Source organism: Cervus elaphus, chromosome 17, assembly GCF_910594005.1.
Source record: "Cervus elaphus chromosome 17, mCerEla1.1, whole genome shotgun sequence".
NCBI classification, from domain to species: domain Eukaryota; kingdom Metazoa; phylum Chordata; class Mammalia; order Artiodactyla; family Cervidae; genus Cervus; species Cervus elaphus.
The window spans coordinates 31,316,446-31,788,672 of NC_057831.1; the positions used below are offsets into that span (position 1 = coordinate 31,316,446).

The following is a 472,227-nucleotide window of genomic DNA, read 5'->3' on the forward strand; positions in this document are numbered from 1 at the left end:
TGTCCAACTCTTTGCGACCCCATGGATGGAGGAGCCTAAAGGCAAGATTTTCCTGGCAAGAATACTGCAGTGGGTTGCCATTTCCTTCTCCAGTAGTTTGGATAAACTCACCATGAATTTATCCGAACTCACAATGAGCATTACTCATTGCCAAAGAAAGCTTCTGAGCAAGTTAGTGCTTTACTATCTATGCACATTCTTTTTCTAAGGGCTGAGAATATGGTTTCACAGTTCAGTTCAGTCGCTCAGTCGGGTCTGACTCTCTGCGACCCCACGGAGTGTAGCGTGCCAGGCCTCCCTGTCCATCGCCAACTCCCAGAGTTTACTCAAACTTATGTCCACTGAGTCAGTGATGCCACCCAACTATCCCATCCTCTGTCATAGCCTTCTCCTCCTGCCTTCAATCTTTCCCAGCATCAGGGTCTTTTCAAATGAGTCAGTTTTTCACATCAGGAGGCCAAAGTATTGGAGTTTCAGCTTCAGTATCAGTCCTTCCAATGAATATTCAGGACTGATTTCTGTTAGAATGGACTGGTTGGATCTCCTTGCTGTCCAAGGAACTCTCAAGAGTCTTCTCCAACACCACAGTTCAAAAGCATCAGTTCTTCAGTGCTCAGTGTCCTTTACAGTCCAACTCTCACATCCATACATGACTACTAGAAAAACCATAGCTTTGACTAGATGGACCTTTGTTGACAAAGTAATGTCTCAGCTTTTTAATATGCTGTCTAGGTTGGTCATAACTTTCCTTCCAAGGAGTAAGCGTCTTTTAATTTCATGGCAGCAGGCACCATCTGCAGTGATATTGGAGCTCCCCAAAATACAGTCTGTCACTGTTTCCACTGTTACCCCATCTATTTCCCATGAAGTAATGGGACCGCATGCCATGATCTTAGTTTTCTGAATGTTGAGCTTTAAGCCAACTTTTTCACTCTCCTCATTCACTTTATCAAGAGGCTCTTTAGTTCTTCTTTGCTTTCTGCCATAAGGGTGGTGTCATCTGCATATCTGAGGTTATTGATATTCCTCCTGGCAATCTTGATTCCAGCTTGTGTTTCTTCCAGCCCAGTGTTTCTCATGATGTACTCTGCATATAAGTTAAATAAGCAGAGTGACAATATACAGCCTTGACGTACTCCTTTTCCTATTTGGAACCAGTCATGTCCAGTTCTAACTGTTGCTCCCTGACCTGCAAACAGATTTCTCAGGAGGCAGGTCAGGTGGTCTGGTATTCCCATCTCTTTCAGAATTTTCCAGAGCTTGTTGTGATCCATACAGTCATAGGCTTTGGCTTTGTGTTTTTTTTTTTTTTTTCTGGAACTCTCGCTTTTTCAATGATCTGGTAGATGTTGGCAATTTGATCTCTGGTTCCTCTGCCTTTTCTAAATCCAGCTTGAATATCTGGAAGTTCATGGTTCATGTATTGCTGAAGCCTGGCTTGGAGAATTTTGAGCATTACTTTACTAGCGTGTGAAATGAGAGCAACTGTGTGGTAGTTTGAGCATTCTTTGGCATTGCCTTTCTTTGGGATTGAGATGAAAACTGACCTTTTCCAGTCCAGTGGCCACTGCTTAGTTTTCCAAATTTGCTGACATATTGAGTGCAGCATCATCTTGTAGGTTTTGAAATAGCTCAACTGGAATTCCATCACCTCCACTAGCTTTGTTCGTAGTGATACTTCCTAAGGCCCACTTGACTTCGCATTCCAGGATGTCTGACTCTAGATGAGTGATCATACCATCATGATTATCTGGGTCATGAAGATCTTTTTTGTATAGTTCTTCTGTGTATTCTTGCCACCTCTTCTTAATATCTTCTGCTTCTGTTATGTCCATACCATTTCTGTCCTTTATTGAGCCCATCTTTGCATGAAATGTTCCCTTGGTATCTCTAATTTTCTTGAAGAGATCTCTAGTCTTTCCCACTCTATTGTTTCTATTTCTTTGCATTGATCACTGAGGAAGGCTTTCTTATCTCTCTTTGCTATTCTTTGGAACTCTGCATTCAAATGGCTATATCTTTCCTTTTCTCCTTTGCCTTTCAGTTGCACCACATGGGAGCAGGAGCGGGAGTGGGAGCGACTGTGAGGAAATACCCCACATCCAAGAGCAAAGGAGAAACCCCAGCAAGATGGTAGGAGGGGCGAATTCGCATTTAGAATCAAACCCCATGCTTGCCAGAAAGGCTCAGAGGGCTCAAACAAACCTTATGCACACCAGGACCCAGAGACCCCACAGAGACTGAGACAGAACTGTGTTTGAGTGTCTCCTGTGGAGGTATGGGTCAGCAGTGGACTGCCTCAGGGGCACGGGCTCTGGGTGCCACAGACATGGGTATAGCATAAGCCCTCTTGGAGGAGGTCTCCATTAACCCCACCACAGAGTCGCCAGAACTTACACAGGACTGCGAAACAGACTCTTGGCAGGCAGAAACAGAATCTCGTGCACTCCAGGACCCAGGAGAAAGAAGCAGTGATCTGACAAGAGACTGCCCCAGACTTGCCCACTTGTGTCCAGGTGTCTCTGGCTGCAGGGCTGGGGGCACTGAGTGTAGCCGTGCATGCATGGGATCTTTTGAAGGAAGTCACCATTATCTTCATTACCTCTACCATAGTTGGCCCCAGGTAAATAACAGGGAGAGAATACAGCCCCATAGAAAATTGGTTTAAAGATTCACTGACCATGGCCCCACCCATCAGAACAAGACCCAATTTCCCCCTCAGTCAGTCTCTCCCATCAGGAAGCTTCCATAAGCCTCTTATCCTTCTCCATCAGAGGGCAGACAGACTGAAAACCACAAACACAGGAAAGTAACCAATCTGATCACATGGACCACTGCCTTGACTAACTCAATGAAACTATGAGCCATGCCACGCAGGGCCACCCAAGATGGACAGGTCATAGTGGAAAGTTCTGACAAAACGTGGTCCACTGGAGAACGGAATGGCAAACCACTTCAGTATTGTTGCCTTGAGAACCCCATGAACAGTGAGAGAAGACAAAAAGATAGGACACTGAAAGATGAACTCCCCACGTCGGTAGGTGCCCAACATGCTACTGGAGATCAGTGGAGAAATAACTCCAGAAAGAATGGAGACACAGAACCAAAGCAAAAACAACACACAGTTGTGGATGTAACAGGTAATGGAAGTAAAGTCCAATGCTGTAAAGTGCAATATTGCATAGGAACCTGGAATGTTAGGTCCATGAATCAAGGCAAATTAGAAGTGGTCAAACAGGAATGGCAAGAGTGAACACTGACGTTTTAGGAATCAGCAAACTAAAATGGACTGAAATGGATGAATTTAACTCAGATGACCATTATATCTACTACTGTGGGCACGAATCCCTTAGAAGAAATGGAGTAGCCATCATAGTCAACAAAAGAGTCCGAAGTCCAGCAGTTGGATGCAATCTCAACAATGACAGAATGATCTCTGTTTATTTCCAAGGCAAACCATTCAATATCACGGTAATCCAAGCCCATGCCCCAACCAGCAATGCTGAAGAAGCTGAAGTTGAATGGTTCTATGAAGACCTACAAGAGCTTCTAGAACTAACACCCAAAAAAGATGTCCTTTTCATTATAAGGGACTGGAATGCAAAAGTAGGAAGTCAAGAAATACCTGGAGTAACAGGCAAATTTGGCCTTGGAGTACAGAATGAAGCAGGGCAAAGGCTAATAGAGTTTTGTCAAGAGAATGCACTGGTCATAGGAAATATCCTCTTCCAACAACACAAGAGAAGACTCTACACATGGACATCACCAGATGGTCAATACCGAAATCAGATTGATTATATTCTTTGCAGCCAAAGATGGAGAAGTTCTATACAGTCAGCAAAAACAAGACTGGGGGCTGAATGTGGCACAGATCATGAACTTCTTATCGCCAAATTCAGACTTAAATTGAAGAAAGTAGGGAAAAGCACTAGACCATTCAGGTATGACCTACATCAAATCCCTTACGATTATACAGTGGAAGTGACAAATAGATTCAAGGGAATTGATCTGATAGACAGAGTGCCTGAAGAACTTGGATGGAGGTTCGTGACATTGTACAGAATGCAGGGATCAAGACCATCCCCAAGGAAAAGAAATGCAAAAAGGCAAAATGGTTGTCTGAGGAGGCCTTACAAATAGCTGTGAATAGAAGAGAAGCGAGAGGCAAAGGAGAAAAGGAAAGATAGCTTCACAACACTACACCAAATTAACTTTTCCCAGAGAGAACTGACTACTATGCTCTGGATACAATGACATCGTTCTTCCTTCCCTGAACTCCTCTTAAGTCCCTCATTTTCTCCATAAACAAAATACCTGGGAGATGAAGATGGGCTTGATTTAAAACCCCTCTGAATTCCAGAGCCTATCACAGTATCTGGCACTTGTAAAGGCTCACTAGACGTTTAATGAATGGATGATTGGACATCATCACAATTTAGCTCTCTTTTGACTGTTCTGAGCCCCAGGGACACAGGAGTATATATCAAGTACATGTCTCTACACGGATGTCCCAGCCGGCTCACCTCTCCAAGGCAACCCTCCTAGGGTGTTTCTCATTCTGCGTTTTTGACTTGGTGTCCTACAGCATATACATATGGCATGTGTTTTTGAAAATATCACTATTTCCTCACCATTGTCTCTGGAATTTGCTTTTTTCTCTCTATTGCGTCACAAGGTTCCTCTTGTCTCTTTGCATCCTGCAAAGACTTTACAGTCTTCTCTCCTCACTCCCAAGTCCATTACATTTTCCTGCCAGGGTATTCTTTCTAAAATGCAACTCTAATCATAAAACTTCTTTGTATAAAATCCTTCAATGCCATCCCCCAAATTTGGCTAGGATGTTAATTCTTTAGTATGGCATAGTGGACGCTTACCTTTTCTCCTCTGTTTATCTAGCCTCCTCTTTCCCACACTTTAGCTCACCCAGACATCTCTGAACAAGTCCTCCACTTTCACAGACCTGAAAGTGAAAGCCGCTCAGTCATGTCTGACTCTTTGTGACCCCATGGACTATGCAGTCCATGGAATTCTCCAGGGAAGAATACTGGAGTGGGTTGCCGTTTCCTTGTCCAGGGCATCTTCCCAAACCAGGGATCGAAACTGCGTATCCTGCATCTTCTGCATTGGCATGTGAATTCTTTATCACTGAGCCACCTGGGAAGCACAAGCCATAGATGTGAAGAGGAAATAAAGGACAATAACTTAATCAAACCACAAAATACAGGCTCTGCATTTCAAAGCCAAACTTGGTATTCTGAAGAATTAATCTATTTAATGTGAGATCATTAGTACTGGTGGCTCAGCAGTAAAGAATCCACCTCCAGGGCAGGAGATGCAGGAGACACAGGTTCAATCTGATTGAAATATTGACCACAATCATCATGAATAGTGGCACTCTGCATAGCAGAGAAGAGTATAATTGGAAAAAAAGTGAACCCTTCAGATTAGTATTACTGACTGAGAATTGAAACATTACTTCTGCAACAAGCTTTTTGAATTTAGTTGGAAGTAATCAGCTTATTATAATCAGAATTAAACATACATTTGCATTAATAAAATATCTATAATCAACTAAAATTGTATTAAATTATTCATAACAAAATTATTCAAATAAAAACAAAGTCAAACCAAAATTTTTAGCAATATAATAACCTAGACTCTCTGCAGAATACCTTATGGCCTACCATGAAAAAATCTTAGAAAACAACATTCTGGAGACAGATAAAGATTGGAGTCAGTTTTATATTAAAAACACATAGCTAGTTGGTTTAAGAATTATGCACTATGTATTTGACAATAATCTCCTGGTTCATAGGACCATCAACTCTGTGTTGAACATTGATCCCAATGGACTAGAATTGAAAATCATCTGAGCTATGTACGTACCTTGGCCTGAATATGGATATTGAATCGTTAAACAGTTTTCCATACAAATATATTTATGTAAGATTTGGACATCAGATAAAGAACTCCAACATGTTTCAATTAAAAGTAGTCACATGGTATCTCTGGAGGAATTGTTTGGCAAATATAAACATAAGTATTAGATACATATGCTAGAAAGGCAATAGGCATTTTCTTGGAGCTAAGGCTATAACTTTAAACTCAAAACTGAGCTCAATTTGGACAATGTATTTATTCATTTATTTTAATTAATCAGTAAGGACATGAGTTATATTTTATGTAGCCAATAAATGTTATCCTTCAAAACCAAGCCAAAGACACACAGAAAGACTTTGGCAGGAACCTAAGAACCGCGGGTATAGTAGTCACTCAAGAGTCAAACCAAATAACATGTGATGAAATTTCAGACTCAATTTGGAGAATATTTTCAACTTTGGTTTTATTCAGGAGTTTTTAAAGTATTTCTTGTTACATTAAAATATATATACATAAAATTTACCATTTTAGTGTTTAAGTTTAGTGTTTAAGTGTACAGTTCTGTGGCATAAGTACATTCACCTTGTTGAGCAACCTCAATACCATCCATCTTCAGAAAGTTTTCATCGTTTTAAAGGATGAGTAGCTTTAAAATATATACAGGTTTGGCTTTTACAAATGGATTCCCTAAAATGTCTTTTAAAAGAAACTTTTGATTACTTCATATTTCCTTAAAAGAATGTGCATATGTGTTTACCATCCAAGTTCTATTTGTTCATTTGCTCATACTGGTCTTTAGTTTTCTAATCCTTGAAACAGCCCTACTGGGGATAAATGCAAAGCTGTCCTGATGAGCAGAAAGTTACCTTGGATTATATTTTCATCCAACATCAAGCAGTGTAAGAATTCTACAGTGTAAAAATAGTAATATCAATTATGCACATGAGTGATCACTATTCCACTTTATTGAATAATTTTTAGACCTGCTATCATAGTGGTCCTATTTTTTAGAGCTACATCTGAAGACACTGAGAAAAAGAGAAACCAATGGCTTGATATGAATTCAGCTCCAACTCTCTTATCAAGCTAGATAATCACATCTTTCATTTCAAGATGACAGCTGGTCACTACGTATTATGTGTAGAGTTCAGTTCAGTTCAGTTGCTCAGTCGTGTCCGACTCTTTGCAACCCCATGAACTGCAGCATGCCAGGCCCCACTGTCCATCACCAACTCCCGGAATCCACCCAAACTCATGTCCATCGAGTCGGTGATACTATTCAACCATCTCATCCTCCGTCATCCCCTTCTCCTCCTGCCCTCAATCTTTCCCAGCATCAGGGTCTTTTCAAATGAGTCAGCTCGTTGCATCAGGTAGCCAAAATATTGGAGTTTCCGCTTCAACATCTGTCCTTCCAATGAACACCCAGGACTGATCTCCTTTAGGATGGACTAGTTGGATCTCCTTGCAGTCCAAGGGACTCTCAAGAGTCTTCTCCAACACACAGTTCAAAAGCATCAGTTCTTCAGTGCTCAGCTTTCTTTATAGCCCAACTCTCATATCCATACAAGATCACTGGAAAAACCATAGCCTTGACTAGAAGGACCTTTGTTGACAAAGTAATGTCTCTGCTTTTTAATACGCTGTCTAGGTTGGTCATAACTTTCCTTCCAAGGAGCAAGCGTCTTTTAATTTCATGGCTGCAGTCACCATCTGCAGTGATTTTGGAGCCCAGGAAAATAAAGTCAGCCACTGTTTCCACATCTATTTGCCATGAAGTGATGAGACCAGATGCCATGATCTTAGTTTTCTGAATGTTGAGCTTTAAGGCAACTTTTTCACTCTCCTCTTTCACTTTTATCAAGAGGCTCTTTAGTTCTTCTTTGCTTTCTGCCATAAAGGTGGTGTCATCTGCATATCTGAGATTATTGATATTTCTCCCGGCAATCTTGATTCCAGCTTGTGCTTCCTCCAGCCCAGGTTTTCTCATGATGAACTCTTCATATAAGTTAAATAAGCAGGGTGACAATATACAGCCTTGACATACTCCTTTTCCTATTTGGAACCAGATTGTTGTTCCATGTCCAGTTCTAACTGTTGCTTCCTGACCTGCATACAGTAGAATTAATAATGTTGATATAAGACTCCTTGAACTGGAGAAAAGCTTTGTGCTTTGAGCTTAGCTTGGGACAAGCATTATAATTTCACTGAATTGGCTATAGATTTGGTGAGATTATCTTGACTCTGAATATAATTTGGGGGCAAGTTCACAGAGATTGAAAATTCTTAGATAACATGAACTCTAACATCCACAGAGCTCAAGTGTATCAGGAAATTGAAGTTCCAGGCCACTACTACCTCAGAGAGTCTCTTAGGTCTGTAATTCTTGAGGGATGGGGTCTTATTGATCTTGTTCATTCCTGTAGCACTGATTTCTGGAATATTGCTGGTCACACAGAAGGCACTCAAGAAATATTTCTAGAATGAAAGAATAAATCCTCCCCCTCCCTCCCACAACACATCTCTTGATTCCACCAGAATAAGGGTACAAACGAGTCACATAAGCATTAATTATGAAAATTTAAGAGGCTCAATGCATCATCTGTCTGAGCATTTTGTTAGTCTCCCTCTCCATGTATTTCCTGCAGTTTTTTGTAGATGTCCTTAAAATGTGTCTCATTTGTGTATAAGAAAAAATCTACTCCAGGTCCTCTGATTTCCAGGCCCAGGCTTCCTTGATGCTGCTGTCTGTGGCATAAGCAACTTGAGAGAGTGTCTCTTTATTCTCATTGCTGTGGCTAAACAATGGGAGAATGCAAGATGGCGGTGCCCTTGACAAGAGAGCTTGTCCTCATGCTTCTGTGTTTGAAAAATCTTGGGTGTGGCCAATGGCATAGTGTATATTTCAGTTTTCTGAGCACTGGAGCCATGTGACATCCCACAAACAGATAGGGAGGGTCCTTCTTTCATACCAAGTTAATGTGACTATTGGTACTAGGAATCCACAAAGCCTATTTGATTTCCTTTTAGAGTCCACTAGTACAAACATGTTTTACATATACAAAAAGATTCTTAGTTACTGCTATTAGGTCCTCTCTTGCCACTGCACAAGTATAAGTACACTGCATTTTAGCCGGACCAGTTTCCTTCCTGATGTTTTATTTAGGTTTTTCCCTCTTAGCTGAATTTTTTGTTTTCATCTTCCTCCATATTAATGTTCTCAAACATAACTTTCACTACCATTCTGCGCTTTACACTTAATGAAGTTTTTCTTCTTTCTTATTTTTTTTAGAATAAAAAATACAAATAGGTTTCTTCCCATTTCCTAATGGATTGTCTTATACATCCTCCTGGGTTCATCTACCCTACTTTGGAGGTCACAGCCATTAGGAACTCTGCGCCTTGTTATTAAGCTAATGTCTTCCAGCCACAAATCTACCCATCTTTACTAGGCTGGAAGTGGACTGGGGTTGGTTGAATTAGCTTTCTCCTTGGCTAGCCAGCGGTCAATCATAGGCTCTGCCGAGAGAGGGTGCTAGAGGGAGACCTCAGCGGGAACAGGAAGGAGAGATTTACTCTTTCCTGTTTCTTCTTGTTGGCTGTACCTCTGAGTGTCCTGTAGCAACACTTCACCCTCAAAGTGGAAGTCCATGCCAGTAGTAGCCCTTGATTCCAGGCCCCAGTTTTTTTTTTTTAACACTCACAGGCCCAGCCTCACTGTGCCCCCTCAAGAACACTAACCCTAGTGCTAACCCCTGGTGTTCCCCTCCCCCATCCCCTCACTTAGAGATCTGGTAGGTTCCAGCTCTGTGAGCTGGATGGGCATTCAGCAACATGGGCATTTGCTTCAAGCTTATAGGCCAGAAGTGGTAACTACTTCCTGCATATGCTAACTCCATGGTATTTTAAGGTACTATTTTTGCCTTTTCAGTCCCTCAATCACTAGCAAATATTTTTATTAAGTTCTCTCTGTTAAAATAACTGGTGTGAGTTCTCCTGATTGGACTCTGGCTGGCTGTGTCTCTCTTTTCTGGATGACTTCAGTGTGCTTGTATCTGACTAGTCTTGCTATTTACCCTGGTTACATTGGATTCATGTTGATCTCAAAATACCAAGTTTAGCCTTATGGTCAATATTCATCTCAAAATGACTGTAATGGTTAATTTTATGTGTCAGTTTAACTGGGCCACAGGATGTCTAGATATTTGGATAAATATTATTCTGGATTTCTGTGAAGCTGAGAGGTTTTGGATGAGATTAACATTTATGTTGGTAAACTTTAAGTAGTTTGCCTTACCTAGTATGTTGGGTTCATTCAATCAGTGGAAAGTCTGAATAAATAAATTTAAAAAAAGACCAGTTTTCTTGAGCAAAAGAGAATTCTCCAGCAGGTGGCTTTTGGACTTCATGTGCAACACTGGCTCTTCCTGGTTCTTTAGCAGATGGCCTCTGAACTGGAATTGCAGCATCAGCTCTCCTGGGTCTCTAGCCTGCCAGCCCACCCTGAAGATTTTGGACTTTGCAGACATGTATAATCTCATGAGCCAATTGTTTCTAACAAATCTCTTTAAGTATATATATGTATATATATATGTATGTATGTATGTATATATGTGTATATATATATATGTATATACATAAATGAATCCTATTGGTTCTATTTCTTGATAGACCCTAATATAGTAACTATTAGATATTTCTTGAAGAAATATAAATTATTCTGAGTTAACCTCTTGTGCACTCTGCTTCATTGGCTGGTTTATTGGAAGCTGTTACTTCTCTTGCCAACCTTGGCAACTATTTGTGGGCAAAGTGCTCCTGGAATACTTTTCTTGAAAAAGAGCAGTATATTTTCTACATGTTATTTTATTTTAAAATTTTTCCCCCTCTTGCAATTTGCAGACAGGATCACATTGATATTTAGAGAAAAACCTCACAGCCCTGTATTAGTCAGCTAGTGCTGCCATAATGCTGCATAACAAATTCTCAGAGGCTTAAAAACAAGCCTTTTAGCATCCTCACTCACAAGTCTATAGGGCAGCTGGAGTAGTTCTGCTTTAGGCTTTCTGTGTTTTCACTCTGGGACCACTGGCTACCCAGGGCATGATCTTATGGCAGAGCACGGGAGCACAAGTTTAGCAGATATCAAAAGCTTTATTTTCTTTTGTACTTAATGGCTACATTCATATGCGTTCATATGTGGAAGGGCACAGGAGCACAGGAACACAAACATCTTCTGCACATCAGAGGAAACCATCAACAAAACCAAACCATAAATCACTGAAAAAGAGAAGATATTTGCAAGTTACATTTCCAATAAGGAGTTAATATCCAAACTATATAAAGAACTCATACAACTCAACAACAACAGAAAAAAAAACTTTAATTGGGCAGAAGACCTGAATAGATATTTTTCTAAAGAAGACATAGAGGTGGCCAACAGGCACATGAAAGATGTTCAATATTGCTAATCATTAGGGAAATGCAAACCAAAACCACAGTGAGATATCACCTCATGCCTATTGGCTATTATAAAAAAGCAAGGAATAACAAAGCTGGAGAGGATGGAGAAAAAGTGAGGCCCTGAAACACTGTTGGTGGGAGTGTAAACTGGTATAGCCACAGTGGAGAACATTATGGAGATTCTTAAAAAAATTGAAAATACAAACTACCATATGATCCATCTATTCTACTTCTGAGTATTTATCTGAAGAAAATAAAAACATCAGTGTGAAAAGATATAAGCACCCCTGTGTTCATTACAGAATTATTTACAATAGTCAAGATATGGAAACAATCTAAGTGTCAATCAATGGATGAAAGAGTGAAGAAGTGTGGTACAGATATACAGTGGAATTCTACTCAGTCATAAAAAAGACGAAAATTTGCCATTTTTAGCAACATGAATGGATCTTGATTATTATATTAAGTGAAGTAAGTCAGACGGAGGAAGACAAATACCGTATGATGTCACTTATATGTGTAGTATAAATGAATAAGGCAAACCAAACACAAACATCTGGATACAGAGAATAGAGTAGTATTTACCAGTGGAGAAGGGGTTGAGAGGAGGGAAAAATAGGTAAATGGGATCAACTGTATGGTAATGGGTGGAAACTAAATTTTTGATGGTGAGTATACTCTGGTGTATACAGGTAGAAATATAATGCTGCCTGCATGAAACCTATATAATGTTATAAACCAACTATTTCAATAAAACATAAGTAAAATTGAAACCAAAAAAAAGTCAATTTTTTTTAAATGGGCAAGACTACATGATAGTTCTTATACATGCCTTGTTGGATAATAAAGCCACAAATATAAGCAAAGAAGGATTAGTTTAAAAAGTAAGGATAGTGGTTACTTTTGAAGGGAATGAGTATGTTGAGGGGGAATTTCAGGAGATGACTGATAAAGTTCTATTTCTTGATCTGGTTAGTACTTAGGATCAGTTCAGTTCAGTTCAGTCACTCAGTTGTGTCCAACTTTTTGCAACCCCATGGACTGCAGCACGCCAGGCTTCCCTGTCCATCACCAACTCCCATAGCTTATTCAAACTCATGTCAATGCAGTTGGTGATGCCACCCAACCATCTCATCCTCTGTCATGCCCTTCTCCTCTCACCTCCAGTCATTCCCAGCATCATGGTCTTTTCAAATGAGTCAGGGGAGTTGGTACAGGGGCACCAGATCTGACAAAAACATCCTTGAATCTTGGTGTCTGGACATAGGAGATGGCGGAGTAGAAAGACATGCAGTCATCTTCTCCTGAAAGAACTCCAAAATTACAATTCAGTGCTGAACAATCATTGACAGGAGAATTTTGGATCCCACCAATAAAAGATACCCACGTCCAAGGGCAAAGGAGAAGCCTCAGAAAGATGGTAGGAGGGGAGAAATTCTGTTTAGAATCAAACCCCATACTCGCCAGAGACGCTCGGAGGGCTCAAACAAACCTTGTGCCCCCCCCCTGCCCCAGCACCCAGAGACCCCACAGAGACCGAGACAGAACTGTGAGTGTCTCCTGCAGAGGTATGGGTCAGCAGCGGACTGCTGCAAGGGCAGGGGCTCTGGGTGCAGTAGACCTGGGTGTGGCATAAGCCTTCTTGGAGGAGGTCACCTTAACCCCACCACAGAACTTACACAGGACTGGGGAAACAGACTCTTGGAGGGCACAAACAAAACCTTGTGTGTACCAGGACCCAGGAGAAAGGAGGAGTGACCCCACGAGAGACTGACCCAGACTTGCCTGTGAGTGTCCAGGGGTCTCTGGCAGAGGTGTGGGTCTGCAGTGGCCTGCTGCAGGGTTGGGGGCACTGAGTGCAGCAGTGCCTACATGTGACCTTTCTTTTTTTTTTTTTTAATTAATTTATTTTTTATTGAAGGATAATTGCTTTATAGAATTTTGCTGTTTTCTGTCAAACCTCAACATGAATCAGCCATAGGTATACACATATCTCCTCTCTTTTGAAACTTCCTCCCATCTCCCTCCCCACCCCACCCCCCTAGGTTGATACAGAGCCCCTGTTTGAGTTTATACAGCAAATTCCCATTGGCTCTCTATTTTACATATGGTCATGTAAGTTTCCATGTTACTCTATCCATACATCTCACCCTCTCCTCCCCTCTCCCCATGTTCATAATTCTATTCTCTGTGTCTGTTTCTCCCTTGTTGCCCTGTAAGTAAATTCTTCAGTACCATTTTTCTGGATTCCATATATATGTGTTAGAATACAGTATTTATCTTTCTCTTTCTGACTCACTTCACTCTGCATAATAGGTTCTAGGTTCATCCACCTCATTAGAACTTAGTCAAATGTGTTCCTTTTTATGGTTGAGTAGTATTCCATTGTGTATATGTACCACAACTTCTTTATCCATTCATCTGTCGATGGACATCTAGGTTGCTTCCATGGTCTAGCTATTGTAAATAGTGCTGCAATGAATAATGGGATACATGTTTCTCTTTCAATATTGGTTTCCTTGGGGTATATGCCTAGGAGTGGGATTGCTGGGTCATACAGTGGTTTTATTCCTAGTTTTTAAAGGAGTCTCCAAACTGTCTTCCACAGTTTACATTCCCATCAACAATGCAAGAGTGTTCCCTTTTCTCCACACCCTTTCCAGTATTTATTGTTTGTAGACTTTTTGATGAGGGCCATTCTGACTGGTGTGAGATGATATCTCATTGTAGTTTTGATTTGCGTTTCTCTAATAATGAGTGATGTTGAGCATCTTTTCATGTTGTTAGCCATCTGTTATGACTTCTTTGAAGAAATGTCTGTTTAGGTCTTTTTTGCCACTTTTTGACTGGGTTGTTTGTTTTTCTGGTATTACATTGTATGAGCTGCTTGTATTCTTGGGGAATTAATCCTTTGTCAGTTGTTTCATTGCTATTATTTTCTCCCATTCTGAGGGTTGTCTTTTCACCTTGCTTATAGTTTCTTTTGCTGTTGCATGGGACTTTTTTGAAGTGCCTGCATGGGACCTTTTGAAGGAGGTCACCATTATCTTCATTATCTCCACCATAGTTTGGCCTCAAGTCAAACAACAGGGAGGGAACACAGCCCTGCCCATAAATAGAAAGTTGGATTAAAGATTTACTGAGCATGGCCCTGCCCATCAGCACAAGACCCAGTTTCCCTCTCAGTCAGTCTCTCCCTTCAGGAAGCTTCCATAAGCCTCTTACCGTTCTCCATCAGAGGGCAGATAATGAAAATGACAGTCACAGAAAACTAACCAATCTGATCACAAGGACCACAGCCTTGTCTAACTCAATGAAACTGTGAGCCATGCTGTGTAGGGCTACCCAAGATGGACGGGTCATAGTGGAGAGTTATGATAAAACGTGGTCCACTGGAGAAGGGAATGGCAAACCACTTCATTTTTCTTGCCTTGAGAACCCCATGAACAGTATGAAAAAGTTAGGATCACATTTACCTTATAAAAGGCCTCCTAGATGGCTCACTGGTAAAGAATTCACTTGTCAATCCTGGAGATGGAGGAGTCACGGCTTGATCCCTGGGTCAAGAGGCTCTCCTAGAGGAGGAAATGGCAACACAGTCCAGTATCCTTGCCTGGAAAATCCCATGGACAGAAGAGCCTGGCGTGCTATGGTCCATGGGGTGGCAAAGAGTTGAACATGACTGAGCAACTGAATGTGTGTGCATTACCTTATAATAATGCACTCAGATGCACATTTTTTTCTGTGTGGTTTTCTGTACATATGTTTCATTTTACAAAAAGAAAAAGATTTTAAAAGTAAAAAACAAAACAATAATAGCTATGAGATGTTTTTACTCATAAGAGTGAAAAAGAATAAAATAATTAGCATTAATCCTATTAACTGGAGAATTAGTTTGTGCAACCTTTCTAGATATCAGTCTACAATTGGTATTATCATTTAAAATACACATAACCAGTTACTCAACAATTCCTCTACTAAAAATTAACAAAGGGATCATGCAAAAAATTATGTATAAAATACTTACTACTGGAGCAAAGAAAAATAGCCAAACAAATTGAAGAAAAATTTTTGGTCTCTTCCTTTTGCCTGAATACTATCACTATATACATGGCAGAGTAGCTAAATTGATCATTTCATCCATGGCATAAAACCACAAATTTTGCACAGTGACAGAGTATATTAAATTTACCAATAAAGTAACAAATTTCTACCACCAACATGAATTTGTTTTATGCACTAAAAATGTGCTTTTACTGTGAAACATTAAAAAAAATCTCTACAGGAAGGAAAAAATGAGATTGAAAATATAGATAAAGCAGAAAAAAATGTAAAGAGAAAGGTTATCAGGCAATTCATTTTAATAAGCTTTTGGTGTTTCATTTGCAGGTCTTTGAAAAGGTTGACTTTTACAGCCTTTTACCCAGAACTTGCAAACCTTAGCACTTAAAGATACACTTTATCAGAAGTCTGTTTAGCAGACATTATCAAACTGGAGTGGAAGGAAAAGATGTCCAGTGTAATTGATGGTTGAGCATTGTCCTGAAGTTTCCAGTATAAAATGACCTGAGGTAATCCAACCAGGCTTATAATTTAGAGGTCTTCCCAGTTGGGCAAGCATGCAGTGGGGTGGTGGAGGAAGAGCTTCCCTGTGGCTGTGAACAAGCTAAGGAGGCTGGAACAAGGTCAAGGGCCTCAGCCCGTCCTTAACCTCACCTGACTTACGCCTGCCTGCACTGCCTCTCCTCTATTTGCATATGACCTTCACAAAGCATTTTACCACGCAGATTTCCCCCATGTTTACTATTGTTCTGGATAGACTTTTCATTTTATTCAACCTGCCTAAAAATGCTGGATGAGGCAGATGGACAAGAGATATGCTGTAACGATTTCCCTTCCAGATCAGCCCACAAATCCACATTCTCACTGACTCTACTCAATTCTCCATACCCCACCTCAGCTCAGCTCTCCTGAAGGATGGCTCTGCCGAACTCTTCCTGTGCAGAATCAATATGTGAATATGCAAATTGACATTTGAGCAAGCTGACAGAGGTTGGTAAAGAATGCAAAAAAAAAAATTAAGCTAATATTTAAATGGGTATAAATCACATTAGGTACTTTGGTCTTAACTGTTCACCACAGGAAAACTTCCATCAGAGGATGAGTTTAGAACTCACTAGGCACAGAGAAAAACAAGCGTCAGAGGAAATGACTAACAAAAAAAAGATAAGAAACCCTGGGTAGGATTGACCCACGTTGTTCAGTTTAATTTTCATTTCTAAATTTAATTTTATTTGCTGCTTCAGAGAAAACATAATACTTAAAAGTATTTATACCAGTCTTAACATTTCAAGTTCATCAATCTAATTAAACAATGAAGCAATTAGAAGTTCTAAATTTGCAGAAGGGCTTCCCTGGTGGCAAATTTGGAACTTTTAATTACTTAGTGACTAAACAGCAACAACAACAAAATTTACAGGGACCATTCCACTGCACTTATTTCTTTATCCCAGAGAGTCTTCCCTTTGTTCAGAGTGATTGTAAACCAAAATTTTTTGAAGAATTTAGGGATAGCAGTATGAGCATAAGGCTTATAATCAACAGCACTGAGTCTGAGTACTAGGACCACTACCTAATAGCTGTTTGACCTTGGATAAATTGCTTACTTAATTCCTGTAAGGCTTAATTTTCTTATCTGCATAATAGGTCTAATAAGATCTCCGTTACAGATCTGCCATGTGCCTTAAACAGCCCTACAACTATCGCTATCATGAAAGAAACATACTAAGTACTCCAGTTGATTGCAATATTCTCACTTTAATTTTTCGGAAATTATTTTCCAAAGTTCTATATAAGAAAGTAATTCAATACTTAGAATACTTGATTTCATATTTTATACCTTGCATAGTCTCTGTTTCCCCACTTTTTTCCCCTACTTTTTAATTTTTTTAAAGATAGAAGGGTTGGTTGATGGGCACTGGTGGTTGAGAAAGAATAAGGCAATTAGCAATCTAATGCTTTCCCTGCTGATTTTTGACCAATTTCCTTTTTTTCTGCCCTGAATCTCAAGTTCACTTTTGTGGGTTCTGTGTTCCTAGTGCCTTATGGGTTCTTCAGTTTTATTTCAGTATATGTCCTCCTCCCCACCCTTAGGAAACTTAGGTCGTAACTATGACTGGTGGTGGTGGTTTAGTCACCAAGTTGTATCTGACTCTTGCGAACCCATAAAATGTAGCCCACCAGGCTCCTCTGTCCATGGGATTTTCCAGGCAAGAATACTGGAGTGGGTTGCCATTTCCTTCTCCAGGGGATCTTCCCTACCCAGGAACTGAACCCAGGTCTCCTGCATTGAAGGCTGATTCTTTACTGTGAGCTATGAGGGAATGGATTTAATCACGTGCCACTCCTCTAACTTACTTCTTGTCTGCCAAAATATTTTTTGAAATGTTTTCTGTATGCTTGACACCCTTCATCTCTTTCTGAATACACCTTTCATATACTTACACTGTCATTTACTGTGATATAGGGATATAAACATATTTTGCTATTACGTCATGCTTAACCAGCTGCTTGAAAGAACAAGTTTGGAAATTGGAACATAGGATTCAAACTAAAGATGTGAATAATGAAAAAGAGAAAACAATTTTTAAAACTCCAAGTAAAGGATGTATAAGAATTGTGATTTTTCAGTTTCTGAAAAGGAGATCAATCCATACATTTAATTTGAGCCTATCCATCATACAACTTTCAAGATAATGCACGAAAAAGCTTCAACACTTTTTTAAAAAGTATTTTCTTTTATGGTGGTGGTGGAACACTTACTTTTTTTTCTTTAGAAAGCACATTTTTAGGAGTTTTGCTATCTTTATTCTTTGAATTTATAAATAAGACTTAATGCATAGGATACAAAGAGTGAGAACTAAAACTTAACACTTAACTGGCTTTAAGTTCAAATTTCACTTTTTGAAATTCATAGGGTGTTAAAAGTTGCCTTTGACTTCAGTAAAAGATAAAAGATGACTTTGATTTTTCTTTTTAAAAAAAGACTATAATACTTGGTGTTTTCTAAAACTGAAAGAATGAACCATGAACAGTGACTTAATCTTGGTAGCTGATATTCATCTGAGCCCCATTTTGCTTGAGCTGTGTAACTGAAGACTTTGCTGTCATCTGGAGCACTTATCTCTTATCTGCTTAAATTAAAAAATGAGGAGAACGTTAAAATTGAGGTAGAAGCACCACTACATTTGAAGAAATAAAAGATAAAGATTTGATTCTGAACACTTACAAAAACATAGCAGCCTATTAACTTGAAGTTTAAGTCAATATAACAAATAGTTTCATATGAATTTCTATTTATTTATAGAAAAGAAAGTTTCTCTATTCAAATTGAGCCTTACCAAATGTCTGCAATTAGCAAGCCTCCATTAACCTAAAATCTGCTCCTTAGTCTGGTCTTTTGGGAAATGGAATTAGGTAACTCAATATTTCATGAACCAGTAAAAAACCAAAATATAAATTTATTACAGCATACTGAAAATACACTTGCCAAAGAAATCACAAAATTATTGTCAGTTGTTTAGCAAATCCTCTTTCCAAGTGTTGCATCAGTTATAGAAAACTGGGTCCTTTTAACAAATAGCATAAGCAGAAGGGGGATAAATCTGCATGGCAAAGAGAATATTTGCACCTGTCTATCAAAGCATCTTTTATCTAAGATAGTGATGGAAAACTGAAAATTGTCTTACAAAGTTTTTTCTTTTAAAATGTTCTTATGAGACACCCAAAAGCACATGTTATATATATTAAAAAAAAAAAAAAAAACCATTCTAAGAGAAAGCTCGTGGTGCTGGTATTAGTGTTCGATACCTGTTGGTTGCGCGCGTGCGTGCTCAGTCATTTCAGTCGTGTCCAACTCTCTGCGACCCCATAGACCATGGCCCGGCAGGCTCCTCTGTCCATGAGATTCTCTAGGCAAGAATACTGGAGTGGGTTGCCATTTCCTTCTCCAGTGACAAAGTATGAAGTAAAGTGAGTGAAGTGAAGTGAATTCGCTCAGTCGTGTCCAACTCTTTGCGATCCCATGGACTATAGCCTACCAGGCTCCTCCATCCATGGGATTTTCCAGGCAAGAGTACTGGAGTGGGTTGCCATTTCCTTCTCCAACATTTTGGTTGTGTAAATGTTAACTGGACGATAATCTCATGTTAATTATTCATTTCTTTGTGCTTTTGATTTCTTGATTAAACAGAAGTATTTGATTAAGGCTTGCCCTCTTTGAAAGGGATAGAATTTTGAGAGGAAAACAGATGGATTTTGAGGAAGGAAGTGAATAGCCAAATGGTCAAAACCACCACTCCTCCAAGCAATTAAACAAAAACATTGTAATCACAGGATAGTGGTGTCTGACATTCTTACATGGGCCATAGGGACCGTTTAATATTTAGGAAGAATTCAGTTCTCAGAATTACACTTATCTATCTTCTTTTGGTTGTGACACCAATCTACAGATGTCCAATTTTTTTTTTTTTTTTTTTTTTTTACCATTTATATTGTTGTTGTTTAGTCGCTAAGTCGTGTCTGACTCTTTGTGACTCCATGCACAGCAGCCCAACAGGCTCCTCTGTCCTGTGATTTCCCAGACAAGAATATTGGAGTGGACTACCATGTCCTTCTCCAGGGGATCTTCCTGACCTGGGATCGAACCCACATCTTTTGCTTGGCAGGTGGATTCTTTACCACTGAGCCACCAGGGAAGCCCTTTATAAAAATTCTTACAAACCCCAGGCCTTAGAGACAATTCGGGATCTTTTCCTTCAGACTACAGTGGTTCATCCTAATCGAAGCCTGTAGCTTGCTATGAGCTATTGAAATGGTTTATATTAACACTATGTACATACTGCCAGGAAACATACCATTTCCAGCCTTCGTGGGCTAGGTCCCAGCATTTAGCAACTTGATGAAAACAATGAGGTTTTCTCTCCATATGGCTCATGCTCATGAAGGACTGAAGTACTCATGTAGCAAAACTATTTTGGAGGCCAGAAAAATAAATTTTAGCATAACTTTGTTCATTGTTTTCTGGATCTGTTAATTTGCTGTAGATGAAAACTGCTTCTCCTTTGCTTACAAAAACAGTGTTTATTTTCATATTCTTGTATAAGTCTGTGTTCCAAGAATTGAAGCTTCATCTAATTTCTGTAGTCATCACTTAGAATTCTCCTTTCACTGGAGAATTCTCTGTTTCCTTTGTAGACACAGGACAGCAGATGTTAGTTGTGTCAGCAAAACCAAAATTTCCTTTGTTCTAAGCAATTTCCTATTTGCAATATAAGCCAGTCTGAAAGATTCTGCTAGAAATCCTATGCACTTGATACAAAGGCATGCCAAATCAGTTTCTAGAATGAAATGGTAAAAAAAAAAAAATGCTTAGCAGAAAGAATTTAGATCAGAAATTTGTTTGATATGTATGGCCAGGCTAATGTATAGTTAAATAATCCTAAGAAACAGTGTCATCAAATGATAGAAGCCTGGTAGAGTAAGAAATATAAATGACAAACAAACCATAAATAACAAACAAATGCATAAGTAAGATACACATAAATATTTATAAACTTTATTTAATTAATATAAATAAATATATTAGAAACATAGATTTATATTTATATTAAAAATAATACAGAAATATATTTATCATAAATAGAGTTTTATTATTTAATTCAGCCTAGTGATATATTTATGAGACCACCTATTGCAGCAATTAATAACAAAGACTCTGAAGGCACATTAGCTGGCTAAAACGTTGGCTCTGTTGCTTTGAGAATTTGACAAATTAAAACATTAGTACTAGGTAACTGATTAGCACAAATATCAGCGTTTGCTATTATTAGTTCATTACAGAGTCCTGGAAATTTTTTGATATATTCTTCTCCAAAATCTCATTTTGCTAAATTTCATGGGAAAAACACACTTCTTTGCATTAATATGTTTTCCAAATGTATTTTAAAAATTCAAAAATACAAATCATTTTAATAGATACAGCCATACTAAGTTCTAGCAGAGGGTTTACTCTCACCAAAACACTCTTCCTAAATTACACTCCTGCGTGTGTTACCTCAGTGCCTCTATAGAGGCGATCCTTCCCATCCTGTGACCTGGGATTATCAGAGAGCGTGACCTTCCTTTGATCTGAGTATCTTGTCTGTGTTGCTAAATTTGAGGACAAAATAGCTTGTGCCCTTATAATCTACAGTCCATGAACCTTGTGACCCTTTGGACTTGCTGTTTATGTAAGAGGGGAAATGTCTTCAGGGAAAATTATGTCATCGAAGAATAGAGCAGAAAGTGAATTTGGAGGTCACATGGCTAACTCGTCTGTTCCTAGGACTGACATTCTTAGAGGAGATGAGCCACTTTTGGGTAACAGGACAGGGTGAAGGCAGAGGTGGGGTTTAATGCCTGGTCCTTCCTCCTATTGTGTGTATTGTAATGATACAGAGGGGACAGTAATTGAATCTGGAAAATTCTTGAAAAACAAGTTAACTTACACTGTTTTGATGCCTATTTTCCTCATTCTTGATAGAAGAGTAAACATGCAACCTCATGAATAAGATTCAAATATTTAAGGAATTTTACATCTAGAAATGCTTTCATGACAAGCCTTTGTCAGTAATGTAACTACACTCAAGTTATGTAACTATTTATGATGTCACTTTGTGGGCATTAAATGAGATAATACATGGCAAGCCCTTTGTTCAGTGCCCGGCCCACAGGAAGCAATCAACAAATATTATCTATTTATATTATTTTCTTGTATCTGGGAATCTTCTTTCAGCCAAAAGTCTAGGCAGAAAAACATTTACTCACATTCTTGGTGATAATTACTGTATTATTCTTCACAGTACCTGAAGCGTCAGGTAAGAAAAATAGTGCTGTCCCTGTTGAAATCTGGGAAAACACAGATACCAAAAATTTGCAAGCACATTTAAATTACCCAAATAGGTTAGGAGCAGAAAAAGAAACATATTCTTCATTTCCTGCTTTCTTAATCCCAGGTTTAAATACTTCAGTTTTAGATGTTTTCAAATTCTCAAATAACTGATTATGAAAAGGAAATTGTTTGATTAAGTAAAATATACCAGAAAGCTTTAGAAGTTGAGAAGGAAGCTCTGTGGGCTTCTCCTGGAGACTTCCTTCTTTTTCCATCAACAGTGCAGCTAGAAAAGTAGAAATGGGTTTGATTGACCACTTCCCCTTTACCAAAATAAAAAAAATAAGAAGGAACTAACATGTGAGCTATTTTTATAATATTATATTTATTTTTCCATTATTGAAGAAATATGTAATAATCACTAACACTTACCAAGCAGTAACCACTTGCCAAGCAATGCAGAGTTACTTGAATATATTAACCTGTTTAATCCTTTCTACTCTGATAAGAATAATTTTTTATCATCACCATTTGTTTTACAGAAGAGGAAACATGCTGAGAGGGTGAGGATCTGCCTAAGATTCCAGAGCTGGAAAGCAGTGGAGCTGGAATTCCAATACCAGGGTTCCAGCTGGCAGTACTCCAGACCAGAAGTCTCATCAGTACCTTGAAAGACCACACTACTGTGTAGGTTGGAGAATAAGGAAAATAAGAAAACATTGGACTACTGGGTTTTAAACAGCAGTTAGGAGCTTGATAATTTTATCAGCTGGCTTCCAACTTGGGAGTAATGGAGAAAAGGAAGATACAAATTATAATAGTACTTCTAATGATTGTGTGGACAAAGTGTAACAAATTGCCACATTTATTCACAGTTACATCTCATGCAGTCCAATCTAGATGCACAGGGTGTCCATAAAGGGCACCTGGCATGAAGAAATAATCACCCCACTGGGGGCGGGGAGCTGTGAGATAGTGATCTACACAGGGTTTTCATCTTGCATTTCTCACATTTCCCTTCCCTCTATTCAGACAGAGAGTTGACTTTGTGTTCATTCTCATCCTCAGGAGAGGATGAAGCATCATGAAAAATAAAAGTTGCCCTGCAACTGCTTTTCTTCCCGGCTCTTAGTTCCAAAACCCAACTATAGCGGATGCAGGAATTCATCAGCATAGACTCTTGAAGGAAACTGATCCCCTCTTCAGACACTTGCTAATGATATTAACAACTGCTAATACTCACGGATCTCTAACTGTACATCAGGCACTTTTGGAAGCACTATGTACTCATTAAATGCTTTCAAAACCCTATGAGGGAGTTACTACTAAGATCATAAGAATGCTCTGTAAGGGTGATGATTTTTGTCTTCTTTTGTTTACTGCTTTACCTCTATTACCCAGAAGAGCACCAGGCAGAGATTAAGTACTCAATAAATATGTGTTAGAATAAATCTCCATCTAAAGATGAAGGGGTTGCAGAATGGACAGGTTAATAACTTGCCCAAGTCCTACAGTTTGTAGTAGGAGATTTTGCAGTATTCCCACTTAGGTTGGGGACAGAAGAGAGGGGGGGAAATCTGTGGTTCCTGAGCAGAAGGACACTAGGGTCCTGTTGTGCTGGCCAGGAGGTGGCAAGACCACATTGAAGGGATAGTTGTGTTGGTTGGTGGGCGGCTGGAACCTCAGGTGGCATTGTAAGTGACTAAACTGCCACCTTTGGGCAGAATGAGGATAAGCAGGCAGAGAAGCAGCAGGGCGCTGCTACTATGAACGCTACACACACAAAGGCAGCGGGCCTAGGACCTAGGCCTAGGACAGCCTGTGTTGATCGGTGACCAAGGAGCAAATGGCCACCCCTCCCCTGAGTGGTGACTTGTTCTCTGCCAGCCAAGCCAGCCAAGCAGAATGGGTTGTTAAGCAAAAGGTCGTTCTAGAAAATGAGCAAAGTGCTATTATTTTTGCATATTTAATGTTTTTTTCTACTGAAGCATTATGTAGGGAAAGAATATTAAATGTGTCATCTGAAGGCCTAGGCTTTCATTCTAGCTTGTCCCATTCCAAATTCCTGGCCAATTTATCTAATCTACCTGCATCTCTGTTTCTTCATCTCTGAAATGGGGATTAAAAATAATCAAGGTGAGGACAAAAAGATTTTTTTAAAATGTAAGCTAAAACTCAGTGAAAGATAATTAAGGCAATGTGTTAATTTGGACTGCTTCCATTCCATTTGCACTTGATTTTGAGTTACATATATCATTTTGGCAGCAACAGGCTATACTTGTCTGTGTGGGTCTTGTTTTTTTTGTGGGGGGGGTGCTGCACTGGGTCTTTGCTGCTATGCACGGACTCATCATTTGTGGTACGTAGGCTTCTTCTCTAGGTGTGGTGCACAGGCTTAGCTGCCCTGAGGCATGTGAGATCTTAGTTACCCAATGAGGGATCAAACTGGCAACCCCTGCATTGGAAGGAGGATTCTTAACCACTGGACCACCAGAGAAGTCTTGTACTTGTATCTTCTTAATTAGACTTTTTATAGGTTAATATATATTGGCAGGTCACAGTCCATGAGTTCACAAATAGTTGGACATGACTGAGCATGCATGCACATATATATATATATATTTTCATTTCTATGTTTATAATAAATGGATATGAAAACACTTTTCAAAGTTTAAAACAGAAATAGGAAATATTAAATGATTGATAGGTCGCTATTGTTGCCTTCTGGAAGTTAAAAACTAGGCTGTCATTAAAATGTTTCATGGATAATCTGCAGGTTCAATAACATCCAGACAGGTATATTTCACTGTAACTTTTCACTGAGCTGTTCTAATATTGTAGCTGGAATTAATTTCTGCACTAAAGACTGAAAAAATAAATTTCTAAAACATTTAGGCATTTGTTACTAATCTGTTTTTAAGATTCATCAACAAGACATAGGTGTCAACTTAAAAAGAATGTATATGTGAGAGTTGTGAGTGAAGTTTTATTCGGGGCAAAATGAGGACTATAACCTGGGAGACACAGATAGCTCTAGGAAATTACTCCAAAGAGGTAGAGGGGGAAGGTCAGCATATATGTGATTTTGATGAAGGGAGAGTACATGTGATCAAGCACATATTTTTTGCAGAAACTTTCTGCTAGTCTTGTGAAGGTTACTGCTATTCACAAGGAGTAGTCACTGCCAAGAAGGATGTTAGTGCTTTTCCGGATATGAGGAAATAAAAAGAATCTATCTGAAGACCTGTTCTGCCAGTATTCCCAGAGAAGAAAGTGCCTCATTTCTGCCCTCCAGCTTGAGTTCCTTTCAGGGGAGAGTTGAAAATCCCCTGCAGCAGCAGCACATGACTTAATCCCTGTAGCTGTAGATGGCAATTGCCAATTTGTACTTGCCATAGGGAAGTCTTTCCCTCCAGTTTTACTTTAAACAAAATGACCCTGAAACCAAGCGAAGGGCTCATGTACACACAGCATGGAAAGCCAAACTCTGACAGTGGAAGTTTGCAGCAAAGGAAGGCTTTATTGCAGGACATCAAGCAAGGGAGTGGGAGGCAAGCCTCAGATCTACTCCAGCTTGGTCTTTCATCAGGCTTTTATTTTTTAAGGGAAAGAACCAAAAGGCTGGGATTAATTATTGGTTTGTGACACTTCTGTGACGTTTCTTAATTGTAGTTTTGGAAGTTACAGGATGTCTCTGGCCAGGTGGTCCATGCTTGGGGGTCTGTTAGCTCACCTTGCCCTTGAGAAACAACCTGGATTTGTGGATTAATTATAATAGCTTAATTCACTTATATTCAGAGTAAATCATGAGAAATGCTGGGTTGGATGAAGCACAAGGTGGAATCAAGATTGCTGGGAGAAATATCAATAACCTCAGATATGCAGAATGACACCACACTTATGGCAGAAAGGGAAGAAGAACTAACGAGTCTCTTGATGAAAGTGAAAAAGGAGAGTGAAAAAGTTGGCTTAAAATCTAACATTCAGAAAACTAAAATCATGGCATCCGGTCCTATCACTTCATGGCAAATAGATAGGGAAACAGTGGAAACACGTGACAGACTTTACTTTTGGGGGCTCCAAAATTGCTGCAGATGGTGACTGCAGCCATGAAATTAAAAGATGTTTGCTCCTTGGAAGAAAAGTTATGACCAACCTAGACAGCATATTAAAAAGCAGGGACATTACTTTGCCAACAAATTTTCGTTTAGTCAAAGCTATGGTTTTTCCAGTAGTCATGTATGGATGTGAGAGTTGGACTATAAAGAAAGTTGAGTGCCAAAGAATTGATGCTTTTGAACTACGGTGTGGAGAAGACTTTTGAGAGTCCCTTGGACAGCAAGGAGATCCAACAAATCCATCCTAATATTCAGGAAATCAGTCCTGGATATTCATTGGAAAGACTGATGCTGAAGCTGAAACTCCAATACTCTGGCCGCCTGATGCAAAGAACTGACTCATTTGAAAAGACCCTGATGCTGAGAAAGATTGAAGGCAGGAGAAGAGGATGACAGAGGATGAGATGGTTGGATGGCATCACCAAATCAGTGGACATGAGTTTGAGTATGCTCCGGGAGTTGGTGATGGACAGGGAAGCCTGGCATGCTGCAGTCCATGGGGATGCAAAGAGTCAGACACGACTGAGCAACTGAACTGAACTGAACTATGATAGTGATAATAGTCATATTGGTATACTAAAACTATTATCAACAACAGCAATCTTAGTCATCTGACTCTGGTTGGTGAGTGTTCTGTTAGGACAATATTGAGGTCAGAGGGGACAAGAAGGGGAATTCAGTTTTAAACCAAGAGATTAATTACAAACTCAGTCAAGGACCTTGGTTAGGGGGATTTAGTTTCAGCCCTTGTAACAGTGCAAGTGAAATATACTACCAGCAATGAGAATTTAGAGCACCTCTTTAAAAAAATGACTTGTGGGGAAATATACATTGGGACATTCATCCATCAAATATCCATCAGTGCTTATGGTGTGCACTCCTGTTGATACTGAGGACACCACAGTAAACTAAAACAATGATATGTTGTTTATGGAGTTCACATACCCCTGGAGGAGGATGAATACAAACAGATTAAATACATTGTGTTGTCAGACACTGTGATGAATAAACATAGAGCAGGTAAAGGATGAGATTGTTTGAGGAGGGTTCTGGGGAGGAGGTGGTCAACCAAGGACTAGCCAAGGACTCACCAAGGAGAGCTAGTGAGGTAAGGAGCAAGTTGTGTATATATCTGTAAAGAGGGTTTACTCACTCTCAAATTTTATTTTTCTCTTGGGACCTATGGTTCTCTTTCTTTTTTTTTTTTTAAAAGGCTTTAAAGATAAATGAACATGTACCAATAGACACCTATAACTTTGACTTTACTAACTGTATGCAAATAACTCAGGTTATTTATACAAGAGATCCTATAAATTGCCAAGAATAACTGGAAGTCTTTATACTTTTAGGCGGGCACATTTCATCTAAGAAATGAAGGAAGAGACTTAGATGGAAGTAAGTCACTTCTCTCATTGGCTTGTGACTCATCATATAAACCCAAATGCAATCATATACACGAGCATAGAAGATACTAGAAACTCCACAGAGACACAGCCCAAGTAAGTAATATGACTGAACTGTACAGAGATTAGAAATGATATAATCTTCACTCTTCATTTCAGGTTTATTTTTGTTACTGTCATATTCTGTACGTGTCTGTCTTATGCCCTGTTTTTAGATTGAACTGTAAAATTGTTAATGCTTTATTTGGAAGCTTCTATCCATCAAAATTACTCCCCAAATTCTATCCCATTTTCAAATAATATGTTTAAATCTTTAAAGTGCTTAACAAAGTATTTGAATTTTAGCCTCCTTTGCCAGAGAGTTGAATTTGGATATTGTCATTTTTCTAGCAGAGACATTAGAATTTTTGAGACTGTTTTACTGGGTTCTTACAGCAGTATACAGATTAGAATAAAGACTTAGTTAAAATTAAATGGATTTATAAAGATAGTTTGTATTTTCAATGACTGCATGTAAATTGCTTCTGGGATTAAACATTTTTGTATTTTGTTGTTAATCGTCTGAAATGTACCAGTGTTACATAAAGTAAAAAACAGCTACAAAGCTAGGAGAAAGAAAGGAAATACCCAGTGTAGAATTTTGAAAAAGCACTACTATTTTCTAAGTAAAGTATTTCATTTCTAAACAAGTTTAGCAAATATCAAAAGCTGTATTTTCTTTTGCACTTAATGGCTACATTCACATGAGTTTTTACGTGGGTAACTAATACCTACCCAGGGTATTATTTAGTCATCCACCCCTATGTTCTTTAAGAATCTTTATATCTTATTTTTCAAAAAGAAACTGAAGTAAGCGTTTTGTTTACCTGCCGAATCAGGAACTTCCCATGACTCGGTGTGGAGTGGGAGAAAAGTAGCAGTTTCTGGGTGTACAGGAGAACCTTAGGCATAATCAAACTTCTTCCTTCTTGTTTCTAAACCATTTCAGGAAATAAATGCAGCTTCCCCTAACACAGAGTGACTAAGACAGGGCTCGGAGATGAAGCTAGCAGGAAATAAGTGACCAGCATGACACTGGAATTTGCACAGGCCCATTAGATAATATTCAAATCTATAATACACCTGGGTGTTATTTCTATGTATCATGAGAAGTCAGGGTCTAATTATGAGTATCTTTCCTCTTTTGTCTCCCAAACATTTTAGCCTACTCCTGTTATGAAGCCCACTGTAATATCTTGTCTGTCATATATCTGAGGTTCTGTCTCCAGACTGTATATGCATCTCCCTATATCTAGTCCTTAACAAACATCACATTACCGTAATTACATGGCTTTTTATATTCTCTCCTCTATTAAGTTTTAGGGGACTATTTTAGTCCTTTGCATTTCCATTTGAAGTTTAGGATCAGGTTTACCTTTAGAGTTTCTTGGATTTTGAATATGGGCAATCATTTGATTGCAAAGAAGGACAATTTTGTCTCTTCCTTCCCACCCCTTACGTATGTTTCAAGCAGGTTCCTCCAACCTCCCATCCTGTGTCGAGGATTTTATTTCCTTTTATTCTGAAAAATATTCTGAGGGCTTTTCTGGTGGCTCAAATGGTAAAGAATCTGCCTGCAATGCAGGAGACCTGGGTTTGATCCCTTGTGGGTAAGATCCCCTAGAGGAGGGCATGGCAACCCACTCCAGTATTCTTGCCTGGAGAATTCCATGGACAGAGGAGTCTGGCTGGCTACAGTCTATGGGGTCGCAAAGAGTCGGACATGACTGAGTGACTAAGCATTCACTTTTTCATTCTGAAAAAAGCTAAGGTCTAGGCTGCCTAATGCCGCTAGCAAAATTCCAGATCCTGTTCACTGCGTTTCATTTCTGTTCATTTGGTCCAGGCAAAGTTTCTCTCACTCTTGATTCTAACTTTGTATCTTCTTTTTATGTAACTTTCACTTTTTATGTCCCTGTAGCAGAATAGGTTTTACCAAAGAACACTGATCTGGAGGATTTGAGTCCAATTGAATCAAACAAAGCTGGACTCTTCCCCTCTGCTAGGGGGAACCATCCCTCTCTCTCTTACCCCTTCTCACCCTCCTCCTTTTTCTTTTCTTTTTCAATAAATACTATGTACTGAGCACTGTATTAGTACTTTTGTTGTTCAGTAACCAAGTTGTGTCCAACTCTTTGCAACCCCATGGACTACAGCACACCTGGCTTCCCTGTCCCTCACCATCTCCCAGAGTTTGCCCAAGTTCACGTCCATGGAATTGGTGATGCCATCCAACCATCTCATTCTCTGTCATCCCCTTCTTCTCCTGCCCTCAATCTTTCCTAGCATCAGGGTCTTTCCCAATAAGTCAGCTGTTCACATCAGGTGGAGTTCAGCTTCAGCATCAGTAATTCCAATGAGTATTCAGTGGTGATTTAAGATTAACTTGTTTGATCTTGGTACTTTACACACAGTATTTTCATCGCCATCTTACAGGTTAGGAAAGTAAAGCCAGGAACACTGACTTGCCCAAGGCCATTCAGATAGTAAGTGGTTGGGTCACTCCAGAACCACTCACTCCCTTCCATCACCTCCTCTACCCTGAACTTGATCCTCACTGCATCCCGTGGTGGGGATGGGAGGGATGTGTTTTAAGTTCATCCTTCTAGTTCATTATCCTTATGAAATAAAGGCTTTAGCAAAGGGAGATTATTGTTACAGATATACTGCTAAATGCTATCAGGGAAAAAATATGTTTTTCTACTTTAGATTTTATTGTAAATTTCCTTATGTTTTCATTGGCCATGAAAACATTTACTTGGAATTCCTCCTGTTAGCTTTTATGCAAAAGCTTATAAGATATAGAAAGGATTTTTAGAGTCAATATATGCTTCCAACAGTTTTTATCTTTAGTACTTATTGGTTTTGTGTTATAAAACGTGCACATATATCTTAAAAAATAAAAGTCTTCAAGTTTGGAGTTTTATAACTGTAAAAATTAAGAAACCAGACTTTTGCTTGGTAGAAAATATAACTATGCAAGTAACTACAGAAATGTGATGTTCAAGTAAAGCTTCATTAATGAGTTATGACTGTTGAAAGGATGTTCTTGAAAGCAAGATAAGCATTTGTCAGATGTTCATGGGCCTGTGCCAAGTTTTAGATTTAAAGATATATTTGCAGAGAAATATAGACAGCTACCAATTCATGCTAGGAATTTTTAAATGTCTTCTTTACTTGAATTAAATACAAAATAGTTTGACTTTGCAGAATTAACAACAACCCCCTCATTTTCATGCAGAATTATGTGATATTTGACCAAATGAGAGAAGATTATATTTAATTTAAAATGTTGATCCTATGGACAAATATGAATCTATATACACATATAATGTTTATAAGAAATTCATAATTTCCTCAGGAGCATTGACCAATAGCATAAAAATCAATTAAAATAGCATGAAATTGTCAGGGAATGTTTAACAGTAGGATTTCTGTGTGCTGTTTCCTATCTCTCTTGAGCCCTCTATTCCTTATTAGTCCCTGTCAGGAGCAAGAGGAGTGGCAAGCCACTCCCTGGACTGAGATCATAGAGATGGGATGCTTGCATAGGATTTCCTTCATTACCCTTTCCATGTGGTGAAAGGGATTACCTATGACCCCCTTTTGATATGGATTGCCTTTTGGCCTTATGGCCTCTATTGCTTCTTGTTCCCTTGGTAACTTTAAAGCCTGGTCTTTTGATCTTTATCTTTAGAAGCTACCTTGTAATACGGTACATATACTCACACAGAATTCAATAAAGCACTCTTGTTCCACCAGAGACTTGGGTCCCTGTGTCCTTCTCTCTCTCTCTCTTTCCCTCTCTATTTCTGGCTGATTCCCTGGAGTGCGGAAGCCGACTGCATAACCCAGGGAATATTAGCCTCTTTCCTTCTTTCACTTTCTTATCATCAACTCCAGACCACCAGGTTCTGGTCCATTAAAGGACCTCCAACAAGGGGCGCCGGAACAGGGGCCTGGTATACGCGGCACTTCAGATGGAGTGACTCAGGGCCTATTGAAACTGGTAAGTATAAGGACATGGGTCAAATGGCTGGAAAGCTCCCTCACTTTTCTACTTTACTTCATCATTTATTTAAAGTTCAGGGACTGTTGGTTTCGTACCAATGGGTAGAGGCTTGCCTTCAAACAATAGTTGAACATAATCCCTGGTTCCCTGGTGAAGGCAGTTTTGATTTAGAAATTTGGCACCGAGTCAAAGAGAAAGTTGAATGAACCGTCAGACAGGGAAAAAATATTCTAATTGATTTCTGGCCCCTGTGGGTTCTCATTAAAGCTGTAATTCTGCCATTTCAAGGCAATTCTAGCCCTCCTGATATTCGACAACAGACAGAATGCTTATTACATGAATATGAATTAGATGATGAAACTTTACAAAAGGCTCAATTAGAACAACATAAAATATTTCAGAATTTTCCTACAAGCCCTGCCCTGGCTGCTCCAAATGCTCCTCCTCTGCCAACAGGCGTGAATCCAAAAATCTCTCTTTTTCTTGAACCTAATGATTCTGACGACTCTCCTGAGACACTTTGTGACACCAAAACTGGCAATACTTTTCTAGATAATAATGATAAGTCCTTAGCACAAACTCATATTTGCAAAAAATTGCTACCTACTCACTCTCCTTCGTGACAGAGGCTCTTTGAATTGCTGGCTTTGCAGTCACAAGTCTCTGAAGCCAGTGGTTTGTCCACCTTCCCAGTTTTAAGAAATGCTAATGCTCACGGGCAAATAATACCTTAATATGATGGTGTTAGCCTTTTTCACATGCAACAAATGAAAAAGGCTGTAACTATGTATGGTCCACATTCGTCTTTTACTAGAGAAATTCTAAATGCTATGGTGTCTTCTATTGGAACCTTTATTCTCTCTGATTGGCGAACTTTAATAAAAGCTCTCCTTAAACCAGGAGAATATCTTCAATGGACAATGTGGTTTCAAGATATAGCCAGAGATCATGCTGACAAAAACGCTAGAGTTGGTGCTCCCCAAAACCAAATTACTTTTGAAATGTTAACTGGCACCGGACAATTTGACGCTATAGAAGCTCAAATACAATGCCCTCCTTTGTTGCATGAACAATTAAAAACAGTGGTCCTTGAAGCTTGGGATAGAATTACTCCTCAAGGGGAACCTACAGGTAGCTACACTAAAATATTGCAAGGACCTAATGAAACTTATGCTGGATTAGAAACTAGATTTTTTTTTTAGCTAGATTAGAAACTATTATTTCCTGTACTGTAATCGGAGGAGAAGCTAAAAGGCAACTAGAGAAATTACTTGCTTATGAAAATGCAAATCAGGAATGTCAAAAGGCTATAGCCCCAATTCGTGAGACAGGCACTATTATTGATTATTTGAAGGCTTGCTGCAATCTAGGATCAGAAACTCAAAAAATGCAAATGCTAGCTGAAACAATGGCTGCTTGCTTTAAAAAGGGAAATGAGGGATGTTTTATACATGAGGATAAGAACCATTTAAAAAAGGGCTTGCCCTAAGAAAGCTAATAAAAAACCTCCAAAAGTCTGCCCCCACTGCCGTAGGGGAATGCATTGGGCCAAAGAGTGTAAATCTAAATTTGATATTGAAGGAAAATTGACTCTTGGACTAACTCCTACTTCCAAAGGTCCCTACACTGGACTGGTCTATAAAGAGGACTGGCTGACCTCAAACTCACCTTAAAACGATGCTCAAACAGAGGACTCAAGAGCGATAGGAAACAGCACACAGGAATCCTACGGTTAAACATTCCCTGACAAGCATCCCCCACAGCATCGGGTCTGGAACTGTAACTCTGGTGATTGTCTTGGCAATTTTATTTGTTGTTTACCGTTGCCTTTCTGCAAAAATTGTTAAAACTAAACAAACTCAAATGGTCAGGACCTTTTTTACAAATATAATAAAATAGGGGGAATTGTCAGGGAATGTTTTAACAGTAGGATTCCTGTGTGCTGTTTCTATCTCTCTTGAGCCCTCTGTTCCTTATTAGTCCCTGTCAGGAGCAAGAGGAGTGGCAAGCCACTCCCTGGACTGAGATCATAGAGATGGGATGCTTGCATAGGATTTCCTTCATTACCCTTTCCATATAGTGAAAGGGATTACCTATGACCCTCTCTTGATTTGGATTGCCTTTTGGCCTTATGGCCTCTATTGCTCCTTGTTTCCTTGGTAACTTGTAAAGCCTGGTCTTTTGATCTTTATCTTTAGAAGCTACCTTGTAATACGGTATATATACCAACACAGAATTCAATAAAGCACCCGTGTTCCACCAGACTTGGGTCCCCATGTCCTTCTCTATTTCTGGCTGATTCCCTGGAGCACGGAAGCCGCCTGCGTAACCCAGGGAATATTAGCCTCTTTCCTTCTTTCACTTTCTTATCATCAACTCCGGAGCACCAGGTTCCAGTCCATTAAAGGACCCCAACATGAAATGCTTTTCAAATAAAAACTCCAATTAAGAACAACAATTCCGCTCTGAAAGCTATTTTTGTTCTTTTGAGATTTTAAACAAATAGACCAAGGAATCCTAACAATTACATTTTGTATCCTGCATAAAAGTGGACCCTTTATTTTGATTATGTAAAATGTTTTTTCAGAAGGAAATGTATTACTTTACATTTTTATCCACTATTTTTTTTGTTCTCATATCTTTTCCACTATTGCTAAGCTCAATATTTCCAAGAAACTTGGAAAACAACCTCATTGTTCTGATGGGCACTTCATTTAGTGCCCCAAATGTGGATTTCCTATATGCATATATAGGAAATATATATATAGGATCCTCATCCCAAAGGAATCTGGGGCTGTAAACCTTGGAATTTTCATTAGTTTACTCTAGTGAATTCTTTAGGGAACATTCCTGCATACTGATGTGTGGTATGTCCCACATTTCACCTGGGTGGGGACTAGGCTAGCTAATGGACGTGGACAGGACACAGACTGTTATGACTCTGTCTCTTATAAGGAGCGCCACCTCCACAGCATCTAGGTATGAAAAAACCTGGGCCTAGAGAAATAGATTCACTAGGAATTGCCGTCACTGTTTCCTGGATCTGGAGGGGGTCTAGATAAACAGTCAGATAGTTATTCCCCATCAGCATCCCCACAGAGAGACACGAGATCACATGTACTCGGGATGTGAGCTAGGCAATCTAGATTTTTATGATCTGTGTTTTATCTTTTATGTGGAGTGATTTCAGATGGAACTTTGCATTCCAAATTCAGCCAACTTTTTATCTAATATTCCATTAATATCTCTGAAAGACTTCCTGAGTAGAGAATAAACTATTTAAGCTCGGCACTTTAAATAAATAAATGCTATTTATTATTTTTATTTAATTAAATTTTTGTGTGTTGTAATCATGGTGTTCATTCTTGAGTAGAATGAATTCAAAGTTACTAACAGCTAAGAATTCAGCGTCCAGCCCTGTGCTAAACGCTTTACATGTGTTACCTCATTAAATCTTCCATATTAGTATCTCTATTTATAAAAAGTGGACTTTGAAATTTGGAGATACTACTATGTTGACTCACCCAGACGCACACAGAAACTATGTGGAAGAATGGAACTTCACATGAAAATGTGTTTCAGTTGCCTAATCATTATAAGATGGCAATACATTCTACTATTAGTGCTTAAAATTACTAAATGTTTACAGACAATAGAAATGAAATTGTACAAATCACAAAAAACTCACAAAATTATGATGACCTCCATCTAACCAATATAGCCTATTTGAGCAAACTTCCTGAAATGTAAGAAACATTTGTGTCTTTCTTAGCTCCTCTGCAGAGGGAATAAAGACATATGCTCACCATCATCCCATCCCAACAGAGGTCCCCAATATGGGGTCTGTTTGTATGTGGAAGCAACACAATAGAACTCAGCAGCATGGATGCAGTAAGAGAAGAGAGCAGTATTTCCCCTAGTCTTCCCTTCCTTCAGGAAAAAGCAACGGGGGAGGGAAGAAAGGGGACGACAAATTGACATGCTGGTTTACATGCCTCTTGTGTGTACCCTGCCCTTGCAATCCTTACCCAGCTGTCCCCACAAACTCAGCTGTGTCACCAAAGCAAACAACAAAGCAGATGTCAAACACCATTCATTACAAGTGTCTAAAGGGAGAAGGAAAAAAAAATCCTAAAATGCAAAGTTTTTGACTCCATTCTCCAAAGTTTACTCTCTGATATCTTTTTATAAATAAAACCTGGATTTGGTTATTTCACTGAAATGTTCCAGCTAGTTCTTAAAGAGAGGATCTTATTTCTATTAAATCTTCCCCATATGTTATTAAGATAATGATTTATAATTCTGGTTTTGAAATATCCTCTAATGTCTCTGGTTATCTCAAGACGATGCCATAAATTTTTCAAAAAGTCCTTCAAGAAAAATGTTGAAACATCTCTAAAGAGCTGTTAAAATAATTCCTCTATTTCACTCTTTCCAGAATCACACCATGCCAAACTACAAACTCATTTATTTTAATATGAGGGGGAGAGCAGAAATTATTCGTTACATATTTGCATATTTGGACATAAAATATGAAGACCACAGAATAGAACAAGCTGATTGGCCTGAAATCAAGTCAAGTAAGTAGCATAAATGTTGTTGATGGAAATGTACGAAGAGGAAATGTTTCTAGAACCTTTTGTCTCTCCTCGGGGAAAAGAAAAATATCAAAGTTTTTAGATCTTATGTAGCTTTACATTAAGAAACAGCAGTTCAGGCAAGTTAAATAAATGCTATGTGACCCAGAAAATTTCCTATTTGCAGTGAAATCACACACTTGACAGAGGGAGCAGATCAAAATAACTGAGCATAAAGCTCTATCAGAAGAGCTGAAATGGAGGAATAGAGAAGTTAAACTTTTGACCATTGGAATTGACTGGGCTTGCTCAGCTATCAATAGCATTTGGACAATGGATCAGATAAGCTGCTTTAGCAGAAAACCAAATGGCTTAAAAAACAAGGACATAAATTGTATCACATAACTGAAAATCCAGAAGGCCAGGTTTCCAAGGATGGCTTTATTCAGTTTTCCCCCTCAGTGTGTTGGCTGATTCATGCAGCTGGTAACAATATGTTTGCTGCAATTCCAGCCTGGCAGTTGAGCAGCAATCTTGAGAGGTTATAGGAGAAAGCTTAACACTGCTCCCTTAAGTGTTCCCAGGAGAAGGAAGAAAAACTTTCCCAGGGGACCTCAGCAAACCTCTCATGTCTCACTGGCTCAAGCTGGCCCATGTGTCCATTTCTGAACCAGCCACTGGCAAAGGGGGTAGGAAGAACCTTAGAACTATCAATCCATCTCTGAAGTAGGGGATGGAAACTGTTTTCATCTCTGAAGATGCCAAGATAGTGTAGAAAGAAAACAACTTAAAAAAATATACCATCGGGATGGGGAATACATGTAAATCCATGGCTGATTCATGTCAATGTATGACAAAAACCACTACAATATTGTAAAGTAATTAGCCTCCAACTAATAAAAAATAAATGGGAAAAAAAAAATGTACCATCCTCAGAGAAAAGAGAAGATAACTCTATACAATCTAAAAGGAATGTTCAGAGACAAAATTTTCTTCAGTTAATGCCTGATACAAACAGACAAATAAAATGATGAAAAATAAGTAAATCTTCCAGAAAACACAATAGGGAAAAAATGAAAAATAAGAGAAAAAAGATAAGGACAATTGAGAATCAGTCAGTTTAGGAGGTGCAACATTTCCATGAAATCCTGGGAAGGGAGAACAGAAAGTAGAGGGGAGGAAAACTTTTAAAAGAAACTTCCTTATACAAAACTGAGATGATCTCCATATGGCTTTCACATATTGGTCTTGGAATTACCATTTTAATCAGGGAGGACAATTTTTTTTTCTCTCTCACATTTGATTATTTGAAGAAATTTAGAATCTTTAAAACATCATAGAGAAAAAGCCATTGCTGTGTAGTCAGTTCAATGAAAATGCTCTGAAGATAAAGACTGTCTTTGGCTGAATCAGAACTGAGTCCCTAGGTAACTCATGCGCATGTATCTCTGTTTAGATATCAACTTTTGGAACTTCCTTGATTGTTTCTCTGATCATTGTGAAATTAAGTCCAACCTTCCCTGACTTTACTTCTTTATTTAGACACTGATTCCTATAGACTATCTGAGACATGCAATCACGTATAGGTTCAAGGGACAACTGTCTCCTCTTCCTGAAGAGGAGATTTATTTATTTATTCCCGCTGGTTTGGGTCTCCTCACCACCCAAGTAGAACAAGCCCCTGCTAGACTCTATTTTACGTGCGGCACCTATGGGGAAACACAATGTTCCAGGCATAAGACCAGCACACAGTAGACGGGGACCATCACTCCTGGCACAAGTTGAGACATTTTTCTAAGACATTTTACCAAGATCACAGTAGCTATTTTGGCAGCTATAGCACACTGAGGCTTTATGTTCAGCATCACTAAATCTCTTAAAGCTTTTTGACAGGTGTTCCTGTTAAGTTACAACTCCACCACCCTGAAATTATTTTTTTTCTGGAACCAAATAAAGGACTTCGTATTTGTCTTCTTAAATTTCTTCTTGTTAGATGCAGCCCTGTATTCCAACTGTTGGCAATCATCCCAAGCTTGGCTCAAAGGCTTCCAGTAGCTGAATGCTTACCATCTCATAAGAAAACACATTCCACTGTTAATAGTTCCAACAGGAAAATAATTATTCTTGATCTTGAGTTAAAATCTGCCCTTTAAAAATTTCTTTTTGGAAACAGAATTCTTTTGGGTTCTGGTTCTGCATTTTAGAGATAGTTAGAATAAGTAGCATTTTTCTTTCCACTTGATAGTTGTGCCATATTGGAGACAGCATTTATGTTCCACTTAGTTTGTTCTCTCCTTCAAGTGAACAGTGTGAAGTTCTTCAGCCAATCTTCATATAATGTGATTCTCAGACCCCTTTCTAACTTGGATACTATCCTCTGGGTTTGCTCTGATTTTTAATATCTTTCTCAAAACATGGCTCTTAGAACCAAAAACAGCTGAGCAAGAGTTCCAACTGATCTCAGTTTGGATCTCACCTTTAGCAGGTGTGTGATCTGGGCTTTTTATATAACTTTTCCTCATTTGTAAAATGAGTTGGTAGTTAATACCTACTTCACAGAGCTGTTGTAAGTACCTGAAGACCTAATGGGCATGTTCAGTATTTAGTGCAATGACTAGCACAAGGGAAGCAACCCCACAAATGCTAGGCATGTTATTTACTCTTCATCACATAGTATGCTTCAGATAAGGCATCACAATTTGAGTCAGCTTTATTTGGGACTTTGTTTTGCTCACCGAGTCTCTCAAACACCTAGAACAGTAGGAGTCATGCTTAATTAGGTAAGTATTCAAAGAGGTTTTTATTCTCGGTATGAACTGTAGTTCATCTTTCACTATCCAGTGCACATGAAAGACACTCGAAGGCTGATGCTAGCAGTCAAGTTAGGGTCGTGAGATTATAAGAGGCACTTTATTCTTTTCCCTCACTCCAAAATAATTTTATGTCCAAACCTAAGGTGGCTCAGTGGTAAACAATCCAGCTGCAATACAGGAGATGATGGTTCAGTCCCTGGGTCGAGAAGATCCCCTGCTGGAGGAAATGGCATCCCACTGCCAGTATTCTTGCCATGGACAGAGGAACCTGGCAGGCTACAGTCCTTAGGGCTGTAGAATCAGACATGACTGAAGCAACTGAGCAAGCAAGGCACAGGTTGGGAAAACTGTGATTAATTCATATGGCAAAGTGCATGCTGTTCAAAAGATGGTGCTTTATTGATTTAGAAAGATTTAAAATTCCCCCAGGCTGCACGGTGCAGACAAGCAGGGAAAAAAGGAAGTTAAAAAAAAGAAAAAAGGAAAGGTATCATCAAATGAAAAAAAAAAGTGGTTTACAAACATTATATACATTATGATTCTATATTTAAATGTATGCATGTGTGTTTAGTTGCTCAGTCGTTTCCAACTCTGCAACCCCACTAACTGTAGCCTCCTAGTCTCCTCTGTCCATGGAATTTTCCAGGCAAGAATACTGGAGTGGGTTGCCATTTCCTACTCCAATTTATATGTATATGGGAAAGCAATTAAAATATTAAAATGGTTATAATTATATGGTAGAATTTTTATCTTCAACTTAGGATATTTCTATAATAAAGAATAACAAATTACTTTCTGAAAAAATATAATAAGTTCAGATAAGAAAACAAAGTAGGATTTACAGAGAAATATTAATACGCCTTCTCTGAGCCTGTTCTATATTTGTACAAATATGCTTGTTGCCTTACTATATACTTCAAAGTCCCTCATCAGAATCAGAGTTTGGCTAAATTCCTTACCATAACTCAATTATCAAACACTCCATATTCCTCAGACTATGGTTTTAAAGAATAATTAATATAATCTCAGAGGACTGAAAAATTAATGAGACTTTAAAAGAGAAGTTTTTTTTAAAAAGTTACATAGTAAGTATGTGAGGTAATATATATAAGCATTGATGTAAACCTGGATTTTAGACCCAGTTCTGTCAGTAACTCTATAGCAGTTCTTCTAACAACTCATTTTTCCCTCTTTTAAAAAAAATTTGAAGTATAGTTGCCATACAATAGAAGTTTCAGATGTACAATATAGTGATCCACAATTTTTAAATGTTATAGTCCATTTATGGTTATTATAAAATATTGGTTATATTCCCCATGTGGTACAATATATCCTTGTAGCTCATCTTATACATAATACTTTGTCCCTCTTACTTCTCCACCCCTATATTGCCTGTCCCCTCTTTCCTCTCTCCACTAGTAACCACTTGTTTGTCCTCTGTATCTGTGAGCCAGCTTCTTTTTCTAACAAGTTTTTTGGGTTTTCTTTTTTGTTTTTTCCCAATTATTTTTATTAGTTAGAGGCTAATTACTTTACAATATTGTAGTGGTTTTTGCCATACATTGACATGACTCAGCCATAGATTTACATGTGTTTACATGTGTTCCCCATCCTGAACTCCCCTCCCACCTCCCTCACTATCCCATCCCTCTGGGTCATCCCAGTGCACCAGCCCCAAGCACTTGTCTCATGCATCCAACCTGGACTGGTGATCTGTTTCACAATTGATAGTATACATGTTTCGATGCTGTTCTCTCAGATCATCCCACCCTCGCCTTCTCCCATAGAGTCCTGCTGGGAGCCGCCGGGATGCACCCAGTCCATGACAAGGTCATGGGACGAGAGAGGAACCTGCAAGGCAGCTCTTCCTCACATGGGGCTGCCCCGGGGGCCCAATATGTCCCCTCCGGAGCTGCCGGGATGAGAAAGGAACCTGCAAGGCAGCTCTTCCCCTCGAGGTTGTCCCGGGGACAAGGTCACGGGACGAGAAAGGAATCTGCAAGGCAGCTCTTCCTCTCGAGGTTGTCCCAGGGGCCCGGTATGTCCCTTTCTTCCTTCTGTCTTACTGTTGTTGGGCTTTCTATTAATTTTTGGAAATGATAATATATAGTAATAAGGCCTTGCTGGAAAAGTCCAAGCCTTTTTGGAAATGCTCAAGATTGCTCTGGCTCAGGACACGACCATAAACATTAAGTCATAAAAGAAAAGGCCACAGGTATAGTTTGGCTGCTTGCTTAAAAGATTATAATGTTCTAGAATAGAAAAGAGTAGAGGTATTTAGATTTAGAAGTAGATATACTGCTTTAGTTTACTTGCTCCTTGGTTGAAAGGGTTTTCACTATTGCTATTTCCTTGCTGCTATTTGTTCATTGTTTCCCTTTCTTTAAACAACATGGGACATTATGGGCATTTTTGTAAAATTAGAAAATGGGGTATATAGGATTTTAATAGAAGATTTATATTAACCAGTTTTACTGCCATTATCTTACTATTAATAGAGGTGTTTTGCTGCTTTAGAGGTGTTTTTGCTGTTTAATAGTTAATCGTTGTAAATTGAGATTTTGTGGTTTCAGGTAAAGAAAAATATCAGGTTTTTCTCACGGTACTATTTTCAGAAATGTCAAATATGTTACTGTGACCCTTCCCATGTATTGTTTTATTGTCCAAAGAATTTACACTATACCTGAGATTTGTGGAACATTGTTTTTGTTAGAGTGAGAATGTTAGGCCATTGAGGCAAGAAGACTACGTATGGGACATTTAAGTATAAACCCTGTAATCGGAAATGTTCTAGATGAATGCTTAGGGGAAAAACATGGACAAAAAAATATTGATGGAAGCACAAACCAATATCTGATGTAATATGTGGTGACTTAAGGGGGAGGTAACATTCATTCTATAAAAACTGAGCTATCCTAAAAATAAAAAAAAAGTTACCTCTTCAACGCAACCTCCTGTGTCTGTCTGTCTGTCTTCTTCCTCGCTGACGCCACTCATCCCTTGGGTATTCCTGGTCCTGCCAGGGCTGGACCTTGGCAGAGTCCAAAAGTCTGTTCTATACATCTGTGTCCCTTTTTCTGTCTTGCATATAGGGTTATCGTTACCATCTTTCTAAATTCCATATATATGCATTAGTATACTGTATTGGTCTTTATCTTTCTGGCTTACTTCACTCTGTATAATGGGTTCCAGTTTCATCCACCTCATTAGAACTGATTCAAATGAATTTTTTTTTTCATGGCTGAGTAAATATCCCCTTGTGTATATGTACCACAGCTTCCTTATCCATTCATCTGCTGATGGGCATCTAGGTTGCTTCCATGTCCTGGCTATTATAAACAGTGCTGAGATGAACATTGGGGTGCGTGTGTCTCTTTCAGATCTGGTTTCCTCGGTGTGTATGCCCAGAAGTGGTATTGCTGGGTCATATGGCAGTTCTATTTCCAGTTTTTTAAGGAATCTCCACACTGTTCTCCATAGTGGCTGTACTAGTTTGCATTCCCACCAACAGTGTAAGAGGGTTTGCTTTTCTCCACACCCTCTCCAGCATTTATTGCTTGTAGACTTTTGGATAGCAGCCATCCTGACTGGCGTATAATGGTACCTCATTGAGGTTTTGATTTGCATTTCTCTGATAATGAGTGATGTTGAGAATCTTTTCATGTGTTTGTTAGCCATCTGTATGTCTTCTTTGGAGAAATGTCTGTTTAGTTCTTTGGCCCATTTTTTGAGTGGGTCATTTATTTTTCTGGAATTGAGCTTCAGGAGTTGCTTGTATATTTTTGAGATTAATCCTTTGTCTGTTTCTTCATTTGCTATTATTTTCTCCCATTCTGAAGGCTGTCTTTTTTTTGTTTGTTTTAACTTGCGAAATGTAGAGATTCCACTAGAGCAGCAGCCCCCAACCAGGGACTAGATTGAGGAAGACAATTTTTCTATAGACCAGGGTGGGGGTGGTGATGGATTTGGGGTGCTTCGAGTGCATTTATTGTGCACTTTATTTCTATTATCATTACATCAACTCTGGTCACCAGGATTAGAGGTTGGTGACCCTGCCCTAGACAGGCTCCCTGGTAGCTCCCTGGTAAAGAACTTGCCTGCAATGTAAGAGACCTGGGTTTGATCCCTGGGTTGGTACGATCCCGTGGAGAAGGAAATGCAATCCACTCTAGTATTCTTGCCTAGAGAATTCCATGGACAGTGGAGCCTGGTGCTGGGCTCAGTCCATGGGGTCACAAAGAGTCGGCCAGGACTGAGTAACTGATAATATCCCTTACAGAATAAATATTCAAGAATTCTGCAATGTTACTCTCATGCTTTGTTTCCACAATTATCAGTAAAACAAAAGTATTATGACTTGATTTTGTTCTGGAAGTTGATTATTTGCTTATTTTTTTTTAAGCTCTTCCATTTGGCAAAATCCCCATTTTGGAAGTTGACGGACTGAAACTTCACCAGAGTCTGGCAATAGCAAGATACTTGACCAGAAACACAGGTAATATATTCTTTATGTTTAAGGTTCTTGATAGCTGAAAAAATGCGTGGCATATATTTACTATTCATTAAGCAGCTCTATTAGTGAATGAGATTGAACTATACAGTGCAAGGGATAACAGGGTTAAATGCCGAGTTAGTATACATATACCATCTCTATCAGTTTAAATTTCCCCGAGTTCCCTAGACAATTAATTTTATCTTATATTGCCCAGTCTCTCCTGGCACACACCTCCTTGTTCTCAATCCCTTCTTGGAATATAGCTGAAAAATTAGACAGATGTATCTGAACCCAAACTTTTGCTAGAGTGCCTATCATAAGTTATCAGAAATTAACAGGAAATACATGAGGCATCAGTTCAGTTCTGTTCAGTCGCTCAGTTGTGTCTGACTGTGAGCCCACGGGACTGTAGCATGCCAGACTTCCCTGTCCATCACCAACTTGGAGCTTACTCAAACTTACCCATCAAGTCAGTGATGCCATCCAACCATATCATCCCCTTCTCCTCTCACCTTTAATCTTTCCCAGCATAGGGTCTTTTCCAATGAGTCAGTTCTTCGAATCAGGTGGTCAAAGTATTGGAGCTTCAGCATCAGTCCTTCCAATTAATATTCAGGACTCATTTCCTTTAGGATGGACTGGTTTGATCTCCTTGCAGTCCAAGGGACTCTCAACAGTCTTCTCCAACATCACAGTTTAAAAGCATCAATTCTTCAGCACTCAGCTTTCTTTATGGTCTAACTCTCACATTCGTACATGATTACTGGAAAAACCACAAGCTTTGACTAGATGGACCTTTTTGGCAAAGTAATGTCTCTGCTTTTTAATATGCTGTCTAGGTTGGTCATAGTTTTTCTTCCAAGGAGCAAGCGTCTTTTAATTTCATATAATATATGATGTATATATATAATTTCATATAATATATGATGTATATAATATATAATGCCATGTCATTAACATACAAACTCAGGTTGTTTCTCAAGGGCACAGTGAGTTAACAGACCCCTGCGCATGCATCACCTGGCCAGAGACATCCTGGTTCTCAAAACTACCACACCTTCATTATCCATTTATCTCTTGATGGACTCTTAGGTTGCTTCCTTATCTTGGCAATTGTAAATGACGCTGCTATGAACACTGGGGTGCATGTATCTTTTCAAATTACAGTTTTTATCTTTTCCAGATATACGTCCAGGATTGGAACTGCTGAATCATATGGTAGTTCTATTTTTAGCTTTTTGAGAAACCTCCCTGCTGCTCTCCACAGTGACCACATCAATTTCCAACAACCGTGTAGGAGGGTTCCCTTTTCTCCATACCCTTGCCAACATTTGTTATTTATGTTCTTTTTGATGACAGCCATCCTGACTGGAGTGATGTGATACCTCATCATGGTTTTGCTTTGCATTTCCCTGATGCTTAGTGATGCTGTACGTCTTCTCATGTGCCTATTGGTCATCTGGTTCTCTAGAAAAATGTCTATCTGGTTCTTCTGCCCATTCTTTAATTGCACTGTCTTTTTAATGTTGAATTGTATGAACTGTTTATATATGTTGAGTATTAATCCCTTATAGATCATATCATTTGAAAATATTTTTTCCCATTCAGTGGGTTCTTTTCATTTTGTTAATGTTTCCTTTGCTGAAATGCAACCAATTCAGCATACTTCTACACAGAAGCATTTTAAATTGACACCAGTGAGAATATATTTAGGAAGACCAAAGATGCCTTAGCAAAATGTTGATAAAATGGCAGGGAAAAAAAACAAAACCAAACTATCTCTATTATTTTAAACTTACAGTTTCTAGAAAACAAACACATGCTCTTGACAAAAAACTATCTGCACAAGTAGGAGTAATTCTTTCTATAAGATAAATGATAATATATGTGTAGGTTGTTTATTGTATTATTGCTTGTCCTAGCAAAAGACTGGAAACAAACCTAATCAGTTGAGGCTAGTTAAGTAAATTGTGGCACTTCCATTTAAATTAATCCTATGTGCCTGAAAAAAGGGCAAGAATGCCCTTAAAGAACTTGTAGGAAAAACTAGGATATATGGGGAGAGGTGCATGTTGAGTGGGATATGTATTCTTTTTTTTTTGTTGTTTAAATTTTATACACTACCTATGATAGAAGAAAGACAATTTAAAGATTACAATAAACTTCGAGTACTTTTACAGCCAACTGTATTAGTAGGGGCAGAAATTAATGTTCCTTTATATCTAACATGACCTGACTGCTACAGCTGAAAAGGAATTCTACTTTTATTTTTCTGTCAAATAAGGCAAAAAAAAGACTGTTGAGTTATTTAATAATTGTAGTTTGATACACAAAAGGATGTAAGTTCATCTATAGAAAGATTGCTTTTCCTGATGACTGTTAACAGAGTGAGTATATTATGTGTTTCCTTATTTGAGATTTAATATTTAGAAATATTTAAGAGATAACATGGGAACATTATCTGGCTTTATAGTTTTGCAAGATGCTAAAGTACCAATAAGGTGATATCCCTTACGTCAATGTTCTTTTTTTTTTTTTTTTAAGAGGGGTACATCAATTAAATATTTACTCAATAAAGACATTGGGTTTTGTGCAAAGAGGAAACCATTCTTTTATTCCTGATTATATTAAAAAATACAATAAGAACTTAGTGGATCTAATGATATTTGGCTTAAAGAGAAAAAAATTATCTTATTCTTATTTTCATTAAGAAATTATGGAATAATATAAGATAAATGAATGAAAATGGTAACCAATATGATAGGTAGGTAAGGAGCAAAATGAAGTGAATGGGATCAGAGGTGGAAGTTACTTTTCACTGGATACTGTTTTACTGTACACTGCTCAGAATTTTTGAACCATATGAATATGCTGCCTTTTACAAAAAAGCTTTACAATGGTAAATTAAATTGAGTATCTTCTTGGGCATAAAATGTCCTCTCTCTATTCCATAGATTTGGCTGGAAAAACAGAACTTGAACAATGTCAAGTGGATGCAATTGTGGACACACTGGATGATTTCATGTCTCGTTTTCCTTGGGCAGAGAAAAGACAAGATATAAAAGTAATGTGATCAGTTTGCTATTAATCATATCCGTTTGCCAAGTGTTATGTTAGGTGCTTTTAAAAGTTCCTTTTTATCACAGTAAAACATACCTCTAGTTTTAAAATATCACGTTATCGTAAAAAGTTTAAAACAAAGTACTACAGTGATTCCCACCCTACCTCTTTGTATTAACCCTTCCTCAGGTGCAGCCCTCATTTTAACACTTTTAGCTGTTTCTTTAGGATTTAGACATCTCCATATAGGATATGTAAATATGGCTTTCTCTGATTCACAAATTTTAGATAGTTTTGATAGACTTAGGAGACTAATGAGAATCTATCTCCTATGCAGCCATTCTGATTCCCTTCTCCCAAACTCCTAATATTAAAATTTTGTGGTGAAGTCGATAGTCATTACATTAGAATGTCTATGAAAAGAGTGTGCAGAACTGTGCATTGTGGTATACTTTGATTATATTTCCTTTCTCACTTTCCTCCCCAAAGTAGTAATTACCTTTTTTCATTTGCTTCTTTTTCACTTTTATTGCTGAACCTTCCCATACTACCCAATGGCCTGCCAATATTGTATTCCACAGAGTCAATGATATCAGATAATCTGTTGTTTCCATTATTTCCTTGGAGATTTCCAGCCAGAGATTGCCATTCTCCTTTGTAGAGCTGTCTAGGTTTTTGCACAGCTTTCATCATTGGACTTCCCTTCACTGCCATCCCAGGAGTATCTTTTTCTTGAGCTGGAGTCCTGTTTCCTGGATGCTTTCTTCTGTTTTTATTTACTCCTTTGTTTACTTGAGGCAAATCCCCAGTATTCATATCTTTTACCATCAAGGCTTCTTCATTTTAAATATTGGAAACTGTTATCCTCATTTTCCAGATGAAGAAATGGAGGTTCAAGTAGAAGTGTAAATAACTTGCCTAAGGTTATTTAGCTGGTAAGTGGTACATGAAGAATTCAAATCCCAGACACTGTGGCTCAGACGCCACGTTCTTAACCACGGAGTGTAACGTCACAGGGCCAGCAGCTACTCAAAACAGCTGTGCAGGAGTATTTGTTATGTACGTGTTATAGCTTAAGTGAAGTGAAAGTGTTAGTCGCTCAGCTGTGACAGACTATTTGTGACCCCAGGGACTGTAGCCTGCCAGTCTCCTTTGTCCATGGAATTCTCCAGGCAAGGATACTGGAGTGGGGGTAGCCATTCCCCTGTCCAGGGGATCCTCCCCACCCAGGGATAAAACCCGTGTCTCCTGCATTGCAGGCAGATTCTTAACCATCTGAGCCACGAAAGAAAAGCTACAGCACAGAACAAATGCCAGTTTTATCAGTTTACTTAAGCATATCTACTTGGAGAAGGAAATGGCAACCCACTCCAGTATTCTTGCCTGGACAATCCCATGGACAGAGGAGCCTGGTGGGCTACAATCCATGGGGTCACAAGAGTCGGACACGACTTGGTGACTAAACCACCACCACCACCATTTATTCTAAATACCATTTGTTTGATTAGGACCCTCTGATTTAAACAGAGATATTTGGGACATAAAAGTATTCACATTTACTGATTCCTTGATATAAATGTAAGGTGTGTGGGGAGACACCCACACATGCATATATATACACACATACTTGACTAACCAGAGCAAAGTCTTAAATAAAGGCTCAGCTTTATGACAGAAACACATTTGGGCTCTGGAGTCAGACTGCCAGGCTTGAACCCTGATTCTCTTTTCACCAGTTGTCACTTAACTCTCTACCAAATTTTCATATTCAATGTCTGCAAAGTAGGGATAGCATACAACCTACTTCGAAGTATTAGTCACTCAGTCATGTCCAACTCTTTGCAAACCTGTGATCTGTAGCCTACCCATGGGATTCTCCAGGCAAGAATACTGGAGTGAGCTGCCACTTCCTTCTCCAGGGGATCTTCCAAACCCAGAGATCGAACCCGGGTCTCTTGCATTGCAGGCAGACGCTTTACCCTCTGAGACACCAGGGAAGCCCACTTGAAGTATGTTGGGGGGATTAAATAGTAGAATAAGTATCCATGGCTAGGTGGAAAGTGTTTACTAAATATTAGTTATTAATAGTTATTAATAGTATTATTATACACTTCAGTGCTCATCATTTTTCCTTTTATTTGTCAGACATGACACCTACATTTCACATATCCTTATAAATGTAGAAACAAGCAGATATATAATCCTCAACTTGGAAAAAAAAATATTATCTAAAGGTTTTTGTCCCATGTTGGCTTGCCTTTCTCTATTTCTCTACTTTGTACCTTTCTGTGATTGAGGCTCCATAACAGAAGGAATCTACCAAAGTAACATGTCTTTGAACATTTATGATGAGAGTAACTTTACCTTTGTGTTAGAATAAGAATGCTTTTACATACTACCTACCACAAAACAAAACAAAACAAAACCCAACATTCACAGGACATAATACAAGTTTGTGAATAAATCATATGAAGGGACAATGTGTTGCAGAATTATTGCAAATAGCCAGACTATCGGATTATCTGATTAGTAAAGTAGGACCTGACCAGAACACAGTGAAAAATAACACAGTTCTTTTGTATCTTGTCACTTAGTCTCTGTAGTGGTTGCATTGCTGCCACCTTGTGGTCAGGTAAAATTTTCAAAAGCAGACTCCTGAAAACAGTCAAGATTAAAAACAGTCAAAATGGTCCTCTTTATTATATGTGCTTTAAACAAAACCTATCACATTTATTTAATTATAAATGTATCGGTGATAAAAATTCCATTTCTAATTTAAAATTTAAGAAAGTTAAACTTACAGGCAAAATTTGTCTCTGAGTATTGGTCACACTGAAAATCCTTGAATTTATCACTAGAATTTCTGTGTTTATACAATGCATTTGTTTCAGTTTTCTCATCTGAAGAACAAGGCAGGGGTTTGTGGGTGGGGGATGAAGGGTAAGCAGGACTGAAGGAACATCAGTGGCCCATTTCCAAAACTAAATGATTTTGATAAGTGTGGATTTTAAAATGGTACTTTGGAGAAATACACAAACCTCCCTAAATCCTGTAAAGGTTGTTTGTGTACACAAATCTACATAATAACTCTGGAGAAGGAGGTAGGAAATTTCTGAGTCCATCAAGTATCAGAATGGCTATTGAGGGTTTATCAGAAAATATACTTTAAAAAGGATGTATAACAACATTTTTGGGCTTCCCTGGTGGCTCAGATGGTAAAGAAGCTGCCTGCAATGCGGGAGACCTGGGTTTGATCCCTGGGTGGTGAAGGAGGGCATGGCAACCCACTTCAGGTATTCTTGCCTGGAGGATCCCCATGGACAGAGGTGCCTGGTGGGCTACAGTCCATGGGTCACAAAGAGTTGGATACGACTGAGTGACTAAGCACAGCACATAAAAACATTTTATCTTCTTCAGGTTATTCTGGTGAATATTCTTTAAAATGACTCAAAACACAAATGGCTATGCTGTTGAGCAATCTATATTCCATTAGACTGAGATGATTCTCACCACAGACAATAAGAGAACCGAGGCGAAAGGAGAAGTCAAGAGTGTAGAGATAAGATTTTCATCCAGCATTGCATATGCCAAGCACAGGTGCCTCTTACACTGTGGAAATGCACAGAAGGAAAAGCAGCAGAATTACCCAAGTGAGCACACAGGCGTTTGTGGAAAGTTGTACGGCATCTACATCCTGTCTCACTGACCTCCCTCCTCTCTCCAGCTATTCTAGGACAGCCAAGCTGGCTACTGCCTCCCCGACTGATGCTGAGCTAAGCTAAGTTGTGGGAAATGGCACATTTCTGGGTCTGGTGCCTCTCAGCTCACAAATTTTGTATAAGGGGCTAAAGGACTCCCATTATTTTTAGAACCATGAATACATTTACCATAGAGAGAGAACCATATGTATAAACGTGGTACAGAGCTGGGGAAAGCATATAAAATCAAAATAATGACAAGCTTCCCAACCTTCAGTTTGTGATATGTGACAAACATATGTAAAGGTGTAATGAAGCTTTTATAAACTGTACTCCTCAATATGAGGCATTATATTATAATAATCTGTACTACCTAGCTAAGTCACAATAGTAACTCAAGTGAATTGATGAAGGAGTTATCCACTATTTTGCATTAATAAAGGCTGAATTTTATTATGGGTCATTTATGAATATTGATGATATATGCATATTTTATAGTATTTTTGAGTTTAGTTTACATTTCATATCCACAATACAAACCAGCCCAATTTTCATATATAAACAAATAAACAATTCTTACCAAGAAAGACGCCATGAATAAATTATTCATTCTTCAGAGATTTAAGTAAAAGCAAAGATAATTATTTAAGTGGGTATATTTGTTCATTTTTTCCCCAAGGATATTATTTGCTTTGTAATAATATCTTACATATTATATCAAAAGGGGACACTTCGATGATGGATTTTATAGATGATATTCAAGGCAGAGAATCTCACTCTAAGGTACAATGTTAAGTCAAAGAGAGGAAATTCATAAAGGCCCAAAAGCATAATACTTCTGTTAAGTGTAAGACTGCCAAACTGGAGGAATCTAGCCCAAGAAAATACAGTTAATTTCTTTACCTTTACTTACACTATTTAACTTTAAAGGGAGTGAGCCCAAAAAGGTGGGAGGATTTTAGAAATGTAAAAACATAATAGAATAATTTTCACTAACAAATATCAGGATTAAAAACTACGAAAAGATTTTACTGATGAATGATTTAGTCATGATAAGTGAAAAAAACCATAAGAACTGATGACAAAAATGTAATCTATTTCCTCTTCAACTCTTTTTCTTCCTATTATCTTTAGAGTGATCTTTCCTCTCTCCCCTAGAATCAGATATTTAAGGAGCTACTTACATGTGATGCACCTCCTCTTCTGCAAAATTTGGACACATACTTAGGGGAAAACAAGTGGTTTATTGGTGACTCTGTGAGTATGTTTTACATCTTAAAAAATGCATGTACATATATATGGATAAATAAAAAACTATAAAAATGTATTGAAAAAAGTGTTACCCATAGGGAAGAAGTAGGTTAGAGAAGTAGGAAGTAGGTTAGAGAAGTAGGTTAGAAGGACAAAAGCTAAACTTCTTTGAATAAACCTTTCTTGGTGATGTTAACTTTGGAAAAACGTACTAAAGTATATGTTATATAACACTAACAAAAATTTAAAAAGCTATCACTGACAAACCACAGCAAAGTGAAACAAATGAACTTGTGTCAAACTGGTGAATACAGTATGTGGAGAAATACCTCTGTACTCTATTAGTAAAAAACTAAGAAACATTATCTTTGGTAAAACACAGTGATTTGACTATACACATCTCATTATAAATATTTTCTCAGGGCAAACAATATTAATCATATACCAGTTTCAGTTCACAATGTACTTTATTTTAGGGTAAAGAGAAAAAGCATTCTGTGTCTTTTTCTTGAAAAAATGACTGACTTACTTGTCCTGGGCAACCCTAGGACCCAAATCCTTGTCTCCAAATTCTAAAAGTAACTAGTTTCTTGGAGAAACAGCTCATTCTCAGTTTGGGACAGGAAATGTAAAACATGAGCTGGGAATACTTTGTTATACCAGAACCAAACTAATTATTAAAAAAAAAAAACAACCCAAAATTGGGAGTTGTGTCAACAGGACCCAGCAGGCAACTTGTAGACACTCTCACTGGCCAAAGATGAGCAAAACTGTCTAACACAAAACCTTTATAATTAAGTGCTGAATGTCTCATGTAAGTATTGAACACTGTAGTAAAAGTGAAAAACAGGAAGGTTGTATGGGTAGAGAATGGTTGTTAAGTTTATCAGCTGTTTACCCTCCTGACACATGGTTCACTGCCACGGCCCAGCATCACAGCAGAGTTCTATACGGCATATCACCAGCCTGGGAAAAGGTCAAAATTCAAAGTGTGGTTTCTAAAGAATATGTATCATTTTTGCACCACGGTATAGTCAAAATTGTAAAGCTGAACCACTGTAAGCCAGAGACAGACTGTCTATATTCAGAAAACTGAAAAACACAAAGTGTGTGTATATGTGTGTTGTGGGGGTGGGGGGGTGTTGAATAAAGCATTTATCTTGCCATTCTTATGCCAATTAAACCTCAAGATAAAAAAAAACAGATGGGACAAAGTTTGTATTCATAAGTTTTTTAGTTAATAAGTAAGGAGAGATTAAAATAAACCATCGCTATCTTCCAACCCATGATGAATCAATGGGTCTAAGCACTGATTATCAACAATTGTTAATACCACAAAAGAGAGAGTACCAGATATTATATGGGTCTGCTAATAGAGGAGCACACCGTCACCTATGAAGTAGTCTTGCCAAGAAAAAGTTCAAATCTAAATTTGATTGAGAAGCTGTGTTAAGTTGGGGCGCCGGCCTTCAACGAGACACCATTCTAGGAGACAAGATATTGCTTTTTGCCACACTTTGGGACTTACTCTAGTTGCTATCTGCTGAGTCCTGAAGAGACAGAGAAGCAAACTTGCCATGTCTTTTGTTCCTTTCTCTGCCCTCTTGATTGAACAATTTCTAATGACTTAAAAATATTTTTTCCTCTGCTTTTTATTAAAATTTCTTCGTAATCTATCTCCTGACTCCATCTCTCAGCACTTTCTCCCTTCCTCCAAATGTTCCAAACACTCTGGTGTTTTGTTTTTCCCTTAGATACAGGTCATACTCCTGCCTGAAAGCCTTTACACTCGCTCTTCCTTCTGCCTGAAATGTTTTAATTCCCAAATCACTGCACGTCTGGACCTTTTTATCATTCAAGCCTTAGCTTAACTGTCACCTCTTAAAGGACTTCTCTAACCACCTGAGAACCTCTCTCATCACTGTATTCATCACTCTTATCACTTCACATGGATTTTGTTTTTTGTTTCTTAATTGAAGTACAGTTGATGTGCAACATTATATGTTACTGGTATACAACATAGTGAGTCACAATTTAAAACTTATACTCCATTTATAATTATTACATAATATTGGTTATATTCCCTGTGCTGTACAATAGTCCTTTATAGCTTATTTGATACATAATGGTTTGTATGTCTTAATCCCCTCTCCAATATGTAAGAGTAGGAACAGGGAACACTTTCTACCAGTGTCCATGTGGTAGAAAGCTCCCATATATGGCTGCTGCCAGTTTCTCTGTTCCTAGCATGAACATAGAGGACAAGCATGAGCCACAACTTCCCTCTTGCATCTCTGGAAGACTTTTCAAGACCAGTGGATAAATCTGCCCCAGGCTCCTATCAAAGTGCTGATTTTGCCCTGGATCCTGGTGTGAGATCTTGTGTGCTCCCTTAAGAGTAAAGTTTCTATTTCCCCCAGTTGTTTGAAAACTTCCAAAATCAAACTCCGCTGGTCCTCAAAGCCAAATACTCTGGGGTCTTGTCTTCCTGGAGCAGGACCCCTGGGCTAGTGGCCCTGACTTAGGGCTCAGAACTCATTCCTGTGGGAGAACCTCTGCAGCATGTTTATTCTCTAATTTGTTGACTATCCCCAGCAAGATAAGGGACTAGATTAATTATATTATGAATCTGCCCCTCCTACCTGTCTCACTGTAGTTCCTTCTTTATGTCTTTAGTTGTAGATCTTTTCTGGTAGATTCTGGTCTTTTTCATCGATGGTTGTTCTGCAGACACTTGTGATTTTTGGTGCACTTGTAAGAGAAGGTGAGATCAGGGAGGCAAGTTTTCTACTCCACAATCTTGGCCGATCCCCTGCACCACACTTTCCATGTTTGATTGTCTTCCTGCTTCTAAAGTGAGAACTTCATCAGAGAAGGGTCTTACATCACATCTTGCTCTCTAGTCAATCCCAGCACTTAACCTGTACAGGGCACATGGTAGGTACTTCATAAATATTTGTTGACTGAATTCTGAATCCTCTAACCAATAAACTGTCCTATTAATGTTAAAGATGTTAAGTGAGCAAGTTCATAAAACACTAGCAATCTGCATTATTAAATCCCAAACAAAAGCAAAACTAAGAACAGTCCATATTTAAACTTCACTCTTTGATTGACATTTATATGGAGCCAAAGTAACATCATCCAGACTAGTTTCTAGTCATAAAGGAACAAGTGTACAAATTAAAAATAAAAACAAACAAAAAAGGTATACAAGAGTAGGACTAGGCTGTCATTATCCTACTGTACAGTGTCCAGTTATACTAATGGTCAGACATATATTACGTCTTCTGATGTGATCCAATATAATGTTATGTTAGCCAAAAGTATTTAACTTAAAGCCATGTACTCTTTAAAGATAACTTGTATTCTATTCCTTTTTACTCTGCCATATAAAGGAACACGGTAAGGATGAAATAATTATAAAAATCCTGAAGGCAGGACATTGTGCAGAACTACTGTGGAATCTTCAATAAATAATTCAATGATATGGAATAAAGAAGGGGGGGGGGGAGTACTGTTTTGAATTGAGAGTTAAAGGATATAACCAAGTGAAACACATGGCCCCAGAATGGATACTGCTGCTTTGTCCTATAAAAGACATTTGGGGAACGATGGAAAAGCATTGATAGGGTATTAGATAACATAAAAATGTATTATCACAGAAAGGTGGAGATTGAATCAAGTTACAAAAGGCTATGTACTATAATATCTTATTTTAGTAAAAATACACACATAGGCATAGAAAAATAACCTTATACCGAAGTGTTAATATGAGTAACCTCTGGGCTTGGGAGTATGGTGTTATCTGTAATTTTCTATCATATACACATTCTGCTTTTGTAATTACAGACTATTCTGAATTAAAAAACAATTTTTTTTTTTTACATTAAGAAATTAGGCCTTTTATGTTCCAATGAAAATTTGTTTCCTTCAAACTAGGTAACTTGGGCAGACTTCTACTGGGAAATTTGCAGCACCACACTTTTGGTCTTTAAACCTGATTTGCTGGACATCTACCCCAGGCTGGTGACATTACGGAAGAAAGTCCAAAGCATTCCTGCCATCGCTGACTGGGTACTGCGAAGGCCCCAGACCAAGCTCTAGGTAATGCCAGCCACCTCCAACCTTTATTCTTCTTTACAGCATCACTCTCATCAGATAAGAAGCTACATCAACATGCTGCATAATGTGCATACACCACCCCCTCAGCTCCGTTAACACTTTCATTTCTGCCATATTCTGCTTATTAAAAAAAAAAAAAGGAAAGAGGATTAGAAAGAAAAAGACTTTTGTTTCCGGTATCTTTTTTTCTCCAGAAGAGCTTCACATTATCTATAGTTTACAACACAGGCAGGCCATGCTTTGCACTAGTTCTGACACACATGAATTTCAGTCACAGTGGTTTAGTTACATATTTTCCAAAAAAAGAAATGGTTTGGATTTCAGTTTCCATGGTGTATTAATGAGTAATTGCATAAAGTATAAATTTTGCTGCTAGTGCTAGCGCTTCAGTCCACAAGTCACTATGTAAATAAGAGACAGATATATGACCGACCAAGCCACTTCTTTCACGGTCTGTTGGTGACTGGTCACTGCACATCTGTCATTTCCGCACAGACAGCAAAACTGTGTAGCTGCGCTGCCTGCTTGTTTCTCAGTGATGACACCCACTTGACATTTTATAAAAATGGATAATTGAAAAAGGGAACTCACCCACAGCAAAGGAAACCATTAACAAAATGAAAAGACAACCCTTAGGAGAAAACACTTGCAAATGAAGCGACAGATAAGGGATTAAATCTCCAAAATATACAAAAAGCTCATGCAACTCTGTCAAAAAACTAACAACTTAATCAAAAAAATGGGAAAAGATCTAAAGAGACATTTCTCCAAAGAAAACATGAAATGGCCAAAAAACACATGAAAAGATGCTCACATCACTAATTATCAGAGAAATGCAAATCAAAGCTGTTGCTTCAATGAGGTATCACCTCACAGTAGTCAAAATGGCCTTCATCAAAAAGTAAGTCTATAAATAATAAATACTGAAAAGGGTATGGACAAAAAGAGAACCCTCTTACACTGTTGGTGGGGATGTAAACTGTTACAATCACTATGGAGAACGGTATTCAAGTTCCTTAAAAAACTAAAACTAGAACTATCATATGATCCAGCAATCATACACCTGGGCATATTTCCAGAGAAAACAATAATCTGAAAAGACACACGCACCTGTTGTTCATCACAGCACTATTTACAATAGCCAGGGCACCGAAGCAACCTAAATGTCCATCAACAGAGGAAGGGCTAAGAGGTGGAACATATATATATAAGAGAATACTATTCAGCCATAAACAGAATGAAATAATGCCATTTGCAGCAACATGGATGGACCTAGACATTATCACACTATGTTAAGTAAGCCAGAAAAATATGATATCACTTATATGTGGGATCTAAAAAAGATACAAATGAATTCATTTACAAAACAGAAACAGACTTACAGATATTGAAAACAAATTTATGGTTACCAAAAGTGACAGTGTGTGTAGGGGGGAATAAACTAGGAGTTTGGGATGAGCATACATATACAACTATATATGACAGATAACCAACAAGGACCCCTACTGTATAGCACAGGGAACTCTACTCAATATTGTAATTACCTATATGACCAAAGAATCTAAAAAATATATGTATGTATAGCTGAATCACTTAGATGTACAGCTGAAACAACATTGTAAATCAATTCTACTCCAATAAAATTAAAGTATTAAAAAACAAAAGAAAAAGAGAACTCACCAACAAAGATGAAAGTGCAGTAAAGAAAAGTGATAATGCTGGAGTGAAATTCAAACTGAACATAAATGGAAAAACGCTCTTCAGACGCAGTCTGAAGAACTTGGTGAAGGCAAACTTACTGACATAAATGAGGAAAGTGGTTGTGACAAAGATGAAGATGTCCTGGAGGAAGTGAGACTGGTGAAAAATCCTTCACATTAAAAGAACAGAAGATGAAAAGAATGAGAAGCCAAGCCACAGATAGGAAGAAAATATCTGCAAAAGGACTTTATCTAAAATATATAAAGAACTCTTAAATATCAACAATAAAATAAACCACCTGATTACAGAATGGATGAAAACATCTGGATACACACCTCATCAAAGACACACAGATGGCAAATAAGCATATGAAAAGATGCTCAATATTATATGTTACTAGGGAACTGCAAACAATGAGATACTATTATATACCTATTATAAAGGCAAAAATTCAAAATATACCACCAAATACTGGCAAGGATGTGGGGCCACAGGAACTTTTATTCATTTCTGATATAAATGCAAAATAGTACATATACCTCGGAAGAGAGTTTGGCAATTTCTTACAAAATTAAACGTACTCTTACCATATGATTCAGCAAGCACACTCTTTGGTATTTGCCCAGGGGAGTTGAAAACAGGTCCACACGAAAACCAGCACATTGATGTTGTTGGTAGCCTCATCAATAATTGCCAAAACTTGGAAGCAACCAAAATATCCATTAGTAGGTTAATGGATAAGAAAACTGTGGTATACCCAGCAAGAGAACATTTTTCATTGCTAAAAAGAAATGAACTATCTAGCCATGAAAAGACATGGAGAAAACTTATATGGATTTTTAAAGCAGTAAGACTATTCTGCAAGATACTATAATAGGTTCATTTGTCAAACCATAGGCTGTACATCAAGGGTGAACCTTAGTGTAATCTATGGACTTTTGGTGATTATGATGTCTCAACGGAGGTTCGCTGATTGTAACAAATGTATCATTTTAGTGTAAGATGTTGAAAGTGAGGGAAGTTGTGTTGTGTGGGGACAAGGGTACATGGGAATCCTCTGTACTTCCTGCTTAATTGGCTATGAACCTAAATCTCCTCTACTAAACTCAATGTAAAAAGAAAAAACAACGGGGGTAGGAGGAATTATTTCATAACACTGAAAGAGCAATGAAATGCTGGAAGCTGATTGAAATCAAGGATTATGACTATTTGCCAAGGTAAAAAAAACCAAAAAAATTCTTGCCTGCAAGTTTTATAGGAAGGTACTGTTCAAACTACTTTGATAAATTTTTTACAAAAACTAAATTTTCTCAATGTTTCTAATATTTTACAGTGCACTAAATACTAGTTTTCCTATTTTGTTCATTTACTTATACATTTATTTTATGCTGACAAAATTTTTAAAGGTCATGGAACAATCGTTTTTCCTGAGGATTATTTTACACTTTCAACTTGAATCATTTTTATAGTTCTACATGACTGTATAAGAACTACCCATATAAACAAGCCATTTATATAGAAATCTTTCAATTAACTGTATATTTGGATTATCCCAACCTATTTTACACATAATTATATTGAAAAATAACATTTTAGTTCAATATACATGTTAATATTATTGACTTGTCTAATCTTACGTCCTATCAGGAAACAGACTAAGAAAACAGATAGCCTTATCCATGAAATGAATGGCAGAGGAAACAGAATATAGTTGAGAAGCAAAAAGTGGGGACAAGGTGTGGGAAAAAAAGAAAGAAAAGGCAAGTCCATCTAAGTGTGATCTTGTTTAAGGTGCTTCTTCTTCATAACAATGTTCTATGAAATCTGAGGGAAAAAATTACTGTACACATTATTAAGACTTACACCGAGAGTCAGAAAAAGATAAATATATTCTAACACATATATATGGAATCTAGAAAACTGGTACTGAAGAATTTATTTATTTATTTACAGGGCAACAATGGAGAAGCAGACAGAAGAGAAGAGACTTGTGGACGTGGGGAGAGGGGAGGAGAGGGTGAGATGTATGGAAAGAGTAACATGGAAACTTACATGACCATATGTAAAATAGACACCCAATGGGAATTTGCTGTAGGTCTCAGGAAACTCAAAACAGGGCTCTGTGTCAACCTAGAGGGGTGGGGTGGGAGGGAGATGGGAGGGAGGTTCAATGGGAGGGGATATATGTATACCTATGGCTGATTATGCTGAGGTTTGACAGAAAACAACAAAATTCTGTAAAGCAATTATCCTTCAATAAAAAATAAATTAAAAACAAACAAACAAAAAAAGAATTACACTGAGACACAAAGCGTATTTCTCAAGTATCTTGCTTCTTCAGAGTACTTTTCTTACTGTTAGTAGCTGTTAAGAAATGATAATAGGTTATAAATAACTTCTCATTGCAAAGTCCTCATATATGTCATCAGGGCAGTCTAGAGGAAAAAAAAAAAACTGTCCTTCACAGAAGAAATTCAAATAATACTCTAGATAATAAAGGTAGAAACTTTTCTTCCCTCTTATGTATATTGATTTTCCTCCACATAATTACATTCTAACAAGCTTTAATGAAAATAGAACTTAGTAAGTGATAAATACAACATTTATATAAATTATGGAAACTCTATAATGAGTCCCACTGTTTACACATATTGTGATTCAATAGAAAATGCAACCATAGCAGATTTTGCAAGGAAATATTTCAGTCATAGCATCATCATAACCTTTACGTCATCTTTTTTTTCACTGAAAAGAACAACATATTCCATTATCCCACCCTGTATTTAAACATCTCCTCACTGAGCAAGTTAGCAAGGGTGAGAGTACATGAATTAATCACAGCAGAAATGAACTGCCTATTATAATTAGTAAGAAACCATACCTTTTGGGAAGTTAAAACAATCAATTCCTTAATTTTATAGACCATCTAAATATTTTGCTTAAGGTCACACAAATGGAAACCAAATCTCCTAATACTCTTATCTAATCATTATACAATAACACCAACAATGAGGAACAATATTAATGTTTCAACACACATATCTCTTGGTATAAAGTTACAAGACTGTGGGGTCAGAACTAAGAGTTATAAAAACACACTATGTCTTTATCCCTGTGTGACCTGTATTAAAAAATCATACGGTGCTTCAGTTGGCCAAACATTACTCCAACAACTGTGGCTTCATATGCTCTTTACTGATGATGGGTTTCGAATTTTACTGCTATCAGTTCAATGAAAGGACTAATGAGAATACATCCAAAGTAATCATTCCAGTTTACTGAGAAGAGACAATATTAAGCACATAATACCATTTGTGCTCAATACAGAAACTACTACAAAATGTATGATATATACAACTTACGATCTAATTGTTTTTATTAAGCCAAAAATGTAACAGAGCTTTACAGGGAGAACCCAACTACATTTAATTAAACATAAAAATATGGATTAAACAACAACAAAAGAAACAGCCTATCGCTGAAGACACATTAATACAAGAAAGTTACAAGGAACCCATTTAAGATTTTTAGAAGGTAACATTCTCAACAATATAAGTGATTTGGGTATCATGATGTAGAAGGAGGTAGTGATACTACTTGCAGAGTCCTTTCAATCTTTCACTTTCAAGACTGGGTAAGTCTACTGAGTCATGAGTTTTCAGGGTCTATAATATCTGAAGAATCACTATAAGAGCCTCATTAGCCTTCGACTGAAGAGTTCTATTACTCTAGAAACTTAGAAAGTCAGGATGTTGTGAAAGTATAATCTTCAATAATGAACAAATCTTTGATTTATAAATAAGTTTATTTATAATGATATTTACATAATAAAACAAAACACATGAAACTCACAAGTTATACAAAGAAACTGATGCATAATAAAAACAGCAATATAGACCAACAGGCAAAAATTTAAAGAAAGATTTAATAAAGAGTTAAATATCAAGTAGACAACTTTACTTCTAAATTTCACTTTGTCACCCACACTGAATTGGAATTGAAGAATGGCCCTTTCTTCAGGAGGTCCTGTACTGGAAATTCTGCAAAGTGGTAAATTATATTTTGATAAGAATTCAAAGTTAATGACCTATTTCCATGCAGTACCTAATGCTGCCTTAAAATGAAGTCACAGTCTGCTTTGAAGTGAAACAGCCTGCTAATCTGTTCTGCCAGGCTAGAAAAATGTCACCAACATTTTGCTGATATGTGGAGATGTGACAGGAATAGACTACTATTTAGAGTAGAGAGAACTGGAGCAGAAATGACTGGGCAACAGTTTCAAGAGAAGCAAAAGCCAGGGGAGGGAAAATAATGAAAACATGCACAAGAATAGGTAGACTAGTAAGCACAGTTAGTGCAGTTGGGAAATGAACAGAAGGATTTACTTCATGGAGCAAGATAAAGGCTTCTTCAGTTACTATTCACTGGAAAACAACTTAGTGCCTAGCCAAACAAATTTGTGTTAACAGAAGTACTTGGGAGGCCCTGGGCGGAGGGGTTAGTATATGGAATGCCACCTTTAAATTCAGGTTGAGTTCTTGTTGATAGTGGTGAACATCTGTTTCAAATAGCAATAAAATGAAAGCTATATAATCTATACAGCTGCATTCTTTAACATAATAAAAAAAAACTTCAAATGAGACGAGCAAAAACAAGACATAAGCATTGTCAAATAAGGCACATGTAAAAATCTACACACATTATCCAGTGAAAGACAATATATATATATATTTGGAGGTAGAAATAATTACAAAAATACTGACATTTCTAAAGCATTAGCGTATTTGTTACAAACAATCACCAACTAATCCCCATTCAGAAAACTGTTTTGTAAAATGATTATTTAACATCTTCAAGACTACATATTCGTGGCTTTTCTTGAAATTTCACATGTGAGCATCTGGAGAATTCAGTTAGTGGCAAAAAAGTTGTCCATACTATGAGAAATGTAATATGGAAATTATAAAAAGTTATAAATGTTCATAAACCCCACGGTCATCATAATGTAAATGTCCTTGAGTGCACCAAGTTGATATTTCCTCATCAGTCAGGAATTAACAATTCTCATTTCACAGGCCCATTGATGTTTTTAGTAATGTGGCTATATCTGCTGGCATACTTCCTTCGTCACCTGCAGGTCAGAAACTGGTGTTAAGAGTTTGATAAAAAATATTTCATGAAGCATACTTCTTTCCAATTTTCTTTACTTTTGGTGAATCCTTAATCATCTTTCAAAGCCCAGTTAGATTCAGTGTTACTTCCTGTTAAAAACTTTCCCAAATTCCTACAAATATTATTAGGGCTACCTCCCCTGTGCTCATGTTCACATTGCCAGCAGAGCTGTCTACAGCTTCTCTTTCTGATTTGTTAAAGATATAAAGACATACATATAGATAGCCTGGATCAAATCCTACTTCTTCACATAGTATTTACTCCTCAGGTTCACTAAATAAAAGCATATATGTAACAATCTGAATGTGAAAATAAGGACAAAACTCACAAATCCAAACAGAAATAATTTCATCTAAACTTATTTTCAGTCCAAAGATACAATCACTGACTTAAAGAAAACTTCAATTAAACAAGACCCCAGTATCTAGACACTTATCCAGGTGTCTCTCTTTCTCTATCACTCATACAGACCCCAGCTATAGTCTAAACTTAAGACAATACTTTTACCTACTCTTCTCCCTTCAGTAAAAAAATATGCATAAGATGACAAACCACTGTATAAACTCTCAGGAAATTCACTGACATGCTTGCCTCTAAACCTGTCCAAAGACTTGAAAACAGTCCATGAAATCCAAATTTAACATCACATAAAAAAGTAAGATACAGAAATAACTGGTCATACAATAAAAAATAAACTTTATGAGGAAGCTGGGTGATAAGAGTGGGAAGGAGGCTTTTATTTGCCCTTTTATATCTTAGGAATCTTGAACTATGTGGATGTATCTACTTTTTTTTTAATAAAAAATTAAAAACCATTCTCTTCAAAAAGATGGAGGAAATGGAGAGGGTTCTCCTATTTGATGATTGTTTCTAATATCCAGTTGCTCTTTAATTTGAAATTATTCAATTTTTTAATAAATGCATTTTATTGTACTCTAGAGTAATGAGTATTTTGCTAGTCAAAATGAAATGAATATAAATGTCAGAGTTCTCAAGAAAATATTGTGCCATGTGCTTTGGATTCATAAATATTTCTAATATAGTAAGTAAATTATAAAACTGCAGATAAAAGTATGGACCCGATTTTATTTCTGGAATATTTCTGTGTCAGAGACTAGGAATGGAACACACAGAATTTTTCAGAATCAAAGTGGTTTTATCAGTTCTGGCAAAATGATCTTAGTTGTTGGAGTACTTTTGACACAAGTATGCTTATCTTCTGTGCTATCCATAATCTGCATACCAATCAAGGACTCAAACCATCTTTGTGACTCCCTGCTACTGCTAAGTTGATGCCTTCCCATATTAATAAAGTTTATGCTGACAAAAAACTTACCTTCATCTACTGTGGTCATATCTTGTTCTAGTTTCAATTTCTGTTGATTAATTTTTAGCATGGATTCTTCAATTGTCCCTTGGCCTATTAATTTTATAACTAGTACTTCTCTAAAGAAAACATAAGATATGTCCACTGGTTACTTAATATAAAATTATTTGATATATATCAACTATTAAATACATAAATCACTTAAGAATGTAGTAAGAATAATTAGAAAATTGTTTAACATATACATCCATAAATTTAAATTCTTTTATTCACACTATTTGAGACTGACATTTTCTGAGCATGTCACTTTCAAACATCCTTATTGATTCAAGAGATAAGAAAAAGATATCTATAAAAATTGCTGGTATAACTGTATTACAACAAACAATTCTGAGTTCAGGTAGGTATTTCATTTTAACAAAGAACATGCTTTGCTTATCAGGTTCCAAGAGATATAGTTTAGTACAAAAAGTATGGAAGTGTTGTAAAGTACAAAGATTACATAGGAGGTTTTAGTTCTACAACAAGTACTAATAAATATTTGGTTCATAAATGAACTTAACAATGTCTTTTGGAAATACAGTAAAATACCCCACAAAGACTGATTGTTTGCTGTTTACATTGAGAACAGAGCTGAATTATAGGTATTTTCACCTCTTTATGTAATGTGAGCAATGTCTAATTTAACCTTCACCTAAAATACCTACAGCTCACATAATCTATTTCCTGTGAGGTAAGAAGGAAGCAACTTTATCACATTACCAAATCTGTCTGGCTCTTACATGGTTTAACAAGAAGTTATTTCAATTACTAATCTTTTTCAAAGGGGCTGGGTGGGCCATTGGTAGGACTTCATTTTCATTAGCTGCAGAACGATATGGACTGGGGGTGGGAGGTTATTCTGTTTTATTTTTTAGGCTGTACCATGTAGCTTGTGGGATCCTAGTTCCCCAACCAGGGATTGAACCTGCGCTCCTGGCAGTGAATATGCCTAGTCCTAACCACTGAACCTCCAAGGAATTCCCTGCTCTAATTACTAGAATATGAATAGGTTACATAGTGGAGTTCATATCCAACACTGTTGGTATAAAATACCACAGGAGCCTTGCTTTGCTGAAAATATAAAAACAAACAACGAAGGTAGGACATCTGACACATCATATTCTAATATTCTATAGAAATTAAACTAGCATTTGATTAAAAATAAATTTCAACTGCAAACACTCACTTCGTCTGGCCTACTCTATGGCATCTATCTTCTGCTTGTTTGTCATTGTAAGGATTACAGTCAATGTCATGAAGTATAACAACATTTGCTGAAGTCAGGTTTATTCCTAAGCCACCAGCTTTTGTTGACAGCAGAAACACAAAGATATCCATATCGGTATTAAATTCATCAATTAGATGAATCCTATAAGATAAATATATAAGGTTAAATCTCACAAAAAGGTTTATAATGAAAACTGAAAGCAATCACATCACATGGAAAATAAACTTCAAGATGTAAATATATGCTCTTGGCACTCTAGTTATTTTTCTTTTCTATACCATTTATCTCCCTACTATTAATAATTCTTACTTTTAACTATGCAGGTTTGATTAATTCCTAATTAATTTTGTCTTTTGTGAAAAGATTCTTGGCTTTTCTAAATTCTGATACGGCTTTGTGATCTTTAACCTTCTTAGAGTCAGTCAGCTATGACTCACAGACAATATATATACCTGATGAACCACGCATTTCAAGATTAAACTATAATGGTGTATTCTCTTTAGCATTACTTCTCTTCCTACTCAATGCAGGAAAAAAAAATTTACTCTGGCTGATAAAAAAATAAACCAAAGATATAATGCAGTTTAAACACACTAGAAAAAGCACTGCTTTTAAGACAACCAAAACCCCAAACTTACTCAACTACCCTCAAAATAAGAAAAGTCCAAGATTTTAAGGTAATCTTGGTTTAAAGATAATGTGCTCTAGACTCAGAATGATTTTCAAAGAGAAAAGCACTGAAACACATATAACTCCACTAGTTGTTTCAAAATATATTTGAATATGATTCAGACAAAAAATTAAATTTTCCTCATCTTAAGGTAATGAATGATCGAAAGTAACCAAACATAAGACTCCAAGCAACATACAACTCCATGAAAAGCTCTAGACATTTAAAATTCTAACATTTACTCTTATTTGAGAGTAAGGTAGAGAGATTTTCTGAAACCAAAGTATACCTACCTTTCAGAAATCTGAGTCTTCCCATCTAATCTGAGGTACCTATGCTGATGATGTTTTAAGAGAACCTCTAAAATATCCAGCATCATGGTAAATTGGCTAAATAATACAACTCTATCACCCTGTGGAAATACATATATTAGTTAGATACATAAAAAATAAAATTGTAAATATCTAATGAAAAACTGCTTCTTTAATAATAATAACCAAGTAATCATAGCTAAGATAAATTTCTTATTTTAGATTGTATATAAATTATCTTCTAAACTTTGAACCTAAAATTGATTTTTAAGACTAATTAATGGGAATAGCTACAAAAAATACTAATTAGATTGTGATCTTACAAATCTATTTCACATGTAAACATTATGCATTAATTTATGTTAATGCTCACATATAAGGATTAATTTATGTTACCATTGTATCTTCAAAATACTAAGTTTGAAGCAATTATATAGAATGTCACCTATGAAATAATGACAGTTTTATTTTAAAAATCAACATATTCTACTAACTTCTATTAGATGGAGGAAAAGTAATCAGGAAAACATGCCCAAATACATCCAAAAAATGCTCAAAACACTAATTTCTAGAAGAATGTAGAACATGGGCTAAAACCTCAAGAAAGTCAAATCATGCCAGAACTATTTCAAAGTAGCTGAACTAATTGGGAAAACATACAAGGGAGAAATATTCTTCTTTAGTACCTTCTGCTTCAATTCAGACAAGATGCATCCTAAAACTCGAAATTTTCCAGAATCTAAAATCAAGTCCATGTCTAACTGGAAGTTATTAATATGTCGATACTGTTTACAAAGTACATGTAATTCAAAGTCTGTCATAACTTCCATATCTTCAAAGATCAGGTCAGGGTTAGCCTCACAATGTGTAGGTTCCTCAAAATAAAACAGAACAAAACAATATACACCTCAAAATGAAGGTAATTTATAATATGATTAGAACAACCTAATAAAATTGTTCAGATCAGATAAAACATCTAAGTCATTAGATATTTCAGTGCAACAGATTTGGCAAAGGAAATTAATATTTATTTTTTAGCTATAATACAGATAAGTTCTTACTGTTTTAGAGATAACATACTGATATATTTACAGCTGAAATAATGTCTAGAATTTGGTTCAAAATAATCCTGGGGAGGATTCTAGGTGAAACAAGAGAGAGCAGTCTCATTCCCGATGATAACTGTAGAATATGGGTGAAGGTTACACAGGTAGAAGCTTTCATTATACAACTCTCTCTACTTTTACATGTCTAAAATTTTCCATGAATTTAATATAAAAAGTTACAGAAAACATGGAAACAAAAGCACATGGCTATGTTAGAACAAAACTTTATTTGTAAACATAGCTAGTGTCATATTTGGTCTTACGGTCACAGTTGGCTGACTCTTGATGTAGACTGTCAATCCTTGGCTCTTCTGTCTCCTAACTGTTTTCAACTTTGTCTTAAAAATGTTTTTCTTAAATATTTGGTTAAAGGGTTAATATCCTTATTAGGTTCAATGGTCTGACTTTTAGACTAACAATGAATCTCAAGCCTAGTAGTGCTAATAAAGCATACTGTTATCATACAAAATCCTTACCTTTAGCATAAGCTGAGACATTTCCTTGAGTTTTTCAGCTGTGTAATATTGGCGATGTAATAAAGGATGATTGGCCATTTTTCTCAATTGCATCATGACATTGCACATTTCTGTATTTTTTTCTGTGATCCAAAAAGTACACATTAAAAAAAAAACAAGTTGATGGCTGTTTGCTGAAATACATCTCAATGCAAACAAAAGGTTTTAAAACTATTTCTTCAAATTCGAACTTAAAAAAAAGCAAATCCCATTATATGATTAAACAAAAAAGCAGTTCCAGTACAGGATTATTCTTTACATAAAATTGTGAAAATAAGGTTATACCCATGTTATTGATAGACTTTTTCAATCTGTTGAAGAGACTCATATAAAGTTGTTCCTGCTTCTCTGACATTGCACATAACTCAATTCGATCTTTTTTGGGGGGCAGCTGCTTAAGAACCTGGGAAAGGAAAACAGTTTAAGCAGATCATTCAAATAAAGAGTAAAAAAGATTTTAAAACCAATCATAATAAAAATACACAGATAAGAGTTACCTCTTCTTTTACTCTTCTGAGAATAAATGGTTTTATAATTTGTTTTGCATGTGCTATTCTCTCCTTTTCATATATACTTTGCTCATCTGCTGATTTCTAAGTAAAGTAAGAACATGACATTTTAAAGTTATTACACAACATGAAACTTTCCTTCACTACATTCTGAGTTGTTTCCCATAGAAATTCAATTAATTCTAGATGGAACTTGAATTCTGGGCTGACATATAGTTCTTAAGACTCCACATGTACTTTCAGGTTTTGTGACAAATCATGTACTCTCCGGAGGTAATGAAATTGAACTGCACTAGGATAGTGTTCAGAAGAAATTAACTCATGAGTCATTACTGATTACACAGATAACTCTCTTAAAAAGATATGTGTGTATTTAAGGGAGTTTGGGTGGAGGTAAAGAGAGAGATAAGTAGAAACTTGTATTTATTTGTAGAAAATGGCCCCCAAAGAAAGCTAGCGCAGGTGATGCAAATCATTAGTCTACACAAACAGGGTAGTTCCTGGCCAAAACCTGTTAATTTTGGAGAAGAGGAATTTTATACCAAGATTTTAAAGGAATCCTCCATATCCTATGATCTGCTATGGCCACCACGTGGAAGGGAATACATTAATGAAATTAGAAAGGCAGCTGGCAGGAGAAGATTATCAGAAAATTCTCACAAAATACATGTGATTTGTGAGAGTGTCAAGAACCTATATAAACACTGTTGTGCTGGAAAATCAGAGTTCCTGAAAACTATACTCTCACTTTTTCTAAAGTAATGGGGAAAAAATTAACCATATTTTCTTGTAAATAAGATTTCTTTATTGTGACCTTTAATTTATGGAGTGTTAATGCAAAACAAATCTCCCAGTATATGAATTTTTGGGATATTCTACCTTGCCCAGCTTTATAGTTTACCTATTAAAAAAACGCTAATTTATCTAATTTTAAAAAAGAAGATGATACAATCAAACTTTCTCCACATATTAAATATCCGAGCTATCCACTGATTTGAAATGATGATTCAGAAAATCAGGATATTAAAAACCAAAACTTTTAGACAATGATTATAGAAGCCTCCAGTTTATTTCCCATTGTATTTTGGCTGACTTCCCAACTCATCCAAATACAGGGATATCAACCACTTAAACTTATTTCATAGGACATATGTCCAACGAAAACAAGAAAAAAGACAAAACAAAAAAATGGTTCTGGTAAAACACAAAGTAAGACATTTGAAAAAAAAAATATGAATTTATGCTTACTGTCTTAGAAGAAAACATTCTTCGTATTTCACTGGTGCTACTACTGAACATGTGTGGCATAACAAAATTCAACAGCGACATGAGTTCTAACAGGTTATTCTGCACAGGTGTGCCTGTGAGCAGCAGACGGTTATTTGCCTATGAACAAAGGTAAAGTTTAGATTTAGTGTTGCCTTAAAAGAAAAAAAGATCTATATACTTTTTAGTTATCTCCCTCAGTGGAGGAGAAAAAAATTAAAACCATTATTAGTAATAAAATATTCTGTGATGAAAGATAAGTAATTCTAAAAAATTATCATCTGTTGTACTTCAAGGTAGAATGTATAAAACATTCAGTTTATAAGTGGGTAATTCATGTTCCCACATTACTTTTCTATGAAGCAATGAAAGAAGACAGATTACAGCTGATATCCATAAAGTTTATCCTATAGTACAAAGGTTGGCAAACTGAAGATCACGAGCTAAGAATGGTTTTTACATTTTTAAAGGGTTTAAAAAAAAGAAAAAGCGAAAAACAAGTGATAGTAGCTGAATGGCCCATGGAGCACGAAAAGTTACTTATCTGGTCCTATGCAGAAAAAGTTTGCTGGTCCCTGATGTAAGATACCATACACACACATACACAAAATCTGAAACTTAATCATACTTGGAAAAATTCAGAGAACATTCTTACATTAATTGTCATAAGGTGCTGGTAGCGGATGGAGCCCATATTCTTCAGCATATGGCCCTCATCAAAAATTGCATAATTCAGTTTCAGCCGACGAAATAGACTACGATCATCAGAACTGCTGATGGCACAGTTATACCTGTCACCAAAAGAAAAAATCAGTCTCTAAGAATAAACCTTTAAAAGCATGGACTTATGTGAGATTAATGTTTCAAAAAATTATTTTTATTTATATATTTCTAATAGCCAGTACCTAACACAGCTGGTACTCAAGTAAATACTGATGCACTTATATCCAATACTTATTGATGTACATGTAAGTGTGTACGTGTTAGTCACTTAGTTGTGTCAGACTCTTTGCGGCCTGATGGACTATAGCCTGCCAGACTCCTCTGTCCATGGAATTCTCCAAGCAAGATTACTAGAGTGGGTAGCTATTCCCTTCTCCAGTGGATCTTCCTGATTAAGGGATCAAACCCAGGTCCCCTGCACTGCAGGCAGATACTGTACCATCTGAGCTACCAGGGAGGATGATGTACATGTAACCAAGTTACAAAAGCTACAATATGCAGTTAAAAGACAATTTATATGTTGGAATTAGACAATCTCTACACATCTAGGAAGAGGCCAATTTGGGTACAATTTATATGTGATCTGCAATTATCACACACTGTGCTTTATGAATTGTTATATTTTAAGAAGCAGTAGGAAAAAAAATGTGAAGCTAAGACATTTCTGTTAAGAACATAATGTGCTGTGTTTAGTTGTTCATTATATTAAACTGGTAGAGTTAATCCAAGAAATAACAATTAACAGCAGCTTAGCAGCAGCAGTACAAGACTACTTATGAAAATGGAGTCTCTTTTATTAAGAAAAGATGATTTCTGGATGAATTCTTTTCATCATGGTCTCCTACAGAATTAATTAAAAAGTGTTATTACGGTACTATATACCAAACTGAAAAATGCCTAAATCTTCAACATAACTCATTCTATTACTTTTGATGCATAGTCCTTAGCATAAATTTTATTTCATTTTACTACTACTATTTTAAAAACATTTTAAAAAAAGATTTGGGGGCTGTACAACATTTTTTTTCTTCCAGTTTTTTTTTTCTCAATACTTACGTGGTCACAATTACATTGTATTCTTCATATCTGCTATGAATGTTGTATCTAATCTGTTTACGTTCTTCTTGAGAACCTAGAATTTAAAGATGAAACATACAAATTGATTATATTTATTGTACTTAACTGTATGTTAAGATTTTAAAGAAGCTTCCAAAGTTAAGAGAAAAACGACATATTCTTACCATAGTAACAGAGCACCTTTAAAGTGGGGCACCATAAATTAACCTCTCTTAACCAGTTATCTATGAGACAAAAGAGATATTACTTGCATATGCTACAACAGGATATATGTGTGCAATGAAATGAACACTGAAGTCTAACAAGATCTACCAGGAAATTCTTCTTTTATAAAGTAACAGAAGATGATTTTGAAAAATCACAGACTCTTCACAATTTTATCCCTGATGATTAAAATGACGAAGATTTTCAGGTGGCATCAAAATAAAGAGCAGAAGCCCAATCATTATATTTATAGATGATTATTAATTTCTAATTTTGAGGTTTCTTTTTTTGGGGGGGGAAGGGGTTACATTCATACATACATTCTCTGACTCCAGTCTACAATCAATTGAAAAAGAATGAAACAGTAATTTGAATTGGGATGAATTGCATATTTCTCACTTAATAAATGTTTAATTGTAAGTTTAAATCACTTAGCTTCCCTTAAATTAGTTACTCATGAAAACAACCTTTAAAAGTATTACAAAAACAAATAATCTTTTCAAATGGTACTTAATCTCTAATAATTTATAAGCTGAATAACTAACTTATACTGGAGGTCTTTTCTTTAAAAAGACCTCCAGTATAACACACATATGCAAAGGGAGAAAAGTTATAAGGAAACCACAGAAATGAACATTCACCTCCACAAACGAAGAAATCTCACACACACACACACAGTTTTTCTTCCCTTCATACATAGAAAACACCATTTAGTCAAGTAAAATTGTCCACAGTATTACAAACCTATAGTTGATGCTGGAACAACGATCAAATGAGGACCTTTATTACCCTCCTGATAGAGGTACGCCAGAAATGCAATGGCTTGAATAGTTTTTCCCAGACCCTAAAAAGAAAATGTTTAAAAGAAAACATATTAAATGTAAAAACAAACGAAAGACCCAAATAAATACTGGGAAAATGAAAGAAAAAAGAATATTACTGGTTTTATTTATGATTCACCACAATGCAACTCTACTATATTCTTAGTTCTCAATAACCATAAAACAGATCATAATCGCCAATTGATACTGCAACTTAAAGAGTGTGATGCACTTTAACTGCTAGCTAGTATGTGATACACACTAATATGAAAGACCTCTGCTTGCATATAAAGGATATAATTTTGGTAATTGTTAATATGAAGGAACCATTTAATACATACTGGATTGATGGAAAATGGCGTTCCATTGACTAACTGGAGTTGAATTTATACCCATCCTATTACTCAGCAATTTTACGCCTAAGAATATATTCAAGAGATATGAGAGCATATGTCCATGAAAAATCTTGGGTAAGAATACTGATGCAGTTTTATTATAATAACCACACACTGGAAATAATTTAAACTGCCAGGAGAGTGGATAAAAAGCAACCACCATCACCAAACCACTGATACATGTAAGAGCATGGATTAATCTTAGTAATTTTATTACGTACCAAATGAACCAGAAACTGTTTAAACAGTATATATTGTATGGATCTATTCATATAAAGTTCAGAAATCAGAAAAAAAAAATTATTGTACTGTGATAGGTGTCAGAATAGTGGTTTTATGACTAAAAAGGAGCATAAGGCAACTTTCTGGGATGATGGAAATGTTGATCAAGAGGCAGTCACATGGGTGTACATACATGTAAAAAGTCACTAAGCTGAAAATTTGTATGCACATCAATAAAGTATTATATTAAAAAAAGGCTGCCGCTGCTGCGGCTACGTTGCTTCAGTTGTGTCTGACTCTGTGCGACCCCACAGATGGCAGCCCACCAGGCTCCCCCATCCCTGGGATTCTCCAGGCAAGAACACTGGAATGCGTTGCCGTTTCCTTCTCCAATGCATCAAAGTGAAAAGTGAAAGCGAAATTGCTCAGTCATGTCCAACTCTTCGCAACCCCATGGACTGTAGCCTACCAGGCTCCTCCGTCCATGGGTTTTCCATGCAAGAGTACTCGAGTGGGTTGCCATTTCCTTCTCCAAAAATAGGCTAGAGAGGAAGTATAGCTCCTCAGGAGAGCTAAACATTGCCAACTGTTAGGAACTGAATTGCTCCCAAACCCCCAAATTTACATGTTGAAGTCCTAACTCCCAATGTTAAGATTTTTTGGAGATAAAGCCTTTAAAGAGATAAGTTAAATATAGTCATAAGGGTAAGGGCCCAACCCCTATCTTTAAGAAGAGACTGAATGTGCCCAGAGGAAAAGCCATGTGAGGACACAGCAATGTCTCTTATCTACAAACCAGACGGTAGCCTTTGGTGAAACCAAACCTGCCAACACTTTGATTTTAGACTTCCAGTCTCCAGAACTATGAGATATTTCTGTTGTTTAAGTCTCCCTGTCTTTAATACTTTGTTAGGGAAGCCCTAGCAGACACTACCTTATCATAAATATTGTACTTTACAGGATACAAAAACAGTTCCACATAATATATCTCATTTGACACCAAATATAATCTTATGATATAGGAATAACCTATGTTTTATTAACTTTAACCTTGAGAGATTAGGTCATTTGGTAAAGGTTAGACAACCCATGAAAGACAAATGTGGACCCAGAACCTAGATTTGATTTCCAAGTCCAGTTTCCACAACTGTACTATTCTATATTCTATATATACCTTCTAATTATTTTTAAATCCCGAATATATTATTCAGTTTTCTAAATCACTTCTGTGTTTTAACAAAAGTATGAGATATATGTGGGAACGGTCTTAAAATACTGAAGATTATTTTACTAGAAGCGAAATAGAGGACAAGGATTATTATCTTTGTTAATTTTTATTTTGTAACTCTACACAGTGTAAAAGAACTGACTCACTGGAAAAGACCCTGATGCTAGGAAAGATTGAGGACAGGAGGAGAAGAGAGTGACAGAGGATCAGATGGTTGGATGGCATCCTTGATTCAACAGATATGCGCAAACTCCAGGAAATAGTGAAGGACAGGGAAACCTGCGTGCTGCAATCCACGCTGTCACAAACAGTCGGACATGACTTAAGAGACTGAACACCACCCCCACCACAATTTAATACAATAGATATTCAATAAACATTTTCTCCACTGAACATGATTCATTTTTAATAAACACTTTTTAAAAAGTATAGCTGGAGGAAAGAAGGTAAAAGTTAGATTAAAGGTCAAGTTTCTACATGACAATACTTGGACTATTGGCTGTAATGAACTTCCTAGATCAATTTTAAAGGCAGCTATAGAAAAGCACATACACTAAAATATCTTTTAGTAAAATATATATATGTATATGTGTATATATGTATGATGCATTCAAACACATCTGCAGAATAATCTGGAAAAATACAGCAAAATAAATACTTATTTTAAGGTGCTAGGATTATGTGTGATAGTTTTTTTCTATGTATTTTTATGTAACATCTAATTTTAAAAACATATTTATTAATTTGATGAGAAAGACAAAAAACCTATTTTCATATCCGAGAGGAAGTAAGGAGGCTAAAACTCACATAAGCAATAGAAAACTGAGAAGGGTAAGAGGGCTTATACTTTGCTAAGAGCAGTAAACTAACAGGGTCGAGGGAAATTTTCATTTTTTAAATGACAGCAAGGATGTCTATTAATAACATATCCTAGAAATAGAGTACTACTTACCATTTCGTCTGCCAAAATGCCATTAAGTCCATGTTTATGTACCAATGCCAGCCAATTCAAACCAACCTTCTGATAGGGCTTGAGTGACAAACTGGTAAAAAGAGAGTTACCGAATGTTACAGATTTATAATTCTATCAACTTTCTCTACTAGTTTTCTGAGACGCAGTTTAGGTTTACAATGCACACAAAAAGGAAAGTACCTAGGTGTGGTCTTACCTTTTAACTTATTGTTATTAATAAAAGCTATTTTCACTTAAGAAAATGAACCCAAAACATAATACGTTTTAAAAAGTCTCTCAAATTTTATTCTGTATTTATTGATTTTTTTATCCTGGCAATAAGAATTACAAAAAGTATTGTTGTATTCAGTTAAAATGTAATGCTATAAAATTAATTACATAAACAATTAGACTATTAACTATGGTAACATATTACAAAGCTAACATTTATATTAGAAAAATATATTCATATGAATGAGTATTAGCACGCTAAGGAACTTAAAATATCAGAACAAAAACATAAGCATAATTTGCTACTTTGCCAGGCTGATTTAATAAACACTTTCTGAATGAATGCCAGTCACATTTAATGTCACTGGTATATATAATTATAGAGCATGTATGCATTGTGTATTTATGTTTGAACTACGTATAAATGTAAACTTGCTAGGGGGGGTCAATTAAATACCAATGAATAGAAAACAGCAGGCAAGTGTCAAAATGTTATTTAATTTGTGAACACATAACAGATTAATCCCTGGGATTAACTTTCTTGAAAGGTAACATGGAAGGGTTACAGTGGACGAAAACAACAGTTTTTTCTGAAAGTTCAGGTTGTTAAAAACTAGTCTTTACTGAACATCTACTATATACACAGAGACACAAAATATCACTTTCAGGTATCACCTCATTCAATCTTTTAGTATTCCATAGAGGTAGGCTATTATCATTTTAACAGATGAAAAAACCTGAGACTCAGCAATTTGCCTGAGGCTGCATAACTACAAAGCAAAATCTTATGGCTAAAATTTTAACTCAGCAAGTCTCTCTCATTCAAAAGCATATTCTTACACTCTCGAGGGCAGCTTAAACCCCACATTAACATGAAAACTTAAGACAAGGCCACGCTCCTCATTCTACAGCTCTTGTTCTGTCTCTTTAATTTCCGTTACACATATCCTATCTGCACATAGGGAATGTGTCTTGACACAGCAATGGGTATGATAAATGGTTAATGGGTCAGATTCTGAAATCGAGACACTTTAACTAGAACTGGGGTCAAACAGGTAAGGTAGAAAGGTACCCATCTTAAATCAGAACCTATTCTTCAACTGTGGGGTATGCAATCTGCAAAACATTTCTCATCTGAAAAAATTAAAAGCAGAGGTAGAAAAAAGTCAGCAGTGTTGCTGAAGTCTTTACAGCTCATTTCTTAAAATGTCTTTGGTCTTCTTGGCCAATACTATTTCTATGCCATTACAAAAGTAATAATAAGTAGAATATACTATTGAAGCTATTTCAATTTTCCAGATCCAAATAAATTCTACTATACTGGTAGTCAGAATAAATGCTAATACTGGATTCGAGACACTACTATGGGGTTTACATGCATTATTACTTTATTTAACCTACATTATAAAGTAGGTACTATTACTATAATCATCTCCATTTACAGATAAGAAATCCTCCCTGGGATTCAGAGAAGTTAAGTAACTTGCCTAAGGTCACAGTTATCCAAATCTGTGTCAACAGTGGTAGAGCTGGTATTCAATCCAGGTCTGATCCAGAGCTCTGCCTTCAATCACTGAACAGCAAACAGGAAAGTTTTCTCTCTCTGACCCACCTACTCTACAGTCAGGACTTCCTATTTTTAAATTGAACTTTCTATTATGTTTCTGAGTCATTCCTAACATCTTAGTCATCCCCCACAGATCAAAGTTCACATTCCATGAAAATGATGAAAAACTCGATAAGGTAGGCACATTACATCAGTTATAAACACATGCCAAGAGCCAATAAGCTCTCTCAATGTAAACTGACCACAAATACCCAATAAATATTTTTAACAAACAAAAATGACTGAATTTATGCATCACTAACACATGTTGATAAAGGAGTCTATTAAAATATCCTTAACTATACATAAAATTTTAAAAAGTGATGAGATTTTGAGAACCATCTACTACACTGAATTTTCCATTCAAATACAATTGTTTCATCCACATTCATAAAGCAGCTATAGTAGTTGTTCTGATCATGACATTAAATACCTTTATTGAGTACATGTATGTGTGTATTTGCTCTTCTGCTCGATTTATCTAAATTACAAGTAACTGTCTGTTGCAGCACTGCTGCCCATAACACAAATCTTTTCAGAAAGCAGAAGGATCACTGAAAATGCAGTTTTGGCAAACACTTTTCCAATTCACTTGTTAAGACAAGTTTTAAAACAGGGCAGCTATAATCTTTCTCTGTCAATCACTAATATTTAGTGGCTATACAATTACACTTCCCATTAATCTTAACATTTCAAAGTTTTCTAAAAACTTTTGACTGCGTATGAACCCCAACCACAAGTTTACAGGTTAAGAATATAAACTGCTCAGGGTTATCTGAATGGTAAGAAGTATAGCCAGGGCCTTGTGAGGTGGGTAAGTGATCTCTTCTCAGTAAGGGACCATAACTATTCTGCATTGCAGGTTTTCTTACCTCCCAATGACGAAAAAAGTGATTTTAAGATTTTCTGACGTCATGAAAGAAAATGAGGCGGCATGTTTAAAGTTACTTGTTTTGTTAGGGGGGAAAATCCTTTCAGATATAAGTTACTTTGATTTCTTTTCAGAGGGAAATTAAATTGGGTTTAAATTTCCTGTCAGAGAAAAAATAGCTTCAAAATTATTTTGAAAGGTGAGAAAGGCCTGAAATAGAAAACTGGAGTATATACAATGTGCTAAATTTAAGTGTAAAATGCAGAAGTAGAGGGCTAAACTTTTTACAGTAGTTCATATGAAACAGATCAGGGACTCTAATTGATCAAAAATTTATATCCTTTAAGTATAACATGAATGCTGAAAACACTACCACAATAATAGTTTGTACTAATAGCAGTATCCAAACTACTAAACTATTTATATCACAGGACTCTGAGTTAGTTGGATTATGTGTGCAGTATAGACTAGCATTTGACGTCACTGTCAAATGGTTTCACAGCAACTGTTTAGGAAGAGGATATAGAATCACCCTGTCAAGTTGAAGATGAACAAGATCAGAAGAACCTTAGTAGATTTAGCCCATAAAAAGACAGGACACACATGATTAAATATTATTTTACACTGAATATCTTTTCAGATATCTTTTCAGTTAGAACAATATAAAGCTGACAAAATGCTGATTAAATGCTAAAGGTTGAGAGGTGGCTACATTTATGATAGGAATAAAACAGGAGTAATGCTGAGGTTTTTTTTTTAACTCTTCCCTCACTGCATTATTATATTTTAACTTAAGGCAACTTTAACTTTGATGTTTTAAAATAAAGATTATGAATGTTAATGGTTTTGAGATACATATGAGAATTTTTTCTCTTGCTAGGACTTCAACAGTGTACTACATAGTTAAAAATATGTCACAGTTCCACTATGTCTGTATTTTATCTCTAAAAGGTTATTTTTCTGTTATAATTCTGATAAATTCATAATAGGAAAATAGTTAACATAATTTTGCTTCAAAATAAACTTTACTACAAAGAATTCATTCTGTTAAGCAAAAGCACAACAGGTTATTCATCAGGATTGCTTAATATTTTCTTCTGTGCTAATAAATTCTTTCCTAAGGCAAGGAAAGTACTTTAAATGTTTCTATACTAAGCAGCCATTATGCTTGGCCAGTATACCAAGTAAAAATCTGCAAGTTGCTTGTGCAACTTACAATGGTTAAAACAAAAGCCAAGACAACAAATTTCACCCCCTAAAAGTGTATCTAAATAAACTCTAGACTATCTGGACAGGTTTTCAGAAGTTGTACTTTGGACTAGATCCAATAAGCACCTAAAAAAAAGTAACTATTTTTCTCATCTGTTCAATATTTCATAAAAAAATCTTCAGTCTAATGGAAAGGATAGCTTTAATACCTGGTCATACTATTTACAAGTGACAGGACTTTGTGGACGTGGGTTTAAGAGAGAAATCTTTTAAGTGATGCAATAAAGCACTTGATTTTTTAAAATCCAAATTATGATAAAGTAGACTCAACTGGGTAAGCCTTGTAGAGTGAAGAACTCCCCATATCCAATGCTGTAGAACAAGAAGGAGCAGCTCCAACTACACTTTTAGGAGATGAATTTGCTGACATGGTCATAGTTCTTTCTATGCAACAGAGAAAAGAGCTTCTTTGTGGGAACTGCATCACGTTTCCCTACACCATCCCATAGCACCCTAGAAGGGCACAGAAAAGATTGTAACTTACTATTAAAGGCCAGTAACCATATCTTGATTTTTTTTTTTCATATCTTGATTTTTAATTAACCAATGATCAGCAAATATGCTTTGATCACTAACTTAGTAAAATATCAGAAGTATATAAAATCACCAACGAAGGTAATTAATTTTAATGAGGCCTTGGTGCTAATCTTATTATATACCTACCAGAAATATTCCAAAAAGAAATAATTCATTTAAAAAATTACATAACACTGCAGAGTACGGATATATCATAAATAATTCTAACTAGGCTCTGATCTTAGAAACCTCAATTGTTTTCATGTTTCTGCCTCTGTATGTATTATCACAGTAAACAATTTTATACCTTTTTTAAAATGGAAGCATTCTGAACAGTTCTAAGTTTCCAGACAACTTAAAAATAAACTTTTAAAAGAAGTTCAAAACAAACCGTCCGCCCCCCATATCCCAACATCATGCAAAGTAGGGATGTTCACAATCACAAAATGCTGTGTTAGTATGTTCTGGTTGTTGGACAATTTTTTTTAGTGAAAATACTTTAGTAGCTTATTTTTTTGCAAGAATTCTGACAAGGTATTTTACTGACAGCAGCAGGTGGGGGAATATACTTCTTGTATTTTTTCTTTTTTTATCATTTTTCCTTACATAATCTATTTAATAAAAGTATCCTCATTTTTTGTGTTTCTACCTCAAAAATATTTAAAAATTTGGGCTTTTGAAAGCATTTAAAACATTTAATCACATACATAGGATATTTTAATCATTTCATTCATGATTAAAAAGAAACTGAACTAAGACAAAGTTTTACATTGATACAATTGAGCAGTTGACTCTTCGAAGCCCTAAATTAGCTAAAACCACCTTTTCAGGTTCTATGACTATAAGAAATTATCTGCCATCACAAGGAAAACATAGGTTATGTAAGACCATAATATTTTCTCCCTCTAACTTACAATGTGATAATGGAGGAAAATATCCTGACTGAGGAGAAGGGCAGTGGAGATCAATGGAAAAGAATTCACATACCACTTATATACCATTTTAGGTAACCCTGGTTTTTCCTTTTAACATTAGTTTTCCTATCATTTCCATGGTTAAGTTTCCTAGGCACAATGTAGAAATAAATTTAAAAAACGTACATAACTGAGATAAAACAATAAATAGGTGCATACAAGTGTTACCTTTGGTTTAGAATGGAGGGTTGCTCTGTGTTCCATCCACCTCCATTTCCAGTGAGCATGGTAACTTGTTTTGTCAGTTTATTTGAAATGTCTTCACATTTGTTCATAAGCCTTATAACTACATCCCTTTCTTGAATCAGTGTTTTACAGTGCCATATCAAATCTTCTGATAAGCCATTCGTTTTGGACATCTTTGTGAACTATGGCATGAAAAGAAAAATAATTTAACAGTTCAGATCTAGAGTCAAATGGAGAGTCAATCTCAATTTCTTTCTTTGTGACAAAAAAGTTTCTTAAACTTTTATTAATGACCTTCCTACACCAAGTGCAAAGACAACCAGCATTTTCATTCTCATATTTTCTCTTTGATAAATCTGCCATCTTAAACTCATCATGTTGAAATAAAATATATCTTTCTCTTCAAAATACACAATCCCAAGCTTGTTACTTTGATTCTAGTAGCTGTTCTCTTATGGGAGAAACTCTAACGTAATTGTTAATGTCTCCTATCAGTCATTTTTTTGCCTTTAAAACTCGATTCATGTCTATTACCAAAGGTAACGATGCCAAATGTAGTAACTGCAGACCAGATCTCTTATTTTTGTTACATCCTATGAATATGACATACAGTCACATGACTATAAGATTAATTTTTCTGAAACATACTTTTCCCTATCTAGTATCAAAGTACAACCCCTCAAGCTTTCAAAACTTTAATTATTGATATTGTCCCTTGATATTTTACCCTAAACTGAGACTAATATTTGGAAAGATACTGCCCGAATCAAAAGTTAACTGTGATCAACTCAACAGCTTGATTAAACTTAAAAATAATATCAATTTTAATACAAGACTTGGATAAATGGCTTTGTGTGAAAACTCAAGAGTTTCTTTCAAAATATATTCATATTTATTTTTCTAAAGGAGATAGTGACTACTTCACAATGTAGAAGTTTTAACAGAATTAGAATTTTTCCACATAGCTGAAAAATAATATACCCTGAAAATCTGTAAAAAAAAAATTTTTTTTAATGTAAAGGATTAGAAAAAACCCCAGTAGCTATTTGAAAGCTGTTTGTTGGACAAAAAGAAAAATAAACAAAATTCAGAACAGAATAAAGCCAACTAAATTAAAACCATCTTATCAAGATAAAACCACACGATTTTGACTCATGACATCTTACTTGGCATATTTTTTCAAGTTGTAACAAGAATCTCATTAACAACTCCAAATAATCCCAGTTATCACAATATTTCTAAGTTCACAGAGACGCTCAAGCAATAGAAATTTAGTAGAGGATATACTGAGAAAATACAGTTTATATTAACACAGTTTTTATATCTAACTTAGAGTAAGTTGGTAAGAAATGAAACTTTTAATCTGTTCCAAAGCCATATTATTACTTTACTGCAGGAATAAAAGACAAAACAAAGATTCAGCATGCCAAAAAACAGCATTATGAAATACAAAGTTATTTGCACACTACCTTATATTTTCACAAGGATAACAAACATTCATAATCACAATGTAACCTTCCATTTGGTACTTTCAGGGAAACGATTTACACATAAAGAACAGGATATGTAGGAATCAGTGCCTTGAAGATTTTAAGGAGGTTCTATTAGAACTACAGTATTTTTTTTTAATGGAACCCCCAAAAATAATCTCATGTCTATTGTTGGGTATGTGTTTGTGATATGTATGCGTGAGAGAGAACAAACAAGAATAGCCAGGAAAAGAAAAACAAAAGGAACATACAGTGTGTGCTTTGTATGTGCCGGAGACTGCTAGGTAAGACTCATTAAATCCTCACAACTGCAAGATCAGTCCACCAGTTCCGGATGAATAAATCAAGGCTCAATTCCCAAGGTTACAAAGCAGGATAAAAGACTCCAAAGTCTATGCTCTTTTCACTAAAAACTAGTAACTCCCCAAATAAAACAAAATAAACAAAACCGTGAAAGTTAAAAATCAAAAACCCTTTTTTTCTGCAACCAACTGCCATTTATTTTGAGTTTTATTTTTTAATAAAATAACGATTTTATCTATCACTGCCCTGGCTGGTGAACATACCTGGTATACAGACATATTCCCTGTTCTCATGTGGTTTACAGTCATTGGGAAAGACACACCACATACAATTTTAAGTGTTAACAACTGGTATTACAAGTTGTTCAGTCACTAAGTTGTGTCTGACTCTCACAAGGAAAAAAAAACAAAAGTTCATGGGTATGATATAATCCAGGAAGTCCTTTCAGAGTAATAAGGCCAGAAATCGCAAAGAACAGTTTTGACTCAAAAAAGATCAATTTAATATGTCAGAACCTAGAGAAGTAAGAGATAAACATACATTAAACAAACAACTAACCAAACATTACCAATTCCTGATGAAAGAACACATCACCAACCATTTAATAGTACTGGTGGGAACATCTAATTCTAATTTTGTTACTTCTAATTCCACAGAAAATACAACCAGAAAAGCACAGACTGGGAAGCTATAGAACAAATGATATAAGTTTCTTCACCAAAGATTACAGGAAGGGTTGGGGCAGGAGGGAGGGAAAGAGGCAGAGGAAGGTGGTGGGAGATGGGGAATGGAGGAGTAGAATGGAGGACAGATTAAACAAGCTCCAAGCGGGTAACTGAAACTGGTGATGAGTACACAAAGGTTTGCTACACTATTCTAATTTTTATGTCTGATATTCTTGTAGGGGCAATGATGGGGTGTGCAAAACGCAAATCATTTCACAATGCTGTAACAGTCTGATTGAGACTTAGTGGACTTGACATTTTGGATATTTTTGAAGTCAAAGTTTCAAAACTTAGCTCCCTGAGCTTCTCACACTCTTTATCCCTCTTTCCATACAAGACAACCAACATTAGAGATGATCCAAACTACTGCTGTTAGTTTAGAATTTAGATCTAAGTAGTGATACACTATGTCAATAAATGTAAGACATCAGTTTCATTTCTCATCAGAAAGAGAAAAAAGTTTCACTGTTTGATAAATTTGCTAATATCAGCTTTAGTAATTAAGTAATAGTAAACGCAAAACATCTCTCTCATGTAAGTGAAGACTCTAGGGAGCAGTTCAGTTCTGCTAGAGTGGTTCCAAAAACCAAAACTTCTACTTTGTTGCTTCAATATCCTCAGCATGTGGTTCCCAACATCACACCAACAGGAAGAAGAGATCCTTTAAGGACTTTTTTCAAAAATCACAGTATACTTCTGTTATCTCTCACTGGACAGGAATTTGTCAAGTTACCAAAGGGAGGCTGAAAAAAGTAGTCTTAAATATACTGTGGGTAATGTCACCAGTCATAAACCTGTTTTAAAGCACAGAGTGGGTTAAAAAGACAGAAAAACAATTTGATTCAAAAAAGTTTGACTCAATATGTCTAGAAATGGCACTGATGGATGAGTAGAAAACTATAATGGTTTCTTAACATTTCACTAATAATATATTGGGGGTATCTGCAGCTAACGTTTTTCAAGAGACAGACAACTGAACAGGCACTTACTTTACAATCCTTAGACTGCTCCACTGGTCAGTACCATAATTACAGCCCATTTACAGATGAAGAAATAGAGGAACAGAGAGAGAATTTGCTTAAGGTCATGTAAGCTGCTAGAAAATGTCAGAACTGGGATTTAAAACAAGGCCATTTAGCTCTCGGAGAAGCCAATGGCACCCCACTCTAGTACTTTTGCCTGGAAAATCCCATGGACGGAGGAGCCTGGTGGGCTGCAGTCCATGGGGTCGCTAAGAGTCGGACACGACCGAGCGACTTCACTTTCACGCGTTGGAGAAGGAAATGGCAACCCACTCCAGTGTTCTTGCCTGGAGAATCCCAGGGATGGGGGAGCCTGGTGGGCTGCCATCTATGGGGTCGCACAGAGTCAGACACGACTGAAGCGACTTAGCAGCAGCAGCAGCAGCAGCATTTAGCTCTCTATTATTCAATCACTTCCTAGTAGGTATTTATAAAACCAAGGGACTAAATAAGGAAGCATGAAACACAAAGAGAGAAAAACAAGTTTCCTCAGGATGTCAGGGAAATCAGACCCCAACGTCATAACTGATCATTTGACCTATAAACAACCAGTCCAAACCAGAGCATGTCTTAAGACTCCAGAAGACTTTTTCAAGGAGACAAAACTGATAAAATATCTGAAGTGTTTAATAATTGAGGGGAAATTTAGACAACTAGGGGAGAGTCTAGAATTGAAGCAACAAGTATAAATACAAAACTAAGAAAAGAGAAAAATCAAGACAGCTAATAACTAGGGAAAACAAAATATTGAGCAAGGGGGAAAAAAGCAATCATGCTGTATATTACAAAGTTCAGTTATGAAAGGCATTTGCATAGTCTAACGAAGTAAATACTAAAAAAAAGATTTTCAAAATTATCACATGCGTAACATATTGCTAGGCCTGGGAAATGGGCATGTGAGACAGACAGTGAGGAGAGAGCTAATCCTACCACAAGGCTGTAATGTCTTGTGTGATGTCAACAAATAAGGCCTGCAACTGAAAAATTTGGAAAAGCATTATGTTTATATTACCTAGAGATATAAAAGTGATAAGAATCAGGCAAGATGTGGAAGCAATTACTTGCAGTACAAGAAATGAGCTAGGAAGCGGATGGATATGGATTTTCAGGGAGAACAAGGCTGTAGAATTATTTAACCTGTTTATCTAAATATATGCATAAATAATAAACATTAAAATCCAACATTTAATTTCAATTTCAAAATATTTTCATCAAGTGTGTGTGGAGGCAGGGGAGATGGGCATCTCCCCTTAAGAAAAGGTGTAAGAAAGCTACTGTTATGTCACTGCTCTGAAGACAAAAAGCATTTAACAATCCTGTAAGTTACTTGGCTTCACTAAAACAAGATTTAAGAAATACAAAGTACTCTGTAAAAGCAGGATCTACTAAGAAATCTAAAGTTATTGATTAGCATAAAAATATGACCCTAATTACATAATGTGAAATATACAAACATACACATAAACAGATGGATACTCAATAAATCTTAAGTGGCAACTATATTTGGTAGAATTTTGGCTAAACTTGACTTTCTTTTTTCTTCTTGCATGTACTGTTTCAATTTTAGACAAAAATTCTTAAAAAAAAAAAAAAAAAAGGATAAAGCTATTTCTTTCAGAGGGAAAGTAAAAGTAATTGATACTTAATTGGATAACTTCATGAAAAAAAAAAAACATCAACATGGCCCTGATTACCATCTCTTTGATTAATAAGTATCCCTTTAAGGCCTTTAATGTTTCTAAAATAGTCACAAATGGAAGTACCTATCTCCTGCCACCACGTGTCGCTCTTACAGCACTGGTAGCTGAATTTCTCTAGGAAGGGGAAAACCATTTCAAAGCAGATTTAATTCCCCACCTGCATAAAAAGTGGGACAGCAGCTTACAAAGTACTCAAATGCATATGTAATTTCCAAAATAAATATTTATCAAACTTATACAAATGAAAACAAAGCCTGAATACAGCAATCTTACTCATTTTACTGAAGCCACGCTATCAGGAAGTAGTACACGTTACAATGCATCGAGTGACAAATTCACAGACATTTTACAACAACCACCAGGAAAACAAAGCAAAAGAAAACTTGTAGTGTAAGTTACTAGAGGGTGGGAGCAGCACAATGAGCAGCTTGGCGTTTCCACATGAGCTAAACCTTGTTTGCTTGGTTAACAGTCAAAGAGAACTGCATTTATACTGCTCTAAATGTTACGGAAGTAAATGCATACATGAAAACGTTTTAGGTTGAGTTATTTACATAGAGTTAGCTACTCATCAATTTTCAGTTGATCAGTATACACTACCGTTCTGATTAAAGTATAAATGTGCAACATGTAAGATTATCATAGACATAATAGTATCTCCACCTTACTTTGCACAAAGCTAAATAAAAATTCAGTAAGTGATGGATGAACTGGTGCCATCAAATGTGTGAAATCTGCCAATAAAAACCCCAAATTTACCACATTAACAGTACATGCTTTTAAACTAATAACATTTTGGCTGGTTATATTCCCAAAGTCTACATGATTTAACGACGTGGCTTCTCACCATAAGCACATACTTTACTGCTATTAAGCAGAAAAATAAGAGAAATGGAAAAACTATGAGGATAATTTGACAATCTAGATTTTGATTTTTAAAAAAGATATAAAGCTGCAAACCTAAATACCCTCACATAATGCACTTATTTTGTTAAAAAAACATAATTTTCCTCATGTAAAATGAGGTGACTAGAATATCTCAGAGTATTTTTTAAAAGTGTACTTCTCTGACAAAGTCATATCATATTGTTCAACTTTACAACTTTTGTTTTAAAGACACTAAGATAATTTGCACATTCAAATTAATTTTATAATAAAATAAGACAATGAAATACTAATGATTACATTTAACCCATAAACGTTATGGAGGCTGTCATCTTGGCAAAAAATCATAATTAAAATATATGTATACTCGATTTATTGGCTCAGTTTGCACTGTAATGAAATATCTAATGAGTTTTTAAAGTTCTGCCAAATTTTCCAATCCTTAAGACTAAAATAAGCTTCAACAATAAAGTCTAGTTTACTAGACATTTGTATACTGCTCTTAATATACATAATGCCTTGTAATTTTCACTTAAGTATGACTGAGGGACATAATTAAAATTTCAAACAATTCTCATAGGAATTTCTAAAAATAGTAGTTATGAAAACAAAGGTAAATGCTATTTCTTTTGCTTCTTTTTGAAGTAGCTCACAGGTGTGTTAGCAAGCCTCTCTGATTAATAGGGAAGGAGTAAACTATAACATATGCATTTTCTTTTTTTTTTACCAAAATGTACATAATATTGACTTTCCTTTAATAACTTTAAGACGTTAAATTGCTCTTTAAACTAGTCTCATTCAAAATTCTAAAGTAATTGAAAGGAGAAGCTTAAAGTCCTAAACAAATTAAAACACAAAGCTCATACACACTGACTTGCTAATATTAACTGTTCATTTCCCAAAAGTTACATTTACTTTTACTAACATTTACTAACTTTTCCCAAAAGTTACATTTACCAACTTTTTTTTTTTTACTAAAGCACTGTATATGCTAAACTCAAGTGGCCAAGTTTGCTTTTTAACTGCTATATAAAATAATCAACATAAGATTAATGGCTAGTGAAAACAGTTTCTGTATTCAACTCTAAGAAAGGGGGCAAGACGCTTTAGGAGGTTTAAGTAGATAATCTCTAAATTCATGTCAAGACTAATTTAAACTATGCCAATTAATTAGTAGGGGAAATATGCTTTCTACATGCTAAGTTGCTGAATATTTTAAAAGCATCTGGGACATATCACTCTGGTATAATTTACTTTTACTGTAAGATATGTGGGCAAGTGGTTACAGTGACTAAAATACTGGCGCAGATAACTGCATTCCTTATTAAATAAATCAGAATCCCAACAAGCCTGAGCAACCCAACTCTGCAACAACATAGGAGACCATTCAAGATTAAAAGAAAGAAAAGGAAGAAAAGAAGAACAAGAAAGCCCTTCAGCAAATACTTTAACAAATAAATCACTTAGGCAAAGCCAAACAAGTTTGAAAGGGCCTGCTTTGACAGATGTTCTCCGTAAAAGCAAAAGCTTTAGGCAAAATGAATCTCTTTATTTATTTATTTTCAAAGTCACAGAATATTAGTAATGTTGTTTCTTTATTTTTCAAGTATTTTAATTTTTCAAAAAATGCTATTTACAGCCATTGTTCAGGGACCTTCCCCCACTGCCACTTCAAGATACTCATCAAAGGAACTTAGGTTCACACAGATTTGACCAAGAACAAAATTAATCACAAAGCAACTTAACTCCCTAAGTTAATAAAACTTAAAACTTTATAAAGCATCAAGAGTTACTTTATATTCTAGAGCTATTAAAAAATCATCCATATTGCTTTCACAGCAGGGCTTGTTTAAAATTCATGTTCGAAAAGCCCACATTTTCATAAAAGATAAAGCAAAATTTAAAAGACAAGAGTTCTTATTTTTCTCTGTATGAATTAAGATTTGCTGACTGTTGACATTTATAAAACTCAAAATACAGGTATTTTAGATAAAACTTGTTTATAGGAAACGAAATCCCAGAGAATGATCATGCAAAGTGTACTTACCAATGCTTATGCCTTCCCTTCACCTAACGCTTGAATTCTAGGCTTCCACACACTTTTCTATCTTTCCACTTAAAAACGCTGCAGCCTGCTACACTCCATAAAATGGCCGCGTTGTTTAACCAAGAAAAGCATGTTAGAGATTGAGCTGTCACTTTTAAAAGAAAAAGAAAATAAACAACTGCTTCTTTTGTGGTGAAGTATAAAACACTTAGGCTGGCATTTTGAATCATGGAGCTCCCCTGGATGTTGCTATTGCTCTTCAAGTAGTTGTAAAATTTCTGCCACATTCTTGCTTTCTGCATGGTGTCTCAGCAGTAACAGATCAGAACAGGCTAGCAAACAACTCCTTCCTTAATGGTAAGCTCTAATTTCTTCTTCTGCAGTTAAATGAACCAAGTTTCTATGCAAAAAAATGAGTGACAGTATGCCCAGCCAATCAGCTTGGGGTTTTTCAGGAAAATCACCCCCTAATTCATTCAAAATTAGGTCATATGACACTATTTGAAATACTATTGGCTTAGAATGGTAAGTAATGTTTGACTCTACACAGGATAAGGCCACCCCATCTATGCTTCCCTGGGCTGAAGACACCTTGACTATGAACGGTACAGTGAAAACACACACATACACACACACAGGGAAAAAAATGTAGCCTTACCAGAGCTTCCCAACTATTAAAGGGCCGGAGTTCTGTTATCTTCTGAGCCTTTTTCTGAGAACACTGAGGAATCAAAGTAAGTTCACCAATTGAAGCATCTTGAAGGAAGTGAAGGATTTTACCTTTATAGCCATCCTCCATCACTTCTTCACCACTACTATAGTCCTCGTCTAGCGAACTACCGACATCAGAACCTGAATCATATTCAGAGTCTTCAATAACTCTTTTAGGATTAAATACATTTTTTTTACGTTTCTTGTTAAAACCATTTTGTGGTTTCATGGAGCATTTCTGTTTGAGTTTTGTTTTAGCTGCATTTTTAGGATAATTTTGATTTCTTGAAGAAACCTCTTTTCCATTTGGAAACTCACTCGGTGAAGCATATTGCATATCTGAGTACAAAAAGAGACAAAAATAACTATATTAGAAAGATATAAATTAAATATAAAGATATAAGACTTAAAGATTTCATATAAGAAAAATATTTACAACGATATTCATGTGTTTTTCAATACAGAATTCAATCACAATTTATTGTTAAATCTTGATTTTCCTTAAAGAGAAATACTGAAGTAGAACTTGAAATTATACAAAGAATTGAAATATTAGTTTCAAAAACAGGTGATAACTTCTTTCTTAAAATGAATTAAATATAAATCCTCATTTTCTATCAAAGATCCTGAGAATATAAATGGCAGCTGCATATACATAAGACCCCATGATGGTATTTAGCAGTCCCACCCCCAGGCCAAAACAGATGGTGTTAGAAAAACAATGCTCATCCTAAATTAAAACTATCCATTTTATAATTAATTTCCCCATCACCCATCTCCACTATTCTAGGTTCATCTTTACTAAAAGTCATTTAAATATACTATTAAAAAGCACCACCACTTTATCACTGATTAATCTATTATATTCCATGGATTTCTAAGATGTCTGTGATTGAAGGTCCATTTATTTTACATACTGGTAAGAAATATGAACAATTAATCTATAACCATTATTTTATTATCTAGAATGTTTTACTTACTCAAATAGCTTTGAGACTTGCACATTTAAATACATTCATTTTTGTACATATATTAAAAAATAAGAACAATAAATTGAATTTCTTCACATTTCTTCACATTCATAATCCTTTTCTGAATCTTATTTCGGACTCAGAACTGATGATACTGGTGGCTTTCTTTTCTCCACACAATACCATTCTCTGTGCATTAAGAGCACTGCTGTACAGCATTACCTAAAATAATTCATTAATAAAAACAACAAAAAACCTACAGCCATTGTGTTGGGCTTTTAAAAAACTGGCTTTGCAATTAAGAGCTAGTCTACTTGATTCCTACTTAAGAATGTTACTAAACATGTGTGGTTCAACTTCGCTCCACTATTTCTCTACGCTTAAGTTCCTAAAGTTAAAAATATTCCACTATGGGATCAGTGCCTTTCTTCCATGCCAGCAACACTCACCTTATAAGTTTCTGATACTGATGCTTTTGATATTCATGTAGTGTAGGTGAGAACATCTATCTTACAATGATTACAAGGAATACAGGGAACTGGTTTCCAATATCTCTTGCAATCCCATTCTCTGGCTATTAACTAATAAGTTTACTATTTTCTTACATACTAAAATATAATATATTGGGAAGTATGAATTTTCTATAATAATATAGAACAGATAATTACCTTGGTCTTCTGCAAATACTTTTAAAGATTCTAAAGCCTCTGTGTACATCCATTCATGTTCCTTGAGTACTTCCCTTAATTCCTAGAAATAAGTCATTGATCTTTTTATTAAAAATCTAGAATTAACGACTTGTTGAAAAGAAAAGTTTTATACTTTAAAAAATAAATCACTTAAAAACTTAAAAGAATTCATATCTGATGATTTCACACTTGCTTTTATGTTGCTCTTTACAAATGTTTTCTGTATATATAATTTCACTTCTGTGAATATACAACAGTCTTTCTTCAAAGGGAAGGAAGCTTGACAGTTTTTGCATTTCTACTCTTGCTATGGAGTACTCTGAATACCAGAATATCAAAAAATGTTTGCTCAGTTAAACTTCAACATGCAGTTAAGCTTTTTCATAAATTGACAACTTCAAAATCCAATTTGAACATATGTAAAGAACCAGTATAGCAACAAGACTTTCCTTTAGCTCATCAGAATTTAGCAGATGTGCATATACTTGAATAAATCAACACAGGTATAAATGTATTCCCACTGTGAAACAAATAACGTGTTTCCAAGTACAATATGATAAAACAGAGGCTCTTTTAGGAATGGCATGCTTGGCATGGGTCTTTACTGAATCAGAAAGTATTTTTACTATCTAGCAAATAAACCAAAGATTATGGAATATCAAGGCACTAAAATGCATTATTATACTTTAAAATTCTTTACGAAAAACTAAAGGTTGAGAATATGAAAAAAACTAAAAGAAGTGACTTGGGATTATAGATGACTTTGCATTTTATATATGAGTTGACAACTATTACTACAGTTATACTTGTTATGCTTACACAATGTTATCATTATAGCATTGATATTATAGTATCAAAGAGGCAAATAAACAAGGTAAACAAGTTATACAAATATATTTTATAATATTGATAAAGAGTTAAATAAAATATAACTAAATATAATTAGAAAAATGCAAAAATCACTCTAAGCTTTTCACGTGGTTGACCTCAAAGACTATCTGTTTTGTAATACAAACAGCACACACTGATTAAATACCTATACATGAGTACTCACCTCTTTATCAAAATTGGGAAATTCCTTTTGCAATTTCAACACAATACTTTCCTGCTTTTCCCAGTTACTGCTAGATTCTGCAGATTCATTTGACTCTTCTCCCTAATGGGGACAAAAAAAAAAAAAAGAGAACCAATTTAAGAGATCAGGAAAAACAGTCTTAAGACAATCACATTTATACTTTGACTTGATTTGAAAGCTTTCACATTCAATCAAGAAGAATTAAAAAATGCTTCTTTCTGTTCATGTGAAAGTTGACAAATTTACATCTTAAGAATAAAAATATTACTGGTTATAGATCACTCAAAGACCCTGAATTTTTCAGGCAAGAATACTGAGCAGGTTGTCAAGTCCTACTCCAGGGGATCTTCCCAACCCAGGGACTGAACCCATGTCTCTTGCATCTCCCAAAATTGGTAGGTGGATTTGTTACCACTATGCCACCTGGGAAGCCTACCACCCTCAAATTCTGGGGTCCCCACTTTCATCAATTATATGGGGGTCCAACCTGAAGCATGCTGCAAATTTTACTTTAAAAAAACAAAAGATAAATGGCTGGACATTGCTGCCTCTGAGAAAGAGGTACAACACTTTAGTTGGCCTCTTGGGATGCTGGAGGCAAGGTACACTTCAGTTCAGTGTATGCTGCTCTGATCTGTTTATGAAGAATCCGTAAGACTGTTAGGAATGGGGCCTAGAGTAAGAGAAGGCTTTGGAGTAGGTCCAGGATGCAATGCAAGTGCTTTGCCAATTGGGTTTTGTGACCAGCGAGTAGACGCAGTGCTTCTCAAAGAATCTGTGGCTCATGAGGATGCTGCATAAAGTCTCTGGCAATCCCCAACAGGAAAATCACGGCAGAGACCCATGTGGCTTCAAAGAAAGGTCATGTCCTCTTCTGCTGACAACTACAGTCTGTTCCACTATAACATGACACATCCATTTCCAAAAATTATTGCACCATGCAAAATCATGAAAATAAAAAGCCACTGGGTTGAAAAAATTGTGTTAGAGGTATCACGTTCAAGAACTTCATTAGTGACCCACTGAAAAAAAGAAGGAAAACTTAAAAGGATAGTGCAATTTTACACATTAAATGATTAAGAAATGCATAAATACTCCAATAAATATGAACTCAAGTCTGTCTGGAATGTTAGCATTGGAAGGGCTATAGCTTATGAGTTACTATGAAATAGTAGATGAAGAGTTATTTGAAAATGAATGGCAATGGAAAGACATGCCTCACTGTCCTTGTGTCATCTCTACTGTATGGCTGAAAATATAAATATTAAGCAAATAAAAAAATAAGCAAATAAATGAAATCAATAAATTTCAGCTACTTTGCTAGCCTCCTGTTCTCATATTAAAAGTGCCTGGAAGGTTGAAGATTCAACTGCATGCCATGCACAAGTCTACTGTGTTTAGCATTAAAACCAAATTTGTATCTTCACATCAGTACAATTGTTTTCAATAACGTTTAAAACACCGGTTAACACTGCTAATCTGTCATGGTACAGCTTTTCGATTTTCACTGTCGCTGTCCTCAACATCATCTACATCCACATGGTATCAGCAGGAAGTCTTTTGTGGTGAGATAAGCAGGGTGGGACCCTAGCTCTTCAATATCCTCATTTTCTATCTCCTCAAATCCAGTCTGTTTTCCTACATCAACAACTTGCTGTGAATTTAAAACATTTCTCTGAAGGTTCAAGTTCTTCAAAATCACAAGTCACTGTGAAGAAAAATTTTCCACAATACATAATGCAAACACTCTTTTGTCATCAGTCTAGGCTTCTAAAAATGGTGGCAATGACTACTCCAAAGTTAAGTTTCTCAAAATTCTAAAACCATATTTGTATCCTCACCTTCAATTACAATAATTAGTATCTTAAATGCTCACTTTAAATAGTAAGTCATAAATTCTGCTAACACATTTTTACTAAAACACTGTATCAGAGAGTGGTTTTTGGAGGCAAAAGAGAAGACACTGGGGTTGAGTTTAGCTTCTATAGAGGGACAGGCTTGAGGATTTACAAAAATTTTAAAAGCTAAGTGTTTTCATTTGGGTTCTGTTTTTGCAATAATTCTCTATAACAAAGAAGAATTAGGTAAATATATCAATGCAGATTTGGCCGGTCCATCCATTTTTGCTACAGCTATAGTGAACTCCAAGACTGACTTGAACAATTCTCTTAAGAGGTTCAGTTTGTTAAGTGATAAACTACCACTGGGCTTCCCTGGTGGCTCAGTGGTAAAGAATCTGCTTGACAGTGCAAGAGAAGTGGGTTAGATCCCTCGGTTGGGACGATTCCCTGGAGAAGGAAATGGCAACCCAGCCCACTATTCTTGCCTGGGAAATCCTATGGGTAGAGGAGCCTGGTGGGCTCCAGTCCATAGGGCTGCAAAAGAGTTGACACAAACAACTGGCGACTAAACACCAATAACAAAACTACCACTGGCTTCAGCTTCAAATCTCTATCTGGAGTTGGTGCTGAATATCACAATACTGGTACTTTTCAAAGCTTTAAATTCTAGAGTACATTTCCTGTCTTTCAGATTTGAGTCCTTTGATGCATGTGTTCACTAACAGATATCCACTTCACTAAAATTAAGAATTCAATTCAATATACAAGCTGCCTTGTCAGTTTACTGCTGCACCACTGCTGTAAAATTCTTTTGTAGTTTCCTCATCTGCACTCATCACTTGGTGTGACAGCTGATGGCCTCAGAATTTGTGACATCACTTAAAAATACTAAAGCAACCACTACTGACACTAAGAGAAGGCAGGATATGGTAATTTCCCATTTAAGATCGTTATTATGCACATATAAAGGTACACATGAAAATGGCTGTTTCGGATTTCTTCATGCTTTGGTCTTTAATCCAGATGTTGAATCATTTTCCCTTTCATTTCTTCATGCCTCTTTTTATTGACTTCACAGCATTTTAAGGTGGCCCAGCCACATACTTGCATTATTTGTGGCACTCTGATGGTCCACAATGTGGATTCCTTTATGCCTGTATCTACATGTTCTCATTTCTTTCCAGACATTTGTTTCAAGCCTCTCCTCAATACTTTCTCTTTTTTTATACATTGCCTGGTATTTATTTTTTTTTGGCCGTATCCCACGGCATGTGGCATCTTAGTTTCCCGACCAGGGAGTGGACCTGTGTCCCCTGGCTTGGGCAGTGTGGGGTCTTAACCACTGGACAACCAGGGAAGTCCCGGCTTGGCATTTTTGAACCACAATGTTTAAATATGTTTGAGATGTTGAAAGAGTGCTTCCTTCAAATAGAATACTTCACAAATGTGAAAGAAGAGCAAAACACACACTTGTGAGAAAACAAAGATGGTAAAATGAGGCAGTTAGTAGATGTCTAAGGTATGCTCACTTCCTTCCGAAGTGGCCCAGGTCAGCTGGGTGCAGTTTTCTTAGTCATCTACCTTGTGCTTCTCATGGACAAACTTGTATAGAAACAACACAAAATTCAGGTAATACACAAATTATTCTCTAATATATTCACTGCACTGGAACAAGTTACCATTTTTAAAACAGAAAAACTGATCTCTCTTTGTGAAACAGTTCTTGGCTTGAAAGGGGGGGTCCTGACAAGACCAGAATGGTTGACATGGAGTATCAAGTGACCATGAGACGTGAGCTGTTATGTGACCTGGGTGTGTGATCTACCAAGACTGTATCTGAGCGTGAGCAGCAGCATCCCATCCTCAAGTGGAAAAGGTGATGGTGTATTTGAGACTGGACTTAAGCAGGTTTAGGAAGCACAAATAAGCTGCATATACAGGTGTCTCAGACTCCCATGTGACTGAATTCTGCTTTACTGTTGCCCCTCCATCAATAACATCTACTGCACTATGGGAAATTCTTCATGATGAGATAAAGTGGGAGAAAAATCTTAAACTTGTTTTACAAAGAGTTTACATAATTTTTAGTTAGAACCAACTGAAAGTGAACAATATAACAAAATTCCACTTAAGACAGCAGTGCTGTACACAACTTTGGGTAGTAAAACTTATTGTCCATTTTATATAGAAAGAGATGGCCAGAAGTACAGATAAATGATTTATCACAGACAGTAGCTCAGCAGAAGAACGAGAGTGGAAGATCAGTGACCAGAAGTCTGGGGAGGAGGTGCACTATTGAACTTAGAAGTTTTTCTGAGAACAAAATATAAGGGTAAGAGCATCCCATATGAATGCTCAGCAAAGGATGTCTAATGTATAGGAGTTTTTAATAATCATGGGGACAAGATAATTCATTCTGTGAACCAAAATAAGATTGCAGCCACTTGGATGCATGCTCAATGTGTCTATACACAAGCGACCATAGCAACATAGACAGTCTGCGCATGCAGATCAATAAGACTTTCTCACACCAAGATTTATCTGGCTATGGCTACTGGTGAGGACTTGACCTGCCAAGAGCAGAGGCCAACAATGAATTCCCATGATAGTGAGACCCATTCCTTGGGAGATTCAGTCAACTGTCTGGTGGCAAGTTGATGACATTTAATCCCTTTCATTATGAAAGGGATAGTAATAAGAAATTTACTGTTATGGATTAGCCTTTCCTACCCACCTGTATTTGGCAACAGCAGTTATAGACTGAACTGTGTCCCTCCAAAGTCTTCTGTTGAATAATGGCCAGTACCTCAGAATATGACCTCATCTGAAGACTGGCTCTAAGTAATTATTACTGAGGTAATCAAGTTAAAATGAGGTCATTAGGGTGGGCCCTAATCCAATGAAGAAGAGGAAATCTGGAGATAGACAAGCACATAGGGAGCATACTCTGTAAGGATAAGGCAGAGTTCTACAGGTCAAGGAACATCAAAGACTGCCAGCAAACCACCAGAAGCCAGTCACAGAGGGACGGAACAGCCTTTAGAAGGAAGCAACCCTTCTGATATCTTGATCTTGGACTTCTAGCTTCCAGAACTGTGAGACAATATATTTCTGTTGTTTAAGCCACTCAGTTTGTGGTCCTTTGTTACAGCGCCCCTAGGAATCCAATGGCATCACATGCAGATATATAAAAAGCTTAATCACACTCTGACACAGCAATCAATGCTTCTGACCAGGGGAGCCAATTTCACTGAAAGAAAAGTACACCAAGGGATTCATGCCCAATGAAATTCCCTGATCTTACCATGTGTCTCAATGCCTAGACGCAGCAGGCTTACAGAGCAGTGGTATCACTTAATGAAATTTAGAATGTGAATTTGTTGATAGCACCCTATAAGGCTAACGTGCTACTCAACAGACGTAAAAGCAAAGTGAATGCTTTGAAGCAGCCATCAATAAATATGATACTATTTCTTCCATGGCCATTATACGTAGGTTTATAAACTGTGGGCCTAATCTCTTATACTAGTGGTTATTCAAACCTAAAACTCAGAATTTTTACTTCCTACCAAGGAAAGAATACTTCTATGGAGGGACACAACAGCTGTCCCATTAAATTAGGGTGGAGACTAAATGAGGCAAAGAAAGGGGTTACTGTGTTAACTGGGGTGACTGACTTTGATTGCCAAAAGGAAATTGTGCTGTCATGAATGCAGACACGGAGGAGTATGTCTAGATTCATTGGGAGGCCTCTTAGTAGATCTATTCCATAAAGTAAAAGTTAACAGAAAACTATAATAACCCAGTAAAAGCATAACTACTATTATATTTAGATAAGCAGTTAAACATCAAAGGAGTCGTCTACAGGAATTATAAGTAGCTGTCACTGAGGAGTTTGAAATGGTGCTGGTGCTAATGACAGCTGTTTTATGTAAGCGTTGTACAATCACATGTATATACATATACATTTTACAAGATAAAATTTAAAGTATATTCTTCCCAAAAGTTACTTTACCACACCACTAGAATATTTTTAAAATCAGTTTTATAACTCAGAGATAAGCAATTAATACTGCTGTGAGAGACAAGACTGATTCATTGAGGTGTATTTTTAGTATATTCAGATTCAACACAGCCTGTGCATAAGCAGCTAATTTTGATGCTGCAATTCAAATGTAACTCACATGGTCCAGTCTCTTCTTTTTCATAGATTGATCATCATTAAATTCATCTTCCTCGAATGGCTCTGAAGAAGAAGATAATTTTCTTTTCCTGGGTCCACCACCTTCTAAAACAAGACAAGGACGTGCAAAGTTCACATCGATATAGTATAAGAATCATTAATGTAAAAATAAGGGCAAACTACACTTAATAGACAGGTCTCTTGATATCAGGACAATATTATTTCTTTGACATATGACATACATTCAATAAATGCTAACTGCATTGAAGGAAAAATAAAGAGGGATCCTTTTCAGAGTTTCAAAAGTAGAAATCACTGTAATACTATACATATTTATAAACTATCACATTATTTAATGTTAATGATATATATCTTTGAATTGACAAGTAATTCTATAGTAGAAAGAAGAGATTCTCCTCAATGACTGAATGTTCAGTAGTGAAAAAAATTGAGCCCATCAGCTTATCTGAATAACATCAAATAACTGTCAATAATTAAGTATCTATTATGTACCAGGCTTTGCAGGGGCTTTTATAAACTGCTGTTTCATTTACTTTCCACAACAAATCTACCAAGTAAATATATACTCATTTTACCAATTAGGAGGAACTGAGAAACAGAAATCAAGAGATGAATGCTTTTAACCTAAAAACAAGACAGCACAACACAAGAGTGTTGTATGACAGTAACAGGAAATGTGCCCATTCTGTCACGACTGATAGAAAAACTCAATTTACATGATTTGGAAAAGCTATGTTACTTATGTTTTACTTTGTATACATTCATATACTTCTTCAGTACCTTCACTTTCAGAGAGCAAATTCCAGAGACATACTGCAGTACTTGTATGAAAGTGTTTGCTAAAAGCTTACAAAGGTTTAAGATTTCAGTATTAATTGTATCAGTACCCTAACTATGCAGTTAGAAATAAAAGTTGTAGGAATATTCAAAATAAGTACAGACACAACAGCTTTTAAGCTATAAGCACGAAAATGTCATAATATGACTACAACCAAATTGAATGCAATCAACATTTCAATGTATAATAATTACATGCTTTAAGTATGCATGCTTAAATTTTTCCCCCTTTATTTCATAAAGTAAACGTGCATTTTGCATACACCAACTAACTGCCGGCATCCATTCTATTATCACCCACATATTTGCTGGGGTTAAGTGACTACCATTCAGTTCAGTTCAGAAGCTCAGTCATGTCTAGTAATCAGGCATATTACTAATGACTACCATTCTAATACTAAGAGTTTCAAACTAGGTGATTACACCATGTCACCTAGGTATGTTTAATCCTTTCTTAAAAAAAAAAAAACCAGAAAAGTATATTTAAAACATAAAAAGTAAAACATGAAACTGCAAAAAAGAAAATATGAACAAAGAACACTAACAGGCAATTCAATAGGGGAAAAAGAAAGAAAAAAGATGATCAACATCATTAATAACTAAAGACAGGGAAAATACAGTACGCTTTTTTCCATCCTAAGATTAAAAGGAGTAGTAAAAGGAAGTCATGGCATACTGCGGGCAGTCACATTAAAACATTATACACTGTTATAGCCTATCTGGAAGGCAATCTAAATAACACACCACAGAATTTTACATGCGTGTGTCTTTCAGTTCAACAATTCTTTTTCCAGGAATTTACTTACCAAACTGAGGGAGAATGATTACTTACTCATACATAAAAATTTTTACCTAAGCATTTAAGTGCATGTCAATAAGCTATTAGGCAAGTCAGAATACACTGTTATAAAGAACTGAGTAGACTTTTAGAAATAAATATGGTTACAAAACAGCAAAAAAAACCAGAACCATAGTCACATAAAAATGTTTTTACCTACTCTTATACTGACACATATATAGAGAACTGGGGCTTCCCTAGTAGCTCAGATGGCAAAAAATCTGCCTGCAATGCAGGGGACCCAGGTTTGATCCAGGGTTGGGAAGATACCCTGGAGAGGGGAACAGCAACCTATTCCAGTATTTTTGCTGGGGAATCCCATGGACAGAGGAGACTGGGGAGCCCCAGTCCATGGGGCTGCAGAGAGTTGGACACGACTGAGCGACTAAGTACAAACATACAGAGGTAGAAGAACTAGCTAGATTCCTGACGACATCAGTAAAATCATATTTTTACCATTTAAAGTAGGGTAAAAACTTTGGATACATATTTTTGTCTTTATAACATAGTATTCATAAATGAAAACATTCAGAAGGCAATGTAAAGAACATACCTTTATTGTTTAATATGCAGGATGATACTGCATATAAAAGACTGTATTTTGTGGTAAAACCAATGTCCAACATCAGAATTTGGAGACTCTTTGTAGATTTATAGAACTGTCCAAGGCATTTAAAAAGACCCTCTGTTGGTGAGACAAAGCTGTCATTCTATACATTACCTCAAGAGTGTACTATACCGAAGATGATTGATATGACTATCCATTCTAAGAAGAAGCACGGAAGTTTACTTAAAAAAAACAAGAAAACCTTAATTTCTTCTTTCCTTATAATTTGCCATTTGACAATATCTTCAAGAAAAAGAAATAATATCAAAGTCTAGTACAACAATGACAAGTAAAACAACTCCACTAAAGTTCAACTTTAATAAGTCCTGTAAACTACATGTGGGCAGAGGTTTTGTCCATTTTGTTTCAGCATGTACCCTCCATGCCTAAAATAGCATCTGGCATCCAGTAGTAGATACAAACTAAGTATTTGTTTAATGAATAAAGCTGAATAATACAAATTGCTCAAGACCAAAAAAGACCACACATTGCTGTGGAATAGTTATTTAACAAAGTTTTCACTAGAAAGATTTTGAAATATGAGATATTATGAGGACAAGAAAGAATATGTAAAATTTCCCAAACCCATTTAGCAACTCAACAAATGTTAACAGGGTCTACAATTTTTCAAAATTTTTACAGTAGGATATAGTAATGAAGACACAACTTTCTCTTGTACCATTTCTAGTATCAGATGGCCCTTAAGAACATAAATGTTAATATGTACTATGTACTTACTATCCGCCACTCACTATAGTAAGAAATTTGCAATAACTATCATTGTTTCATAACAACCTAAGAATTTCCTACTATTACTATACTATTTTACTGCTACTGAAAGAGAAAACTTAGGGAACACCGCCCAAGGTTACACAGCCAGTAAGTAAAAGAAAAGGAAGAATCTTAATATTCACTTTGGGTAGCAGCCACACACCACACAATACCATTCTCTTGCTCAAACTGGTGAAAAAGAGATTTAAAATATTTCATGTGGAAAACAGAATATTACTCTGCCATAAAAAGGAACACCTCTGGGTCAGTTCTAATGAGGTGGATGAACCTAGAACCTATTATACAGAGTGAAGTAAGGCAGAAAGAGAAAGCTAAGTATTGTATTCTAACACATATATATATGGAACCTAAAAAAATGGTACTGAAGAATTTACTTACAGGGCAGCAATGGAGAAACAGAGAATAGACTTGTGGACATGAGGAGAGGGAAGGAGAGGGTGAGATGTGTGGAAAGAGTAACAGGGAAACTTATACTACCATATGTAAATTAGATAGCCAACGAGAATTTCCTGTATGGCTAAGAAACTCAAACAGGGGCTCTGTACCAACCTAGAGGGGTGGGATGGGGAGGGAAATGGGAGGGAAGTTCAAAAGGGAGGGGATGTACGTATACCTATAGTAGATTAATGTTGTGGTTTGACAGAAAAGAACAAAATTCTGTAAAGCAATTATACGTCAATAAAAAAATAAATTAAAAAATTTCATGTTGATAAAGTAATATCATCTTTGGAATCCAAGCAGGGGGTTAATATGAGTTAGATAACTGCAGAAGAAAGAAAACAGACCCATGAAAACATATTATGGTATTTTCTATTTTTGTATATAAATAAAAAAAAATCCACTTAGGAATATGGATACATATTCACACTGCTAATGAAATCATAAATTGGTATAACCTTTAAAATTAACACTGAAGTACATATTATATTTCAAAATGTGCGTGACCTTTGACTCAGCATCCTGGTTTCAAGTTTAGGCTACAGAAATAAAAACAGAAAGGTTTACTTGTAAAGCTACTTTCTTTTGTACTGTAGTAATGAAATAATGTAAACATCAATGCTAATTAATAGTCAGATCAGTCACTCAGTCGTGTGATTGCATGGATTGCAGCACGCCAGGCTTCCCTGTCCATCACCAACTCACGGAGCTTGCTCAACTCATGTCCATCAAGTCGGTGATGCCACTCAACCATCTCATCTCTGTTATTCCCTTCTCCTCCCGCCTTCAATCTTTCCCAGCATCAGGGTCTTTTCTAATGAGTCAGTTCTTTGCATCAGGTGGCCAAAGTATTACAGCTTCAGCATCATTCTTAGCAATGAATACTAAGGACTGATCTCCTTTAGCATGGACTGGTTGGATCTCCTTGCAGTCCAAGGGGCTCTCAAGAGTCTTCTCCAACACCACAGTTCAAAAGCATCAAATCTTTGGCACTTAGCTTTCTTTACTATCCAGCTCTCACAGCTTTACATGACTAATGGAAAAACCATAGCTTTGACTAGACGGATCTTTGTTGACAAAGTAATGTCCCTGCTTTTTAATATGCTGTCTAGGTGGGTCACAGCTTTTCTTCCAAAGAGCAAGCGTCTTTTAATATCATGGCTGCAGTCACCATCTGCAGTGATTTTGGAGCCCAGGAAAATAAAGTCTTACTGTTTCCATTGTATCCCCATCTATTTGCCATGAAGTGATGGGACTGGATGCCATTTCAGTTTTCTGAATGCTAAGTTTTAAGCCAGCATTTTCACTCTACTCTTTCACTTTCATCAAGAGGCTCCTTAGTTCCTTTTCGCTTTCTGCCATAACGGTGATGTCATTTGTCTATCTGAGGTTACTGATATTTCCCGCAGTCTTGATTCCAGCTTGTGCTTCAACAACCCCGGCATTCTGCATGATGTACTCTGCATATAACTTAAATAAGCAGGGTGACAATATACAGCCTTGATGTACTCCTTTCCCAATTTGGAACCAGTCTGTTGTTCCATATACAGTTTTAACTGTTGCTTCTTGACCTGCATACAGATTTCTCAGGAGGCAGGTAAGGGGGTCTGGGATTCCCATCTCTTTAGGAATTTTCCACAGTTTGTTGTGATCCACACAGTCAAAGGCTTTAGCGTAGTCAATAAAACAGAAGTATGTATTTTTCTCGAATTCTTTTGCTTTCTCTATGATCCAACAGATGTTGGCAATTTGATCTCTGAATCCTCTGCCTTTTCTAAATCCAGCTTGAACATCTGGAAGTTCTTGGTTCATGTACTGTTGAAGCCTTGCTTGCAGAATTTTGAGCACTACCTTGCTAGCACGTGAGATGAATGCAATTGTGCAGCAGTTTGAACAATCTTTGGCATTGCCGTTCTTTGGTACTGAAATGAAAACTGACCTTTTCCAGTCCTGTGGCCACTGATGAGTTCTCCAATTTTGCTGGCATATTGAGTGTTCCAGTTTCACAGCATCATCTTTTAGGATTTGAAATAGCTCAGGTGAAATTCCATCACCTCCATTAGCTTTGTTCATAGTGATGCTACCTAAAGCCCACCTGACTTTGGACTCTAGAATGTTTGGCTCTAGGTGAGTGATCACACTGTCATGGTTATCTGGGTCATTAAGATCTTTTTTGGATAGTTTTTTTGTGTATTCTTGCCACCTTTTCTTAGTATCTTCTGCTTCTGTTAGGTCCACACCATTTCTGTCCTTTTTTGTGCCCATCTTTGCATAACATATTCCCTTGGTAATCTCTATTTTCTTGAAGAGATCTCTAGTTTTTTCCATTCTGTTCTTTCCCTCTATTTGTTTGCACTGATCAGTTAGGAAAGCTTTCTTATCTCTCCCTGCTATTCTTTGGGAACTCCGTGTTCAGATAGGTTTAGCTTTCCTTTTTTCCTTTGCTTCTCTTCTTTTCTCAGCTGTTTGTAAGTCCTCTTCAGACAACTATTTTGCCTTTTGAATTTCTTTTTCTTGGGGATGGTTTTGATCACTGCCTCCTGTACAATGTCACGAACCTACATCCATAGTTCTTTAGGCACTCTATCAGATCTAATCCCTTGAATCTATTTGTCACTTCCACTGTATAACTGTAAGGAATTTGATTTAGGTCATACCTGAATGGTCTAGTGGTTTTCCCTAGTTTATTCAATTTAAGTCTGAATTTGGCATTAAGAAGTTCATGGTCTGAGCCACAGTCAGCTCCCGGTCTTGTTTTTGCTGACTGTATAGAGTTTCTTCATCTTTGGCTGTAAAGAATATAATCAATATGACTTTGGTATTGACCATCTGGTGATGTTCATGTGTAGAGAAACAATAAATTAATCCTACTGGTGTCACAGAGGAATGTTATGGAGGTATTTTGTAATTAGATAAATTTTTTATTGTAATAACAAGTTATCCATGATAAATGATCAAATGACTTTTCTTAAAAATGCAAACCAATACTACAATTATATCTTGTAATCTAATGTGTATTTATTATATAATAGTATATAGGCTTGCTTTCATTTTTAGTTTATTTAGTAGTGGGATTATAGGTTAGTTTTACTTGCTGGGTACATAACAAAAAAAAAACTAGGCAACATTTATTGAAAAAAATTGGAGGTGCTTATATAAATGTATTTACTTAGTATTCTAAAACTGGACTATAGCACAAATGTTAGTACACAAAGGAATGCTGATTACAGGCTAGCATTTCCTTAAGTTCCTGACTCTCATTTAGGTAAGTAAAACTACAATGAATTAGAAAGGACACTTATTAAAGAACATATATCTCCCAAAACTTCACTGTTAAAAGAGATTTGATCGTAGAGGACAAGCAAAATTACCAATGAGACTGTCCCCTCCCCCTTTTTGGGAGGAGGTAAAGAAAATACAACCTAGAAAGTCCAGTTCCCAAATTACTGCAAGACCTCAGGTAAGTTAGTCACTTAACCTTAACCTTCTTATTTTTTTAAACCTTAATCTTCACTGTTTTCATCTAAAACCCCTGAAGCTATTAATAAGGTTCCTGTAAGAATTCATGAAGAAGCTTGGTAAATTGATGAGCAATAAAAATGAGAAGATATGTATTACCTTCAACATGGCCTGAAACCAAGTCAGGCTTACCTGCATCGCCGAACATCAGCAAGGCAGCAGCGATTGCTCCGTCCATAGTGCTTGTTGAGTCAATCAACTAACAAAATGAGAAGAGACTGTTTTAAAAATAAGACTTTAAGAATTATTTTACAAACTTACCAAATATTTAAGAACCAACATATTAAATATACAACAAGTGGAGAACCAGCTACATAATAGCTTAAGTTCAGTAAGTCAGATGATAAATTTTCAGAATATCTGGTTTGTCTAAAAAGTCTAAATTTATCTATCTTAAAATTTAATGGATTTAATTATCACCATTATAAAAGAAAAAATAAAACATAGTCAACATATGTACAGTATACTCAAGGTTTTTGTTATTTTAATGGTAAGACTGGGCCCTGAAGTCTCAAAAACTTCCTACCTATGAGTGAGTCCAGGTACTGGGTGGGTGGGTGTGTATGTGTGTTTAAGAGAGAGAGAGAGAGAGACAGAGAGAGAAAGAGAGGAAAAGGGAAGGGAAAGGAAGAGAGGGAGAGGAGAAGGGAGGGAGGGAAGGAAGGACAGGCACTGATAGGCATTTAAAATAAGCTCTGGAATTATTTTTTAAATCTAGTACTTCTCAAGTGGGATAAAGGACTCTTGAAATATGCTGTATTTCTAAATTGCTAAAAATTAAACTGCCCGAGTTTATTCAAGAACATATTACTATACGGCTTACATAATTCACACTTTCAGATTTCAGAACTCCCATACTTTTCTCTTGCCATAGCTTCCTGTACTTCTAATGAGTTATTTGTTTTAAAAAGATCTTAATTTTAAAAATAAGCTATTTTTGTATTAAATTAAAAGCCTCTAAACAAAAAAATAATGTTCTTTTCTATACTAGTTTTCTTCCTCTTGGATCCTCCGATATCTTGTAAGCCTTTCCTCATTTTCAAAATAGACAAAGCATATTCTTACCAAGTGTAGGACTAAGTTTATATTTCATAGCTCCTTGAATTATTTCATATGGGTCTAAAAGCCTCTGAAGAGTAATTTATAAATGTTATCTTTAAATCTTTTAAAATGATGGGAGATCACTTGAAATCCAGGTTAGTTCAAGGGAGTGCTTTGCTTTGGAGCAAGTGCTATGCTAAATTCCCCAAATTTCAAATACTAGTGAAATAAACACACAAAGTTTATGTAGCAATTCAACCTTACCATTGTAATTATAAAATTAGAGATAAATGCTTCTATAGGGAATAAATCCCCTTGAACTACATGAAAAATTGGTACTCAAGCTAAAGTATTTTTAAACTGCGATTTATGCTGAATATTTTAATACTCCACCATGTTTATTATGTTGAATGTTCTTTCCAATACTTTCAGTGTTGCTACTAGAGCTACATTCTTTCCTTCCTTTCCTATGGGGGAAAAAACCCATCAGGAAGCAAGTGACACTACTTGCAGGGGAAAAGTAGACTCAAGATACCATTCAAGTTTCACTTAGCTAACAGTAGGAAGGTTATCAGAATGATTTGGGGAAAAAAGAAAGATTCATATTAAATATATCAGAGAACAAAGGAAATAATATAAACTTGAAAGAGTTCAAACTAGCAGGCCTAGATCACTTCTGTTTCAGACATGTTCTGTTTGACTTGAATGGTATTTTTGGTTTTGTCTTTCTTTAGTTACCATAAAAGGAATGAAATATGATACAACATGAATGAACTTCAAAACTGTATACTAAGCACAGGAAGTCAGTTATAAAAGATCACACTGGGATTTTCCTGGTGGTCCAGGGGTTAAGCCTGTGCTTCCACTGCAGGAGGCACTGGTTCAATCCCTCCTTGGGGAAACAAAGGTCCTAAATGCTGTATGATCAAAAAAGAGAAAAAAACACGTATGATATGTTCCCACTGACATGAAATGTCCATAACTGGCAAATCTATAGAGACAGAGATTAGTGGTTGGCTACGGAAGGGAGATGGGAAGTGACTGCTAATAGGTACAAGGTTTCTTTTTGGAATGATTAAAATGTTTTAAAATTAGATTACGGTGATGGGTGCACAACTCTGTAAATATGCTAAAATCCAAAAAATCAGGTGATCTTTACAGATTTAAACTATATCTCAATAAAGCTCTTAAGCTGATGATCAACACCAAATAAAAATTCAGCCTTTTAGCTTTATTTGAAAATCTGAATTATCTGATAAAAACAGGCCGTCACTGATTTCACATGGTCATATCCTATTAAAGCTAAGCAGCAGCTACCTCTCTTAAAAAGGGTATGTGCCAATCAATACCCACCACTTCAAAGTTCCCTGCCGAGCCCATAGAGATATGGTGCCTTCCATGGCTTAGCTTGGGGGAGAGATGCTAGGGATGGTGGTGATAAAAACAAAGGTGAAAAACCTATGAACCTGTAATTAAATGATTCCCCGAAACTCGTTCAAATACTAAGTGGCAGAGCTAGGGATAAACTATTTACTAATATTCAGAGGTTTATTTTCTATCTACAACTTAATTGAACGGTAAGTTTTTATTTCCTCTTATAAAAAGAGAGAGAGATAACTGTAACAGTAAAACTACAGCCACTTATTTTATTTCTATAGTTCAATCAGTATTTCTCAGCAAGGGTGCCATTGGCAGAACTCCTCTCTGTTACACGGGAGTGTTCTTGGTACTGTAGCGTGTTTAGCATCCCTGGTCACATGGCACTAAATGTGAAAAGCAACTCCTTGTCATTACGGGGAAAATAAGGAAAAAAGCCTCTGGATATTTCTATGTTTCTTGTGAGAAGAGGGTTATCCCCATTTCAGAACCATTCAAACTCAAAAACCTTCACAACCTATGTGAGATACAGAGAGGCTCAAGTTATTATATTACTTATAGGTGAATAAACCTCACCTAATGTAAGATTCAACGAGTAAATCTCTGGCATCTGCCTTTATTATTAAATGAATTATCTTCAAACATAAGATATTTTTAGAAAAATGACTATCTACTGAATACAGCACTGGATACAGGAGACATTTTAAGCATCATTACAGCTGTAATAACCAATTTCTAGAAAGGGGTATAACCTTAAGTAAATCACTGTCACTTCTTTGTGGAAAAAGTTCCTTCAGGGTCTGAAGTTTAGCATCTTTAAGGTCTTCCAATTCCGAGAGGTCTTCCAATTCTGAAATATCATTATTATTTCTAGTGGCCATGGTAGGAAGGCCTTGGGACTCCTCATCTTCAGATGGCTCAGAACTAAAAATATTTTTGGAGGGAAAAAAAGCAGTATTTTAATGTATTACTAATGTTATCTCATTATAGGTGTATATACATGTACATATAAAATACATCTGCAGTTCTTTTCAATAATAAACGTAATCTGTATCTATCAAAGAATAAAACAAGTTGTTTTTTTTTCCACTTCAGTACAGTTGTGCATATAAATCTACATTCTGAAAGTCAGCATACTTTGAACATATTTCAAATTCTCTGGGCTAGGATAGAAAAGAACAGCAAAAACTTGAACCATTTTGTTAATATACTCATCCACTGCATACCCATCTTCTCTTTCCTACTTTTTTTACCTGTACTCTGAATAAAAGATGGGTGTTGTCATGTTGTTCCTGAAAAGTTATCATGCATACACTAATAGAAATATAAAAGGATTTTCATGGTCTACTAGGTGATCAGAATCAAAATGTTAAAATCAATATGGTCCATTCAATATTAGACTGTCAACCAAGAACAAAACGCTTCTTTAACAGACAGGGAGCATTTGTTTTACACAAGGCTTCATCCAACAGCGACTAACTTTAATCTCATTACATTTCAGTTCATATGTTTATCTTATATAAAAGACACTGTGAGCCAAATTTCATTCATGTTTCTCCCAAACAATAGAATTCATTTTGAAATTTTGATTTTCTACCACAGTAAGCATTCTGAAGATCAGAAAGCAGAAGTATTAACAAGTGGGTAGAAGTTATAGAGATCAGAGATAAAAATATAGTCAAGTATATTCCCAGTGCGAGAGAATGCAGACTTTGCTATGCAGCTAATTCTGTTCTCGGACAGCTCTTTTAGACACACATCCAGGACCTGCATTTTAGTAACTTCTCTTTACTTAGTTCAGCTGCACCTGTTAGGATACCAGTTATGCCGAAGAATCTCCTGAAACATATAAAAATGGACTGTGAAGGACCAGAAGTATGTATTTTAACAAACTTCTGGGTTGACTTCTTGAATCTTGCTCTAAAAAACTTCTCTAAAGTAACAAGATTAAATAAATCTCTTCCTTTAATGAAGACAATTACACGTATCTCCCTTTCCATTACACTCAGATTTCTCATTTCTTACATACTCAACTCTAAATTTTCACTCTGACTTACTACATTCACTCCCTAACTGGTTTTTCCCTGAGTTCACTGAGAAAATGAAACTTTCAGGTTGGAATCCTTTTACAATTTTTGCACTGTATAACCACTTTAAATGTCCTTTAAATGTGATGTCTGACCATCACACCCTTAAACTAGTGATCAGATTCACCACCATTCTGTGGGACAAACTCATGTGCCTCTTGATGTAGGAAGTTTTCATGCTGACAATGAATCTTATCAAGCCTTCGACTTAATGTCCAATTTATAGGAGATATAAAAGACAAAGAAATAAATTCAGTACAATCATGAAGAAGCAACCAGAAAAGTCTGTTTTGTCTAAAGACTCGATTTCTTCAGTAAGTCAAAATGCTTTAAAAAGAGAGGAGGGCAGTGTACTATTTTAAGATCAAAGGATAGTTAATTAAGAGTCAGGACAGTCAATGTTCCTTATTTGGATTCTGATTTGAAAAACTAGCTACAAAACACATGAAATCTAAATATAAACTGGGGATTCTATGATGTAGAGAACTGCTCACTGATAGTAGTATTTATGTAAGTGGGATACATAGCAAGTACTAAGGGGAGAAGTGTTGGGGTATCTATTATTTACTTTAAAATACTTCAGCTAATAAAAAAAAATAATGCAATGGGAAAATAGTAACAATTATTAAATGTAGGTTGTATATATACATATTCATTAATTATTATTTGAGTACGACCAAAGCTTTAAAAATAAAAGAAAAAATCTCAAAGAACAAGAATGACCATTTTGTGTTCTTTTATCTGGTCTCAGATCAAGTTATTTATTCCCTTCTGTTTACACACACTCTCCCAGCTAAGTGATTCCAGGCCTAATGTCTACAGGAATTAACTGTCTACTATCTCTTTAAGCTCTTCCCTTCAATCCTATGTGTTCAAGATTGCATTTTTATTTCCTCATCTCTTATATGGTTCTCAACTTACTGTTATGTATCTTCTGCCCCACTGCCTCAGTAATGGTTCTAAGGGCAATAATATCCTCTAAAATGTCAAATGTGATTTAAAACAACAACAAAACCCCTAAATCTTTCATTAGTTTTCTGTTCTTCTGTGGTTTCAAAACACTGTTGTTCTTTGAAAATGCAGCCCCACCCCCAACCCTCATCCATGGGTATTGCAGTATCATTACTTCTGATTTTCCCTTTACCTCTTAGCCTGTCCTTAATCTGTATAGAAGGCTTTCTTCCTTTTTTTACTTTTTTGAATTCCAGTATTATCAAGGACTCTATTTTCAGCTCCTTCTTATCTATTAATGTTTCTGGAGAGACTTCGATCAATTAATTGGCAGAGTTTCTACTATCTCTATCTGTTCAGCTGTCCCTCAGTCAGGTCCAACTCTTTGCGACTGCATGGACTGCAGCACGCCAGGCCTCCCTGTCCATCACCAACTCCTGGAGTTTACTCAAACTTATATCCACTGAGTCATTGATGCCATCCAATCATCTCACCCTCTGTCCTTACCTTCTCCTCCCGCCTTCAATCTTTCCCACAATCAGGCTCTTTTCAAATGAGTCAGCTCTTTGCATCAGGTGACCAAAGTATTGAAGTTTCAGCTTCCACATCAGTCCTTTCAAATGAATATTCAAAACTGATTTCCTTTAGGATGGACTGGCTGGATCTTCTTGCATTCCAAGAGAATCTCAAGAGTCTTCTCCAACATCTCAGATCAAAAGCATCAATTCTTGGTGTTCAGCATTCTTTATAGTCCAACTCTCACATCCATACATGACTACTGGAAAACTATAGTCTTGACTAGACAGACCTTTGCTGAAAAAGTAATATCTCTGCTTTTTAATATACTGTCTAGGTTGGTCGTAACTTTTCTTCCAAGGAGTAAGTGTCTTTTAATTTCATGGCTGCAGTCACTATCTGCAGTGATTTTGGAGACCCCAAAAATAAAGTATGACACTGTTATACTGTTTCCCCATCTATTTGCCATAGAGTGATGGGACTGGATGCCATGATTTTAGTTTTCTGAATGTTGAGTTTTAAGCCAACTTTTTCACTCTCCTTTCACTTTCATCAAGAGGCCCTTTAGTTCTTCTTCAGTTTCTGCCATAAGGGTGGTGTCATCTGCATATCTGAGGTTACTGATATTTCTCCCAGCAATCTTGATTCCAGCTTGTGCTTCCTCTAGCCCAGCATTTCTCATGATGTACTCTGCATATGAGTTAAGTAAGTAGGATGACGATATACAGCCTTGACATACCCCTTTCCCAATTTGGAATCAGTCTATTGTTCCATTTTTAACTGTTGCTTCTTGACTTGCATACAGATTTCTCAAGAGGCGGGGCAGGTGGTCTGGTATTCCCATCTCTTTCAGAATTGTCCACAGTTTATTGTGATTCACATAGTCAAAGGCTTTGGCATAGACAATATAGCAGTAAGAGGTTTTTTGGAACTCTCTTGCTTTTTTGATGATCCAGCAGATGTTGGCAATTTGATCTCTGGTTCTTCTGCCTTTTCTAAAACCAGCTTGAACATCTGGAAGTTCACAGTTTACATATTGTTGAAGCCTGGCTTGAAGAATTTTGAGCATTACTTTATTAGCATGTGAGATCAGTGCAACTGTGCAGTAGTTTGAGCATTCTTTGGCAATGCCTTTCTTTGGGATTGGAATGAAAACTGTCTTTGTGCCAGTACCATACTGTCTTGATGACTGTGGCTTTGTAGTATAGTCTGAGGTCAGGCAGGTTGATTCCTCCAGTTCCATTCTTCTTTCTCAAGATTACTTTGGCTGTTCGAGGTTTTTTGTATTTCCATACAAATTGTGAAATTATTTGTTCTAGTTCTGTGAAAAATACCGTTGGTAGCTTGATAGGGATTGCATTGAATCTATAGATTGCTTATCTTTTCCAGTCCTGTGATCACTGCTGAGTTTTCCAAATTTGCTGGCATATTGAGTGCGGCACTTTCACAGCATCATCTTTTAAGATTTGGAATAGCTCAGCTGGAATTCCATCACCTCCACTAGCTTTATTCATACTGATACTTCCTAAGGTCCAATTGAATTCACGTTCTAGGACGTCTGGGTCTAGGTGAGTGATCACACTGTCATAATTATCTGGGTCGTGAAGATCTTTTTTGTATAGTTCTTCTGTGTATTTTTGCCACCTCTTCTTAATATCTTCCCCTTCTATTAGGTCCATACCATTTCTGTCCTTCATTGAGCCCATCTTTGCATGAAAAGTTCCCTTGGTATCTCTAATTTTCTTGAAGAGATCTCTAGTCTTTCCCATTCTATTGTTTTCCTCTATTTCTTTGCACTGATCACTGAGGAAGGCTTTCTTATCTCTCCTTGCTATTCTTTGGAACTCTGCATTCAAATGGGTATATCTTTCCTTTCCTCCTTTGCTTTTCACTTCTCTTCTTTTCACAGCTATTTGTAAGCCCTCCTGAGACAGCCATTTTGCTTTTTTCCATTTCTTTTTCTTGGGGATGGTCTTGATCCTGGTCTCCTATACAATGTGAGGAACTGCGTCTGTAGTTCATCAGGCACTCTATCAGATCTAGTCCCTTAAATCCCATAGCTCCACCCATGAACAGAAAATTGCATTAAAGATTTACTGAACATGGCCCGCTCATCAGAACAAGACCTAGTTTCTTTCTAAGTCAGTCTCTCCCATTAGGAAGCTTCCATAAGCCTCTTTTCCTTCTCCATCAGAGGGCAGACAGATTGAAAACCACAATCACATGAAACTAAAAAATCTAATCACATGGATTAGATTCTCTAATCATGAAACCTTGTCTAACTCAACGAAACTGTGAGCCATGCCATGCAGGGCCACCCAAGACAGACAGGTCATGGTGGCAAGTTCTGACAAAATGTGGTCCACAGGAGAACGGAATGGCAAACCACTTCAGTATTCTTGCCTTGAGAACCCCATGAACAGCACGAAAAGGCAAAAAGATAGGACACTGAAAGATGAACTCCCCAGGTCAGTAGGTGCTCAATATGCAACTGGAGATCAGTGGAGAAATAACTCCAAAAAGAATGAAGAGATGGAGCCAAAGCAAAAACACCACCCAGTTGTGGATGTGACTGGTGATGGAAGCAAGGTCCAATATTGTGAAGAGCAATATTGCATAGGAACCTGGAATGTTAGGTCCATGAATGAAGACAAATTGGAAGTGGTCAAACAGGAGATGACAAGAGTGAACACTGACATTTTAGGAGTCAGCAAACTAAAATGGACTGGAATGGGTGAATTTAACTCAGATGTCCATTATATCTACTACTGTGGGCAAGAATCCCTTAGAAGAAATGGAGTAGCTATCATTGTGAACAAAAGAGCCTGAAATGCAGTACTTGGATACAATCTCAAAAATGACAGAATGATCTCTGTTCGTTTCCAAGGCAAGCCATTCAATATTACAGTAATTCAAGTCTACGCCCTGATCAGCAATGCTGAAGAAGTTGAAGTTGAATGGTTCTATGAAGACCTTCAAGACCTAGAACTAACACCCAAAAAAGATGTCCTTTTCATTATGCAAAAGTAGGAAGTCAAGAATACCTGCAGTAATACCAAGCAAATTTGCCCTTGGAGTACAGAATGAAGCAGGGCAAAGGGTAATAGAGTTTTGCCAAGAGAAGGCACTGTCATAGCAAACACCCTCTTCCAACAACACAAGAGAAGACTCTACATGTGGACATCACCAGATGGTCAACACTGAAATCAGGTTAATTATACTATTTGCAGCCAAAGATGGAGAAGCTCTATACAGTCAGCAAAAACAAGACCGGGAGCTGACTGTGGCTCTGATCATGAACTCCTTATTGCCAAATTCAGACTTAAATTGAAGAAAGTAGGGAAAACCACTAGACCATTTAGGTATGACCTATATCACATCCCTTTTGATTATACAGTGGAAGTGAGAAATAGATTTAAGGGACTAGATCTGATAAACAGAATGCCTGATGAACTATGGTCAGAGGTTAGAAACACTGTACAGGAGACAGGGAGCAAGACCATCCCCCCAAAATAAAATTCTCTCCATCAGTGGTTCTCAAAGGGAGGCTGCTTTCCCCTGAGAGGACACTGGCACTGACTGGAGACATTTTTGACTGTCTTGCCTACCGAGGTGGCTACTGGCATTTAACTGGCAGAGGTCAGGGATTCTGCTAAACATTCTCGAGCACACAGGACAGTCCCTCATAACAAAGAACCACCTGGCCCAAAACGCCACCAGTGTCAAGGTTAAGAAACCCTGGTAATTAAAAAGGCCCACGCATTGATTGTAACTGACTGTAACTATGGAAAACAGCGCATTACCAAAGAGTTGTGAAAAACAATAAGGATTTTTATGAGCTTACATGATTTCCAGGATATATATACATACTGCTAAGTTAATATATCTCATCTATGACAGAGGATGAGATGGTTGGATAGCGTCACCGACTCAATGCACATGAGTTTGAGCAAAGTCCAGGAGTTGTTGGACAGGGAAGCCTGGAGTACTGCAGTCCATAGGATCACAAACAGTTGAACATGACTGACAGACTGAACTGAAGTTAATAAAACAAAGAATAAATGTACACATACATCTGTACATACATATTATTTATTCATACACAGCACAAGATACAGAGTGCTAACTTCTGTGTAGCAAAGAAGAAAAAAAAGACACATAAAAAAAACCAAAGTATGATGAAAAACTAACTGGTTAGTTCTGAGGTGGGAGGAGGAACACGCTGGTAGGAGAAGGGACAGGAAGTTAATACTCTGTGCTTAGATGCTCAGTCGTGTCCAACTCTTTGCAACCCCACAGACTGCAGCCTGCCAGGCTCCTCTGTCTATGGGATTTTCCAGGCAAGAATACTGGAGTGGGTTGTCATTTCCTACTTCAATTCTTCTCTAAGCACATTCTATGTTGAGTTTTGACTTTTGGAACCATGTCAATATTTTAAATATTTGAAGGTAAAATTTTTTCTAAAAACGGACAAGGGGAATAAACCCTAAAAGGAACACAAACAAAAATTAACGTACTGAACTACACTTAAAGTGAACAACAAAGAAATATTTCAATAAATAATCTAAGTACTGTAACCATACACCTTCACCTAAAGACAGCATAAAACTTACAAATCTTAAACTCTTAGTGGGCTTAATAGTCAAGCAGTATGACAACAGAAATTCTGAAACTATTATATGTACACTGGGTGACTGAACAAATTAGCAAATGTAATGATACTGGTAGAAACAGAATTCTCACTATCAGAGAAGGAAATACAGAGGAGAGGCAAGGGAGAGTCTTACAGTATTAGGTGAGAATAAAATATATTATTACAAGCTTACGATTTTAAAAACAACAACAAAAACCCCACAACATTCTCTCTCATATCCTAGCCCATTCTTGCTGCAAGGGCAATGACAATCCCGTTTCACCCAACAGCAAAGAGAAAACACACATCACCCCCAGATTTCCAAATGCCATTCCTTTAAAAAGGTGCTACTTGAAGAAATGGTGAATTCTAATTTCAGGCTTGCGAATTCAACTTTGGCCCATCAATTTAGTTCAGTTCAGTCGCTCAGTCGTGTCTGACTCTTTGCAACCCCATGAGCAGGCCTCCCTGTCCCACACCAACTCACGAAGTCCACCCAAACCCATGTATATTGAGTCGGTGATGCCATCCAATCATCTCATCCTCTGTCGTCCCCTTCTCCTCCTGCCCTGAATCTTTCCCAACATCAGAGTCTTTTCAAATGAGTCAGCTCTTCACATCAGGTGGCCAAAGTATTGGAGTTTCAGCTTTAGCATCAGTCCTTGCAATGAAAACACAGGACTGATCTCCTTTAGGATGGACTGGTTGGATCTCCTTGCAGTCCAAGGGACTCTCAAGAGTCTTCTCCAACACCACAGTTCAAAAGTATCAATTCTTCAGCGCTCAGCTTTCTTTATAGTCCAACTCTCACATCCATACATGACCACTGGAAAAACCATAGCCTGACTAGACGGACCTTTGTTGGCAAAGTAATGTCTCTGTTTTTTAATATGCTATCTAGGTTGGTCATAACTTTCCTTCCAAGGAAGTAAGCGTCTTCTAATTTCATGCCTGCAATCACCGTCTGCAGTGATTTTGGAGACCCCAAAATAAAGTCAGTCACTTTTTCCCCATCTATTTGCCATGAAGTGATGGGACCAGATGCCATGATCTTAGTTTTCTGAACATTGAGCTTTAAACCAACTTTTTCACTCTCCTCTTTCACTTTCATCAAGAGGCTCTTTAGTTCTTCTTCACTTTCTGCCATAAGGGTGGTGTCATCTGCATATCTGAGGTTATTGATATTTCTCCTGGCAATCTTGATTCCAGCTTGTGCTTCCTCCAGCCCAGCATTTCTCATGATGTACTCTGCATATAAGTTAAATAAGCAGGGTGACAATATGCAGCCTTGAAGTACTCCTTTTCCTATCTGGAACCAGTCTGTTGTTCCATGTCCAGTTCTAACTGTTGCTTCCTGGCCTGCATACAGGTTTCTCAAGAGGCAGGTCAGGTGGTCTGGTATGGCCATCTCTTTCATAATTTTCCACAGTTTATTATGATCCACACAAAGGTTTTGGTATACTCAATAAAACAGAAATAGATGTTTTTCTGGAACTCTCTTGCTTCTTCAATGATCCAGCGGATGTTGGCAATTTGATCTCGGGTTCCTCTGCCTTTTCTAAAACCAGCTTGAACATCTGGAAGTTCAGGGTTCATGCATTGCTGAAGCCTGGCTTGGAGAATTTTGAGCATTACTAGCGTGTGAGATGAGTGCAATTGTGCGGTAGTTTGAGCAATCTTTGGCATTGCCTTTCTTAGGGATTGGAATGAAAACTGACCTTTTGCAGTCCTGTGGCCGCTGCTGAGTTTTCTAAATTTGCTGGCATATTGAGTGCAGCACTTTCACAGCATCATCTTTCAGGATTTGAAACAGCTCAACTGGAATTCCATCACCTCCACTAGCTTTGTTCGTAGTGATCCCTCCTACGGCCACTTCACATTCCAGGATGTCTGGGTCTAGGTGAGTGATGACACCATCATGATTATCTGGGTCGTGAAGATCTTTTCTGTACAGTTCTTCTGTGTATTCTTGCCACCTCTTAATATCTTCTGCTTCTATTAGGTCCCTACAATTTCTGTCGTTTATTGAGCCCATCTTTGCATGAAATGCTCCCTTGGTATCTGTAATCTTCCTGAAGAGATCTCTAGTCTTTCCCATTCTATTGTTTTCCTCTGTCTTTGCATTGATTTCTGAGGAAGGCTTTCTTATCACTCCTTGCTATTCTTTGGAACTCTGCATTCAAATGGGTATATCTTTTCTTTTCTCCTTTGCTTTTCGCTTCTGTTCTTTTCACAGCTATTTGTAAGGCCTCCTCAGAAAGCCATTTTGCTTTTTTGCATTTCTTTTTCTTGGGATGGTCTTGATTCCTGTCTCCTGTATGTCACGAACCTCCGTCCATAGTTCATCAGGCAGTCTGTCTATCAGATCTAGTACCTTAAATCTATTTCTCACCTAAACTGTATAGTCATAAGGGATTTGATTTAGGTCATATCTGAATGATCTAGTGGTTTTCTCCACTTTCTTCAATATCAGTCTGTATTTACGAGAGAAGAAAAGAACAAACAAAACCCTACAGAGAGAAGAGTAAACTCTCTTATGCATTGTTGATAAATTCGTAATACTAATCTAAGGTATCAGTTCAATTTAGTTGCTCAGTCATCTCCGACTCTTTCTAACCCCATGAACTCCAGAACGCCAGGTTTCCCTGTCCATCACCAACTCCTGGAGCTTGCTCAAAGTGATATCCATCAAGTCGGTGATGCCATCCAACCATCTCAACCTCTGTCATCCCCTTCTCCTCCTCCCTTTGATCTTTCCCAGCATCAGGGTCTCTTCCGATGAATCAGTTCTTCCCATCAGGTGGCCAAAGTACTGGGGCTTCAGCTTCAGTATCAGTCCTTCCAATGCATATTCAGGACTCATTTCCTTTAGGATTGACTGGTTTGATCTTCTTGCAGTCCAAGGGACTCTCAAGAGTCTTCTCCAACACCACATTTCAAAAGCATCAATTCTTGGGCGCATTAGGGGTGTAGAAATTGAGAAAATGAAAGTGTCAGTCGCTCAGTCATGTTCAACTCTTTGCAACCCCATGGACTATAGTCTGCCAGGCTCCTCTGTTCGTGGGACTCTCCAGGCAAGAATATTGGAATGCGGTGCCATTCCCTTCTCCAGGGGATCTTCCCGACCCAGGAATCCAACCTGGGTCTCTCGCATTGCAGGCAGATTCTTTTCTGTCCCAGTCACAGGGAAGCTATGTAGAAAGTGAGAGACATCCTAAAATACCTGGTTTATTACCTTCACAAAGTAACAAAAATCATGGTAATCAAAAAAAAGGCTGAGAAAATTTCAGATTATACCAGACTAAAGACACATGATGAATTAAACCCAATGCATGTTGCTAGAGATAGTTTTATTATAGAGTACTACCAAAATATGATTCATGAACTAACCACCTGTGTTGAAATCAAACTGTTTGTTATGTCTTCATCAAAAGATAAGGAACTTAGAAGGAAAAACAACTACATTACTAAGCACAAAGCTTAGTTCAGCTGATTTTTTTTTTTCATTACAAGACATTCTTGTTGGAGGAATGAGTACACCGATTTATATTTTAAGGGTAAACAGGTTTGATCCATGGTCCAGGAAGATACCACATAACGTGGGACAACTAAGCTCATGCACCTCAACTACTGAGCCTGTGCTCTAGAGCCTGTAAGCTGCAACCACTGAAGCCTGAGTGCCCAGAGCCCATGTTTTGCAACAAGAGAAACCAATGCAATGAGAAGCCTGAGTACCGCAACTGGAGTAGTCCCCACTCACTGCAACTAGAGGAAGTCCAGTGCAGTCATAAAAAGATAAATAAAAATACAATAATTCTCATTATTATTATATGAAGGTGAAAAGCAAATATGGGAAAATGTTCACAATGGGTGAATCTTTTTAAAAGGATTGTGGAAATTGGTTATTCTTGTAACTTTTCTGGAAATTTAAATTCTTTTCAAAATAAAAAGTAAAATTTGGAGTGCTAATGTATCAATTTTCCTCAGGATCTACCACATAGGATCATCACAATTTTTTATTTCACAGTGAAATTCAGGACAAAGGCATGTTCACCTAAGCTTATGCACAAAAGGAAATTCATTTTAAGAGGAAATCCTCATCTTAGCAGAGGACAGCCTTGATCTCCTGCATTACCCTTTCCTCATGTAGCCTCTGATCACACAACCTTTGGAGTGAGTTTTACCTCAATGACTGCTCCTTCTGAGAATCTTCTATAAGTTTCTTCTCATGACTCTCTGTTCCTAAAATCCAGAATTCCTCTGGCCTAAGTCCTTCAACCAAGGCATTGCCTGTTTTTCAGCTATACTACAGTGTCTCTTAGTGATTTTATCTAATCACGTATACCTTTTAATATCAAGGGCCTGCAATGCAGGAGACCCGGGTGCGATCCCTGGGCTGGGAAGATCCCCTGGAGAAAGGAATGGAAACTCACTCCAGTATTCTTGCGTTACTGGCTATAGTTCATGGTGTCGCAAAGAGTCAGACATGACTCAGCGACTAACAGTTTTCATCCCGACAACACCTAAATTTAGAGGTGGAACCTAGACCTCTCTCCAGAACCTAATGTTACAAATCTAAATTGCCTACCTGACACATCCACCTAAATGTCCAAGAGTCTTCTCAAACACACCATGTCCGTGACTGAACTGTCGATCTTTCCTTCTAAAGCTGCTCTCCACCACACTCAAGACAGTAGAGTATTCCTTATCCCAGTTACTGTTAACTCCATCCTTCCAGTTGCCCAGGTCAAATTATCTTAGGGTCATCTGGACTCCCTTCTCTCCCATTCCATTGCAATCCATCAATAAAGGCTCTCTGTTATACCTTAAGAGTATATCCAGAATCTAACTACTTCTTATTCATTCCCATAGGTACGAGAATGGTCTAAGTTTCCATCCTTTTTTTTTTGCCTTGGTTATTACAAAAGTATTCATGACTCTACTACCACTCCCCTATACCCTTTAAGACTTTTAAACATATCAATCAGGTTGTTTTACTCCTCTCCTCAGTATGCTCCTTCAGCTCCTTTTATTCTCATTCAAAATAAAAGCCAAATAGCCTATGGGCTTATTAACTTGATAAAGTCCTTTCCCTATTCTACTCCTCACCTTGTGACCTTCGATCCTTCACTTTCTAGCATTAGCTGCACTCAGTCAGTTTAGTTCAGTCCCTCAGTCCAACTCTTTGCAACCCTATGGACTGCAGCATGCAAGGCCTTCCTGTCCATCACCAACTCCTGGAGTTCACCCAAACTCATGTCCATTGAGTCGGTGATGTCATCCCACCATCTCATCCTCTTGTCATCCCCTTTCCTCCTGCGCTCAATCTTTCCCAGCTTCAGGGTCTTTTCCAATAAGTCAGTTCTTTCCATCAGGTGGTCAAAGTATTGGAGTTTCAACTTCAACATCAGTCCTTCCAATGAATATTCAGGACTGATTTCCTTTAGGATGGACTGGTTGGATCTCCTTGCAGTCCAAGGGACTCTCAAGAGTCTTCTCCAACACCACAGTTCAAAAGTATCAATTCTTTAGCGCTCAGCTTTCTTTATAGTCCAACTCTCACATCCATACAGGACTACTGGAAAAACCATAGCTTTGACTAGACGAACCTTTATTGGCAAAGTAATGTCTCTGTTTTTTAATATGCTGTCTATGTTGATCATAGCTTTTCTTCCAAGGAGCAAGTGTCTTTTAATTTCATGGTTGCAGTCACCATCTGCAACGATTTTGGAGCCCCCCAAAATTAAGTCTGTCACTGTTTCCCCATGAGGTTTTGCCATGAAGTGATGGGACTCACTACTTTCTCCCTAAACAGGCATAACACCACTAAAGGTCACTAAGCAGGATATTTCTAATGCCCCTCCTGCCATATTCACATCTCTGCTCAAGCATCATCTACTTAATGAAGTCTTTTCCAACCATGTACTTTACCCTCGGCCCTTAACCCTGGCCCCAAACCCTGTACCCCCTCCCCCCACCCTTTGCCCATCAGATTTATTATTTGGCATACTGCATTTTTTATTTATTTACTACATTTCTATCTATCATACAAGCTCTGTACTAGCTCACTGAATATGTCCCCAGATTCAAGAACAAATCAGGAAGTAGTTACAAATGACCAAAGGTACCTGTTAAAATAAATTCCCTATCTATGGAGAATGAAAAGATTAAATATTTACTCTCACGGAACTTTTTTACTGAAAATCAGAACCAAGGGAATTTCCTGGTGGTGCATTAGGGAGGACTCTGGTTTTACTGCTGTGTTCTGGGCTCAATCCCTGATTCAGGAACTAAGAACCCACAAGCCAACTTGTGAGGTCAAAAAAAAAAAAAAAGAGAGAGAAAATGAGTCATCCAGAATCAATCTCTCTCACACACACGTACACACAAACATGTACACACACACACATTTATCTCTTTACGTCTCTTCGTTAGGAAACAATGACCAAGATGCAGTCAGGAAAGGGAAAAAAGGAGGGTGGAAATCATAAAAAGTTTTCAAGATAAGATAATGTTTTCTTAAAAAAAAAAAAAAGATAAAAGGGTTTATAATACATGCAAATATAATGAACCTATTAAGTTGCTTACACTATAATCACCGTGTCTTTGTTGAATTTTTTCTCTTGAACTGTAGTGGAGCAATTTGGGGAAACAACATCTTCACTATCAGAAGACAAATCAATGTACTGAATTCCTCTTTGATTCTTGAAATATGATATAGTTGCTTTTCCGTCATTTTCCGGAGTTTCTGGAACACTAGAATCTTCTGCAAAAGACAAAAAGCAGAAAGGCATTTTGAGCAAATTAGCCAAATTTTGTTTGTGCAAATCTGTCTCAGCACAATCATGTGCCAAAAATCTTTAGCTTCATTCATGGTTCCATCTTAAACCAAAGTGAAGTTGCTCAGTCGTGTCCAACTCTTTGCAACCCCATGAAGCCTACCAGGCTTCTCCGTCCATGGGATTTTCCAGGCAAGAGTACTGGAGTGGGTTGCCATTTCCTTCTTCAATCTTAAACCAAAATTCCTCATAATTTTTAAAGAAAAAATTAATAGTCAACCAGTGCTGAGAGTAAATGATTTTCCACTTCAGAGGTTACTGACTAGCGAGACCTTAGTGGACACTGCAACACAGTGGTTTGTATATTTCAACCCTCTTTCCTCTGAGATTTTCTTTCCTAGTACTCAGTTCTTGCCTAAGAGAACATGGACACTAGAGCCCAAAAGACTTGAATTTCAATCCCATCGCTCAGCCAAGTTACTTAACCTAAATCTCAGTGTCCTCTATAAAATAGAGATGCTAATAATCACAGGGTTAATGTGCACATAAAATTAGAAGATATATATTAAGAATTTAATTTGATAATTGGCACACTGTCAATATGCAACATACCCTAGCTTTATGCAAATATTGGTGTTATGGGTCAAATTATGTCCCCTCCGAAATTCCTATGCTAACTAGAGAAGGAAGAAATGAAGAACCCCAGGGTTAATAGAAGGAAAGAAATCTTAAAAATTAGGGCAGAAATAAATGCAAAAGAAACAAAAGAGACCAAAGCAAAAATCAACAAAGCTAAAAGCTGGTTTTTTGAAAAGGTAAATAAAATTGACAAACTGTTAGTCAGACTCATCAAGAAACAAAGGGAGAAGAACCAAATCAACAAAATTAGAAATGAAAATAGAGAGATCACAACAGACAACTCTGAAATACAAAGGATCATAACAGACTACTACAAGCAGCTATATGCCAATAAAATGGACAACTGGGAAGAAATGGACAAATTCTTAGAAAAGTATAATTTCCAAAACTGAACCAGGAAGAAATAGAAGATCTTAACAGACCCATCACAAGCATGGAAATCGAAACTGTAATCAGAAATCTCCCAGCAAACAAAAGCCCAGGACCAGATGGTTTCACAGCTGAATTCTACCAAAAATTTAGAGAAGAGCGAACACCTATCTTACTCAAACTCTTCCAGAAAATTGCAGAAGGCGGCAAACTTCCAAACTCATTCTATGAAGCCACCATCAACCTAATACCAAAACCAGACAAAGATGCCATAAAAAAAGAAAACTACAGGCCAATATCACTGATGAACACAGATGCAAAAATCCTTAACAAAATTCTAGCAAACAGAATCCAACAACATATTAAAAAGATCATACATCATGACCAAGTGGGCTTTTTCCCAGGAATGCAAGGATTCTTTAATATCCACAAATCAATGTAATACACCACATTAACAAATTGAAAGATAAAAACCATATGATTATCTCAATAGATGCAGAGAAAGCCTTTGACAAAATCCAACATCCATTTATGATAAAAACTCTCCAGAAAGCAGGAATAGAAGGAACATACCTCAACATAATAAAAGCTATACATGACAAACCCACAGCAAACATTATCCTCAATGGTGAAAAATTGAAAGCATTTCCCTTAAAGTCAGGAAAAAGACAAGGGTGCCCACTCTCATCACTACTATACAACATAGTTTTGGAAGTGTTGGCCACAGCAATCAGAGCAGAAAAAGAAAAAAAGGAATCCAGATAGGAAAAGAAGTAAAACTCTCACTGTTTGCAGATGACATGATCCTCTACATAGAAAACCCTAAAGACTCTACCAGAAAATTACTAGAGCTAATCAATGAATACAGTAATGTTGCAGGATATAAAATTAACACACAGAAATCCCTTGCATTCCTATACACTAACAATGAGAAAACTGAAAGAGAAATTAAGGAAACAATGCCATTCACCATCGCAACAAAAAGAATAAAATACTGAGGAGTGTATATACCTAAAGAAACAAAAGACCTATGCATAGAAAACTATAAAACACTGATGAAAGAAATCAAAGAGGACACAAACAGATGGAGAAATATACCGTGTTCATGGGTTGGAAGAATCAATATTGTGAAAATGACTATGCTACCCAAAGCAATCTATAGATTCAATGCACTCCCTATCAAGCTACCAACGGTATTTTTCACAGAACTAGAACAAATAATTTCACAAATTGTATGGAAATAAAAAAACCTTGAATAGCCAAAGCAATCTTGAGAAAGAAGAATGGAACTGGAAGAATCAACCTGCCTGACTTCAGGCTCTACTACAAAGCCACAGTCATCAAGACAGTATGGTACTGGCACAAAGACAGAAATATAGATCAATGGAACAGAATAGAAAGCCCAGAGATAAATCCACGTACCTATGGACACCTTAACTTCGACAAAGGAGGCAAGGATATACAATGGAAAAAAGACAACCTCTTTAACAAGTGGTGCTGGGAAAACTGGTCAACCACTTGTAAAAGAATGAAACTAGAACACTTTCTAACACCATACACAAAAATAAAATGGATTAAAGATCTAAATGTAAGACCAGAACCTATAAAACTCCTAGAGGAGAACATAGGCAAAACACTCTCCGACATAAATCACAGCAGGATCCTCTATGACCTACCTCCCAGAATATTGGAAATAAAAGCAAAAATAAACAAATGGGACCTAATGAAACTTAAAAGCTTTTGCACAACAAAGTAAACTATAAGCAAGGTGAAAATACAGCCTTCAGAATGGGAGAAAATAATAGCAAATGAAGAAACAGACAAAGGATTAATCTCAAAAATATACAAGCAACTCCTGCAGCTCAATTCCAGAAAAATAAGTGACCCAATCAAAAAATGGGCCAAAGAAGTAAACAGACATTTCTCCAAAGAAGACATACAGATGGCTAACAAACACATGAAAAGATGCTCAACATCACTCATTATCAGAGAAATGAAAATCAAAAACCACAATGAGGTACCATTACACCAGTCAGGATGGCTGCTATCCAAAAGTCTACAAGCAATAAATGCTGGAGAGGGTGTGGAGAAAAGGGAACCCTCTTACACTGTTGGTGGGAATGCAAACTAGTACAGCCACTATGGAGAACAGTGTGGAGATTCCTTAAAAAACTGGAAACAGAACTGCCATATGACCCAGCAATCCCACTCCTGGGCATACACACTGAGGAAACCAGAACTGAAAGAGACACGTGTACCCCAATGCTGATCGCAGCACTGTTTACTACAGCCAGGACATGGAAGCAACCTAGATGCCCATCAGCAGACGAATGGATAAGGAAGCTGTGGTACATATACACAATGGAATATTACTCAGCCATTAAAAAGAATTCATTTGAATCAGTTCTAATGAGATGGATGAAACTGGAGCCCATTATACAGAGTGAAGTAAGCCAGAAAGATAAAGACCAATACAGTATACTAACGCATATATACGGAATTTAGAAAGATGGTAACGATAACCCTATATGCAAAACAGAAAAAGAGACACAGATGTACAGAACAGATTTTTGGACTCTGCAGGAGAAGGCGAGGGTGGGGTGTTCTGAGAGAACAGCACTGAAACAAGTATACTATCAAGGGTGAAACAGATCACCAGGCCAGGTTGGATGCATGAGACAAGTGTTCAGGGCTGGTGCATTGGGAAGACCCAGAGGGATGGGATGGGGAGGGAGGCGGGAGGGGGAATCAGGATGGGGAACACATGTAAATCCATGGCTGACTCATGTCAATGTATGGCAAAAACCACTACAATATTGTAAAGTAATTAGCCTCCAACTAATAAAAATAAATGAAAAAAAAATTACATTACAAAAAAAAAACCCACCAAAATTCCTAAAGTTCCAACCCCCATCACCTTAAAATGTAACATATTTGGAGATAGGTCCTTCATAGAAGTGACTAACTTAAAATAAGTCAGTTAGGTTAGTAACCTAATCCAAAATGACTTGACGTTCTTCTAAGAGAGAGAAACCAAGGATGTGTGTGCATGGAGGAAAGGCAACATGGGCACACAGTGAGAAGGAGGTTGAGGAGAAAGGCCTTACAAGAAACCAAACCCACCAACACCTTGATCTTGGACTTCTAGCCTCCAGATATGGGAGAAAGTAAGTCTGCTCTTTTTGTCACTCAGTCTGTGTTAGTTTGTTATGGCAGCCCTCACTAACAAAGTCAGCATCACTTGTTCCAAAACAGGTGAATATAATATGCTATTGTGGTCTCCTCTCTCCAAGGGCTGAGTTTCAAAATTATTCTCCCTTATATACAGGAGGAGGAATTCCTGATTTAAGGAATTCATATTAAAAGTGGTCAGTGTCCTGGTTTAGTGAATATAGCTGTCCTGCAGTACCTGTGAGGTTTAGGGAGATTGGTTCCAGGACTTCCTTGCACACTCTCAAAATGTGGGAATGTTCAAGTCCTTAAATAAAATGGTCTCGTATTTTCATGTAACATATGCACACAGCTGGATTACTTATAATACCTGATTCATGTAAATTCTAAAGAGTTGTAAATACACATGTGAAAGTTACATAAATAGTTACAGTGTGTGTGTGGCAAATTTGTTTTGCTATCTGGAACTTCCTGGAACTTTTCTTTCTGAATATTTCCACTGTAGCTGATCTGTAGATGAGAACCCATAGATAGGAGGGCCAATTAATGATACATTTTAAAAAGGAATGATCACATGAAAATTTAACTCAAAAGTACCAATTTAAAAAACAACAGCTACCATTAGCCACTGTTCAGTATCAAGTCCAGAAGTGAAACACATTTTCAATACTTACAATAACCCCAAGGGGACATTATATCATTTTATAGATAAACTAAGATTCAGAAGAAGCAACTCGTCCAAAGTCATACAAGGGAAAGTATCAGACCTAAAATCCAAGACCCAGACTCTAAATCCTGGCATGCTAAAACTCTTGACCTTCCTGCAATTAACTGTCATAAAATGATAGCAATCACTATCACAAGGCTCCTGAATCATATTTGTAAATAACATTAACCAAGGCTTACATAACCAATCTCTTAGAGGACACAAAACAACATTTTTCTTCCTGCAACGAAGTCCTAGCAACATTACTGAAAAGGAAATCACAAAACTGTTCAAACAGAACAATTTTATAAATGTTGAATGTGCTTGGGGTGAAAAACCGCTTTGGGAAAAAAAAAAACACAGCTATGTTAACTGCCATTTGTATGAAGACACTTACAAATTCTGATAATTATGTAAAGTAATAAAATGACAGTCTAATTCTTATCCAAAAAGTATTAAAGGTACTATGGACTCTGCTTTTACACAGTGGTCCTGATATATCACAAACCAGAAGTAAAACTAAAAATGTAGATCTTTACTGCATTGTAAATTTAACCTAAACTCAATGCATGTAATTCAGAAAACTAAGATCATGGCATCTGGTCCCATCACTTCATAGCAAATAGATGGGGAAACAGTAGAAACAGTGTCTGACTTAAATTCTTTGGACTCCAAAATCACTGCAGATGGTTGACTTCAGCCATGAAATTAAAAGATGCTTATTCCTTGGAAGGAAAGTTATGACCAACCTAGATAGCATATTAAAAAACAGAGACATTACTTTGTCAACAAAGGTCTGTCTAGTCAAGGCTATGGTTTTTCCAGTGGTCATGTATGGATGTGAGAGTTGGACTATAAAGAAAGCTGAGCGCTGAAGAATTGATGCTTTTGAACTGTGGTGTTGGAGAAGACTCTTGAGAGTCCCTTGGACTGCAAGGAGATCCAACCAGTCCATCTTAAAGGAGATCAGTCCTGGGTGTTCATTGGAAGGACTGATGTTGAAGCTGAAACTCCAATATTTTGGCCTCCTGATGTGAAGAGCTGACTCATCTGAAAAGACCCTGATGTTGGGAAAGATTGAAGGCAGGAGGAGAAGGGGACGACAGAGGATGAGATGGTTGGATGGCATCACCGACTCAATAGACATGGGTTTGGGTGGATTCCGGGAGTTGGTGATGGACAGGGAGGCCTGGCGTGCTGTGGTTCAAGGGGTCACAAACAGTCAGACACGACTGAGCGACTGAACTGAACTGAATGCATGTAATTTTAACAGTTCAGCAAGTGTCCAGCTTTTGACAAAATGGGAGAAGGAAATGACAACCCACTCCAGGGTTCTTGCCTGGAGAATCCCAGGGACGGTGGAGCCTGATGGGCTGCTGTCTATGGGGTTGCAGAGTCGGACACGACTGAAGTGACTTAGCAGCAGCAGCATGACAAAATGATTTGGATTGTCCCCTTATCTTTAAAAAGCTTCTTTATTCAGAGTGAAGAACAAGCTTTTCAAACAAGTCTTACTGTTTGTTTGGGGGCAACGGGTGGTAAAAATTCTATTAATGAGTAGTAGGAGCACTAGAGTTTCTTGAACTGATTATATAGTCATCTTTTATTTAATCTTCTCCTCTTATCTTCCCAATCCAGCAATCGAATCCAGGTCTCTCAAACTGCAGGCAGATTCTTTATCACCTGAGCCATCAGGGAAGCCCAAGAATACTGGAGTGGGCAGCCTATCCCTTTTCCAGGGGAACTTCCCAACCCAGGAATCAAACCAGGGCCTCCTGCATTGCCTGCAGATTCTTTACCAGCTGAGCTACTAGGTAGCTGAGCTACCTACTTATTATATACAGATTATAATACAAAATATATGGTGAAGACATAATTTTAAAATTCACGTTTAATATGCTTCATTAATAAGACAGGAAGAAAAGTTGGGCTTTCTTACGGGCTTCCCTTGTGGCTCAGCTGGTAAAGAATCCTCCTGCAATGCGGGAGACCTGGGTTCGATCCCTGGGTTGGGAAGATCCCTTGGAGAAGGGAAAGGCTACCCACTCCAGTATTCTGGCCTGGAGAATTCCATGGACTGTATAGTCCAGGGGTTGCAAAGAGTCAGACACGACTAAGTGACTTTCACTTTACTCTCTTACAGGTACTGAATTACTAAGAGCTTTTACTGGATATGCAATGTTCACCATCAAAAAATATACATTAGATTGGTTCAAGAGAATAGAGTAGAAGGACACATGTTCATCTCCTCCTGCAAGAGCACCAAGATTTCAACTAGCTGTTGAACAACCATCAACAGGAGGATGCTGGAGCCCACCAAAAAAAGATACCTCAGACAAAGAAGCTGCAAGCAGATGGTAGGAAGGGTGCAATCACAATAAAATCAAATCCCATATTCACTAGGTGAGTAACCCACAATCTGGAGAACAATAATACCAAAGAAGTTCTCCCCCTATTGTGAAGGTTCTGAGCTCCATGTCAGGCTTCTCAACCTGGGGATCTGGTAAAGGGACTGGGAATCCCCAGGAATTCTAACTTTGAAGGCCAGCAGGATTTGATTATAGGACTTCCACAGGACTGGGGTAACAGACTTCACTCTTGGATGGCACAAACAACATCTGGAGAGTATCAAGACCCAGGGGCAAGGAGCAGTGATCCCACAGGAGACTGAACTAGACCTACCTGCTAGTGTTGGAGGGTCTCCTATGGAAGCGTGGGTTGGCAATGGATGGCCGCAGGGACAGAGGCACTGGCAGTAGCAGTCCTGGATGGTGCCCCTTTTAAGCCCTCTTTGAGGTTGCCATTAACCCTACCATAGAGCCACAGACCCCAGGGCTGAGTCATCTCAGGCCAAATAACTAACAGGGAGGAAGCACAACCCCACACATTAGCAGATAATTGGATTAAAGTTTTACTGCCCACCACAGTAAGTCCCAGTTTTTCCCATGCCCAGTACCCCCCATCAGGAAGCTTATATAAGCCTCTTAGCCTCATGCACCAGAAGGCAGACAGAAGCAGCAAGAGGAACCACAATCCTGCAGCACTAGAACAAAAACCACATCATAGAAAGTTAACCAGAATGAAAAAGCAGCAGGTTATGTCCCAGACCAAAGGACAAGATAAAGCCCCCTGAAAAACAACTAAATGAAGTGGGGACAGGCAACCTTCCAGAAAAAGAATTCAGAATAATGATAGTGAAGATGATCCAGGATCTCAGAAAAAGAATGGAGAAGACGTAAGAAGTATTTACCAAAGACCCAGAAGTACTAAATAACAAAGATGAACAATACACTAGAAGGAAGCAATAGCAAAATAACTGAGGCAGAAGAATGGGTGAGTGACCTGGAAGACAGAATGGTGGAAGTCATTGTTGTAGGACAGAATATAGAAAAAAGAATGAAAAAAAATGAAGATAGCCTAAGAGACCTCTGGGACAACATTAAATACACCAACATTCACATTACACGGGTCCCAGAAAGAGAAGAGAGGGAGAAAAGACCTGAGGAAATATTTGAAGAGATAAGAGCTGAAAACTGCCCTAACATAGGAAAGGAAATAGTCAACCAAGTCTAGGAAGCACTGAGAATCCTAAGCAGGATAAACCCAAGAAGGAACACACCGAGACACAGAGTAATCAAAATGACAAAAATTAGAGAGAAAGATAAAATATTAAAAGTAACAAAGGGAAAAATGACAACATACAAGGGAATTCTCATCAGGCTATATTAGCTGATTTCAACAGAAACTCTACAAGCCAGAAGGGAACACGACATATTTAAAGTGATGAAAGGGAAGAAACTACAACCAAGAATACTCTACCCAGCAGGACACTTGTTCATATTCAGTGGAAAAATCAAAAGCTTTCCAGACAAGCAAAAGTTAAGAGAATTCAGCACCACCAAACTAGCTTTACAACAAATGCTATAGGAATTTCTCTAAGCAGTATGCACAAGAAGGAAAAAGACCTACACAAAATAAACCCAAAACAATTAAGAAAATGGTAATAGGAGCGTGTGTGTATATGTGTGTGTGTGCACGCACACACCCGTGTGCGTGCGCTCAGTTGCTTCAGTCTTGTCCAACTCTTTGCGACCTTACTGACTAAAGCTGACCAGGCTCCTCTGTTCATGGGATTCTCCAGGCAAGAATGCTGGAGTGGGTTGCCATGCCCTCCTACAGGGGATCTTCCTAACCCAGGGACTGAACCTGCCATACATATTGATAATTACCTTAAATGTAAATGGATTAAATGCACCAAACAAAAGACAGACTGGCTGAATGGATGAAAACATGTGCATGTATGCACTTCCACTTATCACATCACTCTACTTAACCCCTCAAATTGTATGTAATTATTTCATATTGTTAGGTTAATCATGTTTGCATTATGGGTTGCAACTGTAATTCTCTTTTAATTTTTGTCTGGCTATTGATTGTGAAAACTGATAAACATCTTTTACTATTGTGGGGAAAAAAAAATATATGTATATACATATACACATTAAACATGTATACTACTCTGAACCAAGTGGCACCCCCACAGCCTGATTGGCAAGTGACTAACAGCAGAGGAAATGGTTTGATAATATGGGGGAATGAGGAAAGATGATAATACAAAAGCTTTCTCAAACTAAGGACCTCTTTTAAACTTCTCACTTTTAAAAAAATGAGGGTTCCACAAGAGTCTTTGCTTATGCTGGTTATATCTATAATATTTACCTCATTAGAAAATAATAACTAAGAAAATGTTTAAGGATTTATTTAGGACTTCCCTGGAGGTCCAGTGGTTAAAAAGCCTCCTATCAATGCTGGGGACATCAGTTCAATCCCTGGTCCAGGTAGATTCCACATGCTGCAGGGCAACTAAGCCTGTGTGTCACAAGAGAAGCCACTGCAATGAGAAGCCGGCGCACCACACTAGAGAAAGCCTGGGTGCAGCAACGAAGACCCAGCACAACCATAAAGAAAACAGAAACAAAGGAAGGACGGAATTCTTAAAAAAAAAAAAAAACACAATAGTATTAATAAGAAAACTATATTCCTTCCTCCCCCATCTCTCAAATTCAGTGAGACAGGTAGCACTGTTTTACATCTGTGAAGATTCCTGGTTTAATAGAAGACAGCTAGATTTTCATATCTGTTTGTGCAATTATCTGTTGAAGTTTATTGTTTTTGTTTGGTTTACCAAGGAAATCATGCCTCACCACAGTTATATAGTTAGAGAAAGAAGGAATATTTTTTTAAAATAAAAAATAGCCTTTTTACTTTACTGTGGATATCTTTTGACACTGAACCCAAATTTGACAGATGGTAGTTTTTCTAAAGGTTGTTGCAATGTGGAGTCTGAAATGATGTGAATGAAATTTTCATTCTGTTACATTAAAACCCTCCAGTCAATCTTGCACTTTAAAAGCCCCTTAACCCATGCATTAATTTTTTAAAGCATTGTATGCATTATCTTTTGGAAAATATTGGTTCACTCACTGATTAATGCATATCTTCCAAATGTTGACACATGTCATATTTTATTACAAAAATGACATTCATTAATCTCACCATTGATCTCTAAATATCTGGAGACTGTCAAAATCACATTTGTAGATATATGTTCCAAAACTCAAAAGTTTTCTTTGAAACTAGAATTTTATCACTTGCAATAAATACTGTCAGTTGTTTTCTTGATATCAGTTCATTTTTTTGTAAAAATGTCTGTTAAATACCTGTCTACATAATGTGGCTTGTCAGTCATTCTTTTAAGTAAAAATAGTGTTCTGTGAAAGAATGACAAGCTCAGCTCAAACTCAAAGCAACTGATCGAAAGCTTTCTCCTGAGACAACTACTGCACTCCAGCATGCAGCAAAGGGGAGTGCACATTTTGTTTCAAAAAATATTGAAATGGTGCCTGCTGATAAAGGTTGATTTATTAAAAACTATTTTTACTGTTTCATCAAGAACATTCTTAAGCGAAACTGACATTTAAAAATGTTAAGGATATAGTGACAATTTAGAACAGCTTGGAATCTTGGCCTCAATTCATGCAGTTTTACCTACCACTGCTTTTGCATCATCAGTGCAAATACCAATATAGTGAAAAAGGCAAGCAATGTCTTAATATTATTATGAAATAGTTTTGACCCTTTTGGGTCCTAGGGACCTCAAAAATTCACAGGTCATACTTTGAGGACTAAAGGGATATAGTAAGAGCTTTATATAAAATATCAACTTTCTAGTATCAATAATCTGGAATTAGAATAGTGCTGAAGTGCTTAGATTTGTTTGTTTTGACTATTTTCAGAAGCAAACAACAGGAAAAATAGCTAACAGCCAATGACCAAAGAGATATTCCTGATGTAATGACGCTTTTTGACCCAAGCTAAGAAGCACTTTTAAGCAGCAGCACAAAGGAGACAGGAAGGAAGCAAAAAATAAAGCTACAGAAATGAGGGAAACAATGGTGAAAGATATAAACAATTATAAAAGACATTGGCTACTACTCAACTCTGACTTTGTTGCATGCCTGCTGTATTTAAGGCAGTGTACCAGGAGGTGGGGGATATTAAAGAAAAAAAAAAGGCAAGTTACAGTTCCACTTGCCCTAAAAAACTAATAGGAGCTAAATAGCCATGTACATAAGTAGCTATGTTATGAATCATAATTTGTGCCATGTGAGAGGAATCAACAAAATGCTAAAGGAACACAAGGGAAAACAGCCCGTCCTTTCATGTAAAAATAACTTAAAAATCCTGTTTTAGAGACAGAAGATGGTATTTTCCCATTAACAAAGGCAATGGGAACCTACATCATTAGCATATGCAAGAAGATTCCAAGGTTCAAGGGAATAAGTCCAAATGAAATTCTCCATTAGGGGTGTACAAACAGAAGACAAACTTATATCCTAAATTTTCCCAGTATACATTTATTCATTTTCATATCTAAGTCTACCATAACACAAAAGAATGATTTAAACACCTGCCACTGATTCTATCTTTCCAAGGGATCCCAGATTAAAAACTATTCCAAAAAAAAAAAAAAAAAATCACTGCTGGGAGACTATGATTTCACACAGAAAAGTCTAAATCAATTTGTTAATCCACAAATAAAGGTGATGCCAAAGTAGAATGAAAACACTTAAACTTTTGATTCTGTCCTGCAGACTTATGTAAGTGTGCCTTTTTGCCATTTTGATATTCTAATTGTGTACTGCTCTACATGATTCAATTCTCTCATATGGCAACTGACTTTCAAGGCTGTTCCTTTGAATACCTAGTGAAGCGCATCACACAATTGCCCCTTTGAATGGTTTATTACCAAAAAAATAGATGATAAATTCTGGACAGTCTTGGGCTTCCCTGGTGGCTCAGTGGTAAAAAATCTGCCTGCCAGTGGAGGAGACTTGGGTTCAGTCCCACATGCCGAGGAGCAACTAAGCCTGCATGTCCCAACTACTGCGCCTGTGCTCTAGAGCCTGCAAGCCTGTATGCTCTAGAGCCTGTGCGCTGCAACAAGAGAAGCCACCACAATGTAAAGCCTGTGCACCACAACTAGAAAGAAGCCCCCGCTCACCACAAAAAAGCCTGCACGGCAATGGAAGACCCAGCGCAGCCAAAGATAAAAATTAAAAAATTAAGAAAATGCAATCTGGACAGTCTTAATTTGAATGCCATAGTAGACAGGGATCTTCAGCATCTTAGATATCTCAAACTATCTCTGATGAAAGCTCTCAAAAAAGACAAAGAATACACTGAATAAAAGACTGAAGAGCAGTTTCTAATACATTAGCTTAAAATGAGAAAGAAGAAACATTTCAGGCTTAAGCCAAAAGAAAAGGGAAAGGGAAACAGAAAAAATGTAAAGGAAAGAGTCATGTGATTCATAATGGACAAGGTCAAAGTGTTAAACCTGAAAAGTACTTTTTAATAACAGAATTTATATCTACAATAAAAATATAACTGACATGTACAAATACACTCTAATAATGAAATGCATGACATGACAGGATACACAGAGCAAAAAGTCAACAGAGACAAATATGACGCCTTAATTCTCTTGTCTAAACTCTTAATAGAAAAGATAGCACCAAAATAATTAAGATATAAAAAGATAGTTTTTAAACTATTTTGACTCGTACCCACTGTAAGACACATTATGGATTATGACCCTAAACACACAGATCACTAGATAGAGTTATATAACAAAGGTCTCATGGGCTTTACTGTTGCACTTTGATAATTTTCTATTTATTGTACTCTATGAAAAATAAGTTATATGTATTCAGCTAGGATCCAAGAAACTGACTTTATGACGTTTGGAATCCAGTTTGAAAAAAAATGATATAAATAATAACACATTATTTTTGACATATAAGTAAATCTGAAATTAGATTATGCTTTTTCAAGTACTCAGAGCTTTTACAGAAATTCTTTAGTAGGCCAAAAAGAAGATCTCAGTAAATTCATCAAAGATGAAATATTACAGACTACATTCTCTGGTCACAAAAAGTAAAATTGGAAGTAAATGTTAATAAGAATGTTGAAGCAAAATTTCAGTTATTTGGAAATTAAACAACAAACAAACAAGAAAAACAAAAGAAACCACTCCTTTAAACTTTCAGGTCCAAGAAGAAGAAAAAGCAAAAACACATTAAAATCTACAGTACAGGAATACCTCTTCTCTTGCATTTCACAGATACACTGTGTTTTTTTACAAATTGAAGGTTGATGGCACCGTATGTTGAGCAAGGTTACTGACATTTTTTCCAACAGCATCTGCTCACTTCATGTCTCTGTGCCATATTTTGGTAGCAATTCTTTTAATGTTTCAAATATTTTATGGTGATGTTTGTTATGGTGATCTGTCATCAGTGATCCTTGATATTACTGTTGTAGTTGTTTTAGGTACCCCAAAAGCGCCCATATAAAATGGCAAACTGATAAAACGTTTTATGTGTTTTGACTGCTCCACCCACCTGCCATTTCCTTCATCACTTTCCACCTCTTCCAGCTTCCCTATTCCTTAAGACACAACAATAAATTAGGTCAGATACTAACCCTCCAATGGCCTCTAAGTATTCAAGAGAAAGGAAGAGTAGCACATTCCTCTCTCTAAATAAAAAGATGGAAACGTTTAAGATTAGTGAGAAAGCAGGTCAAAAGCAAAGACAGGCTGAAAGTTAGGCCTCTTGCAGCAGTTAGCCAAGACGTGAATGCAAAGGCAAAGTTCTGGAAGGAAATTAGAAATTCTACTCTAGTGAATCTACAACAAGAAGCCAAACAGCTTTATTGCTGATATGGAGAAACTTGTAGTGGTCTGGATAAAAGGTTAAACCAGCCACAGCATTCCCTTAAGCCAAAGCCTAACGCAGAGCAAGACCCTATCTCTTCCATTCTATGAAGGCTGATAGAGGTGAGGAAGTTGCAGGGAAAAAAAGTTTGAAGCTTGAAGAAGTTAGTTCATAAGGCTGAAGGAAAGTAGTTGTCTCCGTAACATAAAAATGCAGGATGAAGCAGGAAGCACTGATGTAGAAACTGCAGCAAGCTATCCATAAGATCTAGCTAAGATAACTAAGGAAAGTGGCTACGCTAAACAAGAAAGTTTCAGTGTCAACCAAACAACCTTCTAATGGAAGAAGATTCCATCTAGGACCTCCAGAGCTAGAGAGGAGAAGTCAATATCTGGCTTAAAAGGATAGGTTGAGTCTCCTGTTAAGGGCTAATGTAGCTGGTGACTTTAGTTGAAGCCACTGCTAATTTATCATTCCCAAAAATCTTAAGGCTCTTAAGAATTATGCTAAATCTACTCTGCCTATGCTCTATAAAGGGAACAAAGCCTGGATGACAGAACGTTTGTTTATAACATTGCTTACTAAGTATTTTAAACCCACTGTTGTTACACCTACTGCTCATAAAAAAAGACTGCTTTCAAAATATGACTGCGCAGGGAATTTCCCAGTGGTCCAGTGGTTAGAACTCTGGGTTTTCACTGGATTCAATCCGTGTATGGGGAACTAAGATCCCACAGATGTGAAAGAAGAAAATATGGATGGATATATTTATAATGTGCTGACAGGGAATGGCTTTCTTTTACCAGTTCTGATTGGGACCTAAAACCATAAGCCTTAAAGAAAAAGATGAACAAACTGACCATTTAAAAATGTAAAACTTCTCTGTTGTAAACAACAAACAGGATTAAAAGACTGGAATAAAAAAAAACAAAGCAATATAATTGTTCATTAGCCTTTTAAAGATTAGAAAGGTTTGCAATATTCTGGCCTGATATGAAAAAGCAGACATCTGAAAACCAGGCTGTAGTCTAGTGCAAACTGGTAAAACTATGATGGGTTATTTGGCAATTACTAAAATTTTAATTCATATTCCTTCTAACGTGACAATTTCATTTCCCAGAATTTTTCCACAGATTGTACACAAGCAAAGACATTTATATAAAAGAATAGTCACTACAGCATTCTTTAAAAACAAAAAGAAATAAACCAAAACAATCAATGTCTATTAACAGGAAACTATATGAATTACAATACATCAATGTATAACACATACTGTAGTCACTAAAAACAATTCAAGTATAGCATATTTTATATGAACTAACATGGAAAATATCAAAAAAAATCTACTTTGAGGGGACTTCCCTGGCAGTCCAGTGGTTAAGAGACTGCACTTGCAATGCTGTAGGCATGTGTTCAATACCCAGCTGGGCAACTAAGCACATGCAGTGTGGCATTCGGGGGACCCCCCCCCAAATCTACTTTTAGTCAATAGTGAGCTGCATTACAATATACATAATACTATTTTATCTAAAAAAAAAACAAAAACAAAAAAACAAAAACCTAGAATACATATAGGTAGGGAAAAAAATGAAAAGAATACCAACATGAAATGAAAAGATTACATTAGAGTCTCTCCATTACACAATTGTTATAATCATTTTTTATATAACATTTTATTTTGAAGAAAGTAGTCAAGCACAAAAACTAAAAAGGTAGAAAAGGAAAACATAAGACAAAAAAATGTACATTTAAAATGAATTTAAGACATTTAGACTCACAGTACTTTTTATTAGAACAATGGAGCACTAATCTTTTTAACAAATACGACTCTTCAACTAATACTAGCAGACATTAAGAAACCAGAATTTCTATCCAAAGATAAAATGAGGATTCACATTTTAGCCACACACACTTAAGAGGACTCAACAGTTAGTATCATTCAATGATTCTTTAACTATTGAATGATACTTTAAATATTTAAGAATCATGAGGTTAAAACGATACATGCAGCTTCATCATTCAAATGATCTTATTCATTTTGATTTCAGAGAACAACTGGACAAAGGAAGTGAAGTCCAAAAGTGATAACTTAAGATTATACAATCTGTAAGTGGCAGAGCATTGCTCCTCGGGAATCTTTTTTGAACTGGCAAAATTAAAAAAATTTTTCCTCTTACTTATTAACAACAGTTACTTTCAACATGACGACCACATCAAAATGGCAACCACTTTAGAAGACTATTTCGTTAAGAGAAGAAATTCATCAAGCATACACTAAAGCTTTCCTCCATTCCAGCCTCAGAACCACCTATGAACCATCTATTTTTCTTTCACTCCCATTCCTCTGGGTAAAATGTGTCTTTATTTTTTTCTCAAAGTTAAACAGCCCAGCTAAGGTTGCACTCCTACCTCCCTGATGCCTCTCGTCAGATACCACCCCGTCTTTCATCCTTTCCCACTCCACTAGCTTCTTTCCCTCTGCTAAAAAATATGCTCAATTTTCAATGTTCCTCAGACATCTTTTCTTGACATTCTCATCAAGCTGTTGTTTCTCTCTTTCCCCTGATGGAGTAGGAAGCTTCACCTGCTTAGTTTTCTATTGAAACTGCTATGGGCCAACAGGAACTTTAATTTCAAAGAAAAGTGGTCTCTGATCAGATCTCATTCAAACTGATTTCTCTGCAACATTTGATACTGTTCACTATACAACACCAACCTGGAAACTCTTTCTTTTACTTTCAGGGCATTACCATTTGCTTACTATTCTGTCATCCTTTATATCTTTCATTGCTTTCCCTTCCTTTATCCATTTTTAAATACTGATGTTTCTTACTATCTATTTTGTTTAGGACATTTTTTTTGGGGGGGGCAGGTAACTACCACAAGGAAGACTTCAAAGTTGATTTTTCATATTCCAACCATTCTCTGAGCCCTAAACTCCAATGTTTAACTCTCTACTAGACCTTGCTACTAAAACTTAAGCGGTAACTCAAATTCAACACGTTTTGGTATCTACCTCTTAATCCTGCTGCCTAATTCAGTTGATACTCAGCTGTCCTACTCACTCAGATGTCCAAGTAAGGAACATTTGCCTTACCTTTAAATTCTCCACATTTAACTAATCATCAAATATCATCATATACATATCATATAAAACTTCTCTACGCTGCCTCCTCTGTCATTTCCCTATATTTAGGCTTTAATTATTGCAACAGTTTCATTACTGTTTCTCCCATACTGAAATGTTCTATAATGTATACCAAATAAAGTCCATTCTCCCTAGGAAAGCATATAAATAGGCCCCTCAAAACCCACCAGTTTTTGTTTCTAAATCTTTTCTGCTTCATGCATACTGCCCCTCACCTCCTCTTCCATACTAATTTCACCTATTCCATTCACACACCACATTCCAAGGCAACATGCTTTTATCCCTTGTTCACTGAATAAGCAACGAGTCATTGTTTAGTGTTCACTCAGTCATTTCTCTATGACTTTTCCTGATTCTCTGCAGAAAGAAGGAATAATTTAATCACTGTGAATTAGATTATGGTCCTACACTGCTTAATATCTTCCCTTATTACAAGTTACCACATTGTGTTATTTTAACCATATACAATTTTATGTTCTTTCCTCTTGGTGCTCCTTGAGGATCATGCTTAGTTCGTTTTATTCTTTATGCAAAAACATAGTAGATTCTCTCCTCTCACATGTATTTGTCACTGCTTTATTCTCTCCAAACCCAGAAGAGTAAAATAAAAAAGAGAATGTAAGTAGTAACAATTGATAACGTCAGGCATTAATGAGAGTAAAATAAAACGAGTTGGGGGGAGGTGACCCACAGGTTAAATGTATGCCCTCATATCCAAAGGCTGGATTAAGGGAGCCTGTCCTCTATCAAAAGTAGTTTCAAGTATCCAAGGCTAAAGATGACTGTTTCAAGATCATAAAGAGGAAGAGGGACGTTTTAAAAATATGTACAAAGTATCATTCAATACTCCTGCTTTCAACACATACTTTGAAGGCCTACTATGCACCAATCACTGTTCTGAGCAATGGGGATGGACATATAGGTAAACCAGGTCTTTGCTCTCACAGATCTCACAGTCTACTAAGTGGAACATAAATACATAATGCAAAGTTAGTGATGGATACTACACAGAAAGTACAGTAAAGGGGGTGAGGGTTGCTACTTTAGAGAGTGCTCAAGGAAAGACCTTCTTAAAAAAGGTAACATTTCACTAAGTCCTAATGCAACAACAGAGTCACATGCAGATAACCACAGAACGCCTCTTGGAGGCAGATGCAAGAGCAAATAGGAAGAAGCAAAGATTGAATGGAAGTTTGGTATATTCAAGGAACAGTGTCCCTGTGGCACAGTAACTGAAGGAGAGTGGTAGGAAATAAAACCTTAACTCTTAGGTAAAATAATTGGATTACCCGAGAAAGAGTGATAACAGGTAATTTTAACCTCATACAATTTCTATCCTGTAAGTGGACTCAGACCCTAAAATTGATCTAAATAAACAAATGTAGCATCATTCTTCATAATAACAGTAAATTACCGGTTGATGATAAAGAAAGGTCAATACTCATATCCCCATGATACGTCCACAGATTCCCCAATGTCCACATTCAGTCTGATCTTACATCCAATTTGAGTGTGTCAACCTCTCCACCGAGCCGTGTGTACGCATGCTCAATTGTGTCTGATTCTTTAGGACCCCATGGACTGCAGCCTACCAGGCTCCTCTGTCCATGGGGTTCTCCAGGCAAGAATACTGGAGTGGGCTTCCATTCCCTTCTCCAGGAGATCTTCCCGACCCAGGGATCAAACCCCAGTCTCGTATGTCCCCCGCACTGGCAGGCAGGGTTGTTTACCACTACCGCCACCTGGGATGCCATGGGCCCAAGGCCTGATGTTTCATTCAGCACCCCTTTCGCCCCACGCTAAGTTAAGCTGCTTTTGGTCTACTGCTAAACTGGCAGGCTCTCCTTGTGGCTCAGCTGGTAAAGAATCTGCTTGCAACATGGGAGACATGGGTTCAATCCCTGGGTTGAGATGATCCCCTGGAGAAGGGAAAGGCTACCTACTCCGGTATTTTGGCCTAGAAAATTCTGGGGACTGTATAGTCCATGGGGTCACAGAGTTGGACATGACTGAGCGATTTTCACTTTCAAACTCAGGGCAAGACCTTTGATTCTCATTTGAATTTTTAAAGGCATGCCCAAGGTCTTACAGTGGGTACTTCATACCTATTCTGATGTACAGAACTACCTTTATCCCCCTCAATTACTTAAACTAAAATTCTTAACATTCATTTTGTTTCATTCCTACACAAGGACCCAGATATAAAATCTTGCACTTTCTTACTCTGAAATGTCTTAAGTCTTGTTCTTCTGTTTGTACTGCCATCACTGTTTGGATTATAAGAGCTTCCCAAATGATTTCTCTCCCTTTAAACACTACACTCTAGCAATACATAGTATTCATGACTGTCAGACTGATTTTTTTTTTTTTTTTTTTACAAAACAAGCTTCTTTCATTATTTTACCCTAGGGCTTCCCTGGTGACTCAGTGGTAGAGAATTTGCAAGCCAATGGAGGAGACTTGGGTTCGATCCCTGGGTCAGGAAGATCTCCTAGAGAAGGAAATGACAACCCACTCTAGCACTCTTGCCTGGGAAATCTCACAGATAGAGGAGCCTGGTGGGCTACAGCCCCTGGGGCTGCAAATAATCAGACACAACTTAGCGACTAAACAAGTACCTCTGGAGTACCTATAACATTAAGTCTAAGCTTTGCCTTACTTTTCAAGATTCTCAAAAATCTACAGGATCAATTACAATAATCTTTTCTGTAAGCAAAGCTCTCTCGTCCGAATAGGATGAACCCTCACCATTCCTGGAACAAACTTGATTTTTGTAATTCCCAAGTGTCATTAAGACTTACCCCACAATTTCTAAAGGCAATCTCAGTTTTAAAAGGAATTTACATATAGAAAGTCCAAATAAAGATAAACAAGTGAAGTCTCCTTCGATAAAAAAGGAAAGCAGAATAAACACCTTCTGATTAGAAAAAGCAACTAAAAATTTTACATTACTAATATTGATAAATAACTGAAACATTTCATTAAATTTCACTTTACAAAGTGTTTTTATTTTAGAGATGAAAAAACTGGATCTCAGATAATCTGAGTGACTTGTTCAATATCCCATTTTACTAAAATGAAGAAGCAGAGGCTTCCAAGGACTCAAAATCCCATATCTACACCCTGGCCTTTCCTTCCCTAACTACAGAATAAACAGATTAAAATATTTACTGTTAAAATATTAAAGTACCTGGATGTTTAGACATTAACGACAGCATGTTAGGCAAACCAAATTATCTGCTGAAAGAATGCACACAGGGATGTCACTCGTGCTTAAATCTTTCAGTGGTATGAATTTTCCTAAGTTCAAAATTCTTCAGATAAACAAAGCCTTTCAAAAGCTGACCCCTAATTACCAGTTAGTTAAATCTACCAAATTGTTCCATCAAGTTCCAATTATACCTAAGTATTTAAATTGTTATTCTAATGATAACTTGTAGGGACTGTCTTCAATGTTATACTTAAGTAGAACAGCAAACAAAATGGGGATGTCAAGGGTAAAGACATATATTACCAATTCTGTAATTTAAAAGCTGCTTATGAAATACTGAGCTTTACACTAAAAAGGGTATTACTGAAATAAACATTAAAGTATAACTTATAATATTCCTTTCATCCTTCATAAGAAATTGAGTGACATAAATGATTCAAAGTTTACGTTCAGGAATTGAGATTGCATGGATTTGAGCTCTGGTTCTATCAACTTCCTAACTTTACCCACCAGGCCCCATTTCAGCAAAATGTGGATATCTTGTAGACCTGTTTTAAATAAGAGAATGTGAAGCACTCACCATTATGACTAAAACACAGCAGCAGTTCAAATATATACTAATAGTTAACTGTCAGAAGAACACAGATTAAGATGGGAATGCTAATTTTTGGCTCCTTCTCAAACCCTACTGTTTGTAACAATTTGCTGAAGAGGTTAAAAAAATGAAGAACCACCATGAAGAACACCAATTATTGGGACTTCCCCTGTTGTCCAATAGCTAAGATTTCAAAAGCCAATGCAGAGGTGTGGGTTCAGATCCCTGGTCAGGGAGCTAAGATCCCAGATCCCTTGGGGTCAAAAAACCAAAACATAGAAGCAATATTGTAACAAATTCAATATAGACTTTAAAAAAAATGGTCCACATTAAAAAAAAAAAAAGAGGAAAAAAAATTATTCATATGCACTTTGGAAGTCAGGTGGTTGGCAAAATCTGAATGTGACCTGCTCTTCATTTGTTCATAGATGTTTTCTTCAGGCACCTTGAATAAAGGTGCTCTTAGCTCACAGCAGGTTATCAAATTTTTTTTGGAGAAATACTAGAATGAATTTAACCGTTTGGCAAAAACAGCCTCGAAATCTATCATAGGACTGAATCACCTAGTTCTTTTTCCCATAGCTGCCATTCTTTTTTTTTTTTTCCATAGCTGCCATTCTGACCTAAATTCTGATTTTAGCTGCCATCACTGGGCCGTATTTAAGAACTTAACGCAAAAGTGAAATATGGATGGATAATCAGTTGGAGGTACATGGTGCCTATGGCAGGCCCAAAGCTGTATGTAAAAGGGCATGGTGAAGGACAATGCATCAGTACGTATGACATCAAGAACAAAAATCAGAATCTCTTCTGCTTTTCTTAAAAAAAAAAAAACCAAACAGGAAACTCTCTTGATGCTGTATCAATTTGCAACATTGTAACTCACCTGTTTTTTCAGTTACATCTGAATCAGGGGTGCCTGCCCTGCTAACTCCCCCTTCAGCATTCTCCTCTTCAGCACTAAGAGAAATTGGTGAAGAAGGGCCAGGCTGGGAGGGTTGAGGGGTTGCTTCGGGCGCTTCCTCAATCTTATTTCTTTTCTCAAAGCGAAAACGGTCCAGGTTGAAAAGATTCATATTGATATAAACTACCACTTCGTGGGGTTTGGAGCTTTAAATGAACTATCTGCAGGGAGAAAATAAAAAGAGAAAAAAGGCCATGAAAACAATATAAAATACAAAGCCACAGCAGTTCATTCCCAAGGCAATTAAGTGCCCGCAAACATGCCAGTGGCTCAGCATGACTATTATGGCTGCGCTTCATTGTTAGGCCATAACAATCAGGTGGACAGGGGTATCCTTTTAAAATTTTCCATTGCTTTTTTCACTCCCTCTCTCCCCCACCCCCGCCCTTCCTTCCTAGAACCACACGCTGACCCTCGCGCAGCCTCCTCTTACCCCAGCACGCGCGGGCACGTTCCCCACGCTAACTCCCCTGCGGGCCGCGCGCCCGCCCACAGTGAGAGGCTCCCTGTACTAAGATGCTCCCTGCCTCGAGAAAGGACGTGCCAGGGCCGGTGCCTCGACACTGCAGGGACACAAAGGGGCCAAAGCAGGGGAGCGGCGGAGGCCGTGGTGGCGGGCACCCGCCCGGAAGTTGACGCGGCGCGAGCCCAGCTGAGAGGAAGCTGATAGGATCAAGAAAACACAGGGATCGAAGTGCAGACTGCAGCGGCATCTCTTTCAACGATCGCTTGCTCTCTATCACTCTTCCCCTAGTACTTACAGTCTTGCAACTTCGGTGGGCTTAACAAAGACTGAAAAGCAAAAAATAATTCTTGGCGTGCAGCGACGGTAGCCGGGCCGGGACCTTCTAAAAGAGCACGGAGAAGCCCAATGAGCGCGTAGTGATGACGCAACACGCAACCTAGGCTTTTCTCTTCCCCAGCGACGTGCGAGGGGAAAAATGTCTAGGCGCGCGCCGTTGTCATGGTAACCCGTATCCGCCTTTTTGCCTTGGAAGCGCGCTTGTGGCCTGTTCCTCCAGGTTAGCCAGAAAGTTCTTGGGTAGAACAATAATAAGTAACACAATGACAATAAATAGCCTAATAAGAATATTTAATATTATAATTATACATTTATATAATCTGTAAACAATATAACACTGTTGTTCTAAAGGCATTACGTAGAATCGCAACCCTTTCAAGAAGCCTGTTTTTATAAAACAAGGAAACTGAGGACTGCAGATGTTAAGTAGTGAAGAGGGAAAATCGAGGTATGTTGAACTTAAAAACGTATTAACTGTCTCTGCACTGTTGGTGGGATTATTCCCAGAGTGAAATATGACAATTCACGTATCGTGATAGAAGTATTACCTTAAGAAAATTTCCTCTCTTTGCTCTAACATTAAACAGTTTTTGAATCGTAATTTGATCCCCTGGTTGGCATTTACCTTGAAGAATTTCTATAAATCATTCTTCTGCCAAATACATTGGTCATTGTAAACCAATTAACACTTTTTAAATCAGTGTTTTGAATTACGTAAGGTAAACCCACAATTTTGCCAATATGGGCACACTTATGTAATTAATTTTCTGGGTCCATAAGATTCAGGATCAATGATTGAACAATTGGGATTTCCATTGTACCTATCCTTGATATCCCATGAAATGCCCTAGATTTATGCATTAACTTATAAATAGTAAATTCTTTTTGTTAATGAAAAATATTTGCTTTAACATCTCCTCTTAGCAACTTTCAAATATGCAATACAGTATTATTAACTGTATTCACTGTGCTGTATGTGTAATAGAAAAAAATGAATCTTTGCTTTACATTCAGAAAGATCTAGCGTTGAAAATGGATTCGATTAGCTTGATGACTTTGGTCATATTGTAAATAACATCTCTTAATCTCAGTTTCCTCATCTTTTAATTGTGGTTGATGATATTATTGACATCTTTGCTACCATTAGGGGCCTTGTGTTCATGCATATGGACACCCACCTCAAATGTCCAGCTCTGACACTACCTAGGAGTTGGCATAGGTTTTCAAAAAGTATGCTCTGTTAAGTTTGAGTTTTAGATAAACAATGAGTATTTTTTAGCATAATTATATCCTATGCAATATTTGGAACTTGTCCATACTCAACAGTTATGTGTTGTTCGTCTGAAATTTAAATTTAACAAGGTGTCCTGTATTGTATTTGGCAAACTTACTTTCACCCTACCACTTTATCACCCCTTTGACCTAGGGACTTTTTGGCCACACATTGGGTCTAAAGACATAGATACTAGCAACACAGTTCGCCCTCAACAGAGAAGACCTGGGGAAAAGTCACTGTTAGCCATTTGGAGCCATGTGAGCAGAGCATTTTGAGAACCAAGTACTCAAAAGCATTCCACCTTATTCCAGGAACTCACTTGATGATTTGAACAAAATATATGTTTATTTTAAGGAATAAAATATTCATTAGATTTGTAACTTTTGCTAAAACTTTTGGCTCATTCTCACTGACTATGGTAATGACTAATTTTTTTTTTCTACTTTTAAGTTCTTTTAAAAAATAATTGAAGTGTAGTTGATTTATAATGTTGAAACCATCAACTAAAAGTTTCCTAAAAAATTTTTTTTAACTTCAAGAATTTACAAAAAAAGTCTTGCAAGCCTTTTTTTTTTCACACCAAAAAACCCCCTTTATAGAGCCTATAAAGGGACAAAAAAAATTAGTAAAAAACTTGTTCATTAAACTAAATGCCTGAAGGTAATTCTGCAGTATCTACAGAGATGTGGAGGAAAGGATTGGGACTCAGCAATTTTCTAGATCGTGTGTGTGTGTGTGTGTGTGTGTGTGTGTGTGTGTGTGTGGTTGGCCAAAAACTTAGGATATTAATTTATTACAGAAAAACCCAAACAAACTTTTTGGCCAACCCAATATCATTCATTTGTGCAAGAAAAAAAAATTAATTTTATATCTTGGAAATACATCTTTAAAATGTTCCCAAAGACATAAATCCAGCTTACAGGGGTAAAGAAATGAAGGTTTCAAGAATGACCAATTCATGGTGTAAAAGTATTCTGTTGAGACTAAACATAGTTAGATCTTAATAATTATAAATATGGCATACTAGTCAACTTTTTGTTGCATTACCAATACAAAATTTTAGTTGAATAAAACAGTAAGCTTGATTGTCTAGTGTGGGTCAACTTCAGATTACAACAACCGTCTGCACAAAGTACATACACAATAAATATTTGTTGAGTGAATGAATGGTAGTAATAACTAGACAAAATTTCAGAGCAGATAGATAAACAGAAATAAGTTTTAGAATAAGCTGAGACTCTTCAAAATGATGTATGCTATGGAAGACCAACATAAATCAGAGCTTACAAATCTCAGAAAAGAGTTGACACACCTCAAGAAAGAAAGAGAAGTAAAAAAAAAAAATCTTAGATTAAACTGGATGTAAACCATAGATAAACAAACATAATGGATAATACCTTAAGAGAAATAGAGGAGGAAAAGAATGTTAAATCTTGAAAACTAACAATATAAAGCTAAATATATTTCAAGACAATAGATATTAAAGATAAGCAAAGAAGGTCCAACATAATTATAATTGAAGTCACTACAGAAGGAAATCAAAGCAAAGGTGTGGAAGAAGTAACTATAGCTATAATTCAAAAACCAGTTACTAAAAATCATAAGGATTTGAAACTATGTATTGGAAGAATATATCATTTACCTGAGAATATCAACCCAGATGGCCAACACCAAGACATATTCTAGTAAAATTTAGACTTTAAAGAAAGGAGATATATACATGTTAAAAGGAGGTTAGAGGGCAAATCCTAGAGTACAGATGGCCCTTTATTTGAATTGAAAATATTTGCAGGAACTTATGAGGTTTGATACACATACTATATAATATCTGTGTCCACTGGAAAGGCCTAAGAAAGCTTATATTATTCCCTACCTCCAAGACTGTGGTCTTGAAATATCATTTACCACTAAAGAAAACCAGGACTTTTTTTCCAGTCAGGGTAGGAAATGTACAGAATGAACCTGGAATGATTTCATAAAGCAAAAAGCAAAGAAATTTTCAAAGACCACTAACATCATGTCAAAAAGTTTCAGGAGTCAACTTGAAGAGGCTCTTACCAAGGGTCAAAGATGGTACAATTTGAACTTTAATACGGTTAAGAATTGCAGTTATTTGAAAGCCATTAAATATGTTTAAATATATGAGTTTTTTTTTTTTTGATATTTAAAACAACTGTTTATCTTTAAGGAATGAAAGGAAACAATTATCATGAAAAGTATGGGGAAAGAATCACTCTTTTATCTTGCCCTTTATCCATAAAGGGCTCTACTAAGTAATCAAATAATGGATGAAGGGAAATGGCTACTTATAAAAGTGTTTCAACTAGTAAATGAGAAAGAAATAATCAAATTTTAATTACTGAGTACACCTGGCCCAAATTTCTGACCTACAAAATTGTAATCTGTAATAAAATGGCTAACCACTAATTTGGGGGTGGGTTTGTTATGTAGAAATAGATAATTGGAACATATCCAACTTTTTCCAACATTTTTGTCTCAAATGTACTGATTCTCTCAGTTATAACTAAAATGTTCTTTATTTTCCCTTCTTAAAATGCTGAGAGGGGCTTCCCAGGTGGCATTAGTGGTAAAGAACCCACTTGCCAATGCAGGAGACCTAAGAGATGTGGTTTCCATCCCTGGGTCGGTAAGATCCTCTGGAGGAGGGCATGGCAACCTACTCCAGTATTCTTGCCTGGAGAACCCCATGGACAGGAGCCTGGCAGGCTACAGTCCATAGGGTTGCAAAGAATTGGACACGACTGAAGCACCTTAGCATGCAAAATACTGAGATTCAGAAACTCTAGAAATCTTAGGCTCATTTCCTGTTCACCTGTAGTTTGGAGTAACTGAGTCTAAAAGTCAACATTTGATAGGTTTTGTTTGCGTGTTGTCACATTTTCTCTCTGCTTTCTTTGCCAGAAGAATTATTTCCCACAATAGTATATATAATTCTTTAAGTAGTGTAAAGGAGGTTTAAGGCACCTCTTCTTTAGAAATATACAATTAGTCACAGAAAGGCATTATCATTTCTAATTTGTATTAAAGTGTTATTTATGAATCAATATGGTAGTTAAGATAAAGTGTCTAAAATGTAGACCATAAAATAAAATTTTGTCAATAGGATTACTCAAATGCAGTGACCAAGATGTCAGAAATAAATTACTATCAAGGGTACCTATGGAGATAGAATTCATCTTTTACATTAAAATAAATATTTATGTAGGGGTGCTGTTGTGATGGTTAATTTTATGCGTCAGTTTCACTGGGCTAAAGATGCTGAGATAGCTGGTAAATCATTAATTCTGGGTGTGTCTGTGACGGTCTTTCTGGAAAAACTTACCATTTGAATTGGTAGACTGACTAATGAAGATTGCCTGGACCAATATGGGTGGGTATCACCCAGTCCATTGAGAGTCTGCATAGAACAAAATGGTGAAAGAAAGACCCACTCACTGAATCTGCTTGAGCATGCATCCTTTCTTTCCTTCAAACCTGTTCTCAGGCCTTCAGATTTGAGTCTTGGACTAGAAAAACACCACTGACTCTCCTGGACCTCCAGCTTGCAGAGGGACCACTCAGCCTCAAAAATCAAGTGAGTCAATCCCTCATAGTAAATCTCTTCCTGTATACATATATATCCTATTGTTTCTGTTTCACCATAGAAACCTGTAGCTGCCAAAATCCTGTTAATTACCTGTTAGTTTTGAAATGGTCTCAGTGAAAATGTTTGCTAGAATCTTCAAATTTCTTCATCAAATAGGAGGAAAGGCTTTTTGGGAAGTTAATTTTTATTTGTTTTTGCCTTATATTCACCAAAATAAAAACATGAAGCAATTTGGGGAAGGAGCAACCCTTCCAAATTTGAATTGAATGAGAAAGCAAGCAAAATAAGAAAGAGAAACAGAGATTAAAAATGGATTTGCAAACCTGGATCCTTAACTTGACATCTTAAAAATGTAAACCACACCTGGTTATTAATGGAAATTTAAACTTGTGTAATCTTACCTCCCACACACAATATGAAATGGAAAACACAAGATGCCAAATCATAAAACTAAATAGATTTTTCTTCCTTGGTAACAGGAAACAGACAAATAGCAATTTGTAAGCAAACACTTCTTTTCCCAGATTAATCATTCTTAATTTGGGGAGGTGCAGGGGATGGTAATGAACGTCTTTTGAGAACCTGATTTTTAAAAAGTTGTGGGATGCCTTCCAGAATACTGCATATGCACATGATGGATTGTACATAATTTCAGGAGGTTCATGGACCTCCGTGTATTCTGTGGCTATCACATTAGGAAATTCTGACGAAGAGATCCTCAAGCCAAATAATTTTGGATAAATCCAGGGGAAACTATCCTTGAATGTGACTTCTAGAACTTGAAACCTCCATTAACTGCCATTGACAATTTAAGGGATTAAAAATAATGAATATTTTTCACCTTTTTGTTGATTACTTGCCATATTTTATTAACTGTTGTGATTACTTTTCTGGAAAAAGGTAGGATTTAAACTCTAAATAATGCACGTTTTTAGTTAACTTCTTGTTAAAGAGCAAATCGTAGGTTGTATCTTTTCCTTACTTGTTTTTTAACCTAATTTCTTCCCATTTTTTTTCTCTTTATTCATGTCTTATGATTGTCAGTATACTTTCAGCTGGAAACTTGAGTTCATTCAAAAATAACGTAAGACTTTGCTATTTCTGCCACTGTCCCAGTGCAATTTGGTTTCTTCACACTTTGTTACCACTGTTTTGTGGTTGTCTACAATGCCAGAGTGGTGCTTGATACTTTGAATCATTCAAATCAGACATCCAAGTCCACATTTTACTATATTTGTACTTGCAGTATCTCATTTTGTTGTAGTAATTCATACCTTGAAGTTATCCTTTTTATCTGACACTGTGCAGATGTTATGCTGCAGAATATATTTAAGTCAGGCTGGATCATTGTAATCAATCCTGTACATACATCTTTTTTGTTCTTAAATTGGTCTTTATGAAGAGATTCCAAAAGAAAATAAATTATTGCTTTCCTTTAGCCATTTCAAATTAAAGAAACATTAAACATAATTCAGGAGACTTCTTACTGCCAGATCTTAGTCAAAACATAGTTCTAGGAATAGATTACATGTTAATATTTTACATTTTTATGCACTGTATATTGCCTGTGGACTGTTCCTACTTAGGTATTTGACAGTATTATAAATGCCTTTTGTTACACATGTCTGTATTCTTGAAAGTAGAAGTGTTATTGAACCAAAAACATGACTTCAAAAAATAGTCATGGATTATAAACTTATAATCAGCTATATTGAGAAAGATGAACTCTTCATAAGAAAGTAGTAAAAATTAACAATGTCATTGTGAAACTAAAGACACCTGGGTTTAAATATATGTTATATAAGTACCCGTACTAGAAAACAGTAGTCATGCTAGAGGGTTTCTATGGATTAAATTTGAAATAATTCATGCTTAGGGTAGGACTTGGCCAATAGTTAATGTCAAGTAAATATTATTTTTAGAGCGGAATTCATCTTACCCAATGGCTTAGCTTTTCAATAATCAAATTATGTGAAAGACCATTTTAAATTAAAATTATCCTTATAAATTCTATACGAGCACTAAGTCGCTTTAGTTGTGTCCGACTCTGTGCGACCCTGTGGACAGCAGCCCACCAGCCTCTGCCATCCACAGGATTCTCTAGCAAGAATACTGGAGTGGGTTGCCAGTTCCTTCTCCATAATGGTATATTAGTAAGTAAAAGTAAAAAGTCCCTCAATCATGCCCAACTCTTTGCGACCCCACGGACTGTAGCCTATCAGGCTCCTCAGTCCATGGAATTTTCCAGGCAAGAGCACTGGAGTGGGTTGCCATTTCCTTCTCCATATAAATTATATAAGTCAGTCATAAATTATAATGTATATAGATTTGTATATATTACATAACTTCCATTACTTTATTTAATTAGTCATTATGAACCACCACCCTGTACCAAAGAACTATAAGAGGTGCTAGGAAATATAAGAATGAACAAGACTGATGTGATTCTTGTATTTCCTCAGATAGCTTAAATTCTGTCAGTGAGATAATTAACTGTAAATTGCAAAATAGTACCATATATGCTGTGATAGTGAAAGTACAGTATATGGTACAAAAGAGGCTCTTGCGATTTGTTGGAGATAACTAGGGGAGAGGTGATGGCAGAGTCCTGAATGGTGGCTACAAAAAGTGAGTACAAATATACCCGTGAAGGAGGTAAAGTGGTGACAAGGAGGGAAAAGGCTAAAGTCCTTTACAGGTCGTTGTACTTAATCCTCAGGGCAGGGGAAAAGATCAGAAGTTTTAAACAGTTAAGAAAATGACTCTGGTGTTTATAAACATTGAATTGGAGTGCACCAAAAATGAAGCCCTAGTTCTGTAAAAATAATGACAGCTAATAAATATAGAGGAACGATAAAACTGTCAAACCACTACTTTGGTGGTGGTGGTGGTTTAGTCACTCAAATCCCATGGACTGTAGCCTGCCAGGCTCGTCTGTCCATGGGATTCTCCAGGCAAGAATACTGGAGTGGGTTGCCAATTCCTTCTCCAGGGTATCTTCCCTATACCCAGGAATCAAACGTGGGTCTCCTGCATTGCAGGCGGATTCTTTACCAACTGAGCTATGAGGGAAGCCCAAATCACTACTTTGCAGCCTTAAAATAATAATGTAAGCAAGAATCATTAATGGATGGTGGTAACAGTTAATGGTTGAAAGGATGGCAAAGAATAGGACAGTCACAGGGTATTCAAGTTTTCATTCCACAGGTGATTTGCTAATTACAAAGCAAAATATGTATTCTTACAATGCAGAGATCTGGTGAACTTGCTATTATGTGCCTCTTGCTGCTGCTGCTGCTAAGTCACTTCAGTCGTGTCCGACTCTGTGTGACCCCATGGACAGCAGCCCACCAGGCTCCCCCATCCCTGGGATTCTCCAGGCAAGGATACTGGAGTGGGTTGCCATTTCCTTCTCCAATGCATGAAAGTGAAAAGTGAAAGTGAAGTTGCTCAGTTGTGTCCGACTCTTAGCGACCCCATGGACTGCAGCCCACCAGACTTCTCCATCCATGGAATTTTCCAGGCAAGAGTACTGGAGTGGGGTACCATTGCCTTCTCCGATGTGCCTCTTGACATAATGCAAAAGGAAGTTGTCATGGGCTGAATTGCATCTTTCCGAAATTCATAGGTTGACATCATAAATCCAGGTGATTCTGTATTTGGAGATAGGGACTTATAAAGAAGTAGTTAAAATGAAGTCATGTGGGTGGATCCCTAGACCAGGTAGCAATAGTAGAGATGGAGAAAACAGGATGAATTTTGAAACAAAATTATAAAATAGAATTGGCAGGATTTACTGGTAGTTTGAGATGTGTTGGCAGGGTGGGGGAGGGTGGAGAGGAGAATTCTGGAATAAACAATGATGTAGAAGTTGGTCCCCCTGAAAGAGGGAAAAAAGGAAGAGGAGGAAGAACTCATTTGGGGGAAATGATGACATCAACTTTGGAGAGTGACAACCATCAATCAGGTAGACTTGATTGAAAGGCTGCTCATTTTTCCCTAGAGGACATTTTAATGTAGTTTTTTTTTTTTTTTTTAATGTAGTTTTTTAAATAATTCCTGATTCCAAATCAAGAACTAGGTGAGGTACTTACATATACATTACACATAGCAATTGTCACATAGTCCAATTAAATAATTATTTGGTATATTTTTTTCTCTGAGCCTTAGTTCCTTACTGTAAAACAGGGATAATATTTAGTCATGTTATAATGAACTTGAGGAAAACAGAAATTGTGCAGTATCCCAGGTGCATACTATAATAGCCATGTATATAATAAATATTTAATTAATATATGTTGAATTGAATACATCTCTGAAATTTCCCACTTTTCATTCCACCAGTAGACAAGCCTGTGCTATTACCAGTTACAATAACGTTATTGATTTTTTTCATGCTGTAAAGTAAGACTTGTGGATAAAAATGGTAGAACATACTATGTTTATAAAAGACAAATCAATTCATTTATCTTGACTATATTCATGAAGATGTTATTTTTACATGTTGGAAATGAAGAAATTGACTGGGAAAGATTAAGTGTCAGTGACTTAGACATCTTTGCTGGTAGGAGACAGAACTAAAACTGGAAAACAAACAGGGGCTGTTTTCTACTACCCCACAGGTGCTGTAGAAAATGCTGTTAAAAATCTGAGCAAAGAAAAATGAAACTGTGAATCTTACATGATCCTAGACATTGCCCCAGGTGATGTAGAATGACACTCTACACAGGTTTAATGTTTCGCTTTTAATTTTAGGCTTGTGCCTTTTCTGAACAGAAACTGAAATTCATGAAAGGTGAGACAAGTGCTGTGTATATACCCTTGCATAGACACACACCCTCTTCAGTGGTGATTGGAAGTAATAAGCATTCAAATTTATGTTCTAGGACACATTTAAACTGAAGTCTTTATAGAGGGAAAGATAGGTTAGTAATCCATCAGAGCTGTAACTTAAAATCAGTTTAATTTGTTGTTAGATTACCATCATTTTAAGGTATTTAATGATAACTCTTTAGCTAGATATCCCAATTAATCTTAAAACACATATAAAAAGATCAGAAATCTAATGTGGTAAAATACAGTATAGACCAAATATTTCATGTTTTACAAGTTCAGAGTTTGACTCCATTTGAAATTTGTATAGCACACCTAGTCTCTCCTCTTTATTTATAAGTTACCTCTGAGATGGATTGGAAAAGCACTTTTCAGTTAGTATACTGGAAAGCATTACTTCATTTTTATGAGTTATAGATGACTTGCACTATATTAGAATCAGTGTCAAAGTTGTTTCTTAATGACAGAATCAACCAGTCACTTTTCTATGTAGGCAGATTAGATTAAAAAACTTAAGGAATTCCTAGAAGTACCTTTGTTCATTGGCTTACTGAAAATGCCCACTGTTCAAATTTTATTTGTGCTAATCATTGCCGTGGTTTAAGATGATCCTTTAAAAAAGTAAGCACGCCATGAAAGGAAATTAAGTCTCAGGTAAATGTCTCCTGTTTGTCATTCATTCATTTTCACCCCCTTATTCCTGTGTGTGTGTGTGTTTTTAAACGCATGTTTATTGAGGTATAAATTGCATCCAGTAAAATTTACCCCTTTTAGGTGTATTGTTTGATGAGTTTTGACAAGTATATGTGGTCCTATAACCAGCACCAAAACTTAGATATACATTTTCATCAACCTGCAAAATTTCCTTCTTGTCTTTCTGTCATCAGACTTCACCCTCCTTCTCCAGTCCTTGCCAGCTGCTGACTTGATTTCTGCCTCAATAGTTTTAGGTTTTATAGGCTAGATGGTAATTGAATTGGGTCCTAAAAGGATGAGTTTGAATAGGGCAAACAAAGAAAATGGAATGAGACTTTATGACTGAAAACAATATTTGCAGATATGCAGTAAATTATGAATGTTTCTGTGTCTTCCGCAAAGTGGTGAAGATAAGTGTGGTTGAAAAAGATCTGGTCAAGGTATGTGTAAGGGTCAGCATTCTAATTGTCGTGCATTTGTACCCCAACTTTACACATAACATTTCTTGGATGCCTAAATTAATGAAATAATCTATCATAAACACTTTGTCAGTGATTATTTCTGCCATATATTGTTGCAGTTTAAATTTGACTTTACATTGCTTAATAAAAGACTTGAGGTTGAATAATCAGCAAACCAGTTAGGAGGTTAATTGAATTTGAGATATTTGAATGCGAGAGACAGTTTTTTTTGTTGGAGAACTTTCCTTGCTTCTGTAAAAATCATCCCTAAAGACCACTTTTGTGTAACAACCAATTCATTCCTTCCTGTCCACCTCCCCCACACACACTTATTTCCTGTTTCAAAAGCTAGGAAAGCTGCTTTTGTTGTAAGAAGCAGAAAAACTAACATGGCTTCAATCGTGAGTCCTTTTATTATTTTCCTTACAAGACACTACTGGCTGTTGATCTCAGAAGTGGTCAAAATTTCATCAAGTACCCAGATTTCCTTTTTCTCCAACATTCCTAGCATTTCATCCACATATTATCATCTTATGGTTGTTTGTCAGAGGGCTGCACAATACTAAACACAAGAAGAGAAGTGCAATAAGCTCTTTTTTTCATGTATCTCCTTATTAGAAAGCCAGTGAGAAGACTGCCCCTATCAGTTCATTGAACAGAACTGGGTCACATGTCTACCTTTAGATAAAAGGGAAGCCTGGAAAATGAGAACTTGGTTGTCCTAGCTTTGTAGTAGAAATTGACAAAAAATGGGGGAAGGGCAGAGAGGAATATTTTACACACTTATGTTGCTCTCCATTGCTCCAGGAAAAGGTACAGCATCTTTAACAATGGCTCCTCAGGTTCTGTGTTCTGCCCCTTGACCTTTGAGTTCCTCTTTAGTTATCTTTAGCCATGACCCTCCTATCCTCACTGTAGTCGTCCTGGACTTTAAGTTCCTCCTGTGGTCCACTGGAGAAGGGAATGGCAAACCACTTCAGTATTCTTGCCTCGAGAACCCTGTGAACAGTAGGACAAGGTAAAATGATAGGATACTGAAAGATGAACTCCCCAGGTCAGTAGGAGCCCAATATGCTACTGGAGATGAGTGCAGAAATAACCACAGAAAGAATGAAGGGATGGAGCCAAAGCAAAAACAATACCCAGTTGTGGATGTGACTGGTGACAGAAACAAAGGCCGATGCTGTAAAGAGCAATATTGCATAGGGACCTGGAAAGTTAGGTCCATGAATCAAGGCAAATTGGAAGTGGTCAAACAGGAGATGGCAAGAGTGGACATCAACATTCTAGGAATCAGCGAACTAAAATGGACTGGAATGGGTGAATTTAACTCAGATGACCATTATATCTACTACTGTGGGCAGGAATCCCTTAGAAGAAATGGAGTAGCCATCATTGTCAACAGAAGAGTCCGAGATGCAGTACTTGGATGCAATCTCAAAAAGGATAGAATGATATGTTTGTTTCCAAGGCAAACCATTCAATATCACGGTAATCCAAGCCTATGTCCCAACCAGTAATGCTGAAGAAGCTGAAGTTGGACGGTTCTATGAAGACCTACAATACCTTTTAGAACTAACACCCAAAAAGGATGACCTTTTCATTATAGGGGCCTGGAATGCAAAAGTAGGCAGTCAAGAAACACCTGGCGTAACAGGCAAATTTGGCCTTGGAGTACGGAATGAACCAGGGCAAAGGCTAATAGAGTTTTGCCAAGAGAATGCACTGGTCATAGCAAACACCCTCTTTCAACAACACAAGAGAAGACTCTACACGTCGACATCACCAGATGGTCAACACTGAAATCAGATTGATTATATTCTTTGCAGCCAAAGATGGAGTAGCTCTATATGGTCAGCAAAAATAAGACCGGGAGCTGACTGTGGCTCAGGTTATGAACGCCTTATTGCCAAATTCAGACTTAATTGAAGAAAGTAGGGAAAACCACTAGACCATTCAGGTATGACCTAAATCAAATCCCTTATGATTATACAGTGGAAGTGAGAAATAGATTTAAGGGACCAGATCTGATAGACAGTGTGCCTGATGAACTATGGATGGAGGTTCATGACTTTGTACAGGAGACAGGGATTAAGACCATCCCCATGGAAAAGAAATGCAAAAAACCAAAATGGTTGTCTGTGGAGGCCTTACAAATAGCTGTGAAAAGAAGGGAAGCGAAAAGCAAAGGAGAATGGGAAAGATATTCCTGTTTGAATCCAGAGTTCCAAAGAAGAGTAAGGAGTGATAAGAAAGCCTTCCTCAGCAATCAATGCAAAGAAATAGAGGAAAACAATAGAATGGGAAAGACTAGAGATCTCTTCAAGAAGATTACAGATACCAAGGGAACATTTCATGCAAAGATGGGTTTGATAAAGGACAGAAATGGTATGGACCTAACAGAAGCAGAATATATTAAGAAGAGGTGGCAAGAATACACAGAAGAACTGTACAAAAAAGATCTTCATGATCAAGATAATCACGATGTGATCACTCACCTAGAGCCAGATATCCTGGAATGTGAAGTCAAGCAGGCCTTAGAAAGCATCACTATGAACAAAGCTAGTAGAGGGGATGGAATTCCTGTTGAGCTATTTCAAATCCTGAAAGATGATGCTGTGAAAGTGCTGCACTCAATATGCCAGCAAATTTGGAAAACTCAGCAGTGGCCACAGGACTGGAAAAGGTCCGTTTTCATTCCAATCCCAAAGAAAGGCAATGCCAAAGAATGCTCAAACTACCACACAATTGCACTCATCTCACATGCTAGTAAAGCAATGCTCAAAATTCTCCAAGCCAGGCTTCAGCATACATGTATTGTAAACTTCCAGATGTTCAAGCTGGTTTTAGAAAAGGCAGAGGAACCAGAGATCAAATTGCCAACATCCACTGCATCATTGAAAAAGCAAGAGAGTTCCAGAAAAACATCTATTTCTGCTTTATTGACTATGCCAAAGCCTTTGATTGTGTGGATCACAATAAACTGTGGAAAATTCTGAAAGAGATGGAAATACCAGACCACCTGACCTGCCTCTTGAGAAACCTGTATGCAGGCCAGGGAGCAACAGTTAGAACTGGACATGGAACAACAGACTGGTTCCAAATAGGAAAAGGAATATGTTAAGGCTGTATATTGTCACCCTGCTTATTTAACTTATATGCAGAGTATATCATAAGAGACGCTCGGCTGGAAGAAGCACAAGCTGGAATCAAGATTGCCGGGTGAAATAGCAATAACCTCAGATATGCAGATGACATCACCCTTATGGCAGAAAGTGAAGAGGAACTAAAAATCCTCTTGATGAAAGTGAAAGAGGAGAATGAAGAAGTTGGCTTAAAGCTCAACATTCAGAAAACTAAGATCATGGCATCTGGTCCCATCACTTCATGGCAAATAGATGGGGAAACAGTGGAAACAGTGTCAGACTTTATTTTGGGGGCTCCAAAATCACTGCAGATGGTGATTGCAGCCATGAAATTAAAAGAGGCTTACTCCTTGGAAGGAAAGTTATGACCAACCTAGACAGCATATTAAAAAGCAGAGACCTTACTTTGCCAACAAAGGTCTGACTAGTCAAGGCTATGGTTTTTCCAGTGGTCATGTATGAATGTGAGAGTTGGACTGTGAAGAAAGCTGAACACCGACGAATTGATGCTTTTGAACTGTGGTGTTGGAGAAGACTCTTGAGAGTCCCTTGGACTGCAAGGAGATCCAACCAGTCCATCCTAAAGGAGATCAGTCCTGGGTGTTCATTGGAAGGACTGATGCTGAAGCTGAAACTCCCGTACTTTGGCCACCTCATGTCAAGAGTTGACTCATTGGAAAAGACCCTGATACTGGGAAAGATTGAGGGCAGGAGGAGAAGGGGATGACAGAGGATGAGATGGCTGGATGGCATCACCGACTCGATGGGCATGAGTTTGAGTAAACTCTGGGAGTTGGTGATGGACAGGGAGGCCTGGCGTGCTGTGATTCATGGTCTTGCAAAGAGTCGGATACGACTGAGTGACTGAACTGAACTGTGTACCTTTTCCCCTCCAGTCTTTACACAAATTGTTCTCTTGCCGGAAAAAACTATTCCTTGCATTCTGGTGATGTCTTGACCTACTTTATTTAGCTAACTGACTTTGATGACCTCCCTCAGTCATTGTCAGTAATCTTAAATTATGCAGTTTTTTCCTATCAGATGTCATTATCACACTTTAGTATTATTGCTTATATAATTTTCTGTCCCTGCTCATAAATTCTAAGCTTCATGTCAGAGCCTATTGAAACATTCTTCAAAATGGATGCTGTGTAAACATTTTGGGAACAAAGGAATGAAGGACTTGAACTCAGGCTGAAACTCACCAAGTTTAACTGGGTTAAATGAGAAATAATTTTTAAAATATGTAAATGTACTCTTAACAACTTGATATACAGATGTCTTTGTCATTTCATGGTTGAGTTTGGGGATTAAATTATAGGGGGAAAATAGGTATCAAAATGTAATTGGTTAAATGTGAATCCTTAGTAAAAATTCTGGGAAAGGTGTACTAAACAGCAGAATCCCAAATCTACTTTTGCCATATTAAACCTACCTAAGTGAACCTATTTAAGTGTACTTATTTATTTGATGAAGGATTTCAAGAGTGAAGGGAAAAATCATTATTCCAGCAGTGATTTGTCATTACAGGTCTGAACTGCCAGAGGCACCAAGCCACCCCACATCTGTATAGCATGAGTCACAAATTAAACAGGTCTTTACTGTGTCTGTTCCAGTTCCTAATCATGAAGTTAACTGTGAACGTGACAACATTTTGAGATAAAAGAACTGATTCTGCAAGGGACATTTTGTTTCATTCATTTCTGAAAATTAGGAAAGTCACAGCTTATAAAAGATATGCTGAAATAACAAATTAGTTCACAATATGTATTCATATCTAAGGAAGCTCTAAATAATATAAAAAAATTTAGCTTCATTTTTAAAGCATTTTATTCCTCAAAATACCTTATATTTCCTGGAAGATAAGGAACAATGAAGAAAGTGGGGAAAACCACTAGACCATTCAGGTATGACCTAAATCAAATCCCTAATGACTATACAGTGGAAGTCAGAAATAGATTTAAGGGACTAAATCTGATAGACAGAGTGCCTGATGAACTATGGACAGAGGTTCATGACATTGTACAGGAGACAGGAATCAAGACCATCCCCATGGAAAAGAAATGCAAAAAAGCAAAATGGCTGTCTGAGGATGCCTTACAAATAGCTGTGAAAAGAAGAGAAGTGAAAAGCAAAGGAGAAAAGGAAAGATATAGCCATTTGAATGCAGAGTTCCAAAGAATAGCAAGGAGAGATTAGAAAGCCTTCCTCAGTGATCAGTGCAAATAGAGGAAAACAATAGAATGGGAAAGACTAGAGATCTCTTCAAGAAGATTACAGATACCAAGGGAACATTTCATGCAAAGATGGGATCAATAAGGACAGAAATGGTATGGACCTAACAGAAGCAGAAGATATTAAGAAGAGGTGCCAAAAGTACACAGAAGAGCTGTACAAAAAAGATCTTCACGACCCAGATAATCACGATGGTGTGATCACTCACCTAGAGCCAGGCATCCTGCAATGGGAAGTCAAGTGGGCCTTAGAAAGCATCACTACGAACAAAGCTAGTAGAGGGGATGGAATTCCAATTGAGCTATTTCAAATCCTGAAAGATGATGCTGTGAAAATGCTGCACTCAATATGTCAGCAAATTTGGAAAATTCAGCAGTGGCCACAGGACTGGAAAAGGTCAGTTTTCATTCCAATCCCAAAGAAAGGCAATGCCAAAGTATGCTCAGACTACTGCACAATTGCATTCATGTCACATGCTAGTAAAGTAATGCTCAAAATGTTCCAGGCCAGGCTTCAGCAATACGTGAACTGTGAATCCAGATGTTCCAGGTGATTTTAGAAAAGGCAGAGGAACCCGAGATCAAATTGCCAACATCCCCTGGATCATCGAAAAAGCAACAGAGTTCCAGAAATCTATTTCTACTTTATTGAATTCCATGGCTACAGTCCATCGGGTCGCAAGGAGTTGGACATGACTGAGTGACTAACAGTTTCACGTTCACTAACACTATGCTTGGAATATATGAAAGCGAAAGTGAAAGGCCAGAATACTGGAGTGGGTAGCCCTTCCCTTCTCCAGGGGATCTTTCCAACCCAGGGATTGAACCCAGGTCTCCCGCATTGCAGGTGGATTCTTTACCAACTGAGCCACAAGGGAATCCCTGGCATATATGAGCCTTCAATAAAATCCTATCAACTATTAATATGACTTTGTTTCTTATCCGAAAATGAAAACATTAAGTCTAATGATTCCTAGTGCTTGAAAATATTTGTGTTCAATTTCAGGATTTTGTGGCCAATGGACTCTGTTGTGAACTTCTGAGGTTTTGTAAAGTTATTATTTATCTGTTTTTTGCTTAAGAGTTTTTTGTCTTTGTCTTCCTTGTGATTTCTATAAAACAGTATGACGTTAAAGATGTAGGGATTATCAAATTCCTTTTTAAAATACACTGGTTTGTTTAAAACAAACTCAAAATAAAAATTTTAGTGCATTTATTAAGAAAAAAATATGTATGAAATACTAGTTTTTTGTCAGGTCAGTTTCCCTTAAATCTTATCTTTTTGGTCATTGATTCATGATTGTTTTAAGTTTTTCAACAAATACTGGCACAGAGCCTCCTTCTAACACATTCCTGTTTGAAATTGACATAGTTACCTTTATTGTCCTGGAAACATTTATAGCACATATGTTAGGACCTGTCCCCAAAGATTGTTGAACATCATTAAAAGTAAGTGTTCTGCATTGCTGTAAATTGTAAGCTAGACCCAACTCAGTCCCAGATGAGTTTCTACAAGAATAATAACTAAAAAAAAAAAAAAAGTGAAAGAAGGAAATAAAAAAAAGAGAAGTCCTCAGATGTTTAAACCCGCTTAACCATCTATAGTAGAGGGCTTGAAAGAGGCTGATATAATATATGTTGTTTCTATAGCAATCTTACTGTTCCTTTGCTTGCACAACTATTTAGATTCTAGCAAAGGAAAATGTACAATAGTTCTAAATTTTCTAATGTTCTAATAGTTTTCCACTTTTCATCCTTTTCGTCCTCTTCTATTTATTCTACCTGGTACAAATTATACTTTTATGCATTCCAGAAGCCTTGGTAGAAAAACTTCAATAATTTAAATATGTGTACTATTATCCACATAGCAGCTATTATCTTCCAAACATAGTAGGTTAAAACAGCAAATATCTATCCTTTCACATTGTTTCTCAGGATCAGGAATCTGGAAGTGACTTCAACTAGATGATTCTGGCTCAGTGTTTGTCATGAGATAGCAGTCAGGTTTTTATCTGGGGCTGCAGTCATTGCAAGACTCAAGTAGGACTGGAGAATCCACTTCCAAACTCCCTGATGTGGTTATTTGGGGGCTTCAAGAGCATCAGAGCAAGTAATCTACAGAGAGGATGATGAAAGTGATTTTTATAACCTTATATAATTCCTGACATGCCATCACTTCTACTGTATTCCGTTTCTCCCACAGACTAACCTAGTACACTGAGGGTATGAAAAACAGGAGGCAGGGGTCATTGGGGGGGGTCTTCTTTTTTTTTAGTTAATTTATTTTAATTGGAGGCTAATTACTTTACAATATTGTAGTGGTTTTTGCCACACATTGACATGTATCAGCCATGGGTGTACATGTGTTCCCCATCCTGAACCCCCCTCCCAACTCCCTCCCCATTCCATCCCCATTCCATCCCTCAGGGTCATCCCAGTACACCAGCCCTGAGTACCTGTCTCATGCACTGAACCTGGACTGGTGATCTATTTCACATATAATAACATACATGTTTCAATGCTATTCTCTCAAATCATCCCACCCTTGCCTTCTCCCACCGAGTCCAGAAATCTGTTCTTTACATCTGTGTCTCTTTTGCTGTCTCGCATATAGGGTCATCGTTACCATCTTTCTAAATTCCATATATATGCATTAACATATTGTATTGGTGTTTTTCTTTCTGACTTACTTGACACTGTATAATGGGCTCCAGTTTCATCCACCTCATTAGAACTGATTCAAATATATTCTTAACGGCTGAGTAATATACCATTGTGTATATGTATCACAGCTTTCTTAACCACTCGTCTGCTGATGGACGTCTAGGTTGCTTCCATGTCCTGGCTGTTGTAAACAGTGTTGTGATGAACATTGGGGTACACGTGTCTCTTTCAATTCTGGTTTCCTCAGTGTGTATGCCCAGGAGTGGGATTGCTGGGTCATATGGCAGTTCTATTTCCAGTTTTTTAAGGAATCTCCACACTGTTCTCCATAGTGGCTGTACTAGTTGCATTCCCACCAACAGTGTAAGAGGGTTTGCTTTTCTCCACACCCTCTCCAGCATTTATTACTTGTAGAATTTTTGATAGCAGCCATTCTGACTGGCATTGGATAGTACTTCATTGTGGTTTTTGATTTTCATTTCTCTGATAATGAGTGATGTGGAGCATCTTTTCATGTGTTTGTTAGCCATCTGTATGTCTTCTTTGGAGAAATGTCTGTTTAGTTCTTTGGTCCATTTTTTTGATTGGGTCGTTTATTTTTCTGGAATTGAGCTTCAGGGGCTCCTTGTATATTTTTGAGGCTAATTCTTTATCAGTTGCTTCATTTGCTATTATTTTCTCCCATTCTGAAGTCTGTCTTTTCACCTTGCTTATAGTTGTCTTCGTTGTGCAAAAGCTTTTAAGTTTAATTAGGTCCCATTTGTTTATTTTTGTTTTTATTTCCATCACTGTGGGAGGTAGGTCATAGAGGATCCTGCTGTGATTTATGCCGGAGAGTGTTTTGCCTATGTTTTCCTCTAGGAGTTTTATAGTTTCTGGTCTTACATTTAGATCTTTAATCCAGTTTGAGTTTATTTTTGTGTACGGTGTTAAAAGTGTTCTAGTTTCATTCTTTTACAAGTAATTAACCAGTTTTCCCAGCACCACTTGTTAAAGAGATTGTCTTTTCTCCATTGTATATTCTTGCCTCCTTTGTCAGCGATAAGGTGTCCATAGGTGCGTGGATTTATCTCTGGGTTTTCTGTTTTGTTCCATTGATCTATATTTCTGTCTTTGTACCAGTACCATACTGTCTTGCTGACTGTATCTTTGTAATATAGTCTGAAGTCAGGCAGGCTGATTCTTCCAGTTTGGTTCTTCTTTCTCAAGATTGCTTTCACTATTCAAGGTTTTTTGTATTTCCATACAAATTGTGAAATTATGTGTTCTAGTTCTCTGAAAAATACCATTGGCAGCTTGATAGGGATTGCATTGAATCCATAGATTGCTTTGTCTAATATACTCATTTTCACTATATTGATTCTTCTGATCCATGAACGTGGTGTATTTATCCATCTATTTGTGTCCTCTTTGATTTCTTTCATCAGTGTTTTATAGTTTTCTATATATAGGTCTTTTGTTTCTTTAGATAAATTTATTCCTAAGTATTTTATTCTTTTCGTTGCAATGGTGAATGGAATTGTTTCCTTAATTTCTCTTTTTTTTTTTTCTCATTGTTAGTGTATAGGAATGCAAGGGATTTCTCTGTGTTAATTTTATATCCTGCAACTTTACTATATTCATTGATTATCTCTAGTTATTTTCTGGTGGAGTCTTTAGGGTTTTCTATGTAGAGGATCTGGAGAAGGCAATGGCACCCCACTTCAGTACTCTTGCCTGGAAAATCCCATGGACGGAGGAGCCTGGTAGGCTGCAGTCCATGGGGTCGCGAAGAGTCAGACACGACTGAGCGACTTCACTTTCACTTTTCACTTGAATGCTTTAGAGAAGGAAATGGCAACCCACTCCAGTGTTCTTGCCTGGAGAATCCCAGGGATGGGGGAACCTCTTGGGCTGCCATCTATGGGGTCACACAGAGTCGGACATGACTGAAGCGACTTAGCAGCAGCAGCAGCATGTAGAGGATCATGTCATCTGGAAACAGTGAGTTTTACTTCTTTTCCAATATGGATTCCTTTTATTTCTTTTTCTTCTCTGATTGCTGTGGCTAAAACTTCCAAAACTATGTTGAATAGTAGTGGTGAGAGTGGGCACCCTTGTCTTGTTCCTGACTTTATTAGAAATGCTTTCAATTTTTCACCATTGAGAAGAATGTTTGCTGTGGGTTTATCGTATGTGGCTTTTATTATGTTGAGATATGTTCCTTCTGTGCCTGCTTTCTGGAGGGTTTTTTTTTTTATCATAAATGGATGTTGAATTTTGTCAAAGGTTTTCTCTGCATCTATTGAGATAATCATATGGTTTTTATCTTTCAATTTTTTAATGTGGTGTATCACATTGATTGATTTGCAAATATTGATGAATCCTTGCATCCCTGGGATAAAAGCCACTTGGTCATGATGTATGATCTCTTTGATATGTTGTTGGATTCTGTTTGCTAGAATTTTGTTAAGGATTTTTGCATCTATGTTCATCAGTGATATTGGCCTGTAGTTTTCTTTTTTTGTAGCATCTTTGTCTGGTTTTGGCATTAGGGTGATGGTGGTCTCATAGAATGAGTTTGGAAGTTTACCTTCCTCTGCAATTTTCTGGAAGAGTTTGATTAGGATAGGTGTTGGCTCTTCTCTAAATTTTTGGTAGAATTTAGCTGTGAAGCCATCTGGTCCTGGGCTTTTGTTTGTTGGAAGATTTCTGATTACAGTTTCAATTTCTATACTTGTGATGGGTCTGTTAAGATTTTCTATTTCTTCCTGGTTCAGTTTTGGAAAGTTATACTTTTCTAAGAATTTGTCCATTTCTTCCAAGTTGCCATTTTATTGGCATATCGCTGATAGGAGTCTCTTATGATCCTTTGTATTTCTGTGTTGTCTGTTGTGGTTTTTCCGTTTTCATTTCTAATTTTGTTGATTTGATTCTTCTCCCTCTCCCCTTTTTTCTTTTTGAGTCTGGCTAATTGTTTGTCTAGTTTATTTATCTTCTCAAAGAACCAGCTTTTAGCTTTGTTGATTTTTGCTATGGTCTCCTTTGTTTCTTTTGCATTTATTTCTGCCCTAATTTTTGTGATTTCTTTCCTTCTACTAACCCTGGGGTTCTTCATTTCCTCTTTTTATAGTTGCTTTAGGTGTAGAGTTAGGTTATTTATTTGATATTTCTCTTGTTTCTTGTGGTAAGCTTGTATTGCTATGAACCTTCCCCTTAGCACTGCTTTTACTGAATCCCATAGGTTTTGGGTTGTTGTGTTTTCTTTGTAATTTGTTTCTATGCATCTTTTGATTTCTTTTTTGATTTCTTCTGTGATTTGTTGGTTATTCAGAAGTGTGTTGTTTAGCCTCCATATGTTTGTATTTTTAATAATTTTTTCTCCTGTAGTTGACATCTAATCTTATCACATTGTGATCAGAAAAATGCTTGAAATTATTTCAATTTTTTTGAATTTACCAAGGCTAGATTTATAGGCCAGGATGTGATCTATCCTGGAGAAGGTTCCGTGTGCAATTAAGAAAAAGGCTAAGTTCATTGATTTGGGGTGAAATGTCCTATAGATATCAATTATGTCTAACTGGTCCATTGTTTCATTTAAAGTTTGTGTTTCCTTGCTAATTTTCTGTTTAGTTGATCTATCCATAGAAGTTGAGTGGGATATTAAAGTCTCCCACTGTTACTGTGTTACTGTTAATTTCATTGGGGGTCTTTCTGAACCATCAGCTACATATATTGTTGCTGTTGTTCAGTCACTCAGTTGTGTCCAACTCTTTGTGGCCCCATGGACTGCAACATGCCTGGCTTCCCTGTCCTTCATCCTCTCCCAGAGGTTGCTCAAACTCATGTCCATTGAGTCAGTGATGCCATCCAACCATATTGTCCTCTGTTGTCTCCTTCTCCTCCTGCCTTCAATCTTTCCCAGCATCAGGGTCTTTTCAAATGAGTTGACTCTTTGTGTCAAGTGGCCAAAGAATTGGAGTTTCAGCTTCGGTCCTTCCAATGAATATTCAGGACTGATTTCCTTTAGGATTGACTTGTTTGATCTCCTTGCAATCCAAGGGACTCTCAAGAGTCTTCTCCAGTACCACATTCTTCAGTGGTCAGCTGTTTTTTTGTCCAGCTCTCGCACCTGTACATGACTACTGGAAAAACCATAGCTTTGACTAGACGGACCTTTGCAGGCAAAGTAATGTTAGTGTCTCTGGTTTTTAATACGCTGTCTAGGTTTGTCATAACTCTTCTTCCAGGAAGCAAGCGTTTTAATTTCATGGCTACAGTCACCATCCACAGTAATTTTGGAGCCCCAAAAATAAAGTCTGTCACTGTTTCCATTGTTTCACCATCTATTTGCTGTGAAGTGATAGGACTGGATGCCATGATCTTCATTTGTTGAATGTTGAGTTTTAAGCTGGCTGTTTCACTCTCCTCTTTCACCCTCATCAAAAGGCTCTAGTTCCTACCCACTTTATGCCATTAGAGTGGTATCATGTGCATATTTGAGGTTTTTGATATTTCTCTTGGCAGTCTTGATTCCAGCTTGTGCTTTATCCAGTCTGACATTTTGCATGATTTACTCTGCATATAAGTTAAATAAGCAAGGTGACAATATATAGCCTTGATATACTCCTTTCCCAATTTTGAACCAGTCCATTGTTCAATGTCTGGTTCAAATTGTTACATCCTGACCTGCATACATATTTCACTTTGACAGGTAAGGTGGTCTGGTATTCCCTTCTCTTTAAGAATTTTCTGTTCTTAAAATTGTGGTTGTGGTCTACACAGTCAAAGGCTTTAACATAATGAGTCAGCTCTCTCTCTCTCATGCACACACTCTCTCTCTTTCTCTCTCTCTCTCTATATATATTTATTTATTTAATAGTTAAATCTACTCAGCTGACTGTCACATTTGAGTCTAGTGACTTTATACCAAAAAATTTTTGGTGGAATATTTAGGCAATTACTTCTAGCCATTTTTTACCAAGGGACCAGGTTATCTTTTCCCTTGCAGAAAGTTTGTAATACAACTTTGACACACTCATCATTAAATTATTAGAAAAAACTTTATAAAGAAATTAAAAAACTGATATTAAATACTAATAGAACACATTTGATAGGAAAATACCCCATAAACTTTTCTTTGATGAGCCATGAAAACAAATCCTGACCATGGAAAAAAGAAAAAAAGCAAAGATATACAATTCGACATGAAAAGGAGATATTGCTGTAGATCAGGAGGTAGAAAAGTAATTATGAGACCATTACATGAAACTTTATTGCTATAAATTTGAAAAGTTAAAAAAAATGGATTATTTATGGAGATCAATGGTTCTAAAATATAACTCTTCAGTCAACAGCATTAGTATCACTAAGAAACTTGTTAGAAGTAAAATTCTTAAACTCCCTAAATCAGAAACCCTGGGAGTAGCATATTAAAAAACAGAGACATTACTTTGCCAACAAAGGTCCATCTAGTCAAGGCTATGGTTTTTCCAGTAGTCACATATGGATGTGAGAGTTGGACTATAAAGAATGTTGAGCACCAAAGAGTTGATGCTTTTGAACTGTGGTGCTGAAGAAGACTCTTGAGAGTCCCTTGGACTGCAAGGAGATCCAACCAGTCCATCCTAAAGGAAATCAGCCCTGAATATTCATTGGAAGGACTGATGTTGAAACTGAAACTCTAATACTTTGGCCACCTGATGCAAAGAACTGACTCATTTGAAAAGACCTTGATGCTGGGAAAGATTGAAGGCAGGAGGAGAAGGGAACGACAGAGGATGAGATGGTTGGATGGCATCACCGACTCAAAACGGACATGAGTTTGAGTAAATTCTGGGAATTGGTGATGGACAGGGAGGCCTAGCGTACTGCAATCCGTGGGGTTGCAGAGTCGGACACGACAGAGCGACTGAACTGAACTTAACTGAACGGAGAGTAGGACTTCATAATCTCTCTCTCTCTCTCTCTCTGTGTTTATGTTTAAGATTTATCTATTTTTGGGTGCACTGGGTCTTCATTGCTGTGTGCAGGCTTTCTCTAGTTGCAGACAGTGGGTGCTACCCTTCATTCCAGAGCAAGGGTTCGAGAGCATGGGCTTCAGTAGTTGTAGTGCATGTGCTTAGTTGCCACAGCACGTGGGATCTTCCTGGACCAGGGATTGAATCTTTGTGCCCTGCATTGGCAGGCAGATTCTTAACCACTGGAGCACTAGGGAAGCCTCATAATCTGTGCTTTAACAGCATGCTGAAATATAGGAATCACTGAAAAGAACAATAAAGGTGATTGGAAAGGTGATTTAAACTCTAACATTAAAAAAGGCACCTGGACCAAGTGAATTCTCAGCTATGATTTATCTAACCTTTAAAGATTATAGGTATATCAATATTTTATTAACAGATCCTAAGCATTACAATTATATTGTGGAAAAAAAGAATGATATCAGAGAAGGACATGTTTGGGTGGCCACATAAGGATTTTCAGGAGTGCAGGTAAAGTTCTGTTTCTTGACCTGAGTGGTTAGTAGTTATTCGCTTTTTTAGCTGTTTTTAAGCTGGACATATATATGTATGTATGGGTAGGTTGGTAGGTAATTTATGTATTTATTCAACCCATATTTATTTAGTGCCTCTCATGAGGAAGACACTGTTCCAGGCACTTGAGATGCTTCAATAACAAAACAGTGTTCTCTGTCCTCATGGGGCTTACTTCTAGTGGGAAAATATAAAATATAATAAACACAAAAAGAAATTGTATCATATTAGAAGACAATAAGTTTATGGAGAAATAAGATAGAAGAGTTAAAGGGGACAAGGAGTGCTAGGATAAAGGCCTGATTGTTAAAATGAGATTTTATTTAAAAAAATCATGTAAAGTGGTAAATTATGAGAGTATCAGGGAAAGGTAGAGGGAATAACTAGAGAAAAGCCTTAAATTAGAAACATGACTGATATTTCTAAGGAAGAGCAAGGAGGCCAGTGTAATGGGAGCAGAAAGATTGGCAAGAAAAAAAGTTGGAAAAGTTAAAAGAGCTAACCAGATCAAGTCATGTATGTCCTTGTAGGCCACTGTAAAGTTGTGTTTTTTAAACGAGTCTGATAGGGAGAAATTGTAGGGACAAGTATAGGAGAAATTGGTTATGAAAAATTATATGATCTGACTTATGTGTTTAGATGTGTCACTCTGCAGTATTGAGAATAAACAGAAGGGTAGAATCGTGAAGAGCATTTAGGAGGCTTCCAGTGCATTACTGACATTGCAGTAATTTAGGAAAGAGATGTTAGATTGGACGAGTTGAGTTGCATGAGCTGTTTGTACATTTTGGAGTTGAATACCTTGTCAGTTGTCTTATTTGCAGATATTTTCTCCCATTCTTGTTTTCTCTTTTGTCTTTTCATCTTGTTTATGGTTCTCATTGCTATACAAAAGCTTTGAAGTTTAATTAGGTCTATTTATATATTTTTGTTTTTATTTTCATTACTCTTGGAGCTGGGTCAAAAAAGATCTCGCTGTGATTTATGTCACAGAGTGTTCAGCCTATGTTTTTCTCTAAGAGTTGTATAGTGTCTGGACTTACATTTAGGTGTTTTATCCATTTTGAATTTATTTTTGTGTATGGTGTGAGGGAAAGTTCTAATTTCATTCTTTTGCGTGTTGCTGTCCAGTTTTCCCAGCACTACTTATTGAAGAGACTGTCTTTTCTCCCCTATGTATTCTTGCCTCCTTTGTCATAGATTAGGTGTCCAGGAATGCATAGGTTTATCTCTGGATTTTCTGTCCTGTTCCATTGATCTGTGTTTCTGTTTTTGTGTGAGGACCATGTTGTCTTGATTACTGTAGCTTTATAATGTAGTCTGAAGTCAGAGTGCTTGACCCTTCCAGCTCCATTTTTCTTTCCCAAGATTGTTGGGGCTCTTTGCAGTCTTTTGTGTTTCCATACAAACTGTAAAAATTTTTGTTATAATTCTGTGAAAAAAGTAGCTTCCCTCTATGTCTACTTTCTAGAGAGTTTTTAATCATAAATGGGTGTTGAATTTAATAAAAAGCTTTCTCTGTATCTATTGACATGATAATATTTTTCCCCTTCAATTTGTTAATATGATGTATTGCATTGATTGATTTGTATATATTGAAAAGTCCTTGCATCCCTGGGATATATTTCACTTGATCTTGGTGTATGATCCTTTTAATGTGTTGTTGGATTTTGTTTGCCAGTATTTTGTTGAAAATTTTTGTGTGTATGTTCATCAGTGATATTGGTCTGTAATTTTCTCTTTTTGTGATATCTTTGTCTGGTTTTGATGTCAGGGTGATAGTGGCCTTGTAGAGTAGGCTTGGGTATGTTCCTTCCTCTGCAAATTTTTCTACTAGTTTGAGAAGATTTAGTGTTAGCTCTTCTCTGAATGTTTGATAAAATTCACCTGTGAAGTCATCTGGTTCTGAACTTTTCTTTGTTGGAAAATTTTTAATCACAATTTCAATTTTATTACTTGTCACTGGTCTGCTCATATTTTCTGTTTTTTCTTGGTTCAGTCTTGGAAGGTTGTACCTTTCAAAGAATGTGACCATTTCTTCAGATTGTCCATTTAATTGGCTTGTAGTAGTCTCTTATGATTCTCTATATTTTTGAAGTGTCAGTTGTAAATTCTCTTTTTTAATTTCTAATTTTATTGGTTTCACTCTTCTCCCTTTTTTCTTCATGAATCTTGCTCTAAAGTTTTATCAGTTTTGCTTATCTTCTGAAAGAATCAGCTTTTGGTTTCATTGACCTTAGCTATTATGTCTTCATTTCTATTTCATTTATTTCTGCTCTGATTTTTCTGATTTATTTCCTTCTGCCAACTTTAGGTTTTGTTTGTTCTTCTTTCTCCAGTTGCTTTAGGTGTAAGGTTAGGGTGCTTATTTGACATTTTTCTTGTCTCTTGAGGTAGGATTGTATTGCCATAACTTACCCTTTAGAAATGCTTTTGCTGCGTCCCATAGGTTTTGGGTCATCATGTTTTCATTGTCATTTGTTTCTATGTGTTCTTTCATTTCTTCAGTGATCTTTTGGTTATTTAGTAACCTATTGTTTAGCTTCCATGTGTTTGTGTTTTTTACAGATTTTTTTTTGTATGTGATTGATTTCTAATCTCATAGTGCTGTGGTTGGAAAAGAAGCTTGATAAGATTTCAGTCTTCTTAAATTTATTGAGGCTTGGTTTGTGACCTAAGATGTGATCTATCCTGGAGAATGTTGCATGTGCACTTGAGAAGAAAATGTATTATGCTGCTTTTGGATGGAATGTCCTATAAACATCAATTAAGTCTATCCAGTCTAATGTGTCATTTAATTCTTCTTTCCTTATTAATTTTCTGTCTGAATGATCTGTCCATTGGTGTAAGTGGGATGTTAAAGTCTCCTACTATTATTGTGTTACTGTTGATTTTGCCTTTTATGGCTGTTAGCATTTGTCTTATGTACTGAGGTGCTCCTGTGTTGGGTGCATAGTATTTATAATTGTCATTTCTTCTTGGATTGATTTCTTGATTGTTATATAGTGTACTTCCTTGTCTCTTGTAACAATCTTTATTTTTAAGTTTATTTTGTCTTATATGAGTATTGCTACTCCAGATTTCTTTTGATTTCCATTTACATGGAATATCTTTTTCCACCACATCATTTTTAATCTTTATGTGTTCCTATGCCTGAAGTGGGTCTCTTAAATAACAGCATACATATGGATCTTATTTTTGTGTCTGTTTAACTAGTCTATGTCTTTTGCTTAGAGCATTTAACTCACTCCCTTTCAAGGTAGTTATTGGTATATATGTTCTTATTACCATTTTCTTAATTGATTTGGATCAGTTTTCATAGGTCTTTTTCTTCTCTTTTGTCCCAAAAAGTTCTTTTAACATTTGTTGAAAAGCTGGTTTGGTACTGTTGAATTGTCTTAGCTTGTGTTTATGTGTAAATCTTTTGATTTCTCTATTGAACCTGAATGATTTCCTTGCTGGGTAGATTAATCTTTGTTTTAGGTTTTTCTCTTTCATCACTTTAAATATATCCTACCACTCCCTTGTGGCCTCTGTACTTTCTGCTGAAAAATCAATTAATAACCTTATGGGGATTCCCGAGCTTTTTAGTGCTTTTCCCTTACTGCTTTTAAACATTTTTTTCCTTGAATTTAATTATTGTTAGTTTGATTAATATATATCTCAGTGTGTTTATCGTTGGATTTATCCTGTATGGGACACTCTGTATTTCCTGGGCTTGGGTGGCTATTTTGTTTCCCACGTTAGGGAAATTGGCAACTATAATCTCTTCAAATGTTTTCTAAAGACCCCTTCTCTTTCTGTTCTTCTAGGATCCCTATAATTCAAATGTTGGTGCATTTAATGTTGTCTTTGGGGCTTCCCTGTGGCTCAGCTGGTAAAGAAACCGTCTGCAATGCTGGAGACCTGAGTTTGATTCCTGGGTTGGGAAGATCCCCTGGAGAAGGGAAAGGCTACAAACTCCAGTATTCTGGCCTGGACAATTCCATGGACTATACAGTCCATGGGGTCACAAAGAGTCAGACATGACTGAGTGACTTCCACTTTTACTTTCAGATGTCTCTGAGGCTGTCCTCATTTCTTTTAATTCTTATTTCTTTATTCTGCTCCTTGGTAGTGATTTCCACCATTCTATCTTCCAATTCTCTTATTCATTCTTCTGCATTGATTTTCTGCTATTGATTCCTCCTTGTAAATTTTTCATTTCCGTTATTGTGGTGTTATCACTGTTTGTTCTTTAGTTCTCCTACATCATTTTTAAACATTTCTTGCATTTTCTTGATCCATTCTAGTTTCAAGATTTTGGATCATCTTTACTATAATTTATCTGAATTCTTTTTTAGGTAGATTGCCTACTTCCTCTCCATTTATTTGATCTTATAGGTTTTTACCTTGCTCCTTTGTTTGTAACACATTTCTGTCATCTCTTTGTTGTTCCTGGCTTACTGGTTGTTTGACTGGAGGTGTCCAGTACTGGAGCTTGCAGGCCATTGAGGGGAGCTGGGTTTTGGTACTGAGATGAGGACCTCGGGCAGAGCTCACACTGATTGGTATTCCTGGGGGCCTTAAGTTCTCTGGTGGTCTTGGACTTGGCACTCCCACCACAGGCTCAGGCCAGTCCACTGGCCTGGGAACCAAGACCTTGCAAGCTGCCTGGTGTGGCAAAAACAAAAGTCAGTTCAGTTCAGTAACTCAGTTGTGTCCAACTCTTTGTGACCTCATGGACTGCAGCACGCCAGGCCTCCCTTCCATCACTAACTTCTGAAGCTTGCTCAAACTCATGTCCGAGTTGGTGATGCCATCCAACCGTATCATCTTCTGTCATCCCCTTCTCCTGCCTTAGATCTTTCCCAGCATCAGGGTCCTTTCAAATGAGTCAGTTCTTCACATCAGGTGGACAAAGTATTGCAGTTTCAGCTTCAGCATCAGTCCTTCCAGTGAATATTCAGGACTGATTGCCTTTAGTATTGACAGGTTTGATTGCTTTGCAGTCCAAGGGACTCTCAAGAGTCTTCTCCAACACCACAGTTCAAAAGCATCAATTCTTTGGCACTTAGCTTTCTTTATCATCCAACTCTTATATCCATACATGACTACTGGAAAAACTGTAGCTTTGACTAGACCTTTGTTGGCAAACTAACATCTCTGCTTTTTAATATGCTGTCTAAGTTAGTCATAGCTTTTCTTCCAAGGAGCAAGCTTTTTTTTCATGGCTGCAGTCACCATCTGCAGTGATTTTGGAGCCCCCAAAATAAAGTCTGTCACTGTTTCCCTTGTTCCCCTTCTATTTGCCATGAAGTGATGGGACCAGATGCCATGATCTTAGTTTTCTGAATGTTGAGTTTTAAGCCAGCTTTTTCATTCTCCTCTTTCATTTTCATCAAGAGGCTCTTTAGTTCGTCTTCACTTTCTGCCACAAGGGCAGTGTCATCTGCGTAGCTGAGGTTATTGATATTTCTCCCAGCAATCTTGATTCCAGCTTGTGCTTGATCCAGCCCAGTGTTTCTCATGATGTACTCTGCATATGAGTTAAATAAGCAGGGTGACAATATACAACCTTGATGTACTCCTTTTCCTATTTGGAACCAGTCATTTGTTCCACGGCCAGTTCTAGCTTTTGCCTCTTGACCTGCATACAGGTTTCTTAGGAAGCAGGTCAGGTGGTCTGGTATTACCATCTCTTTAAGAATTTTCCGCAAAATTCTTAAACAAAATAAAAGCAAAATTAAAAAGAGACAAACAAAGCCCAAGGCAAATAAAAACAAAACTACACAAACAAAAACAAACACACAAAAAAGAAAAGAAAACCAACAGACAAATGTAACCAGACAAATATAACTGGAAACAAATCCAAGTCACTAAAAATAAACCAGCAAGCAAACACCAGCAACAAACAAGGAAAGCAAAAAAAAAAAAAAAAACCCGAAGAAGACACCACCCAAAGAAGAGAGCCCCCAAGCCAAAACCAATAATAAAAACAAATGTAACCGAAACAGAAAACAAAAAATAAAACTAAAAATCAAACTAAATGAAAAGCTCTGAGAACAAAAGATAAGCACACAAAAATGATAAAAAAAAAAACTAAAAAAATTTAAAAAGATTAAAAGCAAAAAAAAAAAAAGAGAGAAAGAAACAAAGTAACACAAAAATATCAAAAGAATAAACTGTCACCACCACCACCATCACCAACAACAACAACAAAAAGACAACAAACAAGAAAGAGCAGAATAATAGAAAAGAAAATTGAAAAAATAAAAATGAAACAGCAATAACACAACAGCAAAAGAAAAAAAGGAATAAATACAAAATAAAAATAAAAGATAAAAACAAAATTCCTTGGTGCCTTGACTGTCCGTGTCCTTGACCCCACAGTGAGCTACACCCAACCCCAGCCTCTTCAAGAGGCCTTCCAAGACCTGGAGGTTGGTTCTGGACCCTGTGTCAGCCCTGCTTCTGCAGTGTTCCTTTCACCAGCATCTGTTCCTGAAGCTGACCCAGAGCACACGTCACTGCACAAGCCAGTTGGGGCAGAGGCTTCCATGTGCAAGTCTGCAGGAGCTGACTCTTGGAAGAGGCTTTGGAGGGGTCAGTGCTTGGACTCACTGGGCAGAGGAGACCTTGGCTGAGGCATGGCTCTCTCAGGGGCAGCAGGTGGGCCACCATGACCTGTGCAGCCCTGGGAGTCCCTGGCAGCAGCAGGGCTCAGGCCCGAGACTCGTGTGGTCAGAAGAGGCTTTGGCAGGAGTGGAGCCCAGGCCCAGGATTGCTAGTAGGCTCCCTAGGGCCTGAGCAGGTAAGTCAGACCCTGGTTTGAGTGGCTACTGATCCTGCTTAGGGGTGTGCTCCTGCCTTTGCCCATGGAGGCTGGGCCAGTGGGGAATGGTGGCCCTGCCCCTTGCTTGCCACTTGACAATGGACCTGGCCTCTAAGGTGGCCCAGGCTCCCCCTCCAATTCTCCCAGCTGTGGCGCCTCTCCTTCTCACTGCCCCAGGCTCCTTCCCCACCACTAACAGTTGTCCCCTCCTTGGGTCCACCCTCCAAATCCCACTCTCCAGCACCCAGCCTCCCTCCTCACCAGGAAACACACAAATCTGGCTGGGGCGCTCATAGCTGTGGCACATACCATGCATGTAGCTCTCACTCCACTCTGCCCTTCACGCTCCAGCTGCTGTGCTCCCCTCTGATCCCCTGGTCCTCTGAAGGTCCCCTTCTGCCCCTGTTGATACCTTCACTGTGAGTGGGCCTGCCCTCCCCAAGTGTGGGAACTTCTCCTCCCCCACCTCTCCCTCAGGGGTGCTGGCCTTATCCTGCTTTCACTGTCCTTTCCCCTTCCCTTTCCCCACAACATCCTACCTAGTTGTGTGGGGATCCCTCCCATACACCCTAGGTGTTGGAGTGTTGGAGATCTTCCACCAGTGTCCAACAGGTGCTCTAAGAGAATTGCTCCTGTGTACTCCTGAGGTACCTGCAAGGAGACACAAGCTCTACATTCCCAACCTCCACCAGCTTGCCTCTACTCCCCACAAAATGAGTTTTTATAAGTGTTGCTCTTACTCCTCTGGCCTTGACCCAGTTGTACCTAGAAGCTCTTGACCAAGAGAAGTCCTATGCATACTGATTGCTAGATAACAGATCTGATTATTGCTTTGAGATAGATCTTTTTCAAGAGAGAAAAATGTCAAGAATTTGGAAATAATAGCTAAAACTTGCAGGGATCATGATTATAAGGATTTTGGAAGTTTTTGGTTTTGAGAAGCTTGATGGTATCCCTTATTTCTGACCATTTTCATTTACTTTTTTCCTTTGAACTACCCTACTAAGTGCTTTGCTATTTCTGTTCATTATTCAAGCCTCAACTTTGAGATCTCTTTGTTTAAAATGCCTTAACCTGACTCCTCTATCTGTTGAGGTCTCCCTGCTATGTGCTCCCACAGTGCCTTCACTAGTTTAATTATTCATTAAGTTATACATTTTTCCTGGACTCTTACGTTCTAGAGGTAGTGCATATTTTCACCGCCTGTCATGTAAAAGCTGCTCAGTAAAAATTTGATGAATGAATAAATGTATTAAAAAGTGAGACTGTTACAAAGAATATAAGGTTGATTGGAAACCTGTTTTGGCCCTAGGATGTAATAGTAAAAAGCCCTGAGGAAATAAAGAGATGATCTCTCCAAATGACATTTTGAAGTTAATGGTTAGAGTCCATGCTGAAGAAAATTTTAAGTGTTTGATGAATGATTCAGCAGTATTTTGTAATTAAAATAAGCAATAACTGTAAAATTTTATGAGTTTGTTTCTAACAGAGGCTAGAGTATTAATGTCACATTGAAGTATTAGTATTTCAGAGCACTAACTATTATATTTAGTCTTAGAACAAAATTCAATACTATTGGTTTTAAATCACTTCAATTATAGAAGTACAAGCACCATGAAATACATTGTATGGCAATCTCTATGATAACATGTTTCCGAGAAAAGAGACCAGACTTTACTATATAAAAATATCATGGTATTTTAAAAATAATCTTCCTGGATTTCCCTGATGGTACAGTGGATAGGAATACGCCTGGCAATTCAGGGGACACGGGTTCAATCCTTGGTCTGGGAAGATTCCACATTCCACGGAGCAACTCAGAGGAACTAAACCTGTGTACTGCAACTTCTGAGCCTATGTGCTGAACTACTGAAACCCATGTGCCTAGACCCCATGCTGTTCAACAAGAGAAGCCATTGCAATAAGAAGCTTGTGTACCTCAATGAAGAGTAACTTCCGCTCACCACAACTAGGGAAAAGTCTACACAGCAACAGAGACCCAGCAAGGCAAAAATAAATAAATAAAGAAAAATTCCTCTAAATCAGTTTAGATATATAATTGATTTATCATCTTCTCATGGTATGATTAATAATAATTATTTTTAATAGAAGATACAGGTTCTGTAATATTTCATTGCATGTTATTAAATTGTTAGTAACTATGTTTCTTAGTTGTTAGTACATTTTCATTCTCTTAAACATTGATTGAATAAAATTTTAAAAACAGCTTTATTGATAATATAATTATGTTTCATATAATTAAAACATTGAAAGTATACAATTCAGTATTTTTTTTAGTATATTCACTGGGTTATGCAATCATCACCATAATCTACTTTTAGAACCTTTCCTTCTGCCCAAAAAGAAGCTCTGAACCCATCACTTGTCACTTCCTATCCCCTTCCCTCTTTCCTCTAGTCCTAAAGACAGCAAATCTACTTCTGTCTCAACAAATTTGCCTATTCAGGACACTTTGTATAAATGGAATTGTACAATATGTTGCTTTTTGTGTCTGGCTTCTTAACTTAGCAGGCAATTTTTTAAAAAACTTATCCATATTGTTCAGTTCAATTCATTCGCTCAGTTGCGTCTGACTCTTTGAACACCGACTCTTTGCGACCCCATGAACTGCAGCACACCAGGCCTCCCTGTCCATCACAAACTCCCGGAATCCACCCAAACCCATGTCCACTGAGCCGGTGATGCCATCCAACCATCTCATCCTCTGTTGTCCCCTTCTCCTCCTGCCCTCAATCTTTCCCAGCATCAGTGTCTTTTCCAGCGAGTCAGCTCTTTGCATCAGGTGGCCAAAGTATTGCAGTTTCAGCTTCACCATCAGTCCTTCCAATGAACACCCAGGACTGATCTCCTTTAGGATGGACTGGTTGGATCTCCTTGCAGCCCAAGGGACTCTCAAGAGTCTTCTCCAACACCACAGTTCAAAAGCACCAATTCTTTGGCACTCAGCTTTCTTTATAGTCCAACTATCACATCCATACATGATCACTGGAAAAACCATAGCCTTGACTAGACGGACCTTTGTTGGCAAAGTAATGCCTCTGCTTTTTAATATGCTGTCTAGGTTGGTCATAAATTTCCTTCCAAGGAGTAAGCATCTTTTAATTTCATGACTGCAATCACCATCTGCAGTGATTTTATTGTAGTATGTGTCAGTACTTCATTCTTTTTAATTATCAAATAGCACTCTATTGCTTGGTTATACCACATTGTTTATTTATCCATTCATCAGTTGTTGGACTGAATAAACTTTAAAAAGCATGTTTGAGTAAATTATCCTAATCATTAGCTACAAAAAAGTTTACTGTGAGAGCAGATCCATCTGTACTATGGAATTACAATAAAATCAGTTAATTACCAAAATATCCTCTAATCTAGGTTGGTTCAAGAGTTTGTGTAATAAAAAATTTTAGGAAAAATATTTTTCTCTACAAAATCTAGGATTCTGCAGTTTCTGAAATATGCCACTTCACCTCACAGTGTTGATGTGAGGATTAGGTTGTGTAATATAGTGACTTGTTTGTAATGTTTTAGGTTAAGATTAAGAGCTGAAATGGTCCTCTCCTTTAGTTATCTCAGGGTATCCCACCACTCCTACAGTTCACTGCACCAAAACCTCCCCTCCTTTGATTCCTCCTTAGTTTGGTGATCCTTGTGTCCACTCCAGATGTTAGGTCTTTCCGTTCTCAATCACAGTCTGCCTTCTCCACCCCAGCACCATGGCTCTTTGACCCTGCTAGGAAACGGTTCATATAGTACTGATTGGTGCCTCCAGAAATATTTTATCTTCAGTATTACTCAGAATCAGTGCCAATGGAAAGACCTTTTTACAATATTTGGACAGTTTTCCCTTTCTTTCCTGTTTTCTTTGGCAACTATTTCAAATATAGCCATCTTCAAATACTCAAATTCCTGTATGAATCACAATGATTCATACGCAGCAGCAGATCTCACTATTGAGAAAATTCTGTTTTATCTAGTTTAAATCCCCTCTTGTGTTTCAGTGTTCTTGATCTGTTCTCTTGTTTTCTATCTCTTTAAGGATCTTGCTTCTTCTCTTGCCAATAGCTTCATTACCTTCCTATCTATTTACTCTACTAGCTCTTTTAAAAGTCTCACAGATTCTTTATCTCCTGTTCATTCTTCAAACCACTGAGTTTGGGGATTGTTTCTCCAAGAGCCATACGTAACCCTTCATCTGCTTCCCTTTTCTCACTCTCCTCATTCTTCCCCAGCTTGGGCACAGAAAAGCTACTCTGTGCTTTCATGACTGTATATTTTCCACACTAAACTGTAATGCCAGAATTTCTGGAGACAGAGCTTGTGTCTTGTTTATTTTGACTCCCCGGAGACTTCATTTGTTCTTGACATAGAGTTGCTGAATGAAACTTACCAAATCAGAAGAGATGCTTAGCTTTCCTAAAATTAGATGTGTATGGTAAAATGTTATTAATACAGATGTTTTAGAAATCGTATGCTGTGTGAGAAGTTCAAAGAGAATTGGCAATGCCCTCCCTGTCTATGATGTTTATGTTTATCAGAGTTCTTTTTTTTTTTAAACAAAGAGAATTGGCAATGCCCTCCCTGTCTATGATGTTTATGTTTATCAGAGTTCTTTTTTTTTTTTAAATCAGAGTTCTGATATTACAGGTTTTCCTTGATATTAGTTAGAAATAACAATATAGTATTATTAGTCCTAATTTCAGTTATTAGAAAATATTAGCCACAACTTTTATTTGAATCTGACATCTTCTAGGTAAGTGGTTTTCAATTGGGAATTCACATCACTTACTGATGAGTTTTGTGAGGTAAAAGATGATGTAATCATTCATACGATGATTAGGACCTACTTTGGACTTTTGAAATCCTTTTACTTGATATGCTTCAGTCGTGTCTGACTCTGTGCAACCCCATGGACTATAGCCTGCTAGGCTCCTCTGTCCATGCGGATTCTCCAGGCAAGAATACTGGAGTGGGTTGCCATGCCCTCCTCCAAGGGATCTTCCTGACTCAGGGATGGAACCCAGGTCTTCCACATTGCAGGCAGATTCTTTACCGTCTGACCTTTTATTTGCTAACTATATGCTTGTTGTGTTTATGGTATCTTATATCTCAGAACTATCATATATCCTTATGTTTTTTTTCTTACAAAGATTATGTTTAGCCATTTTCACAAATTAAATGTAGTATTCACTCTTCTCTGAAAATAGGTTAATTGTTATGTTTATAGATATTTTATCCAAAATATTTTTTCTGGATTGATTTTATTATCTTATTTTTCATACCACATAAACAACCAAATTTCTTTGTCAGTTGCCCTGTTCTTAAGAACTCTCATCTGATCTTTTATTTTGGAAAGTTATTAGTAATAATTTAATTATAACCATTTTAAATGTGTCGTATACAAATATTTTTTGTTTTTCTCTCATGCTTCCCTGAAAACTCTTAATATCAGCTACAGACCTGAATATTGCATCAAAGGACTTTCTCAGTGCTTTGTGGAAAAAGATGATGCCAGGTATTATTGGGTACAGGCTTCTGGTGACATTGCTTAAACAACTTTGACACCATACCAGTAGACTGAGTTGGGATTTCCAGAACTCCAGTCAAGAAGCTGAGGGCATATGAGACTGGTAACCCTAGATCAAGTGGTGTAAGTGTTAATTACATAGGATTAAGTGAACTAAAATGAGAGATTATTGTAATATTTATTTGGAGTATTGTTAGCATTTTAATATGATATTTTATGATATGTAAGGAATATCTTCTCTTTTCTCCTAAGTTATCTATAGCTCATAACAATTTAGTAGACTCTGATTTTTGAAACAAAGTATTTGTAAATGATCTCTTTCTTCCTGTTTGACTCTCCAGAACTTGAAAACTATTATTGAGTATTCTTATTTTAACAGCAATATAGTTATTTTCATAGGTTCAGAAATAATCTGTCTTGTTACATGAACATAATTGAAAGCATTGGTTATACAACTGAGACCTTGCCTGAGAATGATGGTCATTTAGTCAGTATGACCAGGTACTTGTAAGGAACTAAGGTTGACTTTAAAGAGCAATGCTTACAAAACCCTCTTGAGAAAAATAGCCTGTTACCTGGCTACAGTGTTCTCTGCCTAACAAGTGACCAAGGGAGTTACTTCCTGGCAAGCTCAGGAGACTTAAGATCTTTCAAAGAATTTTTTTTTAAATTGCTAGGTTAAAAACAATTTTTTATTGGAGTATAATTAATTTACCGTGTTGTATCAGTGTCAGGTGGATAGCAACATGAATCGGTTGTTTATATTTAAGTATATATTCATCATTTTTCAAGTTCTTTTCCCATATAGGTTATTACAGAATATTGAGTAGAGTTCCCTGAGCTATATACATTAGGTTATTTCTGGGATATTGAGAAGAGAGGATTTACCTCATAGATTCTGCTGGCAAAAGCTCATAACAAGTTCTTGACTTGGCGTCCTAGCCTCAAGAGGCCTTTAAATCTTTAATCTGAGATTTCATATGACATTTTCTAGCAAAGCAAATTTAACAAGGCCTAGATGGTAAATTCCACTTTAGTTCACTGATTCCTAAAATGTCGATGTTTACTCTTGCCATCTCCTGTTTGACCTTTTCCAATTTACCTTGATTCATGGACCTAACATTCCAGGTTCCTACGCAATATTGCTCTTTACAGCATCAGACTTTACTTCCATTACCAGTCACATCCACAACTGGGCACTGTTTTTGCTTTGGCTCCATCTCTGCATTCTTTCTGGAGTTATTTCTCCACTCTTCTCCAGTTGCATATGGAGCACCTACTGACCTGGGGAGTTAATCTCTCAGTGTCCTATCTTTTTGCCTTTTCATACTGTTCATGGGGTTCTCAAGGCAAGAATACTGAAGTGGTTTGCCATTCCCTTCTCCAGTGGACCATGTTTTCTCAGAACTCTCTACCATGACCTGTCCGTCTTGGGTGGCCCTGCATGGCATGGCTCATAGTTTCATTGAGTTAGACAAGGCTGTGGTCCATGTGATCAGTTTGGTTAGTTTTCTGTGTGGTTTTCATTCTGTCTGCCCTCTGAGAATAAGGATAAGAGGCTTATGGAAGCTTCCTGATGCCAGAGACTGATGGGGGAAACTGGGTCTTGTTCTGATGGGTGGGGTCATGCTTAGTAAATCTTTAATCCAGTTTTCTGTTGATGGATGGGTCTGTGTTCCCTCCCTGTTTATTGGCCTGAGGCCAAACCCATGCCTCCACTAGAGACTCCTGGACACTCAAAGACAAGTCTGACTCAGTCTCTTGTGAGGACACTGCTCCTTTCTCCTGGCTCCTGGTGTGCACAAGGTTTTATTTGTTCCCTACATGGGCCTGTTTCCTCAGTCCTGTGGAAGTTCTATAATCAAATCCCACTGGCCTCCAAAGTCAAATTCCCTGGGGGTTCTCAGTCCCTTTGCTGGATCCCCAGGTTGGGAAATCAGTTGTAGGTCCTAGAACTTTCTTAACAGTGTGAGAATTTCATTGGTATAATTACTCTGCAGTTTGTGGGTTGTCTGCTCAGTGGATCTATGGTGGGTAATGCTGCGTGACCCAGATCTGCTGCAGCCAGAGCCCCTGCCCTGCAGCAGGCCATTGCTGACCTGTGCTGTTGTAGCCACGTGTTCCAGGAAACAAACTCACTCAGAAGGACAATGCAGATAGTGGAGTGTAGTTTATTACACCGGTGGGCCCAAGGCAGAGTCCCCTCTTAGCCAAGGACCCCGACCAGTTTTTGTGAAAACCTTAAATACCCTAAGTGTACTTGTGCAAACCCCCCTCCCCAAATTCCTTGAAACTAGTCTGGACAAGGTAAAAGAGAGATATGATCAAAGGTAACCCATGATTCATTCATGTGTCACAAGACTAGATAAATAGTGGATATTTATCAGTAGGCCTGTGGTCATATCCCAATAAACATAATGGAATTTACCACTTTGTTCTGTTACAGAGATAATTAGCATATTCTTTTAGGCAATGGAGAGTCCAAGTACAAGTCCTGAGGCTCTTTTGTGGTGGGGGGTGGGGGGGTGGGGGGGGAGTGGGGAGGATGGGGAGGGGGTCTGGTTTTCCATTACTATGCCACTTCTATAGACACCGCGCACAAAGTTCAGAGTCCACTGGGAGGGTGACCACGCGTGTAGCCTAATGTTCGCAGCCTGGCCTAAGATGGAGTCCAGCTCTGTCTGTTTCCTCCTTCAGTGCCACCCAGGAGATATTCAAACTCTCAGAGGCAGGTCTGGCTCAGTCTCCGTGGAGCCTCTGGGTCCTGGTGTGCACAAGGTTTCATTTGAGCCCTCTGAGCATCTCTGGCAAGTCTGGGATTTGATTCTAAATGCAATTTTACCCCTCCTACCATCTTGTTGGGGCTGCTTCTTTGCCCTTGGATGTGGGGTATCTTTTTGGTGAGATCCAACATTCTCCTGTTGATGGTTGTTCAGCAGTGAGTTGCAGTTTTGGAGTTCTTGCATGAGAAGATGAGTGCACGTCCTTCTACTCCACCAAATCCCAGTAGCATTCCTGGTAACAAAAAATGGCAAGAATGAACATCAACAGTTTAGAAATCAGTGAACTAAAATGGATTGCAATGGGCAAATTTAATTCAGATGACCATTATATCTACTACAATGGGCAAGAATCCCTTAGAAGAAATGGAGTAGCCCTCATAGTCAACAACAGAATCCGAAATTCAGTATTTGGATGCAATCTCAACAATGACAGAATGATCTCTGTTTGTTTCCAAGGCAAGCCATTCAATATCATAGCAATCCAAGTCTATGCCCCAACCACTAATGCTGAAGAAGCTGAAGTTGAACTGTTGTATGATGATCTACAAGACCTGCTAAAACTTAACACCCAAAAATGATGTCCTTTTCATCATAGGAGACTGGAATGCAAAAGTAGGAAGTCAGGAAACACCTGGAGTAATAGGCAAATTTGGCCTTGGAGTACAAAATGACGCAGGGCAAAGGCTAACAATTTTGCCAAGAGAATGCACTGGTCATAGCAAACACCCTCTTCTAACAACACAAGAGAAGACTACATATGAACATCACCAGATGTCAATACCAAAATCAGATTGATTACATTCTTTGCAGTCAAAGATGGAGAAGCTCTATACAGTCAGCAAAAACAAGACTGGGAGCTGACTGTGGCTCCAATCATGAACTCCTTATTTCCAAATTCAGAGTTGAAGAAAGTAGGGGAAACCACTAGACCATTCAGGTATGACCTAAATCAAATATCTTACAATTATACAGTGGAAGTGACAAATAGATTCAAGGGATTAGACCTGATAGAATGCCTGAAGAACTATGGGTGGAGGTTCATGACATTGTATAGGAGGGAGTGATTGAGACTGTTAGGTAGTTAGAATAGGGAAAAAGAGTCCAAAATGGCGGTGGCTAAAAGACCTAGAAGGGAAAGCCCATGAGAATAGAACAAAGGAAGGTCCGAGGACCGGAGTGAGAACCTCAGGTAAAACAAACAACACTCCTGGCTGGCCCAATTTACATAAGACAGGCCCAGGGACAGAGAAACATGTAAAAAGAGGAGCCAAAGCTCGCTCTCTCTCTCCCGCGCGATGGGGCGATCTTCTCTTTGTGTCTTTGGCTCGACATGCCCTTAAGCCTCGAAGATGGATTTTCCTGCTATTATCTAAATAAATAGAGCTGTAACACTGATTTATTTAAGAGCTATAACACGGTCTGTCCTCCGAGAGCTGCAACCTGCCAAGGGGCTTTAATGTCTGTCACTCCAAATTTTTGTTGTGACGAGACAAAGAACCGAGGAGCACACACTCGCATGACAAGACCATCCCCAAGAAAAAGTAATGCAAAAAGTCAAAATTGTTGTCTGAGGAGGTCTTACAAATTGTTGAGAAAAGAGGAGAAGCTAAAGACAAAGGGGAAAAGGAAAGATATACCCATTTGAATGCAGAGTTTCAAAGACTAGCAAGGAGAGATTAGAAAGTCTTCTTCAGTGATCAGTGCAAAGAAATAGAGGAAACAATTGAATGGGAAGACTAGAGATCTCTTCAGGAAAATTAGAGATACCAAGGGAACTTTTCATGCAAAGATGGGTACAATAAAAGACAGAAATGGTATGGACCTAGCAGAAACAGAAAATGTTAAGATGAGGTGGCAAGAATACACAAAACTATACAAAAAGATCTTCATGACCTAGATAACCATGATGATGTGATCAATCACCTGGAGTCCTAAGTCAAGTAGGCCTTAGAAAGCATCACTACGAACAAAGCTAGTGGAGGTGATGGAATTCCAGCTGAGCTATTTCAAATCCTAAAAGATGATGCTGTGAAAGTGGTGCACTCAATATGCCAGCAAATTTGGAAAACTCTGCAGTGGCCACAGAACTGGAAAAGGTCGGTTTTCAATCTGATCCCAAAGAAAGGCAATGCCAAAGAATGTTCAAACTAACACACGATTGCATTCATCTCACATGCTAGCAAGGTAATGCTCAAAATTCTCAAAATAGGCTTCAACAATATGTGAACTAAGAACTTCCATATGTTGAAGCTGGATTTAGAAATGGAGAGGAACCAGAGATCCTCTGGTTGCCATCATCTGTTGTATCATAGACAAAATGAGAGTTCCAGAAAAACATCTACTTCTGCTTTATTGACTATACCAAAGCCTTTGACTGTGTGAATCACAACAAACTTTGAAAGATTCTTAAAAGAGATGGGAATACCAGACTACCTTACCTGTCTCCTGAGAAATCTGTATGCAGGTCAAGAAGCAACAGTTAGAACTGGACATGGAACAACAGACTGGTTCCAAATAGGAAAAGGAGTACATCAAGGCTGTATATTGTCACCCTGCTTATTTAACTTATATGCAGAGTACATCATGAGAAATGCTGGGCTGGATGAAACACAAGCTGGAATCAACATTGCTGGGAAAAATATCAATAACCTCACATATGCAGGTGATATCACCCTTCTAGCAGAAAGCTAAGAGGAACTGAAGAGCCTCTTGATGAAAGTGAAAGAGGAGAATGAAAAAGCTGGCTTAAAACTCAAATTTCAGAAAACTAAGATCATGGCATCCAGTCCCACCACTTCATGGCAAATAGATGGGGAAACAAGGGAAGCAGTGACAGACTTTATTTCTGGGGGCTCCAAAATCACTGCAGATGGTGACTGCAGCCATGAAATTAAAAGACACTTGCTCCTTGGAAGAAAACCTATGACCAACCTAGACAGCGTATTAAAAAGTAGAGACGTTACTTTGCTTGACAAAGGTGTGTCTAGTCAAAGCTATGGTTTTTCCGGTAGTCATATATGGATGTGACTGTTGGACCGTAAAAGAAGGCTGAACACCGAAAAATTGATGGTTTTGAACTGTGGTGTTGGAAAAGACTCTTGAGAGTACCTTGGACTGCAAGGAGATCCAACTAATCCATCCTAAAGTAAAACAGTCCTGAATATTCATTGGAAGGACTGATTCTGAAGCTGGAGTTCCAATCCTTTGGGCACCTGATGCAAAGAGGTAACTCTCTGGATAAGACCCTGATGCTGGGAAAGATTGAAGGCAGGAGGAGAAGGGGATGACAGAGGATGAGATGGTTGGATGGCCTCACTGACTCGATGGACATGAATTTGAGCAAACTCTGGGAGTTGGTTATGGACAGGGAAGCCTTGTGTTCTGCAGTCCATGGGATTGCAAAGAGTTGCACAGGACTCAGTGACTGAACTGAACTGAGATAGGAAATTGCTGATGTCACTATACCTATGCAAATAATCAAGCTAAATATAATTTATAGCCGTTTTACTTTTTGAATAAGAATAATTTGTTTATGATCAGTTTCGATCGAAAGGTAGTTAAGGGTAGAAAGAAATTTTTTGTTTCAGTAGAAAATTGCATCAGTTATAGCACATGCTTCCCAACTAACAGATGAAAGCCTCATTCCTGGCTTTGAGTTCTTTGTATACCTCTTTGTAAGTTACAGATAAACTATACATATGCAAATTATGTCCTATCTGGCAGAGATTTTAATCACTTCCACCCCTTCCCTGTGGAAAAAATGAATTTGGGTACCTACCTGTAAGTTGGATTCAGTTCTATTACATTGCTGAAATTATCAGTTCTTAACAAATTTTAAATTCTACAAGTATCCTTTAATATGTGGCTGTAGTCATCCAAACTGTTTCCAGTTTATCTCCCTTCTGCCTGACTCTACATCATGAAGAACTGAAAACTGACTGCTCAAATCCCCAGGATTCTAGGCTGCCTTGCAACCAGCCTTTCCAGAGGAGTAGAAGATGCCCTGCAAGCTGAATCCTGATGACCTGATATAAACCTTGAAGGACTGATTTTAACAGCCCATGTGTAGGTCAGATTTCTCCGTGAACAAGTTGTTGTCTGGATCACTAAGAAAGTCCAGAGGGATGCTTGGGCTAAGCGTGCCCTTACTATGTAAGGTGTAACCAGGACTGTGAACCAAGAACATTGGCGTCCTAGCTTGAGAGCTGAAACTGAACAAGTAATGCCGAATAACCAAAAAATACTCCTTAACAACCTCTTGGAATTCCCTGGACTGGTTACTCTTGTTAGGGAGGGGGAAATTTCCCCCTCTACTGCTGTGAGTTCTTGTGGCTGGACTAATAATAAAATTGACACAAGACAGATTAACAGGAGGAAAATAAATTCTAATTCCTGTGTATGTAGGTCTCAGAGAATGGCACCTAAAAAGTGGTCAAAGTAGGCAACTTTTGTATTTTTTAGACAAAGAAACAATAAATTTGTGAGAAATTGACAGGACAAAGAAACTTGGGCTTTGGGTGCTTGATTAAGAATCTAAACAGAGCTTGGGTTTAGAGATAGTAAATAAAAGAGGTAACAAGGCTTGTTTACACAGTCATCTCTACAGAATTCCCTAACTCTGGTGATAAGAGGGTCCTTCTACCTCTACGTGCAGAGAGTGCACGTTTCATAACAGTTTTATTTCCTGCTTTCAAGGAGCCAGAGAGGAGGGTCAAAGCGTCCCTCCGGCATCAGGTTGTTCTTAAGTAACTATAATTCAAATTAATGTCATTGAGGCACATTTTGGGGTGGCCTGTCCTGGGCCCTATCACCCTCAAGTTTCAACTGTTGACTCTATTAATATAAAGTTTTATACCAGTATTTCTCTTTTTCCTTTCAGACATCCCTCTTTTAAAATGTCTAAGTCTTTAGGGCCTTTAGGACCTTATAACAATTGACATTTGATACCACCTCTCAACAAATGGTTCAACTAATTTTACAGGAATAATGAATGCCAGCAACTGTCCTTATGTTTCTCTTACGTCGCTTCCTGCCACTCCAGAGGTTTATAATCAGCTCTGAGTTGTTCACGATGAATGACATTCATTTATCTTGAACGATTGTCATTGTCTTAACAGTGTTGAACTTCATCTGAGTGTTGAGTTACTAGAACCTTCCTTTCCACTTTTTTGTGTTCCAAGCAGTGGCTAGAATAAGACTTCCCTGCTGTCACATGCTCCGAGATAAGACCCATCCCCCTTCCTCCCTCAGTGAATTCTTTTTTTAAAGTCTGTTTTATCTCTGTAAAACCCTAGCCCCATTTACTTTTCCTTGAGATGTTCCTTATTAACAAATGATCTCCCTTTTACAGTAGCCTGAATAAAGTCACCTCCTTGATTGTCGAGTATATTTTAGCTTTCACACTAGAGTTGATTTATATGAGTTAGAGATAAAAATTGTGATAAAGCTGAAATGTGGCTTTAAAGAGCTGGACAGTTATAACTGCTTAACCATAAAGACAACCCACTAGCTTAAAGAATGCAAATTCACCTTTATTAAATTAGTATTGTTAAACACTTTTTGGATTATGAGATCTGTTAAACAAAGAGGGGTAGTAGTAAAAATATGTTTTAATTCCTAAAATAGAGTAGACCTTGAACATCCAAAATGTTGCATATCTGCCCTGAGATTTTAAGAAAAAAAAGCACAAAACTGATTAAGGAATATTTATAAACTGGGTGTCAGTATGTCCTAACTAATTCTGTACCGTCTTGGTAATGCCTGCTGTAAGGTTTTGTATGAGAAATTGTAATTGAAGCTGATTAATATTTTGAGACATTTAAGTTAAATGCCATTTAAAATCCCATCTGAAATGGAACATTATTAAGAACTACCAATAGATGGAAAACACATATAACTAGAACCTCTTGAAATACTTGATCATCCCTGAAAATTGCCACATAGGCTCTTCTTGCTTCATCTTTGTTATCAATAAAATAATTCATACTGTCTGCTTTTATCTGGACTCCAGATCATGTAACCTTGAATAGAAAAAAACCTGTTTGTTTTTGGACTAGATAGGAGCCAACAGATGTAAATCAGAGCCAGAGGCAGGGGCTAAGGGGAGGTTCTGTGGACTGGCACTGTTTCCTGCAAGATTGATAACACTATTTAAACTCTTTTAGACTTTCTCCAAGGACAAAGTAAGAACTTGAAGAGCAAAGGTAGCAGTAGGAAACCCAGAATAGTGTGAGCCGTGTTACTCATGGGCTTCCCTGGTGGCTCAGAAGATAAAGTATCTGCCTGCAGATTCTGTGGGAGACCTGGGTTCAATCCCTGGGTTGGGAAGATCCCCTGGAGAAGGAAATGGCACCCCACTCCAGTATTCTTGCCTGGAGAATCCCATGGACCAAGGAGCCTGGTGGGTTATAGTCCACGGGGTCACAAAGAGTCAGACATGACTAAGTGGCTAACACTGGTGTTACTCATGCATGTGTCCCAGGGGTGGGACATGAAGTCCTGAGATCTGGAAGGCAGCATATGTTTGCTGATAGTCACTGCTGCCATTGTCTTCTCAAATGAGATTGAGGAATGATTTGAAAAGTGGGAGGCAGCCTGGAGCTTTTAGAGCCAGTGAGGAGGCAGCCAGTATTTCAGCTTGACAGTAAACAAACTAAATCTGTGAATCTGAGTGAAAAGAGGATTATTTGAGAGACATCTAAAGGTAAGCTAAAAATTTTATTGTACCTGTTCTTGAACAAAGATTGGGGTTAGAGTTTATGGGAAAATCATTTCTATAGCATTAACAGGGTGAAAGGAAATGGATGGTACAGCATGAGGAAAAAAACAAACAGTGATGTCAAGAGGTGTAAATGAATCAATACAAGTTCAGTGTGGTAGGTGGTATTTAAAGGTCCAGTATTGTTGAAGTATTGAAGCAGAAGAAGGAATCAGACAGAAATGAAGTAAGAGTGGGTTCAATACTCTCAGGGACTGCAATTTTAAACTGTTTCTGGTCTAGTAATATCTTTCTTTTATACTTAAGATAGTAGAATTAGCCTTTTATGTTCACCTTTTAAATTTTGTGTATTTGGAATGCTTCTGACCAACTTTTGCAGGGAGGACTTAAAACTCAGTTATACTTTTCACTCTGAACTGAAACTATACGCTTCAAACTGAAATTATACGCTTCAGTTTGTGAAAATGTGTGAAGTTCTTAGAAAAGAACATGTATACAAAGTCATTTTAAAATTGAAATGTATTCTCTGTCCTCAAAAGTCAGGAGAATTCACATTGGGATTTTTTGGTATGCATTTAATGATTCCCCTTAGAATCTTATAAACTGTAGGGTAAGTTTTTTATGTTATATAGGAGATTTTCTTAAGTAATTTGGGTTTCAGATATTTCTGTCTGTATCTGTTATATGTGATAATCCTTACAGAAGGCATTTCAAAATTGCATTTAATAGGCTATTTTAATAATTTCTGACTTAATTTCCATGGTTTAGAAGAATTTTTATTTTTGAATTTGCATAACTTTATAAAGCAGTTCTTAAACTAAAGTAATTGTGACCATTTAAAAACCACTTCCCCAAACAGCATAGTCTGTTATATTTATCCCTGTGTTCAATAATAGTAACTAGTTTGCACTAGTCTGTGACATTGAAATGTGGAAATGTTTATTTTAAATCCAGTTAAAAGTCATTTCGCAGCACTGTTTATAATAGCCAGGTCATGGAAGCAACCTAGATGCCCATCAGCAGATGAATGGATAAGGAAGCTGTGGTACATATACACCATGGAATATTACTCAGCCGTTAAAAAGAATTCATTTGAATCAGTCCTAATGAGATGGATGAAACTGGAGCCCATTATACAGAGTGAAGTAAGCCAGAAAGATAAAGAACATTACAGCATACTAACACATATATATGGAATTTAGAAAGATGGTAACGATAACCCTATATGCAAAACAGAAAAAGAGACAACAGAAATACAGAACAGACTTTTGAACTCTGTGGGAGAAGGTGAGGGTGGGATGTTTCAAAAGAACAGCATGTATACTATCTATGGTGAAACAGATCGCCAGCCCAGGTGGGATGCATGAGACAAGTGCTCGGGCCTGGTGCCCTGGGAAGACCCAGAGGAATCGGGTGGAGAGGGAGGTGGGAGGGGGGATCGGGATGGGGAATACATGTAAATCCATGGCTGATTCATATCAATGTATGACAAAACCCACTGAATGTTGTGAAGTAATTAGCCTCCAACTAATAAAAAAAATTAGAATCATAAAAAAAAAAAGTCATTTACTGTAATAGAACATTGTGTTTTTTTCCCACATTTAAGTTTTAATTCAGTAGATGTATTAGTGCAGAGTTAAATTTGATAAAGTACATAATTGAAACATACTTTGTTGTTTACACTCTCAGTGCCTGACTCTTTTGAGACTCCATTGACTGTAGCCCCACCAGGCTCCTCTGTTCATGGAATTTCCCAGGCAAAAATATTGGAGTGGGTTGCCATTTCTTTCTCCAGGGGATCTTCCCAACCCAGGGATCAAACCTGCATCTCCTGTGTTGCCGGCAGATTCTTTACCACTCAGCTGCTGGGGAAGCCCCAAAACACATTTTCGAGGTATTTAAAATTAATTAGAAAAGTTAATATCTATTTGTCTTTTATACCTTGTTAGCCTGTTCTATTTTAACTTGTTGGGTTTCTCAGGTTGCTCAGTGGTAAAGAATCCAGAACAAATTGGTAGACACACTTCTACGACTAATGCTTAGTTATTTTCTCTATTTTTGTCATACCCCTACTCTCTCACATATTCCTACTCTCTGAGTTTTTTTAATACTCACACACAGTTATATTTAAAAGAATACCCAGTTTACTGAAGTCATAAATTTCAAGTATAATCATGAGTTTCACATTTTTATTTTCCCAAGTACTTCAAACAACTAATCAAGGAAGGCTTTTCAAACCCAGCAAATCTTTGTAAGCATTTAAATGCTCCTTAAAAACCTGATAAGTTTGAACTTAGAAGTTTGTTATTGCATCTTCTTCATATTTGAAATAATATTTATAAACAAGCTAAAGTATTTTATAATTTTCAAACCAAAATCACAAGTCTAGTATCAGTCAAATTAATTTACATATGTAAAATTAAATTAATAAATTTAACAACACTTAAACATTTCATATTAAATCACGTGTTTAATTTGCTAGATTATCAAGGTTGTGATATTGCATGCCCACTATTGTTGATACCTGGGTTAGGATTTGGGAAGTTTACATAGTTACAGATTTCCAAGAGACCTGAATAATAAGGATGATTTCCTCTCAAACTCTGGGTTAAGATAATTTTTTACTGTATTGTGACTTGCACATCCATGCCATTTTTTTGCCAACTGGTGCATTGTATTAGTAGTCTCCATCTCACATTTTAATTGGCATGTCTGTGTTGCTGAGATTCTGCATCCCTATTACAGTAAACTCTTTACCACCTAATTTGACCCCAAACATACCATGTATTTAATTTTTTAATGTCTTATTGACTACTTTCTGTAGTCATTTATTGACAGAGATCACTCACTTCTTCAGATGCTTTTTGATTTCTCAGTACCACCTCTAGACTGTCCTGCTGGACCATCCAGAAGAAAAGATTTGGAAGAATTTGTTCAATGCTCTCTGGAGTTACACCAGGAAATGAGTAGGATTGCATGATTTGGTGTTAGATTTCTAGCAGCATCTTTTCTCAACATTTTGAGACTCTTCCTTCTTGCAAGGTACAGGTTTAGCACTCTTGTTAAATGTTGGTTTTTATTTTCCATAAATGTATTCCTTATAACAGAAGTGTTGTTTGCCTAATGAGCACTCTTTAAAAAAAAAAAAAAAAAGATGTTCCTAATGCCAGTTCCTAAAAAATACAGAAAGAGTCTAGAGGTCTGAATACCTGAAGTGAAGAGTCATGGTAGACAACTTGTTATAGGAAGAACAGATGGATATTTTTCAGACTATGGAAGACCTTATTTTTAAGAGGTTTCTACTTCTCTAATTCATTCCATTTGAAGAAGACAGCATTTAAGTGATTACAATCCACTGAATAATGTCGGGCAATAGAGAATTAGGTTGATCCTTGTATTGTTCTCATAATCAAATGGGATAATTCTTGTGTGAGTGCTTTGTAAATTTTAAGGCGGTATGACAAAGCAAGGGAGTTCCAGAAAAGGATCTACTTTTGGTTTATTGGCTATGCCAAAGCCTTTGACTGTGTGGATCACAGCAAACTGTGGAAAATTCTTTAAGAGATGGGAATACCAGACCACCTGACCTGCCCCCTGAGAAATTTGTATGAAGGTCAAGAAGCAAAAGTTAAAACTGGACATGGAACAACAGACTGTTTCCAAATAGGAAAAGGAGTACATTGAGCTGTATATTGTCACACTGCCTATTTAACTTATATGCAGAGTACATCATGCAAAATGCTGGGCTGGATGAAACACAAGCTGGAATCAAGATTGTCGGGAAAAATATCAATAACCTCAGATATGCAGATGACACCACCCTTATGGCAGAAAGTGAAGAAGAACTGAAGAGCCTTTTGATGAAAGTGAAAGAGGAGAGTGAAAAGTCTGGCTTAAAACTCAGCATTCAGAAAACTGAAATCATGGCATCTGGTCCCATCACTTCATGGCAAATACTGGAAACAATGACAGACTTTATTTTTGGGGGGCTCCAAAATCACTGCAGATGGTGACTGCAGCCATGAAATTAAAAGACACTTACTCCTTGGAGAAACAGTTATGACCAACCTAGAAAGCATATTAAAAGGCAGAGACATGAATTTGCCAAAAAAGATTCGTCTAGTCAAAGCTATGGTTTTTCCAGTAGTCCTGTATGGATGTGAGAGTTGGACTATAAAGAAAACTGAGCACCGAAGAACTGATGCTTTTGAACTGTGGTGTTGGAGAAGACTCTTGAGAGTCCCTTGGACAGCAAGGAGATCCAACCAGTCAATCCCAAAGGAAATCAGTCCTGAATATTCATTGGAAGGATTGGTGCTGAAGCTGAAACTCCAGTACTTTTGTCCCCTGATGCAAGGAACTGACTCATTTGAAAAGACCTTGATCCTGGGAATCATTGAGGGCGGAAGAGAAGGGGGCAACAGAGGATGATATGGTTGGATGGCATCACCAACTCGATGGACATGAGTTTAAGTAAACTCCAGGAGTTGGTGATGGACAGGGAGGCCTGGCATGCTGCGGTTCATGGGGTCACAAAGAGTTGGATGTGACTGAGTGACTGAACTGAACTGAACTGAACTGAACTGAAGTGATGGCTTTGTAAAGAATTAATATTTAAATTCTAACATGTATTGAGCATTTACCATAAGCTAGTGACATTGTACAGGAGACAGGGATCAAGACCATCCCCATGGAAAAGAAATACAAAAAGGCAAAATGGTTGTCTGAGGAGGCCTTACCAATAGCTGTGAAAAGAAGAGAAGTGAAAAGCAAACGAGAAAAGGAAAGATATAGCCATTTGAATGCAGAGTTCCAAAGAATAGCAAGGAGAGATAAGAAAGCCTTCCTCAGTGATCAGTGCAAAGAAATAGAGGAAAACAACAGAATGGGAAAGACTAGAGATCTCTTCAAGAAAATTAGAGATACCAAGGGAACATTTCATGCAAAGATGGGTTCGATAAAGGACAGAAATGGTATGGACCTAACAGAAGCAGAAGATATTGAGAAGAGGTGGCAAGAATACACAGAAGAACTGTACAGAAAAGATCTTCACGACCCAGATAATCACGATGGTGTGATCACTCACCTAGAGCCAGACATCCTGGAATGTGAAGTCAGGTGGGCCTTAGAAAGCATCACTACGAACAAAGCTAGTGGAGGTGATGGAATTCCAGTTGAGCTATTTCAAATCCTGAAAGATGATGCTGTGAAAATGCTGCACTCAATATGCCAGCAAATTTAGAAAACTCAGCAGTGGCCACAGGACTGGAAAAGGTCCGTTTTCATTCCAATCCGTAAGAAAGGCAATGCCAAAGAATGCTCAAACTACTGCACAATTGCACTCATCTCACACACTAGTGAAGTAATGCTCAAAATTCTCCAAGTCAGGCTTCAGCAATATGTGAACTGTGAACTTCCAGATGTTCAAGCTGGTTTTAGAAAAGGCAGAGGAACCCGAGATCAAATTGCCAACATCTGCTGGATCATCGAAAAAGCAAGAGAGTTCCAGAAAAACATCTACTTCTGTTTTATTGAATATACCAAAACCTTTGACTGTGTGGATCACAATAAACTGTGGAAAATTCTGAAAGAGATGGGCATACCAGACCACCTGACCTGCTTCTTGAGAAACCTGTATGCAGGCCAGGAAGCAACAGTTAGAACTGGACATAGAACAACAGACTGGTTCCAAATAGGGAAAGGGGTATGTCGAGGCTGTATATTGTCACCCTGCTTATTTAACTTATATGCAGAGTACATCATGAAAAACGCTGGGCTGGAAGAAGCACCAGCTGGAATCAAGATTGCCAGGAGAAATATCAATAACCTCAGATATGCAGATGACACCACGCTTGTGGCAGAAAGTGAAGAGGAACTAAAGAACCTCTTGATGACAGTGAAAGAGGAGAGTGAAAAAGTTGGCTTAAAGCTCAACATTCAGAAAACTGAGATCATGGCATCTGGTCCTATCACTTCATGGCAAATAGATGGGGAGACAGTGGAAACAGTGTCAGACTTTATTTTTTGGGGCTCTAAAATCACTGCAGATGGGATTGTAGTCATGAAATTAAAAGAGGCTTACTCCTTGGAAGGAAAGTTATGACCAACCTAGACAGCATATTAAAAAGCAGAGACATTACTTTGCCAACAAAGGTCCATCTAGTTAAGGCTATGGTCTTTCCAATGGTCATGTATGGTTGTGAGAGTTGGACTGTGAAGAAAGCTGAGTGCCGAAGAATGATGCTTTTGAACTATGGTGTTGGAGAAGACTCTTGAGAGTCCCTTGGACTGCAAGGAGATCCAACCAGTCCATCCTAAAGGAGATCAGGCCTGGGTGTTCATTGGAAGGACTGATGCTGAAGCTGAAACTCCAATACTTTGGCCACCTCAAGTGAGGAGTTGACTCATTGGAAAAGACCCTGATGCGAGGGCTTGGGGGCAAGAGGAGAAGGGGACGACAGAGGATGAGATGGTTGGATGGCATCACCGACTCGATGGACTTGGGTTTGAGTAGACTCCAGGAGTTGGTGATGGACAGGGAGGCCTGGCGTGCTGCGGTTCATGGGGTTTCAAAGAATCGGACACGACTGAGCAACTGAACTGAACTGACCTGAACTGAGGCATTGTCATCAGGGTTTATATAGTTTAGAAGATTAAATCTGTTGTTTCAAAATGGAGTTGCACTGGGGAACTGGATACATACAGGTTCATGAGCTACCCATTCACAGATTGTGAGTCAGAAAATGTGACATCAAATCTGATTATTTATATCTTCTGATTCCCCTTAGGAATTCCATTATACAGCCGGTTTTTAGAATAGATTTTGTTTTCAGAATAGCCTGACAGGTAATTACTAGTTACTATTTTCACTTTTTTCCTTCGCTATGGAGCACCAATAGGCTATAAAAAATAAAGTGTTTTCTCTTCTGTGCAAATTCCTATTATTGGTAAGTCATAATAACGATTTTTTTACTAGAAAATGGAATGGAATTATGTGTCCTCAAAGAGCTTATAGTCTAGTGAATTACTAATGTAAATACTTATAGTCCAGTGAAATACTAATGGAATACTAATAATATTATTAATAAGGGCAATGAAAGAGGCAAGCTGCAGCTAAAGCAGTGATGGAAAAAGTGAATGATCATCTCTGGAGAAAGGGAAAATGAGGGAAAATTTCCTGGTAAAATATGAGCAGTCCAAACATGTGCACAGGCAAGGAAGTATGAACCAGCACAGCATATTGAAAAGCTAGCCATAGTTTAATTTGGCTGCAGTGTAGGGCATTTAATGCAAACCATGAACTTTGGAATCTGACAAAGCTAGGTTCGGATTCTGGTTCTGTTACTTAAGAAGCTAAGTGATCTTGGGTAAATTCAGTTAGTGCTATGGTCTGAGTGTTTGTGTCCTTCCTCCGAAATTCAAAGGTAGAAAACCACCAAATATGATGGTTATTAGTAGGTGTGTCTGTTGGAAATGATTAGGTAATGGAGTAGATCCCTCATGATTGGAATTAGTGCTTTTATAAAAGAGATCCCATGGAGTTCGCTAGCTCCTTCTACCCTGTAAGGATACAACAATAAGCTTACAATCCAGAAGAGAACCCTCACCTGCCCATTCTGTCACCCTGATATCATACTTGTAGCCTCCAGACTGTGAGAAATAAGTTTCTATTGTTTTTAAGCTACCCAATCCATGGTATTTTATTGTAGCAGCCCAGATGGACTAAAGCGATTCATTTCTTCAATCTCAAATTTCTTGGCTATGATAACAAATCTTCTCTACCTTTCAGAGTATCTGCTAATGGAAACTTATTATAAATTAACATATAGTCATTTATTTTAGCTTGAATATTGCACTACTACTTCTGTTATGGGGAACAGCTGCCATGCAGGCAGTTTCTTGATTATTTAATATGAAGATCAGAAAAAGTTTGTTTATTCATTTCACTATGAGAGAAAAGTCCCCCAAAGCTTTTAGTAGATGAAAGAATCCAGTAAGCATTATTGGGCATCAGAGTATCACTGTATGTGCTAACTCAGGGTATACTTTTTTAGGGATTTTTTTCATTAAAGATAGTTACATTTCATCTGCATATTAGGTGTACATGGGATTTGTATGTTACTGCTGAGTTAATTCTTCAGTTCACAAGTAAGGCCAGTGTCAATCTCCTGGGTCATTTCTTCTCCCTCGGTTCTTGTCTTGTCATAGCAAGGACAGACCAGGACAGCTTAAGCAGGCAAGATTTATTAAATAAGCAGCAAACAATGCACTCTTGAGAGTGGACCAACCCCTGCAGGAGTGGTCTCCATCATCCCTGTTTCCCTTTTTATGTCCTTTGTTGCCTCCCCTAAGCAGTCCCTACAGCCTGATTGGTTCTGCTCCATGCAAAATAGTGCTTCAGTTCAGTTCAGTTCAGTTGCTCAGTCGTGTCCAACTCTTTGCGACCCCATGAATTGCAGCACACCAGGCCTCCCTGTCCATCACCAACTCCTGGAGTTTACTCAAACTCATGCCCATCGAGTCGGTGATGCCATCCAGCCATCTCATCCTCTGTCGTCCCCTTCTCCTCCTGCCCCCAATCCGTCCCAGCATCAGGGTCTTTTCCAATGAGTCAACTCTTTGCATGAGGGTGCCAAAGTATTGGAGTTTCAGCTTCAGCATCAGTCCTTCCAAATAGGGCTTACACTGAGACTAATCAGGGAAGGGTGCATGTTGAGTGTGTTTTCCCATAGGAGGTCTTCACTCCAACCTGTGGTTTCCCTATTTTACCGGCTTTCTCTTTTCTTTGTTTGCCCTCTGTGTGGTTCTCCTCGTCACTGCTTCCTCTGACCACCATCTTGGACCCTATCTTCCTATTCTAACTAACTAACAAATCTTAATAATTCATCATATATGTTGTGGAGTTTTATTCAGAGCTCCAAGAGCAAAAATATTTTCCAATTCAAGTTGGTAAACACACTTGGTACACTAGTTTCTGGACTAATGGGTTGTTAAAAAGAAATGGAAATGGTCAGGATAATTTAAAAATATGCTTTGGGAAAAAAAAAGGGACCTTTTTAATCTTACATGTACTTTAAATTCCTTTCATGTACTTTGTCTAGGTAAAGCAAAATTTTCCATTAAGAAAAAAATGTTGGCCAGAAAATATACTGGGTGAATCATAGTCTTTTCAAAGATTCTGGAAATAGGGGGAAAATTAGCAATGTAACTGCCCCTCTAATTAATTCTGGACTCTATTAACAAGAATTTTTTGCTTTCTTTGGCAGAAGATATTCTCTTTTACACCTAATCCTATCTCAACTCATTTCAGGAGGATTCTTTTAGTTGGGCAGGCAAAAAAATGTTCTTTGTCTCCTTTACGTAACTGAGTGTCTTCACTTAAATAAAGTGCCTTAGGAAGAAGAAATTTCAGAGGAGGTAGAATGAAAGAGAGAAGAGCTGGGCAAAAGGACGTGTTTATAACAGGCATATACATGAGAACCTTTTAGTCTAAGAACTTCTGGAGGGTGGGGTGGGGTCATCCTGGGATTAATGATGAAGGGATCCTGTCACCTTTGAGCATGAGGATTTTTTTTTTTTTTAACCTGTGACTCTGTAACAAAGAGGCTATTATGCTTATTCTTTCCCCCTCTTCCCGCCTCCCCCTCCCGGCCCCCAGTAGAAGCATCAAACAATGGCAGGGAAGCCCGGCAAAGGAGGCCAGAGGAGTGGCTGCTACTGAACACTTCAGTAGCATTTTCAAGATAATTGGCTTAATTACACACCCAAACTAAGTTGTTGTAATTTTGAGGGCACTGCAATTAACAGTGATTTATTTTAAAACACCGTAAGTAGTTCTTTGTTTTTTCTTTCCTGTAAAGTAGACCTCTGAGGAAATAACTAGGGCCTGAAATGTTATGGGTCAAGACTGTGTGAAACAAAAGCCACTCTTGATTCAAGGATGGTAAGAGATATTTGGAATCAAGAATGTAGAGTCACTGTGAGTATGATAGGGAAGAACTAAATAAAATATTTCTGAGATTATTAGTTTGTATTTTATATACTGCTCTACATAAAGACAATTTAGTGAGTAGTTTAAAGTGAGACCTCTGGGGCCAGACTACTAGGATATATTGCTCAACATTGCCATGAAGTGTGATCTTAAGTAGAACAAATAAAAACCACCTATAATCCCACTACTTAAGAAAATACAAAGTGTTTACAGTAAAGAATGAAAGCAGACCTTTGCTGCATTAACCTCTACAGTTCAGTTCAGTTCTGTCGCTCAGTCGGGTCTGACTCTCTGTGACCCCATGGCCTGCAGCACGCCAGCCTCCCTGTCCATCACCAGCCCCTGGAGACTGCTCGAACTCGTGTCCGTGGAGTCAGTGATGCCTTCCAACTGTCTCATTCTCTGTTGCTCCCTTCTCTCCTGCCTTCAATCTTTCCCAGCAACAGGGTCTTTTCCAGTCAGTTCTTCGCATCAGGTGCACCTCTACATTTATATTCATTTCAACTTTTCCCCCCAAAGTTATATACATGAGATATAATAGACACATGCATGATACCAATAATATTGGTTTTCAATTTAAAAAATTATTTAATGATCTAACATTGACCATTTCTAGGTTAGTACATACAAGTTTATCTCATGAAAAAGACAGCTACAGTATTTCCTCATCTTATTAGCTGTTGATCTATTAAAAATATTTTATTGAAGTATGATGACACAACATTATATTGGTTTTAGGTGTACAGCATAATGATTTGATATTTGTATATACTGCAGACATCATAATAGATCTAGTGACTATCTGTCACCATACAAAGTTAACTTTTAGAAGTTTTCAGATATGTCCTACAATATTATTGACCATAGTCACCATGCTGTATATTACATTCCCAGAACTTATAACTCAAAGTGTGTATCTACTGACTCACTTTATGTATTTTACCCACTCCCCCCTCCTTTCTGGCAACCACTGGTCTATTCTCTTTATCTATGACTTTTGTTTTATTTTTTGGATTCCACACATAAGTGAAATTATATGGTGTTTGTCTTTCTCTGTCTGACTTAACTTAGCATAATGCCTTCACAATCCATCCATGTTGTTACAGATGGCAAGATTTCCCTTTACTGTGGTTGAGTAGTATTCCATTAATCCATCAATAGACACTTAGATTGTTTCCATATTTTGACTATCATAAATAATACTGCAGCGAACACAGGGGTATCTTTTCAAATTAGTGTTTTTATTTTGTTTAGATAAATACCCCAAAGTGGAATTTCTAGATTACATAGTTCAGTTCAGTTTAGTTCAGTCACTTAGACGTGTCCGACCCTTTGTGACCCCATGGACCTCAGCATGCCAGGCCTTCCTGTCCATCACCAACTCCCGGAGTTTACCCAAACTCTTGTCCATTGAGTCAGTGATGCCATCCAATCATCTCATCCTCTGTCATCCCCTTCTCCTCCCACCTTCAATCTTTCCCAGAATCAGGGGGTCTTTTCCAGTGGGTCAGTTCTTCCCATCAGGTGGCCAAAGTTTTGGAGTTTCAGCTTCAGCATTAGTCCTTCCAATGAATATTTAGGACTGATTTCCATTAGGATGGACTGGTTGGATCTCCTTGCAATCCAAGGGACTCTCAAGAATCTTCTCCAACACCACAGCTCAGAAGCATCAGTTCTTCAGTGCTCAGCTTTCTTTATAATCCAACTCTCACATCCATACATGACTACTGGAAAAACCATAGACTTGACTAGATGGACCTTTGTTGGCAAAGTAATGTGTCTGCTTTTTAATATGCTATCTAGGTTGGTCATAACTTCCCTTCCAAAGAGCAAGTGGATTGTATGGTAGTTCTGTTTTAAAGTTTTTGAGGAACAACCATTCTGTTTTCCATAGTGGCTACACAAATTTACATTTCCAACAGCAGTACATGAAAGTTCCCTTTTCTCCACATCCTCTCCAACACTTGTTATTTCTTATCTTTTTTGATAATAACCATTCTTACAGGTATGAGGTGATATCTCATCATGGTTTTGATTTGCATTTCCCCAATGATTAGTGATGTTGAGCATCTTCTCATATGTGTGTCATCTGTATATCTTTGGAAAAATGTTTATCCAGATATCCTGCCCATTTTTAAATTGGATTGTTTTTGCTATTGGGTTTTGAGTTCTTTATATTTTTTTCTATATTTTTTTGTAAACGTTTTAAACCATTTGGGAGGTAGCTTTTTCATTTTGTTAGTGGCTTCCTTTGCTTTGCATAAAATTTTTATTATTGAAAGTTATTTATACATTAATTTTTAAAAAGGTTGTGAAAATTTATGCTCTTATTAATTTTCTGTGATAGAATGTCCACTTTCTCAATCCACATGGATTTTTAAAAGCTTTTTCTTATGAAAAATTTCAAATATATGCACAATAGAAAATAGTATAATGAGTCCCATGGACACAATATCCAGTTTCAGCAATTATCAACTTCATCTTTGTCTCCTCCTGTTAAACTATTCTGATGAAATTCCAAGCCTGACATTCTCTCGTGTAAAATACATTTAAAATCTTCAATTATCTCTAATTCTGCTTTATGATAGCAATGTATAAACATAATGCTAATTACTCTTCCTTTTAGTCTGATCTCTTGAAGTGAGATAATAAAAAAATAGAAGGACCTGTAAGACTTCAGGATGCAAATGAAAGATTAAACATGATTTACTTTTTTTGACTTCCATGCTATTTTTTCATTGATTATTAATTACAGGTCCTCATAACATGTGGGGCTTTCCTGGTGGCTCAGTGGTGACGAATCTGCTTGCCAGTGCAGGAGACACAGATCTGATCCCTGGGTCAGGAAGAAAATGGAGAACAGAAGGAAATGGCAATCCACTCCAGTATTCATGCTTGGAGAATCCCATGGGCAGAGGAGCCTGGCTGGCTACAGTCCATGGGGTCGCAGAAGAGTCAGACACAAGGACACAACTTAGCGATTAAACAATACTAACATGCTGGTTTCTGTCCCCCCCTCCAATTTTGAGTTATAGTTGATTTACAGTATTATATAAGTTTCAGCATCCGGGATCTTAGTTCCCACACCAGGGATTAAAACTCTCGACCCTTGAAGTGGAAGCGAGGAGTCTTAACCACTGGACTTCCAGGGAAGAAGTCCAAACATGCCAGTTTTTGAATGGTTCTTTGATGTTGCTGTTCTTGGAAACAGAGATACTTTAATGAATGAGAAATAAACTTTCCCTTGAGGATGAAATACATCAATGAAGAGCCAACCCCTGGTTTTGATATTAGATGTCAGATGAGCCCCTGCTGGAAGACAGTGTTCTGGTGATACTGTTGTGGTGTGCATCCTGCTTCCTTATTAGTGCTTTCGGGCACTCTTAAGAATATAACCAGGGAGGGGTTCAGTAGCAGTCAAATCATGATCTGTGGTTTCAAAAAAACAGAACATTGTTAGCATCGCAATCGTCACAGGTCATACCTACCTGTAAGAAATAGTACAAAGATTACCTTCCTCTTTATACTAAGGAGGAGAGATTAGAGGACCCCAGAGTTCACAAGGAATAATTCTTTCTTCATCCATAACTCCCAGTCAAGTGCCTGTTTTAATAATCTGAGGGTTGAGTGAGTGCTCAATTGCTCAGTCACATCTGACTCTGCAACCGCATGAATTGTAGCCTACCAGGTATTATGAACTGTATGAACTGTAGCCTACCATGGAATTATGAAGGCAAGAATACTGGAGTGGTTTGCCATTTCCTTTTCCAGGGGATCTTCCCAACCCAGGGATCAAACCTGAGTCTCCTGCATTGGCAGGCAGATTCTTTACCACTGAGCCACCTGAGAAACCTTGAGGGTTTAAGTATTCTTTATTTAATTAGCCTAATCCAATCTAGGCCATGTAATCAAAGCTATGATCTTTCCAGTAGTCATGTACAGATGTGAGGGTTGAACCATAAAGAAGATTGAGTGCTGAAGAATTGATGCTTTTGAACTGTGTTGTTGGATAAGACTCTTGAGAGTCCCTTGGACAGTAAGGATATCAAACCAGGCAATCCTAAAGAAAATCAACCCTGAATATTCATTGGAAGGACTGATGCTGAAGCCAAAGCTCCAATACTTTGGCCGCCTGCTGTGAAGAGTTGACTCAAAAAAAAAAAACAACAAAAAAAAAACCCAACATAGAAAGAAGAGTTGACTCACTGGAAAAGACCCTGATGCTGGGAAAGATAGAAGGCAAAAGGAGAAGAGGGCACAGATGAGTTGGTTAGATAGCATCACTGACTCAATGGACATGAACTTGGGCAAACTCGGGAGATGGTGAAAGACAACTGGTGTGCTGCAGTCCATGGGGTCGAAAATAATCGTACAGGACTTAGCAACTGAACAACAAAAGCAATAATTCAGTCTTCATACAATATTTGTTTAGTTGCTCAGTCATGTCTGACTCTTTGCGACCCCATAGACTCTAGCCCGCCGGGCCCTCTGTCCATGGGATTTTTCAGGCAAGAATACTGGAGTGGGTTGTCATTTCCTCCTCTAGGCGACCTTCCTGACCCAGGGATCAAACCCCTGTTTCCGATGTCTCATGAATTGCAGGCAGTTTCTTTTCCACTGAGCCCTCTGGGAAATAAGTAGATCTTTTTGAGAGGTAAATTAGATTTTATTTACTTGTTTGAAACCAGTTGGAGGCTTCCCATTGTGCTTAGGATAAAAACTAACATCCTCAAGGAGGTTGATAAGGCCTGATCTACGTTTTCACTTTCCTCTGGGTGCCTTTCTCCATTTTGCTTATTCTGTTCTAACCACAATGAGCGTGGGAGAGAGTTTTTACTAAAGGGCTTTTAGAGACTTTCAAGGAGGGAAAGGCCATCTGGAATGAATGTCGTGAACATTGGATTGGGAATTTGCTTTACTCTGTCTTGTGAAACATAGAATAATTTTTCTTGTTTTTTGTAAAAGAACTGCTTTTTTCTGATATATTGCCATATTTAGTTATTAAGCCAGGATCATTAGAGGTGCAGACAAATGAGCTAGATGAAAGTCTTAGTGGAGTTAGTATTGGGGTGCTCCTGTTAATATGCAGGTGTTAAGGTTCATAGGTGATAAGGTTACTCACACCCAACCTGTGATGTTCTGCCTCTGAGAAATAAGAACGCAGAGAGTAGAAATAAGGATGTGTAGGCTGCTGATATGATCTGTTACTTTATTGAATAAAGAAAAACAAATCACTTTTAAAAGTGTATTATGTTTTGAACTCCAAAATTTTTTCTATGCCTTTTTGTTAGTAAAAGTGTTAGCAAATTAAGGATAATAACATGCAAAAAATAATTGGCCACAATTTTAAAGGCAAGTATTTTGGCAAGGAAATGTGAAAAAAAAAAAAAAAAAACACCTTACAAGCCAATTGTTGTTAGAAGATATCTTTTGCTAAAATATTTCACTTTTCAGCTAGCTCCAAATCTGAAATGTCTATTTTTTTTAAATGGAATTTATTCATCATAAAAGAAAACATAAAAGATTTGATGGAAAGTTAGTCCTGGGTTTAAATCCCAGTCCCTTCACTTATTATGGAAATGGGATAATTTTCTTTTAACGGCTTGATTTTGGTGTAATTTGAATGCCATAGAAATCTATTTTAAGTGTACGATTAAATGATTTTTTGAGTAAATTTAGAGTTTTGGAACTATTAACCACAACCCAGTTTTATGACATTTCCCTTTACCTCCAAAAATTTCTTTCTGTCCCTCTGCAGTCAGTTCCCATTCCACAGACCTAGGCAAGCAGTAATTGATTTTTAAGATTTCTGTAGGCATGCCTCTTCAGGCCATTTAATATAAACAGAATCCTATGATATGTGCTCTTTTGTGGCCACCTTTCACTTAGCAAAGTATTTTGAGTTTCATCTGTTTCAGTAGCTTGTTTCTTTTTACTGCAAAATGAAATGTCAGTATATACACACACGACACATTTTGTTTATCCATTCACCAGTTGATCATCTGAAAATTTTCCACCTTTGGCAGTTCTGCATAATGCTTCTATAAACATTCATGGTTGTCTTTGTGTGGATGCATGTTTCCATTTCTGAGGGGTAGATAATTGAAACTAGAAATACTAGTTGTAGGGTACATTTATGTTTAATTTTTAAAGAAAGTGCCAAACTGTTTTTTGAAGTGGCTTAGTTTGAAGGTTCTTGTTTCTCTGTATCCTCTCCAGCACTTGTTATTTTGTTTGTTTTTATAGCCATCCTTGTGGGTATGAAGTGATTTTTCAATTCATATTTTCCTAGTAACTGGTTGACTCCTTTTATATGTTTATTGGTCGTTCATATATTTTCTTTGTTGAAATGACTGTTCAAGTCTTTTGCCTATTTTTAAAGTGGTTTATTTCTCTTCTTATCATTGAGTTCTTGTAGTTTTGTTGTGGATTCTCTGGAATTTTCTACATATTAGATCATGTTGCCTGTTAATAATTTATTTCTTCATTTCTTATATAAATACCCTTCTTTTCTTCCTCCCTCCCCCCTCCTTTTTTTCTCTCTCTCCTTTATTTCTTTTCCTTGCCTGATGTTTTAATCTGTTTAGGCTGCTATAATAAAAATACCACAAACTGGGTGGCTTACACAACAATTTCTCATAGTTCTAGAGGTTGAAGCCAAGATTAAGGCACTGTCTGGTGAGGACAAGTTTCCTGGTTCACAGATAGCCCTTTTCTCTCTGGGTCCTCACAGGGTCGAAGGGCAACTTTCTGGGATCTCTTTTATTAGGACAGTAATCCCCCCAAAAAACCACTTCCCCAGAAAAAACCATCTCCAATTGCTATCACATTGGGGATTAGGTTTTAACATATGAATTTTGGAGCAACACAGTCTATAGCACCTGATTATTCTGGTTAGAATCTCCAATACAATGTTGAAAAGAAGTGATGAGAGCAGATATCCTTGCCTTGTACTCAGGGGGAAAGCATTTAGTCTTTTAGCTATTGAGTATACTGCTAGCTGTAGGTTTTCCATTAATTCCTGTTATCAGATTAAGAAAGTTCCCTTCTATTCCTAGCTTGTGGAGAGTTTCTTTGTTTTTTTGTTTCTTTCATGAGTGAATTTTTTCAGGTACCTTATATCTTTTAAGAGAATCATGTGTATTTTGTTCTTTATTCTATTAATAAGATATTAATTTCTATTTGGATATTAAACCAACTTTGCATTCTGGGTTTAAATCCTGCTTGGTCATAGTACATTGTCTCTCTGATATCTTTCTGGGTTTGGTTTGCTAACATTTTGTTGAGGGCTTTTGAGTGTATATTTATGCGGAATGTTAGTTTGTAGTGTTATCTTTGTCTGGCTTTGGTATCAGGATAATCTTGGTTTTATAGAATGAGTTGAAAAGTATTTCCTTCTCCTCTGTCTTTGGGAAGAGTTTGGGAAAGATTAGTGTTCTTTCTTCTTTAAATGTTTGGTGGAATTGATCAGTAAAGCCATTTAGGCTTGAGCTTCATTTTTATAGGAAGATTGCAGATTGCTAATTCAGGTTCATTTGTTGTGAGTATATTAAGTTTTTCTATTTTTCTTAAGTCAGTTTCAGTAACAACGTTTTTGTTTTTTTAATTTGTCCATTTCATCTTCATTGTCCAATTTGTTGACATAGAGTTGTTCACAGTCTTCCCTTATGATAATTTAAATTTCTATAAAATCATTAGTGATGTCTCCTCTTTCATTTCTGATTTTGGTAATTTGTATTTTCTCTCTTTCTCGATCAGCTTTTCTTTTTTCTAATATAAAGATAATGCTTACTTTTTAGAATGAGCTATGTTACTTCCTTTTCTGTTTTCTGGAAGAATTTGTAAAGGGTTGGTATTATTCTTTATGTGTTTGGAAGAACTTATCACTGAAGCCATCTGGACATGGGATGTTTATTTTGTATGAGGATTTTAATTACTAGTTACATTTCTTTACTTACCAGATCTATTTAGTTTTTCTGTTTCCTTTCTAATACACTTATTTACAATTATACATTTCTCTCTAAATACTGATTTAGCAACATTTCACAAATATTTTCTTGTTTTTTTTTCTTCTTTGATGCATGGGTTATTTAGAGGTACAGTTTAAATTTTCTAAATATTTGTAGCTTTCTTATATTTTCTTCTGTTTTGATATCTAATGTAATCCCCTTATAATCAGAGAACATACTTTGCATGATGTTAATCTTTTTAAATTTGTTGAGACTTGCTTTATGGTCTAACTTATGGTGTATCCTGGATGATGTTCCATGTGCAGTAAGGAATTATTCTGCTGTTGTTGTCTGGAGTGTGCTACAGATGTCAGTTCAGTTGAGTCAGTTGATAGTACTCTCCAGAACTTCTGTATTCATGTTGATTTCTGTCTAGTTCCTCTTCCCCTTATTATGAGTGGAGTATTGAAGCTGCCATTATTATTCTTGAATTACGTATTTCTCCCTTCAATTCTGTTATTTTTGTCTCGTATATTTTGGGGGTCAGTTGTTGAGTATGTCAGTTCAGTTCAGTTCAGTCGCTCAGTCGTGTCTGACTCTTTGTGACCCCATGGACTGCAGCACGCCAGGCCTCCCTACCATCCCCAACTCCCGGAGTTTACTCAAACTCATGTCCATTGAGTCGGTTATGCCATCCAACCATCTCATCCTCTGTCCTCCCCTTCTTCTCTCGTCTTCAATCTTTCCCAACATCAGGGTCTTTTCAAATGAGTCAGCTCTTCATATCAGGTGGCCAAAATATTGGAGTTTCAGCTTCAACATCAGTCCTCCAATGAACATTCAGGACTGATTTCCATTAGGATGGACTGGTTAAATCTTCCTGCAGTCCAAGGGACTCTCAAGAGTCTTCTCCAACACCACAGTTCAAAAGCATCAATTCTTCGGTGCTCAGCTTTCTTCATAGTCCAACTCTCACATCCATGCATGACTCCTGGAAAAATGTGTTGATGTTTATAACTGTTATATCAGTTATAAATTGTTGAATGTGTAGATGTTTATAATTGTTACATCATCTTAATGAGTTGACCCTTTTATCTTAAAATAATATTCTTTGTCTCTGGAAATACTTTTTGTCTTAAAGTCTATTTTGTCTGATATTAGTGTACCCTGTGCAGCTCTCTTATGGTTATTAATTGCATGTTATACATATATATTCATCTTTTTGCTTTAAACTTGTTTATGTCTTTGAGTCTAAAATGTTTCCATTGTAGACAACTTGCAGTTGAATCTTTCTGTCTTTTCTTTTTTTGGTACCATTAGGATGTTGTTTGGGCTTCCCTAATAGCTCAGCTGGTAAAGAATCTGCCTGCAATTCAGGAGACCCCAGTTCAATTCCTGGGTCGGGAAAATCCCCTGGAGAAGGGATAGGCTACCCACCCCAGTATTCTTGGGCTTCCCTGGCAGCTCACCTGATAAAGAATCTGTCTGCAATGGGGGAGACCTGGGTTCGATCCCTGGGTTGGAAAGAGCCCTGGAGAAGGGAAAGGCTACCCATTCCAGTATTCTGGCCTGGAGAGTTGTTTAACCTTTGTTTGTAAAATACAGAAATTATTAATTTTATAGGGTCATTGTGAGGATTAAATTGGATGGCTGGAAGGCTTACAAAAACACTGATTGCTGGCCCCCACCTTCAGTGTTTCAGACTGAGTAGTTCTGATGTGGGCCTGAGAATGTGCATTTCTAACAGGTATGCAGCTGATGATTATGCTAGCTGGGCTGGTAGCCAAGGTTTCAGAATCACTCAAATAAAATAATGGCTTTCCTGACAGCTCAGTTGGTAATGAATCCTCCTGCAATGCAAGAGACCCCGGTTTGATTCCTGGGTTGGGAAGATCCCCTGGAGAAGGGATAGGCTACCCACTCCAATATTCTTGGGCTTCCCTTGTGGTTCAGCTGGTAAAAAATCTGCCTGCAATGCGGGAGACCTGGGTTCGATAGATCTTCCTGGGTTGGGAAGATCCCTTGGAGAAGGGAAAGGCTTCCCATTTCAGTATTCTGGCCTAGAGAATTCCATGGACTATGTAGTCCATGGTGTCACGAAGAGTTGGATATGACTGAGCAACTTTCACTTTCAAATAAAATAATAACTTAAACACCTGAAGCAGTTCTGGGTACCTAATTTTCGTGGCTTCTGTTTACCTCCTTTATTGCCCATAGGTCATTTACTCTTTGAGTAAACTACTCTGTTGGCATATTTTTGGTTTTGGCTCTAATATTTGATATTTATGTTTGGGGGGCCTATTAAAAATAAAAAACCCCACTTATAAAGCAATCAGAAAAATATCAATTGCAAAAGGGGAAATTTATGAAAGATCAATTTTTATCTTTCCTGGTGATAAGAGGTTCATATAATTTGAGCTCTATAATTCTTATCAGATCATATCACTGAAACTAACATTATTAGAGAGCTTAATTAATCATGAAATAAGAAGATATTATTTTTGTTGTGGGGAAATGATGGTAAATATTACAAAGATTGGTATTAAAATGTATCACTGGTACTATTTGGCAGATTTGATATTTTGACCTTTTATAGCTTCGTGAAATACTTATTTAACATTTTATAAAACTAACCACTTCTAAATATTCCCTGAAGAGTAATACTTTTGTGTAAACCTGCACCTTTTATCACGGAAGTGGAGAACTTCAAAACCTTTATGTAAGCAGTTTTTAAAGAAAAAGGTAAATCTCCTTTTAATCCAGTGGCTTTGAAAAGTTATAAGTAGTTCATTGCTTTAAAATGCTTTTTAAAGAATAATTCTATGAATATCTTGGATTAAATACATTTTTTCTTGTTGCAAGTTGGTACAACGGCTTGTCATTTTTCTGTTTTTATTTAAAAGATTAATCTTCAGCAACAACCTGATGCTGCAAGAGGGCATTTTTGCTGCTTGTTTTCTCAAATGTAAAAATAAATCTGAAGGACAGTATCAATACCAATAATGTATGGTAGCTCTGCTTGTAATTTTGAAGTAAAATTTACCCCAAATTGAGGTCTAATTTAGTTCTAATGTGTGTACTTGATATATTTGCTTACCAGATTCTTATTGACATTACTGTTGTTAGCATTACCAATGTAATATTCCAGAGATTCAAAGGTTAAACACAGATTTAGGGTCTAGGATTTCTGTCTGACTCCTTCCTCTACTGTCTTCTAATTGTGTAGCTTTGGGGAGTTAACCTCCGTGACTTGTTTTCCTCCTATGCAAAATAAGGATAAAATAAAACCTACCTTTTGGGTTGTTGCAGGGCTCAAATGAAGTGATCTATATATACCAATTAATACTATGTTTCAGTTCCGTTCAGTCGCTCAGTCGTGTCCGACTCTTTGCAAACCCATGAATCACAGCATGCCAGGCCTCCCTGTCCGTCACCAACTCTCGGAGTTTACTCAAACTCATGCCCATTGAGTCGGTGATGCCATCCAACCATCTCATCCTCTGTCGTCCCCTTCTCTTCCTGCCCCCAATCCCTCCCAGCATCAGGGTCTTTTCCAATGAGTCAACTCTTCGCGTGAGGTGGCCAAAGTATGGGAGTTTCAGCTTCAGCATCAGTCCTTCCAGTGAACACCCAGGACTGATCTCCTTTAGGATGGACTAGTTGGATCTCCTTGCAGTCCAAGGGACTCTCAAGAGTCTTCTCCAACACCACAGTTCAAAAGCATCAATTCTTTGACTCTCAGCTTTCTTCACAGTCCAACTCTCACATCGATACATGACCACTGGAAAAACCATAGTCTTGACTAGATGGACCTTTGTTGGTAAAGTAATGTCTCTGCTTTTTAATATGCTATCTAGGTTGGTCATAACTTTGCTTCCAAGGAGTAAGCGTCTTTTAATTTCATGGCTGCAATCACCATCTGCAGTGATTTTGGAGTCCAAAAAAATAAAGTCAGCCACTGTTTCCACTGTTTCCCCATCTATTTGCCATGAAGTGATGGGACCGGATGCCATGACCTTAGTTTTCTGAATGTTGAGTTTTAAGCCAACTTTTTCACTCTCCTCTTTCACTTTCATCAAGAGGCTTTTTAGTTCCTCTTCATTTTCTGCCATAAGGGTGGTGTCATCTGCATATCTGAGGTTATCCATATTTCTCCCGGCAATCTTGATTCCAGCTGGTGCTTCTTCCAGCCCAGCATTTCTCATGATGTACTCTGCATATAAGTTAAATAAACTGGGTGACAATATACAGCCTTGACATACTCCTTTTCCTATTTGGAACCAGCCTGTTGTTCCATGTCCAGTTCTAACTGTTGCTTCCTGACCTGCATATAGATTTCTCAAGAGGCAGGTCAGGTGGTCTGATATTCCCATCCCTTTCAGAATTTTCCACAGTTTATTGTGATCCACACAGTCAAAGGCTTTGGCGTAGTCAATAAAGCAGAAATAGATGTTTTTCTGGAACTCTCTTGCTTTTTCGATGATCCAGCGGATGTTGGCCATTTGATGTCTGGTTCCTCTGCCTTTTCTAAAACCAGCTTGAACATTTGGAAGTTCATGGTTCATGTATTGCTGAAGCCTGTGTTTACCAGTTTGTAAGTAAGATTCTATAAGTCTTAGGTATTATATCTGCTACCAAAGACAGCAGTACTTATATTTGTGTAGTGCTTTAGACATTGTGAAAAACTTCCATACTTAATATCTGTGGTAGCTGTTATAATTGCTACTGATATTGTTTGCAGTTATGTGGAATGCAGTTTTGTTAAGTTACTGTATTTTGCCATGGCTATTTGTACAGTACAGTGCTGAAATGCCAATACCAGGGCAGTGCTTTTTGCCTGAGGTTGCAGAGCAACTCCACTCACTTTACTCCTCCCCTTTCCATCTTTCTCCTCTCCTTCTCTCTCTACTTCTTTTAAAGTTTTATTAAATTTCTGTTAAACACAAATATTACACTAAAATTTCATTGATTCTTTCCATCTCATTTTCTCTTTCTTTCATGTATTCTAGAATGGTGTGGAAGGACTATTATATGCTAAGGAGTACAGTATATGGAAAAGAAGGGCTTTCCCTTTGAGAAATGCTACTGCACACTTTATAAGTCGCTGCAGAGTGATGTAAGAAGTGGAAGAAGGGGTTTTCCTAAATTTACAAAATTCTTATGGAATGAAGTATGGATTATTATTCGGGCTTCCCTGGTGGCTCAGATGCTAAAGAATCTGCCTGCAATGCGGGAGACCCAGGTTGGATCCCTGGATTGGGAAGATCCCCCGAAGAAGGGAATGGCAACCCACTCCAGTATTCTTGCCTGGAGAATTCCATGGGCAGAGGAACCTGGTGGGCTACAGTCCTTGGGGTCACAAAGAGTTGGACATGATTAAGCGACTAACACTTTCACTTTTACCATGAAAATTAGTAAAAAAAAGTTTCCAAATGTTTCATTTCAATATTTTTCAAATCATCAAAATATTAACTTTACAAGTATATAATTTTTTTCATGGATTTATATTCTTTAAAGGTCATTCTTCTGCATTTTGAACAATGGATGGTTAGATACCGAGTTAAATATGAACTGTAAGATTCAAACTTTACTTCTCTCTGCTGCACTGACACTAGTTTCTGTTACTTTGACCATTGGAATATTATGTGAGAATTTTAATTTACAGTATTACTTGATGTCCACTAGGGGGGAACCAAACCATGAACAGAAGTATATGCCCTGTTCCCCCAAGTAGTGAAAATCCCAAGCCATTGCAGACTGCCTACCTGATATTCACAGATTATTCTTCAAAGTTTCCTGTTGCTAAAAGGCCAACTCCATATAAGCAAATCTGTGGGAACATTAAGGTATCAACAGTAGACAAAAAATATTTTAGGGTAGAGTAAAATATTGTTTAGGGTTTTTGATAACTTGAGAGTTTAGTCAATTTATAGAACAACACTAAACTATTTTGAAGTTGTTTAAGTTTCACCAAGTTGTATTCTTGTAAGTTTTTTAAAACACTTGACTGATTCAATAAGAAGGCAAAAGTGAATTTTGAAATAATGTAGTATGTTAATGTATTTTGGGTCATGAGGACTATTTAGAAGTAAATTTTTACTGGAACCATGCCTACCTTTTATCAGGGAATAACTAAAATCAACAGAGCTTGAAATTTGTTTCTACCTTATCATTTAGAATACCTTGTTTTGAAAATATTGGTTTCCAAAATAAACTCAACATGTACTTTGGAATTCTGTGAATTTCAATGCAATATCTCTGTCATGCTTGAAATCTCTGACTTGTAAAAGATGTTCATGATATGAAGCAGTATGTTCATATACTAATATATTTGTTCCAGGTTTCTTAAAGCATTTCATATTCGGGAAACTTAATATCCAAGAAAAATAAAAAGGATTTTATTTCATGTAAATATAATTCAATAATCTCATATTGCAATATTTTTTCAAAGTAAAATATATACAGACTCAGATAAGAATCACTTTATAGAACTATAGATCCTAAACAATTTGTTTTTTCATATGGGCAGCTTGATTTTATTGCCAAGTTAGCACACACGAAAAAAATCACACTTCATGAAAGATGAAAAATGGCTTATTTAAAACTAACAGCAGAAACAACAAGACAGTTAAGCCACAAAGATCTACCCTCCATCGCATCTGTTTCTCTGTAAAATAAAGAGGTATTGCAGCAATGAAATGTCCACTAGATGCCACACTTCCTTTGCAGAGTAAAGCAGTTCTCTGGCTTCTGGCAAGTTTTGTGCAGGTGCTGTTGTATCTTGTACCAGTGCTCTAACTCAGTTATCTTTTCCCTTACATTTGCTCTCTGATATCCCTCCCCCTCTAATATGCCTGAATCATCCAAATTTTGCATAGTAGTGGTAGCTTGTAACATTCTGTTGATATCCTTCTGTAAGTTACAGAGAGCTCATATTTACTGACTTTCAAGTCATTCTGCATTCTGGAGCTTTTTTTTTTTTCGGTCTGGCAAATGGTTACATTTGGCCCTTTCATTATTTAATTTTTAAAATAACGTCTTCTTTTTCGTGTATATTTATTCTGTCCTCTTTTTTCATATATGTTTATTCTATTTTCCCTCTCAAGAAGGAACAGAAAAAAAGCTAATTTTCTAAAAATATAATAAAGGGTTATAATTGAACTTTTTAGAGAACCATACTGAATGAAACTGTAACTGAATTATCTTTAGGGGCATTGGCAGTTTTGTTTGTTTTCAGAGATTATTAAAACTGAGAAAAATAAAAATCTTTCAGTTTCCTTTGACATTTTTTGTAGTCTGGATTCAGTTATGAAATGAATAGACTCTAGTAAGTAAACTCGTATAAGGCATTATTTTACAAGCTCCTATTCTATGAGACAAACCTCACAGGGCTACTGAGTATTGAGCATACTTCTACACAGCGTTAGTCACAATATTTGATGTACCTATAAATTGTCAATTATGGCATCTTTATGGGAGTGTAATCAGAAGTTATCATTTGGTGATATGAAATATATGATGTACTTAACCATGGGATGGTCTGTCTTCCTCCAGATTACTGGTCACCTAAGCATTCTTCCCTAGGACAATTATAATTTTATAGCATTGTATTTTCTTAATTCTCAAAATATTTTGAGGATATGATCACTATATCTGATCACTAAGGAATCTGCAGTGAATTTTTAAAATCACACTTAAGCTGATTTTAGTTGCTGGAGTAACTAGTAAATTTATCAGTTGGTCTACAATTTTTTGTTTTTTCATTATGCTTTGAGAATTAATTTTTATAAAATTCACTTTCTAGATAACCTATTCAAAAGAGTCTTTCTCTTTTTTGATTACTGACATAAGATTGACTAAGTTTATTAGCCAGAAAATAATGAATTCTGTAGAGGAGGAAAAACCCCAATCAAATAGATCACTACAATAAGAGGCTAGCAAAATAAATTACTGTTGTTGCACATTTTTCTCTAGTAGTTTATTTTCATGTGCCTTAAAATAGCATCCCTTATTAAAGATTTCATTCACTGGGAAATGTACACTATTGATGATGGCTTTCCAAAGGAAACTAGGAGAAACAGATCAACAAGAAAGTGACTTTGCAAAGGGGGCTCAAATAAACAAAGCGAGATAATGTTTGACACCTCCTAAAAGCTGCTCTAAGAACAGATTGCCATGAATTCCAGCTGCTTTATGATTACCTTCAAGAATATGCACTGAAAACTCAAAGAACTACTTATAAGTGAAGGAAACCTAGAGGCTAAGTCCTCAAAACGAAATTTTCCCCTCATCTGAATAATGTTGCTATGGTAAAGATACTGTAATTTATTTGCATGGAATTCTAAGAGTAAACAAACTCTGCCTTAATGACAAACTTTACCTTTGGCCCTTCCATTTTCAAGGAAATTGTACCTGTATCAGGCAGGTTTGTTTAAGTTGTCTCCTGGAACTAGAACTTGTTTATCTCAAACAATACATTGTCATGAGGCACCATTCTCACCAAATTCTCTAAGAAATATGTAGGTGAACCTAGATACCTGGTGAAATACTTTCCTTACTGGATCATCCTTAGTTCTTTGAAGTTCTTTCTCTGTCTCTCCATCCCAGGTCTAACGCTCAAGATTTTCTGATTCTTTGCCTACGTTCTGGTCCATCCTGGAGGTATTAGCTTTGAGCAGAATTGTTTAGACGTAACTTCCAAAAGACTTCTTTGTCCTGGCCATAACAACAGGAGCCACTAAGAGTGGGGCGCTGATAAGAGGATCCTTGAAGTACTTGCATTAATTACTGGCAACCCCTTTAAGTCGCCTTATTTCTTATATTATTTTTCTTCTTTATCCTTCATTAGTGATGAAAATTAAATTGAAAAAATTTTTCATTTGACAGCATTATCTTTTGTGCATATTACAGATACTATCTTTCTATATTTATGTAGTTGTAAGGATTAATAATGAAAGTAAATTTTATTTTAAGAATTTATTACACATTATGAAAGTAATACATACATATCAACAATTTAAACAAGAGATATATGTCACACAGAAACTGAAATTATTTCTTAAGAATCTACCTGACAATGTAGGGAACACAGGTTCGATCCCTGGTCCAGGAAGATTCCACATGAAACTAAGCCCATGAGCTGCAATTACTGAGTCCATGTGCCTAAAGCCTGTGCCCTGCAACAGGAGAAGCCACTGCAATGAGAAACCTGTGTACTGCAACTAGAGAATAGCTCCTTGCTGAGACTAGCGAGAAAGCTCATGGGCAGCAATGAAGGCCCAGCTCAGCCAAAAATAATGAATGAAAAAATGAAGCACACGTTTAAAAGATTTTCAGTGAGAAAAGGCCCAAGTTCTGGTTCCAGATTTGTCAGATTAATTGACTGCTTGATAGAAATGTGTATATAGTTATATTTATATATGGGTGTTTGTAACTGCATATATATATGTGTGTATGTATAATGGTTTATTATGAATACATTAAATACTCATGTTATATTCTTTTATTATTCCTACAAAACTCAAAAACCCTGTCTTAAGTAATTTTTCATTTAAAGCAAATGACACAACAAAAGAATAGAGATGGTACAACCTGATAAAGATAATTCTTTGGGGGTTTAAGGCACAAGACATGTTCAATATTAATATAGAGGTTCATACTTCTCCAAGCTAGTCTTTCCTGTATTTGGTAGGCAGAGATCTAGATCTTAAGAGATCTCTTAAGATCTAGATCTCTCAGGGGTGACTATGTATATTCACCCCTGAATATACATATTCTGAGTAATCCCTTCCCCTTGTATGTGAGCAGAATTTGGGACTCTGATAGGATGGCACTCCTGTGACTATGTTCATTTTGCAGATATAATTAAGACTTGGAGATATAATTAAGGTTCCTAGTCAATTGAGTTTGAATTGATCAAAAGATTACTTGAGGTGAGTCTGACTTAATCAGGTGAGCTCCTAAAAGAGGTGGAAAGATTTTCCTTCTGGCCTTGAAGAAGCACAGGGCCACACTGTGGAGAGGAGCATGTGTCAGCCAATTGTGGAATGCTTCTAGGAGCTCAGACTGATGCCAGATGCCAGCTAGAGAGAAAGCAGGACTTTAATAATTCCACACTTGCAAGGAACTGCATTCTGCTAATAACCAGTAAGCTTGGAACAGTACTCTGAACCTTGAGTTTGAGCCATATGACTTGTCTTCAACCATGGGAGAGTAGCAAATGTAATACAAACAGGGACTTTGCTCATTGGGACTTGCTTCTCCTGCTGCTCATGAGAATTCTATACCCCCCATGATGTGAATGAACCTGGCAGGATGATCAGATCTGTGGCTCACTTACCTTGTGGCATCTGTTGATAACGAGCCAGTCTCCACACATGTGAGTCAAACCTTGAATGCCAGCTGACCACAGATACATATAGGAGGCAACCTGGTTTGCCTGGAACTTTCTGAATTTTAGCACTGAAAATCCCGTGGTCTAGGATCCTCCTCATTCCCAGGAAAACTGAGATTGTTGCTTACCCTGGATACATGACTGAACCTAGCCCAGTCCAGCAGAAGAACCACCATCTGAGCCCAACCCAGATTTCTCACTCACAAAATCACGTGCTAAGACATGGTTAGTTTTTGTTTAAGTGTTAAGTTTTGGCATAGTTTGTTATACAGCAGAAGCTAATGATACTGACTTTTAGCTACCCGTCTAATTCACTTGGTCTTCCCAGGTGGTGCTACTGGTACAGACTCTGCCTGCCAATGCAGGAGCCATAAGAGATGGGTCTAATCCCTGGACTGGGAAGATCCCCCGGTGGAGGGCATGGCAACCCACTCCAGAATTTTTTCCTGGAGAATCCCATGGACAGCGGAGCGTGGCAGGCTACAGTCCATGGAGTTAATGAAGAGTTGGACATGACTGAAGTGACTTAGCACACACGTTAGTTCACTTATTTTGAGGTGAGAGTGTTGAGATTCACAGAGATAAAATGACATACTCAAGGTCACATATCTGCTAAGTACTGTTTGTCAACAAAAACAAATCAAATACAATATTAAGGAATTCCAGGGGCTACATCTCCCAAAGGATAATATTTGAATAGTAGTATATAAAAAAAATCCACAGCTGGTGAATATCCAATTGTGACATGAATGTGGTGAGACTGTATAACGCAGCATTTAAGAAAGAGTTTTAAACTCAAGCTGTGTGAGTTCAAATAGGTCTAGGTCACTGCAGACCTTAGGCAATTTACTTAGCCTCTTTGATCACCAGTTTCCTTGTTTATGTAATGGGCATACTTGTTCTTATGTCACAGATTTGATAATGTGAGAATTAATTTAATATGATAATGTAAGGCAGTATGTATGGTGCCTCGTACATAGTAAGGGCATCATCAATATTTGCTGCTGTTGTTGCAAGCATGCAGATCACAGCATCATTACAAGCACTCAAGTTTGTGGTGTTTTAATATCTGGTTTGGGCAGTCCTGGTAGTAACCTTGTATTGAGTCTTTTCAGTCATTAGTTCTAGAGAAAATATTAGATTAAGGAGCAGTGAACCTACTTTTAATTATTTTGTGCCTCATTTTTCTTACATTTACAGATGTAATATCAAGAAGCTGTAATTCAACAGAAACTGAAATTTCGTTTATAATAACCTCTTTTCTGTTGATAGCCATTTAAAAAGAAAAATCCCCTACATCCAGATTTCAGTTAAAAATTTTCCCTCATTTTTATTTGCAGCTATCAGTCATTTTATGAGAGAGATTCAGATAATTATAGAAGAATAGAATTGATATGGGATTAAATAATAAAGTGTTTAACATTAGCAAAACTTGTTTTAAAACTGTTTAAAGATGAGAGGTAACTCAGAAACCAAAGGACACTAAAATATTCTGATTGAACCTATCATCATAATGAATGGCAAGCTGGTACAGTTAAGAAGCGGAAATCCATTCAGGTAACCAAAAAAAAAAAAAAAAAAAACAGGACACCAGCTGTAACCCCCCAGCTGCAGATAGAAGAAAGAAACATTACAGAAGAAGCATCTTAAACTTCTCCGTACTGTAGTTTTTGTGAATGACCATTGTAGTGTCTCTGGTATGGGAGCACATTAAGAAGAAAAGACGAGATCAACACCGTGACCACACCACAAGCCTCAGGAAAGGCATTGTCAGTTTTATTGTTGAAAGCACTTTGTTTAACATTACACCGAGGAAAATATCCCTTGGTATTTCAGGGGGAAAGTTGCATCTCCAAAGCTTCCTCTGCTTACAGTTGTCTTCTCACAAATTCCATGGTAATCAACCCAATTCTCAATAAAGTGGTATCTCTGTGGGCATCTAATTTAAATAATCAATACATAGAATCTACATAGAATTTTTTTTTAAATAGAAAAAAATTATGGTCTCTGAATTTGACATTAGTATGTTTTCACGCTGTGGAATAATATTGTATTTAAGAAAACTTTAGATATAATTTCATTTCAGCAAATAAAATTTTACTGGAAGATAATGTAATTAGGTTTTACTTAAGAGTACAAGTTGTTCTTTGCAATACAATTAATATTCTCTCACAATATTGTTACCAAGTAGACTGAAACAAAGAAGCTCATTTACATTTTTATTTTGAAAGTAACCGTAAAAGACCATCTCTTTAACCCCGTGTAGGCAGAATGAATTACTTGGTGTTTTAAAGGTCCCTAAGTGTGTCCTTGTACAGAGGAAAGCTCTCTATTTATCTGTAGGACAGGTCTAGGACACAATAGCGTCATTACTAACTTCGCCAAGTAGCCCCACCAGGGAGCCTTCATCCTTCCCTGGTGAGACCAGAATGAGTTGGTAGTTCAAATTCCATTGCCCATTCAGTCTCCTGAGACTTCAAACGAGGGAGCCAGTTATGATGGTGGGTGCTGGGTTGTAGACTTGTGTCCACCATTAATCAGACTGAGTCTGCCTCCAGTTCAAATTATAAACTCCAGTGAGTGACACTCAGGTGGCGTGGCTTTCCGTCAGGCCTGTATGGACTGAGTTTGAACTGATGAACTGACATTCTGCAACGGAAAGCTTGTTACTAGTCCCCTGAGTTTATCAAAAGCCACCAATTACTCCCTTGGTGGACTACCTTATATAGCAGCTTTCGTTTACTTTTATATAGCCTTTTAAAGAGCAGGGCCTGATAGTAGTAAAAAAACGATCAGAAATTTAACATACATGGCTAAATAATAGCATGTTTTCTTCTGTGAGAGGTGTTATTTGATTAGATGAGTAAGTGAAAAGTATCTGAAATTTAAATTTTCAACTATCTTATTTTTAAAATCTATTTATTTGACATTAGGTGAAATATGTATATAGAAATGACTCTAGACATTTGAAAATATTTACCTGGGACAAGGAAAATTATAAATTTAGGACAGTGTGTATGATAAACATTGTTAGGTTATTATAATGCTTATTTGCTGTTGCTGAAAATTTTTTGTGAATTAGCAGGTTTTACTCAGAGACCTACATACCATAGACTAGCATAATTAAATGTTGATTCAATAGCTCCCCTTTAAAAAGGAATAGGATTAAGAAGAGGTCTTGTTCTAAACAAGTTTATATGAAACAGTTTCAACAGTTTATATGCAAACTTTTTAACTTCAAAGTGATTTTTTAATTAAAGAGATAGAGAGAGACCCGAATTCACAGTCCAAACTATACTAAAAATATATAATTTTTAACAGCTTATTCTTGTAAAACCTAATCAGTGATCAAAACGTTGCAGTGGTTTTACTTTTGCCCCTAGAATATGTATGTGCATTTTATATACTGATGACTCTTTTACTCTTGTAAGAACCACATCCAGCAATGAATCACATTCTTTGAGTGAATAATTCAGTCCTTGACGCCAACCTCTGAGGGGAATATTGTGGTCATGCTGTCTGAACAGTGTGGTAGCTATGGCTACCTATATAATTCTTCGCAATGAAAAAAAAGTGACAATGACATTAAATTTAATCAGGTTCCCCTTTTCTTCGGTTCCCACTGGGATGAGCCACTAGTGTCTTGCCTTAAATATTCAAAGGCCTTCCTGAGTAGTTTGCATGTGTTCATATACTGGGACAATGTCCTGCTAATACAGAACAATAGATCTGTCATGTATATCTCCTGCAAGTAGATGTGAGTCTAAAGTTACTAAGTGTAGGGTTTATGGGCTGTCTTCCCCTTAGTGACCATCTTTACTTAAGTCTTAGCAAATGGCAGTAAGGAAATGCACATAGACTAAAATATGATGAACTTGATTATCAGAGTTGGAAACGCAAAAGAATTGTGTTTGCTAAATATTTATAAAACTACCCATCATTATTTTCATCATATTTCAACTGATATGAAAGACACAGTACGGAATATCATATGATTGAAAACATTTGAAACCCACAGCTTAACTCATATTTAGGGACAACAGCCTATATTTATGCCCTTGTATTTCTGCAGAACACTCAAGTGATTATCACTTTCTTTAAAATCATAGTTAAGAAGTTATGAGATATATTTTATTTCCATTATGCATTTCTGGAAGGATGGTAATAAGCTAACTTTTAATATTCCAAGAATGAAAAAAATAAAAGTGTGTTTGTCATAATCATCTGTGATTATGTCTGCAACAGATCTGTGCAATTCAGATTGCTCATAAACTGAGATTTGGAGAAACTGAAGAGAGATGCAAATTCACTTCTTTCTTCTCTTTGTATTTTTCAGGTAGTCAAAACCAGCCAAAAAAATAAAGGCTAACCAACAAAACATTATTTCTAGGAAAGAACCACATTTTGCGAGTAATTAAGAAATGTATGTGACACTTTCTATTATTTAAATGGAGTAACCCTGTCTTTGGTTACATTTAATCCATTACTATTTCATATTAAAAACTGACTCTGACAATCTTTTGATAGCATTAATTAATATATTTGTGCGGCATATTAGAAATCTAAGAGCAATATTTAAATTTTTTTCTAGCCATAATATAATGAAAGTGAATTTTATAAGTCTTTCAGACCTTTGAAGATACTTGCATAATCTACTTGCTAACTTTCTTCTATCATATATAATTAAAATAGAAGTGGAAATGGAATGTGTGGTAAATACTGAACATTTCTTTGTTTTATTTTTCTTCTACCTTCTTGTCCCTTTTTATTGAGTCTTAGATTTTCTCAAAATCTTAGGATTCTTTGTCTCATAGATATGCACGTATTAACTTCTATTAACATCTATTTCATAGCATGAAAATAGTTCATTGCACAATTGAAAGCATGATCAATCCCTTTATAGTTTTATGCTTTCATTCACTAGGTAGGTGTTCGAAGATGGACAACTTAAAATGGTTTCTAATGTCAAGATCATAGTCAAAGAAGTGAGCTTATCATAAATCTGTAAGAAATTCCTCTTCTAATGACATACCATTGACCTCAGAGTCATGAAAGAGTTCAAGGTCAACCAGTGAGACACTCACAGTGATCAACTATTTTTGACTGACTGACACTGGTTTTTTAACCTTTGAAAATGTGATTTCATGTTTATCAAAGTTTGACATAAAGCATTGTGTGCAATATAGAAATAGGGACCTTAGGCTCTGGCTTTCTAATATAAATTTGACAGACGATATATTGGCATCCCCTTTAGGACAGATCAGTGACAAGGGGGCAGGAGGTCAGGAATGAACAGGATTACTGAATAGGTTTCAGTCAGAGAAGACAGGTGTCACAGGAAAACTGCCTTTCCAAGTGGTCCCATTGGTAGACCTAAGACATTGCGATTCTAGTCTCTCTACTCTTCCTACTGTTTGGCAAGAGGGAGATAGAACAAATCAGTAACCTATGCTTATCTGCCAGAGATGACATGAGATTATTGTTCAGGGTACAATGGAGAGGAATCTAGAGAGAGAGTTTTATGTGGGTGCCAGGACTGATCCTAGAAAAAGAGTAGTAGGAAAAGTTTGTCTTTATGACTTTTTATGCTTCAGCACTTTGTTTTTCCTTCCTCATGATTACTCTTCTTGAATATTTCTTGCATTTTGCTAATAAGGTGTTACCTGATAATGCTTATTATCTAACCTATTCCAGAATATCTGAAAGTGTCTTAAAAATACACTTTTTCAGCCTTCTTAAACTACATAGTACATACCTGATGGACCACTGTCTCTTTCTTTCCTACTAGGTCCTTGTTTTGACAACAGAGAACAAAGTTTGAAACTGTAATGTGTTTCTTTATCACATTTTTGCCAGTGGGTTTGTTTGCATGCAATCCTTCAATACGAAGGAATTGATCAGTGAGAAACTGGAATGCTACTTCAGAAACTTACTCTGTTCAGTTCAGTTGCTCAGTTGTGTCTGACTCTTTGCAACTCCATGGACTGAAGCATGCCAGGCTTCCCTGTCCATCACTAGCTCCTGGAGCTTGCTCAAACTGATGTCCATTGAGTCGGTGATGCCATCCAACCATCTCACTAGTTTTAAAAAAAAATCCTTACTAGTCTTTGCATTAAATTTGGTGATTTCTTTGGTACTCCTTATATTTCAAAAAAGTCACATTGAAAATTATGTCATTTGAAAAAAAGCAGCCTTTCAGAAAAGCACCCTTTAAATAATATATAGTCCATGAGGAAAAACTAGTTAAAACATTTTAAAATATATAACCTCATTATATGGACATTTAAACTGTTAATATTTAGACTATAATCATTATTATTGTAGATGATATTGTGATTAATGCCTAGTATTGAATTTTCTTTGTTGTTTCTGTTGCTGAACACTTTGAAAGTCTCAGACATCATATCTTTTTCAATGTCTTACTGGGGGTTTCCCAAAAGCAAGGATGCTCTCCTACAAAATCTCAATACTATTTTCTCAAGAATTTAACAGTATAATAATAGCTTCTAAAATATAGTCCGTGTCCAGATGTCCTCAGTTGTTCCCCAAATGCCTTTTATATAGGTCTATAGCTTTCCTTCGTCCTTTCCTGCCTGCTCTTTACCTACCTCCTCCCTCCCTTTCCTTCTTTCCTCCCTGTCAATCCAGGGATCAGTCGAGGATTACACACTGCATATAGTTATCATTAGATTAAAGAAGACTGTTTAGTGTCCTATTTAAATAGTCTCCTTCAATCTAGAATATTCGTACTCCCACTATATTGGGGATTTTTCTTTATAATGACCTTTGTGGGGGCTTCCCAGGTTGCTCAGTGGTAAAGAAACTGCCTACAATGCAGGAAATGTGGACTCAATCCCTGGGTGGGGAACACCCCTTGGAGAAGGAAATGACAACCCACTCAGGTATTCTTGCCTGGGAAATCCCATGGACAGAGGAGCCTGGCAGGCTATAGTCCATGGGATTGCAAAAGAGTCGGATAAGACTTAGCAACTAAACAACAACATTGACCTTTGTATTTTTGAACAGTTCAAGCCAATTGTCTTGTAGACTTTTCCATAAAATGGATTAAAAAAAAATTTCTCATGGCTATATTCAGGTTAATAATTTTTGACAAGAATGCTATGTAGGTTATATTGAAGATATTCACACTGGAAATATATGTTTTTTTAGTTGTATACAAAATACACTTATTCACCTATTTTGATGACTTGTTCAAAATTTTAAAAAAATTCTATGCCAATTAGAAGGAAAAAATAGTTTATATTTTGTTGATTACGGATGAAGTAAAACATCATGTAATTTCCATCTTGGCTAACTATAATAAGTTTTGATAAGGAGTAGAATGGAATCTTAGACATTTTCTTTACCATCTTTGAAACCGTGTTTATGAAGTTTAAATCATTGGCTGAAAAGTTAATAATTCTGGCAAACTACTTAGGTATTTTATAGTATCTCAAAAAGGCTAAAAAAATCTACAAAACTGTCACATCATTTTTTAAATTTACTGTTTAATTGGAGGAAAATTGCTTTACAATGTCGTGTTGGTTTCTACCGTGTGTGTTAGTCGCTCAGTCCTGTCCGACTCTTTGTGACCCCGTAGACTGTAGCCTGCCAGGCTCCTCTGTCCATGAGATTCTCCAGGCAAGAATACTGGAGTGGACTGCCATTCCCTTCTCCAGGGGATCTTCCAGACCCAGGGATCAAACCTGGGTCTCCGGCATTGCAGGCAGATTGTTTACCATCTGAGCCCAGGTTTCTGCCATTCAGCAGCACGAATCAGCCATGAGTATATATATATCCCCTCCCTGATGAGCCTCTCTCTCCTCCCCTCATCCTGTCCCTCTCGGTTATCACAGAGGACCAAGCTGGGCTCCCTGTGTCATAGAGCAACTTCTTAACAAGGTATCTATTCTACACATGATAGTGTATATTCATCCCAGTCTCTCCTTCCCCCCATTGTGTCCACAAGTCTGTTCTCTATATCTTCATCTCCATTCCTTCCCTGAAAATAGGTTCATCAATTCAATTTTTCTAGATTCCACATATATGCATTAATATATGGTGTTTGTTTTTCTGACTTACTTCATTCTGCATAATGGTACATATATACAATGGAATATTACTCAGCCATAAAAAAGCATATCATTTTTTTAAACATATAGATTTATAGGTTTGTCTTTTTGACCAGCTAACTTTATAATATCATAATGATTTATTTTGTTTTGTTAACTGAGTCTCAAACATATGCTGTAGAATTCATTTCAGGAGAGAAGTTTCTTTGCTCAGGAGTATAATTAAGATGGATCACTGTAATATTTTTGAGGTTCTTGGATTCATAGGGGACTTTAAATTTCAATACTTAATTGAAATTAACATGTTAGAAATATGAATTCATGGGTGTGTTTGCATACTAGCTTTTGCTGATTGAAAAATGTCCAAAATATTTAGTTAAAGAAATTTACCGGCACAGTTTGAGTATACCAATAATGTCAATCTGAAGGTATGCTCACCTAGTATTCTTTAACTAATTATCAATTATAGCTACAGAAAAAATTTATTAGGTGATAAGCTTGAGGGTTTTTTTGCCCCCATTTAGTTGACATTTGTCAGTGTTCAGGCAGCTCAGCATCTCAGTCTGTCTTTAATAGCCCTCCCACCTTTCTACCAGAGAATTTCCATTATTTGTTTACTTGATGAGAGACAGAACTCACTTCCCCCTGTGAAAACTGAAGGATTCAGTTTTCTTTCTCCCTAGTGCAGCCAAAGAGCAGGAATGTGATTTATACCTAGCCAATTAGACACATCTCTCTCTTTCAGGACTTTGGAATATTGAATAAAAGATACAAAGAATAGCTGAAAGTTATTCATTGCATGTGTGGCAATATGCTGATTAAATCCTCCATGTTTAGGGACCAGAGCTATGGTTCGTTTGGCCTTACCCTCAGAAGCCCCCACCTCCTACTTATAAAACCTGATCCTTCAGCTACTGTGAGTTCATTGATTTGCTTCTAGTATATTATCTTCTGCTAAAGTTAGTTACAGTAAGTTTCTATGGCTTGACATCAAGAAACATTTCTACTGAAGACAATTGGAAAAAAAGTTTTTGTAATTTTTTTTGAAATGATAATCTGAGGATGTAACACTTGATTTTAAGGTTTACGTGATTACAAATGAATGCAGTTAAGCAACAAGGAGAAATCAACTTTAGCCCATCAATTAGGAGAGATGAAAAGAATAAACAAAACTCTAAGGATAGAAGGGTAAACTCTCTTATGCATTGTTGAAAAACTGATAATACTAATCTATGGTATCAGTTTGGTTCAGTCGTTCAGTCATGTCCAACTCGTTGCGACTCCATGGATGAGGCAGCATGCCAGGCTTCCATGTCCATCACCAACTCCTGAAGCTTGCTCAAACTCTTGTCCACTGAGTTGGTGATGCTATCCAGCCATCTCATCCTCTGTCGTCCCCTTCTCCTCCTGCCTTCAATCTTTCCCATTCTATTGTTTTCCTCTATTTCTTTGCATTGATCACTGAGGAAGGCTTTCTTATTTCTCCTTGCTATTCTTTGGAACTCTGCATTCAGATGGGTATATCTTCCTTTTCTCCTTTGCCTTTAGCTTCTCTTCTTTTCTCAGCTATTTCTAAGCCCTCCTCAGACAACAGTCTTGACTCTTTGCATTTCTTTTTCTTGATGATGGTCTCGATCACTGTCTCCTATACAATGTTATGAACCTCCATCTATAGTTCTTCAGGCACTCTATCAGATCTAATCTCTTGAATCTATTTGTCACTTCCGCTGTATAATTGTAAGGGATTTGATTTAGGTCATACCTGAATGGTGTAGTGGTTTTCCCTACTTTCTCAATTTAAGTCTCAATTTGGCAATAAGGCGTTCATGATCCGAGCCGCAGTCAGCTCCTGGTCTGGTTTTTGCTGACTGTAGAGAGCTTCTCCATCTTTGACTGCAAAGAATGTAATCAATCTGATTTCGGTATTGACCATCTGGTGATGTCCATGTGTAGAGTCTTCTCTTGGGTTGTTGGAAGAGGGTGTTTGCTATGACCAGTGCATTCTCATGGCAAAACTTTGTTAGCCTTTGTCCTGCGTCATTTTGTACTCCAATGCCAAACTTGCCTTTTACTCCTATAGTATCAGTTCAGTTCAGTTCAGTTCAGTCGCTCAGTCGTGTCTGACTCTTTGCGACCCCATGAATTGCAGCACGCCAGGCCTCCCTGTCCATCCCAACTCCCGGAGTTTACTCAAACTCATGTCCATCGAGTCGGTGATGCCATCCAACCATCTCATCCTCTCTCATCCCCTTCTCCTCCTGCCCCCAATCCTTCCCAGCATTAGGGTCTTTTCCAATGAATCAACTCTTCACGTGAGGTGGCCAAAGTATTGGAGTTTCAGCTTCAACATTAGTCCCTCCAATGAACAACGAGGACTGATCTCCTTTAGGATGGACTGGTTGGATCTCCTTGCAGTCCAAGGGACTCTCAAGAATCTTCTCCAACACCACAGTTCAAAAGCATCAGTTCTCCGGCACTCAGCTTTCTTTACCGTCCAATTCTCACATCCATACATGACTACTGGAAAAACCATAGCCTTGACTAGATGGACCTTTGTTGGCAAAGTAAGGTCTCTGCTTTTAAATATGCTATCCAGGTGGTCATAACCTTCCTTCCAAGGAGTAAGTGTCTTTTAATTTCATGGCTGCAGTCACCATCCACAGTGATTTTGGAGCCCAAAAAAATAAAGTCTGACACTGTTTCCACTGTTTCCCCTTATATTTGCCATGAAGTGATGGGACCAGATGCCATGATCTTAGTTTCCTGAATGTTGAGCTTTAAGCCAACTTTTTCACTCTCCTCCTTCATTTTCATCAAGAGGCCTTTTAGTTCCTCTTCACTTTCTGCCATAAGAGTATAGTTTGGCATAAATCAACATTTAAAATGAACATGTCTTTTGATTTAGCAATTGCTCCAAGTGCTGACATCTGAAAGGATAATTGCCCTTGTTAGAAAAGATATGCGCACAAGAATGTTCACTGAATTACTTTCTAGAGTTTAACATTGGCAAAATCCTAATTGTCCATCAATAAGAAATAGTGTCAATTTATTGCCTACATACAATGTTATATTTCATAGTGATTAAAATACATAGGAATATCTATGTTTGCTGATAAAAATATCTGTGACATTTTGGGTAAATTTTTAATTTTAGAATAATTTTAGATTTATGTAAAATGTACTAAAATTTGTATGTCATTTCTAGAAACTGAATAACAAAAATTCTTGAAAAACAACAACAAAGTTAGAGATCTTAAAATTCCTGTTTTCAAAACTTATATGTAGCTATAATGATCAAAACATTGTGGTACTAGCATAAAGTCAAGCATGTAAACTAATCAAATGCATTAGACAGTAAAAAACTAAACTAACATATATGTTCAAATGATTTTAAACAAGGATGCCAGTATGATTCAATGGGGAAGGGATGGTCTCTTTAACAAATGGTTTTAGGAAAACTGGATGTCCGCTACCAGAATAATTAAGTTGTACCTTATCTGATATGATAAACAGAAATTAACTCAAATGGATCAACGACCTAACCCTGAAACCTAAATTAGAAATAGAATTACTGTACAATTCAGGAATTCCATTTCTGGATATATACCCAAAAGAAATATTTGCACACCTGTGTTCATAGCATCAGTATTCACAACAGCCAAGCAGTAGAGACAACCTCTGTGTCAGTGGATAAAAATATGTTGCAATGTGGCATATATACATATATATATATATATTTATATATATTCCCTTAAAAAGACTTAAATTGAGAATATATAAGGGGATATATATGTATATTCCCTTAAAAAGAAGGGAAACTTTGACTGTTATGGACTGAATAGTTTGAAATCTTAACTCTCATTGTAATGGTGTTAGAAGGTGAAGCCTTGTGGTAAGAAATTAGGTTTAGATAAGATCATGAAAATGAAGCCCCCATGATGGAGCTTCTTTAAGAAAAGGAGGAGACTAGAGCTCACTCTCCACCATGTGAAGAAATGGCAAGAAATCTGCAATCCAGAAAGAGGGCTTTCACCAGAACCTGACTGTGCTGGCACTGTGGTCTCAGACTTCCTAGGCTCCAGATCCGTGAGAAATAAGTGCCTGGTGTATAAGCCAGTCTGTGGTATTCTGTTATAGCACCCCACTGACACCACAACATGAATGACCTTTGAGGACGTTGTGCTAAGTGAAATAAGCCAGTAACAAAAAGACAAATAGTTTAGGATATCACTTATACGAGCATTTAGAGTAGTCAGATCCGTAGAAATAGAAAGCAGAATGGTGGTTGCCAGAGACTGGGAAGGGGGACATGAGTAGTTGTTTAATGGGTGTGGAGTTTTAGCTTTGCAGAATGAAAAAGTATTAGAGATTTGGCAAATAACTGTGACAATATACCTAACACTACTGAACTTTCTACTTAGAAATGGTTAAGATGGTAAATTTTATGGTAAATTTAAAAAACACCATTTTAATGTGTTAAAAAATCTTGAATTTAAAAATAAAAAAATTGTAACATAGTACAAACTTCTTGTACATCCCTCACCCAGTTTCCCTTACTAACATCTTACATTAGTTCACATTTGTCAAACCAGTGAACCAAATATTGATACATTATTAATAACTAAGAAAGAAGAAAGATAGTGCTAAGTTGTGTCTGACTCTTGTGACCCTATGAACTTAGCCTGCCAGGCTCCTCTGTCCATGGGATTCTCCAGGCAAGAATACTGGAATGCGTTGCCATTTCCTTCTCCAGGGGAACTTCCCAACCCAGGAATTGAACCCACATCTCATGCGTTGCAGGCAGATAGATGCTTTACTGACTGAGCTACACGGGAAGCCCAATTAAACTACACAGTTTATTCAGATTTCACTGACTTTCCCCTAGTGTCCTTTTTCTGTTCCAAGATTCTATGTATCATGCCACATTAGACTTAGTTGTCATGTCTCCTTAGCATCTTTGGTCTGTGGCATTTTCTCAGACTTTCCATATTTTTAAGGAGTGCCAGTCAGACATTTTGTAGAACATCCCTTAATTTGGCATCGTCTGATGTTTTTCTCTGTTTAGACTAGTGTTATGGGTGTTTGGGGGGGCTCCTCTAGTGGTTCAGACGGTAAAAAATCTGTTTGGGAGGATGATCAGGGGGACAAAGGATGATTCTTGCACACTGTATTAAGTATACTTGTTGTGAGTTTGACTTATCACCAGTGATGTTAACCTTGTTCACCTGGCCTATGTAATGTCTGTCGGGTTTTCTTAACCATAAAGTTACATTTTTTTTTGCCTTTAAAAAAAGTTCCATACTCTACTCTTATAAACAAGTCACTACGTATAACCCATAATCAAGGGATCACAGGAGTTAGGCTTCACCTCCTTGAGGTAGTGAGTACCCATTACAAACTCTTTGGAACTCTTGGATGTGGGAGATTTCTCTTTTCTCCTCCATTTAACTTATTTATTTAATCATTTAATTATGTCCATTTGAGCTCAGATACTTATTTTATACTTAGAGTTATAGTTTAATGCCACGTTATTTGTTTTGTTGCTTAAATTGTTCTTCTGTGTCACATTGGGTTCTGTGTCCCCACCTGTGCCCCCCTTTTGGGGGGCATTTTATTGCTTTCTGGCACTGCAAGATGCTCCAAGATCAGCTTACATTTTCTCTAATCTGGTTCTAGAGCTGGTCACTGTGCCGAGGATCCCTGGCTCCTTTTATTGGAGAATGGTATTAGAAACCAAGTTCTAGGTTTGTGATTTGTTCACTGCTACTGTGATATTATTGTTTCTGGGCACTCTCAGTGGTCAGAGCTAGAAAATATATGCATGATATGTATACTAACCTGTGTATATATACATATGTGTAGTTATTGCTTAATCCATCTGTATCTATATTAACTTAAAATGATTCATACTGATGATTTCAAACCTAATGTAGTATCACATGGTTCGTTCTTACCTTCCCCTCTCCCCTCTATATTTTTCTTTCCAACAATGAGAATCTTGCTCCCACCATCAGTGATAAATTTCTCATGTGTTCAATCCTAGTATACATGTATAGCAACTTCAGAATTGTTGTATGCCTGTATGCCTGTGAGTAATGACTTTGTTGACTAGGTGCAGTGTTTTTGTATAGTTCCTTTTTACTTCAGTCTTACAGTGTTTAGTCAAAATATATTAAAGAATAATCTTCTAAACAGTGCCTAAACTTTATTTTTAAAAATATTTAAAAAATTATACAAAATATATATAGCTACGTTACTATTACCAAAAATTGAAGCAATATGGAAGAACATAGCATAAAGCATGGTTGAGAATTTACTTATGTCCTTGCAGTCCTCTTACAAGGGTGTGTGTGTGTGTGTGTGTGTGAGTACAACAAAAAGTAAAATTTATTTTTTCGAGTGTGAATTTTTAGGTGTTTGTTTTTTAAAATTTATTTATTTGTTTTGATTGGAGGATGGTCACTTCACAACACTGTGGTGGCCCCTGCTACACATCGACATGGATCAGCTGTGGGCACACAGGTGCCCTCCCACCCTGAACACCCCTGCCACCGCCCTCCCCACCCCATCCCTCTGGGTTGTTCGAGAGCACCAGCTTTGAATGACCTGCTTCATGCATTGAACTTGCACTGGTCATCTATTTTACATATGGTAACATACATGATTCAATGCTGTTCTCTCATATCGTCCCACCCTTGCCTTCTCCCACAGACTCCAGTATTCTCTTCTTTATATCTGTGTCTCTCTTTTGCTGCCTTGCATAAAGGATCATCATTATCGTCTTTCTAAATTCCACATATATGCTTTAATATACTGTATTGGTGTTTCTCTTTCTGACCTACGTCACTCTGTATAATAGGCTCCAGTTTCATCCACTTCATTAGAACTGACTCAAATGCATTCTTTTTTGTAGCTGAGTAATATTCCATTATGTATATGCACCACAACTTCCTTATCCATTCGTCTGCTGATGGACATCTAGATTGCTTCCATGTCCTGGCTATTGTAAACAGCGCTGCAATGAACACTGGGGTACATATGTCTCAATTCTGGTTTCCTCAGTGTATATGCCCAGCAGTGGGATTGGTGGGTCATATGGCAGTTCTATTTCCAGTTAACAAAAAATAAAATATTAATATATGTATACACATATAAAAGAATATACACACAGACACATAAAAGACATATAAAAGACACAAATACATAAAATCCATAAAAAACAAAAATACACACAAAGACACATTAAAGAGTATATACCCAAGAGTTGGACAGAACCGAGCAACTAACACTTTCCCTTTCATACACACGTAGAAGGGGAAAAAGTGGAAGCAGTGACAGATTTTATTTTCTTGTGATCCAAAATCACTATGGAAGGCGCTTGCAGCTATGAAATTAAAAGGCACTTGCTCCTTGGAGGGAAAGCTATGACAAAACTTGTGTGTGCCAAGTTGCTTCAGTCGTGTCCAGCTCTTTGCGACCCCATGGACTGTAGCTCGCCGGGTTTCTCTGTCCATGGGTTTCTCCAGGCAAGAATACTGGGGTGGGTCGCCTTTCCCTTCCCCAGGGGATCTTCTTGACCCAGGGATCGAACCTGGGTCTCCTGCACGGCAGGCAGATTCTTTACCATCTGAGCCACCAGGGAAGACATCTGTCATCATGGGTTAACTAATTATACCATAATTTCTCAGGCTCTTTACTTTTTTGTTGCCTACAAACTCCCAGACATCGTACCTTAAATTTTTTACTAGTAAACATAATATCTGTTTTATGTTGAGGTAATAAGTTACGTGCCCCGTACATGGCCTTTGGCTTCTCATTTAATGCACAGTAGGTGTAAATTAATGTATCACAGCACAGCTTTTCTGAAGGCTGTTAACTAGACTGTGCCTACAGCTGGTTTGCAGTGGAGAAAATGCTCTTCTAAAAGAGCCACCTCCTTGTGTTTTTGTCCAAATTTTAAAGATTTCTTTCTTGGATGCACCATATGTTTCACATCTTCTACTTTGTAGAGCTTTTAAGAGAAGTATTGGAGAAGTTTAAGAGTTTAAGGTAAGAAATTATTCATTCTTACACTGCTAATAATTAGGAAGTTAATTTATCATTATATTGCTAAGGTTGAAATGTTTGTGTTTTGGGGAGATGTTAATATAATATCTGATATGCATTGTAAAGTTATTTTGGAGGGCATGAAGAGTGCTAAAACTTTTTAAAAATTATATTTTGAAAAAAGAGTATAAGTGGAAATCAAAGAACGTCATTCAGAAATTAATGACTACTCTTTTATTGTTGAAAAACATTTCTTTAATGACAAAATTTGGATGTACTATTCACGTTAGTTTTAACACATTTAAGTTTCTAGAAATTAGATTACACAATTATTCCCTCCATTGTAAAAGGGTGTCAAAATCCAGTACAATTAGATTCCATAGTTAGTACCCAAATCAGAAACTCAACAACTATACAACTAAGGTAAACACTTTCAGTGGTAAGAATAACATGGAGGAATTCATGATCAAAATCTGATGGCTAACTGTGGATGAAATTGTATTTATTTATAGTATATATGCTTTATAGTCATAGAATAATGTTGCAAGATAAGGTTTGAGGAAAAGAATTATTACTGTATGCAGTTAGTGTAAACTTACACATATGTGGTAATTTGTTAATATCTCTCAACAATTAAAATGCATATGCCTTTGGTCCAGCAATTTTATTGTTAAGAATTCATCCTTAAGTACCCAGAGAAGGCCATGGCACCCCACTCCAGTACTCTTGCCTGGAAAATCCCATGGATGGAGGAGCCTGGTAGGCTGCAGTCCAGGGAGTCACTAAGAATCAGACACAACTGAGCAACTTCACTTTCACTTTTCACTTTCATGCATTGGAGAAGGAAATGGCAACCCACTCCAGTGTTCTTGCCTGGAGAATCCCAGGGACAGAGGAGCCTGGTGGGCTGCCATCTATCGGATTGTATAGGGTCGGACACAACTGAAGCGACTTAGCAGCAGCAGCAGCATCCTTAAGTATATGCATGTTCATTTCAGTAGACTATAATATAAGAACTGGAAGGAACTTCAGGGTGTATCAATATGAAATTGTTAAGTAAATAATAGTACAATTGTGCATGAAATATCATTTAACTATTACAAAGAATGAAGTTTACTTTTATGTGCTAACTTGGAAGATTTACCAGTATATATTTTTAAGGAAGAAAAGATGATACAGTAGGTGTATTATGCTTCTCACATGCATAAGAGAAATTTATTAGAGAAGTATTTTAAAATATATTTATTATAAAAAATGTATTTATTTACATTGGAAAGTGTTGGAAACTCTAAAGATGCAGATATCAGTCCTTCTTCTCATTAATTGGTCAAACATTCACAATTGTACATTCCAGGGACCACGGTCTTTAGAGTTTATCTGCATCTTTAGAGTTTCCAACACATTCCAAAGTAAAAATTACAATAAATATATTTTTAAATACTTCTCTAATCAAAACTGCATAGAACAAATAAGCTCCCCTTTCTGACCTAGAGGCGGTTCTCAAAACACCCTTGCAGCTTGGGTAACAAAGCAGGGAACCCTTTTGGTGAGAAACTTTCTGAGGAATCTTATCTATATCATATTTAGTCCCCATCCTCAGAGTTAAAGTGCAGTAAGAAAAGACAGAAAACCATGATCCCCACACTAAGGCAGTGGCCAGTAAATCCTGTAGCAACTCTTCCCCAACTACACTCCTACCCCATCTTCTTGTACTTATAATTGAGATTTTGCTAGAATGGAATCTGCCTGCAGCTTTTGTGTCCTTTAATGCTTATGCTGCATCACATGTATATCATCTTACAGTCTGTTTAAATTATTATTATATACATTTCCTCTCATTGTTCATAACTTTTCATAAACATAATTTTTCATGGATGCTTAATATTTCTGAACTTATCATATTCTGCATAGCAATTCATCTAAATTTGGGTATTTAAATCAAATCCATTAAAATTTTTTAGTTATTAAAAGAATGCCACTACAAACCTCTTTCTTTTTTTTTTTAACCTCTTTCTTTAATAAGTCTCATTATAGTTCTGATGATTATTTTGTGTTCTTTCCCTTTTTCAAATTTTTGCACATATTTTGAAACAAAGTGACCACCTATGGTTTTTTTCTAAGTTTCATATGTACTCATCTAGACAAACTAACTATGTCTGATTAATTGAAGAGTATTCAGGGATTTCAGGGGTAACTTGAATTGGTAGTGTTTGCCACTATTATCTATTTATACCTCTGAATAATGAACAAAAAATTCGGAGAAACATGGTGCTTAGGTCAAAATGAATAAAGTTTTCATATAGTCATTAATTCATCATAATTCTCATTAATTAACTTTATAAACAATAAATTTAAGTAAAATCTTGATTTGTTATTTAGTAAGCTGTTTCACATCAGATTTCACTTGAAGCAAGAGTTCTGTTTCTTAAAAATATGTGAAGAACCATTAAAAAGGGGATTTGACTGTCAAATTACAGCATGCAGGGTCAGTAGAGGATCATAAGTAAGTCTTGCTTGTGTTATTTACCTTGTAAGTCATATAGAAAGTAAAAGGGATTGGAGTCATTAATCAATTTATGCACAAGTACATTATTCCCTTTCCATACAGGCAGATTGCTTTGCACAGTAGTGTGAGGCAGTAAAAATAACTGTGCCACCAATCTTAAAATCAGTGGGAAGAAATTATGATTGTTCTATGATCTTTAAACATTTTTCTCACAACATCAAAGACTCTTCTGCTGTTAATATGTATTAATATGTAATAATTAATATGTATTAATACATGCATAGAAACATATGAAACATATTAAAACTAATATTTAGTGTGCTATGATATAAAACATTAGAAATATTGAGAGTTAATATGTTTGATTTATAAAAACTTATTTACAATAGTTTGAACAGTGCTTGTCTTCTTGAATATAACTTGCCATAAAGAGTAAGCATCCTTTCTATGTGTTAGTCAATTGCCATACTTTTAAAGTTTGGAATAACTTCTAATGTTTTATCCTATGCATTTCAACATGGGGAAATATCTCTGCGAATTCCTTTTATGTGAAACTTTCTGCTGGAGTCACTTTCTCAGGGACATCTTGAGCCTTTTATTATAGCCATTTTCCGCTTACGTTTGCCTTCACTAAGCTACTTTGCTAGAGTCTCTGATGGTAACAGTGTCTAAATTCACATAATCAATTATTCCTTCTATAACTGTACTTATGTTTGGTTCTTATCGCCAGCATTTCCACATTTCTTTGCTGCACTTCCATCTTTATTGGCCAAAATCCTCTTTTGATTATCTATTTGTGTAAAATGTCACGAGTTTGTCCCTGTGAGCCAAGGATACAAGACAACTATACACTTTACTGTCTACATGTGCACTGAGTAACACTTTGAAAAGAAGTGATGTGATTGCTTACTGATCATGATGTACATCTTTTATTTATGAAGTGATCTGTGGCTTGAAGAGTGAGCAGAGAAGTTTGTAATTTGTGCAGTCACTCACATTGAAGATACGGTGGTAACTGAAATTTGAATGTTGTTGGGAGACAGATTATTGAACCAATCCATGGTGAACTGAAATTCATGTGTAGGGGAAGCATGCAAAATCAGGACTTCTGTTTTTCTCTGCTCAAACTTGAATATCATAATTTCTTCTGAGTCTCTGAGACTGGAGTGGAATGAAGTAGGAATTATCAAAAAACTGCAGAATCTTTAAATATCTTGTTTGGTTTGCCTGTGTATGTTATTTTCTGATACCATAATAGGATCAACATTTTTATTACAATTTTTATCTTCGGGGCCACTGCTATTATTACTTTGTAAATATGAAGTATCAAGCGTGTAACAAAACAAATCAAGATATTTTTATACTTTCACTATATACATATTTAGTTAAAAACAGGAATAGTATTTAAAAAACATCTTTATTTTAAAATAATTACTGACTCATTAGAAATTGTAAAGGCTAGAACAGGGAGGTCCTATGTACCCTTTACTGAGTTTCTCTCAATACTTACCTCTTATGTAACTATGATACAATATCAAAACCAGGAATACAACATTGGTACATCATATGTATAAAGTTCTATCATTTTTATCACAGTGTAGATTGGTATATCCACCTCTACAGTGTACAGAATGATTCCATCTTCACAATGATCTCTTTCATATTGTTGTTACCATTGTTTAGTTGCTAAGTCATGTCTGACTTTTTTGCAACCCCATAGACAGTAGTCCAACAGGCTCCTCTGTCCATGAGATTTTCCAGGCAAGAATACTGGAGTTGATTGCCATTTCCTTCTCCAGGGAATCTTCCCCACCCAGGAATCGAACTTGTGTCTCCTGTGTCTCCTGCATTGGCAGGCAGACTCTTTACCACTGAGCCACCTGGGAAGCCGCTCTCTCACGTTACCCCCTTTATAATCACATTCAACTTCTCTCCCTACCTTCTTTGTAATTTTGTCTTTTCAAAAATGACCCCAATTTTTTTTTATTGCTGAGTAGTATTCTGTGTATTATAGTTTTAGTTTTTTTGTGTGTATTAAGCATTCATGTAAGTTGTATCATAGTATTTTATCCTTTTGCAACTTTCAGAAAACTCAGCATGGTTTTGAGTTTCATCCATATTGGTTGTCGGTGGTAGATTTAATAAGTGGCCTATATCAGTAGTGGTCAGCCCCCTCTGCAAGGACAGACCCTATCCCCACTGAGGGTTCAGTGAGACTGAGACCCACCTCTGGGTCGGTGGTAACTTGGAACTGAAATGCTGGTTACATCTGTGTTCTGCAGAGAAGGAAAGCCACTTACCTTTGCTGTGGAACCGAATCCAGGGTTGGGTCTCCTTGTAAGAGACTGTTGTTATCAGCCCTTCTTGACACATTCATTGTCATCCTTCATTTCTGTGTCTCTCTGCATGATTTAGATTGGGCGCTCCTTGAGGGCAGAAGTCTGTGCCTTAATCTTTGTTACTCCAGCATTTACCAGGCTGGTTCCTGGTACACAGTAGGTACTTAATAAATAAAAACTAAGTGAATGCATGAATGAGGGAGTGAGCAAGTGGGTGGAGACATGGCTGGGGGATATTTGTAGTACTGCATAATGAGATTTTCTCTGGTTTAATGAGGTAATAAATAGTCTATGTCACCTTTAAAAAAAAATAATAAGTAGCCTATAGATACAATTTTAAACATTCAATCTGAGAATCTTTTAACTTGTGATTGAAATCCACTTATGCTTATTGCTGTAATGAGCATTTTTATTTATTCATGCTATGTTATATTTAATTTCCACTTACTTTTCTTTTATTTCTCTTATTTTGCTTACTACTAGAATGACATGTATAATTTTTTTTCATTCTTTTGAAGTAATAGTTTTATTTTTGTTCTTCCAATGAATGATTCACCTTTTAAGATATGCATACTTGTTTCAAAAATCTTTTCATTAATACACATCTTTACATTTCTTATAAACTTTTAAGTTGCATTTCTTGAGTCACCTCTCAAATTTTCATGAGTGCTTTTTTTCTGTCATTGGTTTTGCCTGCTTCCTGCTAGTAGTCATTATTTTCATCATTTTTATTGATTACTTTCCACCTTTTTTGTTCACCATTGTTTCCTGAGTTTAATTTCCTTCTTACCGAAATTTATTACTAAATCTTTTGGATGAATATATATCATCCTTTCTTATTTTTAATTATGAAAATTTCAAACAGATAGAAAAATAGAACCATATATACCCATATGCCTATCATCTATACTAAAAAAATTTGTTAACTTTTTTTTGCCATGTTTGCACCCGCTATCTATGTGCACACATATTTTAGCTCAACAACTTACAAATAAATTTACAGATACGTGCTACTTAATCCCTAATTGCAAAGAGTTCAGGATGCTTCTCTAAGCTTCTATCTAAACTAAAAATAGCTCTAATATATATAAAATTTCATTACCATTTACTCACAATTCTGTAATATCAACTGATACTCAGATTATATATTAAAATTTTGTCCATGTTTTCAATTTTTAAAAATTTTTTTCAAACCAAGATCCAACCCAAAGCTACACAGCACATTTATTTGTCATATATCTTAAATCTTCTTAATCTGGTGTAGAGTCTATGCCTCTCTTATTTTCATGACATTGATTTTTTTAAACTTATTTATTTATTTATGGACTTCCCTGGAGGCTCAGCTGGTAAAGAATCCACCTGCAATGCAGGAGACCTGGGTTCGATCCCTGGGTTGGGAAGATACCGTGGAGAAGGGAACGGCTACCCGCTCCAGTATTCTGGCCTGGAGAATTCCATGGGCTGTATAATCCCATGGGGTCTCAAAGAGTCGGACATGACTGAGAGACTTTCACTTCATTCTCTATTTATTTATGGCTGTGGTGGGTCTTTGTTGTTTTGTGTGGGCTTTCTGTAGTTGCAGCAAGTGGGGACTGCTCTTCATTGCTGAGCATGGGCTTCTCATTGAGTGGCTTTTCTTGTTGCAGTGCACAGGCTCTAGGTGTGTAGGTTTCAGTATTTGCGGCACGTGGTCTCAGTAGTTGTGGCACATGGGCTTAGTTGCTCCATGGCATGTGAAATCTTCTCATACTGGGGATTGAACCCATGTCCCCTGCATTGGCAGGCAAATTCTTATGCACTGTGCCACCAGGGAAGTCTCATGACGTTGATTTCTTAAGGTACCAGACCAGTTTTTTGGGGTTTTTTTGAGAATGTTCCATTTACTGAATCTTTTTTATTACTTCTTCATACTGTTGTTTAGCTTACTTGTTCCTCTTTCTTTGTATTTCCTGAAACCTGTTCATCCTTGCCTTTGAGTGCTATTTGACCTAGTTATAGAATTCTAGATTGACAGTTATTTTTCTTGAGTATAATTTTCTGACCTTGGTTTTATCTCCTTATAAGTCTATTGCCGGTCTGATTTTTATTCCTTTGCAGATAAACTCTCTTTTCTTTATGTTTGCTTTTAATATTTTCTTTTTGCTTTTATATTCTGTAGTTTCAGCAACAGGTGTTTTGAAGTAGATTTATGTTTATCATTGAGCTTTGGGCTCTTCATGATTTTTAAATTAAATGATTCATACCATTCATTAATTTAGAAAACAACCAAAATCATCTTACTGAATATATTTCTCTCCTCCTAGAAGTCCTATATCCTATATGTTCAACATTTTTATTCCCCATGTTACTTCTGTTCTCTTTCATATTTCTTACTTCTTCACTTCTCTTCTTACTATATTACTCCTGGATAGTTTCTTCAGAACTATCTTTCGGTTCTCTAAACTTTCAACTCCATGTATTCTGCTGTGTATGTAATTCACCCTTTGTATTTTTAATTACTATATTTAATCCCAAAATTTCCTTTTACTTTTTTCCTGAAGTTATACACAGTTTTTCAATATCTTAATTTTTAAGATAATATTCTATTCTTTTTTTAATAGTTTTTTTTTTCTTTTTATTATCTCCTCGGTAGCTTTAAATGCACCTAGTTTATAGTTTCTTTCATATTACCTTATTACTCTAAGATCATGGGTTCTAACACCCCATTTGCTGCATTGCTTATTGTATTCATGTTGGAGCCTTTACTCTTAGGATTTGTACTTTGGATTTTAGATCAGCTTTATTGATGATTGTGTGTGTTTTTGTCCAGGGCCAGAGAATCATGCTGAATGAAAACAACTGTCATCTTAGAATTCTGTAGTGCTAATGCAGAGTAGCTTTGCATTTTCCTCTCCTATTTGTTTAAACTTAAAGAGTTGGGTTTAATTTTATTCAATTTAATCCTTTTAGGGGAGGAGTTTAAGGATTCCTATGCCACAAGATAGAGCTCAGACAGTAAAAAGCGTCTGCCTACAATGCAGGAGACCTGGATTCAGTCCCTGGGTTGGGAAGATCTCCTGGAGAAGGAAATGGCAACCCACTCCAGTATTCTTGCCTGGAAAATCCCATGGACGGAGGAGCCTGGTAAACTATAGTCCATGGGGTCGCAAAGAGTTGGACATGACTGAGCGACTTCACTTTCACTTCACTTTCATGCCACAAGATAACGCATGCTGAATGTTCACTTTTGAAAATAGATGTTTATTTTTCTAAACCTTGAAGAGCCCTTGGAAGTGACAGTGTCCTTTTTTGTCTTGAACTTTTAGATGGAGTCTGTTTCTTACACAGAAGAGACATTTCTTTTGAGACCTCAATTTCATGCAAAGTCTGGTTTCTGCCTCTTTACAGAGCCTAGGTTGACGGCAAAATCTCTTGTTCCTGCATGGAAAATGAAACTTTAGCAGCTGGTCGTGTAACTTGCCCACATCTTTGATTCCATGTGTCTTGTAAGCTTCCTGTTCTGGCTCCTTTCTGGCACCTGGTTGTTTCTCTGTCTTTCTCTTGACATCAGCTATATATTTAAGACTTTCAATATATTTGCATTTTAATATTTTAAAATACTTTAAAACTATGTTTTAATTTTTTAAAAAAGTGTTGGCATGGACCACCATATTCAAAGTTCAGTCAGTTCAGTTGCTCAGTTGTGTCTGACTCTTTGCAGCCCCATGAATCGCAGCATGCCAGGCCTCCCTGTCCATCACCAGCTCCCAGAGTCTACTCAAACTCATGTCAATCGAGTCAGTGATGGCATCCAACCATCTCATCCTCTGTCGTCCCCTTCTCCTCCTGCCCCCAATCCCTCCCAGCATCAGGGTCTTTTCCAATGAGTCAACTCTTCGCATGAGGTGGCCAAAGTATTGGAGTTTCAGCTTCAGGGTCAGTCCTTCCAATGAACACCCAGGGCTGATCTCCTTTAGGATGGACTAGTTGGATCTCATTGCAGTCCAAGGGACTCTCAAGAGTCTTCTCCAATACCACAGTTTAAAAGCATCAATTCTTCGGTGCGCAGCTTTCTTCACAGTCCAACTCTCACATCCATGCATGACCACTGGAAAAACCATAGCCTTGAATAGACGGACCTTTGTTGGCAAAGTAATGTCTCTGTTTTTTAATATGCTATCTAGGTTGGTCATAACTTTCCTTCCAAGGAGTAAGTGTCTTTTAATTTCATGGCTGCAATCACCATCTGCAGTGATTTTGGAGCCCCCAAAAATAATCTGACACTGTTTCCACTGCTTCCCCATCTATTTCCCATGAAGTGATGGGACCGGATGCCATGATCTTAGTTTTCTGAAAGTTGAGCTTTAAGCCAACTTTTTCACTCTCCTCTGTCACTTTCATCAAGAGGCTCTTTAGTTCCTCTTCACTTTCTGCCATAAGGGTAGTGTCATCTGCATATCTGAGGTTATCCATATTTCTCCTGGCAATCTTGATTCTAGCTTTTGCTTCTTCCAGCCCAGCATTTCTCATGATGTACTCTGCATATAAGTTAAATAAGCAAGGTGACAATATACAGCCTTGACGTACTCCTTTTCCTATTTGGAACCAGTCTGTTGTTCCATGTCCAGTTCTAACTGTTGCTTCCTGACCTGCATACAGGTTTCTCAAGAGGCAGGTCAGGTGGTCTGGTATGCCCATCTCTTTCAGAATTTTCCACAGTTTATTGTGATCTACACAGTCAAAAGCAAAAATAGATGTTTTTCTGGAACTCTCTTGCTTTTTCGATGATCCAGTGGATGTTGGCAATTTGATCTCTGGTTCCTCTGCCTTTTCTAAAACCAGGTTGAACATCTGGAAGTTTGTGGTTCACATATTGCTGAAGCCTGGCTTGGAGAATTTTGAGCATTACTTTACCAGCGTGTGAGATGAGTGCAATTTTGCAGTAGTTTGAACATTCTTTGGGATTGCCTTTCTTATGGATTGGAATGAAAACTGACCTTTTCCAGTCCTGTGGCCACTGCTGAGTTTGCCAAATTTGCTGGCATATTGAGTCCAGCACTTTCACAGCATCATTCAGGATTAGAAATAGCTCAACTGGAATTCCATCACCTCCACTAGCTTTGTTCGTAGTGATGTTTTCTAAGGCCCACTTGACTTCACATTCCAGGATGTCTGGCTCTAGGTGAGTCATCACACCATCATGATTATCTGGGTCATAAAGTTAGCCAAATATTAATTCTAATTATATGGAAATATTGAAATTATAAAAAAATTTATTTTTCATTGATATGCTTGTCATTTCTGAATAAAAGATTCAAAGAATGATACTAAACTTTGTTTCATAAATGCTATAAAATAGGAAAATATGGAAATATAAATTAAGAAAGCAAGGGCCATGAATGTTAAAACTGAGATGCTGAATTCACAAAAATGTACATCATGCTCTTCTAATTCCAATAAATTAAAAAGTGATTAAATTATACATTCCAAATGTATCCCATTTCTCGTAACCAAGGGTTAGGCTGGGAGTTGGGAGGTAGTGATGGGAAGCAAAATGGTTTCAGACAGTTTATCATAGCTTTGAGTTTCAGTGTTCTCTTCTTTGACAATTAAGGCAATTTTGAGTGTCAGAGTTGCACATCCAGTGGAAAGAAAATTTTCCACTTTTCCCTTCCTATGGAGACATAGGTTTATGAAGAATGGACACAATCACAATATATGTGAGCAACTAAGTTCAGTCTATATAATGAAGTGGCTTCCCCATGTATAACAATATTTTGGCCTCTGTCACTACTTGATAGGATGGATTTAGAGATAAGAATTGACTCAATCTCTTAGGAATATTGTTGAAAAAAATTAGATATTTTTCAAGTAGACTATAGTATGGAAATATTTATTAGTGAGAAAAGCTCTCTAAACTTTAATTTTGTGAGATAATGTAGCTAAGAATTTAACTCATCTCTTTTAAAGTTAGAAAGACTCAGTTTGAATCCAAGCTCTGCTCCTGATTAGCTCTGTTGCTTTTGGGTAAATAACATATGTTTTCTGATTCTCACTTTGCTAATCAACAAAATGACAATAGTAATACCAAACTCCTGTGCTTCTAGTGAGAATTAAAATGAAGCACTTATAAAATATACTATATAAAGCACTTAGCACAGTGCCTGCAAGTAACTAACTTGCAGATCAAGGTCACTAACACACAATAGCTACTATTTTGAAATCAACACAGAGATTTCAGGATCACCTGAGGTGATCAAGAATCCAGAAGACTAGAAATATGAGGAGTTTATCTCTTAACTAACTGGCTCAAATTCTGGAACTTCTGAGGCACAACAAATAAAGGATATAATACTATCCCCATAGCTTGAAAATGTTATGGTGGGAATTTTTCTATGTTGTGAACTCCAATTTATAGATAAAACTAATCTTAGATATCTATACCTTGTTTGAGAAGGAAAGAGAAATATTTTTGTGAATAAGCTTCTGAATGCTCTATATTAATGTGTTTGCTCTGGTAGAAATACTTTTATTCACTGATACCTATTTAGGACAAAGTTTTCAGGCAACCATAATTCTCCTTTCTTTCCTTTGGTCAAAAAGTTCCAAGTCCGGATAATTTTTGTAATGATTAGAAAGCATATTCCCTATGAATAAAGAATTCTATTCCTTGCTCTTAATTTGCCTATTATTTTTCTAAGTAAATTTGCATCTTCTGTCTTAGACTTACAAAAAAACTTGTAATTATCTCATTCTTTTGAAAAGGCAGTGGTGACACTGAGTCACCTGAGTTTCATCTCTGGGCAACAGTGACAAACGGTCACTTGCAGTGCAGAGATCAAGTGCTAAGAGTGTGAGGTCGGCTGCTTTATGCGACACCTGATGGGGCTGTCATTTCTCAGGGTCCCCAGGCAGAGGCAGGGTGGCGACATGGTGTACCCATCACTAAGGTGCCATGTCTGGCATCTAAATAGAGCTCAGTAATTCCAGCGGAGCCAGGTTACTAGAGCTCTAATTGCCATTGTCTAATAGATTCTTTTGAGGTCTTTGTGTGTTTATTCACTTAAGTATTCAATGCATCTAGCTAGAAGCAGTTATTTAAAATGTAATTGTTTTGTAAATTTTTATTTTTCAATTCCAAACACCCTTATGAATTAATAAACAGTGTTCAGATAAAATAAGCATATTCATCAATAATGTAAGATTTTCTTTGTCATGGGGGTGGGGTGTAACCTTACTACACTGTTGATCAGAAACTCTGGGGAAATAACCTGTCTTCTGTAATACCCTCCCATCTTAGATATTCTAGATCATGTTTAGCTGGAGAGTTTTTACTTTGAATGAAAATTTTTTATTCATATGTATTTCTAATAGAGTTTATTTGAACTCATCATCATCCTAAGTTTATTTCCAGTTATTACTTTCTGGCTTGCTTTTCCAAAGCTAGCTATGAATACACAGTGGACTTTAAAAATACACAACTATTTTTGTTTCAAGTGATTAGTGAAGGTCTTGCTGCAACCAGTGCAATAGAACATAACCTTCCCAGGGCATTTAGATGTTTCCCAAAAGACTGCTCCATGGTCAACAAATAGGGAAATATAAACACTTCTCCAAAGGGGGTGAGTGCTTCCTTCAGTGACCTGATTGACAGCTCTAGTCTTGCCTGGTGACACTGTCATTGGAGGGACACTACACTTTTTTTTCCCAGGTTTTCTGAAGTGTCTCTGGTATCATAAGGGGACAAACCCCTGTGGTACTGCCAGGCCCCTCTCTGTCAGAGGGCTAAGACCTGGACTAATTCATTGCAGTGGAGTTTAATTAAACTGCTCCAGAGTTGTTTCCCTGGTAAAATAAGTGTGGGAAGAGAATGTGTGTCAAAAGGGACATGCCCCTTACTGTGTGTGCTTTATTGTTACACCACAGCTAATATATTGTGGGAATTCCCATGGAGTCAATGATAAACTGTATTATCAAGCTCCATAAAATAGGCATTCTACTAGTGCAGGTTACTGTAGCTCACAATTCTATTAATCCTTCTAATTTATTATATTATAGCTGTATGTGAGGTCTCATAAATTTATTATACCCCTTTCATCTAAAAAAAAAAAAACCCATGCTTGTTTCTCCTCTCAAATAAAACCTCTTATTATTTGTTGTGTCTGTCTCTAAAAATGTAATAATCACTTGTAAGAAAATAGAATTACTGACTGAGAAATTTAAACTGCATTTGACATGTCTTCTACTATAAAATTTACAAATTCTATTAAATCTTGTATGAGTACAAATATTGCTGCATGAAGACCCATTGGATTTTTACTTCCAGTTTTCTGGCAGCAAGTTTACATAAGTGACATCTTCAAAATTTTCACTGTTCTCATCATTTTATTTGTGATAAAGGAATTTCCTTATAGTATGCTTTCTTCTTTATCATTTACACTGGAGTCCAGTGTGAGTTCAGAGATAACATCTGCTTTGTTCATTTCTGTATTTTCAGTGCCAAGTACGATGCCTGACTCATATTACAGGCTCAATAAATACATGTTAAATATGAGAAGGTGAATACAGATCACAGGAGAAAAAAAACCTATTTTTATACAGATCTTCAGATAATTTTTCCTGTATATTAATGTGTTTATTAATAACAGTTTATTTTTAATCAGCTGCAAGTGCATAAATATTTGGTTTACTGCTTAAAGGATAGCATCTAAAATATGAAAGAATAAGTTAAGTTATGAAATTTCAGTTGCTGACTTTAGGTTACATTTCCATTTATTTTTAGAAAACTGGCTATGCTTTGAGCATTGAGAATGAGCTAAAGATTTTGTGGGCTGGTCCACGTGATAAGAAGAAATGTAAACTATGCCACACTTCATCTCCACTGATGATCAGGATCATCTCTGCACTGTTTGTGAATGAGCTGAGATGAACTTAGAAATATGTGAATTATAATTCAACTCATTTTGTTATCCTGAAGTAAAAAGGCAATTGCTGATTGACACAGGAAGACTGGACATAGGATAACACTGTGTCTACTTTAAGTTACTATCTCAGATCCTAGATGGTGGTGAAAATGACCAAAAAAAAAAATTTTTTTTAGCAACTCTAACTTTAAAGCATCCTGTATGAAAGGAAATGATTAGTTTCAGTGCAGGTGATCAGAATTACAAAACGAATGAAGACATTGGTACTTGAGTATGTTATTGGAGACTTGAGAGACTAGATCAATCTTGGAAATGGATTTGCTGTTTTATTAAAAATCATTTCTGTATGACACAATTAGGTAAAATTAATGCTGTTAGCTAATATTCTGGTCTTGGCTAAATTTCCCAGAGTCTTGTTTTGCAAATAAAGACAAATCTTCCCTTTGATATCATTCTTCTACCAGTTATAAGAAGAAAAAATATATCTTAAAGCAGGTGCAATAGATGTACCCAGAATTGACAAAGTGGGTGGTTCCAGTGACGCAGTTTGTCTCACCTTGGTGAGACAAGTGCTAAGAACTATAACAAGTGTGCTACCTGGACTGCCTCATTGAGTCTTCACAATAAAGCTAAAAGAAAGGTGCAAATATTACCTCTGAACCTTGGATTAGGACACTGAAGGTTATAAAGCTTACATAATTTGCTCCAGATCATACATGTAGCAGAAGGTAGAGGGGGATTGAATGGTACTCATCACTCCTGGTCTTTGCTCCTGCTTTGCAATACCTGCATCCCACAACACCCCCCATGCACGCCCTGTCTGTTTTTTTTGGGCAGTGTCTAGTCAGTACTAGCCTTTGGTCAACTCAGGTCAGATGTTAAGCTTAGGGGAGGCTGATTGCCCTAGAGTATAGTATCAGGGGAGTTCAACTTCTAGAAACACTGTCCTAATGGTTACTTGATGATGAAATTCCTCACTCTTGGAGACACATACCCGTTTGCATTCTTTTTTCCATTATTGTTGTTCAGTTGCCCAGTCGTGTATGACTCTTTGCAATGCCATGGCCTGCAGCAGTCCAGGCCTTGTCCCTGACCATCTCCTGGAGCTTGCCCAAGTTCATGTCCATTGCATCGGTGATGCCATCCAGACATCTTGTCCTCTGACGCCCTCTTCTCCTTCTGCCCTCAATCTTTCCCAGCATCAGGGACTTTTCCAATGAGTCGCTGTTCACATCAGGTGACCAAAATACTGGAACTTCAGCTTCAGCATCAGTCCTTCCAATGAGTATTCAGGGTTGATTTCCTTTAAGACTGACTGGTTTGATCTCCTTTCTGTCCAAGTATCTTATTTCTGTATAAAGTACTGTAAAATATATAACATGAGTGATTTCTTACACATTTTGAAGAGCTGCCTTAGCTTTTTTTTTTTAAGAACAAAGTAGAATCTAATAATACCTAAATAAGATAAAGTAGGACTTTGATAACTTTATAGATTCATTTTTGACATTTAACCTCTTTATAATTTGAAAGCACTAAGACTTTTTCTATACTGGCAAAACTAATATAGTCTTTATAAAATAGGTAGTCTTTATAAAGTGTTTTCAATTCTGGCAGGAGAAATGTGATAAAAATAAAGAACATGAAATTAAAATTTTTTCTAATGCTGTGCTTTATTTTGATGATAGAAAAATAAAATAGTATTTAACTATGTATTTAAGGATTTTAACTCATTCTTATTATCATACTAAAAATAAACACTGGTTGTTTAGGAATATAGGTGAAAAAAACTTATTTTGCCCTGTATTGAGATAAAAGAGCAACTTTGACACAGTGATTGATATAGCAGTTTACATACTGTGTTGCTGAGAAGCAAAGAAAGCATTTTTCCTATTTCAGTAAGAATTATGTGAGATTTAGCAGATATATGTGTAGTATTATGTGGTATACTTCAAGGATTTAAAAAATTTATTATATGCAACCGAAGTATCAACTATGAGAACTGTATTAAAAATAATTTGCCAGAATAGTTTCAAAATATGACATTTTTATAACATTGAAGTGAAATGATTAATAAATGTCAAATTAATACTTTTACTTTAATTTCAAAATTTATTTCTACATAACATTAAGGAACAAAGTTTAATATGGAAGAGTTGTAAATCATATGAAATTGTTAGGAGGGAGAGATCATGTATGTCACAGTGGAACAGCACACCAAAGAAAATAATTCTTTGAAATGAAAGAAACATTGTTTTAGCAGTGTTTTCTCATTGCCAAAATAACTGTTTTGCTTTCTGTAGCTAATAAAGCAATCCGAAGGCACTCTGCACTTTGCCAAATCAAGGAGACCCACCTCACTTAATATTTGACATTCTGTCATTTTATATCTTACCCTGCCTTAGATTTGATGTATATTAGACAGTGTTTTTCAGTTGCAGTTTAGAGGCCTACTTTCTTAGGTCTTTTCATGTGACTTATTTTTAAACCTCTGCAAACCCTCCTGCCTTCTTCTAGTACATAACTCAGAGTGGGAGTGAGCATCTCAAGATAGAGGGCCCAGCAGAAGAGTTACATGATCTTTGACCTGCTTGTGACATACTGTATAAAGATTTCGGGAAATGCTGTCTAGGATAATCCATCATCGAGCAGTTTGGTATAACCTTGATGACCTTGCTCTCTCAGTGCGAGTGAATCCTGGTGCAGCTACTGTCTTGAAAAGTTTATATTATTGTATAAAAGCACATGCCCTAAAGAGCAAATAAAAACACAAAATGTTAGTTTGTCAAATAAATTAAGAAGTAGAGAATGTGAAAACATTGCTTTGTGTAAAAGTTGCTCGGTAGCTGTTGAAGTCTGCAGACACTGGGAAAAACTTTCCCAAGCCTATCAACTAGACTTTGTAAGTGAGAGTGAATATTGTACTTCTCTTGGTTTTCAATGCAAGTATGACACTCATACACATCTCTAAATATGCTTCATAGCTACAAAATATTCATATAATTTTCTACTTTGATATGAGAGATATTAAAAACAAATTAAAAAAATGAACCTATGTTAGAGTAAGTAAAAGCAGGAAATCAAAACCAGGCCAAGTAATAAAAACCTTTGTGAAGTGACAAGTCAACAGTGAGAAGAGGTAGCTGTATTTAAAACCCCAAAGGAAAAGGCAAAGGATTTGTGTGACTGAAGAGAAAACAGAGTATTCCATTTCTACTACCTTAGCTTAACCCACCTTCATGTCTCACCTCATGGACTGAGACTGCTCTCTTTGGTATGTTAGAGTTCAGCTTGACCCTCCTCCAGTTAATTCCCCAACTTTCAGCATAATCCATTTTAGATTCTAAGGTGCTAATCCAATCCAGTTACTTCTCTGCTTTAAAATCAAAGCAAAACAAAAACAAGCAAAATGTAAACAAACACACACAAAATCTAGTGCTTTACCACCAGCCCTCCCAACTCATTGTTTTCTTACCACTACAACCTCAGTTTTCACTATTGTTCCTTCATGTTTCAGCCATGTTAAACTTTTAATTCCTCAAAAGCACCATATTTTCTCTTTCACTTCCAAACCTTGCCTTATCTCAGTCTGGACATTCTACTCCACCTCAAATTTCAGATCTCAGCCTCACGTTTCCTTAAAAGACACCACTTCCTATCTTTTAGTAATCTATAATGGAATATAATCTGCAATGAAACAAAACTGAATCCCTATGCTGTTTACCTATAACAAGTGTGATATTGTAAATCAACTATACTTCAATTAAAAAGAAAAGGCACCACTCCCCAGGATTGTCTTGGATACCTATTTTAGGTTGGGTACTTTCACATTGTTGTTTGCAGGCATTATTGTCTCAGCTTTACAAAAGAGGAAACAAATTCTCAGCACCTGACTTGCCCAGTGTTAGACACCTACAGAGTATCGGAGCCAGACCTGAAATTAAAAACTTCTGACTTTCATCTTCTCATAAGCTTAATTTTACCTGAACAAATAGATCCTTAGGTAGTTCTACGTGGCTTCATCCCTCTGTTCCTTTTCGTAGTCCCCACTCTTCAACTGGCTTCTCCAGTGGCTCAGATGGTAAAGAATCTGCCTGAAGTATGGGAGACCCAGGTTCGATCCTTTGGTTGGGAAGATCCCCTGGACAAGGGAATGGTTACCCTCTCCAGTATTCTTGCATAGAGAATTCCATAGAGGAGCCTGGTGGGCTATAGTCCATAGGGTCAGAAAGAGTCAGACATGACTGAGCAACTATTTTGGAGAAGGAAATGGCCACCCACTCCAGTATTCTTGCCTGGAGAATTCCATGGACAGGGAGAGGTCTTTTTCTTTCCACATTCACCATTGCCAGTGAAGAATAACAAAACAAATCTTTGCTCATTCGTTGGAGTTGGTGGAAATAACATAAAGAGAATCTTGGATTAGAAATCTTCCTCTCCCATTTATTGGTGATGTAAATGCAGATAAACTGCACAATCATTCTGAAGCAGTTATCTCACCCATAAAGCAGATATAATACCATATGCCTCACAGTGGTTGAAAAGAGTAAAGAAAACACAGAAAATGACAATGCTGATTCCCGGTAGATCTAGCTCAGCAGGTGTTAGTTTCCTTCTCTTTCTCCCACTTACAAGTTCTCCTCTTTCTTCCCAGCTTCTTGATTCAGTTGTTAAGGGGTTGTGAAATTCCCAGAATATAGGGAATAAAAGAAAGGAGAAATACACTCACTTGGAGTGGGAAGCATATACTTAGAGTAGTGGGGAATATGTTTTGACACTCTATAAACGTCATTATTAAATCTTAAAACAGTATTTTTGTTTGTTTTTTATAGTTTGTGAAGCTTCATTGTTAATAGTTTATTCTGTCCTTTGGTAATTACCAACCCAGAGGAAGGCGTCTAAGTTCCTCTTTAGGCCCTTGTCAGTGTTTCTCAACCTTGTAATGATAACATAATACATAGCTTATTTGTTGTTTACTTGCTAAGTCGTGTCTGACTCTTTTACAACTTCATGGGCTGTAGCCCACCAGGCTCACCTCTCCGTGGAATTTCCCAGGCAAGAATACTGGAGTGGGTTGCTATTTCCTTCCCCAGGGGATCTTCCTGACCCAGGGGTTGAACTTGCATCTCCTGCATTGCAGGCAAATTCTTTACCACTACCAAGAGCACTTAACAGTTAGTTCTAAGAACCATACAGATGCTGGAGCCCCAACCTACACTTATTAAATTAGGATTTCTGGGGATGAGGCCCTGGCATCAGTATTGGAACAAAATTCTCTAAGTTATTTTAGTGACTGCAAAGTGGTTGCAAACTTTGGCCTAAATCATAATGTCACTATGATGTTCACACCATATTTGACTGGGGTCATAATATATAATAGGAATTGTGTAAAGTGGCTTTTGAAAAGCAATATAAACCAGAGGGAAATTGACAAAATGTAGAAAAGACAAATATTATTTTAAAACATTACCTATGATTATGACAAAGTAGGATTCCCATGGCTCCCCAAATCCTATAAGTGTGATAAATTCCAAAGGGAAAAAGTGAACCACTCTTTCTTATAAACTCAGATGGAGCAACACTGGGTGGTTGCTAATTGGATTCAATGAAGGGTGAAAAATCTGGATTTTCTTTTTTAATTAGAGAGATCAATGATAGAATCCCCATTTCTGAGAATAAAAACCTAAAAATAATAAAAATATTACATGCTCAATTCAAGAAAGCAGCTACAGAAGTATATTTATTGGTCTAAATTGAAATATTAACCCCTTGGAAACTCTTGACATCTATTTAGTCAGAAATGGAAAAGAGCTATCAGATAACAGAGCCTATCCTCCTGGGAGCCTCCTGGATTGTTTCTAGTGCCCAGAGAGAGGATAACACACTCCTCTCAGCCCAAAGGCCATCCTCCTAAGTACTCATTTGGCAGACATCCTGGAAAATGGTAGTGTTGTAAGGGCTAAGTTACTCTTCTCAGAGATCTCTATTGGACATGATAAAGAAAAGAAAAAAAAAGAAAACTCAAAGCGCGAACTGTATACAACCCAATGTACATTTTAAAGGATGTACTAGTGAGTATTTACATAGTGGGTCAGATTTTCATTCTTTGAGATTCAAAAGAAGAAAAGGACTCTGAGTTGAGAAGCTAGCTTATTGTTTTTAGTGATGGGGTTTAGAGACAAGTGATCCATAGCCACTACTTTTGAAGATCGTGATTTTATAAGCAATGGAAGTTTCAGGTGTCAGTAACTCATGTTGCACTGGTTTAAGGTGATTGTTGGTAGTCATTTCAAAGTCCTTTAAAACTGTTATTTGTAGCAAATAAATTTGACATTTGATTTCCCAGAATCAGAGATCTCTTTTCTTAAATGCAGCAAGCATCTGTTGTCAGTGCATTGACAATAAAAGGCGAAATGTAAAGAGAAATCAGCCTTTTTCTGGGACTCATCTGACTGATTTATATCTTCAGAGTAAGGTTTGCCAAGTAAATATAATGATTAATTTAACAGGTAGTTACAAAATAATAGGTTACTATTTTCTCAAAGAAGGATTCCAAATTGTCTCAACAATAAAAGCCTCAATAAATCACAGACCTTAATTTATTTCAGATTATTTTTTCTCCTTTTTTTCTTTATTTGCATAGAAATCTTATCATGAATACCAATTAGAAAAAAAGGCATATTTTCCACAGACTTATTATTTGCCAAACTGGTATTGTCAGGAGATTTCAACAATCTTCAGGTGGTATACAAAATAAACTACATGCTTTTCAAGACTGGTTGTTTTTGAAACAAGGTTTATATATTTTTGTTTTAGAAAGATGCTGAAGCTCAGTTACAGCATTTTACTACTGAAGATTACATTTTAAAATCTCCCATGAGGCAGTTTATGTGCTCTAAAATTTTGATAACTTTTAAATATTTTCTTTCCTTCACTTTTTCTCAGCACATACCTTGAATTTGATGGCAGATGAGAGGGTCAGCTCAGCAGGGCTTGCCTGCTGGTTGTACTTGGGGGAATCTGTCCATCTCCCTAGCTGTAATTCAGTACAAGAGGTCATTTGGTGGAGACTCTGCTGTTCTTGGAGGGGAAAAGCATCTGCCTTGAAGAGTGGGTTCTCTGCCAGCCTGCTGTAACAAAGAATTCAGAAATGTGGTGGCTATAACATACAATCTGGCTGAGGATGCCTGGAACTTCACATACAATTAGCATTGGGCTGAATTTCCTTGTCACAGCTCTGGTTTTAGTCTGGGTGAAGGCTGTCTCTGTGTAGCCATAGTCTGGACAATTTAGAACCCTCTGAAGGAAAATACACCAACTTTGTACATGATAAGTCACTTCAGTGGTGTCTGACTCTTTGTGACCTCATGGACCATAGCCCACCAGGCTCCTCTGTCCATGGGATTCTCGAGGCAAAAATACTGAAGTGGGTTGCCATGCCCTCCTCCAAGGAATCTTCCCGACCCAGGGATCAAACCCACATCTCTTAATGTCTCCTACATTGGCAGGTGAATTCTTTACTACAAGGGCCACCTGGGACATAAATTCCTACTAAAAAGGTGATTACTTTTATAAGGTATGTTATTCTATAGTTCCTAAATTTATTACAAAATTAGTCCACTTTAATGTTTATTACTTTTTCATTTAAAAGTGGTTATTTCAAAATGTATTTTAATTTATTTTAATTTTTCCCTCATTTCAGAAAGCATTCCAAGAGGCTTAAAGAAGTGCAGCAGTAAAATAAATAAAATGTAAACATGAGTGGAAAAGGAAAAGAAAATGTAGTGCGCATAGTATAATAATTACATATAAATTCAAAGTAACACTTTAGTCAAATCTGAATAAAATTAGAAAATCATATTACATTTTGCTTTTGAAGCAAAAATGAGAACATTTTAATTACAATATCCTACCTTTTAAATTAGATGATGTCATTATTGTAATTTAATAATAGTATATAAAATTAGAGTGATCTCAGTTTGTCTAGTTATACAGGACTTAAGAAAGTCACAGCACAGAGAAGGTATCACACTGAGTTAAATTTACTGGAATATTCTAAATGAGTGTGTTAACTATAGTCATGGTAAAAAGTATTTGAGAACATGGGGCCATCTTGCAATATAAGTACTTTCAATATTCCTATACATTTTTCACATTGAAATGAAAATACATGGATTCTCTCTTTCTCTGTGTATATATAGTTATATATTTCATTTTAATTGTTGTACACCTTTAACATATTTTGAGTAACAAAATTCTGTTGGCAGCAAAGAAGGAGAAAATGTGATGGCAAGTGTCTTTGGATGCACTTTACAAATCTGAATGTTGCTCACTTATTAAAGACAAACATATATATATATATATAATTAACACCAAACAGCATAAATACTGCACTTGTGTATGTACACGTTGCTTTCAAGTTTTCCATTTTATTTTATAGAAAATAAACTATTCTATTCGCCACTAATGCTAAGAAATAAGAATAAAAACAGTCCCCCAATGGAAACTTTTACCAGAAGGAGAGGCAGGGAAATGAGGATTTAATTCCTTTATTTTTGCCAGATAATCTGCTTATTCTGTCAGTTTTTAATTTTTGTCATCACACATTTTCTTCTTTTAAATAAAACATAACTTAAGGTTGATCTAGTCACAGTGAATGAGAGAAATACATATGTATAGAATTCTGTGAGTTAGTTATTTTGTTGTTGCTGGGTACAAGAAGTAACAAACATTCTTACACAACAAACTCTGTGCCTGTATGTGGGGTCTGTGAAATACAGAGTGTTTAAGTATTGCAGTGGATGACTGTCTTAAGAAATAAAAAAGAGCATATAGTTCTTTTCAGTTTAGTTCAATTCACTTCAGTTATAGTTCAGTTCAGTTCAGTTCAGTCGCTCAGTCGTGTCTGACTCTTTGCGACCCCATGAACCGCAGCACTCCAGGCCTCCCTGTCCATCACAAACTCCCGAAGTTTACTTAAACTCATGCCCATCGAGTCAGTGATGCCATCCAGCCATCTCATCCTCTGTCGTCCCCTTCTCCTCCTGCCCCCAATCCCTCCCAGCATCAGGGTCTTTTCCAGTGAGCCAACTCTTCGCATGAGGTGGCCAAAGTACTGGAGTTTCAGCTTCAGCATCAGTCCTTCCAATGAACACCCAGGACTGATCTCCTTTAGGATGGACTGGTTGGATCTCCTTGCAGTCCAAGGGACTCTCAAGAGTCTTCTCCAACACCATAGTTCAAAAGCATCATTCTTCGGCACTCAGCTTTCTTCACAGTCCAACTCTAACATCCATGCATGACCACTGGAAAAACTAGAGCCTTGACTAGACGGACCTTTGTTGGCAAAGTAATGTCTCTGCTTTTTAATATGCTGTCTAGGTTGGTCATAACTTTCCTTCCAAGGAGTAAGTGTCTTTTAATTTCATGGCTGCAATCACCATCTGCAGTGATTTTGGAACCCAAAAAAATAAAGTCTGACACTGTTTCCACTGTTTCCCTATCTATTTGCCATGAAGTGATGGGACCAGATGCCATGATCTTAGTTTTCTGAATGTTAAGCTTTAAGCCAACTTTTTCATTCTCCTCTTTCACTTTCATCAAGAGGCTTTTTAGTTCCTCTTCACTTTCTGCCATAAGCGTGGTGTCATCTGCATATCTGAGGTTATTGATATTTCTCCCGGCAGTCTTGATTCTAGCTGGTGCTTCTTCCAGCCCAGCGTTTCTCATGATGTACTCTGCATATAAGTTAAATAAGCAGGGTGACAATATACAGCCTTGACGTACTCCTTTCCCTATTTGAAACCAGTCTGTTGTTCCATGTCCAGTTCTAACTGTTGCTTCCTGACCTGCATACAGGTTTCTCAAGAGGCAGGTCAGGTGGTCTGGTATGCCCATCTCTTTCAGAATTTTCCACAATGGCATATAGGTTAGAGAAGTGCTAATAAAAAGCTAAAATCATGGTATATGTATTTCTATAAGAATAGTCCTTTGGGGAGAAATATTGGTTAAGGTCTCAAAGGAAGCCAGGAAAACATGTGTGCACAATTGTGAGGGAAAGAAAGCATGGGCTGACTCTATAAAATAAGCATTTAAGTGAGAATATAAAACATAATTCTAGGCAGATCTAGCTACCATAGGGACCTCTAAGATCAGCATTGGGCCTGACGCCCCATGGCCTGCTGGGCTAGAAGAAAGAGCTTGCTTTTTGTTTTTTAAAAATTATTTATTTATTCATGTATTTTTGTCTCTGCTGGGTCTTTGTTGCTGCAGGGGCTTTTCACTAGTTGCAGCAAACAAGGGCTACTGTCTGCTTGTGGTGCACGAGCTTCTCATTGCAGTGGCTTCTCTTGTTGCAGAGCCAGGTCTCTGGGGCCTGCAGGCTTTAGTAGTTGCAGCAGGTGGGGTCAGTAGTTGTGGCTTGTGGGCTCCAGAGCACACACTCAGTAGTTGAGGCATATGTGCTTAGTTGCTCCACGGGCCTATGGGGTCTTCCCGAACCAGGGATCGAACCTGTGTTCCCTGCATTGGCAAGCAGATTCTTTACCACTGAGCCACCAGGGAAGTGAAAGGACTTGCTTTAAATGATCACCTTCAGTTTCAGTTATCTAATTTCTATAGTTTATGCATCAAAATAAACAAGGCCCTTGTAGGGACATGGGAATCAGTATGAGATAAATAACCTTGAAGTTATTCAGCAACTGAACAACTTTGAATTCTGTTTCACATAAAATTCTCATTAGAAGGTCTGTGGTTTTGTTTTTTAAACCAGCCATCAGTAGGCACAGACATTATAATATCAAAGTCGATTCTTTCTGAAATGTTGAATAAAGAATAGGAATTGTTAGAGTGAAAAAGTGTGTTTCCCAGGAACATTTGACTTATGATTGAGAAGAAAATGAATTCATTTTTGAGAGCAAATATCTTTCAAATGTCTAATGAGGGTTGCATTCAGGAGGTAAAATGAGAAAATGTTGATTTCACCAGTATAAAAAAGGAATAATGATACCACTAGCTACTCATTTCATGAGGAAGACTAAACCTAAATAGTAGGTATTTGAAAAGATGGGTTCTGAACATTACATTGTACCATACAAATATTGTTTGGCAGAAGAAGAACCTGATTTCACTAGACTTATTAATTTTAAGCAGAGATGACAACATCAAGAATCAACTCAGCATAAGCATATGGAAAATGCCTATACCTACTTTTATATTATAGAGTATTATCTTGACAATCTAAATGTTAGGACAAACAAATCATTTACTTTCTTTGTAATACACTGGAATGCTTTCCAGTTCTACTTTTTAAGCAAAAATAAGAGGAAGAAATTATAGATCTATTAAGAGATAGGAAAAACATGAAAACAACCAGTATATTGACAAATGTTCAAACAGTTTTCCAGTGTCATATGGGTTTTCAACTTTATCAGGTGGGCAGAAATAAGCCATCAGGCCATTCTCTAAAACAGAAAATAAAGACAACAGTGGTGGTAGGGAAGGAAGAACTTAGAAGGAAAATTTCTTTTAAAAATTGTATCGCCTGCCTTTTCAAAACAGTGTGTTCATCCCATGGGAGATAGTACTGAGGAACACAAAGTAATAGCATTAGTAGTTAATATAGAGGTATACTGGCTTCAGTTCAGTTCAGTTCAGTCGCTCAGTCATGTCCGACTCTTTGCAACCCCATGGACTGCAGCACACCAGGCCTCCCTGTCCATCACCCAACTCCCAGATCTTGCTCAAACTCATGTCCATTGAGTCGGTGATGCCATTCAGCCATCTCATCCTCTGTTGTGTCCTTCTCCTCTTGCCTCAATCTTTCCCAGCACCAGGGTCTTTTCCAATGAGTCAGTTCTTCGCATCAGGTGACCAAACTATTGGAGTTTCAGCTTCAGCATCAGTCCTTCCAATGAACACCCAGGACTGATCTCCTTTAGGATGGACTGGTTGGATCTCCTTGCAGTCCAAGGGACTCTCAAGAGTCTTCTCCAACACCACAGTTCAAAAGCATCAATTCTTTGGCACTCAGCTTTCTTTATAGTCCAACTCTCACATCCGTGCATGCCTACTGGAAAAACAATAGCTTTGACTAGATGGACCTTTGTTAGCAAAGTAATGTCCCTGCATCACTATAAATACTATGACTCTAGAACAAGCTTGTCTTTAACTTAAGCTTCATTCTTTCATAACAGCAATATGATAGCAAAGCAAGTTCTGAGGAATAAGATCTAAGAGACAGAAGGAAAAAAAAAATAATTCAAGAACTCACCTGAAAGAAATCTGTAATCAAAAAATATTTTTTGAAAATTATTATCCAGGAGTCCATATTGTGCATTCATAGTGTCTACAAACTAAATAATATGTTGAAATATTTTTCACTGAGCAATATTCTTATTAATTATAAGGAGTAACACTTGTGGAAGTCTAATTCCAAGAAAGATACTGTTTTCAGTGCTTTACTTGCTCAGTTAATTCTCGTAATAGCAGTAGGAAGTAGGTACTGTTGTTATTGTCATGTTTGACAATAACAGGTAGTTTGAGTACTTTGCTGAAGGTCACAAAGCCAGTTGTTGGAGGGTAGGCAGGTTTTGAACTTAAGAGCCCATGCTTCACTGCTCTGTCACAATTAAATGCATAGTTTATTCAAGCTATAGAAAAACCATTGAGTCATGATTTATCATTTAACTATAACTTCAAAGGTGTCAATTTCAGCAGACTTCCTGTTGAAAGCTGAAGGAAACAATTTGTGATGTTCAATAATAGTATTTTCATGTTAATATGCTTGGGGACTCATTAAGAAAAAAAGAACAGCCAGTTTCAATGTTTTGGGCCTCTGCAGTTTCAACTGAAAGATATATAACATGGTCTATTCAACTCTCATAAGCCCCTAGGAAGACAAGTAAATACAACCAGAAAAACAGCTACTAGATATAAATATTCACATGGTGTCTCTACCCTGCACACAGGGCTGGCAAGAACCTTCTGGAAGGTGGAAGTAGTGTTGGTAACAGCTCTCAAGAAAAAACTACCTTTGAAAGGAATATAGGACAGGAATTTGCGTCTGGCACAGCCCTTTAGCAGCATGGCATGGTTTAAGGGAATGGTTGAGGCAGTGAACACAGCTAGGCAAGCATCCTGGAACAGGGCACATTAACACTCACCAGCAGACAGGCTTCCATTGAGAACCTGAATTAAAATGAAGTATCAGATATAAATTTAATTATCAGGATGTGAGAGGCATCCAGGGGCAAAGGCACATAGTAGTAATTCAGTTAAAGTGAGGTTGCCTGTGAAGTAGAGGGAAAATGAATATTTCACTTGAGTCTTAATGTTTAATTTGTCTTTCAACTACTACACAAAGACAATCATTTCAGACAATAGAACATTCTGTTTCAGTCTCGGATTAGAGCTTGCCATTGGATTTTTTTTTCCCCCTAGGGTTAACAAGAATCAGTCATAGCAGTAATTTCCTCTGAAAAAGAAATCCTTTCAGGCCCATATCTGGGTCTGTGGAGCTGATGGATTGCTTCTTTTTTTATAGAGCCAAATCATTTTTGTAGGAATCAGCTTTCAAGTGTATAAATTTCATTTTGGAAATTATTTCTTGCAATATTTGCTTTCAGTAATTCTTTTATTAACATTAATTAGCTGAATAAATCCACCAAGGGACACAAAGTGTTTCTGCAAAATAATACGATGATTTGTATTGAAAATGTGATTGAATACTGGGAAGAAATAAAAGAAACAAAAGGATCACAAAGGGAATAACTCTGTTATAGCAATTCGAAATATGGGATAAAATATACTTTCTTCTGTTTGATCTAATATATCTAATTTTTCAGCCCATTTTTTCTTTTCTATCCCTCTATCCTGTCTGAATTTAGACAGTGTCTCCTCTGTTTATTTGCTACAAAGATTTCAGTTGTAATTCACAGTTCAGAATAAATGCTGACAGCTTACAAAAAAAAAACCTCAATTACTGAGATAAGTTTCAACAGTAACAAGAAGTAATCCTGTATGTTTTTGAACAAGATTATGGATGCAGTCAAGCCTCTTTCTTATTGACAACAGATTTTTATTGTTGTGGCATTTATGTTTTAATCATTTGTATTTTTATCATGCATTTGTAAGTACAAAAGTTCAACCAGACAGATACAGGGGGCATGTTAAGATAAATGTAAATATCTTTAACTAGGCTATGAAAAATGGTCTTTGCCTTGTTGAAGGGACATTTAGTAATATATGACTGAACTGAACTATATAAAGAATTAAATTATGACAGAAAGTGAAGAGGAACTAAAGAGCCTGTTGATGAAGGTGAAAGAAGAGGGTGAAAGAGTTGGCTTAAAACTCAATATTCAGAAAACTAAGATCATGGCATCCAGTCCCATCACTTTATGGTGACTAGATGGGTAAACAGTGGGAACAGTAACACACTTTGTTTTCATGGGCTCCAAAATCACTGCAGATGGTGACTGCAGCCATGAAATTAAAAGATGCTTGCTCCTTGGAAGAAAAGCTATGACCAGCCTAGACAGCATATTAAAAAGCAGAGACATCACTTTGCCAACAAAGATCCATATAGTCAAAGCTATGGTTTTTCCAGTAGTCATGTATGGATGTGAGAGTTGGACCATAAAGAAGGCTGAGTGTCAAAAAAGTGATGCTTTTGAAGTGTGATGTTGGAGAAGACTCTTGAGAGTCCCTTGGACTGCAAGGAGATCAAACCAGTTAATCCTAGAGGAAATCAGTCCTTCTGAATAGTCACTGAAAGGACTGATGCTGAAGCTGAAGCTCCAATACTTTGGCCACCTTATACAAAGAGCTGACTCATTCGAAAAGACCCTGATGCTGGTAAGTATTGAAGGCAGGAAGAGAAAGGGATGACAGAGGATGAGATGCTTGAATGGCATCACCGACTCAATGGACATGAGTTTGAGCAAGCTCCAGGAGATGGTGAAGGACAGGGAAGCCTGGCATGCTGCAGTCCACAGGGTTGCAAAAAGTTGGACACGACTGAGTGACCGAACACCACCACCTACAAAGAATGAAATTTAGGTCAATTAGCAACCAGGGTGCTCTTTTAGTTGTTTAGTTTGTTGTGGCAGTGAATTTATAATAGTGAAAACGCATTGGCTATCACATTCACTGATAAGATGCATTGATAATGCACAAAACAAGCTGTAGAGAAAACGCTGGAGTTGGAATTCCATGATCTAGGTTTGGATTCTGATTTGTTACTCACTAGTGGTAAGCTGGTTTGATATCCAGTTTTTGATAGCCAGTTTTTGCAAGCAAAAACACTTTACATATCCATCAGCAAAGTAGAAGGATTCTAATCCCTTTAAGTCCTTACTAACACTTGTTATATTCTGCTTTTGAAAATTCTAGTCATTCTAGTAGGTGTGAAATGGCATATCAGCGTGGCTTTGATTTGCATGTCCTGAATGATTAATGATGTTGACCATTTTTTCTCCATGCTTATTGCCATTTATATATCTTCTTAGAAGAAATCTCTATTCAAGCCTTTTGCCCATTTTAAATTGAGTTGTTTGTCTTATTGTTGTTGCATTATAACCTATTTACATATTCTGGATATATGATTACCAGATATATGATTTTCAAATATTTTCTGTAGGTTGTCTTTTTACCTTCTTGATAACATCTGATACACAGTTTTTTTAACTGAGATATAATTGAAATATATAAAATGTAATGATTCAATATTTGTATATTGATCACAATGTGATGTGATTGCAAAATTATCACAATAAATTTAACATCTGTCACTATACACAGTCACAAAATTTTTTTCTCATAATGAGAACTTTTAAGATTTACTCTCAGCAGCATTCAAATATGCATTATAATATTAACTATAGTCATCATGCTGACTTTACATCCCCATAACTTATTAACTTTATTTTTTTTCTTAATGCATATATTTAATTGAAGTATAGTTGACTTACAATGTTTCAGGTACACAGCAGGGTGATTCAGTTATACATATACTCATATACTATTTTTCAGATTATTGTCCATTATAGGTTATTATAAGATATTGACTGTAGTTCCATGTGCTATACGATAAACCTTTGTTGCTTGTTGCACATCTATTTTTTAAAATTAAAAATCTAGCATTCTATTCACACTAAGTCAAACAAGTGCAACCCTATGTTTTCTTATAAGAATTTTATAGCTTTTTCTCTTGTTAAATACAATAGGCATTGATCCATTTTAAGCTAATTTTTGCATACGAAGTGAGGTGCAAGTCCAATTTCATTCTTTTCTGTGTGGTTAGCCAGTTTTCCTAGCACCATTTGTTAAGACTGAATGGTCTTGACACTCCTGTCGGAAATCATTTGGCTGTAGATGTTTGAATTTATTATGGGATTTCAATTATATTCTGTTGGTTTATATGTCTATCCAGTGCCAGCACTACACTTTTGATTACTGTCACTTTGTAGTAAGTTTAGAAACTGGGAAGTGTAAGTATTATAACTTTGCATTTCTCTTCCAGTATTGTTTTGGTTGTTTTGGGCTCCTTGCATTTCTGTTTGAATTTGAGGATCAGCATTTCCATTTCTGAACTAAAAAGCCGTTGGAATTTTGATAGAGATTGCATTGAATCTATTTGAGGAATATTGCTATCTTAAATATTGTTTTCCAATCTGTGAACATAAATGCCTTCAATAGATTCAGATATTTAACAATTGGTTTCAATAATATTAATATTTTATAGGTTTCAATATATAGGACTGGCATTAGCTTGATTAAATTCTTTTAATGTTTGGTAGAATTTTCCATCTGTCCTGGGCTTTCCTTTGTTGGAAATTTTTTTTTTTAATGATTCAGTCTTTTTACTTGTTATTGGTCTGTTTATATTTTCTATTTTTTGATTCAGTGTTAGTGATTTGTGTATTTTTAGGAATTTTTTCATTCACCTAGGTTATCTAATTTATTGAGATACAATCATTCCTAGTATTTAATTTCAATCCTTTTTACTTCTATAAATTCAGTAGTAATATTCTCACTTTTGATCCTGATTTTAATTTGAGTCTTTTTATGTATCGAGCAATCTAGATGAAGACTTGTCCATTTTCATGAGAGCAAACTTTTGGTTTTATTTATTTGCTACATTATTTTTCTATTCTTTATTTCTTCATGAGGGAAATTATTCCATAGTGTTCTTTTCTTATAATATCTTTGGTTCTCATATTTGGTTCTAGGCTGATTAAATCAATTGAAAAGTATTCTCCCTTCTGTTTTTACTGAGAGTCTAGAATTTGGGAAGTTTTCTACCCTGTAGTTCATTTCTCAAAGCCTTTGGTATTCTGTTTAAGGTCAGATCCATACATGTGTAGCTTAAGATCAAGTCTAGGAATTCATACCCAAAACCTATTCATACCCAAACCTATTGGGTTCCTTTCTTGAGCTCCTTTCCCTTCTTGATCTCCCCAGCACATCTGATTTCTAAAGTTTCCTTTCCTTGGTCATTGTGCTAAAGTGGTGGGTTTTAGTTAACATATTCTGTTGTACAATTTACATACTTATGCCTGTCCCCATGGCCAAGGGAGACAATGGGAAGAAAATACCAAGGTATTTTTCCTACTCCCTCATCAGTAGAGATCTCTTTTTCACCTCCTTGGACCAAAAGTTAAAAGTGTTTCATTCTCAAAGGGCAAGATATATTTGGGTATAGAACTATTTGATCTCTTTGTTTTGATTCTATCATTCTGACCATAAGACTGTTTGACTTGGCACTTAGTCAGAAACAAAAACATAAATAAACTTGCAGTGTAAGTATTTTCTGAAGAAAACTCAAGTCAAATTAATCCTTTTATCATTTTTTAACAGAGAAGTTAAATTATGTTCTCTATTTTACATTTCAACTTTATTATACTGAAATTTCTATAGTGTAAACCTTTTTTTAAAAAAAATACTTATGTATTTATTTAGGCTGCATCAGGTCTTAGTGGTGACATGCAAGATCTTTGTTGCATCATGTGGGACTTTTCCTTTTGTCCTGTGGGCTCTCTAACGGCAGTTGCCCCATGGCATGTAAGATCTTAGTTGCTTGACCAGTGTTCAAACCTGTGTCCCTGCAATGCAAGGCAGATTCTTTAACCACTGGACCACCAGGGAAGTCCTGTGTAAATCTTTTTCATGTAAATTTTACAAGGAAGGTTTATTTCTTCTTTTTAGGTTTTGCTATAATCTTTTTTAACCATGTGTTAAAAATAAACTTGGAACAGAGAAATAGTTAATCTTAAGTATTTCCCTATGATTTTAAAAAATTCATAGGCTTTTATACTCTTTACTTACTTTTACACAGTACAGTGTCTTTAACATTTGTGGTAATTTTTCATTACCACATAAAATTTTCCTTTTTACCTAGTATTTTAAAGTATTATTTAGTGATAGTTAATACATTCATAATGTTGTGAACCATCACAAGTGATATTAGTTGTAATAACTTTAATGAACTTTATTTCTCTATTCAATAACTTTCTACCAAATTTAATTTTTAAAGTAGAATCTACAGATCAAATTTTTATTGTGTACAGTCATTATTAGCCTAATTTTGTTTTTAATATCATTATTCTCTGGAGTATAGTATTTGAAATGTAAGGTAGCTTGTAGTTATTTCTTAGCAATTCTCTTTGGACTTTCCTCAGTTTTTTTTTTTTTTTTTTCTATTTTCAGTGTTTGGAGTGTTACAATGTTATACTAATTCTTCACTGTACTTCTTACTATTCAGTACAGAGAATATTAAAATGGTCATTCTGTGAGTGGAGCATATAGCAAATATTGAGGCAAAAACATAAGACTAAAATATTTTTGAAGTCAACTTGACGTTGACTAAAATGCTAAGGCAAAATGATAGCATTTAGCTTTGGTTTCAGTACTGTGTTGGCAGGAGTACTCTGACTCTTGGGGTTTATTACTTGTGAGGAGTAGAAGTGGGATGGGCTGAGGTTGGAATTATACACCTGGATAGATCATAAAAGGCCATTTTAGCAAAACAAATACATGTTTACAATTGATTCCAAGTGGAAAGGGAAGCCATTGGTGAATATTAAGGGACTTAATGTTATGTTATTTACAGTGTAGAAAGTTCACTTGGATTGCTGTATGAAGAAAAGATTTTGAAAGCTCTAAAAAAGAAGCAAGTGGTTAGAAGCTACTGCAGTACTACAGCAAATGATGGCCAAACTTGATGCTTGTCTAGGAGGTATGTGTGTAGGTGATGTAGGAGGTGTATGGGATAAAGAAGAGTCAAGGATGTCTCCTGGGAATTTTGCTTGAACAAATGGTTGGAAGGTGACACTCTTTATTAGCTGGAGAAGCAAAGGAGAGAAACAAGTTTAGAAACTCAGGGGGAGAGTTCAGGGCTGGAGACTTCAAAATGGAGAGTCAGCAGCACACAGATAATGAAGTCATGGGACTGGATGATATCTCAACAGATCACAGTTTTACACCACGAACATTATTTTGACCTTGACAGGTACAATTTCAGTGGTTAGAGGGGAGATAGACTTGACTGGGTTGGGTCGAGGATATAAGGTGAGATAATAAAAAGAAGTCAGTAGGCATCTCTTAATATGTTTTGCTCTCAAAGGGTCAGAAAAATGAGGTAATTTGAGATCAAAAGAGTGGTTTTTTCCTAATGGATAATTTGTATGTTTACGTTTCTTGGAATGATCCAGTAAACAGAGTATCTAATAATACATGAAGAGTCATAGGATAATTGCAGACTTGAATTTCTTGAACATGGGAAAAGGAGATGAAATCCAGAAAGTAAAGGGAGGGGCTGACATCTTTAGGCACTGGGAAATTTCTTTTTTGCATTGTAATTAGAGGAAGGCAGAGAATGTGAATGTAGATGCAGATAAGTTAATAAAGTTGGTGGTGGGAAGTTGAAGGAGTTCCCATCTGATTGCAACCCTTTTCTCAGAGAATAATGAGGTGAGTTCATGAGCTCTGGAGGGGAGTGGGTTTTGAAGGTTTGAAGAGAAAGAAGATCTGAAACTTGTTTCAGATAATGGGAAATACAGAAGGCTTCCTGGGCACTTGTGAGTGCTCTTCTACAATTATTACTCATGAATTTAGAGAAAGATCAATCTATGATGCTTGTTGATTTTCTCCAGGAACATTCAGCCTTTAGGGCAAAGGGGCAGAGAAAGTGGGCAGTTGAGTTTAATCATAGTTGAGGTATAATTAAATGGGAAAGAGGGACAAAAGAGTTACAGGCAAATTGATTGTAATACTTATCCGTAGAATTAGACTAGGAGAGGTAAGAAATGGGGATGTGAGATGATGGGACTGGAAAACACTTCACTTCTCTCCACTCAGTTAAATAATTGCTGGCACTGAATATGGGGAAAGGGGGAGAACAGGGAAGAGATACATGTGAAAAAGGTGAGAGCTTGACATTGAGATATTTTTGCTGTGGTATATTTATTAGTGATAACAAGGTCCAGAGTTATGGCATTGGACATGGATGAATGAGGTTGGAAAAGATGGGAGAAAAGATCTAAGAACAGAGAAGGCATGGGATTAAGAAAGCCAATGGTTTTCATAAAACACTCTCTGAGGAAGTAATACCTTGGGCAACTCTGTCCAAAACTGAAACAGTCACTATGACCATGCAACAGAATCATCTCTTCCCCATTATTTTCATTGTTGAATCAGTGCTCAGGCTTTAGCCATATAAGTGAAAGTCGCTCAGTTGTGTCCGACTCTTTGAAACTCCATGCACTGTAGCCTGCCAGGCTCCTCTGTCCATGGAATTGTCCAGGCAAGACTAGGGTAACCGTTCCCTTCTCCAGAGGATCTTCCAAACCCAGGGATCGAACCCAGGTCTCCCACATTGCGGGCGGATTCTTTACTGTCTGAGCCACCAGGGAAGCCCAAGAATACTGGAGGGGATAGCTGTTCCCTTCGCCAGAGGATCTTCCCAACCCAGGAATTGAACCCAGGTTACCTGCATGCAGGAAGAATCTTTACCAGCTGAGCTACTAGGAAGCCCTTAGCAATGTAAGGAAGCGGTGCTATTTGAAGTGTGTTATACACAGTAGACTCAGCATGCTGATTCCTCACTCCCTCTCCTCCAAGACAGCATTCCCGGGGAAAGTGTACTAGTTGTAGCCCTCAAGACCTAACCACAAAAGAGAGAATTTTAAAATGCTGTACCCTGAGAGTCATAAGATGTGCTGTATAAAAATATATTCAGTGCCAACATTCAGCTGTTCTTGGGAGTAATTATTTAAGTATTTAGCTTAAGGATCCTTTTTTTGAATAAGTGCAAGACTCTGTTGTAGCAGGGTATATTTATTAGAGCAGGCCTTGAATTAGTATTAGAGAAATGTTTTGTCAGAGTTACAGTATGTGAAGGTCAGTAAAGTTATCTGATATTTTTGAAAGCTCTTGAGATTCCTTTTTCTTTTCCCCAATAAAATGTAGAGAAATCAAGCAATATTAGAAGTCTGGGGAATTAAAGTATTGTGGATTCAATTGCTGTTGTTGGAAATATGTAAATTAGGGTTAGAATGTTCCCTTCTTTACCAGTAAGCATTAATACATTCTTTTATAGCATTTTTTCCCTGTAGGAAGCATCTCAGGCACAGATAAAACAGCACCATGTATTCATTCACTTAATAAATGCTTGTCACAGGCCTATTGTGGGCCAGATATGAACAAAGTTAAAGTCCCTGCTCCTAGGGCCACGTGTTCTGGTGAGAGCAGGCAGACCATACATGCACAAATAAATATGTAACATATTAAAGCTGAGAATTGCTGTGGAGAAAAAGAAGGAGGGTAAAGGGAAAAGGGTATGAGGTGGTGTGCTTTTTTTCTCCGGAGTGTTCTGTAGGATGCTCAGAGGATGAGGTGACGTTTGAGAAGAGACACAAAGGAGCTGAGAGAGGATACAGGCCTGGATGGGACCTGAGGGGTTAGTGTGTTCACGCCCAGGTCTACTATCTCCTGGCTGAGCTTCTTGCCACTCTCAGTATAAAATGTCCTGCTGCCCCACCTAAAACTTCTCACCTCAGGCTTCTGCTGCTCTGCCCTGGCTCTCGCGGATCCCTCAGTTCCAACTGGAGTGCTGTAGGGAGCCACTTCTGACTGTGCATGTGTGCGTATGTGCTACGTTGCTTCAGTTGTGTCTGACTCTTGGTGACCCCCATGGACCATAGCCCGTCAGGCTCCTCTGTCCATGGCATTCTCCAGGCAAAAATACTGGAGTGGGTTGCCATATCCTCCTCCAGGGGATTTTCCCCACCCAGGGATCAAGCCCAGGTCTCCTGCATTGGCAGGCGGCTTCTTTACCACTAGCCCCACCTGGGAAGCCCATTCCTGACTATACCAGGAGTAAATTTGAATTCTGCCCATTTTGCCCTTCTTTTGTACCTACAGAGTTCTATTATGATACCTACAAAATGTTACTATTCTTTGTGTTTAAGTCCCTTTCTCCCAGTGCTGGACAGTAAGACCCTTGACAGTGGAGTTATGCTCTGTCCATCTCTGTGTGTCCTCCGTACTCATCATGGGGCCTGACATGTTGTAGGTGCTACAAGTTTGTGTTGAAACAAATGATATTTAGAGCAATAAAAAATGAGCTATCAGGTCCTGAAAAGACTTTTCGTAAGGATTCTAAGGCAGAACCTTAAATGCTTGCTGCTTAGTGGAAGAAATGAGTCTTAAAAGGGTAGACATGGTATGATTCCAGCTATATGACATTTTGGAAAACACAAAGTTATAGAGACAGTAAAAAGATCTGTGATCACCAGGGGCTCACGGGGAGGAAGGGGAGGAAGGACTGGAAGAGCTGAGTACATGAAGCACAGGGAATTTTAGGCTACTGAAACTGTACTATATGTTAATACAATATGCTGATGAATACATGTTAAAACCCATCGAACTGTACAACACCAAGCGTGAACATTAAACTATGGACTGTAGTTAATAATAAAGTGTCAATATTGCTTCATAAATTTTAACAAATCAACTACACTAAAACAAGATGTTAATAATAAAGGAAATTGTGTGTAGGGGTAGGAGGTAGGGGGTTGCTATATGGAATGTTAGATGTTATCTGCTCAATTATTCTCTAAACCTAAAACTGTACATTAAAATGCCTATAAATTATTTGAAAATAAAATTTAACAGTGAAAACAAGGAGTGATGTAGGATAATAGAGTGACACTTTTCCAGGACTGATTTTTTCAAAAAGGGACTTTTGAACATAGGTCAATAATAAAAGTGTGAAATATTTGATGTAATTAATTTGTAAGCACCTACCATCTTTCTGACTCCTTTCCTGTGCTTTGTACAATGGAAGTAGCTGATAAGAGTATGGGTGTCATGCATAGAGAACATTCTACGTGTTTGAATCCCATCTAGCTGTGAGGTCTTGCTCAGCCTCAGTGTCCCTGTCTGTATGAAGATCACAGAGGGGTGTGCTGAGGATTAAATGAGACACATCTAAAGTGCTAGCATAGGGCTTGGCATATAGAGTATGGCTAAAATTCGCTCATTTTCTTTATTTTCCCTTTCAAGAGACTAAAAATGAAATAAAAGTTGGACTAAGTCATGGGAGAAATTAGGAGGAAGACCAGAGAATGATCACATGTTGGTATAGCTCTGAATTTGAGTTTTAACTTTAAATCTGAGGTCTAGCTCTGGTTTCCATTAAGGTCTATTAGGTTCCATTTGAACAGACACCCTTGGCAGAATTGTCCAAAGAAACTGAGAAACATGGAAAAATATGTTCCCAGATTAAAGGTTTTATTTTTTTCTTTTACATACATGGTGTGTACCCCTGCGTGTGTTAAATATATCATATTGTCTAGTCTTTGATGTATATATAATAACCAAATAAAATAAGCTTTCTTTTTTCTTACAAAAAAGACTGCTTTTTCATCAAGAAATACATATAAACTCACTTCAGTAATTATTTTGGAGAAGGAAATAGGCAACCCACTCCAATATTCTTGCCTGGGAAATCCCAATGACAGAGGAGCCTGGTAGGCTACAGTCCACAGGGTCGCAAAGGGTCAGACATGACTGAGCGTCTACGTATACATATACTGCTTCTCTGACACATTATCTTCTTTTTTAAACTTCTGTATGATGACAGGTGAAGTGACTTTTCTCAAATTGGGTTTTCTTAGGTAATAGATGATGTCATATGTCAGAAATGAGGAGGTGAGAAGGTAAAACTGTTGAGTTAATGAATATGGGAAAAGCTTGGAAGTGCCTTGATAGGGAATGGGGCACTGATAACAGTATATCATACTTTGTAATCATTTGGCTACGTGTCTCAGTTTCCATGTATTGGTTACCTTGCATCTGTCCCTCCCATCAAGATATAATGTAATACTGAGTGCGTGTGTGTGCTAAGTCGCTCACTCAGACTCTTTGCGGCCCTGTGGACTGTAGTCCACCAGGCTCCTCTGCCCATGGAATTTTCCAGGCAAGGATACTGGAGTGGGTTGCAATTTCCTACTTAAGGGGGTCTTCCCGACCCAGGACATGCCTCTTGTGTCTTCTGCGTTGGCAAGTGGATTTTTTACCACTAGTGCCACCTGGGAAGCCCAATATTGAGTAGTAGGTGCTCAATAAATATTTATTGAAGTGAGTTTATATATATAGATCTTGATGAAAAAGCAGTCTTTTTGGTAAGAAAAAAAGGAAGCTTATTTTATTAGGTTATTATATATATATCAAAGACTAGGCAGTATGATATATTTAATACACACAAGGGTACACACCATGTATGTAAAAGTAAAAATGAAATCTTAACCTGGGAACATACATTTCCATCTTTCTCTTTCTCACTTTCTTTGGACAATTCTGCCAAGCATCTGTAAGTTTAAAAGCAGTTCAAAGCAGGGTACAAAGAAAAAAAATCCATTTAAAATACCTCAGCTTGACTCTCATCATTTCGTACAAGGTTCAAATGTGATTTGGACACCAACACACCAAGGTAAGCTTTGTGTGAGGAAGTAAATGTTAGACTGAAATGGGAAACTGAAGCAGGTCATTCTCCTTTTGTTGTGCTTCTCCTTCTTGTCAGAACTACTGGGCTGCATGTTGTTCTTGTTTGTCACTGATAGCCTATCACAAAGCCCCTTCTGTTAGAATGCTGTACCTGAAACTCCCACTGGCCAGCAGAGCATAAACACCAGGGTGGAGCCGCCTTCCCCAATCCTCTCACACACAATAGCTACTGCTGTCACAGCGGGACAATTGAGTGGGTCCTACGGTGGTGTATTTTTCCCCATCATATGCATGACAGAAAGTCTAATGGACCTTGTTCACTTCTTGAGTCACTTTTAAGGTCCTATAAAATGGCCTGTTATCAGTCCCATCAGTGTTTCCAAGATGTCTACCTGGATGTCAGAGAGCCCAGGTAGTACCTATATTTTTAGTCCTCCAATCAGCAAGAAGATAGTAATTAGCTGAAAAATTAGAAAGGAAAACTGTTTGAATTCCAGAAGGGAAAGCTAAATGCCAGTGGCACTTTGTGATGAATAAAATTCACAGCCTTTAAAAATAGATGGATTAAAGTGGACTACATTCTTTTATATAAGATTTAACTATGTGCCTTAACAAAGAGTATGGCTTACCACCCTTAATAATGAAAATGTTTAAAACTTGATATGATTTTATACCCAGTTTTCATTCATATTATTCTCTAAGTGCAGTGCTAATTATATCCTGTTATATATTCTGTTATTATCCTGGAATGGGGTATAAGAAAATGGAGAATCATAAAATAACATCACAGAGACACTTTAAAAAAAATAACCCCTCAGAATTTTAGATATGTTTCTGTTATTTTCTAAGACTTAAATGTTGACATAAATGAAAATGACTTTTGACAATCAGAGGAAAACTATATCTGATACGACAGATAATACAATCCATCTAGTAGGGGTTTCTATAAGAATCTAAACTATTTTGGGTTCCCCATAGTATTTTGACTTCTAAAAATATTTCCTGAAATTCCTAAAAACATTTTACCTCTGTGAGATGATAAATGATATTTAGGGTTTTTTACTAAGTATAAATGCTTAGGACTTTACTGTCTAGGCTGTTATTGAACATAATTCTCAGGTCACAAATGCATTTGTACAAACTAATTTCTAGGGCTGTGAGCAATTAATCTTGGCAGTCTGTGGTTCTCTGTGGGGAATGTGTTTAAGTTGGGGTCACATAGTCTAAAGTGTTGAGGTGGGATATATCAGACCAAGAAATAATTTGTGGAGTTGATGGTATCTTCTCATTTCCTATACAGGTTGCTAACCATCTCAAACAGGACTTTGTCAATTTCCATCACTTTCCACTGTGCTTTGCCGTGTACAAATCTTTCTGGTTCTTTTAAAATGTGTGAGCACGTGGAAATCTATCAATGTGTCTGCGGTCTATCTTAAATGCTCTGTGCGGCATTTCCTCACTGGCTCCACAGGGATACAGGGCACTTCTCTGCACTCCCAAAAGCCTTTACTCTCATATCGTTCTCTTGATGGTTCATCCTCCCACAATGGAAGCTATTTTTTAAGCCTTGGGAGAAAGACCTCCCTAATTTCCATTATGATTTTGCCTTGGAGGCATCTTGCCTTATCTCAAGGGGTTGTTATTGTTTCATTGCTAAGTTGTATCTGACCCATTATTATTTACTTATTATAGTAATATAATAATAATAGACAAAGAAAACAAAAACAGATAGATACAAAGAGCAGATTAATGATTACCAGAGGGGTAGGGGTGGGAAAGGGAAAAATGAGTAAAGGGGGCCTACTGTATGGTGTCAGATGGAAACTAAATTTTTGTTTTGTTTGTTTATTATTATTATTAATGGAAACAGTGACAGACTTTATTTTCTTGGGGTCCAAAATCACTGCAGATGTGACTGCAGCCATAAAATTAAGACACTTGCTCCTTGGAAGAAAAGCTATGACCAACCTAGACAGCATATTAAAAAGTAGAGACATTACTTTGCTGACAAAGGTCTGTCTGGTCAAAGCTTTGGTTTTTCCGACAGTCATGTATGGATGTGAGAGTTGGACTATAAAGAAAGCTGAATGCCGGAGAATTGATGCTTTTGAACTATGGTGTTAGAGAAGACTCTTGAGAGCCCCTAGATGCAAGGAGATCAAGCTAGTCAACCTAGAGGAAATCAGTCCTGAATATTCATTGGAAGGACTGATGCTGAAGTTGAAACTCCAGCACTTTGGCCACCTGATGCAAAGAACTGACTCATTTGAAAAGACCCTGATGCTGGGAAAGATTGAAGGCAGAAGGAGAAGGGGATGACAGAGGGTGAGATGGTTGGATGGCATCACTGACTTGATGGACTGAGTTTGAGCAAGTTTCTGGAGCTGGTGATGGACAGGGAAGCCTGGCATGCTGCAGTCCATGGGGTTGCAAAGAGTCGGACATGACTGAGCGACTGAACTGATTTTGTATTTCACATGGGCTTCCTAGGTGGCACTAGTGGTAAAGAACCCACCTACCAATGCAGGAGATGGAAGAGGTGTGGCTTTGATCCCTGGGTTGGGAGGATCCCCTGGAAGAGGGCATGTATTCTTGCCTGGGGAATCCCATGGACAGAGGAACCTGGTGGGCTCCAGTCCATGAGGCCGCAAAGAGTCAGAAACGACGGAAGTGACTTAGCACAGCAGAAGCACAGCCCACAGAGGTGTTCATAGTATTCTCTTGTAATCTTTTGCATTTCTATGTTATCTGTTATAATTTCTCTTTAGTTTCTGATTTTGTTTATCTGAGCCTTTTCTCTTTTTTTCTTAGTCTAGTTAGAGCTTTGTCAGTTGTATTTATCATTTCAAAGAACCAGCTTCTACATCCACCGATCTTTTCTGTTGTCCTTTTAGTCCCTATTTCATTTATTTCCCCTTTGATTTTTACTATCTCTTTTTTTCTACTGACTTTGGGCTTTGTTTTTTCTTCTCTTTCTGGTTCCTTTTGATTTAAAGTTAGATTGTTTACTTGAGATTTTTGTTTGTCTCTAGTGTAGAAGAGAAAGTGTTAGCCATTCAGTCGTGTGCAACTCTTTGTGACCCCATGGACTGTAGCCCGCCAGGCTCCTCTGTTCATGGTATTTTCCAGGCAGGAATACTGGGGTGGGTTGCCATTTCCTTCTCCAGGGGATCTTCCCAACCCAGGGATCGAGCCTGCATCTCTTATGTCTCCTGCATTGGTGGGTGGGTTCTTTACCACGAGTGCCACCTGGGCTAACTGTGTGCTGTAAATTTCCCTCTCAGAGCCACTCTTGCTGCATCCCATAGATTTTGGTATGTTGTATTTTCATTTTTATTTGTCTTCAGGAGTTTTTTGATTTCTCATTTTTCTTTCTTTATCCAGTGGCTTAGGAGCGTTTTGTTTAGTCTCTATGTATTTGTGATTTTTCAACTTTCTTCTTGTTGGTTTCTAATTTTATACCATGTAACTGGAAAAGATGCTTGATATGATTTCAGTCTTCCTAAGTTTACTGGGACTTGTTTTATGTGCCAATGTATGGTCTGTTGTTAAGAATGCTCCATGTGTGCGTGAAAAGAATGTGTATTCTGTTGATTCGGACAGAATGTTCTGTATATATCTATTAAGTTTATATGGTATAATGTTTCATTTAAGGCCCCCGTTTCCTTGTTGACTTTTGGTCTGAATGATCTTTTCATTGTTACAAATAAGGTGTTAAAGTTCCCTGCTATTATTGTCCTGCTGTTAGTTTCTCCATTTATATCTGTTAATAATTGCTTTATATATTTTGGTGCTGTTATGTTAGGTGGTGTATATAGTAATAAATGTTATGTCTTCTTGGTGAATGATCATTTTCTCGTTATATAATGTCTGTCTTTGTCTCTCACTGCGATTTTTGGCTTGAGGCCTGTTTTGTTGATGAGCATGGCTTCACCCACGTGCTTCTGGCTGCCATTCGTTTGTTCACCTTCCATCCTCTCTCTTTGAACCTGTGTTTGTCTTTAATGCTGAGATGAGTCTCCTGGATGCAGCATATATTTGGGTCTTATTTCCATCTAGCTACTCTTTGTCTTTTGATTGGTGGATTCAATCCATTTACATTTAGGATGATTATTAATAAATGAGGACTTACTTTTGTCTTCTATCTTTTGTTTTCTGGTTGATCTGTATTACCATGTTTTTTTTTTCCCCTAAATTTCCCCCCTTCTGTTTCTGTCTGCCATTTTAGTTTGGGTGGTTTTGCAAGATGTTTTTCTCAATTTCCTCTTATTTTATGTTTCATGTCTCTGCTCTAATTTATGTTTTGTGGTTACCATGCGGTTTTTATAAAAGGCCTTGTAGAGAAAATAGTCTTTTTTTTTTTTTGCTGATAGAATCTTTTCTCCATTTGCCTATATGGGTTCTATACTTTTCCTTTTCCCCTTTTATGCTTTTGTTGTCTCAAGTTATCACTTTTTTATGGTGTAAGTTTGTTACCCCATTGAAGTAACTATTGTTATTTTTTACTTTTTTCTCTTTAAACTTTATGCTATAATTAAATGTTTAACAACCTATTCTGATATAAAGTAGCAGTTTTCTGATTCTATCACCTTTCTCAAAGTTTTGTGTATTTTTGCCCTTTCATTTCAGGTAGAAGATCTCCTTTCAACATTTCTTGTGAAGTGAGTCTAGTGGTGATGAACTCCCTCAGTTTTTGTTTCTCTGGAAAGGCCTTTATTTCTCCTTCCTTTCTGAAGGATAACTGTGCTGGATAGAGTATTCTTGGCTGACAATTTAAAACATTTTTCAATATTTTGAATTTGTTATTCCAATCTCTCCTGGCCTGTAGTTTCTACTGAGAAATCTGCTTATAGCCTAATGCAGGTTACTTTGTAAGCTGCTGACTTTTTTCTCTGTGCATGCATGATTAGTTGCTTAGTCATATTTGATTCTTTGTGACTCTTTGGACTGTAGCCCAACAGGCTCCTCTGTCCATGGGATTTTTCAGGCTAGAATACTGGAGTGGGTTGTCATTTCCTACTCTAGGGGATCTTCTGGACCCAAGGATCAAACCCATGTGTCCTGCGTCTCCTGCCTTGCAGGAAGATTTTTTACTAATGAGTCATTGGGAAATCCCTTTTTTTCTGGCTGCCTTTAAAATTCTTTCTTTATCGTTGACTTTTGACAGTTTTAATATAATGTATCATAGAGGTCTTTTTGTGTTGAGATAATTAGGTGTTCTTTTAGCTTTGTGAATTTGTATATCCAGTTTCTTCTCCAGATTTGGAAACTTTTCAAGCATTATTTCTTCAAATAAACTTTCCTCTCTTTTCCTTCTAGGATAAATATCCTTGTGTTGCCTTTCTGAATTCAGTCAGATAGTTCTTGTAGAAATTTTTCATTTTAAAAATACTTAGTTTTCTTTCCTATTCTACCTGAGTCATTTCTAGATTTCTCTTTTAGCATGCTAATTCTCTCTCCCATGGGGTCTTCTCTATGTTCAATGTTTTTTAAAATGGGTTCTTCACTTCATTTATTGACTTCTTCAGTTTCAGAATTTCCATTTGGTTCTTTTTTAGTTTCAGTTTCTTTGGCAAAGTATTTATTCTGTTCAGTAATTTTATTCCTGATATCATTGAACCGGCTTTCTGGTTTTTTTGTTTTTGTTTTTGTAGTTCATTGAGTTTATGAGAGCTATTTTGAATTCTTTATCAGTTAGTACATAATATTCTGAAACTTTAACTTTGGTTTCTGGAATATTGTCATTTTATTTTTGTGATACCATGTTACCATGGGGTTTCATGGTGCTTCATGGGTTTTTTTCTCTGCTGACACATTTCTTTTTTTAGAGCTTTTTAAACTTTGATTCTAGCAGTTCAGCAAATTGGTAGGTAGAGGCCTTTCTTTTTCCCAGTAGGTGGCACTGTATCTCAAGCTTGCACCCCCACCCCCACCCTAACCTGCGCGGCCTCTGGCAATATTTGAAAATTGGCACATCCCACCCACCACCACCTCTGCTGGAGGTTGCAGGCACCCTTGTTGCTGCTTGTGCCTCCAAGTTTGCACGTGCCTTTCTGCTGCTAATGTTGCCACCTGTGCGACTGGGATGGTGGGTGCCTCTGTGACATCTGGGGCTGCCTGGGTCCTGGGCACTGCTTCTGTGGTGGAGGGTGGTAAAGGATAGTGTGGGGAACCAGCGTTGTGGGCACCTCTGCCGTGTCTGGAGTTGTCACCTTCATGGGCTACAGGTTAGGGGCAGGGGCTGGAGTGTGGGCACTGCTGTGACCGGAGGGATGAACCCTGCCACCACTGCTGCCTGGTTCCCTGTGGCCATAGGTGATGCTGAGACAGGGAGACTGGAGCCACATGTGCCCGTTTCTGCTGTCACTGGGTTCTCTGGGGCTGCAGGCTCATCCATCACAGGAGGGTGATGGGATCACAGGCACCACCTATCTTGTTCCCCGATTTCCACTTCTTCTCTGTGTTCCAGCACCACCCCACCCCCATTTCTGATGTACAGGTGTGTGGATCTCTCTGGTGTCCTGGTGTGTTGGGCAGAGAAACCTATGTTGAGTTTTGGATGTTTTACTAGTAGTAGATTGGATGGGTGAGACAGGAGCGTCTAAGTCCACTATGATGCTGACATCACTCCCTGAAATGCCATTTCCAAAATTTTTAAATGGAAATCATGGTCGGTATCTGTGATGTTCGGCTGCATGATTATGCATAAAATTTTTTTAAATAAATGTTATGAGACTTCAGGTAAAGAGTCAAGGAATTGTGAAGGCACATTACATAGAACTGTAAGTTGAACTCTATTCTAGGACAGTGCTTTTCAGTGTGATTTCCAGGTCAGCATTATAAGAAACCTACTAGAAATTCAATTATCCCAGATATACTGAATAAGGAACTCTGGGCATATGCTCTCCATATCTGTGTATCAACAAGTCTTTTGTGTAATTCTGATGCTTGTTAAAATTTGAGAACCTCTGGACTGAGGACGGTTAGCTCAAATCAAGTGATTCAATTTTATAAAATCTTGGGATTTGGTTTTCTCATTTAGCATTAAGAAATATACTCTACTTAATCCAGTGGGAAGAGCACCCTTTTGTCTTATTCTACTTAGAACAAAGTACAGACATGCCCCAGCTATTTTCACATGGTTAGTAGGTCACACCATTTGGCTAAGATCTTATCATTTGCTTAAGAAGAGAAGAGGTATGTCCAAGTGTTAATACATATTGCACATTCCCCATGAAGCAATATGCAAGATGGATAACCATACAGGCTCTCTGGAAAGATAGCTGGCATCAAAGCACCAGATTCATCTTTTACTGTGTGACCTTCATCAAATTTTCAGCTTCTCAGTACCTCAGTCTCCTCATCTATAAATTAAGATCGCACTGTAATACTCTCTACCTCCCAGAGGTAGAATGAAATAATATTGACGTTTGAGATAACAGGTTAGATGCTGACAGCAGGGCCTAGCACTGATTCAGTTCAGTTCAGTTCAGTCGCTCAATCATGTCTGACTCTTTGCGACCCCATTGAATGCAGCACGCCAGGCTTCCCTGTCCATCACCAACTCCTGGAGCCTACTCAAACTCATGTCCATCCTGTCGGTGATGCCATCCAGCCATCTCATTCTCTGTCATTCCCTTCTCTTCCCGCCTTCAATCTTTCCCAGCATCAGGATCTTTTCCAATGAGTTGGTTCTTTACATCACGTGGACAAAGTATTGGAGTTTCAGCTTTAGAATCAGTCCTTCCAATGAATATTCACGACTGATTTCCTCTATGATTGACAGGTTGGATCTCTTTGCAGTCCAAGGTACTCTCAACAGTCTTCTCCAACACCACACTTCAAAAGCATCAATTCTTCGGTGCTCAGCTTTCTTTATAGTCCAACTCTCACATCCATACATAACTATTGGCAAAACCACAGCTTTGACTAGATGGACCTTTGTTGGTAAAGTAATGTCTCTGCTTTTTAATATGCTGTCTAGGTTGGTCATAGCTTTTCTTCCAAGGAGCAAGTGTCTTTTAATTTCATGGCTGCAGTCACCATCTGCAGTGATTTTGGAGCCCCCCAAAATAAAATCTCTTACTATTTCCATTGTTTCCCCATCTATTTGCCGTGAAGTGATGGGACCAAATGCCATAATCTTAGTTTTTTGAATGTTAAGTTTTAAGCCAACTTTTTCACTCTCCTCTTTCAGTTTCATCAAGAGACTCTTTAGTTCTTCTTTGCTTTCTGCCATAAGGGTGGTGTCATCTGCATTATCTGAGGTTGCTGATAATTCTCCCGGCAACCTTGATTCCAGCTTGTGCATCATCCAGCCCGGCATTTTGCATGATGAGAGCTGAGAAAAGAAGAGAAGCTAAAGGCAAAGGAGCAAAGGAAAGATATATCCATTTGAATGCAGCGTTCCAAAGAACAGCAAGGAGAGCTTAGAAAGGCTTCCTCAATGATCAACGCAAAGAAATAGAGGAAAACAATAGAATGGGAAAGATTAGAGATCTCTTCAAGAAAATTAGAGATACCAAGGGAACATTTCATGCAAAGATGGGTTCAATAAAGGACAGAAATGGTATGGACCTAACAGAAGCAGAAGATACTAAAAAGAGGTGGCAAGAATACACAGAAGAACTATACAAGAAAAAAAAAGCACTGGTTAGTGCCTAATAAATGTTAACAGGTTCTGAGTTGAGTGCAGGCTGGGCTTTGTTCTAAGGTGCAGAGTCAAGATAAACATCATCTCTGCACTGAAGGAGTTTGTTATCCCAGTAGGAAGAAACAGACATGTATATTTATAATCCTCAAAGGTATTAGTGACTCTAGAATCACACCTTGGAAAAATAAGGACACAGTGATTGGACAAGGGGTCTTGAAAAGACAGTTCAAGTGTTGTGAGCAGATCCAATGCCATGACTTTTGTAGGGTCAACAAAATGCTCTTAATTGTAGTGAAAACACCAATAACTAGTATCTGTTTTCACTTACTATTTATCAGGCCCTGTTAATTATCTCAATTAGTCTTCTGAGAAGGTTATGAGACAAGTACTTGTTTTATTGCCACTTTACAAACTAAGAAACTGGGACTTAATGAAAAGTAACTCACTCAGGGAAACAGAGGTGGGAGTTCTGACTCAGGGATCCATCTTATTCCTTAGGATGTGCTTACTATTTAAATGAAACTCATGTAAATAGTTTTAATCTCTTTCACCAATTTAATTCCTTCTGTTTCACAAGTTTTAAATAAGAATAAACAAAGCTAAAGAAATGTAATGACTTGCCCTAGGGTAAAATCTCCCCACCTATTTTTAATAGTTGTTAGTTGCTCTTTTAGTCTTTGGTGAAAGTCGCTCAGTCGTGCCCAACTCTTTGCAACGCTATGGACTGTACAGTCCATGAAATTCTCCAGGCCAGAATACTGGAGTGGGGGTAGCCTTTCCCTTCTCTAGGGGATCTTCCCAACTCAGGGATCGAAGCCAGTCTCCAGCACTGCAGGCGGATTCTTTACCAGCTGAGCCACAGGGAAGCATTAATTGCTCAGTTGTGTCCAACTCTTTGCGACCCTATGGACAGTAGCCCGCCAGGCTCCTCTGTCCATGGGATTTTCCAGGCAAGAATACTGGAGTGGGTTGCATTCCTTCTCTAAAGGATCTTCCTAACCCAAGCATTGAACCTGGGTCTTCCACATTGGAGGCAGATTCTTTACCATCTGAGCCACCAGGGAAGCCCATTTTTAACACAGAGGATTGTAATTTAAGACCCTAACTTTTCTTCCCATTTGTATTTGCTTCTTGAATTAACCAAACTGCCATCTTCTCGCTCATTAATAAAATAAAAGAACAGAAGATGACACACAGAAAGAAGGCTTCTGTTTTGAACAAAGAGCTTTATAAAGTGAGAAATACTTCAAAACTGATACAGAATTGGTACAGAGGGGTACCTAAGATTGCAGTGCTGAGCCATCCAGCCCAAGCCAATCAGAGAACTCCCTCCTTGCAGTGTCAGTATTCCTCATCCCCCTTTCTGACAACTTCAACTCCCAGTTATTTAAAACTTCTCCCTGTTAAATTCCCCCTGAGTTGAACAGCTTATCAATCTCATCCAAAGAATCTCAATTTATTGAGAAAAGGACTAAAAATCAACTATTTGTCACTTATAATAAATAATTTATTTTACAAGTAATTTCAGCTAAATAATTCCATTTGTATAGGAAATAAACTTTAAGAAGATGAACTAAAAAGAAAAATAAAAAATTATCTCCCAGCAAGCAAAAACAAGAGAAGGCTTTATTTAGCTAATGTGTTTTTGAAAGGAACAAATCTTTCACTAGCCTTTCATAAGAAGAGCCTGTAGTGGAGAGCGAACAAGGCAAAGAATCAGTCATGATTTACGTCTTAATGATGTTCTGAAATATATTTGAAAGTAGATGCCACCTTTAAAAGTGAAGACTAATGCCGTTTGGCTTCCCTTTTGTGCCCTCGGATGAGAAATATGTAAATATTTTGTATGTTTTCCCTTGGTTTTGAGACTGACACAATACATAGGTCAGTAAAGTTGACAACATCTAAATTGTTAAGAGATTTTTTTCTGGGTCTTCTGGGAACGGTAAAACAGGATACAGTCTTTTATTCTCATTTCCCTTCATGAAATGTACTCTCTTCTTTTCGGAACACATGATAGTTTCTGTGCATACAGATAGGTCCTAACAAGGCTTCTCTGACATTTAAGCATCTAACCTTCCTTGCAGGACAGCCTGTTTGTCCTTTTAAACTTGGCTGCTGGGACAAATGCAAAGGAACCACTGTGTGACTTTTTGCTTATCTTCTGTACCCAAGCCTACAGAGTTAGTGCTTGAGTGTGTCAGGTATCACCCAGGGACTTAAGAACAAGGCTTTTTACAGTTAACCCAATCCTATGACCTGCACTACACTGCCTTTGATTTGAAAGCAGTTTAGTTAACTACCAAGGCTGCCTACTACATTAATCAGAATCAAGTTCACCTGTGATGTGGGCACACAATAATTCCTAGTTTTCTGCATAATAGCTTTAAGCATACTTCATTACATGCTGAAATAAATTTGCCAGTGGGAAACAGCAGTTTTTTCTTCTTGTATATGCAGCAGAGCTGGTTTCTTATTTTTAACTTTCTATTTGGAAATAATTTCAATCTTTCAAAAGATTCAAGAAAAAGTATAGTTCAAATAACATCCTGATACTTTGTTTCAAAGATACATTTATTACAGTTATTTGACCTCATTTGATTAATCACTAGTTCAAGTTCTCTCTCAGCCTGTTTCTGCATGTTCAGTACAGTCACTCAGTCATGTCCTACTCTTTGTGACCCCATGGACTGCAGCACGCCAGGGTTCTCTGTTTATCACCAATTCCTGAAACTTGCTCAAACTCATGTCCATTGAGTCGGTGATGCCATCCAACCACATCATCCTCTGTCATCCCCTTCTCCTCCTGCCTTCAATCTTTCCCAGCATCAAGGTCTTTTCCAGTGAGTCAGTTCTTCTCATCAGATGGCCAAAGTATTGGAGCTTCAGCTTTAACATCAGTCCTTCCAAAGAATATTCAGGACTGATCTCCTTTAGGATGGACTGGTTGGATCCCTTTGCAGTCCAAGGGACTCTCAACAGTCTTCTCCAACACCACAGTTCAAAAGCATCAATTCGTTGGCACTCAGCTTTCTTTATAGTCCAACTCTCACATCCATACATGACTACTGGAAAAAACCATAGCTTTGACTAGATGGACTTTTGTCGATAAAGTAATGTCTTTGCTTTCTAATATGCTGTCTAGGTTGGCCAATAGCTTTTCTTGCAAGGAGCAAGTGTCTTTTAATTTCATGGCTGCAGTCACCATCTGCAGTGACTTTGGAGCTCAAGAAAATAAACTCTGTCACTGTTTCCATTGTTTCTCCATCTATTGCCATGAAGTGATGGGACCAAATGCCATGATCTTAGTTTTTTGAATGTTGAGTTTTAAACCTTTTTCACTCTTCTCTTTCACTTTCATCAGGAGGCTCTTTAATTCCTCTTCACTTTCTGCCATAAGAGTGGTGTCATCTGCCTAAAGAGGTTATTGGTATTTCTCCCAGCAATCTTGATTCCAGCTTGTGCTTCATCTTGCCCAGTATTTCGTCTGATGTACTCTGCATATAAGTTAAATAAGCAGTGTGACAATATGCAACTTTGATGTACTCCTTTCCCAATTTGGAACCAGTCTGTTCCATGTCTGGTTCTAACTGCTGCTCCTTGACCTGCATACAGATTTCTCAGGAGACAGGTAAGATGGTCTAGTATTCCCATGTCTTTAAGAATTTTCTACAGTTTGTTATGATCCACACAATCAAGGGCTTTGGCATAGTCAATAAAGCAATAGATGTTTTTCTGGAATTCTCTTGCTTTTTCTATGATCCAATGGATGTTGGCAATTTGATCTCTGGTTCCTCTGCCTTTTCTAAATCCAGCTGTACACACATAAATTCTGAACCACAGGGTGAGTTTTATATATATATATATATATATATATATATATATATATATACACATATATATATATCATGGTCCTTTATTGCTTATACTTCTGTGGATATTTCTTAAGAATAGACACATTATCTTACATAGTCACAGTTCAGTTGACAACTTCAGTAAATTTAAGACTGAAAGAATACCTTTATCATATATACCATTCTTCAATTTCAGTATTAGGAACTGAAATTAGAATACAATACCTTTTCCCTCTACAGTTGAGGGTCCCCTCTAGGATGTGGTATTATGTTTAGTTCTCATGTCTTTGTAGTCTTTTAAAATCTAGAACATTTCTATAATCTTTTTTTTTAACTTATGTTAGAACATAGTTAATTAACCATGTTGTGCCAGTGTCAGGTGAATAGCAAAGTGACTCAGTTACACAGATATATATATCTATTCTTTTTCAAATTCTTTTGAATTTTAAAGGATATTCTGTAAAACCAATTAGGTTATTGCAAAATATTGAGCAGCATTCCCTGTGCTATACAATAGGTCTTTGTTGGTTATCTATTTAAAATATAGCAGCATGTATATGTCAGTCCCAAACTCCCAATCTATCCACCCCTGCCCTGACCTCCCTAGTAACCATGTTTGTTCTCTGGGTCCATTTGTGCTTTATAAATAAGTTCATTTGTATCATTTTCTTAGATTCCACATATAAGCAGTATAATATGATATTTGTCTTTCTCTGACTTACTTCACTTTATATGATAATCTCCGGGTCCATCCATGTTGTTAAACAAAGGGTATTATTTCATTCTTTTTAATGGCCTAGTAATATTCCATTGTATATATGTACCACATCTTAATCCATTCATCTGTCAGTGAACATTTAGTTTGCTTCCACATCTTGGCTATTGTAGACAACACTGCAGTGAACATTGGGGTGCATATATCCTCTTGAACCTTGTTTTTCTTTGTATATATACCCAGAAATGGGATTGCTGGATCAGATGGTAGCTCTGTTTTTAGTTTTTTTTTCAGAAAACTCTATATTTTTCTCCATATTGGCCATACCAATTTACCTTCCCACCAACAGTGTAGGAGGGTTCCGTTTTCTCCACATCCTTTCCAGCATTTATTGTTTGTAAAATTTTTTTGATGATGGCCATTCTGACTGGTGTGAGGTGGTATTTCACTGTAGTTTTGATTTGCAGTCTCTGTAGTCTTTTAAAATCCAGAATATTTCCATTACCTTACTTTGTGATTTTATGCTATTGACATTTTGAAGACTACAATCTCCCGTAAAAAAAAAAAGCTTTTATTTTTAAAAAGTGTTCCTCATTTGGAATTTATCTAATATTAACTTATGCTGCTTATATTTTCTAAGTCTCTTTGCCAGAATGCTACCTGGGTGACATTATGGCTTTCTCAGGGTACCTCATCTGAAGGCATGTGATGCCTATATACTCCTCATTGGTGATGTTAATTTTCATAACCCAATCAATGTATTGTCTAATTTCCCCACTGTATAATTGTCATTTTCCCATTGGAACTAATAAGCGATCTATGCTAAGACCCTTTGTGCATGCATGCTAAGTCACTTTAGTTGTGTCAGATGCTTTGCAACCTCATGGACTGCAGCCCCCCAGGCTCCTCTGTCCAAAGGAATCTCCAGGCAAGAATACTGGAGTGGTTTGCCATGCAATTCTCCAAAGACCCTTAAAGACAGTGCAAATAACATGCCATTCATCATAATTTCTCCCCATATATATTGTTCATTGATGATTCTTGCCTGATCTAGTCTTTACTGTGATGATTACATAATGCTGATTTTCTATCTCTTGCACTCCCTTCTTATTTGCCAGTTGGCATTTAACATTTTAATGTAATCTAGCATACTCCCTTCTCCCGTCTTTGCTTATTTATCTGTTTATAATTGATATGAATCTTGATTTCAAATTTTTGACTTGCTTATAATTCATTAGTGTACTTAATTATTTTGTGTTCAAGTTGTTCTTGGTTTGACCAGTGGAGTACCTTCAAGCAATCTCCCTAGTCTTTGTAATGTACTCCATTATTTATTTATTTTTAGCACTTCCTTACCTCTGGCCTAACAAGATGTTCTAGCTCATCTTGTATATCCTGTGCCAGCTCTGAACTCAGCCATTTCTCTAAGAAGTCTTGATTCCTTTTGGTGCAGAATGGTATTAGAGACCAAGATCTAGGTACTGGGTGTACCAAGAGGGATATTTTGTTTTAAGTATAGTTGACTTACAACACTGTATTAGTTTCTAGTGTACAGCAAAGTGATTGAGAGATATATACATACATATATATATATATATATATACACATACACACACATATGCATGTATATATACACAAATATTTTTCATATCCTTTTCCATATTACAGGATACAGGGCTATTTTTAACAGACTCATAAGATGAAAAATATCTTGAGATTTTACTTAGTTGAGCTGTGATATCATTAAATCATTTCAAGTTGAATTCTGCATGTTCAGAAAAGACATAAAGCTTAAATTTAAAAATATTGAAACAAATAAATGTACACCTTATCTAGAATGCTTTTTGCTTGTTTTGTTTAGAACTTCATAAAGCAATATAAGAGGAAGTATTCAGCTCTGTGCTGTGTGTGCTGTGCTTAGTCGCTCAGTTGTGTCTGACTCTTTGCAACCACATGAACTGTAGTCTGCCAGGCTCCTCTGCCCTTGGAGATTCTGCAGGCAAGAATACTGGAATTGGTTGTCATGCCCTCCTCTAGGGGATCTTCCTGACCCAGGGATCAAACGCAGGTCTCTCATGTTGCAGGCAGATTCTTTTTTTTTTTTTCCATTTATTTTTATTAGTTGGAGGCTAATTACAATATTGTAGTGGTTTTTGCCATACATTGACATGAGTCAGCCATGGATTTACATGTGTTCCCCATCCCAATCCCCCCTCCCGCCTCCCTCCCCATCCCATCCCTCTGGGTCTTCCCAATGCACCAGCCGTGAACACTTGTCTCATGCATCCAACCTGGGCTGGCGGTCTGTTTCACCCTTGATAGTATACTTATTTCAATGCTGTTCTCTCAGAGCATCCCACCCTCACTTTCTCCCAGAGTCCCAAAGTCTGTTCTATACATCTGTGTCTCTTTTTCTGTTTTGCATATTGGGTTATCATTACCATCTTTTAAAATTCCACATATATATGTTAGTATACTGTATTGGTCTTTATCTTTCTGGCTTACTTCACTCTGTATAATGGGCTCCAGTTTCATCCATCTTTTTTTTTTTTTTTTTTAATTTTTTTATTAGTTGGAGGCTAATTACTTCACAACATTTCAGTGGGTTTTGTCATACATTGATATGAATCAGCCATAGATTTACACTTATTCCCCATCCCAACCCCCCCTCCCACCTCCCTCTCCACCCGATTCCTCTGGGTCTTCCCAGTGCACCAGGCCCGAGCACTTGTCTCATGCATCCCACCTGGGCTGGTGATCTGTTTCACCATAGATAGTATACATGCTGTTCTTTTGAAATATCCCACCCTCACATTCTCCCACAGAGTTCAAAAGTCTGTTCTGTATTTCTGTGTCTCTTTTTCTGTTTTGCATATAGGGTTATCGTTACCATCTTTCTAAATTCCATATATATGTGTTAGTATGCTGTAATGTTCTTTATCTTTCTGGCTTACTTCACTCTGTATAAGGGGCTCCAGTTTCATCCATCTCATTAGGACTGGTTCAAATGAATTCTTTTTGACGGCTGAGTAATATTCCATGGTGTATATGTACCACAGCTTCCTTATCCATTCATCTGCTGATGGGCATCTAGGTTGCTTCCATGTCCTGGCTATTATAAACAGTGCTGCGATGAACATTGGGGTGCACGTGTCTCTTTCAGATCTAGTTTCCTCGGTGTGTATGCCCAGAAGTGGTATTGCTGGGTCATATGGCAGTTCTAATTCCAGTTTTTTTGAGGAATCTCCACACTGTTCTCCATAGTGGCTGTACTAGTTTGCATTCCCACCAACAGTGTGAGAGGGTTCCCTTTTCTCCACACCCTCTCCAGCATTTATTGCTTGTAGACTTTTGGATAGCAGCCATTCTGACTGGTGTGTAATGGTACCTTGTTGTGGTTTTGATTTGCATTTCTCTGATAATGAGTGATGTTGAGCATCTTTTCATGTGTTTGTTAGCCATCTGTCTGTCTTCTTTGGAGAAATGTCTGTTTAGTTCTTTGGCCCATTTTTTGATTGGGTCATTTATTTTTCTGGAATTGAGCTGCAGGAGCTGCTTGTATATTTTTGAGATTAATCCTTTGTCTGTTGCTTCATTTGCTATTATTTTCTCCCATTCTGAGGGCTGTCTTTTCACCTTGCTTACAGTTTCCTTTGTTGTGCAAAGGCTTTTAAGTTTCATTAGGTCCCATTTGTTTATTTTTGCTTTTATTTCCAATATTCTGGGAGGTGGGTCATAGAAGATCCTGCTGTGATTTATGTCGGACAGTGTTTTGCTTATGTTCTCCTCTAGGAGTTTTATAGTTTCTGGTCTTACATTTAGATCTTTAGTCCATTTTGAGTTTATTTTTGTGTATGGTGTTAGAAGGTGTTCTAGTATCATTCTTTTACAAGTGGTTGACCAGTTTTCCCAGGACCACTTGTTAAAGAGGTTGTCTTTTTTCAATGGTATATTCTTGCCTCCTTTGTCAAAGATAAGGTGTCCATAGGTACGTGGATTTATCTCTGGGTTTTCAATTCTGTTCCATTGATCTATATTTCTGTCTTTGTGCCAGTACCATACTGTCTTGATGACTGTGGCTTTGTAGTAGAGTCTGAAGTCAGGCAGGTTGATTCCTCCAGTTCCATTCTTCTTTCTTAAGATTACTTTGGCTATTCGAGGTTTTTTGTATTTCCATACAAAATGTGAAATTATTTGTTCTAGTTCTGTGAAAAATACTGTTGGTAGCTTGATAGGGATTACATTGAATCTATAGATTGCTTTGGATAGTATACTCATTTTCACAGTATTGATTCTTCCAATCCGTGAACACGGTATATTTCTCAATCTATTTGTGTCCTCTTTGATTTCTTTCATCAGTGTTTTATAGTTTTATATATATAGGTCTTTCATTTCTTTAGGTAGATATACTTCTAAGTATTTTATTCTTTTTGTTGCAATGGTGAATGGTATTGTTTCCTTAATTTCTCTTTCTGTTTTCTCATTGTTAGTGTATAGGAATGCAAGGGATTTCTGTGTGTTAATTTTATATCCTGCAATATTACTGTATTCATTGATTAGCTCTAGTAATTTTCTGGTAGAGTCTTTAGGGTTTTCTATGTAGAGGGTCATGTCGTCTGCAAACAGTGAGAGTTTTACTTCTTCTTTTCCTATCTGGATTCTTTATTTCTTTTTCTGCTCTGATTGCTGTGGCCAACACTTTCACCTTTTTCTCAAGTGCACATGGAACCTTCTCCACAATAGATCACATCCTGGGCCATAAATCTAGCCTTGGTAAATTCAAAAAAATTGAAATCATTCCAGTCATCTTTTCTGACCACAATGCAGTAAGGTTAGATCTCAATTACAGGAAAAAAACTATTAAAAATTCCAACATATGGAGGCTAAATAACATGCTTCTGAATAATGAACAAATCATAGAAGAAATCAAAAAAGAAATCAAAATATGCATAGAAATGAATGAAAATGAAAACACAACAACCCAAAACCTATGGGACACTGTAAAAGCAGTGCTAAGGGGAAGGTTCATAGCAATGCAGGCTTACCTCAAGAAACAAGAAAAAAGTCAAATAAATAACCTAACTGTACACCTAAAGCAACTAGAGAAGGAAGAAATGAAGAACCCCAGGGTTGGTAGAAGGAAAGAAATCTTAAAAATTAGGACAGAAATAAATGCAAAAGAAACAAAAGAGACCATAACAAAAATCAACAAAGCTAAAAGTTGATTTTTTGAAAAGGTAAATAAAATTGACAAGCCGTTAGCCAGCCTCATCAAGAAACAAAGGGAGAAGAACCAAATCAACAAAATTAGAGATGAAAATGGAGAGATCACAACAGTGAAATGAAAATTAGAAATGAAAATGGAGAGATCACAACAGACAACTCTGAAATACAAAGGATCATAAGAGACTACTACCAGCAGCTCTATGCCAATAAAATGGACAACTTGGAAGAAATGGACAAATTCTTAGAAAAGTATAACTTTCCAAAACTGAACCAGGAAGAAATAGAAGATCTTAACAGACCCATCACAAGCACGGAAATCGAAACTGTAATCAGAAATCTTCCAGCAAACCAGCAAGCAGATTCTTTACCATCTGAACCACCAGGGAAGCCCAAGAATACTGGAGTGGGTACCCTGTCCCTTCTGCAGAGGATCTTCCAACCCCAGGAATTGAACTGGGATTTCCTGCATTGCAGGCAGATTCTTTACCAGCTGAGCTACCAGGGAAGCCCATTCAGCTCTAACATCCTAGGTTTATTTTATTGCTATGGTATAACCAGTACCAGGAAGCTTGGTTTTCAAATAATATTGTGAACTTATTGATTTGTTTTATGGTAGTACCCATTAATGGTTAGCATACAGAAACATGACCACATTTAGAAATGATGACACCCCGGTCACAGGCCTCTCTGCCTTGTATGGGTCACAGGAGTGGTGTATCAGCAAGGCAGGATTCCTGGAGCCCATCCTATAGTGTTGCAAATGCACAGAGGGTAAACAGGGTCCTTTCAGTGTTATTTCACCAACTCCGTAGGTCCAGTTTGACTTTTAAATACACAGTGCCTTTTTTTCTGGCCAAATTTCTTAATTTGATTCTCAAAAAGCCTGCTTCAGTAGTCGATTTTCTTTGAAAGGATTTATCAGTGGCTTCCTCAGGGTAATTGGCTTATATTCAACTTGAAGGCTTTATTAAGGAGAATTTTAAATAAAGTTTTTTAATTTTAAATAAAATAAATAAATAAAATAAAATTTTAAAATAAATAAAATAAAATTTTAAAATAAATTTTAAATTTTAAATTTCAATCTCGAGTAATAAACCAGAATTTCTATACCAGAGTTATGGCAATGCCTTGAATTGTGTTAATACTACTGACTATTTCAATAAGCTCATACTAATTCATATTGCAACAAAATTATAAATGCCACCTTGAATTATTAAAACCACATAGACATTGATTTTATGTTATTTTATAGACACTGTAGCATGGTTGTACAAAGAACAAAGAAAAACTTGCTCTACAATCATAATGCAAAGTTGATGATTTAAATTAAAATACCACAGACATACATTCATAAAACCATAACTGAATATTCATACCCATAATCACCCTCCCATACAATTATTTAGCCTTCTACTATGGGGACAGGTTTTCTGTTTCCATAATCAATAGTTGGGTTATCCAATGGACTATATGCCACTGGGTGGGGAAAGAAAATCAGGGCACATAATATACTATATCATAAAAAGGGTCTCAAAGATGAGGTGACATGTGCTTGGCCTTTTATTCCTATTAGGATTTATTTGGCAAACCTTCTCAATTTAGCCCACGAATCAAGGATAATCTTAACTAAAAGCTGTATAGTTGCATTAACCATTAATGAGAAATACATATCTAAGAAATAACTCAAAATTGCATAAGTTTTAGAAGAAATATGATTAAGATATCAAAGGTTTTTAATTTGAAAAACTTAGTAAGTCCTCTTTAATAACTAGACTAGGTATACATGGGAACCTCACCCTGCCTATTAATTACCATTGAGGTATAAAGTAATACAATACTTACATTTTGTTTTGTATTTGAAAAGACCACAAAGAACACTTCTAATGACTAGAAATTCTTAGTTTGCATTAATTGGCTGTGATTTATGTAAAGACCCCTGGAACTCTCCTATCTTTCCTCATGCATTCATTAATTGATTTACTTATTCATATTTGCTGTGCAATATCTGAAAATATGCCAGTCACATCAGTTCTTTAAAGATTTTGATCCTTCTTAAAATTTTAAAAATAATAAAATGTAAGACTTTGAACCATTCAGATCATTAAAGACATCTTGATCTTTGAATGGATCCTAAACAAACCTATCCTTTGTGATGTTCTTGTGTACATACTATATGCCATAGTTAAGTGCTTTTGAAGAGCACTGTACCAAGTACAGAGGAAATTGGAGAAAAAAGTAGAAAATATAAATTCTGCCTAGAGGGAATTCAAAGGAAAATAGTAGACACAGAGTAAGCTCAAATAAATATGTATAATCACAAATGAAAAGAAATGAATATATATTAAATGAACTATGAATGTACCTAGAAAAATAGTGTTAACTTTAACTATTTCAGTGTCACTCACAGAATTGTCTTAGGAAGGAAAGAAGAATATTTTCTAACATAGTTTTGGCAGTCAAGCAAGGAATAGTGAAAGGATGAGCTACTTTTGCTACTTTATAGAAAGTAGCTAAGGACAAAAAGGGACACACCAGTCCAGCAAAAGAAATGGTCCCAGATAAAATCCAAGCATAAAGCTGGTCAATTAATAACCAATGTTGGAAAAAAATTAATAAACTTTAATAAAACATTTGTTGTAAATTTTAATTTCATGCTTCACTGGTAAAAAATATGGTCTATTTTTAGAAAGTTTCTATAGCCAACATCTATGAATTGTCTGTTTCTGACAATAGTCATATTCTCCTCTCTACCTTAATTAAAAATGCTGATGAGTTAAATGTCATTGAATTGCAGTTTTTTTATAGGCCATGATTTAGAAAAAATGGATGGTGCTTCAATCCTATTACTGAAATACTCACAAGTATCAATTCTAAAATGTCCTTTAAGCAAGACTTGGAAGGCAATATATACATGATGTTATATCATAAGAGATAATCACTAACATTAAATTTTATATCACTTTTCTGAATGGCTGTTATAGTCAGCAGGTGACTTGGTTCAATTCTTAAACAGGTCTAGACTATAGAACCAACTGCCTTATGACTGTGATAGCTGTTTAGGGTGGTTACTCATTCATTGATATTTGGTATGAGTCCCACTACTGTTAGGCAACAGGTGTTGGTTCTATAATCTCTGCACAAGAGTCAACATTCTTATTTTGTTTTATCACAGCCAGTAGGCTCCATGGTTGGGTAAACTTTATGAGACTCATAACATGAATTGAAAGGTGTCAGAGCTTTTCTGAACATACTTTTTCAATAAGAATAGCTAACATCTCATGAGGGCATACTATTAGTATATGCTATAATGTTAGGCATTTTATAAACAAAAACTGATTAATCATTATAGAAACCTATAATTATCATTGTTATCTCTGATTATAGAAGAGAAACGAGCACAGTCACATAGCTATTAAGTAGTTGAGCAGAATTTCAAAGTCAGGTTTGACTCCAGAGTATGTATTCTTTTAACCACTGTGCTTACGTCAGACAGTGAACAAATATCAGTGTGGTTGTTTTTACGGCATAGGAACTGCATATGACATGAAGCTTCTTGTTGGACATTGGATCTTAGTGAGAGAATTGGTTGAATGGATGGGAGAAAATGTGAATTCCTAGTTATGAGTTGAATGGAGCAGGTCTGATAATTAAACAAGCTAACACGCTAAACCTACCAACACATGTTGGGAACACTTATCCCAATCATATCAATATAAAATATGAAAATTCTATTACATTCACAGCCATTGTTTCAAATAATGGAACTCAAAAAAAAAAAAAAAAAAAACCTTTCCAAAAAAGACTCACCAAAGGTATGTAATAACTGATGAAATTACTTGCTACTACCCAGGCAAGACTGTGACAAGTATGGCTCAGAATTTTGCATCTAAATTCACAATCTTAGTATGAAAAAGTTGAATGGACTTTAAAAAAGAACATGCTTCAAAAAAGAAAAACAGCAATACAACTCAAATATCTGAAAAAGATTATCTGGTAATAGGCAATTTCAAATGAAATGGTTTTGACATAAAGCTCAATTGAAAAATTTAGGAAGCTGGTTATAAAATTAAAAGCGTTATAAACATGAATTAAATATTTTCAAACACCAGACACTTAAGTGTAAATCCATATACTATCTGATTTATTATAAACTCATACAGTATGATGCCAATAAAACCATTCTATATCAAAAGGGACAAACCCTTGTACGTTCCCATATGCCATGTGTTACAGGCAGTTTCGTGCACCTGCTGTGGGTGTGTTTTTAGTACTAAAAATTCACTTACTGAAAAGCCATTATAGATACAAATTATCTCGAATTTAAAGCCTTTTTACATATATGTCTCTGGTATGAACCAGGATAACTTAAGCCAAAACAAAAATATTAAACAAAAGGCAAAAAACTTTTGAAAGAATTGGAGAAACAGTTCTGTTAGCATCGTATAGAAGTTTATGACTTTATGTGTGCAAATATCAGGTGTTAATAGATGATGAGAAACTTTGGTAATACTCAAGTATTCCCTTTATCTTTATGGGAAACATGAATATATGGATTTAGACTAAAATTTATAACAACAAAACCTGTGCTATGCTTGTAGAAAAGTAAAATCTTTTTATGCATAGAAAAGTAATATTTCATATCAATACTTTTTAATATTACAAGAAACACACTTACATAAATTAAGAAATGCATTGGAAATAGTAAAATGCTGAGAAAATACCTAAGAACTGACAATGAACAGTGCTACTTTACAATAAATTCTACTACCATTTTTGACATGACTTGGATAAGAAACACAGCCTCTCTAATATTCATCTCAGTCATAAGGCAAAATACAATTGCTTACTTCTTTATTGATGGTGTTAAAGAGAATGTCTTATTATTTTTGAAAATGTTATGATGAATGTTGCTATTTTAACAGAATTTGAATATTAATTAATTTTATAAATATAAGTTGTAAAAGTTTACTATTATTCCTCTAGATCCATTGTTAAAGAATCTTATTGAAATTGAGAAAGAAAAGATCCAATACAACCTTTTCAGCTGTGGAAAAATTATTTGAAATGCTAAACCCAAAGAATAAAATTATTATCATTTTTTTCCTCCAAGTCTCTTGCTCTTTGGGGACTGTTTCTTTTTTAATTTATTGTTCTGTGTTCTAAAAAGTGGAGAAAGATTACAAACCACATTTTAAAAGTGTATTAAATATAACTTATAGTAAATTAGTAATACCTCTTGAAAAACCATGCTATGCACTCTCCCATGGTACTTCCTTTGGGGGAAGATAACTCAATTGTGTTGATTTAAAGGTTCTGTCTGGTTCTTTTAAACATTCCTTTGATGTTGTATTGCTCTGCTTGTAATAGACTGTTATTGCCTATATTGAGTTTGCAGAGTGAAGGTAAATCTTTTGTGATGTGATTGTGCCATCACAAACTCAATATTGTTCATAGGACCTTTATAACTCTCAGCCACATTGCAGCAGAACAGCACACATTTTCATTTTTACCTTTTTAGATTTTTATTCTTTGCTCTGAAGCTGGAAGTATGTATGCTTACCTACACTCTATAGTGCTTGTTCTGTGAAGCGGTAACTCATAAGAAAAGAGAACATTGTCAGGTGGTTTTTTTCTTTTTCTGAAATTGGTGATTTTATTGTTGATCTTTTTCATTATGTTCCATTAGGTACTCTACTGTGTTATTGAAAAAGCACCACTGTTGGAAAAAGCTCAATTCAAATATCTATCCAAGTTTCTAGTTTGAAATGTTTTCTGAATGCGTAATGACAATATTAAAAGAGGTTCTCCTGAGGAGTTCCATCCCACCTTGAAACTCAGATAAAGGCAATTTCCCCTGTGTGTGGCAGATCACACAAAGAAGACATGTGAATCAGAAGTAGTAACATGGATATTTCAATATTAACATTGGCCTGTTTGATTGAAAGTAGAAACTTTAATGGCTTGTGATATTATTTGCTGCTTTTGTTTAATTTCTTGCCAATTTTTTTCTCTTTTTCACTGGCACAGCATTCAACTCAGTTTAAAACTGCTTGCAAAGCAAGACAGCACCAAGGCTACTTTTTAGGCATTTATTTTACTTCCTTTATTTATTTATTTTTGGCTGTGCTGGGTCTTCATTGCTTTGCACCAGCTTTCTTTAGTTGCTGCAAACGGGCTACTCTTCTTTGTGGTACGCAGTCTTCTCTTTCTGGTTGCTTCTCTTGTGGAGCACAGGCTCTAGGTATGTGGGCTTCAGTAGTTCTGGCACATGGCCTCGGTAGTTGTGGCTTGTGGGCTCCAGAGCGCAGTCTCAGTAGTCGTGGCCCACGGGCTTAGTTGCTCCGCAGCATGTGAAATTCTTCCAGACCAGGGGTTGAACCCATTTCCCCTGCATTGGTAGGCGGATTTTACCCACTGTGTCATGGGGGAAGTCCCTATTTTACTTCTGACATGTACCCTGTTACTACTACCATTTTTCCTGTTATGTATGATGGTATGAACACACAGTTTGGGGGGAAAATTAGTTGATAATCAATTTTGAGAAAAATAAAGAATATCCACAAATATACAGGGATATTTTATATATTACAGTAGGCTGGATTTTAAACAACTGTATTCATTGGGTATATTAGCAGATTATACCTCTACTAAGGGGTTTCCCAGGTGGCACAAGTGGTAAAGAATCCGCCTGCCAATGAAGGAGACATAAGAGACGTGGATTTGATCTGTGGTCAGGAAGATCCCCTGGAGGAGGGCATGGCAACCTACTCCAGTATTCTGGCCTGGAGAATCCCACGGACAGAGGAACCTGGTCGGCTACAGTCCATGGGGGTCTCAATGAGTGAGTGAGTTAGTTATTTAGTTAGCTAACTAACACTAGCTAGCTAGTGAAAATAAAATCACAAGTCTTTTATCCTCAGAGATTGATAAATATTAGTTACACTGGTAAATGTCTATAGTATCTGCATTTCTAATTATCTTCTTTCTGTTTTCCCTTTCTTGTCACTTCTACACGTTGCTCTAGGACCCTTGCAAATGAAAGTCTTAAGAGCTCTACAATGATTTGTGAAGAAAATTAAAGATACACAATTTATAGGAAGAAAAATTTCGGAGGTAATGCTTAATGTGAGTAATTTTCAAAGATGAACATATGTTTTTCAATGAGAATGAAGTTCATGATTGAAACAAGAATTCCTTGGATGGGGTTGTAGAGGGCATCTGACTAGAAGTTGCAAAATGGATAGCCATAGGGCCATAGATAGGCTGTAGATGTGTTATATTTGACTTGCACAAGGCTTTAGATTTTTTATTTTTGTTTTAGTTAGCTGTTAACATTTTAAAATTGGAGTTTTACTTTAGAATATGAGTTTTCACTTCAGTTGTACAATTGAAAACTCTGATAACGCTGGGCTGACGTTCTCACCAGGGACTCCTCCTTTAGGTGTCTCGTGCGTGCGTTTTCTGGCCACAGCCTCCACATGGGCTGCTTCATTTCCATTACTGCTGGCTCCTCTGGGCATCTGAGTTTGTGGTATCTGTTGCTAGTTTAACGTTAGCAAGTCTCCAATTCCATCTGTCAGAGTACTTACACCTCAAAAGCATTTGTTCCCCATGGCTTTCTTCAGTTCCTCATTATTACTTCATAAGAATCTCTCCTGCTCTAACTCTTCCTCTGCCCCTTGTTAGTTGCACACAATCTGCCTTGAGTTATATTGATTATGTTTTTCTTTTGCTTCCCACTAATTGTGAACACTTGAAAGGCAGGCGCCATCTTTGCATCTGAAAGAGTGACTTCCAGCACATACCTTGCACCTAGTACATTCTCAATAGATGTGTAGTAATGTAGATGCAGGTATATGGGAATTTATAGTTTTTATCTGTTAGATCATTGAAATTAGTATTTAGAAAGTATTTAGGAGATTTAAATTTCCTATCCAAGTGGCCAAGGAAATAAAAATTGGAGGGTCAAAGAACAAAATTCCCTAAATGGATAATTGAGGGTAGATTATAACTATTATTCACCTCCGTAATTGTAAAATGAGTTGTTAAATCACAGCTTAGATCTATTTGAACGTTAGCACCGGGAGAGAAGTTGCCTCAGTCCTGTCTCCTGCCTACATATTATGGGTTGGCAATTTAGCATCACTTCCCCCCTGCTTTGTTTTCCTTCTCCCTTGTATGGAGATAGCAGGACACTTAGCAATTACATTCCCAGAATCCCTGACAGCCATGTTCTGAGATTCTGCCAAGAGATGCATTTGTATCAGGTCTGCAAGGTGAGAGAAGTCAGCGCCATGTTTGCCCTTCCTCTGGCAGCAGCAGGAAGTGGCCTTCTCTAGATAGGAGATTTTATAGTTGCCTCTGAGCCATTTTTCTAAGAATTACCTGTTTTCTGATTGAAGTATCTAGAGCAGCTTCTGCTTTTCCTAGCTGTTTTTTTGATGGAACTCTTGCTGACACACTTTGATAAAGAAACAGACAGCAAGCTGCCATTTAGTAAATTTGTTTCTGACTTTGACATGGTCAAATATTTAAAATCAGAGTTTTACCATCTAGGAAATAGTGTGAATGAATATCTCCAGAATAGGAGGAGTATGTCTTCCCCATAAAAGGAAAATAAATTGGCATTTCCCCGCCTCCTGTCTTTACCCTAGGAAAAAGGTAAAGATATTATAGGTTTTCTTTGGATCATTTATAAGAAAAGCATATATTTTTTATACAAGACTATTGCAAGAGGAGCAATGTTTTGGAAAAAGCAATCAAAAATACTTATGATAAAAATATTTTAAAGGTACAATGGAAAAGAATAAATACTTCCTATCCTTAGCTTAAATTGAATGGTTAGCAGAGTATTCTGTATATCATATATATTTAGTAAATAATTACTGATTTAAATATGAAGAAAAAAGGAAAATTACCTTGCTTTTTTTTAGTGGAATCTGTGTGTGTCAACAATATTACTTACGTGAAATAATTTAAAAGGTGTCTTTTTATTTGGCTTTGTGAAGCATAATCAAATCAGAGTGTACTGAGCCCTCTGATAAATCTAAATTGGCATTGGTTCCTACTCAGTAGATAAGGAAACTTGCAAATTACGATTTCCTTTTGCTTTCAGTTAGTTAGAATTTCAGTAAAATTGCTACCACAAACTTATTTTGATTAGCTAAAGCCCAATAAGTATATTTACCATGTCTGAGTCAGAACCGTATAGTATGGAAGGCTAGACCTTTGAGGTTTGCTATTGTAAGTCAGAGGATTAGTAATACTCCCATGAGCCCATCTCTCAAAGTCACCCCCAGTCTACAAGACAGAGCTGTCTTGGTTGGAATTCAAAGAAATTCTTCCCTGAAAAGATAGCTGCTGCTACTGCTGCTAAGTCGCTTCAGTTGTGTCCGACTCTGTGCAACCCCATAGACGGCAACCCACCAGGCTCCCCCGTCCCTGGATTCTCCAAGCAAGAACACTGGAGTGGGTAGTTTCAGCCAATTGCAAGCTCTTTTTCTCTGCTTTATTTCTAATTGGGCTGGGTTCTTGCTGCCTGCTAGATTTCTTGCATCAGATACTTGGACTCTTCTCACAAGTGAAGGGATGCAGACTCATGTTTTGCAGGTTGACATTTTTCTGTGAGATGCTGCTTTGTCTTGGTGAGCATGATCTGCTAGCCATTTCACTTTGCTTTTTACACAATTTTTTCAAGGTAAATCAAAAAGGTTGAGAAAATAGTCTCTTATCAGTTCAGTTCAGTTCAGTCGCTCAGTTGTGTCCGACTCTTTGCGACCCCGTGGACTGCAGCATGCCAGGTCTCCCTGTCCATCTTATATAGGATACTAAAGATGAGAGTTGTATTATTGCATAATATGTAATAAATGTATTTGGATGTTTGGTGAGTCATTGGTAATTTGAGGTACTTTGTGTATATTTGTGAAAAATGGGCTCGTTTTTAGAACAAATTGGCACTAGACATAAAGTCTCTTTCTTTCTTCTTTATCCATATGGCAGCATATTAGAAAATAGGCACATAGAACTAAAGACAGCAGAATGAAATCTTGGTTTACCTCAATCCAATAAGATATCTAGAAAATGCAATTGACTAAAAAAACTTATAAAACTTAAATAATTACAACCAAATTTTTTTCAATTTTCAGAGAACCACAAAGTATTATTTCATAATAGGATTTTATATTAAGAGAAATATGCAGGCTATCTCTAGCAGTCATTCGTGATTTGCTGTCTTGTAGATTTTACACCTATGCAACTGTGATTATTTAAAAATCTAGATAATGGAAGTCCTAAAATTCTGATTCTAATTTGTTAAAAAAAACCCTCTTGTTACTAAAACAGGAATATTTGTTAATATATATTTTAATATATAAGAAGTATATATAATCTAATTTATAGACATTATATATACTAATACAAATATTTTGCCACAGTGAAAGAAGAAACTTTGTTTCTGACAATCTAATATATCGTAAAGAGATAGAAGTTAGTATTTATAGTGGCGAATCCCAAACAACATGAAACTATATAAAACACAATCCTTTCTTTTAACCCCTTACTAGGGCGATAAATAATGTCAATAATTTGACATATATTTTCCCAGTTTCTTCCCACATATTTGAAAACATAATGTAATTTACATAGATTGCTAAAAATCCTGAATGAAATAATACTAATCACAATATTATATAAACTACTTTTTGTTTGTTTGTTTTGCTCAACTGGGTCAGGAAGTTCCCCTGGAGATGGGATATGCTACTTGCTCCAGTATTCGTGGGGTTCCCTGGTGCCTCAGATGGTAAAGAATCCTCCTGCAATGCAGGAGACCTGGGTTTGATACCTGGGTTGGAAAGATCCCCTGGAGGAGGGCATGGCAAGCCACTCCAGTATTCTTGCCTGGAGAATCCCTATGGACAGAGGGGCCTGGCGGGCTATAGTTCATGGGATCGCAAAGAGTCAGACATAACCAAGCGACTAAGCACACATACATACATATTGTGGACATCTTTCTAGGTACATATATAGGGTGTATAAATAATTTTATAAATAAAATAATCAAGAAATAATATGGCAATGGAAAATAATTACATAAAAAGGTATTTTATATTTTATGACCTTGATTTGCTTTTTATTATTTCAGTGTATTGGTAAATTAATAAGGTAAATAATGTAAATTTACCTTATTGGTGAATTATTGAAAAGTTTCCTTGATGGTGTATCCATGATAATGAAAGTTGTTTTAAAATTTCTCTTATTTTTGTTTATTTTAAAAAATGTGTCAGTACTTAAAAAATTATTTATAGAGATATTCTGCACTTCAACAAATGTTTAATGTAATCTTTAATTCTATTTTATGATTAACTGTAAAAAAATCTTTCATAAGTTCAAATAACCTGAAAGTCAAAATCACTGCGGATGGTGACTGCAGCCATGAAATCAGAAGACGATTGCTTCTTGGCAGGAAAGCTATGACAAACCTAGACAGTGTATTGAAAAGCAGAGGCATTACTCTGCCAACAAAGGTCCATATAAGTCAAGGCTATGGTCTTCCCAGTGGTCATGGTTCGGTTGTGAGAGCTGGACCATAAAGAAGGCAGAATGCCAAAGAATTGATGCCTTCAAACTGTGGTGCTGGAAAAGACTCCTGAAAGTCTGTTGGACAGCAAGATCAAACCAATCAATCTTAAGGGAGTTCAACCCCTGAATATTCACTGGAAGGACTGATGCTGAAGCTGAAGCTCCAGTATTTTGGTCATCTGATGGGAACAGATGACTCATTGGAAAAGTCCCTGATGCTGGGAAAGAATGAGGGCAGAAGGAGAAGAGGGCGTCAGAGGACGAGATGGCTGGACAGCATCACCAATGCAATAAGCATGAACTTGGGCAAACTCCTGGAGATTGTGAGGGACAGGGAAGCCTGGTGTGCTGCAGTCCATGGAGCCACAAAGAGTTGGACGTGTCCGAGTGACTGAACAATAACAGCAGCAAGGGCAGACCACCATTAAGATTAATATGGTGTGTGGATTATGTTAGAATAGAAGCTCTCTTGTATTTTTGAGATGTCTAACTAAAAATTTAATTTCTCAGATGAGTGAAGCAGTGAGGAGTCACCAGTGTGATCCAGGATCACGTTGTTCAGTTCAGTGATCAGTGCTTACTCCTAATTTTACTTGACCTTTCAGCATGACTTGAAATAGCTGTTCTCTTTTTATATTTATACATTACTTACTTAAAAATTTTAAAAAGTTCCAGCTTTATTGAGATGATGTGGCTATATAACACTGGGTGAATTTAAGGTGTACAGCATGTTGATTTGGTACACTTATCACCATAAGATTAGCTAATACCTGCATCATGTCACATAATTACCATTTCTTTTTTGTGGTGGGAATATTTAAGATCTACTCTCTTAGCAACTTTCAAGTATGTAATTCAGTGTTATTAACTATGAGCACTATGCTGTATATTAGATCCCCAGAACTTATTGATCTTATAACTGGAAGTTTGTACTCCTGGATTAATATCTCCAGTCACCCCCATCCTCTCACTCCTGTTAACCAGCCACCAGGCTAGTTTCTTGAAACAGGTCTTTTCTATTAAGAGATTTGCAAATATATAAAACAATGCTATTCTTATCACTATTTTTCTTCTGTTTTGGAAAATATGACTTATTTTATTAAATTGTTTATGTTAGCATATGAAGAGTTTATTGTTACTTTAAGTGACTGAATAAAAATTTTAGTATTTCTGTTTTAATTTCTAATATTATAAATATGGATAGATATAACCCACACAAACAAAAGATCTTTGGGATCATCAATACTTTTTAAGAATGTAAAGAGGTCCTGAAAAGTATTGACAAATGCTGGACTAAATTAAAGGAGAAAATAAGTTAAAAGAAAATAGTAGGATAAAACAATAAATTTAGCATTAAACTTGAGGGAAAACCCAAGAATAATAAAGATCAGAACACTTCCATTTCAAAGGCAAAATTTCTAAGATGCCAATTGTATGTATAATTACATATTTTGATTTAACATGTAAACTGTTAAAAAAAAAAAAAAAAGCCAACTTCAGAATTGTAAATTAAATATGGAAAGCTGATCAAAATAGTATACTTTCCTTTAAATAGTGCTCCACTCCACCATGTTTAAAAAACATTTTCTATGAGGCACTCATAGAAAATGTACACTTAAGTCCTTAAGCTTGATAATAATTAAATCCTGAAAAAATAAACGCAAAAAAGAAATCAAGGCATAATAACTAAGAAAAACCAAGCCAAAAAAAAAAAGATCAGAAATTAATACATTCTTTATAAAGGTCTTATGATGAAAATAAATCTGAAAATAAAAGTAAAAGTCAAGTTATCTATGTTATATCGCTCAGTGAAAACAAATCAGACAAATGCTTAAGTTTCACTAGGCAGAACAAAACTCCATAATTTAGAGAAGCAAGTTAATGCTGTGTATAGTAAATTCTATTATGTGTAAGACCCTGGCCTATGAACTTCAAGGAAGCCTTAGATGAATTGTAAAGAAACTTGTGGTTAAGATGGTTATAACTTAAAATAAAAAACAAATGTAAAGTGATTTAGATGAGAAAGTAAAGCATAATTTTTAAATGATAAAACAGGTAATAGACTATAAAATAATGAAGAAAGCTTTTTAATTCTTCAGAAATTTTAAATTATATTAATAACTATATATGCTTCAAATTTAGGCAGATATAAGCCTTAGCAACAACATTCATTCACATATTTTATTCAGTTCAACTCAATTCTAATCTACTCATTCATTCATTCACTTAGTCATTTAATTACACACAGAAAAAATATACTGAATAGAATATGCCAGGTAACTTGTAGATGCTAAGAATAAAGAAAAGAGCAGAACCGACGTATTTGTCACTGGAAGATTGTAGTCAAATAACATGGTCAAACATATGCTTTCAGAACTGGCACTGAGCTCTGAATGGGCAGCCGAGATGCTGTAAGCACAGGACAGGAGGGTCTGATCTAGCTGGGATTCTGAGAAGGCTTCCCTGGGAATGCACTGTTCGAGCAGGTCTTTGAGAGTGTGTAGAAGAGTAGGTAAAGGAGAAGGCCATGATGATGAGGAGGATGAGAAACTGTACTCAAGGTACTGTTGAAGCTTAGCGTGGAGAATTTTGAGCATTACTTTGCTAGCACGTGAGATGAGTGCAATTGTGCGGTAGTTTGAACATTCTTTGACACTGCCTTTCTTTTCACCGGAATGAAAACTGACCTTTTTCCAGTCCTGTGGCTACTGCTGAGTTTTCCAAATTTGCTGGCATATTGAGTGCAGCACTTTCACAGCATCATCTTTTAGGATTTGAAATAGCTCAGCTGGAGTTCTATAACCTCCACTAGCTTTGTTCGTAGTGATGCTTCCTAAGGCCCACTTGACTTCTCACTCTAAAATGTCTGGCTCTAGGTGAGTGATCACACCATTGTGGTTATCTTGGTCATTAAGATCTTTTCTGTTTAGTTCTTCAGTGTATTGTTGCCACTTCTTCTTAATATCATCTGCGTCTGTTAGGTCCATACCATTTCTTTCCTTTATTGTGCCCATCTTTGCATGAAATGTTCTCTTGGTATCTCTAATTTTCTTGAAGAGATCTCTAGTCTTTCCCATTCTATTGTTTTCCTCTATTTCTTTGCACTGATCACTGAGGAAGGCTTTCTTATCTCTCCTTACTATTCTTTGGAACTCTGCATTCAGATGGGTATATCTTTCCTTTTCTCCTTTGCCTTTCACGTCTCTTCTTTTCACAGCTATTTGTAAGGCCTCCTCAGACAACCATTTCACCTTTCTGCATTTCTTTTTCTTCAGTTCATTTCAGTTGCTCAGTTGTGTCAGACTCTTTGTAACCTCATGGACTGCAACATGCCAGGCCTCCCTGTCCATTGCCAACTCCTGGAGTTTACTCAAACTCATGTCCATTGAGTTGGTGATGCCATCCAACCATCTCATTCTCTGTCATCCCCTTTTTCTTCTGCCTTCAATCTTTCCCAGCATCAGGGTCATTTCAAGTGAATCAGTTCTTCACATCAGGTGGCCAAAGTAATTGGAGTTTCAGCTTTAGCATCAGTCCTTGCAATGAATATTCAGGACTGATCTCCATATAGGATGGACTGGTTGGATCTCCTTGCTGTCCAAGGGACTCTCAAGAGTCTTCTCCAACACCACAGTTCAAAAGCATCAGTTTTTTCTTGGGGGTAGTTTTGATCACCCCCTCTTGTACAATGTTATGAACCTCCACCCATAGTTCTTCAGGCACTCTATCAGATCTAATCCCTTGAATTTATTTGTCACTTCCACTGTATAATCGTAAGGGATTTGATTTAGGTCATACCTGAATGATCTAGTGGTTTTTCCTACTTTCTTCAGTTTAAGTCTGAATTTGGCAATAAGGAGTTCATTTTTTTTCCCTAATAGAAAAGCCACTTTCTTATCTCATATCACCTGCTTCTTTGAATTGTTATTGTTAACTTTTTGCCGGTGCTTTCAATTTTCCAGTGCAGGAGGTTTGGAGATAATTTTTCAGTTTATAAGGATTGGCCTGTTGGGTAATATAAATATAAGCAGCATGTAGTGATATGGAGTCATCCAGAAAATTCCAGGGTCAATTCGATAGAAAAGACAGCTGAGTGGGCATGTTGAAGTATAAGGAGAAAGTTAATAGAGGTAGTGAGAACAATGAGGAAAATCCAACGGTGTAAGTATTTTTTAACAAGATTAAAATTTGCAGTTCACCTTCAGTTGGTAGGGATTGATACTGTCTCACTGTCTGCAGCATTTGGAATTGATAACAACAGTTACTATAATTCATAAATAGAATAGTTCAGCTACATTTGATTGTCCGGCTCTTCAGTAGAATCAGGTTTGGCATCATAGGGTTTATAAGAACCTTCCTAGACATGTGCATTTCACAGATCAGCAACAATTTTAAATTAAGAAAAAAGTGAAGAATATTGACATGGGTTTACCAAATACTTTTTGTTAAGAAAGGACATTAAAATTTTTTGCCATCATTTATCATCATATTATTAACTCTCCAAGAAAAGAACGGCAAAATCCTAGAGGAAACTAGGGTCTTCCCTCAGGAAATAAAACTTGGCATTTTAGAATTCTCTTTTTCTCTTTCCTTTGCCCTTAATATTATTTTTCTCTTTTCAGTATAGACTGGTTAAATATTTGCCACAGACTGGCCTTAGTCCAAAAACAAACATTTGAGAACAACAGATTTTCCAACCTACTTTATAAAAAAGCAAGAGTTTAAGATATTCTAGAAAGATGTAAGTCTATTTCACTCCTTAAAATCTTTATGATGAGTATTTTTAGTGTAATACTATTCTGATTGTGGAAACTTTTTGAAAAACAAATTCCAAATACTACCTGCTTTAATACAATTTAATTTGTTTTACTTTTATAATCTCATAGTAGAAGACTAAAACTTTTTAAAGCTTTTATTCCCAGAGGCCAAATAAACAACTTATATTCCTATGTTCCTTGAACAATTATTTTATTGCTGAAATTTGCAAATCTTTATTTTTGAGAGGAATGGAGGCAGAACACTTGGTGATTTTCTTGTCCTAAGAAGATCAGTGGCCCATACTAGTGGAACATGAGACAGAAGAGGTTAGCATGATCATTTCTGCAGAGTTCAGATGTCAATAACCTGACCCATTAGGTGAACTGCAAGAATAAAGCATAGACAAACAGCAACAGCCATCATTCACACAGAGGCATTTACAGCTCTCTTCTACCACACACCTGCTGCTCCAGATGAAGTTTGGCTTCCCCGTGAAGTGCTCTAATTTGCATGGACTTTCAGTGACCTATCTCTCAGCACACAGCAAGCACACACCTGCCTAAAAGGCTGGGTCCTCTTTCTATATGTCATTGCTCACTGCAGGGAAGTATAATAAAGCAAGACAACATAGTTAAAAATTGCAGACATTAAAGAGGAAACGGGAATAGTAAATGATCAGATTAAGCAATAGGAGTGTGAAAGTGAAAAGATAAGACAGAACCAAAAGTCAAATGAATTGATTTTTATCTAGGAGACTCCTTTTGAGCCCTGATAATTTTTTTTTTTTTCATGGAGTTAAAACACACAAGATAAAATTCTTTCATTTATAGGTCTTGCAAAATAATGAACTGCATTTGTTGGAGAAAATAGGAGGCCAAGGGAGCTTGAACCTTTGCGTACACAATTGGCCAGTGGGCTTATGATAGATCTGAGGTCCTCGAGGAGATGAGGAGCACAGGCAGTTCTCAGAGCTTCTGGCAAGCCACAAGGACATCATTTCTACTCTGCATGGTCTCTTCAAGTCTTGGTTGAGAAATATTAACGTGATAAGTACATCTTCTTGGTGCACTTTTGTACAGCCTGCTTTAGGAAGGAATGTATTGTTTCCTTGAAATAAAATTGACCTTACTATATAATAAGAATATAAATGAGAACTGTACCATGGGAGGGGCTTCCCAGGTGGCACTAGTGGTAAAGAACCGACCTGCCAATGCAGGAGACATGAGATGCAGGTTTGATCCCTGGGTCCAAAAGATCCCCTGGAGGAGGAAATGGCAACCACTCCAGTATTCTTTCCTGGAGAATCCTATGGACAGAGGAGCCTGGAGGACTACAGTCCACAGGGCTGCAAAGAGTCAGATATGACTGAAGCAACACAGCACACATGCATACCATGAGAAGATGGGTAAACCAGATAAGGACTCAGGAAATCTGGGTTCTGGTCCTAATTGCTAAAACCCATTACTGTATTATAAGAGGAAAACTACAATTACCTCTAGACTTTTGTCCTCACTTGTAAAATAAAAGGTTTATACTTGATTTTCAAAGTCCCTTTCAACTCTGAAGTGTTATGATACATGATGTATTTTTGATCTCCTAAGGAAGCTCTTCATCAAAACACTGGTCTTGTTGCAATTTTCTTCCCTTTTAGAGAAGATTTGCAGACTAAAGTCAATATACTGTGCTACCCAGTGTTAAAACATTCTAAGGGCTAGATGAAAGTGATTGTGAAGAAAATTTGTCATGCTATGTCATACAGCTATCACAAAATAAAGACACTAACTCATATAGTTATACAAAGATAAAAATAAGAATTAGTATGGTTAACCAGAATAAAACAGATTACACTTGTCATTTTTATGGGTAAAATTATCCATAAAGAAAATCTCATGTACCTTTTTAGTTTTCCTTTTTACCTTATCTTTTAAAAACATTTTTTTTTCTGAAAGAAGATTGCATTATTGTGATCCACCACAGTTAAGAGATCATTACTGAGGCTATAGTCGGAAATACAGTCTTAGTCACAGGAAATTGACTCCTCATGCTTTAAGGACTGTGATTCAGGCTCTCTTGGCTCTCGATAACAAGTGATTTCTCTTTCAGTATCTCCATTGGTCATGCATCTGTAAACCCCACTGTCAGTTTCCTTCCTGTCTCTGATCTGAGCTGTGCCCTGAGCTGGTGAAAGAGGTCTGATCCTGAAGACAGCCGCACTTAGTTCATTTGGGCTTCTGAAGGGGCTTGGCTCCTGGAAGCACAGCAGGAGATGAGTGGACAGGAGGAGAAAGAGGTCAAGGTATTTCTTCTCTCTCTCTGGCTTTGGCTCAGTGGCTGTATCCCTCTCACGGGGCTGAGCTCTCACTTGGTCTGAAAATGCTGCTTCTTCCCCTTGCCCAGTACCCTTCCACTGGTGATGGGTTCCTGGGACTTGTCTCTGGCCGACTCACCGTCTCTTACTGGTTCCCGTACTCCTACACAGAGCTCTGAAATCATACCTTCTTTCATTCAGTTTTCTTCACTATCCCTATGAAGGTGTCTCCTGCTGACGGTACACTATCCTCCAAGGGTTTTAAAAGTCTTCCTATTATAGATTTAGCAACAGTACGTTTGTCCCCCAAAAGGTGAACTTTGATTTTAAAGTTCAGTTTATTTTTTAAGAGTTCCTCTGAATTTTAAAAATAAAAATATTACATGAAAGGAAAAAGATTTCTTTGTCATGGCAGTGAGCTTTTTTATTCAGGTTTGTCATTAATTGGGACAGCATGCTCACAGCCAATTCTAAAAGAGTTGATAATGAAAAAGTTTCCATTATGCCTTTTCATTCCCTTAGACATTCCTTCTCACCCTAGTGAAAAATAAGTCAGCCCCTCTTTACACACCCCCATCCTCCCCCCATAAAAGGAAAAAGAAACCTACCCAAATCTTTTTGGATACATTAATTCTTATCAGTGCCACTTTATACCTGAGAGCTCAACGATTTCTATTTTGTGATTTTTTTTTTTCAGACTCCTTAACATTTATGTGGCAATCACTGGTATAAGATTGACTTTCCAGTGTTACCACACAACACATCATAAGGCATCCACAAAAGACCAAAGATGCTAGAATAAGCCAACTGATAACTGAGCTTTGATATGCTGAGCTGCCATCATCTCTCTTTTCACTTAACAAATTGTTTGAAAGGAAGTTGGAATAAAAGGCAAGGAGCAAAATGCCCCCGTTGCCCAACAGAGATTTCTTTAGACTGAAGATCATCTAACGCGTTTGTTTCTCCTTCCTTTTTTCTCGTTAACTGTGTCCGATCCTGCTGTACAGGTGTGGTTGATACATTTCACCCATGTCACGCCTCCTCTTTCTTCCACCATTAACTCTTTTCAGATTCAGAATATTTTTGAAAAGATTTTATTGAAGGACTGCACATAGAGCAAAACTTAAAGGCAATTAAATTTTATAAACTATTAAAGTCTTAGTATTGTTGCGTTTGGCAAGGACTGTTAAATGGAGCAAGCAAACTGGTTTACTTTTGATGGACAAATTTTGGTCATGTGTGCATAATCCACACTGTGGAACTTGCTACAGGAGTAACAGCATGCCTCAGAAATCAATGAAATCAATGCCTGTGGTATACTATTTGAGTTTTTTTCCCTCCCCCCCATCCCACTCCTCCTTCTTTCTCCTTTTTTTAAGGGTTAAACTGGGTGGTTTTCAGAGTTTTACAAGAGAACTATTAGTGAAAAACAATCTGATACATTCAACTTACTAAGGCCCTACTCTTTCCCTCTAATCTTTCAGCGGGACCCAAGGGAGGCTAAAGTTTAGATCAGTCTATTCTCCACAAGAACTTTGATTCACTATTAAATTCCGTCTAATGAAGATGACTTTGCCATCCCACGGCCATCAGCAGGCTATGTGTGGGACAATGCAAAACCCACCTTGTATAGAGGAACATTGTTCTTTCTTAGTCACACCAGTTGAATAGACTCTCATGGAAATTCACATGCACAAGAGACCTGTGAAATCAGTAACAGCATTAATCTCTAGGGTGCCTTGCTGAGTCATGTTAAGGAAATAACTATTTTGCTTAAGTACACACTTGTTTGTGTCTTACAGCTTGTCATGTTTATGATAAGAGCAAATAGCTGAGACAGAGAAAGAGAGGGAAGGAGGGAGAGGGAAGAGGAGAGAGAAGGAGAGAGAGAAAGGGATTTTTATTAATGACAAAAGTTAACATTATAATATAAAATATAATTCAACTATTGCAGATTATGCACTAATTAAGTTGAATCTAATTTTCCTATAGTTCTTACTTTGTAGATAAATTTTTAAAATGTGTAAGTTTGAGAATTCTGAAGCTTGCTTTAGTGCTTAAAGAATTTCTGATAAATCATTCATATAAACTAGAAAAATAAAAAATAATGAAATAAACTGGTGCTGATATTAAACTATTCCATTTAATAAAATCATATATCTACAATGTTTATTTACTCCACACATTGCATTAGAAGTTAGGCAAAATTAGACAAATGAAACCTTATAAATAATAAGGTTTGGGGGTTAATAATGATCCAAACTAGTGTCAGAGATAACAATTTGTGCTTTTAGGAGGCAGTACTGAATGATGGTTATAGGCATGAACTCTTATAATTCATCATATACTACCTGTGGAACAGGTGCAGATTAACCTCTGGGACCTTAGTTTCCTTGTTTGTAAAATGGGAATTATTCTTCTGTAAAACTACTGCCTAAGTTGTATGTTGATGTGAAGATTTACTGAAGTAACATATATATAAGGCATTTAGAAGAGTAATTGAAACATTAAGTAGTACATGCTATTATTATTAATGTTTTACTCATTGGACACTGTGCATGCTTTCTGATGGAGAAAAACAGCTTCACAGAGATAAAGTAGAAATATTTAAGATATTAAATAGCAGTAAAAAATATAACATAATTCATATACATTATTTAACATGAAACTAAATGTTAATTCTTAATTTTCTTCTATTAAGCTTATTAGAAAAACAGGTGAGTCTACTCTAGATGTGATTGAGTAGTTCCTATAAGATTTACCTTCCCATTGAGAGTAACTATAAACCACAGAAAAGATTTAAAAAGGCAATTACCAGAGGTACATACATGTGTGCTCAGGCATGTCTTTGGACCCCATGGACTGTAGCCTGCCAGGCTCCTCTGTCCATGGGATTTCCCAGACATGAATACTGGAGTGGGTTTCCATTTCCTCCTTTAAGGGATTTACCCAATCCAGGGATCGAACCCAAATCTCACATCTCCTTCATTGGCAGGAAGATTCTTTACCATTGTACCACCTAGGAAGCCCCAATTACCAAAGGTTCAGTTCAGTTCAGTTCAATTCAGTTGCTCAGTCATGTCTGACTCTTTGTAACTTCATGAATTGCAGCATGCCAGGCCTCCCTGTCCATCACCAACTCCCAGAGTTTACTCAAACCCATGCCCATCGAGTCGGTGATGCCATCCAGCCATCTCATCCTTTGTTGTCCCCTTCTCCTCCTGCCCCCAATCCCTCCCAGCATCAGGGTCTTTTCAAATGAGTCAACTCTTCACATGAGGTGGCCACAGTATTGGAGTTTCAGCTTCAGCATCAGTCCTTCCAATGAACACCCAGGACTGATCTCCTTTAGGATGGACTGGTTGGATCTCCTTGCAGTCTAAGGAACTCTCAAGAGTCTTCTCCAACACCATAGTTCAAAAGCATCAATTTTTCGGCACTCAGCTTTCTTCACAGCCCAACTCTCACATCCATGCATGACCACTGGAAAAACCATAGCCTTGACCAGATGGACCTTTGTTGGTAGAGTAATGTCTCTGCTTTTTAATATGCTATCTAGGTTGGTCATAACTTTCCTTCCAAGGAGTAAGCATCTTTTAATTTCATGGTTGCAGTCACCATCCACAGTGATTTTGGAGCCCAAACAAATAAAGTCTGCCATTGCTTCCACTGTTTCCCCATCTATTTCCCATGAGGTGATGGGACCAGATCCCATGATCTTAGTCTTCCAAATGTTGAGCTTTAAGCCAACTTTTTCACTCTCCTCTTTCACTTTCATCAAGACGCTTTTTAGCTCCTCTTCACTCTCTGCCATAAGGGTGGTGTCATCTGCGTATCTGAGGTTATTGATATTTCTCCCGGCAATCTTGATTCCAGCTTGTGCTTCTTCCAGCCCAGCGTTTCTCATGATGTACTCTGCATATAAGTTAAATAAGCAGGGTGACAATATACAGCCTTGACAGACTCCTTTTCCTATTTGGAACCAGTCTGTTGGTCCATGTCTGGTTCTAACTGTTGCTTCCTGACCTGCATATAGGTTTCTCAAGAGGTGGGTCAGGTGGTCTGGTATTCCCATCTCTTTCAGAATTTTCCACAGTTTATTGTGATCCACACAGTCAAAGGCTTTGGCATAGTCACTAAAGCAGAAATAGATGTTTTTCTGGAACTCTCTTGCTTTTTCGATGATGCAGTGGATGTTGGCAATTTGGTCTCTGGTTCCTCTGCCTTTTCTAAAACCAGCTTGAATATCTGGAAGTTCACAGTTCACATAGTGCTGAAGCCTGGCTTGGAGAATTTTGAGCATTACTTTACCAGCGTGTGAGATAGGTGCAATTGTGCGGTAGTTTGAGCATTCTTTCGGATTGCCTTTCTTAGGGACTGGAATGAAAACAGACCTTTTCCAGTCCTGTGGCCACTGCTGAGTTTTCTAAATTTGCTGGCATATTGAGTGCAGCCCTTTCACAGCATCATCTTTCAGGATTTGAAATAGCTCAACTGGAATTCCATCACCTCCACTAGCTTTGTTCGTAGTGATGCTTTCTAAGGCCCACCTGACTTCACATTCCAGGATGTCTGGCTCTAGGTGAGTAATCACACCATCGTGATTATCTGGGTCATGAAGATCTTTTTTGTACAGTTCTTCTGTGTATTCTTGCCACCTCTTCTTAATATCTTCTGCTTCTGTTAGGTCCATACCATTTCTGTCCTTTATCGAACCCATCTTTGCATGAAATGTTCCGTTGATGTTTCTAATTTTCTTGAAGAGATCTCTAGTCTTTCCCATTCTACTGTTTTCCTCTATTTCTTTGCATGGATCACTGAGGAAGGCTTTCTTATCTCTCCTTGCTGTTCTTTGGAACTCTGCATTCAAAAGGGACTATCTTTCCTTTTCTCCTTTGTTTTTCACTTCTCTTCTTTTCACAGCTATTTGTAAGGCCTCCTCAGACAACCATTGTGTCTTTTTGCATTTCTTTTCATGGGGATGGTCTTGATCCCTGTCTCCTGTACAATGTCATGAACCTGCGTCCATAGTTCATCAGGCTCTCTGTCTATCAGATCTAGTCCCTCATATCTATTTCTCACTTTCACTGTATAGTCATAAGGGATTTGATTTAGGTCATATCTGAATGGTCTAGGTAATATACAGTAAATAAAAGCAGGCAAAATCTGGAAGGGACATGATTTTTGGAAGAAGAGAATATGCCTTATGAGTTACTTTTTTTGATAGCTTTTTACCTGAGTCCAGGCCCACTCAGTGACATAGAAAGCGAAAGTGTTAGTCTCCCAGTCAAGTCCAACTCTTTGCAACCGCATGGACTGTAGCCTGGCAGGCTCCTCTGTCCATGGGATTCTCCAGGCAAGGATGCTGGAGTGGCTTGCCATTCCCTTCTTCAGGGGATCTTTCTAACCCAAGGACCAAACCCAGGTCTCCCGCATTGCAGGAAGATTCTTTACCATCTGAGCCACCACTAATACTTGTATAGAAATCTGTAGTCTTAATGGCTTAAAGAATTAGGCAGCAGAGTGTGAGGGCACCGTAGCTGGGCACTGGGAAGTAAGGAAAAGTACTGGGTTGAATAATGTTCCCTCAAAATTCACGCCAATCCAGAATCTGTGAATATGACCTTATTTGGAAATAGAAACTTTGCAGATCTAATTAAGGCAAAATCATATTGAATTAGAGTGGGTGCTAATCCAATAACAGTATCTTTATATAAAAGGGAAATTTTGACACAGACACACCCAAGAGGGGACATTACCTTATGAAGATGGAGGCAGAGATGGGAATGTTGTTGCTGATCAGTCCCCTAGTTGTGTCCGACTCTTTGGCAACCCCATGGACTGTGGCATGCCAGTCCTCCCTATCCTTCACTGTCTCCCGAAGTTTGCCCAAGTTCATGTCCATTGCATCCACTGATGCATCCAGCCATCTCATCCTCTGATGCCCTCTTCTCCTGCTCTCTTCAGTCTTTCCCAGAATCAGGGACTTTTCCAATGAGTCAGTCATTCGCATCAGGTACCGAAATACTAGAGCTTCAGCTTCAGCGTTAGTCCTTCCAATGAGTATTCAGGTTTAATTTCCCTTGCTTTGCTGTCCAAGGGACTTTAAGGAGTCTTCTCCAGCATCACAGTTCAAAGGCATCAATTCTTTAGCACTCTGCCTTCTTCACATCCAGCTCTCACAACCATACATGACCGCTGGAAAGACCATAGCCTCGACTATACAGATCTTTGTCGGCAGAGTAATGTCTCTGTTTTTCAACACACTGTCTAGGTTTGTCATAGCTCTCCTGCAAAGAAGCAATTCTCTTCTGATTTCATGGCTGCAGTAACTGTCTGCAGTGATTTTAAAGCCCAAGAAGAGGAAATCTGTCACTACTCCCACCTTTCCCCTCTCTATTTGCCTTGAAGTAATGGGGCTGGATGCCATGATCTTAGTTTTTTTTTAATTAGTTTTAACCCGACTTTTTCACTCTCTTCCTTCACCCTCACCAAGAGGTTCTTTAGTTCCTCTTCATTTTCTGCCTTTAGAGTGGCAGAAGGTTATCTGAGGTTGTTGATGTTTCTCCCACCTATCTTGATTCCAGCTTGTAAATCATGCAGCCTGGCATTTGTCATGATATGCTCAGCATATAGATTAGATAAACAGGGTGACAACAGACAGCCCTGTCATAATCCTTTCTCAATCCTGAACCAATCAGTTGTTCCATACAGGGTTCTAACTGTTGCCTCTTGACCCACATACAGGTTTCTCAGGAAACAGGTAAGATGGTCTGGTATTCCCATCTCTTTAATATCCACATGTATCAAAGGCTTTAGCATAGTCAGTGAAACAAAGGTAGATGTTTTTCTGGAATTCCCTTGCTTTCTCTATGATCCAGCAAATGTTGGCAATTTGATCTCTGGTTCCTCTTCCTTATCTAAATCCAGCTTGGACCTCTGGAAGTTCTTGGTTTGCATAATGTTGAAGCCTGGCATACAAGATTTTAAGCATGACCTTACTAGCATGGGAGATGAGTAAAATTGTCCAATAGTTTGAACATTCTTTAGTGCTTCCCTTCTTGGGAATTGGGATGAGGACTGACCTTCTCTGGTCCTGTGGCCACTGCTGGCTCTTCCAGATTTGCTGACATACTGAGTGCAACACTTTGATAGCATCATCTTTTAGGGTTTTGAATAGCTCTATTGGAATTACATCGCATCCACCAGCTCTACTGACAGTTTCCTAAGACACACTTGACTTCACATTCCAGAATGTCTGGCTCTGGGTTACTGACCACATCATAGTTATCAAGTTCATTAAGATCTTTTTTGTATAGTTCTTTCATATATTCTTTCCATCTCTCCTTGATTTCTTCTTCATCTGCTAGGTCTCTACCATTTCTGTTCTTTATTATGCCCATCTTTGGAGAAAAAAGTTCCCTTGATATTTCCAATTTTCCTGAAGAGATCTTTAGTCTTTACCCTTCAGTTGTTTTTTTCTAGTTTTATACACTGTTGATTGAAGAAGGCCTTCTTGTCTCTCTGTGCTTTTCTTTGGAATTCTGCATTTAGTTGGATGTACCTTTCCCTTTCTCCCTTGCTCTTCAGCTATTTGTAAAGCCTCCTCAGATAACCACTTTATCTTCTTGCCTTTCTTTTTCTTTGGGATGGTTTTGTTCACTGCCTCCTGTACAGTAGTACGGACCTCTGTCCATCGTTATTCAGACACACTGTTTACTAGATCTAGTCACTTAAATCTATTCGTCACCTCCACTGCATATTCATCAGTTCAGTTCAGTTGCTCAGTCATGTCTGACTCTTTGTAACCCCATGGACTATAGCATGCCAGGCTTCCCTGTCCATCACCAACTCCTGGAGCTTGCTCAAACTCATGTTCATCAAGTCGGTGATGCATCCAACCATCTCATCCTCTGTCATCCCCTTCTCTTCCTGCCTTCAATCTTTATCAGCATCAGGGTCTTTTCCAGTGAGTCAGTTCTTCAAATCAGGTGGCCAAAGTATTGGAGCTTCAGCTTCAGCATCAGTCTTCCAATGAATATTCAGGACTGATTTCCTTTAGGATGGACTGGTTGGATCTCCTTGCAGTCCAAGGGACTCTCAACAGTCTTCTCCAACACCAAAGTTCAAAAGCGTCAATTCTTCGGTGCTAAGCTTTCTTTATAGTCCAACTCTCACATCTATATATGACTACTGGAAAAACCATAGCTTTGGCTAGATGGACCTTTGTTGGCAAAATGATGTCTCTGCTTTTTAATATGCTATCTAGGTTGATCATAGCTTTCCTTCCAAGGAATAAGCGTCTTTGAATTTTGTGACTGCAGTCACCATCTTCAGTGATTTTGGAGCCCAAGAAAATAAACTTTGTCACTGTTTCCATTGTTTCCCCATCTATTTGCATTGAAGTGATGGGACCAGATGCCATGATCTTGCTTTTTTGAATGTTGAGTTTTAAAGCAGCTTTTTCACTCTCCTCTTTCACTTTCATCAAGAGGCTCTTTAGTTCTTTGCTTTCTGCCATAAGGGTGGTGTCATCTGTGTATCTGAGGTTATTGATATTTCTCCTGGCAATCTTGATTCCAACTTGTCCTTCATCCAGCCCGGCATTTCACGTGATGTACTCTGCATATAAGTTAAATAAGCATATTCATAGGGGATTTGATTTAAGTCTACCTGGATGGCCTAGTGTTTTCTCCGCTTTCTTTAGTTTAAACCTGAATTTTGCTATGGGAAGCTAATGATCTGAGCCACAGTCAGCTCCAGGTCTTGTTTTTGCTGACTATATACAGCTTCTTCATCTTTGACTACAAAGAATGTAATCAATTTGATTTTGGTATTGACCATTTGGTGATGTCCATGTGTAGTCATCTCTTGTTTTGTTGAAAATGATGTTTGCTATGACCAATGCATTCTCTTGGCAGAATTCAGTCAGCCTTTGCCCTGCTTCATTTTGTACTCCAAGACTGAACTTGCCTCTTACTCCAGGTATCTCTTAACTTCCTACTTTTGCATTCCAAACCCCAATGATGAGTAGAAATCTTTTTTGATGTTAGTTCTAAGAGTTTTTCTAGGTCTTCATAGAACTGATCAACTTCAGCTTCTTTAGCATTATTGTTAGGGGCATAGACTTAAATTATTGTGATGTTGAATGGCTTACCTTGGAAACAAACTGAGATCATTCTGTCATTTTTGAAGTTGCACCCAAGTACTACATTTCAGACTCTTTTGTCAATTAACAGGGCTGCTCCATTTCTTCTAAGGGATTCTTGCCCACAGTAGTAGATATAATGGTCATCTGAATTAAATTCCCATTCCCATCCATTTTAGTTCACTGATTTCTAAGATGTTGATGTTTATTCTTACCATTTCCTGCTTGACCACATCCAATTTACCTTGGTTCATGGACCTAACATTCCAGGTTCCTATGCAATACTGTTCTTTGCATTGGCTTTTACTTTCATCACTAGGCATATCCACAACTGAGCATCATTTCTGCTTTGTCCCAGCCACTTGGTTCTTTCTGGGCTATTAGTAGTTGTCCTCCTCTCTTCCCCAGTAGCATATGAGATACCTTCTGACGAGGGGGACTCATCTTTTGGTTTCATACCTTTTTGTCTTTTTATACAATTCCTGATTTTCCCATGGCAAGTATATTGGGGTGGTTTGCCATTCCCTCTTCCAGTGGATCATGTTTTGTCAGAACTCTCTACTCTGAGATTGGAATATGCAGTTGCAAACCAATCAATGCCAGTTATTATTGGCAACCTCCAAACCCTATGAGAGAGGCATAGAACAGATCCTTCCTCAGAGCCTCCAGGAGAAGCAAGCTAATATTGCTAATACCTTGATTTTGGACTGCTAGCCTTCAGAACTGTAAGAGAACAAATTCTTGTTTTAAGCCACCTAGTTTGTGATACTCTGTTATAGCATCTCTAGGAAACTAATACAGAGAGAAAACATAGGGAAAGAGAAAATCAATACCAGATACCCCAAATTCTGAGTATAAAATCTTCCACAATCTCTGGCTGACCCCTGAATTGCACAAGTATGGAGTAACTAAGGCTAAAATAATTGAATAGACTTTCAGCTATTTCACTCTACAGGGATACAGAGTTTGGAGTTCAAGTTCAGTCAAACTAACTCTCCATTGAAACATCAACAACAAAACCCACAATGCTTCTGTGAGAATATAAGAAAATCCAGAATCTTTATAATATATAACTCACAAGATAAAATATATATTTATAAAATATCAATCACATAATGCAATTCCAAATAATTCAACAAATGAAGAAACAGAAAATTGCATCTCTCACTCAAGAGAACATATGATCAGTAAAGACTGACTCTTAGATGACACAGGTATTGAAGTTACCAGATAAGGATTATAAAGCAACTATTTTAACTGTGTTTGAGAACATAAAGAAAAATGTGACCCCATAGAGTTAACAAATAGGATAGCTCAGCCAAAAAATACAAACTATGAAAGAGAACCATTAGAAAATTATAGAACTGAAATGTGAAATATCTGAAATTTAAAAATACTGGAAGTTTAGCAGAAGACTGAAGATGACAAAGAAATCACAGTAAACTTAAAGATAGATCATCAGAAATTATTCAATCTGAATAACAGAAGAAATAAGATTTTTTAGAAAATGAACAGAGCCTCAGTATCTGCGGAGCAATTGCAAGAAGTCTAACATATGGTTAATTTAAGTGGAGAATATATGACAAATAATAGCTAGAAAAAAATCTTAATTTTTGATTTAAGTGTCTCACTACAGAAAAACAGAAAACCACCCTAGGCACATCTTGATGAAAAATAAAGATAAAGAGAAAGTATTAACAAGAGGAAAAAAAGACACATTACATACAGGAGGACAAGAATATAAATGACTAAATATCAATAACAATGGTGTCCAGAAAACACTGGAAACATATCTTTAAGACACTGAAAGAAAACTGTCTGACAAGACTTATTCACTATATTCAGTGAAAATATCAGATATTTAGAAAATCTCAAAATTTGGAAAGTAAATAACATACTGCTGTTTTTTCTTAACACAACAGAGGAAAATATCAAGATCAACATTTTATCTAAAGGCTGAAATTATTTTTATAGTTTGTCATTACTTTTGCTTATGAACACAAATTCTTCTTCAATAGCACCAGAGGGCAACATTGATAATCTTTTCAGCAGCCAAATGGACTGAGCTTATTCTTGATCTGACAGTTTTTCCACTAATATTTCTTCTAGTTCCTCCTTCATCAGTCATCTACTGCCAATTGGGTCTTTGGTTTTTAGTTTTTTCTGAAAACAGACCTTGAGCTCACAACTGGTTTTTGTTTTTTGTTTTTTTTTTTCTTCACATCTAGTAGCTTTCTGTGTGCCTCATGCATTCATGAGTAATGTGCTTGTTTGCCAGTATAAAAAGAAAATGAAATGGGTGGCCATCTTCTCCCCACTAGATTGCTCTTTGTTTTGGAAAAATCTCTTCAGGATTCTTCATTATTGGCTGGGCTTACTTCTCAAACCCCTGGGGAAAAGCTAAGTAATCACTCTGTCAATATTCTCTTGGGTAAAACTTTCTGGATCTTCTCCCATCACATTAGCTAAGTGTCTCTTTCCTATGTTGAATTCTTCAATCTGCTTTACAGTAAAATCCGCTATGTAAATTTCACATCTTAAGGCTGCAACATTTTTCTTGTTACAACTGCAGTGTGTCTTAGCCTTGGCTGTGCTTAGTCACTCAGTCATGTCCCGCTCTTTGTGACCCCATGGACTGTAACCTGACAGGCTTCTCTGTCTACGCAAATTCTCCAGGCAAGAATACTGGAGTGGGTTGCCACGCCCTCCTCCAGGGGATCTTCCCAACCCAGGGATCGAACCCAGGTCTCCCAAATTTCAGGTGGATTCTTTACCATCTGAGCCACCAGGGAAGCCCTTCTTAGCCTTGACAACTGGCATCTGGTACTTGTCTGTAGCTCAGCAGTGGCGGCCTTCCAGAGGGCTTGTCTGGGGCAAAGCCAATCCTAACCCTAAGAAAGAGACAGAAGGAGGCAGCTAGAGGGCAGGACACACAGCGAGCAACCATGTTGACAAAGGGAGATAGGGAGAGGGCAGAGGGGCAGGGCCTGCAAACGGCAGCACACATCTTTTAAAATTAGTATTTTCTTTTTCTTTGGATAAATACACGGAATTAGAATTGCTGGGTCATATGGTAGTTCAATTTTAATTTTTTGAGGCACCTCCATATGTTTTCCATGGTGGCTTCATGAATTTACATTCCCACCAACAAATGTATGAAAGTAAAAGTCAAATTGTTAGTCACTCAGTCATGTCCAACTCTTTGTGACCCCATGGACTGTAGCCTGCCAGGCTTCTCTATCCATGGAATTCTCCAGGCAAGAATACTGGAGTGGGTACCCATTCCCTTCAGCAGGGGATCTTCCTGACTCAGGGATCAAGCCTGGGTCTTCTGCAGGTTCTTTTTACTGTCAGAGCCACCTGGAAAGCCCATAAACATTCCCCTTTCTTTACATACTCACCAACACTTGCTATTTCTAGTTTTTCTGATACATAGCTATGGGTGAAAGAAAAGCTCACTAATGAATTTAGAAAACATTTTAAACTACTCATAAAAACACAAAATTATAAAAATTGTACAATGTAGCTAAAGCAGTACTTAAAGGGAAACTTATGGCTTTAAAATACTCTAACAAGAAAAGGCAAAAGGTATAACATCAATGGAAAGTAGAGAGACAATTGAAAAATTTAACAAAGTTGAGTTAGTTTTTTTGAAAGATCAGCAAAATTGATTAAGTTCCTAGCTAGGGAGATCAAGAAATAGAGACAGGGGACATAAATTATATACATACACATTGTTGTTGTTGTTCAGTTGCTAAGTCATGTCAGAGCCTTTGTAACCTCATGGACTGCAGCATGCCAGGCTCCTCTGTTCTCCATTGTCTCCTGGAGTTTGATAAACCCATGTCCATTGAGTTGGTGATGCCATCCCACCAACTCATCCTCTGTTGTCCCCTTCTTCTCCTGCCCTCAATCTCCCAGCATCAGGGCCTTTCCCAATGAGTTGGCTCTCAAATCAGGTGGCCAAAGTATTGGAGCTTCAGCATCAGTCCTTCCAATGAATATTTGAGGTTGATTTCCATTAGAACTGACTGATTTGATCTTGTAGTCCAAGGGACTCTCTCAAGAGTCTTCTTCAGCACCACAGTTTGAAAGTATCAATTCTTCAGTGCTCAGCCTTCTTTATAGTCCAACTCTCACATCCATTGTACCATAGCTTTGACTAAACAGAACTTTGTGGGCAAAGTGATGTCTCTGCTTTTTAATAAGCTGTCTAGGTTTGTCATAGCTTTCCTTCCAAGGAGCAAAGGTCTTTTAATTTCATGGCTGCAGTCACCATCTGTGGTGATTTTGGAGTCCAAAAAAATAAAATCTGCCACTGTTTCCAGTTTTTCCCCATCTGTTTGCCATGAATTGATGGGGCTGGATGCCATGACCTTCATTTTTTGAATGTTGAATTTTAAGCCAGCATTTTTACTCTCTTCTCTCACTCTCATCAAGAGGCTCTTTAGTTCCTCTTCACTTTCTGCCATTAAAGTGGTATCATCTGCATATCTGAGGTTATTGATATTTCTCCCAGCAATCTCTTGATTTCTGGCTCATGATTCATCAAGCTCAGCATTTCATATGATGTACTCTTCATATACATTAAATAAGCAAGGTGACAATATACAGCCTTGACATATTTCTTTCCCAGTTTTGAATCAATCTGTTGTTTCACGTTCAGTTCAAATTGTTGCTTCTTGACTTGCATGTAGGTTTCTCAGGAAGCAGGTAAAGTGGTCTGGTATTTATTCTCATTTAAGAATTTTCCTCAGTTTATTGTGATTGACACAAAGGCTTTAGCTTTGTCAGTGAAGCAGAAATAGATGCTTTTCTGGAATTCCCTTGCTTTTTCTATGATCCAGTGTATGTTGGCAATTTGATCATTGGTTCCTCTGTCTTTTCTGAATCCAACTTGTACATTTGGAAGTTCTTGGTTCATGTATTGTTGGAGCCTAGCTTGAAGGATTTTGAGCATTACTTTGTGTATCTCCATGAAGCTACGAGCCAGGCTGTTCAGGGAGAAGGGGATGGCAAAGCACCTCAGTATTCTTGCCTCAAGAACCCATGAACAGTATGAAGAGGCAAAAAGATATGACAATGGAAGATGAGTCCCCAGGTTGGTAGATGTCCAATATACTACTTGGGAAGAGCAGAGAAATAACTCTAGAAAGAATGAAAAGGCTGGACCAAAACAGAAATGACAGTTGTGGATGTGTCTGGTGGTGAAAATAAAATTCGATGTTCTAACGAATAAAGAGGGACCATCACTATAGATATTATAGACATAACAAGAATAATAAGAGAATATGAGTGAGTGAGTGAAAGTCGCTCAGTTGTGTCTGACTCTTTGTGACCTCATGGACCATACAGTCCATGGAATTCTCCCAGCCAGAATATTGGAGTGGGTAGCCTTTTCCTTCTCCAGGGGATCTACGCAACCCAAGGATCAAACCCAGGTCTCCCGCATTGCAAATGGCTTCTTTACTAGCTGAGCCACAAGGGAGGCCCAATAAGAGAATATATTGACAACTTTATGCTCATATATTGAACAACTTAAGTGAAATAGATGAATACAGCTTACCAAAACTGACACAAGATAAAACAGAAATTTGAAAGAGTCCTATATTGTTATAGATTTATTGATTGATTAGAAAAGTAGCATTTTTTCTTCTTATTTCATGCCTGATTTTTTTTAATAGAGTGTCTTAATGTATTTTGTGTATGTCGTAGATATTCTTATTTTAATCTATTTGGGCTGCTGTAACACAATACTGTTCTCCACCAGCTGTTTTTACCTTTGTCATGTGATCAAAGTTGATACTACCCCCATCATACAGAGTGAAGTAAGCCAGAAAGATAGAGACCAATACAGTATACTAACGCATATATATGGAATTTAGAAAGATGGTAATGTTAACCCTATATGCAAAACAGAAATAGAGACACAGATGTACAGAAAAGAATTTTGGACTCTGTGGGAGAAGGCAAGGGTGGGATGTTTCGAGAGAACAGCATTGAAACATGTATATTATCTATGGTGAAACAGATCACCAGCCCAGGCTGGATGCATGAGACAAGTGCTCAGGCCTGGTGCACTGGGAAGACCCAGAGGAATCAGGTGGAGAGGGAGGTGGGAGGGGGGATCAGGATGAGGAATACATGTAGATCCATGGCTGATTCATGTCAATGTATGACAAAAACCACTACAATATTGCACAGTGATTAGCCTCCAACTGATAAAAATAAATGGAAAAAAAAAAAGTTAATACTACCTATGATGGGACAAACTGATACCACGTGCCCCCTGATATGATGCACAGAGAAGGACACAGCATCACTACTGTGGTATTCTTACCAACAGTGAATAATCTGAATTCAATCATGAGGAAACATCAAATAAATTCCAATTGAGCAGCATTCTAGAAAATAACTGGCTAGCATTCTTTAAAGTGTCAAGGTCATGAAAAAGAAAGGCTGAGTAACTACTTCAGCTTATAGGAGAGTAAAGTGACCTGACAACTACATGTATCACATGATAGTAGGTTAGATCTTGAACCAGATAGAGAATATTAGTGGGTAAATTGGTAAATTTGAAGAAAGTCTGTAAATTAGATAATAGTGTTACTTAATGTTAAGATTGATTTTAATGTTAATTTCTTGATTTTAATGATAGTGCTGTGGTTATATGGAACTTCCCTGGTGACTCAGACAGTAAAGAATCTGCCTGCAGTTTGGAAGACCTGGGTTTGATTCCTGGATCGGGAAGATCCCCTGGAGAAGGGAATGGCTACCCACTCCAGTATTCTTGCCTGGGAAATCCCATGAAGAGAAGAAGCCTGGTGGGCTACAATCCATGGGGTTGCAAAGGGTTGGACACAACCGAGTGACTAGAACTCTAGCACTCACTGTGGTTATATAGAAGGTGAAAGTGTTAGTCACTCAGTCATGTCTGACTCTCTGTGACCCCATGGACTGTAGCCCACCAGGCTTCTCTGTCCATGGGATTTCCCAGGCAAGAATACTGGAGTGGGTTGCCATTCCCTTCTCCAGCAATCTTCCCAACCCAGGGATTGAACCTGGGTCTCCCACCTTCCAGGCAGATTCCTTACCATCTGAACTATGTAAGCTAATATTTATAGAATATGATGGAAGGTGTATAAGAATTCTTTATAGTATTTCTTCAACTTTTTGTAAGTATAGTATTATCTAAAAATTAAATTTTTGTAACTTCTAAGCTTAAAAATGAAAAGAAATTTAACAAAAAGTAGCTCTTGAACTTAACTTGCTCTCTTCAACTAGTCTACATTTGATTTACTGCCTGCTGGTGATTATGCTGAGTTCAATGTAAACAGTCTCTGGGCTCTTGGAGTTTGTATTCTGGTGGGGAAAGACATTTATTAAAAAAAATACTTTTGTTGTTATTTTTCAGTCACTAAATTGTGTCCTACTCTTGTGCAACTCCATGGACTATAGCATGCTAGGCCTTATCAAGAATGCAGATAGATTTTTTTTGCCAGACTCTTTTCCATGAACTAGGCTGGGGCAGAATTTAAAAGCACCAACACTTTGATCTAATATTATGAATTTAAGTCCCTAATATTTCAACTTTAAATCCTGAATTTAAAATTTGCATATTGACAAATTTGCATATGTGTATGTATATTGCTATGGACATCAGACAATATTAGATATTGATTACATATATATTCATGTTACATTTATCTAAGTTACAAGTAAATTTTTAAATGGTATATCCAGTGACCAGACTGTGTCTATTGTTCTTTACAGAAATTACTCTGTCCTTATTTCTGAAGGGGCTGCTTTGACCAAACAATCCCAACCTGAGCTAAATCTTCTAATAAAACTAAATACACATGGGTAAATGTACTTGATTATATTTAATCATTATAAAACCTCAGTAAACAATCTTGAAGATGAAGTTTTTAGTCTTGTTGGCTGGCCCAGTTTTTCTTATGGTTAGTGGAAATTTTGGTGCTGTCTGTGACCATAAAACTTAATATACACAGGAATTAATTCTATGACTGAGACCTTATGAGAAGACTCCATGACCTATTGAGTTCAACAAAATTGACACAGAGTGTTTTAGAGCACAGAGATGTGGAAAGCCAGTGAACCAAGAACAAAAAATGTTGGGCTGACAGTTCTGTGTCGTCCTAGGGCCCCTCTTAGGGCATTCCAGGTTGTATAGTGGTAAAGAATCTGCCTGCCAATCCAGGAGATGCAAGAGATGTGGGTTCGATCCCTAGGTCGGGAATATCCCCTGGAGTAAGAAATGGTAACCGACTCCAGTGTTCTGGCCTGGAAAATCCCATGAACAGAGGAGCTTGGAGGGCTACAGTCCATTGGTTGGACATGACTGAGCGCACACACACACACACACACACACATACATAGAGCCCCTCTGCCTTTGTTGTACAATGGGTTTGGAAAAAGTCCTCTAACATTCAAAGGACATAATGATATATTTGCACTCATGTTTGACTTTCTGATCCAAGTAATAAGTGACACTATAAATTGAGGATTTCTTCAGCCTTAATGGATAAAAATGTTTTTGTTTTCCACGAGCCTCTAAGTATAAACTCTTAAGGATAAACATTTTAGTCTCCCAGTGATGAGCTAAAGCTTCGTGTTTTAAACTTTGGATCAATTGTTCACTTTGCAGAAAACGTTAAAGACTGCAGTCCTACCATGTTTCCTCTACCTTTCATTAAGTTTTCAAAATCCATGTTATGGATAGTATTTTTCTCTTTCTCAGGGCCTTTTAATTTTTAATCACGGTTGTCTCAAATGCTGATCATGTTTCTGAGAAATTACTTTATATAAAAGATGGAGCAAGATAGAGTTGCCACATACCTTTTTATCTTTTCTGTGAAATTATTTGAACCTAAAGTTGTGGTGACAAGGTTGCTTCTAATAGACTCTGTTGCCATGGAAGCAGGCTGTTGAAAAGAGCAAGACTCGAGGCCTCCAAGTCTTTGCATGTTTATACCTATGCTCACAAATATATAAATTTTATATTGAATGACAAACCATATACAATGAAACCTGTTGACCATGCAGTATTTTTCAAAAACAAAAGTTATAGCTGTTAATATAGCAAAGTTGAGCTAATTTTATATAATCAAGATTCTTTTATACAATAAATTGGTGAACTGAAATAGATTTTTAAAAATATTTTTAGGAGCCAGAGAGAAGTTATCATTCAAGACCTGAAATGGAAGAGAAGAACAAAAAAAAAAAGGGAATAAAGTGGAAGGAAAGAAGGAAGAAAACAGCCAATTATTCTTTTTTTTTTTTTTTTTTTAATTTTTTTAATTTTTATTCTTTGAATCAGCCATGGATTTACATGTATTCCCAATCCCGATCCCCCCTCCCACCTCCCTCTCCACCCGATTCCTCTGGGTCTTCCCAGTGCACCAGGCCGGAGCACTTGTCTCATGCATCCCACCTGGGCTGGTGATCTGTTTCACCATAGACAGTATACATGCTGTTCTTTTGAAATATCCCACCCTCACCTTCTCCTACAGAGTTCAAAAGTCTGTTCTGTATTTCTGTGTCTCTTTTTCTGTTTTGCATATAGGGTTATCGTTATCACCTTTCTAAATTCCATATATATATGTTAGTATGCTGTAATGTTCTTTATCTTTCTGGCCTACTTCACTCTGTATAATGGGCTCCAGCTTCATCCATCTCATTAGGACTGGTTCAAATGAATTCTTTTTAATGGCTGAGTAATATTCCATGGTGTATATGTACCACAGCTTCCTTATCCATTCATCTGCTGATGGGCATCTAGGTTGCTTCCATGTCCTGGCTATTATAAACAGTGCTGCGATGAACATTGGGGTGCACGTGTCTCTTTCAGATCTGGTTTCCTCAGTGTGTATGCCCAGAAGTGGGATTGCTGGGTCATATGGCAGTTCTATTTCCAGTTTTTTAAGAAATCTCCACACTGTTTTCCATAGCGGCTGTACTAGTTTGCATTCCCACCAACAGTGTAAGAGGGTTCCCTTTTCTCCACACCCTCTCCAGCATTTATTGCTTGTAGACTTTTGGATAGCAGCCATTCTGACTGGCGTGTAATGGTACCTCATTGTGGTTTTGATTTGCATTTCTCTAATAATGAGTGATGTTGAGCACCTTTTCATGTGTTTGTTAGCCATCTGTATGTCTTCTTTGGAGAAATGTCTGTTTAGTTCTTTGGCCCATTTTTTGATTGGGTCATTTATTTTTCTGGAATTGAGCTTCAGGAGTTGCTTGTATATTTTTGAGATTAATCCTTTGTCTGTTTCTTCATTTGCTATTATTTTCTCCCAATCTGAGGGCTGTCTTTTCACCTTACTTATAGTTTCCTTTGTAGTGCAAAAGCTTTTAAGTTTCATTAGGTCCCATTTGTTTAGTTTTGCTTTTATTTCCAATATTCTGGGAGGTGGGTCATAGAGGATCTTGCTGTGATTTATGTCGGAGAGTGTTTTGCCGATGTTCTCCTCTAGGAGTTTTATAGTTTCTGGTCTTACATTTAGATCTTTAATCCATTTTGAGTTTATTTTTGTGTATGGTGTTAGAAAGTGTTCTAGTTTCATTCTTTTACAAGTGGTTGACCAGTTTTCCCAGCACCACTTGTTAAAGAGGTTGTCTTTTTTCCATTGTATATCCTTGCCTCCTTTGTCAAAGATAAGGTGTCCATAGGTTCGTGGATTTATCTCTGGGCTTTCTATTCTGTTCCATTGATCTATATTTCTGTCTTTGTGCCAGTACCATACTGTCTTGATGACTGTGGCTTTGTAGTAGAGTCTGAAGTCAGGCAGGTTGATTCCTCCAGTTCCATTCTTCTTTCTCAAGATTACTTTGGCTATTCGAGGTTTTTTGTATTTCCATACAAGTTGTGAAATTCTTTGGTCTAGTTCTGTGAAAAATACCGTTGGTAGCTTGATAGGGATTGCATTGAATCTATAGACTGCTTTGGGTAGAATAGCCATTTTGACAATATTGATTCTTCCAATCCATGAACACGGTATGTTTCTCCATCTGTTTGTGTCCTCTTTGATTTCTTTCATCAGTGTTTTATAGTTTTCTATGTATAGGTCTTTTGTTTCTTTAGGTAGATATACTCCTAAGTATTTTATTCTTTTTGTTGCAATGGTGAATGGTATTGTTTCCTTAATTTCTCTTTCTGTTTTTTCATTGTTAGTATATAGGAATGCAAGGGATTTCTGTGTGTTAATTTTATATCCTGCAACTTTACTATATTCATTGATTAGCTCTAGTAATTTTCTGGTAGAGTCTTTAGGGTTTTCTATATAGAGGATCATGTCATCTGCAAACAGTGAGAGTTTTACTTCTTCTTTTCCTATCTGGATTCCTTTTACTTCTTTTTCTGCTCTGATTGCTGTGGCCAGAACTTCCAACACTATGTTGAATAGTAGTGGTGAGAATGGGCACCCTTGTCTTGTTCCTGATTTCAGGGGAAATGCCTTCAATTTTTCACCATTGAGGGTGATGCTTGCTGTGGGTTTGTCATATATAGCTTTTATTATGTTGAGGTATGTTCCTTCTATTCCTGCTTTTTGGAGAGTTTTAATCATAAATGAGTGTTGAATTTTGTCAAAGGCTTTCTCTGCATCTATTGAGATAATCATATGGTTTTTATCTTTCAATTTGTTAATGTGGTGTATTACATTGATTGATTTATGGATATTAAAGAATCCTTGCATTCCTGGGATAAAGCCCACTTGGTCATGGTGTATGATTTTTTTAATATGTTGTTGGATTCTGTTTGCTAGAATTTTGTTAAGGATTTTTGCATCTATATTCATCAGTGATATTGGCCTGTAGTTTTCTTTTTTTTGTGGCATCTTTGTCTGGTTTTGGAATTAGGGTGATGGTGGCCTCATAGAATGAGTTTGGAAGCTTACCTTCATCTGCAATTTTCTGGAAGAGTTTGAGTAAGATAGGTGTTAGCTCTTCTCTAAATTTTTGGTAGAATTCAGCTGTGAAGCCATCTGGTCCTGGGCTTTTGTTTGCTGGAAGATTTTTGATGACAGTTTCGATTTCCTTGCTTGTGATGGGTCTGTTAAGATCTTCTATTTCTTCCTGGTTCAGTTTTGGAAAGTTATACTTTTCTAAGAATTTGTCCATTTCATCCAAGTTGTCCATTTTATTGGCATAGAGCTGCTGGTAGTAGTCTCTTATGATCCTTTGTATTTCAGTGTTGTCTGTTGTGATCTCTCCATTTTCATTTCTAATTTTGTTGATTTGGTTCTTCTCCCTTTGTTTCTTAATGAGTCTTGCTAATGGTTTGTCAATTTTGTTTATTTTTTCAAAAAACCAGCTTTTAGCTTTGTTGATTTTTGCTATGGTCTCTTTAGTTTCTTTTGCATTTATTTCTGCCCTGATTTTTAAGATTTCTTTCCTTCTGCTAACTCTGGGGTTCTTCATTTCTTCCTTCTCTAATTGCTTTAGGTGTAGAGTTAGGTTATTTATTTGGTTTTTTTCTTGTTTCTTGATGTAAGCCTGTAATGCTATGAACCTTCCCCTTAGCACTGCTTTTACAGTGTCCCATAGGTTTTGGGTTGTTGTGTTTTCATTTTCATTCATTTCTATACATATTTTGATTTCTTTTTTGATTTCTTCTATGATTTGTTGGTTATTCAGAAGCGTGTTATTTAGCCTCCATATGTTTGAAGTTTTAACGATTTTTTTCCTGTAATTGAGATCTAATCTTACTGCACTGTGGTCAGAAAAGATGACTGGAATGATTTCAATTTTTTTGAATTTTCCAAGACCAGATTTATGGCCCAGGATGTGATCTATTCTGGAGAATGTTCCGTGTGCACTTGAGAAAAAGGTGAAGTTGATTGTTTTGGGGTGAAATGTCCTATAGATATCAATTAGGTCTAGCTGGTCCATTGTGTCATTTAAGGTTTGTGTTTCCTTGTTAATTTTCTGTTTAGTTGATCTATCCATAGTTGTGAGTGGGGTATTAAAGTCTCCCACTATTATTGTGTTACTATTAATTTCCTCTTTCATACTCGTTAGTGTTTGCCGTACATATTGCGGTGCTCCTATGTTGGGTGCATATATAATTGTTATATCTTCTTCTTTGATTGATCCTTTGATCATTATGTAGTGTCCTTCTTTGTCTCTTTTCACATCCTTTATTTGAAAGTCTATTTTATCTGATATGAGTATTGCGACTCCTGCTTTCTTTTGGTCTCCGTTTGCATGAAATATTTTTTTCCAGCCCTTCACTTTTAGTCTGTATGTGTCTCTTGTTTTGAGGTGGGTCTCCTGTAGACAGCATATATAGGGGTCTTGTTTTTGTATCCATTCAGCCAGTCTTTGTCTTTTGGTTGGGGCATTCAACCCATTTACATTTAAGGTAATTATTGATAGGTGTGGTCCCGTTGCCATTTACTTTGTTGTTTTGGGTTCACATTTATACAACCTTTCTGCATTTCCTGTCTAGAGAAGATCCTTTAGCATTTGCTGAAGAGCTGGTTTGGTGGTGCTGAATTCTCTCAGCTTTTGCTTGTCTGTAAAGCTTTTGAATTCTCCTTCATATCTGAATGAGATCCTTGCTGGATACAGTAATCTAGGTTGTAGGTTATTCTCTTTCATTACTTTCAGGACGTCCTGCCATTCCCTTCTGGCCTGGAGGGTTTCTATTGATAGATCAGCTGTTATCCTTATGGGAATCCCTTTGTGTGTTATTTGTTGTTTTTCCCTTGCTGCTTTTAATATTTGTTCTTTGTGTTTGATCTTTGTTAATTTGATTAATATGTGTCTTGGGGTGTTTCGCCTTGGGTTTATCCTGTTTGGGACTCTCTGGGTTTCTTGGACTTGGGTGGCTATTTCCTTCCCCATTTTAGGGAAGTTTTCAGCTATTATCTCCTCGAGTATTTTCTCATGGCCTTTCTTTTTGTCTTCTTCTTCTGGAACTCCTATGATTCGAATGTTGGGGCGTTTCACAGTGTCCCATAGGTCCCTGAGGTTGTCCTCATTTCTTTTGATCCTTTTTTCTTTTTTCCTCTCTGCTTCATTTATTTCCACCATTTTATCTTCTATCTCACTTATCCTATCTTCTGCCTCCGTTATTCTACTCTTGGTTCCCTCCAAAGTGTTTTTGATCTCATTCATTGCATTATTCATTTTTAATTGACTCTTTTTTATTTCTTCTAGGTCTTTATTAAACAGTTCTTGAATCTTTTCAATCTTTGTTTCCAGGCTATTTATCTGTAACTCCATTTTGTTTTCAAGATTTTGGATCATTTTTATTATCATTATTCTAAATTCTTTTTCAGGTAGATTCCCTATCTCCTCCTCTTTTGTTTGACTTGGTGGGCATTTTTCATGTTCCTTTACCTGTTGGGTATTTCTTTGCCTTTTCATCTTGTTTAGATTGCTGTGTCTGGACTGGGCTTTCTGTATTCTGGAGGTCTGTGGTTCCTTTTTGTTGTGGAGGATTAACCCAGTGGGTGGGGTTAGACGATTGGCTTGTCAAGATTTCCTGGTTAGGGAAGCGTGTGTCAGTGTTCTGGTGCGTGGAACTTGATTTCTTCTCTTTGGAGAGCAATGGAGTGCCCAGTAATGAGTTTTGAGATGGGTCTATGTGTTAGGTGTGTCCTTGGGCAGCCTGTATGTTGATGTTCAGGGCTATGTTCCTGCGTTGCTGGAGAATTTGCGTGGTATGTCTTGCTCTAAAACTTATTGGCTCTTGGGTGGTGGTTGGTTTCAGTGTAGGTATGAAGGCTTTTGGACAGTCACTTATTACTTAAAGTTCCATGTAGTCAGGAGTTTTCTGGTGTTCTCAGGTTTTGGGCTTAAGTCTCCTGCCTCTGGATTTCAGTTTTATTCTTCCTGTAGTCTCAGGACTTCTCCAACTATACAGCCCTGATAAGAAAACTTCTAGGTTAATGGCTAAAAGATTCTCCCCCGTTAGGGACACCCAGAGAGGTTCACAGAGTTACATGAAGAAGAGGAGAGGGAGGAGGGAGATAGAGATGAGCAGGAGGAGAAAAAGGGGGACTCAAGAGGGGAGAGACAGATCTACGCAGCTGTCTGTTCCCAGAGTGTTCTCCGTAGCCCAGTCACCTACAAAGATTCATAGAATTGGATTGGGAAGAGAAGGGGAAAGGAGGAAATAGAGGTGTTCTGAGGTAGAAAACAGAGAGTCAAGATTGGGAGAGAATAATCTTCGGTTTAAAAATAGGGCTTCTCTTCTTTTTTTTTTTTTTTTGTAAGGTTATAGTGTATTGAAAATGAAAATTAAGGAGTAGTAGAGGAGTACTAGAGGACTTTAAAAGAAATAAGAGAAAAAGAAAAATAGAAAATAGAAGAGAAAAAGGAAAGAAAAAAAAATAAGAAAAAAGAAAAAAAAAAAGAAAGAAAAAGAAAAAAAAAGAAAGAAAGAAAAAAAAAAAATTTTTTTTCCCCCTACTTAAAAAATCATAGAAGTCTATGGAAATGAAAGTTAAGGAGTAATGGGGGAGTAATAGGGGATTTTAAAGGAAAATAAAAGAGAAAAAATAAAAAAGAAAAAAAGAAAAAAAAAGAAAAAAAAAAAGAAAAGAAAAAAAAAGAAAAAAAAAAAAAGAGAAAAATGTAAAATTGTATCTAGGAGTTTCTCTGGAGCTGTTGCGGTCAGTGTGGGTTCAGCTCAGTTTCAGATAGCTCCTCGTTCCAGCTTACGCTTCTCGATATCTACAGGCCTCTTCCGGTGTAGTCAATGTTTCCTAGAGGGATTTTAATCTGTTGCACCAGCCCCTTCTGAAGCGGTTCCCTTTGTTTATTTGGCTTCTGTTTGCCGGTCTCTTCAGAGCCTCATTTCCGCCCTGACACAGGCGGGCGGAGGTGGACTCTAACTCAGGTAGCTAGTTCCGTCGCGCTGCCGGGAGGGGCTGGCGCTATGGGGACGGGCTTGGGCTGCGGGGTCGGGCTGGCGCTGCCGGGAGGGGCTGACGCTGCTTTCTCCGTCTGCGCTGCTCAGGCTCCCGGCTGTTCTATATGGAGCGCGCCCCGCGCTACGAGGCTCCAGCCCTCGGGTGTTCCACAAAAGCGCGGAGCGAAAAGCTGCGCCTGCTCTCTGTGCCTTTCCCGTCAGAGCGGTCCAGGCAGCCAGGGGCTTGGTGGGCGCACTCTCCCCAGGTGTGGCGCGCCCCCTCCCTTCCACGGACCCAGTTTCAGTTTCCTCTGGCGCCAGTCGGGTGCGCGCGCCTTCTGCCCTCCGTCCCCAGCCCCAGTCCCCGCCCGCGCCGGTCGGGTGCCTGCGCCCTGTGTCTCGCCGCGACCTTCCCCTCCCGCCGCCTCCTGCCTCCGGCGGGGCTGGGCCGGTCCGCAGCCTGCGAGCTCCTCTCTGGACCCTCTCGGTCTCTTTGTTCTGCAAGCGGCCGGCAGTGTGTTTGGGCCGGTTAATTTACTCTCTCTCTTTTGGTCTCCCACAGTTCAAGTTGGCAACTCACAGAAGCTCCCTCCGATTGTCCTCAGGGCTCTCAGGCCCGGACCCTACCCCAAGCAATGCCGCCTAAGAGTTCCCGGGACGGATCTCCGTCCTTAGCTCTTTTGTCTCACTTTTTATCTTTTATATTTTGTCCTACCTCCTTTCGAAGACAATGGGCTGCTTTTCTGGGCGCCTGATGACCTCAGCTAGCGATCAGAAGGTGTTTCGCGAAGTTTGCTCTGTGTTCAGTTATTCTTTTGATGAATTTGTAGGAGAGAAAGTGATCTCCCCGTCCTACTCCTCCGCCATCTTGGCTCCTCTCCCCAATTATTCATTCATTAAGTACACACACCAAGTATGTGTCTGGTTCCATAAAGATAAGATGTTTTCTTATCTGTAATCTCATTGCTTTGTTGTTTTTGTTGTTCAGTAGCTAATTTGTGTCCGTTCTTTGTGACCCCATGGATTGAAGCATGCCAAGCTCCTCTGTCCTCCACTGTCTCCCAGAGTTTGCTCAGGTTCATGTCCATTGAGTCAATGATGCTATCTAACATGTCCCCCAGAGTGTGCTCAGATTCATGTCTGTTGAGTCAGTGATGCTGTCTAACAATCTCATCCTCTGCTGCCCCTTCTTTTGCCTTCAGTCTTTCCCAGCATCAGGGTCTTTTCCAATGAGTCGGCTTTCATGGTGTAGCCCAGTCCATTACATATAACAGATGCTCAATAAATATTTATTGAGTGAACTAAGATATAAGGGTAGCAAATACCAATGTTGATGAAAAAGAGATTTGACTCATAATGGTGTATTTAAGGGAGAAGGTAGTATCCCATTAGGGGCTTCCCTGGTGGCTCAGACTGTATAGAATCTGCCTGCAGGATTGTGGGAGACCTGGACTTGATCCCTGGGATGGGAAGATCTCATGGAGGAGGGCATGGCAGCCCACTCCAGTATTCTTGCCTGGAGAATCCCCACGGACAGAGGAGCCTGGCGGGCCATAGTCCATGGGGTCACAAAGATTCGGACGTGAATGGGCACAGCACAGTGGCCCTTAGAGTATCACACATGTGAAACTGGCTAGACTCAGTTAGACCCTCCTATTAGGGTAAGAGAAGTGCTTGGGCAACTGGCCCACTGCATGTAGAACACACAGCACATAATGTTCAAGAACACTGGCTATCTCTGGACCTAGTCCAGGCAAAGCTGATACTAAGAGACTAAAATAGAGCAATACAACCAGGGAGATAGCCAGACCATGGATAATCTAACAACTGTTAACATAGTGTGTGGCATGGGAATGTATATACATCACAGAAGGATTTCTACACAAATGTACAGATATCTTTTTCTAAATATTTCAGTACTGTTTAGTATTGGACATATTCACTCTTTTTCACATCATAGATATATGTTTTAACAGATGCATTTAAAGAAAAATGTTTGTGTGCTTATGGGTTAAGTCACTTCAGTCGTGTCTGATCTTTGCAACCCTATGGACCATAGCCCGCCATGCTCCTCTGTCCATAGGATTCTCCAGGCAAGAATATTGGAGTGGGTTGCCTTGTCTTCCTCCTGGGGATCTTCCCAATCTATGGATTTGAACCCACATCTCTTTACGTCTCCTGCATTGGCAGGCAGGTTCTTTACCATTAGCGCCACCTGGGAAGCCCATAAAGAAAAATATAAAATTTATTTTAAATTGTGAAAACATTTACTTTGAAATAATTTTAGACAAAGTTGCAAAAATAGTACAGAGTACCTATATAATCTTTGCCCAGTTTCCCCTCATGGTATCTTCTTATATAACTATAGTACAGTGATATAGACCAGGAAAGTAACATTACTACAACAATGTTAACTAAACTAAAAGTCTTACTCAAATTTCTTATTTTTTTTTCATGAATATCCTTTCTCTGTCCCAATATCTATTCCAGGATCTCACATTGTGTTTATTTCTCATGTCTCCTTAGCCTCCAGTATGAAGTCAAAACCTCTTAAAAGGAAATTTTTACTTTCATCAGAAAAATATGTTAAAAGTTGAATTTTCAATTATTAATAGTAGTATTGCTATTTTTGGGTCCTTCCCCATTTTCAGAGCACAGCCGAGAAAAGGAAGTAAGAGTCTATATTTAACTGGGGAGACCTACCACTCTCTTCATGGGGTCGCAAAGAGTCAGACAGACTGAGCGACTGAACTGAACTGAGCTGAACCACTCTCTTTCCTGCAACCTGGGCGTCTCTAATAACTGCTTTGTGTTGTTGGATTTAATTCCTGCAGAATTTTGAGGGGAACATTCAAAATCTGTGGACAACTTTATAGTTGACAAGTTGCAACAATTGTCAACAAGGGTAGAAGAAGAGTTAGAGGAGTAGAGAAAAAAATCAGGTGGACTGCACTCAGCAGGACATTCTGCTGATGCGGACTAGAAATATACTAAGGAATTGAGATTACAAATACCATCTGAAAGACAGAGTCTAGGATAGAATTTATGAACTCCAGTGCCAGGTAAGTATTGTGAATAACTGGAATTAGTACTAAATCCAGGACTTGTGTCATGATAAAAACACAATGAGTGAAAAAAATGGCAAGTATCATCTGGCTCAGTCAGTGACGAAATGGGGTGTGGTAAACTGGAGGACGCATGTCACATCTAAAGCAGGTAGTTGTTATTTAGCTCCATTTGGAATTTACAATCAGAATTTGAGTCCAATGTTACAAGATTCTCAGATGGTTTTTTACAAGAGAACTATTTTTCCCCCAAAGAACTTCATGTGAAAATTCTTATTTTTATTTCAGTTTTTAAGATTTTTATGAGATTTACATTCACAAGACAGTTATAACATTAAATTTTCTACATAAAATATGCATGTGAGTCTCAGTTAAATACATCTAGATGCTGGATGGTCTGCTGAAGTGAAGTGAAGTGAAAGTTGCTCAGTCGTGTCCAACTGTTTTCAACCCCATGGACTATGCAGTCCCTGGAATTCTCCAGACCAGAATACTGGAGTAGGTAGCCTTTCCCTTCTCCAGGGGATCTTCCCTACCCAGGGATCAAACCCAGGTCTCCTGCATTGCAGGTGTATTCTTTACCAACTGAGCTATTAGGGAAGCCCCTTAAGTGTTCTCAAAATCTAAGTGACTAATTTCTACTCACTGGTCCTGTAATAGGTACAAGTCAAATGCCATAGAAAAAGTTCAAACTACTTCATGTAACAGACATTTAATTTACTATTAGTAAGTTCAAACAAATCAGAAAAAGCCAATAGTCTATTCTACTGAAACTTTATAAGAAGATGATATAGACAACAGTGCTGATAGAAAATTCTTATTTTAAATGTTAGTAACTAATTTGCCTGTGAGTTTCTCTTGAAACTCCCTCAACTCTTGAATTGCCTAAGAACTCCAAGGCCTTTCTCAGTCAGTCACTTTTCATCCAAACACTGTGAAAAGAAAAAAACAGGACTAATCAGTCTTCTTTTGCTTTAACTTCCCCTGGCCATGGAGTTCAGTTCAGTTCAGTTCAGTCGCTCAGTCGTGTCCAACTGTTTGCGACCCCATGAATCACAGCACGCCAGGCCTCCCTGTCCATCACCAACTCCCAGAGTTTACTCAAACTCATGCCCATCAAGTCGGTGATGCCATCCAGCCATCTCATCCTCTGTCGCCCCCTTCTCCTCCTGCCCCCAATCCCTTCCAGCATAAGGGTCTTTTCCAATGAGTCAACTCTTCGCATGAGGTGGCCAAACTATTGGAGTTTCAGCTTCAGCATCAGTCCTTCCAATGAACACCCAGGACTGATCTCCTTTAGGATAGACTGGTTGGATCTCCTTGCAGTCCAAGGGACTCTCAAGAGTCTTCTCCAACACCACAGTTCAAAAGCATCAATTCTTTGGCGCTAAGCTTTCTTCACAGTCCAACTCTTAAATCCATACATGACCACTGGAAAAACCATAGCCTTGACCAGATGGACCTTTGTTGGCAAAGTAATGTCTCTGCTTTTTAATATGCTGTCTAGGTTGGTCATAACTTTCCTCCCAAGGAGTAAGCGTCTTTTAATTTCATGGCTGCAGTCACCATCTGCAGTGATTTTGGAGCCCAAAAAAATAAAGTCTGATGCTGTTTCCACTGTTTCCCCATCTATTTCCCATGAAGTCATGGGACCAGATGCCATGATCTTAGTTTTCTGAATGTTGAGCTTTATGCCAACTTTTTCACTCTCCTCTTTCACTTTCATCAAGAGGCTTTTTAGTTCCTCTTCACTTTCTGCCATAAGGGTGGTGTCATCTGCATATCTGATATTATTGATATTTCTCCCGGCAATCTTAATTCCAGCTTGTGCTTCTTCCAGCCCAGCGTTTCTCATGATGTACTCTGCATATAAGTTAAATAAGCAGGGTGACAGTATACAGCCTTGACAGACTCCTTTTCCTATTTGGAACCAGTCTGTTGTTCCATGGCCATGGAGTAGTCGTTAAAGATGGATTTCAACAGATGTTGGTCCACTTCTGATCCAGATCTTATTTGGGCCACAGGTTGTCACACTAAGCCCCAACATTACAGCTGTTTCACATTTCTGCACTCAGCCATTGCTCCCCAGTGCCCAGAAACATGCTAGACTGAGTATGCCCAGCGAGCTTCTGTTAGCATCCAGAAGATGTTTTCCTTGAAAAAAATATCTTTGGGCATTTTGTGGACTCTAGTACTTGGCCCAGAATCCTACTTTTCTCAGGAAAATTTTCTTTTACTTTATTCTTTCATCTAACCTCCTGTACCCCTCTGTTCTACTCTATGCCAACAATACTCCTCAACTCTGAACTTTGAGGAATAGGAACGGTAGAGGTTGTTTATGTTCGGTCACTAAATTGTGTCCGGCTGTGCGACCCCATGGACTGCAGTACTGGACCAGGCTTCCCGTCCTTCACCATCTCCCGGAGTTTACTCAAACTTATGTCCATTGATTGGTGTCGTCCAACCACCTCACCCTCTGTCACAACAGTGGAGGTTGGAACTTTCTTTTTTTTTTTTCTCCCAGGAAGCTGAAGCCTCCTCATACAAATTCCCCTACCTCACCCTAGCAATCAACTCTCCTGATTAGTTTTGGTAAATCACTAAGTAAACAAACAAATGAATTGTCCTGTTACAACTCCCTGAAGGACAAAGATAACACTAATGTTATGAGTTTTGAGTTTACATAACTCAGCGGGGCCATTCAAGTGACTCAACCCAAGACAAAGAAGGTCTGGTCAAAAGCAGTCTCGTCTTTAGGCATAAGAACAGCTTCTCTAAATATGAGAAGTTTCCCTCAACTTGCACTTGAGGTAAATCTTTACTTTAATACCCTGTTATCCAGATTTAAACAGTTTGATAAACTTGAAGTCATTTCTTTTTTTTTTTTCGTGAAGTCATTTCTTATAGGGAGCCAATATAAGAAGTAAAAACAAAGATATACAAGATTATTATTTAAATATAATGATTTGACAGAAAAATCTTACTTCCCCATATGAAATTGGAATTGAAAATGAACAAATTTTTAGCAAATCTTTAGTAGGTGAAAGTGCAACAGGTGTATACTTGTTATATATATTCAAATATCTGCAAGAAAACTACAGCAAGCATTTAAATATTCTGTGCTTAGAGACAGCCTTGTTTCTGGTTAAATCTTTCACTGAACGTTCTGCACAAAGTGAATAGCCAAAGAATGCTTCAGTCCTTAGTTAATCTGTAACAATTTTCCCTCTGTGGATTTTTAGCAAGAATTAGCCTGGGTGCTGTTTATGGCAAGGGTACATAAGTTGGGTTTGTGAGAGTCTGTTTCAAAGGTTCTTTAGTACTGAATTTCTTCGATTGGGTGTGTGACACTGAATACAGGAAACCTCATTTAAATTGAAATTGGGAATCCAGAAGGGGAAGCTCTCACACACTACCACTCATTGCCATCTGCGGACCCCCAAAGGAAAAGACATACCTTGTGTCTCTAACAGGAGAAAGGTTACTACTTTACTACCCCAGCAGGAGGAAGATTTTCTCCTTGCCCAGTGACAAGTGCCACCAATAAGAACATTGCAATTCAGCCAATGGGAAGCCATCACTAACCTAAATTCTCACTTTCCTCCAATGGACTTTCATTCAAAACACTTCCTCCCAGCCTTTCCCTCTTCTCTATAAAGTAGCAGTTACTTTCCTTTGTTTGCTGGACTTACCTATAGTTTTTGCCACAGCATGCTTGTCCCTAATTGCAATTCTCTGCTATCCTTGAATAAACTTATTTTGCTTGTAAAGTAACTTGCTGTTTTTAACATATAGTGCTTTATTTTGCTTTTCTTCTCTTCTTCATTTCCCTAAGAAGCCTAGATTTGTTTCAAACTTGTAATATGTGTGAACTTCCTAAATAGATGGTAATGGGTTTGTGAACTTCAGGAGAGACAATACTGGGGAAAAGCTCCCAGACTGAGGAGACTCAGGAAGCTGAATTTTATCTACTGAGTGCCAAGTGATTCCTTGCTCGCTGGTAAATGGAGAGAACAATATTGGTTCTCCCTGCCTTACAAAGAAGTGAAAGTGAAAGTAGCTCAGTCATATCCGACTCTTTGTGACCCCATGGATTGTAGCCCACCATGCTCCTCTGTCCAGAGAAATAAATGAGATTAAAAAAATAATAATAATTTGAAAATTCCCAAAGCACAAATGTAAAATACTAGTCTAGAATAGAAAACTTTGTAAGTTTCAACATGAAAAAGTTAGTGCTAATGTAATTGAAAAGCCAGTATGTGATAACTTTCATTACTATGCTTATACTTTATCAGTAACAGGAAAAAATTGTGTATGATATGGTTAAATTGTTCATACTGATCACCTAGCAATTTTATACATGCTCTAAGAAAACCATAGAATACAACTCTTATTTAAAAAAAATTAATTATTCATTTTAATTGGAGGCTAATTACTTTACAATATTGTAGTGGTTTTTGCCATACATTGACATGAATCAGCCATGGGTATACATGTGTTCCCCATCCTGAACGCCCCCTCCCACCTCCCCTGCTTTTAACACAGTAAACATGGGTCGAAATGTTAATACTAAACAACTTAATTATTTCTTTCCTCAGAATAAGAGCTTCTTGGCAAAATGACTGCAGCATCAAGGAATGCTCTGGATTAAATGGGTCCTGGACACTAAATTCCAACTTGCCGCCTACATTCCCTCAGTCTTAGGCTTCATTTTGGGCATGAAATTCTGCAGTAGTTGTGTTTTTCCTTTGAGAGTCCACATTTGCATGTGTATGTGGATGTTTTGAGAACCTGTTTTTGAAAAGTTAACTGGTGGATTGGTTTTGAAAAGACCATGAAGGATCAGTGATCCGTTAAGCAAAAACAGATTTAACCACCTAGGTGGTGGTGTCCCAATCTTGTTAATGAAAAAGAAATAAATGTTGGAGGCAAATTAACTCAGAGCCTCTCCAGGATTTCTTAATGGATCTAAACTCCTTTAAGAAATGCTTGGAATTTTTGTTTTACAATTAAAACAAGAAATTCTTTATTTCACGTTAAGAAGCTAACATCCTGTAACACCTGAAATCAGAGCCATTTAACTGAGTTCAGTCACCTATGAGAATTAATCTTCAAAATTTAAATAAAGGATATTATGAAGGATGGGCCAAGATGATTCCCATGATGATACTAACGGCAAACTGTGCAAGGCCAACGTGGGCTCAAGTACTTCAGGGGGCTTCCCAGTTAAAAGGGGTTATTGCCAAAGTTTTACTGATGATGAATAATTGATTCAACTGGCTTCTAGAATACAGAGTTTACTGATTGAAATAATTGGATAAAAATGTAGAGTACCCAAAATGGCTCATTTTAAAATGGATTCAGGCATTTTATAGGTCAAACCAACTAAGTCTCTCCTTCAAACATAAAGATGTACATATTTCTGAAGTGAGATTTAATTGTGTCCCCCCAAACAATATTATAAAAAAAGGTCATATCACTCATATAGTGTGGCCTTATGTATCCACAGAAAGACACACAAAGTCAAGCATTTTCACTTGCCATGTGACGTAGTTCCTAGAATGGTGTGTCCAGACTGCCTTTCAAGACTTTTAAAAAGACATAATTGAGGAATCATCCAAAGTGAAATATATTTGAAAGTATTTTTCTTATTTCATACTAGATTAGGTTAGACATTTGTTGATATAACAAGTACTTTTGGAGTCATACTTTTATAACATTATGTTATGCTTTAGAATTCTTTTGTGGGTTTAAAGTTTTTTGCTTTGTTTTTACTATTTTAATTATATGTTTTAGCAAGGTTTGTTTTCATGTTCTATTTATTACATTTATAACTGTTACTTTACATAATAATACTCTTAATCCTCTATTATTTTAAATAGTTATCTGTTAATTTCCTTCTGTGGATAATAAGCAAAATTAGGTATTTCTTTTTTCTTCCAATTCTTTAAGCCATTTTTCTTTCATCTTCATTTTGCTTAATTATAATACATTCTTACTGTTTAACTTTTACTATATAAACCCAGAGGCAAATATACTTGAAAGTATTTTTTTAATATATACTATTTTCTGCATTTAAGTGGTATGTCTTAAACCCTAGTTGCATAAGTTATCAATGTACTTTATAATTTTTATGAGAGATCTTCATTTCTGTATTTTCAAAGTTTATACCATTTTCACTTGACAATATAACCATAATCCAACATTTGTGTTACTCTTGGTCCTGTGGTTATATAGGATTAATATTCACTGTCAGTTCTCCTTCATCTCTTGTGTGTGTTTTAGTCACTCAGTCGTGTCCAACTCTCTGTGACCCCATTGGACTGCAGCCCACCAGGCCCATGGAATTCTCCAGGCAAGAATACTGGAGTGGGTTGCCATTTCCTTCTCCAGTGTGAATTTTAGTAGTAGTAATTTAGTCGCAAAGTTGTGTCCAGCTCTTGCGACCCCACAGACTGTAGCCTGCCATGTTCCTCTGTCCACGGGATTCTCCAGGCAAGAACACTGGAGTGGGTGGCCTTTTCCTTCTCCCCCTTCATCTCTTACTTGAATGAGATTCTTAAACCTATTTTTTTTTTTCCTTTTCAAAGTGGTTTTACTTTTGTACTTGGATGATAAAAAGGTCAGGTATAATTTTTTATTAAGTGGCATTGTCTTTTTTCAGTAATCTGTAGGCAGTGCTCAGTGACTCTTTCATGGCGAGTGTTGACTTGGAGACCTGTTGATTTTGTTCTCCTTTACTGACTTGTGGGTTAGTCCCAATTCATGGCTATTGTCCGTGCATTCTTTTTAACAATATTGTAAGCTGATGTTATTGATTGTAATTTGATGTTAATGCTAGGATGTTAAAATAAGTATTTCATTATATTTCATGTCTAATAATTATATTATAACTCAGTTTGACCGGTTTATATACTTTTCCTCCTCAGGTATGATAGGCTTTTCCAATCAGTAGATAAACTCCTATTCTCCTCCCTCTTAGTCTCTCCCTCTCCCTTTCTCTCTTCCTCCTTCTCCTCCTACCCCTCCCCCTTCTCTAGCCCACTTCTTCCCCTCCCCCCTCCCCTCTCCCCTTGTTCCTCCCCTCCTCCTCCTCCTTCTCCTTCTTCATCTTCTTTCCCTTCTTCCCCTCCTCTCCTCCTTCTTTCCCTACCCACCTTCTCCCTCCTCCTCTCCTTCTCCTTCCCCTTCTTCTTCTCTTTTTTTCTTCTCTGCTTCTTCCTCTTCCTCCTCCTCCTTTTCCTTCCTACCCTTCTCTCTCTTCTTTCTTTGCCTCCTTTTTCTTCTTTGTAATCCTCTTTACTTCTTACCTATTCAATTTTCTCACTTAGGTCCACTATATCCCTTACTGGCATTTTAGCAGTACCTCTTCTCTTTTGTGATGCTTCCAGTTTTTATGTTATTTCTGTGGTATTCTTCCATTTTATTCCTGGACTCAGTCAACTTTTCTCTTCTCTTTCCTAAGCTCTTGCACCTCTGCTCTCTGCTTTGTTTTATAAAGATACTTTATTATTATTACTATTATAATTCATGGCAAGATGATGGGCCACACTAATATTTGATCTGTGACTTAAAAAAAATTTTTTTTTTTGGTTGGCTTCATAAGCCATTTTTTTTTTCATTTATTTTTTTTATTGAAGGATAATTGCTTCATAGAATTTTGTTGTTTTTTTGTCAAACCTCAACATGAATCAGCCATAGGTATACATATATCCCTCCCTTTTTTAACTTCCCTCCCATCTCCCACCCCATCCCACCCACCCCTCTAGATTGCTACAGAGCCCCTGTTAGAGTTGCCTGAGCCATACAGCAAATTCCAGTTGGCTATCTGTTTTACATGTGGTAGTGTAAGTTTCCCTGTTACTCTTTCCATACATCTCACCCACTCCTCCCCTCTACCCATGTCCATAAGTCTATTCTCTATGTTTGTTTCTCCACTGCTGCCCTGTAAATAAATTCTTCAGTACCACTTTCTAGATTCTGTAAATAAATGATAGAATACAATATTTATCTTTCTCTTTCTGACTCACTTCACTCTGTATAATAGGTTCTAGATTCATCCACTTCATCAGAACTGACTCAAACGTGCTCCTTTTTCTGGCTGAGTAATATTCCATTGTGTATATGTACCACAACTTCTTTATCCATTCATCTGTCAATGGACATCTAGGTTGCTTCCATGTTCTAGCAATTGTAAATAGTGCTGCAATGAACAAGGGATTCATATGTCTTTTTCCATTTTGATTTCCTCAAGGTGTATGCCTAGGAGTGAGATTGCTGGGTCACATGGTGGTTTTATTCCTGGTTTTTTAAGGAATCTCCATACTGTCTACCACAATGGCTGTATCAATTTACATTCCCACCAACAGTGTAAGAGCATTCCCTTTTCTCCACACCCTATCCAGCATTTATTGTTTGTAGACTTTTTGATGATGGCCATTCTGATCAGTGTGAGGTCAATCTCATTGTAGTTTTGATTTGCATTTCTCCAATAATGAGTGATATTGAGCATCTTTTCATGTATTTGTTAGCCATCTGTACGTCTTCTTTGGAGAAATGTCTGTTTAGGTCTTTCTCCCACTTTTTGATTGGGTTGTTTGTTTTTATCTGGTATTGAGTTGTATGAGCTGCTTGTATATTTTGGGAGTTAATCCTTTGTCAGTTGTTTCATTTGCTATTATATTCTCTCATTCTGAGGGTTGTCTTTTCACCTTGCTTGTAGTTTCCTTTGCTGTGAAAAAGTTTTTAAATTTAATCAGGTCTCACTTGTTTATTTTGTTTTTATTTCCTTTACTCTAGGAGGTGGGTCATAGAGGATCTTGCTTTGATTTATGTCGAGTGTTCTGCCTATGTTTTCCTCTAAGAGTTTTATAGTTTCTGGTCTTACATTTAGGTCTTTAATCCATTTTGAGTTTATCTTTGTGTTGGTGTTAGGAAGTGTTCTAATTTCATTCTTTTACATGTAGCTGTCCAGTTTTCTCAGCACCATTTATTAAAGAGGTTATCTTTGCCCAATTGTATCTTCTTCCCTCCTTTGTCAAAAATAAGGTACCCATAGGTGCATGGGTTTATTTCTGGGCTTTCTATCTTGTTCTGTTGGTCTGTATTTCTGATTTGGTGCCAGTACCGTACTGTCTTGATGCCTGTGGCTTTGTAGTATAATCTGAAGTCAGGAAAGTTGATTCCTTCAGCTACATTCTTCTTTCTCAAGACTGCTTTGGCTATTCGGGGTCTTTTGTGTTTCCATATGAATTGTGAATTTTTTTGTTCTAGTTCTGTGAAAAATGACATTGGTAATTTGATAGGGATTGCATTGAATCTGTAAATTACATTTGGTAGTAAAGTCATTTTCACAGTATTGATTCTTCCTACCTATCTCTCCATCTGTTTATGTCATCTTTGATTTCTTTCATTATTGTCTTATAATTTTCTAGGTACAGTTCTTTTGTCTCCTTAGGTAAGTTTATTCCTAGATATTTAATTCTTTTTTTAAACAATTATTTATTTATTTTACTTTACAACATTGTATTGGTTTTGCCATACAATGTAGATATTTAATTCTTTTTGTTGCAATGGTGAATGGGATTGAATCGTTAATTTCTCTTCTGGATTTTTCATTGTTAGTATATTGAAATGATTTCTGTGTATTGATTTTGAATCCTGCAACTTTGCTAAATTCCCTGATTAGCTCTAGTGATTTTCTGATACCATCTTTAGGCTTTTCTATGTACAGTATCATGTCACCTGCAAATAGGGAGAGCATTATTTCTTCTTTTCTGATCTGGATTCCTTTTATTTCTTTTGCTTCTCTGATTGCTGCAGCTAGGACTTCCAGAACTATGTTGGATAATAGTGTGGAAGGTGGACACCCTTGTCTTGTTCCTGATCTTAGGGGAATGCTTTCAGTTTTTCACCATTGAGAATAATGTTTGCTGTAGGCTTATCATATATGGCCTTTACTATGTTGAGGTAGGTTCCTTCTATGCCCATTTTTTGAAGAGTTTTCATCATAAATGGGTGCTGAACTTTGTCAAAGGCTTTTTCTGCATCTACTGAGATGATCATATGGTTTTTATATTTCAGTTTGTTAATATGGTGTATCACATTGATTTGTGTACATTGAAGAATCCTTGCATTTCTGGAATAAACCCAACTTGATCATGGTGTATGAGCTTTTTGATGTGTTGCTGAATTCTGTTTGCTAAAATTTTGTTGAGGATTTTTGCATCTATGTTCATCAGTGATATTGGCCTATAGTTTTCTTTTTTTGTGTTGTCTTTGTCTGATTTTGTTATCAGGGTGATGGTGGTCTCGTAGAATGAGTTTGAACATGTTCCTTCCTCTGCAATTTTGTGAAAGAGCTTTAGAAGGATAGGCATTAGCTCTTCCCTAAATGTTTGATAGAATTCTTCTGTGAAGCCATCTTGTCCTAGGCTTTTGTTTTTTGGGAGATTTTTGATCACAGCTTCAATTTCAGTGCTTGTAATTGGGTTATTCATAATTTCTATTCCTTCCTGGTTCAGTCTTGGAAGATTGAACTTTTCTAAGAATCTGCCCATTTCTTCCAGGTTATCCATTTTATTGCCATGTAGTTGTTCATAATACTCTCTTATAATTCTTTGTATTTCTGCATTGTCTGTTGTAACCTCTCCTTTTTCATTTCTAATTTTGTTGTTTTGGTCCTTCTCTCTTTTTTTTCTTGATGAGTCTAGCTAAAGGTTTGTCAACTTTGTTTGTCTTTTTCCAGTTGCTTTAAGTGTAAAGTTAGGTTGTCTATTTAATGTTTTTCTTATTTCTTGATGTAGGATTGTATTGCTATAAACCTCCCTCTTAGAACTGCTTTTGCTTCATCCCATAGGTTTTGAGTTGTCATATTTTCATTGTCATTTGTTTCTAGAAATTTTTTTATTTCACTTTTGATTTCTTCAGTAACCTGTTGGTTATTTAGAAACATGTTTAATCTCCATGTATTTGTGTTTCTTACAGTTTTTTTCTTGTAATTGATATCTTATCTCATAGTGTTGTGGTAGGAGAAGATGCTTGATATGATTTCAGTTTTCTTGAATTTAATGAGGTTTGATTAGTGACCCAGGATATGGTCTATCCTGGAGGATGTTCCATGTGCACTTGAGAAGATGTACTCTTCTGCATTTGGATGGAATGTCCTAAAGATATCAATGAGATCCATCTCATCTAATGTATCATTTAAGACTTGTGTTTCCATATTAATTTTCTGTTTTGATGATCTGTCCATTGGTGTAAGTGGGGTGTTAAAGTCTCCTACTATTACTCTGTTACTGTCAATTTCTCCTTTTATATCTGTTAGTGTTTGTCTTATGTATTGAGGTGCTCTTTTGTTGGGTGCCTAGATATTTACAATTGCTATGTCTTCCTCTTGGATTGATCTCCTGATCATTATGTAGTGTCCTTCCTTATTTCTCATAATGTTCTTTATTTTAAGGTCTATTTTGTCTGATGTGAGGATTGCTACTCCAGCTTTCTTTTGCTTCCCATTTGCATGAAATATATTTTTCCATCCTTCACTTTCAATCTATATGTGTCTTTAGGTCTGAAGTGAGTTTCTTGTAGACAGCATATATAGAGGCCTTGTTTTTGTATCAATTCAGTCAGTCTGTGTCTTTTGGTTGGAGCTTTTAATCCATTTACAATTAAAATAATTATTGATATATATGTTCCTATTGCCATTTTCTTAATTGTTTGGGGTTGATTTTGTAAATCCTTTTTCTTCTCTTGTATTTCTTAACTATATAAGTCCCTTTAACATTTATTGTAAAGTTGGTTTGGTGGTACTGAATTCTCTTAACTTTTGCTTGTCTGAAAAGCTTTTTATTTATCCATCAATTTTGAATGAGATCCTTGCTGGTTACAGTAATCTTGGTTGTAGATTTTTCCCTTTCAATACTTTAACTATATCCTGCCATTCCCTTCTGGCCTGCAGAGTTCTGCTAAAAGATCAGCTGTTAAGTGTATGGGGTTTCCCTTGTGTGTTACTTGGTACTTCTCCCTTGCTGCTTTTAATATTTTTTTCTTTGTGTCTGTCTTTGTTAGTTTGATTAGTATGTGTCTTGGCATGTTTCTCCTTGGATTCATCCTGTATGGGACTCTTCGTGCCTCCTAGACTTGACTGATTATTTCCTTTTCCATGTTAGGGAAATTTTCAACTGGTAATCTCTTCAAAAATTTTCTCATACCCTTTCTTTCTCTCTTCTTCTGGGACCCCTGTAATTCGAATACAGAGGCATTCGAATACAGAGGTTTTTGATATTGTCCCAGAGGTCTCTGAGACTGTCCTCAGTTCTTTTCATTCTTTTTACTTTATTCTGCTCTTCAGAAGTTATTTCCACTATTTTATCTTCCAGATCACTGATTCGTTCTGCTTCAGATATTCTGCTATTTATTCCTTCTAGAGTATTTTTAATTTCAGTAATTGTGTTGTTTGTCTCTGTATGTTTATTCTTTAATTCTTCTGGTCTTTGTTAATTGATTCTTGCATTTTCTCCATTTTATTTTCAAGGTTTTTGATCATCTTTACTATCATTATTCTGAATTCTTTTCCAGGTAGTTTACCTATTTCCTCTTCACTTATTTGGACTTCTGTGTTTCTAACTTGTTCCTTCGTTTGTGGAGTATTGCTCTGCCTTTTCATTATTATTATTTTTAACTTACTGTGTTTGAGGTTGCCTTTTCCCAGGCTTCAAGGCCGAATTCTTTCTTCCTTTTCATTTCTGCCCTTCAAAGCTTGGTCCAGTGGTTTGTGTAAGCTTTATATAGGGTGAGATTTGTGCTGAGTTTGTTTATTTGCTTTTCCTCTGATGGGCAAGACTGAGTGAGGTGGTAACCCTTTCATCAGGCATTTTATCTCCCTTATTTTTTTGTTTTCATCCTCACACTTTATTATCTTAACAAATACAGTGGTTTTTCTTGGATTATTATTATAGGAAATTTGTGTATGGAGAACATAGGGTTGTGTTTACAGAATAGAAGAAATTTTCATTATTAACAAAGTTTGTGAATTTGCATTCTGACAGCCATTTCCTTCCTAGCCAGCCTGTAAGAAAACAGGGAATGTAAGTTTATGCACACTTCATTCTGTAAAGGTGCTCTATCTAGTTGATCCTCATTTATTCATATATCTCTGCTTCTGGGACTGTATCAGGCTCAGGGAAGCTCCTAGCACCAGCCTATACTTTTTTTCTGTCTTGTTACTAAAAACGGATCTGATTTTGGATCTTGGAGTAAGCATTCTAGCTTGGAAAATGTTCTTTGGGATCAGCCCTGCTCGGGGCACAGCACAGGGTCTCCTCATCTAATGCTCTTGCCTACCTTGATTGTCACTGCTTTTGGAAGCCTATCAGTTTTATGATTTGCAGATTCACATAAGGCTTTCTCTTCCACATCCCCTTTGATATTTTTAAGTGATATATAGGAAAGAAGAAAGTGACAAAATTATGCTACTCTCTTCAACTAGGAAGTTTCTACCAATAGATTTGATGTGAAGTACCATGAGACTAGGGGCTTCCCTGGTAGCTCAGCTGGTAAAGAATCACCTGCAATGCATGATACTCCAGTTTGTTTCCTGGGTCGGGAAAATTCCTTGGAGAAGGGATAGGCTACCCACTCCACTATTTTTGGATTTCCCTGGTGACTCAGATGGTAAAGAATCCACCTGTAATGTGGGAGACCTGGGTTCAGTCCCTGGGTTAGGAAGATCCCCTGGAGGAGGGCATGGCAACCCACTCCAGTGTTCTGGCCTGGAGAATTGCCATGGACAGAGGAGCCTGGTGGGCTACAGTCCATGGGGTCACAAAGAGTTGGACATAATTGAGTGACTAAGCACAGCAGAGCAGCACCATAATACTAATTTGGCTGTAACTATACTATGAATTTCATTTTGATTTAATGCATCGACTCAGTGGACATGAATTTGACCAAACTCTGGGAGATAGAGAAGGACAGGGAAGCCTGGTGTGTTGCAGTCCATGGGATCGCAAAGAATTGGACATGACTTAGTGACTGAACAACAAATGAACTTTTAGAAGTGAGTTTTAAAATTTCCAGATATAAACGGTTCTTTATTGGCTATTGGAAGACAGGGGATTATCTTTTGTTTTTATTTCTAATTGTACTGGATTTGGCTTTGCTGAGGCTTCCTCTCTTTCTTTTGGTTATATTTGTTGTTTATTTATAAACTACAGAAATTAGAAATATTTTAATGTCCTCAAAAAGGAATGATTAGTATATGCCACTATGTATACAACTATATAATGGACTATTATTCCAACATATTTATTAAAAAATCACAATTTCAAAGATATTTAATGACAGGAAACATGTTGTTACTTAAAGAACTGTCAACTTACACTAGTTTTTTAATTTAGGGAAGTGAATTCATTAATTTGGATGTGTACATTTTAGAAAGTTGGAATGATTTATAATTCATCTCCTTTGTATTTTATTTGTATTTTCCAAATTATCAACATTGAGTGTAGTATAATTACTTAATCAAAAGTAAATTAAGTATTAAGCTCAATTTTCTAAGAGTAATGAAGCGTGGTGTTAGTTGGTTTAAATTTTCTAGTCTCGCATATGGAAAATCTTGGCAGATGTTCCAGAAAGTGTTTGAAAAAATACTTTATGTATGTTAGATTAAGCTTAATAATTATCTTATTAAAATCATCAATTTCTTAAGCTTGGTTGATATCTGAAGGGGAGCCATTTAAATCTCCTACCATAATTGTGGACTCAGCAATTTCTCCTTGAAGTTCTATGCTTTTTTTGTTTTATCTACTTTGAAATTATATTATTAAGTAAATAAATCTCAATGATTGACATTTAGATTTGAATTTACACTGAAAGTTTTCTTCAAAGTGGAAGGGTAGTTGGGCTAACAGGTAGAAGTCATAAAGCATCTGCTCTATATGACCAAAAATATTTATATGATGACGCATAAGTTAGTGACCTTAGATGAAGGTAACTAGTAAAATTCTTCATATCTTTCCAGCTTTTTCACTGTTATAAACAATCCTTAAATATGCTCGATATAAGGATATTTGAGGCCTTTTGTGATTTTTTTTTTCCATTTCTCTAAATTCCTGGAATTAATATTAGTGGTTCAAATGGCATAATTATTTTCAAGGTTTTTGATAAGCATCACCAAGTTGCTTTTCAAGAAGATTTTACCAGAGAATCTTCCATCATGAACATATGAATGTGCTCATTTCAGCTATTTGCTAACACTGTATACTATCATTTTGAGATATTTGTTTATTGGAACCATGGAAAGTAGTATTTCTTTGTGTCAGAGGCAGCCATTTGCCACCAAAATCCCTTCTTCCATTCTTCTGCAGCGTGAGGCCATAGTTTCCCTCTTTTCCTTATGTCTGCCCAGTTACAGGCCTCATTCCCCAGCCCTCTTTGCAGCTAGATTTCACTTTGTGGCCAGATTATGGTAGTGTAAGCAGAAGGGCATGTGCCACTTGTGGAACTTGGCCTTAAAACACTGAATGCCTATTTCCCCATGTTTTGCTTTCCCTTGGCTTTCCCTTGAAACATGGGTGAGCCTATGACAATGTATTTGGGAACTGCAGAACTGCAAGATGGGAGAAAATGGTACTTCTGAACAATGGTGTGAAACAAAACCACTAGCTGACTTGGACTTTGTCACCCATGACTGTTATAAGAGAGAGAAATAAACTTCTATGTTCCTTAAGCTACTTTATTTTGGGCCTCTTTTATTACATCAGCCTAGTTTTTACCCTGATTTATGTACTCATTTTATTTTATTTTGAATTATTTGCTGGATTTATATTATAAATTTCTTTAATGGGTTTGAATTAACTCTTTGTACATTAACATAAATAGTCCTTTGTTGTATATAATTTCATTTGCCTTCAGATTCTTCTTAGGCAATTAAATTTCTCAATTATATTGGTATCATGACCAACACATTTCTTCATTTTACTTAGTGAAATTGTCTCTGCTAATATACATAATGATATTAATGAGAGTCCTGAAACTAATATTTACTTTCTGCTTCTGCCATTAATTCATCTGTAATATTAATTTCCAAGATCTTTTAGAGTCATATAATTCCATGATTTAAAATAGCTTTCATACTCAGAAACTAATAAGGACACAGAAATCTAAGAGCTACAACTTTAAACCACAAGAAGAATGAGATAAGTATTGTAGATTATCTAGCTGTTTTGCCATTTCCTTCTTTTTGCTGTATTGCTAAAAGAATTGGAGACGGAACAATAACATAAGCAAGATTTCAATAAATTTTTGGAAGCTGAAAATTAAAGGAATGAAAACTAAATTAGTTGGGTTATCATCTAAGTCAGTGGACCCCAGCCTTTTTGGCTCCAGTTTTTGGACCAGTTTTGTGGAAGACAATTTTTCCACAGACCAAAGGGGAGGGGAGAAGGATGGTTTCATGTTGATTCAAGTGTAGTAGGGCTCACACTCCTTTGAGAATCTAGTGTTACCGCTGATCTGAAGTGGAGCTCAGGTGGTAATGCGACCAATGGGGAGTGGCTGTAAATACAGATGAGGCTTTGCTTGCTTTCCTCCACTTCTGCCCTGCTGTGCTGCTCAGTTCCTAACAGGCCATGGACCAGTTCTGGCCTAGCGTCTGGAGTGGTTGTTCAGTTGCCAAGTCTTGTCGGACTTCTTGCAACCCCATGCCAAGGACTGCAGCATGCCAGGCTTCGCTGTCCTTTACTATCTCCTGGAGTTTGCTCAAACTCCTGTCCATTGAGTTGGTGGTGCCATCCAACCATTTCATCCATTTTCATGCCGCTTCTCCAGGAGACTGGGGACCCATGATCTAAGTGATTATAGTGGGGGCCTACTGATGTAAGTTAATCACCATGCAGAACCTATAAGAGATTCATCAGTTGACAGTATCAAGTACTGTGAAGGATGAACATAGATCCTTTTTCATGTCTCAGGGGAGGAGAGTTTTAATCAGAACCATGGAGTACTTGGCATTTAAGAGTACAAGGGTGAGATGGGCTGAAAACACGGTATTTAGTGAAAATATGAACTGTGGGATCCTCAGTCACTTTCTTCATTCCTAGCATTTCTGAAGCAATGTGTATAAAAAAATGAATGACCCTAGAGAAAACACCTTAAAATACTGAAATTTGAATTTCTTCCCATGAAAAGTGCCTAATGTAATGAAAGCCCATATAATGGGATATCATCATAAATTTTCAGAATAGGAATAAAGAAAAAAAAATCCTAAAGTCTTCCTGAAGGTAAAACAGGTCATGAATAAAAGATCAGAAATAAGAATGACATTAGACACCTCAAGAATGAAACCGAAGTGTAAAGAAAATAGAGTCATGCCCTTACAAATAAAAGAAAAATTTCTTACTCAGGTATGAGGATAATGATATTTTCAAACTCTCAGGGTCTCAAAAAGTGACCTCTCATTTGCCCTTTTCCCCTCTAGGAATTGATAGGAGGATATGTTCAGCTAAAATGAAGGAGTAGATCAAGAAAAAGGAAAATGTGGAGTCCTGAAAAGTGGGGAAGACATTGTGAAGGGAATTATTAGGATGATGACTCTGTACCAGATGGAGAGAGCAGACAGTCTGCAATGGAGCAGGAAGAGCTGAACTGACATCTCCAGCATAGATGAGCTGAAGTAGTTGAAAATTTGGAAAACAATTTGCTAGGTCTCTTTGAATCTTTGGGGAAAATTAGAGATAAGCACATTACAGACCAATTTTTAAAAAGTAATGTATTAACTAGGGAAAATAAACATATAAAACAAAAACATAATTGTAGTATCAGTTCAGTTCAGTCGCTCAGTTGTGTCCGACTCTTTGCGAGACCATGAGCTGCAGCTCGCCCGGCCTCCCTGTCCATCACCAACTCCCAGAGTTTACTCAGACTCATGTCCATCGAGTCAGTGATGCCATCCAGCCATCTCATCCTCTGTTGTCTCCTTCTCCTCCTGCCCTCAATCCCTCCCAGCATCAGGGTCTTTTCCAGTGAGTCAACTCTTCGCATGAGGTGGCCAAAGTATTGGAGTTTCAGCTTCAGCATCAGTCCTTCCAATGAACACCCAGAACTGACCTCCTTTAGGATGTATGCTTGTAGTATACTTGGCAGCATACAATGTTTACAGTGACAGTGCTGTAAACTCTGACCACTGATTTCACCAAACAATTACAAATGTGTTAGAAAGAAGGGTGGAGGTGAGGTATGTGTCTATGAGATTACAAAATCTTCACTGGTCTTCAGTGCTAATTTTATTCTTAAACTATGAATGAATTTGTATAATAAACATTTATTATGGACATGAATATATCCATATTTAGCATTGTTGTTCAGTCAATCAGTTGTGTCCAACTCTTTGTAACCCCGTGGACTACAGCACTCCAGGCTTCCCTGCCCTTCACCATTTTCCAGAGATTGCTCAAGCTCATGTGCCTTGAGTCTGTGATGCCATCCAATCATCTCGTCCTCTGTCGTCCTTTCTCCTGCCTTCAGTCTTTCCCAGTATCAGGTTCTTTTCCATTGAGTTGGCTGTTTGCATCAAGTGGCCAAAGTGTTGGAGCTTGAGCTTCAGCATCAGTCCTTCTAATGAATATTCAGGGTTGATATACTTTAGGATTGACTGGTTTGATCTCCTGATGGTCCAAGGAACTCAGGAGTCTTCTCCATCACCACAGTTCAAAAACGTCAATTCTCTGGACCTCAGCCATTTTTATTGTCCAGCTCTCACATCTGAACATGACTACTGGAAAAACCATAGCTTTGACTATACAGACCTTTGTAGGCGAAGTAATGTCTCTGCTTTTTAATACTCTGTCTAGGTTTGTCACTGCTTTTCTTCCAAGGAGCAAGCATCTTTTAATTTCATAGCTGCAGTCACTGTCCACAGTGATTTTGGAGCCTAAGAAAATAGTCTGTCACTGCTTCCATTGTTTCCTCATCTATTTGTCATGAAGTGATGGGACTGCATGCCATGATCTTTGTTTTCTGAATGCTGAGTTTTAAGCCAGCTTTTTGACTCTCCTCTTTCACTTTCATCAAGAGGCTCTTTAATCCCTCTTCGCTTTCTGCCATTATGGTGGTGTCATCTGCATATCTGAGATTACTGATATTTCTCCCGGCCATCTTGATTCCAGTTTGTGCTTCATCCAGCCTGGCATTTCGCATGATGTACTCTGCATATAAGTTAAATAAGCATGGTGACAATATACAGCCTTGACATGCTTCTTTCCCAATTTTGAAATAGTCCATCATTCCATGTCCAGTTCTAACAGTTGCTTCTTGACCTGCATACAGATTTCTCAGGAGGCAGGTAAGGTGGTCTGGTATTCCCATCTCTTTCAGAATTTCCATAGTTTGTTATGATCTACACAGTCAAAGGCTTTAGCATAGTCAATGGAACAAAGATGGATGTTTTTTGGAATTCTCTAACTTTTCCTATGATCCAAAAAATGTTGAATATTTGATCTTTGTTTCCTCTGCCTTTTCTAAATCCAGTTTGTCCATCTGGAAATTCTTGGTTCACATATTGTTGAAGCCTGACTTGAAGGATTTTGAGCATTAATTTGCTAGTATGTGAGATGAGGGCAATTTTGTGTTAGTCTGAACATTCCTTGGCATTGCCCTTCTTTGGGATCAGATTGAAAACTGACCTTTTTCAGTCATCCTGTGGCCACTGGTGAGTTTTACAAATTTCCTGGTATATTGAGTGTAGCACTTTAACAGCAAAATCTTTTAGGATTTGAAATAGCTCAGCTGGAATACCATCACCTCCGCTAGCTGTGTTCATAGTAAGACTTCCTAAGGCCCACTTGACTTCACACTCCACGATGTCAGGCTTTAGGTGAGTGATCACACAATTGTGGTTATCTGGGTCATTAAGATCTTATTTTGTATAGTTCTTCTGTGTATTCGTGCCACCTCTTCTTAACATCTTCTGCTTCTATTAGGTCCATACCATTTCCATCCCTTATTGTGCTCATCTTAGTATGAAATATTCCCTTGGTATCTCTAATTTTCTTGAAGAGATCTCTGAATTTGCAATAAGGAGTTCATGGTCTAAGCCACAGTCAACTCCCAGTCTTGTTTTTGCTGACTGTACAGAGCTTTTCCATCTTCAGCTACAAAGAATATAATCAGTCTGATTTCAGTATTGACCATCTGGTGATGTCCATGTGTAGAGGCATCTCTTGTGTTGGAAGAGGGTGTTTGCTATGACCAGTGCATCCTCTTGGCAAAACTCTGTGAGCCTTTGCCCTGCTTCATTTTGTGCTCAAGGCCAAACTTGCCTGTTACTCCAGGTATCTCTTAACTTCCTACTTTTGTGTTCCAGTCCCCTATGATGAAAAGGACATCTTTCTTTGGTGTTAGTTCTAGAAGTTCTTATAGGTCTTCATAGAACTGTTCAACTTCATCTTCAGTATTAGTGGTTGGGGCATAGCATTGGATTACTGTAATGTTGAATATTTTGCCTTGGAAATGAACCAAGATAATTTGTCGTTTTTGAGATTGCACCCAAATACTCCATTTCGGACTCTTTTGTTGACTATAATAGCTACTCTATTTCTTGTAAGTGATTCTTGCCCACAGTAGTAGATATAATGGTCATCTGAATTCAATTCGCCCATTCCTGTCCATTTTACTTGGAATATTAGGTCCATGAATCAAGGTAATTTGGAAGTGGTCAACCAGGAGACACTTTGCATTAGATTTCCAGAAATTTTCTTAGAATAATCTTTTAAATTTAAAACTTCTGTCTGTGCTTTTAGAACCGATCATTGCAATGTTGATCCAACTGTAAGACTCTTGCATAAGAGCAGGAGTGGTGCAGTTATATTTTTAAGGTGTAGGTAAACTTTTAAAAATGCTCATCTTAGGTCAAACCCCATCACTTATTTTTTTAAATAACTTTACCAGTATTTCAGTATTCTTTTGCCACTGGTTTTCAGTGAATGTTGAAACCCTAAAGTTCCACAGAATCCTTGATAATAGGTCTCCCTATCCCCCATGAAATGGAAAATATGTGATTTGATCAAGAAGGTTTCACTCTAAACAGAATCAAAGGAGAATATTTATATTTGGGCACAACTTTTTTATCTTTTAGCAACTGTACCTTTCTTCTAACCCTTTCTTCCCCAGAGGTCTTGCCATGCTTTCTGAATAGAATATCCTTTCCCTTTATTTGTCTCTTGGTCTATATTTGTGTCTCTATCAAATATCCATTTAAAATAAGTTTTCTTCATCAAGGTCACTTGAATTCTGCTTCACACTGATCATTTCATTATTCCATTTCTCTTAGCGCTTGTGTTTTGTGTTACATTAATTTGTACCTGGTTTCATGTCATCTTTGCCTGTGTTGTTATATCTTTTCATCTGCATTTTGTTCCCCTATTATATTGTAAATTCTCTGAGAATGAGGACAATGTCTTTAACTTCATTTGCATATCTCCATGACATCCAGTAGAGAATTCCATTTGAAGGCAGCACTCAATTAAATGATATTTTCACTGACAGAATCATGTCTAGCTTTGGAAAATATGGTTTATGATGCACTCAATATCATTGTTATGTATTTTTTTTTCTTAAAAAGTCTTTAGGAAGCATACATATACAGCATTATGTAGAAGATACAGGCTGAGTGGTTTCAACAAGACTTACCACTCAATGTATTGACATATAATTAAAATAATTCAGATGGCAGATAACAAAACATCATTGGTACATATAATTATTATATATTGGTATATATAATTAATTAATATTATTTGTCCAACCTGCATTTGTATATATGTTTGTGGATATATTATATATATATATATATATATATATATATATATGTATATATATATATAAATACACACACATCTGTATATGTATATATACATCTATATTTATATAAAAGTGCAGGTTGGACAAATAATACTAATTAATTAATTTCAGTAATATCCAAAATAAACAAAAACATACCTGTAGAGTACATTCTGCCTCTCCATATCTTAAAAAGTAGTTCACTTGGATTTATATATTTATATTAAAAATGTATGTTAAGAACAATAAAATTTCTAAGAGACTTTGGCTTTCTGTAGTACCCAGAATGTATATAACCTCTTTAGCTTGTTTTTTATAAATTTGCCTCAACGTTCTTTTTTAATCTCATCAAAATTATATCAAATGCTCAGTTCCAGAATTGTTCTTTTATCTCCTATTTTAAGATTTAACAGAATCTTAAAATATTAAAACTCAAAGAGTTCATTAAGTTCCAACCGTTTCCAAATATGCTAAAACTACAAAATCAGGAAATTCATGAAACTGAAGATCCCAAGTCCTATTCCCTGCAGTTATCACTTACAAGTTAGGGTCTAGAAATCCATCATTTTAACAGGCACCCTACTAACTCCTAATGTATTGGCAAATCAATAGTTTACTCTGGTTTCTTCATCATAGATATACATAAATGAAGACATCGTACACACATAAATATGTGTGTGTGTATGTGTGTATGCATGTGTGGAGATGTAAGTGACACGCTGCTCCTCAGATGTGAATTCTAGTTCTTAATCCTTCCCTGCCCCCACCCTCATCCAGTGGCACACCTCTGCTTATATCCCCTGGGCAGTTCCAACTTCAAGTCTTTGCCCACACTCTTTCCCACCTGCAGTGGCCTCTTTTTCCCTTTGGACCAAATCAAACTACATGGTACATATTTATCGCGATGCCTTCCCCATGTCAGAATCATGCAGTTATCTTACTTCACTAAATTCTTGTGGGGCCATTTATCTGACACTGAATCAGATACTGCTAGCATGAAGATTATCTGTGAGTGATCCTGAGTTCTGCTCTGACGTGTGTTCCCATCAAGCCTGTTAGAAATTCTACCTTGGGAAAAAATTTACCAAGGTAGAGGGGGGAGCCTTTTTAATGGCAGTAAATCCTTACTCATTTTAGAAAGTGTTTTAACTATCAACAAACTACATCAATGATCTGCTATAGTCTGAAAGTATCATGCATGATATCTTGGTTTCTCAGAAAAGAAATTCTCAAACTTTAATACACAAAAGAACCACTTGCCATTGGATGTCTTAGTCTGGTCCAGGGTATTTTAATCTACACATGCTATACTATTACTCAGCTTTTGATTAGATTTTATCTCATTAAATTTGAAATCTCACAAAGTATTCCACCTTCTCCATATCCCCCACCATAGCACCTGTCCATCATTAATTATATTATTAGTAAATACTTAAATTGAATAATTAAATCTGTCAAGACTGTTACTAAACTTTCTGATTTTTAAAATCTGTTGTTAAGAATGCTTAAAGCGGGGGTCTCATTGAAAGAAGTCTGAAACGCACCATACAAAATCCTTTCTCCTTTATTAAAGCCAAGAATAAAAGGTAAGAAAAAGGTGGAAGATGTCATTCTCAAAAAAGAAGCCCTAGGGATTTCCCAGGTGGTCCAGTGGTTAAAACTCTGCCTTCTAATGCAGGGGGCATGAGTTCCATCCCTGACTGAGGAATTAAGATCCCACATGCCTTGCAGTGTGTCCAAAATAAATAAATAAAGACAACTCTGTAAATTAAAAAAAAAGAAAATCAGAATATTATAAAGAATGGGTTTTCTTTTGCTACCATCAACTTCAGTTCACACAACTATTTATATGAAACTTGCCAATTAAAAGGCTAATAGAGGGTTTTTTTTTATTTTTTATTAGTTGGAGGCTAATTACTTCACAACATTTCAGTGGGTTTTGTCATACATTGATATGAATCAGCCATAGAGTTACACGTATTCCCCATCCCGATCCCCCCTCCCACCTCCCTCTCCACCTGATTCCTCTGGGTCTTCCCAGTGCACCAGGCCCGAGCACTTGTCTCATGCATCCCACCTGGGCTGGTGATCTGTTTCACCATAGATAATATACATGCTGTTCTTTCGAAACATCCCACTTCACCTTCTCCCACAGAGTTCAAAAGTCTTTTCTGTACTTCTGTGTCTCTTTTTCTGTTTTGCATATAGGGTTATCGTTACCATCTTTTGAAATTCCATATATATGTGTTAGTATGCTGTAATGTTCTTTATCTTTCTGGCTTACTTCACTCTGTATAATGGGCTCCAGCTTCATCCATCTCATTAGGACTGGTTCAAATGAATTCTTTTTAATGGCTGAGTAATATTCCATGGTGTATATGTACCACAGCTTCCTTATCCATTCATCTGCTGATGGGCATCTAGGTTGCTTCCATGTCCTGGCTGCTAATAGAGTTTTACCAAGAGAACACACTGGTCATAGTAAACACCGTCTTCCAACAACACAAGAGAAGACTCTACACATGGACATCACCAGATGGCCAACACCGAAACCAGATTGATTATATTCTTTGCAGCCAAAGAAGGACAAGCTCTATACAGTCAGCAAAAACAAGACCAGGAGCTCACTGTGGCTCAGATCATGAACTCCTTATTGCCAAATTCAGACTTAAATTGAAGAAAGTGGGGAAACCCACTAGACCTGATTTAGGTATGACCTAAATCAAATCCCTTACGATTATACAGTGGAAGTGAGAAATAGATTTAAGGGACTAGATCTGATAAGACACAGTGCCTGATGAACTATGGCCGGAGGTTCGTGACATTGTACAGAAGACAAGGATCAAGACCATCCCCAAGAAAAATAAATGCAAAAAGGCAAAATGGCTGTCTGAGGAGGCCTTACAAATAGCTCTGAAAAGAAGAGAAGAAAACAGCAAAGGAGAAAAGGAAAGATATACCCATTTGAATGCAGAGTTCCAAAGAATAGCAAGGAGAGATAAAGCCTTCCTCGGTGATCCATGCAAAGAAATAAAGGAAAACAATAGAATGGGAAAGACTAGAGATCTCTTCAAGAAAATTAGAGATACCAAGGGAACATTTCATGCAAAGATGGGCTTGATAAAGGACAGAAATGGTATGGACCTCATAGAAGCAGAAGATATTAAGAAGGGGTGGCAAGAAGACACAGAAGAACTGTACAAAAAAGATCTTCACGACCCAGATAATCACGATGGTGTGATCACTCACCTAGAGCCAGACATCCTGGAAGGCGAAGTCAAGTGGGCCTTAGGAAACATCACTACGAACAAAGCTAGTGGAGGTGATGGAATTCCAGTTGAGCTATTTCAAATCCTGAAAGATGATGCTGTGAAAGTGCTGCACTCAATATGTCAGCAAATTTGGAAAACTCAGCAGTGGCCACAGGACTGGAAAAGATCTGTTTTCATTCCAATCCCAAAGACAGGCAATGCCAAAGAATGCGCAAACTACTGCACAATTGCACTCATCTCATATGCTAGTAAAGTAATGCTCAAAATTCTCCAAGCCAGGCTTCAGTAATACATGAACCGTGAACTTCCAGATGTTGAAGCTGTTTTAGAAAAGGCAGAGGAACCAGAGATCAAATTGCCAACATCTGCTGGATCATCGAAAAAGCAAGAGAATTCCACAAAAACATCTAGTTCTGCTTTATTGACTATGCCAAAGCCTTTGATTGTGTGGATCACAATAAAATGTGGAAAATTCTTAAAAAGATGGGAATACCAGACCACCTGACCTGCCTTTTGAGAAACCTGTATACAAGTCAGGAAGCAACAGTTAGAACCAGACAGGGACCAACAGACTGGTTCCAAATAGGAAAAGGAGTATGTCAAGGCTGTATTTTGTCACCCTGCTTATTTAACTTATATGCAGAGTACCATCATGAGAAACGCTGGGCTGGAAGAAGCACAAGCTGGAATCAAGATTGCCAGGAGAAATATCAATAATCTCAGATATGCAGATGACACCACCCTTATGGCAGAAAGCAAAGAAGAACTAAAGAGTCTCTTAATGGAAGTGAAAGATAAGAGTGAAAAATTTGGCTTAAAAAAAAAAAATTTGGCTTAAAGCTCAGCATTCAGAAAACTAATATCAAGGCTTCTGGTCCCATCACTTCATGGCAAATAGATGGAGAGACAGTGGAAACAATGACAGATTTTATTTTTGGGGGTTCCAAAATCACTGCAGATGGTGATTGCCACCATGAAATTAAAAGACACTTGCTCCTTGGAAGGAAAGTTATGACCAACCTAGACAGCATATTAAAAGGAAAGACATTATTTTGCCAACAAAGGTCCATCTAGTCAAGGGTGTGGTTTTTCCAGTAGTCATGTATGGATGTGAGAGTTGGACTATAAAGAAAGCTGAGGGCTGAGAATTGATGCTTTTGAACTGTGGTGTTGGATAAGACTCTTGAGAGTCCCTTGGACTGCAATGAGATCCAACCAGTCCATCCTAAATGAAATGAATCCTGAATATTCATTGGAAGGACTGACGTTGAAGCTGAAACTCCAATACTTTGGCCACCTGATGCAAAGAGCTGACTCATTTGAAAAGACTCTGATGCTGGGAAAGATTGAAGGTGGGAGGAAAAGGGGATGACAGAGGATGAGATAGTTGGGTATCACTGACTCAATGGACGTGAGTTTGAGTGAACTCCAGGAGTTGGTGATGGACAGGGAGGCCTGGCATGCTGCAGTCCATGGGGTTGCAAAGAGTTGAACATGACTGATCGACTGAATTGAACTGCAAATTAAATTATATATTTACAAAATCAGCTGTACTAGATTTTGGAATTTAGAAATGATTCTGACCCATGAAGGAGTAATAACTGTTAGAATAAATGCTCGTGTCCTAGTTGGCTTTAGAATTTAAGTAAAAATTTAGAGAGCCCTCTCTCTCAAGGAAGAGCTTCCATGGGGTCAGTTGCAAGGGCACTTTCTCTACTGGCTTGTTGCTTATCAATTGGGATGTTTTATACAAGCACCCGAATGCCATGTGTGGCTCTCTAAGGTTTAATGGATCTCCATAGTAGTAAATTGTGGGTTCTCTCTGACAAGGAGGAAGGGTTTTAAATCTATTGTAGTAGGTAGTAGTAGTAGGTAGTAGAAGACACTTGGTGGACATCAGACTGTCATTCACACCTCTTTTTGCAGTAAATATTTCTCAAGATGCACAGACTTTTGACGTCTCTAGGACCCACTTAGACCAGTGACTATCATAAGTTTTACCAAGAATTCCTTCTTTTGGATTAAGGCTCAAAGATTAATTTGATTTAATCACAAACTTTATTCTTCCCAGTTCATGAATAGATGGCAGTATTAGTGTAACTTTAGTCCATTTATAAATATTCTTCATATCATTTGAAATGCATATAGAGAAAAAGCCAATAAAATGACAGCTTTATATAAATTTTTTTTTGTTTTGGCTCCTCCTTAAATGGGAAGGCATTAATTTTCTTTTTTATTATTGTCAGGAGATAGCTACTTTTCAATTTAATAGAACATTTTTCCCTTGCTTATAGTCATTTTTATTGGTTACTATGACAATATCTTTCAGATATAGGTTGGTATTGTTATCTTAATTTTATGGTTACTGCATTTAATCTATTTTATGCTTATCTCTGGTCTCCTGTTTATGGCAATGTGTGTCCTGGTAAAACAGTCTGCAACTTTCCCACATTCCTGTGATATAACCCAAGTACTTTGTCCGATATTTGACAATAGTACCATCCCATGAACCACACTTATCTTTGTAGGTATGCTGATTTTCTCACTTCTTCTATGTGTGAAGTTATATCACATATTTATTACCTCCAGTAAACATTAGCATTAGGCTGTGATTGAAAGTGTCCCAAGTGAGATTTCATTTTTAGCATTCAATGATAAGGAAAATCCTTGCATGAGTGCCTCATTCTATCAGACTTTCACTCTTGTGCCCTCCCCTTCCCCATTTTCTCTCATTGTCTGTCAAAGAAATTCTCACTGTTCATAAATGAATTTGGTGTTCTCAAGTGCAGGGAGGAGCAGAAGAGGGAAGGAAGAGAATCTGAGCAGTCACGTGGAAGGTTCAGAGCAGAAGCTGAAGCCAGATGACCTGAGTAGCATCAGGGTCTGCCATTAATATCTGGATATCTTGAGAAAGTTACTTTACCTTGTTGTGCCTCAGTTTCTCCATCTGTAGTATTAGTTGCTCAGTTGTATCCTACTCTTTGCAACCCATGGACTGTAGCCTGCCAAGGCACCTCTGTCCATGGGATTCTCCAGGCAAGAATACTAGGGTGGGTTGCCATGCTCTCTTCCATCTCCATCTGTAAAATGGGGATAAAAGCAGAATGTACCTTAGAGTTTTTCTAAGGATTAATTGGATTAGTATTTTTAAAACATTTAGAAGGCTACCTTGAGTAGAGGGTAATATATAAATAGATAAATAACATATGTTCTGACCCCAATAAAAGACTTTTTAAAATTAAAAAAGAAATAAAAGCCTTCAGAATGATGGAAATCGGCAATGGAGAAGCAACTGATTGCAGTTTAGGACTTTGCAGTAACATAAGAATATGAATCATTTTAGTATAACCTTCTTAAGTGAACAATGCAAAGAAATAGAGGAAAATAATAGAATGGGAAAAAACTAAAGATCTAGTATGTGAACCGAGAACTTCCAGATATACATGCTGGATTTAGAAAAAGCAGAGGAACAAATGATCAAATTGCCAACATAGATTGGATCATAGAAAAAAAACAAGGGAATGCCAGAAAAACATCTGCTTCATTGACTATGCTAAAGTGTTTGTCTGTGTAGATCACAACAAACTGTGAAAAGTTCTTCAAGAGATGAGAATACCAGACTACCTTACTTGGCTCCTGATAAACCTGTATGTAGGTCAAGAAGCAACAGTTAGATCTGGACATGAAACAGCAGACTGGCTCAAAATTGGAAAAGGAATATGACAAGGCTGTAGATTGTCACCCTGTTTATTTAACTTCTATGCATCATGGGAAATGCTGGGCTGAATGAAGCATAATCTGGAGGAGAAATATCAATAACCTCACATATGCTGATGATACCACCCTAATGGCAGAAAGCAAAGAGAAACTAAAGAGCCTCTTGATGAAGGTGAAAGAGGAGAGTGAAAAAGCAGGCTTAAAACTCAACATTCCAGGCTTAAAACTCAAATGCCATAAGATTATGGCATTTGGTCCCATCACTTAATGGCATATAGATGGGGAGAAAATGAAACAGTGACAGATTTTGTTTTCTTGGGCTCCAAAATCACTATGGACAGTGACTGCAGCCATGAAATTAAAAGATCCTTGTTCCTTGGGAGAAAAGCAATGAGAAACCTAGACAGCATATTAAAAAACAGAGACATCACTTTGCTGACAAAGCTCCATCTAGTGTATGGTTTTTCCATTAGTCATGCATGGATGTGAAAGCTGGACCATAAAGAAGGCTGAGCGCCGAAGAATTGATGCTTTCCAACTGTGGTGCTGGAGATGACTCTTGAGAGTTCCTTGGACTGCAAGGAGATCAAATCAGTCACTCTTAAAGCAAATCAACCCTGAATATCCATTGGAAGGACTGATGCTGAAGCTGAAGCTATGATATTTGGCCACCTGATGTGAAGAGCCAACTCATTGAAAAAGATCCTAATGCTGGGGAAGATTGAGGGCAGGAGGAGAAGGGAGCAACAGAGAATGGGATGGTTAGATGGCGTCATCAACTCAATGGACATGGGTTTGAGCAAACTCTGGGAGATAGTGAAGGACAGGGAAGCCTGGCATGTTGCAGTCCATTGGGTTGCAGAATCAGACATGACTGAGTGACTGAACAACAATATACAAACTTGCATAGAAAAATCAGTCTCTCTATGTTATATACTTCTTTTCTTCGTTGCTTTAGGCCATTAATTACACAGTGGAAAAGAGGTCAGAACAGTAAATTGTTATATTCGAGTGGTTACTACAAGAGACAAATACTCTTCTTGACTGGAGTTCACTAAGTCCATCTTGTAAATAAATATGGAAATAATGCTTATTACTTCCTCTAGGAATCTCCTGGGCAATTCTACATGATTCTTTGCCTGGAAATTCCTGTGAATAAATTGCTAACAATTTCCTAATGAGTGAGTCATAATGTATATTAGCGGTTTTTACCTACACAAGGCGAACACCCTTTTCCAAAAACTCTCCTTCTTCCTTAAGATGTGACAGGGCCTGAAACATTCACACAAACATTTGTATAGCACTCTTTGTCTTCCAGACATTTTGCAACTATTTGAAATAAGTTTCCAAACCAGTAAATTTCTAGAAATTTATTTTATGAATATAAATACTATGTCCAATATTATATCAGAGAGCATACACTACTTATTTCATCTTCCGATTATAAATAATCCTGCATATTCTTTGCCTAAAATGTGTGTTTGTGTGGGAAAAAAAACTATGGTTAAGTTTAAATCTCCAATAATAAAAGCAAGCTAGTGAAGCAAAGTTAGGAAAAAAATTTTTTAGTAGTCAAAAACTAAAATATTGTATCCTGATTCATGAAAAAAAAATGTATTTTGGAAATGTAGATTTCAGTTCCTCTCTTGGCAAAGTCTATTTTACAGCTACTACTTCATTTTTCATATGTATGGTCCTCAAATAACTAGAAATGGTAAGGACATCTGACTAGGTGCTATTTTTACACTTTTAAAACAAGCATTTAAATGTTTTTATTTTTTAAAAAACATTTTTTGATGTGGACCTTTTTTACTCTTTATTGAATTTCTTACAATATTGCTTCTGTTTTATGTTTGAGTTTTGGGGCCTGAGGTATGTGGGATCTTAGCTTCCCTACCAGGGATGGAATCCACACCCACTGTGAGGCATTGGGTGGCAAAATGTTAACCACTGGATCACCAGGGAAGTCCCTAAATATTCTTCTGTACTGTGAATTTGTGGAGCTGTTGTATAAAATCCTTTTCAATTATAGGTTTGCATACATACTCAATGAAGAGAAAGACAAATAAGGTTATCGAATTTATGTTTTAATTTGTTTGTGGTGCTTTGAAAGACAGAATATATGTCTACTATGAATGTATGATATATGAATATCCTCACTAATTTAGTATGGATTTTGTGAGCTGTGGCATAGTATCACTCAGTCAGTCTACTAAAGGTATCAGTGCACTATCACAGTGAACAGTCTTGAGTCTCTATGCCTCAGTTTAGCCCTCAGAAATCAAAATCCATCTGTTAAAAACATACACGTTAAGGGAAACTACATGAAGGACTGGACTCTTGCCATGAAGGAGGTCAGAGAAATTCCATAATGGCAGATTACACTGAACTACCGATGTTATAACCCCCTACAGGTTTTTGACGGTCATTCATGAGCAACTAAACCAATACTAGGTATCCCAAGACCATCAGGTAAAGACCTACAAACTTATTGGGAACAAGTCCAATTTTAGATAGCTGGAAAATCAACATACTCTCAGAGGAGCCCAACAAGATGTATTTTTGTGAAAGAATCTAGAAGCCTAATTTCCTAGTGGCTTTTTTAAAAAAAATGCCTATATATATCCTATATTTGTATTTAAGAGGCTCTAACCTGCATTCAAGCTGCTTCTGTACAGAACCTGCAGTAAAAACTCATAAATTTTAAGCAAGCCATATTTTAGGAAAACATAACTTTTCATTTGGGTGATAGAAAATATAGGTAATACAAAATGTAAATAAGGGTCTTCATAAACCTCAGTGATTAGTCACCTGCTGGAATATACTATGGAAAAGTAATTTATACACAACAGTAAGAGTGTTCAGTGTAAATCTTTGTCAAATTTTATGACATATGGGACAATTTTGACAATTTTTCTATGATGACCACAAAATTTACTGGAGAAAAAGATGGCCTATGGAAATCTGAAGTGCTCATTTTTTCATCCACATAAGCAATTTAAGTCCAGTATAATGTGAGCTTCTATTTTAAGAAATATTTTGTGAGATATCAGTATATTTCTTTAATCAAAATGGTATAATCTTACCCAAATTGAAGATACATTAATTGCAACTGTGAAGTTAACTTGCTGTTCTGTTTAACTATCCATGTCACAAAACTAAATATTATTAGAGTATGGAACTTTTTTCAGAAGAAAATTGTTTTTGTTGTGAGGTTTAACTGCTGAAATTTAAGGACTCAAATCACTAGGTATGTCTCATTCCACCAAAACAGATGCTCTCCGTGTTGTCCCCTGCAGCAATGTTCTAGGCATTCCATATGGCTAATTCAACTACTAACAAGTACATGCAAAAAACTGTGAGATGAAGTAAAACTGAGTAATTGGGACAATTGATTTAAGTATGATAGCTCATCAAATAATTTTATTATATTATTTCAATTAAATAATTGTTAGGTTTTAGTTCCAGCTGTATAAATTATTGAACAGTTGTAATTTTGAAATTAGATCAAGAAACATGAAAATTTACAGTCTTAAAGAGTTTTTTTTTTCTTTTTTAAGATCTTAGGCTAGTAAATAAGCTCTGATTTTCATAGTTATATAGATGTGTGGATACTCGTCCACAATGATTTTGCAGCCTAATAAAATAGTCTGTCACTATTTCCATTTCCACCTCCTTTCTTTGCCATGAAGTAATGAACTGGCTACCATGATCTTAGTTTTTTGAATGTTGAGTTTTAAGCCAGAATCTTCACTCTCTCTTTCAATCTGGATGACTTGTATTTGTTTTTCTTGCCTAATTGGTTTGTATAGAACCTCCAGTAAAAAGTTGAATAGAAGTGACATCCTTATCTTTTCCTTATCTTAGGGGAAAGTATTCTAGTCTTTCACCAGTAAGTGTGATGTTAGCTCTAGGTTTTCCATAGATGCCCTTTATTAGGTTGAGAAGGCTGTTTTCTGTTCTTAGTTTTCTGAGAGTTTTTATCTTGAATGGGCCTTGAATTTTTGTCAAGCATATTGCTCCACCTATGAAGGTGATCATGTGATTATTGTTCTTTATTCTAGTTTTGCAGTATACTACCTTGATTGACTTTTGTAAGTTAAGCAAGCTTTGCATTGCTAAGATAATCCACTTGGTCAAGGTGTGTAATACTTCTTATATGTTGCTGGGTTCAGTTTTCTAGTTTTTTTATTAAGGATTTTTACAGCTGTATTCATAACAGATATTGGTTTGTAGTTTTTCTTTTCTTGTGATATCTTGGTCTGGTTTGGTATCAGGGTAATACTGATATCATAAAATGAGTTAGGAAGTATTCCCTCCTCTTCTGTATTTTGTAATATTTATGAAGGATTGATATTAGTTCTGTAAGTGTTGGTAGAATTCACTAGTAAAGCTATCTGATTCCAGGTTTGTCCTTATAGGAAGTTTTAAAATTACTTATTCAATCTCTGAATATAGGTATATTCAGATTTCATACTTCTTTTTGAGCCAATTTTGATAGTTTGTGTCTTTCTAAGAATTTTTCTTAGGAGAGGTAAGAATTTGTCTTAGGAGAAATAAGAAGGCCTTCTTAAATGAACAATGCAAAGAAATAGAGGAAAAAAATAGAATGGGAGAGAACTAGAGACCTCCCCAAGAAAACTGGAAATATAAAGGGAACATTTCATGCAAGGACGGGCATAATAAAGGTCGGAAACAGTAAGGACCTAAGAAAAGCAGAAGAAATTAAGAATAGGTGGCAAGAATACACAGAAGAACTGTACGAAAAAGGTCTTAATGACTCAGATGACCACTGTGCTGTCTTCCCTCACCTAGAGCCAGACATCCTGGAGTGTGGAGTCAAGTGGGCCTTAGGAAACATCACTACGAACAAAGCTAATGGAGGTGACGGAATTCCTGTTGGGCTATTTCAAATCCTAAAACATGATGCTGTTGAAGTGCTGAACTCAATATGCCAGCAAATTTGGAAAACTCAGCAGTAGCCATAGGACTGGAAAAGGTCAGTTTTCACTCCAATCCCAAAGAAAAGCAATGCCAAAGAATGCTCCATCTATTGTACAGTTGTGGTCATTTCACATACTAGCAAGGTTATGCTCAGAATCCTTCAAGAACTTCCAGATGTACATACCAGGTTTAGAAAAGATAGAGGATTTACATGTATTCCCTTCTACCTTTTCTAAACCTGGTTAGTACATGTGGAAGTTCTTGAAGGATTCTGAGCATAACCTTGCTAGTATGTGAACTGACCACTACAATATTGTAAAGTAGTTAGCCTCCAACTAATAAAAATAAATGAAAAAAAAATTTTAAAAAAAAAAGAAAAGGTAGAGGAAGCAGAGACCAAATTGCTAACATTTTTTGGATCATGGAGAAAGCAAGAGAGTTCCAGAAAACACCTACTTCTGCTTCATTGATTACGCTAAAGCCTTTGACTGTGTGGATCACGGCAAACTGTAGAAAATTCCTAAAGAGATGGGAATACCAAACCACCTTATCTGTTTCCTGAGAAACCAGTATGCTGGTCAAGAAGCAACAATTAGAACTAGACATGGAACAATGGGCTGGTTCAAAACTGGGAAAGAAGTATGACCAAGGCTGTATATTGTCACCCTGCTTATTTAACTTCTATGCAGAGTACATCATGGGAAGTGCTGGGCTGGATGAAGCACAAGCTGGAATCAAGATTGCTGGGAGAAGTATCAATAACCTTAGATATGCAGATGATACCACTCTAATGGCAGAAAGTGAAGAGGAACTGAAAAGTCTTTTGATGAGGGTGAAAGGGGAGAGTGAAAAAGATGGGTTGATACTCAACAAGAAAAAGCTAAGATCATAGCATCCCATCCCACCACTTCATGGCAAATAGATGGGGGAAAGTGGAAACAGTGACTGTTTATTTTCTTGGGCTCCAAAATCACTGCAGATGGTAACTGTAGCCATGAAATTAAAAGATGCTTGCTCCTTGGAAGGGTAGCTATGACAAACCTAGACAGCATATTGAAAAGCAGAGGCATCACTTTGCTGACAAATGTCTGTCTAGTCAGAGTTATGGTTTTTCCAGTAGTCATGTATGATGTGAGAATTGGACCATAAAGAAGACTGAGCACCAAAGAATTGATTCTTTTGAATTGTGGTGTTGCAGAAGACTCTTGAGAGTCTCTTGGGCTGCAAGGAGATCCAACCAGTCAATCTTAAAGCAAATCAACCTTGAATATTCATTGGAAGGATTGATGCTGAGGCTGAAGCTCCAGTCAGGCCACCTGATGTGAAGAACCAATTCATTGGAATAGATCCTGATTCTGGGAAACCTTGGGGGCAGGAGGAAAAAAGGGGGTTGCAGAGAATGAGATGGTTAGATAGCATCACCGACTTGATGGACATAATTTTAGCAAATTCCAGAAGATAGTGGAGGACAGGGGAGTCTGTTGTGCTACAGGCCATGGGGTTGCAAAGAGTCTGACACAACTTAGCAACTGAACAACAATGACAAGAATTTGTCTGCCTTACCTAAGTTAATACATAGCACTCCCTTATAATCTTTTTTATTTCTATAAGATTGAGAGTTATGTTCCTTCTTTCATTCCTGATTTTAGTAATTTGAGTCTTCTCTCAGGAAATTCCCTGAGGTGGTTTTCCCTAGATTTTCAGGGATTTTTCTCCTGCCCTCTGGTGTGCATGTGTGTTACTAAGTGTTCCAGGTCTGTGTTACAGCATACAAAGCCCTAAATGTTATGGCTTTGAGCCCTCAACAAGTCATTTCAGTGGGAGGAAGCAGGCGTGGTTAGTGAGAATTCTGATGGGAAAGCCATATTCCCAAATTTTGAGAAGTCCCTGCACTTAGCTATTCCTTGGATCTCCCTTTCCTCAGGCCCCCAAGATCATCCTTTCCAAGTCCCTTATCATCTGATGAAACCATCTACCACCATCTATGAACTAATGTGGATGTATAACTCTAGCCAACTCTCCTAGGTAGAGTGATAGCCGAATGTAACCCTGAAAATTTCTTCTCACCAGAAATATTTCTTTCTCTATGTAGTTTAGGGCCTCCCTGCTTCTACTGTGCATCTTCAAATCATATAAAACTATTCACAACCCATAGTTCAGCCCGTTTCTTCCTAATCAGCTGGTCATGATGAAATCATCATATGACCATACTAAGTTGCTTCAGTTGTGTCCAACTCTTTTCACCCCTATGGACCATAGCCCACCAGGCTCCTCAGTCAATGGGATTCTCCAGGCAAGAGCACTGGAGTGGGTTGCCATTTCCTCCTCCAGGGACCATTGGTGTGGATTAAAAGAGAAATAACAGTGTACCAGGAATGGAAGCTCTGGTAAGTGGGAACCATCTGCTTATGATGCCTAATTGTGTCTCCAGTGTCTGCGTAAGTGCCTTCTTTCATGTATCACTACCACTCAAAAGGAAATATCACTGTGTGTGCCTACCTTTATGGCTTTGTGGATTAGATTACCCACATTTATGATGGGTATGTTTGATTGCAAGGTGACTTTGTTGCCTCATGGGCAGTTCACCAGATATAAGATATTTCTGTGACTTTCTATTTGGCACTAGTGGTAAAGAACCCACCTGCTTAGTGCAGGAGATATAAGAGACGAGAGTTCGATCCCTAGGCTGGGAAGATCCCCTGGAGAAAGGAATGGCTACTCACTCCCGTATCCTTGCCTGAAGAATCCCATGGACAGAGGAGCCTGGCAGGTGACCGTCCACGGGGTCACAAAGAGTTGGACACGACTGAAGTGACTTAGCATGCACGCATGCATTATTTTGGTACAAAGATGTAGATATAAAGGCTTTCGGTTTTACTTTCTACTAATATTGTAATGCTTCACATTCCATAGGTCTGGGAACCAGTGTAGATTCTGTGAACTGCCCACTAAGTTAGAAAGGGTTCTCTAGACTACAGAGCATGAAGAAAGCAGGAGGAAGGGGAAAGGGAGTGAGTCAGGGAGGAAAGGAGAGCAAATGCCAAGGGAGTATTAGCCCAGCCACTGCTTCTGCTGTTGCTGCTATTCTGCCTCTTCTTAATTAGGAATCAATTCAAAGTAACAAAAATTGCAAGATTGGAATAAGGGACTTATTTCCCTCCCCAGTCCCACCCCTGAATTTTTGCTGTTCTTTAGTCACCAAGTCGTGTCTGACTCTGTTCTCCACCATCTCCCAGAGCTTGCTCAAACTCACGTCCATTGAGTCAGTGATTCTATCTAACTATCTCATCCTCTGTTGGCCCCTTCTCCTCCTGGCCTCAATCTTTCCCAGCATCAGGGTCTTTTCCAGAGAGTCATCTCTTCACATCAGGTGGTCAAAGTATTGCAGCTTCAGCTTCAGCATCAGTCCTTCTAATGAATATTTAGGGCTGATTTCCTTTAGGAATGACCCCTCATCCCCAAATTATTTGAGAGTAAATTGCCAACATAATGCCCACTACCCTTAGCTACTTCAGTGTATATTTCTGACAAAGTCAGTCTCCTTCATAACCGTAACATAAATGTCAAAACCAAGAAACTCCATCCAGATGCCTGATAGTCATATAATCCCAAGACTCTACTCATTTGTACCAGTTGTGCCATTGCTATAACCTTTATAACAAAAGGATCCAGTCTAGCATCTCACTTTGCTGCTGTTAGTTACCATGTCTGTTTATCTTCATTCAGTTGGAGTCATTCCCCAACTTTCCTTGATTTTCATGGCCATAACATTTTTGAAGAATACAAGTCAGTTATCTTGTAGAAGTTTCCTTATTCCATGTCTGATGTTTCATCATTATATTCAAGTTATAGTCTTTAGTAGGAATATTACAGAAGTGATTTTCTGTTCTCTTCTCATTGCATCCTACCAAGTGGTGCACGATTTTTTATTTGTTTCATTATTGGTGAGGGGAACTTTGATCACTTGATCAGATGGTGACAATCAGGCATCTCCACTTTTTCAGTTCAGTTCAGTTCAGTCGCTCAGTCATGTCTGACTCTTTGCGACCCCATGAACTGCAGCACTCCAGGCCTCCCTGTCCATCACCAACTCCTGGAGTTTACCCAAACTCATGTCCATTGAGTCGGTGATGCCATCCAACCATCTCACCCTCTGTTGTCCCCTTCTCCTCCTGCCCTCAATCTTTCCCAGTATCAGGGTCTTTTCAAGTGAGTCAGTACTTTGCATCAGGTGGCCAAAGTACTGGAGTTTCAGCTTCAACATCAGTCCTTCCAATGAATAGTCAGGACTCATTTCTTTCAGGATGGACTGATTGATCTCCTTGCAGTCCATGGGACTATCAAGAGTCTTCTCCAACACCACAGTTCAAAAGTATCAGTTCTTCGGCCCTCAGCTTTCTTTATAGTCCAGCTCTCAACATCCATACATGACCACTGGGGAAACCATAGCCTTGAATAGATGGACCTTTGTTGGCAAAGTAATGTCTCTGCTTTTTAATATGCTATCTAGGTTGGTCATAACTTTCCTTCCAAGGAGTAAGCGTCTTTTAATTTCATGGCTGCAATCACCATCTGCAGTGATTTTGGAGCCCAGAAAAATAAAGTCAGCCACTGTTTCCACTGTTTCCCCATCTATTTCCCATGAAGTGATGGGACCAGATGCCATGATCTTAGTTTTCTGAATGTTGAGCTTTAAGCCAACTTTTTCACTCTCCTGTTTCACTTCCATCAAGAGGCTCTTTAATTCTTCCTCACTTTCTGCCATAAGGGTGGTGTCATTTGCATATCTGAGATTATTGATATTTCTCCCGGCAGTCTTGATTTCAGCTTGCGCTCCTTCCAGCCCAGTGTTTCTCATGAGATACTCTGCATATAAGTTAAATAAGCAGGGTGACAATATACAGCCTTGATGCACTCCCTTTCCTATTTGGAACCAGTCTGTTGTTCCATGTCCAGTTCTAACTGTTGCTTTCTGGCCTGCATACAGGTTTCTCAAGAAGCAGGTCAGGTGGTCTGGTATGCCCATCTCTTTCAGAATTTTCCACAGTTTATTGTGATCCACACAATCAAAGGCTTTGGCATAGTCAATAAAGCAGAACTAGATGTTTTTCTGAAACTCTCTTGCTTTTTTGATGACCCAGCAGATGTTGGCAATTTGATCTCTGGTTCCTCTGCCTTTTCTAAACCCAGCTTGAATATCTGGAAATTCACGATTCACATATTGCTGAAGCCTGACCTGGAGAATTTTGAGCATTACTTTACTAGAGTGTGAGATGAGTACAATTGTATGGTAGTTTGAACATTCTTTGGCAATGCCTTTCTTATGGATTGGAATGAAAACTGACCTTTTCCAGTCCTGTGGCCACTGCTGAGTTTCCCAAATTTGCTGACATATTGAGTGCAGCACTTTCATAGCATCATCTTTCAGGATTTGAAATAGCTCAACTGGAATTCCATCACCTCCACTAGCTTTGTTCATAGTGATGTTTCCTAAGGCCCGCTTGACTTCACATTCCAGGATGTCTGGCTCTAGGTGCTTGATCACACCATCGTGATTATCTGGGTTGTGAAGATCTTTTTTGTACAGTTCTTCTGTGTCTTCTTGCCACCCCTTCTTAATATCTTCTGCTTCTATGAGGTCCATACCATTTCTGTCCTTTTTTGAGCCCATCTTTGCATGAAATGTTCCCTTGGTATCTCTAATTTTCTTGAAGAGATCTCTAGTCTTTCCCATTCTATTGTTTTCCTCTATTTCTTTACATTGATCGCTGAGGAAGTCTTTCTTATCTCTCCTTGCTATCTTTGGAACTCTGCTTTCAAATGGGTATATCTTTCCTTTTCTCCTTTGCTTTTTTCTTCTCTTCTTTTCAGAGCTATTTGTAAGGGCTCCTCAGACAGCCATTTTGCCTTTTTGCATTTATTTTTCTTGGCGATGGTCTTGATCCCTATCTCCTGTACAATGTCATGAACCTCCGTCCATAGTTCATCAGGCACTCTATCAGATCTAGTCCCTTAAATCTCACTTTCACTGTATAATCATAACAGATTTGATTTAGGTCATACCTGAATGGTCTAGTGGTTTTCCCCACTTTCTTCAATTTACATCTGAATTTGGCAATAAGGAGTTCATGATCTAAGCCACAGTCAGCTCTCAGTCTTGTTTTTGCTGACTGTATAGAGCTTTTCCATCTTCAGCTGCAAAGAATATAATCAATCTGATTTCGGTGTTTACCATCTGGTGATGTCCATGTATAGAGTCTTCTCTTGTGTTGTTGGAAGAGGGTGTTCACTATGACCAGTGCGTTCTCTTGGCAAAACTCTATTAGCCTTTCCCCTGCTTCATTCCGTACCCCAAGGCCAAATTTGCCTGTTACTCCAGATGTTTCTTGACTTCCTACTTTTGCATTCCAGTCCCCTATAATGAAAAGGACATATTTTTTGGGTGTTAGTTAGTCTTGTAGGTCTTCATAGAACTGTTCAACTCCAGCTTCTTCAGCATTACTGGTCAGGGCATAGACTTGGATTATGATGATATTGAATGGTTTGCCTTGGAAACGAACAGAGATCATTCTGTCGTTTTTGAGATTGCATCCAAGTACTGCATTTCAGGCTCTTTTGTTGACTTAGATGGCTACTCCATTTCTTCTAAGGGATTCTTGCCCACAGTAGTAGATATAATGGTCATCTGAGTTAAATTCACCCATTCCAGTCCATTTTAATTTGCTGATCTCTAAAATGTCAATGTTCACTCTTGCCATCTCCTGTTTGACCACTTCCAATTTGCCTTGATTCATGGACCTAACCTTCCAGGTTCCAATGCAATATTGCTCTTTCTAGCATCGGACCTTGTTTCTATCACCAGTCACATCCACAACTGGGTGTTGTTTTTGCTTTGGCTCCATCTCTTCATTTTTTCTGGAGTTATTTCTCCACTGATCTCCAGTAGCATATTGGGCACCTACCGACCTGGGGAGCTCATCTTTCAGTGTCCTATCTTTTTGCCTTTTCATGCTGTTCATGGGGTTCTCAAGGCAAGAATACTGAAGTAGTCTGCCATTCCCTTCTCCAGTGGACCACATTCACCACTTTTTACTCTGCAATTAATAAATATTTTGTTGTGAGTTATTTTGAGATAATGTTTCTCATCAAGTTGAAAATGTTTCATTGATGTATTATATCGTTATGGACTCATGAATGTGTTTTGTCCCGTGGGTTATAATTCATTACTGTTATTTATTTTATTGCTAAAATTGTGCCAGATTTGACCTGTGCTGTGTGCCTTCACCCTGGCTTCTGTGACTTGGTAAAATATCACCACTTTTAAGAGCTTTCTTACTTTTTGGCAGAATAGGATGTTCTAGGTTCATCTCATTCTTTTCAGCCTCAGTCTTGAAACCAGGCATTCTTCTAAAGAGGGCTGCTTCCTTATAGTGAAGAATGATATTTAAAATGCAGTGTGTTTTTTTTTAATTTATTTGTTTTTAATTGGAGGATAATTGCTTTACAATATTGCATTGATTTCTGCCACACATCAACATGAATCAGCCATAGGTGTACATGTGTCCCTCGCCCTTTGGCCTCCCTCCCACCTACCCCATCCCACTCCTCTAGGTTATCACAGAGTGCCAGTTTGAGTTCCCTGAGTCATTACAGCAAATTCCCACTGGCTGTCTATTTTACATATGGTGACGTATGTGTTTCCATGCTACTGTCTCAATTCGTCCCACCCTCTCCTTCCTGCACTGTGTCCACAAATCTGTTCTCTATTTCTATGTCTTCATTGCTTCCCTGCAAATAGGTTCATCAGTACCATCTTTCTAGATTCCATATTTTGCATTAATATATGATATTTGTTTTTCTGATTTACTTCCATCTGTATAGTAGACTCTAGTTCATCCACCTTATCAGAACTGACTCAAATGGTTCCTTTTTATGGTTGAGTAATATTCCATTGTGTATATGTACCACAGCTTCTTTATCCATGCATCTGTCAATGGACACTTAGGTTGCTTGCATGTCCTAGCTATTGTAAATAATGCTACAGTGAACACTGGGATGCATGTGTCTTTTTCAATTATAGTTTTCTCAGGGTTTATGCCCAGCAGTGGGATTCTTGGGTCATATGGTAGTTTTATTCCTAGTTTTTTAAGAAATCTCCATACTGTTCTCCGTAGTGGCTGTATCAATTTACATTCCCACCAACAGTGCCAGAGAGTTCCCTTTCCTTCCCATCCTCTCCAGCATTTATTATTTATAGATTTTTTGATGATGGCCATTCTGACCAGTGGGAGGTGATACCTCATTGTAGTTTTGATTTGCATTTCTCTAATAATGAGCAACACTGAGCATCTTTTCCTGTGTTTATTAACCATCTATATGTCTTTGGAGAAAAGTCCGTTTAGGTCATCTGCCCATTTTTTTGATTGGGTTGTTTGTTTTTTTTATATTGAGCTGCTTGTATATTTTGAAGATAAATTATTTGTCAGTTATTTCATTTGCTATTATTTTCTCCCATTCTGAGGATTGTCTTTTTATCTTGTTTATCGTTTCCTCTGCTGTGCAAAAGCTTTTAAGTTTAATTAGGTCCCATTGGTTTATTTTTATTTCCATTACTCTAGAAGGTGGGTCATAGAGTATCTTGCTGTGATTTATGTCAAAGAATGTTCTGCCTTTTCTCCTCTAAGAGTTTTATAGTTTTTGGCCTTACATTTAGGTCTTTAATCCACTAAATGTCTATATTTTTATTTGAGTGTTTCAACTCCTAGACTCTCTCAGTGGCCAGAGCTAGAGAACACACACACACACACACACACACACACACATACATGTTCACATCTATATTTATTTCTATATCTACCTACCTATATAGCTTCAAAGCCATGATTTCATCCCTATATTTCCAATTTCAGTCCAACACCACAGGGTTTAATCTAGTCTTCTCCTTTTCTATATTTGTGACTCCCTTCCCTGACAGTGAGAAATCTGGATCCCAGCACTTTAATATAGGTGAGCAATTTCCCTGTATGGAGACAATCGACTTTGCCACCACTTTCTGCTGCCTCCTCACCGGTGGTGTTTTCCGTTTCCTTGGTGCCAGGGCTCCAATCCTGGGCACCACACTCCACTCTGGGCCATTGTGGATTTACTTCCTTCTCCTTATTCTACTCCCAACCCCAGCCCACCCCACCCCCATCTCCTAGTATGGACCCATATCTTGCTCAGCCCCAAATAGTAGATTTTGGATTGAATTGTTTAGGAAGGGAAGAAAAAGAGAGGAAAAGGGAGGGGACGGGAGAGGAAGAAATGAGGAAGAAAGGGAGAAGACTGAGAGATGGAAAAGGACAAAGAGAAACAGGAAGAGAGAACAGGAAGCTGAATGCACAACTTCTGCATGCTAAGTCACCTCGGTCATGTCCGATTCTGTGTGACCCTGTGGACTGTAGCCCACCAGGCTCCTCTGTCCATGCGATTCTCTAAGCAAGAATACTCGCCTCTTACTTCTCCTGCATTGGCAGGTGGGTTCTTTACCACCAGCACCACCTGGGAAGCCCCAGTGACGGTCTGTCCCACTGGACAGAGTCAGAGGGCATGCACAGGTAATGCTAGGCTGAGCACTGCTCTGGGAGAGAAAGAACTCCTTCCTACCCACTGTCTCCCCTGGGGCAGAGCGTCCCCATGGGGTACTGACTACCATGTGTGTCTGGTTGCATCATTGACTTTTGCAGATTCCCGCCGCCCCCCCCCCCCACCCCACACGGGGAACCAGAGGCACAGCAGTCCGGGGCAGACCAGTGCATGGCTGTGGTGATCTCTCTCCATGAGGCGGTCATGCATCGGTCTGAAGTAGTGGAAAGAGCAGTAACAGCAAATGGGCTCCATGACACCCAAGCCGCTGCTACAGCCATTCTGACGGGAAAACAACATGTATATATGAATCTAGAGTAGTCATTAAACAGAACTAGTTCAGTCCATCCCTTCCCTGAGAGGAATAACATGCAAGTCCAAGTTTTCAAGCTAGTGGCCAGATGCATTTTCCCAGAATATTAACAAATGAAGCTACAGTTCATCTCCTGTAGTTTGTCCCAGAGTTGTAATGATTACCCAATATCTTCTTCCTGCACCACCTATTCCAGATTCCTCTCTTTTCAGATAACTCTTCAGCTGCCTGGATTGCTTGCCATGGAGTGACCTCCAGCTTCAAGTGGTTTGAGCCCTTGGTTATTTTTTCTTAAGGGCTGGATTTCTGCTGCTGTCCACTCACAGCTATCTGGTCATGGAAGGATGAAGAGATCCCATGGTGTCTCCTCTGAGTTCCTCATCACAACTGAGTTGGTTACTCCCGTCTCTGCTTGCTGGTCTTCTGGAATAAGGAGTCTGCTGTTGCCCACTTGCAACAGTCAATGGCTATGGAAATGTCAAGAGAAACCCTGATAAATCTTAAATTCTACAGCTTAGTTTTCCAGAATTGTATATTCCAGCTCTTGGGAACACAGCATCATTTATCCACCCTTGGTTCAATGCATACATGCATCCTGGAGGGCAGAGTCCAAGTCCTACAACACATGTTCCTTAAGCTGCCACCTTATCTGAGTCTTCAACTGCCATTCCTTTACTTTATACAGCTGGCCCATATAAACTGCCTTGTGTGACTTCCCATGTTCTTTCCTCTTCTGCTTGCTTCATTTAAAACAGCATAGTGACTTTAGAAGGTGTATGTTAAATATCTCAAAGTCACATGATGTAAGGACTGGAAACATCAAGTGAAAGAGATCACTTACCGGTTAGTAATATCTGTTTTGGATTTTATAAGAGCAATAAACCAACTTTAATTGTGTTTTAGTCCTTGAATACTTAGGACATTATTTGTTAAATTAGCTAGTGTTACTAGTAATGCAGTGCTTCACTGAAACCAAAGCTCTGAGCTAAAGTCACCTTTGCAGAAGCTCAAAATAACAATTACATGAAAATTAAGCCACAGTGCAACTCAACTGATATTTACCTAGTCTCAGACTATGCACAACTGATTTTGAAGTTGTAATATCAAAATATAAAACAGTAGGCCCAGTAATGGGCATAGTAATATTTATAGCTTTAATTATGTAGTCTATCCTATCCTGAATTTACTAAAATTATCATAACTGTCATTATCAACAATGGCCATCATCATCAGGTGAGCCATCTAACTGTTTCTCTGGGACCTGTGCAAAGTGAAGTCGTAAGTGCCTCCTGTCTTTGGGGAGGGGAGGGGTGTTGTTCAAGCAGTCAACACTGACATAGATAGAAAAGGTCAGTTTCATTCATAATGGTGATGTAATTCATGCAAAATAAAATAATCTAGATTCTGTACATACTGAATTACTTTCCTAAGTAGTTTTCAATAACAACTTTTCTTTTGAAGGAATATGGAGGGAAAGTGATCATTCTTCAATAGTATTGACTTCTCTATGACTTAAATCATTGGTTCTCAAAAGGTGCAGTTTTGCCCCCAGGGGACTTTTTGGCAATTCAGTCCAAAATGTCAGTAGTGTTGAGGAACTCTTATTTAGATTATGGTATTTCAAGCTTCCTTTTTTAATTTGACTTCATTTGAGGTTAAAATCCAAATCAAAACAATGCCAAAGTAAAATAACTGAAACCACTACAAAGTAGGGGAAATAAAATAAACCTAATTGTCAATTTGCAGTTATACTGCTGCTATGTCAGTGTGCACTAAAGAAATGGATCACTCTCCTGTGTCTGTTACATTATCTGTTAAAGCAGTAAAACCAGATCATTTTTACTGTTATTGTGCCCTCCTAGTTTATTTCCAGTCTTGGTTTGCAGAATGGAGCATCAATTGCCAGGTATTCTCTAAGGTCTTTACATCTTTATCAGCTCTGTCATCAGAAGTGAGGTGAATGAAGAAATCCACTCCTAGCAAAGGAAAATCCCCAAACGTGTGTGAATAGAGGCATTGATCTAAAGGGTAGTGATCTGGGTGACCACAACCACACACAGCCATGGGGACTGGTAGGAAGCAACCCGGAGTCTCTTAGTGTCCCACAGTCTTGCCAGGCGTTTCCAGATGTTTCAGAGGTGTTAGATAACGCCTAGAGGTCCCACATGGCTACCGTTTTGCTTAGAGCTACTCTGGGATTAGAGAAGAGAATTGTGTGAGTGTAAACTCACAATAGAAGGAAGCACAACATGTACCTTCTTGCTGCCTTAATATAGACTCTTATTGACTTTAGAGGACCTCACCCTATCCTCACAAACCTGGCAAACATAAAAAAAAAACAGAACAACCTGGCTCACCTGGTGATTCCCCCCTTTTTTTCCCTCCCTCTCCAAGTATATTCAAGTTTGGGGAGGTGATTTAGACTTGTCAGTCAGGGAAAAAAATTAGCTGTAGCCCCCCTCTTCAGGGCAGTAGTTGATACCAAATTTCACACATATTTGGGGATCCTCTGAAGGACATCTCTTATCTTTCACCATGTAGGTTAGAGAAGAAACATAAAATAAATTTATTCCTACTTGGAATAATTCTTTAAATGCCAAGTGGTTCTATTTAAAAGCTTGGCATTTGTAAATGCAGGTAAACGTCGTTGACATGGACTAGTTATCGGCAAGGCCCGTAATAAAGAAATACTTAGAAGAAAAGCAGTGCTCTGACTTTCAAGGACTTACCACCACTTGTAATAATGCTAATGAAACCTTCTAAAGAAAGACCCTTCCAGAAAATTGTTTTGGTGTTCTGAGGCATTATCAGCAGCCCTCATCTTAATATAGAAGTAGTGTGTTAAAGTCATAAAAATAGTTGTGATAATTGCTGGAGGTTTATTCGCTAAGTTGTGTCTGACTGTTGTGACCCCATAGACTGTAGCCCTCTAGGCTCCTCTGCTCATAGGATTTTCCAGGCAAGAATACTGGAGTGTGTTGCCATTTCCTTCTCCAGGGGATCTTCCCAACCCAGGGATCAAACCCGGAGTCTCCTGCACAGCAGGAAGATTCTTTACCTGCTGAGCTACCAGGAAAGCCCCTCTGTGGTAATTCAGTAGGTTTAAAATATCCTTACATTTGGTATTTTTACTGCTAACCAAACCCTTTCTTTGTAGATTGAGGTGAAGGAAATTTTTAGCTCAGATTAAGACAATTGATAAAAACTAGACATTAGAAGAGCTGATAATTAATTACACTATGCCAAAGAGAGGTACCACTGAAAATAGGATGCTGAACTTGGCAAGTCAGAAGTTATGGACGATTTTAGGAAAAAGGAAAATGAGCCTCACATGGACTGAATGAAATTTAAGGAGGAGGAGGCCCAGGAAGTGAGTAAAAGTGAAATTTTGAGATGGAGGAGGCTGAAAACTGAGGCCAGTGATGGCCATTGTTTTATCTGGGGAGGTGAAGTTAATATAGTCAGTTTAAAGTTGATGAGAATTATAAACTTAACATTCACTGTTAGAGAACACAGAAGAATGCTGACTGGAAAAATTTAAGTATTGCCAGTTGAGGTTCAAAACAATAAACCAAAATAATAAAAAAGAACCAATGACAGGATATCAAAAACAAAAAATAAAATCATGTTAACACATCTGGGACCTGTGTCCATTGAGGCAAACAAAATCTTGTTCTGATCTGTGCCATTTTAGCCATCTTCCCCATGCGTCTGTGGCTTCCTTCCCCTTCAGCCCTAGGTGAGGTGACCTCTGTTTCCATCACACTGCAGCGGCACACCCTGGTCACGTCTTTTCAGAACTAGTTTGTTATAAGCACATCAAACTTGGCAGCTGCAGCACTTTTTCAATAAGGCAGTTCATTGCTCAAACTCTAAACCTCAGTTTGTAATATTAATTTTTCACTTGTAGACAATCACAAGATTTAGGGGAGAAAGGATGGGAATAAAAGGAGGGAAATATGGATATAGAATTTAACTAGGCAGCATGTTTTGTGTCAAGCTAAAAAATTATTTATCTTAATCTTGGTCAAAGGGCCACTGTTTTCTTTCCACAATTTAACCGCCCATTTAAAATAAGATCTTGTTGATTCAAAACCCACTAATGGTAACAGTCAGGTGTGTCCTGGCTTTAAATATCTTTAAGGTTGTCAATGACAAAAGGTTGTTAGGTGATAACAGCATAAATAACGTTAAAGAAGGAATATGAAGCTACTTGTGAAAATATTTTAACACCTCCTCAAGAAGTTAATAGGTCTTTACAGGCACAAAACGAATGCTAATGTAAAATAATCCAACAGTCCTGCCACACAAAAGACCTGTATTCAACTGGAGGTAATAACACTATATCTTGTCAGTTTCGTCTACTCCAATGTGTTTCACATTAAATATATGTGATTCACTAGTGCAGAAGTTCTCAACCGTGGCAGCTTCTTGGTATCACCTGTATCGCTTTTAAGAAGCTTTCAGCAGAGATTCTAAATGAACCGGTTGGAGTGGGCCTCGCACATTCCTTAGTATTAAAATCTCTGCAGACAGTTTTAATGGATAACTTGGTATGGGGACCAGTATGTTAGCACGTTGTGAAAACAAATTACTTGATCATAAGCAACATTTAAAAAATGAAATACAGTATGTATGTGGTAAGTGTAATCTTAACTGGTGAAACTTTTGCATTGGTTATGTTTGTGTCGGTATGTGGATATGAGTATTTACTTGGTTGCTATGCAAATATATTTGACTCTGGATTACACTAATCCAAGTGTTAGAAATTATCTTCTTACACACTGAATTAATGAGGTTTATATGATGTTATTTTTCTATTCATAAGGACCTTCCTGGGAAATGAAATTGGCTTTTAGTGTGTAGACGTTAACAGATTCTGGAGCTAAACTATCTGAGTTTGAATCCTTGATCTGCCAGTAACTGGTGTTAGTGACTGTGGGCAAATCACTCCATATTTCTGTGCTTCAATTTTTTCAGTTGTAACATAAGGAAACTAATAATTGCTATCTGATAGGCCTGTTATTAAAATCAAATGAGTTAACATTCATATTAGCATTACAGCTGCATACTATAGTAAGTAATATATAAATATAAATACATTTTATTAAATAAGATTAAAAGAAACAACAAAACCTTATTCTAGATCACAACATATTTCACAATCAAAAGAATATAGCCAAAGCATGGGATTTATAACCAATAATTCACTGGAGAGAGAGGTGCAAAAATCAAGCCTAATTTTATAGTAAACTGATTGGGAGAATAAATCCTAGAAATGTTGACTGAATATGTTCTTAGTTGATACCTATTTACAGAAATCTTTAAATTTGCTTTTTATTTTAGCACATTGACTGCTTTAATATTTAATAATGAAATGATTTCTGTCTTTATCTCAATCAAAATGTGATAAGATGTGCTGCCTTTTGAATGTTGTGTAAGCGTTTTGTAATCTTGCACTGCACGGGGTCTCCCTCGAAAATGTTTTGTTTAGCGCTTTTGAGGTTGCAAGTTAAGCATAGAGGCAGGAGGAGTGAGTAAAATGCAGTTCCTGTTGTTGCATGGGTAGATGTCAGTTTTGGATTTGGGAAATTATAGGCTCCATGATAAATATTTCAGGCTGCTGACTACAATGAAAAGTAATTAAAGCGGCTATGACAACAGGTGCTGTATGGGGGAAACAGTGCCTTTCATCGTGAGGTTGTGGGTGCATGTGCTAAACGTGCTCATCATTTTCTCTTTTCTATTATCCACCAAATACCCTGGGGAGATTATTCTATTGCCAGCATTTATAGGATATAATGAAACCACATTAAATATGTATCTGATTGCTACCAACTGTGTAGAAAGCGTATGCTAACTATGGTTATGTACGGCGAGTTAGACTCAGACCAGTGAAGTTCAACTTCACTGGGACTTCTTTGTGCTTGACCCACGGGCCTTTACTGTCTCATTGACCTTTAATTCAAGCATCAGATATCATTTTATTTGTTTGCTTGTTAAATGAAAACTTTAAGAGAGTTGTAATAAGATACAAACTTCTTTTAGACTATGTGTTCCACTATAGGGAACTCCTTAACATATGGCATATGAACAGCTACAATGGAAAATGATTTTAATCTTATCAGCTTTAATTATGTATTTCTTTGGAATATTGAGCACCATATTTCACAACTTGTCTCATTTTAACTCCATCCAACTCACAGACTTCTCCTTAAAAACAAAAAACAAAGATGTTTTAAATAATACAGTGGTTCAATTTTAGTTAATAAGGAATTGTGTCCATATTAAATGTCTAAAATTATGTAATGAATGAGTGTTCATAAAATAAAAGGTTCAACAAATGAGTTATGATAATGCTTTTTTAAAAACTTTCTTAAAACTTAACTAAAAGTTTTTAATCTTTTACTTTCTACTTGTATAGAAAGATGATTTAATGGTAATTAAACTGCTGCTTTAAATGTAGAAGTAACTTTTATATATCTGTTACTCCCTTTTTATTAAAACATTTCTGTATGCAAGGATACACATTCTTCCAAGGTAATATGGATTTAGGAGTCATTTATATATATATATATAGATCAGTACTTATTCACTGATGACAACTTTATGGTCTAGATTTAGGTTTACTGACCTTACAAGGGAAAAAAAAAACCAGTTAAATCTGATAATGCATAGTAATATTCAACTACTTAACTACAAATTTAATGCAATAAATTTAAAGATTAAATGTCTTAAATTTGCATACACAATTGACATCCTTACAATAATTTAAATAAATTTGCTATCAAAGTACCTAGGAGCTTTGGAAATGTCATATTAAATTTGATAAGAAGCTATGTCTTCTGTGTGTTTTAACTTAAGAATATAGGAAAATAAGAAATATCTCTAAAACTCTATGAAAAAAGTGTTTGAATATATTCTGAGTTTTAAATAACAAATGTTACTAACTGTTATTAAAACAAATGTTTATGGTACCTACTCCATGCCTGGCATGGTGTCAAGCATTTAAGACAATCAGGCTGAATATGGGCACTGCTATAGATCCAAACATGTAGGACCATGGGCTTTTCTTTGAGAATGAGAACTGAGGATCCATCTCCCCAACTCTCTCTAGTGTTTAGAATTATTGATCTGAAAAGCAGAGAGTCTCTATGGGTACAGCTCTGTTTCCTAGAGAATTCCCAAGGCATATGCATTCAATTCAGTGGGCTCCACAATTAAAGTGGAATGGAGTCATTGATTAATTAATTGAGATCGACCTAGAACTTTCTGATGCTTGTAGGCATCATAAAATAATTCTGCAAAATATGTAATCAATAGCGCTCCTGACTTCTGGTTGCTAGAGGTTATTTAACTAGGTTTTATTCATTTATTTATCAGAAACATTTTTGTTTATTTATGTGCTGGGCAGTGAAGTTGCAAGTAAATGAGAGAGACGCCATTCCTGCACCCATGGAGCTTATGTGAGTCTAGCTGGGAAATCGGATAAGGGAGTAGTAACCAGAGTACAGTTGCATGGCAACTGCAATAGTAAGCAGTGCTGAGAGGCCAGATAAGATGAATGTGAACGTTTATAAATGCTCAGTAGATTTAGACACAGACTATTTGGTTGATTTGCCAAGGGAATATGTAATTTCTGTATTATATGTTAGGTGCAGCAACTTTCTTGCCCTTCTAGCACCATGATGTTCTAAGTCCTGTGGTAGGCATTTTAGCTATGCTACTTTACAGGACCTTCACAATATCCTTCAGATTTGAAACTGTTATGTTAATTTTACACAAAAGGAAGTCAGGCTTACAAAACTTGTTTTGAACCATGGAGACTTATAGTTGGGTGTCGGTGTCCTTTTCCCCTATAGAGGCCTCATAGGAGTTGTGGCCTAAAACCTGGGGATGTTGTATCAAGTCATAACTCTTTCAAGGCTGCTCCTGACCTTCCTTTTAGTCAAGTTCCCTCCAGCACCCCGTTCCCAACTTATAGCCCAGCTTGGACTTCAGTGTTACCATTCTCTGCCCAAGTTTTGTCTGGGAAGTCTGTCTAGAGTAGCAGATGGTGGTACTACTAGCTGACATTTGGGGCCAGATGGCCACTGGTGGTGGGGGCTGCCCAATGCATTTAGGCCTCCACCCACTAGATGCCAGTTTTACCCATCCCCCAACCCCAAGTGTGACAATGTAAAATGTCTCCACACATTGCCAAATGTCCCAGGGGGCAAGTCACTCTCAGTTGAGAACCACTAGACTAGAGGAACAACCACTTAGGATTGATCCTCTTCCTTACTCCTACCAGCCTTACTCTCTTCCTCTTATACTCTGTGAAGAACCTGGCATCAGTCCCTGACCACCGGGCATGTTGTCATGATGCTCCCATCTAACCACCACTGGCTCCTGACTTGGATTCCAGTAGGCTTCTCCTGGATATTCTGCCCCTGGGCTCTCCCTGCCTGCAGGGAAAAGTGTGTTACACCACTTAAAACATCCCACCTGGTGGCCTTTGCAACATCCATGTCAACCCCAATCTGTTGCTGAACTGCATTTCTTCTTCATTCCTGCAGCCAAGTGGCTAACTCTCTAAAAAGTCTACTTTAAGGTCTGAATACCTGCTTTCTGTCTCTTCTGTTATGGTTAACTAGGAAGTTTCTGTCCATCCTCCAAGACAGGAGCCTTTGTAACACTAATAATGACACAAAAGCATGTTTTAAGGAGGAGGGGGTAGCAGCCTTCTAGACATGGCTCAGATGGTAAAGAATCTACCTGCACTGCAGGAGACCCAGGTTTGATCCCTGGGTCAGAAAGATCCCCTGGAGAAGCAAATGGCAACCCGTTCCAGTATTCTTGCCTGGAAAATCCCATGGACAGAGGAGCCTGTCAGCCCATGGGGTCGCAGAGTCGGACACTACCAAGTGACTAACACTTTTTTCACTTTCATAGCAACCTTCTAGACAAGTTCCAATGTATCTCTACTTTGGTTTTAAAAATCCTACTTAAGCATCCATCAATTTGTTTAAACTCCTTTCCAAACTTTATTTTCTGTATTATATCCTTGGAGCAGTGTATCCAATAAAGTGAGTGAAAGTTGCTCAGTCGTGTCCGACTCTTTGCAAACCCACGGCCTATAGAGTCCATGGAATTCTCCGGGCCAGAATACTGGAGTGGGTAGCCTTTCCCTTCTCCAGGGGATCTTCCCAACCCAGGGATTGAACCCAGGTCTCCCACATTGCAGGCGAATTCTTTACCAGCTGAGTCACAGGGAAGCCCAAGAATACGGACTGGGTAACCTATCCCTTCTCCAGCAGATCTTCCCAACCCAGGAATCAAACCAGGGTCTCCTGCATTGCAGGCGGATTCTTTACCAACTGAGCTATGAGGAAAGCTTATCCAATAAAGTAGTACCTCGTTTAATATTAATATTTAATATGCAATAAAGCACCTTTTTCAAGTTCTAGAGTTGTGTACTAGTTTTAGAATTTAGGATTTTAGTAAGCAAAGTGATGTCCTTAGTCATACTCAAGCCTGCACCTCTGATATTTAATTATCACCTTCACAGGTTTTCTGCTCCAATACTGGTTGGTTTTTCTTTCTTTTATTTATTTATTTATTTTACTTCACAATATTGTATTGGTTTTGCCATACATTGACATGAGTCCGCCATGGATGTACATGTGTTCCCCATCCTGAACCCCCCTCCCACCTCCCTTCCCACCCATCCCTCTGGGCCATCCCAGTGCACCAGCCCCGAGCACCCTGTCTCATGCATCGAACCTGGGCTGGCAGTTTGTTTCACATATGATAAGTTACATGTTTCAATGCCATTCTCCCATATCATCCCGCTCTCGCCCTCTCCCACAGAGTCCAAAAGACTGTTCACTACATCTGTGTCTCTTTTGCTATCTCGCATACAGGGTTATCATTACCATCTTTTCTTGATTATTTCAGTGGCTATGAGCTTAATACTCTCTTATGCTTGCTGTAGGATTGGCAAACAACGTTGCATGCACCGTTCCAAATGCAGGTCTGCCATCATTTTGCTTTGTTTTGTTTCTATAAGGGTAAAATAGAAATATTTCCTGTTATAAGCATTCTTTATGTTGATTCTGATTTTGAATACTGGTCTATTTCAGAAATTCCATTAAAAAACAAAAATGAGACCATTTTTAAATGAACTATTTAGTCTCTTTAGTTGATGATGTTTTGTCAAATTCCCTCTTCAATATAAGATGATTTTTATATGTATAACTGATTCACCTTGTTGTACACCTGAAATTAACACAATATTGTAAATCAACTATAATCCAATAAAAATTAATTTTAAAAAAGAGTATAAATAACACTAGTCATAACTAAGTGATTTTTTTATGTGAGGCAAATAAATTTAGTTTCATGTAATCATCACAGTAACCATATAATGCAGGTGGATTCTATATTATTATCCTTATTTTGTAGCTGAGGCAGTTGAGAGAGAGGGTCTAAGTGATATGTCCACAGTCACTCAGGTATTAAGTGGAGACTGTGTGTGTATGCTCAGTTGTGCTATAGCCCGCTAGGCTCCTGTGTCCATGGGATTCTCCAGGCAAGAGTACTGGAGAAGGTAGCCCTTTTCTTCTCCAGGAATCTTCCCAACCCAAGAATTGAACCTGCATTTCTTGCATCTCCTGTATTGGCAAGAGGATTCTTCACTGTGAGTACCATCTGGGAAGCCCAGTAGCGGAGAACTGGGGTATAAACTCAGGTCTGTGTACATTCAAAATTCCCATCCTAAGCCAATATATTGCTAAAAGTTTCTGCAAAGGCGGCAGGTTGGGAGTAAGACAAAAACATTGCTAGAACATTTCTTTAAAGCGCTGTCCAAAAGAAATGTACTAGAAATCGTATATGCAAAATTTTCTAGTAATTACTTTTTACAGTAAAACACTGATATTTTTAGTTATTAAATGTTAGAAAATTATTTATTTTCTTAAATAAACAAAAGTGATTACAGTTTCTCTACAGTAAAAGTAACAGATGAAAATGATTTTAATAGTATATTTTATTTAACCTACTTAATATGTCCAAAGTATTATTTTAATATGTAATTAATATAAAAATTATTTATTTTACTTTTTTTTGTATTAAGTCTTTGAAATCCAGTGTGTACATTTTATGCTTTCAGCCATGTCAGTTAGGGCTGCGTTTATTTCAAGTGCTTAATTGTAGGAGATCAGTCCTGAGTGTTCATTGGAAAGACTGATGTTGAAGCTGAAACTCCAATATTTTGACCACCTGATGCAAAGAGCTGACTCATTTGAAAAGACCCTGATGCTGGGAAAGAGTGAAGGCAGGAGAAGGGGATGACAGAGGATGAGATGGTTGGATGGCATCACCGACTCAATGGACATGAGTTTGGGTAAACTCCGGGAGTTGGTGATGGACAGGGAGGCCTGGCGTGCTGCGGTCCATGGGGTCGCAGAGTCAGACACGACTGAGCAACTGAACTGAACTGAATTGTCATTTGTGACTAACAGCTACTATATTACACAGCACAACTGAATAAAAACCTCAAACCTACATTTAGGTAACATGTTTTAAAGACTACCTTGGATCGTGCCATTTTATCCCACTTTTAAGATTCTTCTAGCCTTGAATAATTATATACTAGAATGATCCATCTTGGCCTCAGATGTGCTGTGAGGAATTCAAAGGTTGGTGGGGATCAGTACCCTCCCCCATCTCTACCAGTGGCCGTCATATTGGCGGCAGATGAAATTAGTTAGGAATTCCCAATGGACAGGTGAAAGCAAGGGACAAAAGTTGGGATTTTAGATCGAGCTGCTCCTGCTTCATCACAAATCCTAGAATTTTCCTTTCTGGGGGGTTGGTGATTGCCTGAAATCTGTTAGAGCAGTTTGGAATCTGGGCACTAGTGATTTTCAGTGTTAGTTTCTGGCCTTTCTTTTCTTACCTAACACCCTTTTATTTGGTGAATATACAAACAGGTTGCTTACTGGAAAGTGTAGACACAGCCTTCTTTTTTCTAATATTAATCTAGTGAGTGATCTGGGAGGGGGCAATTAGTCTTTCCCCACCAGTAATCTCCATCAGCTCCCCTCAGCAAACTGATGCTGGAAGTAAAACAGCATAGGCAGCAGGAGACCCCTCACCCCATTGCTGTGCAGTATCCGTCTATTTAGAGTTTCTAGCATCACTGCAGTTTAAGCCTAGAAGCAAAATGAAGATGTTAGTAACAGACAACTGGGCAAAAATAAACAGCCTCCTATGGCAACTAAAGAGATTTTTGAACAAGAACTGGTTCACAAAGTGGGCAACAGACTGTGTTTCTAAAACAGAAGGAACTAGATATTTACAATGAGTTTAGACGAGGAATACTTTTACCAGTAAGATATTTGGGGATAGTTTTGTTGTAATCAAGAGCTTTGGGAAAATAAACAGAGGATGATAATTATATAATTAATAAAGTACTTTAATCTTGTACTTGCCGAAATTCCATTACAAATGGGATCATGTGGAAATTTTTATTTGAACTACCAACTGAACTGAGATGGTTTGCAGGAATCTAATGCATGCAGACATGTGCAGAGCAGAATATCCCCAGTGTCCATTCTTACCTGTAGATGAAATCTTTTAAAGGTTTTCCCTTTTCTTTATTCTGTCTTGTTAATCTGCATTTATAACTCAAAGGTAGATGTGAGTTTCAAGGAAATGAGCAGAGTGTGGAACTAGGTTTTCAGTTTTGTTGCTAAGTCTTGTCCGACTCTTGCGACTCCATGGACTTTAGCCTGCCAGGATCCTCTGCTTATGGGATTTTCCAGGCAAGAATTTCCTTCTTCAGGGGATCTTCCCAACCCAGGGATTGAACCTGGGTCTCCTGCACTGCAGGCAGATTCTTTACCAACTGAGCTACCAAAGAAGCCCTTATTATGATTTGGAGACCGATGGAAAAGCACAGCAAAGACAGCTGAGAGGACATAATAAGATAAAACAAGTACAATTTAATGACTAGATACACATTTGATTTTGTGTTTTGTAACAAGCAAGATGGGGCTTCTTAGGTGGTTCAGTGGTAATGAATCCCCTGCCAATTCAGGAGATATGGGTTCAGTCCTGGGTTGGGAAGATCTGCTGGAGAAGGAAATGATAACCCACTTCAGTATTCTTGCCTGGAAAATTCCATGGACAGAGGAGCCTGGTGGGCTATAGTCCATGGGGTTGCAAAGAGCAGGACATGACTGAGCATGCACCCACCAAGGAACAGATGTAAAAATGGAAAGGATTTGGCTATAAAGTGACTTATTCTCTGCAAGGAAATTTATCTCCTAAGAGCAAAGCAGATGTTAATCTGGGAAGCATTTCAGCTTAATTTCCAGGCTTCTAAATTTTTCCTAATTTGTCACAATCACTATCCTTGAGACTAGGTCTGAACAAAAAAACAGCTACAACCAAAAAGACATTGGGAAATGCAAGTGAGATCAGAGATATTTGTCCCTTTTTAGATTGAACAGTACTGCTCTCCTTGCTTCCTCTCTCCCCCCAGTGAAAAGATGGAAACCCAAAGAAATAGAAGTAGGTCAGTAATTTTATATCTAGCCCAGTTCCTGATTACTGAATTTTGAAAATAATTATTTGGGGAATTTAAGCATAGCTGGCTGAGAAGACTTTAAAGAAAAGCAAAGAAAAGGGTACACTCTGGTGGATTCCTCCTTCTCTTTACTGCCTTTATTTCTTGAAATAAAGAAGACTACAGTGGGAGAGTTTTTACTAACATTCCTCATGATAATGTTTCTAAGAAAAATCATAAGCCCACCTACCCTGTTTTCTTTTTAACTGCCAGTAAAACTTATTTTAAAAATCGTATATAACAACATCAGCCCAGTTTCTTTGCACAACAGCTTTTTGCCTGAACTACTAGACATCTCATGGGGAAAATATTTTGCTATTGAAGAAGGAACTTGATTTTACCTGGATAATTCATCCCTTGCCCTGGGCTGACAGCGAGAGGGCCAAGCTCTCCATATGTTGAACAACATTCCACAATGGCATAAGCACACAGGCAGGTTTGTGGCTGTTGCTACTTGTTTCTATGTCAGAGAGGGGCATTTTCACTTCTCAAAACTTTCTTGGACTTTTTCTTTCTTTCCTATATAGATTTTACTGATCTATGGCAGCATAGCAACATAAGTTTCATGAGATTTAATGAGTACTTATAAAGACATGAAATCTTTTTCCATATATTGTGTATGGTCCTTTCTTTAAAAAAAGAGGAGGGGAGGAGTTCCTTGAAATGGTCCTGCATCTGAGGTCCTGTGAGATCTTTATTTTAATCAGTCAACCTGGGTTTAGAACATATCACAATCATGTCATTAAATAAGCCTCTATTTATAAATAGTATAAATTCTCCTCTATAGGATGTGAATTGCCAGATGTCCTAAACTCTAGTGTACTCCAAAATCTCTCATTAATGTTCTTCCTAGACTGAAGTTCTCATTATAAATCCTTTATTTGACTCAGACTAAATAGGTAGGAGCTTTGTCTACATAGGGCTACTGTGTTAAGGGAAACATAGCCTATATATAAGATACATAGAATAGGGGAAATTTTGTTCAAATAGTATCAATTTGCCTTTGATTCAGCCTGTGTAACAATGAGTGTTCTGGAGTGTGGAAACCTGTACCAATTATGTGGAAAACTAGTCATCTTCCTCACCACCCACTGTAAGGAAAAGCTGGTTTAGTAAATGGAGGCCAACAGCAGGAAGGGCTCCAAGCCCAGCTCTCTACTGAATATTTGATCTTGCTGAAATCAAAGAATCAGAGAACTGTGAAATGATTGGTCCACCTTCAAACCAATCCATTTTTCAAGTTTTTTGAGGAGGTAATAAGTTGTCCTGTTTGAGTGTAAAGTCTTTCAAAAGAAAACCTCTGACAGCAGCTCGTATATACTAAATCTTCCTGGTGGGAGAATCTTTCCTATTCCCTAATGGAGTCTGGAGCCTAACCTAACCAAAAAGAATTATCGAGAAGTAAAGACCCATGGGAAAAATTCTCTACAAAACAGCTCAAGTGCAGTATTTCTTTGATGGCAAAATTATCACCTAGAATTTCTTCAAACTGAGTAATCAAAATTAACAAATTTTCTGATTAGCCTATGACTGAATATAATCTGTAATAGTGACATCTGGTGGCTCTTATTATAATGCTGTTGGCATCTTTTGTACAAAGTCATGCCATAATTAAATAGAATTATAACATGGCTTTGTGCATGGCAAAATAAACATAGATATTTGCTTTTTACCATAGTATTCCTTCTAAACTGGGTACAACAAAATGTCTGATATTTCTGCCTGTTCACAAGTTTGAAACTTTCAGAGAAGAGTATCCAATTTTGTATTTTAAACTTAAACTTTCTCTCGCTCTACCATGAACTTGCTGGCTTTAAATGTATGTGTATTTAGCTTTCACTCATTTTCCTCGTGTTGATGAAGTATAGGCTCAGACTGGCACACTCTTACAGAGCTGCTTCTGTCACAGTAGCTGAAACCCCAGGCCAACTGGAATAAATTTAATTCATTGCCCTCTTGCGCTCCACCAGGGCTAAATGGAGAGGGAAAGGTGACTAGGTGAATCTCAGTCTTACACTCAGGGTGTTAAATGTTAATAATGACCTTGATTTGTCCATGTGCACTTCTCCGCCCACCCTCCCCATCATGAGGGCTAGCAACCCTAGCAACTCTGAAAAACTTTCCAGACACAAAGAGACGACTAAGAACAGATGTATAAGCAACAAAGATTCTTTGAGAAATTATGTTCCAGCTCCATAGAGTTTTTAAATACTATCCTTCAACTTGCACTTTTTTCCACTGATTGGAAAGCAGTCAGGAGACTGATCTCTTTGGCAGTTCCCATTTCTTAAACTTCTCTGACAGTTGCTCTCTTTGTAAATGCTGGCTGATAGAGAACTCCTGTGATAACGTTCTATCATAAAGGGACTTTTAACCTTGTGTTTTCTATCCTTTGGGCACTCAGATAATTTATATTAGATTGTCTAGTTTAATTTGCACTGTTGAATCTAGAAAAGAAATGTGGTTCGAGTAGCAACAACTGCACTTGTGTGTGCAAGTTGAAGATGATCTATCATCAGGCCAAACTGGTGATATTTCCGATTGTGATGTGTTATATTTAACTATGTTCCAATAAGCACATTCACTGCCTTACTTCAGGAAGCTGCAGTTTCTGCTTTCTTTCTTGCTGTCTGTCAGGGCATGTTACTTGTGGTAGATACACTTACCAAGAGAACCACTGTATTGGAGAGTTGGAGAAGCACACTACATATTCCAGCAACTGAATTGCGTGTTAACAGTGAGGTCCTGTTTCCACAGCACTGCATTGTGACTATGTTCAGGCAAAGAGGATACTAGATATGGACGCCATTTTGCAACTAGGCCCTGCTGTGGAGTTCAAAGACTAAATCAATACTAATAAGTCATTTTATTATCTCTTAATCCTTCTTGAGGATAAGGGATTCTTTTCCCAGGTATATCTAATCTATGAAATAGTGGATCAGGATTAGTATCCATTGCCTCTTTACATCAGTTCATGACTGTTTACATCAGTTCCCATAAAAAGCAGAAGATTCCTTGATGGAATTTTCCAGCCTGATGAACCACCTAACCAGTGAAAATTCCCCAACTGACAGTTCCATGTTTCTACTAACCTCCAGACTGTAATTAACTATCCTTTGACTGGATGCCTAGTGGACATCTCAAGCTTAACACATCCAAAGAGTTTCTGATCTGCCCACCAAAGCATCTTCTCTCACAGGGTCCACCATCAGAATAAATAGCATCTTCATTCTTCTAGCTGCTCACTCTAAAAAATCTTGTATTATCCCTGACTTCTTTTCTTCTCTCATATCCATATCCAATCCAGTCCATCAGTGAATCTGTTGGTCTTTCACCATCAAAATAGATCCTGATTCAATCACCCTTTACCACTCCATCATTATTATCTCTGCCCAAGTCACTGTTTTCATTTGTCTGATTATTCCTCTCTTTTACTTACTATGTAATCTCATTCCAGCCACCAGAAGACTCCTTTTAGACCTAAATTATATTATATAAGCCTTTTGCTCAAACCTTTCCAAAAGATTAATTTCTCATGCAGAGTCAATTCTTACAATTTCTTAGGAGGCTCTAGATGGTCTGATTCCGTCTCTCCTTCCTTTATCTTCCACTGTGGTGTTCTTTGGGCTTCCCAGGTGGCACTAGTGGCAAAGAACCTGCCCTTCAATGCAAGAGACATAAAAGGTGTGGGTTCAGTCCCTCAGTTGGGAAGATCCCCTGGAGGAGGGTATGGCAACCCACTCTAGTATCCTTGCCTGGAGAATCCCATGGACAGAGGAGCCTGGCCGACAATAGTCCATAGGGTCACAGAGAGTTGGACACGACTAAAGCAACTTAGCACACACACATGTGATCTTCTTTGGTTAGGCTCCAGCAAGCTGGCCTTCTCGCTTCTCCCAGACTCTACCACCCTGCTGTTGCTTTGGGGCCTCTGACCTTTCTCTCCCCTCTGCCTGGAACATTTTTTTCCCAGAAATCATTTTTGCTACCTCTCTCATTTCTCAGGTTTTTGTTGAAATCTCATCATGTCAGTGAGGCTCTCCCTATCCATTCCTAAATATGATTCTCTATCCATCCTTGGGATTGCCATCTTCTTTCTCTGAATTTTCCTCCATTTATCCCCAACTGACATATATATATGTATGTAAAACTTATGTATTTGTTCATTATTTGTTTATCTCCACTCATTTCCTATAATATAAATCCCATGAGGAGACGGACAACTGTTTTGTTTACTGCTGTATTCCCAGCACATAAAACAGTACCTCGAGCATAATAAAAACTCAATCAGTGATTATCTGTAGCTGCATCACACAATACGATTCCTCAAGGAACGAACTTTTTCTCTGATTAACTGGGTGTGTAGTGTCATGTTTCTGCTTAAAAACAAAACAAAACTATTGTTGGTGTCATAGAGCTTGAATACTACTAAATTCACCACATTAGATTTCTTTAGTAATTGAGGACTAGCCTGGGGGTCTATGAATTGATAACTCTTCCATTCTGTCTTTATTTCTATTGACTTCAAGAAATATTTAATTAAATGAATTTTCTGCCTTATTGTGGAAAGCAAGCAAAGGTTGATTTGCAAATTGGATATTACTTTTATTGTTTCAATGCAGTACTGCCTCACAAAGTAGAAGTCAGTCATTCCAGTTATCTATCGCTGTGTAACAAATCACTCCAAAACATTAATTTGCTCATAAATCTCAATTGGGGAAAGACTTGGCAGAAGTAGCTTATCTCTATTACACTTAGCATCATCTCGACTGACTGAAAGACGGGCTGGACTCAACTAAAGGCTCACAGTTGACTTCAAGACTTCAGCTGAGGTTCTCATCTGGAACACCTTGACAGGCCTCCACAGCTGGTTTGGGCTTCCTCACCACATGGTGGCTGGGTCCCCAGGGTAAGCATTCCCAAGAGAAAAACTCAGGCGGAAGTCGAATCCCCTTTTGTGAATCAGTCTTAGAAAATCATGCAGTGTCAGTTTTGCTGCATCTCTTTTGTCAAAGCTATATCGCGAAGGCCTGTCTGATTTCAAGGTAGAAAGAGATTCTCTCTCCTGATGGGGAGCTGGCAGGATTCTGAAAGAACAGTTGGGAGTAGGAATATTGTTATGGTCATTTTTGGAACATGCAAACTGTCACAGGTGTTACAAGGTATTTGAGGTGATTTTGGCTCTTCATTGATTAAAATGAGATTCATTTGATAGAGCTCATAGAGAACATGTAGGATTTCCATGTTGTCTTTCAAATGATCTGTAGTATAAAGAGGGTAGGGTGGTAGTTTTAAAATATATCCAGAAATCTTTTACAATCTTCCTACTCTGTTCCCTCCTCTTAAGGGGATAATGTGGCTTTAGAGACTCACTCATAATCAGTACAATTCAGCAGAAGTGCTGTTTTTTGAATTCCAAGGCAGCGTTTACCTTTGTCGCTGGAACACTTGTGTTTGGAACTGTGAGCTGCCATGTAAGAAACTCAGCTATCTTTAGGCCTCTATGCTGTGCAGAAGCCAAGGCCGTGCTCAGGAGACCTTGCCTAGGTGTTGCATAGGTTGACAGGGCCCCTGAGATACCAGTTGACAGCCAGTATCAAGTGCCAGTCCCAAGAGTGAGCCACCTTGGATGTCCAGCACAGGGGGGCCTTGATAGCTTTGGCCCCACCTACCTCTGATCCAACCACATGGGAGACCCCAAATGAGAACTGACCAGCCAAACTCTTCCAAAATTTTTGATCCACAAAATCATGAGCAAAATAAAATGACTGTTTTAAACCACCAAGTTTGGTGTAATTAGTTTTTTAGCAAAAATAACTGAACAGGTAGAGATAATGGCCAAGAGAACCCAACTTTTATTCAAGAGCTAAAAGTATATTCTTCAGTTCTCCATTTACTATATAAAACATAGGTTGGTTTCAGTGGTTAAAGTTTCTATTATTATTTTGTAGTAAAATAATTTTCAAAAGAGAGTGAAAAGTTCTTCAAATTGTTGAATCATCAATCCTAATCCTTTACAAGATTGTGAACATGCTGGACTGTGCTTTTGCAACAAAGTCACTATAGTTGGAGAATATCTTCAAAGTGTATTGAGTTCATAATTGTAATTAAAGTTAACTGCTTAGTATTTTAAGTGCTTTGTTGTAATAAATATGTACAACTTTTTTGATTATTAATACTTATCTATAAATGTACACCTTTTATACTCTCTTAATATAATGTTAATATTGAAAGTCACCCTTCTGTTAGATCCTTGAAAAGGTTAGAACACAGTAAATGTTAATAAACTTTTAAAAATGACACCCTTTCACATACAAAAAGGCAACAATGAAATGCATGTACAAGTTAGAGAAATATTGGAGTGGCAGACTGGAATAATGAAACATAATTTAAGAAGAAAATAAAAGTAAAATTAGCTCAAAAAGTTGACCTGTTTCTGCTGATGAAAAATTACCAAAAAAATCATGGTAGCAACATACATATTTTCTCTTCTTCCCTGTTTCTCAATCAAGGCTGGAGTGTTATTAGCTCTACAAAATTTTTTTTTCTGTGTACAAACTTGCAATTATTTATTTAAGTTCTTTCTTGATAGAGCAGAAACAAGGGTGTCACCAGAAAATACTGCAATTAAGAGAACGCCTTCCTCCCGGTGTGCTTGTAAATACTCCTGCCTTCTAAGAATTGTGGATTGGGTGTGTTCAGGGCAAATCTCAATTGTCATAGTTATTAAAAATAAAATGAAGCAGATAGGGACCCAACTTCTTAAAAATTAGAGGGCAACTACATATTACAGTAAATATGATAGAAACACCACAAGACTCAAGAAAGATAAATGTTCAAACTTCATCTTTAAAAACTTGTTGTTGTTTTTTTTTTACTATTATTAACTTTTCACATATGACTCTATTTGAGCCTCCCATATCTTTAAAAACACTTTCTGTTTTTGACCTTCAGACATAAAATCCAGCTTTTGTGAGAACTTTGAGATCACTGTGTTACTCTGGGGATGGAGCTAAAATGGTTTACAATTTCAGTTCCGAATCGTGATCGTGTGGGTCTGTGTGTGTGCCTGCACGTGTCCGCCTGCCTGTGTGGGTAAATAAGAACCATCCCAGAGAACATAAAACATTCACTGAAGAGAGGTCCTGAATCTGGTCTGGCAAATCAGGATGCCACTGCGTATGAGGGTATTCCTTACACGGGCAGCAGCTGTTCTTGTGACTCTGTTAAACACATTGGCTAAGTAGATTCTGAAGCCAGCGATAAACAAGTGTCTCAAAGATACATCCACACAGCAGCACATGTTTAGCCTTTGATGCGCTACAAAGGGTGTCCCACATCAGCTTTCTTCTTCTTCAGGTTTCCTGCAGCCCCCCTGACTGTCCCTGTCACCCAGAGCCAGATGGGAAGTGAGAGCTCAGCTGATCCACCTCTTTGTGGTGGAAACCCCCAGAGCTTCAGCTCCAGGCTACAGGTTACCGAAGCCGTCATGAAAAATTCAGAGCTGATATTAACAAGTCTGCTGAAAGTAAAGCGTGTGTCACATTATCTACCCTGCCTTTCAGTTAATAGTAAAGCTACTGTCGCCAAAAGAAGAAATGTAGACTGGCTGTGCTTGTGTTCAGAACTATTTGTGTTGTACTATGCAGACACAGAAATAAGAAGAAAGATGCTGCGCAAAGTAAAGACGGAAAGATCCGACAGTTGAATTACTGAGAATCCTAGAGAATAAGAATAGAAGAGCGAACTGGAAGGAAGTGGCCTCTTAATACTTCAAGTGAAATATGGAGACATTACCGAAGGTCCCGTTCTGCAGCTTCATTAAATAATTAAGCGTGTCTATAATTGTTTTATATGCCCATTATTTCTATATTTATCCAGTAATATATCTACTTCACGAAAGTTCTTTTAATTAAAAATGATAAGCCTATAGAAAAAATGCAAGATATTCAAAATTAATTGCTAATTAATTTATTAAATGCTTACTATGTTCTAAGAACCATTCTGAATACTTGCCCCGTATTCTCATTTACTTCTCACAACCAGCCAGTAAGGTAGGTACTATTTATTGTTAAACACCATTTTATTGATTAGAAAACTGAGGCACTAGAAGGTTCATTGACCTTTCCCTGGTCATGTAATAAATGGTAGATTTAAATGCAGGCAATCTCTCTCCAGACCCTGTATACTTAACCACTACTCTATCACTAACTATTTATTCATTATAATTCAAACCATGCAGTTTAAATTCAAAGGATACTACTATACTACCTCACTCCCTTCCCGAAAGACAACAGCATGCCTTAGAAAAGACAAAAACAACATTTTACAGTGAAAGTGAAGTCCTCTTTGACAATCAGCTTCCATCCTATTACCCTGAATCTTCCCAGAGGCAACTCATCATGAATTTGGTGTGTATTTTAAAATATAATTTTATATTTTAAAAAATGTATATAGTATGATATCACAGTGTAAATATATTTCTACAACTTTCTTTTCTTCTCAACATTTGTGATTTGAGATCTAACCATAGTAAATATAAAACTTTAAAAGGAAAGCCTAGAGGACTGAGTTTGTGAGAATTTAACAGGGGAGGAAAAAAAAACCAGTGAAAACCCAGACATAGGCTACAGTACATATATTACCTCACGAGCTGAATGGGATTTAATGGGAGCACATAGGAGGTCTTAGCATGAATGCAGTGATTTAGTAGCTAGGCATACACATCAACCAACTGTCAAGCTCCTTTGATTCCCATTCCCGTCTAATGAAACCAAGAAGCCAGACCTCATCAGAATCTTTAAAGAAAATACATGGAATCTCTTTACAATTAAGAGATTTTTTCTTTATTTTCAAAATATATTCATTCCTGTTACTGTTAAATCATAAAGTCATCTCTGAAAATGTTATCAGGGTTAAAAATGCTCTCTTATATACAATTTACAGAACTAAAACTAGAGTATTGTGAAACTTTCACAGGAAAGTTTCCAAAGAACTGAGAATATTAGCAAGTTTTCACTTTGCTTCCAACAGAGAGAAGCTAAAGTATCTAGGAAGGAAAATATTAGGTCAACTGTCTATCATGATTTGACCACAACGCAGCCCTCTTGATTGTAAAAGACTAGAACATTATTTGGGACTCATCATTCTTAGGCTAACACTGCCCTAAAACACAGTCTTTAGAGATAGGGAGGAGAAGTGGGGATGGGAAAGATAAGCAGAGCGATTAAAATATCAGTAGATAATATTATTGTTTTTCTCTAGCATGTGTGACTTTCATTAGGGAAACAAGCGGTGTAGCACAGATGAACTATACTATGTAATGAAATATTTTACCAGAAAACCATTTTAAGATTTGGTTTGTGCTAGTTATTGCCTTTTACTCAAAATACACAATTTGAAAGCCAAGACTAGGATTTACTTGTATCAACACTAGAGTTCCACATGCATTTACCTACTGCCCAGCTTCGATCTCAAATCAAAACAGTTGTAATATGTTTGATTTTAAGAGAGTAATTAAAATAGAGAGTATTGCAGAATTTCAGGTTAATTGCAAAAGCCATGTAGATTGTTTGGTATTCATAAATCTTGCCTTAGTTTTCTAAGAATCAAATAAGCAAAGATGCCCAAATTACAAATGAATGAAAAAGGAAATTCTAATATTGTTTTACTGTCATTGTGCATGTTTTTTACCCTCATTTACTTGTCAACATTTGTACTTTGTAATGGTGCTCCAGTGTGTGATGGTTATTCCAGTCTTAAACTCTAATAAGTAAATAGAGAATTTACTTCTTTTTTTCTTCATATATGAACAGTTTTCAGTTACCTTAATACTCAGCAAATTGGCAGAGTGGTTATTTCAAATATCACTTGAAAATATGTTAAATGCAATGTAATCTCTTATCTAAATCTATCAATTGAATGTTTCTGCACTGTATTTAACTTCTGGGAGATAAACTTTTATAAAAAAAAATGCCTTCTGCTTCCAAGATATAATCCTTGAAGATAGTTCTAACCTGTATCCAGTACTAGTTGTGATAGGCATTGCTTTGTCTTTCTTCTCATGACAGCTGACACTAAGGTTTTTTGTTTTACTTACGAATTTAATTGCTCAGATGACTTCCATTCCCCAATATTCAGTATTCTCATTTATCCTAGCAGACTATAAGTTACCTGAGGACAGCTAGGAACTGTGCTTCTTGTGCCTATATTTTGTGCTTAGTAAATTTTTAGATCTCAGGAAATTTTATTTGATCCAGAATTTATATTTGTAGTTTAAATCAAACAATTAAATTTATAGTTTATATTATCTTTATATTCTAAATCAGCGCTAATACCTATATAATTTTCAAATCAAAATTTCTATAGTTGGTTTGAGAACTTTGGAGTTTTTCTAGATTTCACATAACCAACTTAGAATAGGTAGGCAATATTGATGATTTTACATGATATTACAAACCTTGAATTTGTGATTTTTTTCCTCAGAACTTGCATTTGCAAATATTAATTCTTTTTACTCAAATTGCACCTCTGTGAAGGCTTTTTAGATGGAAAAGCCAGTCATAGAGAACTTCAACAGCTTATTTCATATCAATGTTCACCCTCGGACCTATATCTTCTGTTTCTTATATAGATTTAATTTTCTAATGTTTTGGCCCATGTTTATATACCAGAGCTGGATTACATCTCTAATACATATAAAAATGGGAATTTAAGAGAAAATGGAACAATTAGGATATAGTTTTATTATCTATACAATAGCCAGGTTTCTACTGATTATTGAAAGAATTATCTGTTTAATCAATGTATTTATTAACTTTTTTTTTTCTATGAAGTCAGGTGTTTACTGTAATTCATAAGCTTTGGAAGTGACCTTTAGCAATAAGGACCCCAGTCTGGTTGTGCCAACATATTTGCAACAAGTAGTGCAGTTTGGTAGAGGAAAAAGTAGATTAGAACCTATACTTTGAAGCAGAGTTAAATGAAACAGCTTGACACTGGTAAACCAGGTTCAAATCAGGTTTAATGATGTCATTTCATTTCTACAGAGGTTGGAAACAAACAGGTTGTTTTATGGATCTAGTCCCATATTCCAAAACATGTCATCAGTCAAAAGTTACTTGTAAACAAGATTGTTTCATCCTATAATTGGTCATCAGAACCCTGGTAGAAGAAAACCATAGCTACTGAGAATTCATAGAAACTTTTGTGTCCAATTTTGTGAAAAATGAACTAGTTGGTTACCACGAAAAGAATCTACTTATGTTTGTATTACATAAAATCTGACATAGAAGTCACCATGGAAGTAATTAAAATGAAGAACTTTCCAAAAAATGTTGATGCTGTCTCCACTATTTTTATAGAACTACATTCTACATTCACAGATTTCTAAATGCATTTTAGTGACATAGCAATTATGGAAGAAATCATGATCTGTTTGTTTTTTAGAATTATGTTTACTTTGTTTTGGTTTGTTTTTTGATTTATGATAACTTTGTTTTGTTTTTTGTATGGCCATTTCTTCTTTTCTTTTCTTTTTTTAGTGAAAACCAGCTTTTCTAAAAGAAAAAAGAAAACTGACATCACAGTGCATTTAAGTCTCTGGTGGACTCACCACTGGCCTTTAAAACAAAGCAAGGAAATTTTCAGAACAGTTTTAGACTCACAGTAATATTCAGCAGAAGACACAAAGCTTTTCATAAACCTCTGTCTTCACACATGCATAGCCTCCCTGTTATCAACATCCCCCACCAGAGTGGTGCATTTGCTATAATTGGTGAAGATATATTTACACAGCATCATCACCCAAAGGCCATGGTTCAGTCTTGGTATTGTCCATTCTGTAGGATTGGACTTAATAGTGACTTATACCCACCGTTATAATATCATCCAAAGTATTTTCACTGCCCTAACAATTCTCTCTGCCCTATCTATTCACATCAGAGATCATCATTTGTATCCTAATGAAAACATGAGCTTGAAGAAAAGCTTCTTATTGAAGGTTTTCACTTTTAACTAAAATAGTCACACTTTTTCCTTTTATTTTAAACTACATGTCTAGTTTTTTAAAGATCACTTGAAATATTACTTTGGTATAATATCTTTGAAGAGATTATTGAGTTCAAATACAATGGATGAGTCACAAAGGGTTATTAAACTTCTGTTTTTCCAAAAATGATCCATTTCACATTCTGCTGTCAAATGCTGGCACAATTAACTCAATGATGCCAATTAATAATTCACTGACTTTTAAGTATAGCCTGTGACAATTATAAATGACACATAATTTTTAAAAAATTTTCCAAGTCTTTATTTCCTTATTACTGTTTACTAACATGGTCCTAAGAACTTTAATATTTCTTTATTGAATAAATAATTAATTGGTGAGCTATAGAACTTCCTTTCCTAGTTTTACTGCCTTTCCACTAGAAATGCCATTTCTAACTCCTTTAACTGCCTTGATTATATTTTTTCTATTTATATTAAGTACACACAACAGAACTGGAAAAGGTCAGTTTTCACTCCAGTCCCAAAGAAAGGCAATGCCAAAGAAGGTTCAAACCACCGCACAATTGCACTCATCTCACACGCTGGTAAAGTAATGCTCAAAATTCTCCAAGCCAGGCTTCAACAATACGTGAACGTGAACTTCCAGATGTTCAAGCTGGTTTTAGAAAGGCAGAGGAATCAGAGATCAAATTGCCAACATCCGTTGGCAAGAGAATTCCAGAAAAATATCTACTTCTGCTTTATTGACTATGCCAAAGCCTTTGATTGTGTGGATCACAACAAACTCTGGAAAATTCTTAAAGAGATGGAAATACCAGACCACCTGACATGACTCTTGAGAAACCTGTATGCAGGTCAGGAAGTAACAGAACTGGACATGGAACAACAGACTGGTTCCAAATTGGGAAGGGAGTACATCAAGGCTGTATATTGTCACCATGCTTATTTAACTTATATACAGAGTACATCATGAGAAACGCTGGGCTGGATGAAGCACAAGTTGGAATCAAGATTGCTGGGAGAAATTTCAATAACCTCAGATATGCAGATGACACCACCCTTATGGCAGAAAGTGAAGAACTAAAGAGCCTCTTGATGAAAGTGAAAGAGGAGAGTGAAAAAGTTGGCTTAAAACTCAACATTCAGAAAACTAAGATCATGGCATCTGGTCCCATCACTTCATGGCAAATAGATGGGGAAATAGTGGAAACAGTGACAGACTTTATTTTGGGGGGCTCCAAAATCACAACAGATGGTGACTGCACCCATGAAATTAAAAGACACTCCTTGGAAGGAAAGTTATGACCAACCTAGACAGCATATTAAAAAGAAGAGATGTGGAGAAAGGGAACCCTCTTACACCGTTGGTGGGAATGCAAACTAGTATGACCACTATGGAGAACAGTGTGGAGATTCCTTAAAAAACTAGAAATAGAACTGCCATATGACCCAGCAATCCCACTCCTGGGCATACACACCGAGGAAGCCAGATGTGAAAGAGACACATGCACCCCAATGTTCATCACAGCACTGTTTATAATAGCCAGGACATGGAAGCAACCTAGATGCCCATCAGCAGACGAATGGATAAGAAAGCTGTGGTACGTATATGCAATGGAATATTACTCAGCCATTAAAAAGAATACATTTGAATCAGTTCTAATGAGATGGATGAAACTGGAGCCCATTATACAGAGTGAAGTAAACCAGAAAGATAAACACCGATACAGTATACTAATGCATATATATGGAATTTAGAAAGATGGTAATGATAACCCTATATGCAAGACAGAAAAAGAGACACTGATGTATAGAACAGACTTTTGGACTCTATGGGAGAAGGCGAGGGTGGGATGATCTGAGAGAACAGCATTGAAACATGTATATTATCAAGGGTGAAACAGATCGCCAGTCCAGGTTGGATGCATGAGACAAGTGCTTGGGGCTGGTGCACTGGGAAGACCCAGAGGGATGGGATGGGGAGGGAGGTGGGAGGGAGGTTCAGGATGGGGAACACATGTAAATCCATGGCTGGTTCATATCAATGTATGGCAAAAACAACTACAATATTGTAAAGTAATTAGCCTCCTACTAATAAAAATAATTGGGGAAAAAAAAACAAATTGCATATGTAATCATTCTCTTTTAAAAAATGGGAATAAAATGAAACACTAGTTAAAAATAAATAAATAAATAAATTTTAATAAAGCCCCCCCCCCCCCAAAAATAAAAAGAATAGACATTACTTTGCCAACAAAGGTCCATCTAGTCAAAGCTATGGTTTTTCCAGTGGTCAGGTATGGATGTGAGAGTTGGACTACAAAGAAAGCTGAGCATCAAAGAATTGATGCTTTTGAACTGTGGTGTTGGAGAAGGCACTTGAGAGTCCCTTGGACAGCAAGGAGATCCAACCAGTTCATCCTAAAGGAAATCAGTCCTGAATATTCATTGGAAAGACTGATGCTGAAGCTGAAACTCCAATACTTTGGCCCCTTGATGCGAAGAACTGACTCATTTGAAAAGACCCTGATGCTGGGAAAGATTGAGGGCAGGAGGAGAAGGGGACGACAGAGGATGAGATGGTTGGATGGCTTCACTGACTCAATGGACATGAATCTGGGTAAACTCCAGAAACTGGTGATGGACAGGGAGGCCTGGTGTGCTGCAGTCCATGGAGTCACAAACAACTGGACATGACTGAGCAACTGAACTGAACTGAACTGAGACAATAACAGTCTACCCACAATGCAGAAGACCTGGGTTCAATCCCTGGGTTGGGAAGAGTCCCTGGAAGAGGAAATGGCAAGCCACTCCAGTACTCTTGCCTGGAGATTTCCATGGACAGAGAAAGGAAACTGACAGGCTACAGTCCATGGGGTCACAAAGAGTCGGACATAACTAGTGACTAACACACACATACACACGCTTAATATTAAGCTTATATTAAGTACAAGTTTGGAGACAAAATAGATACATGAAAATAAAATAAGATAAACATTCTGGTTGACACTCTTATCTTCTTAAAAATTCCCCAGACATCACTTTTACTAGTAGAACAGTATTTTTCATAATCAAACAGAAGTTTCCAACCATGCAGGGATGGGTAAGAGGCTAGAAAGAGACTGAAAGGCTAGAAGAAATAGTAAGAACAAAGAACTTACATTGTAAAGGTCTTTCATTGTATGAGAGAAGGTAGTGAGTTTAAAGAAGTAAAAAGTTGGGTATTTGAAGTTTCAAATTTTTGAGGAGGATGAGAGCTGACAAGATTCAGGATTAGTACTGGGAATAAATGGAAATAAAGGTCATTGAAATCGCAGAGATCCAGGCTTAGTCTGGGTGTTTAGATGAGTCATTAACACAGATTTATAAATTTTGATTATTGCTTGCTTGAAGTTAGACAGCTGGTACCTGCCAGAGTTAGGATTGCAACTCAGGCAGGCTGGCTCCAGCCTTCAATTTTAACCCCTATGTACCTTTTTATGAGGAGGATACGATAATGCCACTATGATGGCAATGGGGAATCTGGAGAAGGATAAACACCTCTCGTCCTGTTTCTCATGAGAGATGAGAAAACAAGCTTCCCCCGCTGGAGAAAGGTGCACTGTGACAGATATCCTTGATGCTGAGTTATATTCCAGATAAGTCATCCTGCAAAAATATTGAAGAAATAAGGGACTTTATATACAATGGAAGAAGACTCAGTCTGTTTTAAAATGAGTTGGAAAGGAGGATGTAACAATTACAATGAAATCAAGGGTAGACTATATATTTTTTGCTTTCCCGTGAAACTGAAAAAGGGAGAAAGAAGAAGAAGAAAAAGAAAAAGGAATGAAACAGAAAGACAAGTGCTAGGGAAATATGGGAACAAGTCACGTGAGTTGTGTGCTATTCACAGGAAAACCGATTTTCAGTTCAGTTCAGTCGCTCAGTCATGTCGGACTCTTTGCGACCCCACGAACCGCAGCACGCCAGGCTTCCCTGTCCATCACCAACTCCTGGAGTCCACCCAAACCCATGTCCATCGAGTCGGTGATACCATCCAACCATCTCATCCTCTGTTGTCCCCTTCTCTTCCTGCCCTCAATCTTTCCCAGCATCAGGGTCTTTTCAAATGAGTCAGCTCTTCGCATCAGGTGGCCAAAGTATTGGAGTTTCAGCTTCAACATCAGTCCTTCCAATGAACACCCAGGACTGATCTCCTTTAGGATGGACTGGTTGGATCTCCTTGCAGTCCAAGGGACTCTCAAGAGTCTTCTCCAACACCACAGTTCAAAAGCATCAATTCTTCAGTACTCAGCTTTCTTCACTGTCTAACTCTCACATCCATACATGACCACTGGAAAACAATAACCTTGACTAGATGGACCTTTGTTGGCAAAGTAATGTCTCTGCTTTTTAATATGCTATCTAGGTTGGTCATAACTTTCCTTCCAAGGAGTAAGTGTCTTTTAATTTCATGGCTGCAATCACCATCTGCAGTGATTTTGGAGCCCCCCCTCCAAAAAAAAAGTCTGACACTGTTTCCACTGTTTCCCCATCTATTTCCCATGAAGTGATGGGACCAGATGCCATGATCTTAGTTTTCTGAATGTTGAGTTTTAAGCCAACTTTTTCCACTCTCCTCTTTCACTTTCATCAAGAGGCTCTTTAGTTCTTCTTCACTTTCTGCCATAGGGGTGGTGTCATCTGCATATCTGAGGTTATTGATACTTCTCCCAGCAATCTTGATTCTAGCTTGTGCTTCTTCCAGCCCAGTGTTTCTCATGATGTACTCTGCATATAAGTTAAATAAGCAAACCGATTTTAAACAAACCCAAATACAAATTTATTTTATTTATCTGAATATCATGAATATCTATTTTGTCACCTCAGAGCTGCCAAAGTACACTTCAGAACTCTCTCTCTCTTTTTTTTTTCTTCCAGGCCTCTGATAAGCTGGTACATCACCTGGACAACAATTGTAGTACACAATTCCTATTTCTGAGACTCTGCATGTAGTACATGCTAGGTCCTCAATAGCATTTGTTGAATCTGTATGTAAATACCACTTGATTGAACTCTTTGCCAACTTGTTTGTTTAGGGAGTTAGAATAAGGAGGTGATAGAAAGGAGGAGGGTAGGAAGTTGGGAAAGGATAGGGAAAGCAAAAGGGAAGACCAGAGAAAACTGTGACTGAATTCCTACCTGGCTCAGGAGCTTGCTCCGTTTCTGTGGAAATGTGGAACAATTAGACTGAAAGGAAACATAAAGACAGAATTATGCAATATAGTCCCCTTCACCACAACATGCCTCAGCTGGAAATGTTGATTTTCACGAAGAAAATGATGAAGGCTGGAGTTCACTTCCTATACCTGGCTGAATGCCTCTTTACTTGAGTTGAAGAGGGAAATGGAGGTGCCTCGCTAAGAGGTCATCCCATGCTTCCAAAAAGTACATAAAGTGGCCTCCCCAACCTCTTCCTTTTGTTTTATAGCAGTTCCTTTGTAGTCATTTTCTTCCCATGGTTCTGGAAACAGGGCTTCTCGTAATGAGGGAACATGAAATTTAGGTGGAGCAGACCTCTCCCCACAAAGGTGGACACACGAGCCAACCTGACTCATCAGAATTCTGAACTCCCGGGGCCACAGGGATTGCTTCATCAGTCAAGTGACCCCAGCAGAGCCACTCAGCACTTATCCAAGACCTGACTGAGAAAATATGAAAGGGGGCTTTCTTTACTCTGAGATTGCTAGCTTAATGATAGTAGAAATCTAGAGCTGCCAGTGGTAATTTAGAGAACAAAGAATATTTTAGAAAGGTAAAAGAATAGAATGAAAATACAGAGAGATGGAAAATGAGGCTGGAAGAGTAGGCGAATTTCTGATTAATTGTAAAGCATTTATGTGATAAACAGAAATACTGGCTATTCCCCTGCAGGCAAAAGAATGCCAAAGTGGTATAAAGAGGTTTGGTAGCAAGGGAGCCTGGAACTGTGGTGTGCTCATCTTTTGTTTTTCTTGAAAAATAGCAATGTCATTAATGTGGAGTTAGATAGGAATATGAAGAAAACTGATCAGTTCAGTGGCTGTGGCAATTTTCTTTACAATAAACAGTAATGGTATGTTCTGTGGTATGGGCCTAGACAAAGTCAAGACTACATTTGTGATATTTAGTAAGATTTTAGTGATCTAATAAATAATAATTTGAGAGAGAGAAAAGAATAATGTTGACAGAGATTAGGGATAGAAGTTAAAAGGGCTTTGAAGGGAGCTGAGGACAAACAATAAACTTGGGCAAGTTCAGCTTGATACGGTTATGTCATCCCAAGTAAGATGAGGGTGGAATTACGAAAGTGGGAGTCAACGGCATATGCATAATAAATAAAATTGCTGATATAAATGAAATTGCCCGAGGAGAATAAATTGTGTAAGAAGACAAAATTGACAAGGAATGAAAAGTCCTCTGCAGATGAAGAAAATAAAGGAGTGAGTGTCAGTGACATGAAAACCTAGGTAGTGTTACAATAGCTGTCTGGAGGTCAAGGAATTTAGGGATGAACAGCATTCTATTTGTTTAGTTATTTAGATGTGAAATTTGAGGAAGGAGATGATAACTGATGGATCAGGATCTCTGAAAAAATGAGAAGGGATCTAGAATATAGGTAGAAAGATTCTTAAGTTAATTTATTCTTTAATTAATTCCCAAACCAATTTAATTTTCATCTCTTGATGCTTCTGGTAATGTGACCAGGCTGATTTTAACTTCTAAAAATAGATAATGTTGGAAAGATCTTTTCATAAGAATCCAATTTTCTGATGACAGTTTTGTAGCTTTCAAACATGACTGTAGTCAGTTAAAAAGTTATATGCATTTCCAAGTACACTATTTCAGATTCACATACACATGATATAATTTCAACAAAATCATAAGCAACTAAGGCAGCAAATAATTTCAAACACTGAGTTGTAGCTTCTTTATGACATTTCAACATTTTCATCTATGTTTCACTTTACATATATATCTTTTTAAAGTCAGATCTTATGTCTAGGAATATTAGTAGCCTCCACCTTTAATCTTTAGAGTATTATTTTACATTTATTGCATTCTGGTTCATTTTTGTCTTTGAACATAGAAGTGACCAAAATGCTTCAGTCCTGAAATCTGTAATAGACATTTAGTTCTACTAATAGATAATACTTTTGTTATTAATTGGTAATAATTTGAGGCTTCGCTGACCAGCTGAGATCTCAAGCAAAACCTTGAAAATTTAAAATTTTTGCTTTAAAATTTTTCTTTTAGTTTAATTTTTGTAAATATGTATTTGAATGGCATGCATACTTTCTACTTCAGGTATAATATATATGATGGATAATATATGTGATGGGATGAATAGTATATAAAGTAATCTTGGTCAACATAAAAATATATTTTTGACATTTCCTGTAAATTGAAATAGAATTTATCTTTGTGCAACTTAAACGTTAAGTCAGTATACTGACATCAAATGATAGTCCAGTATATTGTTTAAAATTTGCATATAAGTTTGAGCAAAGTGGAAATGAAATGAACACATATGTATGTCTTCAAAGATACTTTGCACACATCACGTGTGTTCAGTTGGGATTTTATTAACTAACCCAAAGAATATTTGCTGCACTTAGTTTGTTGATGTTCCAAAGAGTCAACAGACACACCTTTAAAGTTCACCTATTGATATATACACAAATAATGTTTTGCTCCTGGCATAGGCTCACAAGATACAATTCAGATATGGCAAATTTATGTCAAATGCCAGTCACACAGATCATCGGCTGAAAAGGACACCAAGAAAGAAAGAAAATCCAGTACTGAAACTGACGTCTATTTGAAATAATCTTATCTAAATTGTAGAAATAAAGCCTAGTGTACAGCGTGCACTTTACATAAGAAGTTGAGGTCATTCCTAATCTAGCCAACAATGAAAGAGCTCTTGACCGGGGAGTGCTTTTTTCCTACTGTCCCTTCCTCCTCAGCTGCCTGGTGCCTGAACACACGAGAAATCATTAGCAGAGAGAAAGATAAAGCTCAGAATGTTTCATGTCTAGGAGACTGAAATTATGGTGAAGCACTGGAGGGCTACCCTTAAGTTTTCCTGATACTGGTTGTTGTTTAATCTCAGAATAGTTCCTCTGGAGATAGAACTAAATGGAATCACACAGGGGAACAAAATATAAGAAAAACATGAACTGCTTCTATAACTGCACTCTTAAAAGCACAAAAAGCACCCCATAAATACAGTTTTTAGGAATAAAGAAGAAATAGGAGCCTGAATTTGAAATACACACGAGCATTCTGGAACGACTTGGATTGGTGATCTTAAAACTCAAGAGTTGTCTTTGTTCTTTAATTGACTCCTTCACGGATGAGGGAAAGCTCAGCCTCTCATCCCTGCTGTTTGACACCTCCGTGAGCTTTTGTGCCTTTTAGCAATGTTCTAACAACGCTGGCAGAAAAACTGTGCAACACTCAGTTAAAGACGAAGAAAGTAAATTCTGTGCCCCTCTCTCCCACGGATCAGCAATAGATGCATACACAATGAGTGTGGCTTGGGGTCTAAATCAATGATGCTGTTGCCAATTACTATCCCTCACTCTCAATATTGATCTTTACCAAACAACAGAGGAAGCTTCCTTTTAAAATTTCAGCCCTTACATTTTAGGGTAGGCTCAGGGCAGAGATATTGAAAAACAGTAGGAAAAAAGACAGTGAATTGTCAAGTCACTGCTGTAGTTTTGCCTTCCAGTAAAGACCGGGCAGCCTAGCATTCCAGATTTTCATTTGCATGAAGTCTTGTTCTTTTTCAGTCTTTGACGACTTGCTTGCCTTTTCCTCTCCATAATCTATTTGCCTCTGGTGTAAAATGGAACTACAACTCATGATAACTACAGCCTATGATATCAGAACAACTTCTGATAAGGATTTAATTTAAGCTCTTTAAAGATGGGTAGGATTATGGTATTTTTAAGCAGTATAAACTTCTGGTGAAAAATTAAAGGATTTCTTCCTTAAAGAAATCATCTTGTGTGCAAGAAAAAATTCCAGTTTGATTGTGAGACAATATAACTAAAGTCTATGTAGTGCTTTACAGTTTACAAAGTACTTTTAACCACATAGCTCCATCTAATTTTTACAATAATCTTACAACCTAGTTAAGGCTAATATTAAGAGGCTTATTTTACAGAAGAGAAAACTTCTGTCCAGAGAGATTAAATAATCTGCTAGAGACCATTCAGCTGGTAAATGTGGAACATGTATTTAGGGACTCAAACCCAGGTCTCTGTCTTCAACTTCAAATAAATGTTCTTTCACTATATTATGAAAGTCTCCTAAAATAACCTACTTCATCCCGTTTTGGTTGATATGATCTCTTTTAATTCATAACTCTTTTTCATAAGATGAAAGCGTAGCAGTTCCTTTAAGAGAAGCAAAGCACTAGTATACATTTCAGAAAAAAATTCTAACGTGGGGCTGTATGGGGATGACTAGGTATACACAATATCCTCAACAACATCAGTGTCGTAAATGATTTATTTGTAAGTTGCTTTAAACACTTGATTAAATCTAAGGACTTATACCACTGGAGTGCAACTCAATAAAAATGAATTTGAAAAGGAGTCAAGACACTGTTATTCAAGTAGGCAGTTTTCTACTGCTACTTTCTACTTAGCCCAAGGATCAGTTCAGTTCAGTCGCTCAGTCGTGACCGACTCTTTGCAACTCTTTGCCCAAGGATACGACCCTAGATAAGCCTGAGAATAATGATATTTTAGCAAGTGATATTTTGTAGTAAGACTTATTTGATTGTTTAAGAGACAGAAATTAAACTCAAACTGTTTAAGCAGAAAGTAAATTTATTGGTTTGCCTAGCAAATTGTATAAAGATCAAGAACACGTAGAACTGAGGATCTGAATGTCATAATGACTTTTTTCTCTCTCTGTCCCACTATTTCCCAGAGTTTATTCAAATTCACGTCCCTTGAGTCCTTGATGCTGTCTAACCATCTCCTCCTCTGCTGCTCCCTTCCACTTTTGCCTTCAATCTTTCTCAGCATCAGGGTCTTTTCCAGGGAGCTGGGTCTTAGCACCAGGTGGCCAAAGTATTGGAGCTTCAGCTTCAGCATCAGTGAATATTTAGGGTTGATTCCTTTAGGATTGATGGTTTGATCTCCTTGCAGTCCAAGGGACTCTCAAGAGTCCTCTCTAGCACCACAGTTTGAAAGCATCAATTCTTCGGCACTCAGTCTTCTTTATGGTCCAACTCTCACATCTATACATGACTACTGGAAAAACCATAGCTTTGATTGTATGGAGTTTTGTTGGCAAAGTGATGTCTCTGCTTTTTAATATGCGGTCTAGTTTGTCATAGCTTTCCTTCCAAGGAGCAGGTGTCTTTTAAATTCATGGCTGCAGTCACCATCCACAGTGATTTTGGAGCCCAAGAAAATAAAACCAATCACTGCTTCCACTTTTTCCCCATCTATTTGCCATGAAGTGATGGTACTGGATGCCTTGATCTTAGTTTTTTGAATGTTGAGTTTTGAGCCACCTTTTTCACTCTCCTCTTTCACTTTCATCAAGAGGCTGTTTAGTTCTTCCTCACTTTCTGCCATTAGAGTGGTATCATCTGCATATCTGAGGCCCTTGATCTTTCTCCCGGCAATCTTGATTCCAGCTTGTGAATCATTCAGCCCTGCATTTTGCATGATGTACTCTGCACATAAGTTAAATAAGCAGGGTGACAGTACACAGCCTTGACCTACTCCTTTTCCTATTTGGAACCACTTTCTTGTTCCATGTCCAGTTCTAACTGTTGCTTCTTGGCCTGCATACAGGTTTCTCAGGAGACAGGTATGGTGGTCTGGTATTCCCATCTCTTTAAGAATTTTCCACAGTTTGTTGTGATCCATACAGTCAAAGGCTTTAGTGTAGTCAATGAAGCAGTAGATGTTTTTCTGGAATTCCCTTGCTTTTTCCATGATCCAATGAATGTTAGCAATTGATCTCTGCCCCTTTTTTAAAATCTAATTTGTACATCTGGAAGTTCTTGGTTCATGTACTGCTGAGGCCTACTTTGAAGGATTCTGAGAATTACCTTGCTCACATGTGCATAATCTCATGTGAAATGAGCTCATTTTGTGGTAGTTTGATCATTGTTTCATATTGTTCTTTTTTGGGATTAGAATGAAAACTGATCTTTTCCAGTCCTGTGATCACTGCTGAGTTTCCCAATTTGCTGACATATTAAATGCAGCAGTTTAATAGCATCATCTTTTAGGATTTGAAATAACTCAGCTGGACTACTGTCACCTCTACTAGCTTTATTCATAGTAACACTTCCTCAGGCCCACTTGACTTCACACTCCAGGATGTTCAGCTCTAGGTGAGTGACCACACCATTTCAGTCATGTGGGTCATTAAGATCTTTTTCATATAGTTCTTTTGTGTATTCCTGCCACCTCTTCTTAATCACTTCTGCTTCCTTATCATTTCACTCTGGTAATTATGATAGTCGAGTAAAATGAAAGAATTAAAGTCCCAAATTCTCCACTGAAGCAGAACTAGGCATTGATGAATGTTTGTCTTCTTGGCCATGCCAGGGTCTCTGGGTCATGATATCTAAGGCCCAAGGCCATTCTGAGATGACTCAAATACAAACAAGGAAAATCAGACTGTGCTCAGATCTCTGCTCCATACCAAATATTGTGAAGTAGTTAAAGTTTTATCAAAGTTAAAGGAGACAGAAGAGAATCAATTCCAACCTTAACCTCTCTGATATCAAATGAAGGTTTTGCTGTGTATATATGGATTGGTTTGTGTTCATATATGGATTGATATTTGTTTATGGATTAGTTATATGGCCATTTTTTCAATTTCTGAAAAAAATAACTTTTCCCTTCCTTCTGCTTCCCCGCCTGGCTACACACACATTGAGGTGTGCTCAATGTGGCTACCAGCCTGTATGAACTCCAACCTCATTTCTTCTCAATAAATTACATATGTGTGTGCACACTAAGTCACTTCAGTCATGCCCAACTCTGTGAAACACTATGGACTGTAGCTCTCCAGGCTCCTCTGTCCATGGAGATTCTCCAGGCAAGAATATTGGAATGGGTTGCTGTGCCCTCCTCCAGAGGATCTTCCCATCCCAAGGATCAAACCTACATCTCTTATGTCTCCTGAATTGACAGGTGTGTTCTTTACCACTAGCGCCACCTGGGAAGTCTTAAGTTACATATAGACTACCAGTAATCAACTTCAAATATGGTTTTAATCCTGTTATTAGACTCAAAATCCAGTAGTTAGTTTTAATGACTCATTTTGTAAAAATAAAATGGATGCCCATGAATTTTAACATGTATCAATGTTTAATAAATACTAGTCATAACTTTTGCTTTCATTTTCAAGTGTTTCTGAATTCTCCTATTTTTGAAATAAACACATTTGCTTCTCTACTATTACTATTATATTCTTGCTTCAACATACATTCCACTCCTACAGGATATAATGATATTTAAAATAGATAAATCAGCTTCCACAAACTGTCCCAAGTACTTTACATACAATAGCTCATCTAAATTTCCCTATGATTCCATAGAGTAAGCATCAGTTTTTCCCATATTATGGAGTCTCAGATAAATTGTTTCTAATATTCATGCTCCATGTATGTATATATCTGATTACATAAGAAACAGTCCTATTATATTTGCAAGTGCATAAATCTAGGTGGTCTGGCTAATTTATCAATGATTAAATAAAAATTTATTGGCTGAGATGGAGGAATGAAAAAAACTGAATATGAGCTTAAATATAAAATCAAAGTTAAAGAAATCAATTGCACATGAATGAGGTATAGATGACCTAATGTTACCACACAAAGTGTTTCTTTAAAAATGCCCTGGTGGAAGTTTCTGTATAACACAGGGAACTCAGTGAGGTACTCCGCGACAACCTAGAACTGTAGGATAAGGTAGGGAGTGAGCAGGGGGAGGTTCAAGACGGAGGGGACATTTATACTTACGCTGATTCACATTGTTGTATGGCAGAAGCCAGCACAATATTGTAAAGCAATTATCCTCCAAGTAAAAATAAATTTTAAAAAATGCCCTGATCATTTTATCTGGCTGAAAACTCAATTTAATCCAACAAAAGTAAATAAGATCTTAGAAATGTAGATGTTGACTCCTTTAAAAACATATTACAGAAGTTGATAATGTCAACAGAAGTAAAAGTCCATTGTGCCAAGCAGAATTATGGCTAATTCTGGGTGTCCACTTTAGAGACACTATAAACTTTAGATGTGTACAAAGAGTACAGTAGAGATCATACAACAATGTCAAATGAGAAATTATTCAGCAGATAGACTTGTTGGTCTGGGGCAAAATGAGTGAAGGAGAAATTATGCAGAGACGTTTGAGAGGTATAAATTCCTTGAAAGGGCAGAATTTGTATTGTTCTATAGAAGAGAAAAAAAATCTGGTAGGTCCAAATTCTAGTAAATTTAAGCCCATTTTGAATACCAACCTAGTTAGTTGCTCAACAGAGGAAGGGGATGTTACACAAAATAATTAAGTTTGTTTGTTTTTTTCTACAATAGGTGTTCAAGGGATAGCCAGATGACTATTTTAAAGGAATCTACCCAAAAAACATTGTTGAAAAATACCCAGCTGATTGTCTTGTATAAGAAAATTTAACAAATGATTTCTTAGTAGCCTTCCAAACTTTAACACAGTATAAATTTTTTCTTTCTCACCCAATTATAATTTCCCCTGATAAATTCTATTAAGAATGTTATAATCATTCCTCATCCTGATATGACATTCTTTTAAGTTTTATGCAGCAATAGTATTTCTATAAAATTTTCTAAGCTCTCTACACCTTGATTCATCCGCAAAATCACTCCTCCATTCTTATCAATATCATCAAGTCCTTCTTTAATAATTTCAACCCTGGGATTTACCTCTTATTCAAAATGTAACTTATTTTTGTGTGTAGTGTTAGTGAGTGTTCTAATTTCATTCTTTTACATGTAGCTGTCCAGTTTTCCCCACACCACTTATTGAAGAGACTGTCTTTTCTCCATTGTATATTCTTGCCTCCTTTGTCATAGCTTAGGTGACCATAGGTGCATGGGTTTATCTCTGGGCTTTCAATCCTGTTCCATTTAGTTTATATTTCTGTTTTTGTGCCAGTACCATACTGTCTTGATTATGGTACCTTTGTTGCATAGTCTGAAGTCAGGGACCCAGATTCCTCTAGTTCTATTTTTCTTTCTCAAGATTGCTTTGGTTATTTGGAGTTTTTGTGTTCCCATACAAATTATAAAAATCCTTATTCTAATTCTGTGAAAGCTGCCTTGGTAGTATGATAGGGCTTGCATTGAATCTGTAGATTGCTTTGGGCAGTATAGTCATTTTCACAATGTTCTTTCTTCTGATCCAAGAACACAGTGTATTTCTCATCTGTTTCTGTCATCTTTGATTTCTTTCATAAGTGTCTTATAGTTTTCTGAATAGAGATCTTTTGCCTCCTTAGGTAGGCTAGTTGGAATGGCTATCATCAAAAAACCTTTGAACAATAAATGCTGGAGAGGGGTGTGGAGAAAAGAGAACCCTCTTACACTGTTATTAGGAATGTAAATTGATACAACCATTGTGGAGAGCAGTATGGAGATTTCTTAAAAAACTAAAAATAAAATTATCTTATGATCCAGCAACCCCACTACTGGGCACATACCCTGAGAAAACCATAACTCAAAAAGACACATGTATCCACAATGGTCATTGCAACACTGTTTACAATAGCCAGTACATGGAAGCAACCTAGATGTCCATCAACAGAGGAATGGATAAAGAAGATGTGGTACATATATGCAGTGGACTATTACTCAGCCATAAAAGGAACAAAATTATATCATTTGCAGAGATATGGATGGACCTAGAGAGTTAAATAAGTCAGAAAGAAAAAATAAGTATCGTATATTAATGCATATATACAGAATCTAGAAAAACACTACAGATTAACCTGTTTGTAAAGCAGAAATAGAGACACAGATGTAGAGAACAAATATATGGACACCAAGGGAGGAAGTGGAGGAGCAGGATGAATTGGGAGATTGGGATTGACATACATACTCTAAGTCAGTCAGTCAGTCTAAATGACTGCAGATGGTGATTGCAGCCATGAAATTAAAAGACGCTTACTCCTTGGAAGGAAAGTTATGACCAACCTAGATAGCATATTAAAAAGCAGAGACATTACTTTGCCAACAAAGGTCCATCTAGTCAAGGCTATGGTTTTTCCAGTGGTCATGTATGGATGTGAGAGTTGGACTGTGAAGAAAGCTGAGCCCAAAAAATTGATGCTTTTGAACTGTGGTGATGGAGAAGACTTTTGAGAGTCCCTTGGACTGCAAGGAGATCCAACCAGTCCATCCTAAAGGAGATCAGTCCTGGGTGTTCATTGGAAGGACTGATGCTGAAGCTGAAACTCCAATACTTTGGCCACCTCATGAGAAGAGTTGACTCATTTGAAAAGACCCTGATGATGGGAGGGATTGGGGGCAGGCGGAGAAGGGGACGACAGAGGATGAGATGGCTGCATGGCATCACCGACTCGATGGATACAAGCTTGAATAAACTCCAGGAGTTGGTGATGGACAGGGAGGCCTGGCGTGCTGCGATTCACGGGGTCGCAAAGAGTCGGACACGACTGAGCGACTGAACTGAAGTAAGTAAGTATTAGTTGCTCAGTCGTGCCCGACTCTTGGCGACCCCATGGACTGCAGCCCACCAGGCTCCACTGTCCATGAGATTTCCCAGGCAAGGATACTGGAGTGGGTTGCCATTTCCTTCTCCAGGGGATCTTCCCAACCCAGGGTTTGAACCCAGGTCTACCTGCACTGCAGGCAGATTCTTTACTGACTGAGCTACAAGGGAAGCCCAGGTATAAAATGGATAACTAATGAGATAATTAATGAGACCCTACCCTGTAGCATCAAGGAATGCAGGGCTCTGTGGTGACCTCAACGGGAAGGAAACCCAAACAGACAGACTATATATATATGCGTCGCTGATTCACTTTGCTGCACAGCAGAAACTAACAGAGCATTGTGAAGCAACTAAACTCTAATAAAACTTAATTTTAAAAATGTAATTTGTTGCACGTCTCTCTAGCTTGTATTGGAAAACATTTGAGAATATGTATTCACTTGAAGAATATGTGTAAACTTCAAAGTCCTAGAAAACATTGCTGGTATTAATGTCTTTGTGTATTTGCCTTGATGATCCCTCAACTATTAGATGTTAACGTTTGTGGGAAGTAATGATTTCATTTTAAAATGATTTAATTTCTAACCATTTAGAAAATGTATTCATCTTAAAAAATTTTATGAATCAAAGCTATTAATGTATGACACGGAAACACCCCAAGAAAAGCCCAAGTTTTTAGAAAATATTTACTCTTGGAAATACTCCTATAAGATTTGTTTCGCCAGTTTAACAGAAAATATATACTCTTGAAAATTTCTTCCATAAATTTTTCTTACAAAACCTTGTATATTTTGAAGTTGGGATTTGTCATGGACGAAAATGTTTGCATGGTGAGGAGGCATTAGTTGCTAATGAACCACATCTTGTTTGTGGAAAATATAGAGTTGAACCATTTTGAGTACTTCTGAGAACGGAAGGTTAATGTTTAAAATCACTGAAGGGAAGGTGGAGCCTTTTTTCAAAGCCATAAAAAGGAATAATTGCGATGACACACCGCAGTGTGCATTTTATACTGTTGAATGATGGCAGCTTCACTTTTGGCTCAATGCCCCAGAGGCCTAGCACACCCAGGGAGCATTGTAAAAGCTGCCCAACGCACACCCTGGCGTGTGTGTGCCCACTTTTACAGCCAGCAATAATTTTAAAGGAACATACAGTACCTAGTAGGAAGCTTTTTCAGAAGACAAAATGTAAATCAATAAGGATATAAACTTTTTCTGTAATATTATTACTGATAAGTGAATCAATAATAATCTTGTTCTGAAATACTTAACCAAATAGCAATTACAAACCACTTAAATCATTTATTCAACTATTTAGGCTCTAAATATTTTCTCATGATGGGTTGATTATAAAGATTTGAGGATATGATGAATAGTCATATAATCTTGAAAATAGTTTTATACTACTGTTCAGGTTACAGTCATTCAGTTGCCACATGTAGAACCACATTTTTCAAATAATAATAACAAGGTTGCTCTCTTTTGGAGGTAGAATGTTATGCTACTGTTATGCTACTGTTAACTGCAGTAGAAATGCTAATATTTTTAGAGTTAATATATTAATATTTTTCCCATTCAGGGTGCTAAAAGACATGTTAAAATCCTCAAATTATGCCAAAATAAATAATCAATTAAATACATGGGGTAATTTTGGCATTTGATTTGACTTTATAAATAAAAGACAAGAAATCCGATTATCTCAGGCAATTTTTTATTATTTAGCAACTAAGTGAACTATCTACAACATTCATAAGATATAGCCATTCACTGGGGTGAAAAGCGAAAGTAGCTCAGTAGTGTCTGACTCTTTGCGATCCCAGGACTGTAGCCTGTCAGGCTTCTCTGTCCATGGAATTCTCCAAGCCAGAACACTGGATTGGGTAGCCTATCCCTTCTCCAGGGGATCTTCCTGACCCAGGAATCGAACTAGGGTCTCCTGCATTGCAGGAGGATTCTTTACCAGCTGAGCTACTAGGGCTTCCCATTCACTGTGGTAGAATAGAAGCAGGCTTCATAAAGTATTGAATTTGCAGTTTGGTGGGGTTGGGAGTTGCCTCTTTAAAAACATAAATACAAAATCAGATTTAAAAAGTGAATGATTAGGCCACTTGATGAGGGTGAAAGAGGAGAGTGAAAAAGTTGGCTTAAAATTTAACATTCAAAAAACTAAGATCATGGCATCTGGCATCATGGCATCTATCACTTCATGGTAAATAGATGGAGAGAAAGTGGAAACAGTGACAGATTTTATTTTCTTGGGCTCCAAAATCACTGCAGATAGTGACTGCAGCCATGAAATTAAAAGATGCTCATTGGGAGAAAAGCTATGACAAACCTAGCTAGCATATTAAAAATCAGACACACAACTTTACTGACAAAGGTCTACATAGTCAAAGCTATGGTTTTTCCAGTAGTCATGTATGGATGTGAAAGTTGGATCATAAAGAAGGCTGAGTGCCGAAGAATTGATGCTTTCAAACTGTGGAGAAGACTCTTGAGTCCCTTGGACTGCAAGGAAATCAAACCAGTCAATCCTAAAGGAAATTAACTCTGATTATGTATTGCAAGGACTGATGTTGAAGTTGAAGCTCCAATACTTTAGCCACCTGATGGGAAGAGCCAGCTCATTGGAAAAGACCCTGATGCTGGGAAAGATTGATGGCAGGAGGTGAAAGGGATGACAGAAGATGAGATGGTTGGATGACATCATCCTCTCAATGGATGCGAATTTGAGTAAACTCTGGGAGATAGTGAAAGACAGGGAAGCCTGGTATGCTACAGTTCATGAGGTCGAAAAGAGTTGGACACCACTAAGCAACTGAACAACAACAAGAATCAATTACTTAGACTTGGAGATTTAGCCTATTGACTTCTAAGATGTCCTTGGGCAATTTTTCAGAAACATTTACAGAGAAATACTTCCTGATTGTGACTTGGCTTTCCTTCTCCATCTGGAACTCTCCATTACTCCTAGCAACCCCAAGTGCTCACAGGGCCCATGCCCATGAGGGGCCCTGACACTTAAGCCTTGTCAGTTGCACAGTAACCCTGCCCCTGCTACCCATATCTAACATTGGGAGAAACTTCTTCCCTGGTGGCTCAGGGAAGAAAAGAATCTGGCTGCAATGCAAGAGACCTGGGCTCAATCCCCAGGAAGATCTCCTGGAGAGGGGAATGGCAACTCACTCCAGTGTTCTTGCCTGGAGAATTCCATGGACAGAGGAACCTGGTGGGCTGTAGTCCATGGGGTCACAAAGAGTCTGAGTGAGTGACTTTCACTTCACTTCATTTCAACCCTACCCCTCCTAGCCAGATCTAATATTGGTAGAAACTAGTGGTAAGAAGTACTGTTTCTGATCCTGTCCCTTCAGAGTTAATACCTTTTTAGGTTCAACCTAAGATTGTAAGCAAGGGTTGAATCAAGGTTAAGAGGCCACATTTATAGACAGATTATTGAAAATGTTTTTATTTTCCAATCCTGACTATCTTTAACTCCCTTACATGCTATCAACTAGGAGAAATTAACATTCAGAAGTTTGAGCAGTCCATCTTTTCATGGGCTCTGACTCTGAATCAAACTATAAATTAGAAATCTTGGAAGCATTTGTATTCTCAGCCATCCACAGTGAACCCATTCTTGTATAATTCCATAATTATAATAACAGCACAAGAATACACAATAATAAGTGGTTAATAATTCTTGTCAATAAATTCTCTAAGAGACCAGATGTCATTTTCATGCTACAGACATTTTAAGAAGGTATGACGTCCCTATGGGGATTTTGATAAGACAGACCCACAGGACAAAGCCCACCCTCAGGGCTCTTCACTACTGGGCAGGGTGAGAGGGGTCCAAGACTAGATCAGAGCAGTCACAGGAAGTTAGAATGTGTAGGGCCTGGTTCCTTTCTAGTAACTTTAGGTTTACTCTAGGTGAAAACTAAAACCAAAACCAAAAAACCATTACAGAGTTTTGCACAAAGAGGCAGCATAATATGACCTGTGTTTCATAAAAGGATCACTCTGCTATTATGTTGAGAATAGATGATCAGAGGCAGGGGTGAAAATAGGAAGAGGTTATCACTTCAATTCAGACACGAGATGATGGCAGTGGTTGTATTCCAGGTATATTATGAAAGGAGAGCAAACAGGATTTGTTTGATGATTGTGTGTGAAGTGTGAAAGAAAGAAAGTCACATATGACTGCAAGATTTTTAATCTGAACAGCTGGAAAGATTGCCTAAAAGAGGGAAGACTACATGTATAGCATGTTTAAGTTCAGTTCAGTTCAGTCATTCAGTCGTGTCCGACTCTTTGAGACCCCGTGAATTGCAGCACGCCAGGCCTCTCTGTCCATCACCAACTCCCGGAGTTTACTCAAACTCATATCCATCGAGTCGGTGATGCCATGCAGCCATCTCATCCTTTGTCGTCCCCTTCTCCGCCTGCCCCCAATCCCTCCCAGCATCAGGGTCTTTTCAAATGAGTCAACTCTTCTCATGAGGTGGCCAAAGTATTGGAGTTTCAGCTTCAGCATCAGTCCTTCCAATGAACACCCAGGCCTGATCTCCTTTAGGATGGACTGGTTGGATCTCCTTGCAGTCCAAGGGACTCTCAAGAGTCTTCTCTAACACCACAGTTCAAAAGCATCAATTTTTCGGGCTCAGCTTTCCTCACGGTCCAACTCTCACATCCATACATGACCACTGGAAAAACCATAGCCTTGACCAGATGGACCTTTGTTGGCAAAGTAATGTCTCTGCTTTTTAATATGCTGTCTAGGTTGGTCATAACTTTCCTTCCAAGGAGTAAGTGTCTTTTAATTTCATGGCTGTAATCACCATCTGCAGTGATTTCTGCAGCCCAGAAAAATAAAGTCAGTCACTGTTTCCACTGTTTCCCCATCTATTTCCCATGTTTAGGCATAGACAATCAGGAGGTCAGTCTTTGACATGCTGCCTTGAGATGGCCATCAGTTGTCCAAATGGAAATGTCAGGCAGAAAGTTCTTCCAGGTGAGGCTGGGGATTAAGGAGGAGGTCTATACTGAAGTTACCAATTATGAATAGTATTGAAAGTCCTGTGGTTGGAGGAGCTCATTAAGTGAGTGAACACTGACAGAGAAGTCCGAAGATTAAGAAGGTTGAGTCCTGGGACACTGTGATATTTAGAAATCAGGTAGATAATTAGGAACAAGCAAAGAAGATTGAAAGTGTGTTGCCAATAAGGTAGGAGGAAAAGCAGAAGAGTGGGTGCTGAGCAAGTAAAGGTGGAATGATTCAATTCCACACACACACATTAACCTGCAGAATAATTTATGAGGGGAGTCTAAAGGAATATGCAGTAACTGGTCCCCATCACCCTCTGGGGAAGTGCAACCCTAGGGACCCAGGAGGGCTGAGGATTGTATTCCAGGTGAGGAATCCCAGGCCTTAGGCTGTGGGGCTGAAAAGCTGTAGGACTAAAGTCCTAACTGCTCTCCTGATGTCATCAGAGGCTATGATCCTTGCCTGTGGTCTGTCTTAAAATGTGACAAAGGCCCCTGAATCTTATCTGTTGTGATTAACTGGGAAGAATTCTCAGGGAGAAAAGGACTACATTTGTGCGTGCTAAGTCACTTCAGTCGTGTTCAACTCTTTGCAACCCTATGGATTGTAGCCCACCTGGTTCCTCTTATCCGCGGGATTCTCCAGGCAAGAACTTAGGTTGCCATGCCCTCCTCCAGGGGATCTTCTCAACCCAGGAACTGAACCCACATTTCTTATGTCTCCTGCATTGGCAGGCACGTTTTTTACCACTAGTGCCACCTGGGAAAGATGTGTGTGTGTGTGTGTGTGTGTGTGTGTTAAAAAAGGGTCAAAGAGGTACAAGAGGAGAATTATAAACTGATAAAAAGAGTAGTGTCGTGAGAGTATGAACATATGTATTCTGTCTCCTCTAAAGATCCTGTTCCCTTCCATGGCTTTTACTCTGAAACATGTTCAGATGACTTCCTCAGCCGCCACACATCACTATTTGAAATTCCATTGGCACCTCATATTAAATATGCTCAGAATTGAGCTCACTCCCATCCATATCATTCTCTATCTACCACCCCCACCCCACCAAGTATGTATTTTTCCTGCTGTTATTCCCTATCTTAGTGTATGGTTCTGTTTTCCCTTTTTCTGTGTAAAAATAATCACAAACTCTCAGTGGCATACAATACACACATTTACTTCTCACTTATGTGTTTCTGTTAGTAGGCAGTTTCCGCTTCAGGCTGTGGGTAAAGTTCAGGTGTGTTCCATGAGTTTCTGGGACCCAAACTGAAGAAGTAGCAGCAACCTGGGGCAGGTTTTTCTCTTGGAGCTAAGAAGCCTGAATTTAATTAGTTGACTATACCTTTGCAAAAAGTCAGATGCAACTGAGCGTGCACGCACACACACACACACACACATACAGTCTAAATTCACCAAATGGCTACACAAACTTCTATTTGCTTTATTATGGTTTAGAAACTGCTAGTGTATTTATGTTTTTCTTTCTGACAGTTTAGATCACACTTTATGTTCATATTAAATAGTCCATATCAAAACTTTACTGTTCACAAATGTTTTCTGTAAATCAAATTTAGCTGAGGATGATCAATACTTCTTTCAAAGCAAATGACAATATCGTTTGAATACATACATATATACATGCATACACAATACTTTTTAATCTTTTATAGCAAAGTAGAAAAGAGTGTATAGGAATTAGATTAATATTGGATATTTTCAGTTATTTATCACCAAAATTTTGTTTGAGTGCTTTATTTCTCCAATAAAAGAAAGCCAGGAAAGTGTCAATCAATAAGTTTCAAAATAGATTTTTAAAAAAGAGAGAAAACCTTATTCTAGTTCACCTTGTATTTTAAATGAATACCAAGTAGCTCTAAGAGAAGAATAACTATTTTATGAATTTTTTCCTAAGAAAACATGGAACATTATTAAAGACTTTTCTATTTACCTCTCAGACAAAAAATGCCAATTAAACTAGAGCTTTTGATAGTTCAAAAACCTAATTTTAGCTCTGTAACTCTCCATTCAATTTTGTTTTGAACCTAAAACTGCTCTAAAAAATAAAGTATATTAATTTGTTAAAACTACATAATTTTGGAATATTTTTAGAATAATTTTTAACTTACAGTTCAGGTGATTATTAGGTTGTCTCAAAGGTTAAAAATTAGTTTTAGCTCAGTAGTTCTCAGCTCTTATCTATCCAAGCATTAGAACTCTTGGGGGACATTTAAATGTAGATACCTCAACTCTTTGGGGGCTTCCCAGGTGTCAGTAATGGTAAAGAACCTGCCTGCCATTACAGGAGACGTAAGAGATATGGGTTCTTTCTCTGGGTTGATTAGATCCCCTGGAGGAGGTTCTGGCAACCTACTCCAATATTCTTGCCTGGAGAATCCCAGGGACAGAGGAGCCTGGCAGGCTACAGTTCATAAGGTCACAAAAAATCAGATCCAACTGAAACCACATAGCACTCATGCATGCATGCAATTCTGTGGATGCAATAAATATTACTTTAAATGGGTGAAATTTATAATAAATGAATTATATCTCAAAAGGTGCATTTTAGAAAATGTTGGTGCCCAGTTATCATTCTGGATAATTAAATCTAAGACATCTGAGGAAAGATCAAGGCATACACCCAGGTGATTCTCACAGCCTGAGGATAAAACCACTGTTGAGCTTGTTCTATTTAGCAAAAAAAAAGTACTAACATTCATTATTTTGGGGATTTATTCTGGCAAATGAAGTGTTTAAAAGCAAAACAATTTTGATTTCTAACTTTGTTTAGCTTGATTATAAGCCTCTATGATGATATAAGGGTAAAATTCTTTAGAAGTAAGAGAAAGCCACCTAGTTACCTTTAACTAACTTCAATGTGATATGGAAATATGCTAATTTCAGACTAGAAGGAAAGGCAGAATCCCTGTAGAACTATATTCAGAACCAAAGAGATCTCTTCTGGAAAAGGGTTGTATGGGGGTGGGGGGGTGATGGTCATGGTCGGGGTGGTGATTTCCCCCACTGTGCAGAGGATCAGCACAATCTACCAGAAGGATCTGGACTGGACTGACAAGTGAAACTTCTCTGTAGATGTAGATGAACAGATTTTCAATGACCCAGAACAATCACCCTGGTCATTATGCCGAGAATGCAGCAGGTTGCATCCATGACGTGAATTCAGTGCTGAAAAAGGATGAGTCCCATAGTGGAATATGCCATTTATGGATCTCCTTTCCTGTCATGGCATCACCTACACTGCTGGATGCCTGCTGTCCTCAGGAGATACTCTGTGAAATAGGACTTAGCTGTAAAAGAACTTACTCAAGCCTACCCTTAGTGAATGTCCAAGGTTTGGACCCCTCTCTCCATCTATTAAAGTCTACCATGAGGTCAGCGGAGTGAACATTGTCCTTGTCTCCCCTATGGTTGAGCTCTTCTCACTGTAGCACAGATAGACTCTAAGTCATTAAAGGTAATATCATTTCTCTTGCGAAAATGATTAGTCCAAGAGTAAGTGTATGTCCTAATTCAGTCCAATCAATGTGGAACCCAAGACTTCTCTTTTATTTTTGGGGAAAACATACTTTCTTCCTCTGGATGTGAATAAGGAGGCAGGCAGTGCTGTGAATCGCTGAGAACTACATAGTTTGCATTAGGGACACCAAGCTGAGAACAGTCAACCCATGTTGATGGACAGAGCTGAGAAAACTGCAGAGGATGAGATGAAGATGCCTGACAAAATTGTGAAAATTTTTATCAAATGCTCATGCCCAAACCCTCACTGACTGCAGAGCTTCTGTGTTAGGTGAGCCCATATGTACTTTTTAGTGGGTTAATCATGTTGAAGGACACTTCCTGTTCCTTGCATACAAAAGCATCTTAATTAATTTGTCTATTATATGTGGAATTTCTTTTAATCGGTTAATTTTAAAAAGCGAAGTTAAGGATCAATGGAATATTTTGGCATAATAAACAATATCCTCAGGATGTTTAACTTTAAATAGGGAATTGCCTGCAATCAAAGAAGTTCATTTAAAAATAACAACAGAGTGAATGGTCTTAAGATTATTAGGGTTGAGATTTTAGATGGAGGGGCTTTCTCAAATGAAAACACTCCGAAGATCCATCTGGCCTCCATTTTGTGTCCAGTAGAATCTGCCTTCCTTTTGACAATTGTTTCTATTACTTCTATAATGATGCTACTCCTCCAACTATCACCATTACTTGCTGTACTGTGCTCTGCTTGGTTGCTCAGCCATGCCTGACTCTTTGTGACCCATGGACTGTAGCCCGCCAGTCTCCTCTGTCCATGGGGATTCTCCAGGCAAGAATACCAGAGGGGGTTGCCATGCCCTCCTCCAGGGGATCTTCCCAACCCAGGGATCAAACCCAGGTCTCCTGCATTGCAGGCAGATTCTTTACTGTCTGAGCCAGCAGGAAGCCCAAGAGTACTGGAGTGGGTAGCTATTCCTTCTCCAGGGCATCTTCCTGACCCAGAAATTGAAGCAGGGTCTCCTGCTTTGAAGGCGGATTCTTTACCAGCTGAGCTACCAGGGAAGCCCCACATTATCCTAACCATCAGCAACTAAGACTCTCTCTTTCAATCTATCTTCATCTCTCTCTCTCCCCTTATTCTGCATCTCCTTTTAATCCGGAGCCTCACTGTTGATCTGAGAATCATATTAGCTTAAGCCTCTCCTTTTAGCTTCTGTATGTCATGCCTTCAGGATATTAAATAGCTAATAAATTAATCCAAGTCAATATTCTAATGGCTAGACAGGCTCTCCCAGATTACTCATTAATTCCTAACCATCCTAGAATCTTCCTTGTTTAATCTAAGGATTGTTCATAATGGTGGTAATTTAGTGGGAGGAAAGACTGAGAGAAGAATGGGGGCAACTTTCCAGGACAGCTTCAGATCATCCCGAAGAAGCTGATGTGGCCAGGAGACTGGACTGAGAAATTGTGGAAGATGGAAGTGGATCACAGTTTGGAGGAATTTGACACCCAAGTGTGTGAAATGAAATAATGAAAGGAGAGAGAATGTACTTCTAACATGAGTAGGGAAGCAGAAATAATTTTGCTCATTGGTGAGAGGGTAGGAAAATGGATTAGTGTCATGATCTCAGAAAATCAGTAATTAAACTCTGCAGAAAGTCAACCAAAAGTTTGATTATAACTTTTAACATCTAAACATAACATGAAAACATAGAACAGTCACCATGTAAAAATTAGGGTGCTAGCCATTAATCAGGGTGGCAAATTAGGGTGGCCACCATTAGGTGTGACTGAGCAAACCTTAAGAAGAAGGGCAAAAAATAAATTTAGAACAGGTAAGTTACTACTAATTTTTACTGTTCAATTTCTCCATTCTTGACACTTTCTTTGCATAGGTAGATCTTTTCCCCGGCCAGACACTGGAATGAGAGTTTTATCTTTATGCTTTTTATAATGATTTTTAAAAAAAACTGTTTAGTACCACTCTCTGGAAGGGCCACATCCTTGAGAACACCTGCACTTGCTGTTAACCGATTATTATTAAGCAAGAGCAAATGACATGAAGTCAGTTACAATAAAGTGTAAATAAAAAAGTTTATGGCAGGGTGTGTAAAGCAAAAAAAAATTGAAATTAATCATCCAGGCAAAGCAAGGACAGATCCAAAGGTCATTTTTTCCTTCACTTACATACTTCAGTAAATGCCTTGATTAAAAATTGTACTCATGTTTCAAAAATTTTAACTTGGGATTATAATTGATTAACTTTTTGTGACTTCTAGTGTAACAATCACATTCACCCTCAAAATAAAATGTCTTTGTTAATATAATAAGCTTTTTTTCTCTGAGGAGTCTGACCAGTAAATATCAGCCTAGAACATTTTAAGATGCCGTGCTTTTCATGCAGTTGAAATTTCTTCTAAGGGTGTGGAAAATTCAGTTTTCTGCACTCACCTCAAACAGTCTCTTTGTTTAATTGAGAACCAGAGTTACTTAAATACTTGGCACAAGGGATAGAATTGCTCTGTGATTGACCTTTTCCTTAACATCTTTTGCACCCTATCTCAAAGGACCCGATTTTCTTGGACAATTTAGGATAACAACTGAGAATTGGAGGAAGGATTCTACTCAATTGCAAATGAACAATTTTAATTAAGCATTTTACTGAATAGCAGTCAGTATGTTCAATGTTGCAAGGGGTACAAACATGAACAGGATATTTCTCATAGTTGACAGTGTCAGTAGGTGGTTAGACTGTGGTTAGATCTACCACAATATCTGTTATCCACCATCTCCCATCCCAAATAAGCATACAATTTTAAGGAAAGCACTATATCTAGCATTTAAAAGTACTTTACACACATATCCTATTAGGAACATTCCATCTCTACCTCATACTCTTAACAAGATTGCCACCTCTAAGGCTCATCTATCTTGGCTCCTCTACTCAAGAAATTTAGAGTTTGGTAAGAGAGAAAAAGCAAGTGTACACACACACACATACACACACCCCCTTTGATATAAAAGAATATAATACAGAATGTTTTTTTCTACTTTTCTCGTTTTCTAACCGCCATTTGGGTGTGTTTCTTCTGAACCTCCTCTTTGTTCTCTATATCCTTTTTAATCATGAGATTTTGGTAAAATCTATTTTCTTAGAACTTATGTGTTAAATTACAATGATGTATGTTTTGGCCAATCTATTATTAAAACCTGGATTCTTCCAAGCAATGTCACCCTCAAGATGAAAAAGCATTATGTTCTAGACTTTGACTCCAATCTTTGTCCTCTCTCACTGGGTCTGAGTTATGACAATAAAGTCATGATATATGACACAATTTCTCTTTAGTACTCATAGTGCATACACTTTGAATCATCAAGATGAGTTGACCAACTTTCTTCATTTACTTTCTCTGGTAGTTTTATTCTTCTAGGATCACAATTACCATTTTAAGCACTCCCTTTCTTATTTTATTTTTTAAATGAAAAATGATTGACTTTCTATGTGCATTTCTGTGAGTTTTAACACATGTATGAATTCATATAACCATTCCCACAATCAGCATGAAGAATAATTTCATCACACTCATTATTTTAAATTGTTTCTTTTCTTATTGTTGGGTTTTGAGAGTTTCTTATATATTCTGCACAAATATACTTTATTTGACATATGATTTACAAGTATTTTCTTCCAGCTTTTACTTTATCTTTTCATTATCTTAATAGTATCTTTTGCCAGGCAAAAATTTTAATTTTGATGAACCCCAATCTATCAGTTTTTCTTTCTTTTATAGATCATGTTTTTAGTGTTAACTCTAAAAATTCTTTGCTTAACTCTAGGTCACAATGATTTTCTCCTAAAAATTTTATAATTTTATGTGTTACACATATCTTCAATTCAAGTTAATTTGGACATACTATTACTATACATGTCAAAGATATTTATCTGTTGATCATCATTCCTCACTTTGTATATTTGTTCTGTATTTGTTAATATTTTATTATGAATTTCACATGAACAATTTCATTTGATCCTCACAACAAGCCTGTAAGTTTGAGTAGATGTAAGAACTAAGGCTTAAGGAAAGGAAAGGAAAGTGAAGTCGCTCAGTCATGTCTGACTCTTTGTGACCCCGTGGACTATAGCCTACCAGGCTCCTCCGTCCGTGGGATTTTTCAGGCAAGGGTACTGGAGTGTGTTGCCATTTCCTTCTCCAGGGGATCTTCCCAACCCAGGGCTTGAACCCAGGTCTCCCACATTGCAGGCAGACACTTTGCCATCTGAGCCACCAGGGAAGCAAGGTTCAAGGAGTCCATGCTTATTACAGAAATGAGGAGAGCTCTGATCTCCCAGTTCCCAGGTGAGTTCTTTATACCATGAGGTGGTATCCTTTTAGCTTACTCTGATTCAGTTTCTTTTATATTTCCATCTTGATGGTACCAGTCTTGTGTGAAAATATACAGGAGTAATATATTTAGGCCATAACAGAGATTTAATTAACTCCTGAGGAATCTCAGCTAAGAGAATATCATACATGTTTCCATCTCTCTGCTTTTTAGGGAGCTCTTCCTTTTACCTGACATAACTTTCCTTACAACTCTATAGTCAAAGATCTATTCAATCTCTATGGCCTATATGAAACTGTTCCCATCATTACTACCAGCATTTAGTGAGAACAATGCCTAACGGCCAGTGTTAGGGAAGGGATTCATGTTCCAGCCTTTCTTAGCTCCACTCAGCTGCAGGTTCTCACTTAATTTAACAGTTACTCTATTTCAAATGTTTTGCTAGGGCTAGCAAATAAAGGGAGAATAAGAGATATCTCTGTATCTCTCAAGTCTAGTAAAAGAGACAAGCCATGTTATTGCTTTGGAAAATATTTGCAAATATTTACTGTCTGCTCATCATGTGCAATGCACTGTGTTAAACCCACAATATGGATAAATCTATAAAATAGTAAAATGATTATACTCGCTTGACAAAGGAAGAGACAAAACTCTCTAGAGAGGTTAAATAACTTATTCAAGGTCACACCATATGGTAAGTAGAGATGCCAGGATTTGAACCCAGATGCCTAAATATTAAGTGATTAGAATTCAGATTTCCTAATGATACACTGGGCTTCCCTGGTGGTTCAGCAGGAAATAATTCACCTGCCAATGTAGGAGACACAGATTTGATCCCTGGATCAGGAAGATCCCCTGGAGAAGAAAATGGCAACCCACTCCAGGATTCTTGCCTGAGAAATCAAATGGACAGAGGAGCCTGGTAGGCTACAGTCCACAGGGCTGCAATGAGTTGGACATGACTTAGTGATAAAACAACAACAAATGATACACTGACTTCTCTCTACTACTGCTTCTTTAAAGTTAATTAAACTTCATTCTATTTTTGTTTAAACAGATTCATCCTTCTTGATACTCTGCAGTTAAGTCACTAAGAGCTCCTTAAAGAAGATTTAACGTGTCCAAACTGATCCTCCTGTCCATCAAAATCAAGCTGTTTCTTTTGCTCTTTCTCATCTCAGCTAATGACAACATCATTTCTCCAATTGCTCATACCTCTTTTTTTCCCTCATATCTCACTTTCATATGTCAGCCAATTCTGTTGTCTATACATTTATACTAGGTCAAATTTGACAGGTCCTCACCATTCACACTATTTACCTGATCCAGGTCATCGTCATGCATGTTAAGTTGCTTTCGTTGTGTCCAACTCTTTGAGACCCCATGGACACTAGCCCGCCAGGCTCCTCTGTCCATGGGATTCTCCAGGCAAGAATACTGGAGTGGGTTGCCATGCCCTCCTCTGGGGATCTTCCCCACCCAGAATGGAACTCATGTCTCCTGCGGTTCCTGCATTGCAGGCAGATTCTCTACCACTGAGCTATAACAGGGAAGCCCCAGGTCATCGTCATCTCTCACCAATTTGCAATCCCAGCTCTAAAATCTTAAGCAAAATGAGTCCACCTGAATTGAGACATAATTTCAAAATGAAAAATATTCTCAAAAGAGCAGTTATTGGCACTTTAATATATTCATTCCACTTTGTAATATTAGCTAAAATTGGCTCTTTCTTACTCCCTTATATCTGACTGCTACTTAATCTTGAAAATGACTGGTTTATCCACAAATGATATATACAGCAATTATTTATGACTATATTTGCTCCTTCAAGAGCACAGAAACAGATTCTATTGTTGCATCACACTTGTATATATTTTTTAATTAGACGTTTCAGTGAATGTCTAAAGACCTATATGTTAGGAAAACTGTGATCTAACTTGGGGTCAAGTAAAATGTCAAGCTTCATCTCTGGAAGCTCCGGGCCAATGTTTTCTGTAACTCCAAGGAAATGTATCCATACCATTTAATTTAATAACCTCCAAGTAAGTTCACTTTAGAGAGTTAAATCACAAACTGGTGCTGATTTTAAATGAATTCATGTTGACTCTAATTATTAGAAATCCTCAGTCTACTTCTACACTTTTCAGCTGTAAAGCACTTTGCCATTTACAATTTCCCCCCACAAAATGTGGTGGTAGTTAATGCTGTCCTCTATACAGTCCCAGGTCTCCTCCACAGTAGGCTTTCACTGTGGTTGGATGGGGCCTTGTGAATAGCTCAGGTCAATGAACTAGGAACTGAAGTGATATGTGTCAGTTCCAAGCAGATGATATAATTGCTTCTAGACCCTTCTTTCCATCTGTATCTGGGTATTAACAATGTTTGAGATGATGGCTATTGTGTCATTCTGGGTTCCTAAGAGATAACAAGCTAAGCCCTAACTGACTTGTTATAGTTTTTTATTTTGAACAAGAAATAAAATTTTGTTGCTTAGATCACTGAGATTTTTATCTTGTTTCCACAGCATAACATGGCCTAACCTGACACATATGTTATTTTATATGATTCCTATGTGTTATCATATACATATACACATATAATAAATATACATGTATACATATATAAACATATATGATCTCATATGATTTTCATAACAACCTATAAAGTAGGAAGCTCAGGTTAGGTTGTTTTCCTCCTATATAGATAAGGATACTGAGGCTTACAGAGGTAAATACTTTGCCCTAGGTGCACAGAATTAATGAGAAAACTAGGAGTGAAAATTGGATTGACTGACTTCACATCTCTGCTCTTTTAAAAAGATGTAATTCTAAACACAGAGTCTTCTAATTCTTGACAGAAACACTTTCAACTTGAAAATTTTCAAAGTGGAACATTATGTGTCAATTTATATTAAAAATATCATGATTCACCACAATATTTCTTGTTATCCCTTATCTGTGATCATTTGCCTCAGTCTTTTAGTTGATCAGAGTAGTCATGAGATAATACAGGTAGGTTATAAATGTCACTTTTTAAAGTATACTTTGAGCTAAAGACATGTTTGCATAAACTCTTTAAAAAGTGTTTATTTATACAAAGTAGAGCCTTGACAATACTAAGCTTGTATTCATAGTATAGCCCTGTGACAGTGTTACATTTTGAAGCTCCATTATCTTGAATGGGGAAACCATACACCAGTTCATTCCTTTCAGGAAAATGTACCTTAAGAGATTTCTCAAAGCAAGAAAAGCAAATGGTTTATACTGAGGTAAGTTGGTTAAAACAACATCAACAATTACAAAAACCTTACCTACTGTCTAAGATTTGGTGTATGAACAGAACTGAAAAAAATTTTCAGGCCTGGATCTTTCAGTAACCCTTGTTTCTGAAAGCCTACACCCTGTAAAACTATTCTGGAGCAATTATTAACCACACAATGAGCCCGCGAGACAGCAGATGCTAGGCTCTCCTTTCCCTCCCTTTTTACCTCCTCAGTCAAACATATTTGTAGAGTACATATTTATCTACTTAAAAAAAGAAGAAAAACCCCTGTTCCCTCCCTTCTAACAGGAAGTAAGCAGGACTTCTCCTCATAGGCTATAAAAATATTGACAGTAGATAATGGGCCTGTATAAGATACTGGTGGGAAGTGAGTTAATAATCACAGGATAGAACTGCAGGGAGCTTCAGATGCTGCCTAAAACCAGGATGGCAATGAATACTGTTTTTGTTAATAACTAGCTGGTGACAGAACACGCTTTCAACCTGGTTTTACTGGAACTGGAAAACACAATGCCAGAGAGATATATAGTAATAAGATATACCTATCTTATTTATATCCATGAATCATTTTCCACAAATATAAGAAAGAAGCATCATCTCTATGGAAAAAAAAAGCATTTGATAAATTTATCTAAATTAAAATGTGATTAACAGTAATTAGGACTATTGGAGGATAAAACACTCTCTTTTTAAGCACTGCAAGAAAGGAAATTAATTTAGCCAAGCAATATTACCTAATTAATTGAACTATCTGGAGAATTTTCTCTTTTAAAAATATTGTTGTTTAGTCGCTAAGTCACGTCCAACTCTTTTGTGACCCTATGCACTGTAGCCCGCCAGGCTCCTCTGTCCATGGGATTTCCCAGGCAAGAAAACTGGAGTGGGTAGCTATTTCCTTCTCCAGGGGATCTTCCTGACCCAGGGATCAAACCCACTTCTCCCTCATTGGCCGGCAGGTTCTTTACCACTGAGCTGTAGTTCAATATTCTTACAAGCATTAGATGTTAGAACTTTTCAGAAACGTAAGAAGTTTTCACATAGCCTAGGAATATCAAGGTAATTTTCTACAAAGTCATAGTTCTTTTAGGGAGAGCAAGGGATGTTCCATAACATAGATGATCTACATTTCCTTAGATATTAAACTTTCAAAGGAGCCAGCCACACTCTGAAAATAACAGTTTTATCCTTCTCCTGAAGCATAAATCTTTACTGCCCTTCTGTATAAAGCAAACTGGAAAGATACGATGCATCATTTTCTGTAATGATTAACCCCCTACTTGCCAGCTGTCCTGGTGAATACCTCAAGACTTGAGCAGACATTAAGCAACCTCAAGTCCTACAGGTGCAAATCCCTTCTGCAAGTTTGCAGTAGTGTGTGTGCTCTATCTCCCTCCCTCTCTCTTCTGATTTCTATAAATATTACTATTTTAACCAAATGTCTTAAGTATTCATTCTTATCTTTCTTAAGGTGTAAATTTAGAAATTATGTAAATCTTCTGCTATCTGTTAAACATCTAATGGTGAAACCATCTGTTAGAGATGAAACTAGTTTACTGCTGAAAAATTCAGGAGGACCCAGTGAAAGGATCAATTACCGTGGTAAACTTCAGGACAGAGTTCTGAATGGCTCATCTCATTTCCTCTTTTGTTCTTTATGTGTCCTGCAAACCTGTTAACAAGCCTGATGGACCAAAACCTCTCATTGAGTGAAGAGAGTCTTTGGGAGAATTTCATTTATTGCCTAGGCGAAAATAAATTGAAAAGAGTACAAAAGCGGGGGGCGCGGCGGGGGCGGGGGGGGCGGACAGAAAGAACTGAGGATTGTTTTTAGAGAGAAATCATCCTGAAAACTGTAGTATTGCTTAGTGGCTATTTGGTATTAAAAGTACCTCCAAGGTCTCTAGATTGCAGTCAAGGTGAATTTGAAAAAGGTGTTCCTTGAACCCGAGTCCCAAAGGCTGGCGGAGGAGGGATCGTTCCCAAAGACATGTTGATGAGCTCAGATGCTAACGATAATGCAAGTATTAAATGAAGGTTACTATAGCAAGGTGCCTGCCCCGGGGAAGAATTCTGACCGCAAAAGAAATAGAGATCTCTGACTCTTGATCAAACAGATGGGCTGATGCTGACCTGCATCAGTGATCCCGAGTTGATTTAACCGAGATTAGGAGGCGAAGTCGACAGCGCAGCCAACGAAACACTGCTGGGTATTTTTGTCTGGAGAGAGGGGGGAGGGGGAAAGAAAACCCTGGGAGAGAAAACCTTCAGGGCCGGTCACAGCGACAGGAGATCCGGTTTCCCCAGCTCTGCCCACCCACACCTCCCACCTCCGCTCCCTTCCCGGGCCCGGGTTCAGGGCCGGTGCCGGCAGCTGCTCCTACAGGAGGCGCTGCCGAGTTTTCCATCTTTGCAAGACGTTAACTTGCTCCTGCCCTGCCGCTGGGAGGTGGCGGAGCGGTCTTGCTCGCCAGGCAGCGAAGAGTCTGCTCAGGGCTGGCCCTGACCGTGGGAGGCGAGACACCAAGAGGGAAAACCAGAGGCATGGAGAGGCGTGAGGTTAGGGCGCCTAACCTCACTAGCTAAGAAGGATCAGTAGCTAAGACGGATCAGTACCGGCGACCAAAGATCGAGGGCGTAGGGGGTGGAAGAAAAAAGTGGAAAAGGAACTTAATGATGACTTAAGGGTTGCGGGAGCGCAGACTGAAAGAGACGTGGCTACTGAAAGTAGAAAATGAATGTGGAGCCCGCGAGAGCTCATAAAAAGGAAGGGAAGACTGGGAGTGGAAGGGAAAGAGGCTCTAGAAAACGCAAGCAGCGAGGGAATGTCGGGGAAAGAGGCTGGCTGGGCGCGCCGGCCTTCCAGGGATCGCGCGGTGTGGCCCGGGAGGCTGCCGCGCATCTTCAGGTCCCCACCGCACCCGGTCAGCGCGGGAAGCCGCTTTCCAAAACCGACCTCGGGTATCGATCGCTCCAGATAAAGCACAGACAGGCATATTGGGGGTCTCTGAGCTCGGCTGCACAGGTGCCTAAGACCTTGCCCTCACTCGAGGGGCTCACGGAGGGCTCACGAAGAGCGCTTCCAAAATAGTTAACGACACCGCTTAAAAGGACCATAGGCACCCAGGTGGGAGCACTCACCCCAGCCTGGGGAGTTCAAGGGTTAGGACAAAAGTCAAAAATAGGAGGGAAGAACCTGTCAGGCCTTGTAGGAGTTTTCAAGGCAGAAAGAGGTTCTGGTGTCGGCTGCAATCACTTTGATGAGTCCATCTAATTTAAAGAGAAAGCGAGACAAGGGATGGATTCTGTGGCCGGCAGAGCACTCCGAGGCTTGCGTGACCTTGACTTGCACTTGTTTCCTCCGTGTGCACTATATGTCCGCCACTGGGATGGTGGCAAAGTCAAAGTAGACGTGGCTGCCTAGGCTCAAGGGGCTGGCCCTTTTAAAAGAGCAGTTTCAGTGGAGTATCTAGAGGGTCTCTTGAGGTCCCAGGAGAAAAGAAAGCAAGATGAATCTTCACTAGACCTTGGAGGATTGGTGACGCCCCGAGAAGAGAGAAGCTCAGAGGTGAAAGCAGGATTTGGGGGACAAATCCTAGTTAACAAGATGGGTTATTTTCTTCTTTATTTCCTAAGAGAGTGAGGGTGGAGAGGGGCCCACAAAAAGGCACCTACATATAAAATGCCTGGCACCTGGGACACTGCTCCAGAGACTCTCCCAAATGGACGAACTAGATTACCTCCCCTTCCACAGCCCTGAAGGAGGCCTGGACTCCCTCATCAATAGAGTCTTTGGCTGAGCAACCATGCCTCCTTGCCCCACCCTCCAGTCCTTGAACAAATGAGAAAACGCTGAAACAGGGCCAGTGGCCTTGGTTTGAGTAGGTCGGACCTCTCTTTGCTGACAGCAAAATGGACACACTGGAGGGACAAGGACAGACACATACGACAAAATGCTGGGAAAGTAGCCTCCTAGCCTACAGTGAATTCCTTAGGGTCATTTTGAGAGCAGCGCTAAGTAGGAAAGATGCTTTGTCACAGCTTTGAACTCCCTTTCTGGAAATAGGAGGTATAGAGACAGTCCAAAAGAGCAGGGGAAGTTTGGCCAGGTGGGTCACATGTACAATCATGAGGGACATGTTAAGAGGCAGTCTGGGTTTAAGTCTTGGCAAAAAGGGCTCTGGACTAAATTCTCAGGTGCTGTCCTGGGATGCAGATAGGAAGGTGCAATGAGGGAAATTATATAGGTAAGATGGCACGTACAAAATTTATTTCTTGGTTCTAAAGTGTGACCCATTTAACTGCTTGCAAACTTTCCTTTTTTGATTAGAAATGTTTTCTGCATTTCAAACACCTCTACTCTCCACTTCACTCCTTATGTGTGTTGAGGGGGGCAGGTTGTGAAAGCACTTAAGTCACAGGCAGTATAGAAGAGCTTGCTTTAAACCAATTAATTGCTATTTTTTAGTCTCTAAGTTGTGTCTGACTCTTTTGTGACCCCATGGACTGTAGCCTGCAAGGCTCCTCTGTCCATGAAATTTCTCAGGCAGGAATACTGGAGTGGGTTGCCATTTCTTTCTCCAGGGGATCTTCCTAACCCAGAGGCTGAACCCGCATTTCCTTCATCTCCTACATTGGCAGTTGGATTCTTTACTGCTGAGCCATCTAGGAAGCCCAAAACCAATGAATAAAGATTTATAAAAGGGAGTACTGATTTTTGATATGTAGAGAACAGAACTTTTCAAAACAAAGAGATGTTTTTTCAGATACTGAACCAGTCAGGCAATGGTAAATGTTTACCTTGAGGAAGGTTTAAGGGGAAAAAGTCAATAGCTCAGAAGACTAGGGGAATAAAAAATGTATGCTATCATTGAATGTATCCACAGTTACAAATGTAGCAGGTTAATTTATTTCACCCTCCAAGAGAAACAATAAAAATTATAGCCCCATTTTCTTCCCATCCTACATAATTCTGTGAAATGACTTGCTTTGGGCCATTATTCTTCAGGACACACTTTCATATAAAAAATTCTTTGACTCATTCCCTAACCTACATGTGTATTTAGTATTTGGATGGATTTTTCCAGATGAGAACATAAATGAATTTCTATACAGAATAAGAGCGCTTGTGTATAGCATCAGTTGAATCAGAGGAGCAAAGTTGGCATTCTAAATGAAAAATTATTCTAAACAGTTATCTCTTAAATCTGTCACCTCATATTGGAGGCTGATCTGTGATCATCTCCCAGAAAATTATCTCTCTGGAGCAAATGTAAAGTGGAAGAGTTTAGGAATCTCTATGATCATCACCAGCAAGATTGACCAAGAAAAGGAGGAGTAGGTGTAAGGTGACTGGCTGGAAATATGCACCTGAGGCAGGTGAAATGTGGCAGGAAGAACTCTGATCCTAGACTCAGAGACCCCTGTGATCATGGTCTCTGCAGTGCTGAGGCTATGTTCCTTTCAGCAGGCCATTTAATCTCTCTCAGAGCCTCAGTTCTTCTGGTATGAATTTCTGACTACACTCTCACTAACCACTTCATAAGAAACAAAATAAAGGTATCCTCAGTTCAAAAGGAAGAGACTGGCATTGTGGTTCATTTGAAGATTAGCACTGAGGGTTTCAAACCACTCAGAATCTCTACTGTTTTTGAAGGAAAACAATGAAGGCTATGAGCAGGGTACCCTTGTAACTGTGGGTGAAATAGTATGATGGCTAACATAAAACTCCAAAGGTGGGTGACCCATTTGGAGCAAGAATGCTACTCTCACCTACAGTACCACCAAGCCTCTTTTCCATATTTTACTCTGAGATCCCACCAAGTTCTAAGTTCTGTAAATTGCAGAGGCTCGATTTTTTTGTGTGTGTTTCTCTCAGGCTGGTGAACCCCAGTACTACTCTACCATCAGCACCCAGGAAGTACTCATTCATTGAGTAAAAGGAGGAGAAGATGAGGGAATATGAAGAAGAGAGAGTGGGGCAAGAGTTTGAAAGGAATAAGAGAGGTAGTTACCAAAGGAAGTCTCGCTCTTCATGAGGTCATTGCCTCCTAAATAATAAAACCATTTTTCTCTTTATTCTTGTAATATCAACACAAGAGAACAACTACTTTTTCACTCAGGTTATAGGTGGGTGACCCTTCCATCAAGTCAGTGGTCCTCTAAATGCATACTGAGTTATTACAGAGTGATGCAACTTCATTTAATGACCTTAAAGGCATCATGACAGCTTGACTCTATCTCCCTACTTCTCTTAGAGTCTGTGTAGCTTAAGAAGGTTCTTGCTCCCTGCTTTTCACAAGCATTCACTGGTTATGATTTTGGCTTCTCTAATGGAGACAGGGGGCAAAGGTCATACACCTCCTGGACTGATGTCCTTACGCTGCCAAAGGCAGCTGGTATTGCTTTAGAGTTGAAGTACCTCAGGCCTGGAGCATATTGTCCTGGCCTCATAGGCTGAAAGCAACAACGAAGTCAGGTTCATGGGCTTCAATAATCTAAGTTGTCTTCTCCTCTCTTCTTGGAAAAATGAATGTTATAAAAAAAAGAAGGCAAAAGGGGGTTACTATGGCCAGTATCCTTTTCTGTCCATTTCCATAGGCAATGTCAGTAAGAAGTCTACCATAGACTCCTGTAGGTTGGTGCTTTTCATGGTGTGGTCCTTGGCTCCAGTTGGATCAGATTCAGCTGGGAATGCTGTAGGAAGCTTCCTGGAGTTATTCTTTGACCTGCCAAATCAATGTGTTTTGGGTTATAAGAAATTTTAAGAAAAGAAATCCTGTATATTTTTGTTAGGTTGTTGTTATCAAAAGTGAAAAGAACTGAATTTCTACCTTCTGGTCAACAGGCGGCCCTTTGTTTTCAGATCTCTCTTAGTTTTGTGGCATTTAAGACACAAAGACCAAAAATGATGCCTACTCCTTCCTCAAATTCTACCTCACCCCCAGGTTAAGGACCCCTCCCAATCCTAGTCCTTCCCCCACCAACGTTCCAAGGCCAAGTGTCTATAGGGGCAGGAAGGCAACACGGATTGTGAGGAAAGGCCTCTGAAAGAGACAAATAAGTGGCTAGTGGCTCTGAAGAACGACTACATCTGCTGTCTTGGAAATCCCAAGACAGCCACCTGAGACTTACCTCACACCTTCCAGCCTCAACCTGACAAGTAGCTGGGCCTGGTGAACCCCGCATTAGAACACTATTTCCTTTATTAGGTCACTTAACTCTTCAGTCGGGCCTCCCTGGTGGCTCAGATGGTAAAGAACCTGCCTGCAACGTAGGAGACCCAGGTTCGATCCCTGGATCAGGACGATACCCTGCAGGAGGGCATGGCAACCCACTCTAGTGTTCTTGCCTGGTGAATTCCATGCACAGAGGAGCCCGGTGGAATACAGTTCATGGGGTCGCAAGGAGTTGGACAGGACTGAACGACTAACACTTTCAGCAGAACAAAATCAAAAGCTTGTATTGGAGAGAGCCTTGTTTTTCATGTCTTTGGAGGAATTTTCCGGTTTCCCTGTAGAACAGCATGAACCTGCCTCATGGGCCTGACTTCCTGCAGACTAGGCAGCCAAAACCTCTTCTATTTCTCTCTTGGTTTAGGAAGCGGGACTGAAATAGGAAATGGGTTGTAGAGAGGCCTCAAATATTGGTACCACAGTGCTCAGTTCTGTTTTTCTTAAGGCGCTGAAAGAAAGGAAGTCATAGATTTGCGTCTCGGCCTTGGATTGTGAGAGACAGTGACCGTGCACTCTTTCCAATCAAAGCTTGACCTCTAAGAACTGTAACAGCATCCGTGTATCCAGAGAAGAGAGTTTTAAGCATAAGGGAGGGACTGAAGAACTGTGTCTTTGATTAGAAAAGGTGAACGCATCTTCCCCTGCAAGGCCGGGCCGGGCAGTGGCGGAGCGCGTCTGCGAGGCCCTCGGCGCGGGGCCGCCTCACCGCTTCAGGTGCCTCCGGCCCCAGCCCGGCTCTTCGCGGACGACCCCGCAGCTCGCCCGCCGCCGCCGCCGCGGCCCCCAGCGTCCCCTCCCCTTGGCATTGCTTGGCTTTCCCTTGCCGCGGCCTCTTTCCTCGCCGGGCCGGTTGCCGGGAGGTGCAGTGGGCAGTGGCGGCTCCCGCTGCGAAGCTGGGGGAGGAGAGGGGCCCGGGCCTGGCGCGGGAGGCGGCGAGAGACGCCCGCTGCTGTGAGCGCGGCCGGCGGGGGGCCGCGGGAGGCTGCGGCCGCGGAGGAGGCCGGGGTGGAGGAGGCCGGGGAGGGCCGACGACGGTGTTAAATGTGGCCGCGCTGCTCCCCGGGGAGCTGCCTGAAAGGCGAGTGCGCTCACCAGCTGACGGCGCGTGCTCCGCTCCAGACGCTCGGCACCGCGGCCAGGAGCGCTGCCAGCCCCTCTATTGTCAGCCGCTCTCTAATTAAGAAACACTCACATTACGGCAAGCCACCCCCACGCTTCTCGGTTCCTGTCCTTTTCTTTATCTCCCCCCGACGTCTCTCCTCCCCGGACTAGCCCCTGCGTCCCAGGATTTAACCCATTCTCCGCTCCGTTGGCCTTTTCTGGTTCGTGGCCTAGCAGAAGAGCCGGGACCTCCGTGGTCTGCGGTTCTCTCGGGGACTCTGCTCCGCCTGGGGTGAGGGTGGCTGGTGAGAGTTATGTCAAAAAACAGAGGAAAACGTCACCTTTATTATAGCTAGCCCCTCTCCCCTCCATCTCTCACCCCTTCACCCAAGACCAACTGCAGTCGGTTCAACTACTAGAGGTCGTGTTTAACTCTCACCAGGACTTGCTGGTTTTTCCAGATTGCGGTTGACAAATCTAGATTGCCATTGCCAAATGGGTTTGCTGCTTTTGGTTTCCATCTCCAAGTGGGCTCTGGAACTGCCAAGAGGAAGTTGATCATGTCTTTCTTGAACTTTCAAATGAACAGAGGAGAGAAGTAATTGTAAGATATCCTTTCAATGAAAGACTGCTTAGTTGGTTCAGGTTTAAATCTCTACAATCAATAGAAAGGCCTAAAGAAAGCATTGGTCCTACTTTAGTTAAGATTAAGGAAATTAACTACCCCACATTTTTTTCTGGTCAAGCTGGACCCCTAGTTAGCCAAGTACCGTGGAGTCGTGTTTAAACTTGCCGCTTGCCAAAAAGAAACTTCTTCAGCTTTCTGTGAAATCAAATAAGTTTCACAAAGTGTGGTGAGCCAAAGTCCTCCACAAATAAAAGTGGTGGTGGGGTGGAAGACAGAATGTAAGATAAAATACAAAGCAAGCTGTTTAAAGCATATAAAACTCTAGAAAGCATGGGCAGCGTCGCAAAAGACTAACCCGATTTATCTATCTTCATTTCTTTAAGAAATGCTGCCTCTTTGTTTGTTTGGGTGATATTAAGCATGTCTAACTTGCACACATAGTTGATTCCTTTGCTAGTATCTTGGATACTTGGATCTGACTTTGGAAGGTAGAAGCTAATTGCTAATAATGGAGAGAAAGGAACCAGTCAGCATGGCAGGAGTGGTCTGGCATATGGGGAATGAGCACTCAGAAATACTCAATATTCAAGTTTCCAAAATATTAATGAGATTATAGCAACCTGCAGCTATATGTTACAGCTTGTTAATGGAGTGTAAGAGAGCGAGCTGCCAAACGTTTGTTATGCAAACTCCATAGCAGAACCTTAAAATGGAAATGTGATTGGACATCTCTTTCAAAGAAATGCCAGCGTTAAAAGAAAGAAATAGAATGAAGGAAAGAAAAGAGGTTGAAGTCCTCATTTTAACTTTGAGCACTTAATTTATCACAAAGTAAGTTGGCTTTTTTATGCATCTCTTGATGGGTCAGAAGAATTCATCCTCACTTTTCAATCAGTATGATATAGAATTTCCAATCTGATATTCTGTATGGCTATTCTTGAGAGAAGAAATGGAAAGTGACTCCACTGAATGAAGCTGGCATTTTCTCCACTTCATATATAATGCCACTAACATTTAAAAGTATAAATATCTATCATTGCAGTACAAGGGGCAGTGGGTGGGGATCCCTGAACATTTACATAGCTGTAGCGCCTATCTATCTATTTTCTTAGAGAAAATCTGTGGGCAAATTGACATAGTGGATGGGAGTAGAAAGCTCCAGTTCTGAATATTGACATTTTCTAGCTGTGTAATTTTGGGACAAGTCAGGGACAATAGTTTCCTCATTTATAAATGATCTGGAGGAAGATGTTCCTGATATCATTTCTGTTGAAATTTCTAGGAGTCCATAAGAAGAAAAGAAATAACTTTTAAGAGTCTTTTAACTCTGGTTAACACCAAAGGAGCATAAATAACTTTGGAAAATGAAATACAGATTGTTTTCTTTGAGAAAAAAACCTGCAGCTTTATTTTTTCTTAGTCTTGTCCTTCCCCTACTGATTCATAACGGATAAAACAATTCTAGGTCCTCTTCTCTCTCCATCCACACCTGCGTGCAAACAAACCAAGCCGAACAACTGTAAAAATATGTGTATGTTCATCCTGCAAGTTTTCTGGCTGTCTATGCCTGTTGAGTCTGCTGATGGAGAACGAAATGGAAATGTGTTAGAAGCAATCGCTTGATTTATTCAACAGTCCGAAGATTCCTGATGTTTATCAGGGAGCACAGCAAACTCATTGGGTGCAAAAGGTTATCTAAGGGTCAGGTGCATTGTTTCTGCCTCTGGAAAGTGTCACGAGCCACCACTTTCTCTGAGAGCTGGCGGGTCTTTGACTTCCCTGGATCGTCAGCTTCAGGCAAAAGCCGTGGATCCCTAGGTGGCCAGTTAATAGTTTGTCCCTCGATTCGCTACTCAAGACCAGAACTTCGTTCCCTCCCGCAAACCCAGTTTGTGGTGCTCTCCTTTTTTCAAGGTTCTGGCGGGAAGAAGAGAATTCAGGAGCAATTAAACTAACCTTCCTTCCCCCCTTCCTCCAGCCCGCTTCCCTGTTGTCGCAATTTATCTCAATGTAGACACAAAATACAAAGGATTTGGCTTAAAATCAATCTCTCCAATCCAGCGGAGTTTAGCCAGTGGAAATTCACCCAATCTTTAATAAACAGTTTACTCTCACGTTTGCCAAGAACATTTTAAAAAGTCTGCTTTCTACACACATACTTCATATTAGCTTTTTCTAAATCTATGAAGCTGAGACCCAGGATATATTTTCCCTGAGAATGGTGAGGTGAGAGTGAGTGCACTGTTTAGTTTCTGCCACTGACTAAAAAATGTAATTAAACATTTTCTACATAGGCGTTAATTTAGAAGGACAAGATTAAAGCAAACATCATCTTCACTGGAAGAAGTAGAATAGTTTGGAAAGAAAAAAGTGAGTGTGACACAACCATTTCCTAGGATGACTGCAGGTTTCTATTTTTGAATCAATGAGCCCCAATACCCCTTTCCCGTCAAGTTCTTTTCCATTGTTCTCTCTTCCTCTCAGTGGCTTCCCCACTCCCCCCACCCCGCCCCTGCCCCCCACAAAGAAGAGAGAATGAGCGAGCAGGAGGGAGGAAGGAGGAAAGCTTGGGTTGTGTATTTGAACTTCGGAGCGGGCGGGAAAGCTTTTAACACGGCTGAAGTTTTTATGAAGTGAAATAGCTAATCCTGGTAAAGTTCACTACTGGCTAGATCCTAGGAGACCTCAGACTCCTTGCAGAGGTTGTTGGGAATGGGAATAAGGAGCACAGAAAGATCCTGAGAAGATTCTAGAAGCAAAATTGTATTGAAAATTTGGGAAAGATTTTATCTCACCATTTAATTATTGACCCAATCGCTTTTCTGTATTGGATTTCTGGTACTACTTGATGCTAGAAAGTTTATAACGGATTTTTTCTTCAAAACTCATGGTTCACATAAACTTGCATTTAATAGAAGACAGTTCAAACATTCAAGGTCATTTTAAACTGTTTTTCATGCTTATATTAGAATGAAATAAGTAACTGACAAGTGAAAGTTATTTTCACGTTTATTTTTATCATTTTGCAAAAGGAATACATAAAACAATGGCAGTTGGCTTTGCTGAACTAAAATAAAATGATCTCGAGTAGAAAAACGTAAAAAAAAAATGAATCAAGATAAGTAGAAATGGTAGCAAACACTCAATAATAAATACATCTTCTGATATTAAAGCAAAATAAAATTGACCAAATGCTTTTGACACTACTGGATGCAGGTTATTTATTTTTTAAAAACAAACATTTGTAAAGAGCATAAGGATTATAAGTGGCCGTATTTAAAAAAACAAAAACAAAACTGGTCTGCAATTGGCAGTTGAGTTTGTCCCAGAGCCGCAATAGTGGCGGCTGATAAAGTGCGTGCGCCAAGTTTCCGAAAAGACGCCAAGGTTTTCGCGGTCCGATATACATACTGGGTATGCTTATGCAATATATAAACCTCAAAGTTCATTGTTTTCCAACAATTCCATAGTCAAAACTTATTCACCTTGGAAGCATTAACTTTGCATTTCACAATGAATTTTGGGAGACAACCTCGGAATACTCACTCTGCCACACGCGAGTGCGCGCAACACACCAAGGATGGATGCCCAGGGCATAAAATAAATTAAACACAAACCAGCGACAGAAAAGTAGATTCGACGTTTTAGCAGCGTATTGGCAGCAGAGAACTAGAATAATGTTGCTATGTATGAGTACATATAATTAAACCTTATCTATCTACAGGGGGAGCAGAACGTGGGAGAACAAAACACAACTTTTAACAGCAAGCATTCACCGAACAATATGGACGATAGGAAGTTTGGAATAGCGGCGGCTTTTGCAAACCATCAAATGTAGCTGCCATCTGAAGCCAAGTCGTTGCTAAACAACGACCATCACTTAGCAAAAATTAAAAGGGTGCGGGGATCTTTTACCGCGGGGTTCTCCGCGCACTGGAAAAGGGTGATTTTGTTTCTGTCTCAGTTTTCCGGGTTTTGGACACCTTCCTAACTTGCCTCATCCGAGTCACTGTAATGGGAATGGGGGGAAAACTCCCCGTCACTTCTGTGGGATCGGGGGGAAGTTTTGCTACTTTCCTCCTGCACTGGCTGCAGGATGCCCCCAGGCAGCGAAGGCGACAAGTTCTTTTGCGCCATCATCGCCGTCAGGGCGCTGTCCTCGAAAGTCGAGAAGTGCAGAGCTTCCAGCTGCACCGAGTACCCGCCGGTGGAGGCCGGGGCCGAAAAGCGAGTCCGGCAGCTGCCAGGAGGGGTCGGTCGCTGAGCCCCTCCCGAGGCTGGCGGCGTCCCCGCTGCGGTCGTGGTGCCCGCGCCTGCTTCGTAGGGGGCGGCGGCGCGAAGGTGGTGGTGGTCGCTCTTGCAAGATGCTGGCGGCGGCGGCGGCGGCTGGTCTCCGCTGCTGGGGGTTTGAAGCAGCTCGGACAAGGCGTTGATGTAGATCTGAGCCATCTGCAGGGTCTCGTACTTGGACAGCTTCTTGTCGTTGTTGAAGGACGGGATAACGTTGCGAAGCTGGTCGAAGGCGTGATTCAGCCCGTGCATCCTGCGTCGCTCCCTGGCGTTGGCGGCCAGCCGCCTTTGCTTCTGCACCCCGTTCACCTGTTTGCTGGAAGGGGCGCGCTGGCGGCTGCAGCCCAGCTCGTCTACCACCACCCCGCCTTTCAGCTTGCACAGCTGCTCCCGCACTTTCACCGGTGCCGGGCTCTTGCTGCTGCCACTACCGCCGCTCCTTCTCACCAGCTCCCCTCGGGCGTCCGCCTCGTCCCGGGGCGCGGCGGCCTCGGAGGCGCCCAGCTCTGGGGAATGGAGCAAGTACTGGGCGGCGCGTGCCGTGCAGATGCCCTGCAAAGTGGGAGCCAGCCAGGCGCGTGGGTCGGTGCTGTCCAGGAGGGACAGTTCGGCCGGGTAGACCGGATGCTCTCTCGCCTGCAGGGTCGCAGGAGGCTGGGGTGGCGGCGGCTGCGGGAGGTGGTGCGGCTGGGGATGGCGATGGTGGTCCCCCAACTCCTTCACCTCAGCCCACTCTTCTGCATGCAGCAGGCGGGACATTGCACTGCAGAGGCTCGGAGGCTCAGGGTCGGAGGAGGCACTGGCAAACAAACTCAACCAAAAAACCCTTCCCGGGTCTCTACTGCAATGTCTTAGTTTTTTTTTTTTTTCCCTCCTCGACCCTCCCCCACCCACTCGGAGATCACACACCAGGTCGCGTGCAACGAAGCTTCTCTGGTTGCTGAAGGCGCTGCGCCCCTTTAAAAAGCGGCACGCGCCAGAGTGTCTCCCCCCGCTCCTCTCCCAGCCCCCTCCTCGCGCCGGTCGCGTGTCTGCTCAGCCAATGGAGGGCGCGGGCAGGCGCGTGCGAGCAGCCAATCAAAGAGTTTTTACGCCAGGAGAAAAGTTCCTGCTAGTGGAGCGCTTGGGCTGCAGCTCCAGGGTTTTTTTCCCCCCCCCCCCCCCCTCTTCTCTGTTAAGTTCGTAGATTCATATGTTAATTGCGGGTTGTAATTTGACTCCGATGTTGTGTCACCCCGCCAAGGGCTGGGGTGCGTGAGCGGTTGCGGAGGGGACTCTTGGCTGGAGCCCGAGCAGACTCGGGTCAGAAGTGCGCAGCCACCGGGCGGGTGAGCGGCTCCGTCCGGACGAAGCTAGACGCGCCTGGGGAGAGGAGGGCTCTCGCGGAAAGGAGAGAAGTCCGTTTGCCCTTTGCTTCTTCACGCTGGGATCGCAGGTCGCACCGTTTGTGCCCACACGTTTAAAATCGCTCATATAGAATATGGCGTATGTATGCATGTAATACATACATGTATCTATGTATAAATATACATGTATCCATGTATTGCTAAATGACGTCCACCATTTAAAATGAATGTTGGAATTAAAAAAAAAAATTGTCTCCAAATATGTTTTTCATTTTTCACCTCTCGCTCCCGATCGACATTATGTAGTCTCTTTCTTAATGGAAAGTAAAGTTGTGGTACAGTTATAGAATGTACCAAACTCCAGATCTCCACCCCAACCCCAAACGTCTCCGTTTCCCTTTCCCAACACCCTGAGGTCAGATAGGATGGCAATCTGCAGAAAACTCTCCTCAGAGTAGTTTTAGGGCAGGGATATTGTGTCGTTTCAACACCCGCAGTAGGACTTCATACTAAATGCAGAGCAAGGGGAGAGGGGTGGCGAAAGAACAGGCTCTTGCGTTCCGGACAATTCGGAACACCCTCACGGTAAAGAAGCCCGAGCGATCTGACCTGACTCAGGAGCCCCAAGTTTAATACGACGTGAGGCTTCTCTGGCAAACACCTAGAAACCACAGCCTAAGTCACTGTACCCCAGATCGGTTAGGGTGTGCTCTCCCCAGCGCCCAACCCCAGCCGCGGCCGCCGCCTGGCGGAGCGCTGAAACCCGGGAGGTCCTGGGCGAAGCTCCGAGGCTGTCTCCCAGGTGAACACCACCCTCCCTCCGCGCCTGCAGCTGGGGCCTCCGGTAATCATGCCAAAAAGCCAATCAGAAACGCCCCGGCCCCGGGCATGCCCGTGCTGGCGCCCAACCCTGCTCCGCCCTCTCCTGCACCTTACCTTCCTCAAGCCAGTGGGACGCGGCCAGCCCGCGCTAGTGCTGTTTTCCACTTTAGCTGTGGCTGTCCTCCGTAAAGGAGTTTCGTCCTCTGGAAAAGATGCTGAAGAGAAATGCCGGCAGAGAATGGTCCTTGGAACATGGTTTTGCAATGCCGAGAGAAATGGCTGAAAGTTGTTCTCCCTAGTATTCACAGGGACTTGATCTAACCTACCATTTAGAACTCCCTGGACAAAAGAATCTCCGGCACTAGACTGGATTTAGTTTTGAGTGATGGATGGATAGATAGATCGATTGATCTATCATCTATCTTCTGTAGCTTTATGGAGAGAGAGAGAGAGAGCGAGAGAGAGAGAGAGAGAATGTGTGTTTGTGTGTGTGTGTGTGTGTGTGCAGTTTACGGTGAAATATGTTTCTTTTGCTCTGAGAATGAAGAGGAACCTCTTTTTCTTCACTTCTCTCCCCCACCCCCCACACTTGCTTTCCTCTTTTCCATCAGGTAGGCAGAGGAGTCTAGACGTCTGAGCTGGAGGTGGGAGCATGAGGCCCAGGAATTGGAGCCTGAGTTTCATGAGCTGGGTACCTCTGCAGAGGCTTTCAGTCCTGGGATGTCAAACACTCCCTAATATAAGTGTCTGTAGGGTCTGGATAGTGAGTGGCAGAAGCAGCTGAGTATTGCCTGTGGCAGTTTAAGCAGAAACAGGAGGGCTTTCTTTTCTGTGCTGGACAGCTGGATTAGTTAAATGTGTGTGCCTGATCAGTCGTGTCCAACTCTTTGCAACCCCATGGACTGTAGCCCACGAGGCTCCTCTGTCCATTGGATTCTCCAGGCAAGAATACTGGAGTGGGTTGCCATTTCCTCCTCCAGGGGATCTTCCCCATCCAGGGATCAAATCCACGTCTCCTTCAGCTCCTGCATTGGCAGGTGGGTTCTTTACCACTGGGCCACCTGGGAAGCCTGATTAGCTAAATATGGAAAGACTAATAAAAAAAAGTAAGCATTTGAGGAAAATAGGAGTAAGGTTTCTCACTGTCAGAGAAGGGAATTACAAATATGGAAATGGACAAAGCTGTAGTGTTGAATTTGAATTGGAAATTTTGATATGAATTTATGGTTTTCAATATGTATAAATAGATGATATAGGAATAGAATACATATAAATGTGAAGTGTATGTGCATTCATATTGCTCTGAGATCTTTTCATTCCCTAGTTCTTTTCATTCTCAGGGATTGCTTGGGATCAAAAATGAGCATATCTAGCTATCAGATTTTACTTTCCAAATAAATTGCCCACTAAACAGACCAGGGTTCTTGGAAAAATGAACTAATTCCAGGGATGGTAGCAATGTTAATTTCCTGATTTTGATGGCTTTATTGTGGTTATTTAAGAGAAGAGAACGTCTCCTTTTCAGGGACTACTCACTAAAATATTCAGCTTATTCTCTAATAGTTTAGTAAAAAAAGTTCCTTGCGTTATGCTCTCAACTTTTCTATAAGTTTGACATTCCCTTGAATAAAAGGTAAACACACCAAATAGGCATATTTAATTTGTTCTCCCCATGTCTAAAGTTACCAACTTATGTCTAGCCAAGCATTATACAACTGCTGGGGCCTGTAGTTATTGCTGAAACTTTAAGTTAAATGTTGTTCTGCCCAGCTACAGTAGAGTATGTATTCAATGGGTTTATGAATTCTCAAGTTTTTTTTTTATTTTTTTTTGAATTCTCAAGTTTTAATGACTATTCAATTCATAAAAGTCAAAAAATATTTCTCAATATGTGCTCCAAATTGAATATTAACTTGAAATGTATTCTTCTACAGGTTATTTAAAGTAAAAATTTAAAATCTTTACAAATTCTCCTAGGCAATGTTCTGATCAGGTTACAAACATTAAAAAGAAAGAAAAGAAAAATCAAGCAACCAACCAAAGGAATTCCTATAGTCCCCAGAAGTATTGTTTTCACCATTGTTTATAGCAATTATGAGGAAGAATTAAGCATATCCTATCATTCTCATGTGAATGGCACTTCAGAGTAATCAGATGGTATTGCCTTAGTTCATCAGGAAAATTTCTTTTCAAATTAATTCCATCTAACCAGGATAGAAGAAACAAAAGACTTAGAAAATTCAACATTTCACAACCCCTAATGAACATTTGGGCCTTAGGAAGCATCACTACAAACAAAGCTAGTGGAGGTGATGGAATTCCAGTTGAGCTATTTCAAATCCTGAAAGATGATGCTGTGAAAGGGCTGCACTCAATATGTCAGCAAATTTGGGAAACTCAGCAGTGGCCACAGGACTGGAAAAGGTCAGTTTTCATTCCAATCCCAAAGAAAGGTAATGCCAAAGAATGCTCAAACTACTGCAAAATTGCACTCATCTCACACGCTAGTAAAGTAATACTCAAAATTCTCCAAGCCAGGCTTCAGCAATATGTGAACCAAGAATTTCCAGATATTTAGCTGGTTTTAGAAAAGGCAGAGGAATCAGAGATCAAATTGCCAACATCTGCTGGAGCATCAAAAAAGCAAGAGAGTTCCAGAAAAACATCTACTTCTGTTTTATTGACTATGCCAACGCGTTTGTGTGGATCACAATAAACTGTGGAAAATTCTGAAAGAGATGGGAATACCAGACCACCTGACCTGCCTCTTGAGAAACCTGTATACAAGTCAGGAAGCAACAGTTAGAACAGGACATGGAACAACAGACTGGTTCCAAATAGGAAAAGGAGTACATCAAGGCTGTATATTGTCACCCTGCTTATTTAACTTATATGCAGAGTACATCATGAGAAATGCTGGGCTGGAGGAAGAACAAGCAGAAATCAAGATTGCCGGGAGAAATATCAATAACCTCAGATATGCAGATGACACCACCCTTATGGCAGAAAGTGAAGAAGAACTAAAGAGCCTCTTGATCAAAGTGAAAGAGGAGAGTGAAAAAGTTGGCTTAAAGCTCAACATTCAGAAAACTAAGGTCATGGCATCTGGTCCCATCACTTCATGGCAAATAGATGGGGAAAAAATGGAAACAGTGGCTGACTTTATTTTTGGGGGCTCCAAAATCACTGCAGATGGTGATTGCAGCCATGAAATTAGAAGATGCTTGCTCCTTGGAAGAAAAGTTATGACCAACCTAGACAGCATATTAGAAAGCAGAGACATTACTTTGCCAACAAATGTCCATCTAGTCAAGGCTATGGTTTTTCCAGTGGTCATGCATGGATGTGAGAGTTGGACTATAAAGAAAGCTGAGCACCAAAGAATTGATGCTTTTGAACTGTGGTATTGGAGAAGATGCTTGAGAGTCCCCTGGACTGCAAGGAGATCCAACCAGTTCATCCTAAAGGAAATCAGCCCTAAATATTCATTGGAAGGACTGATGCTGAAGCTGAAACTCCAATACTTTGGCCACCTGATGTGGAGAGCTGACTCATTTGATTTGGTGGGCATTTTTCATGTTCCTTTACCTGCTGAGTATTTCCCTGCCTTTTCATCTTGTTTAGATTGCTGTGTTTGGAGTGGCCTTTCTGTATTCTGGTAGTTTGTGGTTCCTCTTTGTTGTGGAGGTTCCTCCCAGTGTGTGGGGTTGGATGATTGGCTTGTCAAGGTTTCCTGGTTAGGTAATCTTGGGTCGGTGTTCTGGTGGGTGGAGCTGGATTTCTTCTCTCTCCTTTTGAACACAATGGGCTGCTTTTCTGGGTGCCTGATGTCCTCTACCAGCATTCAGAAGTTGTTTTGTGGAGTTTGCTCAGCGTTCAAATGTTCTTTTGATGAATTTGTGGGGGAGAAAGTGGTCTTCCATTCCTAGTCCTCCACCATCTTAGCTCCTCCCCCAGCTGACTCATTTGAAAAGACCCTGATGCTGGGAAAGATTGAGGGCAGGAGGAGAAGGGGAGGACAGAGGATGAGATGGTTGGATGCCATCACCAACACAATGGACATGGGTTTGGGTGGACTCTGGGAGTTGGTGATGGACAGAGAGGCCTGGCATACTGCAGTTCATGGGGCTGCAAAGAGTCAGACACTCCTGAGTGACTGAACTGAATGAAATTTTTTTTTTAGGTAATCAGTAATAATAAATGAAACAATTAGATCAAGGTTTGTTGGGCGAATTTGACAATGAATGTATTAGTCTGTCACCGTTGGAACCCATTCATCAATCATAGCATCTTTCAGAGTAGCACATGATATTATGTGCTTCCTGATATTTCATATATTATGAAGTACTCATATAATTAATATAATTGATTATATTCTTTGCAGCCAAAGATGGAGAAGCTCTATGCAGTCAGCAAAGACAAGACCAGGAGCTGACTGTGGCTCAGATCATGAGCTCCTTATTGCCAAATTCAGACTTAAATTGAAGAAAGTGGGGAAAACCACTAGACCATTCAGGTATGACCTAAATTAAATCCGTTATGATTATACAGTGGAAGTGACAAATAGATTCAAGGGATTAGATCTGATAGACAAGAGAGCCTGAACAACTATGGAAGGAGGTTCTTGACATTGTATAGGAGGCAGGGATCAAGACCATCCCCAAAGAAAAATAATGCAAAAAGGCAAAATGGTTGTCTGAGGAGGCCTTAAAAATAGCTGTGAAAAAAAGAGAAGTGAAATACAAAGGAGAAAAGGAAAGATACACCCATTTGAATGCAGAGTTCCAAAGAATAGCAAGGAGAGATAAGAAAGCCTTCCTTAGAGATCAATGCAAAGAAATAGAGGAAAACAATAGAAAGAGAAGGACTAGAGATCTTTTCAAGAAAATTAGAGATACCAAGGGAACATTTCATGCAAAGATGGGCTCAATAAAGGACAGAAATGGTATGGATCTCACAGAAGCAGAAGATATTAAGAAGAGGTGGCAAGAATACACAGAAGAACTATACAAAAAAGATCTTCATGACCCAGATAATCACGATGGTGTGGTCACTCACCTAGAGCCAGATATGCTGGAATGCGAAGTCAAGTGGGCCTTAGGAAGCATCACTACAAACAAAGCTGTTGGAGGTGATGGAATTCCAGTTGAGCTATTTCAAATCCTGAAAGATGATGCTGTGAAAGTGCTGTACTCAATATGTCAGCAAATTTGGAAAACTCAGCAGTGGCCACAGGACTGGAAAAGGTCAGTTTTCATTCCAATCCCAAAGAAAGGCAATGCCAAAGAATGCTCAAACTACCGCATAATTTCACTCATCTCACACGCTAGTAAAGTAATGCTCAAAATTCTCCAAGTCACGCTTCAACAGTACATGAACTGTGAACTTCCAGATGTTCAGGCTGGTTGTAGAAAGGCAGGGGAACCAGAGACCAAATTGCCAACATCTGCTGGAGCATCAAAAAAGCAAGAGAGTTCCAGAAAAACATCTACTTCTGCTTTATTGACTATGCTAAAGCCTTTGACTGTGTGGATCACAACAAACTGTGGAAAATTCTGAAAGAGATGGGAATACCAGACCACCTGATCTGCCTCCTGAGAAACATGTATGCAGGTCGGGAACCAACAGTTAGAACTGGACATGGAACAACAGACTGGTTCCAAATAGGAAAAGGAGTACGTCAAGGCTGTATATTGTCATCCTGCTTATTCAACTTATATGCAGAGTACATCATGAGAAACACTGGGCTGGAGGAAGCACAAGCTGGAATCAAGATTGCAGGGAGAAATATCAATAACCTCAATATGCAGATGACAAAGAAGAACTAAAGCAAAAAAGAACTAAAGAGCCACTTGATGAAATTGAAAGAGAAGAGTGAAAGAGTTGGCTTAAAGCTCAACATTCCAAAATGGCATCTGATCCCATCACTTCATGGCAAATAGATGGGGAAAAAATGGAAAAACCATGACAGACTTTATTTTTGGGGGCTCCAAAATCACTGCAGATGGTGACTGCAGCCATGAAATTAAAAGATGCTTGCTCCTTGGAAGAAAAGTTATGACCAACCTAGACAGCATATTAGAAAGCAGAGACATTACTTTGCCAACAAAGGTCCATCTAGTCAAAGCTATGGTTTTTCCAGTGGTCATGTATGGATGTGAGAGTTGGACCTTAAAGAAAGCTGAGCACTGAAGAATTGATGCTTTTGAACTGTGGTATTGGAGAAGACTTTTGAGAGTCCCTTGGACAGCAAGGAGATCCAACCAGTTCATCCTAAAGGAAATCAGTCCTGAATATTCATTGGAAAGACTGATGCTGAAGCTGAAATTCCAATACTTTGGCCACCTGATACGAAGAACTGACTCATTGGAAAAGACCCTGATGCTGGGAAAGATTTCATGCCGGAGGAGAAGGAGACAACAGAGGATGAGATGGTTGGATGACATTACCGACTCAATGGACATGAATTTTAGCAGACTCTGGAATTTGGTGATGGACAGGGAGGCCTGGCGTGCTGCAGTCCATGAGGTCGCAAAGCGTCGGACATGATTGAGCGACTGAACTGAACTGAGCTTATGAAGTACTCAGACTTCTATGAGGCATGCTTTAAAAAAAAAGTGAATCTGAATTTACAATATGGGGGATATCATATTGGGCTTCTGTGGTGGCTCAGTGGTAAAGAGTTCACTTGCAATGCAGGATCCGCAGGACACACTGGTTCAATCCCTGGGTCAGAAAGATCCCCTGAGAAGGGCCTGGCAACTCACTCCAGTGTTCTTGCCTGGAGAATCCCATGGATAAGAGGAGCCTGGCGGGCTACAGTCCACAGGATCAGAAAGAGTGAGACATGACTGAAGCAACTTCGCACACCATAGTACACCTTATTAAGTTTAAAGGACACCACGAGAAATGCAGAGAGACAAACCCACTTCATGTAACATTCTATAGAACAAATGTTCAGTTTCCCCAAGTCTGTGACATGAAGAAAGAAGAAGAAGGGTGAGGATTGTTCTTGATTAAGACAGTCTCAAGATATAGCACCAGAAGCAATGTGTGGACCTATTTTGGATTCAGATTCAATAGTAAAAAAATCATTTTAAAGACACTTGATGAAGTATGAATATAAATACAGTATTATGTGATACCAATGAGTTATTGTTAATTTTTTCTAAGTATGATAAAGGCAATGCGGCTATATAAAAAGCTGTCTATACCTTCAGAGTCACACTTAGATATATATATATATATATATATATATATATAAGGGTAAAATAACATGCCTATGATTTGCTGTGAAGTACTTTATGAAGAAGATCAACACTATAAAAAAGGAATAATGAACCACATGTACAAAAATCTTGACAGTCATTAATATGGGTGATATAATAATTCAGTGGACCATTACTTGAACATGAAAATTTTCATAATAAAATTCTATTAGAAGTTCAGTGGCATCTCACTGTCTATCATATATCAACGACAGAGTTCAGCTTTTAATTCTCAGTTATCTGGTCCTAACCTATGTTTCTGGACTGAGATTTCATTATTCCTTTTGCACAGCTTCTCATATTTATTTCAAGGATCATCTATGTACATAAAAATCAATTGGGATATTCATTAAAAAGGTAGATTGCTGGGCTCCTACTAAATTTACCATATCAACTTCTTGAAAGGAACCCAGGACTTGTATTTCAAATAAGCACCCCAAGGGATGTCCCACTTTGAGAATTATTTTTCTAGAAGTTTTCCTGTACTCTATTAAGCTAGTTTGTAGTTCTCACAACTTGTAATTCCTGTCACCACAAACATGCTAATCCAGACACCTATTATCTAGTCCTACTTACTAGAAGGAACCTAAGCTAACCTAAGTCTAGACTAAGTGCTTCCTCCTCTAAGAATTCTTCTCTTCTCACCTCTGGAATTACCATTCATCTTTCAGCAAGGAGATGAAAGTAAGGTGACTTAGGGTCTACACTAAAGACTTGTTAGAGCTGTTCGCAGTTACATTTGTTACAGTTCCTAGGTTTGCTTAAGTTTCACTGACCACCAGGAACTGTAAACTCACAATTTTATAGTATCTGTATCAGTTATCTATTGCTCCATAATAAATCCACCCCCACCCCCAACTTAGTGGTTTAAACAACAAACACTTACTACATCACAGTTTCTGTGGGTAAGAGATTCTGGAGCTGCTGAGTTGGGTGGTTCTGGCTCAAGATTTCTCAAGCGGTTTTACTGAAAATGTCAGCTCAAGTTTTAGTATCTGAAGGCTTGACCAGGACTGGAGGGGCCACTTCCCAGATGGTCCCTTCACAAGGCTGCAGAGTTAGTGCTGGCTGTTGGCAGTAGGCCCACATTTCTTGCCATGTGGATCTTCTCATATGGCTGTTTGCATATGAGCACCTTGCTCATTCAGAGGAAATGATTTAAGGGAGAAAAATGCAAGCTTCAGTATCTTTTAAGAGGGCTTCTCAGGTGGCTTGGTGGTAAAGAATCCTCCTGCCACGTAGGAGATGTATGTTCGATCCCTGGGTGGGGAAGATCCCCTGGAGAAGAAGATGGCAACCCGCTTCAATATTCTTGCCTGGGAAATCCCAAGTGCAGAGGAGACTAGAGGACTACAGTGGATGGTGTTGCAAAGAATTGGACTCGACTCAGCATGCACACATCTTAGGCCATTTTTTTCTTCACAGAAAGTGAAACGCACAGGACTTCCTCTCAACACTGTCTTTCAGGGTTTCCCTGAGATGCACTGTATCTCAACAGCAGCCTGTTTTGGGCTTGCAGACATAATGAGTCACCCTATCCATGAACCAGGCCTCAGTTCTTCCTTCTTTGTTAGCTGTTCCTTTTCTGTTACCTCATTAAAGGTGAGACATTGATGAAATGGAGTAATAAAAGAGTCTGGGACACCTGTTCATGTAACTTACTTATGCTCTCTTGAACTTATTGGGTCTGATCCAGAATTACTATTTTCATGATATGATGGATGGATATTTTCCCCTCCCCTCTCCCCGTGTCGAACTTGTAATTAATGAGATATCCAGATCAAAGTGAACAGCCTCAGTTGCACAGCACTTAATGTCCCTTCATTAGGAGTTCAGTCTCTGCTAGAGGCCAGTAGCATCCAAAATCTATTTGGAATGGTGACCGGTTCTGTGCTTCAGATGGCATGATCTTTTTCGTAGCCCTTAGAGGTCTGTGCTATGACTTCTACTGGCGCTTACAAAAGACTCTACATGCAAGCTTATGTTCCACAAATAGCTCCAGCACCATAGGATCTGCTGAATCACATGATGTCATGGACAAGGAGGTTTATTCCACAACTTATATCTGCTGTAAGCTCTGCTCGGAACTACTTGCTTCTGAGCCAGTTGTCAACTGATAAAAAAGTCAGAGCTTTATGACATGTGCTTTCTCCAAAATCAAAAAAGGACTACCAGGCATTATGCCTGTTCCTTTGGGCGTGTCTTATTAATAGTATATCACAAAGTTCTGAAATTCTAAAACATCACCACTCTGGCAGGATCTTGGATCTTTATATACCTCACAAGGGTATTTCTTCTAAAGCTACTTCCTGCTCTTCAGGTCCAGTTAAAGTGATGTCATCAGTAGAACAGACCACTATGAGTTTCTGCAGAAGTTCCAGGTAAACCAAGTCCTTTTATCATGAGAATGTTAACATGACCCTGGGTCAAGATCACGAATGTACTATTATTCATTCCAGGTGAGTGTGAACTGTTGCTTATCACCCTTCCTGCTAAATCCTCCCGATCAATAGCTGCATGATAAGTGCAACAGTTGCCAGGCAGCTGAGATGGGGCTCCGCCTCAGTTAGGTTCATAGTAGTCTATTATCATCTGCTGTGATTCATCTGATTTTTGCAGGTGTCAGAGTGACCGATGAAATAGGGACATGGTGGAGACCGGGGCTCTTCCGTCTGGTGGTGCACACCTCTGAGAGTGATACTCAGTCTTCATGATTCCATCCAGTGTGCGGTATATTTCTGATTTACTGTCTTGGAGGGAGTTTACTTTCAGAGCCTTTCACTTGGCCTTCAGACCTGGCATCATAGCATCTTTAAACCTCTTCCTCTCTGATCTCTGCTCCTGTTGTCACATCCCCTTATTTGAGTCTGACTCCTGCTTCCTTCACCTCAAAGAACATTGTTATTATTCTGGGCACACCCAGATACTCTAGCATAATCTCCCCATCCTGAGATTCTTAGTTCAATCAGATTGCAAGTCTCTTTTGCCATGTGAGGTAACATATTCACAGGTTCCTGGGAATTAGGATGTGGACATCTTAGGAGGGACCACTATTCATCCTAGCGCACTATCCATCCATTGTGTCCCTGGAAACACTGTGGTATGTTAGGTACTGCCACAGACCCCTGGGGGCCAGGGTCCCCGATTTTCATCCTGGCTTAACTTCCTGGTGTAGGAATTACACCCACCTTGACATTGACAGTTAAGTGGCACCACCTGGCCCCTGCTCTTCTGGAATCCTCTCATTTTGTCAACCCCGATGAGCTTATTCCATGGCAGATTTCTTGAGTGTATATCCTAGCTAGAAAAGGACAGATTCACTGCATTTTCTCAACAATGACACTACCCCCACATTAGCACTTTCTATTTGTTTAGAGCAAACAAATTGACTTTATTGCATATTCCAGGAGCTTCCTGCAGGACCCAGCAGCTTCCTAACCTCATAGCTTCAATAGGAAGCATCAGCTGACAGTGTGCACCCTAAGACTGAACTCCTCACCTCAAAACTCTCATTTTTCTTTGTTCACTCTAAATTATTACATCATGACCCTTCCCTAACCCTAGTCAACCTCCACCCCTGTCCCAGAATGGAAAGACCTGCTTTAAACCAGGTTTCACAGTCTCAATAAATATTGTAGCCTTACTTACCTCCCTGTGAACTGTGTTGTCAACACATTCGTTTTTGGTTTAGTGAAGAGATTTTCTTCTTTGGCTTTCCTGAGAAACATAGTAGCTAAGGAATTCTCTGGTCTTAAGCATTGAATCCATTCAAGTGTATCCTCTTTTCTAAGACTTTCCCCCCTTTCCTAAAACTGTGATGAGGCTGTTCTGGCGTTTCCACCTTATTTACTATAGGTCAACGTTTCTTCCAAGTTTAAGAAATCCATCTCAGCATGATATTTGGACCTCTAGGATGTAAAATCCTGAGTTATGGGAGGTCCCCTCAGTATTGTAGAACTTCCAGTGTAGTTCCTTTGCTTCCAAAATAAGAGCAGTACTTCCCCAACTGGGCCATGCTGAGACTTGACTCTAGCTTTATGCCTACAAACTATAAGAAAGGTGGAGCCAATTTTGATGAAGGCTAGTATTATCTGGTGAGTCATCTTACTCATGTGAGGTCTCTGAATGGTCCTCAGGCAAGGGGAATTGACTATTCTTGAGTAAAATAAAGTGGGCCACTTGAGGAGACCTAGATGGTTCAGCAGAACATAGGGATCCATATGTTACCTTTTCATCTGCAGTTTCTTACTTCTCTCTCAGGGCCTCGAGTTTAGCGTAGTCAACTTGCCAGGGCTGTGTGGTAACAATACTCTGCAATTTGGCTATTCTTATAATAAGGTCTAATTCTCAGCCTGTACTGGCAGTAAATGTGGATATCAGAGAGTTTTCTGGATTTGGCATTGTGTCCTGAGGTGATGGCTGACTAACTTGAGCCCACCATTTTCTTTCAATGGTGTTTCTGTGGTACTTCACCTGCTGTATCTGCAGTCTTTTACTGCAATCTCTGTTACCATATCTCTCAAATGGTAGAGATATTGCACAAGCTCAGTGTCTCCTCTTCTTCCTGCATTTGATTCCAATTCATCACAGATGAGACTCTTAGCAATAGTGACCCTACAGCAGGCCAGAGACCACTGCAACCCACTTATCGCTAACAATACACCCTTGGCTGCTATCTGGCCATGGAGTGATCCAGTTCCAGAAACCCATCTGAGGCTATGCTTCCTAGACCATTTCCAGTATGAATTATTTTAGTTTTGATTCTCCCAAAAGTTAGATCTTTAGACAAGAATTCACTTTGTGGTAGGATGAGTATTTGTTTTTAAATGATTTGTTAAATTATTCATAATTTATGTCTATGTTTTATGTATATGTGCTATATTTCTCAATTAATTCCTTAAATCTCCCCTTGTGCTATGTGACAGGATAAATTCCAGATGAATTAAAACTTAAATATAAAAATGGGAAATTATAAACATATCTAGAAAGTGATGTAAGTAAGTGTTTTACTGACATCAGGCTAAGTAAGCATTCTATGCATAAAATCACTGGAAGATTCAATAATTAATGAAATAATTTAAAATGTTAAATTAACAGTAATTTTAATAATAAAAGAGTTCCACAAACAATAGTATATAAAAACTGAAAGAACATTTTTCACATACAAAAAATCATAGAAGTTAAAAGTAAATGATAAATTGGAAAAAATATTTGCAACAAGTTTTACACACAGTGAGTTAATAGACATAATATAAAAAGGAATTACTAAACTTGATAAGAAAATGTCTAGTTCCTGATAGAAAAACAGCCAAAAGATAAGAGCAGGTAGTTCATGAAGGAGTAGTAAAAATGATCCATAAAGATGAAAAACATTCAACCAGGAAATGCAAATTAGAACAATAAGAAAGTTCCAGTTAACTGTTTCAGATTGAACACACAGATACCTCCCTCAAACGTCATTAATATAACAGAAAAAGGACACAAAATATATAAACTCATGGGACAAAGAGAATGGCTAGAGAGACAATAACAAATGAAAGATGTCAACTGATTTTACAAAACGGAAATAGATGGACAAGTAATCATTGATTTAGCAGAACTGAGGAAGCCTATGACTTAATCTTCAGGGAAAGCCAAGGAGAAGGCTGATTCCTGCCCTAGTTCCCAGATGTGAAGTTGTTGGAGGCACCGGGTATCTGTAAAGGCAGGGTTGAAGGAGGAGACACAGAAACCTACTGTGCTATTGGTGTGCAGGCAAGTCAGGGTACCTTGATGTTTCTAAGGCTCTTGTATCACCTCTTTTCATTCTAAATTGAGCTTCTGCCCCTGATAGAGAAGTAAATAGTAATGAATGTTTCATTTACTTTCATGGATGCTTCCAAAATATTTTCATCAGTATGAGTGTTACTGAGACAATTTTTGTATCTGTTTTAAAGATGGTATCCCTGGATGCATTATGTACATGATAAGGTGGTAATAACGACACTCTTGGCACCGTTTGAATACAAATTTCAGAAAGCCTCTTTACAGGGAAGTTTCTGAGTTACGATTCTGATAGGCAGTTTAATTTAGGAAAACGTAGTAACAGTCCTCTGGGATACTTTGTGGGGAAGACAACTTTCTCGAATTTATTCAATGCGTGTATACTGAGCACTCTCTATGTGTGCAACAAAGCAAAAACAAGGCCCACAAATGTGTTACTTGACTCTTGCTAAAATCTGCAGCAGCTTCTGGATTCTCTTAGGTTGAAGATCAAGTTCCTTAGTGTGGCATTTAAGACTCTGCATAGGTGGTTTGTATCCACCTCTAGGATTCTCCTTCCACCTTTCTTACCTTTGTTTTCAGAGCTCCAGTTCCTTGGACCTGTCTTCATTACCTTCAGTCACACTGGCTTTCAGTTCTCAGATGAACTTTGCTTTCTGTCACTGAAGGATGCTAGCTGGTCTCTCTGCTTGATGTTCTGTCTTCCCTGTCTCTAGTCCCCACACTTCTTCTCATTGTTCTTACTTTAGCAAAAGCTTCTTACTTCTTCCTGTAAACCTTCTCAACTAGGTCAGTTTTCTTTGTTATTCAGCTCATTTTATCCTTTCCTTCAGAGAATTAATCATTGGTAAGATTATT

The 472,227-nt window shown here is 37.9% G+C and overlaps 3 protein-coding genes, 2 long non-coding RNA genes and 1 pseudogene across 10 annotated transcripts; 2 read left to right on the forward strand and 4 right to left on the reverse strand.

The window, feature by feature from the left end:
* Nucleotides 1–11,025: 11,025 nt before the first annotated feature.
* LOC122673519 lies at nucleotides 11,026–28,827 on the reverse strand. 2 transcript variants are annotated; one of them, XR_006334705.1, is made up of 4 exons: nucleotides 28,661–28,827; nucleotides 14,820–14,918; nucleotides 12,505–12,656; nucleotides 11,026–11,160 (listed from the first exon to the last, which is right to left on the reverse strand). It is a non-coding gene; the product is annotated as an uncharacterized LOC122673519 (long non-coding RNA). The 2 variants fall into 2 exon arrangements; XR_006334706.1 differs by having other exon boundaries at nucleotides 12,505–12,647; nucleotides 28,661–28,825.
* On the forward strand, nucleotides 27,821–56,028 carry HPGDS (hematopoietic prostaglandin D synthase). 3 transcript variants are annotated; one of them, XM_043871376.1, is made up of 6 exons: nucleotides 27,821–27,890; nucleotides 36,284–36,425; nucleotides 43,638–43,730; nucleotides 46,685–46,794; nucleotides 51,647–51,745; nucleotides 55,682–56,028. In XM_043871376.1, exons 2-6 carry the CDS (start codon nucleotides 36,293–36,295, stop codon nucleotides 55,844–55,846), a joined length of 600 nt encoding a protein of 199 aa, XP_043727311.1. In that variant the 5' UTR covers nucleotides 27,821–27,890; nucleotides 36,284–36,292; the 3' UTR covers nucleotides 55,847–56,028. The 3 variants fall into 3 exon arrangements, with proteins under 3 accessions (XP_043727311.1, XP_043727313.1, XP_043727312.1); XM_043871377.1 differs by lacking the exon at nucleotides 27,821–27,890 and adding an exon at nucleotides 31,787–31,842; XM_043871378.1 differs by lacking the exon at nucleotides 51,647–51,745.
* A 5,323-nt stretch (nucleotides 56,029–61,351) lies between these two features.
* Nucleotides 61,352–146,033, reverse strand: SMARCAD1 (SWI/SNF-related, matrix-associated actin-dependent regulator of chromatin, subfamily a, containing DEAD/H box 1). Of its 3 annotated transcripts, none has more exons than XM_043870996.1 (25): nucleotides 145,910–146,033; nucleotides 145,071–145,309; nucleotides 122,874–123,051; nucleotides 108,851–109,022; nucleotides 105,813–105,879; nucleotides 100,878–101,009; nucleotides 98,630–98,733; nucleotides 92,584–92,685; nucleotides 91,509–91,590; nucleotides 89,817–90,208; nucleotides 80,969–81,168; nucleotides 75,334–75,424; nucleotides 72,460–72,559; nucleotides 71,676–71,735; nucleotides 71,491–71,566; nucleotides 70,367–70,502; nucleotides 69,694–69,831; nucleotides 68,434–68,529; nucleotides 68,222–68,339; nucleotides 67,898–68,019; nucleotides 67,002–67,190; nucleotides 66,298–66,416; nucleotides 65,293–65,475; nucleotides 64,074–64,183; nucleotides 61,352–62,696 (listed from the first exon to the last, which is right to left on the reverse strand). In XM_043870996.1, exons 2-25 carry the CDS (start codon nucleotides 145,258–145,260, stop codon nucleotides 62,635–62,637), a joined length of 3,219 nt encoding a protein of 1,072 aa, XP_043726931.1. In that variant the 5' UTR covers nucleotides 145,261–145,309; nucleotides 145,910–146,033; the 3' UTR covers nucleotides 61,352–62,634. The 3 variants fall into 3 exon arrangements, with proteins under 3 accessions (XP_043726931.1, XP_043726930.1, XP_043726932.1); XM_043870995.1 differs by lacking the exon at nucleotides 145,910–146,033 and adding an exon at nucleotides 145,582–145,882; XM_043870997.1 differs by lacking the exons at nucleotides 100,878–101,009; nucleotides 145,910–146,033 and adding an exon at nucleotides 145,582–145,880.
* Nucleotides 146,034–146,100: 67 nt separating this feature from the next.
* Nucleotides 146,101–302,020, forward strand: LOC122673546. The gene is made up of 4 exons (XR_006334713.1): nucleotides 146,101–146,170; nucleotides 146,302–146,398; nucleotides 150,732–150,821; nucleotides 301,919–302,020. It is a non-coding gene; the product is annotated as an uncharacterized LOC122673546 (long non-coding RNA).
* Nucleotides 302,021–324,653: 22,633 nt separating this feature from the next.
* On the reverse strand, nucleotides 324,654–325,632 carry LOC122673357 (annotated as a pseudogene).
* A 129,244-nt stretch (nucleotides 325,633–454,876) lies between these two features.
* On the reverse strand, nucleotides 454,877–457,107 carry ATOH1 (atonal bHLH transcription factor 1). The gene has a single exon (XM_043871189.1). It carries the CDS (start codon nucleotides 456,927–456,929, stop codon nucleotides 455,868–455,870), a length of 1,062 nt encoding a protein of 353 aa, XP_043727124.1. The 5' UTR covers nucleotides 456,930–457,107; the 3' UTR covers nucleotides 454,877–455,867.
* Nucleotides 457,108–472,227: the final 15,120 nt, after the last annotated feature.

Excerpts from the sequence above, each read along its gene's own strand:
- ATOH1 (XM_043871189.1), bottom strand. The coding sequence starts at position 456,929 with ATGTCCCGCCTGCTGCATGCAGAAGAGTGGGCTGAGGTGAAGGAGTTG.
- SMARCAD1 (XM_043870996.1), bottom strand. The coding sequence starts at position 145,260 with ATGAATCTTTTCAACCTGGACCGTTTTCGCTTTGAGAAAAGAAATAAG. Across the intron at positions 69,832-70,366 it reads AGCACCTTATGACAATTAAT|GCAAATAACCGTCTGCTGCT; the intron begins GTAAGAATGTTC and ends CTTTGTTCATAG. Across the intron at positions 67,191-67,897 it reads TGTCTCAGCTTATGCTAAAG|GAACCTACACATTGTGAGGC; the intron begins GTAAGGATTTTG and ends TTTTATTTTGAG.
- HPGDS (XM_043871376.1), top strand. The coding sequence starts at position 36,293 with ATGCCAAACTACAAACTCATTTATTTTAATATGAGGGGGAGAGCAGAA. Across the intron at positions 46,795-51,646 it reads AGAAAAGACAAGATATAAAA|AATCAGATATTTAAGGAGCT; the intron begins GTAATGTGATCA and ends TCTCTCCCCTAG. Across the intron at positions 51,746-55,681 it reads AGTGGTTTATTGGTGACTCT|GTAACTTGGGCAGACTTCTA; the intron begins GTGAGTATGTTT and ends CCTTCAAACTAG.